The sequence below is a fragment of the Homo sapiens genome, chromosome 9, assembly GCF_000001405.40.
Source record: "Homo sapiens chromosome 9, GRCh38.p14 Primary Assembly".
In the NCBI taxonomy this organism is placed as follows: domain Eukaryota; kingdom Metazoa; phylum Chordata; class Mammalia; order Primates; family Hominidae; genus Homo; species Homo sapiens.
The window spans coordinates 14,077,678-14,579,684 of record NC_000009.12 but is presented as its reverse complement, the minus strand read 5'-3'; the positions used below and the strand labels follow the sequence as shown (position 1 = coordinate 14,579,684).

At 38.9% G+C, this 502,007-nt stretch overlaps 1 protein-coding gene, 3 long non-coding RNA genes, 1 other non-coding gene and 1 pseudogene across 39 annotated transcripts, besides 13 other annotated features; 4 read left to right on the top strand and 2 right to left on the bottom strand.

The window, feature by feature from the left end:
* Positions 32,043-32,645: an enhancer, noted in NCBI's record as "OCT4-NANOG-H3K27ac-H3K4me1 hESC enhancer chr9:14547038-14547640 (GRCh37/hg19 assembly coordinates)". NCBI's record gives its function as "activates a minimal SCP1, AML or CMV promoter by ChIP-STARR-seq in primed H9 embryonic stem cells {active_cell/tissue: H9 hESC(primed)}" and the evidence as "EXISTENCE:reporter gene assay evidence [ECO:0000049][PMID:30033119]".
* On the top strand, positions 47,608-497,842 carry NFIB (nuclear factor I B). 33 transcript variants are annotated; one of them, NM_001369459.1, is made up of 12 exons: positions 47,608-47,738; positions 272,165-272,696; positions 399,905-399,958; positions 423,792-423,860; positions 429,420-429,540; positions 432,878-432,996; positions 453,919-454,053; positions 459,061-459,245; positions 463,339-463,477; positions 466,604-466,686; positions 477,175-477,263; positions 491,359-497,837. In NM_001369459.1, the coding sequence occupies exons 1-12, from the start codon at positions 47,643-47,645 to the stop codon at positions 491,486-491,488; spliced, it is 1,752 nt and encodes a 583-aa protein (NP_001356388.1). In that variant the 5' UTR covers positions 47,608-47,642; the 3' UTR covers positions 491,489-497,837. The 33 variants fall into 33 exon arrangements, 29 of the variants coding, with proteins under 29 accessions (NP_001356388.1, NP_001356387.1, NP_001356391.1 ...); NM_001369458.1 differs by having other exon boundaries at positions 463,339-463,504; NM_001369460.1 differs by lacking the exon at positions 47,608-47,738 and adding an exon at positions 257,298-257,744 and having other exon boundaries at positions 463,339-463,504.
* Positions 59,234-63,448, top strand: LOC124902120 (uncharacterized). Its single transcript, XR_007061419.1, has 2 exons — positions 59,234-59,269; positions 61,166-63,448. It is a non-coding gene; the product is annotated as an uncharacterized LOC124902120 (long non-coding RNA).
* LOC124902121 (uncharacterized) lies at positions 97,623-98,951 on the top strand. The gene is made up of 2 exons (XR_007061420.1): positions 97,623-97,749; positions 98,740-98,951. It is a non-coding gene; the product is annotated as an uncharacterized LOC124902121 (long non-coding RNA).
* Positions 112,940-113,234: a silencer, noted in NCBI's record as "tiled region #8525; K562 Repressive non-DNase unmatched - State 24:Quies". NCBI's record gives its function as "represses a minimal TATA promoter and a strong SV40 promoter by Sharpr-MPRA in K562 cells {active_cell/tissue: K562}" and the evidence as "EXISTENCE:reporter gene assay evidence [ECO:0000049][PMID:27701403]".
* Positions 145,674-145,745, top strand: TRH-GTG1-6 (tRNA-His (anticodon GTG) 1-6). The gene has a single exon. It is a non-coding gene; the product is annotated as a tRNA-His (tRNA).
* Positions 183,647-183,864: a silencer, noted in NCBI's record as "fragment chr9:14395820-14396037 (GRCh37/hg19 assembly coordinates)". NCBI's record gives its function as "represses an EF-1alpha promoter that drives an FKBP-Casp9 reporter gene in an ReSE screen in K562 erythroleukemia cells {active_cell/tissue: K562}" and the evidence as "EXISTENCE:reporter gene assay evidence [ECO:0000049][PMID:32094911]".
* Positions 194,381-194,675: a silencer, noted in NCBI's record as "tiled region #5074; HepG2 Repressive non-DNase unmatched - State 21:Repr". NCBI's record gives its function as "represses a minimal TATA promoter and a strong SV40 promoter by Sharpr-MPRA in HepG2 cells {active_cell/tissue: HepG2}" and the evidence as "EXISTENCE:reporter gene assay evidence [ECO:0000049][PMID:27701403]".
* Positions 221,121-262,598, bottom strand: NFIB-AS1 (NFIB antisense RNA 1). 3 transcript variants are annotated; one of them, NR_186536.1, is made up of 2 exons: positions 262,340-262,598; positions 221,121-222,533 (listed from the first exon to the last, which is right to left on the bottom strand). It is a non-coding gene; the product is annotated as an NFIB antisense RNA 1 (long non-coding RNA). The 3 variants fall into 3 exon arrangements; NR_186537.1 differs by lacking the exon at positions 262,340-262,598 and adding an exon at positions 234,492-234,633; NR_186538.1 differs by lacking the exon at positions 262,340-262,598 and adding an exon at positions 232,330-232,372.
* Positions 223,404-223,903: an enhancer, noted in NCBI's record as "H3K4me1 hESC enhancer chr9:14355781-14356280 (GRCh37/hg19 assembly coordinates)". NCBI's record gives its function as "activates a minimal SCP1, AML or CMV promoter by ChIP-STARR-seq in primed H9 embryonic stem cells {active_cell/tissue: H9 hESC(primed)}" and the evidence as "EXISTENCE:reporter gene assay evidence [ECO:0000049][PMID:30033119]".
* Positions 230,384-230,883: an enhancer, noted in NCBI's record as "H3K4me1 hESC enhancer chr9:14348801-14349300 (GRCh37/hg19 assembly coordinates)". NCBI's record gives its function as "activates a minimal SCP1, AML or CMV promoter by ChIP-STARR-seq in naive H9 embryonic stem cells {active_cell/tissue: H9 hESC(naive)}" and the evidence as "EXISTENCE:reporter gene assay evidence [ECO:0000049][PMID:30033119]".
* Positions 256,782-257,441: a silencer, noted in NCBI's record as "silent region_19774". NCBI's record gives its function as "represses an Ori minimal core promoter by ATAC-STARR-seq in GM12878 lymphoblastoid cells {active_cell/tissue: GM12878}" and the evidence as "EXISTENCE:reporter gene assay evidence [ECO:0000049][PMID:35858748]".
* Positions 265,841-266,135: a silencer, noted in NCBI's record as "tiled region #4176; HepG2 Repressive non-DNase unmatched - State 1:Tss, and K562 Repressive DNase matched - State 4:PromP". NCBI's record gives its function as "represses a minimal TATA promoter and a strong SV40 promoter by Sharpr-MPRA in HepG2 and K562 cells {active_cell/tissue: HepG2 | K562}" and the evidence as "EXISTENCE:reporter gene assay evidence [ECO:0000049][PMID:27701403]".
* Positions 304,667-305,266: an enhancer, noted in NCBI's record as "OCT4-NANOG-H3K27ac hESC enhancer chr9:14274418-14275017 (GRCh37/hg19 assembly coordinates)". NCBI's record gives its function as "activates a minimal SCP1, AML or CMV promoter by ChIP-STARR-seq in primed H9 embryonic stem cells {active_cell/tissue: H9 hESC(primed)}" and the evidence as "EXISTENCE:reporter gene assay evidence [ECO:0000049][PMID:30033119]".
* Positions 305,267-305,867: an enhancer, noted in NCBI's record as "OCT4-NANOG-H3K27ac hESC enhancer chr9:14273817-14274417 (GRCh37/hg19 assembly coordinates)". NCBI's record gives its function as "activates a minimal SCP1, AML or CMV promoter by ChIP-STARR-seq in primed H9 embryonic stem cells {active_cell/tissue: H9 hESC(primed)}" and the evidence as "EXISTENCE:reporter gene assay evidence [ECO:0000049][PMID:30033119]".
* Positions 328,021-328,315: a silencer, noted in NCBI's record as "tiled region #8618; K562 Repressive non-DNase unmatched - State 24:Quies". NCBI's record gives its function as "represses a minimal TATA promoter and a strong SV40 promoter by Sharpr-MPRA in K562 cells {active_cell/tissue: K562}" and the evidence as "EXISTENCE:reporter gene assay evidence [ECO:0000049][PMID:27701403]".
* Positions 340,760-341,521: an enhancer, noted in NCBI's record as "OCT4-NANOG-H3K27ac hESC enhancer chr9:14238163-14238924 (GRCh37/hg19 assembly coordinates)". NCBI's record gives its function as "activates a minimal SCP1, AML or CMV promoter by ChIP-STARR-seq in naive H9 embryonic stem cells {active_cell/tissue: H9 hESC(naive)}" and the evidence as "EXISTENCE:reporter gene assay evidence [ECO:0000049][PMID:30033119]".
* Positions 374,590-375,467, bottom strand: RPL7AP47 (ribosomal protein L7a pseudogene 47; annotated as a pseudogene).
* Positions 374,698-375,197: an enhancer, noted in NCBI's record as "H3K27ac hESC enhancer chr9:14204487-14204986 (GRCh37/hg19 assembly coordinates)". NCBI's record gives its function as "activates a minimal SCP1, AML or CMV promoter by ChIP-STARR-seq in primed H9 embryonic stem cells {active_cell/tissue: H9 hESC(primed)}" and the evidence as "EXISTENCE:reporter gene assay evidence [ECO:0000049][PMID:30033119]".
* Positions 497,843-502,007: the final 4,165 nt, after the last annotated feature.

Sequence of the window (502,007 nt, the reverse complement as noted above, 5' to 3'; positions counted from 1 at the left end):
TGTCTCAAACAAACAAACAAACAAACAAATAGTTGATATGATTTTGATTTTTAAAAATTTTTTGAGGCTTGTTTTGTGCCCAAGCGTGACCTAGAGAATGTTCCATGTGTTTGTGAGAAGAATGTGTTTCCTGCCACTATTGGATGAAATGTTCTGTAAATATCTGTTAAGTCCATTTGGTCTATAGTGCAGTTTAAATCCAGTGTTTGTTTGTTGATTTTCATCTAGATTATCAGTCCAAGCTGACAGTGAGGTGTTGAATTTCCCAACTATTACTATATTAGCATCTATTGCTCCCTTTAGGTCTAATAATACTTGCTTTGTATATCTGGGTGCTCTGGCTTGTGTACATATATATTTAAAATTGTTGTATTAAATTGATACCATTATCATTATATAATAAACTTCTTTGTCACTTTTTATGGGTTTTGACTTGAAGCCTGTTTTATCTGATGTAAGTATAGCTACTTTTGCTGGCTTGTGGATTCCATTTGCATGAAATATCTTTATCAGTCCTTTCACTCGCAGTCTATATGTATCTTTACAAGTGAAGTGAGTGTTCGTATAGGCAGCATATAGTTGGGATGCCTTCTAAGTAGGGAATTTAATCTGTCGGTATCTCCTAAGTAGGGAATTTAATCTGTTTTCATTCAAGGCTATTATTGGTATGTGAGGACATATTCCTGTCATTTTATTAAATGTTTTCTGGGTGTTTTGTGTATCCTTTGTTCCTTTCTTCTTCTCATGTGTTTATCATTGCAGTTTGGTGGTTTTCTGTAGTGGTAAAGTTTGACTCCCTTCTATTTCTCATTTGTGTGTCTGCCCTACCAGTGAGTTTTATATGTTAATGTGTTTTTGTGATGGTAAAGATCATCTTTCACTTCCAGATATAGGACTCCCTTAAGCATTTCTTGTAGGGTAATTCTAGTCATAATGAATTCCTCAGTTTGCTTGTCTGAGAAACTTTATGGCTGACAGTTTTTTCTTTAAACACTGTGAAAACATCATCCCATTTTCTTCCGGCCTGTAAAGTTTCTGCTGAGAAATCTACTGTTAGTATGATGAGGACTCCCTTATATGTGACTTCATGCTTATCTCTTCCTGTTTTCAGAATCTTCTCTTTGTCTGTTGTCAAACTGTTTTGACAGTTTGACTATAATGTGCTTTGGAGAAGGCCTTTTTGGATTGAACCTATTTAGGGATTCTTTAGCTTTCTGTATCTGAATATCTATCTCTCTCGAAAGATTTGAGAAATTTTTAGCTATTATTTTATTAAATATGTTTTCTGTGCCTTTGGCCACCTCTTCTCCTTCTAGAACTCTCAGAATTCAAATATTTCTTTGCCTTATAGGGTCCCATATGTCAATGTTGGCTTTCCTTGTTTTTTTTTTTTTTTTTTCCTGTCTGACTGTGTTCTTCAAAAGACCTGTCTTCAAGTTCAGACATTCTTTCTTCTGCTTGATCTAGTCTATTGTTGAAGCACTCAATTGTATTTTTTATTTTATTCATTCAGTTGTTCAGTTCCAGGATTTCTGTCTGGTTCATTTCTATGATATCTGCCTCTTTGTGTAATTTCTCATTCAGATCATGAATTGTTTTTCTGATTTTTTGGTATTGTTTACTTGTGTTCTCTTGTATCTCACTAATCTTCCTTAATATCATTATTTTGAGTTCTTTTCTGGGCATTTCACAAATTTCCTTTTCTTTCAGATCTGTTACTGGAGACTTAGTGAGTTCTTTTGGAGGTTTTATGTTTCCTTGCTTTTTACATGTTTTGTGTGTTTGTGTGTGTGTGTTATTACATGAAATCTATGTATCTGGTGTGGCAGTCTTTTGCAGGGAGAGAGTTTTTCATATATATATATATATATATATATATATATATATATATATAAAGTCAACACTATATATATATAGTGTTGGTTTGGTTGGGTGCTTTGGCTTTGACTCTGAGTGGACACAGCAGTCTCTGTATTTCTCTGGCTGTAATCAGCATCAGTGGTCCTATGAGTTCCTCAGTGGTCTAGACTGCAATTATTTATTGATACTATGGTGAGGCTGTGCTAGGGACAAAGGTGCCAGGTGAGCTAATCCTCGGGTACCCTTGTTGGTGATGGTGGGTAGAGTAGGCCTGTCTTCAAGTCCCCAGATTGTATGCATGAGCACCAGTGGTGGCAGGTGGGGTGGATCAATCTCTAGGAGAGTGGATAGTGCACTTGGGTGCTGGTTGTAGTGGGTGGAGTGAGCCCGTTCTCAGGCCCCTGGATAGTGCACATGGGTGCTGGCAGTGGTGGATGGAGCACGTCCATTTCCAGGTCCCCAGACAACACACATATGTGCTGGTGGCAGTGTTGGGAGGGTGTCTTCAGACTCCCCTGATGGTTTGTGCAGGCATCAGCTGTAGTGGGCAGGGAAGATCAATCCCCAGGCCCCTGGACAGTGCACTCAGGCATAGGTGTCAGTGGTAGTGGGCAGGGCAAGCTTGCTTTCTTGACCCAGATGACACACGCAGTCACTGGCAGCGGTGGCCATGGTGGGGCAAGCAGGTCCTCAGCCCCCAAATGTTGCACACAGGTGGGCAGGGCGCAGGTTGATCCCCAGACCCCTGGGTGACATGAATAAACACTGGCAGTAGTGGGCAGCACAGGCCTCTACTCAGGATCTCACAGTGGTGTGTGCCGGTGCAGGTGCAGCAAGTGGAGCAGGTTGACCCCCAAACCCATGAATGATGTGAGCAGGCACTGGCATGAAGCCACAACTTAAGGAAGATTCTTGTGGCAGGCAACACTGAGACTAAGAGGAGCTCATTGTAATGATCCTTGGGATAGAAGGAAAATATAAACCAGTGTGGAAAATGTAGAAGGGGAAAATTCAGATAATACTGCCATATAGAATTAGCAATACCTCACAACTGTCTAGATGTTCAGGGCCAGAAAGAACGAGATACCAAATATCATTTACGTTTGAGCCTAGATCCCTAAAAAAATTGTGTTGTCACAAATGAAAATAGGAAATTTAGGATTATGAGTTAATTTAGGTGAGGAGATAATGATCTCCTTTTGGAATAAGGCACTTTGAGGTGAAGCCACTTATTAAATTTGAAGTACATCATCACGAGTGAAAAACAATGCAACCAAATATACAGTTAAGGGAGGCAGTCAGAGGAAGGTGATAGTAGCTTAGGCTATCAAGGAAGCAGGCATGTAAAGAAAAAAGACAAGGCACAACTTTTGAGCTTTTCTATATTTAGAGTGCAGGCAGATGATAAGGGGCTCTTAAAGGAGGTAAGGAAGTAAAAGGAATGACTAACATTAAGAAATGTGACAGATAGTCAAGGAAGTTGAAATCAGAACAAAACATTTAAGAGCAAGTTTGATTTTGGAGTGATTGTGAGCAGGAAGGGCTTGACATCCGGGAAATCAAGAAAGCAAAGGATTAAGAAGCGAGTGAGCTGGACCAGGCAGAAAGAATGGGCAGTGAACTCTCACAGGAAATCTGTCAGTAAAATTCTCATCAAGAGACAAGATCAATTCAATCCCATTTTGCAGTGTCAAATGGCAAACTGCATGCAAGTCAAAGGGGGTATATGCTGTGTTAATATGCAAATCTGTATTTTCAGAAGATACGGAGAAAATGAAAAGTATTCAAAATCAACATGAGGGAGATTTCTAAGGCAGTTCTTCTAAAGAAGATGAATGAAAAATACAATGTCAGGCCGGGCGTGGTGGCTCACGCCTGTAATTCCAGCACTTTAGGAGGCCGAGGTGGGCGAATCACGAGGTCAGGAGATCGAGACCATCCTGGCTAACACGGTGAAACCCCGTATCTACTAAAAATACAAAAAAATTAGCCAGGCGTGGTAGCGGGTGCCTGTAGTCCCAGCTACTCGGGAGGCTGAGGCAGGAGAATGGTATGAACCCGGGAGGCGGAGCTTACAGTGAGCCGAGATGGCGCCACTGCACTCCAGCCTGGGTGACAGACCGAGTCTTGTCTCCAAAAAAAAAAAAAAAAAAAAAAAAAAAGAAGAAAAAGAAAAATACAATGTCACAATGTCACAGGTGTCACAGGATGGAAATGAATTTTCAACTGAAGAAGAGATCACAGTTTTGGCTTTGATACAACATTTCACTAGTAATTAGAGGAGTGAAAACTATAGCTTCTGAGAGAAAAAAAATTCTAACGTTATTTCCAATTCAGACACCAAGTTTCTGGAAATAGCTAGTAATGCACCTGGCTACACAGGGCCCTTGTAGATAAACAAGACGGCTTCCTCATAGTGACACAGTGTTCAGAGTTCTCTTAGTAAATGCTTCATTTCAAAGCATACATCTCTTCCAACATATTACAATGAAAGGACAACAGTCTTTTGTTTTTCCTTATTATTATTATGACTATTTTTTTGGAAGCTGAGATCTCTGTAACATGTTACAGTGTTGGCCAGATTAAAATGAGTCTTTTCAAAACAGTCAATATCTGAGTATTTGAAGAGGATACACAAACTTTCAGTTCTTCACAGGTGTGATAACTTTATCATGTACCTCTGGATAAAACCAGATTATGCAAAGAACAGACTCTGATTCCAGATCATTCATACTTACCTCTGAGTTCAAAACGTACACATACACATGCACACACACACACACACACACACACACACAGAGAGAGAGAGAGTGAGAGAGAGAGAGAGAGAGAGAGAGAGAGAGAGAGAGAGAGAGAGAGGCTAAAATAGTACAGTTAGAGAACCAATGCTTAGTTTTAACTCTTTTGGAGGTAGCCAAGACCTTCTCTTCCTGGGGAATATGGAAGTCTCATTGTTTTATTATTTTGACATGTGGCTGCCTTTAGATGAGTTTGTCTTTCTTTCTGTACATAGTCAAGAATCAGGAAATGAATAAAATGCTCATTGCTTACTTGCCTGTTCTCTCTACTTCAGTCCCTTACAAATTGAGAGAGCCCTGTTTGCTCTATTCTTGTGTTCTCTTTATTTAGAAAAGTATAGAATGTGAAACAGTTACCTCATTATTTTTAATGTTATTGTGAAAAAATTATAGAAAATCAAAAAAGAAAAAGATTATCTATAACTTCATCCTAAGAGAGACCACAATCTTTATTTTAATGTATTTCCATCCAGTCTTTTTTTGCTATGTGCATTCATTACATAATTGTACTCATAGTCTAATACAACTTTGCATTCTTTTTCATTTCAATTTCTATCTAAAGCATACATTCACTCTCCATGCCTCACCCTAGAGACTGACACAAAGATTTTCTACTTTGTCAAGAAGGCTGACTGGGAGACTGATATTTACCAATTCACTCGAGGGAAACACACTGGTTGGTTGGACTTGAATCCAGCTGTATCCTGGTTACATTTCTTCTAGTCCCTTAAAACAAAGAGGCTGTGTCACCCTTGAAAAGGCCTACTTATCTGTCTTAAACAGTGTGCCAGTTCTTTCATCTTCCAGAAATCTGAGAAGAATTTTTATCATGGTATATAAAGGGTATAAATATAAGTACAATGTAAGATGACAGCCAGGAGCAGTAGCTCATGCCTGTAATTCCAGCACTTTGGGAGACTGAGGCAGGTGGATTACTTGAGTCCAGGAGTTCAAGAGCAGCCTGGGCAACATGACAAAACCCCTTCTCTACAGAAAGTACAAAAATTAGCTGGGTGTGGTGGTGTGCACCTGTAGTCCCAGCTACTCAGGAGGCTGAGGTAGGAAAACTGATTGAGCTAGGAAGGTTGAGGCTGCAGTGAGCCATGATTACGCCTCTGCACTCCAGCCAGGGTGGGAGAGTGAGGCCCTGTGTCTCTAATGCTTGATTACTAGACTTATTATACTATATTCACTAAAAACAGAGTTGGAACTGGGATGACCACTCACTTCAGCAATAGCCCAGAATCATGCCATGGGTTGCATAGTTTGGAATGAGGATGGCAAATAAGATTTGAATTTCTATTTTTCTTCAATTGGCGGTGGTTGTACTGAATAGAAATCTGGGTGTGTTTCATCTCAGTAAGAAAGAGTATCATGATCATTTAGCAATTGATCTCCTATTTCAGACACAAGAAATTTCCAGCACGCATGCCTCAGATTTACGATCCTTTTAGACAAATATTTATTTAAAGCCTACTACATGTCATGTACTTTGTTTACATTACATGATATATTCCTCATAGCAATATGAGGAAACAGATACCATTTTCTCACATGGGCAGTATAGGAGAGCAAAAGTGAGGTGCACACCGAAAATTAGAAATTCAAAAAAGAAAATCAGAAGACAAAGCTGTGAAATCAACATATAAACTTATATTGTCAGAATGGCTCCCAGAATAGTAAAATTGGCCAATAATCATATTTAATGTGTAAGCATATTTTGAAGAAAGATTGTCAACCAGAGGAGGATAAGATTGATAATATATTGAAGCTTAGGAGATAAGAAAATAAGATGTCGCTGAATCAAATGTTGGCTGTACATTCCCAGCAGGGCTGTTCAGCTTCTTATATTCAGCAAACATGGAGTGTCTGCTGTGGGCCATGCATCGTATTGGATGCTGGTCATATGAACGAGGCTGGAGTACTTCCTTCCATTTATTTCCTTCAGTCTTTTCTCCTTCTCTCGGATATGTTTTCTCCTTCAACCTATATGTTCTCATTGTATTTCAAAACTATAGTCATGAATATTCTAGGACTAGGATGCAAAAGGAAGGAGGGGAAGATGTGATCCAGGGGAATTGCTCCATTATTATTATTCTCAGTTCCTGTCTGAGAACACTTCAAAATCTTTTCCTTTCTTTCTTTTTTTTTTTAAATTATACTTTAAGTTCTGGGATACATGTGCAGAATATGCAGGTTTGTTACATAGGTATACACGTGCCATAGTGGTTTGCTGCACCCATCAACCCATCATCTACATTAGGTATTTCTCCTAATGCTATCCCTCCCCTAGCCCCCAACCCCCTGACAGGCCCTGGTGTGTGATGTTCCCCTCCCTGTGACCGTGTGTTCTCATTGTTCAACTCCCACTTATGAGTGAGAACATGCGTTGTTTGGTTTTCTGTTGCTGTGTTAGTTTGCTGAGAATAATGGTTTCCAGCTTCATCCATGTCCCTGCAAAGGACATGAACTCATCCTTTTTTTGGCTGGATAGTATTCCATGATGTATATGTGCCACATTTTCTTTATCCAGTCTATCATTGATGGGCATTTGGGTTGGTTCCAAACTTTTGCTATTGTGAACAGTGCTGCAATACACATACGTGTGCATGTGTCTTTATAGTAGAATGATTTATAATCCTTTAGGTATATATCCAGTAATAGGATTGCTGGGTCAAGTGGTATTTGTAATTCTAGATCCTTGAGGAATCGCCACACTGTCTTCCACAATGGTTGAACTAATTTACACTCCCACCAGCAGTGTAAAAGTGTTCATATTTCTCCACATCCTCTCCAGCATCTGTCGTTTCCCGGCTTTTTAGTGATTGTCATTCTAACTGGCGCAAGATGGTATCTCATTGTGGTTTTGATTTGCATTTCTCTAATGACCAGTGATGATGAGCTTTTTTTCATATGTTTGTGGGCCACATAAAGGTCTTCTTTTGAGAAGTGTCTGTTCATATCTTTCATATACTTTTTGATGGGGTTGTTTGTTTTTCTCTTGTAAATTTGTTTAAGTTCTTGTAGATTCTGGATATTAGCCCTTTGTCAGATGATAGATTGCAAAAAATTTCTCCCGTTCTGTAGGTTGCCTGTTCACTCTGATGGTAGTTTCTTTTGCTGTGCAGAAGCTCTTTAGTTTAAGTAGATCCCTTTTGTCAATCTTGGCTTTTGTTGCCATTCCTTTGGTGTTTTAGTCATGAAGTCTTTGCCCATGCCTATGTCCTGAGTGGTATTGCCTAGGTTTTCTTCTAGGGTTTTTATGGTTTTAGGACTCACGTTTAAGTCTTTAATCCATCTTGAGTTAGTTTTTGTATAAGGTATAAGGAAGGGGTCCAGTGTCAGTCTTCTGCATATGGCTATCCAGTTTCCCCAACACCATTTATTAAATAGGGAATCCTTTCCCTATTACTTGTTTTTGTCAGATTTGTCAAAGATCAGATAGTTGTAGATGTGTGGCATTATTTCTGAGGCCTCTGTTCTGTTACATTTGTCTATATGTCTGTTTTGGTACCAGTACCATGCTGTTTTGGTTACTGTAGCCTTGTAATATGGTTTGAAGTCAGGTAGCATGATGCCCCCGGCTTTGTTCTTTTTGCTTAGGATTGTCTTGGCTATATGGGCTCTTTTTTTTTGTTCCATGTGAAATTTAAAGTAGTTTTTTCTAATTCTGTGAAGAAAGTCAGTGGTAGCTTGATGGGGATAACCTTGAATCTATAAATTACTTTGGGCCGTATGGCCATTTTCACAATACTGATTCTTCTTATGCATGAGCATAAAATGTTTTTCCATTTGTTTGCGTCCTCTCTTATTTCCTTGAGCAGTGGTTTGTAGTTCTCCTTGAAGAGGTCCTTCACATCCCTTGTAAGTTATATTCCTAGGTATTTTATTCTCTTTGTAGCAATCGTGAATGGGAGTTCACTCATGATTTGGCTCTCTGTTTGTCTATTATTGGTGTATAGGAATGCTTGTGATTTTTGCACATTGATTTTGTATCCTGAGACTTTGCTGAAGTTGCTTATCAGCTTAAGGAGATGTTGGGCTGAGTCGATGGGGTTTTCTAAATATACAGTCATGTCATCTGCAAACAGAGACAATGTGACTTCCTCTCTTCCTATTTGAATACTCTTTATTTCTTTCTCTTGCCTGATTGGCCTGGCTAGAACTTCCAATACTATGTTGAATAGGAGTGGTGAGAGAGGGCATCCTTGTCTTGTGCCGGTTTTCAAATGGGATGCTTCCAGCTTTTGCCCAACCCAACTGTCAATATTAGACAGATCAACGAGACAGAAAATTAACAAGGATATTCAGAACTTGAACTCAGCTCTGGACCAAGCGGACCTAATAGGCATCTACAGAACTCTCCACCCCAAATCAACAGAATATACATTCTTCTCAGCACCACATTGCACTTATTCTAAAACTGACCACATGATTGGAAGTAAAACACTCCTCAGCAAATGCAAAAGAATGAAATCATAACAGTTTCTCAGACCACAGTGCAATCAAGTTAGAACTCATGATTAAGAAACTCACTCAAAACCGTAGAACTACGTGGAAGCTGAACAACCTGCTCCCGAATGACTACTGGGTAAATAACGAAATTAAGGCAGAAATAAATAAGTTCTTTGAAACCAATGAGAACAAAGACACAACGTAGCAGAATCTCTGGGACACAGCTAAAGCAGTGTTTAGAGGGCAATTTGCAGCACTAAATGCCCACAGAAAAAAGCAGGAAAGGTCTAAAATCGACACCCTAACATCACAATTAAAAGATCTAGAGAAGCGAGAGCAAACAAATTCAAAAGCTAGCAGAAGACAAGAAATAACTAAGATCAGAGCTGAACTGAAGGAGATGGAGACACAAAAATCCCTTTGAAAAATCAATGAATCCAGGAGGTGGTTTTTTGAAAAGATTAACAAAATTGATAGACCACTAGCAAGACTAATAGAGAAGAAAAGAGAATAATCAAATAGACACAATAAAAAATTATAAAGGGGATATCACCACTGATCCCACAGAAGTACAAACTATCATCAGAGAATACTATAAACAACTCTATGCAAGTAAACTAGAAAATCTAGAAGAAATGGATAAATTCCTGGACACATGCACCCTCCCAAGACTAAACCAGGAAGAAGTCGAATCCCTGAATAGACCAATACCAAGTTCTGAAATTGAGGCAATAATTAATAGCCTACCAACTAAAAAAAGCCTAGGACCAGACAGATTCACAGCCGAATTCTATCAGAGGTACAAGCGGGAGCTGGTACCATTCCTTCTGAAACTATTCCAAACAATAGAGAAAGAGGGGCTCCTCCCTAACTCATTTTATGAGGCCAGCATTATCCTGATACCAAAACCTGGCATGAGACAAAATAGATAAAGAAAATATCAGGCCAGTATCCCTGATGAACATTGATGCGAAAATCCTCAATAAAATACTGACAAACTGAATCCAGCAGCACATCAAAAAGCTTTATCCACCACAATCAAGTGGGCTTCATCCCTGGGACGCAAGGCTGGTTCAACATATGCAAATCAATAAACGTAATCTATCACATAAACAGAACCAATGACAAAAACCACATGATTATCTCAATAGATGTAGAAAAGGCCTTTGATAAAATTCAACATACCTTCGTGCTAAAACCTCTCAATAAACTAGATATTGATGGAACGTATCTCAAAATAATAAGAGCTATTTATGTATGACATACCCACAGCCGATATCAAATTCTTATTCTAACATTTTGGAGTTCGATTCCCAAGCTTGTAAAGCATTTAGGTTTTTATATGTAAATACATATGATGAGTTTGACTCCATTAAATTGAAATTCATGATTAAAAGAGTCACAGGTCAGTCTTGCATTTCAAATTTCTGAACCTAAAATCTGGAAAGGAAATGGGATTTTAAAAAGTTAAATGAACTGAACAATTAGCAGCTTTATAGCATGTATTTTTATGGTTGACCCCAGCATCAGTAATGCACATTATGAAATTTTTTCATCACTTCATTTAAAATAATTTCTAGGCCGGGCACAGTGGCTTACGCCTGTAATCCCAGCACTTTGGGAGGCTAAGGTAGGCGGATCACCTGAAGTCAGGAGTTCAAGACCAGCCTGGCCAACATGGCGAAACCCTGTCTGTACTAAAAATACAAAAATTAGCCAGGCATGGTGGTGGGTGCTTGTAATCCGAGCTACTCAGGAGTCTGAAGCAGGACAATCACTTGAACCAGGAAGGCGGAGGTTGCAGTGAGCTGAGATCGTGCCACTGCACTCCAGCCTGGGCGACAAGAGCAAAACTCGGTCTCAAAATAAAATAAAATAATAATTTCTAACTTGGAGCTTTAGAATTGGCTTAAGTTAAACTGGTTTTTGGATGAACTGGTTTCTCTAGTTTTAGAATGCTGTTTATTTAAATGATAAACTGAATATGATTGGCATTAACTCCACTATAAACAAAGCAAATGATGCTTGTATCTAACTATCCAGAGATCCAAAGCAACAAATGGATGGGCAGAAGGAATCACAAGTGAAAAATCTACAGATTCAATTCTATTTTTAAAATGAAAAATTTCTATATTAAAAACATCAAAGCCTTCCTCCCTCTTTCCGCCCTCCTTCCTTCCCTCTCTCTCTTTCTCATTTTGAATAATGTGCTGGTGTGATTTTTTTTAAAAAACAGGCTTCCATTTACCCTAATTTCTTCACTTATTTCTTTTCAATTTGGATATGCTTCTGTAAGGTGACTTAAACTCTTTTTAGGAACAAGGCTGATTATGAACAGAGAAATTTAAAATAAATAGAATAGAAACACACTAAATAAAGGGAGAAAATTTTGCCTTTTGAATTGGCTGTAATTTTCTTTCCACTCCCCGCTATCCCATCTCACGCATATGTAGGAAATATCTTCTGAATGTCTAGCACCAAATTAAGATTTAGTGCTGACTGCAAAGAGCTTAAAGCCTAGCAAGAAAGACAGACAATTAAACAAAATAAAATACAGATCGAGTGTAGTTAAAGGCTATAGCATGAACGTTTTCTCATCAATGTATTGACTTATGCACGTTTCAATGAGCTAGTCCTATGAGCACAATTACCTGAAAACACATACAGGCGAGCCATGGACTAGCTGGTGAGACAAAGTCTTTAACAAAGAGAGGACATTTAAGTAGATTTTGTTTATTTAAAAACAGTTACTCTAGCAAAAGTAATGCAGTCAACCTCCGTTCTCTCCTCCTTAGAGTCCCACTCTGTAGAGACAATGATTTCCAGCACTTTTAGGTTTTAGTTCTGCTAGCAATATTTTTCTAAATAATATGCCTTTCTTGATTTTTTTCAAAGGTAAATATTGTGTATTGGTTTATCTCTATGGAAAACATGGACTTTACTTTCTTATTACTGGACCTCCACTCCCTACTTCCCATTTCTTTTTTGGGGTGTTTGGTTTTGTTGTTATAGCAGAGGCTGTGCTCCAAGGTCTCATGACCTTGTCAGATTGTTCCTGTATAAAGCTGCCTGAGAGCTCTGTTTGGAAGGGCTAGGCCTGTTGACTGGAGGCTTCACTATAATTTTCACCTGATTCACACTATGGGGGAATCAGGCAGTTATCCTGGCATTTAACTATCCAGCCCAAAAATGTCAATATTTTCAGGTCTTCTCTCTTGAGCTGCTTAATTTTCTTTTCTTCTTTTCTTTTCTTTTTGTTTCTTTTCTTGTCTTGTCTCTTCTTTTCTCTTCTCTTCTCTTTTTCTTTTGTTTTTTTGAAATGGAGTCTCACTCTGTTGCCCAGGCTGGAGTGCAGTGGCGCTATCTCAGCTCACTGCAGCCTCTGCCTCCCGGGTTAAAGTGATTCTCCCATCTCAGCCCCCTAGTAGCTGGGACTACAGGCATGTGCCACCATGCCCAGCTAATTTTTGTATTTTTAGTAGAGATGGGGTTCCACCATGTTGGCCAGGCTGGTTTCGAACTCCTGGCCTCAGGTGATCCACCCGCCTCGGCCTCTCAAAGTGCTGGGATTACAGGCATGAGCATCCGCCCCTGGCAGGGCTGGTTAATTTTCCTAAAGAGGAACCCTGCAGTCTCTTGCTTGGAAGGTATATGTTTAGTTGTCAGCTTTCCCAGAACCAAGCTGGGCATGCAGATGGGAGTTTCACCTTCCGGTGTGTAGACTTCTCCTTTATCCTACTGTTTTCAGAACGGCACCCCTTTCCTGAGCTATGCATGCTCTTTCCAACTGCAGGGTTCCTCAGGGTTAATCTCTCCAGGCTTCTGGGGGAGAAAGATATTCACATGATTGTGTGGGGAGGTTGAGCACATCCAGGGGTGTCAACCGCTTCTTATACATTCAACAAATCCTGTTTTCACACCGCCCACCCCTGCCTTCCTAGGCATCCAGTACTCCTAGTTTCTGAGTCCTCTGGGTTCTGTGATGAGATTCACCTTATTGCTTGGCTTCCCCTCACCTGCAGGTGCTCAGCCTTTTTTGGTCTGCTAAGCTGGATATCATATATCTGCTTTGCACATCCCAAAGTTTTGTTGAAATATTTTATCACCTGTCATCTTTTCTTCTCTTCTCTTTGCCCTTGTGAGTTTATGCGTCTTTATAAAAAATTTTCCCATTATGTCATTTTACTAAGTTTTCATGAGGTGGAAGAAAAGGCATCTTCAATTTGCCTTTTAGAACTTGGAATCATAAGTTACATTTTAAAGGACAATTTAGGGATGAAAAGGCATGGTGGACTGAAAAGGGCATTTTAGTTCAAGGAAATAGCAAGTCCAAAATGTAGATTTCTAAAAGGATCGAGCACCATGTTTAGGAAATAGGGATTGTAGTTTGGCTGGAGCATGGGGTATAATGGCAAGGGGGACTCTAAGGAAAGTAGACAACGCCGTTGCAAAAATAGCTCAAATTATTTCCCTCCCTCCATGCATACTTTGCAGTATTTTCCATCAAAAAGGAAAGTTTACTCCTCAACCCCTGGAATCTGGGCTGGACTTGTGATGGCTTTGGCCAATAGGATGTGGCAGATTGATTACACACAGTTCCAACTAGGCCACAAGGGGCCTTGCATCTTGCACTCGCCATTTTGGAACCTGCCCAGATGCCACCAGAACAAGCTCAGTTAGGTTGCTTTGAGTGAGAGACATATGACCCAGTCATTCCCTATTGCCCCCGGTGAGAGTCAGGCAGACCCAGAAGCCGTCACTTGGCTGACTTGTAGTTGACCACACATATGTGGGAGCCCAGTTGAGACCAGAGAAAACACCCAGCTGAGTTGCTAACCCACATAATTATGAGCTAGATATGTGGTGGTTAAGTGGCTACATTTTGGGGTTGTTATTCAACTGGAGCTAACCAATCTTGTACCCAAATAGAAACTTAAAGAGGCATTGTGGAGCCAAGAAAATAATACTGGTTAAAATGACACGTTCAGATTCTAGTTCTTCCTTTGCTACCAACCAGTTGTGTGTCCTTGGGCAAGTCCCTTAATCTCAGCCTCACCATCTGTAAATTACAGGCACTGGGAGGTGGACCAGATAAGTGGTTTTCAAGCTGCTTTGCATATGTGAACCCTCTAGGAGCTTGTTGAAAATAATCCTTCTGCCCTCAATCCTATAAATATGAAAAATCTATAATTTCCTTTATTTCCCTGGTGATTCTGCTGCAGCCAGGCCAGCAGGCTTACCAGACACCAGTGGTTGACAACCGTGAGATCTTCCAGGTCCCTTCTGGGTTAATAATCCTGTGAGCTTAAGTCCCTTTTCTTGGTTTTGCTGTGGCTTTAGATGTTTTTTCCTGCCTCCACCATGGTGCCAGGGTTTCCTTCCCAAAATGTCCCTCCATGCCTGCCTCCCACCACTGGGGCTGGATCACTTTCCACCTCCCTGCTTTCCCAGCCCACCCCAACCCCACAGGCTCATGCTCAAGCTTTGTTATCAAGCGTGTAACTTAGTGATAGTTCTGCTTTTAACACTGATTTCCACATCCACTTCTTAGCTCTTTTGATTATTAAAGAAAAGGGCATTCTGTCTGGATATTGTCCCTCAATCTTAAAGGGAAACCACTGATTCCGTAGCCTTTTGGATTCCCCAGTAATCAACTGCACATTTCCAGTGTTCTTTGGCAGCCTCGTGTAGGGGTTATACGTTGTTCAATCTGTTGTTTTCTTAGGTTCTCAAAACCAGTTTTTCGAAAAGATCTTAGTCTTCCGCCCTTGACATTGCTCGTTTCCATCTGGAATGCTCTTCCCTTAGGACCAGGTTTCCCCAGCTAGAGTTTCTCCTTGGTAACAGCTTTATCATGAATAACAGTAGTGCCATCTCTCGAATCAGATACAAAGCATTAGTCAAAGCCTTACTGTCTCTTCTCCAGCCGTGTGTGTGTGTGTGTGTGTGTGTGTGATGGGGCAGGGGTTGAGAAAATGGAAGATTTTTCATAAACTGCCTCCATATTGTATACCCCCTCTCCATCCCTTAAACAATTATCTTGGGACATCGGACAAAAGCTGTAAGGCAGATGGCAAAACCTAAGTAGTTCCCAGCCTTAGGACAGTGGGTGGGGTTTGCAAGAGGCAGGCCTCCTGGGAGCTGGAGAGTGCCAGGCTCAGGGAGATGAAAGAGACACCCTTTGTTGTTGCTGGGTGACCTGAAAGTTTGACCTTGTCTGGCACTAAATACACCCGTCTCTTTGGATTCCCCTCTGCACTGGGGGAGTCAGCTCCTCCCAGCTACAGTAATTAGCAAATCTGGACAATTTGCAGATAGGTTTTAAGTCCTATTTAGGATTTGAAAACCAGCAGGGGTCAATAAAGTTAATTTAACTTTTTTATTGTGAAGCTAGGGTGATTTATGAGATAACGCACATTCAGCATAATGTGCTCAGGAGCGTGCAGCCACTTACTGTGAACTCAGCTAGCGTCAATCAAATAAATAACCTGTTAACAATGTCCTTCATTTTCAACATAATCTTATCTCAATAAAAGTAGCCTTTTTCATACTTAAAACAACAACAAACTCCGTCTTCTCATTGTTTGGCCGTGAGTGAAGCTTCCTTCTCTGTCGTTGGATGGAGCCTTGCTGGAGTCTGCAGATGAACCAGCTTGGTGGCCGATAGATGGTTGCCTTTCAAGGGGCCTCACACTCCTCTTGGTATGACCTGCGGATTGTGTCTCCCTCACACTACCATAAGCTCACTAGCAGGAGGTCCCGTGGGGCCCCATGGGACGAGCTCTGCTCTGCACTGGGAGGACTGCATTTTACATAAAGATGGGCACCTGCTGGTGGAGTGACCCAGGACAGTTCTTTTAACCTCCCTGTCTCTCGTGTGTGTTTCTTACTGATACAGAAGGGTGTAGCACCAATGGTCCCAGAGCGGTTTCAGCTCCAGCATTTGTGAAGTGAACACACTTCTAATTTTCCCACCACTTCAGTCCTCCAGCAGCTGGTGAGGCTGTGGACCCTGTGAGATCATCCACAGGGCTCTTGCCTGACTGATAGAGTTGGGGTTGGTTCTCCTGCCCTCTGACCAGTCCTGGGTACCATTGCTCACTTCAGAGGGAAACACGGAGACCTTTTGTTTTTTAATTCATAAGACTCAACACTAAATAACATTAATTTGTTCGTATTCCAAATGCCAGCCTGTGCTTTGGGATATGTTTTCTCATTTTCTCTTTACCTGAATTGGAAATCAGGACAAAGGTTAGCATTTTTGTTAGAAAAGGAAAGTAAGGTGTGGCATCTCTAAGTCACTTGCCCGGAGTCATGTGGCTAGTGTTGGTGACATTGCACTAAAAATGTAGAGCTTTGGATCCCTTATTGGAGCCCTTTTCACCATAATCCATCACTTCAAAAATGAAGCCACTCCTGAGAGGTGACACCCCATTTCTACCTGTGTTTTCAGTCTTTCCCACACAGATATTTCCCAGGACTTGGTGTGCAGTAATTATAAGCTATTGTAACTGCCTGTTCATTTTAAAATTTCTTTCTTTGTGAATTGGGTTTGGAAGAGGTGGAGAACTACAGGCAAATCTCTGCAAAATGAACACAGTCATTCACCCATACAGCCACATCTAGTCTGTGGACAAATGCAGGGGCCACTTGGTGCTGGGCTAGGTGCCGAGAACGCAATGTAAATCAGACCCAGGGTCTCGACAGCCAAGAAGAGAGTAGATGAATCCATAGCATCCCTAAGCTAGAGTAGGAACTAGCCACCTTACAGCAGTAGCTACAGGCTTTGGGGCTGTAAGTGCATTCATTCCTAGGACTTATTTCCTCAATCTTACTCTCTCATTTGTCCAAACACCAGAAAGGAAATTAGTTGAGAATGTTAGAGCTGTTCTGTGTTCTCCAAGGTAGCACAGTTCAAAGGCAATATAATGTGAGCCACATATATAATTTAAAATTTTCTAGCAGTCACATTTGTAAAAAGTAACAAGCAGTGGTAAAATTGTTTATTTTCTTTCGTTTAATATACCCCAAATGTTATGATTTCAACATGTATTCAATGCAAAAATTATTTATAAGGCATTTTAACATTTTGTACTCAGTCTTTGAAATATAGTGTTTTTTAAACTTTCAACACATCTCGATTCAGAGCAGCCACATTTCAAGTCTGCAGTAGCTGCTGCTGGCTGTTGTTGCCATATTGTACAGGGCTCTGCACTGGGGTTGCCTTAGAGAACAGGCAGTGAAGCCATGGGGCCGGTGTTTTAATCACCTGTGCCTCCCCACAGGGCACCGGGCCCACCTGGGCAGGGGCCTCCTGGTGTCCTGCTCTGATTATGCTTTCGGGGAGAGGCTGCATCCTCCCTCCTGTGCATAGCTGATCAGCAGCAGGGAGAACCCTCCCCTCCCCCAGGTCCCAGTTCCGGCAGGCCTCCTTTCCTAGCTGTGAAACATGACCACTGGTCAAGCCAGGATTGCCGGTGCGCCTGGGAGCAAGCCTCCTGTTTGCAGCTCTCATGAATTGCTCTTTCTTTTCCACGGAGCACAAAAACCATTTCCCTGCCTCCCTTTACTCTCATCACAGCATTACAACGACCTGCAGAGGGAAGGTACACAAGGCTCCCTTTGTTTCTCGGCTGGGAGTCATACAATGTACCTGCTTTAGATGAAAGTCTTACCCTGCAAAGCCACATTTTTTGGTCCCTTTTCTTCCTTTCCCATTTTTACAGAGCCAACAATCAAACCTTCACTTTCAACATTTAACCTTATAAAATATGAGCAGGTCTCGACTTTGAAGGTGGATTTGAGAGTTTCCCAGCTTCCTGCCCAGGGTTTGGCTTTCTGAGAGGAAAGCTATGAACTGGGCATTGGTTCTGAAGGCTCCAGAAATCCCTTTACGATGCCCCCTGATAATTTGGTGACCTTATGTTGTCCTCTGTTCTCACTAAAACCATTTCCAGACTTCGGGGGAGATGCCCTTTACAGAAATGGGTTGGGTGAAGCTGCTGTGTAGTTAGGTGGTCCTCACGGAGAACTGGCATAAAGGGATGGGGGTCAATGCCATATCTGAGGACAGTCACTGCCCAGCAGTGGAGCCACCTGTCTCACCTCACCCACCCCACCTCAGAGAGCCCACTCCCAGGAGAATGTGTATAATGTGGACCTTCCTGTCACAGACAACATCGTTCTCTTTATTTGAAAGGTAGAAATCTTGCATTTACAGCGTAGCAGGACAGTTTCAACCTCAATCAAGAGATTTTGTAACATTGTCTTAGGTACACCTTAAAAAACAACACTGAAAAGAAAGCAGTTCCCTGGAGGGTACAGACACACAATGGCTTTTCAGAGGATCCTTAAGTGGTCCCAGGACTTAGGATACTTTTAAGGTATTGGAACCTTTATTTTGGGGAGAGCCTTGGTGCTATTGCACATAGTTTTCTTTTGAGGAAAATAATGTTTATTACTCCTTTCCTTCTCATCCTCACATTTGTTTTGCTCCACGCTCAACCTTCTCTAGGAGTTTGCTGTAGAGCAAGCTTGTCCAACCCGTGGCCTGTGGATCACATGCGGCCCAGGATGGCTTTGAATGCGGCCCAGTACAAATTCATAAGCTTTCTTAACATGTTATGAGGTTTTTTTGTTTCAGCTCATCAGCTGTTGTTAGTGCTAGTGTGTTTATGTGTGGCCCAAGACAATTTTTCTTCTTTCAGTGTAGCCCAGAGAGGCCAAAAGATTGGACACCTGTGTTATAGAGAAACCATGGTTCAAGTTGTGAGTACGTATTGAGCACCCATGATTTACCTCCCACAAGACTAAGTCCTAGAGATGCAGGGAGGCCCAAGTATTGCCCTGCCCTTAAAGCACTCACAGGCAGTTAGAATGGGTGAAATTGTTATTTTTGCTTTTCAATAGTCATTATCTCCTGAATCTCTCAATTAGAGGTTGGTAAACTAGACTGAGGGCCAAGTTTGGCCAGTGGCCTATTTTGTTTTGTTTTGCTTTAAATTGTGTTGAAATGCACATACCATAAATGTATCATTTCAACCATTTTAAAGTGTATAGTTCAATAGTGTTAAGTATATTCACATTGGTGTACAACCAACCTCCAGAACTCTTTTCATCTTGCAAAACTGAAACTCTACACTCATTAAAAAAATAACTCATCTTCTTCCCCACCAGCCCCTGGCAACTGCCGCTCTACTTTCTGTTTCTATGATTTTGACTACTCGAGGTATTCCTATACATTGAATCATGCATCATTTGTCTTTCTGTGGCTGGCTTATTTCACTTAATATAATGTCCTCAAAATTACACCCATGCTGTAGCATGTGCCAGGATTTCCTTTCTTTTTAAGGTGCTACAATGGCAGAGTTCATATGGGCTGCAAAGTCTAAAATTTATGATGTAGTTCTTTACAGAAAAAAAATTGCCAACTTGCTTCAGATAAACAAGAATTGGTTATGTAAATGCCCTTATCTTCTTGTTTAAAATGAATAGACCCTATACATAATAACAGCTTGCACACAATTTTGCAGATGATAACTTTCACACACATTGCTGCACTGTGCCATGGTATGGTATTTAAAGATGAGGAAACTGAGACTTGAATTCCTGTTCCTAGCCAGCTCCCATTCTCATGGCTTAGGGCAGTGGTCTGAAGTGATTTCTACTCTCCTCAGACTCACTTACCTTAAAACCATCCCCTACTTTTCAGAAATGACCTTGCAGAAAATGTAGCATGGGGCTGAATTTCTTCAAGTTTTTTCCTCCACTAAATTTATGTTTGTATTAGTCTGTTCTTACACTGCTATAAGGACATACCTGAGACTGGGTACTTTATAAAGGAAAGAGGTTTAATTGACTCACAGTTCCACAGGGCTGGGGAGGCCTTAGGAAACTTACAATTATGGCAGGAGGGGAAGCAAACATGTCCTTCTTCACATGGTGGCAGCAAGGAGAAGTGCAGAGAGAAGCAAGGAAACAGCACCTTATAAAACCTCATGAGAACTCACTATCATGAGAACAGCATGGAGGTAACTGCCCAGATGATTCAATTACCTCCCACCAGGTCCCTCCCATGACACATGGGGATTATGGGAACTACAGTTCAAGATGAGATTTGGGTGGGGACACAGCCAAACCATATTAAACTGCTTCTGTTCTTGCTTTCTGTCTTAGAGGGACTACCCCCTCCACCTGAGCTTGCAATCCCATCTCATCCCACTTTCCCTGGAAGCTCCATCATCCATCCTCTTTCCTTATATGATCAGCCTTTCCGTTTTCTGAGTCATTTGCCTCTGCTTTCAAACAATGCTACTTCCCTAAATACATCTATAGCTACCTAAACATATAGAGAGACAGATATAAATATCTTCATATAATAGTATATATCCATTGTCTAGCTATTGATTGAGCTATCATCTCTCTCTTTCTCTCTTCTATCTATCTATCTATCTATCTATCTATCTATCTATCTATCTATCTAATCTATCTATCTTCCCAACCTGCCTTTCCTGCAAGTTACCATTTTCTATAAGGCTTTATTTTATTTTATTTATTTTGGTAGCAAGTGACAGAAAAAGCAACCTGAATGAATTTAAGAAGCAAGAGGAATCGGTAGGATGGGTCCCAGGGTGGCTCAGACAGCTGAAGTGAAAGCCAAACAAGCAGCCAGACTTCAGGAAAGACAGCCGAGGCTCAGGCCCCTGAGGGGCTCCAGAGGATGCCCTGTCTTTGTGTTATACATCTCTGCTTTTCTCTGTGTGGCTTCATTCACCCGGACTGTTTCTCCACCAATCTGGAAACATGGTTGTGGGTGTCTCCCAGGGTCATATCTCTTCAGCATTGCCACCAGAGAGGAATGACCAACTTTTATTTCCAATGGAATCATCCTCGGGGATGACTCCAATCAAACTTTCTGGGGCCACACACTACCCTGTGATGGGTACCATGATTGCAACATTTTCAGACCCCTGTGCTAAGAGTGGAGGGTAGAGCAGTTCTTCAAAAGAAGGCAGGCTTGCTGTAGCCAGAAGGAAGGGAGGGGCACTGGACAGCAAAAATAAATGGATTTTCACTACGTGCTTTATTTTCTTTCTTCTCTTTTCCACCAAATGGATTGAAGGCACTGCCATGCTTTGTGTATCTACTTAATCAACTTTTGTTCACTCAACCAATTCAATCAGGCCCACCTTCCATCTCTACAAATACCTTGTTAAGGTCACTGATGTCCTCCTTGTCCATCTTTGACTTCTCTTGAGGGCTTTGGACCCATTCACACCCTCCTTTTTTCATCTGCCGTGGCTTTGGTGACAACACTCTCCTAGTTCTCCTATTTCTCTGCTGACATTTCACTCTTTTTTGACCTTTGTCCTACTGATTATTTCTTTAAAATGTTAATTCTCCAGGCCAAGATTTGCTCTGATTCACCCCATACAATTCACCTGGGCATTGTGATGGCCTCCTGACCCATCACCACATATAACCAGGGACTCCCAGGTTGTTAGGTAACAGCCCTTTCTCCATCCTGCTCTCCTGGTAGGCATTTACTAGCTCTTTCTCTGGATGTCCCTCAGATGCCTGTCATATGTATAGAAACAGACTCACCATTTTTTCCTTCCTGGCCTCGCCTCTAAGAACCTGCTTCTCTTTGTGAAGTTCCATTTTGAGTATTGGCGCCCCCATCCTCCCAGTCTGCTAAGCCAGGAACCTGGCTTCACTTTGCTCTCCTCACTCCTCAAATAGACAAGACAAGCCCACCTCACACGTATCGGTCAGATCTATGTTTTGTTTTGTTTTGTTATCTCAATGCCCATATCCACTGCTTTGGTTCTGCAAGACATTATTGCTTGCCAGAACTATTTGCAAAAGTTTGCACACTCACCTCTCTGTTTTTAAACTTTTCCTAATTCCTGCAGGGTGAACTTATATACCAATTTTTCCAGAGTACAATCTGATCTTGTGACTCCCCTGCTTAAAAATGTGCATCTTTTCCTTGGCCTCTGAAGCCCTACACAATGGGCTCAACCAAAATTTACTGGTTTAATGCCTTGATACTCCCTTCCATGCGGCCCTTGATTCAAACACTTCAAACTGAACACTGTTCTCTTCATGCTTTTTGAAATATTTCATGTTTATTTCTATCAAATTCATACGTGTGCATAGTTTTTATGGTGAAAAAAATTGTACCTTTGAAGGTTTTCTGTGAAAAACAGTAACCTCTGTTTCTGCCCCTTTTAGAAGTAACCATTTTCAACTCTTTTCATTGTTTTTCTTTTCTTTTTTCTTTTTTTTATTTTCTTTTGGTGTTTGCCTTCATATTTCTAAATAACATGCTCAAATGTCCTCTTTTGAGTTCTCAGATTTAGCATTTACACGTATTTTGTCCTCTCCTGCCCATCTGACTCACACACATACATTTTCCCTGCTACATCCTTGCACTATAATTATAGAGTAAGTTTTGATAGAAACATTCAAATTCTGCATTAATATAACTAGGTGAATATTTTTCACAACTGAGCCATGTTATATATCAAGACAACGTTTCCATCCTTGAACAACTTTTTATTTTCCCATGCGTTAATAATTGCCATGATCTTTGAATTGTTTACTTTTCTATATACCAATCAGTGATTCAGTCCTAAGCTGGTTGCCAGAAGTTAAAATATTCTCTCAATATATTCACAGGTCATGTAATCCATCTGTTTTATTTATGTTGTTGGGATTCGTCTCCTGACTCTATCTCCTCATACGATTTTTCAATTTGAGGGGAGTGAAGATGAGGTTAGGAGAATGCACTCAGAAACAAAATACTAAGTACAGCACTCTAGCATTTGGAAGGAAGAGAAAACACTTTTCCTCAGATGTCAACCCCACTTACTTTATTTTAAAAATCATCAAATCCGTTTATTTCCTACGTCAAGGTATTGCATCTCTTCTTGAGCTACATGGCCTGGGGTCTTCCTTCTGACTAGTTCATTTCTACTTACACACAGCTGGAAGGCACTTACAAAAACAGCCCTTCATCTGGGCACAGTGGCTCAAGCCTGTAATCCCAGCACTTTAAGAGGCCAAGGCAGGTGTATTGATTGAGGCCCAGAGTTTGTGACCAGCCTGGGCATCACAGCGAAACCCCATCTTTACTGAAGATACAAAAAAGTAGCTGGGCATGGTGGTGCAGGCCTGTGATCCCAGCTACTTGGGAGGCTGAGGTGGGAGAATCACCCGGGCCCGGGAGGTCGAGGTTGCAGTGAGCTGAGATCGTGCCACTGCACTCCAGCCTGGTCAACTGGAGTGAGACCCTGTCTCAAAATAAATAAATACAAATAAATGAAATAAAATGTAGCCTCTTCTATCAATGTATTGTGGGATGATGACAATGTTGGTGATGATGATAATGACCCTATGGAAGATTATGCACAAACATGTCTAAATTATATCTGTTTTGATCTTGCAAAGGACACAGAGCAGTCACAGAACAGGAGCAAACAGCCTGCTATGTCTACACAACAGCCCTAGAGATTAAACTGTGGGTACTCTCATTTTACAGAGGAGGAAATGCCAGCAGCTTGCACAGGGTCACAGAACTAGTGTTTACGGGACTGAGGAGTTGAGCTCAGGAAGTCTAACTGCAGAGCCCATACCTTCCTCTGTGCTGTACCACTCTTGAATCTTAGAAATGGTATACTGGGTGTGGTACCAATGGACACAGTAACAAAATACTGTTACTATTCTCTCTGGTCTCACTTCTAGACCCAACTGGGCACACCCCATGTCCCAGGATATCACACTCTGTAGTCATTCCCTCACTCTGCCATGTCTTTCTCTGTGCTTTTGCAGATGCTGTTCCACTGCCAGGGACTCCCTCCCCATATCTTCCTGGAAAACACTTGTTCACCCCTTTGGACAATTCAGTTATCACTTCCTGGAGGGACACTTTCCCTGACTTTCCCAGAAGATTTCCTTCTCCATGTTCTGCAGGGACACCACTTATCCTGCTTCCACTATAGCATGAATCAGTGCTCTCTATACAAGTGCCTAGTACACTGCTTGGACCTCTGAAGGTATTTAGTAAAAGTTTACTTAGTAAATAAACAAAGAAATCAATGAATGGGTGAATGAATTTTCTTAAGTAAACTTTCTCCATAGACCAAGAACCTTGTAAATTCTCCAGAACCACTTTCTCCGATTAAGAAATTTTCCCCAAATCTTTCCTCCATGGTTTACCTTCTCCTAAATTCATTTTTTTGTTGTTATTTAAAATATTGCATAGTGGAAAGTGGCTGACTCTGAATTTCTAACTGTTTTTATTATTCCCAACTGAGTGCAAGTATTCCATTCCACTCCTTTGTTATTCTTTTCAACATTCAACATACATATTACTCATAAAAATGTGACTTCCTGCTTTATTTCCAGTGTAACATGAAATCTACCAGAGAAGTTTCCATAAAACCTACCAGAGAAAATGAAACCTAGCAGAGACAGAAGATTTTATCTGTTCTTATGGCTCCCCACTGTCCGCTCGCATCATGTAATTCTGCTTAGCACTTCTGGGCCCATTTCCTTCAAAGCACTTTCCAAGCATGACCTAAGTGATGTATCACAGGCGAGGGGGTAGGACGCCAGGAACTTGAGCTGTAAATGCAGAACTGTTAAACTCAGTTTTGGAGGAAATTAGATTTTAGAGCTGGAAAAGAAATATGGTCCTGATACTAACACCCTGTCTCACTTCAAATGACCAAACCTCCACCTCTCCTCTGACATCTCCTCCATGAAGACAAGGGGGTTATTATGCTCACTGGAAGGGTGACTGAGATGTGGCTTTTCCAAAGGTTATGAAAAGCTATAATCCCCAGTGGGCAGCCACATTAAAGGACAATTATTTTCTTAAAGATTGTCAAAAAAAGAACTGCCATCACTTCATAAACAAAACACAGTATGCTGGAAAAGCCAGTAATCATTCAAGAACACACATCATGTTAAATTGTAATAATTAACACTTGCTATTTGTTAAGTGCCTACTGTGTGCCAGGTGTTGTACATACAATATCGTTAATCCTTTTCACAGCACTCAGAACAAGGTAATGCATCTTCAAAAGTGAAACCTTTTCCCAAGTCCAGTCTCTGTGACCCCTTTTAGCTTCAAACTAGGAGGATTCTCTCACATAAGAAGGACATCTTTTAGAAAATGCCACTGGATGAGGAAAAGGCTGAAGGTTAACTAAGGAATTGTGCTCACTGAGTGAACTTTTTCAGAATTAGTTTTTCAGTCTCATGGAAAGGTCTGGAAGGTTCAATTTAGCACAGGTGTGACCACTGGGGAGTGAGACTAGGGGCTGTGTATCCAGAGAGGGGAAGTTTTCGGTTTTTAGAGTATAGCCTTCTGATTCACTCACAATTATGTTTTATGTAGTGATTTAGTAATTTCAAAGTATTATAATGAAGGTACAAGTATAAAGATCCTTTATGGCAGGGCCCAGTGGCTCACACCTGTAGTCCCAGCACTTTAGAAGGCCAAGGCAGGTGGATGGCTTGAGCTCAGGAGTTCGAGACCAGCCTGGGAAATGTGGTGAAACCCCATCTCTACAAAAAAATGCCAAAACACTAGCCTGGGGCATGTCTGTAGTCTCAGCTACTAGGGAGGCTGAGTGGGGAGAATTGCTTGAGCCCAGGAGGTTGAAGCTGCAGTGAGCTGTGATTGTGCAACTGCACTCCAGCAAGACCCTGTCTCAAACAAACGAACAAAAAAGCCAAAAAAATCCTTGATAATCCAGATCCTATTTCCATTTATTAAATCTCCTTCCTAGTCTGGTGTTCTCTGCAAATTCAAGTAGTCATCCTTAGGTTCTTCCTGCAGGCAGGGATGGGCTCTGTCTCGTTCAACGCTGGATCTGCCACATCTGGCAACTGCCCCGTGCCTAGTGAGTGCTCAGCCATTATTTATTCAATGAGTTCTCTGCAAGAATTCAAAATTTTCAGTTTTTCTTTTAAAGTTGATATAAAAAGTTGAACATTCTAGACATCTTGGGACTGACCTGACATCTTGGTGCATTTGTTTGCAATAGCATGCAAACTGCTCACCAAAATGGCACAGGCCAATGAGAAAAGAAAACTAGGCAACCTAGTATATAGCTGATGTGTTTGTACTAGGCTAAGGCCAAGAAAACAGTGTCAGACTATGGAATGATAACTGCACAGATGTCACCAGGCCCTTCACAGTATAAACACAAGGGGCTCAAAAGCAACTGCCCCATGGAGGTCAGGATGACACGTGTTAAACCAGTGATTTCACGTCAACCAAAGAACATCACCTGTCACATTAATGTTGTTAATTGGACTCTTATAAGATTTTCATTTTATTTTTATATTTTAGATTTGTAATTGTATAAAAGCCATAAGCAGTATTTATAATCTTGTGTGTGCCTATGTTTAAATAATAATATGAGCAAAATACCAAGTCAAACACTGGGGGTCCATCAAGGAATCAATCTGAAGAACTACAATCTCAAATTGTCATTGAAAATACTAAAGCAGACAAAGCCAAGGAAAAGTGCCCTATGGCATGTACCTTGAATTATTCACACACAGTTGTCAACCAGGTAAAAATACATGTAATAGAACTATTACTCAAGCTGTGCATTTTATCCACAGGATATAATCACAGCTTTATATGCTGTTTATCAAAATTAAGGCATACAATGTCTTTGGCCTCCTCCTCCTATCAGTCTAGTACTAGAAGTTGTTCATTTAACAGATGTCTACAGTGAGCCCTGTAGGTACTGGACCCTGTTTTAGGAGCTTGGGATCCCAGCCTTGGGAGCTTTCAGTGTACAATCCTTCCAAAGTTCTCCTCAGACCTCTACCAAGTTGTGGCTGTACCTCTGATACTGTTTACCAGATTGCATACAGTTTTTATTATCATACATCAATTAACATAACCAGACCAGAAATGAGATATATGCAGTTTCTACCTTCCTGGAGACTTGAACTCCACTAAGTTGAGCTTCCACTGTACTTGTGGCCTCAATCCTGAGGCCAGGGACCAGCCAAGCATCCCCACCTCGTGGCTTTTCTCCCTGCTTGGCTTCTTTCTCCACAGGCCAAGGAGACTTGGGTAATTTGGCCTGAATTTACGCATGTAATTCATTTGAGTTCTATATACCTCTTCTGCCCATTCAATAGATCCTCCCTCTGAGTAACACAGACCCCTCAGCATAAGAGATACGATTTATGTAGAGAAGTGAGAATGTGTTTTAATTGACATCAAGTTGAAAGGGTAGGAAATAAAACTGTATAAAATCTGATTACAGTTATGTGTAATATATGCATGCATTCTAAAAAGATTGAGAGGGAAATTGTTATATTACTATATATATTATAAATATGTTAACAGTTCCGTGCTTGTTAGTTTTCCCCATTGAACTTGAACATAGTTAAAATGTAATTAAATAACTGAATTTAGTTGACATGACATGTTTGGGTGAACATAGGATGCCTTCAAGTTTTCACAACTTTTTAAAATATTCACAAGAAGGTGATCAAGATTGGCCTTAAATTTATAACACAATTGCCCACAAAGTTATCTTTTTCCTCTTTTTTCTTTTTTTTTTTTTTTTGTTATGGGGGTATATGCTTTGCCCAGTGTTCTAGAGTGTTAACTGTTTGTATGATTTATCAAAAAAACAAAAAAAGTTGACAATGATTTTGATTTCATATTCTCCACTTCTCTCAATGCCCTTGAAATATAGTTCATTAGGGCTGGGTGGGATTCCGTTTCCTCTTTATAAGTTTGGTCCTGTTTTGGGAAATCAGCATTTCTGTCTTAAAAAGAAAAAGAGGATTAGAGAAGATTATTTCTAATTGACCTTCAGGTCTAAAACAGCACATTCAGGACAACTCTGTATGATACACATATGTGAAAAGGTCTATCAGATGTAAAGGAACTATAAGCAATTGAACTTGGAATGATAAATTCATATAAATTTAACAAGGAGTGGAATAATATAGTGGTGACTTTGTTTTGGTTATAAAATAAAAATTATTTAACTTCTGAAACAATGAGCAGTTGATCATGTTGAAAAATTAAGAAATAGTGAATGTTAACATGAATTGTAGAATGCTTTTTCCCCAATATCTCTGTATTCTATTAAGAGACAATATATTAGCCCATCACAAATGAACAAATATTGTATGATTCTGCTTATGTGCAAGTACCTAGGGTAGTCAGATTCATAGAAACAATGGTGGTTGACAACTGGGGAGAGGGAAGAATGGGGAGTTATTTTTTAATGAGTAGAGTTTTAGTTTAACAAGATGGAAAGAGTGGATGGTGGTGATGGTAGCACAACGATGTGAATGTACTTAATTCCACTGAACTGTACACTAAATAATGGTTAGGATGTTAAATTTTATGTTATGTGTATTTTGCCACAACTTAAAAGAGAGGCAATGTATTATGTATTATACAAATACATAATACATATTATACATACAGGAAAGTCTGTTTTAGTTCCATATATTTATTTAAGTTGGGAGCACCTTTTTTCCCTAAGTATAAAAGTCAGACATAAAATTGGAAATGTAAAGACAAATTACTTCTTTACAGATGACATAATGAGAATTCTGTAAGGTATCTGGTAAGAGAATTGATTTTTAAATGATAGAGCATTCTTGTAAGTACACGTTATTCAGAAAATGTAATGGAATCGTGAATCTTACATATAACTTTTAAAATAAAATACTTAGAAATAAAATTAACAAGAACTTATAAAATTTGAGTGAAGGAAAGCTTAAAACTTTACATAAGACATAAAATAAATTTGAATAATTGGAGAGACATGCGTAGTTCTAAATATGAAAACTCAAAGTGTAAAACTGTTGTCTCAAAATCTATAAATTTAATGTACTCTTTGCAAAAGTAGATAAATTGATTCCAAAGTGTGTATCAAAGATACATATGTGAGAATACCCAAAAAAGTATTTTAAAAAAGAAAGAAGAGTAATTAAAGAGGATTGGTACCTCTAGTATTAAAATGTATTCTCAAAACTAATTTTAAATGGTTGGTACTGTTGCTAGAGTAGACAGACAGATGAATGGAACAAAATACAATTCAAAAATAGAGCCAAATGCATATGTGAATTTGCTATATGATAAAAGTGTATTCCAAATCACTGGAGAATTGATGTAATTTTTTAAAAAATTATATGAGGGCATTGGCTAGCCCTCTGGAAAAAAGAAACTTAAGACTTTGCTCCTCATGCCAAAATAAGTTCCTGAGAGCTCAAGAATGTAAACTTAAAGTAAGTTAGTAAGTAACTAAATAAAAGTACCAAATAAAAATATGAGCGATAATTTTTTATGAGAGTGGAGTGGCAAGGCCTTTAGAATAAAGACTCAAGGGCCAGAAACAATAAAGAAATAGTAAATAAATAGGACTGTATCAAAATGAAACACTTCTGCAGAGAAGTACCATGGATAACATAAACAGAAAATGTTAAAACTAATGTCCTTAAGATATAAGGAGCTATTAAAATTAAGGAAAAAAAACAACAACCCAATAAAAAAAAGAACAAAAAATTTGAATCAGTTTGCCAAGAGAAAGAAAGAAATGTAGCTTATAAGCTTAATAAAAAGATGTTTATTATAATTCAAATGGGAATACAAATTTGAAAAAGTGATTTGCCATTTTCCACATCAGATAAGCTTGGATATGTTGCTTTAGTAAGAGTTTAGGGAAGCATGCACGTTTACCCACTGATTAAAAAAAAAAAAGTGAGAATTGCTACAACTTCTTTGGAAGGCATTTATGCAACAAATATCAATATTTTAAATGAACATACTATTTTTCCAGTAATTATCATACCAGGTATATCTTATCCTAAAGATATACCTTCACTTGACAGCAAAGACATCTATGTAAAGGCCATATAAAGGATGATCATTTCAGCTTTCTTTTAATATCAAAGGACTAGGAATATATATCTATCCATAAAAAAGACATCAGTTAAGTAAATTAGGATACTTCCATGCATTGGAGTATTGTAGTCATGAAAAGAATAAGTTAGATATGATAGTTTTAAGGCCCAATAGACAAAATGACTGAAACAAAATACAGAGAACCCAGAAACAGACCAAATGATATTTGCTCAATTCAAATTCAGTAAAGTAGAATACCACATAGCCATTGAACATAACCACTATTAGTAATGCAAAAAGTAGGAATTAAAATAAGGTTCTATTTTTAGCTGTTAATGAGCAAATATTTAAAGCATGGTAATATCAGTATTAGTCAGGCTACCGATTTGTTCTCATTTTTTTGATTTCTGTATGCGGTTTTCATTCATTCATTCATTGATTCATTTAACCAATATTTATAGTGTAATAAACTATACATTATGCCAGGCACTGAGTTCTTATCACTCAAAGACTAGTTGATGAGAGTATAAATTCCAATTGTGGTAGTAGAAATCCATAGCTTAAAATAGTCACACTTTTTACTGAACAATTTATCTTCCAGAAGTTTATCTCATATGAATAATCAGGTAAGTGTGCACAGTAGTAGTTGAAAGGATATTTAGCATAGCATTTGTGGAAGATTGCCAAATGTCAAAAATTCCTTCATGCTTTTATGTTATATTTCTTGTAATGTGACGTTGCAGATTCTCACCAAGCAATGGAGTCTATTCTTCAGCCTTTGACTCTGGGTTGGACAGATGACTTGGGTTGGGCAAAAAGACATTACTAAGTATATTAGAAGCTAAGGCTTAACAAGCACTTGCACATTGGAGCTTGCTGTCCAAGCCTCTGAGACCACTGGTGAAGAAGTCCAGGCTGGACCACTATGGATGAGAAACCACATGGAGAGAGGACCCCTAGTTGCTTCACAGAATAATGAACTAAAAAAAAAAAAAGAAATGTTGTTCTTGTAAGTCGAGAAATTGTGAGGTTGTTTATTACACGGTGAAAGCTAATTGATAAGGCATTATTTGTAATTTCCAATCAACAATCCACCTATATGTTTACCAGAAAGACATATAGGTTGGTTAAATTCATACAACGGTGATAAAGTTTGGATGTGTGTCCCCTCCAAATCTCATGTTGAAATACATCCGCCAGTGTTGAAGGCGGGCCTAGTGGGAGGTGTTTGGGTTATGGGGACAGATCCCTCGTGAATGACTTGGTGTCCTCCCATGGCAATGAGTGAGTTCTTGCTCCGGTAGTTGATGTGAGAGCTGGTTCTCTAAAGGGGCCTGGCACCTCGTCCTCTTGTCTATATTTCTCCCTCTTTCTGTCTTGCTCCATCTCTCTTTCTTGTTCCCTCTCTCGCTGTGTGACATACCTGCACCCTCTTCACTTTCCACCATGAGTAAAAGCTTCCTGAGGGTTCATCAGAAGCTGAGCGGATGCTGGTGCCATACTTATACAGCCTGCAGAATCATGAGCCAAATAAACCACTTTTCTTTATAAATTACCCAGTCTCAGGTATTCCTTTTAGCAACTCAAAACTGACTCAGAAAATTGGTGCCAAGGAGTGGGGCATTGCTACAAAGATACCTGAAAATGTGGAAACAGCTTTGGAGCTGGGTTACAGGCAGAGGTTGGAAGAGTTTGGAGGGCTCAGGAGACAGGAAGACAAGGGAAAGTTTGGAGCCTCTCAGAGCCTGGTTAAGTGGTTGTGAAGCATTCTAAAATGCTTTTAGAAACATGAATGGTGAAGACCAGGCTACCAAGGTCTCAGATGGAAATGAGGAAGTCATTGGGAACTGAAGCAAAGGTCACCCTTGTTATTCCTTAGCAAAGAACCTGGCGCATTGTGTCCATGCCTGAGGGATTTGTGGAAGGTTGAACTTAGGAGTGATGATTTAGAGTGTCTGTTGGAAGAAATTTCCAAGCAGAAATGCATTCAGGAGGTGGGGTGGCTGCTTCTAACGACTTACATTCAGATTTGGGAGCAAAGGACTTAATGTTGGAACTCATAGTTAAAAGGGAAGCAGAGCGTAAACATTTGGAAACTTCACAACCTGGCCATGTGATAGAGAAAGAATCCAAGCAGGCTGTGGAACAACCGCTTGCTGAAGAGATTAGCATGACTAAGAGGAAGCCAGGTGCTAATAACCAAAACAATGGGGAAAAGGCCATGAAGGCATTTCAGAAGTCTCTGAGGCAGCCCCTCAGTTTGGGGAGCCAGGCCCAGAGTGCTACTACTGCTCTCTGCTGCCTCAGGAGGCTACTGCTGCATCCAGTCTGCTGCATTTCCAGCCTCAGCTCAAAGGGCCCAAGGTACAGCTCAGGCTGCCACTTTGAAGAGCGCAAGCCACTATAAGCCTTGGAGGTTTCTACTTGGTATGCAGAATACAAGACTAAGGGAGACTTGGCAGCTTCCGCCTAGATTTCAGAGGAAGTATCAGAAAGCCTGGATGCCCAGACAGAAGCCTGCGGCAGGGGCAGATCCCCTTCAGAGAACTTCTGTTAGGGCATGAGGGGAAATGTGGGGTTGGAGCCCCCACACAGAATCCCCACTGGGACACTGCCTATTCCCCACACAGAGTCCCCATCAGGACACTGCTGTGCCCTTCAGACCCCAGGATGGTAGAGCCACAAGCAGCGTGCACCCTGAGTCTGGAAAACCGGCAGACACTCAACTTCAACCAATGAAAGCAGCCGTGGGGGCTGTACCCTGCAAAGCCACAGAGGCGGAGCTGCCCAAGGCCTTGGGAGCCCACCCTTTGCCCCAGTGTGGCCTGGATGTGGGACATGGAGTCATGGGAGGTTATTTTGGAGCTTTAAGGTTTAATGTCTGCTCTGCTGGGTTTCAGATGTGTGTAGGGTCTATTGCTCCTTTCTTTTGGCTGATTTCTCCCTTTTGGAAAGGGCATGTTTACCCAATGCCTGTACCACCATTGTATCTTGGAAATAGATTACTTGTTTTTTACTTTACAGGCTCAGTCTCAGATGAGACTTTGGACATGGGACTTTGGACTTTTGAGTTGAGGCTAGAATGAGTTAAGACTGTTGGGAACTACTGGGAAGGGATGATTGTACTTTGCAATATGAGAAGGATATGATATTTTGGGGACCGGGGACATAATGATATAGTTTAGATGTGTGTCTCCTCCAAATTTCGTGTTCAAATGTAATCTCCAGTGTTGGAGATGGGCTTAGAGGGAGGTGTTTAGGTTATGGGGCACATCTCTCATGAACAGCTGAGTGAGTTCTTGCTCTGGTAGTTTACAGGAGAGCTAGTTGTTTAAAGGAGCCTGACACCTCCCTCTCCTCTCTCTCTTACTCACTCCCTAGCCATGTGACATGCCTGCTCCTACTCTGCCTTCCATCATGAATAAAAGCTTCTTGAGGCCTCACCAGAAGCCAAGCAGATGCTGGTGCCATGCTTATACAGCCTGCAGAGCCATGAGCCAAATAAACCTTCTTCTTTATAAATTACGCAGTCTCAGGTATTCCTTTATAGCAATGCACGATGGCCTAATACAAATGAAATATGAGACTGCTGTTAAAAATGATGATGTGGATTCATATTTACTGACATAGAAAACATCTTGATGTGCTAAGTGAAAAAAAGACAATTATGAAACAGTATGTCGAATATGATTTCTTTTTGTTTTTAACTATAAATGTGTCTGCCAGGTTATACTCTAATGTTAAGAGTGGTTATTTTTGATGATTTCTTAAATTTTAAAAATAATTTTTTTGCTTATATCTGTTGTCTTATCTGTCTACTTGGATTAAAAGAAATAATAAGAGTTTGGGTTTTTTTTGAAGAGAAGAAATACTGAATCAAGTCTGATTTCTATAAGTAATATTTTAATTAACTGACAATTTTATTTTAATTGACAACTAATAATTGTACATATTCATGGGGTACATAGTGATGTTTTGATATATGTAATGTATGTATCAGATCAGAGATATTAGCATATCCATCATCTCCAACATTTATCATTTCTTTGGGAACTAGCTTTTTAAAAAGCCATCATCTGTATATACATCCGGCTCCCTAGCACCGTCTTCTTTCCATTTCTCCCCTCACCTCTGCTTTCTGAGACTTCTTTTGCACCCCTGCCCATGGGCTCTGCTTCTGTGTCTCTCTCTTTCCACTGTCCTCTCTGTGGTTGTTGGCCTCCATGAAACATTCATTATTATTTAATTTTTTGCCTCTGTCACAGCCCTTTTCTATCCTACTCGGGTTCCCATGAAGGATCTGTGTTCGTGAATGAGATCTGAGAGCACTTGGCTGCAGACGTACTTTTGTCTTCTCAGGAGGCAAAGTAATGTGAGAAGACCTAGGATGGAAAGAACGTTACAAGTGCCCAGGGATAGTATTGATATGGGTGGCGGGAGGCGGCAAAATTAGTGCATGAGAAAAAATGCCTTCTGGCTCAACGTAAAAACATAATGCAATGATAACACATTGCACTTCCCATTCTCCCCAGTGCCTGCGTAGTGTTTTTATTATGACTTTTATTAAATAGCTCAATATCCTTTCCAGAGTGTATGTAAAATTCTGACTAATCTTGAGATAAACAATCCCTTTTTAGTGATGGAAAAACAGATTACCAAAATGATTAGGTGATATGTCTTTGGACAGAAGAAAACCTGATTTTAAACTCTGTCTCCTGATTATTACTAGTGAGCTAAGTACTTTAAACTTCCACAGTTAGGAATTCTGAAAGGAATGGCGTGGCCATGCCGATGGTCTTTCCACAAGTAAAATGTCATTTTGCTATGGAAAATTTAAAACATCAGTGATGAAAAAGTAACAACAAATAGTCTCAGATTGGGAAAATAACACTAGTGTTTGTCTCTACTTTTCTACCAATCTCCGTGTATCTGTATTTATTCACCTTTCCCTCCGTACATGATGTGGAAACAAATTTTTTAGGTGGGTTTACACAGGTAAAGTTACCACGTTTATGAGGCATTTGAGGCAGCCTGTGAGCCTTTGTATCAGGTTTTCCAAACAGTCAGTCAAAATGCTAAGTGATGCAATGTAATTATGTGGTTTTGTGAGCTTTGGGATAGTTTTTATTTTTTTAATTGGTTCAGCCCCATGTTTTCCCTAATGGTTACAAATGATTAGAGGCTTGGAGCTATGACATCTGCTTAGTGGAAGGTGATCCTGCCCTAGTAGTCATTCACTGTGCCTGGGAGAAAAAAGTAGTGTTTAATATATTATCAGTGTAAATGGTTGCACTGATGCTAAACTGAAGCAACTATTATTAACTGTGGGTGTGTGTTAATCCATAATTACAGTCGAACCTCTTTCTTGGAGTCACCAAAGATTTATCTTGGGTTGTTTAATACCATGCAGTAAGTATGGGAACAAATTCCTCAAAGCTATATATAATCAGACTGAAGCACATTTCTCTTCAATGTGTGTTCTAAAATGTGTACACAACTGTCTATCCTTTATTGGAAATTCATATCTTATTGGCCTATGCCTTTTTCTGGCTGTTTCTCATTGTAACATCACCTTTAAGTCTAAATATATTGAAGGAGCAGATAGATATGACAGCAAGACTAAAATAATGTGGTTTGTGCTAAACACTCTCTTTTTAAATCATGTAGAAATTGTCTCACGGCTCTGGTAAATGCCCCTTTTTCTCTACCCCTCCCTGAAAGAGAAGTTTGGAGGCTGAATTACAAGTATTATGGGACTGGGTGGGTGTCAGTACTGAGATTCAAAAAGAGAACAGTGCACCAGTTTACTAAGTCGAACTAGTGCTTCCAAATAAGATGCTCAGGAACTCATTGTTCCTCAAATCTTTATGACCTATTATGTGCCAAGAATTGTGCTGGGTGCTCTGAATACACATGTCCTAGGCCCTGTTTTTATGAAGATGTGGCTGGAGTCTAGCTGGAGACACAGGTAAGCAAGCATATCTGCATTGCAGTGTGATTCGTGAAGATCACAGAGGAAAGTATGCATTGCAAGTATTGGCCAACTTAGGTGGGTGAAGGCCAAAGGGGTCTTCAGAGAATAAATGGTGATCATAGACACAGAGGCCTCCAATACAGGCGTTGGAGCAGGTCTGGATGCAAATCACACTTCTACAGAACTTATTCCATGAGCCTGGGCAGATTTTCTCATCTACACTCAACTTTGTTTTCCTTATCAGTAGAAAGGTAATAGATAATACTAGTGGGGCAATACATGTGAAAGTTTAGTGCAATCCCTGGCACATAGTGAAATCTTATTAAATGATAGTTATTATTATTATTATTATATTGCTCACCGCCCCCACATTAGAGACGAAACGGATGGAAGCCTATGGGGGAGAAGTCTGTTATCGCAGTGCACGCAGCTGTGTGAGAAGGAGCATGGCTTTCAAACTCTCTGTCCACATTTCTCCAGTTACACAATGACACCTGGGAAGCTGAGCCCTCTGAAAAGCCAGCCTTCTCTGAGCATCTTTTAGACTTTGTCTAGTGTGTGCCACTCTGCAAAACAACAAATGAATGGCCACGTTGCCTTTGTACTTGTGGAAATGACATTTGTCTGGTAGGGCAAGGGGTTACTATTCTTTCTCTGTGAATATGGTCTGAGATGGGCAAAGTGGGGAAAGCAGAGGAGGAGATGGAGGAGAAAGAAGGGTGGGAGGCAGAAGGGCAGCAGGATCAGAGAAAGAGCCCTTTATCTCCAGCCACGGACACTAAAAACCCAGTGTAAAATTGGCCTGCTGTCTCCAAAGCACTTAAAGTAGCATTGAGTCATCTTTCTTTTCCACCATCTCCTTGTGTTGGAATGAGAAGGGGAGAGGAAGTGGGTCCATTCTGAAACACTGACTTTCACCATGAATAGGGCAGGGGTTCTGTTTAGAGGCAGGAGGTCCAGATGGGACTTATGAATGGATTCGGCCTGAAGGGACAGTGATGAGGCAGGAGAGGAGGTTTTGGGGTTTTGTTTTTCAAGTGTTGTTTCATTTGCAGAATTTATGGTAAAGTGCATAAGTCAAAAACAAAATGGCTCTCTGTTGGCCCAGACATCTGTGGAGTTCTTTGATAAGCATCCCTTGTACTTTTCCAAGGCTACAGAGATCCCTAGAAGGCAGCAAGAACAGGGCAGCGGTGGTGGCGTTTGAGGCTGAGTACCTTGGTGATGCAGGGAGATGGGAGTGAAGGAGGACACCTGTGCTTCCTACAGCTTACTGGGACTTTGAAAGCTGAAGCACAGCCTGTCAGAAACCTTGTTCAAATGCCATCCTCCTGGGAAATCCCTTCCATTTGTGCAGCCCTCCACAGCGTCTTCATCCAGACCTCCCGCCAGCACCACACAGCAGGAGCAGGTGCAGGCGAGGACCCTGCAGTGTACAGAGGCTGAATGATAATGTGCTGTTGTCAAAGTTAGTGAATGGCAAAGCCGGGGCTTGAATTTAGGTTCTTTTGATTCTAAGCCCAGTTCTTTTTCCTCAGTGTTCAGGCCTGCTATTGTGTGTAAATGTGAATTAGTTCATGAACAGTTGGTCAAAGAGAAATGATGTTGGTATAAGGAAGACATAGTGTTGGCTCATACATGATTTATCTGAAGGGACCTCAAATAATAACAGTAGAATGAAAATATTCATTGGGAAAAAGAGAAACCCTTAGCTTGGCTGCTGCACGGGCATCAGGAGTCCCTGTCAATTGTATTTTTACAGATTCAAAATAGGAACTGACCTCTGTGCTGGCAGGCCAGGCCTGTGTGGCTTCTGGCTGATGGCGACTTGCATTGCCTCCATGCCCACCTTCATGGGTGGCCCTACTGACTCACAACTTCACTTCTAATTGCATTGCTTTATCTCTTGTCAGCCTTGCTCTAATTTTCAGCATTTCTACCCCGTTATTTCTGTACATTTTTAATATGTGAAGTGAGAGTCTGTGGCCATGTTGGCGGCCTTGCAGGGCAGCAAAGTCTCTCCCCACCTACTGGTGATCATTGCTTTGGTTGGTGCTTCAGTTACAAAATGCAAAGGTTTTTAAAGGTCTGCCCCAAATTTATGTTTCTTATTAGCCCTCTCACTTAATCTCTCATCTTCTGATTAGGTATATGTATTTACTTTTATTAAACACACATAATCACATGGACTCATTACAAGAATGGGTTATATGGGGTGAATTCTACTACTTTCACTTTACAAAAAAAAACAAAAAAAAAAAACAGACTTTAAGAGGTTAAATAATGTTTTCAAGTGGTAGAATTGGAGCTGAACCCAAAGTCTGCCTGACTCCAATCACATTTGTGGTTAGTAGCTACCATATTGGGCAGCACAACTGTAGACTGTCGTGCTCTGCTCTACCATGTCAGTTTCCTGAGCTTCACGGCATTCTGAGCTTGCAATTTGTGGCATTTTAAAATATTGCAGAATGACCTGTCTGTTGGAATGCAGAATTGATGCTTTCAGTCACAGAATGGCTGTTCTATAAGAAACTTCTTGTTTTGCTCACATTTTTGCAAAATTAAGATTTAAAATTTAAAAGAATACCTGAGTTCAGATATAAAAGAATATTTGACTTGCTCCTAGTTTTTCCCCCAAGATCACATGGCATGGTTAGCCTGAAAAACAGAAAATTGGGAGATATTATAATAGCCAACTTCAGATATTGAAAAGACAATTTTGTGAGAAAGGATTCGATTTCTATATAACCAAAGGCGGCCACAAGTAGAGCAATGGATAAAGAATAGTCAGTTTTGTGTGAAAAGAGAGGAGGCTGGCTTGGAAGAGAGTGTGTGCCTATATTAGAACAAAATAAGTAGATGAAATCAGTGATCTGTGGTCAATCTTAAGTAATTACAGAACAAAGAGCAGATTCAATCAACTGTTAATTTTAAAAAAGGAAATTCTAAAAAATAAGATGTAAAATAAATGAAAAATAAAACAGAAAAGCAATAGGGAAAACCAACAAAGTCAAAAGTGGGAGCTTTTAAAAGATTAATAAAATTGACAAAACCTTAGCGAGACTGATCAAGAAAAAAAGAGAAAAAGAATTACCACTTTTAGGAATGAATGAAAGAAGGGTTATCATGACAGAACCCATTGACACTGACACAATAAGAAGATATTATAAACAATTTTATGTCAGTTAATTTGGCAGATAAAATGGATAACTTTTTGGAATACATTTTACCAAAACTGACCTGATAAGAAATAGAATCTGAATAGCCTATAGCTGCTAGAGACTTTGAATTCATAATTTAAAACTTTTCCAGAAAGAAAACTCCAGACTCATATGGCTTCACTGGTAAATTCTATCAAATATTTAAAGAAATAATAATGCTCCCACACAACCTGTGTCAGAAAATAGAGAGGGAGAGAAGACTTCCTAGCTTATTTATTGAGGCCAGCATTACATTGATAGCAAAACCAAACAAGACTATTCCAAGAAAAGAAAATTACAGACAAATACTCAATATGAATATAGACACAAAAATCCTTGACAAATCAAATTGCCGGATATTTAGCAAATCAAATCCAGCAATTTATAGAAAGAATAATAAACGCTCAACCAAGCAGGATTCAAGAATGCAAGAGTCGTTCAACATTGCAAAATTAATTAGTAATCCACAACCTTAAGAGATTAAAAGAGAAGAAGTCTATGATCATCTCAGTAGATGCAGGATAAACATTAGATTTACATTTATGACTTTTTCAAAAAGAAAACTCTAAGCAAAATAAGAATAGACAGAATTTCTTTAATCAAGACCACTATAAAAACCTATAGCTAACATTAACCTTGATGAAATATTGAAGGCTTTCCACCTAAGATTGGAAATGAACAAGAATGTATTTTCTCACCACTGTTATTCAACATTGTAGATGGAGATTGTGGCCATTGAAATAGTGAAAGAAAAAGAAGTAAAAAGCACACAGCTTGGAAAGGAGGAAGTCTAATTCTCTTTCTCCACAGATGACATACTTGTGTACAAAGAAAATCCTAAAAAATCTACATGCCATTCTCCTGCCTCAGCCTCCCGAGTAGCTGGGACTACAGGCGCCTGCCACCATGTCTGGCTAATTTTTTGTATTTTTAGTAGAGATGGGGTTTCACCGTGTTAACCAGGATGGTCTCGATCTCCTGACCTCATGATCCACCCACCTCGGCCTCCCAAAGTGCTGGGATTACAGGCGTGAGCCACCGCGCCCGGCCCAATTTCCCTAACTCTTACAAATCAACTGCCTTCCCAGTTACGCATTTTCATAGCACTTCTTTAAAGCATCCATCATAGGTGTAATTTTGTATATACTCAACGTGAATGTGTGATTAATGTCATTCCTCCCCGTCCCCCGAGCTGTAAGTTCCTCCAGAGCAAGGAGCATGTATATTTTTGCTCACCAGTACCTAGTAAACTATCTGGCACATGGCAGGTAAGCAATAAATATTTGCTGAAAGAATGAAGACTGCCTGATGAATGAAAATTTTTATTGTAATCAGTTCCGCTGCCACTTTGACAAAAGCAGGTGAAACCATAAAACTCTGCTATCCATTCCTCCCTCTCTCCTCTAATTCCAAATCTATGCACACACACCCCACACTGCCTATGGGGGCCTTCTTTTTTTCCTTCTCGTTTTCCTGAGTTCATTGGCACCAGAATTTACTTGTCTTACAACATGTGTGTGTGGCAAAGGCGTTGAGAAGGGGAGTGAAAGAGGTGGGGTTGGGAGGGTGGGGGGGTGGGCATATGGGGAGATTTGCCTCTTAATGGCAGCTTTAAAGAGATAACCCTGCCCTTAAGGAGCCCAGCAGTAAGAGACTTTGTCAGTCATTAAGAAATCTGCAGCGGCCTTTGTTTGTTCATAAGAACTTTCACACTGGAGGGCATTCCAGGCCACCTATCACTGCTTTCCATCAAGGCTTGGGGGTTTCATGTTTATCTGTGTTACTCATGTGTTGAACTTGCACCAGCCTCCCTGAGTGGCTTTAGGAGGCTTATTTGTGAAACCCGCCTATCGCTTGGCAAGATTTGCCTTGTTAGAAAGGGGCAACATGGCAGTATATTATTACTCCGCCTTCACTAGTGCTTTCATTTTTTATCTTATTCTCTGCCTTCTGAAAGCATGAAGGGAGAATACTGCTCAGATCTCATGGACTGGGACTGCTTGTAGCACTAGGCAGTCCTCTAGAGTCTGCCTATCACCGGCTTTAGTGTTCAGATATTCAAACATTGAGATGGAAAAGTGTATTGATTTACTTTTTTTTTTTCAACTTTGTATTTTGAAATCATTTGTAGATTCAAAGGAAGTTGCAAAGAAAAAAAAAAGGTACAGGGAGGTGCCACGCACCTTTCATCTTACTTTTTGTTTTTATTTACAAATGCGATACATGAACATTATGGAATTTCAAAGAGTACAAATGTATACAAAAGCGCATGTTCCTCCTCAGTAATTGAGTCAACATTTTTCTAATATTTTTCCTATGCACAAATGAGTATATGGATATGGTTGTGTTATTTATCAAAAACAGGATCATGCTGTCCAGCAAACTTCTTTTCCTTACCCAGAATCAAAGTAAAAAATATTTCTGTGTCGGTAGCCATAGCTGCCGTATATTCTTGTAAACAGCAACATAATAAGAGAGAAAATGTTTCAAACCCTTATTTTTAGGAAACATGGCATTTTTTTGGAAAGAAAAGTTAGTATAAGAATGAGCACACTGCAATTCCAGACTGACTTCTCAAAAGAAAAAAAAAAAAATACCTTTTCTAAGGGAAGCTCAGACTCTCAGACTCTGTTCGTGGTTTTAATCAAATTATCCTTGTCTGTAAACAAACACCTTCTCCAGGAGAAGCTGGAGGTGGATCTTATCATCACCGGTATGTCTCCCACTTTAATAATCAGTTGTTTCCATTCCCTTAAGTGCTTAATCTTCTTGTTTAGGAAGGTAAAAATTCTGCTACTTGTCTCAAAAATGGCCTTTTATCCAGCATGCTGAATGAGACTCAGGGCCTTCCTCCGGGAGTCCTTAGGGATGATAGAGATCAGTTGCAATGAGATCTCGAGGGAGGCAGTGGGAAGGACTACCGGAACCCACCATGCAGGTGGGTGGGAAGCCAGTCCTCCCTAGTGGGTAAGCACTGTCCGTGGCATGGGATCTGCTCAGTGCTGACTTATTTTTAAAAGAGAGGCCGACTCGCTCCAGGCCTCCTCCAGACAGCATCACCAAGGGCAGAAAGTGAAGGTGGGGCCCTGGGGATTGCTACTGGCTATTTTGATGGGCTCAGGTACTAGAGATGAGGCCCTTGTAGTCTTAATGTTGGATCCATCTCTTCTCTGCAAAATCCAGACCCCTCAGGACACTGGCTGGAGGGAGATTGCAGAGTATGACAACAGTGCTAGAGGCTGAGGAGAAATAGCTGTTAGAATGGCCACAGGTCCCTCCCTGAACCTCAGAAAGAATGGAAAGCTCGACTTCTTCCCTCGGAGGAGAATGAGAGGGATTGAAGATGTCTCTGTCTCATCACCTGGCTTGCTACACGTTCTCTGCTACCCTCATGCTGACCATGGGCCCAGTCGAAGGCTCACCTAAATTCCCCTGACTGACGCTCTGTTTCTGCCAGGTCCAGGGAAATGATTGGATAACATGTCTGACTACTCCAAACAGGCTCTTAATGGGCAATATTCACTTGTTACTGTTAGCTGGAGTTGCCTTCTCCCACACTTTGCATTTTGGCTCCACCAGGACCTCTGAGCCTGAAACCCAGAAGTCATTGCAGACTCCTCTCTCCATCAGCCTGCACACCCAAGGCCCGCTCTTCTGTACTCTAATGACTCTTTATGGCCACCCCTACGGTCTGAGGTCATTCATTCACTCGACAGATGTTCGAGTGTTTGTGCGCCAGCCTCTGGGCGTGAATGATGAGCAAACTCAGCCCTTCTTGTCCCTGCCTTCATGGCGCCTGTGGCTTAGGGAAAGAAAGTCTTCATCTGTTTTTCCTAAGCTTTCGCACCAGACTGCTCTGTTCTCAGCTTTGCTAACTCAGTTCATCCTCCCTGTGGTCTCTAGCGCATTAAAAAGAAAACACCCCCACCCTCAACCCAAGTCTTAATCTCATCTTTCTTCCTGATGGTATGGAGAAAGAAGCAGCACTATATGAAGTGGCAAAGGAGCAAAGGCTTAATTTTAACTCTTCTGCTGATTATCTGTGTGAGTTCTGGTAAATCTCAGTTCTCTCACTTTAAAAATGGAGTTGGAGGAGGTAATACCAGTGCTAAAATTTATACTGATTCTAATCATTAGCTACAGCTAGGAATGGAGCTTTGCGTAATTTTCAAAGTACTTTATGAAGATATGATTGCTATATAAATAGCTATCCATGTTTAATGTATACATCTTGATGAGTTTGGGAGTAAGTATACACCCATGAAACCATCGCCACCATCAAGGCTCCAAACACATTCATGCATGACCTTATTTCATCCTCACGACGACCCTGTGAGGGATACTATTCTCAGCCCCCTTTTATAGGTAAAGAATCTGAAGTTTACAAAGTTTAAGTAACCTGTGCATGCTCCCCCAGCTAGCAAGTGGCAGACCAGAACTCAGGACTAGTTCCCAAACGGGAGCTCGTTTCTCTATGTGCTGTACTATGACCTATTACTATGTTTGTGAGCACAGGGCTCCTAGACTCAGTACAGGATTAGACTGGAATTGACAGAGCTAAAAAGCTAAAAATAAAATAAATCACAAAATAGCTTAATAAAATGATTCCCCAAATCGCCTCTAAACCTGTTGGCTCCATGGGTCAAGATCCCTGAGCACTGATCACTCCTATCCACGGAGCTGGAAGGGAGTTAAGCCAGCCCCAGAGCCTGGGGAGGTGCAGGGGATGGATGAGAAGCCAGCTAGAGCCCTGGGCAGAGGCAAAGAGAGCAGACTGTGAGGACATCTGAATGGCTTCATTTTCACTTCCTCACTCTGCTTTTCCTCTCTATTTTTCTCTCTCGGTCTCTATATCTGTTTTCCTCTCTGATTATATTTATATCTCCCCTTCTCCTCTACGTGGTGAAGTGAGACTTCTTTCCCCCTGTCTGCTTTCTCTCTCATTCTCTCTTAGTTATTAGCAATGCGATTTGGGGCTATTTATGGGCACAGAAGTTAAGAGTCCTGCCCAGAGGTCACACAACTAGTAGGGAACAACGCTGTGATTTGGACCCTGGCTTCTCGGACAGTGCCCGTTGGCCACAGTCCATCTTGCTTGTTGAAGAGGCGGTGACTGTGAATAGTTGAAGGCAGTGAGAGACGCATTGTAGCCTCTCTGCGAAGGTTACTGTCCTCAGGCTCAGCTCTAGGCAGATCACTAGTTTATTTGCCAGTGGTGACGGAAATTAAAGCACTGCCAGGGCATGCCTGAGCAACAGTTGGTGATTGCTTTGGGCTACAGACCTGGCTTTTCCCAAACATTTGTTCTAGCTAGTGAGGTGTGCAAGTTGGAAAAGGCTGTTAGAGGCAGCCATGGCTAAAGGGTAGGAGGGGAGGCTGCAGAAGTGGGGGAAGTGGAACTGTAGGCAGGCGCAGACGCTGTGGAAAAAGGAATTGGAGAGGAAGAGCTGAGATTTGGGGTATTTTAGGGATTTAAGCAAGGCAAGATGTAATCACCCCCCAAAGTGTACATGAAGCCCTCAGTAGTGCTTTTGAAGTTACTTCGTGTTTTTAAACATCCAGTTAGCCTTTAGAACGGTATCAGGTGAGATGAGTTCAGTCAATGAAGCCAGTCACAACTGGCGTCCACCTGAGAGCCCCGTTGGCCTGATCTCCCCAGGTTATGGGCTACACCGGCATGCTTATAAGTTTCACTCTCAGTGAAAGACGCCCCGCAGGCCCCCGACGGAGGAGTGCTCAGCCCCTGGACATGCCTTTTGGGAATGCTAGCCCCAGTTCGGGATTTGTTTCCTGTTTAGCTCTGCCGGTGACCCCCGGTCAGCTGTCCTCTGGCGTTCCCCAGCCTCACAGAAGGGGAAGGGCACAGGTTTGTCATTTCTGTCCCCGTCTCTTTGTTCCTTGCGGATCCCAGTTTTCTCCATAAATGCTGCAGCCTCTCTCTCCTGGCCGCTCCTTCCCCTGCTTCCCTTATCATCTTTCGGCATTTCCTGCTTGTGTAATCAACTCATCAAAAGGAGGGGTCCCCACAGTGACAGTGATAACGAGCCTCCCAGCAGGTCCGCGTGTGTATGGGCTGCACAGAGTGCCTCGATGATGAGAGGATGCCCAGGGGATCTGTAAAGCCTTGGTGGGCGGGCGCTTTCAGGCCAGCACCCCAAAGTTGACCTCTGCTTCCTGAGAGCTCTTGGAAGGCGGTGCTGGAGGGAATGGCAGGTGGGAATCCTCCTTCCACCTAGAGCACCTGAGGGAGCCAGGCTGAGGCAGGCGCTGATTGCAGGGAGAGGAGGAAGTGTGTAGCCACGCTGCCCTCGCCGCCAGGCCAGAGAGCTGCCCCAAAGGCAGCTCTGGAAGTGCCTGGGGAGTTGCTGGCCTTGAGCAGCCCGAGGAGGTCTCTGGCCCCATCTCTTTCCCTGGCTGCTGTCACAGCAACTGGACTTCCTCCTGCCTGTGACGACATTGGGTGAACGTAGTTGTGAGATTGATGAGACACAGACTGTATCTCATTGCCCTTCACAGCCCCAGTGTTTACTGTGATGCTTGGCACATAGTAGGCATTCAGCATCATTGCTGCCATCTGAGAAAATTAAAACAGGAAAATACGATCAACATTAACAGGCTCGCTACCCAATCATTGCTCAGGGGGAAAAAAATACAAATAAGGTGAAGAATGGAGTAGGGAGAGAGAGAAAAAAGGAGGAACCCAGAGCATGGGGTACTTCAAAGGCAGAGACCTGGGTGGGGCATTTCAGTCCCCTCAAACCCCCTCCTGCCTGGGAATTAAAAAAAGAAAAGAAAAAAAAAAAACCGGAGGAGGGAGAAACAGAAGAATCGCCAGCCATGAGGGGATAAGCTGGTCGGTGAAGGGCAGGTTCTTTTGCCGCCAGCCCAGAGTCAGGCTACCTTAAGCGCCTGTCCTGTCTGAGACTGTGGCTGACATGTTTCCCCAGGTGAATATAAAAATACCCAAAGGACAGAGCCCTTCGGCAGCGGTTGCTTTTCTTCTTTGAAGTTCACAGGCTGAAACAAGTTGCCTCTTCTGCCTCACACACAGAGAAAACTCCGGTAATAAAGCAATTTTTTCCCTTCATTTTGACTGAATCAAATAAGAGTTTGTCCTTTTAAATTGTCTGCGGAAAATGTAAATTCTAAGCCTGAAAGTCATTCAGAAAATATTAGCAGGGCATACGGAAGGCAGAATGACTACGTGTCAATGAAAAAAGGTTGCCTGGATTTCGTGGTGTACAATAGGGGCTCCAATAATCAACAGCACCATTTGTAGAGATGTGTTTGCCTTTTTGTATTTTAGCAAAAGAAAAAAGCAGGAATAAATATACTTGTCCTCGTCTGGATTTCTTATTATAGTGGCAGGATTCTTTAAGATTCTCCCTGCAGTATTCAGGTTTTTACTCTTCAGAAGAAAAAAAAAAGGCTGTTCAGAGCAAGTTGTTTTATTAGTAAATGTTAGTTCCTGACTTGTGTGTGTGCTTATTGGAAGGACTAGTTCAAAGTCCAGGAAGAAACAGAAATGATCAGTGCTTAGGGGATAAAGAATTTTTTTCCCGAGAGTATGACAGAATGACTAAGTGAGGGAGCATGTCCAGAGTCAGATAGATTCTGGGCACACCCTACTCCTCCCTCCTCATTTTTGACCAGCTCTTCTCTAGATGAAGGAAATAATGTTTCTAGGCCATCTTCAGAAGGAAGGAAGCACCAGGCCCATTGCCTCCTGGTTGAGAAACTGTTCTCAAGGCTGATTTATCCTTCCAGACTGCAGGACTCTTCTTTAACAGTGATTTCAAAGAGTTAAACTGCTTCCATATGTCCAGCATGAGAATGGAGTTTGTAGCCTTTGGCAACCTCAGCTGAATCCAGCTGCAGCTGCTACCTGTGTGTTCCACTGTGTGTGTGTGCGCGTGTGAGTGTTCTCACACACACCCGCACGCCCGTGTGTGCAGTGACATCTGAACCATGTTCCGACTGTGTCAATGAAACTGTTATGTCTTTGTTGGGGAGATATGAATTCTGAGCAATTACAGCTCCCTCTCTCCTCATTCCCTCCCACCCCCCTCCCCTCCCTTCATCTGCTCAGCAAGGACCATGGACCATGTCAAACAATATACAACAGAGAAGAATGCAAATAAACTTTAGTCTGCATCGCCCAGCAAAGCAGTTAGCCGCCCACTTGCAAGATACTTAACTCTTGTACACATGATACACAAAGAACGCTAGCTACTTTCACCAATCCCTTCAGACCAAAAAAAAAAAAAAAAAAAGGCAAAAGAACTGATCCTTGTCTTTCTATCTGTGAGGTTGCAGTTCCTCCTGCTAATAAAGGAGCTTTCTCCCATGATGCAGTGTGATAAGGATTGGCCTACATGTAGTCCAGCAAGCCACCGCTGATGTTTTCTTGATTAGGTGTCTTATCTTCCATTGAGCTGCATCTGATGAAGGTTGCTGACAGCATAATGGCTGGGAAAACGTCGGACAGCTCCATAAAATGGCAGCTATGTTATGACATGTCAGCCAGGACCTGGTGGATGGTAAGTTTGGCGTAATAACATTTTTTTCACCCACCCCCAAAACTTCCCTCCCTTCTTCCTTTCGAGCTCCTCCTCTATTGTTCCATGCACGTGTTATAAAGTTCGCTGCCTGTGGAAAGTTCAAGCTCAAGTTTTGGGACCCTGGGGTGCCTCTGCACACCAGTGTGCTAGATAGGATTTCCCTGCTATTGTGGCCGGGGGCATAGGCCTTCTTTTTAAAAAGGCAGCATGAGTTTTTGTTCCCTTTTTTTTTTTTTTTAAAGAAAAATGCAAATGGTACAGTCGGTCCCAGGCCGGCTGCTGTGAAATAGATGGAGGTGGGGCAGTCAGTAGGGGATTGGAGCCTTCTTGGCTAATTGTTCTTGCATTGGTCTTAAAACAGAGTAATGTACTTCTTTCTGCAGCTCCTCTGAATAATGATTTAGATAGTGTATTGTATCATGTTGTGTGCGGCTCCCTCATCAGTATGCGACTGTCCCCCACGCTTTGCCTTAATTTGGAATCCACCTCCCTTTCAATGAATACTGTAACTGGAGCAACCACTGATTACTATGCCACTCAGCGTAATTAAATTTAGTTAATGAGGATATGCATATTCAGTTCATTATTTTTCTTTGCTCAGGCAAATGTGTGTGGGTTTGTTGTTGCTGTTTTTCCCCTCTTATATTTGTCCAGCTGCAAATGTGGGGAAGAAGGAAAGGAGCATAGAAATTCAGGGAGGGATATTGGTGAATCCTGTGACTCAACTTTTAACATAATATTGGGAAGAGAGAAGTTGTAACTTTCTGTAATCAGAGTGCTGGGATGAGAGGTAGTAGTTTGGGGAAAGAAAACCTTTCACATCCAAAAAGTGCTACATGATAAATTTCAACATACTGATTTCTGTTGTGTGGACAATGGTCTCTTGTATGCAATAGTCGTGACAAGAATGGGGAACCCTTTCCACAGGCAAGCATTTCATATGACTATTAAATTCGTCATTGGGTTCATTCATCTGAACATTTACTTTCTTTTCTCATTTTCTTTTTCTTCTTTTTTTTTCTTCTTTTTGCCCCTTTCCTTTTCTGTCTTGATTGCTTTTACTCGTTTGCTTCGATAATTATTGTGCTTACTACAAGGGCCGTTTTTCTCACAATTAGTACAGTGGAAGACAATGGGCACTTTATTCTAGGTGGGGAGGGGTATGGCCAGCCCTGGTGGTCAGCTCATCCACTGTGCCCGGACAGAAGGAAGCCTGGTCTGATTAGTCCTGGCTTCTGGCATTGCCAGGCAAGAGGGTTTCTTATGAATGTGTTTGAATTTCCTGAAAGGTGGATGTTATGCTGTTGATCCTAGGCGTCTCGTGAAAGCTCAACGTTCAGGGAAGCTTCCCTGGAAGCTGAGTCCTTCTCTGCACCCTTTCTCGTTAATGTGAGATGTGTAAACCTGCAGGAGAACTTTTCTGCCGCTGCTACTTGTTGCTGTTTTGAGTACTCTCAGAAAGAAAGGCCAGTTCCTCAAGGAGAGACAGAAACCTCTCTCTCTCTCTCTCTCCCTCTCTCTTTCCCCTCACCCCTATTTTATTCCTGATGAAATAGATTTTACAAGTGATATAAACTCTAAAGTGGCAAACTGTTATTTATGGTTGTATCTCTTACTATACTTTAGTACTGTGCGTGTACATGGTGAAATCAACTGGCAGATGCTTGGGGAAAAATGCTGTGAAATGTTTGTGTAAAAGATTTGCTTTCTGTGACAATACCAAGGCTTGGAAGTGATGTTTTAATAGTTACCCTGCCTCTTAACTGTCATTTTACGTTGTTCTAAGAAGTGAGTTTTAAAATCAATATTCTTACTAAATGAAACATTTTCTGTTGGGGAAAAGTAAAAAGGTTTACTCTCTACAATTTTACTGAAAAACTGGGATTAAGATGGGTATAGTAAGCCAATCACTATTAATATTTTGACATTAAATTTCACCATTCTACTTCTGTACAGTCAGATTGCAGCTTCTCAAGAGAAGTAGGCTGTGAATATTATTACTAAAGATTTGCATAAGCTGATTGTTCGTTTTTAGAAATTGTGGTCTTTTATTGCTGAGAAGATGCCGAGTGTGTACAGGGACAAGTTCAGAGGTAAAATATTAGGCTAAAAATTATTGCGTAATTTATTTTGGTATTTAATCTTCATTAGGTTACATGAAGAGTACGTAAGTTTCTTATTGGGACCATTCTGTTTTAATAAACTTTGTTATTTTGGCACCAAAGTGTTTAAGGGATTATTATTTAATGTGTCATTGAAAACTTGGAATGACAGATGCTTTGTGGAAAACCTAATTAATCAAACTAAATGATTGCTTATCTTTAGTAATACATTGGAAGAGAGAGAATTTAGAAGAGAGACAGAATACATGGCGGTTACTTTTACATGGTTCCCCTGTTGTGGATGTAAGGAAGATTTTTTAAATGTGTTTTAAGGTTCTTACAAACTCGTTTATTGTGATTCTTCTCTCACCGTGACACTGATTCTTTTATTTTTATAATAACTCTGGGCTCTTTGTGTAAGAAAGGATATTGTGTCCTTCTTTGGCTTAATCAAATAAAATTTTAGTAACCAGATCCTGAATTCCAAAGCTGCAGTGTTAAAGTACCCAGGCAATTGCTTCCTGACTTATTGTCTGTTTCAGTTAGATTCTCTTATTGTGTGACAATGATCATAAATTCTACTTGACAGGGAAAAAGCCCAAACAAGACGTAGTTGTCCAATTCTACATCTGTTTTCCTTCCTAGACAGGCATGTTTTAGTAAAACAGAGGGAGGAAAAACATTTTATTGAGACAGCTAAAAATAAACAAGTACACGAAGAGTAAACTCCTGTGTGTGTGTTAAATATCATCTACCTACATTCAGTTTTTAAAATGACGCATCCTTATATATTTTACTTCTTTAGATGATTTTGTATGTGACTTCTTTCAAGGAGAAAAATCGCGTAAGCAGTTTAAATTACCGTTGCTTGGCTATATTTAGAGTTCTGTTGATGACCTTTCACATTATTTAAAAATACCACTTGGAATGTATTAAAGACATATCTCCTAAACAGCACTATTTCATTAATGGTTATTGATGATGCTATATGTTTCCTTTTAAAGCACTCATAAATAAAACTACCAAAAACAATTTTTGGACTTTCCATTCTATTTTGTACTTCACATTTAAAGCTCTCTGTGAGACTTAGTAGAACTTCTTTGTCAGCTATTTGGAACTTCAGAGTAGCAGGTATGCACCAGACATTATTTTTTTCTCCAACTTTCATAAATCTAATCATTTGATCCCATCAGAACCAGGCCAGAACATTTGTAAGTTTACTTTAATCATGAAGGGTAATTATTTGAATATTAATCTGTAAAATTAATTTGAAAATTAATTTGCCAGTCTATGCAACTTGAAATTCTCGTAGTCTTGTAAATAGTAACCACAGTGAATGGGCATATAAGCACAAACACTAGGCTAGATCCTCTGTTATCCAAGGTTATTCTTTGTTGAACACCAATCAGTCTGCTCAGTTGTAATGTGCTTTTTATTTGTCTTGAAAGAAAATCATTTTTACTTTTTGAGAAGTTAGTGTGTTAAAACAGTGAACCAAGTACCCTCACATAATCTTATTTTGTTTAAGACAATGTTAATAAAAGTGTTAAATCCATCAATTGTTTGCTAGGCTGTTTTAATAATCAAATTTTGTTCTCAATGTTAATTTTAATTAAACAACTTGGCAATAATATCAGTATATGTAGGCCACATTGAAAAGATTGTTTTCACAGCAAACATTTCTCTGAAGCCTTTGAGAAGTTGAAGTGAAAGATATATAATTGACTATTTTAAACTGAAAATCCTAAAATTAATAGATCCTCTGATAAATGCTGAAACTAGTATATGTTACGGTCTGTATTTCATTTTCTTTTACTAAAAACTAAAGAATTTCTAAAGAGTCTGATAAATATGCTAAATATATATATTAGAAAACTTCTGCCTAACCTAATAACCGCAGCTAGACTCCTATGGTAATCTACCAGCCATGCAAAGATATATCTGAAAATCAAAATTCAATATTTATTTAATTTCAAATTGTATTTAATTTCTAGAAATGTAATTGAATATGGAAATGTAGAAATGTGGTAGAAACTAATAGATACCATACCATACATATAATAACCATAACAACTAGTTGTCTAAAGATATTATGTCTAAATATTGGATCTATTTGTAGAATTTGAAACTATAAAATTTATGTTTCAGTTGACAAATACCTGTAAAGAACATACTATATGCCAGGCTCTTTCTAAGGTGCAGAGGAGACCAATCCTATCGCCCCATTCTGGAATCAAACCCATGTCACAGTGTTATGGAGGGGGGTGATCGACATCATATTAATGAAAGCTTCTGAATAATTTCTGTTTTCTCTAAAATGTTGCTAACTATATAGCTATTATAATACCTTTGCAGATTTATCACTCAGTGTCATGGTAATTAGTACATCTTTTCAGTATCCTTTCTTAGACCCATAGGTGAATGTTAATTTTACTATTACTTCTAAGCTATCTCCTGTACAATTAATGACATAGATAAAGAATAATGGTTTATCGAATACTAGTTTCTGAGTAAAACAACAACAACGATGATGATATCTGAGTAAAAAGAAAATTTTAACATCTGTAAATAATAGTAATTCGTTTTTAATATATCAAATTTTGTCACAGAGAAATTATACTTTTTTCTTTCATGTCTTCCTTACCTATGTTCTTTAGTGTTGCATTTTCATTTGTGGTACCATTTTAGCATATTTAAATACAAGTGAACTATATGAAGATGTGGTAAAATACATTAATCTTCTTCCAAGATACTTTCTTATGTGGGAATGACTTTTATTTCATTTTCCATGATTTATTTTCATGTATGTGCCTGCATAATGTAACATGTAAACTTTGGATAAAGAAAAGTATCCTTAGATCCTATCTTAATAAACAGTGATTAGATGGTTATTAATTTAATCAGAGAGTAAGGAAACACAAGTGCCTGCCTATCCTCTTTTCCAGTTCTTTTTTGGAAGCAAAGGGTCGTGTTCTCAAGGAGAGTTATCTCTTCTATCTATGGGAAAGCTGGTGTTGATTTTCCAGTTTAGAGACTAGTCAACAAAGAGAGATATCTGATGCTCACGACATCATTGAAACTACAGCATATTTCTGTAACATGGCTGAATGATGTCAATCACTATTTTTAGGCATTTTAAAATTCCCCGAGATTGTTATTTTCTATGCTGTGATTTGTAATACATATTGTTCTGAGGGGGTGAGAAAGTCTGCTCAGAAATAGGAAAATTTAGCAGGGCAGGAAAAGAGAATTACATTCCCCTGTTGCGTCTCAATGTGCAAAAAAGTCAGGATATTGATATTCAGTGCAAAAGTTCTTTTCACAAGAAGTTCTGCTAAGGGATATATGTAGCTATGCTACATGTTTTATTAACTTTTAAGAATTCTAAATTTTATTGCATTTTAAATGCTTAGCAAAGAGCCAGGAGAAAAGAAAGTACTCAGGAAATGTTCGTTATGATCATTATTATTATTTCAACTTACACTAAGCATGCTTTATAAATGGAACAGATTTAACATATCATGTAATAAACAGCTTTAATAACAATTTCCATTTCTCAATGTTCTAACATTAATTTTACCCCAGCACCTCCCTAAAAATATGACTTTATTCAGAGAGCTTTTTTTTTCTAACTTCTCACATACTATGTTCATTTTCTGAGGTTAGAACATAATGGATATGTTTATGAGCACAGGGCTGAATCCTGGGAAATGTAGATTTGGTGACCTCTGGCAAATGAATTTGCTCCTCTCACGGCTGGTAGAGGCAGCTGTAAAGTGCAGATAATCATACTCATTACATGTCGCTCCAACCTGTCGTGAGGATGAATGAGATGGAGTCGGCGAGGCACCTGGTGAATGCTTTGTAAATACAAGGTCCACGACACATATCCAAGGGGGCTAATACAAATTGTGGCTATTTATACAGTCTCAGGTCTGAGCACTTAGTAGGTGCCCCAAAATACACACAAATAACACGGTGTGTTATTTGAATGGAACCATAACATTTCCTATGGGGTTTTCATAATCATGTTGAGTTTTTAAAAATTCACATGAACATTTTTGTGGGAACTGCATACATTAAATGAATCATAAAAATTCAGGATTTTCCATTTCAAATTGTAGCAGATTTCTTAAAAACAGAGACTCCTGAAATATTTTCTCATGGTTAGCAAGATCCAATGGCTAATGTTACACATTAGCTTAATTTTCATCATTAAATACCATGATTTTAAGGGTAAAAGAAACCAATGACTACGGAGGGCCTCCTCTTTGCCAGGTGTTTGCCTGGTACTTTGGAAGGCAATTTATATAAATCATCTCCTTCAGTCTTCAGCACAGAGCAATAACATAGACATTACCAGAACCACTTTACAGGGGAGGCCACTCGACTTCAAGGTTAAGCAACTTGCTGAAATGCACTCCACTGATAAGGGGAGAAGAGGAGAGAACACGAAAACCCTCAAAGTTTAAATAAAGTTTCTCTGCTCTTTCCCAAGAACCCAACCATTGACTATTTCACCCATATGATCTGGGTTATAACTAATTATTGGTGACCATGGTAAGGTGTTTGACCATTGCCTGCTTTACATCAGTCTGCCCCTCCAGCGCCATTTCATGCCTCTTTCTGGGGCTCAGCTCTCCCTCTGTGTTAAATGGGCCAGGACACTCGCTCCAGAGCTGTGTCTGAGAACTGTAGAGCTCTGGGATTGGAGGTAGTTGAATTCTTTGGAAATGCGATTCCATTCATCTTTCCTCGAGACAATTAGACTCGCTATAGTCATAAGCCATCTGGGGGAAATTTTTTGGAAAGAAATTGGCAAGCAAAATGTTTCCATTTTCAGGTTTTGATGATATCTGTTTACCTCCTGGAGCTCTTGTGAGGCTCCAATGAGATAATACACAGTCAACGACTTGAAAACTGTAAAATGCAAAACAAATCTAAGGTATACATATTATTATCTGGTGATATTAAACATGGGTGGATGAAGAAAAGCTTTCCAGAATTTTGCCGGTGTTCTGGAGTGTGATATAATGGTAAATTCTCACCAGCCAACAGAGGAAATGCCAGCTGCTAAAACGTTGTATGATGCTATCTGCAAATTCTGCTGCTAAACTCAAAAGTATTAATCCTTCAGATAACAATGCACTGCTAGTTCACCAACATCTCATGTAACAGTAGTGATAATATCTACCACCTCTTTTTGTACATTTAATGAGAAGGCATGAAATTCTTAAAAATTTCACCTGTGCCATTTTGCGGTTCAACTCACATTTTTCATTGATCCAAGTTTGCACCTTAGCTTGTACCACAAAAGACTCTTAATCATTCTTAAATGAAATTATTATTTTAACTCACACTTAGCTTATATTATAATGGGAAAGATTTAGCTGGTCACATGATGAACAGTACATTATGTTGTAAATGGGATTTTTTTTCTGTTATTTTCAAGGTTGTGAGAGAGAATATTACCAGCAACTGTTTGAGAGAAAACACCCTAGCACATTTGATACGTTTCTATGCTATAGGTATGAATGTTTAATATAAATGGGTCTACTGTATTATATGGCACTTATTATGTGTGAATATAAGATTTACCTTCTATTATTTAGTTGCTCAAGTGTGCAACCAAAATTATAAGCCCCAAGAGGATGGGGACCACATCTTATTTACTAGCCCTAAACAGCATTTTGTACCTAAAAGGCCCTTAATGAATAATTGCTAAATTGCATCAAGACTGCTGCTATCCCATTTTACTAATAGAGAGGGGAATCCAATGAGCACTCAAGTTCTGGGTTGATCAATGGTAATGAACTCAAATCTGTGGGCCCAAGTTATGAATTGTTATGCCGTCTTTTTCCAGATAAAACTTAAATGTACTAGAGGCATGTTGGAATTATGATGAAATTAACAGCCAAGTTTTAAAACTGAAGGTAAGAGTAAGAAGAAGGCCCATAGCAAAAGCAATAAGTTTGTATTTCTCTGCAAGCACACAAGCTCAGTCAGTATGAAGTGGTAGGGCAGCAGACGGACCTGTCACCCTTGTCAGCAAACGTCATCTCTAACTGTCGCAATTCTTTTATCGGACTGACTGAGATCGTTCAGGGGTCTAATAAGTTAGAGAGTTTGGAAAAGGTTAATGTATTTGGGGGATAAATGATCAAGGCAAAGTGACTTTGGAATAAATGAGCTTTTTGTATATTTTGTTATTTTTGACGAAATAAGTTTCATTTAAGAGGATTGATTATTTTTCCAGTGTAAGGCTTCAGTCATTTCCCCATAATTCTTACATTTATGGCGATGTCGGGAAGGTCTCTGGCATGGGCTGGCATTTTAACATTCAGTGTTTGGGTGAGAGTTCAGAGGCACACGCAGGAATAACAGAAACCTCAAGTAGAATGGGTAGACTGTGGAGAGGTGTGGGTTTGTGGGAAAGTGAGTAGGAAAGTATCCAATCACTTGTGAAGAAGTACGTGCTTATAAATAATTTTGAGAAAGAGATATTTAAAGTTTAAAAAGCACTCCATTTGGATTCAGCCCTGCTTTGACCACTGTAAGTTGGTGTCTGCATGAAAGCTGAGCCAACACCAAGTGTGCTCAGGTATTATAAACTCTGCAGCCCAATCTCCAGAGCCCGAAAAGTCACCTGCCCTACTCTTATGACCCACTTTTCCTCAGGGCTCTCATGAAGTAAATTTGAGAGAGTACTCTGGAGGCCCCTGAAAAAAATCAGGTCCCTCTCAGCCAGACACTACCCTTCTATACCAGCAGAAACTTTTCTTTCCCTCAACTCTCTCATGCTTATTTTCAGATATTTTAAAGTGAAATGATGGTAGAGACACAAGGGAGAAAAATTTGATTGTGGATTATTATTTTTGCTCCCAAACACTCCAGTCACTGTTAGAACCAGGAGCACCATTCTCCCTTCTAGAGCAGAGCCTCTGGTTTGAAGGAGGAGGGAAAGAGCTGTGTCTACAAGATAAGCAGTCTTCACCTTCAACAGTTCTTACTATTTCAAGGTTCAATGCTGATGCTGACAGCTAATCTGATGAAAATTATGCGGAAGGAAATAAACTTTCATTTCTCCAGTTTGGACTTTGAACAATAAAGGTGGAAGAATATGAGACTCAAAGTAACATCATATATGCTCTAGCATGCACTGCAGGGGATAATAGTTATTGTGATTTTCCAGAATTCCAGGTAGTTTGCTATTATCGATAGTCCTAAATGACCTCACGCAAACTTCGTTCACCTTCTCTAGTATTTCCTCTGGTTTCCTGTTAGGTGGAATCGTGGAATCCTATGTGATACAATAATAACAAAGACTTTAAAAGAGACAACAATGCTTTTTTTTATCCATACATAGAAGAAATAACACTAAATTGTTATTTTATTTTTCCAATAAGATGTTAATTATCGTATGTGAGGCTATTCATTTTATTGGCACCAAAGATGTTTATAAATGGTACCCCACATAATACAAACCACATGTTTACGTAGCATGAATGTTCAATCAATTAGTTTACACACATAAACGCTGGAATATTGATGACACATGTTAGTTTTTAGTGGGAAAAAAGCCAACAGAGCTAATTTGATGCATTGATCCTTGGGACCTTCGCACAGATGTAAACCTTTGACTTCATCGCAAGTGATTTGGCTGACAAACAGTAGCTTGTAATTATTGTTGTGCCATCATAAATTAATTAAAAAATCAATCAATCAGCTTAGACCAGGCAGGCCAGCCATATTTGTCAGTTTGGGCTGTTTCCCTTCACTTTACTTCCCTCACATGTTCTCTTCTTATCAGACACTTTGAAAACATTTGCTTGTGCCAGATTGGCTTTCTCCTAAACTTTCATAGGGAATTCCAAACAATAGCATGGATATGGGGAGATACTGCTGAGGAATTGATGAATATTCTCTAAACTCCTGGCCATAGGACTACCAATGGGTAGAGTGAATAATTATTGAGCATTCAAAGCCTTTTGGCCAAAGCCATCTCCCCACGCAAGGGATAGCACCTCAATCTCTGGGCAAACAGGCATCATTTAGGGACTGAGTGATTGCTAATGTAACAGTTTTCAACATTGTCCCAAAAGGTGCTTCTTTGATTATCTTTCCACCCAAGCCTATATTTTGAAAGATTCCATTAACTGAACAAATTGCATGTATTAAACTGTGAGCTGTTTTTGCATTTTTCAGATATCACCATCCACAAAGAACTCCGATGTACCAGGTTCTCTGCTAGGTACTTTGCATATATTATCTTATTATTAAATAACAATTTGCAACAACCTTGAAAAGTATATGTAATTCCCATTTCACAGCAGAAAAATACTGAGGCCCAGGGAGTTTAAATAGTTTGTCCAAGCTTACTCGGCTGATAATGGGCAGTGCCAGGATTAAAAGTCAGGTTATTGGCACTTCCCATAACACCATGATTAACCAAAGACATCAAAGGACTTCTGAACAGAACATTACAAGCCGTGTTTTCACATGGAGTTGATGTACTTCTAGCCCAAATCAAAGAGATTTGACCTTTTAGTTAGAGGACAGAACCTTATTCTGGATAAACCTACCATTTTCGAATGGTATTTGTGAAATATTAAAAAATAGTTCCTGCATAATTTTATTCAATCTCCTTTCAAGAAATTTGAAAGGGTGGAGAACTTCTGAATCTTTCTTTGTCCTGCTCACTAAAGCCACTCTTCCTGTCAATGCAGAAGCATCATCCACCACTTTGTGAATAGGGTGTCATTGCTGCTTTTGTTCAGCCTCATTTTCTTGTCCTGAATCAATGGGGCAGTAGAAAAACAGCTGAGCATCCAAAGAACCAGATGGATGTCCCTAAACTGGTCTGTAGGCATAAGCGAGCCATTTAACCTCTGAGTCCTGACTACTTTTTTGAACCACTGTAAATGAAGCAAAGGAAAGTCAGTGGTTTCTCACTTTTTGGGCCTTCCATCATTTATACATAGAACTGAAATAATCTATTCATGAAGCAGCCTTACCCTTAGTACCTGAAATGCACATTTACTAGTTTTCTACTTTATTCTATTTCATCTTTTTAAATGAAGGTGCTGTCTCACTAAATTGATATCTTGACCTGCTAATGGGTCATGACACATGGTTTGGAAAATACTGAGTGAATGCAAAAGTTCTCTGTAGAAGCTAAATTTAATATCTGCACAGAAGTGCTTCAGATTCCTGTGTTTAGAGGTCTTTCATTATTTCAGCCCCTCCTTTTAAAGGAATTTCATACTCATTGGAAGAGAGTGACTGTTTTGCAGAATGTGATCTTGGTCTGTGGCACCGCTGCAGAACATTCCACTGAGGTGTTTCTCCTCTGAGCTGCTCTAAGTACAAGTCAGTCAGCCCTTGGAAGAAGGACAGGTTGGGTGCAGAGTAAGTAATGCCTGCCGGGCTGGGTCTGTGTTCATAATGCATGTTGAATTCTTATCTTAGATCATTAGGGAAATAGCACCTATTAAGACAGACCCTTATTTTGTAAATAAGGTCATGGAATGAAATTGGAAAGTTTCAGGGAAAAAATGTGTGTAGTTCATAATTACTATTTAATTGGTCATTGAAAACATGAAGAAATGGCCTTTTGATAAAATTACAATTAGATAGATAGAATGGGTATTTCCTAAAGAGTTATTTTTTTCCCTGAAATTTTTAGTAGAAGGAAATCTTAGGTGCAGTGTAAGATAATATCTATTGTGCCTCACATATCCTCATGTGAATGAAGGAAAGTTAAACATTATAAATAGTTTCTTTAGAATATGGACTTCATATTTTCACCAATCTGAATTTTATCATGTTTATAACGTAGAGAACTAAGGGGAAGCTAAAATTAAAATGGGAGAGAGTATGGGATGTAAAAATACTTTTTGGAGAGTGTTTCAGGTTATGTAGAGAGGAAGAATAGCATTATGGTTAAGGGCCTAGGCATCTAAGGCTAGACTATCTGGGCTCAACTCCCAAATATGCCATTGCCCAGCTAGGTAAACTTGAGCAAATGAGTTAACATTTCTGTGACTCAGTTTCCTCAGCTGTTTTGTGGGGGTAGTAGCAGGATCTGCTTAGTAAGATTGTTGTGAGGATTAGATGAGTTTTATTCATAAACCATTTTGCCAGGCATATATTGGGTCCTCATGCTAATAGTAATTAACTCTAAGTAGGGCATAAGCACAACGCACCGCAGTAAAATGCCTGACAGTATAAAGTATACAAATAAGAAAAGACACAAATAAGGTTACAAAACAAAAACAACCCCTGCCTCCCAACCCCCCGCCAAGAAAACACACAACAGAAACTACTACTAGGAGAAGTGATTCTTAGCAGTTAAGTCAGTGGCTTTAGGCTCAACCAATTTCCACAAAGACTTTGCTTACCTTTCTGAGAAAATGATTTCTTCCAGACTCTGAGCTCCTGTTTAGTGTATTTACTCCTTATGTCATTAATTTCATTTTTCCCCTAAACTCAATGATAAACTTCTGGAAAGCAGAGATCCAATCTTACTTAGCATTATATTTCCTCTCTCAACTTCTCTTCCTGGCACTCAATATCCTTATACAAGCACCGATACCATCAGACTTGTTGAACGAGGTTGAGCTTGCCTTAAGTTCTAGTCTCTTAGCCCATTGTTAGTGCTTGGAGAGCCCAGGACACAGAATTTATAAATAAAGCCAGTCCCGCTTTTCACAGAGGCACCCCACCATCACCACCATACACACAACTTAAAAATGAGCTGTTCATTAGCAATTTTGTGATAAGTGCAATGGGTCCAAAAGGACCCATCAAAGATGATTTCACCCACAGTGTACCAGGCGCAATAATGGCTCCAGGCAACTGGGGCCTGGACTTTCCCCTTCCTCCTTCCAATAGCCCCCTTCTTAGCAGATGAGTGGGAATCCCCCATCTCCCAGTGGCTGAGCATAGACTCCACTGCTCCGATCCAGAGAGGGAAGTTGGGAATTGGAAATATGGCCTGAGGTTCCTGGAGAGTGCAAAGAGGGTGAAGGAGAGATCTCTACTTCTCATGCTCTCTACCCCATTTGTCTTTCATTTTCCCATTGCTGGCAAGGAAAGGAGGGAGTAGTTCTTCAGCTTCCCTTCCTCTACAACTTGGTTTCTCTTCTCTCTTTTTTTTTTCTTGAGTTTCTTTCCGTAGTCTTGAGCCCAGAAACTGCAGGACAAAAGTAGTGGTGTTAGGAGTAGGGATGGAAGGTGGACCTAACAGATAACTTCTTTCTACTCCTCTTTCTCATATCCACTCTGTTTTTTGTTTCCCACTAGGCTATCCACAATCTCACCACTGGATACTAGATTATGATGACAGCTGGGGATCCTGGGCTGTTAGTTCAATAATGGGTGGCATTCATCAGGAAGACTCTTACCAGCAATGGGCCTATAAGTTTGTGAGGAATTGTGACAGAGATGGGTACAGAAGGCAGGAAAAGAAGCTCAGTTCTCAAGGTAACCTTGCTCAGCCAGCTGGAGCAAGTCATGAGTTGCCTGTATCCATAAACACTTAGCCTCTATTGCCTACTTTGCCCCAAAACACAGGGCCATGGCCATAGATTGAGAAGTCGCTAGCCTCTATAGAAAAATATCTTTATGATGACCTTGTTGCGAATGTCTTATCATTTAGGCCATCCATATTTCCAATGGCATATAGACCCAAACGTTTCTTATCAACACTGCATTTGTAACTGCATAAATATATTTATTCCATTCAAAATTTTTTATAGTGTATTTATAACAAATGCTGTATGAACAAGGCAGGCTTAGTGCTCTTCCTTGTGGAGTTTACATCTAGTTAGAAGACAATGCAATAAGTCTTTTGTTGCTGCAGTATTGCCTGACTTGGAGCTACATAACAGAGGCACCTAACTCATCTTGAAGCTGGTGCAGTTTCTTTAGATGCAAATAAGAGAGAGCAGAAGATTAATTCCTGCAGAGGGATGACCATATGCAAAGGTCCAGTGGCAAGAGAGAGCATGACTCTGAACTGGGAAACAGCCCATGGAAAAAGGCATCATGCTGTAAGTGAGGGCACTTAAATTAGGCAGAAAAAAATCCACACCAAGAGCCCTGCTATTTTGCTGACTGATGTAAAGAAAGAAGGTCCAAGAACAGGGCCATGGGCTATTAAATCACCCTATCTACACACACATATACACATACACCACCACGACCACCGCTACCACACACCACACATCCACTGCAGGACAAGGATTTCATTATAGTGAAACTTCACAGACGTAGATCAAGTAACATAGGACAAGGGTCTAAGCTCAGATGGCTGCTGTTTCTGCAAGTTTCTGGTTTATCCAGCCTATTAGACTGTGGCCAGATGTACTGTGTTACCTACATAATCCTTATCAGCAGCATTCCATCTGTGTCATCCAAGTAGCAGGAATAAGCAGGCACCCTTTTGGAAAGTGGCCCAAAGGGTACAGAAAGCAGGTACGCCTTGGAGGCATGTAACCCACATCCCTGCAAGTCAGGAGAGAAGACAAACACATTGAGTTTCTGCCCCAGATACTCACTTGAATTGCTCCTGCATTCCAGAGAGAGGTTGGTGGGGGGAAATTTGGAGGTTAGCTGTGGGCCTTGGAGTGATGATTACTTTGTAATGGAACAAATTAAATTATGTGAAATTTTAGATGCTTTCCTCCTGCCCTAGTGGCTCCCAATCTATTTAGGGGTAGTCAGAAAAAGGGGACCTTCACAACAGCTGCTTAGCTGCTTGAGCTCAGAGAGGAAACCCATAATTTGTCTGTAATCCCTAATGCCAACAGTTGTTCATTAAGAAACAAAACTAATGTAATCTTGATTATTTGCTCAGATTTCTACTCTATCATGTTTTGTGCATCTGGCAGGCTAATGTAATTTTCCTCAGAAACCCAAAGCAATCTGGTGCTCAGACAACACCATGCAGATTTAGGTAAATTCCAGGCTCAGATTAGCATAATACTAACTAATCACGAATATTATTTGCATTCATTAGAGTGTTGGGGAAAAATTGTTTCTAAATGGCAGAAAATTGAAAGAAGGATTAAGGGCAAGAGCTTGAAAATCCTGTTTGGCTTGATACGACTATATTACAGATGATTTTTCTCTTACAAGGCCTAATATTTAATGTGGAAGTATTAATTAGAGTATTGGAAAAAGATTGCATCTAATTGGAAGAAAACTAAGAGAGATTAAGGACCGGGCATATGGACTTGCTTTTGCTTGATTCAAGTGTGGAACAGATAATTTCCCATGCAATGCCAAGGAGCTTAAATGTGTAAAAGATAGGGTGATTAATTTTTCAGAAAGAACCAAGCCTTTTTTTTGAGATAACAGAGAAACACAATTTCGTTCCTTATGGAGTAACAAGTTATCGGTCAGTGCCTTTGTTTTTGTGATCAAGGAAAGAAGGTAACAGAATTAAACTCCTGAATCTGAAATACTCCCAAATAAAGGGGAAATCCCATAAAGCCCACACACTGGGCAAACCTTAAATCACTGGTAATAGATCCCAAATGTTGTACTGATTTAAATAATAATAATAAAAAGATTCAACCCCCACCTCCTGGTGGCTAGCTATTTTCTTTGCAATTTCCAGGGCCAGTCATTTGGCATTTGTGGAATTGGTTACAGGCCGTGTGCTGGGGCCTGCGCCTGACTGTGGTTCGAGGCAATTGTCTGCAAATCCTGTCTCTGGGCAGCTCGGCTGCTGTGGGGCTAAATTCAGCGCTGGCTTCCTGAGGGCTCGGAGCAGGTGCTCGCCAATGGCTTTGGCTTCTCCCTCTGACAGATGAGCAAGCGGAGCCGCTCCCCTGGAGGGAAGCCAGCTGAGCAGCCATTAGCAGTCACAGCCTTTGAATGTCCAGGCTAGTCTAGCTGCTCGCAGAATCCTGACTGTTTGGGATTCAGGCTTTGGCCTTAGCCTGAATGAGGTCGGGCAGCATGGTAGAGGAACTTGTTACTTAAAATGTGTTCTGGGTGGCCAAAGCTTTGGCATCGTCTAGAGGCTTGTGGGAAATGCAGAAACTCAGGCCCCACCCCCAACCCACTGAGTCAGCCTCTGCATTTTCGCATGGCCCCGAGGATATGCATAGGCTCATTCAAGTTTGACAAAAGCTGGGTTCTAGGACATTGGGCCTCAGACGTTCAGAGGCATAATGAATGATCACACCAAGAACTTGTCACAAACTCACATTCCTGGGCCCACGATTCAGTTTCAGGAGGTCTGGGGAAGGTGAGGTGAGGCCCCAGGTGACTCTGATGCAAAGGGTTCCTGGCACCACACTAGAGAAACACCTGGCTAGAGGAACACTCATGGATTGAAATCCACCTTGCCTACCGAGTTAGTGGAAAAGTTGATTAATGGCTCTAAACCCCAATTTCCCCACTTTAACATGGAGCTCCTATTTTACAGGTTTGTTGTGAGAACTCGGAGAGCTCAGGTCTGCAGAAGGTTTTAGCACAGCATCCTGTGCATTTTAGGCCCTGGCTAAGACATTACTTCCCTTTTTCTTCCTTCTCCACTTTGCAACCCACTTCCTCCATCTGATTCCCTGCCCACGGGGTCTTCCCTATGCCCCAATGTCCCTACCTTAGCGATAGCTTCCCAATGCCCCTTATGCTTGTACCTGTCCAGTTCTATCCTTCTGGCTAGGTCTCCAATCTCCAAGTTTTTTCTAACAACCGCCATCCCAGCCCCCAATTCTAGCTGCAGTGCAATAAAGTGTATCTGTCCCAGAGCCTAGCCTTTTAGTCTCAATTCTCTGCTAAACTGGCAGATGACTCAAAGCTAATAGCTAAGATTCTGTGCAATGGTTTAAGTATGCCGTTTCTGTTGGGTACTTTAAGGAGATATAATATCTTAGCCCAGTGGTTCTCAACTATGGCTACATACTAGAGTCATCTGGAGGTCATTTTATAAGATGCCCAAGTCTTTCAAATCCACTGTGATTCTGGTTCATTTGGTTGAGAGAAGACCCACGCATTGGTATATTTTTAAAAATTCCCAGCCAGCTTTTGGGCTGCTCACTGAGCAACCCAAACTGAGAATTCGTGTCCTAAAAAAAGTAATCAAGGAGGCTAATAAAAAGAATATTTTAGCTGAAAAAGACCTTTCAGCACACACCAGATTAGATCAATTCAGCCATCTCTCAAGCAATATGGGTGTTAAATATTGACCCACATCTCCTTCAGTTCTCTAACATACCATTATTTAGGTTTTTCATGATAAATGCTTCCTGGAATTAGCTTTAGAGGTAAGATTCCCTTCTTTGTTAAGTCATTAAAAATACTGTGAGAAAGCAACTTCTTCTTCCAATACCAAATCTATGAATACTAGGAATATCTTTTTAGTACCTAGGTAATTCCATAACATCTTGCTCTTGTTTTCAGTAAACTACTTTTTGGAAAAGAGCCAAGCGGGTGTGCATGCCCAGAAAGGTGGTGGATGCGTGTGTGTGTGTGTGTGTGTATGTATGTATGTATGTGTATGTGTGTGTTCCAAAGATAAAATACGCGTTAGGAAATTTCAGTAGAGTATCACAGTAAAAAAATTGCAGGGTTGGAGAACAGATCAACATATATCAGATCCTTGCATTCCTATAATAGAGCTCTGAAAACAAACAGAAATGTGTAATACAATGTCAAACAATGCTCAATAAATGTAATTTCCTTCCTCATTCATTCATTTACCTCAAAGCTACATTGCCACAAATTTTATTTGCTGAATTCTCTAGCTGCCATGTAATAAAGCTAGCAATTGATAAAAATTATTAAGGCCCTAATAACTGAGGTAAGCGACATTCAGACTAAAATTATAGACTGTTAAGAAAATAAAAAGTAGCATCATAGGCATTGTTCAGTATTTAGTATCTGTCACTCACTATTAAAATTAGTTTGCATATATTACCTCATGTAATCCTCATTAAAACTCTGAAGTGGACATTAATATTTTTCTTATAGGTTAAACAAACTGAGGCACAGAGAGGTGAAGTAACTTGCTTAAGGTCACAAAGAGAGTAAGTGATGGAACTGGATTTGCCAGCATGCTGTAATCAATATCAAAACTTATAGGATCATCAAAACCATAACTAAAGAAAAAAAACTATAGCTTTTCATTTTGTTTCTTTTTTTTTCTTTTTCTTTTTCTTTTCTTTTTCTTTTTTTTTTTTGAGATGGAGTCTCGCTCTGTCACCCAGGCTGGAGTGCAATGGCACAATTTCGGCTCACTGCACCCTCCGGCTCCCGAGTTCAAGCAATTCTCTGGCCTCAGCCTCTTGAGTAGCTAGGATTACAGGCATGCGCTACCACACCCGGCTAATTTTTGTATTTTTAGTAGAGACGAGGTTTCACCATGTTGGTTAGGCTGATCTCAAACTCCTGACCTAGTGATCTGCCCGCCTCAGCCTCCCAAAGTGCTGGGATTACAGGCGTGAGCCACCACACCCGGCCTTCATTTCTGTTTCATTTAAAATGAAAATAAGTGAATTAAACCTTTACACAGGAAGATGGGGAAAACAAATCTAGGAGAGTAAGAACAAGTTTTTCTTTTTTATAAAAAGCAGAAATTAATGAGCTAGAAGAAAAACAATAGAGGTGAAAAATAAAGAGTTGCTCTTTGGAAGAAAAAAGAGAAAACAAACGAATACATAAATATATGCTGAATAAGAGGTATTTTTAATAAAAGAATACTTTCTGCATCTCTGTGTGGGTATATTTAAAAATTTAGATGGAATAAACATTTTGTAAGTAATAGATAAGCTACAAAAACTTGGGTCTAGAAATACAAAACCTAAGCAGTTACATTGTCTTGAAAATTCTTTTAAAAGTTAACAGAATTTTCTCTAATCTTTTTTTTTTTTTTTTCAAAAGCTTTGGAACATTTGATTCTATGGAAAAATTCTTTCGAAGTTTCAAATAATTTCCATGTCTGGAAAGAAAAACTATAGAAAGCTATTCAATTCATTTTGTAAAGGTAGCTTAACTCTGATTCAAAAACGTGACAGAGAAAAGAAAGACGGGAGGTAGGAAAAAAGGAATGGAGGAAGAGAGAAAAGGGAGGTGGAAGGGAAGAAACACAAGAGGGAAGAAAGGAGAAAATTTACTTTATAAATAAGAGTACAAGACGCTAAGTGAAATATTGATAAATTGAACTCAGCACTACATTAAAAGCATGATAATAAATTGGCGGACTTATTACGTTTTTTATTTCTGTATGCATATTGGGTTAATGTTAAGACTTCTATTATTTAATCCATTATATCAATAATTCAAAACAGAAAAAAACCCATATAATCATCTAGTTATATGCCAACAAAGATATGCCTAGAAATACGAAGATACTTTATTACTATGATTATAAATATCTGTCTCAAAGAAACAGGCAAAAATCATTACTTAGTAATGAAAGTCTGCAGAACAGACTTTCACAGAGTGTGTTGTCTGAAAGAGCAGTCCCTTTAAAATCTAAAAATACTCCTCAAAATTACATTTCTGTACTAAATAAATTTGGGCATTTCATACTCTGAACCCCTCTAAAAGTTTCACCAGCTACATGTACCTGGGGTTTGAGAAGTGTTTCCTCAGCTTTGTAGACGTTGGAACCCTTTGCCCAAATCATATCTTGGGACCAGCGCTACTCATGGGACATCTTGGGAAACCCAGAGTTAGAAAATACAACGCGAAGGAATTCCATTCACAATAGTAACATACATATAAAATAATTAGTAATAAACCAGACAAGTAATGTAAATTGTACTGAGAATCTCTTTAAAGGCTTGAGGATAGAGAATCTGTTCTTTATACCTAAATAAAACAGTTTAATTGTGCAAAAATATCGGTTTGCCACAATTAACTTACAAATTAACTATATTGAACCCAAGAGGCCTTGTTTTTTTCTGACTGGATGAAATGATTCTGAACTTTATATGGTAAAAGAAATAAGAAGATCCAAGAAAAAATGGAAACATATTCTGACTTATCAAAACATATTATAAATGTATAAACATTAAGACAGTGTGACTTTGGGGTAAGACATCAATCAGACAGATCAAGTAGTGGAATACAAATTTCAGAATTAGAACCAAAATACCTAGAAGCATTCAGAATACATTTGAAAAGCAGTGTGTCATAGTGGCCAAGACCAGTCATAGTGTGTGGGTTCTGATTTCAACTCCACCTCTTACTGGCTGTGTCATCTCAGGCTAGCCTTTTAGCTTCTCTGAGTTTCAGTTTTCTTGTGTAAAAAAGTAGAAGTAACTGAGTACTTAACTCATACAATTAACATACAGTGATGAAATAATGTTTTCAAAATATACAGAAACTATTATATAATAAGCACTCAATAGTTGCCATTATGATTATGAAAAAATAAATTTGATTACATAAAAATTAAAATTATATAAACATAAATTTGATAGGGAAATGAAAAATTTACATAATAATGAAAAGATTATAAAGATTCTTTTATAAAGTAATCAAGTGTAAAATCCTCAAAAATATGGGAAAAATTTAAAGAAGCAATAAACATACACACAAAAAAATATAAACGAACTATGAATACATAAGAAAATATGTACTGATAACCAATTAGTTACTTTTTTCTTCTATAAAATTGGTAAACATTCATGATTCCTAGTACTGGAAAGATAAAGAAGCATTGCTAGTGGGAATATAAATTGGCAAGTATAACACAAACTCTTTGGAAGGCAAATTGGCAATATTTATCAAAAATCTCCAAAATTGGCAAATCTTTTAGCCTCAACCTCCCAATTTATTGACAAAATCATCCCTAATGTGGGACACAAATTTGGTTACAAGGAACTGAAGCAGCATCATCAAAGAGGAAATATCTGAAATATTAATACTTGAAGGTAGGGGGGATCTTATGATGTACTACCAGTAAGCAAAAAGAAAAGGTTATGATTCTTTTCTTTTCAAAAAGGTATTGCAGTTCAGTCACTAAGAACATAAAAAAACACATAGAAATGAAGGCTGAAAAGGTGTACACCAAACATTTTATAGTGGACATTTCTCAATTATGAGATAAAGATTTCTGGTTTCTTAAAATGTGATTTTGAGGTTGTTGTACTTTTTTGAATTCTCCAATTTCACACAAGAAAGCAATAAAAATATGTTTTTCAACTTACTTTTAAAATAAAAAATACTTTTAAATGAGTAGGAAAACAAAAGAGAGATTAGTTGAAACTACCCTATGAAATGAAATCTATATGCATTTTCCACTGCAGTTATAATATGTTATATGCAAAAATGCTACAGATATTACACATGTGGTTTTGATATTAATATACAATATCTTCCCCAAGATTTTGGTTTAAAACAAAACTTTTGTCATACACACACAAACACATGCTTTAGCCAAGAGTGTCAAAGAAAATTGAGTCTATTCTAGTGTGGGGTGGATTTCTGGTCTCTCATTGGGTACCTTCTTAAGCTTTTCTGTTTCCCCTTATTTTTGTCCCAGCCCATGTTCATCTGCCCTAAGATATTGCTTTTTCTCTATCAGAGTTCTTATTGCTAATTGCAGATAATTTAAAGCATTTAACTTAAATCAATCACATCTCAGATTTAAAATGCGTCTTCAAGGCCGGGCACGGTGGCTCACGCCTGTAATCCCAGTTCTTTGGGAGGCCAAGGCAGGCAGATCACTTGAGGTCAGGAGTTCAAGATCTGCCTGGCCAATATGGTGAAATCCTGTCTCTACTAACAATATAAAAATTATCTGGGCGTAGTGGCATGCTCCTGTATCCCAGCTACTCAGGAGGCTGAGGCAGGAGAATCACTTGAACCTGGGAAGCGAAGGTTGCAGTGAGCCAAGATTGCGCCATTGCACTCCAGCCTGGGCGACAGAGCGAGACTCTGTCTCAAAAACTGAACGAAACTAAAATGTAAAAAATAAAATGAGTCTTCATAAACTCCACTGTAAGAAGCTGCTTTCTCAAAAATGCTCCAAGAACTTACCACACCTGCTAGTTTTTAACCAGGAAGGGCCATTTCACCATGGGCTGGGTCCTTCAGCTCTCTGTCTTCTGACCCTATTCTATCTTTCTCCATTTTGTCCTGGTGCTTCAGGGGTGGGATGGTTGTTTCATCATTCCCTGGCCCTTCTGACAGACAGAATAACTTCCAGATTGGACCCAAGGAAATAAATTGGAGAAAAGGAGAGGGCAAGGAGTACTGTTGATACGTTTGCTCCCTACAAAGTACAGGCTATCTGTGAAACTTGCCAGGTTTGTTGGCTTATGATAGTAGTATGATGTTGATAAAAATATGTGTTAGGAAGTATTTAATACCAGAGAAAAAAAGGAAATGGGAGATCTAAGTTTTTCACCATTGAAGTTTTGATGAAATGGAGCTCAATTTAGCAGTAGCAAGGAATGGTATGGTTTTCACTGACAGAACTTAAGGAACTAATTTTGCCATATTATCTTGGGTGGGGAAAGTGTGTGGAGAAAGATTATCATTCATATTCTGCAGAACATGTGTGTCTGGCCAATGACAAAGATGCCTAAACTTCCAATTAATTAGCACACAACTGACATTCTAAATTATCCAGAAAGTGTCTGATTTATTCCTATAGTAGAAACTAGGATATGAGCTCTACAAGGGTAGGGATTTTGGTCTGTTTTGCTGACTAATGTCACCACCAACATCAGTGTCCAACACAAGTAAGTCCTCAAGAAACGCTTGCTGAATGAAACAACTCATTTTAGGAAAGCAACTCATTTCAAACATTTATTATAAACAGAATGTATTCCATTTCCTGGGGTCAGTACGTCTATGTCTTTACACCTTCATTCTCATTGCTCTAAGTACTGATATACTGAGTATCAACCCAGAGGAAGTAATATATTGTTATATTCAGGATGTCAAACAAATAAGTTTCAATTTGTGAACAAGAGTAGAAGAAGATTCAGTTCTCCATTAATCAAATGTTTTAATTCAGCAGAATGTTAACTAGGACTCCTTTGCTAACAGGGGATCCAAACCAGCTTGAACTAGCACAGGCAAAAGGGGGGCTTTTTGGTTTATGGAGTCCAAGGAAATGTGTAAAACCAACGTGTAGGAGTAAGAGGCATGTAGCCGGACCATCCTGGCACCAGAGGCCAAGCACCACATCCCATTCGGGCTTGCTTCCAAGCTTGAGTGTTTGCTTCATTTCCACTCCCTGGTGATAGACTTTCTCCGTGATATGGGACACAAGACACAGTGGTTCCTGGACTTTATGTCATATAATTCTCGCCCTCTAAGAGAAACCATTGATGTCAGTTCTAGACTGTATTTAAATTGCTGAGAAGGATTCTCATTAGATTGGCTTAACTAACTCCTCACCCCTAGATCAAACAACAACTTCTAGAAGGATGAGGTAGTATGAGACATTGAAATTTCCCAAAAGGGATATATGGACAAGGAGTGGGCGGTTTCCGGCAGAAATGAAAGAGGGGCATCTAGGCAGATCATCTCATCAGTGTCCACTACACTCAACTGCTGCTCCTGCTATGGAAGGTGATCACTGCTTTTCTACATAAACATCACACATACACACATACACAAACACATATACATATTTACACATATATGTATATATAATGTTTATGTAGAAAAGCAGTGATGCTTTTCTGTGATGCTTGTATATTTACACATATAATATGAATATATAATATGAATATTAACATGTATATTTATATATTAATATTATATATGCCTAATTGTTTGGATTCATGTGCTTAATATTCATGTCCCTTCTGTGTGACACAGGTTCAGGACATGAATATATATATATATATGTGTGTGTGTGTGTGTGTGTGTTTGTGTGTGTCTGTGTCTGTGTCTGTGTGTGTTTATGCCTCTTTGGATTCATGTGCTGAACCTGTGTCACATAGAAAGAAAAATTTTGTCACCTGTCTATTTCTGATGCCGGCAGCCTGTGTGATGGAGGCTGACACTCAGCCTCAGGAAAATCATGTCTATTAGAGAGTTTTGATGGTTGCTTTATTTCTGTCTGACCTCCAATCAAAGAGTGAGTTTCAGCATTCCAACCTCTTTCTTCTTCTCACTCTCCTCAAAAAACCTAACACTCTGCCAGTTCCTTGCGCTGCTATTTAGGCATGGAGAAGATTAAGATATATCTGCATTATCTTCCCATTACCAAGAATGGTCTTTTGTTGGAGAATACCAGTTTAAACAGTTTGAGTTGGAAAAATATTCCAAACCAAACCGGTATTTAGTGTTTAACCTAAGGACATCCTTAAAACAATTGCCCACTTTCCATTATTTTTCTCATGTTTACTTGAACAAAGAAAAATGTTACATATATCTAAAGGAATTAGTAATGAAAGCTTAACTTTACAAAATAAACCTACTGAAATGGTTGCTTTAAAAGGTTTCAAAATAATCAACTGTCGTGTTGACTGTGAAGAAACAGATATAATATAGAAAATACATCTTTAAAGCTCCACTTATGCAAAAATAAAAACTTTTATATCACGCTCCCTCAAAGAATGTATGACAGATATTTTAAGATCATGATAGTGGAGTAAAGGATTGAAAGCCAGAATTCAGAACTTTGGATGCTAAAAAGTGACTGATTTTGTTTAACCTTAAAATTATGTGGAATTGTGAAGAAATGTAACAGGACACAGTTGGATTAGTTATGCGGTATTTCCTTATCAATTGTTAGCTACTGTGCATTGCTCTAAAAACTTTTTTAAATGATTTTAATAAGTTTTAAAACATTTAAAAATCTTTAAAAACTGTTTAAAACATTTAAATCTTTATGGTGTCGCCTGTAGATATGCTGTTCTTTGGTAGAAAATACCCACAGTCTGTATTTAAAACACGCCTAACAGTTGATTTGTGTTACTTTTTAAGTCCATCTAATAAGTTATGTGTTTTCTAAAAGAAGAAAGAAAACCTAATAAGCCTGTATGTTTTCTCCTATCAACAGCTCCCATGCCAAAACCTACCTTCCTAGAAAACTGCTCTCCCCTTTCAGCCAAGCACCTCCCCACACTCTCTGCTATTTACAGCAAAATATTCACCTAAAATATTCAACCAAACCTTTAAGGGTGGAGTTTTAGGGGTACAGTAAGGATGGAAAATGAGAAAAAGGAAAGGTGAGGCTATTTAGAATAAACCTAACCTACATACTCACATTTTCAATATGTAGGTACTTCCAGCATCTCTCCATATTTATTTTCCTTCACAGCTCCTCCAAAAATAATCCCTCCTAATTATTTGCTTCATGTTATATTGTCCTTATGAAACCTTTATTTTACCATCTCTGGAATTCTTATCCTGTTCGTTTCTTCTCAAGAAAGAGTTAGGAAACAGGACAGTGAAACCTCGTGCAGTAGCCTATCCTTCTTCTAGAGACAAGGGGTTCCTCTCTAAAAGTTCAAGCTTTGGCAAATCTTTCCGTCCTCCCGAGCACCTAGCATGTTTGGTGCATGGCAGGTGCTCTCATGGGTGGCAGGTCCATGCATTTCAGAGGGTGAATCACTAAAAAACCCTCTGTGGGCAATCTCCCCTCCCCCAAGCAGCATAAACCAAAATTAAGATGCAAGACTTATGTCAATTGTAATAAAACATGGGAAGTTGGGTGTATTCATACTTTGTAGGATGTAAAACTTACACACCAAATTTCAAACATTTTATTAATAAATACCACAAACTTCACAAAATCCAGAAAGTTGTATGATTGTTTTTATTTTGTCTAGCATGTTTCTATAATGACTTTTTCTTTCTATTTGGCTGCATATGTTTTATTACCTCTTTGTATTATAACGATTGTGTAATACCATTTCTGTAGAGATAATAGAAAGATCATTCAGGCTTCTAGTAGAGTGGCTCAAAAAATACATCATTTACTTTGTAGAGGAGTTTCAAGTCACAAATGGTTTTCAGTCATGATATACGTGTAATTTCCTCTGCAGTTTCTTGCTCAGGTATTTCTTGGTGAGAGTCAAGCGCCAAGCCCTTGAAGAATTCCCACCCTTTGATACCCAGGTGGGGGCCCCTGGTAGCTGCTGTAGGTGGTCCAGCTCCATGGCATTCCTGCTGCTCTCTGTTCCCCCTCCCCAATCCCACCCTTCTCCCTACCAAGTCCTACAGAAGGGGTTAGGGGGCTTTGAAGTGGGAGCAGAATTGCAAATTCTACAGATTCTTCTTGGTTGTGGGCATGGGGTGGAGTAAGTGGGGTTTGTGTTGGTATTCTTCCTGTACCACCAGCAGCCCCTAGTCCCCAGTTATCAGGGGGTGACCCCTAGACCAGAGCAGTGATTCATGCACAAGTTCAAGGCTCTGACTGCTGCCTCCTCCTGGCATCCTTGGAAAAGGCTCCAGCAAAGTGAGATGCTGTAGCTCAAGCTTCATTAAATGTCCCCCTAGGGAATCCTCCCTAAGTTATTCTATGAAGCTAGTTATCACCCTAATACTAAAACCAGGGAAGGACATAACAAAAAAAGAAAACTACAGATCAATATCCCTGATGAACATACATGCAAAAATCCTCAACAATATACTAGCTGACCAAATCCAACAGCATGTCAAAAAGATCATATACCTAGAAAACCCTAAAGATTCCACCATGATCAAGTGGGTTTCATACCAAGGATGTAAGGATGGTTTTATATCCACGAGTCAATAAACATGATACACCACATAAAGAGAATTAAACGCAAAAATCACGTGATCACCTCAATAGATGCAGAAAAAGTATTTGAGATAATCCAGCGTCCCTTTATGATTAAAACCCTCGAAAAATCGGCATAGAAGGGACATACCTTAAGGTAATAAAAGTCATCTATGACAAACCCACAGCCAAAATTGTATGGAACGGGGAAAAGTTGAAAGCATTTCCCCTGAGAACTGGAACACAACAAGGATGCCCACTTTCACCACTTCTATTCAACATAGTACTGGAAGTCCTAGCCAAAGCAATCAGACAAAGGAAAGAAACCAACGGCATCCAAATCAGTATAGAGGAAGTCAAACTGTTCCTGTTGGCTGATTATATGATCATATACCTAGAAAACCCTAAAGATTCATCCAAAAAGCTCTTAGAACTGGTAAATGAATTCAGCAAAGCTTCAGGATACAAAATTAATGTACACAAATCAGTAGCTCTGCTATACACCAACAGTGAGCAAGCTAAGAATCAAATCAAGAACTTAACCCCTTTAATAATAGCTGCAAAAAAATAAATAAAATACTTAGGAATACAGCTAACCAAGGAGGTAAAAGACCTCTACAAGGAAAACTACAAAACACTGCTGAAAGAAATCATAGATGACACAAACAAATGGAAACACATCCCATGCTCATGAATGGGTAGAATCAATATTGTGAAAATGACCGTACTGCCAAAAGCAATCTACAAATTCAATGCAATTCCCATCAAAGCACCACCATCATTCTTCACAGAACTAGAAAACACAATTCTAAGATTCATATGGAACCAAAAAAAGAGCCAGCATAGCCAAAGCAAGACTAAGCAAAAGGAACAAGTCTGGAGGTATCACATTACCTGACTTCAAACTATACTATAAGGCCATAGTCACCAAAACATCATGGTACTGGTGTAAAAATAGGCACATAGACCAACGGAACAGAATAGAGGAATCAGAAATAAAGCCAAGTACTTCAAATACTTATAGCCAACTGATCTTTGACAAAGCAAACAAAAACATAAAGTGGGGAAAGGACATCATATTCAACAAATGGTGTTGGGATAATTGGCAAACCACATGTAGAAGAATGAAACTGGACATCTCTCAGCTTATAAAAAAATCAACTCAAGATGGATCAAAGACTTAAATCTAAGACCTGAAACCATAAAAATTCTAGAAGAGAACATCAGAAGAACCCTTGTAGACATTGGCTTAGGCGAAGACTTCATGACCAAGAACCCAAAAGCAAATGCAACAAAAACAAAGATAAATAGATGGGACTTAATTAAACTAAATAGCTTCTTCACAGCGAAAGAAATAGTCAGCAGTTAAGAGACAACCCACAGAAGGGGAGAAAATCTTCACAATCTATACATCCAACAAATAACTAATATCCAGAATCTACAAAGAACCCAAACAAATCAGCAAGTAAAAAAACAGTCCCAACAAAAAGTGGGCTAAATGAATAAACGATCCTCAAAAGAAGATATACAAGTGGCCAAGAAGCATATGGAAAAATGCCCAACATCACTAATTATCAGGGAAATGCAAATCAAAACCATAATGCGATACCATCTTACTCCTGCAAGAATGCCCATAATCAAATGTCACATAGACTTCAGAATGCCCATAATCAAAAAATTTAAAAAAAACAAACAACAGATGTTGGTGGATGTGGTGAAAAGGGAACACTTTTACACTGTTGGTGGGAATGTCAACTAGCACAACCGCTGTGGAAAACAGTGTGGAGATTCCTTAAAGGATTAAAAGTAGATCCACCATTTGATCCGGCAATCCCACTCCTGGTTATCTACCCAGAGGAAAACAAGTCATTACATGAAAAAGATACTTGCACACACATGTTTATAGCAGCACAATTTGCAATTGCAAAAATATGGAACCAGCCCAAATGCCCATCAATCAATGAGCAAATAAAGAAAATGATATATATATATATTATTTTATATATATACACACACACACACATACACACACATACACACATATATATATATATATATACCATAAAATACTACTCAGCCATAAAAAGGAATAAATAATGGCATTTGCAGAAACCTGGATGGAATTGGAGACTCTCATTCTAAGTGAAGTAAATCAGAAATGGAAAACTGAAAACATTGTATGTTTGCACTCATAAGTGGGAGCTAAGCTATGAGGACACAAAGGCATAAGAATGATACAATGGATTTTGGGGAAATGGTGGGAGGGGAGTGAGGGCGAAAATACTACACACTGGGTACAGTGTACACTGCTCAGGTGATGGGTGTACCAAAATCTCAGAAATTACCACTAAAGAACTTATTCATGTAACCAAGCACCACCTGTTTCCCGAAAACCTATTGAAATAGAAACAAATTTACAAATTAATTAAAAAATAAAAATAAATAAAACTTCCCCCTAGGAAACAATAGGGATTCCTTACCAGCAAATCTGCCTGTATTTATGAAGATGTGGAGGACCTGATGGAAAAGGAAAGAGAAGTTAACATTTGTTAATCATCCGCTGTGTAAGAAACGCACAGATGACTTACGTACCCATTTATATAAGTAACTGATTTCTTGACAAGTGGAATCCAGTGATGTTTGAGCAAAAAAGGTTTTGCACCACTTTCTTTCCAATGCACTATTAGATTTCCTGTCCCTGGAGATTATTTGGCCAGATTCTTAATCTTCTCAGGTCACTTTCAGGCATCAGTAGATATTCTTATTTTCAGGACTCTCACCTCAATCCCTTATCTGCAATTCTGAAATCTCCACAGTTCTAGAAGTCTAAACTTTTTGAAGTTTGCTACAAAGACATTAGGTGGAAAAACTATACATAAACATATGTGAGGCTATGTGTAGTGATTTACATACCTTTGCCTTGTGTGGAGAATAATACATTTTGCTGCAGAAATATTAAGGGGTTTGATTACAGAGTGCTGCCCTACACCAGCTGATGACAGGATCTGCATCATACGTCCTTTCTAAAACTCACAATTAAGTGCTGGATTCTGAAGTCTATGTGGCCCCAGGGGTTTTGGGTAAGAGATTAGAGACTAATAGCTAATGTTCTAATATCTAATATCAAAACTTCCATTTCTCATCCAATTCAAATCTTCTCTCCCTGGCCAGCAGAGGTCTGTTCATTTGTTCTGTGGAACAGCAATGTGAAGAGTGCAGGTGACCCTGGGCCCTGCCTGTTCTGTAATAATTCTTCCATCTACTTTTCCCTCTCATTCTCCCATACTCACCCAGGAGCCTCCAACTCCTCCAAGGCAGGGGGAGAGAAGGAAGGAGGAAGGTAAATTCTCTGGTGCTATTGTCATCTGGGCGTAGTGCCCTCCGTGCTCTTTCCCTCTGATGCTCTCATTGCACCCCTGCAGGGGGAAATGGGCTTCGAGGCACAGAAGCATTGGGGCAAATCCTGCCTAGATGGTCCAACATCCCTGTGTAGAATGAGGGGGCCCTGGCCACCTATTATTCTTAGCTTCGGAGTCCCAACAGAAACAAAGAAATATCCTATTGATTACCCTGTGACACATCCATTACGTCATTGTTAATGTTCACAATTAACCTGTGAAATAGGAAGGGCCAATTTTACAGATGAAAAAGCTAAGGTAATACAGCAAAGTGAGGATTAAAATTCATATGAATTCATGCATGTAAGAAGGAAATTACATTTTTTTAAGAAGAAAGAAGATTAAAATACTAAGATTAAGGAAGCAAAGAGCACAAGAAATCTGTATACCAAAGAGGCCAGAAAGGTGCATTTGAAGGACTCTGTGTCTATTTTATGAGCAACCAGAAATAAAACAGCTTCTTTGAAGGGCAGGGAAAATATTTGTCTCTAAATAGTATGATCATAGGAGCGGAAAGAGAGGGCAGATTCTAAAGAACCACATTTAGACAAAAGGAAAACAGGACATGAACAGAAACTACAGGACTGTATCTTCTGGAACTTTCTGTTCCCACTCACCACTCATCAAAATCCAGAAAAATCTGTAAGCTTTAAAAGTCAAAAGTGGGTTTGAGATCCACTGCGATGAGTTAGAAGCCTCCATTGTGCTCAGAGTGGGTCTAAATTTGGAAATAAACTCAATCCCACAGATTCATTATACAATTGGCACGACTAGGAGAGGAACTGAAAACTTTCCTTGTCTGAATTTCTCGCTTCTTTTGAGAAGGAGACTTAACGAGAGAGGCTGACATTTCAGAGACATAGCTTAGCTGAGTTTAGAAACCAGGGAGTGGGCGGTTTTCAGAAGGCACCTGTAAACACCATGTAGATTCGCTGTGGGAAATGCGTGAGAGTCCCAAGATGGCATGAAGAGAAACAAAGACGAATATTCTCCTCCCACTAAGAAGAGAAAAAATGTAGGACTCTAGGGCGGCAAGGAATGTTTCATTCACTCATCCATTCATTCAAGAAATACTTATTGAGTTGGATTTTTTGTTTGTTTGTTTGCTTTTACCGGGACTGGGCACTGGGATTCTAAAGTAAATGAAATATTAAATCAGTCAGTTAATATAATTATAAACTGAGACAAGTACTCTAAAGGACAGTGTGACTCTTTATAAGAGGGTGTAAAAGAGGGAACTGATCCACATGATGGAAACTGAGGTTTCCCTGAGCAACTCTCACTAGAAGTCTCATTACTCTGTGAAGAGTAATAACGTTGGCTAACGTTAGTTGACCCAGCCATCTTCTAATTGTTTTACATATATAATTTTGTACAAGCCCCAAGACAACACTGTGGGGGTAAACGTGTTCTTGCCTCTTTCTGGAATAGTCTTCTTTCCTATTCACCCACTTAACGTCTTAGGGAAAGGCAGTGGTCTGGAATGTAGGCTAAGAAGCCAGGCTTCCTGGGTTTGAATCCTCGCTGCCCTACTGACTTGCTGTGTGACCTCAGGCAAGTTACCTAACCTCTCTGTGCCTGTTTCCTCATCTGTGATAACAGGACCATGACAGTACCTACATATGCTGGAGAAATTTAAAGCAGACCAGTGTGACTGGCAGGAGAGTTGTATGAGATGTGGCTAAAGAGGTAGGCAGGTTGCAGACCCTGAATTTAGCAATAATTGAGTGCCCGCTCTCCGACGGGTACTATACTGGAAGCTTTGTATCTGTTATTTCAGCTGAGTTGCTTCTCATCAAGGAAGCACTCATTAACCAAATTATCGAATGAGTAAAATGCAATTGTGCTCTTTTAAGGGTGATTGAATACACTGCCTTCAGCCTAGGAGTCTTCTTCAGAAAGGAACTGTGCCAACTGTATAGCTCTCTGATTAAGTAGTCTCTTTCCTCAGCCATTTCTAATGGCAGAGTCCCCTGGGTTGGAGCAGAAGAAGTGAATGCAGTTAGTTGGAAGGCATGAGATTTGCACTCAAAAGATTGAGGCTCAGGTCCCACTTCTGCCATGTTTCTGGCTGTGTGAGCTTGGGCCCGTCAATTCCCCTTCACAAGCATTATTTTCCATATCCAAAGAATACAATACTCAGCTGCCTTTTCAAGTTGCTATAGAGATCAGGTGAAATAATGCACATGGAAACCATTTTCACAATCCAGGAGGCAGCACACAATGTTAGGGACCAGTCAGTATTCATTGAGAGTTGACTTCTGCCTGTCCCCTGTTCTGGTCAACCTACTGGGCCCAAGCTAAACACCCCATTCAAGTAAGGAGACCTGTTACCATGTGAGACGCCACCTCACACAGGAAGGGAGGGGGCACAGCTGTCCTGACCACCTTCCCAGCTTCCACTGAAGAAGCTCTTTTTCTCCTTGGGCTGGGTCCTCTCTCCTGCTACCTCCACCATCCCGGTCTTCATTCCCAAGCCTTTCAGCCAGACATCAGAATTTCTCCTTGCACAGGTGCAGTTAAATAAGGCTTTACTCCTAGGAGTATTTGTCATGTAGATGGCTCACTAGAAGAAAAAAATATATATTTGCTGGCATAAATGGTGGTTCTGAAATCTTCAGTATTAATACTCCAGATCTCTGCTTCATTCTCTCTCTCTCACACACACACAAACACACACACCCACACACGCACACACACGTACACACGTGCACACACACACGTGCACATGTGCACGTACACACACACACACATACACACAATTGCCAATGACTTCCATACATAGCCTTCAACTGTAAAGCTCTGAAGGCAGGAACCCCATCTTGATCACTTAATCTCCAGTGCTCAGCACAGAGCCTTACACATAAGGGACTAGTAAATGTGTACTAAGAAAGCAAAGGAAGGAAGGAAGGAAGGAAGGGAGGAAGGGAGGAAGGGAGGAAGGGAGGAAGGGAGGGAGGGAGGGAGGGAGGGAGGGAGGGAGGGCCATGAGTGTTTCCGTTGTGCATGGCTGCAGACAGTTCTTAGACTAGCTACTGTAGCCACTATTTCCCAGTATTTCTCCCCTAACCAGGAAGCTCATCACACTCCCTGTGATTTGGAACTTCCAGACACCCAAATTTCCTCTGAAGTTTATGCCGCGGCTCCTCTGTACACCAATGATCTGCATCCTGAGCTGGTCCAAGCTGTTTCTCCTCATGTGATGTTGTTCTCGAGTGTATCTCAAGGTGGTTTTGTCCTATTTTGTCCATCGTATTCAAAGAAGAGTTATATCCACTTTCCTTTCAGCTGCAGCTAAGTGTTCTGCTAGTCTTTGTTTTCACTGGTTGTCCACGCTACCCAGTAGGACAGTTGGAATCACTCCAGAGCTATTTGTTGGTAAACTTTTCTGATCAGGCTTGTATTGGCTCAGACCAAATGTGAGATTCACACAAACCCTTGTCTGTTTCAGTCATATTACAACTCTTGGAGAATTAAGACATTTGGGAAGAGTTCCATAGCTTCTCCTGACCTTCCAAGGAGGCATGAAGGTAGAAAGAGCACAAACTTTGGAGACAAAATGATCTGGATTTAAGTCCTAGTCCTGCTGCTTTCAGGGCAAGGTCATTTCTTCCTCTGAGCCTTAGTTTTGCTTACTCATAAAATGAACATAATAGATCTCCTTTTTGTCTAGGACTCTTTTAGTTGCAAGTGACATAAACCCAATTCAAATGAGCTTAATACAAAAACAAAGTGGGAAATCCTTGACAGTTTGTCCAGCTTCAGGCAAGTTTAGATCCAGGAGTGCAGACAATCTTTGAAACTTCTGGTACTTCCTCCATCTCTGAACTTGACTTTTCTCTGCATGTTACTTCATCTTGAGGCTTCCCGTTAGCAGTTGGCAGTAGAAATGGCATGACAAGTCCTTTACTCAGCCAATCAAAAGAAAAAGACCCTCACTCTTCCTGCAAGCATTGTTCATAGAGGAAATCTACTCTGTCCAGCCTGGATCAAATACCCACCTCTGTGGCCAGATAGTTGGAACTTGGTTATAGACAGCTCTCCAGGGATAAAGCACGTGTACAGTGATAGTTACCACATGGAAAGCATCCTGGAAGATGAATCAGACTCATTACAGAATTCCCTCAATGGGTCCTTATGAGGCAATTTGTAAAGTGCCTCATTTGCTATAAGATGGCATTTGAAAAGTGTCTTAAACAATGATGAACACATTATGTTTGGCTTTAGTTCTTCTCCTCCCTTTCCCTACTTCCTTCTTAAAATCAGAGAATCTCAACTATAGGACCCAAAATGAACCATAATTAAGCCACTCTCTAGGACATAAGCTCCTAGACACTGGTGAACTGCCATTTAGGCAGAGCCACGAAGACTGCCTTGGACAAAATGATTTGAACATTAAGGCACTCCTGTAATAACTTTTATTTACACATATGAGCCCCCTTGGCACCTGTCCCATGTTCACCTTATATGGTATTACCAAAAAAAATGTAATTGGGTGACATTGATAGAATGTAGTAAGTATAAAATAATCCTGAACAAAGTAACATCTGACAACATTGATGCCTTCTTACAAGATAAAAAAACCTAGATACCTGGAATATAACTTAAGACCCTCAAATTATCTTTCTATAGAAATTGGCATTCTATTCAAGTAGTACAGCTTGGACTCACAGGCAGGTTCTCGTGACTTTGTGAGTACTTTGTAGCTTATGAAAATATTAAGTAGTAGATCTGAATGTGTGAAACATTGTGTGGTTTGTTCCTAAAAGACTACAATGAACTAAGCCTTTCTGATTTGGTGACCATGCCAATTTGTAGAAAAAGAAATACACAGACCCATTATTGGTGTGTCACAAACTAAGCAGGAAGCGTAGACCATTTCATATTCACAGAAAACAAATGAAAATGCAATGGCTAGTATTTTATTTCCCAAGTGTCTGATAAAGTCCATGCCAGTGTTTATTGGCTAAGAGGATACTTCTTGGGGAGAAATCTGGCTCTGAGAGGGGAAGTCCTAAGTGTTTCTGTTTGACATTTTCTTTGCTGGGGAGCAGCAAATGCCATAGGAACTGTGTGGGTACCTCACTTATTAAGGAACAGGGAAATGACTTAGATGGACTACGAAATGCAAGGTGCCAAGGGTTCCCAATGTAATGACAACTAAGATGGAGCAAAGAAAAGAGACAGGAGCTCACAGATGCTGAAGATGAGGCTCTTGTAGGTTCACTTCTGCTGAAGGCAACCAAAGCCACCCAAATTAAATACACGTTGAACATCCTCAATCTGAAAATCTGAAATCCAAAATGCTCCAAAATCTGAAATTTTCAAGCACCAACATGGTGCCACAAGTGGAAAATTCCACACCTGACCTCATGTGACGGGTTGCAGTCCAAATGTAGGTACACAACACAGTTTATTCAGTGTCTCCAAGGGAAAAATAAAATTAACTTCAGGTTATGTAGATAAGGCATATATAAACCGTAAATGAATTTCAAATTTAGATATGGGTTCCATCCCCAAGATGTCTCACTATAGACATGCAAATATTCCAAAATCCAAAGATAAAAATAAAAAATTTGAAGCACTTCTGGTTTTAAACATTTCAGATGAGGGATACTCAACATGTAAGAGTGAAAATAGATTGTATTTATTGAGTGCTTACTACTTGCCACGCCCTGAACTAAGTAAGCACTTTAGACATATAGTCTCATTTATATCTCACAACAGCCCTATGAGGTAGCTTTTATTATTCCCATTTTACAGGTGAAGAGATGAAGACTTAGAAAGTTGAAGTAACTTCTAAGTTACTAAGTAATTGGAAGATGTGGAACAGAAACTTAGATAGTTGATCCTAGAACCTTAGTCACTAAACCATAATTTCTGGATTAGAGCAGAATAGATTTAAGATAGTCTGTGAGAAAATTAAATTTAGGGGAATATAACAATGGTGGAGTTTTCCATTTTTCTTGATTTTTCTTTAAATATAATTCTGGTCTAGAAAGAGGCTTTTCTTGTACACTAAGCTTCTATTGTCTCCCATCTGTGTTTTTAACAAAGATAATTAGGGTCATCTTGGTTCAAGCAGACCTTCTTATTTTTAATTACACTGCACCTGGAAACCTGAAAGAATGTACAGATTCATCTTAGCTTCCAGCTGATGCTTGAAATGATTGGCGTTGCCCTCAAAGGACAAGAGGTCTTTAGTGAAGAATTCAGGAAATCAGGCCTTGGACCAGTCCACATAGTCCAGCAGTTAAAACTGCTCTCTAACTCTGTCTCTCAGACAAAAAAAAAAAAAAAAAAGTTCATTTCTCTTCTCTTCAATCTATTGCTGCTGTGGTGATGGCAAAAGCACGGAGTAGCTCTGCTGTTCCTGAAATCTGAAATCCCCGTAGATATGTTGCAATGTGCGAGATTAGCTTGACTTGTCCTTTACCTCGACCTCAGCCTGCTCTCCTGGACTATCTCACAACCAGGGGTGTGGGAGATCTGCTCTGGGATTTATTTCTGAGAAGCTTCAGATGAGGTCTACGTGTGAGGGTGACCTTCCTTAGACCGCTGATCCTCTTCTCCAGATTTTACTTCAAAGGAAGAGGGATGTAAACAGGAACGCTGTGAATAGAGAAAGGAACAAGTAGCAGATCATTTTGCCTATATCTCCAAAGACATTGAAAGGCACTACATCAATGCCACCAGAAGTTTTTAAACATGTTTTTCCAATTAAAGACTTAAGAACATGTTTGGAATAAGCGGAGTAAATGGCTTGTCAAAAATTTGACAGCCACAGCCAGAATTTGAAAACAGAAAACTAAAGCACAAGAGTATTGCAGTTGTGACGATTTTAAGGAAGATTCTGTGAATTAATGAGTGCAGTGAGTGGGGAAAGGCCCGGAGTGGATGGTGTTTGGGATAGGATGGAGACCTAGGCAATTGAGAGTGGCCAGTCTGAAGGACTTCAGAGGCACAAACATGCAGGAGAAGCAAGGGGAGTGCCTGTTCTGCAATAAGTCTTTATGCCTAGAAGAAAGAGCCCAGGTACATTTGCTGATGTAAAATCACTGGGTAGGAAGGAGTGGGCATGCTGAGCGCCTCTTTCAGAAATGAAAGCGAAGCAGAAGTCTCAATAGCCATAAGAGAAGAAGTAAGAACCATGGAAATACACTCTATGACAAATACTCTGCCAGCTTCGTAGCACTCCATGTTGGTAACATTTCCTGGATCTGCGAAAAAGAAAAGAGGCCTCAGGAAGCCAGTCCAGGCTAAGAAGGACCTCCCAATACAGCAGCATTTAAAAGACCCTTTAATGGATCTACAGTGCTGGTGGAAAATAGAAAGGTCATGTTTACGTCTTTGGCATGTATACAGTACAATAGAGAACCAAAAGGGGAAATTAAGAAGTCTGACAATAAGCCCAGAGAACATTTAAGGAATTCAAAGTTTCATAATAGTAACTTTGAAACTGTTGAATCAAGTATAAGATTGCTGTTTATTATCTGGATACAAACTCCTTACATGAGGGAAGAAATGTTTGTTGTTCTTGTTGTTTTTAGTTTTTGCTGAATTTAAACCATAGGCAAATGGACAAATACCACTTGCCTAATGAGTGGAGGACTGAAAATGTGAATTCCACTCCAACATCCCACCAGGAACTCTTAAAATAAAAGACAAACCAGAAAACCCCCTCGCCTAAGAATATGTCTCATGTATCAGCCAAACTCTGAACCTTTTTGAAGAAGAGATACGTTTCCACAGTTATGCTCAGGGATGGTGCCTTTAATTGATGTGAAACCTGATCTAACTTAAAAGAACTGATCTACTTCAAAGGAAAAGCTAGTCCTCTCTGATTCTGCCACTTCCATTAATGAGAAATAAATAATAATTGTTTTGCCGCAAAAGACCTTCCCCATATTGTGAAACAACCTTTACCTACAAGGAGAAGAACAAGGAGGGAGGAAGGAAAATAGCCTCACATGGAGATTAAAGAAAGTCTTTCATATTTTGTAATTTGTGCCAGACACACTAAAGTACATTCTGGTCCTGGGAAAGGTCCATTTAGCCATGTTTTCCTTCAAGAGTCAATATTCATGCAAGAAACAGTTATGGACACCTACACTGAGTGGGGTAGGAGCACAAGGTATCCGTTCTTAGCATTGAACAGATGAAGCAATTATGACATCCTTGCTCTCAAGATGTTTATTTCATAATCTAATAAAGTCTTGAAATAAATTATTTAAGCATCAAGGTGATGCTATTATGGGAGAATTTAACAGTGGAATACATTCAGGAATTTTCCTCTTTTAAAAGATCTAATGATAGAGTTACAGAGAAAAATGCTTTTTCCTTTCTAACAATCTGTGAAATTACATTTAGCATGCAAAAAAAAAATGCTTCTGCCTCAATTACCAGTGCTTATTCCTGGTAATTCAAAAACTCAGAATTTATAACTGCTAGCCAATCATATCATGTGGTGTGACATTTTACATCAAAATCATGACAATATCTCCTGAACATGGTAGGAAAGTATAAGCTCTAAGAATGGGAGCCAGGCCAAATATGGCCTTAACGAATGTGGGTCCTGGGAGGCCCTCCACCCTGCCTTGTGAACATCTGTGCTGTAATAAAAGAGAGAGAGCACTGCCTTAGAGTGAGAAGAACTGAGTGAGTTCAAACCTGAGCTCTACCCTTGAGCAGCAATAGTAATCACTGCTACCATTTAGAGCACAGCATCACGGGCTAAAGCCTTATTGAAATGTGAACAAAACCCAGTGAGGCTTATTCCTCATTCCTCATCAAACAGTAGGAATATGAAGCTCAGAGAGGTTAGTTTACCCAGCTAAGTATCAGATTCAGGATTTCAACTCAGAACTGACCAGGTTCAAAGCTCTTCCACAGTGGACACACCCCCTCTCACATCATGGCCCTTAGCCTCTTTACCTATAAAAGGGACCTAGCAAGGCCTCCCTGCTATGGTTTGGGTCTGTGTTCTTCACCCAAATCTCATGTTCAGTTGTAATCCCCAATGATGGAGGTGGGGGGCCTGGTGGGAGGTGATTGTATCATGGGGGTGGATCCTTCATGAATGGGTTAACACCATCCCTTTGGTGATATTCTCCTGATAGAGTTCCCGTGAGATCCGGTCATTTAAAAGTATGTGGCACCTTCCCTTCCCCCTCCCTCTTCTTCCTGCTCTGGCCATGTGAAGTGCTGCTTCCCCTTTGCCTTCCACCATGATTGTAAGTTTTCCTGAGGCCTCCCCAGAAGCAGAGCAGATGCCAGCATCATTCGTCCTGTATAACTGCAGAACTGTGAGCCAAGTAAACCTCTTTTCTTTTTATTTATTTCTTTTTATTTTTTAAATATTTATTTATTTATTTATTTATTTATTTTGAGGCAAAGTCTCACTCTGTCACCCAGGCTGGAGTGCAGTGGCGTGATCTCGGCTCACTGCAAGCTCCGCCTCCCCGGTTCATGCCATTCTCCTGCCTCAGCCTCCCGAGTAGCTGGGACTACAGGTGCCCACCACCACGCCCAGCTAATTTTTCATATTTTTAGTAGAGACGGGGTTTCACTGTGTTATCCAGGATGGTCTCGATCTCCTGACCTTGTGATCCACCCGCCTTGGCCTTCCAAAGTGCTGGGATTACAGGCTTGAGCCACCGCGCTCGGCTCTCTTTTCTTTTTAAATTACCCAGTCTCAGGTATTTCTTCATAGCAGCATGAGAATGAACTAATACCCTCCCTCACAGCATTGTCAGGGAAGAATAACTTAAATGTGGTAACAAACTTGAAAAAGATGTATAAACTGTGAGGTGCCAATGCATGAGATTCTGAGACACCATGCAATGAATGAGCAATTCATAGAACATGAATTCAGATTATATTTATCCCTTCATCATCATGATTTTGATATTTTGGGCCTCCTTTATGAAAAAATGGATATAGATTTTGTAGGGCAAATAGAAGCCACATCTCATCGTTATTTTGGATTTTAAGAAAAAATGGAGGGGGGAGGCTTTGAATTTATAATTAAACTTCTGTGTCAAGAAGGTAGAAAAAACTCAATAGATAAGAAGTAATTTCCACAAGGTAAGGAGAAACTTCTAGATCATCTTACTTCAAAATAAAGAAAGCTATGAGTGTCTTGAGAATGCCACAATGCAATTAACAGGCTGTGGATTTTGAGAGGACTCCCACCTATCACTGATGCTGCTTCAGGTCAGGCCCATGACTTTCTCTCAGCCCTATCTTCTACTGTCTGTCTTGCCCACATTCTCTGCCCCAGAATGGTTGTAGTTGTCCTGGTACATGATTTTTTCCCACACTTCCTGACATTTTACATTTTGTTGCCACTTTCTGAAATTTCTTCTTGCCCTTATTCATCCTATTTATCCTCAGTTTATGTGTTCCCTTGTACCTTCACCATCTAGTTCAAATCTGTTTCTTGATTTTTTTTAGATATGTCAAAAGCCTATGTGCACTCTTTCAATAATTGTAGCTAACACAGGGTGCTTACTGTGTGCATATATGGTTCTCAGAGCTTTACATGCACTCAATCATTTAATCTTCACCACAGAGATAAAAACTATAGTTGAGGAAATTGAGATGAAAAGAAATTAAGTAGTTGTCCAAAATTATATCGTTGGTAAGTGGGAAAGCCAGGATTTAAAACCACATGGACTAGCTTCCAAGCCCACATTTGGGCTTCTTTTAATTTCTACATAGTGTTCCATTCAATGAATGTAACACAATTATTTATTCTTTAGTCAATGAACATATGGGATGTTTCCAGTTTTTGCTATTACCACTAGACTTGCTATGAACATTCTTTGCACTGGAGATTTTCTCCAGGGTATAAAACTAGGGTTACAAAATATATATCTAGAGTATTGTGAATGATAATCTCAAATGACTTTCCAAAGTAGTGGTGTACATTCCTACCAGCAGTGTAAAAGAACCTATATTTTTTGCCAGTGCGTGGTAGCGTTGGATAGTAAGATGGTATCGCATTGATATCTCAATGTGCATTTCTTTAAATGCTGATGAAATTGAGATTCCTTCCCTATGTATATTCAACCTTCACATTGTCTCTGCTGTGAAATGCTTGTTCATGTTTTCTACCCATTTTTCTACTGAGCTGTCTTTTTTTATTGAGTTGTGGAACTGTTTATGTAGTCTGAATACTAAGCCTTTGTCAACTGTAAGTGTTACAATGTCTTCCATATTTTGGCATCTTTTCACTTCTTCATAGTATCTTTTGACAATCAGAAGCTGTTTAACATAATCAAATGTATTAATCTTTTCCTTTATGGCTAGTACATTTGAGGTCATATTAAAGAAATGTTTTTCTACTTCGAGATCAGAAAGATATTTTCCCATATTTTCTTCTAGAATTTCTATAGTTTTGCCTTTAACATTTAAGTTCAGAATCTATTTGGATTTGATTTTTTATATGTGTATGTCCAACTAGATAATCAATTATCCCAGAACTAACAAAAGTTCCTCCTTGCTCTATCAATCAAAACACTTTGATTCATATGAAATGCAAATGCTTCACTCATTAGATTGTTAAATTTTGGTAACACATCAAAAGTGGGTAAAATTTGGGGTCAATAGTTATTGTTGGCAGAAGAGTAAATTAGTATAATTTTAGTGGTGAACAATTTGGCAACTTATCAGAATTACAAATGACCCATTTCTACTTCTAGGAATTTAGCCTATAGGTGCAATCTCAAATACGCCCAGAGGCTTATGTACAAAGATGTTCATTTTAGCATTGTTTGAGCATTCACTGAAGCAAAACCACCTAAATTGAAAACCACATGAATATCCATCAATGGGGTAAGATAAACTGTGGTACATATTATGGAGCTGTTTAGAAAGGATAGGACAGTATTATATCCACTAAGATGGAATGTTCTCTAAAATATAAAAATAGAAATATATTTAATACATATGTATAAAATAATATATGTGTATAGATATGAAAAATATATTTTGTAAAATATAAAAGCAAACTACCAAAAATTGGGTGTGGCATACTATTATTTTTATAAAATGTGATTTATTTTTGTAGACTATCTCTGAAAATGTACACAAAAAATTTGAATAGCGATTGTCCCTATGGAGGAGAACCAGGAGGCTAGTAGCCTGGAAGGAGACTTTCTTCCTCTTAATGTCCTTCTTTTGTGTAGCTTCATTTTTTAACACTTGCATGCATTACCTATAGCTTGTTTTCATCTTAGTTAAATGAAAAAAAAATGAGTGAATACAAAGATAGACAATTTGTGGTCTCCACATTCAAGGAGTTTATAGTTTAAAAGGTACAAAGAAAGGCACACAAATAGCCATAAGATAAGATGGTACGTGATAGGGAAAGTTTCCAAGAGAAGAAAAATATCTTCTTGCTGGACTTCTTCATGAACTACATGTCTCTTTTTAGTTTCTGTCCAGTATTATGTTTGGATAAACTTAAATCCACCATCAATCTGTTATATTTCCTCATTATTATTATGAACATTTACATGAAACTACTTTTGCTTATAACCCTTTTCAGTAAATTTGCAAGGATAAAACTATAGATCTTCTACAATTCAGATCTTGAAGAGAAAGAGGCAATTCCTCACTTACCTAGGGTACCAAATGGAGTATTCTTTCCGCTGGAGGAAAGATGAACTTTATGGAACATTTTTGGAATGTCAGACTTTGGCCTAGGGCTTAAATAGTGTTATCTTGTTTATGCCTTACCACAATTTCAAGAGACAGCTGTTATGTCATTTTCAAATGAGGAAACTACTGTATGTTATGCTGATTGCTAGCTGCTAACAAAGCTTCTCAAACTTTCCACTGGAGACAGAGAACAGAGAAAGCATATCCAATCTGAGAGATACAATCAAAAGCAGCCTACCATAAGCTCATTTTTTAAAAGTTTCAGGTTTCATCTTTGACATTCACTCAAATCATGTATTCATCTTTGCTTTAATGTATTCATTGTGTATTCATCTTTGCTTTAATAAAAATAGTAATGTTGTCCCATAGACCAGCAGTTAGAATCATTACTCAAGGAAGGTTGAGGCTGCGTAGCCTATGAGTACGTGGCCCTTGCTTCACACCACACACCACCTAGAGGTACACATTCCCCAGCCAGGGACTGGGGGAACTAGTTATTCTTGCTTCCCAGAGCCCACTGATCAAAGCAGTGCCAGCATAGGGTGGCATGAAAATTATAAGCTAACATTTCTGAACACATTTCTGAATAACCCAGCATACTATTTTACAAAGCAAATTTGTAGTGCCCATCCCAGGCATAACTGAACCAGAATTGGGGATGGATGATGACTGGGAACCTCCATTTTTAACAAACTTTTCAGGTGATTTTTTTTTTTTTTTTGAGACAAGGTCTTGCTCTGTTGTCCAGATTGAAGTGCGGTGGTGTGATCATGGCTCACCGAAGCCTTTACCTCCTGGGCTCAAGTGATCCTCCCACTGCAGCCCCTTGAGTAGTTGGGACTACAGGCTTGGGCCACTATACCTGGCTAATTTTTAATGTTTTGTAAAGATGGAGTCTCATTATGTTGCCCAATTTGGTCTCAAACTCCTGGACTCAAGCAATCCTCCCAAGTGCGGGGATTACAGACACGAGCCAGCCACCGTGCCTGGCCTAGGTGATTCTTTTGTAAGTTAAAATCCAGATACATTTAAGTCTTCCTGAACCTGCTGCTCCTTTCTGAACCTATCTGGAAATCTAAAAGCCCCAAAGGCAGGCCTGTGTCATGTTCTTTAGACTTCCTCTGGCCTCAGAACCAGAGGCTTCTGACCTAACCCATTTCACAGGACCTGAGTCTCCACTAACCCTGCCCTCCTGTGCCTGCCCATGCCCCTGACTGAAATCCTTCGTCGTCTGTCTGGAGCATGTACTGACATAGCTGAGGAGGTTGTCTGTGAATGAAAATTCAAAAGGAAGATATTTTTGTCTGAAGGTTTGCAAGAACTAATGATTAGCTTGGAAAGCCATGGTGCTGGCTGCTGCGTTAGCTGTGGGAGGTATGTGGGGTGTAGAAAGAAGGAAGGAAGAAATCTAGTTTCCTTTTTAATCACATCCCTGATGGATTTGAGCAAGGGACTCAAGTTCTTTGATTTTTCTGTTTTCAGTTGAAATCACCCAGTTATCATCTCTCTTTGAGAATTTGCTTAGGAATTTGGGGGTGGGGTCAGGGAAGACCCTGGGCATCCCACACTATGGCCATTTAAGTCGGCAGGGGCCTAACTGCCTGTGCTCCACAAGCTTGAGTGTGCTACTAGTTTGCTTCCCAAAAGACCTTAAATTCTAATGGACAATTTCGTTCCATGAGATCTGAAAAGTGTTTCTCTCTGCCAGTTACATGCTTTCCCTAAATTAATTGTAAAAGGGTAACCAGGATGCAAACTGATTATTTTGTTTTTTCTGCTCTTTTGCCAATTTTGAGTGAAAGGCAGCAATATAAATGTTACCGTAACCATTTATTTCTTAAATCTATGGCTCTGCATGAAGGGAAGAAAGGCAAAGGTAAGGATGGTTTTCGTGTGCGCTCAAACCTTGTCTGAATCCAGGGCAAATTTTCAATGTAATTACCCAAAATTGGAAGACGTCTTTCAGGCTCATAAAACCAGTTTGTTTTTATCCAGACAAAGCCTTGCTTGGTATCCAGACATGTAAAATGTTGATGGTTAGAGAGTGAAAAAAAGAAAAGAAAAAAGCATTTGGATAACCTGACACAAAAATTAAAATACACCATGTTTTAGTTCATAGGTAAATCAATCCAGATTGGGATATCTGCCTTCATCCCCTATGTAAGTCCATTTCTAAAATTAGTTTTATCATTTTTATAATTTTAAAATAATAGATGTTCAATGTAGAAAACAATAAAATATAGAAAAGGGTAATAAAGTAAGGACAAATTTCCTATTGTCCCACCATCCAGTTATACCCCACCATGCTATATACCCCAGTTAATATTTTGTGGTCTGTCTTATACACACTTAACTCTCTGTGTGTGTATGTGTGTGTGTGTGTGTGTATTTACATGCATACATACTACACACCTGCTATTGTTTTGAACATGGAAGGCATCACCTGGGGAAGGCCTGCTATCCAACCAAATTCCTTCTCATCAGGGCCAGCAAGATAAATGAGAATAGGTGTAACAACAGCTCTTCCCCCTACCAGTCATTAAAACTGATTGCACCAAGTTTGTCAGGTACTTCCGTTTGCATTTTGCTCAGTCCCTAGGCATATTTTCCTCCTTACTTCACCTTTTAGCAGTTTTTAATCCAGATCACCATTCTCCCCTTCTAGAATAGTCTCTTGCCTTGATTTCCTTGACAACGAATCCTCCTGGGCTTTCTCCTGCCTCCTGGCCTTGTCTCCGTTGATGACATGGACTATCTAGTCTCTTCCTCCTAATGTTTCAAAAGATGGCTACTCTTGAGGGTTCTGCCCTAGAATCTTCTGTCTCCTCACTCTCCGGACATTTGGTTTTCATAAGGAGCTATGTCCTCTCTAATCTCCAAGCCTTCTTTCAATATTCTTCTTATTTCTAGGTCACATTCCCCACTCTGTCCCTGTTCACATACACGCTTGACCAAGAGAACTTTTACTTATCTTGAAGATATCAATTTAGACATGACTGCATTTGGAAAGCCTTTATTGACACCCGAGGTCCATGTCAGTGTGTGTTCTGTGTGTGTCCGTAAGACTCTATTGTTTTCCTTCCTCTACTTATAGCACTATTTTATATGTATCTGTTTATTTGTCTATATGTCCCATTTCCATTGTAAGGACAGGGACTGTGTGTGTGTTGTGGGGGGGGTTGTTTTTTGTTTTTTTGTGTTTTGTTTTTGAGACAGAGTCTCACTCTGTCACCCAGGCTGGAGTGCAGTGGCATGATCTCAGCTCACTGCAACCTCTGCTTCCCGGGTTTGAGTGATTCTCCTGCCTCAGCCTCCTGAGTAGCTGGGACTACAGGCGCCCACCACAACACCCGACTAACTTTTGTATTTTTAGTAGAGATGGGGTTTCAGCATGTTAGCCAAGCTGGTCTCGAACTCCTGACCTCAGATGATCGACCTACATTGGCCTCTCAAAGTGCTGGGATTACAGGCTTGAGCCACCGTGCCCAGGCAGGGACTGTGTTGTATTAGTCATCACTACATCCCAGATCCTAGCAGTGTCTGGAATTTAGTAGACTCATAATGTTTATTGAATAAGTAGATGCCAACACAACTACTAATACCATTCTTTGTGGTGTATTGTATAGTTCAATCAGTGAAGACTGATACACCTTCTTATATGAGCTGCATTCCTTCATCTCATGACAAAAATAAACATGATTTTAAAAGTTGAATCTTGCTGGAGGACAAAATCAGGTAAATTGACCTTTATCTGCAATTTGGGGTTTAGATTAAATATAAATGAGGGGCTTTCAACCCAAGAACTACCTATGGAATAAATTTGTAATATCCCTTCCCTAGAGCTCTTTGACTATTGGACAAGATGTCATGAGGTTTCTGTTATGGACTGAATTTTGTCCCCTCCAAATTCATTTGTTGAAGCTCTAATCCCCAGTGTGACTGTATCTGGGGATAGGGTCAAATACCTACTTGGGAGGTAATTAAGGTTAAATAAGATCCTAAGGGCATGACTCTAATCCAAAAGAACTATGGTTTTATAAGAGGAAGGAATCAATCAATCTCTCTCTCTCTCTTTCTCTCTCTCTCTGTCATGTGACAACACAGCAAGAAGGTGGCTGTCTGTGAGTCAGGGAAAGAGCCCTCACCAGAACCTGACCAAGCTGTCACCCTGATTTGGACTGCCAGGCTCTAGAACTTTGAAAAAAATATATTTCTGTTGTTTCAGCCCCCCAGTCTATGGTATTTTGTTATAGCAGCTTGAGCTGTCTAATACAGCCTCCATACAGATACAGGCTCCCCAAGACTTAATCTGTCTCATTAACCATTAATCCTCTAATCTGAATGGAGTCTGGCGTATTGCAGATGGTCAATAATTATCTATTACATTAATGAACTTTCAGGAGTCATTGTTCTGAGGCTGGAGGTGAAACATGATGCAAAGCAAATGGCCATCCAGGATGGTAGTAGCTGTAATTTATAGTTACCTGAATTCACACATACCTATGTTTGTATTGCTATATTTATTTATTTCTCTGATGCATTTATAAATTCTTAATTTTGTTTCTCCTAAAAAATGTTCTGGTTACTTATAAAAACACATATTTTGCAGCAGAGTAATAAAGAAGTAGATGAGAAGATTGGGTATAAGGGCAAGATAAATCCACAAGTGAAGTTAGCATACAAGGATATATGCCATAAGAATCTGTACCATTTGGCTCTCAACCTGCTAGAATCCAAAGCAAAGAGTTAAATCTATTCAGTTATAACATTTGCAGTATCTGTAAGATAAAAGTAAACCAGTTGCCAAGAAGCTAGAAGATGAATGCTGCTACTCAGGGCAGGGATTTTGTCTGTTTAGTTCACTATTCTATGTCTAGTGCCCCAGAACAGTGCTCAGCAAAAACTGAGTAAGTTACATTTTTTAAGTGAATTAATAAATATAGTATTTTCCTAAGTTTAGTCACTGGAGGATCTTCCAAAAGGAGTAACTAGGTAATAAAGTAGGTAACATCCTCAAGACATCCCTGTGATCAACAAACTATTTAATTCCCTAGAGCTGTTTTCTTTTCACACTTCAATATAAACTGTTGGTGTGAAATATAATTCAACAAAATTAAATTTTGTAACATCACTTCCTTAAGTTCATCAGTTGTAGCTTCCTGATGATCTGCCTTGTGCCAAGAATAAAATGTGTTTTCAGGCAAGTGTTCCGTGAAGAAACATTAAAGTTTATTTCTTGTAACATTTGATAAAAAATAGGCAGCAGAGTCTCAAATAATATTCTTCAGCAAAGAATCAAAGTGCACCTGTGCATTATTGTTGAGGAACCATAGCCATGTGCTTTGACAATCAAATGTCTGTAAGGAAAGATAGTGCTACTCTTAGAGATTCTTATTGCTAACACTCACTGGGTAACTTCCATGTGCCGGGTACTGCGCTAAGAATTTCCTTTAATCCCTGGCAGGCAGGTACTCTCGTCAAACTCACATTTACCAAAGCTCAGAGAGGTTAAATAATGAAAATCACAGAACTAGTAGTGTAAGAGGCAAGATTTAACTCAGGATGTCTGACCCCAAAGCCTGACTTCTTGACCAATATTGATGCCTCCGTGAAAATTAGGGAAGCGTCCTGAAATGTGCCAGAGTTAATAAGCTTTGTTTTTGTCCTCCTCACCAAGCATAAACACACATATCCAGTATTCTGTGTATGCAAAGATATGCTTTTCCACAGAATCCCGTTCTGAACTTTAATGTATTCTATATATCCCGGTAGCAATGAAATATGTGATGTGGTAACAATAGAATGTAATCATTTTCACATCTTACCAATTTCCCAAATGTATTTTGCTGTTAAATTTTTAAATAATTTTAGTCACAAACTAAAAGAAATTGAGTCTTTCTTTTAGAAACATAACAATTCTTTCTGTTAGAAACATACAGTTCTGTTTCTTTTCGAACAGCCTAAGCAGGAGGTTATGATTCACTTCATAGCCCACTTCCAGAAGGGCCATTTTCCTGTGTCTTTTCCTTGAGTAAATAATGCACAAGACGATCATTGTCTGGGTGCAGCAACATAATGGGTTTTATTTTTATTCGAATTTTCATTTATTGATTTTGTTTCTCTTCCACATGAATAATGCATCCTTTCAGAAGGCATCCAAATTCACATTATTTGGCACACTCAATAAAAAGTCCTTTATTTTGAGCAGTTACAAATACAAATTATGTAGTCAATGTGTTTTTAAACTGTTTAAATATGTATTTAGATGCTAAACTGAGGCATTATTAGAGAGGTTTGTATAGCAAGTGGCATACAGGTTTAACATTGCCCAAATATCTGCTCATCCTAATAAAATAACATTAAATGAGGCTGTTGTGGTTCATTTGGGAGAAATGGCATATTTAAATATTGATATAAACAGCATCCTTGTAATCATTAGCAGGGGCTGTAACTGTTAAGGTAAACAATGCAGCCCCTTCGGTGCTTTGCACAGATAGACATACTTGAGGAATGCAGTGTATCACTTGTCCCAAGAATTCTTTACTTACGTTCTATGTGATCAAAAGAGAACTTAAATAATGTCTAAACTGTTCACTCCTGATTCATCTTCCTAAGAACATGGTGAGGGGGTGAGGGGTTCTGCAAATGGGGACTGGTGAAGGGAGCTGGCAGTACTCCAGAGAGCGGGATGCATGGCTGAGGAGGAGGGGACATAACACGATATCCCCTCCTGCCCCAGGGCCATTAGAATGGGTTTAGGACAGATGCATGATGATTTTATGGCTAACTATGCCCTTGGTCAGGGCACTGTATCTGGCAGGGATTTGTTTGAGAGGAGAAAAATGGAGGAGCTACTTTTGATATAGACAAAGAAGTTTAACAGAGATGGGATTCGTGAACTAAGAAAACTAATTTGTTAGCTCAGTGACCAAAACCTTGTTTTTGGGAGAAAGAAGTGATCTCCTAGAACATGGCATTTCAGGAAGGTCTGGTGGTGGTCATTTGGGGTGGGGGGGTGGGGCATCGTCTCAGTATTCCAACATTCCAACCCTTAGTTAGAAGATGAGGGTAAGAGTCACTGAAGGTAAATAACTTTCAAGGGCTTCAGAGGTCATTTAGTCCGGCCAATAACTGGGAGAGGACCAAAGGTAAAAATGGTGCCAATGCAGGGAATGGAGTGAGGGGAGAGACTGTGTCAGAACTGGGGAAAGAGAGGAAAGAACCTGCATAGCACCTGGTGTTGGGGACCAAAAAGCATGATTTCTACCTTGGGTGAGTCTCTTTGACAGATCACAAGGCCTTACAGGTCTCAGGTTCCTTCCTGCCCAGTTCTAACATTCTATATGTTAGCAGGTTTAACTTTCCAGGTAGTAATATCCGGAGAGAACTAGTGAATGGAACCAGGAGTGGCCATGGAGATGGGGAAACACTTAGTTTGCAGGTGGTCAGGCAAATTTTGGGACCTTGGGAAATCAGTCGACGGAGGAGAAGTTCTAAAGGGATGAGAGAAATCCAAAGTCAATAGGACTAAAGAGAAAGGCCGAAAGCTTATTTTCTTAATGATCATTTCAATTTTCATCGAGAGAGTGTGAGTCACCCTTGTCTTGTTTTGGGTTCCTCTTGAAGGAGACTCAGAGACAAAGATTTTAATGCAAGAGGTTTTTTTGGGAGATAATCCCAGGAAACAGCAGGAGGGAAATGGGGAAGTGAGACAGGGAAGGGAAGGAGGCCAACAAAGGAAGCCTTATTAAACCAGTTGCTGCTCTAGGCACATGGAGCTCAAGAACTCTGGAGGACAGAGCAAAACACACCTTGAGTTACCCCAACCATGAAGCTGGGATGCTAAGCTACATATATATATATATATATATATATATATATATATACACACACACACACACACACTCAGTTTTTGACTCTTTGTCCATCAAATTAGTTATCCATGAACCCAGCCATTGGATGAGAGCAACTTCTGGGGGAGTTTACAGCCTAGCGCTTCCTACTTGCTTTGCACACTGGTCTGTCATGCTCCCCAGTCTGGCAAAATCCTCAGGCAGTGAGTCATGGGGTTCACAGTAAATGTCCAAGGTGTTATAGGTAAGGCACCAACTGTGTCTGCTACTGTTTTTATTTTTTAGAACTTAATTTTAAAGCCTGGATCTGAAATTTTTCAACTTCTTTTGTTATGAAGTGATTTCCAGCAGGAGTGATGCAAAAGCTGAAAGGCTTCATACTACAGGAAGAGGATATGGTTAAAGGCACCAGGATGTCTACAAAACAGATTTATTTCCATCTCAGCAGGAGGCAGCCATGTTTCTCTAAGTGTTGATTAAACTGTTCCTCCATGGTGGCTCCCTTGTTTGTCTCATTCATGTTGTTCTCATTTACCTCCTTTTGCTTTGGGAATTTGCCAGCGTGGAACTTGTTTCAACGGCTACATTGATTAGGTACAAGCTTATGTTAAGCTGGAAGCCAATAAACGTTTGGCTAGAGAACTTGTGGGGCTCATTAACCCAAGACAAGGTTTTGGGATGAAAATACAAATAGACCCAGGAAGGCTATGATGAGTGTATAAACACTAGACACATAATGGACTGTCCTTCTCAGTCAGGGGCACTTCACTTAACTTTTGAGATTAGCATCAAGGAAATCTCTCAAGTTCTTTCACATAGAGTCTCTTGAGGGGAGTCTGAATATGTGGGTCTGATGTCATTGGCAAATCTTATGCTTGCTTTGAGCTTTTGACTGGGTCAAGAAGCAGCATGGTACAGCTAAAAAGCTCAGGCCTAGGAGTCAAGAAGTGTTAGATTCAAATTCTGGGCAAGGTAATTGCCCTATGACCTGGTCAAGGTACTGAAACTCTCATTTTCCCAAAAAATCTGGGCAATAATTTCTACATCTCAAATTATGGGGAGATGAAATAAAGACCCCATATCTGAAAAATTGAAGAGGGCCTGACTTATAAAATATGCTCCAAGGAAGTTAGTTCCCTCCCTACACCTTTGATTATCTCTGCAATTAAAAAAAACAAAAAACAAAACAAAACAAAAAAAAACCTTTCTGTCTCTTTCCCTTCCTCCCTCCCTCCCTGCCTCCTTCTCCTTCTTCCTTCCTTCCTGTCTTCTTTCTTTTTTTCCAACCAGGGATTTTCAGTATATTCACAAGGTTGTGCAACCCATCACTGCTATCTAATTTCAGATCTCTTTTTCTTTTGATTTGTTGGAAATGGGTTTTGTTGGTTTGTTTGTTTCCCGTAGTGTTTACAAAGAGCTGTAAGAGAACCTTCTTTATTAACAAAGCCTTACATTTGAAACCCAATTTGTGCTACAGACTGCCTTAATATGTGTGAATGCACATGATCTTTACTTGGAAGGTATGCGAAGCCTTTGTAATACCCAATTTACAAATGAAGAAAGTGAGACATGACAGTTGACCTAAGGACAAAACATGAGTGAGGGGCAGTATCTGAGCCAGATCTCAGATCTCCTGTTTCCATTCCCCAAATAGTACTCAGTGGTAACATCTTTACCCTAGAAACTTTGCCAACATGTGCAAGGAACTGTCCTGTGTATGAGGTAGGCTGTAGCTTCTAGCATTAAGCCTCAGGGCTGGGGACATGGACAGATTGTCAGAAGCAATGTGGCCAAAAGCTCCACCATACCCAAGCCTGTAGATTGAAGGATGGCCCTCTGTGAAACCCACAGCTGTTTCTCCGAAGAAGTTTCATTTGGAAGTCTGCTAGTATGGGTTTCAGTACCATGAGGGTGTTTCCCATATAAAGAAGAAGATGATGTCACTGCTACTTGCTGGTATCTACATGCACTCCCAGAGCCCCCTGCAATCCCCCACAAGGGTGCTTTTCTGTGCCTTTCCTCAGTGATTGTCTGTAAGATTAGCTTCCTACTAAAATTCTAACTAGACTTAGATTCTCTTTTATTCACTGGGTGAGGGACCTGGGATCTCTATTTAGTTTTATTTCCAATATTTTTTCCCTGTCATGTAGATTTGCAGTGGGTTTAGGTGGCAGTGTTTACAAATAATTTCTTGGTCTAATCCCAACTATTTAACATCTGCAAGGATGATGTAATATGCCAGCAACTGTTTAAAGTTGTTCTAAAAGGCTTTACAAATATCCTTTGTGAGTGTGCACCCTGGTGATGGGAATGAATACACATGCTATTTTGTGAGCAATTTGAGAGAGTCTATCAAAATTTTAAATATGCTTATGTCTTGACCATAATTCCACTTCTAGGGCTTTTCCTGCAGCAATCACTCATAGCAATGTGAAAATATGCATGTGCAAGGATATTCATTACATCATTATAAGAGTGAAAAATTGTAGAGAAATGCTAAATATATACTGATAGAGGGGATTCCTAAATATAATACACTATGGAGTAATACTCAGCCATTAAAAAGAGTAAGGTTGATTTAAGTTCCCTGAAATGTTATTCATGATATGCTGATGAGAGATTGAAAAAGCAAATTGCGTAATAATATGTATTATATTGTCCCATTTTGTAAAATATAACAATACCCAAGTGATTTCTATATAAATGTAATAAATTTTTCCCATTTTTATACAAGATCTCTTTAGGGTAGACTCTGTTAAATGGTGTTCTACTCAGTACTTTAATATGTTTGGAGATGCAGCTATTGCAGAAGGAAGTAAAGAAGTCTAACCTGTTCTGTATGTTTGAAGGAAGGAGATGACAGCAGAAAAGATAAGGAGAGGAGAGAGAGAGAAGGTGAGGGGCTAGCAGCATCTGAGGCAAAAGCAAGTGTAGCTCTCCCTGAAGCAAGATGGAGGAAAAGACTTAAGAAGTGAAGTCGTTAATGAGTGATTTTAAATAGCTTGCTGTGTGCTTCCTAGTAGGAAGTCTGGCCAATAATCCTCAAATCGTCACTAAAGTCACTAATGCTTTGTGTGAATATGTAGGTGTGTGTGCATGCCTAAATCCAGGAAGGGGCCAAGTTGACCATATAAGTCAACAATGCAGAACAGAGACAGCAGCCAGAGAATAGGGAGCCTTTCTTGGCTTTGGAAGCACATCAAATCTTTGAAAATATGTAGAAATCTTGAGGAGAACCTTAGATTTCCTCAGGGCATAGAATGGGGGGTGGGGTGGTTCAAGCTGTTCATCTAGATCTTATGGGTCTGGAAGACATCAGCCAACATCAGGATTACAAATACAGTAGAAGAACTATTTTTTGCCAAAATGCTTGCAATGTGGCTAGATTAACGAATCTAGATATTCTACCTACAAAAGAACCCAATGATAACAACAAAACAAAACCTTAATCCAATCTATACATCTTCTGAATACGTTCTCCACTTTCCATTATATGGATTATGAAGTAAGAATGGGATGTGTAATGTATTTGTATACTTTCATTTCAGTACTTTAAACTTTATTGCTTTTACAACATAGAAATAACTCTGAACCAGCCCAACTCATGCATTACCAGAACAGCCACCAACCTCACTTCGCAATATACCACCAAATGAATCTCCATGGCAACCAACCAGCACATCCCACCATATGCCACATACCATGAGGAATTACTCCTCAATTATTACTCGGCATGATAGTTTAAATGGATAAGCATTTCAAAAAAATCCTTTTAGGCCAATCTCATTATTTGGATGGTTCTGATATTGAGAAATCTGAATAGGTGACATTTTGTTATTTAGATATACATTCACTTATATATACCCAGAAAAAGATTTGGAATACCTACCGTCACTTCAGAGGGGGACTTTTAATTTTCACTTTATATATACTACTTTATTATTTTCTTTTTTTAATCATAGGCATATGTTATTTTGTAATCAAAGAAAGAAAATGCTGTCCCATACTTGGTAAGCAGTCACTTCTCCTAATGCCACACCTTTATGGAATGCTATCCCCTACACACTGCCTCAGGCAGAATGGAATGTCATATGGGGAACTGGTTGCAGCTAGATGCTATTATTTTAAGAAATTTTAAACATCCTCTGCCTTTTCATTGAACTCAAGATGAGCACTTAACAATTACAAGTATTCCTAGAAGCAAAGAAATCATATATATTCTGGTATTTATTTAAAGTACTAAGAGATTCAAATTCTTTATATAATAAGAAGTAGCTTTAGTCTTTATCAGCTCAAACATTATGAGCTATAATCCATGAAACATGCTATTTTTAACAAATATTTATTCTTCCTATCATTCTGAATGTGAAACATTTTCATTTCTTCTAAGAACATTCCAGGTTTAAGTCTGAGAAATGGTCCTGGTCTTTCAACAATTGAAGAGATTGTGGGCACCTATCTCACCCCAGGGTTTTAGTCTCAGAGATTACCGGGTTTTCTTGCTGTCTTTTGGTTGGTTGTTGGTTTTTTTATTTGAAAGCTTAACTTCTCAATGTTTGTACAGATGACTAAATTCCCTTGTAATGTTAATATTAAGAAAGAAGTCAGGAATTTTGCGTGATGATCTTACAAGGAGAAATAATCCTGAAGCAATAAAAAGCATCTAGAAAGTAGCCAAAGGACTATACAGAATAGTGTATGGGGATTTTATATCCTACCACATACTCTATTAATACAGCTTATTAATGGAAAGCATGAGAGGCTGACAAGTCAATCAAGGCCTGAGCATGAACACTGATCTGGCTCACATCACTGTCCAAGTTTGAGAAGGTGAGTCAAGATGCTTCAGTTGGGCATCATCTGTACTCCCCATTATCTGACAGGCACAAATAAATTAAAAATTGAGCTGTTTTTACATTTTTTTAGATAAACTAAAATTGAGTGTTTTTCCCATTTAATCTTCCCAGGTGAAAAAAAAAAAAAACAAAAAGCTTAGAAAAACTCTAGGAAATCGACCTTATCTTTGTCATTTGCAAATCAATCAGAAAAAAAAATATTTTTCCTTTTGAACTTCTAATATTTGGTTTAGGGAGTAGAGTTAGAATTCTCACAGATAGACTATTGATTTCACTTTTCTGTCTGTTTCAAATTTGCCTCCTATTGACATGTGGCATTGACTTATTGTTCTGACAAGTCCAGGAATGTATTTTCTGAGTTTGGATTTGTTAAGTCCAATTTTTTTATTGTCAAATTTATTTTTTATGGTCCAGGTCCTTTGGAACTCAGGGAGTTAGTGTGAGTAAAGTGGGGGAAGATCTACCAAATTGAATTCCTTTCCCCAGTGGTATTGTAGCTGAAGAAAAGGAGCCCGCTAATTATGTTATTTAGGCATGGAGATGGTAAAGGGGATGGTGAGGTAAAAACCATAAATTTTGTGAGAAATTGTATCATTTTGCCAAAAAAGAATGAGAAGAGGTCTTTGGAAAGCTCAGATGCTCCCTGCTTTGTGTGAATTTGACAGGTGGGTTGGTAGGTCCTGAAACATATACCCTTGGGAAGGGTTGGGGAAGGTCAAGGAGATGGGACATGTCATTGAGTGGGAAAGCAGGAAAAAGTGGGAGCTAATGTGGGTGTGGGGAATACGGGCTGTCAGCAAGACGCTGCAGGGGTCAAGGAGGAGAGCAATGAAGGACAGGAAGCAGTGGGCATTCAAGACTCGCTGGCCTTTTTTCCATTTTCTCATGCTTTCTTTGGCACTTGACTGCTACAGGTTTTTAACTTCCTGAACTGTACCGTCCATCATGGAAGGCTCTCCTCACTTACTAAGGCTAAAAACACAGGCTCCATAGCCTCTTCATTTTATCACACTAATGGTCGAAAGGTTCTTATCCTATTTTGCATTTGTTTCTTGAGGGGAACTTGAGAAGCAAAACTCTGGAGCCATGCTCCCCAGGTGCAAATCTGAGCTCTACCACTCCCTGCTCTGTGACCATGGGCAAGTCACTTAGCACGCTATGCCTCAGATTCATTTTTAAAATTAGGATGGTAATACTAGTATCTTCACAAGATTTTATGAGGATTAAATTAGCTGTTGGGCACTGTTGTGGTTAATTTCAGGTGTCAACTTGGCTAAGCTAAGTGATACCCAGATAGCTGGTAAGGCATTACTTCTGGGCGTGTCTGTGAGAGAGTTTCTGCAAGACATTAGCATTTGATTCAGTTGACTGAGTAAAGAAGATCACCCTCACTGATGTGGGTGGGCAGCACACAATCCATTGAGGGCCCAGATAGAAAGACAGAGTGAAGGGTGAATTCCCTCTCTGCTTAAACTGAGACATCCATCTCCTCCTGCCCTCAGATATCAGTGCTCCTGGTTCTTGAGCCATCAGATTTGAACTGGGACTTACACTGTTAGCCCCTCACCCCAGTTTCTAGCCTTAAGGTCTAATGGAATTTGACTGTCAGTCCTGTCTTTCTTTTGATTTCTCCCTTTTGGAATGGGAATGTCTATCCTATGCCTGTCCCCCACTGTATTTTAAAAGTGCATAACTCGTTTTGTTTAACGGGTTTATAGCTGGAGGGGAATTTGGCCTCAGAATGAATCATATCTTAGGTCCCACCCAGATCAGATTTAGACAATATTTAGATGAGACTTTGGACTTAGATTTTAAGGTTGATGCTTGACTTTAAATGCTATTAGGATGGAACAAATGGGAGGACATAAATTTTGAGAAAACGGGGCGAATGCTATAGATGGAATATTTTTGTTCCTCCAAAATTCGTATGTTAAAACCTAATCCCCAATGTGATAGTGTTTGGAGGTGGAGTCATTGGGGGGTGATTAGGTTTTGAGGATGAAACCGTCATGAATGGAATTCATGCCCTTATAAAAGGGACCCCAGAGAACTTCCTTGACTCTTACACAGCAAGAAGGCAGCCATCCATGAACCAGGAAGAGGACCCTCACCAGACAGTGTATGTGCCAGCACTTTGATCTAGGACTTCCCAGCCTCTAGAACTATGATAAATACATTTCTATTATTTATAAGCCACCCAGTTTATGATATTCTATTAAAGCCACCTGAACAATGTAAGGCAGGAACATGATAAATGCTCAGTAAATGTTAAGGGAAAAAATCCTCCTTGAAAACATAACACATTTATTCAGCATATGTCTGATAAAATCCTTGTAGTATGGAGTTGATATCAGGGTTGTGCAGTTCATCTCCGTCCTCACACCATGTCCAGCGGCTTCCTGAAGACTCTGCACAGTGACTTCTATGTGAACTGAAGCCTGTGCCACAGTCAATACTTAGGAGGTGATGGTGAAAAACGGTCATGGTTCTGAAAATAAGCCATGCATTTGTATGTTGGAAATCTTCCCTTTGCATAACTGGAAAACAAATCTATGAGTTTTTCAGCAAAAGTGGAGACATAAAAAAATCATGCGGGCCTAAATAAATTAAAAATCAATTAAAGGCAAGTGCATTTGTGTGTGTGTAATACTATTGGAGTTCAGGTGTCGCAAATGCCTTGTAGTATACACATGGAACTGTCCTCAAACTGGATTATCAGCACAGAGTGGGATGCAGACTTGGAGAGAGGCAGTATAGCCTGATTGAAATGGGAGCCCGATAAGAGACTAGTCTTGCAGGGCTGTGATGTTGGGAGAGGAAGCTTGAGAAGCAACACAGTGGTGAGTGATGAAATGTCCATTCGTGAGAAACCTGCTCCTTTAGGCCTGTTGAATCTGTGAATAAACAGTACCAACATCTGCAAATAGCACATTTTACAAGCTTGAATTGACTTTTCTACAGAACTGGGAACCTCTTCATGGCTTTCTTCTCTGAAAATAATTCAATAAGAAGATCCAAAAGAATACTTTTTGTTCTAGTCTTGGAATCTTCACCGTGTGTCAAATGACCATTGATTTTCTACCCCAGGTCAAAAATTGTATCCCTTGATAAAAGGTTGTATGTATAACATTTACTATACAATGGGATTATCCCAGGGTCTCCTCCTGAAACATAGCCTGTCCTTCAGTGTTTCTGCAGCTCAATATTGAGGGAGATTCTGCAACACGTCAGACCTCTGAGAGCTAAGAAGTGTCCATTCCTTCACCTCTAGAACTATAAAACCCCCTGTCCTTAGGTAGGGTGTGGGGTTTAAGAAAATTCTACATCATGGGATGCTGAACATCGGATTCCCCTTTTAAAGCCTGGATGTTAAGATGCTTCACTTAATATGGTTTGTGGAAGCTAGAAATGATAACTAAAATAATTCTAGAGCAGTGCTTCTCAAAGTGTCTGTGGTGAAAAACCAGCTTTGGTTTGGTTGTTATTTTCAATCTGTTGCAGACCAATCCTTTTTTTTTTTATTTTTATTTTTTTGAGACGGAGTCTCGCTCTGTCGCCCAGGCTGCAGTGCGTTGGCTCGATCTCGGCTCACTGCAAGCTCCACCTCCTGGGTTCACGCCATTCTCCTGCCTCAGCCTCCCGAGTAGCTGGGACTACAGGCGCCCGCCACGACGCCCGGCTAATTTTTTGTATTTTTAGTAGAGATGGGGTTTCACCGTGTTAGCCAGGATGGTTTCAGTCTCCTAACCTCGTGATCCACCTGCCCTCAGCCTCCCAAAGTGCTGGGATTACAGGCGTGAGACCAATCCTTTTATAAATTGTAATAAAAACGAATTACTAGAAAAATGAAATTTAAAATAAAGCTTTACAGAATACAAGCTACACATTTTATTTTGTTTTACACATTTTAATTACTAGATTCAACAGACATAAAATCACTGTACAATTGCCTTAATGTTCCTAAACTCTTGCTCTTAATTTCTGTTCTTGTTCCAAAGTGGATCTGGAATAAAAATTTTGTAGATGGACACTGGTCTATGGATCACCACTTGGAGTAGCACCAGGCTAGAGGTCGTTGAGAACAATACACTTTCGTCCATAACTTGGACCTAGTCTGGGAGTATTTCAGCACACACAGCAACATGTGCATTGCTAGTGCTCACTTAAATGACCATATCATCAGAAAGATACTGTGTTAAAATTATATTGCAAGGGACACAACATAGACCTCAAAATTTCAGTCAACCTGATGATCTACAGGTAATCCATTGACCAAGACAAATTGTTCTGCGCGATCTCTCATCTTTCCTATTTCTACATGTGTGAAAATGCCTATTACAGGAGTGCCAAGGGCAGTCTAAAGAGCAAGGGAACTCATTGAAGGAAAAATATAACCTGCAGGTCGGAGATGGAGGCAGAGAATGGAGGGGTGCCAAGTAGCTAGAAGCAGTAAGACCTGGACTATATGCCTGCCTAACACAGGTGGATCAATCACTTCAGAGGCCTCTTCAGGGGCAATTATTCCTGTTTGTCCCAACTGGGAAACAGCTCAGACTGGAAATAACTGTGGTTTCTGTAGGGCCACCCTAAGACTGATTGTCGCAAATTAGCTTGGTAAAGTGATGGACTAAACTTCCCGGATGAGTTCCAAGGCCCTGTGACAGGGAAAAACAGAGAATAGATGGTGACTTACGTGGCAAAAAGTGGAACCAGAAAAACCTTAAATTCTACTCCCCACTGGTAAAGGGAACTATGTAGATAAGGTCTGGCTAAGGTATCCACCATCCAAAGATCAATTCTTCCTAAATAGTGGCTATGATTTTAGAAGCTTTGCAGTCTTCTACTAACTTGGTTATTGGGAAACAAATGTAGTCTTTCTTTTCCACGTGTTGCTTACTGCACATTCTTATTCCTATAAAATCAATATTTGGCCCATATGATGGCAACGCTTCTGGGGGGCATTCCACATGTGGTACACATTTGACTCTGCAGCTTATTTATAAATAAGCTCAGGCACAGGACAACAGTGATTAAAGACCAGCCGGTGCCTGACCTCAGGGGGGAGGCAAATCCATTTAGAAGCCATTCACCTTTCATCCAGACTTCATGTCCTACATGCGTAACATCAGTGATGTGAGGAAGGAAGTTGGAGCTTTAGTCATCAATCCTGTTTAAGTGAAAGACTGGATCAGTGATTTTGAGATTGTTGCTTCCTACGATTATAGAAGTTTATATTTCATTTCCACAGTATTTTTTAATAGTAACCTTATGCTAATTCAACATATGCTTACTGTAGAGATAATTGTCTCCAAGAATATCAATACATATGGAATTTTTCAGATCATTAATGCTTTAAACTATGCATCAAGTTCAATTATCTAACCATTTCAGGTCCAAGGTCAGCTTTTAGGCACCCTGCCTCATCATTTCTGTTTCCTTTTTATCTTGGAAGTGGAAAGGAATTTAGAGTTCATCTTCTCCATCCCATTGCCTTGACAGATGAGGAAACTGAGGCCTATGAGGGTGAAATGGGTTACACTGAGGTCTTACAACAAATTGTGATTAGAGTCTGGGTTCCGTTCCCCTGGCTCTTTGTCCAGTCTTCTTTTAGGTGTTTCCTCCTAGTTTCGGCAGAAATCAGAGTTCATGAAAGAAACTCTGAATGTAATTGCTGTGGACATGTGGTCTCGAATTTATACTACAAGATGCTAATCATTGCCTGCCTGCGTGTCTGCTCGTGCCCTCTCTAGAGGAAATCCCCCTATCCCAAGCCCCTGCTGCCTAAGCAGCCAGGTTTTGTACTATGTGACTCCTCTACTCCCACCATTGTTAATTAGTCCAGAGATGACCATCTGGCCCTTATGGAGTTCATCCATAGAAGGGTAAAAGGTAGATAGGACAATTCAAATTCTCTTTTTCAGGGGGGCAAACCAAGGAACAGAAGGAATTTGCTATTTGGAAGTGAGATCATGAAGCTGAAATAGGAGTAAGTTGAAAGCTCACAAATATGGCAAACCAAAACCATATGCAATTTAGAGTTGTATAAGAACAGGAACCAGGAGCAAGCAGGGAAAGCCAGTGAGTAAAGAGAGGAGAAAATGGAGCAGACACACAGAGTTGCACATAGACTCTGCAACATGGCTCTGCTGCAATGACAATAACAGCTGTTTCCAACCTGTGCCAGGCATTGCTCCCAGCTCCTCACCTGCATGAACTCATTTTAGTCCTCATGACAACCCATAGGGTGAATATCAATGTGATCTTTCATTTCAGATAAATAAACTGAGGCACAGAGAGGTTAATTAGCTTGCTGAAGTTCATACAGTTCCCTTCACTGCTTTAGTACCTGCCAGTCTGTTTGCATCCCCGTGTGAATCTCTGCAATAGTTCTTTAAAACACACACACACAATGGAAAATGTAATTATTTAACCACAACACAAATAGAATATTTGGGGAAAATTGGACTTGAAATTTTCAAGCCTTGATTAAAAAGTCACCTAGACACAGTGTAATCATTTATATGATTTGGTTCTAATGTTCTTCCTCAATCCCTTCCTTGGGTTAGTTTGAGTTGGAGACCTCCCCAGGCAGAACCATGATGGACAGCCATTAACAAGTATATAGGAGAGGACTTTATAAGGAATGCAGGCTGGATATTATGTTCTTGTCATTTAATGTCTGAAAGGGGGAATACAAGACAGTGGTAGAAAGAGGGAGGAAAATGGAAACCTAGCTAGTTAAATGCAGGAGAGCCCACATGCCCCACTTCCAACCAATTCGTATCAGGCACCTGCTGAAGGATTTAGGAGCATGCATGCAGAGGGAAGAAGCCAGTAAAATACACAAGATTACGTTATTTCCAAATTTGGAAGGGAGAAGATTTTAGAACCAGAGGATGGGCAAAGGCAAACTCACTGATTTGATACCTAAGTCATACCAGTGAGAATAATACAGTAATCCAGAGATGGGTTCCGAATCCACATTTCCAGGGAAGAGCTCTATACATCAACAAGTGTGTGGGCACTTCTCATCACCAGAGAAGTTTGTGAAACCCACAATGATCATCAGTATCCCATGTCATCTTCACAGTAACTTTTCAAGTTGATAACAGGCTTATATCTTTTTGCCGTATGATAAAACTGAGTCTTACAGGGTTTTGGGGCCCTACTAGGTTCAGTTTGCACAGTTCGGTCCCCCAATCCCAATGTGTTCATACCTGGCTGCTCTGGAAAAGAAGTGGGCATCAAAAAATAGTCTTGATCGAGACAAAGGCAGTTAAAGGAACGTAGACACAGGACCACTGGTGTTCTACCTGAAGTGTGTGGAATCGAAGTGGGCATTGTTGTGCCTGCCTGCCTGTCCCAGACACACTTCTGATACCTGGATATGTCAGTGTGGAGCACACGGTTAGGATTAGAATGAGGGAGGAAAGAGGATATGAGAGTGAGAAGCCACCAGTATTTCTGGAGTTATTTTTATTCCAAATGGTGGTCTTCTGTACCTTTCTACCTGTGAGATCTGGGCAATTTACTTGTGAGAGTCTTAGTTCCCTCACCTATCAGTGAGTGTGATCATTTCTACCTCTTGAAATTGTTTTGGAATTTAACAAAATATGTATGTAGAACACCTAGCATTCAAAATGCCTCACAAGTGACAGATAGCTCCTTCTTCATATACATCCACTGTATCTCCACCAGTTTTCTATCCAGTTCCTGCCAGCATCTTATTCGAGTGGAGAATATCATCTCGTGTTCCAGACTTTTCCTGAGAGAAGCTGAAAGAGGAGCAAATTAGAGCTGCTTTGGGCAGCAATTTTTACACACTCAGAAATAGTGCAACAAAATTAAAGCCTCCAAGCCAAATGGAATACCCACTCTCACCCCTCTACCCAACCTGGGTACCAGCTAACAAAGAATGCATCTCTATTCATTAATAAGTGGGCATTTTTTGTGTTTATGTTACGCTAAATGTTGGAAATGACCCCCTTCCCCTTCACTGCCCTGAATGCCTTAGATCATATCATCTCCTCACCTTATCTTACTGGCAAAGAGGTGTACCTTAATTAGCATTTTACAAGCATTTTGTCTGCATTGGTTACCTTTAAGTTTGATAAGTCCTTGAAAGCTCTATATTCATTCACTCTTCTTAAAGTCTTGCTAAATACTCTCTTATACAACCAGGCTCTGATGACATCATGCTTCGTAGCAAACATACATCCTTGGTGAGTGGCTTTGTCAAATCGGTTGGTTTTCTACATTTGGCACTTTGTGTGTAAGTTGGTTTGTTCCCCTATAGGGATAATTTCTGCACATAAATTCTGGAGAAATAGACTAACGAATATCTAATGCAAAGCTGATTACTCTTCCTTGAGTAAAGTGACATCTCCACAGGATTAAAGTCATATTTGAAAAGAACACACACTTGGAATTGCACAGATCAGGGCTTGATCATTTCCACCATTTAATACCTACATTGTTATTAAATCTCACTCAGCCTCAGTTTTTTCATCTGTAAAATGGGGACAACAGTGTCTTCCATATACATTTACTGTGAGGATCAAATCAAATGTAAGATGTTTGGCCTCCTGCAAGGGCTCCACAGACACAGTTCTTAGTTTTCTTTCCTAATGTATCTCAAGCACCTAAAACAGAGCTTGGCCTATGGTAGGTGTTTGATAAGTATTTATTGAATGAATATCAAATCAATAAATATTTATTAAATGAGTAAATCAATATTGAGTGAATAAATACATATTGAATGAATGCCAATTGACTGAATAAATAAATAATAAATATTGAATGGATAAACAGTTTATAAAACCCTATAGCACCAGGACAAAGGATATCCCTTCACCCCAGTAAGAGCTGTTAATGAGACCAGCAGTCACAGGTGGCTTAGTTGGCAGCCCTAAGCCTATTTTCATCCTCTTCCATCCTCTCCTTGGCTTCTCTAATCACTGTCTCACCCACTCATGCGTCCCCAAATTTTATAGGCTTCTTAATAACTTTGCTGATGTGCCTGGATCTACTTGTGACCTGGCCAGACCCTGTGTGCTGGCTGTGCTGGGAAGAGGAACAGCTCTCAGTGACTCAGGTAAGGTGGAGGTCAAGGATTAAAATGAAGCCAGTTCTCTTTAGCACGGAATAGCCTTTTCTTCACATCAGGACAGCCTGTGGTGCCCTAAACTCATCAAATGATGAACTCTATTTGGATTCTAAATGACAGTTGTCAAGGAAACAGCCACTATTCCCCCACCACCCAACACCTCGAAGGGAAACCTAGAAGTCTCTCTCATTAGAGCGAAGCCTGACTTTTGCTGGTTCTCCTGCCCTCTTGCCCTGGCATGCCGGGATCTCACAGCCCCCTCCCGCACAGCATAGCAGTGAAGCCTCAGCTGTGGTCCTGGAATGGTGAATCTTTGGGACTCTAGATCTTAATTTCCTAACCCCAGCCTTGGCTTGTTTTCAGGCAAATAGAGGTCAGCCTGTCTGGTTTTCTTTCAGTGGGGCTAAAAGCCAGGCCATCCTTTGGGTGTTTTCAAAATCTGGGGCAAATTGCACTGTGTCTCCAGTCTCCTCAGCCCCAGCTCCCCCACCATAAACCATATACTTGTTTCTGGTTAAAATGAATAACAAAGGCAGACATAAAGAAGAATAGAGAGGGAGGAGACACCACAAAGCAGACCCTGGGGGGCAGAGGAGAAAGAAGAGAGGAGAAAGGGCAGAGAAGGCCCCTTGCTGGTAGGACTGTGTTCCACCGCTATGGAGAGCAGGAGGGAAGGCTGACAGACGGGAGCTCCTAGCTTCCGACTGTTTTCAGGCTGGAAGCACCCGCCTCCATTGCTTTTTCCTCTGGCCTCATGATCTCTGAAGCCAACAGAGTGGGAAGTATGAGGGGAGAATGTCAAACGCAGAGCCCAGAGGATGGTGCGATCCAGAGTGCCGTGTTCCTAGACCTTCCATCTGCACACCCCCAGTGCCAGTGCAGAGTGTGCTGTCAGAGCAGCCCAGTCTTTCCATGCCTCATCTTCACTGGAAAATAAGAAAAGACACGTCCGCTGCCTTAGTATTGCCTGCATACTACCACTTGGCAGACCTTCAGGGTTTTATGACAAATAGTAATGAATAATTAACTAATCATTTGAGCTGCTGAAGATAACGGCCTTGCCTCAGCTTGCACCATCCCAGACAGGCCTTGACAGTGTTTCCTTTCTTCATAAAGGCTGGCTGAGATGCGGGCTCTCTCCGAACACCCGTGAGGCCATCAGGGAACTGGATCGTTCCTTCCTGCATTCTGCTTCTCACTAAGCCGCTCACAGGAGAGTGAGACAAATACAGCTGGTGACTCGACTCTCTCTCAGTCCTGCCGTGCTTTTCTATTGGAGACCAAAGTGTTGGGGGCCTACGACCTCCATGAGCTTCATTAGAGCAGTGGCTTGTCCCCTAGGGGACATTTGGCACTGTCTGGACACATTTCGATTGTCACAACTGGGAGAGGGAGTATTGTTGCTACTGGCATTTAGTGGGTAGGGTGCAGGGATGCTGCTTAACATCGTACAGTGCACAGGATGGGCCCCCACACCAAGAATTGTCTCGGCCCCAAATGTCCACCCTGCAGTAGAGTGGCAGAAGGACATGTCTCCCCAACATGTTCCATTGCATCCTGGTGACTGTAGGTAGCCCAGGACCAGAGAACCTTGGGCTCCCTCGAGTGGTGATTCACACTATGACAGCCAAGAAGGGCCCATAGCTGCAGGGGGTAGGGCGTGTGTGTGTGTGTGTGTGTGTGTGTGTGTGTGTGTAACAAGTCATTTCATTCATCACAAAATATGCTTTGGTTGACGGTGACAACAATTTTCATAAATCATTAATGAGCCATTTTCTTCTCTCTATGTTGTTAATATCTATGCAGAGGCCTTTGAATTCAGAGAGCAGATTTCCTTCTGATTAGTCAAACAGAGTGTTTATTTTTTGAAATATGTTCTTCCCATTTAGAGTAGCACTTGAGTGTGAATTTGTGTGATTTCTTTCTGTTTGTTTTCTTCCTAAATGGAAACTCCAAGAGCTTCCATCACGTTTCCCAGTCCTTCTTTTGGAAAGAGAACATTAGAAGGTTCCAGGATGGATGGCTCAGAGATAATGCTTCCATTTACATTTTTGAAGGGATGAGGATAAGGGGGTGGAAGGTAATTTTAAGATTCCAATTCTGATCATATGAACCATAATGAGAGCAAATCTTGCATGGTCCTACAAAGGTCTCTACAGTGAAGCCTTTGCAAAGCACATCTTGTTTATGACAGATTATTTGGTTTCCCAACCAAGCAATATTCTTAATGGGTTATTTAAAATTTAACTGACTGTTCTCATTTATCTTGTAGCCTGTCATCATGGCACTCCCATGTTCATATAATAATAATAATATCTATTGAGTACATTCCACATGACAGGTACTGTGTCACATTCATTAACTCATTCATTCTTCACAATAGTTGTATAGGGAAATACAACTCCATCTTTCACAGGAGGGATTGGAGACAAAAAGATAAATAACTTCACAAGGTCGCTCAGCCAGCAAGTAACAAAGTGGGAAAGGAGTCAAGGTCAGTCAGGTCCCAAAGCATGCTGACCGTCCCACTGAGATCTTTAGGGTTCTGGTCCATCAGAACAGCTCTCCAAGGGGCCCTGGGGGGTCTCGGCCAAGCACCCCACCTCCTCCATCCTGGCATCATTCTTGTGATCCTTTCCTCCTAAGCTCTCACCCCTGAGGCCAATTCCTTGCTACGCTCCATCAGCTGTTCTCCTCCTCAACTTCAGGTCTGTGTGCCTGTTTTCTCATGAGAAACACCCTCCCTTTTTCCTCCAACACTTCAGGTTCTGTTTTTGTTCAAAGCCCACTTCTTACCACCACCATAAAGCCTTCCCTAATGTTTTCCATGTTGAAAATGTGCACCGTCTAGGTTTGGATGAAAGCCTGGCTCCTTCCACACACAGCACTGCCTAAGAGATAATAAAATATATCTATGTCATGCACTGGGTTTACAATTTGAGGTCTCTGTACCTCCTTCATTACCTGCACGATAAGCTGAATCGATGGAATTAAAATACCCAGCTCATTTCAGAGGATTCTTACCATACATAAATGAGATAGTGGAAATGAAAACTTTTCATAAACGTAAGGCATTGTTTGATTATCATCCTGGTCTCTCTATCTTCAATTTTTATTCCTTTCATTTTTCTTTTCTCTGTCTACTACCAGATTTGGTTCAGTCAGAGACACAGCCAGTCACTAGCGGTAGGGCTGGAGAGAAAGTGGTTTTTCTTTTCTTGATTTCAGAATTTCCAACTGTAAAAATGCTACATGTTACAAGCAGCCTCAGACCCCATCGTAGATTGTGTTTTTAGAAAAGCAGGGAGAGGCCAGGCGCCCTGGCTCACGCCTGTAATCCCAGCACTTTGGGAGGCCGAGGCGGTCGGACCACGAGGTCAGGAGATCGAGGCCATCCTGGCTAACACGGTGAAACCCTGTCTCTACTAAAAATACAAAAAATTAGCCGGGCTTGGTGGCGGGCGCCTGTAGTCCCAGCTACTCGGGAGGCTGAGGCAGGAGAATGGCGTGAACCCGGGAGGCGGAGCTTGCGGTGAGCCGAGATTGCGCCACTGCACTCCAGCCTGGGTGACAGAGACTCCGTCTCAAAAAAAAAAAAAAAAAAAAAAAGAAAATCAAATGACTTCAGTCATGTAAATGATCCGAATAGCATCTTACATCCCAGAAAATGCAGATTTTAATAAAATGTGGGGAAAATTCACTTAACGATGCCACTCTGCAAGGAGGGGAGGAATTAGAGATTTCCTTTGCTATTAACAACATCACCATCCTGACATTGATGGGTGACAGAAACGGCTTTTTTTTCCTAGGATATTTGTTAAATATATAAGGGAAAAATCCTGTTAAATGTTCATTGAAATTGTATTGGCTTTAGAAATTAATTTATAAAGAACTGACATCTTTACATATTGAATCTCTCCATCTAATAAAGTATAGCTCTCCATTTATCCAACTCTTCTTTTATATTTTTTAGTAATTATGCCCATAAAGTCTTTTATATTTTCTGACATTTATTGCTGGGTAGCTGCAGCTTTTCTTGCTATTACCATAGGCAGTTTATTTAAATTAAGCTTATTTCAATTAAATAAAATAATAAAATAATTAATTAATAAAACAATCAAAATAATTATTTTATGATTTAATTATTTAATTGAATTTTAATTCTCATGTGTATTTATTAAATGTTATAGTTGTTTATTATTAAATTTTATTAAATTGAACTTATTATGGACAAGCTTCCCTGTGTTTTGTGAAAACTCTACCATTGTTTGAATATTAACATTGTAACATTCGTGAAGCACATATTCAGCACACAGGAACCACTACAATCAGCCTTTGAAACAAATGAATGTGACATTGTCTCTGCCTTTGGGAAGTGTTGCATAACTTTAAAACATGTTAATAACTAACAGCATAATTAATACAGTAAACTGATTGGCTATGGCCTTGTGCTAGAATCCCAGAACTTTCTAATAAATGGGAACACCTATTATATGAGCCTAGAGGCCCCATAGTCCCTGTGGTCAGGAACGCCTCACTTTTAACTATGAAAAATTCCCCCAATTGATAGTCACTTTAACTAAGAACTCTAAAACCCAGAGATAAGAATTCGATAGTCCTGTGTTTCTCTTACTGGTTACTCACACTCTGGAAGACTCCAGTGATGGATTCAAGAATACCATACGGTGGCCGGGCACGGTGGCTCACTCCTGTAATCCCAGCACTTTGGGAGGCCGAGGCGGGCTGATCATGAGGTCAGGAGATCCAGACCATCCTGGCTAACACAGTGAAACCCCGTCTCCACTAAAAATACAAAAAATTAGCCGGGCGTGGTGGCGGGTGCCTGTAGTCCCTGCTGCTGGGGAGGCTGAGGCAGGAGAATGGCGTGAACCCGGGAGGCGGAGCTTGCAGTGAGCCAAGATCGCGCCACTGCACTCCAGCCTGGGCAACAGAGCAAGACTCTGTCTGAAAAAAAAAGAAAAAAGAAAAAAAGAAAAAAAAGAAAAAAGAATACCATACCGTGATTCAGCACAATACACTGGGGTGATCAGCAGAAACCAAAGAATATATTTTATGCATCAGACTGAAACACTGATTGTGTATTAAAATGTTTTGACTAATTTAACTTGCAAATAATTTAAAACACCTATATTAAGATAACTAGGGATACCTTATGAGCTGGAATGCGAAACTTCCATTTCTATTTAAGAAAAGGTGTTAGGACACTCTGCCCAGGAGGTTCCCAATCAGTCTTCTCTGCCTTTGGTGTCTTCAGGGGAAATGCCTTTGATGCCTCAGAAGAAATCATCAATAACATGTGTATACGAGACCCATCTGAATCCAGTTCTCCCCTTGCTTTTGCTATTCCCTGGTTGCTCTTTGGACTCTTCAGGAAGATACCATAATGCCATTAATACATCTTTTTACCTGCTCCAGTGATCCTAGAGCACCCACTTAAGATCTGGTGGAATAAGTGCCCCAGGCAAAGTTTCCACAACTTAGGGTTTACAATTTGAGATCTCTGTGCCTCCTTCATTACCTGGAAAATAAGCTGAATAGATGGAATTAAACTACCCAGCCCACTTCACAGGATTCTTACCATACATAAAAGAGATGATAGAATGGGGTGCCGACGCTGGAATGCAGAGCATGGCATTTGGTTTCCTGTGTGCTATGTTAGTACTATATCCAGAAGGGGTGAGCTGATTGATGAAATGTGGAGGGGAAGCAACACATTTTTGCAAGTAGTTCCACAGTGGAAGAAAGACTTGAGCCAGAAGGACTCCTGCCTGCTGCTGATAGAGGCTGATTTGTAAGATGAGGCTTGGCAGAGAGTATCAATTCTGAGCTGAATTTTACAAAGTCAATTAGTTGGCTATGACACATCTATCACCAAGTCCTGTTTACTTTTCTTTTGGATTATTTCTTCCTATCACCTGTGTTCCTCCATTCCCATTGCCACCTCATAGTTGGATTTCTTCAACGGATTGATTCATTCATGTTCTCATTCAATAAACATTTAATCAACTCTGTGCCGATTGCTCTGCCAAGCTCACAGTTCCCTCAAGACCTCACAATCTACTGAGGGATAAAAAAATGAAGCATCAGTTACCAATTGGTGGTGTACAGACAATTGCAGAGAACAGTGTGGGATGCTATGGGACTGTGGAGAAGATTGAGCTTATCCAGCCTTGGGGGTCAGGGAGACTTGATATCTAATTACTGAGGAACAAGAGGGTGCACGGAGGAAGGGAAAAGAAGTACGATCCTCTAAGCCAAAAGAAAAGCTGCAGATAAACAGAGACGTATAAAGTTCTGGTGTGGAGCTTGGGTCCTAAAGACTATAGAAAATTTGGAATAAATGGAACAAGATAGGGAAAGGAGTAAGAAGTGAAGTTGGAATAACAAGCAGAGACCTGGGCAGTGGAAGGCCTTGTATGTTACACTAAGGAATTTGGATTTCATTATCCTTAGGGCAATGAGGAGCCATGGAAGGATTTAAAGCAGGGGAGAGACACTATCAAATTTGTGTTTTAGAAAGTTCACTCTAATTTCAATGTAGGAAATGGATTATCTGCATACTAATTTATTTAAAATTTCATTATTATAATTACATATAGGTCTATACATAGAATATGATTGATGGTCATTTATTATATTGAGTTCAGGATTTTTGTGTGTGGGTGTTTTTCTTTTTTCAAATCAAGTAAGATCTAACTATCTGCAACAGAAATAGCCCTCTTTTTTTTTTATTATACTTTAAGTTTTAGGGTACATGTGCACAACGTGCAGGTTTGTTACGTGTGTATACATGTGCCATGTTGGTGTGCTGCACCCATTAACTCGTCATTTACATTAGGTATATCTCCTGATGCTACCCCTTCTCCCTCCCCCCACCCCGCAACAGGCCCCGGGTTGTGATGTTCCCCTTCCTGTGTCCAAGTGTTCTCATTGTTCAATTCCCACCTATGAGTGAGAACATGTGGTGTTTGGTTTTTTGTCCTTGCTATAGTTTGCTGAGAATCATGGTTTCCAGCTTCATCCATGTCCCTACAAAGGACATGAACTCATCATTTTTTATGGCTGCATAGTATTCCATGATGTATATGTGCCACATTTTCTTAATCCAGTCTATCGTTGCTGGACATTTGGGTTGGTTCCAAGTTTTTGCTATTGTGAATAGTGCTGCAATAAACATACGTGTGCATGTGTCTTTATAGCAGCATGATTTATACTCCTTTGGGTATATACTCAGTAATGGGATGGCTGGGTCAAATGGTATTTCTAGTTCTAGATCCCTGAGGAATCGCCACACTGACTTCCACAATGGTTGAACTAGTCTACAGTCCCCCCAACAGTGTAAAAGTGTTCCTATTTCTCCACATCCTCTCCAGCACCTGTTGTTTCCTGACTTTTTAATGATCGCCATTCTAACTGGTGTGAGATGGTATCTCATTGCGGTTTTGATTTGCATTTCTCTGATGGCCAGTGATGATGAGCATTTTTTCATGTGTCTTTTGGCTGCATAAATGTCTTCTTTTGAGAAGTGTCCATTCATATCCTTCGCCCGCTTTTTGATGGGGTTGTTTGTTTTTTTCTTGTAAATTTGTTTGAGTTCATTGTAGATTCTGGATATTAGCCCTTTGTCAGATGAGTAGATTGCAAAAATTTTCTCCCATTCTGTAGGTTGCCTTTTCACTCTGATGATAGTTTCTTTTGCTGTGCAGAAGCTCTTTAGTTTAATTAGATCCCGTTTGTCAATTTTGGCTTTTGTTGCCATTGTTTTTGGTGTTTTAGACATGAAGTCCTTACCCATGCCTATGTCCTGAATGGTATTGCCTAGGTTTTCTTCTAGGGTTTTTATGGTTTTAGGTCTAACATGTAAGTCTTTAATCCATCTTGAATTAGTTTTTGTGTAAGGTGTAAGGAAGGGATCCAGTTTCAGCTTTCTACATATGGCTAGCCAGTTTTCCCAGCACCATTTACGAAATAGAGAATCCTTTCCCCATTTCTTGTTTTTGGCAGGTTTGTCAAAGATCAGATAGTTGTAGATATGCAGCATTATTTCTGAGGGCTCTGTTCTGTTCCATTGGTCTATATCTCTGTTTTGGTACCAGTACCATGCTGTTTTGATTACTGTAACCTTGTAGTATAGTTTGAAGTCAGGTAGCGTGATGCCTCCAGCTTTGTTCTTTTGGCTTAGGATTGACTTGGCAATGCGGGCTCTTTTTTGGTTCCATATGAACTTTAAAGTAGTTTTTTCCAATTCTGTGAAGAAAGTCATCGTAGCTCGATGGGGATGGCATTGAATCTATAAATTACCTTGGGCAGTATGGCCATTTTCACGATATTGATTCTTCCTATCCATGAGCATGGAATATTCTTCCATTTGTTTGTATCCTCTTTTATTTCCTTGAGCAGTGGTTTGTAGTTCTCCTTGAAGAGGTCCTTCACATCCCTTGTAAGTTGGATTCCTAGGTATTTTATTCTCTTTGAAGCAATTGTGAATGGGAGTTTACTCATGATTTGGCTCTCTGTTTGTCTGTTATTGGTGTATAAGAATGCTTGTGATTTTTGTACATTGATTTTGTATGCTGAGACTTTGCTGAAGTTGCTTATCAGCTTAAGAAGATTTTGAGCTGAGACGATGGGGTCTTCTAGATATACAATCATGTCATCTGCAAAGAGGGACAATTTGACTTCCTCTTTTCCTAATTGAATGCCTTTTATTTCCTTCTCCTGCATGATTGCCCTGGCCAGAACTTCCAACACTATGTTGAATAGGAGTGGTGAGAGAGGGCATCCCTGTCTTGTGCCAGTTTTCAAAGGGAATGCTTCCAGATATTGCCCATTCAGTATGATATTGGCTGTGGGTTTGTCATAAATAGCTCCTATTATTTTGAGATACATCCCATCAATACCTAATTTATTGAGAGTTTTTAGCATGAAGGGCAGTTGAATTTTGTCAAAGGCCTTTTCTGCATCTATTGAGATAATCATGTGGTTTTTGTCACTGGTTCTGTTTATATGCTGGATTATGTTTATTGATTTGCATATGTTGAACCAGCCTTGCATCCCAGGGATGAAGCCCACTTGATCATGGTGGATAAGTTTTTGATGTGCTGCTGGATTTGGTTTGCCAGTATTTTATTGAGGATTTTTGCATCGATGTTCATCAGGGATATTGGTCTAAAATTCTCTTTTTTTGTTGTGTCTCTGTCAGGCTTTGGTATCAGGATGATGCTGGCCTCATAAAGTGAATTAGGGAGGATTCCCTCTTTTTCTATTGATTGGAATAGTTTCAGAAGGAATGGTACCAGCTCCTCCTTGTACCTCTGGTAGAATTTGGCTGTGAATCCGCCTGGTCCTGGACTTTTTTTGGTTGGTAAGCTATTAATTATTGCCTCAATGCCAGAGCCTGTTATTGGTCTATTCAGAGATTCCACTTCTTCCTGGTTTAGTCTTGGGAGGGTGTATGTGTCCAGCAATTTATCCATTTCTTCTAGATTTTCTAGTTTATTTGCATAGAGGTGTTTATAGTATTCTCTGATGGTAGTTTGTATTTCTGTGGGATCGGTGGTGATAACCCCTTTATCATTTTTTATTGTGTCTATTTGATTCTTCTCTCTTTTCTTCTTTATTAATCTTGCTAGGGGTCTATCAATTTTGTTGATCTTTTCAAAAAAAAAACCAGCTCCTGGATTCATTGATTTTTTGAAGGGTTTTTTGTGTCTCTGTCTCCTTCAGTTCTTCTCTGATCTTAGTTATTTCTTGCCTTCTGCTAGCTTTTGAATGTGTTTGCTCTCGCTTCTCTAGTTCTTTTAATTGTGATGTTAGGGTGTCAATTTTAGATCTTTCCTGCTTTCTCTTATGGGCATTTAGTGAGAAATAGCCCTCTTTCAAAGGGTGTTGACATCAACTCGTTCAAACTAAACTATCATTTTTTTAAATTTAATTTTGTAAATAGGTAATATATTAAAGTGGTTCAAAATTCAAAATGTGCGAAGGCTATGCAGTGAATAGTGTAACTTCCACCCTGTTCCCTGGATATCCAGTTCATCTTCCCACAGCCAATGTTATTAGCTCCTAATATGTTTTTCCATAGAAATGCTGTACTTACGTGTATGTTCATATATTCTCTGTTAGCCTTTTTAAGATCAATGGCAGCATACAGTACACATTGCCCTTGGCCTTTTCTTTCTCACATGACAATTTTATTTGAATGTCTTTTTATGTCAGTATTTAGAATTGTCTCATTCATTGTTATGGTTGTACATTGTTCAATTATGGACCTGTACTATAATTTATTTAGCCATCGTCCAAAACTGGGCATTCGAGTTGTTTTAAGACTTTTGATTTTGCAAACAATTCTGCATTTAATAATGTTGCCATTGCCATTTCACACATGTACAGGTGCATCAATAGGATAAATTTCCCAAAATGGGATGGCTGGGTCAGAGTATGTTCTTCGGTGCTTTTGACGGATATGGGCAAATTGTCCCCTATTGAAAACTTAGCAATTTGTACCCCTACCGGAAGTGCTTCCATTTGCCAACATAATGTGCTATCAAACTCTGGGATCTCTGCAATCTAATAGCTGAAACAATTTTATCTTACTTTAATTTTAATTTGAATTTTCAAATTAAATGAGTGAGGCTGCATGTTATGAGTGAGGCTGAGCATCCTTTCATATGAATAAGAGCCAATTAATACTTTGTCCTTTGAACTATGTGTTGATATTTTATTTTAATTTTCCTAGTGCATTATTGGCTTTTTGTGCATTGATTTGTAGAAGTTCTTTGGATATTAGAGAAATTAATTATATGTCTATATAAGTTGAAAACATTTTTGCAGGTTTGTCCTTTGTCTTTTTACTCTGTTTGTGGTGATTTTTGCCTTCCAGAAAAACTTTATTATTAAGTAGTTGAATTTAACCATCTTTTATGCTATAGGCCTTTGGATTCTGTGTCATAGCTTTAAAAGTCTTTCCCAACATAAGAATGTTTTTAAAAGCCAAGTGATATTCACTTTCATGCCTTAAATGATAAAAAAAAAAAAATGCCAAGTAGTTACTCCAGGTACTTTTGTAACTTCAGTTTTTATTAGGTGAATCATATGAAATCACCAATATTTGATAATTTTTGACCTACAGAAATGGTATTATGATCGAATCTAGTACATTCAATGCTTTGATCCATTTGGAATTTATTCTGCAATATATGAGGTCAGGTCCAACTTGTTTTTGCAGATGCCAATCCAAATGAATTATCCATCTTTTCCCACTGACTATTAATGATACCTCTTGACACTAATTTTCCGAATGAACTTGTATATGTTTTTTATTTTCAAAACTCTCCCATTGATCTGCCTGTCCATTCAAAATGTCATATTAATTATTTAGATTCTATGTTTTAATATCTCATAATTCTTTTTTAGAATGTTCCTCTTTTTAAAAAATTTTTCCAAGTGAATTTAGAATTTTCTAGTCTAGTTCCCTAAAAACGAATGATAATCTTGTTTACACTTTTGTTAAGGTCACTTTGAATGTATAGCTTCCCTGAGAGTTAATTGCCCTTTTTTTGATGGTACATTTTCTGAAGTAGCTTCTTAACTGTTTCTAGCCTCTCAATTCTCTTCTCTAATCCGTTCATTCTGCAGTCTGCCACCTGACTAATCTGCCTAAACATCATCTTCATTAAATCATATCCCTGAGTTTCCCTAATCCACAAGTTTTGTTTTCATCTTTCTCCTTTTAGAAATCTGCCATGTCCTCCTCTCACCCCTCCACTAACTAAAAGCCTTGATAAATCCACTTGTTCATCCAGTTCACATCCTCAAGTGAACTCTCACCTGGCTATTGCGACATACCACTTTTCCCTCCCTTCCATGAACCACTGCTGTACCTCACTAGTTAATAGTAAATAATGCATGACTTTTGTTATATCACACATATTTAACTTGAGTGGCTTAGGTTTCAAAAGCAGATAATTACATGTTTATTACATTAAACCCCAAATTTCTGTGGTTGAAATAATGATACACACTCAGATTTTTACTACTTTGCACCTGCATATGCCTTAAATTCCTGTGTGTCTCCATTACATATCTCTATTAATTCATTCAGTCTGTCACCAAATATGTATTGCAGGCCTACCATGTGCCAGGCATCCTGACAGTCATCAGGTATTTGTATCAGTCAAATTAAGCAGCAGTAACAAATAACCCCCAATCATGGGGGCTTACAACCATAAAAGTTTATTTTTTGCTCATATTACATACCTATTCCCACTCAGCTTTGATTCTGCTCTAAATCTTCATTTCAGAATTCAATTCATTCCAGGTTCGAGAAGCAGCCCTATCTGGGATATGCTGGTGTCTTGACATAGGGGAAAAGCAATGGGGAGACCATATGAAAACCTTTAAAGCTTCTGCTCAGAATGACACATGTCAATTCCACTTATATTTTATTGGTCAAAGCAAGGCATGTGACTAAGCTTTGGGACTGGTACTATAACATTCTGGTAGAGAGGGATTCTGCAGTGAAAGGTACAGAATACTTTTAACAAATAGAACAATTACCACAGCAATAAAGTGATGGAAAAGGCAAATATAGAACTGATGTTACAGAGCTTACAAACTAGCAGAAAATGCAAACATTAGCCAAATAATAACCCAGTTGTGACAAATGCTTCAAAGGACTAAGAGAAAATGGTAAGAAAACATAAAATAGGTAAGGCAACATAGTCTAGGTGGCTTAAAAGACCCTGTTTTCACTACCACTAGGAAATATGTGAGAGTTAACAAAAATTAACTAGGCAAGAGAGAGGGTTACCTCCTGGTCAAATGCTTTGAATAACTTGATGTCATTCAAACATTTTGGATGTATTAATTTGACCAAGATGAGCAGAATTAGCACACTTCTATTTTGCAGATTGTCTGCAGCTAAATAGCAACATAATCTTCTCAGAGGCTCACTGTTCCACAATTCCTTATTAATACATTTTCCTCATTTGACAAGTCAGGTCTAACTTTTCAATTACATTATTGTATTGACAATTGTACTGGTTTTGAGGAGTCCTAAATGACAACTTGTATTTGGACTGGAATGTACTTTCCTACAAATGGCAACATGTGAGTCTTCATATTTACACTACCTATATGTTTGTACAAAATGTGTAATATATATTGTACTTTTTTTTTTGAAACGGAGTCTTGCTCTGTCACCAGGCTGGAGTGCAGTGGCGCGATCTCGGCTCATTGCCTCCCGGGTTCAAGCGATTCTCCTGCCTCAGCCTCCTGAGTAGCTGGGACTACAGGTGCCCACCGTGCCCAGCTAATTTTTGTACTTTTAGTAGAGATGGGGTTTCACCATGTTGGCCAGGGTGGTCTCGATCTCCTGACCCTGTGATCCACCAGCCTCAGACTCCCAAAGTGCTGGGATTACAGGTGTGAGCCACCGTGCCCAGCCTATATTGTATTTTCTTTTTGTTATAAAAATTTACTGCTGTTTGCAAAAGAAGTGGGCAGTAATTATGGAGCAAGGGAATAATGTCACCATTTCAAACGGGAATGTACCCTATCCCTAACATGTAATTTTTAGACCATTTCTACTTTCATAAGACAATATTACTCTCAATGATTTACTAAGAAATAAATGAGTAAACTAATAATGATGCTGTGTTCTTAGTCTTGTTTTCTTAATGGATGCCTCAGAAGAGAGGCTTTGTAATTCTGTCTCCATACCATATGTCTCTGTTGACATTAAAGTGCTTAGTTCCAAATGAGTTGGCTTCATTCAAGCATCTTAATTCAAGAGTAGATGATTAGATCTTAAGCTAAAAACCTATTAGGATGTAAGCACTTGTATTTTTGAAAAGTATTAAGGGAACATCATAGTGTGGTTGCAGATAAATCCTCCCTATCTAGGAGTGGGTTGGCAGAAATCTCATTTGATCTTCAAACATGACAGACTAGCTTCATGTCAAAGTTAAACACAGAATGAGAAACCTGCCAATGTTTGTTATACATTACACACACTGGATCATGTCTGTTTTTATCCTTTGCTGGGAGTCATTTCAGTGATCCTGTCTTTGAGCAGGGATAGTCAGAGAAGACCAAGTGTCCTTTAAATACACAAAAGATACCCTGAACAAGATTCTGAGATCAGGGTGGGAACCCACCTCACTGGGAGTTCTAAAGAGAATGCCACACTGTGGTGGGCTTATGCACCCATGAGGTTTCTTAAGAGGCACCACGTTACAAAGCAATCAAAGTGGAAAAAGACAAATCACATTCCAAATACTTTCAATCCCTTTGAGAAAGCACATACTGATCTAAATAAAACCCAATGCTGTGATTGTTCCTGCTTTTATTTAACCACATGTGTGGTCCAAACTAATAGGATTCTCCCCCTTCTCCTCCCTGCTTCCAGTTAATTTGTTTTAGTCCCTATGTAATCCTGTCATCAGCAGGGCACAGTGATCTTCACATAGGGAATGTGAAAATCATTTGATAACCATCTGCCTAATGTTTTGGCAGATATTTGTTTAGCTTACAGAGCTACTACCAAGTTGGGACTCCTCTTCAGGAGCAGACATGTCTACTAGGGAATAGGGCCAAATATGAAGTCCCAGGGTCGAGATTTTCTCATTATATTCTGACAGATGACCTGTAGATGACTGTACCACTCCTGAAGAAAGAAATACAAGATTGATGTATCATTACCTAACTTCAAAAGCACCTGCTACTTCCTTCCTCCTTTCCTTTCCTTTCCTTTCCTTTCCTTTCCTTTCCTTTCCTTTCCTTTCCTTTCCTTTCCTTTCCTTTCCTTCCCCTCCCTCCCTCCCTTCCTTCCTTCCATCTCCCTCTGTCTTTCCCTACTTCCATCCTTCTTTATCTCCAACCCTCCCTCCTTCCTACTTTCCCTCCTTCTTTTTTCTTTCTTTTATTTTTTAATGTAAAAAATATCATGGATACAATGAAAACAGTAAGGGTGGGTTTTGATTAAAACTGCTTGGGGAATTTTAGTAGCTCATACCTCTAACTGTACCACCCCTCCGTGTGTTACCTCTTGGTTCACATCAATGTTGACAGTTCCTTTATTACTCATTAGAAACACGAATAACCACAAAGGAATAAGAAAGGCTTTATGAGACCAGAAATGCAAATTGCTGCTGGAGAAAAAGTCAGATCTGTATGTCAAAGTAGTTATTGACTTAAACATGAAAACCTGAAAAATGAGAGCAGACATCCCGGATTAACTTGTATTGATAATGCCTCTTAACTGCATCCTCGCCCCAGCCCCAAGGGGCTTTGAGTACCATAAAGATATTATGTGGTCCAGACGTACAAATTAAAACAGGACGACAGGTTCAGAACTTGCAAAAAAAAAAATAAGGTCATGCTTTAAATAAATGGGGCTTCATGAAAATAAACATTTTCATGAAAATTCAAATCAAAACATTAAGAACTGAGACCACAGTGGGAAACTCAAGCTGCCTTTCAACAGAAATATTCCCATTAGGACAAGTTTTCATATTCTATGTTAAATGGGAGACTAAAGCCCTCTTAAGTTACTGAAGTTTAATCATATTATACAAGCAAGCTCTAAAATATTATGATTTGTATGTGGCAACTGGATACTTGTATGCTAGTTCGATATTTGATGATGCTTAGAAACTATTGTCAAACTTATGTTCGGCCTGAAGTGGTATTTGTGGGTTTTGTTTTGTTTTGTTTTTTTAAGTGCTTACCTTTTACAGATACATACTTTAAACATCCTTATATTTTAGAAACACAAACGAAAATGTTTATGAATAATTGGCCAAGAGTTGATCAATAGTTGGTCAATGTTGAAGCTGGGTAGTGAGCACATTAAGGTTCAATATATTATTCTATATTTGTATGTTTAAAATGCTTCACAATAAAATTTCAAAAGAAAGAAATACTGTGAAATATCAGGTATACAAAGATGTAATAAAGAATAAACTGGTGAACACCTACCTATCCACCATGCAGCTGAAGATTTAAAACATATAAATGTTGCTGAAAAATTATAAAGTGACTCTTCTACCTCAATTATCTGGCTACCTTTGTGGTGTCCCACTGGGAGGGTAGGAGCTGATGTCAACTCATTAAAATTGGTAACACCTCAAATGTTTCCTCCAGCTGGCTAGAGCAGACCTGGATTCAGGCTTCACCGAGGTAATGTGGTGCCAGCACCTGGACCAAAATCCCTGCTCTAAATAGTTGTGTGACCCCCTGTAAAGTTCCAGATTTCTGTGAGTCTCGTTTGTGAAAAATATAATTAGTGATACCAACCCTGAAAATGTATTCAAAGCATGACAGACAATGTCTGTAAATCACACGGCTGGCACTGGGTAAAGTGTAGCTATTTTCTTCAATGTTTTAAAATAAGACATTTGGACATTTCCCAACTGAAATATATGAGAATCTCTGAACAAACAGTAAATAGATACTTCATGGCCGGTTGATAAATAAAACAAAGCCCAGTTTTTGCCACTTATAAAAGAAAAGAAAATCACCTTGAAAGTGTTTTAGTAGTTCCCAGGAATCAGGAGGACAAAGTTAGAGTATTTATGAGTTTGTGGTGCGGGGGGAGGGGTGCTGTAACATCTGATTTAAAGGGAGTCTCTCAATGCAGTGTAGAGGGGCACTTAGTTAGAACTGAGCAAGGTTTGTTATAAGTAAAGATCGGAGTACACAGAGTGGGGAGGTTTTCAAAGTACAGAATAAATGATCTTTTGAAATTATCTATTATTCTAAGAAAGGGTGATAAATGAAGACAGGATAATAGACTTGGGGAAAGTTCTTGAAACGAACTATAATATTATCTTCAACTTCAGCTTCTTGGGCAAGAGGTTCATGGAAAAGTAACGTTAGGTCAATGCAGTTTGAAGAGTAAAGTTGTGTTGATGTAAGCAGTAGGTTGAGTGGGTATAGATGTTTTCTTTTCCCAGTTATACAGAGGACTTTAATGAGAATGAAACCATCATTCTTAGCAAAGTATCACAAGGACAGAAAACCAAACACCGCATGTTGTCACTCATCGGTGGGAATTGAACAAAGAGAACACATGGACACAGGGAGCGGAACATCACACACCGGGGCCTGTCGGAGTGTAGGGGGCTGGGGGAGGGATAGCATTAAGAGAAATAACTAATGTAAATGATGAGTTAATGGGTGCAGCAAACCAACATGGCACATGTATACCTAGGTAACAAACCTGCACATTGTGAACATGTACCCTATAACTGAGAGTATAATAATTTTTTTTAAAAAAAATTTTATTTATTTATTTATTTATTTTTAATCAAGATGGAGTCTTGCTCTGCTGCCCAGGCTGGAGTGCAGTGGCGTGATCTCGGCTCACTTGCAACCTCCACCTCCTGGGTTGAAACGATTCTCATGCCTCAGCCTCCGGAGTAGTTGGGACTGCAGGCATGCACCACCATGTCTGGCTAATTTTTTTTTGTATTTTTAGTAGAGACGGGGTTTCACCTTGTTGGCCAGGCTGGTCTCAAACTCCTGACCTCAGGTGATCCACCCGCCTCAGCCTCCCAAATTGCTGGGATTACAGGTGTAAGCCACTGTACCCGGTCGAGAAATATTTTTGTCTGTTTTGACTTTTGTTTTTCAGCCCCAGCATGAACAGGGATTATATGATAAAAAATGATGCATTTCAACAAATTTAACTTCCTTTATGATCACACTTTCAACTCATGCATTCTCTATTGCTTTTTACCATCTCATTTGAATATTTCCGACTGTCTTTAGAATGCTATTATAGCTTTATGCCAGTGATCCTCAACTTTGCCTGCAAATTGAACTCATTTGAGGAGATGTTTAAAGTCCTGAAGCCCAGGTTCCATCTTAGGCCAATTAAATCAGAATATGTGGAGTGGTGCATAGGCATCAGTAGGTTTTAGCTCTCTCAATGATTCCAATGTGCATATAAGTTTGAGAATCACCGCTTGAAGCATAGTTGGGGAAATAAAATGTTGGGGGAATTATGAGACTTTGGTTGGACCCTGACACTAACGACTGACTTCTGAACATTGAAGCAACTTTCTGATGCCATTAAATATTAGTAGAAAATATTAGTAATGATACAGTATTATATACAAATATCCTGCCCTTTAAGGTCTGGGAATTAAATTGCATCAAATTGCATCAAATTTTTCAGGAACTTAAAGTTTCATGGTAACCTTCAATCTTTGATCATCCATCCCAGCAACTTCCTTTTCTTCACTGTCTCATAGTGCTCTTCCTTTATTCTACCCTAGCATTGACTCAAACTGGGAGCAACTCCCTTTCTTTGATTTGTATGCATATCCCTCTATCTCCCAATCCTCACTTATGCAAGATTTACGCAGGTGTAGCAGACATTGCTGGAGGTTGGAAAAATGAATGGGAATATTGCAAAAACATAAAAATCTTAACGTCGAGTATTAGATACCAGCTATCCATGGGATGACAAGTTCTTTACCCACCTTGCTTGCTGTGCTGTTACCACCGTACACAGCTCTGTGCTCCCACTCTATTTCTTATTTGCCCCTCTTTCAAGAGAAAATAAAAGTCCTACCCTTGTCTTATTCAGTACACTCCATTTGTTTCCAGCCTTATTCCCACACTTAGCTTTGGCTTTCCCTTTGCAAATCCAAAGATTCATTAAAATCCTTTGATAGACAATAAAGCATTTCCTCTGAATAGCACCTTCTCCATCCCAACTAGGTTTTTTAAGAAAAAGGAAGCACTGGAGAAATATTACTGCCACTCTCATGGGAATTATGACAATCCCTTTCAACTCTTAGAATATATAAATAGTTAAATCAATTCAGATTTTAAATAAAAATTTTTTTTGGATGCAATCATTTAGTTCCTTATTTCAGCCAATAATTATGCCTACCACTATAGATACCGCAAGATACAAACTTAATGAAGAATGAAAAATCTTCCAGGAAGCATCAGTTTATTGAGGACATTAAGACAGATTCATATGACATAGTTAAGTTATACATAATACAAGTGACTAATTTTGTGTACAATGAGCTCAGTCCCCAAGAATTGATTTTGCTTTAATTGACAGTCACTTTTCTGTGATCCATATTTTCACACTGTATAATGTTTGCAAAGAACGAGACTTTTTCTCAATCCCATCTATGGTTACATATATGGTCAAACCACAAGTTATATACTTTTTTGATTCTCAGTCAAGTTTTCTATAACTTCATTGATAGAAAGCCAGATCAGTATAGGCTAAAGTATCAATAGAGGACTTCCAATTTCAGGGTAGGTACCTTGATCAGCCTTCCTTCTATGCATAATTTAAAAACTTGTCTAAATATGTGAAAAAGCATCATCTTAAATCGATCAATGAACTCTGAAAAAAGAAAAGAACTTTCAGCCTAGGAACTGGGATCATTTGTTGAAACAAATGAACATGAACTCTTGTTTTTATGACTTCTAAGATACAGGGAATGGGACATAAATCCCAGAGCCCACCAAGGTAGGGAGTCCACATGCCTGTATCCCAAAGAATTATACTCTCAGAATAAAAGTGAACTAGAAATAATGCAGCTATTTCTCTTCACTCCCACTCTCAACCAGAAAACTACAAAGAAAATATACTGCTTTTAATGGTGAATGTGGTGAATGCGGAGTTAAGGTGAGAATAGAAAAAGAAATCACTACTGAGAACTTATAGCCACAGTTTGTCTGAGATTTACAGCCTGAATTCACACTCATTTAGTGGTTTTAAAAACCTCAAGCCAAGAATTTAATGGAGAGTGACCCCACACTAATTGTACCACCGGGTGAATGATAGAAATAAATGTAGATCCTCTCTAAAGAACACATCTTCTTTCCAAGCTCTAAAGAACTCCCATGAATACAATTCTGAGAATACGGAGCATACTGCAATAAAACTTTACTAAATGCACAAGGAAATAATGCACCATGAGCAATAGCTAAAAACAAACAGAGCAGACATGGATTCATAAGGACTTCAGGTCGTGGAAGTTTCAGACACAGGCTATTAAAAAATTATGTGTAATATTAAAGAAATAAATTGCAAACTTGAAAATATGAAACAGAAACAATAAACTATAAAACATAACCAAACAGACTTTCAAAGAACTACATTGAACCTATGAAATATAAGATTCTTATGATAAAAATACCTCAAGCATATAAGGAATTTCTGTGTTGGTTTATTCATATGTGATAAAAGCATGTTGGTTCTGCATAAATATAGATGTTCTTATCCATTAGAGATGACTACTAAGGTATTTTCAGGGGAAATGTTATTTCAGATGGAATTATGTGATATCTGAGATTTGTTTGAAAATTTTTCTAAGAAAAAATGTGTTTACCAAGTGTGTAGGTAGAGAAAGATAAAATAAGATTGTTAAAATGATGATTATTAAAGTTGAGTAATGCGCAGAAGTTGTTTTTATTAATACTATTCCCTGTACTCTTGTGATGTCTTTAAAATTACATAATAATACGTTCATTTATTTAAGAGACAGAATATATTTATGTAGCTAGTATGGGCCCGGATATTGTTAGTGTTCACTACATAATTTTTAAGTATGATTTTAAAATGTATGATTATACTGTTTTCAAGTCATATTATTATATATATGACACACATAAATTTTCACTGGCTGCTACAAACCAAAAGTAGATGTTTTACAGGAAAGAAATGAAATGGATGAGTTTGACAGTAGAGTAATGAAAGCTGAAAAGAAAATTTGTGAACTGTAAAAGAGATCTGTAGAAATTATCCAGAAAGAAGCATAAGATAACAAAACAATAGTAAAAATAAACCAAGACACAGACATGTGGGGTGTAATGAGAACACGTAATGTAGGTTGGACTGGAATCCCAGAAGGATAAGACAAGGGGAATTAAGCAGAGACAGTATCTGAAGAGATAATGGCTAAGGATTTTTCAGAACTGATACAATGTTCCAACCCATAGATTCAAACCCAGTTAATCCTAAACAGTATAATTAAAAAGAAATCCATACTTAGACACACTATTGTGAAACTGAAAACATAACATACAAACAAAACCAAAATCAAAATGAGGAAATTACCTTAAAAGGAGCCAGACAGCAAAGGCACGTTCTTCGGGTGAGCATCAGTCTGAAAGCACCTATCTCAGCAATGAAAGCTGGAAGAGAGTGCGATTATATCTCCAACATGCTGAGAGAACCTGGAATTCTATGCCTAGTGGAAATGTACTTCAGAAATGAAGATTAAATCAATATATTTTCATACACACAAAATCTGAGCCAGTGTGTTACCAGAAAACTCTCTAATGGCTATTCTAAAGGATGTTATTTAGGCATCAAGAAAATGTTCCCCAATCAAACATCAAAGATGCAAGAAGAAAAGAAGAGAATGAAAAGTGACAAATATGTAAATGAATAGAAATAAGTATTGGGTATATAAAACAATAAATAGTGTCAGGTTAATCTCATTCGAGAACACAGCATAAATCCTAAACAAAATTTCATAAAACCAAACCAGCAATGCTCCAAAAGAATAGAACATAATGACCAAATTAGACTAATTTCAGAAATGCAAGTTTGGTTTAATATTTGAAAATTAAAACTTGTAAATTTGGAAATTAATGTGCACATTGACAGATTAAAGGAGAAAAGTTGAATGATCATCTAAATAGAAGCCAGAGTATTTGCTAAAATTTAATACTCATTTTATGATCTAAATTCTAAAAAAGATCAAAATTTCTTATGCCAACTGGCAATAGGAGGTAACTTCCTTAACCCAATAAAAGGCATCTATAAAAACTTACAGTAAATATTATAGTTAATGATAGTAATGGTAAGAACACTCTCTTGAAGATCAGGAAAAAGATAAAAATGCCTGCTATCACTCCTTTCCTTCAAACTTGTACTGTAGATTCTAGCCATCACAATAATAAAAAAATAGAAATGATTAAAATTATCACTATTTGCAATGATATGTATGATTATCAAAATAGAAAACCCCCAAAATATACAGGTTAATTATCAGAATTAATAAAAGAGTTTGGCAAGTTTGCCAAACAAAAACCAATACAGAAAAATCAACTACATTCCTATATACCAGCAACAAATAGTTGGGGCCAGAAAGCACCATACGGCACTGAAAATACACATACTACAACTATACACATCAACATGGACGAAGCTCACAAACATATCATGAGTATAGAAAGCGAGCCACAGAAGAACACATACTGTATTGTTCCATTTATATAAAGTTCAAAAGCAAGCACAGTTGAACAATCTATGATTGAGGAATGTATACATAGGTGGTAAGACAAGAAAGAAAAACAGAGGAATGATTATCATGTAAGTGAGGATATTAGTTGCCTCTTGGAGAAGGCAGATAGTGCACAAAAAGGGTCTCTACAGTCCTTGTAATATTCTGTTTTAACTTGGTTAAGCTTATTTTTCTTGTCTAAATTATTAATGATGTACATATGTTTTTATATTCTTCTGACATATTTCACAATTTTTTAAAAGTCAAAGAGTAAACGGGGATAAGGACAAAATTTGGTAAATGTTAAATGGCTGGATAAGGAAGTGTTGGCTATATCACGTAAGACTTGCGTTTTCTTTTCCCCCGATACATTTCTGAGTCTTTCAACATCTAATCATGAAAACAAATCTTTCTCTCTGGCATGAGTATAAGTAACACCTTCAGGGATAATTCACTCTTATTTAGAAGCTCATCCATTCTCAGAGTTTCAACAATTACCATTATGCTTATGACTTTCAAAACTCTATTTTTATTGCTTTCCATCAAGCAGCCCAAGTGTCAATTTTTTCTAGCCATTACCTTCTAGAGAGTGCCATTTGAATGACTTACCGTTACCTAAAACTCTATATCTGGTTTGATGATCTATGTTGAATTTCTGAATACTCTTCTAAAATCTACACTCTCTCCCTAGGTGTGTTCTTTCATTGTCTTGGTTTTAACATCATCTATATATTGCAGCTTCCAAACCTCTTACTCTAACCCTAAGCCTCTCTTGTGAGTTCCTGGTTCATGTACCTAACAGCATATTTGATATCTCAATTTGGATCTTTCATTGGCATCTCAAACTGACACATCAAATATGTACTTTCGCATGATTAGGGCCATGAAAATCATAAATATGCTTAGAAAATGACAAATAATTTTGCTTAGCTGATCTTAGTATGAGGGATTGAACAGAGGTAGAAAATATTACCAGAAAAATAGTTTGGGGACACACACTGAAGAGCCTTTGATGTTTTGTTTAACAGTTTGGACTTTGTGGACAATGGACAGTGACAGAAATTTTTATTTTCTGTTCTTTTTTCATACAGTAAATATTAATTGAGGACCTCCCACATGTTAGGTAGACAGTATGCTCAGCAGTGAGAATATGTCCACATCTGTAAGTCAGTTTCTGTCTTCACGGATATTACAGTCTATTGTGAGATTTAAGCCACTAGATTTATATTTTAGAATGATAACTTTGTACATGTGGAAAATTAAAGGGTGAGACCACAGGCAAAAATAGGAAGGCAAGAATGCCAAATGCCTGGATTAAAATAATTGGGAAGTAAAGATGAAGAGATATCTCCGAGAGTGTTAAGAGGAGGATGTATTGCAATTGGGGCCAGGTTAGAATAAATGGAATGGAGAAGCATGGCTTAGAAAGGGACTGAGGATGGCATCGCAGTTTTCATCTGGCTCATGAAGCTTGAGGAATGGCAGTGCCTTTACCTGAGATAGGTGATGTGGAAGAAGAAGGGCAGGTGGGTGGGAGACACCTGACTTCAGTTTGGACAGTGAACCTGAGATGCCTATGAGACAGTCAGTGAAGAGGCTGGATAGCTAATTAGAAATATGGCATCATGTTTTTTGAGAGAAGCTTCAGATGAAGGCATTGGTTTGGAAGCCCATCTATAGGAAGTAATAGCTGAGGATGGAGGATGGAGGTGGGTAGCATGGAGACTGCCAAGAAGGAGAACGGAGATGATCATTCAGATGACACACAAGAAGAAAAATTTGGCACTGCCCGACTGATCACCCTCAGCACTGCCATAGTTAGCTGTGAACCTTGACCTTCCTTTCCCAAAGCTCTGTGAGTCGGCCTCCCACTGTCCTGCACTCTGGGAAGGACAGAAGCAACACCACATATAGGCAGAAGAGTCATGGCGGGGGGGCGGGTGGGGGGTTGGGTTAGATTTAAAGATCTGTGAAAGATTTGCCTGCCACCACACTTGGGATTGGCCATGTCGCAAGTGTGGCCCTGGGTCAAAGCCTTGTGCATAATAGCCTTCCGCAGACTGCAAACACTATACCTGATAGAAAAACATGTTCTAGTTATACACATTAGTGATACCGTTGTTACTAATAAAAATAGCAGCTCATGGTTTATGGGTTAAGCCGTGTCCCCTCAAAAAGGTATGTTGGACTTGAACCCCCAGATCCTCAGAATGTGACCTTATTCAGAGAGTCTTTACAGAGATAATCAAGTTTTATAGAACTAGTGTCCTATCAAAAGGCAAAGTCTGACACGGAGACAGACACACACACGCAAAGATGAAGACAGAGATTAGAGTGATGCCAAGCCAGGGACCGCCAAAGATTACCAGCAAACCTGCAGCTTGGGGAGAGGCCTGGGACAGATTTTCCCTCCCAGCCCTCAGAAGGAACCAGCCCTGCTAGCTCCTTGTAGCCTCTAGAACTGTGAGGCGATCGGTCTCTGCTGTTGAAGCCACCCAGTGGTAGTGCTTTGTTATGGCGGCCCTAGCGGACTAATACATGGCCGTGTTTTACTGGACATTTTGTCAAATGCATTTTTTGCTCTTGCTCATTTGATCCTCTCAACGACCCCTTGTGGAAGATATTATTAGGTAACCTCTTTTACAAGGTGGGAAACTAAAGCAATCAGAGATGCATGTTCCTGTGTGATAAGACACAGGAGACAGAAATTTTAGTGGGGAGAATATCAGAAAATTTCACACATGGGGCCCAGCACACTAACCAGCATTGTAGGAGAGGGTGGTGATTAGGAGAGGGTGGTGATTAAGCGAGGTGGACCCAGAGTTAGCCTCCTAGGCTCCAGTCCCAGCCCTGGCAGCTCTGCCTGTGTGATCCTGAGCAAGCTCCTTCACCAACTCTGCACCTTGGTATGATGAAGAAAATCATACCGAAGGTTCTCCTGAGGATGAAATGACCTAATTCCTGTGAAGTGTTTAGCACAGTGCCTGCCGTATTACTATGTGCTCAACAAATGGTAGCTATTTTAAAACAATCATTCATGGGAAATTACAAGGGAGCAGAGAAGCCCTTGTAATAAGCCCTTGAGGGTAATACAATCATAGTTGCCTCTCGTAAGTGTACTGTACAAAGGGTCTGTAATAAATGCATTGTATATATTTAATGGTCTCTGGGTGTCTATGGCTAGGGATGGATAGCAACTACTGCTTATTCCATAGGCAGACATGGCCACTTGGTGATTCTCTTCCACGGCCCATTCACTCACCACTGGAGGAGGCCCTCTCCTGAGGTCAAGCCCATCTTGACCCCCCAGGAAGCTGCTTGTCATAGTAATAAGGGTTGAGACTGCCTTGTTAGATGACAGGCAGGAAAAAAAAAAAGAGGAAGAAGAAAAAGAAAGAATTCTGGGCTATATGCAACTGGGAATTAATCAGTTAAAAGGTCAGAACATAAAGTATGGGTTTTGATATAGATGGATCCCACATGCTTTGAACTTTAAAAATCACCGCATAAGGTTTCACTATAAGCACGTTCACCATAAAGGGACTTCACTACACAAATAATGAGAAAAGAAACGAAATCTCCATCCTGAATTTTAAAAATGCAATTAAAATCGGCGCAGACCCACTGAGCCTTGCCAAATCCTGCTTTAAATAACAGTTTGGAGAATCACAAACTTCAATTACTTTTGGCAATGTCTTGGTTTTCCATGAGGCACTACAGGTTATTAAATGTCGTAGCTATTTAGCTTGCTAATGAATAGTTTATCCTACATTCAATTAGGCTGGTTTTCCGTCCGATTTTTTTTTTTGTTTTCTCTCTCCTTTTTTTTTTTTTTTTTTGAACCCACTCAAAGAATTGATGATAATTAAGGGAAAGCTGTCAAGGGTCCAGGTTTTTTTATCCAAGATATCTTTATAGTTCTAGGGCTACCTAGGGTAAAAATCTGGCTTCATCTTATAAACCTAATATCTATCTTCCATATCAGGAATGGCTGTCATAATGATGATAATAGTAAGAAAAATTGCAGTTGTATGTTCTACACAACACCTTTCAAACTGTTCTGCATATTTCACATTTTTCTCTTAATACCTTTGTGTAGTAGAAAAAGAGCAGGTTTATTATTCTTTTTAAAGTCAATGAGGCAAAGGGGGATAAATGAATGTTCCCAGATTATAAACTTCATCATGAACAAAGCAGAATGAAACATGAACACGTAATGTAGTGTTAATTCTCTATTCATTTCATTGCATTATCCAGTTCCCTGGTTTCTCTCTCACTCTCAAGTGACTGAGGCATTGTTATCAGGGGATGCAAATAGTATTTTCATGTATTTTTGAATCACAAGATTATCAAGGTCTGATCAGTTGGACAGCAGTCTCTTTCTGATCAGTGATGTGCTTGTTTATTTCATAGCCCCGCTTTAATCAGGAGAGATTGTGGCTCTAGTGATTTTTGACATTCATTGAGAAGGTTGAAATTGGACATAGACCCTGTGTAATTCAACAAGTATATTTGTGAAATGTACTTCAGAAGAGGCAAAATTAAAATCACCAATAACAAAACACCTAACCATAAAAAAAATAGGCCAATTAAAGAGCCCTTCGATTGGTATCAGCTCCTTCTGCAGCTCTAAAATTAGACCGCACTTCAGGGATTCTGGATCACACCCAGGCCAATTCAATATTTCAATCTAGTCAGCGTGTGCTCTGTCCTAGGTGCTAAGGTGAAGCATGTGGGAGACAAGATGAGGAAGACACAGCTGGCCCCTTGCAGAGCTCTGTGGCGGTAGACTGCCCCAGCCCCACCCCAGCTCACACCAGGTGCCTCATGCATGTGAGGGCTCAGCCATTTTCAGAGCAAGCTCATTGTCACCACTATAAGAACAAATCTAGACAAAAAGTAGGTCCACCTGGTGAGCCAAATGCCTGGATCGTTCTACAGAGGAGGGCTTTGAGGAAGGACTTCCAGCTCCCATGTGGCTCAGCCACCCCCTCTCCTTCCAATTCCCACCCCAAAGTTCTTCTCCTGCCCTGCCTACTTAGCTCCTGACGAAATTGACTGAGATATTGGTTCATATAGGGCAGAAAAGGCAATGTGCCAACCCAAAACTGGGGCAAACGGCTTCCGCCTCGGGGGTGTTTTCAACCCTTACACCGTGTTTTTGCCTCTCTACTTGTTTTCCTCACATGCCCCTATCATGTCCCTATCTCTGGAATTGGAACCACCTGTCCGGACCCTGAGGCACTCTGGCCCATCTGGTGTCCAACTCACCCCTTGGCCCTGACCACTTCTCATAAACAGAGCCCAGTCCCTCAACCTCAGGCCACTTCTGGGGCTCAGCATGTGCCAGCTCTCCTGGCACCCCCTCTTTCTGGCCTGAGGCTCAGGGAAGCTCACTCCCACATCTGGGGTGGCCAAAGTATAGCTAATATTTATTAAGCACTTACTAAGTACCAGACACTCTTCTAAGCACATTGTATGTTTATTCAATCCTCACAATAGCCCTATAACGCAGGTATTATTATTATCCCCTTTTTAGGAAGGAAATTTAAACACAGAAAGATTAAATCATTTGTCCAAGGCTATCAGCCCCAGACCTTCAAGTAGCCTGTGCCTCGTTCTGTCACCCAGGCTGGAGTGCAGTGGTGTGAGCTCTGCTCACTATAGCCTTGACCTCCTGGGCTCAAGGGATCCTCCCACCTCAGCCTCCCAAGTATCTGGGACTACAGGCCTGTGCTACCATGCCTGGCTATCTTTTTATTTTTTGTAGAGAGGGGATTTCACTTTGTTGCCCAAGCTGTTCTCAAACTCCTGGCCTCAAATGATCCTCTTGTCTCGGCCTCCCAAAGTGCTGGGATTTTAGGCACGAGCCACAACGCCGAGCCTGAAACTTCTTAACAAAAAGTAGCTCCACAGGGATTGGTTAGAACCCTGTTGGCCATAAATCCAGAATGCTAACTGGGCTCCTTCCGGCCGACACTTTTCTTTCTTAAAACCTCAGAATCTTAATGTGATGGTAAGAGAAAATGTGGTCATTGGGGGCGTTCCCAGGCTCTCCAGTACTCAGCAATCCCTCTCTCCACCCCATGTCCCTCTTCCTCGGGCGTCCTGTTGCCACCCCTCTTTCTACATGCAGAGCCCTCATTCTCTGCCGCCCCAGGCCTTCAGCTGTTCTCCCGGCTCTTTGTTATTACACATTATCATTAATGGATCAGCCCCCGCTCACGAGGTTTCCAAATAGAGGCCTGGCCCACCAGATCGTAAAGGTTAAGCCCGTGTATTCCAGGGGGCTGTGTCAGATGAGGAATTCTATTAGAAAGCTTTGCATCTGGAGTTTTCTAATGGTGCCTTCAGGCAAAAAAAATTAAAATTAAACCACCAACCAACAACCCCTCTCCACCTCCACCACCCCCTTTCCAGCTTTCCCCACAGCAAGATTTCTGACTTGGTTAAATAGAATTCATTAATAAGCAAGGGGGAAAATCACTCCAGGCAGTTTACTCTCGAAAATGTAAACTGTTAAAACATTTTGTGGTTACAAGAATTCTGAAAATAATGCGTTGTTCTCTGGTGTTTCATGCTCTCTCAGGATCAACGATTTTCTGATACACACAGGAAGCGTTGAGATGGTCACACGTAAGACTATTTAGCACCCAGCGTTTCTTTCTGATGGTGATGTATTTGGAAGCTTGAAATCTGGACCTGCAATTGACTTGGGCTTCCTCTGCTTTCAGCTATCTTATTTTCCCCCTAAAAACATGATTTATTTCCATGAGTGTGTGTAGTATATGAGCAATCCTTGGTACCCTTACAAGCACGAGATTTGTCCAGCCTTTCTCTCCTTCCCTCCCTGCTTCTCAGTCCCCCCTCATCTACCCCCCACCAATCTCTCTCTCTCCATCTCACACACACACACATGCGTGCACACGCACGCACATACGCGCACACACACACACACACACTAGGATGGGGGTGGTGTTCTAGAAAGTACCCAAGAAACAAGAGGCAGGACTCTGGGAGGAGGGAACCGTGGATTCTTCATTGCAGGGGGGTTCCCAACCTGTCTTTGTCTGAAAACTGGGCACTGGGCCAGCCTCAGCCTCACGGATTGCCACTCTTGGCCTCCAGCCCAGTGATGGATCCGACTGTCATTTCCCTACCCCCAGCGAGGCAGGAGGCACACTGAGAAGAGGGACGAGCAGGAGAACACAGAGCTTGGCCTGGGAAAAAAGGTAGGAGTGGCAATGCTGGAGATAGGACTCAGCTGGGGAGGTGGGGGACCCCCTCCGGTCCCGGGCCCTCCTGTCAGCTCCCAGCTCCTCTGTTAGAATCCATTATAAACAACCAGGGAGAGGAACAACTCCATCAGAAGAGCAGCTCCAGGAAGCCTGAGGAGAGGCAGGAAAGCCAGGCTCTCTCACGTGGAACAATGAGCCCCTGGTAAACAGTCATCTTACTTTTAAAACTCTGGAAGGGGAAGTCAACAATCTTTGGGGATGAATTCAATAGTTTAATGTCCCGCACAAGCAGGAACTTCTTGCTTACACCCAACTTAAATCACTCATACAACAGACTGATCCCTATTTAAAATGTGTTGCCATAGGCAGGGAAATAAGGCTGACAACATTTGGAAACCGACAAAGGGACAGCTTCCATGAACTTCAGAAAACACATAAAAGATAACTATAATAGCTATAAGATTCTCCTGCTTTGAATAGGTGTTTTTTCCTGCACACTTTTTACATTTGGATATTGTTGGTAAATGTATTTCCCTATATTAAATGTATGGCATGTCAGAGGCATAAAGAATCTGAAAGCTCATCTAGCCCAATTTACCTTACCTTTCTGATGAGGAAATAGAGACACAGAGAGGTCAAGTGACTAGTCCAAGGTCACACACAGAGAAGGGTTGGAGAAAGAACTGGAATCCAGACAAAGCAGGCCACTTTCTTCTCTGTCTCTTTCTCTCTCCTCCCTCTCTCTCGTAATGCCTTCCTGCCTTTCTCAACTTCAACCTCATTTGAAAACTTTTAAGGAAATTTCCTTCCGGGGTGCCAGCTCATATATTATCTCTATTCATCTGTGTCTCAGTCACTAGACTATAAATTGTGTGAAATCATGATCCATTTCTGTTTTCTTCTCCACTGAATCCTTAAGATTCAGAAAAAATAACTGAACTATAGTAGATCCCAAGTCTTTGTGAGTCATGAATAAATTAGTGGGAGAGTGATAATAATGTCACTATTGATATAGCACAATCAGAGAAAAAGAATAATCAGGTGGTAGGTTGCCAAGAAGTTGCAAATGCCATCAGAAACCATGTTTTGGTCCCATGGGTTTTTCCTTTTGTAGTGAGTCACAGGTATTTGGCGCTGTGGAAGAAATCTGAATGCGTATCCTAAGAAGACAGTGAATGTGCAGGAGAAATTTGGTAACTGTTCAAAAGTCCATCTCACTCTAACAGGCAAGAACCTTTCAGAGTCTATCCACACAATGACTGACATCAAGTAAAGGAGAAGCCCATACAGATGCCAAATGAAAGCCTTACCTGGTGAACACTTCTCTGTGTCAGGGTTTTGCTCCCCAGTCATGTGTGTCTTGAGGCACACAGCCTCACAGAGTTCTCCAAGCTGAGATTCACCACTAGTGGCATGGCTGGAAGTCCTGAGTGATGTTCACCTAAGATTTCCAGCTCTCTGCTTTCCAGGCATATGGCAGGGATGCACTGCCTGGGACTTTTATAACAGGCTGAGGCCATGGAACCAGATCTAGCCAGTGAGTTGTAAGAAGAGATTTTCATTGCTGGTTCAGGAATCTGCAGAGCTCTTTCCATTTGCCAAAGCAATGAGCAGAGTTCATGACAGTGGTTGTTACCTTAACCTGGCTGCCTGAGTGAGGAGACAGAGAGCAGGGCCATGCAATAAATGTGGATCAGCGCAAGGGAAGGAAAGCCTTCCTTATTCCAAGCCACTAAGATTTGCACATTGTCACATAGTATGACCTAAGCCGACAGATCCAATGTGTGAAGTAATTTAAGGAGTTACCTAATGGGTGTGGCATTTAATAGTATTAAAATCTGTGAAGAGAAAGTTATTCCTTTTTCAAATCTTTTGTGGTCATTCGGAAGAGTCCAGAAGAAGCCTGGTTCTGAGGCCGATGAGGTTTTAACAGATCTGCCCACCTTCCTTTTAAACACAGAGCAGAACTTGAGCTCGGAGCTTACAGTGTCTGCTAGGATTTAATTCTATTGGTTTGTTTTCACATTTTGTTTTAGAGTGACCTCTATTTATGGAATGTGTTACTATGTTTTTAAATATATGGAATGTTGTAAACTTTCATTTGAAAATTTTGTATTTAAATTATAGTAATGTAACTAACATTTCCACTGTGCTTACTATGTGACAGACCTATTTTAGGTTGACATGTACTTATCTGTTTAACCCTCATAATAATCCTATGAAGTAGTTGCTATTTTTATCTCCACTTAATAGATGAGAAAACAGAGGCACAGAGGTTAATAAGCAGCCCAAGTTGCCCCAGTTAGTAAGTGATAGAGCCAGAATTCAAATCCAGATAGTCTGGTTCCACAATTTGTATGCTATGAGTTGATCTTTTACAAATATTATTTCTCCTGTGGTTCAGTTGGTACATGGCCACAGCAAAAATTATGAAGGTGGTACATGAATGATTATATTTTAGGAAACAATTATGTCCTCTTTTGTCGAGCAGGAGATTTGGTTTGCCCTCTTGCCACAGGTGAACTTTCACCAGACTCACCCACATGTATTCCTCTTCAGGCCAGAGAATGCCTTGCCTGGTTCCTGCATAGGGCATGCATGGCTCAGGAGCAGGAACTCCAAGCAAGAATCTTCTATGTGGCCATAGACGGAAGATGTATTTGTGAGAGATGGAAGAAAAAGAAAAGGGGCTATAGATGATCAGATGGGAGTGAGTGAGTGAACATTTATGTGAAACTTTTCTCTTCAGAGATATCCTCCTTCTAGAAGCCTTAGAGCTGTGGGCACCCAATCAATACATGCATGAGGTTCTTGCCACCCACATACAGTGCCAGCTAGCTCCAGCTGTTCCCAGGTCCTCTCTGTATAGAGGAATTAAAGGAGGCACCCTGATAACAATCCATTGATTAGGTATTCCTGTGCATTTTGTTTTAAGATTTTCAGCCCTTGGAATATCTTGTGTAGACTACTTACTACTTCAAGTTTTACAGCAAAGAAATCTAAAATCAATTTCCTCTTGAAACTTATCTAGCATAGAACACTCCAGTTTCTTTGTGTGGTGGCTCACTAATGTTATTGGGAAGCTTTTCTTGCTGAGATGATTCTGGCTTTAAGGCCTATAGCTATTCTGGCGGGGAGAAAACTAGCTTCAAGGATCAATGAGTTTGAAAGGGATCCTTTCCTCAGTCAGGATATACTGACTTTGGCTTCCCCTAGTAGGAAAAGCAAGTCTTTTTGAGTCTCTGCAGTCCCCATTTTGTTCTTGCTATATTTTTTATTGTTGTGCTGCCTAAGCAAATGGAAATAAGGCTAGTGGTGAAAAGATGCACAAAAGAGGCTCAGACTCATATGTTATTCAATGCAGCATTATTTGGTGGTGGTTGGGGTGGGAAATCCATATCCATTATTGATTAAACATAGGAAGTGTGAGTCAACAGACTGGTATCTCTTAGTCTTGTTACCTTCATCACCATTTCCTGGACAGCAAACCCAGTGAATCCTCTCCTATCACAACTTTCCCAATCAGCCCAGAAGACAATGCTCATTTTATTTTCAAGGAATTTATTATTGTTCCTCTAAATAATTAGAAATTACGGGAACACAGCTTCTCTTTCCAAATATTAAGAAAATGTACGTATTTAGGCAATAGATGGCAGTGTTTCCACAAATTTTAATATTGCAATAGCTCTTAGAGAAAGCTTAGTGCTCAGCTCTTCAGTAGCTTGCCGTGATCGTATAGTGGTTAGTACTCTGCGTTGTGGCCGCAGCAACCTCGGTTCGAATCCGAGTCACGGCAGGAGGGGAGAAGGTTTTTGGAAGAGAACGAGGCTGATCCCAAGCTGTATTACATCTAAACAACATTTGCAACCAGACATGCAATCATGAAAATCAATAAAACAGAAAGCATTATGAATATTTTCAACTTCAGGGAGATGACATATGCAGAGTGACTTTATTAATGCACTAATCCTGTTGCAAGTGTGTTGTGTGTGGGGTTTTTTATTTGCACTGATGGGTAATATGATAAAACTGGAGTGTAGTGGGCATGTAATTATTATTAATTACAACTACTTAAGTTCTGCTTTGAGCAGACTCGTCAAGTCTGCTTGCTTTTGAGCCTTGCCAGGGCTATACAGTAATAACAACCCTGAATTATTTGGAAAGATGTCAGCAGTAGATGTGGAAATCCTGTTTAACCAGGCATGAATTGTTGTTGGGAGGGTTTTTTCAGGATGACAGAGAGAAAATGAACTGTCCCTTATCAGTAATTGCAGGAAACATTTTGTTTCTATGATATGAACTGGCTGTAATTTAACTTTCCTGCATCATTGGATAATGTAAGAAGCCAGTTGTTGCTCAAAACGAAAATCTCTGAAGTGGGCATTTGGGTCTGATAAAGGGCATATTATAAGTAGACAATGGGGCTCAAACAATAAATAATGTCCATATATGGCAAAAAAATTTTTAATGACATTTTCCAAAAGACTGGGGTTTGTATTGTAAGTGGTTAAATGTCGAATTAATGTGAGAAACACAGCTTTAATGGGCCTTTCTCCAGGACTTAAAAACATGGACAATACAGCCTGAAAATGTCAACTGTAAGTATGTTATAATGAGGTTTTACTGCTCCAAAATTATACCCCACTATGTTTTAAATAAGGGGTCACCAGAAGGTGTTTTTTAATGCCCCTAACCCCTGTCTCACAGACAGCCTAGCAAAAATTCATATTTGTTATTTATGTAATACTAAAAATATTTTCAAATAAAAATATGTGCACAAACTAGAAACAGAATCTATCAAGTTCTTTCAGAGCCAGCAAATTCTTAGAAGTAATATTCTAGAAAAACTGCAATAAATATCTCTTCTCCCTTTCCAAGAAAAGATCAGTCTCTGATTATGGACCCAAAAATATTGGCCTCATAGCATTATGAAGTAAGTAAAATGTGCTTATGTCCTCTTTCAATACCCACTTTCAAGACTATTTTCTACTCTGAGGTCTCCTCTTCCTAAATATGGCAAATTCCCCAGTCCTCACCCCTTGCCCCTTATCCCCCACAAATTGTGCTTTCCCTTCTCCAAAGAGTTTAACCTAGGCTTTGCCTCAAGTCTGCAAGTCCTTCTCAGCTGCCTGGTACTAATACTGTTTCAAGAAGACAGCTGAATTGCAATTGTTCTTACATTAAAACAGAATAAGCCCATCTATGGTTATTTGTATTAAGAGGCTGAAAGTGCAATGAATTTCTCATTTGAAGAAGGAGATTGTGTTGGTCAGAATTCAATGGTCACAAGCTAAAGAAACAACATGTACTGATTTAGAGAGAACCATGTACCCAGGAATGGGTGTAGCAGGGGCTTAAGAAACAATTGGAACTAGGGAATAAAAGATGACCAGAACCAACTATCTCCATCTCACCCCATATTTCTTTCTGAATGTTGCCTTTATTCTCTGAGACTGACTTCTACATGGCAAGAAACATGGCAGCCAGCAGCAACTCCTGCCTTTTATATCTGAAGCATTGTCTCCAGCAGGAGATTACCTTAGTTACTGCTCAAAAAATACTAGGGAAGGATCTTATTGGCTTACCTTTGGTCAGGTGTCCATCACTGGACCAATCAACTGTGTACATGGGGAGAGATATATGTAGCATACAAGAGAGCCTCTCCATTGTCTTGAGGCCAGTCTCACAGTAAGAGCATTGCTAGCCCCAGAGACACCTCAGTTGTCTCCCTCAGAAGCTTTTCCCACTGCATGAGTCAGGCACACCATTTGGTGGCTACTTCCACCAACCCATGAGTTCAGTTGCCAAACTACTAACAAATTTACTGCCTTGTTTAAAAGAAAAGCAGTGGGGGAGGGGAAGTCAGAATATGACAATCAATCTGGACTCAACTTTCTGCATAGGGACACAGGGCAACTGCTTGGACCAGGGGAGCACTTCCTGTTTTCTCTCCTCTGTCTCACCAAGAGAGGCCTTTTTCCCCTGGATGACAGTGCTCCCAACTTAGCTAGGAAAGAGCACAAAACCTTCCTGACTCTACCAAATAAATCAACTTGAATTTGGGCAAGTTATCTAAGCTCTCACAGTAAAAAAAAAAAAAAACAAAACAAAAAATGGTGGAGAGAGGGGAGATGATATTACCTTGATAATTAAAAGAATAATATACAAACAAACAGAAGCCACTTAGAACAGGAGCACATGGTAGAAATGCAACACTGGTGCCTGGCAGGCATGCAACAAATCATATTTCTTCTTACTATTTTAAGGCTGCCTTGTGCACTCACCCACCATCCAGCCTCCATTGATAGACTCTCTAGAGTGAGTTTTCCATTAGCAAAAGGACTCTTTACCATTGACTTCAGAAGTTTTTTTTTAAAAAATGTGATTAAGTAGACTACAATCCAGGGGTAGAAGAAGAGTCAGGATCTACTGAGTGGCCAGATCCATGTCCAAGTTTGCAGTCCTGGTTCACTCTTCATGAGGTTATTGTGACTGAGTGTCATAATAACCAATGGTTGTTTTCATCAACAAAGAGTTTGCTGACATTGGGTTTCCTTCTTGCTGTTGTTAAAATGTGTTTTTACTCTAAAACCAACACAACATTGAGTTAGTTTTCAGAAATGTTAAAGCCCAAGTTATGAGAGAAAATTCTAATTTTGAATTACATTGAGAAATTATCTGCTTTTAAATTTTGTAGAATCATTTGAGAAATATCTCAAAGGCCCCATTATTTCCATGCCCATATTGTCTATATTTTATACCAAACGTAATACCTGTTCATGAAACATCAGGGAGACTATGATATAATCTTACAAAAACTGTCTCTCCAAAATGTCAATTATAAAGCATTTCAGGGCCGGACGTGGTGGCTCACACCTGTAATTCCAGCACTTTGGGAGGCCGAGGTGGCTGGATCACTTGAGGTCATGAGTTCAAGACCAGCCTGGCCAAAATGACAAAACCCCCTCTCTACGAAAAATAAAAAAATTAGCCAGGCAAGATGGTGAGTGCCTGTCATCCCAGCTACTTGGGAGGCGGAGGCATGAGACTCACTTGAACCTGGGAGGCAGAGGTTGCAGTAAGCTGAGATCGTGCCACTGCACTCCAGCCTGGGTGACAGGATGAGGCTGTGTCTCAAATAAATAAATAAATAAATAAATAGCATTTCAGGGAAAAGGCAAGCCATTCTCAAACTAGATTCCTTGACAAGTCTTTAATGAGGAAACATTAGAAAAAGGACAGAATCCTGATTTTGATCACATGGCTTTGACAACTGTAGTTTTCACCAGTTGCATTGTCATTCCCTGGATCCGTTTATTCAAATTATAACATCATTTGCTCATTGAAAAGTCAGGAAAGCTTTTTTTTTTTCTTTTCTTCCTCAGAGTCAACTACCATGGCAAGAAGAAGTCTTAATTCGCTGTATAATCTGTTATTTTCTGTCCCTCGTGTTGGTGTAGCAGCAGTCAGTGATCTACTAGAGTTTGTTCAAGCAAAAAAAATTTTACCCATGTAACTGTAATTGAGTACCTGAATTAAAAATTCAGAACTACATATGCTTGCTTTATTACCATAAGCTTATGGCTTTACCTAAATGCCTCTTTCTTGCTTGCTCCCTCCAGTATAGTGGGTCAGAGTTATCTTCTTAATCTCCACCATTAACCTATTGAATTGGAAAGGGTTTATATTACAATATTTTCTATGCCTACATTTTAGTGAGCTTTCATAAATAAAGGAAATTAACATTTATTTTCTGATTAAGTCATAAATTGAATTCAAAGTAAATTAGTCATACAATGAATACTCTCTTATTTAAAAACCAACATCTATTCCCAAATTATGAAGAATAAGTGGTTTTTTTCCAATAAAAATATGCCAATGCATAGAAAATAATTTATTACATCAGAATCTGAATGGATGGAATTCACTTTCAGGGAGTACTGCTGGCCAGAGAGGTTGTTGCTGCAGGCCCCATGGTAGCAGTGGTGGGGAGGCGGCGCTCCTAAGGTGCAGGACACTGGAGCAGCAGTGGACCCAGAGTGTCAGCTGGTGGTGGCTTTGCGAAAAGAAAGTGCTTACCCACCAACAGCTGCTGCAATTTCATCCACAGGATCCGAGAATTGAGGGATGATGAAGGGACTATTTCTTCCCTCTGTAGCTCAGCCATAGGAAGCATGAGACATTGACAATTCTGCCGGTGCTCCTAACTGTTATGTTATCACTTAACTAGTAACATCACCCTTAAAAGCTGAAGATCTGTGGCAAGGCCTGGAAATGTGGGCCTTGCAGGGAGGAAAATTCTGACAAAAGCTAAATCTGAGACAAAGCTTTTCTAAAGAGACCTGGATTCAGATCCTGCCTTTGCCACTCTTGACTCCTTGACTTTGGACTTGACCTCTTTGTACTTTGGTTTCTTAGCAAACCGGAGAGATTATGTGAATTAGGTAAGGGGATGTATATCTGGTGTGAATCCTGATGACCAGTACTCCCCTTCCCTTCCTTTCCTTTCCAGAGCCATAATCTTTGTTCTATGTTCTTTGTACGGACTTCCCAGCATACCAAAGTCAACCAAAAATAAACATGCCTTGGGTTGTGCCACTCTGATTGGCAGCAGCTGTAAGACGTGCATGTCTTCACCTAAGCTCTGTCATTTGATTGCAGGTCATGCGGCCCCTAGAATGGTGAACTTGTGTGTTCCAGTCCCTCTGATAATAAGCAAAGAGCCAGGCAGGGAGGTCCCGGTCAAGACGCGCCGGGATAAGCGAAATTGCCACTAGATGGCGCTGCTTTTTGTCGTTCATCAAAGACCAGGGGCTTTTTCTTTCTTTCTGTTTTTTTCTTCCAAGGATTCCTGGCCCAGGGTGTCAGCATCCAGTATCCTAATCTTACCAGACGTCTCTGTTTTCTGAAGGGAGGTCCTATTTTCAGTGTATTATCAAGATCAGAGGACCAGACTCCACCTGCAATCTGGGGGAATTACCTCAACAGTGTTGTCTTTATCCAGAGGTGATTTTAAAAGAATATACTGTATTTGAATGTCAACGTTCAAAGGCTTTGAGGCAGAAAATTCCATTTCAAAAGAAAGTGTGATTAATGAAGCCACATAAATCCTGTAGAGGCTGGAGCAATTTCAGAAATCACACCATGCAAATCAAAGAAGCAGGTTTTTCTACATCCTCTCTCACTTTCTCTTGTTCTTATTTCTGCACCATCTCAACCTTTCCTTCCCTCTTTCTCTTTTGCAGTTTCTTGAATGCACGTCCCCCCAATCTCCAAAACATAAGGGAACTTGATCAGAAATCCTAGATACAGCTAGCTTCAGGCTCCGACCTGAGCCATTTCTCCTCATTCTTCCCCCAGGAGATTCAAAGAGAGTTGAGGCTGTAGCATTCAACTCACACACCTCACTACTTGCTTATAAAATGGATTCAAATTCTGGAACTCCACTTGGTCCAGTCTTAACAAGATGTTTTCCTTAAAGAAAAAGCTAGGCCAGGCACGGTGGCTCATACCTGTAATCCCAGCACTTTGGGAGGCTGAAGTGGGAGGATTACTTGAGCCCAGGAATTTGAGGCCAACTTGGGCAACATGGTGAAACCCCATCTCTACAAAAAATATAAAAATTAGCGAGGTACGGTGGCATATGCCTGTAGTCCCAGCTACTCAGGAAGCTGAGGTGGGAGGATCACCTGAGCCTGGGGAGGTCGAGGCTGCAGTGAGCCGTGATCACACCGCTGTATTCTGGCCTGAGTGACAGAGTGAGATCCTGCCAAAAAAAAAAAAAAAAAAAAAAAAAAACAACTGAATTAAAGAATAATGTAGATCTGTACCTTTTCTAGAAGAAGTGGCAGGGGAATTTTAGAGACTGCCCCACAAAGAAAGTTACCCAAAAATCCCCTTTAGGCATTTCTTTGTCTATTTCAAATTTCCTGCTTATACCAGCTGCTAAGTGTGCCACCGACTCTCCTCTGGGTTCTCCAACCAGTCACTCTTCTATTAGCCTTCTCCACTCCTGCATCCTGTTCACATTCCCCGTCCCATCCATAAACATAAGCTCTCTATTCCTTGTGCTAGGAGTCCCCTCAGCACCCTGGAGAGGGTGATTGCCTTGGCCCAGTCTATGTGGGCTTCCAAGCTGAGCTCCTTATCCAGAGTAACAATGTATCAAGTTGTGTAGTGTAGCATAGTGGAGTGTAGTCCAGTGATTGAGCACATGAACTCTGGTGACTGATTCCTGTGTTTAAATTTAAGCTCCACCAATTACCTGCTTGATGACTTTAGGAAAGTTACTTGGCCCCTCTGTACCTCAGTTTATCCTCATGTAAAATGTAGATAATAATAGTATCTGCCTAAAGGGTTGTCACGTGGACTGAATAAGCTAATATAGGCAAAGCACTTAGAAGAGTATCTGGTCCAGAGAAAGCACAATACAAATATTCACTATGAGTATTATTATTATTACTATTATTACCATTATTGTATGCCACACATAAAGATGAGTAAAGAGAGTATAAGAATGAACAATGTATTATCTTTGCCTCCATAGAGCTGTCAGGCTAATGGAAGAAACTGTTAAGTCAATCGGCACTTGCAATCCATCATGATAAGATTATGAAAAAGAAAGCTACAAGTATGATAAGAGTACACATATGCATTTAACCCTTAGTTGGGAATCTAGAGAAGACTTCTTTTTGGCACTGAGACCTGAAAGGGGCCATGGAGTAGTCCCTTTCCAGAGACAGCTACCAAAACACACATCTTTTCTGGCTTTTGTGGGAAGGACACAAGCAGAAAAGAGGGAATCTTCTTCATATTTCTGCTGGATCTCAGTATGGCTCCAGTGCAGTGAGGTCTGAAGGGAACTCAGCACCATTTTACAACTTGAGAGCTTTGCATCTTCAGGAGCTGTCAGAGGTTCCCCAGGCAGGGAAGTAGGACTGTTCCTGAGCGATGTGATATGGGAGGGGCCCATATCAAAGCAGTCAGAGAAGGAGGATACAAATGGATTTATTTCTGAATGTCCTCCTGGGTGCTCCTGGAAATATTCTGGCATGTTCAGCTAGAGGAATGGTTGGAGGAAGGGCAGAAGTTTGGTAGGCTTGATGAGCTGGTTGGGACAGAAAAATATAAAGACTTACAAACATTGGGAAAGTAAGTTTTTCCTTTTTTCTGCTTTTAAAGATTCATAAGATATACAGTTTGATCAGTTAGCAAACATATATTACATGTCCGCATTGTATGAAGCACCATAAAACATGAAGATACAACAATGAAAGCGAAGGTTCTCAATGAGCTTGCAGTCTATAGGAGAAAATAGACATGCAAATCAGTTCACTTATAATCCAACAAAATGTGTCATCATAAAAGTATGAGAAAAGCCTCATGGGATCACAGAGGAGAGTATAAAAACTACAAAGCCATGCCACCTGCATCTGGCCTGTAGAGCTCACAGTGGTGGAAGGGCACAGAGTGCAGGATAAAGACAGGGAAAATCATGGAGTGATTAGTAAGATTATCATGCTATGAACAGAGCGCTCTGATTTTTTTTCTTTAAGCCAAGAATTGCCATAGAAATTTAAGAATCTTCTTGAGTGACAGTTTAGGAGGATTTGGGAAAACTCAATGGCAGGACCACTCTTCCATTCTGCCAGCTACCTCCATCTCCAACGCATTTCCAAAAAAGGCAGAGTAAAAAGAAAGTAATTGAATAGAGATGGAAGAGGTAAGGAAAAGAAGAAAGGACATAGACCTATGAAGAAAGGTAGCTGTCATCAAACTCTCCAAGGAAGACTCGTTTTTCTTCCTTTAGTCAAAAGGAATCCATAGGTGAGGTTCCCCCTAGAGCATCTACTGAGGTGCAGAGCCTAAGTGTATTTCATTCATTCATTCAACTATCATTTATTGAATGCATATTATATTAAGGTGCTACTCTATGTGTTGGGAGAAAGATGAATGAAACTAGGTCTCTGTAGTGAAGTAGCCCATGGTCCAATCAATCAATAATCACAGTACCACACTTCTGGGTTTGCTGTGGCAATCCTGCAGTTTGAGGGAAAACAAATACCTCGAGATTAAGTGGTCCCATCTAAGCTTCAGTGGATAGCAAAAAAAAAAAAAAAAAAAAAAAATTATGTAGCAATGCTGAAATTTCAATCACACTAAAATTCATACATGCAGAGAAAATATAGTTTCTTATATATGTTTCCTTATATATGTCTCAATCATCTGTGCCCCTTTTCCCCAGATCTCTACAACAGGGCATCAAGTGCACAGCTGGGCAAGCAGCAGGGCTCACATGATCTTGTAGAGGATGGAGTGAGTGGTCAGAGACCACACAGTGCCCCTGTTTTGCCCTCGATTCCTGCTGGTACAAATACTAAAGGCAGGGCTGGCAGACCTTGTGTACCAGCTTCTCTCATCTTGATCAGGGTCTAGTGGCCCTTTGTGGCTGAGTCAGCCTCTTCATCCTGGTTCTGTGTGACACTAAGAATCACTGTAGAGCAGTACCACTAGACCTATCTGGCCTCAAGCAAGGCTCGCTGACAATTTATCTGCCCTTGACTGCTGTGGAATGTGTGGGTGTCAGCCACGCCATAGAGAAGCCTAGAGCTGAGCAGTAAAATGAAATTCCAAACACTTATTTTGGCTGTCCATGCCAGCGGCTAAACCCAAGGCCTTCTGTAGGAATTGGGCACTTGAGTACTTCCATATTTACTCACTACTCCTTCCTTGTCTCTAGAGCAAAGGCCCAGGGGGGGAGATTGGAACAGAGCTGATCAATTCACTTTCCACCCTTTCTTGCCACGATTATCCTCCTAATGTTGCCAGCACTAGAAGAAATGGGCTTTCCTTCCCACTTCCTCTTCTTGCCTAGATGTCCCTCATGTAAAATTCTGTCCACTCCACCAGACTTATCCCCAGATATGTCAAACTGGAGCTAAAGAAAGTTTTAAAAATCCTTTCCCTCTCCATAGAGCCTGTTTCGCCTGCCTGTTGTCTCACTCAAAATGTCAAGAACCCGCCCTCGGAGCTCTGCCTCTGAGTCAATAAGACCCATGGCTCCAGCCTCTGAGAGCAGGCAGTGAACAATAACTGGGGAAGAAAATTAAACTCTTGTCCTTAATGTCTGCAAAGAGGCTGTCACTTTTGAGATAATAAAATTGTATTTCTTTGTCTTCTAATTGGGTAGTCCGAGGAATGTCGTTCTGCAGGTCGCCCCGCGTAAACTGGGGCAAATGTTTCAAGCTCGAATAAGTTTAGGGAATGCTGAGGTAAACAAAGGTAAACAGGTTTATTTAATGTGAAATTGTCAGAGTCTTTAATATGCTAATGTGTTCTGTGAATTCCAATATGCTATTTCCAAAACTTATTTGACCCTCGAACACTTTTTTCACATCTCCTAGAAACAGTGTTCTGCAGAATACAGCAATGGAAAAGGCTGAAAATCCTTTGTCCCCAGAATCATCCATCACTACATTTCTTCTTCTGTAAGGGAGAAAAGATGAGTGGCTGAGGCACAAGTGTTTCAATATCTGATTCATTTCCCATCTAGGCCCCTTCTTTACTCCCTTGGGTCTGTGCTTAGTTTTTAACTTAAACTATCATGGCATCGGTGTTATGAGCATAGAGTACGTGGGGGTTAGACAGTTGGAGAGACTGGAACTTAAAAGAGCTTCTCTCAATGTAAACAAGCAAGCATACCCAGCCCCCACCCCTTGCCAAAAAAGCGAGAGATAAAAGGACCAAATTCCCGAGCTTCTCTGGGAATTCTCTGGTGGAGATGCATGCCGACCCGGGTTGCCCTTGTGAAGGATGGGAAATGGATGATGGGTCATGGTTAAGGAATGCAAAATAAAGATCTCATGACTTTCAATATAAAAATACATATGGTGTAAGATTACTGCACAGTTCCCCACAATCAGAAAGAATGCAAATATTCCCTGCATGGCAGGAACAAGGAAAGCAGAATCTGAGTAGACAGAAAATTGGGATCAACAGGAAAGTTCTGGCCAAACTACTTTGCAGAGAATATAATGATCTTCAAATAGGTTCCCTAAAAGGGGCATTACCTAAGGAAAAATAATCAAAACTCAAGGGACATAGATGAGTTTTTAGGGAGGACAATGATGGATGAGAGGAAATGGCAGGAGAAAACTATAGATGGCCAGGATAATGGGCCCAGTGACCCTTTTACCTCTTCGAACTTTTCTTCTGTCCTGTGTAAATAGAGAAGAGGCTCGATGTCACGCTAAGTAAAAAAGAGGAAAAAATTGATATTTCATGTGCAGCCACATGTGGGCTGAAAGTATAACTCATAAAGAAAAAAATCAGTCCCCTTGTCCACATCTCTGTGTAAGAGGGCTTGATTTACATGTATAGCTTTAGCACGAGAAAACATCTGAGCACACAGGAAAACAGCAAGGAGTTCTGGGGTCCCAGAAGAATCAGATATTACTGGTCACTCCGTGCTCCCATGGATAGGAGCAATAAACCATCCTTAAGAATGAAGTAGATGAGTACGTTTTGCCCCGATCTGATTACTACTCTCAGACTTTTCCTCAAAATAAAACATGATGTATGTATTATTTTCTAAGTCAATCAAAAGTAACTAATGGTAGCACTCTGAATTAAATTGTTAAATATTGCTACTGGCATGTGGGCATACTTTTTTTTACAAAAGGGTCTAATAGAGATAGAAATGATCATTTGAACTGTTATGAATCCATATAGCTCTTAAAAAATGAAATAAAATAAAAGCTGCCCATATCAAGGCTGTTGTTATTGAAAATCCAGAACTGTAGAAACATTTCATCTTCCTCTAGATGGAGGCTGGGGGCCTCCATGTGCATCTTTGTTTTACATGCCCAGCATCCTCCTGACCCTTCCCTTCTTGCTACTTTCAACTTCTCCCACAACACAGGGCTATCTATGGCTGGCAGGGCTGGGAACACAGCACTCTGCACCTTCCTCAGTCGCAGAAGTGGTCACTGGATTCTGGTTGGGTGGATTTTGTACCATATTCTTCTAGCCAAAGAGATTAGTCCAAGATGTGGACCCATGACCTATGCTGAGCCAATCTGAATCCTTCCTTGGAGTGTCTTGAGTGGAAAGTGAAAGGATATTGTCTCAAGACTGGCCTTTTCAAGGTTGGGTTTTATAAGTGTGTTGGCCTTTAAGCCTTATTGCCTTCTTAAAGTAATTTAAGCTAGATGCTTATCACGTGCAATTGAAAGAGTTCCAGCTAATACGGGGGCTTTGGCAGAATGAGAAAGGAGCCTTACTTTCTTTTCCTGACTCCATAAGAATACTTAGAGCAGGCAGAGAAGCACCAGGCCAGAAACATTATGGTGAGCAAACATGGACTCCAGGGACATTCAGGCCTTTTGGAAGAACAAGCATTCATGGACTGCTAATAATTAATGAATTTCAACTGATCAGTGTTCTACAAGTAAAAGTGGCCAATAACCAGAGGCCTAACATCTGGGGAAAAGGCAGGAAAGTTTCCATAAGGATCTGACAGTCTGAGACCTGAAGATGGGGAGTTGTTATTCTCATCTTCCTGGGTCGGAGTCTCCTTTGTCATGTTAACCCTACATAGCATGGTGGCTGCTTCCACTTTAAAATGTCTTTTTCTCACTAACTGAGCTAACACTAGCCTGTTTATATGATTATATTAGTGGGAATATAATTACTTTTTCTGTACTCTTCATACTTCCTGTGGCCTCATCAAAATACATAAGAGAAACTTTTGGTCTGAGTAAAATGAAGTGCTAGGTAGAAAAGTGAAAAAAATAGCCCTCAAGGAAAAAAAAAGTAGCAATTCTAATTCTGCTCTCATGAATTATCTTTGGAGTCCTGAATATCTATTAAAATTTCTGACATACCTGTAGATTTCTGCTCAATCATAAATCATGAAAATATAGAAGAATTGGGTATGCTTTGGTACAAAGAATATGCACTTTCATTGAAAATGAACTCTATAAAGGTGTATCAAAATGAATCTTTGCTGTTATGCAAATTAGCACTGGGCCAATTCTAGTGTGGCATCCTTTGCTTTGTCGAAATGTATCCAACTGTGATGGATCCTCTGTCCATTGGTTTGTAGCAAGTAATTTACATTTGTCAACTTTCATTTGTATGTAGATAAGATAACTGACATTGAAAACCCATCTTCTTATCTTTCTCAATGGAAGAGTTAATCTGATTTACCATTTTCATGATGTATACTCTGCATTCCTCTTCAGTATCTTCAAATTCCAGGTAGTTTTTGACTGATTTGTTGTGTTCCTGCTTTTACATCTTATCTTATGAAAGAACATATACACTCTGTTAAATTAGATCTTAGGGCTTTTAGCCCTCCTCAGACTTTCTCTACCATGCCCCAAAGTATCTCATCCAATAATTAACATTTATAATTATTTAACAAATCTGTATTGAGCCAGACATTGTTCTAGATCTGAGAATTTATAAAATAGATGTTCATTTCAATTAATATGATTGTTATTTATCTCATTTAATATTTCATAAGAATTGGCATCTAGAAAGAAATGAAGGAAGAAAAACAGGAAGGAAGAAAGAAAAGAAGGGGCTTGTCTCTTTATGAATGCTACAGTTTTGCACATGGTATACATGCCTTATTTTTTTTTTTTTTGCCAAAGATCCAGAGCTCTTAAATTATGTGATATTATTTTGTAACAAAATAGTTGAAGGCAGGATGTGAAAAAGAAACCAATGCAATTTACTTATAATTAACTAAGACTAAGTTTAAAAACGAAAAAAAAAATGGCTTACTCTCAGTGGTGCTACTGTTGAACTGTCATCTAAAAGCTTATATAATTAGTGGAAGCATGTTAATTGAATTATGGCAATTAAGTCAGCCTTGAGACAAGAGGTTCCCTCCTGATTGACGAGATAGTAGTAATTCTGCAACCCATTTCCCCTGGTAGGAAGTTTCGGGACTGTGTCTCATCCTGCCCCTTAGTATTTTAGCTATGATGAAGTGGCCAAATCTTGATTTCTCTGGTGTTAATTATCCACTTTGCGGGTTTTCTGGGCCCTTGGATTCTTCTCTTCCTTTCTACAGGGTTACCAGGTTGACAGCATCAGTGGTAGGCTAGAGCCATGAAGAGGTCATGCAATTTACATCTGTTGTTTTTGCTACCAAATATCTTCATCAGTAAAAGATAAGGAGTGGGAGGAATGAAAATATTTGGGGGGTTGGTGTGGAGAAAATGATTATCTTTCCAGCCTTTCTTTGATAGCATCTTTTTTTTTTTTTTTTTTTTTTTTTGAGACGGAGTCTCGCTCTGTTGCCCAGGCTGGAGTACAGTGGTGTGATCTTAGTTCACCGGAACCTCCACCTCCCGGGTTCAAGTGATCCTCCCCTCTCAGCCTCCCAAGAAGCTGGGATTGCAAGCGCACACCACCAAGCCCACTAATTTTTGTATTTTTAGTAGAGATGAGGTTTCGCCATATTGGCCAGGCTGGTCTCAAACTCCTGACCTCAAGTGATCTGCCCTTCTCGGCCTCCCAAAGTGCTGGGATTGCAGGCGTGTGCCAGCACGCCCGGCTCTTTAATAACGTCATTGTTGATTGAAGTGTTGAGAAAAGACTGAAGCCAGAGTTCACATGAGTTTGGGGACAGTTTGGGGACTATACTTGTTCATCTTAACCCTTTTTATAGAGCCTGCAGAGTGAGCTAGCAGCATGTATATCAGGTCCTGTCCCCAACCTGATATTAATAAATGAAGTAGCCTTGGGAAATTTCCTTCCTCTCTCCAGGACTAATTTACTCTACAAAACAAGAATGTTGTAGTTCCTTTAAACTACAAAATTCTATACTTTTTGGTCTATTCACAAGCTCAGGTTCATGTTTTCTAGGGTTTTGAATATGGATTGTTCGCCTCATATGTCCTGGGGTGACAAAGCTGCGTGGGCAGTGTGTATGCCAGCCAGACATACCGATGGGAAGTGGAGCAGATGCCACTGAGGACTGTCAAAGGGTCGGTGTTGTGGATACCTCCAGAAAAAGAAAGCAAAAGAAAAGCCAACAGGGAGGAAGGGGTGGGAGGACCATACTGAAATGTCTGAAGACAGCGGTCCTGGGGAAGTTCTGTGAGCTGGGCCAGCTACGTAACATGCAAGGCTACGTAACGTAACAGGGCTCGTTGCAAAATTAAAACACGGGGTCTCTTGTTCAAAAATCAAAAATTTCAAAATGGCTACAGCAGAGCATTCAACTAGACGCAGGACGCTTCTAAGTGCCAGGTCACATGCCGGTGAAGTGGGCCCTGTCTGTGGGCATGGTTGGTAGGGATTAATCCTGTTTCCAGGGGTTGGAATCACAGCAACCTCCCCTCCCTGGTCCCCTGAATCTGCAAGGCTCACTTCAAGTCTGCTTTTCATTCAGTGCTATGCTTCTTTCTTTCTTGCTTTTTTTTTTTTTTTTAACAGTGCTGCTAGCTGTATAAATATTTTACAGTTCCCCTATGAAAAGTTTCCAAGGGGCCCATGTTGAGGGAAAAAAATCTTTGAAAGGATTTTTTCCATAGCAATTAAAACCTTTCAAAGCACCGAGAGCTCCCCAGTCCCACTTTAGTGCAACAAACCTCTATTTTTTTGCCCAGTTTGGATGGCTCTGGGTCTGAAAGTAAGCCAGCCTCTTTGTTTGGTGACTTTGCAGGTTGCCGATAGACATTTGGAATTTAAATTCATTAGATACATGGCAGAGCCGTGGATGGAACTGGGATGGATTTAGAAATGCTGTGATCAGAAACTCTAACCCCTATTTCCTGTATCTCATTTACTGGGGTAAAATGACTATAAATCAACCTAAAGCTCATTTTAGCTCCCCAGATGAAGTCAAATGTACACTCTGACTTATGCATATACCATTTTTAGTTAACGCACCAATAAAAATAATTGTGCAAGCCTAAATTTGGAAGTGTTCCCAGCGTTTATGACAAAACTTAATAAAGCCAGGCACATTGAATGTAATATGGGAATTTTATTGAAATGAAATTAGTCCATCATGTAAGCTGCACGTTTTCCTCAGATTTCTTGGACTTCATATGAGAGCTCTCCTGGGGACCCTAATAGGGTCTTGCAAAAATTCAAGTCCAGTATGTAGAGACACAGGGCTCACACGCAGACTCTGCAGCTGGTAGGATGGTGCACTGAGTTTCCATGCAGCAAACCACACACACTTCTCCAAGCATACCCCTACTCTTTTCACCCTGGTTCTAAGCAGCAGATATATTGTTGTGGTTTTACTCAACACACGAGACTCCTGGAGAGATGGGGGTGGGGGTTCATTTGTAATTCTAGTAACAGTGGTATGTGCCAGAAACCTATTATGTAACTTCCCTGGGGAAACAGCATGGTGGGAGCCATTGTGGATGTTCATATAGTTTGGTTGCTGAGCTGTATTTAGGCATGAAAGCCAGGGGGCTGTGAGATGCTTTTTTCGCTGCTCAAAGGAGGAAGCAGTATTTATTTCTTTGAAATGTGGGGTTGAGGGTGGGGGTGCAGGGACGAGAAGATGTGAATAAAGAAATTGAAGTTCTGATATAGATTATATTACATTTACAGTGGTCCTCAGACTTTAATGAGTACATTAACACTTCCTGGGGTGCTTGTTTAAAAAAACTGTTCCTGGCTGGGCGCGGTGGCTCACCGCGCTGTAATCCCAACACTTTGGGAGGCCGAGGTGGGTGGATCACCTGAGGTCAGGAGTTCAAGACCAGCCTGACCAACATGGTGAAACCCCATCTCTACTAAAAGTACGAGAAATTAGCTGGGCGTGGGGGGCACCTGTAATCCCAGCTACCCGGGAGGCTGAGGCAGGAGAATCACTTGAACTCGGGAGGCAGAGGTTGCAGTGAGCCGAGATCGCACCATTGCATTCCAGCCTGGGCAACAAGAGTGAAACTCCGTCTCAAAAAAAAAAAAAAAAAAAAAAACTGTTCCTAGGCCCTAACTCAAGAGATTTTAATTTATGACACCTAGAACTATACCTAACAACTTGTATTTTAAATAATACCCCAGATGATTTTGACAGAGGTAGTCTAAGGATCTCAGTTTAAAATACTTCTATCTGGTTAGTCATCAACAACAGCAAAGAAACTTCAATATCTTTAATAAATATTTGTTTTTGAGGTGTTACCATGTGCTGAGCATAGGGGAAGGTCTTCCAGCCCAACTACTTCACTGCATTTGGACCATCATCTTGGTAGGTGTCCAGTTTATTTTTTAAAATCTCAGGAGACTGATACAGTCACGATGAATACGTTCTGAGAAATGCATCATTAGGCAATTTCATTATCGTGTGAACTTCATACAGTGTGCTTACACAAACCCAGATGGTGTAGCCTGCTATACACCTAGGCTCTGTGGTATAGCCTGTTGCTCCTAGGCAGCAAACCTGTACAACATGTTACCATACTGAATACTGTAAGCAATTATAACACAATGGTAAGTATTTGTGTACCTAAACATATCTAGACACAGAAAAGGTACAGTAAAAAATACAGTATAAAAGATTTAAGGCCGGGTGTGGTGGCTCACACCTGTAATCCCAGCACTTTGGGAGGCTGAGGCAGGCAGATCACGAGGTCAGGAGTTCAAGACCAGCCTAGCAACATGGTGAAACCCTGTCTCTACTAAAGATACAAAAAATTAGCCGGGTGTGGTGACACACACATGTAATCCCAGCTACTTGGGAGGCTGAGGCAGGAGAATCGCTTGAACCCGAGAGGCGGAGGTTGCAGTGAGCTGAGATCATGCCATTGCACTCCAGCCTGGGCAACAGGGCAAGACTCCTTCTCAAAAAAAAAAAAAAAAAAGTAAAAATAGTATACCTATACAGGGCTCTTCTCATGAATGGAGCTTGCAGGACTGGAAGCTGCCCTAGGTGAGTCAGTGAGTGAGGGGTGAGTGAATGTGAAGGCCTAGGACTTTACTGTACACTACTGTAGGCTTTATAAAGACTGTGCACTTGGGCCACACTACATTTATATTAAAATTTTTTCTTTCTTCAATAATAAATTAGTCTTAGCTTACTTGTAACATTTTTACCCTGTAAACTTAATTTTTTTAACTTGTTAACCGTTTAGTAATAATGCAGCTTAAAACACACATTGTACAGCTGTAAAAAATTTTTTCTTTATATTATTATTCTGTAAGCATTCTTGTATTTTAATTTTTTCTTTTATTTGTAATTTTTTTTTTTGTTAAAAACTAGGACACAAACACACACATTAGCCTGGGCCTACACAGGGTCAGGGTCATCACTATTACTATCTTTCACCTCCGCCTCTTGTCTCACTGGAAGGTCTTCAGGGGCAGTAACACATGCGGAGCTGTCACCTCCTATGTTAACAATGCCTTCTTCTGGAATACCTCCTGAAGGACCTGCCTTAGGCTTTTACAGTTAACTTTTTAAAAATAAGTAGAAGGAGGTATACTCTAAAATAACAATAAAAAGTAGAGTAAATACTAAGTGATAGGACTTTTTCAGCTCTGTTATAATCTATGGGACCATTATGGTATATGTGGTTTGACATTGACCTAAAAGTGGTTATGTGGTGCATGACTGTACTTCATAGCTTTGTTTTATAGCTTGTTTCAGTGCTTACTCACCATTGCTGTTTAGACTTTTTTTCTTAGGTTTATACAAATTTCTTCTTGCTGAAATTCAAGCCCATTTCTCCCTGGTTCTTCTTTAGAAGGAATAGAGACTAGTCGGATGGTGTCTTAATAATAATCCTGTATGTATTTAAAGGAGACTAGAGTTATCTCCCCTATTAACCCACAGACAGACAGATTTGCTCATGGCTCAGTGGCCAATTTCCATCTGTAAGGCTTCAAACCATTAGGTCCAAAGATGGCTGAATTAGGCCTGTACCATACGGGGGTGTCTCCTTTGATTACCTTCCCCAAAGCCATCTTGGTGGGACTTGAGGGATTTAAGGAGCTATTGTTGGACACCGACATCACCATTTCCACAGTCCATATGGAGAGAGTGATTATCTTTTTTACTTTCTCTTAAATGCAGTTCTTTCTACTTCCCTTCATCTTCCCTAAGCTTCATGTCTCTAATTAACAGATTATGAAACTTCTAGACCTCTTGGGCTAGAACAGAAAATGAATTGGAAAATTCAAAGGGAAATTGGACAATGCCTTTTCCTCTTGGTGACAGCATTAGACAGCCTCTGAGGTGGCCTCCTGCTATTCACACTTTGTGCAGTCACCGGCCTTTGAGTGTGGGCAGGACCTGTGACTTGTTTCTAGTTGATAGAATATTGTAAAGGTGATGGGATGTCATTCATGTGATTATGTTACATTGTAACATAGTATATGGTATAAGTCATGTGTTGTGGGTTATGCCTCGTATACAAGACTTTGTCTTGCTAGTGAAATTGCCCCAGAGACTCTCCTTGCTGGCTTGATGAAGTAAGTGGTCATGATGAGAAAGTCCATGTGGCAAGCAACCATGGTGGCCTCTGGGAGCTGAGGGCAGTCTCTAATCAATAGCCAGCAAGAAAGTGGGGCCTTCAGTTCAGCTGCAAGGAAGTAAATTCTATTAAGAACCTGAGTGAGCTTGGAAGCAGGTTCTTCCCCAATCAGGCCTGCCTGTGAGAATGCAGCCTGGCTGACAACCTGCTTGCAGTCTTATGGGATCCTGAGCTAAAGACCCAGCTGAAGTGTGTTCTGACTCCTGCCCCACAGAAACTGTGAGATAATAAATACTTGGTGATGTTTTAAGCTGTTAAATGTGTGGTGGTTTATTAGTCAGCAAGAGGAAACTAATAGAATGGCCATTTGATTTGGCTTATCTGACAGTGTGTGGGGAAGTCTACAAGGATTTTTTGAGAGAAGGCCTCCAAAGAAACATTTAGCCTAAGTGTCAGGCTCAATAAAATACCTCATATTTATATACTTGTAAATATTTTGGACCATGCTTAAGATATTCTATAACATTTAAATAAAAGCTATTTTCCCTTTAAAATGAATAATAAATGTAACAACAAAATTGTCATTTACTGAGCACATTCTGTATGCTTTGGAGTGCTTTGTAGATACTAATTCATTTAATCCTCTTAACTGGCATGTAGGTAGGCACTATTATGAACTCCGTTTTACAGACAAGGAAGCTGAAACACCAAGAAATGAGGCCATCTACTTACGGTCACTAAACAAATTTGCCAAAAAAAAAAAAAAAAAATACAAAACGTGAGAAAGGCTTTTGGCCTTTTGGTATCCAGTTATGTCCAATTACGTTTTCTTTTTTTTTTTTTTTTTTTTGAGACAGTCTCACTCTGTCCGCAGGCTGGAGTGCAGTGGTGCAATCTTGGCTCACTGCAACCTCTGCCTCTCGGGTTCAAGCAATTCTCCTGCCTCAGCCTCCCGAGTAGCTAGGACTACAGGCACATGCCACCACGCCCAGCTAATTTTTGTATTTTTAGTAGAGATGAGGTTTCACCATATTGGCCATGGGGTCTCAATCTCTTGACCTTGTAATCTGCCCACCTTGGCCTCCCAAAGTGCTAGGATTACAGACGTGAGCCACCACACCCGGCCCATATCTTCATTTTTAGAATTATGTCTAGAGATTATGAAAACGGGACATGGCATGTGCCTCACTAGACTTCCGAGAGGACCTATATAAATTAATCAGCTATTTTCACTAATAATTACAATAAGTGCTGAGTAGACATAAGTGAATGCTTCGGTAAATCTATAAAGCTGGAAATTGAGACGTTCAAACCCTTGAACCAAGTAGGATTTCCACAGGAACACTCATTTTGGACAAGTTATTTGCATGTTGTTTCTATTTGTCTCTATTTTAGTGGCTTTTTTCACTATATTTTTCATTTTGTTAATATTATTTTGAAAATGTAGAAACAAAAGACTGAGCCTGACATGGTCAATGGATGGACCATTTTGTGGCTGTCTTAGGTCATGCTGTTTTTATGCATCCTGGAATGATATTAAATTACCTTTGGAAAAATAGCTGTACCATGTCCCAAGCTGGTGGGAAGCCTATGATTTACTTTTTTTCTACAGGCCTTAAATGTAATCAAGCATTCCCAAATTCTATTTGCAGCTTTTTTATTTCCTTTGGCCTTAAGAACCCCATTCAGATTCTGCCAACATGTTTTTAGTGAATGCTAGGAGGTAATTACTAGTGTCTTCACTTTACAGATAAAAAACCCTGAGACTCAGAAAAGCAAAACTCTCTGTGGTTAAACAATTAGAAATAACCAATAAGGGATCTGAAATCAAGCTATCCTGTTTCACACTCAAGGCCCTATTGACTATATAACAAACTGAGTGCTATGTATTCCCTCTAAAAAGATTCTTAATGACAAATGATCATGAGCTAGACCATGCATGCTTCCCCCCACTCCTCATTGTGGAGTGTGCAGAAAAAGTAAGTAGAAGTTATTTAAATATGCCTGATACTGTTCCCCAAAATGGTGCATTTTTTAAGCTCACTGGGAAGGCTCCAGCTGCCCCAAGTGTGTCCTCCATTGCCATCCATGCCACTGGAGACTTATTCCTTTGGATCTGGAGGCTTTGTGCTCCTCATAAGTTTCATTACAAATCCAACAGATGGAGAGAGCACAGAGCATGATGGGAAGGCAGTTCAGAGCTACCCAGGGGTTCTTTGAAAGCCTCCCGCATATATTCTTCCAGTTAGAGATGGCAGTGCCAGTTAAAGAGGTGTGATTTGAGGGAAGGAGGAGGGGTGGTTTGTACTGTGGCTCTTCTGGAGTGGGCAGGGCTGAGCCCTGAAGTGGAGGCGCCCTTCCTAGTGTATTTGTAACCAGACACCACCCCACTTAGAGAAGTAACTGAACTTTTAGCCTCCTCTGAACAAACATTTTTTAAAGCTCCTAAATAAAATGTAAAAGCTCCATACCCCACCCCTACTTTTGCTTTGTCCCTGGGTCTAGTTTAATTACGTATCCCATGCCCTGAGCGCTCCCCTCTGGGGAGTGCCTTCACAGTCTGCATCTCTTGGGTCTGGGGCATTGAAGAAATCCTTCCTTCTCCCTGAGAGTTGATCTGGAGTAACCCACCACAGCTGAGCCCTGCTCATGCCCCACATTCCAGATCACATCTTCTGGAAGCCCTACAACCGATGAGAAGAAAGCAGGACTTGACTCATGGGGAATTTGCGAGGGTTGTAGGGAGGCCAGTCGCAGCAGCAGGAGAAGAATGAACCTTCATTTTGAATCTCTCACACTCAGAGAGAATAACCCAATTTGAACACTGTCAACTTGTTCCTTAGCTGGTAGGTCTTCTGGTGCTATCTGAAACCATCGCATTTTGCTTTACTCATTTGTTCAATAACATTCCTTACTGTGTGTCAAGCACTACTCTAGGTATTAGGGATACAACAGTCAACTTGGTCCCTTTTCTGAAAGCGTAAATTGTTCAATGGGAGAGTCAGACACATGGATGAGTGATTGCCATTCAGAACAATACATTATGTGGGAACACATAGGACAATCTAAGACCATATGTAAGTACTTTATTGCTGCATAACAAATTACCCCCAAACTTGGTAGCTTAAAACAATACATATCTCTTGTCTCATACAGATTCTAAAGGTCAAGAGTCAGGGAGTAGCTTAGCTGGGTGGTTCTGGCTGAAAGTCAATCATGATATTGCTGTCAAGGTGTCAGCCAGGGCTGCAGTCATCTGAAGGCTTGGCTGGGGCTGAAGGATCTGCTTCCAAAAAAGCTCACTCACGTGGCTGTTGGCCTCTGTTCTTTACCACATAGGCCTCTCTTTGGGCTGCTCACAACACGCCCTGCCCTAGCCTCCCCATCGGAACAAGCAACCTTAGAGAGAGGGAGCAGACAGAAACCACAGTGTTTTTTATACCTAGTCTCAGAAGTGACTTCCCATCAATTCTGCTGTATTCTATTGGTAACAGACCAGCCTTAATACAGTGTAGGAGGGAATTACACAGGGCATAAATACCAGGATGGGGGTTTATTGGGGACTGTCATGGAGACGGTCATCCTCATCCAGTCTAGGTGCATGAGAGAAGGACCCCAACAGAAACGAAGGCCACAGGAGGAAAAGAGTTCAAGCCCTGGTATTGTTCCGTGGCTCATGAAGATTTGCAGTAGCTCTCAATCCACTAACAAGGGGTGGTTTCTCTCCTGACACGATCTCTTTCCTTCTTTGGATGCTTAGGATGGCCAGGTGCCCTTATATTGGGCTCATCCAGTCTCAGGACCTATCATTTTCTAAGCCAGGAGGAAAGTGGGATGAGAATATACTAAATTCCTTGGCCACTCTGAGCCACACCCCCCTGCATGAGGAGCTTTATCTGAACTCGACTAAGACCTCTGTAATAGATCAATCGACAAATTGTATGGGTCATAAATGTACCGGATTTGTATCATTATTACTGGTGCAATGTAGAGACAAATTCAACGTCAGTAAAAGTACCAGATGACCAACCAAAATTGCTAATATCCAGTAATGTGTGTCCACTGAAACTTCTTTTTGTCTTTGTGGGAAAAGAAGTGACTTTGTGGGAAGTCTGAAGGTTGGGGATTCTTAGAAGATTTCTAAATGAAATAACATCTTAATATTTTTGCTCATTTTTACAACTATGTCAAAATGGAAACACATTTACAAGAATTTGACTTTTTACTTACCACTAATTGAGATTTTTTTAAAGCATCAATTGTGGGGTTTGGTAAAAATTGACATATTTCTTCCAAGGGAAAATATACTGACCTTTGCAAGGTGTCAAAGGTAACAGAACTCTGACAATAGACTAATCTCAGAGACTGATTATCTTTAACATTTATATTCCCTGTATCAATAGAAATGAGAAGGAAATGAATGAGTCTGAATTTTAAATTCATCATTTTCTGTGTGCATTTGTGGTCTGGGTCTTTGGTCACTGAGCCAAGCACTGTAGACCCCAGAGCACAGGAGAGACCTCATGTTTAGGAAAGTGGGAGTTGTTTCGTGTCAAAACTAGTGGCAAAAGGAGTATGATGCTCCCAGGAGAGCAGGAAAGCATCTATCAGAAGACTCAAGTGTACTTTCTCTCTGCTCATAACCTTCAACCTCTTTGTTTTCTCTGAATCACTCTCAACTTTCTTCCACCACAATCTAAGGCAAGGCTGATTTTAAAGTACTTTTTCATTTCCCTTTTATTTTTAGGAGGTTACCAGAGGCAAAGGTAATCATGCTCTGATGAACTGTAACTCTTCCCAAATCTCCTAACCTCTTCTACCTTATGCATAGTAGTTTACTCTGCCCTTTGCATTAATATTAGGCCCTTTCCAATAAATGATTCAAAATGTAAGACAATTGATACACGGTATAACAGAGCCCAACAGTAGGACTCAGACAACTGAAATATTGGCTACAGTGGGGCAAAATATGAAAATATGGAGCTATGAAGTAAAATGCAAAGATTGCAAACATATAACAATATCCAGAATCTGCTTGGTCATTTGGAAAATGATTTTTTTTGGAAAAGTTTTTTTTTTTTTTGGAAAATAGTAGGTATCAAGAAAGAAACTCAGAGAAGGGTAGGATTGTCTCATGTCACTTACTGTATTTTGATGCATGGCTGAATTTTAAATGTTAAAATGACTTAACACGGTTACAGACTTTAGAAACCTGCCCCTCACCCCCTATATCCCTAGAGCACATAAAAGACATTCCTGTTAAAGATACAAGTGTATATGAAAAGGCTAGTAGTACTAAAGTTTGGGTGATAAACTTATCTGTGTTTCCAAATCATAATATTGAACATTCATTCTTTTGCTTTAGCAACAGGTTTTAACATCAATTTTTCATATCCTAAATCCCTAATTAGTTCTTTTCTTAACCATCTGTTCTTTTAATTGTTTATAATACCTTCTCTTATCAGACTGAAGATATTAATTATACTTCAAGTCCAATTCTATTTTAACTGGTTTCTTGAGATATAAGTTCTTTTCTTTGTGTGATTGCTGTTTGTCTTCCTCCTTCCCAACTATGTTGTTGGAGTAGAGGAAGAAGCTACTTAACTTTTCTTTCTACTTTTTCAGCAAAAGTGGGGAAAGGTGAGCTGTGTCATAGACAGTATTCTAGTGGCTGGCCTTCGGAGTGTTGCCGCTCCCCTTTCCTCATGGGGCACTGCCCTGTCTTCTCTAACCCTAGAAGTACTCCCTTCAAAGAAAGAGCCGTCTGTTGCTGCTGCCTGGGCCAGGGGTGAAGGATGGCATGGGCAGGCATTAGCATTCCTGGATATCCTACTGTAGAACTGCAATCCAGCCGTGTGGCTGGTTGTTTGTGAACCCTCCCCTGCTCCTAACACCCTTCATCTCTAGACAGGGAGCACCAGCTCTGTGCTGAGGCTGGCTTGCACCTGCTCATAAGAACAGATAGTTCAATTTTCAGGAAATTTGCCAGCCAGTTGTTAAACAGCCATTATTAAAAATTAAATTATATAAGCTTATAATTAAATAAATTATATGAAAAGCAAGCTAATAAATACTCAAAACTCATCACTTCCTAGTTATTTGGCTATATGTTATTATTATTCATGTTCTCGAGGTTATTTATCCATGATGGAAATGTTTACAGCATGCATGTCAACAAACACTAAAAATCTGGGCTTCTTCCCCACCACAGAACCAGTTTTTAAACATGTACCAGTATATCACTAGGCATACACTTCTGTAACTTCTCAATTTCTTGGCAGTACTTAAACCAGACTGGCTGGGTTTAAACCCAGATTTTGCCATTTACTGGCTATGTAACTTGGGCACATCATTTAACTTCTCTGTGCCTCAGTTTTATCACCTGCAAAATAGGGATAATATAGCAACTATTTCACAGGGTTGCTATGAGGATTAAAAAAATGATATTTATGAAGCACTTTTAAAAAATGCCTGAAACCTAATAAGTACTGTGTATTTGCTAAATAAAATAAAATAAAAATTATTCTAAGAACCACTTTTCCCCTCTGATTCTATTGTAATTTTTTCTTATCTCTCAAAATCTTTTCTACTCTTTTTCCACACTAATAAAACATCCAACTTTCGTTGTACCCATGACCATTCAAAATAAAGATAAGATTTCTCAGCCTCCCATGAATAAATTGGGATCAAGTGATATAAACAGATGCATCATGTAATCACATCCAGAAATTAATCTTCAAGTGACAGTTGGCAAATTCCCTTTGTCCCCTTTTTTTCTGTATTCCCGCCTCCATTGTGGTCTCTGAAACTTGGGTGTGATGGCTAGAATTCTACTCACCATATGGTACCATGGGGAAGAAAGTCATACCCTAGGGATAATGGAAATCTGAACATACAAATATGAAAAGAACTACTCATAGTTGATGACAATAAAGATGTAAAAAGTGGCTGAAATAGGTTCATGGTTTAGAATGAAAATAAAGATATACAGATTCAGGTATATCTGTATAAATAAAAAGAGGCTTGAGAGCTAAACTTAGACTCTTAATGATCTTCCAGTTCCAGATCCATGAGGCCCAGCTCCCGTGGCTCATGTTATTGGATTTCTGGAAGATTCCATGTCCCTTATTGCCATGTGCATCTTTATAATATACTTTCACTACTGGAGCTAACATAATTGGCAATTTCTTGAAACTAGGCCTGAAACTAACTAAACCTTTTCATTTAGAATACAAATGTGAAGGTATAATTCTACTTATTTACAGGTATATTTTGTGCATTAAAATTTTTTTGTTGGGCTGGCACAGTGGCTCATGCCTGTAACCCCCGGGCTTTGAGAGGCAAGGATGGGAGGATTACTTGAGGCCAAGAGTTCAAGACCTACCGAGGCAACACAGTGAGAACCCTGTCTCTGCAAAAATTTTTAAAATTAGATGAGCACGGTGGTACACACTTGTAGTCCCAGCTACTCAGGAGGCTGAGGTGGGACAATTGCTTGAGCCCAGGAGTTTAAGTTACAGTGAGCTATGATTGTACCACCACACTCCAGCCTGGGCAACAAAGCAAGATCCTGTCTCTAAAAATAAAAATAAAAAGTAAATTTTTTTTGGTGCAGACAAACTTACACCACAGGCCTTCTCCTTTGGAAATGTTTATTCCACACTATCTGAATTTTTATATATTATCTTTAATTCATGTTTTCCTTGGGGAAAATTGCATAGATGAAGTTTGTTTATCCTCTAACTCCTTTGTTGCTCATTCTCATCTGAGTTAAGCTCCGTTTTGAACAGAGGCGTGCACCTGATGGACCCTCCTCAGACCTATGCCCAGTTCGGTAACACCACAGACTTTCTCTCCTTGTCTCATCACAATTTACCAATAAGATAAGATTTTCCTTAAGACAATGCTAAATAACTGGCCAGTTAATCAAAAACAGTCTGATTTGCATTGAGACAATATTTGATTCTATTATGGACTTTATTATTGACTCATATGAAAGTATTAAACTGGCTCTTCCAGTTAAAGCAAAGGAAAGTTTAATATTTGCAGAATATTTAGTTAGATGTTTGGCATTATCCTAAGGGCATTATTTAACCTAACTTTTACAATGACTGTGTCGAGGAAGGTTTTTTAGTTGCGAGCAAGAAAAACCAATTCTGGGTAACAAATAGAAAATAAATAAATTGAAAGGATATTCATTTGGGAGCTCACAGGGTTGCCAAGAGGGCCACAGAATGAGGCTTGGAAAATGGGCAGAAATAAAGATAAGGCAGCCCTACTATTAATTTTAATACTGATGCAATCTCTGCATTAACAGATAAACCATGATATCTCAATGGCTTAAAACAATATGTATTTCTCACTCACAGTTCAATTGGTGTTTGAGGGAAAGAAGGTGAGGCTTTGCTCTACGTAATCGCTAAAGAGGTCAAACTGACAAGACCACAAATGTTTTCAACATTGGACTTCCAGGATCACCTTGACCTGAATATTCTGTCACCAGATGAGGGGAAAAGAGCAAGTGGAGACACAGTCCATGTGCACCTTTTTTATAGGTCAAGACTGGAAGCAGCCTCCGTCACTTCTGTCTACATTTCATTGGGCAGAAATTAGTCACGTGACCACACCTAGCTATGAGAGAGGAAATACCACCTAGTAAGAAAGAGGAACAGCTAGCTTGTCTCTGCCCCAGCCTATCCTTCTGGTTGCCAAAGATCTGTGTCATGTTTCCTTCTACACACAGCACAATCACACACTCCCCAAGAAAGAGAACTCAAAGCACTGTCTACTCACTGAGTTAGGCTCTATGTCCAGATTCTCTAGGGATGCCATCTTCCCCATCAGGTCCAGATTCATGGCTCACCATGGCCCAGCTATCTGTAAGTAGAAGGACAATTACCTACTGCCTCCTCCCCAACACATCCCTTCTAGAGTGGTGGGACAAGAACAAAATAATTGCAGTAAACATACCCTTGTGAAAAAGAGAAGACTCATAGCAGTCACTGGTGAAGGTGTCATATTTTACTGGGGGAAAGACGTTATGAAAACCCTGCTCTGGGAGTGAGGAAAGTTTCTGGAATAGGTCCTAGATCTGCTTTCTCAGAGAAACTCCCTTGTCCATTGGTCTTCATAGCTCCTGGATCCACTATGTAAAAGTTTCTTCTTTGTCCTTTTCCTCCTTGGCCACTTGTAATATGAGTGAAGGAAAATACACCCTCCTAGGAGGCTGTATAACTTTGGTGGCCCAAAGCCTATTTTAATAATCAAAGGTATGCTTTAGTCTAACTTTATGGTTTCTTTGGCAGTACAATTCCCTCAAAAACCTAGTAGATTTCTAATATATTTACTTCCAATCAACTTCATGTGCTAGAAAGCATATCCAAGGTTCTTCCCTAGTCATAGTTCTTAGGCCTGATTTATATTCTTGCTTTCTAAGTCTTCATGTTTCATTCTCTGTCTACTGTATTGAACCCATCGGGGCTAAATAGGAAGACTTCACCCTTGATTTGTTCTTAGCTGCAAGGCTGAGTCTTATTCATTCTGATTTCCTACTGTTTTTTTGGAAGCAGTCAATTTTTCCAACTTTTCAACACCTCTAGTTTCTGACATTCCATTTCATTTTTGCTTGAAAACAAGCCAATCCTTGCCTGAGTTCATCCATTTTTTTTGGAAATTGCTACTAACGTTCTGTTTTCCAACCCTTTTCCCTAGAGCTAAAGAATCAGCATGCACTTGGCCTGTCTTTTGAGTTATAGCAAGAGGCAGTTTTATCAAAGGTTTTGCCACCGCATAACATAGATCTTCATCTTTCCAGCCTCCAAAGTCAGTTTCCCTGCCATTCACATCCTCGTTGCTTAGCTGATGCCAGACATTTTAGGTTTTTGTTATGGCAACATTCCACACTCTGGAATGAATGTGCACATTAGTTATGGAAATTCTAGCTGTTATTTGGATTTCCTGAAATCTCAATGACATAATACAATAGAAGTTTTTTTCTCATCCACTAAAATCTAATTGGTGAGGAGGCTCTGCTCCCTATAACCATTCAGGGACTCAGGCTGATGAAGGCTGTGCCATATTTAAATGTGACTTCAAGGTTAGACTGGGCATCACCAGCCAGCTGATAGTTGAAGGAAGAGAGATTATGGAGAATCCAGTGGGAGGACTTTATGGATCAGACCTGAAGTGATATCTATTTCTATCAACCACAAACTATTAGCCAGAACTCTGGTAATAGGTCAAACCTAACTCAAAAGGGAGACTGAAAAATACAGTACAGTTGTATGCCCAGCAGGAAAGGAAAATAGGTAAAAAACTACACGGAGTCTCTTCCGTAAACTGGAACCTCAGCCAAAATCATGCCAAACAACAGATGAGTGAGGACAACACCCCTTTTGCTGCTGGAGGCTGGACACGGAAGCTTGCACCACCAATGCCTCCAGCATCCAAACAAGATACTGTCATTATGTTGCTGCCCCTTAGAAGACAATCTTGCTGCTACTGTCACACCATCCACGCTAGAATAGGTTCTCCATGGTCCTAGTCTCTTTAACTCACTAGCTCCCAAGTCAAAGCCCAAAGCAGATTTGTAGAGTTTAGGTCATAGGCCTACTCCCTTATTTGCACTAAAGCCTGGGAAAACAAGTCTGCATTTTTAGCTTCTACAGGGAGCTGTAGACTCTGCCCTCAATCGTAACTCATAAGGTGAGAGAGTCTCCAAATAAACATGGGGAATCAAACTAAATCAAAGGAAACAATTTCATGATGGAAATTTCAGCAACAATGGCAAGCTGGTAGGAAAGAGTATTTTGAACAAGTAGGAGGTGGCCGACTTTATTCTGTATATGTATATGCATGTGGTCTTGATTCCTATCCATCAAGATTTCTGAAGGTTTGCTTTCATCTAGAGCTGTCTTGCTCACCACAGCATCCCACTGCCAAGAATAGTGCCTGATACTTGGTAGTCACTCAATAAATGTTTACCAAATCAAAGAATCCTCGGGGTGGTAGATATGCTCACCTATGCTTCTGTTCCTTCTTGCATTTTTGATAGCTGGTAGGGGTTGTTTAAACCTAAATACAGGAATAAGAGTAAAAGAGCTTCAATATTAGATAGATGGACCACACCACAGGAGTGTCTCCTGCCTAGTTTCTGACTATAGAAGTATTCTTTTAATTATATAATACAGTCCATGAAAATCAGAGATAGGAGGAAAGACCAGTACACATTGCCAAAAATTATTTTTCAGGTTTTCTCCATTTTATCTTTCAGAAGGATATACTGAAATTTAAGTCTGAAAGTTAATTTTTTTTATCCAAAGAGATTCATGTTCTTGGTCCATATATTTGGAATGATCTCTTTGAGGTGCTTCTTTTTCCTTAGTAGGCTAGTGGCCTTGAGTATGTCTTATAAGAATTTGTGTTTGTTTCCTTTTCTTATAGAATTCCTTCCTGGGAATGTGAATTATGGCATCTCTTTGACAGAGAAAGATTTGCTTTTCCAAAGATTTTAAGTGGCACTGATATTACATGACAATATTTTAAAAGACAACCGACTAATACAGGGTAAAGATGTTTAATCCTTTCCTCTCTAACAAGAAAATCTCCTTTCATCCTGTATTATTTTCATAAGAAAAACTATGGCATGCATTACCATGTCTCAGTTTATTTGCCCTGATTTAGATGAGGTTAAAAAGTTATATGTTCAATGAGCTCTTTAGGAAAAAAGAGAAATGGGAAAGAAGAGGGGAGAGGAGGGGAGGGGAGGGGAGGAGAGGGAGAATCTGGCTTTCTTTTCCAGTATAACTTAGATTTAGAATTAAGAGTCTGAAAATTACAAAATATGGATGTTGGGCACCACAAAAAAGGGAAATTTCTGGGAAAGGGGTATTCTGTCTCTTCTATTACACCCTAAAACAGGGATCCGGGAGCATGGCCACCTGGCACAGATGCCCTGCCTTGCCTGCTGAGGCTGCCTGCAAAAACCTATCGTCTCTTAAAGAGACAAGGCTGTATTCTGAACATGGCTCATCTTGGCCTGAGGAATCAGACCCCTTTTACATCGTTTCATAGCCGTAGATGCTCAGATTTTAAGAGTGCAGAGCCAGGTGCCTGTATAAACTATGTGTTTGAAAAGGGGCTGGGATAAAGGTGCAAGAACAGGACAAAAGAAATGTTCTGCTCAAACAATGCATAAGTGGAGAGTCTGTACATGTCGGCCAAAATGATTGTAAATAGGACTGAGACTATTAGCCTGGATGCTCCAGTCCAGATTCAGTATTTCAAATACCTCCTGGTACTGTATTTGCAAATCATATTTGAGTAAGCACTGGAGCTTTTTTCCTTTTTAGAAATCGACTACTTTTTGTTGCAGGATAAGATGAAAGACAAGCTAATTGCTTTAAAAAATTATTAAAAAGTATTATTTTTTAAATTTCTGAGCACGTTGGAGTTAATAGTTTTGGCATCTAGTGTTTCATTTCAAGGCTAATATACCATGCCATCTGCCACGTGACAGTGTCTTTATTAGGTTACCATGGTATATAAAAAGCAAAATGCTTTGCAAAGTTTTTGAGCAGGATGATTTTTATTTCCCCCTTCAAATTTTTTCAAATGTAAATGAACATGTTTTCAATAAAACTGTTGAAATGAGTTATAAATATTGAGATGGTAGTACCCAATAATTTAAGGCTGATGTTTTCTTTTACAATCTTAATTTTTTTAAATCTGAGAATAATCCTAAGGCTTAGAGAATCTTACAAATATATATAAACTATTAATCCCATTACAACATTAATGACTACAAAAAATACTCAGAATTATTTCCTCATAATTAAAAAAAGGACCTTTACTTCAACTGTATTTAAGCAAACTGAAACTGTTCATTTTTCTTTTGTTTAAGCTGGAAGCAAAGTACAGAGTCTCAAAGAAGGTGAAAAGAGAAAATGGGATTTGCAGAGTTTTTGACATAAGCTAATAATTTTCTCCTTAAAGCTAATGATTTATATGCACTAGTTTGCCTCTGCCTCCCAAAATGTAGTTTGAGGTGGCAATGTAATTCAGCTTTGCTGGATCAATTTCATCCAGCTTCATCTAAGCCGGATGATTTTTGCAAGTGTTTTTAAAGATAATGTGTGATCAGTATGTCTCTTTCATGCTCTGGCAGTCAAAGTTTCAGGCTTTCTCCCCCTTCTGTCTCTGGGGAAAATTTTCCAGGCTTCAATTTTTCCATATGCCTTGTAAAAAGAATTTTTTTAAATAAGTTGTTTGTGTCCAGGGGTACATGCACACGTACACTAAGAGGCATACATATGTATTTAACTGAAAGAGACAGCAGTCATATATACTTGTGACAGTACTTTGACATTCATATAAGCAAAAGGTGTAGGGAAAAGATTTCTGGCCCACCAGTCTCACTTTTATTATTGAAATGAAGCACATTAGGGATTGTTCTGGAAAAGAATTTCTGTATAACTCATGACCTAAGCTTACTATTACAAAGCCTAGGATGTGCCTCCCATAAGAGATAAGATTAAAATGACATGGAGATGGGCACTGGTGGGAGGCCCAAAAAGTACTCAGCATCACTGCTTATTTCCAATTAAAACTAGTGTTTCTAATTAAACACTAGACCACTAGGCTCTGTTTAGATCCACGGTACAGAAATTGCATTCCTAAAAGCAACATAAGGGAATATAGAATACTTAACTTTCAAAGTAAGTCAATAAATACTTGTTGAGTAACTATTTATAGGATAGGAACTGTACTAGGTGCCAAGAAGATGACTTGAGTAAGATAGACGCTGCCCTAGGTTTCTTGTAGCTTCCAGGCCGATGGTGAACTGGTATTTCCCAATGATGGATAGTACTGTGCTTAGAAAACTAAGACCCCAGAGATTGGAAGCAAGGCCTCACGAGGACAAAATTTCACAAACCCAGTGTCTGTGCCACAAGATTGATTTCAGTTAGAAAATAGAGCAGGTAGAAGAGAGATTGACAAAAGTTGAACAGATTCAGGACATTGACTCAGTGAATGTCAAGAGGCTGATTGATCCCTAGTGTGGTACTGCTGAAAGCTATTGAGGTTGTCAATGGGTAGACACACAATGAGCCTTTTCAAGTAGTTTATTCTCCAATGAGCCTTTTGATAAAGACTTGGAATTGTCTGTCATATCTATTGAGCATCTACTTAACCACTACTTCTTGGAACTTGTGTCATCCTAAGTAGAAATCCACCTACATAATATTCTGTCCCTTCTTGGGATGATTAGAAAAACATTCCTGGTTATGAGGGTGAAATATCAAAGAGGGTGAAAAACTGAGGCTACTCTGGCCCGAGGAGTGGTCGCTGATTGGCTACTTCGGAAGTGGCTCACCAGAAAGGCCTTTGCCAAGCCATTGCCTCCTCCCTACGCCAGTGATGCAATATCACCCCACCAGAATGTTTTGTTCTCCAAGACCCTTGTTTCAATGGGTACATCCCATTAGCAAGGCCAGCAGATGTCAGTCCTGATCCACTTTTTCTCAATAATGAACGAGGAGGAAGAGCCTATCGCTTTCCCAATCACTGCCTTCCATTTGCTGGCTTTTCTTCTTCCTGAGATGGAGGCCTCCTGCTTGGTTTGCTTTGTTAATATTTGCATTATTCAATAGTTATTATGTGATAAGCATGTTGTTTGCTTTCGATTTTGGTTGGTTTATTTTCTTGTGCTTTTATTCTTAGCTGGTGGCTTAACTTGAGTTACAGCTGTGACCTGTATATTACTCAGCATGGATAGAATGTATGTTTTTACAGCTTCTTACCTGATGCCTCAACAATCCAAAGTTGGGTCAAAAAAACAAAACAAAACAAAATTTAACGGGAAAAACATGTAGCTTTTATTCTGCAAAGTCATCTCCTTGGTGTCAGCCTTGGATATATCCCTTTTAGAATGAAGAGGCTTAGGCTTGCAAGTACTTCAGCAAACATCGTTTCTGAATGCACATATTTTTAGCTTTCTGATTAAGAAGTAGTAGGATCCCTGTGCATTTACTGAGTGGGAATCTTATCCTTGAGTTAAGACATTTTATGTTTAAAGATTAAGTAATTTATCATAAGTGCATATGGAACGATTTTAAGTAAACAGAACATAAAGCTACTGTTGAGAATGCATTCTGCTGCTTGCAATACACTATTCATTATGAAGACATGCTTTAAAATTGCTATTGAAGTTTTAAAGTCCAGGACTTACTAGTGAAGAAAAATGTGTGTTTTTGCCTTTGATCTAGTATTGTTTGTTACAGCTGATTAGCTGTTACGTACTCCAAGGTAAAATTGTCATGTAAGATGATTTCAACATGTTATAAAAGAATCTGAACATTGAGAGATGGCCAGGGACAAGAGTGCATTTGGGCAATACTCTGTGGCTTAAGTTAAATGTCACATACTTATTTTACCAAGTTGCTTAACTCAAACCACAAGAACTTTCTTGATTTATTAAGAATAGCAATACAACCTAGAAGATATATGCAACTTTTAAACAACTCTCACTGAATATTGCAGTATTTTATTTCTTTCAAAGTAAAGACTATAATAACCAGATGCCTAATGCTGACTTTTTTATTTTTCACTTGAACATGACTTCTGGCTTTCAAGAATTTTAAAATCAAATCTAAGTAAACTTAACTCTTCTGGGGGCAGGGAGACAAAATCAATCATTATTTATAATTCTTTGCAACGTTAAAAATTAAAAACCAAAGGGTAGGTATTTGTAATTTTTTATTTCAAGCTGTTATTTTGATTACTTGCAAATTTTTTGCCTATTTTTAACTAAAAGAGAGACTCACTAATAAAAATACATTTATACCAAAAAAAGTATTCATATAAAACATCTTTTCATACTTTATTTAGAATTCCTGTGTTAATGTCAGCTGCAAAATTAAGAACAAAGCAAAGATAATTTCAGAAGACTTGTCTTGGCCTATAACATCGTGTCCTATTATTCCATCCAACTATCTAGACCAGTGCTTTCAATGGAAATATATAATGTGAGCCTTAAACAAGAGTCACACTTGTAATTTTAAATTTTCTGGTTGCCACATTTCTAAAAGTGAAAAGGTAAAATTAATTCCAACAACATATATTCAAAATATTATTTTAACATGTGATCAATATAAAAAATTGTACATTATATATTTTGTGTTCTTTTTTATGTGTTCTACGTTTTTGAAATTCCCATATAGTTTGCATTTATAGCACATCTCAATTCATGCAAGCCACATTTCAAGTACTCAGTAGTCATCTGTAGCTAGGGGCTACTATATTGGGCAGTACAGGTCTAGATGATCAAATGCCTACACTGAATGACTTCATAGAATATCACTGTTGAGCTGACACCGATCTAAAAGATTCACATGTCGGAGCAAGACTGTTAGTGGAGTAAACTCCTCGAGTGTACAGGACCCCTTTGTTCTTGTTCTATTTTGTTTTTAACAGCTTGCTCTGCTCCATAAAGATCCATCAGTCACCCTCAAACTCTTCGGACCTTCTGCCTGTTCATTCCTATGAAGCTGCGTTTGCTAAGGTACTCGGTGACCTGGAGCAAACATTCTAAAACAGCGCAAATGGCAGAAGCAGAGCCTACAGGCTTCTTGTCGGGAATCCGTTCGGAGTATGGAAAGAATCCCAGTGTCTGTGGACTTCTGGGTTGTCTGCTGTGCAGTTCTGAAATGTAACCCTGGGATTCCTAAAAGAATGTCAACTCTGTGCTTTGGATTTTCTGTGAGTCTAAATTTCACAAATTTAACCAGTTTTTCTTTCAAATAGGTCCCAACTTCTTAGACAATGTGTCTCAGTGTGGGGTTCAGAAAATATGGCTGCTCTAGAGAAGGTCCTTCCTGTTGCAGGGCTGGTTTTCCAATGTAGAGCGACTACTGAGGTGAACTTTCAGAGCTGGCATAAGGATTATTTGGAAATGGTAACAGAAATAATACAGAAGCTGGGGGATAAATTGTAGATGTTTCGGGGAAAAGAAACAGCATAGGTATTATGAAGTTAATCCCCTTCCCATAGGCCCTAAATTTCTGCAAGGTTAGTTGAGAGAGAAATTAAACTGAAAACTGAGAAATAATCCACGAAATGAAGATAAGTATCTTTCTTTGTTTTTTTATACCTCTACTATTTTACCCCACTCTAAGCCCTTAAAAAAAATCAATAAGCAGCCTTTGGTCTTGACATTTCCAGTAATATAACTCAATAGTATGGGAAATATTCATATATGTGAGCACATTACATGGAGCCTGGAGCATAGTGGGCACTAAATGAATGGAGGCCATTACTACAAATGTTATATTGCTGAGGAAACCACCCAGGCGACATGAGAAAACCAGAATGACAGTATGGTGCCATCTCCTCCGTATGTGTCACTTTTCTGTTTTATCTTGGTTCTCTGAAAAGCAGCACGTACCCATTATATCTTCTCTGTACCCTTCTGAATGGAATATTATTTCTTCCTTATTAACATACCTTAATTAATAATGGTGTCTTTGTATAGCTACTATGTCAGAACACCTCAGTGGGGTAAAGGTTAGGCATGATATTGCTGGCTGTCTTTTTATTTCTCTTATTAAGTTGAAAGAGAATATGGTTACAAAGTAATAAGCATGACTTCATATGGTCTTGAATAGGAATGTGATGGTTTTCTTAAAATGACCCTGGGTCCTTAGTTTTGGGCCAGATAAAGACTTGTGAATAATTTCTGAATCTTTTTGGGGGGGATAAAGGGATACTTTTATTCTTTACCCATTTTACAGTTTATAAAGAGAAGTGCCATATTAAATAGTCAGAAACAAGGATTGTTTTCTCCAAAATTAGCACTTAGTTATTATATTTGCTACCTAAAGTTCCATTGTCATCACTGAACTGTTAACTGCATAAAGCTGTTCAAGAAGAATTTGTCCAATGGCACAAATACACAGTTATCTTTGCATATTTACCTGAAACACAGTTGTTTGCTTGTTTTTCTCAGAGACTGCATTAGAAATAACCATATGTAACACTGCAGAAACAACCTATAGTTGAACATGACAACAGCAATTTTGTTAAGGTTCAGTTTTGCTTTTTCTCATTTGTTCCATATTTCCACTATTGCCCATCTAATATCAGTGGGCTTTTTACTTAAAGAAGAAGAGTGAGAAAGAAAGAGAGAGAGAGAATTGGACATAAATCATTTATTATAAAGAAATCAATTTCAACTCCTCTTCCCAGAACTGAAAGGAAGAGCTTCGTTAGGATCTCTTATCCTACTTAGTTTTTAGAATCCAAATTATATTTACTTCCTATAAAGTCATGACATGCAGGCTATAACAATGGTCCTCCCAAATCCATCTGCATCCCCACATTCTTGGGGCACCTCTCTTCTTTTTCAATTCCATTAATGGCTCAAAGACCACAGGCACCTTAGATTCAGCTACAGAGAATGATACTGGGTCACAGGCTCCTGTGACAATGACATTTTCTTTAGGAGTTCAGCAAAACTGCCTCACTGTTAACTTTTAATGAACATCTTTTCTTCCTTTGAAAAGTTTCAGTGAAATGAAACAAATGAGCAATTTCTCCTTTCGTCTCCACTTTTTGAGGGATAATATATAGTATCCTGGGTGCTGAAGTCTCCTGTGACATGCTGAATTTGGGGTGTGCCAATTTTTCCCACAGTTACACACAAATGTAATATAAGGGTTTTGGGTTTGTTTTTTTTTCCCCAAAGCCCAGGTCCTAAGATATCTTATAGCCTATAATACACCAAAAAGTAAAGAGGCTCCCCACCTGAATTTGGGCCCCACTGTTCATTTCAGAGGACGGCTGACTCAATGGAGAGCTCCCATGGGAGGCGTGCCAACAGTTCCTGGGACAATGAGTGGCACAGAGGCGCCACAGTCGTTATTTTGGAGCATTATTCTTTCTTGGTTTCCACAATAGCTGGGATCTCATAATTTAACATTAAGCCTCTTTTCAACTATATGGAAGTGTAATAAGGTGATTTAGCCAATGTGCCTGTTCGTTGTCCCAAAGATTCTGTGATCTATTATGCTGTGATGTGTAAAAAGAAAAAAAAAGGGAGAAAAATGGTGAAAAAAACATAAACCAACTAATTATCAAATACATTAAAAGCTGCTTTGCGAGAGCTATTATTTATTGGCATTTTTAATAAATCAATATAGATATAGGAATCGGCTGCAAAAGCCTCTGGGTTCATTCACATAATGAAAGCCCAATTAATATCCGCAAGCACAGTGCACTGCCGGCAACAGGGAGCTACAAGGACAATCACTGGCTTCCGCAGCCAACACTGACAGCTGCAGTGCCCTGATAGAAAACAGCTTCAAAGGCCCGATCCCCACCCCCACCCACACCCCAGCCTCAACTGAACACTCCCTTCATATCTCACCCGCACTGAGGCAAGGCCTGCAGGAACAGATGGGACACCAGAAGCAACCCATGGCTATCTGTGATGTCACCAAATGAGGCATTCTGGGATGCTGTTTGGGTGGCAAAAAAAAAAAAAAAAAAAAAAAAAAAAGTCAAAAGAATATGGGAGGGGGATGAGGAGGGATGAGGAAGAATTTTTTACGAGGTAAAATTAGCGTGGCAAGGCAACCACTGGGTTGGAGAATGAATGAACTGTAGGGTGGTGGAAGAGGTCATGCTGCATACAGATCGGGGCCGGCTTACATTTCAGTTTTATTTTAGTGTGGATTAAGGGAGCTTTATATTTGTGGGGCTCACGAGAAAAACATGTGGCTTCATGTCCTGTAGGCCTGTTTGCTTTGAATTCATCCAGGCCACAAAGCCCCTGCCAGCTCTCAGAGCTGGTATTGGGACACTACTGCCCTTCTCCCCAACCCCCAATCACTACTATTTTTTTCAAACAGGATCCAAACTTTCTTCCTTAAGATGTTGCATCTCTTGATTTTTTTTTTTTAGGTTTTTTTTTTTTTTGGCTGTCCCGAAATATTAATGAATATCTGACTAGACTAAAAACCTGAGTTCTAAAAATCACAGCATCCAAAACTGCTGTTTGGACCTCCTGTTCTGAGCAGCGATGGGGTAGCTAGCACACATATGGAGGCTTAAAGTCAATCTGCCAGGTGCTCTGTCACAGCATACACTGACATCTTGGCACCCAGGGTTCTGAGGAAGCCACCAGACACCAGTCTAGTAAAAGCAGAAATGTAGACCTTGACTAAATAGATAAAGAGAAAAAACTGGTCCTACCAAAAATTTCCAATTCTTGCGGAGATTGAGTGGACCAGAGGAGGTTATAAGGGAAAAATATTTTCCTTTGCCTTGTAATCAATATAATAATAATAATTGCAATTCATTAACTAATTAATTATATTCTTACAGCCCTTTAGAGTTTACACACATCTCCCGTGTCAGGAACTTTTAAACAAGGACTGCAATGATACTATTGTACAGAGAAGGCAGCTGAGACTTAGGGCAGTTCAGTAACTTGTTTATGATCACAGTTAGGAAATGTCAGAGGTGAGGCTTCATTCCCAGTCTTCCAAGTCCTCTACAAGACATGGAAGCCATTTGAAGGAATCCATGAAACAACCCATGATTGGTGACATGATTTGGTTGTGTCCCCACCCAAATCTCACCTTGAACTGTAATAATCCCCACTTGTTAAGGGCAGGGCCAGGTGGAGATAATTGAATCATGGGGGCATTTTCCCCATACTGTTCTTATGGTAGTGAATATGTCTCCCAAGGTCTGATGGTTTTATAAATGGGAGTTCCCTTGCACAAGCTCTTTTGCCTGCCACCATGTAAGACATGCCTTTGCTTCTCTTTTGCCTTCCACCATTATTATGAGGCATCCCCAGCCATGTGGAACTGTGAGTCCATTAAACCTCTTTCCTTTATAAATTACCCAGTTTCAGGTATGTCTTTATTAGCAGTGTGAGAACAGACTAATATAATTGGGATTTGTTTGTTTGTTTGTTTTGGCTCAAGAATCATTACTCTATGAGCATATATGTCCAACTAGAGTGTCTGTCCTATGTTATCCTTATAATAGCACTTGTTATGTTGAATTTGTACTTATTTATTTATTTGGCTGTTTTTCCCCCACTAGATTGGGACCTCTTTGAGGGATAGGCCTTTCTTATTCACCCCTGCATCTGCAGTGTTTTGCATAACACCTGGCATGTGGTAGGCATCTGTAAATGACTATTGAAGTAGGATGGATAAGTTAATACATAAACAGATGGATGAGTGGGTGGATGGACAGATAACAAAAGTCTTATTTTACCTATTTGTCTGATTTAGCATTCCCTCTCATGACCTTGAAGGAATGGAACATGTTGGGATAACCATTTCTGTATTTGTTAATTTACCAAAAATACTGTAACTGGCCTTAATAAGAAAAAGAAAAGATGACTGACTCCGATAAACAAACCAGAAGAATTATAATTATACAAAAACAAACCAATAGGAAAATAAGGCAGTCACTAGTGGCATTTATTTTTATTTTTGTTTTATTATCAGTTCTTGGAAATGGTCTCTGCAGACAACTCAGTAAAGCCTATTCGGGAGTGCTCTGCTAAGTGAGATAAATCCTCCTGGTAGGCAAGCTCATTTGAGTGCTTGAGTTAGTTTTTTGGATGACATTCAAATTAGCATCACTTCAATAAATGTTTACTGGGAGTCCTAGATGTGCTGGACTCAGAGCTAAATGTGGAAAAGGTTACCAGGTACAGCAGAGTTGGCTTTAGCCCAGAGGGAGTTAACAAACTAGGAGAGATTACACAGAATGCCTGCAGAAACCTTCAGTATAGGACTGTGCTTCCAGTACTCAAAGCACTCAGAAGAGGGTAACACGACTTCCAATCTGAGTTGGGGGCAGGGTCAAAGAGGCTTAATGAATGAAGTAGAAGGAATGCAAGTTTAAGTAGGAACCAGACATGGAGATATTGTGGTGAGCAGACACCAGATGGTGAAATGTATTTTTTTAGGCCATAGCCAATGTTGCAGTGTGACAAAGATGTTCCAGTGCACTGGGAGGATGTGCAGCACATTTCTGATCATATGACTACAAATTAAATTTGTTGGCTAAGGAGACACGATTGGAAGAAAGTTATTAGAAGGAACATTACCGAGCTCTACACAGAAAGGTGAGAGAGTTTAATAATCCAGAGGCATAATACAATTCATTCCTTGGAGTTTTATCTTAAATACAGAATAATGCTGGAAAAATGATGGTAATGAAAATAGACTTGCCCAGCAAAGATAACAATGATAAGATTCGCAAGACCGTTGATTTGTAAAAACATGAATAAACACTTAAGGTGGTGGAAGTTATCGGATCTTTCTTCAAGTAATATGAGTATTCTGCTTTTGAGATGGATTGCTAAGCAGCTCATGGATTAACCCTGCTTAATAATGCTAACCAATAATAGTTGCCAGGTATTAGCATGTACTATGTGCCAAACGCTGTGCTAAACGCTTTAAGTTTGGTGTTATGAGAATAACCACCCTATGAGGTAACCATTTTTCTTAATAATCTCTTTTTCTTTTTTTTTTTGAGACAAGGTCTTGCTCTGCCACCTTGTTATCATGCAGTGGCACAATCACAGCTCAATGCAGCCTCTGCCCCCTGGGTTCAATAGATCTCAGCGTCCTGAGTAGCTGGGACTACAGGTGTGCACCACCACACCTGAATAATTTTTGTACTTTTTGTAGAGATAGGGTTTCACCATGTTGCCCAGGTCGGTCTCAAACTCCTGGGCTCAAGCAATCCATCAGCCTTGGCCTCCCAAAGTGCTGGGATTATAGGCCTGAGCCACTGTGCCCAGTCTATAATCTTTTTATGTTAGAATAGTTTTAGACTTATACAAAAGTTGTAAAGATAATATAAAGGTTTTCTGTATACCCTCCACTCTGTTGTCCTGATTATTAACATCTTACTTTAGTATGGTACATTTTGTCACAATTCAGAAACCAATGTTGATAGACAATGATCACCTGAAGTCCATCTATATTCAAATTTCTTCATTTTTTTACCTAATACCCTTTTTCTACCCCAGGGTCACATCCAGGATGCCACGTTATATTTAGTCATTATGTCTTCTTTGGCTCCTCTTGGCTGTGGCAGTTTCTCAGACTTTCCTTGTTTTTGATAACCTTGTAAGTTTTGAGGCATATTGGTCAGGTATTGTATAGAATGTTTCTTAATTTAATTTCTCTCATGATTATACCGGGTGATGGGTTTTTGGGAGGAAGTCTGTTACCAGCAGAGAATCCACCTGGGTCTTCAGCAAACTTGATTCTTGTTTCCTTGGAGGAAAGAATTCAGCTGACGGCCAGAAGTAGGTATAAGGCAGAGGGAGGGACTGAGGCCAGTCTTAGAGCAGAAGTGAGTAAACGTTTATTCAAAAGTTTTAGAGCAGGAGTGAAAGGAAGCAAAGTACTCTTGGAAGAGGGCCAAGTAGGCAACTTGAGAGTTCTCAGTGTCCTGTTCAGCCCTGGACTTGGGGTTTTATACATTGGCATGGTTCCAGGGTCTGTGTTTTTTTTCTCCCCTGATTCTTCCCTTGGGGTGGGCTATGCACATGCACAGTGGCCTGTCAGCACTTTGGAGGGGCCACATGCACAGTGTGTTTACTGAAGTTGTACGTGTGCTCACTCGAGGCATTTTTCCCTTACCAGTCCATGGTTCCTGGAGAAAAGTCATATTTCATTTAAATCCTCTTAGTGCACATGCTTGAGCCTGCTCACCCAACTTCTGAGATCTTATCAGGAAGCTGCTGATTACCAGCTTCAGGTGTTTCCTTCCTATCTATTGGGAGACTGCCTTTCCCTGGTACCAGCTCTGACCAACTATTAATTTAGAGAGACAGTTTAAGAACCACCTGATCATCACCTAATGGTCACCTGACATTCCTGGAAGCGGGCGGGGGGTGGGGGGGGGGCATCTCCTGCACTGGTCTTGTCTGCCTAACTACCTACCCTAACAAGACCACAGAGATAAAGTGTCCATCACATCATATAAAGGATTCCTGCTACCATCATGATTTATCACTGATAATATTGAGTTTGAACCAATGACAAGGTAGTATTTGTCAGGTTTCTCCGCTAAAAAGTTACTCTCCTGCTGTCTTCTCTCTATACTTTACTCTTTAAAAGAAAATGTCTAAGCACAGCCCATGCTTAAGGGGTAGGGAGTTATATTCCACCTTTTTGAGGGGAAAGTATCTGTACAAATTGATATTCTTCTGTATGTGAAATGTGTCTATTCCACCCCCCATTTCTTTATATATGCAATCATTTTGTTATATCAGTATGAACTCAAGAAATTTTGTGCTTCACTTTTGGTTATAATCCAAAGTCTTAGTCTGTTTAGGCTACTGTAATAGAATACCATAGACTAGGTGGCTTAAAAACAACAGAAATCTATTTCTTAGAGTTCTGGAGGCCAGGAAGCCCCAGATCAATGTGCCAGCAGATTTGATGTGTGGTGGGGGCCCACTTCTTGGTTCATAGATGGCCATCTTCTCACTGTGTTCTCACATAGAAGAAGAACCGAGGGAGCTCTCTGGATCTTTTTTAAAAAGGCACTGATCCCATTCATGAGGGCTCCACTTTCATAACCTAATAACCTTCCAAAAGCTTCACCTCCAAATAACATCACACAGGGAATTAGGTTTCAACATATGAATTTTGGGAGGACACAAAAATTCAGTCTATTGCATTTAGTACCAAATTTTTAAAAATCAAATTATGACAACTTTGTCTGTTGAGAGCTCTTTTAGTTTACTCTTACACTTGAGTTTACTCTTTTAGTTTACCCTCATATTCCTTTGACATATCAATTTTTTTTAGTCCTTCCTTACTTTCTGGCATTGCAAGATGCTTCAGGCTTCTCTTGTACATTCCTTTCCCCCAAAATTAGCCATTTAGATCTGGGCATCAGGTATGGAAGTATTTTTATTTTCTCCATTTTATATATAAGGAAACTGAAGCTTAGAATGGTAAAGTAATCTGCCCAAGGTCATGCCTTAGAAAACTGTAGGATCCACATAAAACTCAGATCTGTCTGTTGTTATAACTGTGGCATGATTGCTTGCCTTTTTTTCCTTTGGGGGCATCAGTCTGCTTTCCAATGAACTTTAAGTGGTGCTGGAAGTTTTCCTGGTCTGTTGACATATATTGTATTTCAGCATTCCTTTTCTTACTGTCCCTGAGATCAGATTTTGGTAGGGTTTAAGACAATGGCACTTTAGTTAGTAGTTCTAATCTAAAATAAGTATCTTCAGAGGTAGTGCTAAGGTCTGAAAGCGATTTTTCCGTGTTTTGAGAAATCTAATGGAAATCATATGTTTATCCATGACACAACTGCCCAGACTAAGGAGAATGTCACATTTCTTTGATTCTATATCAACTCAATGTGTCTGGCTACATCAGTTATTTCAAACCATTAGAAGCTCTGATTGGTTGATGATGATGTCATAGAAATTTCTGAAGTTGGGAAGGATAATAAAGAGTCTTTGGGGGTGGAAATGCTGGGAAAGGCCACACTGATTACTGTTCTGCTTGTGATCCAACTCTAATTGAGGAGGACCCATTATGAGAGTTGTCTGTGTGTATGGCAGGGAAAGAGTAACTTTTTTGGATATAAAGTAGACATCTATATATTTGGTTTATGTTTTACCAATTTGCTGTAATGTTTTAATGTTCAAAATTCTGGTCCAAGTTACTTTAATTTCTGCTTCGTTTTAGATGCCTGCTTAAAATATTTAAAGTGTACACATTGGAATGATTTTTTTGTATTCTATTTTCTGAAGGAAAAATCTATATCTTAGTATAGATAAGCATATGGATCTATTTAATATGTTCAAAAGCAATGCATATGAATGACTCAGAGCTTAAATTTGTGGTGCTTGGATGAATTGCTTGTTGGGATGGACTCAGAAAGGTGGGAGGAGAAAGGGGGAGGGATGAACAACAACTTAAATGGGAGAGGAGAAACATGTGATTCTAGAAAACAAAAGAATCATGAGCACCAGGAAAAGATAAGTGGTTGTGACAGAAGGAAAGTTCTCAGTGAATATTAACAGGGCCTAACTTCATGTTACACACAATTGTGTTCACATGAAGCCATATGAGGAAACTGCAATTAAAATGTTTAGAAACAGAAAATGTTGTTTGAAAGAAACCTTTGCGATCATCTAATATTGCAGTTCTTGATCCAAAGCTACACACTATGATCACTGGAGAAGCTTTTAAACAATGCAATGTCCAGGCCCCAACCCTTAAGTTTCTGATTTAATTGGTCTCTGATACAGCCCCAGCATGAAAAATTTTAAAAACTTCCTTGTAATTCTAATATACATCCAGGCTTGAAACCATTGATCTAGTTATTCCTGTTTTTTAATTACAAGACATGTCATATACACAAATAGTGAAAATGTATTTTAAAACTATGTATTTACTACCTAGATTGAACACATAAACTTATTGCCACATTTGTTTTATTTTTATTTTTTAAGAAATACAATGTCACAGATATCCTTAGACTTCCTCATCCACTATCAAATCCCACTGCCTCTCCTCCGTTTCCAGAGGCAATTGCTATCTAGAAGTTGGTCATATCCTCCCCATTCATAATTTTTATATGTTTACTATGTAGGTATATAGACTTTTGATGGTTTTAAGGTTTTGTACACTGAGTATCATAGCACATGTATTCTTTTGCATTTTTCCCTCCTTCCCTTCCCTCTCTCCCTCCCTTCCCTCCTTACTTTCTCTCTCTCTCTCTTTCTCTCTCTCTCTCTCTTTTTCTTTCTCTCTTTTTTCTCCCTCTCTCTTTCTCTCTCCTTCCTTCCTTCCTTCCTTCCTTCCTTCCTTCCTTCCTTCCTTCCTTCCTTCCTTCCTTCTTTCTTTCTCTTTTTGAAAAGGTCTCATTCTGTGGCGTCATCACAGCTGACTGCAGCCTCAACCTCCCAGGCTCAATTAATCCTCCCACCCCAGCCTCCTCCATGTAGCTGGGACTACAGGTGCATACCACCACACCTGGCTGCATTTTTCTTTTCTTACTGAACATTATGCTTTTGCAACTCATCCTTGTAATTCAAGCTATTAATATTAACTGTAGTATCCTATAATACTTTTATGCATTCCCTTACTGATGGGCATCTAAGTTGTTTTTCTCATTTTGTTTTGCTTGGCTTTTGGTATGATAAAAATACTGTGGTACACATTTTTGTACATCTTCTTGAGCACACAGAAATAAGCTTCTCTAGGGCAGAGCTTATATACAATTCTGTATAGCAGTGCCTCACAGTTGGGTAGAAGAAGTGGGACCTGAGGTGACCACAGCCCCCTAAATGGGCACCTCCTGCTATGAGCAGCCTCCTCGGCTTACCCCACTGTGCTCTATGAGTATTATCTTTCTCTATGTGTGTCATAATGGGGAAATTGGAAAATACTGCCCCAAGAAATAACCTAGAAGTGGCCATCCTGTGTCGTAGAGTAAGCACACTTAATTAACTCTGTAAGTATTGCTAAAATATTCTAAGAATTATTGTACCAATCCCCATGCCTACCTTGTCAGACTGGAAAATTTTTTGCTGGTCTGATAGATGTGAAATGATATCTTGTCTTAATTTGCATTTTCCTAATAAGTTAGAAAGTCTTTTCATATGTTTACTGGCATATGTTTATAGCTTATGAATCCTCAATTTCTATCCTTTGCTCATTTTTCCATTGAGTTGTTTGTTTCTTCTTCTCACTGATTTTTAATGACTGTATGTATTCTGGATGCTAATATTGTGTAGGTTATATGCATTGCAAATATTTTACTCCAATACCTGGCTTACATTTAACTTTATTTTAGAATCACTTTTCTCAAAAGCTTTTAATTTTTAGTTATGTTTCAAGTGGAGAAATGTGAGGCTCATGGTTGCATAGTAATAATATTTTAGTACCAAATGATGTCACCGTGCTTGCTACTCTAAAGCAGTACAGCAAGATTGAAAAGAACACTCGTCTGAACCCAAGATTTCACAGGTCTTCTATATCTGCTTCTAATAGTTACTGGCAAAAGCCAGTATAAAAAATAATTTGTTGATGTTGGTTACTTAATTACCTGATTAAACTGACACACAGTGATGAACAGTTAGTCACCTAACCCCAAGTCATACACCTTTTTAGTGCCAAAGCTGTCAGAATCTCACACCATTTCCCAAAGTTTGCTGTGTGGAACCCTAGTCCTTGAAAAGCATTCTGTGGTCAGTTTCATTTTACATTTTTTCTCCTCTTAAAATTTCAGAGTTTACAGTGTGATATTAAAAGTTCTGTTAAGTCTTGCAATTAAAAATGCAACCGACTTTCCTTTAATGAGCATTTTCTAAACATATTTGTCTGTGGAACCCTCCTTTGCTATGGAGCACCTAATAACACACCAAGGAGCTGATATTCTATGGAATGGACTTTGAGAATTTCTACATTTAAAAATATTCCCCTCCAGTCTCCAAGGCTGTCTTCCCCTGGGCTGGTACTTTGTCTATACAATCTAATAAATATATAAAAATAGAAGCACTAACATTCATCATACTGAACTTTAAACACTGGCATATAGTAAAGAGATTCCACTGGCTTAAAGCAGAAATAATAACACTGATTGATTTTGTCCCCTAAGAGGCTCTCATGAGTTCCTCTGTGAGAATGCATGATAAAAATATTTCTCCCCCCTTTATGAGCATCTCTTAAATAATGTGGGAATTATTGTGGTGCTTGGTATTATGATCAATTCTTGGGTCCTGTAGCGTAAGATAGTGCTCTTCAGAAGGGTGTGTCACTCACCTGAGGACCTGGAGTCCTAAGGCAGGAGACAGGACCTTCGAAGTTGGACTTTTGCTAGGGGCAGAGTTTCTTGATGGACTCTGTTCTTTTGGGTTCAGAATTTAAGAAACTAACTCATCCAAGCATATGCTCCTAAGTTGTGGGTACTAAGATATTTGGGAACTTAGGCTTTCAAGCTCTGGAGAGCAAGGTATCCTTATGAGTCAGGAGTAGGAGGGAGATGTTTGCTACATATATTATGCTACATTTAAATTTTGGACAAGTGTATGTAATATATACTCAAAAACCTAATGAAATTATTAATGAATGACTAGATTTCATCTAATGATTCAGCACATTTATCAAAATTCCACCGTGTCACCGAGTGTGGTGGCTCATGTCTGTAATTCCAGCACTTTGGGAGGCCAAGGTGGGTAGATCACCTGAGGTCAGGAGTTTGAGACCAGCCTGGAAAACATGGCGAAACCCTGTCTCTACTGAACATACAAAAATTAGCTGGGTGCCGTGGAACATGCCTGTAATCCTAACTACTCAAAAGGCTGAGACAGGAGAATCACTTGAACCCGGGAAATGGAGGTTTCAGTGAGCTGAGATTGCACCACTGCACTCCAGCCTGGGAAACAGAGAAACACTCTGTTTCAAAAAAAAAAAAAAAAGATTCCACTGTGTCTCTGATCCCATATTAGAAATGATGACAACCATAAAAGTAGAAAATACCTGTGAAGAAGTGATTTATAAAAGATTACAAATATATAAATTGTGCTCATGCTCAGAAAAATGGCAAGAAGGCTGTATACCTAAATGTTAACTGTGGTGGTCTCTGAGTTGCTAGGAATATTGGTGGGTTTTTTTCCTTCCTTCTAAGTAAGAATTGTCTGTGTTATTCATATTAACATATGCGACATTTCAAATGCTTTTTAAAAGTTAATTTTATGTTTAGATGTATAAGAAAAATATTTGTATGTAGGTATGCCAGGTGCAGAGATAATTTTACAAATAATATGTGTTTTGCAAAGGCCTCCCAACCCCCTCTGTATGATGGCTGTATCATCTATAATAACTGGCCACAAATTTTCACTTTAATAGTTAGAAGAAGGCAGTTTGAAAGTTAGTGATATCCACAAGGTTTGTAAATAGATGGACTGTGGGGCTTGGGTCCCAAGTTTGCCAGTTACTATGCGGCCTGATCTTGGTTAAGTTCCTTAGCCTCTCTGAACTTTAGTTTCCTCATCGGCTGAGTGGGTGAAATAATGACACAAACCCCCACAGGAGTTTTGTGAGGATGAGATAAGAATCCATCAAAGCCCTGAGCCCAGTGGCTAGCACATAGTGAGCCCTGAGGATTGTTAGCTCTTGCTAGGAGTTTGAGTCCAAGAACTTTAGCTAAGTTGGAGCGAATGCCTCATATTTGATACAGACAAATCAGCAAGCCTATGTACTTACAGAGGCTACTTACCTGAAAATCAAGATGTGAACTGGCTTTGGAGAGTGAAGTACTGTAAAATACTCAAGAGAAGGGTTAACATTTTTTTTTCTACAGTAAGATTTAGGAAAAAGAGAAGGTGAAAATCAATCAAACAATCTTGGATGCAAGGTGTAGTGTGACCTGTGGGAAGGAGATAAATGCAAGGACTGTAAAGCTACTGATCAGACAAAACGAAAAGGGTATGAAAGAGAGGGTTTGATACCAGGCCATGAATAGAATTTCAGGAAAATGAATGATGGTATGGGATTACCATGTTATAAATCAATGAGGTGACTGAGATCATATCATCAACCAGAAGAACAAAATTCAAATAGATATTAATGACACCTGACCTTGGATATTAACCTTCAACGTAGTCATTTGTAATGTAAAATCCCTGGTTGGACAATCTACTCTATTACCATATGGTTCTTTTTTTGAGAGGAGGAAGTAGCAAGGATCAGGTTTGGAAAGGAGAAAAATAAAAGCAATTTAAAACAGGACATTTGGGCTTTGAAGGCAAAGGGGTTTGGAAAGGTTCGAAAGTGCTGAGGCTGAGCTATCAAGTATCATGGTGGTGTCAGGTTTGTTTTCTGGGAAATATTTGAACTAATTTTATCGCAGCATTTCTCTCAGGCTGTTTACTACCTGAATATTTGTCAAGGCCTCTAGAGGAGAGAGCCAAATATGTACATCTGAAATTCTTTCTATTTGGAGCACAACTTGGGTGGGGAAGGCTCTCTTGTAACAGGGGTGGGGAGCTGACAGTAGATGTTGCTGCGAGAAAGATGAGATTTCGGGAGCTGTCATCAGGATTGCGACTTCTGGTTGCAGTCGATATTTTTCCAAATGCCAACCACACAAGGATTTAAAAGAAGGTGCAAAGAAGCATGTGGCGTGCTCCTCATGAAGCAAGAGCGGGCTAAGTGGCTCGCTTAAGCATCACGCCCCCCAGCCAATCACGAGCCTGGGCACCCCGGCCTTTTCTCTGCAAGGCCTTGGCCACATGCCCTCCTATACAATTGTGAGGAGATTGGATGAAACACGATGGTATTTAAAGCGCTCTTCCATGGCGCTCTTGCAGTTGTAAGATTTCCCAAGAGGCAGTTGCCAAGATTATGTTCTTTCCCACTGACTTTTAATTTGTAAATTGTAATGGGCTCCCCTTTAGATATGGCGATATAGTTTGCATTCCACAAGGTGGCCAGAGAAGAGATGATCCCATGTAAATCTTCAGAGTACGCTCTCTGCCATGATGAAAGGTGCAGGAAAACACAAAGTGATCAAATTCTCTTATGGTCGGGCATGATGCTTGCAGAAACTCTGGTCTTAAAAGAGATCTGTTATCAACTATGTTCTTAACAGAACTTGAAAAAGAATCACATAATTTTGCTTAAAAGTAAACCACCCTTATAAAGGAAGAGGAAACAAATCAACCACTGGACCATGTTTCTCTTTATATTTTTACCCACACTCATCATGCAAACCATGCTGGCAGGTTTCCCAGATTCTTAGCACCGCCTTGACACTCTTTTCTCTCCTCCTGGTGTAACAGCCCTATTTGAATTATTAATTCTAGAATACCTCCTTCCTTTCAACCCAGGAGGCAAACAGATCCACCCTTTCTGGGCACCAAAAATATAATCAATAGTGTACTAGGATATACCTGTATTTCAGTATCTGGGCCCTCAAACAAGGAGTTTAATTTGAGAGTTACTCAATAACTGTCCTATGAATAAAGCTGTAAACAGACTAACTAAGCAGTTAAACTTCACATATTAGATAATTTGCAGCTATTTCTCATTGAATTTGCTACCGAGCTTTCTTTATTAAACTGTAGGTAAGAGTTTCAAAGACAGAGTGAACCTATTACCTTTCATTTTCAATTTTTTGTCATATTCCTTTGGCCTAATAATCCTTCTCTTAAGAGTTCCACACTGGTTTTATTGAGGCCAAGGATAAGCTGATATTAGTTAGCTACTTCTCTCCAAATTGTGCTGTATTCTGTTGGGAGGCTTCCAGATACCCAGCCTGAGAAACTCAATATTCAAGACATCTAGTATCACCAGGATGGTTTTTTCTGCAAAAGCTTCTACCATCCCTTGCTTTATTTGCTTGCTTTTTCTTCCTGGACTTTCATTCTCTATGTGTTGCATTTTTCTAGTAGTGCAGCTACAGTTCATTTATTCCAATCATCTTTCTTGATGTGTAATAGTCCCTTGGGTGAATATATGACTTTTTTTGGTTATCCTATTGATAGACACATGTTGGTTGCATTTGGGGGCTGTTACAAACAGTGCTGCTAGGAGCTTCCTTGCACACGTAACCTGCTACCCTCGTGCAAGAGCTTATTGAGGATTTTTACTGAGGGTGTGCCTGTCTTACTAGATAATGCCAAACTATTTTCCAAAATGGTAGTTCCAAACAATTCCCTATTGAGCCAGGCTGCATGTCAGGCTCTGAGCTGGCCCTGTGGCCAGCAAAATATAGTCACCTCTCTCCCCTGACACTGCAACAGTACTTACTTATATTCTACTGGGAAGAGTGGATCGGTCATCTTCCAAATAAATAAGAACCACAAATGGACAGACTCCTATCTCCCTCTCTCTCCCTCTCTCTCTCTCTCTCTCATCACTTTCTGCCTCCCTGGTGCCGTCAACAATTGTACAGAAGCTGCACATTCCTTGCTGTGTTCTCAAACATGAGCTAGTTATTCATCCACTCGTCAAGAAGCCTCTTCTTTGCTTCGAAAAGAATTGCCTTCCAGAGGGTATCTCCAAGACTTTATAACTTTTTTAGGAAGCTAACTCAACAATTCAGCTAGTAGTGACTGGGTACCTACTAGAGGCCAGTTGCCTTTTTGTCTGCCCTCAGGGACCTTAGATTTTAATGGGAGAGACAAGCTAGTCGAAAGCAAACTACAAGGGCCTATTTTAACTTCCCTCTTAAAAAACAAACCAACAAACAAATTCTCAGGTTTTTAGCATTTTTTCCAGCTAAGCCAGACCTGAAAGGCTGGTGCTTTATGCAAACATCTTGGTACCACTCTCTTAGTTGCCCTCTGTAAGGGACTTGAATTAGGAGCACTCAAAACGTTTCACCCTTATTCATTCATTCAACCGATATTTTTGTGAGTGGCTGCTATGTGCAAGGCACGGTTCTGGTACCCTGCCCTTTCAGAGCTTACATTCTAGTAAACGTGAATTTCCACTGGGTTCTTTCATTGCTTCTCCAGATACTGTTCTTGCCTGATGTTGCCTTAATTGCCCCAAATCCCAATTATATTATTGGCCTGTCCTAGGCCGTAGGTAAAAAAATTTCTTCTTCCACACAGTGCACACTTGCTCTTAGTCACAAAATGACACCAGCTGCCTGGATGTATTTGCATCATGTATGTCTATGACTTCCTTAGAATTCCCAGACATTGGTCCAAAGTAATGATAATTACTATTTAAAAAATCGTTACAGTTTAGAAAATGCTTTTCAGGCAAGTGTGGTGGCTCACACCTGTAATCCTAGCACTTTGGGAGGCTGAGACAACCAGATCACTTGAGCCCAGGAGTTCAAGACCAACCTAGGCAACATGGTAAAACCCCGTCTCTACAAAAATTAAAAAATTAGCTGGGCATGGTGGCATATGCCTATGGTCTCAGCTCTTCAGGAGGCTGAGGTGGGAGGATTGCTTGAGCCCAGGAGGTGGAGGTTGCAATAAGCCAAGACTGCACCACTGCACTCCAGCCTGGGCGACAGAGGGAGACTCTGTCTCAAAAAGAAAAAAGAAAAAGAAAGAAACACAAGAAAATGCTTTTTGCATCCATGATGGTGTACAGATTCACACCAAATACAGAAGGTATACAAATAGGCATTATTATAATTATCTTTTTTTTTTTTTTTTTTTTTTTGAGACGGAGTCTCGCTCTGTTGCCCAGGCTGGAGTGCAGTGGCGCGATCTCGGCTCACTGCAACATTTGCCTCCCGGAACAGGAAATCAGATGAACAATGAAGGAGGAAAATTTAAGGTTAGGGAACAGGGGCCTCCACTCAGTATGGAGGAGATCTGAGTGCTGGAAGAACAGATGAGGTGAATTAGTGACAGCACCTAGCTTCTACCACCTTTAGTTCGAATCCCTGCTTGGCCCCTTCCTGGTTGTGTGGCTTTGTGCAGTCACTGAGACTCTTTTTAGAAGAAACAGGGATGGCAATAGCTCCTCTGCAGAGTGATTGTGTGGATGAGAGATCATGTATAAAAAGCACCATGCTCCTGGTCATTGCTACTCTCCAAAATAGTTTAATGTGCTGGCATAAGGATAGAGGCGGGGGGTGTCCAGGCAAGATAAGAACAACATTTTTTTTGGATTTATTAGACAGCTGCTTCCTGTAATTTGTTATCATAAATGAAGAGCTTGCTCTAATCATTTCCCATGTATACTCAGTGTTCTTGACTCTAGGAGGATTATGTGACTTCCTTGTTTTCTATATGGATAAATTCGGAATTGATGCAAAGTGAATGAAGACATTTCCCTTTAGTTTTAACCTGTGCCGATACATTTTTCTATTTACATCACCATTTTATTGGGCCAAATTCTGGTGAAAGTATTAGGCAAGCATCAGTCCTAGTTTGTTTTTACATTTTGCCTTTAGCCCTCAGCTCTGAATTCCCCTTTTGTAAACCCCTTCATCACCTCAGTGATTGTGGTTGAACTGGCTTTCCCTTGCTTCCATGGAGCTTCTCATGGTGGAAGACCCAGAAGCATTGCAGACCTTGGTAAAAGGGAGTTTTTGTGGTGCTGCCTGTCATTCAGAATTTTCCACTAACTTGTAGTAGCAGCAGAGGTGAGTCTATTTATTGGATTGAGTCCATTATTTTAAATGTGTTTAGAAAATTGTATATTATTTGAATAAGAAGTAATGGCAGAAGCCAGAAATATTCCTATATCCTGTTCCCAAAGGGTCAAATGAGACTTTGTTTTCTTCAATTAAAAAAAAAAAATCTGACTGGGTGCGGTGGCTCACACCTGTAATCCCAGTACTTTGGGAGGCTGAAGTGGGCGGATCACCTGAGGTCAGGAGTTCGAGACCAGCCTGGCCAACATGGTGAAACCCCGTCTCTACTAAAAATACAAAAACTAGCTGGGTGTGGTGGCAGGCACCTGTAATTCCAGCTACTCGGGAGGCTGAGGTAGGAGAATTGCTTGAACCCGGGAGGCGGAGGTTGCAGTGAGCCAAGATTATGCCATTGCACTCCAGCCTGGGCGACAAGAGCAAAACTCCATCTCCAAAAATAAATAAATAAATAAATAAAATCTGATAACCTAAGAAGAAAAAGAAGGAAATTCTGCAGTGTGATTGTAAATTAAGCTCTCTTGTAACCCTCTCATGCAGAGCCAAAGTGACGATATAATACCACAGTGACATAAGGACTTTGAGATCCTTATGAGTCAGGTTATTTACAAAACATTATTCTTATTTTCGTTAAAATAGCGAGTAAGTGGGGGAATTTTCACCTGCATTCGGATCTTACAGCACACCACAAATAGTCTTTTATGTCTCAGCTGGTGAAACCATAAAGAGGTTGTTATTTTACACAGCAGCTTTTCACAGAAACATAATTCAATTTTAAGAAAATGAATATGAAGTAAAATACCTGTTCCTGCTCTTTCAATAGCTCTGTCTTTCCACTCCCACTCCTGCTCAGTCAAGCTTCCTTTATCCTTCCCTAAAAGGCCTCAGGAGTTTCAGGTTGTCTCAGCAAACAATTGTCATTCATTGTTTGGTATTAGAAACAGAGTCATGAAGGGACGATATGGGGTGAAGTAATAAATGTAGAAAGAGAGATACACCAGATGGTAAGATATGCTGAGAGGTGATTGGTTATAAGTTCTGAGCCCTCTCTTTGAGGTAATTCCATCATCAACAGGTTGTGAATACCTGTGAACTCTGCTTGTGTAATACAGATAGCAACAATGCGTGCCTCTCTATCATCTCAAATGCCTTTCTTCTTTGTTAATTGTGGGAGGCTTCCATCCTTCTCAATGTTACTGAACTTTAAAAATTTTTCACATCAAAACCAAGGTCAAATCAAATCAGAAGTACAAGGTGCTGCTGTGTTTTCAAACTACACCCTGATTTATCTCTTCTGTAGGGCCGGAGGGTGGGCAGGGATGGGATAGGTCCCTCCAGGTAACAATCACGGTCCTATGCTTACCTCATTTTTTTCTTCTTAAGTGGCTGTACCATGACCCATTTTTGCAGATGATGCCTGTTCACCTAAACAAACCCTAATCAATAACATTTTGTGCTGTGTAAGAATAAAGTAATTGGGGCTGGGTGTGGTGGCTCACGCCTGTAATCCCAACACTTTGGGAGGCCCATGCGGGTGGATTGCAAGGTCAGGAGATTGAGTCCATCCTGGCCGATATGGTGAAACCCCGTCTCTACTAAAAATACAAAAACTAGCTGGGCGTGGTGGCGCGTGCCTATAGTCCCAGCTACTCAGGAGGCTGAGGCAGGAGAATCGCTTGAACCCGGGAGGCGGAGGTTGCAGTGAGCCAAAATTGCGCCACTGCACTCCAGCCTGGTGACAGAGCGAGACTCCATCTCAAAACAAAAAAAGAACGAAAGAAAGAAAAGAATAAAGTAGTTGGAAGGAGGGATGTGAAAATAATAAGTAATATAAATAGCTGCATTTATTGAGCCCTACATATGAACCAGATATTGAGCCTAAATATGAACCAGATAAATCTCTCACGTGCATTCCTTTATGAAATGTTTATAATACCATTCTGAAGCAATTATTATTCCCTTTGGAAAGCAGAGGAAACTGAGGAAAACAGTAGTTAATTAACTTAATCAGATCATGCCACTCATAAAAATGTGAGCCAATGTCTCATCCAGACAAGCCCCCACCCTCAGCTGGTGTGGAGCACCTTTGTAATCCTTTCAGCTGATCCTAGCTAGTTAATCTGTCCATTAGTTACTACTAGAGTGATCACTACTAGAGTGATCACAGATTTGTCATCCAAACTGGGACCACTTTGAGGATGAAAGTGGGGACTATTAAAAACTATCATAGGAAAATAGGCGTAAGTGGGGATTGTCTTAGGGAAATTCAGAAGTTCTTTTTAAATTATTTTCTTTTATTCAGGCTTTCACCTCCGCTTCTTCCCAAAGAAAAGAAGAGAGAAGTTTCAAAGGATATCTATAACCCAGTCTACATTTGGGGCCTGGGCACAGCTAGCTATTAGGTCAATAGAGTTCCAGGTCAATCCACCCTTTTCCTTCCTCTTAAAATTTTCCTTTATAAGCCCTAGGCTGCTATAACCTTCACAATAAAATATTGAAACAAAATGCTCCGTCTTTCAAAAATACAGTATTCTCTTCCCCTACCAAAAGCTTCTACTTTAACAGAGTCTTTTCTTTTAATGTACTGGGTATAGGTGCTGATGAAAAGCATTCTCCAGGCCAGGCACGGTGGCTCTTGCCTGTAATCCTAGCACTTTGGGAGACTGAGGCAGGAGATGACTTGAGGTCAGGAATAGAGACAAGCATAGACAATAGAGCAAGACCCCATTTCTAGGAAAAATAAAAGAAAAAATAGCCAGGTGTGGTGGTGTGCACTTGTAGTCCTGGCTACTCAGAAGGCTGAGGCGTAAGGATTAATCCAGGAGTTTGAGGCTGGAGTGAGCTTTGATCATCCCATTGCACCCCAGTCTTGGGAACAGAGTGAGACTCTGTCTTTAAATGGCACATAATAATACACACACTACATGCTCATTTGGGTGAAACAAAAGAATTTTTATATATTTGCATTGTGGGTATGTGTATGTGTGTTAACACTTGTGTATACTTAAGCATGCAGAGTATATCTCTTCAATAATACCCACAAACCGTTTACTTATTATTGCTTCATGGAGGGAAAGAATCTCAGAATTTGGGGTGAAAGGTGATTTATTTTATACAGTATATCTTTTTGGTCAGATTGAAATTTTGGCCTTGAGTATATTTTATTTCTCAAATGAGAAGAAAAACTAGACAGATAAACACCTTCCATGCAGTGAAGTTGTATCATTGTAGGAAGGCAATCTGATTAAAGTAAGTGACACAGATTTTTGAATGAGTAATAACTTTCTCTCTTTTTTTAAAAAAAATGGCACTTTTAAGCCAGGCGCAGTGGCTCATGCCTGTAATCCCAGCACCTTGGGAGGCTGAGGTGAGCGGATCACCTGAGGTCAGGAATTTGAGATCAGCCTGGCCAACATGGTGAAACCCTGTCTCTACCCAAAAATATAAAAATCAGCTGGGCGTGGTAGCTTCCATCTGTAATCCCAGCTACTGGGGAGGTTGACGGAGGAGAATCACTTGAACCTGGGAGGCGGAGGTTGCAATGAGCAGAGATCATGCCACTGCACTCCACCCTGAACGACAGAGTGAAACCCTGTATCAAAAAAAAAAAAAAAATGACACTTTTAGAAGTGCTCTTTAACCAGTGGAATGTTAAGCAGTATGAAAGAGAGAAGTGAAGATATTCAAGCAGTGAAGATATTTGAGGGTACAGTGGTCATCCCTGCAGGAAATAGTGTCTTCTAAGTTGAAGCTACTCTTTACTATTTCTTCCTTTTTTCATTTATAAGCCCACAAATATTCCAAAATGTTAACTTTTTTAAAAATTATGTTTAAAACATGATTGTAAGCTCCAACAGTAATGTGGAATTTTCTGCTCTTTAGTTATGCACACAAAAAGTTCCATAGCTTAAACTGAACATGGTGGCATCCCTGTAGTCCCAGCCATTTGGGAGGCTGAAGTGGGAGGATCACTTGAGCCCAGGAGTTTAAGACTGTAGTGTGCTATGGTCATGCCTGTGCATAGCCACTGCCCTCCAGCCTGGACAACTTAGCAAGACCCATCTCTTTTTTTAAAAAGTTCCATAGCTTAAACTACTCAAATGAAGAAACAATCAGTGATGTGTGAAAGTATTTATTTTGGCCATGTACTCTGAGATAATGCACAGCAGACTGGGTTCTCAAGCTAGTGCCTTAAACACCACATAATTCAAACGGAAGCAGTGAATAAGCCTTGGATGATGTATCAGCTCTAAGGATGTTATATGTGAGTATGACAAGGACTTTTAATTTCCCATCCCATACTTGCTCTTCTGTTATTACTAGTAACAGAACTCTGACTTCATTTGGGACAGTAATTTTTCCTCTTAAAAGATTCCCTTACCAGGTTCCCTTGCAGCTAAGTGTGGCCGTGTGTCAAAGGTCTGACCAATGAGCTGTAAGTGAAAATGTTCCCAGGTTTTTCTTTTTTTTTTTTGAGATGGAGTTTTTGCTCTTTTTGCCCAGGCTAGAGTGCAGTGGTGCAATCTCAGCTCACTGCAACCTCCACCTTCCGGTTTCAAGCGATTCTTCTGCCTCGGCCTCCCAAGTCGCTGGGATTGCAGGTGCCCACCTCCACGCCCAGATAATTTGTTTGTATTTTTAGTAGAGACGGGGTTTCACCATGTTGGTCAGGCTGGTCTCGAACTGCTGACCTTGTGATCCACCCACCTTGGCCTCCCAAAGTGCTGGGATTACAGGCATGAGCCACTGCACCTGGCCCTGTCCCCAGGTACTTCTGGAGAAGCTCCTTAAAAGGAACTAACTAAGCTAGGAGGGGTTCTCATTTTGCCTTCCTCTTTTCCTTTTTCATGATTGGAGAGAATAAATGATAACTAGAGGGATATCATGGCCTAAGACTGGAAGAGCAGAGAGATAGAAAGAGCCTAGGGCTCTGATGACTCTGAGGAACCACTATATGAGCCCTGTGCATCCAGAGGTAGAGTTTCTCTTATGTTGGGAATAAGTCTTGGATGTTTAAGACATTGAAGTCTGGTCTCTGTTACTGCCAGTTAAATACAAATCCTTACTGAACAAACTACTTCTCTCCTTTGGGAGGAAGCATAGCATGTAATAAAATAAACGTGACATTCATTCATCATCATTCCTAAACTATGCCTTTTGCTATGCCTGCTTTTTGTTTTGTTTTTAATTAATTCCTTTATTTATTTATTTATTTATTTATTTTGAGACAGAGTCTAGCTCTGTTGCCCAGGCTGGAGTGCAGTGGCGCAATCTTGTCTCACTGCAACCTCTGCCTCCCTGATTCAAGTGATTTTCCTGCCTCAGCTTCCTGAGTAACTGGATCTACAAGCACATGCCACCATTGCTGTGTAATTTTTGTATTTTTAGTAGAGACAGGGTTTCACCATGTTGGCCAGGCTGGTCTCGAACTCCCGACCGCAAGTGATCCACCCGCTTCAGCCTCACAAAGTGCTGGGACTACAGGCGTGAGCCTCTGTGCCTGGCTTTGTTTTTAATTAATTCAATTTTTAAAAGACATTTCTTCTTTTAGAGCAACTCCTGAGCTGAGACTTCAGCTGCTTGTACTCTAAAAAAGTTTCTCTCCTTTGTAAACAACCCATTTCTCAACTCACAGAAACCTCAATTAATAATCATTTTTCTCACAAGATGACTCTAGGGGACATTTACTGAGATACTATGACTGTCACCATTGCTGCTGGTACTGAAGTAACAGACACAGATGAACTTTTCTCACTTATTTTCCATGTGGGGTGTCCCATTTAAAATAACTCCATTATGTGTCCCCAGGCCCTAAATGTAGACTGGGTTATAGATATCCTTTGAAACTTCTCTCTTCTTTTCTTTGGGAAGGAGGGGAGGCAAAAGCCTGAATAAAAGAAAATAATTTAAAAAGAAAGAAAGGAAAGAAGAAACAAAATAAGAACCGTATTTTTAACAAAAGGATTTTTGAAAGCCTTGGAAAATGTTATATTCACTCATATAAGGCCCCACTGTTTTAAAACATATTTTACTATAATTTTGCCTTCAAAACCCTGACATTCGAAGTTGAACAGGGCTCTTTCAGTGTACAACCCCAGGACATGGAGAAATAAAAAGAACAGTATTCCAACTAACGCATACTCAGTGGGAATCATCACATCGCATAATTGCTTGAAATCCACAAGCTGATCCGATGTCATCTTCAGAAATATGCAAGTTTCCCTTTGTTTTCTGACTTAGAGATATTTCCTTGCTTTAGGGCTTAACCCTTCAGTTGCTGCCCCTGGTGATTGAAACATAATTAAAATGAATGTGGATCTGCCCTTCCTAAACTCTCCCCAAATGTTAGATAAGATTCCCCCAAACCTGCCAAATCTTATTCCAACAAAAACACAAAATATGAACTTCAGGTGTTCCTTTTCACTCATTTTCTTTATCTACCTGTTTCTAAACACCACACACACACACACACACACACACACACACACACACTCATGTGGACACACACAGCCCTTTAAATGTCTTTCTACAAGAAACTGTAAAAGAACAAAGAGTTGCCATTTTGGAGCATGTAATGACATATTTAAAAGTTCATCAACTTCCCCCTTTAAAAAAAAACCTGGCAATGAGTCTAAAACAATAATTCAAAAAGATTTAGAGAAAAGAATCCTTAAGACTTATTCCTCTGTAACATGATGTAAATCATAAATATACCACTGGTCTGGAAGTGATTACAACAGGCTATAAGACAAAAGATATTCCTAAGCAGACACTGCTGGCAATGGGCTCTATACTCCCATCTGCATATAAGAGGATTTGGGAAGGTAAGTTCTCATAAATGCTAATAAGAGATTCACACCACTGTAAAAAGAATTCCCAGGTGTACATGTTCCAACAATAAATTGTTAGGTCCTGGGCCACAGCTGATTGCATAACCCTTTACAGAAATCTGTCCTCTTATTCAAGGTGAATGAATCTTTTGGTGTTCCAAGCATTCCCACCACCCTTCTCCAGTGTTCCCTTTGCTTCTTGATTGTCATTGTCCCTGACCTTCCTAACAGGATCCCTGGAATGAAGAGGAGGAAACGCTATATAAACAGCTCATTCTAGAAGTGTGAGTCATTCTGGAATCAGTCCCCACCCCCCACCACCGTTCCCTGTATAAGGGATGCTTGCTCATATCTAAGCTTCTCAGTTGCTGTTAGAAAGCATTTCTTTGTTTTGTCTTTCCCTATACCTTTTTCCTGAGGGCAAAGGTTTAACTTTTTTTATTCTTCTCTGAGTGATTCAACACTTGAGTTAGAGGTTCAGTTCACAGGACATCAAGAATTACATTTTGCTTGATAGCATAGCATTAGAAGCTACAGCCAGCCAACTCAAAGGGACACTGCAATGCCATTTTATAATTAAGCAGGGCACCCGCTGGACCACATGTTATAACAGATGTTTCCTGGCCCCAGGTACTAAGCCAGCACACAGTAAAACCGCCCAGAGCCTCTCCCTGAGCCAAGATGGGTCAGTGTCTGGAACAACTCCTGTCTAGTGTCTCTTACTGTAATTAGAGAATAAGGCTAGCTTTTGGTCATTAATTCCATTTGAAAAATAGCCACAGCTAAATGAAAAATGAAAAAAAGAAAAAGAACATCAAAGTGCTTTTAAAATTGAAAAGCTTGATAAGAAAACAGAGATAATTTATTGGTGATTTATTATTTCGATCAGTGGTTTAGATCTTATATAAATTCTGTATAATGCCCTCTCTTCAACATGTTTTGCAAAATTTTCACTCCATTTATAAAATGGATAAAATTAGAGGCTCCTTATGCTTAAGCTGGAAGAGAGTTTTAGGTTGGTTAGTACCAGGAAATCAAACTCAGATGTTTATAGAGGCCAGTTCATAAATGAACAAAGCAAGCCAGAGCACGAAAAATCGTTCTGCTTTTTTTTTCTATTTTTATTTCATTTTCTTGTTTTCAATAAGAGCCATGGGTATGGAAATATCTATCTCCACTTTGAAAAAAAAAACAGTTTTGGCAGGGCTGACATTCAGATGGTGCGCACCTGAGATTGGGATGGTCCTTACCAACTCATGTAGAGATGGTGCTCTAAGCTCACCGAGTGAGGCTCATCCTCAGCTTCTCTTCCAAGAGTTCTTGGACCTCCCCATGACCAATTGGAGCAGAGTGGGGAGCATCCAGGAGCTGCTCTAGCACAAAAGTCAGTGTCCATTCCAATCAGTCAGTTCCCATTCCTTCGTAGTTAAATATTTTTAATATTGCTGAGAACAAGTACATTGACAAATAGCAGTTGGTATTTTGTCTCTGTTTAGGGCAAACCAAAAGGGCAATAGGAATTGATGGAGTCACTGGAGCCCTGGAGAGCCCCTTCCCTGTTAAAGGGGGTAGCTACTACCAAATGAATAGGAATGGCCACTCCTGTGGCCAGATCTTCTGATTTCTCAAGGGAAAGTAAAAACCTATGTTCTTATGTAAAGTTTCCCAACTAAATTATCAACTCATTTAAATACTGTTACAGGCAAACTAAGTGTTTCTGTGGGCCAAATGTAGCCTAGGTGTTCCCAATTTGCAACCTTTTTTATTTCTGAGACATAGGAGAGGACTAAAGTCTAAGTGACTTGCCCAGAGATCACCCAAGTAACTAGTGGCAGAACCAGAATGAGATCCTATAGCCCCTGACTCCCCAGCCAGTGAGATCTGACCTTCTTCAAAACAAATCCTATAATACCACTGAAAACGCTTCAACAAGGATTTCTAGACTGCCTACCCTAAGAAGAAGGAACTTAGATTATTTTTAGTATTACAGTTCTTTATACTAGTGTTTTCTCCTACAACATAAAAGTAAAACCTCATGTCCAAAGCTAACATATAATGATGGAAAAGATATGAAAAGTTCCAGAGATGACTGAGGCCTTGCATAGCTATAAGAAAAGGTTGGTCCTCTGGCAGGTTGGACATATAGTTGGTGTGTGTGTGTTTTTGTTTGTTTGTTTGTTTGTTTGTTTTGTTTTGGTTTGGTTTTTTTGAGACAGGGTCTCGCTCTATCACCCAGGCTGGAGTGCAGTGGCACAATCTCAGCTCACTGCAACCTCTGCTTCCTGGGTTCAAGTGATTCTCCTGCCTCAGCCTCCTGAATAGCTGGGATTACAGGTGCCCACCATCATGCCCGGCTAATTTTTGTATTTTTTGTAGAGATGGGGTTTCGCCACGTTGGCCAGGCTGGTCTTGAACTCCCGACCTCAAGTGATCCACCCGCCTCGGCCTCCCAAACTGCTGGAATTACAGGCATGAGCCACTGTGCCCAGCCTGGACATTAGCATTTAAACAAAGAAATTGATAGCATTTCCAGAAGAGCAGGGGTCAAAAAAGCCCTATGGCAAAGGTGACCCATAACAGGGTAAGAAAGTCTCCAAGTCTGAAGGAACCTCACTATTAGGAGGGATCTGATTTTTATGGAGTTCCAGTGTCGTGTGATCCTGAGATGAATCTGTTCTTTACATGGTTATTTCTTACCTTTGTTATGGAACCAGGTTGTGCCTACAGTGAAGTCAAGTGTTTATAAAGTAGATATGTTCACAAATTTAACACATATTTACACTGTGGGCTAGACCAGCATTCTCAAACATCTGTTATTATCCCACCTTCTACGTGATTTGGCTTCCTCTTATCATTTACACTCTTATTCCTTTAATTTTTAAAAAGCCAATGTACAATTTTTTCTTGACTAAAAAAAACAGTTAACTACCCTTGTGTTGGGGTTGGGGTTACATCAATGAATTAAGTAGTCCTTGACCTTATGGCTCCATAGACCATTAATATACAAATAACTAACTTTGATAAAAATATTGGAAGTGCTATGATAAATGCGAAGAGGGAGCCATTAATTGTCCTTGAGTCCGATGGGGGTAAGAGTGGAAAAGCTTCACCCAGGATGTGATATTGAGCTAGGCTTTCAGGAATGAGCCAGTAAGGAGGTGAAGGTTATTCTAGGCAGAGAAAGCTGCTTGAAGGGAGGCACAAAGTCGTAAAATGTACTGGGTGTTTGGAGATGGCGAATGGTTCAAAATAGCTAAAGCCAAGAACATACAAGGTGAGTGACAGGAAAAGCTGCCTGGGATTGGTTTTAAGTATAGTCATACACAGTAGGACATAACCTTGTCTTACCCTGGGGGTAAAGAGATAGCCCCCAAAGTTTTCAGAGATGGAGAATGTCTGATCTGCTCTAGGTTATGAGAGTCTAATTTTACCTACAGTGGGCTGGTGATGGAAGGGACTGAAAGTAAGAAGGTCAATTAGGAAGCTGTCCAAATATATCAGGCCAAAGATGGTGAAGTACTGAATTAAGGAGTAGAAGCTGTGATGAAAAGGAAAAGCTAGATTTGAAAACCTTTTTTGAGGTAGAAACAATAAAACGTGGTGACTAATTAGGAGAAAAGAAGGAGTAGAAGTTGGGTCCAAAATCTCTAACTTGAGTGCCAGATATATGGAAATGCCATCTATCAAGACATGAGGGAAAGCAGAGCTTTGGGAGGGTGTGTGTGGGGAAGGGAGAGGTGGGGCTGATTGAGGAGTTCTGGCTTGGAGATGTTAAAGCTGAAGCACCTTCTGAAGACTCTGGTAGGTAGATCTACCCAGAAGGCATCAACAACATGGAACCATGGCTCCAGAAGGAAGAACTGTTGGCTATGAGATGGACCCCTGTGGAAATACTCTGCAAATGACTTTTAATGATACAGATGGAAACTAATTATCCTGAGAAGCCTAACCCGATGATAATTAGATAATTTGAAAACTGGTAGTAAAAGAAGGCACAGAACAGCCCTTCGACCAGCTTCCACATCATCTTCTTTAATACAATAAGATTGGGAAATCACTGTGCTTGAAATGATGCAGACACAAGTCTGAACGCTGATCGTCATACTACTAGCTAGCTGTTTGACCTTGGACGAGTTACTGTTTAACCTCGCTTAGCTGCTTTGAGGCAGACATTATTCTGGGGTCTGGGAATATAATGATAAATAAACCCTACCCTCAAAGAGCTTAAATTTCCTTTTCTGTAAAACTACTAGATTGCAATGAGATATTATGTATCAGGCACAGTGCATGATACACAGTACCAAAAACCTGTCACTTACTATATGTGCCAATCACTTTCTATTCTTGGTTCATTTAATTTTTACACCAAACCTGTGAGGTAGGCATTGATATTGTCCCTATATAGTTGGGAAAACTGAGCTCAGGTACCTTGCACAAGTTCACGGGAACAATAAGGGTCATCTGACTCCCAAAATGCTATACTACATCTCCTTTCCTTTGTCAAACTAAATGAGCTATGCAGACATAAGCACCTTCTCTCTCTGAAAGCACCAAAATATGAGGGAATGGAGTAGAAGACATCATCCAAAGAAGATGCCAGTTAAATTGAGATAATATGGCATATTAACATGAAGATAATCAAAACTGAAGTTAGTCAAGATAGCACTGGTATAAATCTCTTTAAATGTTATTCAGATGACTGAACCAAAGATAATGGTCGAGAAATGCTTATCAGTTCAAGATGGCCAAGGCTGCCACTCTGTACCACTCCAAGGAGTTGTGTGTGCAGTTGCACCGTAACCAGTCTGCCTGGTGAAACACGGTGGCCCTGTCCGTAGCTACAGAGTTCTTTTCCTACCTCACATCATTTTTGGAAGTAAGTGCAGAAAAATATTTATTAGTAAGTAAACAACTTTTAAAAGCATTTCAGGAGTAATTTTTACTCATAAATAATGAAATACAAACTACTTAAAGTCATTCTGGGGTGGAAATCTTTACCATATTACTACCTCTTTATGTCTGCTTCTTGGCTGTCATCTTAAATCTTCCTCTTCATTCCCTCAACATTGGCCTAGTTCAAGCTCTCTTCATTTCTCTCAGGACAGCATCCAGCCACTTGTTTCCCTCTGTCTCTCTTTTTTTTTTTTTTAATCTTACTTTACTTACTTTACACGTAAGATACATGTGCAGAACGTGCAGGTTTTGTACATAGGTATACATGTCCCAAGTTTGGTACATGTGCCATGGTGTACATAGGTGTACATAAGTGTACATGTGCCATGTTTGGTACCTGGGATACATGTGCAGAACGTGCAGGTTTGTTACATAGGTATACACGTGCCATGGAGGTTTGCTGCACCCATCAACCTGTCATCTACATTAGGTATTTCTCCTAATGCTATCCCTCCCTTAGCCCCTCACCCCCTGACAGGCCCCGGTGTGTGATGTTCCCCTCCGTGTGTCCATGTGTTCCCATTGTTCAACTCCCTCTTATGAGTGAGAACGTGCGGTGTTTGGTTTTCTGTTCCTGTGTTAGTCTGCTGAGAATGATGGTTTCCAGCTTCATCCATGTCCCTGCAAAGGACATGAACTCATTCTTTTTTATGGCTGCATAGTATTCCATGGTGTATATGTGCCACATTTTCTTTATCCAGTCTATCATTGATGGGCATTTGGGTTGCTTCCAAGTCTTTGCCCTCTCATGTATCAATTGCTCTAAGGCTTAAACCCCCTCAGCATTTCCCTATCAACGAAAATACACACCCATATTCATGGAGGAACACAGGTTGCTTACAACCTTTTGACCCTCATTCCCAATTCACAACTTCTTAGATCTCAGATGTGCCCTTCTGTTTCACACCTCTGATCCCTCTGCACTTACTAGTCCCTCTGCTTGGCATGTCTTCCCCAGGATCACCTGATGAACCCCTACTCATCTTGAAACACACAGCTCAAGAGACATCTCATCTGAAAAGCCTTTCCTAGCCTTTCCATATTTAGTCTTTGTACCCACACAAGACTCTGAGTTCACTATGGAAACTGTCACAATTAATAATGTTTCCTTGTTAACATGTTTGTCTCCCCTAGTAGACCTGACACTCCTTGAAAGAATGCACATTATCTTCTATAGTTTTGCATTCCCATACCCAAGTAGAGCACCTGCATAGGGTAGGGGCCCAGTAAATACTGTTGCACTGAGTAGAATTGAATCCAATGTCATTATCATGGTCATCAACTCAGGGTTAGTGGACTCTTACAGGAGTATAATTTGTTGATAAGTGTTACATTTAGCGTTTAGAGTGGTGGAAGGAGAGACAGCCAAAACTCTTGTTGATTCTGATGCAAAGAAAACAGGGCCCTCTGAAGTAGGAGGTAAAGAAGAAAAGCTGGAGGTGCCTGAAATGTGTTCATTTCATCACTCTTCAGTGCAAGAGATTGGAATTTCAGTGCAGGCCAAGCCACTTGTCCTAGAGGGTTCTGACAGATTTTTTGGGAAAAAAATTTAAAAAGAATAAAATTCATCCAGGCACGGTGGCTCATGCCTGTAATCCCAACACTTTGGGAGGCCGAGGCAGGCACATCAAGAGGTCAGGAGTTCGAGACCAGCCTGGCCAACATGGTGAAACCCATCTCTACTAAAAATACAAAAAACTAGCCAGGTATGGTGGCACGTGCCTGTTATCCCAACTACTCGGGAGGCTGCAGCAGGAGAATCATTTGAACCTGGAAGGCGGAGGTTGCAGTGAGCTGAGATCATGTCACTGCACTCCAGCCTGGTTGACAGAGCAAGACTCTGTCTCAAGAAGAAAAAAAAAAAGAATAAAATTAAAATCTGTGGTCAGAAGGTTACAGAAAGGAAAGACACACATATCCGCTAGGGAATAGGAAGTGGTCTTGTCTTCAGCAGCAGGACTGTCTAATAAATCTGGAGAGTTTTATTGACTTCATAGGCGCAAAAATAACCACCCGGAGAAGACATCGGGTTTCACTTATTTTTTGGAAAGTAATTTTTCACAGACGCGAGGTTAAAAGAAAGTGGTTGCACGGGCCTCGGCTGTGGTGGTGTGTCTTCTGGTATGCGTAATGCAACTGGATCTCAATTCTGGGACGATGCCCAGATTCAGGGGCCTAAAGCCTCTGTTGAAAGCAATGAGGACAGAGTGTTGCCAAAATTTTATATAATGCAACTGTAGATCAATTGTCTTAGTGCAAGGGTAGACTTTGATCAGGAGCGTCTGGAGGGAGGGGTTTCATTAAATGCTGTTTTCAGCCTTTAATTCTAGGTTTTACATCTACTTGTTCCTAAGTCAGCTACAGACTCTGAATGGCCCTGACATAGAGAAACTGATCCCTAAGCCCACATCTGGCTCTCAGGCATCAGCAGTGACTGGCATGGAAGGAGTTCCTGGGTAGAAAAGATGTACAGTTTGGGAGGTTTTGCTCTTACTCCATAGTTTTTGGTCTCACGTTAGATCAGTCAGAAAGGAACACGCTTGATACTCTCTCCCTCCTGCCTCATGTCTGTGATTCATTAGAAAAACTTAAAAACTTCCCCTATACTAGGACAAGCTTTCCTAAGAAAATAATTGATAAGAGCATATGTTTGTTGGATGAATTCTTCCTAGAACAAACGTCTGGCCAAGAATAGAAAATCCAGCCAGTCTTAGAAGGTATAAGAATCTATTTCTGAACTCCTTCAGATGAACTCATCATTATGGAAAAGATGGAAGCTAAGTAATATTTCTAAGATTTTACAACTGTCATGCTTATTCCTCCTGGTCTACCTGCAGGGATCTTATCCCACAGGGCAGGGAAAACTTTTGTACTACCATCTTTCTTCTACAAATCAACAGGAACACAGACAGAATAGCCATGGTCTGGCCACACTTGGTGGTGAGTGGAGTCTCCTGGGGTGTGGGAAGACACATTATCCTCAGAGCCTTTAGCATTCTCAGCAAAATTGGACTGGGGTCCAAGAATGAGAGGGTCTGAAAACGACCATTGGACTGGGAAGCAGGAAACAAATAAAATGTGAAACCATTACATCTGAAATAATCATCTTATTTTAGAGATGACAAACATAAACGGTGGTCTCGAAATTTATTTTTTAGCAGCAGAATTCTGTTTCAGAGCAAAATCTTAGATAAAATAGCCAACATTTACTAAGTCCTTGGCATGTGCAGGACACTGGGCTAAGCACTTTACATGGGTAGTGTTATTTAATTTAATCTTCACTACTCTGAAATTGGAACTATTGTTAGGCCTATTTTACAGACAATGAAAATGAGAAATTAACGTGCCTCAGAAAACATAATACACAGCCCACTATATGGCACAGATCAAAATGGGGTTGATGTGGTGGAATTGCTGTTAGATTACCAAGAACTCTTAAATCACCCTGCTGTCTTGTTCCTCCATTACCCTCTCATCTCTCTGAAGCAACCCTGAGGCTTTATGTGGAGCAGAGTTTGATAATGTTTTTACTAGAAAACTCCTAAAATTTCTTTTTATTCTAATGCCCAATTATCCTAATTCTGGAGAGGTAAACCATAGTAACTGTCAAAACGTGCTCTTTAAGACTGGATATTGGCAAACCTTGCTCTTCCTTAAAGGGCTGGCTCAGGGTCACTTTTCACACACCTTTGAAGACTAGATTTTTAAAACTATTTTGATCCAATAAATGTAGGAATGAAATCAAAGAATTGTGCAGATATAAACATTCTGATGCTGTAAGATGAAATGTGTTGTTATATTAAAAAGTAAGGACCCATTTCTATTTCTTTAATAATTATTAGGTATTTTCTCACTAACACATTTTCTTATACATTCAGAGACAAATTGTTTCTAATAAATCCAGCCAGACGCTAGTATTAAGCATTAGAATTTTCACCTCTCGCATTAACTAGATGTCTGTCTGGGCAGTTGGCTCACCCAGAGCAGGGAGTTCATCAAGGAAAGGGAGAGACTTTTGATCTCTTCGTTGGCTTTTCACAAAGCCAACAAACTTCACAAAGCCAAAAAAACTCCACAGGCTGAACCTGTTAACTCCTAACTCACTTCAGACATTCCCAAATTGCACGATTTTAGGGTTGCTAAGAGGGTGGGGAAACAGACAATTTCTTACACTGTGGCTGTGAGTGTAAATGGGTATAAAATTATTGGAGGGCAATTTGGCAATAGCTATTAAAAATGAAATACTCATACCCTTTGACCCAATAATAATTCATCTCCTGGGAATTCACTGTAGAGAAAGACTCTACAACTGCTCAAAGATGTTTAAGAGTAAAATGATGTTTGCAAGAATATTTGTTACAGGAAAAACTGGAAAGAACTCAAAGGTGAATTAATAGGCAATTGGTTAAGGAGAGTATGGTTCAGCCATACAATACAATTTCATGGAGCTATTTAATAGAAGATTAAAAAGATGATAAGTTTTTACCAACTGACATGGAAAGATGTCTAAGACATATTGCTAGATAGAAAACGGCATGCTTTTGAGTTGAGAGTATAATCCCATTTTTTTGTAAAATAAGTGAAAAGTTAATATATGCCTTGAAAAAATTTTAACTGCTTTTCTCAGCTGTGTGGGATTACGGGGGATTTCCACTTTCTATGCTACATATTATAAAGTTTAAAGATGTTTATGTGTGTACATATACATATATATGTATATGTACACACATATACATGCACATATATATGTATATGTACACACATATACATGCCATTGCTTTCGTAATCAGAAAAAAATAAATGTTTCTATGGCTGGGTCTTCAGAAACACCTCTTAGGAAAGTATGGAAGCCTAGTCCAAATCCATCAACTTTACTGTAAAACAAAAACTTGGTTGACATCGGAACAATGATACCGCTTAACCAAAAGGAGGAGCACACTTGGAAACTTGTCTGGTCTCTAGATTCTATAAGCCATTGTAATAATTAGCCCACAGTAGAGTGTTCTTCCAAGGAGGGGCAAAGCTGAAAACTGTAGCCAGTTTTTGAACCACTGCCACAGTTAAGAAAGGACAACTGACAACCAGGGCCTCAAACGGAGTAGTCTCAGTCCCAGTGGTGACTTGCCAGGAGTGGGGGTGAGGGAGTGTCCGTAAAAGACAAAGAGTTTGTGTTTAATTTTAATTTTTACAATTTTATTGAGCTAAAATTTGGTGCAACTTCTCTAGCTCAGTTTGATGCAATTTCTCTAGCAGATCCCCATTTTGTAGAGTGTATACTTATATTAAAGGGACTCAATAAAATGAATGTAAAATTACAAATATAAAATTAGGCACAAGAGTTTGGAAGAGGCCCCTAAAAAGGAGAAGCCCTTAAGCTAAGCTTCATTAGCTTCTTCTCAGTGAATTCTTGCTACTCTGACCCAAAGTCCTTTTTTTTGTTTGTTTTTGTGTTTTGGAAACAGAGCCTCACTCTGTCAAGCAGACTGGAGTGCAGTGACAGGATCCCAGCTCACTGCAGCCTCAACGACCTGGGCCCAAGCAATCCTCCCACCTCAGCCTTCCCAAGTAGCGGGGACTGCAGGTGCACAGAACCATGCCTGGCTAATTTTCAGATTTGTCATAGAGATGTGTCTTTCTATGTTGCCCAGGCTGGGCTCGAATTCCTGGCCTTACGAGATCCTCCCTGCCTCGGCCTCCTGAAGTGTGGGATTATAGATATGAGCCACGGGACCTGGCCTCACCAAAAGTTCTTAAACCAAGAAAACACAGGGCAGTAACAGGTATTCTTCCTTTTCTTGAAGAATTATCCTGCCAAAACAGTTTCCCCACAGTTTGTGGTGAAAGCTAGAGGCATCCTGAGGCATCCCAAGGCAGCCTTGGAAGACTGCGATCTATGTTCCTTTGGGGATACTTGAGTTTCTGTGGATGGAAATGCTCTGGAGAAGCTCTATTTGTTGACAGTGGCAGACACCCAGTTCTTGATGTTCATAAAACTATGGCAGGCAGAGTTGGGAAAGATATATTAGGTCATAAATCTAGATTTGGGTCCAAGGCAGAATGGTTCACCATTGTAGTCATTCCAAGTCATTGTCCAGGCAGCTTTGAAATATCTTGAGGGCCTAACTCTTAGAAGGCTATTTTTCTCCTCTGGTTCCTGGGCAAATGTTGGGGTATTTGATTTTTTCTTTTTTAAAAAGACATGTTAGAATTGGAGCCACAGAACTACTTAATTATCTCCATTCACCTAAATTTCTATAGTGGTTTCCTTATGAAGAAAACAATTAATGTAGAGAGGCCCTAGTACCTCTGGCATAAAGTTGTCATCAAAGAACAAATCAATGATTTTCTTTGGTTCCTTGTATTTCACCTTTTGTGTTGAGTTTTGTTTCAGCTTTAAGGAAAAAGCAAACTTGCTGGGCTTCTCATTAGCCAGCATTATCAAGAATGAGTAAGATTTAAAAGCTCCTTTTTGTTAATGGAAAGGAATTAGCTTCCTTGCCTTTCCTATAAACATTTACATTGAGTCTGTTTACTCCTGTCATTGGTAAACCTCATTTGTTCCCAAGTTTTATTTTAGGCTATTACAGGGCTAAGAAAAAAATGGGAAATCCTAAAACTAAGCTTTCATTTTTTCATGTTTTCTTTTAACTTCATATTGAATGATCCTAATCTTCCAAAAGATTTTAGTGGCTACTGTTGTGTAGCAAAGAGGGAGACTGTTCTAGACTACAAAGAGAGTAGACTTGAATTAATACAATTGCTTGACTAATGTATGCTATATGTCATTAGTGAAATCATTTATGTGCCTTGCATGCATGCATGTGTGTGCATGTATGTGATGTGATGTGGTTTGCTTGCTTGTTCATGAAAATATTCAGAACAATTCTCTTTTTGATCAGTAATGCTACTAGCAAATACAGAAGTGCTGAAGAATAATATGATATTTGAATATTTGCATTTGAAAGCCTATTATCATTTTAAACCAAGACAAGTGGGTGTTAGTTTACTGATGCCAGTGACATCAGCATTAGTAATGGGCTCTTTTAGCAAAAAGCAATCCTCAAAAGTCTTTTTTTTTTTTTTTTTAAGAATTCTGAAAGATGAGCTCCCAGTTAATCAACTCTCAAGGAGCTGACTGTAAATGTTATCTGAGTTAAACTTATCTGAATTTAATTAGATTAAAAAGTTGACTGGGAATTCATCCAAAATGTGCTCATCAAAAAACAAAGGTATTTGAAAGTGGAGGAAAACAAACAGGATTATGGGTGACAAAATTAATTTGAAATCTCTTAAACCTGGAAAAATCATTAAAGATAGAAATGCTGAATGTAAATCATTTTATTTTTATTTTAAAAATAATTAATGAAATATGTCTATCCCTGGGGTTTTCTGTGACATGTTCCTTTCAGAAAAGTGCTCTTCCACACTAACAAATAAAAATTATCAAAAGGTACAAAATTAACCAAAGGTACAACATCACTGAAAATCACCATAAGGCCAGGCGCGGTGGCTCAAGCCTGTAATCCCAGGCTTGAGGCCCAGGCTTTGGGAGGCCCAGGCGGGCGGATGACGAGGTCAGGAGATCGAGACCATTCTGGCTAACAAGGTGAAACCCCGTCTCTACTAAAAATACAAAAAATTAGCCGGGCGTATTGGCGGGCGCCTGTAGTCCCAGCTGCTCAGAAGGCTGAGGCAGGAGAATGGTGTGAGCCCGGGAGGCGGAGCTTGCAGTGAGCCGAGATCGCGCCACTGCACTCCAGCCTGGGCGACAGAGTGAGACTCCATCTCAAAAAAAAAAAAAAGAAAAAAACAGAAAATCACCATAATAATATTTTTCCACCCAAATCATTCAATTTGCCAAAATACTTTTTGTTATAATTTGTGGATGTAGTTAAATGTAATCTCATAAAGAATTAAAAGTATTTTAATTGTGCATTAACCAAATTCTGTTTAGGAAAAATAATAAAATTACTTGAATTTAGAACTGTTCGGAAAATTATAAACTATATAATGAAAAGTTCATACTGCTAGTGACCTCAATATGGGGGCTATACCAAATTTCTTACTGGCAAATAAATTGTAAGCTCTTAAATAGATGGATATCTGTCCTGAATCGAATGCTTTAGATAAGGGTTGGGCTTAATATAAGTGTTTGTAGCACAAATGAACATGATTGAATTCAGGTAGGTCTTAAGTTGTTCACTGTTTGCTATATATTTTCCTGATTGTCTTTTTTAGTTATGCCTCATTTAAATAGTAACTGACCAAGTGATAACAACTATATGTATTTAAAATGCTCTCTGTGCAGATGAGCACTTTCAAAAGTTCTCCAAAAATTAGCATGTCTACATTGGTTAGGAATTTGGCTTAAAAAGAAAAAAAATAATTTTCTCATATAATATGTAATATTTAAAAATCTAGTGGTAGAATAGATCCAGTTTCTTAAACAATGCCTTTCTTTAAATCTAACTTTACTACTTTCTGTGCTGCTTTAAATGTCTTTCTTTAAATCTAACTTTACTACTTTCTGCGCTGCTTTCATTCATAGGTATATCTAGTAGCAAAGATGGAACCACCCAGCAACCCCAGGGAGAAGGAGAGTGTTTGTTTTACCATAGAAGCTGAGTTCCCATTGCCCTAGCTTGTATCACATGCCCATCCCTCAACCATACACTAGTGCTGCAGTGGTGAGCTGGTGTATTATTAATAGTTTCTTATGGCTCCCATAACAAATTTCCAAAAACTGGTGGCTTAAAACAAAAGAAATTGATTATCTCACATTTATGGAGGCCACTAGTCCAAAGTCAAGGTGTCAGCAGGGTCATGCTACCTCTGGAAGCTCTGGGGGAGATTTTGTTTCTTTCTCATCCAGCTTCTGGTGCCTCCAGGTATTCCTTGGTTTCCGGCCACATCACTGCAATCTCGGCCTGTGTGGCCATTGCTTCCTCATCTTATCTTTATGTCTCTTTGGTGTGTCTGTGTCAAATTGCTTCTGCCTTTATCCCATAAGGGTACACATGATTGTATATAGAGCCCACATGGATAATCCAGGAGGATTTCATCTCAAGATCCTTAACCTAGTCACACGTGCAAAGGCCTTTTTTCAAATAAGGTCACATTCACAAGTTCCACAGGCTAGGATTTGGACATATCTTTTTAGGGGCCACCATTCAACCCACTACAGCTGCCAGTTTAACAATCTCCTTGGCAAGAAAGGGTATACCCTGATCTTGTAGCATTTGCCCAGTTCTGTAGTGTAAACGCTGCTACCATGGCCAACTTCAAGCTATCAAAGGGAAGTCAATGAACATGGAATTGGGAAGAGATGTATAGCAGCACGCCATTATCCGGTGTTTCTACTACCAGATCCAACAGATGTAAGTAAACTCAAGAGCATAAATAATAGTAAAATGCAGTCAAATGATTAGGAAGTGATGATAAGGTTGATGTATCATTACCTTCATTTTTAACATAATTTAATTATAAGGTTGTGAACTTTAAATTTTAATGGTGAGTGTTTAACAACTGGCACATGAAATTTCTGAACATTTACCAGTTGATTTGGATGAGTTGATATGAGTTGGCTGCAACAGACCACTGGATAAAATACGCTGACTGATGGGGCCTGAGTCATAGAGCCTAGGGTGTAAGGTCAGCAATAGCCAAACCACATGAACTGGAAATAGGGTGTGTGGTTTCTTTTAGAGAAAACTGGGGTGCTACTACCTAAAGAAGGAGAAAGTAACATTGGGAAGACAAAAACAACGAATCCACCTCAGTCCTCAGTGTCATTGTTTCAACATATTTTAATGATTTCAGGCTAGGAAAAAACTTTCAGCAAAGTTTCCAAGAATTACAAGTATGACTGCTGTGGGTATGCACGTACCTGCAAATCAGACTCTCTCCTCCTATGGAAAAAAACACAGTTTTTCACATTTCCATTTTAGTTAGCCCATAAAATCTGGCTTTTTAAGCCTGGACACATTTATCCCAAAGTGATTGTGCTCAGAAAATGTGAAAGAAACGAACAGCCTTTTTTTAAAGTATATATTTTTTAGTTTTTAGCAGTTTTATTTATGTATTTATATATAATTCACATTTTATATAAATATAAAATTATTTTATATAGTATATATTTATTGATATATGAGTTATATATCAATAAATAGATATTAATTATGTAAATAAACTTATGTCTAATTCACACATTGTGCAATTCATCCATTTAAAGGGCAAAATGCAATGGTTTTTAACAAAATCACAAAGTTGCACAACCATCACTACAATTAATTTTACAACATTTAATCAACCTAAAAAGAAACTCTGCACCACTTTGCTGTCATCCTCCAGGCTCCCCAAACTCTCCCCAAGCTCTAGCCAATCACTAGTCTAGTTTCTGTCCCTATAGAATTGCCTATTCTAGGAATTTCATATAAGTAGAATGGTACAATACATATTCTTTTGTGACAGGCTTCTCTTACTTAGCATGATATTTTAAGGTCCATCCTTGTTAACGCATGTATTAATATTTCATTTCTTTCTTCACCAAATAGCATTCCATTACACGTATATCCCACGTTAAGTTTATCCATTCATTGGTTGATGGACGTGTGGATTGCTTTCCCTTTTTGGCTATTATGAAAAGGCTGCTGTGAACATTCATTTACAGGTTTTTACGTGGACATAAGTTTCCATTTCTCTTAAACCAATGGTCTCTTTAGTAAGTGTTCTTATTTTCCACATGATTAAGGAAACTGCTATTTAGGAGTTAACTCAGAAATATCTCATGTAGAATTTCAAACCTCTTGAATATTGGGTCACTACCTCCAACCCTGCTATTTCTTGGTAGGGAGGAGGAGGGTGCTGTCTATCAGGAAAAAGTTGGATCTGACTTGGGGCTCACAGATCACTGCACAGGGGTGACTGAATTCCCTTTGCAGCACCTGAGGCCAGGTCTGGCCCACAACTGGCTCACAGTAATCAGCCCATCACAGTGTTCCTTCAGGGACTCTCCACATATAAAGTATACAGAGTAAGAAAAATAAAACCTTAGTCTCTGACCTGGAAATCAGAGTCATGGGGTTTGGGAAACTTGCAGGAAAGAAGAGGAAAAAAAAAATAGCTTTCCTGATAGAAGCCAATGAAGTTAATTTTCTCCCTTGTGTGACTTGGAGGAGTTCTTTGGTGTGTCCTGCAGACCTGCAATGAAAAAGAAGGCCCTATATTAATTTATACAGCAACTCTTTTCCAAGAAATTCAGAGCATTTCAAACAGTCTTTCACTCATTCCCCTGAGGGATTTTGCACAGTGTGCATAAGAAATTACTTCTTTTAAAATTTACACTCTTCAGTTAGCCAGTACTGAGCAGAAATAGAACTAGAAAAGCAGACCTCCTGACCAAACATTCCGCTATAATATTTTCAGTGAGCTTCTATAAATCAGTGTATATCCTTAAAAACAGGATCTCCCCATAACAGCCCCATGACCACTCACCGGTGACTGACATTCCTTTCAGCAAGAGCAAAAGTTTCCCTTCCAAATTAGAATCCACTGGTATGGCATGCACTATAAAACTGAAGTGTATCATTATTCATAATTAAGTGCTCAGGATCACCCAGACCCTCAGACCATCCAGTTTTACTCTCCAGCTCAGCCCTCCTAACTCACCCCAGCTGAGGACCCCTTAATAATCCTGAAACTGGTGGAGTGCAAGAGAGGAGTCCTGCTCGTAAACCCCAGGCAAAAAACAGGAGACGAAATCAGTCCTGCTCTCACTGTTGTTTCTTGCTCTGTCTCGGTGCTGTTTTTACACGGGGCTGCACTGCCCCTCAGGGCCTTGCTGACCATTCTGGGTAGCATATTCAGCTCCAGCTTCCCAAAGCCCACCAGCATCAGCCACATGCAGGGCTAAACTTAGCCCTCAACCCCAAACACTAGTTCCTCGTGTGGGGCCTTTTCTCAAGATATTCTTATTGTGAAATCCTCAGTATCCATCCCTGGGAAAAGAAAATCTTGGTCCGAGCCACACTAGCTCATGTGGAATCTTGGGAAATAACATCCTGGGGAGTATCTGTGCCTTTCTTTTTCCCACTTCAAGAAAACCTCTGGGATCCATAAGTTCCCTCCTAGTGACTACCAGAGAATGGGAAGTTTTAATCCAGTTAGTGACAAAAAGTGCGTACTAGTGTCTCACGCTGCCCCAGCCTCAGGCATATTTTGTTTGGGACCCCATAATCTTAATATGCACATTATTTAAAACGTGTACTAGTTGTCAGCTAGCACTGGCCACACAGTTTGTGAGGGACCAGTGCAATGCAAAAATGCAAGCCCGTTGTTGAAAGTTTAAGAATTGCAAATTGGCCTTTTTTTTTTTTTTTTATTTGTTTGTTTGTTTGAGGCGGAGTCTCGCTCTGTCACCCAGGCTGCAGTGCAGTGGCGTGATCTCAGCTCACTGCAAGCTCCGCCTCCCGGGTTCATGCCATTCTCCTGCCTCAGCCTCCGGAGTAGCTGGGACTACAGGCACCCGCCACCACGACTGGCTAATTTCTTTGTATTTTTAGTAGAGACAGGGTTTCACCGTGTTAGGCAGGATGGTCTCGAACTCCTGACCTTGTGATCCACCTGCCTCGGCCTCCCAGAGTGTTGGGATTACAGGCGTGAGCCACTGCAGCCGGCCAGGCAAGCAGGGTATTTAAGCCAACGTGGGGCACTTCTAAGTATGGGATCCCGTGTGACTGCAAAGGACACACACCCAGGAAGCCAGCCCTGCTGCCAATATTTAAAAAGCAAAAGATTCTTCAAATAGAGAATCTGGTAACCCTGGGTCTGCATCTCCAAATGGCTGTACATAATGGGCTGGTGCAGAGTATCATCTTGTTGTATTGGTTTGCTGCGCTTGCCATTACAAAATACTGCAGATTGGGTGGCTTAAACAGCAGAAATTTATTTTCTCACAATTCTAGGGGCTCAAGTCTGAGATCAAGTTGTCAGCAGGGTTGGTTTCTTCCGAGGCCTCTTTCTTTGTAGATGGCTACCTACTCCGTCTTCATATGGTCTTCCCTCTATACATGTCTGTGTCCTAATCACTTCTTACAGGGACTCCACCAGTCATACTGGATTAGGGCCCACTTCATAATAACTTAAGTACCCCCTTAAAGGCCCTATCTCCAAATACAGTCACATTCTGAGGTATCAAGGGTGATTTTGGAGTGGCACAGTTCAGCCTGTAACACAGCTTTTCCCTTTGGGGAGGGGTGCAGTGTTCCAAGTCACTGTGCTTACTCCAACCCAAACATGCTCACACACACACAGCATCTCCCCATCCCTGAAGCAGGGGTCGGTTGCTATAGGTCATCTCATTTGTGCTGCTGTTCTTCCTCTGGTTCGCTTCTCTCATTTAGAGAGACCTGCTCCTCCCCTGCCGCACAAGGAATAGTGACAGTGTTCACAACAGGACAAGGGCTACACACTCCCTTCACATCTGTAAAGCTAAGGTTGCTGTTCAAGTGATCCTTCACGGGACAATCCATTTCTACACACACACACACACACACACACACACACACACACAGAGTACCCATTACATAGAGATAACCATTTAAATGCAATGCTGAAGGAAAAAATTGCCATGAGGTATAACTGACTGCTCACCTCAGAAACTAGATTTGGAGATTTTAGGAGAGAAAAACCCTCAGCGACTACATAATTATTCCCCAGGGCTGATCCCACTTAAAAATTCACCTGACTGTACAAGGGATGGCCCTAAATTTCAATGGAAACCCAACCATGTAGCCCCTTAGAGAGACCGTACTCTCAAATTGGTCTTTGTACCTATTTGTAGAAAAATGTTAGCCAGATTATAGCTGAAAACTCTGCTAATTCTGGGGAAGATTTTGGTCTTGTGCCTGGAACTATTGAAGCATATATTCACACCTACCACATGTAACACTTAGTAGCAGAATTTCCAGCACAATACTTTAGTACTTTATTTTTAAAAGAAACAGAGCAGAGACTGAAGCCCTGTTCACTCTGCAGCTTTCTTGCAGGAGGCTCCACAAAAGGTGGTGGTGAGGGAGGTTCTGTGCTCAAAAGAGCTATTTTTTTATTTTTAAAAGGAAAGGAGACACTAAAATCTTTGCTCACAATTAGGGAACTCATGATGCTGAAACATAACATTTGCACCTGCCTGTAGATTGAAAAAATAATGTCAAATTTGCAAGGCTCTGAGAAAATAGGGTGCGGTGTATTAGTGATTTAATCAATCCCAATCAACATTAGAGTTCAGACAACACCTTACAGACATCTTACTGTAACCCCTTTGGTTTTTAGAGAAGGAAGGGGAGGTTGGAACATTTTAAGTGATTTGCCCCAGATCAGCTCTCCACCTAAAATGCAGGTCTTTTCTTTCAGATGAGCGTACTTTCCACTGCACCAGGCTACTTCTAAACAGGCATTGTCCTGTCAGCCTCAATTGCATGCAAAAAAAAAAAAAAAAAAAGACAAAACCCCTCTCGCTCTCCACTAGAGTCTCTATTTGGACTCTAGAACGGACAAAGCAACGGCTATTTCAACTTCAACTCCCTTAGCAAATGGAAGAAAAGGCATCTGACCCGTGGACTCCTCCAGCTGGTCCCCGGGTCTCACCGCCTGCGGGTCTCCACGTCAGCTCGCAGGCATCGGCGGCCAGTCGGACACCAGGGGGCGCAGCAGCCTTTGTCCTGACAGGTATTGAAGAATGAAGCCAGACTGGGCCGTCAAGAAAAATCTGACTTCCCTCCTTTCAGTTTCTCTCATTGGAACCAGCCCACTCCCCAGCCCCCTTCATTCGCCTTAAAGCCATTTTCTGCTTCCTCCTCATGCTCAGATTCTCAGGGTGCAGGGATGCAGCAGTTCAGAGACCCCTCTCCAGGAGCTCCCCCGCTCTGCCAAGGACACCCTAGCAGTGGTCCACCATTTGTTCTCACTTGCAGGCCTCTGAACTCAGGATGTTTTTGGCTATTCTTCCTGAATGAAGAACCCTATAGAACAGGACCAGCTTCCCAGAAGAACTGTCACATCTATCCTCTAATATCCCTCCCCTTTCCACGCACAAAAACAATCACAAATTAAATAACATGTCTGGGAAGCTCACGCGGCCTGGACCTATCCCTCACCACCCTCTGTCTGCCCCTACAGTCTAAGGACAGCCTTTGGTAGTAGCTACCTACCCAAAGGGACAGGCTGCAGCACCTTCACCATACCTCTGCCATTCTCACCAACCCATGGTGCACCCCAAGCAGGATAACTGCCTCCTTGTAACCCCACCAGCTTGCCTCTGTGTGCCCTCCAGCAGAAAGAAATCCACTTGACCCTTGCCAAAGTCTCCTGATTCCAAAGATTCAGTAATAAATGAGCATCCTCTTCTACTTTAAGACATACTCCTAACCCTGCCCCTATAGACACAAACGGACACAATGCAAACCCTCAGATGTCAAAAACGTACTCTTTCACAAAGACTCCTGAAACTCCTCTGTTCCAGAGGGAAAGGCTACAGGGTCCTTCCTATGCAGGCCTTTGAAAAGCAGCTGTATGTTTACATAGAGAGATTCCAAGTTTACACAGTCCTTTCCCTGTCTGTTATTGGAGCCTCTCAACAACGCTGAGAGATAAGCAGTGAAATCTAAAGCTTAGAGGCTTGCCTCAGGACCAGACCTAGTACAGCGTAGAAACAGCACTGAGGGCCCGGGTGACAGAGCATGGAAACACTTGCTTGTCCAATTGCACCAAGGCCTGGAAGAAATGCAGCCACCATAGAAGATCATCAGATTACATACACTGAGGGAGCCTGTGGTCTCAGGAGCCAGGCAGGGGCAGGAGGAACAGTGCAAAAGAAGCGGTGATGTCAATTCTGACCCGACTCTTCTTTTTACCTGTGGCCTCGCTCACTTCTTTATTTCCACGTTCATCTTAGCTAATGTAGAGTACCGGGAAGTGCTGAGCCCGGAGACAGGTAGCCATGGTTTGTTATCTTGGTGGTGAGCCTCCCAACTCCACACTCATAAAATAATGATAACATCTATTATATATACAAATACATCACCAAAAAAAAATGAAAAAATCAGTGTAATTCCAGGAGACGGAGCAGGGTAGGAGACTTTTACTTTCATTTTATGCTGTTTTCTATTATTTGAAGTATCTGGATTTACGCATGTGTTCCTTTTATGATTTTATTTTTAAAATTTTATTGGGGTTAATGATGCTCTTTAGCGTTGCTGCAAAGATGACTTATGTAACATATCTGGCATGGTACGTGGTCTGGTGCACAGTTGATGCTCACTCAACAGTAGTTTATTGTTAGCTATATACTTCCGTCAGAACTGTGGGCAAATGGGACCTCAAATCAAGAGACCCGGGGTCTGTGGCACACTCTGCTCTCAGATCCATGTATGCCTTTTAGTAAGTCAAGTCCCTTGGAATCTATGTAAACATAGTAGCTGCTTTTCAAAGGCCTGCATAGGAAGGAATCTGTGCCTCAGTTTCTTTATCTGTAAAGCAATGAGACACAAGCCACTTGATTTGAAAAATGGTGAGAAGGACAGGACAACATGCTCACCACCCAAAATGCCTGAGATACCTTCTAAAATTCAGTCACAGTCTTTGCAAGGGAGGCTTCTTAAGTTTGAGTTCATCAGACAGAAACTCTTTCTAGGAGAAGTTGTCATCTAGGATAGACAGAAAGGGCTGGAGATAGCTGAATAAGTTCTAAAGCAAGTACAGAAATTAAATCAGGAAACAATGTGTGAACAGTATAGGGCCATCAGCGTAGGATGGGAGGTGAGAAAAGAAGGTTTGAGGTGTTCCTTGAGTGCAGTTGGCACCACGATCATTTCCTGACAGGGGAGATGCCCTTGGTAGGCAGAAGGGGTGTGATTCAAGGTCCAGGCATCCCTGGCCCGGACACAGCCAGCCCTAGCCCAGCTCCCTAGGATGAGAGTTCTGTATGGGGCACAGGGCTGGCGCTGTTGAGACCAGGCCTCCCTAGGCAGATCCAGGAGCAGAGCTGCCCTTTGGACAAATTACTTTCGGCAAAGTCAGAAGGAACCCACTGCCCAAGAGAATTGGGCTAAAGCACCTCTGAAGTTTCTTCCAGCATAAACTTTATCTTAACAACAACCAAAAAAAGTGGGGAGACTGGACCATAGGAGGTGCAGATGCCCAAACATGATCCTCTCCCTGCTTAGCAGCTAGTCTGGGGATACCTATTTTTTATGCACTCCAACTCCTGAAAACCAACTAAAGATTTGTTCCTGGAACACACAGCTGATTCATTTCCTACGCCACTCAGAACGGGAGATTTCCCTCCGAGTCTCCTTTGCCAAAGCTTGGCCTTTGGGGGATAGGAGGCAGGTAGTCTAGTGGGTAGAAAGGTCGCGACTTTCTTTTGCCCCGCGGTCTCCTTCCTATTTAAAGCAGCACCGCCTGTCGAAACAGCTTTGTGCCAATATTTGCAGGCAGGAAGATTTTCTGACATTGTAAGGGGGTTGTTGGAAGCAGATGGGAGGCCCTTTCCCAAGGCCATCGGCAGACCAGAAATTGGTTACACCCGCACCCAGGGAGGAATCCCTAGCCCCCACTCTCACGATCAGCGCCCATAAGGTATCTGCATTTACATTTTAAAAAGAAAGAGGAATTTTTTTTGTATCTCTGAATCATCTGGCAGCGCCTGATATTATACATCTCCCCCTAAAGCCCCTGTTGTCCCTCCCTAAAGAGGAGGTCGTGTTTTCAATTCTTGAGAGATCTGGAATAACGGTATCAGAGCATGCCAACAGCTAGAAGACCCCCAACTTCCCCCCCCACCCCACCCAGGTCTTTCGCCCTATAGGAATTGGGGGCAGCGGGGGTGGCGATTTGCAGCGAGGCAAGGGCAGGTAGCAACAACTCCGACTGATCTCCAGAGGCAAAACCAAACTAAACGTAGTTCCAACCATCATGTTTTAACAAAATCTGCATTCTGTGAAAGTCTGTTTTTTTCTTAGAGAAACGCCCTTCGTTTTTAATTTTGCGTCACTTTCGCAGGCTGCCCTGAATGCCTAACCACTTGTTAAAATGCCTCTGTGCTTTGCTTTTCCGTGTGGTTCTTTTCTGTGCCCGTTTGTATCTCTAATAAGCGGCATTGTTTATTATCCTTGGGTCGGGGCCCCTGGGACTGAACCGAAATAATACAGAGGCACCGAGGCTGAGCGCTGGAAAATACTCCGGGTTTCCCAGGCCCAGGAGGGTCCCCGGGGCCGCCAAACGACCCTCCTGGGGAAAGCCCACCCGTGCGTGCGTGCCTGGTGAAGGGCAAGTTTGCACGAGTTTTTCCAGGCAGGGAGAGATCATGGGCAATCCAAAGCCCAGATGAGTGGGTATAGAAAGGGGCACACGGGGAAGGGAAATGCCACTGTGGACCGGTAATGGGGGTGTGACTTAAGAGCCAATATTGACAGGATGACTTTTTTTAAGGGAGGCGGGGGACTGCCGCGCGGGAAGCGTTCTGAGCCGTCTTTTAGCTCGAAGTCTCAACTCTCATCCCTATGCAAGAAATTGTCACTAATAAATTCTTTTTTCCGCATAGCCCATCAGTCCTCGCTGTTAAAGCGAGTATCCTAAACAAGATGAGGCTAACTTCCCTCCTTCTCCGTAGTTACCTAATATTTGCCCACATTTCGTTTTCAGCTGGGTGCTTTGTGGCCGTAGGGAATGTAAGTGCATGCCCCAGGAAATAAAGTGCCGCTGTTCCCCAGCCACAGATCAAGTCTTTTCTTCCCTTTGGACCCCAAACGAGCCCTGCTTTGGGGCTCTCCAAAATTTCGCTGCTCCCAAAACGGAGTGGGGTTCGCTATCAAAAAGCAGAAACCCGCATGGGAAACATAACGCGGAATGCCTTTGGCGTCTCGGGGAAAATTTCCCGGTTGAACCCAGTCTACGCTTCCACACCCCCTAAATTTAATGTCGGGCGGGCTCCGTTGCAGAGTTTGCCCTAAAGAAGGTTGTTAAATACGTGCCATTCTCGGGACCGTGTGCTCCTCAAATGAGACTTCCAGCCCCAGGGCCCAGCCTGAACTGTCCTTCCCACAGGTTCGCATGCGAGACCAAACCCCCACCCCGCTAGCTTCCAAAAATTCTCCCAACAGGCTACAAAGACTGCTCAAATTGTCCTCGCTAGCTTCGCTCCCCCATTCAGTTAGATTGTTTAAAAATACAGAGATCTGTTTGCTCGCAAGAGCAGAGAGTGATTTCCCTCAAGCAACTCGTGCGAGAGCTTTAGGCAGCCCCTGGGTTGCAGCGAGTCCAAGCGTCGGTGGAGTTTTCCGAATTTCAAGAAGTAGTAAAGTGAATTTCGGTACAGGGAAAAGTGCCGGGTGTTGGAGCGCAAGGTGGGGGCGGGAGCCCAGGAAGCCGCCAGGAGGTTTTTTTGTTTTTAATGTTAGACACGCATGAAGGCGCAAGCTTCGTGGTTTCCGAACTTAGAGAATCGTGCCGAGTTTGGGCCCATCTCCGCAGCCAGGGGCCCAGCACAGAGCACAGGGGGCTGTTTCCAGTTTTCAAAGAGCGAGCAGAGGCGCGGGAGCAGCTCGCTAGGCACTGCCACATGCAGCTGACTGTCCGCTGCTCCCGGCTCTTCCGCCCTCTCTCTTCGCGTGGCACCCCCAGAGCCATCCCACTGCTGCCAGTATTGCGCAGAAGAAGAAGGGTTCCAGGCGGCAGAATCCCCCAACAGGTAGTTTCACCCGGGCGCTGGCCTGGCTTAAATATCAAAGGCTGGGCCGCCTGTGCCGTGCTAAACTGGAGCCGAAGCACTGACACCTAAAGAGTCTAGGAACGAAAGCTGCGTTCTGGGAGTCACTTTAAATAACCTTGTTTTCTCTCCACCCTCCAACTTCTCCCGAAATAGCGTGAGCCCTGCCGTTTGGAACGGCGCTCAGCGAGCCTAAATAAGCTGCTTCAGGCTGTAAACTCACAGCCAATTTGGGGTCTTTTTTTTTTTTCACCCCCGGTAGTTACTACAGAACCCAACTCGGCTTTAGAGCCATAGGTATTTATTTGGGAATTGGAAAATTCCCCTCAAAGCAAAAAAGGAAAAGGGTGCGCTGCAGTTGTATGATATAATTGAATTATGCCTTCCCCTGGCGCACAGTAAGGAAAAGCGGAATGCCAGTAGGTGTGTAGAATGGGCCGCGGCGGCCTCACGCCCCAGAGGGCGCACCACATTTCCTTCCCAGGGTGCAGGGAGAACTTGGGTTGGGCGACTTCGTTCCGCCCCCAGCATAAATGCCCAGGTTAGGGCATCACAAAAACCTAGTCCTGGGTGCTCTGTCGGATCGCTAGCACCAACGTCCCCGCCAAGGACCGCGAGCGCACGTGGTGCGCGGAGACCAGACACCGCGTGCGACGCGAAACTACGCGCGTCGCTCCAAAGCTCCCTGGCGCGCGCGCGCGCTCGGCCCTTGCTGGGCGGCGGGATACTGGGACCCTCGGCGAGAGAATCTAATCCCGCCTTGGCAGATAAGACTTGCCCTCTACCGCCCTGAGCCGTCGCCGGGTAGTGATTTCTGCACGGAAAAAAAACCGCGGAACTCCTGGCCCTGCCTTGTCTGTTTCCTAAGGAAATGTCTTTTACACTCCGCACAGTCACCCGACCCCCCAGTGCCTCTGGGACCTTGGGCGGACCTGACCGAAGAGACTTGGATCTTCAACCGCCTAGGGAGCTGGCCACTCCTTCCCTTCTCCCTTCTCCCCTCTCCCAATCGCACCCAGCTCACTCCCTCCACACCCGCCCCAGCACTGTTAGCTTGCCCTGAGCCTCCGCCACTAACTGCGCTACCTAAACTTTCCAAAGAAAAGTTTTCTCGCGCTTTGCCAGCTCAAGTTTGCCCCAGCTGGCGCTGGCAGGAGGAGAAAAGGAGTCCCTCTTCCCCCTCCACCTATCCTCCTCTCCCTCCCGTCCTCTCCCTCCCCTAGGAGTCCAAACCTTGAGGGTGGGAGCGCGCGGTGGTGGAGCCCCCGAAGGCACTGACTGTGCAGGGGACGGAGTTCGTTTCTCATCCCCCACTCTCAGTGCCTCGACCGTTCCCGCCCCCTCCTCCCCCACCTCGCTTTCGGCGGGGAACTGCGGGCTTGTAGTTTAGTTTTGTTCAAATTTATTTCTCTTTTTTAAGATTTTTTTTTTTTTTTTAAGATCCCACCCTTCCCAAGCCTCGCGCGTCTGCCTGCCTTCCAGCTCCCGGCGTGGAGCTCAGGAGACGCACCCTTCGCGCCGGGCGGGTTGTCTCCCGAGTGGGGGCCAGGGGCTCCCTGGCCGCGATTTCGCTGGCCTAGTTTCGTCTCCCTAGGAGACCTAGGTCCTGTTGTGAGGCTAATTCGTGCGGGAGCTCGGCCTCACAGTAAGTGCCTCTTACCCCACCCTCACCCGAAGCTGTCGATGCAGCGGGTTTAGGGGGATGTTTGCGAGACAGCAATAGGTAGCAGTTGATAGGAGACCCTGTTCTGACGTCTTCTTGAGTTCTTTACACATACAGGTAATTAGAGATAGAAAAGATCCCCCCCTCAAGGTTCTATAACTCCTTGCGCACCGCCAGGTGACCATCACAGAAACCGCCCCAAGCTAGTTAATTTGTGGCCTATTATGTTTTTATTTTGTCTAGGATTAACGAGATTTGAGATTTTGTAGCCAAATTTACTACCCCGGGGCTTCAACTTTCAAACCAGCAAGCCAACGGGAACGTTGTGGCGAAACTGGATCTCCTTCTGCGTTGCTGGGGCGCGTGCGGGGAATAGAAACGAAATCCGTCGCCGACGGTGTGGCGTGGACTGCTGGGCCTGGGGACGCTGGGCGGGCTTTTCTGAATCCCATCGGGTTGGGCTTGAAATCGGACTTGACCCTGCCAGGGTTGTGCTCTGCGCTTAGCCTAGATTTTTCCACTTGGCCAGACGGCTCCTATCACACGTGGCAGATGACGCCCGTCCGGAGCGACGTTCCCAGGGGCAAGCGGTTTCAGGATCACCTTTACCTTTAGCTCAGGTTACGGGGGGGGGGTGTCGGTTACCTCGTGTGACTGCGGATATGAAATCTCCACCCAGAGCAAAGATGGCTACAAATCCTCTCCCCTCCGCATGAACATCAGGAGACTTGACTCCGGCGCCCACCGCAAGTCTCTTTCCAGTGCTGGGGTGAACACGTGCCCCACGCGCCCCCCGCGCCCGCGGCGCGCCCCCCTTCCCGTGGCTTAGCACAGGTCCCGCTTCTACTGTGCGCGCCGGGGATCAGGGTCGTGCCTCCTCAGCCCACAGGCGAGGCCTCCCACCCGCTAGGCTGGTCCCTGTACCACTTGGCCCATGTTGCCACCATGGCGGTGTCAGAGAAAGCCCTGCGGAGGGTCAACCAGAAAGGCAGGAAGTTTCTAGGCTCCTCGAAATGGCACCCGAGGAGAAGCAAAACCGTGCAGCGACATTCGTGGAACCCCTAAGTCATCTTTGAAAGGCCGTTTGAAGAGGGAGGGGTGTGAGGGGAGAAAAATACAGGTGAGGGGGAGGATAAAGTTATGGGTGTAAGCCGCCTCGCTTCTTAACTCTTTACCTAACCACCTTCAAGTCTGAGCGGTTGACACACTGGGCTTTTAAGTACCAAACTCCACGGAGATGGGGCAGAGGAGAAGCACCCCCAAACCCGCAGAGCTAGCCGCTGCCCGCTCTCTCCAAATGTGGCAGCCGCACTTCGGAGCGCAGAAGCACGGCTCTGATTTGCGTTTGCTTCGAAGATAAAGGATCCCGTTCACAAAGGAACCCCTGCTTCCCTTTCCCTACTCCACTCCTCTGCACCTTTCGCATAGCCTCAGACCCTTTGATTGCATTTATTTATTTTTAAGCTCCGGTACCCTAGATTTCACTGGGAGATTTTAAGGCAAGAATGGAGAAAGATGGGATTAAGAAAAAGAGCTGGCTGTGTTCTAGGGCAAGGTTAGAGAGGAATTGAAAATCGAGGGTAGATGAATTTGGGGATGTTTTAAAATTTCATTTCCCACAGAAGCTACCTCCTTTGCACTAGAACCTATTTAAATTATTGGGACAGGAGGAAGCTAGGAGTCTCCGTGGGAACAAAAAGTTAAAGGCTTTGGAGATGCCCCTTTCTCTTACCTCTACTCAAATGAATAAAAAGCAGCTCTCCTTTCAATTTAGTGACTGTACCCTTCAACACGCTCACTTCCGCCGCGAAAGTGTGTTAATGGCCAGTTCCCCCAGGGAGGCCGAGCTCAGGAGAGTGGCCCAAGACGGACTCCCAGAACCCCTGGAGCTGGGCTTTTTATTCTCTAGGATGGATGCTGGGAAGGGCCGAAGGTGGAAGCTGCAGTGCCTAGGCTGTAGGGGTGTGGGAAGAATGCCCCAACCACCCCTCTTCCTTCAAAGCCCCTCTTCTGCTGGTTATTTAAACCCTCAAGATTGTATTTCTAATCTTGATGGCTATGTTGTTCTTTTTTGAAAGTAGCAATGTATGTTGGTAGTTCTTTTAGTATGTATGCCCTTCATTTGCTTTTGTTTGTAGTTACGGATTTTTTTTCTCCTTTTTGTCTTTCCTTTCTTTACCCTGCAGTCTTGGCAACCCTGTAGGAGGAGGTTCAGTGGGGAGGATGAAATCGACCCGTTTATTCTTGTTAATCACACACAAAACAGTATAAACACTGACTCTCAATTATTAATAGGATCCTTCTATTAAAAAAACCCAGTCATTTAGGTAGAACTGGTTAGGACTGAGAAATCGATAATACTGGTGAACTAGCTTATTCTGTCCCTTTAAGAAAAAATCCATAAAGCTCTTCCATCAGCCCAGTGTCTGGGAAAGAAGCAAACTAACTGCTTGGAACAAAAGAGACAAAGAGGCCAAACAACAAAACAAACAAACAACTCCCTCTACCCCCCCCTTCTGAGACAACAATAGACTAGACACAGCAAGTGCAGTTACTGCCTGGCCCGGCTGCTCCTGTCGACCTGCCAAGTCTCCCGCATTTGGCTGGAGACTTTCTCTCTCACCCCACTCTCGCACCCCCATCACCCCCCTCTCTCGGCCCTTTCTGTCTTTCTCTCTGTGTGACTCTCTCTGTGTGTGCCTCTCTTGGGGTCTGGCTATGTATGTGTGTGTCTGTCTCTGTTGTTTTTGCTTTCACTTGATGTCGCTCTGTCTCAGGCACCTTAGTGTTTCTCTCTCTCTCTCTCTCTCTCTCTCTTTCTCTCTCTCTCTCCCTCTCTTTAAAGGTCCTCAGCATATTAGCATACTCTGGCATTTATTTACTTATTTGCTAGGCCATTTCTGTAGCATCTCCTAACTGCCTCCTCAAAACTTCTGTTTCTTCCAGTTGTCACGGTGGCCTATTTTGTATTTTGTTTGCAGCACTCTCTGCCAGGAAGATGCTGAAGTCCATTTGCACTTCAGTTTTTAACCATTCTTCATGTTCAGTTCTTTGCTCTCTTTCTATAAGGTTTCTGGCACACTTCCCCCCCCGACCCCCCCTTGTCCCCAAGCAGCCCTTTCTCTGCTTCTTGGCACTGCTTGGGACTCTCATGCATGCCTGCCCTCTTTCTCTCACTCCCTCTCTCTTGTGGCCAGCCCCCTCCTCCCTGTCTCCCAATCCAGCCTTTTTCTTCCTTTTCCCTTCTCCACCAAACTTTAATAAAATACTGTACACACTTTTGCCTGGGGATTGCTTTTCTTTATAAAGTGAACCTAAACCTTTGTAAAGTGGGAAGGGAGGAAAGGCAAGAATCCAGACTGCAGCCAGCAGAGGCTGTAGCATGGAACCAGCATCCCTGCCAACAGCCACATCCCTTTCACACTTTTTTTTAATAAACCCTTTGTAATAGCAACTCCTTCTGAAGCATCTGTGTCTGCTACAGGGAAAACCTGGCCACGTCTCTCTACTGGGCTGCAAGGGTGAGGCTGAGTATCCAATAGGGAGGGCAGCTGCAGCCTCAGTCATAAGCACTCTCCCCCGCCCCAGCCCATTTCCACCTCCTCTTAGAGAAAAATGAGAAAGTAGGGGGTTCTCTGGCACCGGGGTAGAGGTCTTCAATTCCCCTTCAAGAGAAGTATAGCATGGTTACTTGAAACGAAACTTCTCCAAGGATGGTTGACTTACAGTAACAGGGGAAATTTCAACTGTCAGAAGATTGTGGGAAAAACAGGACTAAACTGTTTATCTAAAGCAGATCTGAGAATTCCCACAGTCAGGTGGTACAGGGTTGGCAAAATGGTGGCATCCCCTCGCCACCCACTCCCCTACCCCCCCGGCCATGCTCACTAGGCAACAGAAACAGGACAAATTATTTCCGTTGGCCTCACCCCCTTTTCTTTCCCTCCTTTCTTTAATAATATACAGACAAAAACATATGAAAACAACATAAGGGGCAACTCTGAAGGGAGAAAACTCATTTAGTCTGAGAAGAGTATGAAAAACAGAAATAGGAAATGTACCCTCATTGTTTGGTTGCTTGGTGATAAGGGCAGTATGAAGAAGCATCGATGTTATAAAACACACATATGCACATGCATATACACATGTGTATATGGATGCATATTTAGTTGGTAGTGACAACTTGTCAAGAGAGGAAGGGAGGAGTTTTAAAATCAGACACACATGGTTTGAATATAATTGGCCACTTATTAGCTAGGTGACTATGTGTAGCCCGCTACACCTTCCTCACAGTTGGGGTTCTCTTTAGAACTAAGTGGCATTGCATATATGAAAAAGCCAAAAGTAATGTCTGGCATGCAGCCTGGGTTCAATAAACGAGCCTTCCTTCCCTCTTTTTCTTTCTTCCTCCCTATTTCTTTTTTCTCTTCTTTCCTTTCTTCCTTCTTTCCTTCCCTTCCCTCCTCCCTGCCTCCCGTCTTCCTTCCTTCCTTCCTTCCTTCTCATTTCACTGGCTTTTCCCCTGATCTTTCCAAAGGTGTAAGCAAAGGGAATTCATGCCACTTGCCCCAGTTTTCAGTTCCTAAGGGAAACTTTGTTGCTCCTTGAGTCCCAGTAATGAAACACTGCAGACCCTATAGTAGTCTACTCTTTCTAAGCCAAATGCTGCCTGAAATAATTTGTTCTTGGGTGGGATTATTTGGCTCCATTATTCTACCCCCTTATCTAGGTTCTTTATTTTCAAATGGTTAATGAGAGAGACCCTTACCCATAATCCAGCCATGTATACGTTTTCACAGGCCCAGAGAGCTTTTGCTCTCGGGGACATATTAAAAATTGCCCCATGGCCAAAAAGCTTAAGAAGGGAGAAACAGAAAAGAGTATGTTCCAATGAACTATTGTCCTGACCCACAACTTCCCAATTGGGAATGCTGTTTTCTTGGTATTTTGACCTTGTCAAAATGACTGATTTTTTTTTTTTTTTTTCCTCCCGAGGAGTCACTCTCTAGCTAAGCAATGTTTCTTGAGTGGGATTTTGGGCTGAGACATCAGTGCATCTGGAAGCACTCACTGATGGAGATGCCTGTCCTAGCCCGACTGTTGCTGAGATTCCCTCTCTTTCTTTGTCTTCCCCAGAAGCAGAACCAGGTTGTAACAGCAACTGGCAAGCCCGTGAGCCATGGATGAGCCCCCAGCTTCAATTGGTGGGAGAGTGAACACATAAAAAATGTTCCCACCTCAGACTTCCTTTTTCCATGGGTCTTATTGTCTATTCTACAGATACCCCATTTCCACATTTCACTGGCTTCCTGTCCTATTTTCCTGTTTTATCGGAGCCTTGGCAACCAGTGAGCGGCACTGACACTGGAGTCTGTGCTGGGGAGGTGGCCAGTCCCTCACAGTCCCTTCCCAGCACTTCTGATCCTTCTCTTTGCTTGTCTTACTACCTACCTGTTTTCATTGAGGGCCTCTGCTACTTATGACATAGATGTGGAAACCTGTTTCATCTTTCTCCCTCCTTGGGCATTCCAGTTTCCATGTGGCTCCTTTCTGTAAACTACAAAGAGAGCTGTCCATCCTTCCTGGAAGCACCCCTTCTCATTGCAGATTTCAACTCCCACGCACCAGGTACCCATGGGCAGTCCACAACCTGCACAACCAAGCACGGGTACTCTAAATTCCCCAGTTCTGACAGCTGTGAGTGCTGGTGAGCACTTAGTCATTTAGGGATGTTTCCCTCAAATGGAAAAGACCACAACGTGTGATGCCAGAAGACTAGCAGATTCTGAAGCCTTCCAAAGCCCTGTCTTGCATTCTTCTTGGGCTCTTGTCCAGGAAGAAGCTGGAGACTGTGTTTCTTTATCTTGTCTTTGACCTACATTCCTCATCTACTAAGGCTTCATTGGCATACCAATGGCAGACAGGTATTTGTTACTGCAATGGGTACAACGAGTATTAACGTATAAATAAGAACCACTACCGCCACCGCCCACCCGCTCCCACCCAACCCCGACACTGGTCAGTCCTCTGTTCTTTCCATGACTTTACTTCTAGTAGGCCAGTTTTTATACTAAGTCAGTAACTCATTTCCGGACCACCTGAGAGGTAGCCCTACTCTTAAGTTGGCACAACTGCCTACAGAGCAAAAGTTAAGTTTGGAAAAAATGCCAGGCATAAATACCACCACCAGATTAATAGATTCCAAACCACATCATTCTGAGCTGGCAATGTAATTCACATTCTGCACAACGAAAAGGTTTGAAGAGCAGCCAGTTTCCTGTTCGAGAGAAAAGTTTGCTTCTACTTGCTAAGTTACAGCCATTCTGTATGAACCCCTTCTATAGAACAAGAAACTTCTCAGTTTAGGAGTCTTTGGAAAAACATTTTATCCTCTGAGTTGGCTCCCAACCCCACTGCACATTAGAATCATCTGGGGAGCTTTAAAAAGTTACCAGTGCCTGGGCTTCTCCTCAATCCAATTAAATTAGAATTGCTACGAGTGTGGTGTGGGCATCGGTATTCTTTTTTACAAGTTCCCCTGGGCGATTCTAATGTTTAGCTAGGGTTGAGAACTCTAATTTATAGTTTAAGAGAATAGTGCCTCTTGGTGAAGAACGCCCATTCTTTTACTAAGTATGCAATGAACTCCTATTATTGGAGACAGTTTGCTGAAGACACAAAGATGAAGTCGGTAGGCACTGGGCTCCTTAAGTTAAAATGTGGTAGGAAAATGCTAATGCGCAGATCAGAACCTCTAGAAGCAAGATTGAGTGCTTCTAAGTTCTTACAAACAGCACAGGACTGAAAGTTAGAGCCCCACTTTACAATTCAGGTTCTGTCACTAACTAGAAAGGTGAACTTTGGACAACTCACTTGACCTCTTTGGGCCTCAGTCTGGTCATCTGTAAGAAGAAGTGGCTGGACTGAAAACTCTATATACTCCAGCCTTACGGTGCATTCCTAAATTCTTAGAAACCCATAAGCTTAGCCAGGCAATTACCAAATACTTTGGGAGGCTGGCTCACTTACTCCTGCATGCCACTGACGACTGTCTTTCTGATGTTTTACCAAATCCCTTTCCAAAACCCCAAGTATCAGGGTGTTAATTTTTAAATAATCCTGGGCTCCCTTAATTCTCTCCCCTAGTCTCTTACAAATTAGCAGATGAAGAGAATGGAGTAGTGGTAATGTCTATGAGCAGTGGGTAATGACTAACAGAAGTTTATCCAGTTGGATAAATGTCTAGTGGATTGCTGCTGGGGTCAGTGTTAGTTCTGGTCTTAATTAACATCTTCATTAATAGTGTGGGAGAGGGAATAAACAATAGCTAATGATATTTGCAGATGGTAGTAAATTTAGAGGTGTTGCTACTACCAGTGAGAGCAGCAAGAGCCATGGGGATATCAGAGATGTGAACAAGAAGTGATTATAATGATGTTTGTTCTGGAAAAGGCAGAATGAAATGTTTAAGGGGGAAACAACGGGGGAAATTGGGAAATGATCAAAGAATCAGCCATTCTTTTATCAAAGAATCGCCATTCTTTGTAACCTGGGTGTGCGTTTAGCAAACGAGGCAGCTAATAGTCTTACAACTTCCGTTGCACATACTGGGATGTTGTCCTGAACAACAATAATAATCACAGCAACAACAATAATAGTAATAATAGCCAACATTTTTGAGTGCTTACAATAGGTCAGACAGGGTTCCAAGTGATTTACGTGAAAGCAATTTTTGTCCCTAAAATCATGATTCAGTTCTTCTAGGCTTTTTACATTTTCTGACAGGATACTTGCTACAGATCTGCAATTTCTAGATTTGAACAAACCTGTGAGTTTCAGGGGAAACAAGAAGTTTAAAATGGGATGGCCAAGTAAAGTGGAGAATATGGTGTGTCCTCTTTTCCCAGGCTCATGAGCAGAATGTTTCCATCTTTGATTTTTCCTGTCCCCAACCTGCCTACCATCTTTTCTCTATTTAGGCAATTGCTGGGTTAACGTGATTGGTGACAGTAGACGGAAAACTATCGCAAAGGTTCAGAAAGAAAGGAAAGAAGGGAGGGGGATCCAAGGGGGGAAGGAGGGGCAGGAGAAAGGAGGAGAGGGAGATGGATAGATAGATGGATGGATGAAGGAAAAAAGTAATAACATAAAGGAAAGAGAAAGAAACAAGAATGAGGGAAGGAGGGAAGAAAGGAAGGAAGAAAAGAAGAAAAGAAGAGAAAACCCTAATGTATTACTGTGTGTCTACCACAAGTCACACGGTAGCTGAGGTGATGAGCTAGGTATATTTCACATGTTTTCTGGTTTAATCTTTGCTGATCTACTTCCCACAATGACTCTCTCCAGTATTCATTATTAGCCTTCACTTCTGTAGATAAAATAAAGGGAAGCTCAGATGTTAGGTCACTAGCTATGAACACACAGCTGATAGATTGCAAAGAGGTTCAAACTCCAGTTGTTCTACTCCTAAGCTCATTTCCTTTCCAACCGCAAATACATATTTTCTTTTCTTTTCTTTTCTTTTTTTTTTTTGAGACAGAGTCTCGCTCTGTCACCCAGGCTGGAGTGCAGTGGCGCGATCTCTGCTCACTGCAACCTCCGCCTCCCGGGTTCACGCCATTCTCCTGCCTCAGCCTCCCGAGTAGTTGAGACTACAAGCGCCCGCCACCATGCCCGGCTAATTTTTTGTATTTTTAGTAGAGATGGGGTTTCACCGTGTTAGACAGGATGGTCTCGATCTTCTGACCTTGTGATCCGCCTGCCTCGGCCTCCCAAAGTGCTGGGATTACAGGCGTGAGCCACTGCGCCCGGCTACGTATTTTCTTTTCTTTCAATTTAGCCCTGCCTGAGTTAATGGCAACATACAGCTACACATAGAGAGCCAGAAGGTAAAAATATTAAGAAAAGAATCAACACCGAGGAACAGAGGGACAAAGGGAAAGTGGCCAGTACATGCATTTACTGCCCAGTCTAATGTAATTGAATTATTTACAATTACATCTTGAAATTACAAAACATAGAATTCATAAGCAGAAAGGTTTCAAGACAATGGAACCCATAATAATATGGATTTGACCTTGAGGGAATTTGGCAGACAGCATCAGTGTCTGAAACAAAAGTAAACTGAAAAGAAAAACAGCTGAATGTATAAAAGCCAAGACTCTTCTTGGGAAGTGTGGAGCCCGAGGCCAGATGGATGCCAAAGGTCTTCAAAATGACATCAAAGGAGCTTTAGGAAGTTGGAAACGTGTGGCCTGGGCATGTGTCCCCCGCCACCCCAGTGGGGCTCCAAATGCCAACTCAGGGTTAGAAAATGAGAACTGAAATTTTAAAGTGAGGAGATGTGCACTTCCGAGTATACACATAAAATGTCTAATTCAAAGAATATAGAGTAAACACCAATGCAATAATGACCCCAAGTCAAGAAATATAACATTGCCAGGTCCGCACCCCATCACCTCCCTCTCCTGAGAGGTAACCATTATTATGATTTTTCTCACCATCATTTCCTTGCTTTTACTTTTTTATTTTGATTTCAGCACTTTTGTATGCCTGTTTTTGAACTTTACATAAATAAAATCATACTGCATGTATCCTTTTATGACTTGCTTCTTTCTTTCAACCGTGTGTTGTATATAAATAATACAATGCATTTATCCATTCTGTGGTTGAGGGAACTTTTGCTTGTTTCTCCTCTGGAGCATTTATGGACTATTCTACTGAGAACTTCTTGTATATGTTACCTTCTGCACATGTGCAGGAGTCTCCCTAGGGTAGCAGCCAGAAAACTATCACCCACAAGCCAAATAGAACCTGTTAACTGCTCTTATATGGGTTGAGAGCTACGAATGGTTTTTACATTCTGAAATGGTTGGAAGAACAAAAACAAAGAAGAATAATATCCCATGACATGGAAAAGTTTTATGAAATTCAAATTTCAGTATCCATATATAAAGTTTTATGGAAACACAGCCAGGCTCATTGTTTATATATTGTCCGTGGCCCCTTTGTGTATAACATTGGCAGAGTTGAGTAGTTGTGACGGAGAGTGTATGACCTGCAAAACCTAAAATCTGGGCATTATGGCTACAAAATGCCCAGTTTCAACTGAAAAATTCAGCAGCGCTTCTTACTTAGATAAAAAGGGAAAAAAGCACAAAATAAATAAATAAATAAATAAATAAAGTGTTTCGATGTGGTGACTGCAGAGCATTAAACCAAGCACAGGAGCTTTCTAAGCACAGGCTCTGGGCCACTGCGCAGGTCCATGCCCATGAAGCTGGTCCTGCTTAAAATATCTAGTCCTTTACAGAAAAGGCTTATGGACCGCAGCTTCAGAGCATATCTCTAGAAGTGAGATTATAAGCATCTTAGAAAAAGTGAGTTGCTATATACAAAACACCCAGCAATGCCTGGTTACTTGTAAGCATTACCATAAATAGGTGGCTCTCCTCCTTCCCACCTTCCACCTGGGTTTCCCCAGGCCCATGAGGTCAGTCTGTAGAGTCATTTTCCAAAAATGTCAGGTGCTCAGCTGGTGGTCAGTTACCATAATAGCTGATGATAATTTGGTTAAATACCACCACAATCCCACTCCCTTCAGGGCTCATACATTTATAAAAACATATCTTTGAATAAAAATGACTTTTAGGCCCAAGGGAATAAAGGAATTAAAATCCACAGGTGCTAATTGCAGCTTCATGTTGTAACATGGTCTGAGCAGATTCAAGGTTTCTTGGAGAAAACTTGTTAAAAACAAGACAAAATACCAGAAGAGTTCATCCAAAGATAATATTGAAGGCACAAATCTGGAGAACTAACACTACCTGATTTCAAGACTTCTTATAACGACACAATGGTAACTAAGACAGTGTGGAATTGACATGGATAAAGACAAATAAATCAATGAAACAGAATAGAAAAACAGAAATAGACCCACATGTATGTGGAAAACTGACTTTGGACAAAGGTTTGAACTCGATTCAGTGGGGGAAAAAAGTCTTTTCAATAGATGGTGTTGGAACAATTAAATATCCATATAAAAGTAATGAATTTTGACTCATACCTTGCACTAAATACAAAGTTTAACTGAAAATGGATTATAGATCTCAATATAAAACATAAAACTATAAAATTTCTGAAAGAAAACAGAGGGAAAAAATCTTTCATGATGTTGGATTAAGCAAAATGTCTTAGATATGAAGCCAAAAGCTCAATCCACAATTTTGACTTCATCGAACTTTAAAAATTCTGCTCTTCTAAAGAACCTGTTAGAAGACTGAAAAGCAAAACCACAGTGTGGCAGAAAATATTGCAAATCAAACATCTAATAAAGGCTTTGTATTCACAGTATACAAAAAACTTAAAAATTCAGTAAGAAAACAAACAACCCAATTTTTTAAATGGGCAAAAAGTTTTGAATACATATTTTACCAGAGAAGATATAGAAATGGCAAGTAAGCACATAAAGAGATGTTCAACGCTATTATTTATTAAGGAGACAAATACTACGGTGATAATGGGATACACTACATACTTACTAGAATGGCTAAAAATAAAAGGGCTTGATCATACTAAGTGCTGGTGAGGATGTGGAGGAATGGGAGCTCTCATACATTGCTGGTGGAATTGTGAAGTGATACAGCCACTTTTGGAAAACGGTGTTGACATTTTCTTAAAAAGTTAAACAGACACCTGCCATATCTGCCATATGCCCAGACATTCCATTGCTAGATATCTACCCAACAGAATTGAAAGTACATGTCCATACAAAGACTTGTACATGAATGTTCATAGCAGCTTTATTTGTAATAGCCAAAAATTGGAAAAAACCTAATTGTCCATCAACAGGTGACAGATAAATTATGTTATACAATACAATGGAGTACTAATGAGTAATAAAAAGAAATGAACTATTGTTACAACAACATGGATGAATATCAAAATAATTATGCTGAAAGAAAGAAGCCAGATGAAAAAGAGTACATACTGTTTGATTCCATTTACATAAAATGTTATAAAATGCAAATTAAGCTATAATGATAGAAAGTAGATCAGTGGTTGTAAGGGAGGTAGAAAAGGACAGAGGGATCACCAAGAGGCATATAAACATTTTTAGAGGTAATAGAAATGTTGCCTATCTTGATGGTGGTAATGGTTTCATGGGTGTATATGGATGTCAAAACTTATCAATTAGTACGCTTTAAACATGTGCAGTTTATTGTATGGCAGTTACACCTGAATAAACATGTTTTTTTAAAAAAAATATTGCAACATTAAAAGAGTGGAATTGTAAGCCTCAAAGTAGGAAGAGAAATCTGCAACAGATATAAACTGGCAAAGGACTCACGTGTAGAGTATACAAAGAACTCCTACAAATCAACAAGAAAAAGGTAGAAGAGTGCAAATAAAAACGGGAAAAATATTTGAACAGACATTTCAAAGAGGATATCCAAAAGGTTAATAAGCAGATGAAAAGGTGCTCAGCCTCATCAGTCATTTGAAAAATGCAAATTAAAACCACATGGAAATATTGCTATACGTTGGAATATAGTCTTGATGAAGATGTGAAGCAATTAAAACTGATATACTGCTGGTGGGAGTATAAATTACTACATCCACTTTGGAAATCCATTTGGCATTGTCTACGAAAATTTACCACAGGCATACTTTATAACTGAGAAATTCTACTCATAGGCTTATACCCCAAAAGAATGCATACATATGTGTAATAGAAAACATGTAGACAATGTTCATATCTCCATTATTTATATTGGCCTCAAACTGGAAACAACCCAAGGTTTGTTGGGTACAGAATAGATAAACTGTGCTGTATGCATACAATAGAATTCCATACTGCAATGTGGAAACAACAAAACAAAACACGGTTACCTGCAATCGCAGAGAGGAATGTCACATGAAAGGCTGAACGAAATAATTCAGACATAACAGTAAATATTGTATGCTTTTTCTTATGTAAAGTTCAAAACCAGGCAGTACAAGTTTGTATTGTTAGAAATCAGTACAGCGGTTGTCTTTGGGAAGAATATTAGGGCTAGTAATTTGCTGAGATTGGGAGACGGTTTCTGCATTGCCAATAATTTTTCATCTCTTAAGATGTATGGTGGTGACATGGAAAATACATTTAGCTATACACTCGTGATGTATACTTTCCTAGATACACATTATATAGAAGGTTGTTCTTCTCGGTGTTATATAATATTCAATGGTATGACCACACGACAATTTCTTTTTCGAAAGCACAGGAAGAGAGACAAGGCAGTCACTTAGGTCTTACTTTTTAGGGATCCAAAGACTTAGGCCAAGGCTGCTGAAGTGACTCTTTTCAGTGACTAAGTTTTGACCAGGCTATAGTGTGGAGTAGTTGAACTATAAAGGTGCCCATGATATGTCTCCCCATTAGGGAGTTGTGGGGCCTAGAATGAGCCCTAAGGGAAGGAGAAGAGATTTTAAGGGTGGGTACAAGCCACTCTGTTGAGTGGGAGGATGAGGAAAGAGGGGTGAAGAAAAAGTCTGCTTATAATTCATGGCTAAGAGCTAAGGCTCTAGAACCACATTTCCTAGGTTCAAATCCTGCCTCTGATACCTGCAAGCTATTGACCTTGGGTGATTTATTTATTCTCTATGCACACAAATCTTCTCATCTGTAAAACAAGAGACAAGATTACACCTGTAATATAGGATTATTAGGAGGATCAAATGAGATAATGTATTTCATAAGTGTTGTGAAAGTGAGCATAAGCCAGAGTGAAAGGGCATACATCTCTCAAAGCATTCAGGCTTGCAGGGTGCTGCCAAGGAGAGACCAAGGTGGTTCCAGATCAGCTGCCAAAGCTCTACAATAGCGTTCCTTGGAGGCTGCTCTATCCTGTCTCCTCTCTAGATACCCCTGAATACCCCTGATTGACTGTAGGCTGTAGAAAGGCTTTGCACACTTCTCATTTCCTTCTTTTGATAAAAGCCTTCCTGCAAGACTTCTAGAATTATCAGACCACCCTTCCGACCTCATTGAACAGACTGGCAAGCTCATGGCCTCAGAACAACAGCACACAAGCTCTATGTTTCTGTTAGCTATAGCCTCATTTTCCCCTCCCACTCCCCATCCGTCTCTCTCCTCCACACTAGAATATCACTGGTTTTGTTCGTACTGTATTTCCTGGGCACAGCAGGCATTCACTTGTTGCCTGATAAGTGACGACGTCTTCTTCAATAGATGACTAACACTCTTTGTGTTGGTAGGTTCTGATATGTTCTCAATTCTTAGCATTTGGGCAGCATCATTCAATGCCTGTCACCAAAGCACCTTTTGGACACTGCTCCGGTCCTCACTGCTCCCGTCTCAACTTGAGCACAGGGCGTGGCACAGGGGAGGTGCTCCATAAATATTTATGAACATGCAGTTGCTCAAGATGCTGTTAAATTTCTTACCTTTCTAGGAAAAACCTAAAAGCAACCTTGAGATAAAACTGCCCCCCAGAAACTTCAAACTACAACACAGTCTACTTTATATCCATCTCTCTTGGCATCAGGGAGCTAGGGAGATTCTTCTTGTGTGTTTTTTTTTTTTTTTTTTTTGACGGAGTCTCGCTCTGTTGCCCAGGCTGGAGTGCAGTGGCACGATCTCTGCTGACTGCAACCTCTGCCTCCCAGGTTCAAGCGATTCTCCTGCCTCAGCCTCCCGAATAGCTGGGATTACAGGCGCCCACCACGACGCCCAGTTAGTTTTTGTATTTTTAGTAGAGACGGGGTTTCACCATGTTGGCCAGGCTGGTCTCTAACTCCTGACTTCAAGTGATCCACCAGCTTCGGCTTCCTAAAGTGCTGGCATTACAGGTGTGAGCCACCCCACCTGGCTTCCTCTTGGTTTTTAAACTATAATTGCAAATAAATGCTATCACAGGCCTAGGGGCACTCAGAGAGGCTTGGAGTCTGGTCATTGTCGCAGACCATATCTATTCTTGTTTATCATCTCTCACCCTATTTGAAGAACGAGGACAAAGAAAAGTAATAATCGATATATAGATTCAGAAAATATTTATTGAGAAAGGACTATGTTTCAGAAACAGTCCTACATATTTTGACAAATGAAAAATTTTGATCCCCAAACAACCACACTGAAGCAGGCATGATTTTCGAAGGTAAGGGAATCGTGGTTAAGAATCATTACCTGCCTTGTCCAGAGTCACATAGCCTTTGCGTGGCTAAGTCAGGATTTGAACCCAAAAAGTCAATGCCTCCAGGTCCAAGTTGAAAGCCTATATTCCATTACTTTCAGAACATACTGGAGAATGAATATAACCTTCTTACATTGACATGCCTCGTTTTCAACCCAAACTGGTTTACCCAGCTTGATAAGTTCTTTAATCCCCACAGGGTATTGAATGAATCCTGGCTATATCCAAAACTTAAATCCACACTCAAAGGAGGAAGATCTACCCTATTGATAATATTTAGAAGAATGTGCCTGGGGTTTAAAAGGCAATTTCAAAAGAAGAGTGATAAAAATGCTTTGAGGCATAGTGGAAAGCCTCCAAGGCAAGTCCTGTGACTGGGCCCCATTCATCTAGTAGTTTCATGTCCTTGCTGCATAAACTATTAAGCTATGGCAACGGGCTTGGGAATTAGAATGACCTGGATCATGAATGCTCTGACCTTCAATTGGTTACTCAGTCTTTCCAAACCTCCAGTGCCTCGTCTTTAAAAGAGCTTAGATGAAATACAGTACTGAGCACAGGGCGGAAGCATAGTGAGACCTCAGTAAATAGTAATTATTATCACTTGTCTTGATGGTACTTTTAATCTAAAGTTGGGAGAAACCATTGCCCCAGGGAGGCCTTGCTTAATTAAAGTGCTGCCATTGGCCTAAATTGGTCACAGAAGAGAAGATCCGGCTGGTAGGTAGTCACTTAAAATGCCCCCGAAAAAGCTTGCATATCTAGACCTCGGGGAAACTCAGTACAGAGGGGCTGGACTCCTATATATGAAGTAGAGAGCCCAAGCTGCCCAATTAACAGGGTGCTTTCATTAGAATATGGGCCATTAAGATCACATCTATGAATGAGCCTGGAGCCTGATTGAATATGGACCTCTTCTTCACCCACCAAGAGAGTAACTGTAGACTCAACATGTACATAATGTACGAGCTTCTCAATTATTCACCGTGTTGACTCTGTGGCACTCTATGTGTGTCCTCAGGTCTACCTCCATTTGGGAGCAAAACCTAGAGAGTGGTGTTCTGTCTAAAAAAACAAAGCACTGCAAGTACAAACTACACAGGATGCTTATGATGATGAAATGGCAGTGATTGTCATCAAATCCCATTTTCTAGGCAAATTTCTAAGAATTTTACAACAGACATGGATCATCATTCTTAGATGGTATACATTTGTTATTTTCATAGAATGGATTTATTAAAACACGGTTAAAAACTATTTAAAAAACGTTTTTCAAAACTTTTCAAAATCTTAAAATCATTTAAAAAAAAATGCTTGGTTGCACCATGTGTTCTGATTTAGTGATCGGAAAATATGGTCTCTGTACAGAGGGAATCTTTATATTTTTTAGGATGATGATTCTCTACTAGGGTCTTAGCACATGATCACATTTCTGTGAGGTATGTCAGATAAGAATATTATAAAGTATTTAACTTTTTAGTTAGGTACTTCCTTTATCAATTAGAGCATATTTGATGTTATCCCCATAAAGTGATCATCCTCCCTCACTTGCATTCTGTTACTGGTTTTCGTTTGTTTGTTTCTTTGTTTTCTGTTTTGTTTTTTGAGACGGAGTCTCTCTCTGTGGCCCAGGCTGGAGTGCAGTGGCGCGATCTTGGCTCACTTCAACCTCTGCCTCCAGGGTTCAAGTGATTCTCCTGCCTCAGCTTCCCGAGTAGCTGAGACTACAGGCCTGTGCCACCACCCACGCCCAGCTAATTTTTTGTATTTTTAGTAGAGACGGGGTTTCACCGTATTAGCCAGGATGGTCTTGATCTCCTGACCTCGTGATCCGCCTGCCTCAGCCTCCCAAAGTGCTGGGATTACAGGCGTGAGCCACTGTGCCCGGCCTGTTACTGGGTTTTTAATAAGAGAAAGATGGCTGGGCGTGGTGGCTCACGCCTATAATCCCAGCACTTTGGGAGGCTGAGGCGGGTGGATCATGAGGTCAGGAGTTGGAGACCAGCCTGGGCAATATGGTGAAACTCCATCTCTACTAAAAATACAAAAATTGGCCAGGCATGGTGGTACGCACCTGTAGTCTCAGCTGCTCGGGAGGCTGAGGCAGAAGAATTGCTTGAACCTGGGAGGTGGAGGTTGCAGTGAGCCGAGGTTGCGCCACTGCACTCCAGCCTGGGTGACAGAGTGAGACTCCGTCTTAAAAAAGAAAAAAAGAAAAAGAGAAAGACAAGGAGTCACTCACTGTGAGTGGGCCCAGGATTTGCAGGGGGGTCAGGTGTTTGGCATGTGGACATCAAATGTTAATTATGACCTGGAGCATAAAAGGTGATGAGTGGCTATCCTGGGACATTTCAGTCTATAAAGGAGCTTGTGGTCACAGTAGTTATGGTGAGGCTGCTCATACTGGCACACAGAAGCCCCTTCCCCACATGCTCTGAAAAAAACATTAATACAAAGAGTGCTTGTTTAGAGTCAGGAGGTGTCCTTTAGGATGCTGGCACTGCAACTAACTAGCTTAGCAGCCATAAGTAAGTCACTTTACCTCTCTGAACTTTGTTTTTCATCTATAAGAAGAGCATTTGATCTAGATCAAGAACTGTACACTTAGGGGTATAGAAAGCAAGTCAGAAATCTAAGTGAGGAAAGCAGGCCAATATGATACAAGAAGGGGCAAAGGGGACTGTGGAGACCAAGCCCCATCTAAAGGGGGCAGTTGCTACTCCACTCCAAACTCTTCGTGTTATGTGCAACACTTGCCCAAAAAGTCTCACCTTCCACTTTTTCAAAAAAAGCAAAATATCTAGATTTTTCAACAAAATATATCAAGTTTTAAATGTTAACAGTAAATATCAACATTACAAATTTAGGAGGGAAAAAACAAAAGTTGGTTCCAGTTTTGTTTCTTAATCTCTTATCTACAGGTCTCAAAAGTCTCTTTTAATTTTAACAACTTTACAATTCTGTGACCATTTGTCACTAATTTCACAATTTTGTGACCATTCACTAATATCAACAATACAAATAGAAAATTAAGTGGAAAAATTATGAAATGAAATTATATTCATTTTAAGATTATAACTATGCAATCATATATATATATATTACATATAAGCAGATACCAGATATATGCACATGAAACAAATTTTTTAGGTGATGGGACTGTGGGTGGATATCTTTTTTATCTTGTTAATTGTTCATTTAAAGTATCTCTACTATTGTTCATATAACCAAAAAAAATTAAAGATAATGGTTAAAATATATATATATATTAAGGGCAGCTCAGGGCCCCATGCCATGGCTCACGCCTATAATAATCCTAGCACTTTGGGAGGCTGAGGCAGGAAGACCACTTGAGCCCAGGAGTTTGAGACCAGACTAGGCAACATGGTTACATCCCATCTCTACAAAAAAATGTAAAAAATTAGCCAGGCATGGTGGTGCACACCTGTGGTGGCAGCTACTCAGGAGGCTGAGGTGGGAGGATCCCTTGGGTCTGGAGGTCAAGGATGTAGTGAGCCCTGATAGCACCACTGCACTCCAGGTTTGGTGACAGAGTAAGACCTTATCACAAAAGAAAAAAAGGCGGGGAGCAATTCAGAAGGTGCCAGATATGAAGAGAAAAAAGCAGAGGCAGTGACTTTAGGTATGTTCCTAAAACTTGTATTTCTATTCTGACCTCCATATTTGCTTGTCAATCATCCTCGAACAAAAAGTTGGTAAAAGAAAGCAGTACTGGTTGGGTGCTAGGTAAATTCTATGTGCCTGAATTTTTCCATCTACCACTGCTCCCTTCTCTCTTCTTCTGTTTACAAAAATATTTCTCACATCATGAACCATAGTGGTATCAAAATTTTCCCAACTTTGTTTGTTTGACTTTTGAATATATTATAGGAGGGTTTTGTTTTGGTTTGTTTTGTTTTAGTGGATGAAGTGGGATGAGAAGGGCAGCTGACTTATCATCCCTAATTACATTTTTCTTTGGTTTCTATATGAACACTATTTTCATTCTACAAGCCCACATCAGCTGCTTGCAAAGTGAGCAGAAAACCACAGGTTGTTATTTAGAGTTTATTTGAAGGTTTTCAAAACACCCCATGGGAAGGCTACTCTTTTCTAAACAAATTTGGAGGAAAATATTAGCACAACAGAATAGAAGGCCTTCATATCACGAATGCAGAGATCCTCAAAAACCTATCTATACTTGTATGGCAGCACCCAGCCCAAGGTCCAGACCCATGCTAAGCATGCAATGTGTGTTTGTAGTAGGAATGAATTCCTCCTCTACTCCCTGGGCTGCACCTACGATTTCTTACTTACGGAATATAGACACAAAATATAGTTATTGATCTTCTTTAAGTAAAAGGCAACTTGAAATGATATCAACATGTTCTAGATATGCCAACAGGAATCTGTGACACTGGGGACATTTGGCCACAGGATTTGAATATAGGGGAATTAACATTGACTTTCTTTTGAATGTGGCCTCACTGAGCAAAAGGCAGGATGGTCTTTTGCCAGGACTATACTGAAGGATCAGTAGACTGTCTAGCGCTTTCGTGCATCCTGTTGCCTCACTAATTTCTGGATTGCCAGATGCCTCTGTTTTTTGAAAATGGTTAAAAAAAAAATACCTTAGTAATTCTGTTGTTTCAGAAACCTTAATATGGCATAAAATATCCTGAAATTTTTTGCAGAAAACACTTGCTTTTTTATGCTCAATTTAATCATTATAGCTGAAATTGATTCCAATTTATTGTTTTCTTTTTAAGGGCATTTTGATGGTTGAAATTCTAAAGTTGCACAAAAGTGTGAGTAAGCAAGATAGGAAGATTAATTGCTCATAGTATTTTTATAAGTCTTAAAAACATAAATAGGCTAAGAAATCGTTGATACTTCAAACTGAGAATTCATAACAATTGCAATAAACATTATTTTTTAAAGCTAGAAGGCATCCTGGATTTACCACTGTTGAATCAGAGAGCAGATTTTTCACACATTGAGTCATAACTGCAGGCTTTTTTTTTTTTTTTTTTCTGTAAACCACTTTAACCTGCTCTTGAAAACCTCTGGTTGGTGCATGGAATAAGTCTGAGTCTGTCTCTATTTAGCTTGTGAAATTTAACAAGGCCATAGCCGGGGGTTGGTAAGGCTATGAGCCATACCACCATCTCAGGTTTTTGATGACACCACAAACCACTTGAGATTTATTATGTTAGAAGATGTCATCAGATCTATGTGTGCACAGGTGCAGCATGTAGTTAGTGAAAGAAGGAACACTGCATGTGTATATTTATTTTTGTACCCATACTCTCAATGGTTAGAAAATGACCCAGTGTGCCTGTCCTGGGCAGTGTGGTGTTTCAACTCCACTGCAGATGCCTATCTTGTAATTTCTTGAAGTCTTTTCCACAAATATAATTCTTTATGATGGGCGACTATGTCTTGTAGGAATGGTATCGCATTTGTTTTTACCATCAATATCTAAAGAAGAGGCATAATGAATTACAGCTGAAGAGTGCTATAACCAATGAATAATACAAATTATTACCATGACTTGTTATTTATGCCTGGGTTTTCCTCTTACAGGACAATACACTAGACATGCACTCTCCTCTCCTGAATAAAAGTAGTGCAGGGACAGCTCTCATCTAATGAAATCTGACAAAATGCCAACATTTGGCACTTTATAAATGTCCTAATTTAAGCCTCCCTATTTTTATATAATTAGGAAATATTTAAAACTATTGCCTGAGGCAATAAAAAATATGAATCTTTCCAAATTTATATTAAAAATACAATATGCATTTTAAATTCTAAAAATAGTTATCCAATTGTTTTAAAAGAATGTGTTTATATGTTCATATTCAAAAATACATTATGTATTTTTTAAATTCTAAAAATATTATTTTTCAATATCCAATTGTTTTAAAAGATGGTATATGTTTTATTTAGTATTGCATCCTAAATATGCCACTATCTTTATTACATACTTTAAATTTGCACAAATTCTGGTATAATAATGGACTAAATATAAAAATCTAATAAACCAGTGTGTACCCTTTAATAATATAAAAATCATAGAAATTAAAACACACTTTCTCTATTTTTGAGAAATAGAAAAGTAAGACAAAATAAACACCTTTGGGGTAATGACTCAAAATTACTGGTTTAGATGGGGTAGAGGAATTACTTCAATTATGATATAAAGCATTGTAATAATGCAAGCCTTTTAGAAATAATTATATAGTGATTATTCTCAAAGATAAATATACACAGATGTTGCTAGTACATTTTTAAAATTCTTAATTTGAAGACAACATACAGAAACTGCATTACCAGTTAATTGGCTTTAGGAAGAAGCAGAAAAATCTTAACTGCAAGTGTATTTGTGAAGCTTCTGGTAAGTTCTATGGAATGAATTGTGCCTGCAACTTAAGGCAGAAAAAAATGTCATTTAAAAACACTGGAATCACTCAGTTAGATGTGCCAGAGGCCCAAAATGCTTAACTAGTGTTGGACAGTGCTATTTTTAAAAAATGAATAATTATTTATAATTTATAACAAAAGATTAATATAAAAAGATACTGGACCTTAATTATATTCTTAGAAAGGCTTTCAACCAAGATAATTTTCATTTAAAAAGGAGCATCTATTTCAAAACACTTCTCAGTTTTTTGCATATTTATTTACATTGCAAAATATAAAAACCAGAAAAGCAGGCGACGTTGTAGATTAAAAGACCATAACTATTTACCAATTAAAAAATTTAGAAGCAACAACACGTTGAGGTAACTAAAAATTAGCAAGACCAATTTCTCTAAGACATGCTTGAAAATCAGTCTCCCTATTTTATAAACCTTAGGTATCATCTAATGATAATATGTGTACATATTTGACCAACAGAAGAATGCTGGATATAGGAATAAGTATCATTATAAGCTTCACATGTCAAAAGAAACAGACATCCAAATAAAAAAAGATAATATATGAAAGCCTGAACATGACACACAATGGTACATTTTATGACTAAATAAAATGCTTAGATAGAAATTCTTTGACAGGTGATACAAACTCTGGATTCCTCCAAGTCATCATGAGAATGGAGGAAATACTTTTCTCTTTCTTTCCCTATTCCTTTTCCTATTTTGTGTCTCAAAATATTTCCTAAACAAATCTAGATTCTCTCTATAATGTCCTTTCTCCTTTGCATGTAATGACATTGGGAGGGATTGGTAATTCTGCTGCGGACTTCAAATAATAACAGAGAAGACTTTCTGTTGCACACTTACATAAAAGTTTTAGTATTTGATAACACTGCCCATGCAAGTGTTACTTACATGTTACTTATTTCTATATCCATCATTCTTCTGTTGGTCAAGTGTTATCCTCTCACTCTAAATAAATTTTTTATTTAGCTGCATAGAATCTTTATATTTTATATTTGTTTCCTTAGTACTAAATGTGATTTACTTGACCATGAAACTACTATTTGGAAATCCTAGAATGAAAACAGATCTGTTTGTTACCCACTTGAACTGAGTGGGGAGACTGAGTTATAGCTATACTCGCTAAGTGGTTACAATAACTTGGAGCAAGATAAACATTAAAAATTAATTTTCCTTGGGAAGTTATAGCTGAGTGTGGAGATAGCTACATGTGTGTATCCCCTCCCTCCCAGTCATTCATTCCCCTTCTCCAAGCTGTATATGCTAATTTTTTTGGAGGAGAAATTGGGAACTGTTAAACTTGCAGTTAGACAAATTATTTTAAAGTTGGGCATTTTCTAAAGTCTAATTGGGCCAATCCCACTTTTAGTTTTGCACTTATTATCACTGAAAATAGCTATGTATATTATTCACACACAGCCAAACGTATGTATGATGTGTATACAAGGGGAAAAAACTTTTTTTTGGTAATAAGGCCATGCCTTTTTTTAAAAAAAAATACTGCGTGTTGTAGGAGGTATGAACCCGAACAATGTCGTTTAAGTTCTCTAGGACTTTGAGGGTAAACATAATTGAGATTAAAATACTGACGTGCTCACATTTAGTAGAGAGATAAGAATAATTCATCGGGAGCTATTCTAGTCTCACTGGTAATCACATAATTCAACAGGGTTTTTAGAGAATACCTGAAGCTATCGTCGTCTGTTGTGCAATTACATAATTAGTCAGGATCTCTGTAATAAAATCTTTTCTAAATGTATGTGGGTTACTACTAAGTAAATGTTAGGGCTAGTGTTATATTTTTACTTTTAATACTTGTATAACAATTTAAACTGTTAAACATTATTTCCCGACATAACTACAGATACTTAACATGAAAAGAATTGCATTACTCAAAAACTAAGAAAAAAAAAATCCCCCTACATATATTTGTTTCCAAAATGCTGATCAAAACTGCTTGCTTTATGAACATTAACTCACTATCCAATCTCCTCTAGAGTGTTTACTTCTGGGAACTCCGGGGTTGTATTATCTCTTTGGTGTTGGTTGTTTCACCCACTTCTAAATTACTGATCTATTTTTTTGATATTCGCGTGACTACCTATCAATATAAGTCAAAGTGCGCTCTTTCTGGTCCTTTTGCTTTAATGATAACGCTGCGCAGCCAGGAACATTTCGGGAGTCCTCCTACACGGAAACAAACGTGGCCTGGCGAAGTTGAAGCCAGCAACGTGGCGGGAAGTGAGGAAGTAACAGCAATTCCTTATTCTTTATCATTATTGTTGTTTTAGAGTCTTTCCGCGGCGTTTTCGGCCGGGTTCCTGCTCCAGAAGGCCGGCGAGGGGCCCCTTGCCCGCGGCGCGCCGCAGACACACGGTCGGGAAGCACAAAGGCGCGCGGAGCCTGGGCAGCAGCCCCCGAGACGGTCACGCCCTCGCCGCTCTCCGGCCCCATGCGGCCGCACAAAGACCAGAGCCCCACCGCTACCCACGCACCCACCCACGCTCGAGAGGGGCGCCGCGCGGCGCAGGCCGCCACACCCACTCGGGCCCGCTCCCGCCTCCCGGGTCCCGGGCGCCCTGATGAATATGCATCGCGGCGCGCCCGCCCCCGGCTCCTCCTTTCGGTTTCCTTCCCGCCGCCAGGCGGAAGCGAAGAGCCGCGCTTCCCGCGCGCCCAGGCCGGCCGTGGTAGGGTGGGGCGGGGCGGGCCGCGAGCCGGAGAAAGAGAAAGCCAGGGAGGCGACTGCAGGAGGAGCGCGGGCCGGGCGCGGAAGGGTGCGCTGCTGGGTGGCGGTTCCGGGGCAGCCCCGCCGCGGGCCAGGCCAATCCGAGGGCGGGGAAGGGGCGATCGCGCGACCCCGGGGCCGTGCCGGCTGCATCTGACCGGCGCAGCCCCACTCCTGGAGCAGCCCCGCTAAAACAACAATAAAACCCACCACACACACACATACATGCACACACGCACACGCGGGCGCACACACACACACCATCCTGGACGGCGTTCAAGTCAAGCACGAGAAACAGCCTTCTGCAAGGGAGAGGAAAGAAAGCTGGAAATCCAGACAGACTGAAGGGCTGCCTGCTTTTAGACTTGACTTTGACCGCCTTTTCTTCTCGGGCCAAGAACTGTGGCAGTGCAGAAATTACAATTAAAAAATACATAAGACTACTCCCGGATTGCTTTTTTTTTTTTTTTTTTTTTTTTTTAACTAAACACAAAAAGCGACACCAAAACAACCCCTGAGAAAATCCACAAATCTGTACCTGAGACACGTCAAGTCAGCGGCCCAGGGTTCTGTTACAGACTCAAGATCTCTTTTATTTAATGCAATACAGTGCGATGGTATGTGGCTTTGAACTGATGGGTTTTGTTTGCTTCTTTTATTCGTTCTTTGCACCCCCTCCTATCCCTGGCACAGTTTTTCTTTTCCTGTTTGTGGATTGCAAAGTGGCTGTTTTACCCCTTTCCTAAATGTCATTTTTGTTTTACAGGTTGTGGGCTATAGTGCTGCATTTGCAGAACTAATTTGCAAATATGCATTATTATTTAGCGTTGGCAACTTTAGTACATGTGACACACTCTTATGACGGGAATCAGTGAGTAACATTGTGGTCCAAACGGTGCAGAATCTAGCATTTTGTTCTGCTTTAACTCTCTGCTTTATGCCCCTCTCCCCTCAGTGGTGGAAAAAAATTACTGTTCAAATGATACTTTAGTTCTACCTTGTAGGCCATTCTCTCCTCTTGAAGCATTCTTTTCTCCATTTTAATTCACAGATATTCTCATTTAAAAATACATTTTTAAGTGAAAGAAGTACTATTTAACTCTGATTGGTGTGTTGGAATGTTTAAAGTCAGTATTCATTCTAAAGTTTAGTCCTAACCCCCATCCCCTCATCCCTGAATTTGTGGCATCCTATTGTTAGCCTTTCTTCCGCACCCCCCACCAACTTTTTAAAACCGATTTTGATGGATTTCTTTCCACTCCTGTTAATAGTTTCCCCCCAACCCCGCTATTTTTGCTGCCGATTTTTTTCCTCTTCCTATGTGTGTCTCTATCTCTCGTTCTCCTTGTCTTCTTTTCCCCAATACGTCTGAGACACATTTTAATGCACAATATCCCATCCATTAAGTTGTGGTTGAATGTGAAGTGTGTGAGGACTTGGCAGCTTTCAGATTGAAGGGGGCGGGGAAGCCAGTTTCGACTTTGACACAAGATGCTGAAGTGGCGTGATCAGAATTATTATTAGGGCTGTGAACATGGCCATCTTCTGCTCGGGTTGGAAGAACTGCCACTGAACTTGAGACAGGACAGACAAGATCTCTAAGTATTTTTCCCCCACCCCCCAAGTACAGTAGCTGGCAGGGAAAAGGCGCCAAAATACACAAGATTAACTCTGACTTTCTTTGAACGGATCTTATAGCACCATCCTTGTAACTTTAACTTCCAATAGGCGGGAAAAAGTTAACTTTTGATCCCACACTTGAACAGACATTTAAATCAGCCCTAAAATGGAATAAGTCCAGAAAGTAACACACGCATGCTTATGTGGTTAGAAAAGAATGCACGTGTAAATAAGCAGGGTGTATGTGTGTATATGACTGAGGAGTTCAAGATTTAATCAAAATCAGAATTAGTGTGACTTTCCAGTGTATTTACAATATGAAGAAAAGCATTGTGAGGCAAAGAAACTGACCTTTAAGCATCCTAAGTAAAAACTGCAAAGAGTTTGTGAAACACAAAACGTTGTGGTTTCCAGTTTTACATTTGAGGTTTGATGTTTTCATTTAATGGTATGAGAGATGGAGAAAGCTCTAGCGCTGAAAAGTCCCTATTAAATCATATGTGGGCAAAGGTCAAGCACTCCAACTCACTGACGCAATATACTACAGATTCCTGCCTAAGTGATGAGGAACACAGGAAAAAGTACTTTGGCAATAAAATTATTAGAACAGTAATTATCATCGGTGGTTGGGACTGCATTCTTGTGCACTGGGAAAACGTTTTTACTGGCCCTGATGAATTTTAAAGCCAAGTATTGTTGAAAGCTATTTTAATAGGAAATTGATTAGCTGAGTGTTCCATACAAGAAATGGTGACGGTTTCATTGTTTGAGGTCCAAAATAAATTTTTATTCTTTAGCAGACATAGGCATCCCTTTAATTTTAATATGGTCAGACTGAACAGCAGCATAATTTTGAGTGAATGTGATGTCATGAACATCTGTAACTTTGTTTTTGGAGTTTTTGACATTACACAATTTGATAATATTACTGCTTTGAAATTTATTGGCTTGTGTAGTTAAAATTTCAGATACACTCAGAGATAAAGTTTACTGAACATATATTTTGTTTAGGCCCAATTGTTTGTGTTTTTTCTTTGTAATTACAAAATTGTTTCTTAAATTTTAATTTGAAAATTAAAATGCACAATTCTGTTGTTATGCATTGCTTTGACTTTGAAATTTTGTTGTTATGCATTGTTATGCAGTTTTCAAAGAAGAAATGAGAGAAAGGGGTGCAGAAAGTTTGAGTTGCTCTGCCATGCACTTTTTATACTTAATACAGAATGTAAAGACTACTTAGCCATTTTGGACAGAGCTTTCTATACCTGTCTTAAAAACCCATCTGTTTTCCTATGTTACAAGGCATGTGTATATGGGTAATAGAAGCCAGTTTACCTGTAGAAATAAAATGGTCATATAGTTTTACTTTATAGGTCAGCTATTTTGAAAAAGAGCAATAACTGCAACTCTCTCAATATCAGCAGACAAGAGACACTGTGTGAGAGAGTATATGGAACCTTTGTAACATTGTGGATAAGTGAGGCAACTATTACCTCTATTTTCAAAGTTTAAAATACATCATGCAAAAGTTACAGGGCAACTGCTGACTTTGTAATCTGTGAAGCAAGTGTCTTACAGTGTTGGGAATCTCTGTTGATGCACTGGCCTCATCTCTGTTGAGAAGTGAAAACCGGATAACCTTAGTGGAGGAATCTGGCTCAGTTGGTGTTGAGATCAGAACTGTATTATAACTTGTAAATATGCTAGAAATGTAGACACACTTAGTGGGATGCTTTTTTTTTTTTTTTAAACAGTGGAGTAGAGGCATTTCGGCAGTGACATTATTAACAGCGTCATTTTTCTCATTTACTTTTGTCCTCAGGGGACACCAAATAGCTCCCAGAGGAGGAGAAAAAGGTCCAAGGTTATTTATTCATTTCAGTGCAAAGGGCTAGCAATGGGGGTGGGGAAACTAACCAGTTGTGAATTCTCTGGTGGGGAAAAAATTACTACCCTAATTTGACAGTAGTACGTTAAGGGCTGGGTATGATTTTGTTTTTTGTTTAAGAGTAGTAGACAGTAGTAGTAGTACTCAGTAGTAGTTTAAGAGCTGGGTAATTTGATTACCTGAGCTGGTAAAATTGATTTTGCAATTCTCATCAAGTACAGGCACTTTCAATACTTCTTGATTGTTTATATATGCATTTATGAGTGGATTTTTGGTGTTCCTCCTTGTGGATATAAATTTGTGTTTTCCAGACTACACATGTATGATTTTTGTGGTTCATTTGGAAAAAGGAAAGATCCCAGGGCATGGTGCAGTAGATACTTGCAGTTTTGCAGGCCTGCTTTCTGGGGTCAGGAGGTCATCTGTCTCTTTTGCATTTAGTTTTTAAATATTGATATTGGTGATGCAGCCAGGGTGTGTAGAATAGTTGAACCTTCTTGCAAACCACATGCAAGAGCCAAAAAAAAAAAAAAAAAAAAAAAAAGGCATCGAGTGTATTGGAAATGACAGCTTTGTTAAGTTCCAAGAAATCTTTCATGAAACTGCCCAGGATTTGCAACCTGTCGCTGCAATTTCTTTAGGAAGGAAAAGGTTAAAAGAAAAACAATATTAGATACTTGAGATGTCAAGCTCCTCTCTGGAGATCCGTAGTGAAAGGCTCAAATGTGGTAGCGTTGCTTATTTCAAATATACAACTGGGTTTTGAAAAATCCAGTGAGCTGAAGCACTGGCATTCTATTTAGAAATCAATAAACTTTCTGTTAGTTAGAAAGGAAACTTTTTTTTTTCCCTTATAAGGCAGCAAGGAGATCTAGGGAGGAGATCTTTAAGAATACTGAAATAACAGAGTTTCCTGTTGCTGAGAGAATCATTCACTTCTTTCTGCCTCCTCAGCCAGGTTTTGGGGTGAATGAAAGTGGCCTGTCACACCAGTGCTTTTAACCCTCTCAGTGTGGGAGGGAGAGATGAAGAGTTTAGGATTGGTAAGTACCAAAGTTTAAGAAGTGTTTGGCCCATTTTGATACTATCAGAAGCTTTTCAGAGATATTTCCACTCTTAATACCACGACACAGACGTGCTAGAAAAAATGGAAAGTGAATACAATGCAGGCACTTTCTCAGTTCCTCCTTCTACCTGGGATTTAAAAGATTGAGATTTTCAAACCAAAGGTGGTGGACAAGTGTTGTGTTAAGAGAAGCCAGGCATCCCATGCACCGAAATCCACCAGTCCCTCTTTCCAAACAACTCCCTAGAGTTCTTCCAGGGAAGGCCTGCAATGACCTTGGCATTGGCTGGACAAGAAGAAGTGTTTTGGGGGGTGTCAGCCATTCTCCACATGGCTGCAAGGCCTGAGAAGACAGTCAAAGCCATAGAAACTGAGCACCCCCATAAACCTTCTTTTTCAGGAAGTCTCTGTTGCTCACTCTTCATTCCTTTTTGGTTTTCCTCGCCTCACCATACTCCTATCTCATTTTCCTTTTTCTGGGAAACAAATCAAAACCAAAAACTATCAAGCATCCTCTATGGTCATCAAAGTGCAACCAGCCATAAGCACCCTCAAACGTGGGGCAATTGAAAGAGATTTGAACCCCTAAGTGATGGGCCTGGGAGGCCCCAGACGTCTTCACTTCTCTGGGGTCTTACCTGGATCTGACGCTGCTTCTTCGCCCTTGGTGTTGCTGAAGCTTTTGTGGGCTCTTCTGTGTAATACTTGTCAATTTTTCGTTTTTCTTTTTTAAGCTTGTGAAAAACTTTTGGATGCAACCTAGTTTTGGTGGCAGAAGGAAATGGTTTCTGTTGGGAAAGGGAAACTAATAAAGGGAGGAGGGGTAGCGATGTCGGGAGACACTTGCCCAGGGCTCAGCCCTGGGCCTCTTTTTGCCAGGGGACAACGGCTGGTTCTGGGCTCTCAGGCTGAAAGGAGTGCTCTCTGGGTGCCAGGATTTCACTGGGGGTGGTGTGGTGAGGAGGGAGGGAAGAAGGGAGGGAGGGAGAGAAGGAGAGATGGGCGCTCGATTTTTAAAGAGACCCCGAAATAATGGCTTCTATGAGAGTCCAGGCATTCAAAGAGGTGTGTTCAAGGATATTAGTGCATTCCTGCCAAGGGGAATGTCTTTTATGGTAAATTAACTCCAGTTAAATTGAATATTTGTTCAAAGGGAAACTGCAGTAGTTAAAGCTGGTATTATCAGTAGAGCTTCCCCACCCCCTCCCCTCAGAATCTGGTGAGGGTGAGAAAGGGGATGCAGTGTAATGTGCAATACAAAGTGATGCTTTCGTGCTGGTGGTTTCTCTGTGTGTGTGTGTCTGTGTGTGTTTAATCTAAGATGAGGTTGCCTAAAATTTCTGAGAGAAATGAGTATTTACTTGGATTAACCCTGTCACCTCATTTCTTTCATCCATAAAGACTGCCAACTTTATCCCAGCTTTTCAAAAAGAAGAAATGACCCGCACAAAGGAAATTAACGTTGTCAGAACGCTGACTCCAGGATTTGCCGGGGCAGGGGCGGGGACCGCAGGGAGGCCGCTCCCAGGGCGTGTGGCCGAAAGGGTTAACTCGCAGGGGTCCGCGCGATCTCCCCGACTTTACCTGTCTTCCTAGTCCCAGCAGCCCCCGTCCCCGGCCTCCCGAACTCCCCACCCCCCAGCGCCTTTCTTCTTTGGGCTCTGGGTTTACGGGGGCTGCAGCTGGTAAACTTGGCAAGCTCGCCTCATTAAGAGCGCTCTTTGAAAACGGACTGTGTTTGAGCATTTCCCTAATGAGGACAGGACGGGGTTAAAAAGTGACCATTTCATGGTTGACTTGAACCTGCCTACTTTTCTTGATGTGTCGTTGTGAAATGCTTGATGTGGATAACTCCCACTTGGTGAAGGAAAAAGTCACTGGTTCCTCCAGGTCCGCTGGGGGAGGGAAGAGGGGACGGTGGACAGAAACCAGAGGGAGTGAGAGGGGCTAAAGTTGAGGGGACAGATCACGAGCTGGGAAGCGGTGGAAAGAGGACCGGGGAATCGGGGGCGAGCCTCGAAACGCCCCAGCAGTACCCGTGGAAGCGGGGCGGCCCCGCCCTGGGGATGGGCCCGCGAGGACCCGGTAGCCCCAGCGCCCCCCGGATCCCCCAGCTAGGTAGACTCGGAGCCCCAGGCGCTCACTTTTCCTCCCTCCATTGTCTGGGAGGCCTTTGCTTCCCCCTCGTCCCCATCCACCCCAAGCAGAAAACTGGATTTGGGGGGCGGTGTGTGTATGTGGGCGGGGGGTGCAGAAAGGGTGCAAGGCGAACCGCCTTCTTCAAAATCCCTGGAATCAAGTTCATTCACTCGGAGCCTGCACGGGCGACGGGGTGGGGGCGGGGCAGCGCCGCGGTGGGGAGCCGGCGCGGGCGCCGAGCGGCTCAGGGCCCGCAGCCTCTGGAGGGCTGCAGCGGCGCGCGCGCGCCCGCCGGCCCGCCCCGCAGCCCCGGGCGCGCCGCGGCCCCGCCCCGCCTGCACCCGGGCGGGTAGGGAGACGCTTTCCGCCGGCGCCCCGGGCCCCGGGGGGTGGGGATTGGGAGCCAGCCAGCGGGGCTGCAGGAGGAGGAGGAGGAGAGCGAAGCCGGGCGCGGGGAGGAGGTGGAGGGAGCAAGAGGCGGCGGCGGCGGCTCGGCCCGGTCCTCCCGCTCAGAGCGAGGCCACGTGCACGGGGCACCCCCGGGGAGGGCGGCAAACCGCGGCGAAGCGCCGCGCGCCGCGACTGCCTCGGGTGCGGGCCCCTGGTGGGCAGACCCGGGACGAACCCGCACCCCCTCCCTATCCGCGAACCCGGGCTCCGGGCGGGGCCGTCGGGGGCTGGGCGCCGCACCCCCCTGGTCCACGCCGGCGCGCCCCAACTACTTGAGCCCAAGTTCGCTCAGGTCCCCGCCTGCTCGGCCTCCCCCTTTTCCCGGCAGCCGCAGGCTCCGCGGACTGAGCCCGCCCCGGGTGCGAGTGTCCGCGCCCCAGCCCCGGCCTGGGGGCGGCCTGGGTGTGAGGGAATTTTCCACTCGTTCCTTTCTCGGGCTCAGACGGTTTCGGTGCTTCTCCCACTCGGATGTTCCCGCGGCTTAAAAGAGTCCGCAGCGAGCACCGAAATACCTCTTCCAGGGCGGGTTTTCGGGGGTGTGTATGTGTGTGCTGGTGTGGGGAGGGCAGCGGAAAGAAGAGCTATTTTGGAAAAAAAAAAAAAGTCATGGTTCTGTAGCACCGGTAGGATACCTTTAACAAATGAGGGAGAGGTGGGGGGAGAGAAGGAGAAGGAGGAGGAGGAGGAAGGTGGGGGGGCGGGGGGTGTGGAGAGGCTGGTGCAAAAGGAATGCGCGTTTGCAGGAGGAGGAGTAAAGCGATGATTGTGTAATTAAATAATAAAACAATCCTTAAGTCTGATTTGGAGAGAGCTCGAGCGGGGTCCAGAGGGTGGAACCGGTGAATTTTTCAACTTCCAAGTTTTGCAACGAAAGAAAGCAAGAGAGGGAGGGAAAAAAAAGAGCCTAGAGCAGAAAAGAGAGGAGTTTGGAGCCGAGCGGGAGAGCGGGATTTATCGTTTGGAATTTTTCAGGAGATCGTTTTGATACCCCTGGGCTCTGGGCAGCGGCGGCAACAGCAGCCTCCACGCTCGGCCGGGTCAGACGCGGGGCGAGGCGGGCGGGCGGGCGGCCGGGCGCCGAAGACCCGGCGCGGGCGGCGGCGGCTGCTGCTGCCGGGGACCACGCGCCGCGAGCCTCTTCCGCCCCAGAGATCAGCGCTCGCGCCCCCTCCCTCACCCCGGCCTCTCCCTTCTCCCCCATCCCACCCCGCCCCCACCCCGGCCCTCTCCCGCGCGCGCCCCGCCACCCGCGCGCACTCGCTCACGCTGCCCCTCGCGCACACACATGGTCGGCTCGCGGCAAAGTTTCGCCTGCGATCACCACTCCGGGATCCTGCCGCAGTGCTTGGGGCTGTAACCTTGAACTTTCCCAGCGCGGTGACACATTCTCCCCGCTCTCCCTCCCGCCCGCCCGCTCGCCCTCCTGCGCCCTCCCGCGCCCCCCTCCCCGCCTTTTTTGAAAAAGCATTTTACCACCAACCACCACCCCAATCCAACCCACACCGAACCTTCGCGCACCCCCTACACCCCAACAACAACAACAACTGCAAAATAGAAAACAAATCCCCAAACCCAGGCGAAAAGCAGCCAACACCGGCGGCGGCGGCGGCCTCGGCAAGCACGGCCAGCGCGCTCGGACTGCAAGAGGGTTAAAAGTGTAGATTGGATTTCACCCCTGGAAATCTAGCACGCCGAGTGAACTTGAATCTTTGGCTATTTAAGGAGGACTGGGTTTGTTGTGAAGTTGCGGTGATCCAGCGCAGAGCCCCGTCCTGATTGATCGCATCGCGGGGCTCAGATGACTGTAAAATGAATAGATGAAATTCTTGCTTCTCGAAGATTTTCTTGGGCATCTCCCGGAAAGTGCGTTTTAAGGCGAAGTCATGATGTATTCTCCCATCTGTCTCACTCAGGTACATGTCTCGGTCGCTTTCTCGAGCTTTCTCTCTGGCCCGAAATGCCTTTGTTTTGTTTTGTTGCGGACAATTAGCGGCTTGAGTTAACCTCCGCACATCCCCGTCCCTTGGAGAAGTGGCCCGGAGTTGCAGCGGGCGTCGCGGGGCGGCGTGGGAGCCGGGAGCGGCCCCTCGCCACGGCCACTGCGAGCGCCCAGCCCCGCGCCCTGGGCACGGAGCGCGGGCGCTGGGCCGGGCAAGGCCGCCGGGGGGTGGGCAGGGCCGGGACCTGTAAGTGCGAGGCCCCGTGCGGCCCCTCAAGTGCCCGTTGTGGTGCGGCATCCCCGCCCGGGGTGCCCGTAGCCCCTCTCAGCAGCTCGCGCGTTGAGGTGGACTCGGGCTTTGGAGGACTTTACGGGGGACTAAGCTTTTAAAAACAGCCAGTGAACTTGGGCGAGGGGACTGTAGCACGAGTCTGTGTGGGCGCCGCTGGACTGCGCTGCAGGCGGTGGGCGGGCGACGAATCGAGTCGGAGGTTGTGGTCCGGGGACCCATTCCTTTGCTTTATTTGGGGATCTGAAACCCTGGTCCATAGTGACCTGCTGCACTTTGGGGTTTCTAGTGACCGCACCACAAAGGCAGTATTTACGTTGACACGAGTTAGTTGGTCTTGGTGATTGTTAAGGAGTTTTTAGAACGTGTTCCTTTTGTGGAAACCTGTTCATTTGACGATATTTGGGCGTAGCTCGTAAGGCATTTTAAGTAATGCTGGTAGAAGTAAGGTCATTTTTTTCGACTTTGAGAATTGTCCTAAGACCTTAGGAATAATGTTATGAAATAAAACACTGGTTTTATACTTTTTAGAAACACGATTTGTATCACTTTAAGCCAGACGGTCAAATAGAAAAGCGGCGAGACCCAACAGACTTACCTGGGGGCAGTTTTCATCGCTGCCCAGGGAACTAACAACTGACAAAGTAACTAAAATATCTTAGCCCAGAACTGTTATTTGAGGCAGTATTTTAAACCTCTAAAGGTATGGGGCAGCTTATTTCAGCTTTTCGGAAGATGTGTCACCATTGGTAATTGATAACTATTTTCTTTGACATTGCCATGAAAACTAGTCATATAAAGAAGTGTCAGCCAGTCTTGGGCGTGTTAAAATTTTAAAAACATCTAATATCACGATGATGCATTTTTATAATGGACAAATAATTAAGATTTCAATTGTATGACAATTAGAAGCCATTGTGATTCAAAAGGACTGAGGCATTCATAAATTGTGAATGAAGATGAAAACAATGATAAGGCTTATTCAGTGATTGGATACAGTCCTGTAGCTTTTTGGCTGACACATTTTTTATTGTTTATATTTTGTTTGGCATCTGAGTATGATTAACTTAGATATGGCTATTTTCAGCAAGTAAACACGCACTTTAATTTAACAAAACTGGAAAAATGAGTTGCTGAGCTATTTGTATTTTAAAAGCCATGAATGATAATAGCCAATAAATATGATGAAACTGTTTCAGGTATAACGAATTGCCTTTACTTGTAAAAGTTACCATTAATATTACCCATCGGCTGGATATATTTTTCTCTTTCTGATAAGCTGTGTTAACTTGATATTATTTTTACACCGTGATCAAATAAAACAAATCAAAGCAAGATTTTCACTTACAGAGTATAGCATCACTTATTCTCACCTGTAAAAGATTGAATAATTGTGCATTTCTCTATATTTCTAACATCAGCTTTTCAGAAACATTGCTAGCAATTACATTGCATTTTTAGTATCCTCCAAATATGTATTGAAAAGTCACTAGTTTTATCTTAATTTGTGTAAGTTAAAGATAATATTGCAGCATTGAGACAGGGAATGTTGGGATCATATACAGCATAATCATTCAGCTATCACATTAGTATTCAGAGATACACACTTAACAACAATAACTTGTGATGACTAATATTCTCTACTATTTTAATAATATAAATCTAGGCTTATGTATTAAAACAAGGCCTACACCAGGGAAGGAATTTCAGCTTAAGAATTTTCACTTCACTAAGCTCCATGTGACTTTGCAGGTAATATAGGTGTTATAAAAGTGAGGCCACATTAATAGTGTCACTTTTGTATCAGATCAGTAGTTTTGTATCACAAGAGCCTAGTAGCTGTAGAAAAACATGTCTCAGGACATGTAAATTGCAAAATAGAGTATCATTCTTAATTGGTTATAAACTTTTAAAAGTATCTCAATTGTTGCAATAAGGTATCTAGGTTTTAGAAAAAAAATCTTAATTTAAAAGGACCTACCATTAAATGTTATGTTTAGCAAAATAGTATGCTACAAAATCAGCATATCAATAACCAATATTTATACACCAGTATAAATCAGATATAAAGGAAAAATTAAGAACTATCATATGATTTAATATATGTTTAAAAATAATGTAAACCATTAATAATATAACTTTCAATTGGCATGATGGCATTAAATATATTTTTCTTTCGTTGCTTTTAAGTTCTTTAGGTACATTTTTTGCATGATTTGTTGTTATATAGCAATGCGCCAAGAGCACCTAGTATTTACTCTTCTACCTCTATGTTGGTCTAAATTATCCATCCCTTTCATGGAAACGGAAGAAAAATAAATATGCCTAGTGGAATTAAGACTCTTTATTTTTATATCTGAAATTGGTAACTTTGTTATTTACTTTGTCAATTTAGTTCAACTAAAGGAAGTTTTAAAAGAGAATTACTGAACATCAATGCATTTTACTAAAAATTCTGAAAGAGCAAAGTTGCCTATTACCTTTGTATACAGTTGTTTGGTTTTAAATCACTTATATGTTTTGCTTTTTTTAAAGAATTTATGATTGCTTAATGCTATTGTAATAATCCACTACTAGTTAGGATATTTGAAAACCTTAATCACCTTTTAAAAAAATATTTTTGTATCAGGACAGTTATTATGTTCCATATTCATGTCACTCATAATCTTTAAGACTCTAGTGTTACTCAGCATTAGGAAACAGTCACACTTGGGAGATGACATTTAGGCATGTTAATACAGAAATATATGCGACTTACAGCAAACCTCAATTTACAGTCATTTTTGGAGGATATGTCCCCTTGTCAAATAAGTGCTTCACTTGAATTCACATAATAGTGAAACCCTGAACGATATCAATAAGGCAAACTGGCAGCCTGAGAAAGTTTGCTACTTTTATTTCTCAAAAAAAAGAGCATGTTTTAAAACAATATTGGCAGCATTGACAGCAAAGTCAAAGGAACGTTTAAAAACTGTGTGCATTTGCTAAGAATTTTCAAATTCAACCTTCAAATTTGAATTTTGGTTGTTTAAAATAACTCATTAAAATTTTGAGCTTTCTTGTGTGATAGATTATATTTATAATCAAATATTGAAACTCAAATTTAATCAAAACTGTGTTTGATGTCTTTATAAGAAAATGAAATGTCACTGAACATAGTACTTAAGGTGTAAGTACTTACGTGTTACCACATGGCTTAATATTTATAAAATAATATTGCATTTTAAAAAGCATGGCAAGGGTAAAATGAGTGAGACAGAGCCCACCCACTCCACCTCATGTGCTCTTTACATTCTCAAGGTTTTAGTTTTGTGAGTGCATATATGTGTGTTTTTTAGTCATATCAATAAATCGTAGTAAAAGATTATAGGAAGTGAGTTTCCAAAGCACATTTAAGTCCACATTTCCTTGAGCAGGCTTTCCTTTTGCATATATTCCTAAAGGGGATAAACAAAGTTTTTGTAGTTACAGTGAAAGCTAAAAGCATGGCATCAGAAAGTGTATGGAGATAGGGAGGTCTTATCATGGGATGTGGTTGCTGTGAGCAGGGCTGCCTTCCCACACAAAGAACAGATTGTGGTTTAACTCTTTCCATGGCCTAGTTTAATGTGCTCGCATAGTAACTGAATTGTTCAAATCTCTGCTGGAAACTACTGATCGGTTTAATGATTTCCTCTATGGCATTTGGGTATGCCTCATGCTGTGATGTAATCATCAGCATTCTGTATTGTTATAAAATTTTGATTCATACTTATTCTGGTGAAGGAACACTTACAGCAATGTTAGAACACTTGATAACTACATTATTGATTGGATGGGACATGTACTCCTTCCATATCTGAAGTGCAAACAGCTAACATGTTGCAGTCTGTAGCATTAAAACTTCGAATTTCTTCTTCAAAATGTATTCATATCTATATTGGATTTTTGACACCTTCTTTGTTAAAGAGTCATTAGTTGTACTTTCATCATATTTACCTAATGGAATTAATTAGTCAGTCTGCTGTTAAATAGAATTTATTCCACGTAGTTCAGGGTGATTAACATGAGTATGTAAATTCTAACTTGGGATACAATCAGAGAGTTATTTTGTCGTTGGGCTGACAGTATAGTCAATATGATCAGAAAAGTGGTGGTGGTGGAAGTTCTCATTTGCTTCAAATCTTGGCTTATTGCGTACATGCGGTGTGCATGTACAGGACGTTAAGCTCTTTCTCTTTGAACAGTAATAGGCCTAAGCTTATAAGACAGGTTTTACCTAAATCAGGAAGTAACGAAACTGACTGCACTGGGAAGTAACTTGAAATATCTGTAGGTAAAGATTATCCACCATTCCTCACTGATCCCCTCCCTTAAAAAAAGGGCTTGGATGAAACAGGCAGGAAAAATGCAGGAGCCTAAAGGTAAACTACTTAATTCAAAAGATTGGTACTCTATAATCTATGTATCTGCAAATTCACATGCACATGCATATATGCACCCACAGTTCTAACTGATAATTCATCTACATGGCAAATGAATTGTATAGATTCCACAAAAGCAGTAACTGACCAGCAGTGTCACCCCACCACAGCATGCAGAGACACAAAGAATGTAAAGTTGGTGCCAAGTTGCCATTTTTCATTGTTCACCTCAGATTGATTTTTAAGAGGTTTAGAATAATTGCTATACTCATGTGATCGGTGAACAAATTAACGGACTCTGTGGGGCTGCATATTCTATAGGGAAGCTGATGGAAGAACATTCATGTAATTTTTGTTTTCCAGTTTGAAAACTTCTATTTAAAAATGCAAGAGTGTGTGTGAGAAAGCAGGAGAGTGCAAGTGTGTGTGTGTGTGTGTTGGGAGCTGGCGTTGGTAGTGTGGGGAGAGAATGCACTGCTCAAAGTATGGAAACCTTCTGTTCAGGACACTGATACGACGAGCTGTGTCCTTTGCCCACTTTCCCTCACTGTATACCGGTTTCTCTAGTTACCACTTTTGGAATGGTGCTGTTTCAGTGTTGGAATGTTGGACGTTTGATAAGAAAATGGATCAAGTTTAATGGCGCATGCTCTTTGTGCCACCAGCAGCCTCTTGCTGAGAGCATGCTCCAAAAGCGGGAACTGTGTGGCATTACACTGAGCATCTATATGCTTTGTGTTTCTGTGCCACAGAGAAGAGAAATGAACTGTGGCATCGCTCCTGCCTTCTGAACAGCTCTACTCCGATTAAAAAAAAAAAATCTCACTGTGTTCTTTGTAAAATGGTACTGCATAGTGTTAGTTGGTCAATCAAATATTGAAATACTATATTAGGTGCCAAGCACCTTAGTTAGTTGCCTATATTTTAAAGAATGTAGAATGCATGGCATTGGGGTGGAAACAAGGGGGATGGGGCCAGAGTGTAATACAAAATATAAACCTTATTTCCTTTATAGGAGGGAGAATTGACCTGTGAATTTTGGTGGAAAGGGGACAGCTGGGCATACTTTACTTTCTTCTTGTCCTGTTATTTTGATAATTTTAAATAAGAAAGGAATGTTATTTTCATGTATAACTTTTTGTACTGAATTGGAAACGGGTTGTGGTCTTCTTTTCTTATTTTTTGAGCTTTTAAAATTAAACTGACTATGCACATCTTTTCCTCACCCCTCTGTCTTCCACAGGATGAATTTCACCCATTCATCGAGGCACTTCTTCCACATGTCCGTGCAATTGCCTATACTTGGTTCAACCTGCAGGCTCGAAAACGCAAGTACTTTAAAAAGCATGAGAAGCGAATGTCAAAGGATGAAGAAAGAGCAGTCAAAGATGAGCTTCTCAGTGAAAAGCCTGAAATCAAACAGAAGTGGGCATCCAGGCTCCTTGCCAAACTGCGCAAAGATATTCGCCAGGAGTATCGAGAGGACTTTGTGCTCACCGTGACTGGCAAGAAGCACCCGTGCTGTGTCTTATCCAATCCCGACCAGAAGGGTAAGATTAGGAGAATCGACTGCCTGCGACAGGCAGACAAAGTCTGGCGTCTGGATCTAGTCATGGTGATCCTGTTCAAAGGCATCCCCTTGGAAAGTACCGATGGAGAGCGGCTCATGAAATCCCCACATTGCACAAACCCAGCACTTTGTGTCCAGCCACATCATATCACAGTATCAGTTAAGGAGCTTGATTTGTTTTTGGCATACTACGTGCAGGAGCAAGGTAGGAGCAGATTGTTCTTTTTTCTAGCACGGCAAACACCGCCTACAAATCTCCGTAGACAGAGTATCTGGCTTGAGTTAGATGGTCCTCAAGGCCCCTAGATATCCTCCACCCTCTCTGGGTATAGTAGGGTGTCCGCTTTCACTCACATGTCCGCTGCCATGTGCGAGCCATGTAAATAGACACAGAGCTTTCGTACCTGGATAGGCTTGGATATTTAAGAAAGACCACAAAGAGGTGCGTTTTCAAGTATCTTTAAAATAATACTGTTTTTCAAAGACATAGGGTAGTCTAACAAATATAGTTCATTACACTATACTTTCTGTCGTAGGCTACATTTTTGCATCTAATCTAGTAATCTTTTCCTGATTTGAAAATATAACTTTATTTATGAATAGCCAAACCATCCTAGATAATTTTTGTATTAACCTTATTAATTAATGAGGTAGAGGGACTTTGTTTATGAACTTAGTGGTATCGCACTGAAAATAGAACTAATGTTTACTATTACAAAATGCTTAAGATAGATAATATCAAAAGTATATCTTACGTAGACCTAGATTTACTTAATTTTAATATTTCTATCATCACTTTTGATTGTGCAATATTCACTGTCGATTAAATGGAATTGAGTTATTATTTAAATTATTTATAGTATGTTCCCAGAGTTACTTGGGAACACTTAATAATGTTAGTTTACTTGTATGTAAATTCATAAAACTTACCGAGGAGGAAAGTCGCAGCGCTGCTTACAGAACAAAAAACAGAAAGTGGACTGGTTACACTGGTTTAAGATAAATCTTAAAAAGAATACAGAAACTGCATACCATACCTATTATTTAAAATACCTGAGAAGGAGAATGGTATACATTTTACCTAAATAATTAAAAAAGATGATGTTATTACTGAATATTTGAGTTAATGAAATGTTTATTATTTTTATTTTTCTTAATATATTTTCCTTAAGTAGGTAAGAATTTCTTTTCTTCAAATAAATGCATCAAGATATAGATGTCCTTGCATTACCAACAATCCATAGTAAAACAATCATTTTACAAAGCCGCATACCAAAAGTAGACTGAAGTTTGAGCTGTCACAGATGGTAGGTCATTTCCAAACTTGGCCTGGTGGGAGGAAAAATGGCCTGCAGATAGCCAGGTGACAGACTGTTACCTGAGGTTTGTTATATAAATGTGGGACTTAATAAACTGCTATGAGCTTTATTATTCAAAAAAATCAAAATTACTTTTTTGACTCTGAATTCTAGGCCCTCACTATGTGCTTTTTGTCTTGATTTTCTTGTAGCTTTGGAGATAGGCTTAAGTGTCATTTTAGAATTTTTAGTCTGATTTTAAATAATGGTGTTGGACATTGCACTTTTAGAAATATTACCTTTTCCTGAAAAAATGAAACATTGCATTTAATATTTCCATGCATTTAAGAATTACAGTCCAAATAATGATGGTTTGGGGAAAATAATATTTTTGTCCCATGTGTCCTAAAATAAAACTCAGTAACACATGACACTTATTTGATTGACAGATGTCTAGGAGGTGACACTTTAAGGTGGGCTGTATATATGTGTTGGATTGACTATAAATGTGTTGTAACTGTGTTGTGAAAGTCAAGGATGGAAGTAAAGTTTCAAAAAGTGGGTCATGTAACTTTTTAGTGCAGGGAGGGAAGATTTGCAACCACTTCACTACTGCTCACATTTTAAGTTGCTTGAAGGCTAGGTTTTGAGGTGTGCCTGCCTGCATGCACATTTACTCCTGGGGAAGGCAGCCAGCTCTCTTAGTTTTGATGAACTGACAATAAAGATTTGTAGAGATAGATTGAAAAAAGAAAAAAAACGCATAAATGCCTTCCATGTTGCACCACTGGTCATGATAACTATAAAGTTTTAAGCAACTCTTAAGAGACCATGGTTTTAGATAAAACATTGATTTTGTTGTTGGTTCAACAATCTCTATTGTAAGAACTTTTCATTATTTTATCTTGTGTATATAACTTGTATCCTCTGCTACCTGCCAGTGCATCATCTTCTCTTAACATCTGTTGGTTCTTCCTTTGAAAAACTCACGTCAGGATGCTTTTGTGTTTTCCCCTTTTCAAAATTTATATATTCTTCTTTGTCAAGTGTAGGTTAATTATGTCATTTTATAGTGCAATTGATTAAAGAAGGCAGATTTTAAAAGATAATTCTCCGGTCAGTTAGAGGGCTGCATATCGCGAGTGATGACTTTTTATTTGTCTTCTAAGTACATGATAACTCACCTAAGTCTGTTTTATAAATCAGGAAAAGAAGTATAAAGGAAAACACGAAAGAAAAATCAGAAAAGAGAAATGTAATGTTTGCAGCAGAAAGAGCAACAAAATTACGTTTCCCCCTTTTTCTCTCTCCCCACTTCTAAATGACTGGGAGAAAAACATGAGAAAGAACAGAGAGAATGCCAAAGATGGTTGCCACTGGCACCAGGATTGGCATCAGACCCTCTTTGTTTAGCTCAGGATGCCTGTGATTTGTTAGTTGGCATCCGCATTGCAGTGTGGAGTGATGTTACAATATATTGACAATTTCCAGATCTAGAAATGTCAATAGTCCTCTTGGTTATTTATACAAGATCACACACTGCATCTCTTCTGGAAGACGAAATAAAGACCAACATGTACTAAAGTTTCATTGTTGACCAACTTCCTATGCTTTTCTTTTTTCCCTCTTTCTCTTTTGGTTCAACCCACACTTTTTTTCCTTCTTCATGCCCAGCAGCCTCATCTTTCTGAAATGTGGGAAGAGTTACCAGAGCTTTGACACAAGCTATAGTGCTACATCTGCATCTGATATGGTTTGGGAAAAAATTTATGCTTTTTGAAATCATTTTTGATATATAGTTCATTAGACTTTTGCATCACGTGGCCATGAGGCAGTATTTTATTTAAAGCTAAATCTCTTTGTTATTCGGCTACTATGCATGTAGTCTGGTTGACCGCAATTCAGTCCATTTTGCTATTTCCTTATATTAGCAAAGGCTGATGTTCAATATAGTTGTTTATAAAATTAAATGTCTCCCTGCACTTCACCTAAAATGTACACATCATTTGGGAGTAACTGCGTTTAAATCCATAAAGTCATTTGATGTTATTGATTCAGAGGGCTGCGCTTCGGCTGTTTCGTTGCTACAAGAACCGCCATTTTGTTTGTGAAGTGCCAGGCGAGGGGGAAAAAAAAGGCAGACACTGTGTTTGATGCCAATAATGGTTGCCAGTGGCACCGAGGTTGGCATCAGACCCTCTTTGTCTAGTTGCTGAATGCCTTTGATTCGTTGGTTGGCATCCGCATTGCAGTGGGCACACTGGAAAGTTTTTGACAATCCCTGAATGAAAGCTGCTTGCTTGTTTGCTGCAGCAAATCTTAGCTAATATAAAACTCTTCCTTTTTTTAGGTTTTGTCTAAAAAAACTGGGACAGATTAAAGAAAAAATAGCTCTAAATGGTATCTATTTTCCCAAAGATATTAAAGACGTCCAATGATTCTTGGGCAGGTGTTACCTATTCCCCATATTGCCTTTGTTACTGCATTCATGAAAGCAAAGCAAAAACAAAACCAAACAAAAACCAGGCAAGCCTTGCACAGCACAGCTTCCTGGGATGTAAGTGTCCTATAGGATGCAGGGTGTGCTATGACAAGTGTGTGGAGGACAAACCTAACGTAATGATATGTGATGCATTCATTATGACTGACTGTTGCTCTCAGTCACATCACTGCTTATTTGCTATGCAATTTCTAGTTCCCTCACTTGCCACTCTTGCAAATTTTATAGTAACATTTTGAGAGGACTTCAGTTTTCCTCTCTAGTTAGAAATGTGTAACAGAATACATGTTTAAAAAGAGAGAGAGAAAACTTTAAAGAGGAGACCTATGCGTTAAGGTCTGAGGTAAAATCAGTCATTCTGGAATTTCTCGATTCTGCACCACACTGTTACGAAATTCTCAGTGCACAATTTTGTACACTGGGAAAATCAACCAAAAGCCTAAAATAATTTTGGTTAAAGTTTCCTAGATAGTTAGCGTTAATATTGCTTTTCAGTTAACCACCGTTATCTCGTTAATTAATAAGAAGGATTAGCAGTTCTACCCAAAGGGCTGCACAGAAGGAAGTCTGGCCTATGGGAGGCCTTGAGTTGCCAGACTGTGTCCTGTCTGAAGGGGAAAAAAGGAAGGGGGTGGTGGTGGTGGTGGGAGTCGGGGGGCGGGAGTGGGATTGGCCTTTCTCTGAGGCAGGAAAGCGTTTTGAAGAGAGAGGTCACAACACACCAAGACATTTAAAGATCTCAAGAGATAGCAACTGTTGTCGTGTATGTAACAGATTAGAGTTTAAAATGAGTCACCCTAACTGATTTTTGGACTGTACTTTGCACTCTTATTAAACATGTTTTGGAGTGTTAAAGAGAGCCCAGAAACCTCATTGCTATCCTGAAAAAGTAGTTTCCTTTAGCCTTGTTGAACCCTTAAAATTATGATCTCTTGTTGGGTGGCCACTTTTGTTGCTTTATTGTTAAATGTTATAATAATTGAAGTACATTTTGAAGTTGTGAAAAATGTGACTTATTTACAGGGGAAGTCATAATCATTATTACTGTTTTTGAAATAGAAGCCTTCCTGGTTGTCACATATCATTAGTGAGGAAGCAAATGCTAAGAATTATTTTCTTCCTACAGTTACTGAATTTCAGAATCCTTTTGGGTAACAATTATTTCTTTATGAAAAGCTTAAGTAGATAATTGTTTGCAAGTTGGCAGTGTATTTTAACATTTTAATAGATTTCACTTCATCTGCAGGTATTTCCCATTATGGGAAAAAATAAGCTTTCATAATTGATTAAAATGAGGCTGCTCTCTAGGATGATTTGGTGTGTCTGCACTGTGAAATGCTCTGGGAACATAAGAGTTTGTGTGTAGGAGAAATACTTGGTATGCATGTTTGATTTAGGGGAGCACTGTTAAGTTTTCCCATCTAGCAACTTGTCCTTGACTGAACTTGTGAACTCTAGTGCACATTTGTTTGCATTCTGGCTCATACACAATTCACAAGATAAAGAAGGGCTCTTATTGGCATGTCTTGCTCCTAGGCTTAATGAGACCTTTGTGGGAACATATATTGTGAGATAAGATACTTAGCAATTTTCTCACTGATAAGAAAACACAGTCTCCCACCAGAAGTTCACCCTCTATGCCATGAGGTCTCTGCCACAAGATAGCTTTAACAGACAATTTAAGAGTTAAACTCTGAGGCCCCAGTTGCCAGCTGGGGAAGCTTGGCATCTGTGTTCCGATATGGCAAACTAAGCTCTTGCATTGCAGTTAATATGATCTCATTTTTCAAAGGGAAGGGTGGGGGGAGAGAAGGAGAGAGGGAGGGAGGGATGGGACGCTTATTTGTTACATCAATTATGATTTTCAAATATTTAAAAATATATAGTGCCCCACTTTCTGGAGGCAGCAAAGGTTGGTAAAATATTCTACTGACAGCATTAGGCATCCTTCCCCCCACCCTGTATATACAGCACTACAAATTTTGTAATGAAAAATAGTTAGATTATGTATTTGGATTTACAGATTTAGTGCACAATGTCTCTTGTGTGGTAAAATAATTCCAAATATCTCCATATTTGTAAGAACCAAAATAATATGCATTGTTCGAGAATCGTGGTAATTGGAGAGGACTGTGCATTGCAGTGACAGGAGTGACGGTCAGGTCTCCTGAAGAATGCCTTCCTGATAGGCACAGTTATAGTGCCTGTGCCTGGAGACTTAAAGCTGGGTAGGAGCCATTGAGAGAGGCCATCTATTGCTACAGCTTTAGTTCTTTAAAGTTACTGTTTTCTAAGGTGGTACCTAAGAAGCACTTCCAAACATGAAGATTCGTAATAGATTTGGTAGGATTTTTCATTTACTTACTTGTTTTTCCCTAAATTTGGAATTTAGGAAGAAGCTGTCATAAGGAAGTTAAAGTTGTAATCCTCCATTAACTTTTTGCTTTTGAATTTGGCACTTAAAATTTGAAACAGCAATCCAAGATACCCAATATAGCAAGGTCTTTCTCCTCATAAGCTCTCACTCAGCCAGATTAAACTGAAAAACTAGACTGGTAGGCTATATAAAACCGTTTGCTTTCTGACACTAGCGCTCTTGCCATCACTGCTGGCCAGTTAGAATTTCAGCACCTGAAGAGAGAGGGACCCAACGGAAGGTTATGTCAGAATTCACAGGATTTCTTAAAAATTGAGATAAGTTAGTTTTCATTTCTGTTATCATGGTGGCTTACATGATAATGGACTTATAATCAAAGAAGTAGTTATTGCTTTGTTTGAAGCTCCAAGTTTGCAAAGAGTGCAAAGAGCACATGAAACACTCATTAAAATGGTCAATTATTAAATACCTGAAAATTATGGGCAAAGGCGATCCCTGGCTCTGAAACTAGCTTCTGGGTAAATGTTTCTCTTTGGTTTATGAAAGAATAGCATTTTCCAGTTTGAAGTTGATGAAAGTAGAACTTGCGGCACTTAAGGGGTTTTCCTATGTATGTGCTATGGCGGAGCAAATGATTAGCCAACATAATGTTCAAAGCAAATTTTCCAGCCTTTTTCCCTCCATCCTTGTGAAGGAGGAATAATTTTAGAAATCTCAAGGACTAGTGGTTATGCGATCGGAAACTTGAGTTATTACGGCTGCATGCCCCAGTGCCAAGCATAGCAAGAAGAGACGCTTCCTTCTGATCATGCTCACTTTTCTGTGGCAACGTGGTATGTTGTCTCATTTTAAAGTAAATTCTTGGGACCTTGAACTCCAGTTTTGTGATGCGGTTAATTTAACTGAATTTAGTTGTTAGAATTTGGCATAGAGAATAAATCATCAAACTGCAGAGAACTTGTGAAAACTAAGTGCGTTGTAGTAAGGAGTGAGTCTGTGGGATTAGCTTGTATTAGATTGAACGTTAGAGTGAGACTAATAGGACTTGAATGGTTGGGCTTTTTGGTTGTTATATTATTCAGAAAATTGGAAGAAATGGCTAACAAGTGAGGTGGAAAGTCCTTGAGGCTGAATTGAAAGCCACACATTTTTAAAAAACCTTCAAAATTTAATTGTTCTAAAATGGGAAAGCAGATGATTACATGCATAACTATATTGTTTATAGTAAAACACTTAGATACACATATTCTGTTTATGATGATAGCTTAAACAGGACAGCACTGATGAATCACTGACAAATTAAAGATCTCTGAACAAGGACTATATAATTAAAAATATGGGGTGATGGATGAAGTAATTTTACTATCAAAAGTTGCCTGGAGGTTGTGTATTTTCAGAATCCTATTTTAAGGCAGTTCAGAACATGTAGTAAGTTATTGATGAAGCATAAACCAGTTGAAAATGGAATTTGTTTAAACAAGTGCGAAATAAAATAAGAATTACCTTTAAGAAAAGAATTATTTCATGTTAAATACATGCAGTTTTAAAATTTTAGTTAGCTTCAACTCCATTCAAAATAGTCTATTTCTCAAAATAGTCAACTTAATAGTATTCATTGAATTTTGAAGTACACATCTCTCATAAAACTACATAAAAGCATTTAACAAGCATCCATTAATATTAAGCGACACATATATAGTCTCATGCTGAATGAAGATGAACTGTTTTTTTAAAAACCTGATTTTTCATACTCATTTTGAAAAAAATACATGGATAAATGTATTGGTGCTAACGGAATGGTAGAGCTTGGGACAAAAAATCTAATCATGAGCACAGATATTAGGAAAAAGTTATTTGAAGTAGGGTATATTCTGTAATTCATGTGAGTGGTGGATTACATTTATGCCTATGCTAATGACACGTCAATATGAAGTCTATACCCCTCTATTAGTGAATTCTGAAGTGTAAAAAATGTTCCTTCGTAGGACAACTTGTATTTTATTATTCTGACATCTGCAGTTTCTGGTTGGATTACCTTAAATTTGCTATGCTATGTTAAAAGCCTTGTTTTATGAGGTCGGTCTCAGCTTCTGGCCTTGGTGTCAGGAACCCTGCTACCTGATGCAACTTGCCTTGTTAGGTTTAATTGACCAAAGCTGATGTGTTAAAACAATTCATTTGCGCTGTAACTTACGCCCTGGCTAAGTTGCTACCTGAATCCCTTGACCTTGACTTGTTTGGGTCATGGAATGGCTGCAAGCTGTTTGACCTTTCTATTGTGTAATAATGTCACTGTTTCCTCTTATTCTTTAATGGTAATAGCTGACAAAAAGGCCCAAGCCCGCCCTTTACACACCAGTGGATTCAAGGCGTCCGTCTGCAGTAGCTACGTCTTCTGTTTGACATGGTCTGGCTGTAGAAGTGACTTTCTTTTGTTTGCTGACAGTGATGGGGACAAATTTGCAGCCCTCCTTGCTACAAGAGGTGGGGCATAGTATTCTGGCATTTGGAGGGATTTAGATCTTTTCTGCTTAGATTTTCAGTTTCTCTGTTTTATGATGGTACATATCACAATTTCCTTTTCCACACTCGTCTGAGGTTGACTTTTCAGCTTTTTATATTTATGGTTTCTTTAATAATTACTTTTCAGCATTTTCAGCTGCTACGATAAAAATATTTTATTGTCATAATATGAGGTAAAAGTGGGAAATTTAGTTATGCTGTTGGTTACCGATGTGAAAACAACTGACTTTTGAACTTAACACTATAAATCTTTGACTAGTACTGAAAAAATCTGTATACTAAACATGTAGGGTAAAACCAACATTTTTTTCTTTACAAATGAGTTAATGTTGTAACTTTATATATACCATCTTATGTTATAGTTTTAAGGGAATCCTATCTTTTGTGACTTAAATAGCTAAATTTCATGACATAGTAGAGAACCATTAGTAAATATGAAGATTTTATTTCTGTGGGGACTTTTGCCAGCATGTAAAAATAACTATTTATTTTAATGAATATAAAAATTGTTTTTTTTCTACTCTTCATGAAAACCTCATGTGCAAAAATAGCGAATTTTACCTCCGTTCTTCTCTTCTGAAGCAGTGAAATAATTTTATTTTTAAAATACTGGAAAAGCCTTCTAAAATGTTAAAACACAGATATTTTTATCCTACCAAACTCTTCTTTGCCAAATATGACATTATAGTTCATGATTTTCCTATATTTGCCAGATTAAATATTTAAAATCCAAGCTGTTACATTTTATTTTTAAATTATTAGAGGAAAAAAGGAAGTTTAAGTTAAAATGTACATTTCCTTACTTGCGTGTTGCGTACTGTTTATACATGTGTGTAGATACACTGACAGATGAGAGACAATGTGCTACAGGCGCTAGAACCTGGGAAAAAAGCAGTAGATTTCTGCATTCCCATCTAGAAAATATCTGAAAATAGCAGGTGAGAGGCTTTCTTTTCTTTCTGGTTTGTTTGTTTGTTTGTTACTGTTGTGTTTTAAACTGTTTTTCCCCCAGGAATGTTCACAAGATCAAGGAATTTAAATGCTTTTCAGAATGAATCATGTTGATAATCCAGAATCATAGGGGTCAAAGGAGGAAGGTTGAATGAAGTGCTCTGAATCTCATTTTAGTCCATGGCCTCAGTTTTTCTCTCTTCTCCTGTAAAAACTAGTCTAGAATAGAAAATATCTCTTTTGCCTTTCTGCCGGTTCATTAGCATCCTCAGGGGCAGCGCCAATGTGGAGTTGGCTTTAGATGTGGTTGGTGGGCTAAGGGGTCAGATGACAGTGAGACTGTGATATGAGAACAGCAGCCAGCCCAGAGGATTTAAAAATCTCTTTAGTTTTCTCCAGACGTCTACCTCAGTTCCTACATCGAAAGAATTTTAAGGTGATCTCACCTGTTGAGTTAAAGTTTCTAGTCCAACTTGTGTGTTATCCAACTTGGGTGTGTGTGTGGGCAGGGAGCAGGGGGTGTGCGCATGCACACACGTGTTGTAGGGAGTTGAAGAAGTGAAGTTAGAAGAAAAAGAGAAAGGCGGGGCTTAGATCTTGCAGGAATTACTTAAGAAAGATGGCTTATTCTTAGACTGAAGAGTAAATAATGTGCAAATTAAAGTATTCTGTCATCCTTTGAATTTTGAATTGCTTAAGACGTTCAGCATATCCCCCTTCTGCCTTTTCCATTTTTGTAGAGCACAGAAAATGTCTTAGTTCAGGCTACTATAACAAAATAACATAAACTGTGTGACTTACAGACACTAAAGCTTATTTCTCCCAGTTCTGGAGGCTGGAAGCCCAGGAGCAGAGTGCCAGCATAGTCAAGTTCCAGCGAGGGCTCTCTTCCGGGTGGCAGAGTGCCAACTTCTCCTTGTTTCCGTACATGCAGCAAAAGAGTGAGAGCTCTCTGGGATCTCTTTTATAAGGGCACTAATCCTGTTTATGAAAGCTCCAATCTCATGACCTAATTATCTCCCAAAGGCCCCACCTCCTAATACCATCAGATTGGGGGTTAGGATTTCAACGTAGGAATTTGGGGAAGACCCAAACATTCATTTTGTAACAAAAATCATGTGCATAGAATTTGACATTTGGGGTTCTAGTCTTGGCTCTGCCATTTATCTGCTTTGTGACCTTGGTCAAGTCACTTCAGCTCCATGTGCTTTGCTTTTCTGTTCTGTAAATCGAGGATTAAAATGCCTACTTCACTGTGTTGCTTTAGGATTAAATGAAATAATTCATGTAAGTAAAAGCAATAATGTTAATAATAGCAATTACTACTATATATGAAGGAAAATAGCATAATGTAGACTGCCAGGGAGACTATCCAGTAGTGAAAAAAAGGAATGACTGGATATGAAGCAGAGGGTCATCATTTAGTTCATATTTATCTCAGGTAACAAGACATACCAAAGAGGAAATCGAAGTCCTGCTCACTGTAGTGCGCGTGAATATTTGTTAGTGAAAACTCTTTGTGTAGGCACATGAAGTTAGCTAGTTGTGTGTAGTTTTAAAACCCATTTAAATTAGAATGATTGTATGGTTTTAGAAGCCTTTTTGTCTCAGATTTACCAGAGACTAAATTTATTGATCAATCTAGGTATATTTGAAGGGAAGGAATCAAATAATTTTATTAGTGGCTCTCTGAATAAATAACTCAATTTTGGTGTGGGTAAAGGGTGTCCTATCAAGTACTCGTAATTCACTGCACTCCAATAAAAGTGTAAAACTGTCATGTACAAAAAAATTAAATTGCCACCATTTGGGAGAACTACACTTACGTTTTAGATTTGTTTCGGCAGAAGTGATGATGATGTGGCTAGATGGGATAGTGCTTTGTTTGTTTGTTTGTTTGTTTGTTTGTTTTTTGAGAAGGAGTCTGGCTGGGTAGCCCAGGCTGGAGTGCAGTGGCGCAATCTCGGCTCACTGTAAGCTCCGCCTCCCGGGTTCACGCCATTCTCCTGCCTCAGCTTGCCGAGTAGCTGGGACTACAGGCGCCCTTCCCCACGCCCGGCTGAGTTTTTTTTTTGTATGTTTAGTAGAGACGGGGTTTCACAGTGTTAGCCAGGATGATCTCCATCTCCTGACCTCGTGATCTGCCCGCCTTGGGCCTCCCAAAGTGCTGGGATTACAGGCATGAGCCACCGCGCCCGGCCAACTGGATTGTCCTTAAAAAAGCATGCTGCTGGTTTTCAGACTCTTTTTAAAGTCCGAAAGTATCATATTTAAAAATGACCCTTAGTTGAGTCAAAACCTCAAACCGTTTAATCAGTTGCATGAATTGTTTTGATTTTATTGCCATTTAATTTTTCTCCTTTAAGTCACTCTTTCCCATTCCTCCTTTTCTATCGTGTTAAGAAAATTAAATAATTAAATGAGCTCCGTAGGAAATAAGTTAACATTTATTACTGAAATTGACTTCACTTTTGCTAAGAACAACTGGAAGCCAAGTGGAGAATGGTTACAACATTTACTTCTTACGAAACTGTGATTTGGGATCACCGTGTTTGACTTCAGTAGCTCTGGTTGGTTGTGTCCATGGAGGTCCTTGGAGGAACTAGTTTCGGTGCTTGTTTCCCTACGGCCACTGAACTGCACCCCTCACTTTGCACAGGAGGTTTGGAAAGTGGAGAGATTAGCTCATATCCACAATCCCTACTAGGAAAATTTAAATCACGTGTCACATTGACGTAGGGTAAAAAGGCATCATATTCTTATATGGAGCACTTTATAATAAGTGTATCACGTACCTAGGGGTTCTAGCCAGGAGTTAATAGGAAAAGTTATTTCACTGTTTGTCCATTAGTTAAAGGGTAACTAGGGTGTACGGAAAGCAGGATCAGTACATTGATTAGCTTGTTTGGATTCTGGCACATAATTTTTAATAATCTGTGGCATTCCTTTTCTTTTTGATAACACACTGGTGTTTAGTAGCAGTTCTGTTCATGGGATACACAAAACTCGAAAATCATATACATGAAACAAAGTGCAGCCACAGTTTTTAAACATATGTAAACTGGGATTGCTGTTGATGGCAGAAAGATTTGATATGATGTCTTTCTAATGTATTTGAAAAGCTTTGCTTACACTTATGATTTAAAGTTGATGTTCACTTAAAGTGGGAGCGTATACATGGTTGTTAAATTCTAGTTGCCTTTCATAGCCTCTCAGAGATGCTTGCATATTTCTTTATTCCTGATGGTAAAGCATCAACATTTTAGGATATGACTTATAGTTATCATGTAACAATTTCTGTTCTATTTACAGTCTCCAAATAAGGGAAAAGCTGCTTATAGTAATATGAGGATCACTGGTCTTACAGTAATTAAATAGACTTGTTATACTACATTAATCCCTTTTGGAACATTTGGAATGACTTCTTAGTACTAACAAACACAGCATTAGGGCCTACAATTAATCTGCTTTTCGTGTCCAACATTCGTATAATATAAAACATGTGCATGGAGAAACATATTTTGGGTTTAAGATGAGTTCATGGGAGGACAAGATGAAATTATTTTGGACTGTTGAGCAATATGAATATAATGCCAAGTACTGATAAAATACGGAATTCATTTAGAATCAACATAGGTAGACAGACTGTTTTTAGTAAGGTTTTGTTTTTTGGTGAATACCATGTTTGGGCTGTCAGACTTACTTTTCCCCTGAGATCCATATTTTGTACATGACATACCAGATATATGCAATATGAAACGGAAACAGTTTTTCAATCTAATATCCAGGAGTTTGTGTTAATATCTTGTGAACTTGTGGCTCTTGGTATCTGGCATTGATAAGGCTGTCTACTAATCCTAGAGAAAGGGAAGTAGACTCCGTTTTAAAGTCTAGTCCAGTCTTATTCTTTAGTTCATAGAAATGGTCTAAGTTAATGATAGACTCCGCACTTATGTTCAGAAAGCATCATCATTACAGCTTTGTTGAAGGGACTTCTGAGTAAGGATTATGTTTGCGTCTCCTGTTGTGGAAGGCCCATGAGGCGTAATTTCCTCCTCACCATGGGCTTCTTTATTATTGTTGAGTTTTTCATACTCAGGGATGTGAATTCAACCTTGGGTGTTCCAGTTACAGAGAAAATATTTCATGAAGGATGAAGTGTTGGTTCAATTCTAGGACAGATTGCGTGCATATATACAGAGTACTATGGAAATGCTGGGATTATTGAGTGGTTTGCAGCCATTTTCGACCATGTGCCTGGGACTAGCTAACACATTGTCAGGGAAAAACATGATGTAGCAACAATATTAGATCATGCAAATGAGACTACTGAATAGTAATAGTTATGGGCAATATTTTGGAAAACACTGATTAGTGACAGTTTTATTACAGCAAATGTATGTATCAAGTCCCCAGATTTCATTGTAACGCACTGAAAACAGATGTCAAAGTGTCCCAAACAGAATTTCATGGTTAATCTACATATTGCATGGAAAGTACAAACAAACCATTTAGAATTCTGTTATTTAATCCTTTTAGAAGGAATGAAAATATACAATTTAGATTTACTCTATTCTTTCTTTTAATTTCAGTTTTTGTTTTGTAGGGGATGACGATAATTTTTTTTGTTTATTAAGATGCATATAGGAGAAGACATATCTGCGTATGGACATAATTTTACTTAATGTACTTTGAAATGTAAGTTTCTGAACATAAGGTCTTTACATTAAAAAAAGAAAAATTAGACTCTAAATTATTTAGTGACCTGATAATGGAATTACCTTCTTCCATTCCTTTGTTTACTGATGTAGAGATTCACTCTACGCCATATAGTGATTGAAGCAGCTTGCTGAAGTGGAAGAGAAAAACATTGCTGGTCCTACTGTTTGCAGGTGCTTGGGAAACTTTGTCCCTCTCAGTAACTCAGTTTCTGTATCTGTCAGGGAAGAGAATTGGCCTAGAGGACATCCACTATCCCTGTTAGCTCTAGCATCCTAGGAATTTGGTTTCTGGTTATCTTGGCAGAGAGCAGTCCTCTTCATAGTAAGCAATACTTAATAAAGTTTAGCACATGCTTGTTAAATTTAGGGTTTTAATACATTTTATTTATTAAAGAGAAATAGAAAATGTGTAACCTGACTCTTGAGTAACACTTTCATGTTGCTCATTTCAAAGTCCAATAGTTAACTCATTTGGTTCAATGTAGATAAAAGCTTACTTTTTAAGAAAGAGGTCTTTAACTTGTAGAATTTTAGAGCCGGGAAAATCCCTACAGATCTTCTCACTTTACAGTTTGGGATACTGAGTCTAAGAGAGGCCCAGTGCTTCTTTGGATGCGTTACTTTTACTGCTGTAGGAGGAAAAATAAACGTAAATTATCAAAAAATAATGAAAGGTTATTATTTCGTGAAAACATGGCAGCAATTTTTAAAGGAAAATAGAAGAAAAATAATGATTAAACATCTTGTATTATCATTTGTAATTAAGATAAATTAATTCAAGAGACTAGGTTTTTTCTTTTATACATTTTCATAGGAAGTATTCTAACGAAATCAATCTGCAGCCATGGTCTTTCTCTTTTTTTGTGTGTGGATGGAAGATACACTAAATTGCACTCAACTAATACCAAAATTTGATGCTGGTTGAAAAACAGAAAGGACCCATTAAAAATATATGGCCAATTTTCCAATAACATAAGAAAAGATGATTGAGATTTGTTATAAGAAAACTTTTTTTTTTTTTAACTGAAAGTCAGATTTTTAAAGAAAAGGTCAGAGCTAGTTATGAGGAGCTGTTAGAAGTTCTGCTTTTGGGTGTTTGTAATTTTCCGATTAGCTTGATAATTACTACATCTCCCTTTTCCTTTGTGTGGCATGTATCATCTCAGTTAAAGAATTTTTTTTTAAGTTTAAAACAAACATCCATATCTCTTTTATTTAAGAGATGTTTCTGAGAATTTTTTTATTAGTTTAATATTTAGTAAATAAAACATATGAAATTTACAAGGGGAATTTAATTTCAAAAAGCAACTTTCAATGAATCTTTTTGTTAAGGTAGAAATTCTTTTACAGAGTCTCTGTCGCCCAGACTGGAGTGCAGTGGCGTGATCTTGGCTCACTGCAACCTCCACCTCCCAGGTTCAAACAATTCTCCTGAATCAGCCTCCCAAGTAGCTGGGATTACAGGTGCATACCACCACACCTGGCTAATTTTTGTATTTTTAGTAGAGACTGGATTTCATCGTGTTGGCCAGGCTGGTTGTGAACACCTGACCTCGAGTGATCCACCCACCTCAGCCTCCCAAAAGTGCTGGGATTACAGGCGTGAGCCACCTTGCCTGGCCAAGAATTCTTTTATAAAATGAAAGAGTTGTCTATAATTTATGTTTTAGAAATGCCCTGTGTGTGCTTATGTATATCAAGAGACTCTGGAATAAGGCAAAGATTAACACATTGAAACAGAGATATTAGAGTATTAGAAAAAGTTTAATATCAGCTACTTCTAGTAGCTAATTTCTAGTTTGACAGTATATGGTGAAAGTTTGAAAGCATGTTTTTCAGGCACAATTGTTGATGGAAAAATAGGTGAACAAAAGATGGGTACAATGCAAGTACAGGAAACCACAATCAATAGAAATGTTATGAGAGCATACTATAAAATAGATAATATGTATTTGTTGAATGAATGGATGAATGCATGCAAGTTATTTATACTGAATATAGAACATTAGGGGCAAATCAGATTACTGTTACTGAGGTAACACAAGAAAGTTCCTCAAACTAGGAAAATCTCCTTTTTACTGAGGCTTGTTTTCTTTCTTTTGTATATGCACTAGTGATTGGTCACTGTTTTAGAAATACATTTCCACTTTATGTGTATATTTTTAATGTTAAGAATGAGTAAAATAAAACCATGTGAATTACAGGGTCTGTATTAGCAATAGCACGTATTCTGGAATCTTGCTGTGAGTTTTAATGTTTGTTTTATACTATTCACTATGTAGTTGGGTAAATTAGTTTTATTTTCTAAGATTCAGTTTCCTGAGCTCTGGAGTAGGCATGCACTTTATTTGGCAATTGTGAGGGTAAACTGAGAAAATACTTGTGAAGTGCTTACCGCCGCACCTGCCGTATTGTAGACGTGCAATACTTTCTCTGAGCTTTCCAGAAGACTTGGTCTCCCTTTTGTGGGCAGAGCTTTAAGTTAAGGGCAATGCTATGCCTAAAGTGCGGAGAAAAATATTAAATTTGGCAAATTTTCCAGTTTCCTAGGTATATGGCAAAAATTTAAATACTGTAATTGCTATGTAATGTCTCAAAATCCACTCCTAATGTGAATGGTATAGAGCCACAGCTAATCACAATGCCTGTTTCAATATTTGTGAGTTACTTAAGGAAATAACCTTCCCTAGAGTACAAAGACATGATAGATTCTTGTATAAATTTCCTGGTACAATCCAGTATACTTTACTACTATCCATTTTTCATGAGGTCTTTCATTTGGGTATAAGACAATCCCAGGCACAAACATAATGGGAGATAAAAGTGAACATACTCGTAACTGTTGCCTAGCGGGGAGTGTTCAAGGTGATGGTATTTATTTATGCAAGGAACTAAGACTTTAAAATCCCAAACATTTTCATGGTCTGGAATGGTGATGTGTTTATTTTTTTCCTTTATGTTTCCAATAGCACTGACTTTTAGTCCCACAAATAAGGTTGGAAGAAATATCTCAATATTATGAGTAAGATTATTCTCTGAAGAATAATTTTGACTGTTTTCTCTTATTCATTAAAAATGACACATCATTTAAAAAATCATTTCACTGGTAATATAATTAAGTCCCTGGATAATAATCCTTATCTTGTCATTTTTTATTAGTCTTTAGATTTTTTCAAAGTGTGCATATGTATTTATATGTGTGTGTATGTATGTATGTATATGTATGTGCATATATATGTGTATTTATATGTGTGTGTGTGTATATCTATCTATCTATATCTATATGGTATACCAAATATATAGGAAAATATAACCTTCTCACCAACTACCAAATATTGGTATACCAAATATATATTGAACCTAGTTTGTGAAATTCTTAGTTCGTCTATACTGCCCCATCCCCTCAGCCAAATAAAAAGTGAACATAAGTTCTTAGATGACAGTGATCAGGTGTTATTTTCATACTTCTTTTCCCCTTGTTCTCTATAAGGCAATATACAGTGGGCTTGTTGATTCTTTAGTTCAGTGTTGATTATATATATTAATGTATGTACATGTATATGTGTGTGTGTGTATGTGTATGCATATATATATGTGTATTTGGTATACCAAATTATATATTTGGTATATATTATATATTTTGGTAAATATTATATATTTGGCATACCAAATATATATATATGTATATATATATATATATACATATACACACACACATACACACACACACACACACACACACGCTTTGGAAAATCTAATGACTAATAAAAAAGGACAAGATATAATATATATGTGGTATATTAAATCCTTTTATTTTGGTATGTGTTTAATATGATTCCGTATGTATCATCATATAGTCAAAGAAGTAGGCATTTGTGGATTTATGAAAATATATCCTTCAAGGAAAATATAGAACATTTGAACTAAAGGTGAAAAAATGAGAAATGCATTTATGGAGTGGAAGCACTGTACTGAGCACTGTTTTCAATATTTTAAGGAGCTAGGAAAAAACGGTGAAATACTGATGGCCTTGTCCGAGTAATTTACAAGTAGAAATGAGAGGGTCATGGTCACTTGCAGTGTTTATGAAAAACAAAAATACCAAAGATAGTGGGACAAGTATACAACTAACTAACCCTCTCACCAACTACTATATATAGTTAGATTTGCGGAGCTTTCTGGGAGGGAACCCTGTGTGACTGCAATGGAAAGGTCACGGAGAGGAGGTGAGTGTTAAGCAGAGTTTTCTCAGGGGTTATGTAACAAAACCAAAACAAAATGAAACAGATAACCAAGAGTCTACTTTTCACATAAATTAACTGCATTTGGCATTGATATATACTGTTTTGGGAATGTTTGTTTTGGTGACAAATTTGGTGTTCTGTTAAAAAAAAGTTAATAAAAGAATCTAATAGGAATTTTAACACAGATGCCAAAATATTTAATACTAAATGGCTTTGATTGATTAATCTCTTTTTTATTATTGAATCGTAACATTGAACTCTGATATCTAAATTATTCTTAAATATAGTTTAGCTCTTAGATTTCAGTGTATGTCCTATACACATTGTCTTAAAATGTTTCGTAAAGTATCTTTTAAAACTAATTCTGGTATTTCAATTGTTTATGTTATATAATCTTGAATCAAAATTGTCAATATATATTTGTCATGTGTCAATAATTTGTTTTAAGATATTTTGGAATTGAGAAGATAATTCTATAGGCAATTAAAAAATCTAGAAAGCAAAATATTCTGCAAATATACTGTATTTAAAAATATTCTTAAGTTAGCTGAGTTGAGTTTTGCATCCAGTTTACATGACTATCATTATTATTTTAAAAATCAAGCGTGGCTGTTGAACTCAGCAGAAGAAAAAATGGTTTTTGTTTGATGAGGTATGTTTTATTGTCAGACTAAAATATCTGACCTGATGCAAATTTATACTTTTTTGCTGCTAAAAGCAATGGGCTGATCTAGTGACACACCCAACAATAAAATAACACCCAGCTTTAAATATTTTGTTCTCTGTAAATGATGCCTCTTCCAGAATATAGGTGTTTCCTCATAGGTAATTGCAGAAAAAAGTGTAAAATGAAAACTGTGGGCCGGGCGCAGTGGCTCATGCCTGTAATCCCAGCACTGTGGGAGGCTGAGGCAGGCGGATCACGAGGTCAGTAGTTCAAGACCAGCCTGGCCATGGTGAAACCCCGTCTCTACTAAAAAATACAAAAAATTAGCCGGGCCTGGTGGTGCGCACCTGTAATCCCAGCTACTCGGGAAGCTGAGGCAGAAGATCGTTTGAACCCGGGAGGCAGAGGTTGCAGTGAGCCGAGATCGCGCCATTGCGCTGCGGCCTGAGCAACGAGAGCAGAACTCCGTCTCAATTTTTTTTTTTTGACGGAGTCTCGGTCTGTCACCCAGGCTGGAGTGCAGTGGCGTGATCTCAGCTCACTGCAAGCCGCCTCCCGGGTTCACACCATTCTCCTGCCTCAGCCTCCCTAGTAGCTGGGACTACAGGTGCCCGCCACCACGCCCAGCTAATTTTTTGTATTTTTAGTAGAGACGGGGTTTCACCGTGTTAGCCAGGATGGTCTCGATCTCCTGACCTCGTGATCCGCCCGCCTCGGCCTCCCAGAGTGCTGGGATTACAGGTGTGAGCCACCGCGCCCGGCCTATAATAGCTCTTTTAAAGTAGCTTTCAATCTTTTAAGGTTACAAATCATATACCCAAAGATAGATTTGAACCTAGTTTGTGAAATTCTCAGTTCCTCTGTACTTCCCCATCTCCTCAGGCAAATAAAAAGTGAATGAAAGTTCTTAGATGACAGTGATCAGGTTTTCTTATTTTCATACTTCTCTTCCCCTTGTTCTCTTATAAGGTGATATACAGTGGGTTTTGTTGATTCTTTAGTTCAGTGTTGATTATGTTGTGCACATGTAGGGAGATTATGAACACTGACATTTAAAAAGAAATCTTTCTCAGTTTGCCCCTTTATGATGGCATTTAAAAGCCATTCTGTCTGCAGTGAAGCGGCTTATTCATTCAACAACTATTCACTGAGCACCTACTATGTATCAGGCACTCTGCCAGGTCCTAAAATTGCAATATAGAGAAGACAGACATTTTACAGATTTTATAGTAGTGAGAGACAGTTTAAGAAGAATTACCCAATTTTTGTTGTTCTTTTTTCTTAAGTGTTCCCATTAAGTGCTTAATAAGTTATAAAAAGAGTAATGGTAGTGATTATACAAACATCATCTGAAAGAAATGACATGAAAACTTGTGACAACTTCTGAGAAAATAGTGAGATCATGAGAATGGATTATTGTGATGAACAAGTATAATTTTCTCTGTATGACAAAAAATATTTTTGTAGTGTGTACATGGTAGTTATACATAACAAGCATACAAGCATGCTTGTTATGACATCTTGTAGCATGTAGCTTTTTTTGCAGGAGGTTGGAAATGTGTCAGGATGTATTTCTGGACTCTGCGCTGCTCCTAACTGGAGCAATTGCATTGGGTTCTGAGTGGCCCTAGCACCCTCCCATTCAAAAGTGAGTAAGCAAGAACTGTAATGAAACTTGGAGGAATAGTGAGTATGTGTTAGGCTTCCTGAAGATGATTGCACTTAATGGAACAAATTAAAGAATAATAGAATGTGGCATTGGGGTACACCCAATAATTTCTCCAATTCCTCAGATGTCAGCAGACTTGTTGCAGGTTTTGCAGTGAACATGTCAGTCTGGTGGTGTCCCATCATCAAGGGGCGGTGACTAGGTGTGCATGGCGTTGGAACTTGCTAGAAGGAGCCCTGGAAATAGTCAAAAAGTTGGAAATCAGGAGTACTATCTAAAATCTTGTTTTTGCCATTTTTTAACTGTATAACTTTCAGCAAGTGTTTTGAAGTCCCAGAGGCTCCATTTCTTCTTGTGTAAAATGGAGATAATACCAATCTTACAAGTTAAGGCTTTACATAGTGACCTGATGCTTAAGTGATACCCACTTAAGGTGGGTAGGATTTTCTAGCTGTGGTGCTTTTCCACATGTGACCATTGCCATTTAGCTAACATTTAGTGAGCATTTACTATGCGCCAGGTATTGTTTGCAAAGTCACCTGTTTGACTCCTTTATTCCCTGGTAACCATATGAGGTAGATACTTTACTGCCCTTTCACAAATGAGAACTCTGAGGGCAAGCTAGTTAAGTGACAGAGTCAGAATTTTGATCCATGCAGTTATCGCTGGACTTCTTTCTTAACTGTAATTCTAGATAATGAACTTCCTCTGGCCCCAGTAGGGTAAAAGAGACAAAAGAAAATATTATATAGTCTGAAATAACCTCTACATATTAAAAAAAACTCATTTCACTTATTGACACACTAAAAAGAATTGAAATAGGACTGGGCGCGATGGCTCACGCCTGTAATCCCAGCACTTTGGGAGGCCGAGGTGGGGGATTACCTGAGGTCAGGAGTTCGGGACCAGCCTGGCCGACATGGTGAAACCCTGTCTCTACTAAAAATACAAAAATTAGCCAGGTGTGGTGGTGTGCACCTATAATCCCAGCTACTCAGGAGGCTGAGGCAGGAGAATCGCTTGAACCTGGGAGGTGGAGGTTGCAGTGAGCTGAGATTGCACCCTTGTGCTCCAGCCTGGGTGTCAGTGCAAGACTCTGTCTCAAGAAAAGAAAATTGGAAAGAATCATTTGTTTTATCTTTAATTTATGAGTTACTGCTTTCAGTTTTATTAATTTTGATATACAAAATCTTAGTGATTTCCAAGCAAATCTTTTAAACTAAGCAGTCTTTCTCATTTTTTGTTTTCTCTTGCTCTATGCTGCTTATGTAGGAGACCTTGAAATTGGATGTGTTTATTGTGCAGTCCACAAAGGCTACATAGGGCAAATAAAATGTCCTTAAAGAGAGGATTAAGCAAGTCAAGAGCCATACTTAGGAATCCAACTGTTCAAGAATAGGTATCATGGTCTTCATTGTTGACTTATGATAAAGATCTTCCCTATCCCACTCACCCTATGCTAGATTAATGGTTTTCCTTAGAAGTCTTAGAATAAATTTTTCTTCTGTTTTTCTTATTGATTTGAAAAGTTGGGATATTTTTCAAATAAAATATCTATGTACACTTGAGTAAATGGACTCTGGGCTCTTTCTGTTATGAAAGTTTTCTGAAGGAAATAGATGAACAAAGAACGTATATTTTAGTTTCCATAAGTTTTTTGGTTGCATCTTTCTAAACAGAGTCCATTTTTAATTCAAAAACTTTTGAATTTTGAGTGCTCACTTTGTGGATTATTTAGATAAGAGTTTATGAGGTTTGTAAATCATCATAAGTTTGCAGGACAAAAATTCCGCCACCCCTTATTCCTATACATTACATTCATTTTTTTGGTTTCAAAGATTGATTTTCTTCTTAGATAAGGCTATGAATCTTAGTGAGAAAGAAGATGTATGGAAAGATCCAGAAATGACTTCCCTTTCTCTTCTGAAAGACAGCAATCCTCCTTATTATTACTGTTTTATAATTATGTTAGTATTAATTGGTAGCAATATTAGTAATAGTAAAAACAACAAAATGTCCCATTCCCCCCATTAATTATTTATTATAATGATTACAGTTACCCAGGGAACTAGGTATTCTCATCAAATAATAGATAAAGAAATTGAGGTTAAATATCTTGAATAACTCTCCAATCCGAAAGCTAGTAAGAGGCAGAGTCAGAATTCAACCCATGACTGCCCCTTCCCAGCTCATATTCCCAGCTTCACTCCCACTACTTCTCCAGTAAAACTATTTTTTAAAAAAGGGTCTTCTCTGCATCTCCAAGGGTTATAAGCTACATTTTATAATAATGTGTGTATGAAGCAGAGTTAGAGAACTCTCATGAGATCTCAGTGTAGTCCTACCTACCTACCTAGACAAAGAAATAATTGTATGGTTTGTCTTTTCCTGTCTACTGTAAATGTTTCTTCTTTCTACTTGCTTAGATGTGCATCTGTTTGTCCTACAGACACTGTTCCTCTGTCCCTCAGTGAGCTACAAGCAACAGAGCTTTCTTGAGTGTTCCTGGATGCCAACGCACAACATTTAAACATACTGACTTTATATATTTGCTCCCTAACGTGAATATGGATATTTTTCTCTTCTGATTTCATTTCCTTTAAAAAGAGCAGTGATGGCTCAGGCCAAATCAACTTGAGTTCATGCAGCCCTGAGCATGATCAGGACTGCTCTTGCCCTGAAAGAGGAGTCCATTGTCCTCAAGGACATTATGTCAGAGCCCTTAACTGTGAACTTTCAGTCAAGATGCTAGACTTGCCAGTTAGTTACACAGAAACTATTAGGTCCAGGATGGAATGTGGCAGTTAAAACAGAGGAACTTTGATCCCCAAGATAAAGTGGATACAGACACTAGTATGCTTGCATTTTACCACAGTTTTGATTTGCATAGTTTTTCTCAATCTAAATTCCTTCAACCTGTGTCCAGTGAGTGGTGCAATGATACAAATACACAAGCGTTTTGCTAGAAAACCTTTAAGAATGGCTGATGCGAGTCATTCCCCAAGAGCCCCTAGTCCGGAGTCACAGTGATACCCAGTTATGTCAGTTCGTTTTCTTTTAAAATGTGTGCTAAATGTTAATCTCTTTAAAAATGTGCACTAAAATGTTTGCTAAATGTTAATCTCTGGATTTGATATTTATGTGGTTATTTATTTAATCCTTTAACCTTGCCAAACTTAGCCAGAGTAGTTCTAAGATGATAGTAACAGTAACAACAGCCGCAACATCTAATATTTATTAAGCACTTACTATGTGCCTGGGACTGTGTTAAGGGCATCACATAGCATGTTTTATTTAATTCTCACAACTAACTTATGTGGAAGCTATTATAATCATGGAAAGTAAAGTTCTCAGACAAAGAGAGAGCCAGTCATGACCGAAGTTCATACAACAGTGGTTAAAAGGAGGAACAAGTATTTGAACCCAGGTGTTCAGGTCTGAAGCCCTGCATGAGGAGCTCACCTGGCTGTGCGGCCTAATTCAGAAACTCATTAGTCTGGTAGCTTTGGGAAAGTCGCCCTCCTTCAGGAACCTGTTTCCTGATCTGTAAAAAGGACAACTACTCTTGCCTTCCTGATCAGATTGTTAAGAAGACCAAATAAGAAAGGCACATTAAAAAAGTACACTTTGAAGAAATACGCAAATAGATGAGACTGTTTTAATGACCTTAGCACACTCTAAAGACTATGTTTATCAACTGCCATTTCTGTGAGTAATCACATTAGAAAGTCACATCACTTGTAATTTGGACTTTTGCAAAGTGGTCCACCATGTGTAATATAACATTATTTTAATTTTCACATCTCTACTGTTACTGATTGTACAAATAATTTTGTATATTAGAAGAAAAGTCATTAAACACAATACGATTTTTTATCTGAGAACATCATGCTTTAATAATATTTATGGGATATTTATTGCCCTCTTGATATTGCTTGTTACCACTTTAGTAGGGGAGGAGAAGACTGACTTTTACAAAAAGAAATGAATGCAGCATTTCTGTCTGTAGCAAATAAAATGAGGTAAATAGTTGAATGGTTACTGAAAAAATGTTATCAGTGTAAGGGAATGGTTTAAATATTTAAAAATTGCCCTCCAAATAATGTAACTTAAATCCAATTTATATAGTAGCAGAAGTTTTTGTACTGAATCAAATTTCTGCAATTCTTCTTGCCCCCTGAGTAGACAGAGCTGTGGAATAGAATATTTTTAGAATGAACACTTACCACAAAGTTTTTCCTTTAAAGTTTACATTGGTTTTTTGAAATATAATAAGATTTTTTAAAGTACAGATATTTGACCTATGCAGCATCCATTTTTTGTTCCTCTGGGCATTTATAAATATGGGATTTAGTCATTCTTATGTTCACTGAATTAATTTCCCTAAAAAAAACACGTGTGGGGTGTGCACGTGTGTGTGTGTGCATGTGAACGTGTGAGAACACAACCTAAGGATTATAATCATTTAGTCAAGGTCATAAGTGACCTGACATGCCCTGGAGCATGCTGTTTATAATTGCTGTGGTTAGTTTTCCTTCTCATTGTTTTTACCTATAATGTCAAAACACAACTATATGGAGTTGGTATGTTCACTAATAGCAGTTTATCTCTGCATGGTTTATAGACAGAGTCAAAAGCCAACAACTGTAATTACATCCATGTTTCTAACTTAGCAGCAAGCTAGAAAAGTGTGGTTGAAGTATGCTGTGGATATAGTGCAGCCAGTAGGAATTATAGGGTAAAGTCATTTCTCTACATTCTTTTGGTTTTACAATAATTGTTACTTAAATTTTGTTTTCTGGATTTTACCACTGTCTGTTGTGTTTATATGACCACATAAAGAGTGCTTGAGTTACGTGTCTCTCCACTCTATTTTTCTACTCCTTGCCTTCCTTTATAAATGTACTAGTTCTCCTTTCACTTTCTTCAGACTCAGCAGACAGTACATTACAGTTAATAGTTTTCTGAAGCAGCCTGATATTCATGCTCTATGGAACCCATAAGACTTCTATTATTTGCATTATATGTTTAATTGGATAATTATGGGAACCATGTTGAACTGTTAACAACTGTCAAGCCTTTGATTAATCTTTTGAATGTTCATTGGCATGGTTCAAGTTAGCAACCACAATACAGATTTTAGGTTTTTATTTTTGCTGCTCTCACAACCATTTGAGAGGGTAAAAATGATTTTTCTAGAAAAATATAATATCCCATTTTGGCTCACCGTACATATTGTGGCACAAAGAGCTATGTAACTTATGTATTGCCATAATTGCCTTTGCATATGAAGTATTGTAGTTTAATGAATCTCCAGAAAATTATAAGAAAGTCTTATTTTTTAAATGATCACAACTATATAACATATAAAAGAATCCTAGTCTTCCTCCAAGGAAACCAGTTATCAGTTCGGTCTGTAGTCTCCCTGGCCACCTTCTATACCTGAGGATTCTTTTCCCTATTTTACTACTCGTAAAATAGTAAATTTCATTATTTACAAAATAGGTGCATCCTCCAAGGAACCACAGACACCTCCTATGCACCCACACTGAGCTGTCATCCTGAGTCCCCCCTTGCCTAACGTTGTCTCCTGTGGAAGTGGAATTCCCTGGGAGCTACTTGTTACAGGAGAAGACTAGTCAATGAATTGCCTTATTCTTTTAAGGTGTGTTATAAATTGAATACTGACCACAGGAGCACTAATCTGATAGAAAATACTGCCTCTAATCTAGTTTTAAAATAAGTAAAGTGTGAGTGTAGGGTTAGAGAAGATTGAGGTATTTAAAAAATGATTAGGATAGGTCCTCCTTGGTAAGGCAACATTTAAGTAAAGGCTTGAAGGGGGTGGTGAATGTAGATACTCTTTTAAACACTTGAATGTGTGTGTGTGTGCGTATTTTCATCTATTCCTTACATCAGCCCCATGAGGCAAGATCTATTAGTATCTCCTTTGTACATGTGAGGGAACGAAAGAACAGAAAAATTATGCCCAGGGTCACACAACTAGCAAGTGGTGGAATCAGCCTTTGGACACAGGCATTTTGTTAAACTATTATTTTAGATCAGCCCCTAAGCTGGCTTAGTGAGGCTGATCCAGGATAGGACTAACCTCCTTAGCAGACTTTGTACTAAACTAGATATACAGGACTCAGATTAATTCCTCTTCCTGGGAAATAAAATCCTGGATTCTACCTGTCATTTCCAAAGTGTGTCATTTTGAAGTACCATCTTGGATCAAGTTAATACGATTGGAATGGGCACTTCAGCTGCTATCAGAGCAATCCCGCTGGTTGTGTTGTCATTGTGTTTTGGTGCTTTAATCAAAGCACGAAAGATGTGAGGGAAGGAAAATTGTTTTAGATGAGAAATATGCAAAAGGAATCTAAACATCATTCTTACCTTCTGAGTTCACATCATTATTACAGGACCATTGTTTACATTTGGGAGCTTTATGGTAAGTGTACCTTCTATTGAGGTCTGAGATGGCCTCTTCAACCAGTTCATAATAAGATAAGGAACCAGAGATGAAGAGTGTGAAAGGAGTGTGCAGAAGGAGCAAATACAGACTAGCAGCAGTACATGTTGTGGCCCATAAATATCCATCCTGGAAAATATCTTAGGTGCTTTGAGTTGTAGATGAGCAACATCCTTCAAATTAGATTTATGTTTTATTGTCTGAAGTAAATTATATCGATCTCTGTTGCCTTGAGGGTCTTTCTTTGAAGTCGTACCTTTTGACCTGCCTTCTCTATGGAGCAGTCTGATCACTGTTAGCCTTAATTTCCCTTTTTGATGAGGATTTAATAAGGTCTCAATCTCAGGTGGTCAAGTCTTAGGTAAAATGTTTGTGTGAAAGTAGTGGGAAGGGGATACAACTTGGAGAATCTAGTTATCAGTGTTGAAAACAGGATTCAGTTTCCAGGCATGATGTACTTTTTTCATCATAGTGATTAGTAGATGTAATATCCTCTTATTATCGTAGAAAAGGTAGGGGATATGATGGGAAGACGGGGCTTCCATTTTTGGTTCCATTACCAGTGACTGGGACTTGTGCTTCGGTTTTGCCGTCTGTATAATGATGGCATTGTTAACAATCACTCCTGAGGATAAATTTTGATAACGTGTGTGAAAGGGCTTTGTGAATTGTAGGCACACTCTCTCTGTGTCCGTCTCTCTCTCTGTGTGTGTATGCATATATTTTTCTCCCTACCTCACTAAAATGAAAAATTCCTGAGGATAAGAAACACCTTATTTTTAACACCTGTTTTATAGATAGTACTGATAATGTTTTTGTATTGAACCTATTGTGGACTTTCAGCTTAGGTGTTTGAGTGAAAGTTTCCTAAAGTTAGTTAACACATTTTTTTCCCCTCAGTATGCCTGTAGTTTATAAGTAGCGTGAAGTTCTACTGCTGGAAAATACAGTGGACAAGTGACATGGTTAGCTTTGTGCTCTGACTGGAATTATTTTCCCCCAGTTCGTTTTTCAGTTTGTCCCAAGAAAGTCACTGCTTCTGAATCATGGTGGGGTTAAAAGTCTAAATTCCCCACAAAACAGTCAATAACATTATACCTTAGTAATGACCCTAACAGGGTTCTGTCCCAGCTTCCCGCCCACATTCATTGTTCATGTTTTACTCACTAACCTCCAAACCCAAACATTCTAGGCTCCGCTCACTCAGGGGCTCGCCTCTTTTCTTTCCTCAGCCATTGAGGCAGCCTGAGGGGATACATGGTCTTCCTTCTGTACACTGTTGCTTTTGATTTCCACATGTTTCAGACCATTGGATGGCCCAGTTTTGGAGGTGCAAAATAAGACTGATTGAACATGTGTATCTTGTTAGGAATGTTATGACAAATAACAGCAGCTGTATAAACTAATCTTTCTGTAGCTTCGCACGACTCAATTAACAATGGACCACTGTCAACATTTGGTCCTTTTTACCTCATGGTTCCTGTGAACTTTTCTGTTGGACATCAGATTACTTTTACCTACCAACAGAAGAAAATATCAAATACTGCAAGTCAACTGCACTTCCCATGGTGTTCTCCACGTGATCTGGGGAGGGACTGCCAATTATAATGATTACTGCATTGATTCTAATTAGAAAGACATACTGGTCATCAGGATGGTTGTGACAGTTTAGGATTAATTTTTCTGAACTTAGCACCAAAACTCATGGTCGTAAGATGCTGGTCTCTGAAGTTTAGAGTGACTACAGCATGAGGCAGGGTGGCAGGGACATAGCTTCCCCCAGAGATCATCACAGGAGACAGAAACATCTTTGTGAGCGCTTTGCCATGTAGAAGTCTACTGTTGTGCATGGTAATTTCAAGTCACGAGAAACAGAAATCTCAAGTGACCTTTTATCTCTTTAGGTAATTTCTATCTGTACTTTTTGTGAGAAAAAAGGAGGGTACACTGGATGTTCAAGTACAATGGGGAACTCAGAAAAGCAGAGTTATAGCCTTAGAGTAAGGATGAGTAAAAGTTCAAGTTCCAGCTTAAATGTACTTGACATTTGAACCCCCTGTTTGAAGCCCTTACTTTAGGTCTATCTGCAGAGGACATCTGAAATTCCTTTGGCTTCTAATCTATGGCAAGTGAACAGGAATGGATGACAAAGGGATATAAAGATAGAGCTCAAACAAGTTGTTGTTAATTCTTTCTTTCACCTACGAGGACTAATGAAAAGCTTAAATTACTAAATTCAGACTAGACCATTGTCGCTACTTGCCAAACAGTACATGCTTGTGCGTCTGTCTAATCCATATTTGAAAGCCACAAACAGAAGCACATAATTTGGCAAAACACCAAAAACATGCCTCGGCACACTTCTGGAGATTCTTCCAAATGACTTAATGATTCAAAAATGTGTGTGTGTGTGTGTGTGTGTGTCTGTGTGTGCGTGCACGTGTGTGCGCGGGTGCACATGCATATTGCCTGGAGATGCTTGGAATAAATTCTGCCAGCAAACCATGTGTATTACACTTGTTTGGAGGATTTGAGGATTTCTTTCAAAATTCTGAATTGTAGAAAGCAAAAGATAAGGCTGTTTCTTGGGCAGTTACTTTCTCTTTTATTTTAAAGATGAGTAAGTAAAAACTTGTTATTTAAAAAAAATCTCCTCAAAATACAACATGTAAAACATTCTGTCTTTTAAGAAAGTTTAAGCATTCTATTTGTTTTTGAAATGTGTTTTGAGCTTTTTTTAACAGGTGGATCACAAATAGCAGTTCAGTACAAGAAAAGTTCTTCGTAGCACCATGAAGAAATTTCCTGAATTGAAAAATTATTCTTTCCTAAGCTTTTTACAGAAGTATTTTTTTGTGGCCTGATTTCTGCTTGATATAGAAAAGATGTACTTTTTAAAAAAGCACATAATCTGAATTCAGTTTACAATACTTGAAGATATTTAGGTGACTGCATGAAGCTATATTAATAAGACAGATATGGAAGGCAAACAGTCCCTAAGAAACCTTTCGTGTGATCAGCTTTCCCTCGCATGAATATTATTTTTAAAGTCAGATACTTCTATGTGTAGTATTTTATTTAAATATTGCAGGAACCTTCACAAGATAGATATTATTATTACTCATCTAAAGATGAGAAAATTAGAGCTCACAGAATTTTACAATAAGTTACCCAGTATTTCACATGTAGGAAGTGGCAAAGGTAATCTGAAGCCTGAGTCCGCAGATAATGCCTTTGGCGTTGTACCTTTCAGCCTTCTCTGAGAAAGGTACATTTGTATTACAATTTATCTTCCTTTCATTCCTTAAATTGCAAACCATATTGCTCTGAAGGTCATTCTATGTAGATTATGTTAATGTCTTCCAGTTAGCTGTTTAAGTTATACCTCATACTTGTAAATTGTAAAGCACCTTTATCTTTTGTTTAAAGTATCTTATTTAATATTTATTTCAATTGGATAAGATATTGTTTCCATTTTACAATTGAGAAAATAGGATTGGGAAGCAACTACCCCAACAGATAGTCTAGATCTGGGGATTAAGAACAGTATCTTTTCCCCAACTGTTTTTCCACTGCATTTTAAATGTTTTAAGTCCAAAGAAAATTTGTGCTTGATTCACCACCTCATACCAAAAAATGGAGTATGGCAAACCTAGACCTTTTTTGCTTGACAAGACAAAACAAAAAACCCCTGCAGTATCTAGTCATGTAATTCTTAGTGAACATCTTCTCATATTTCAGTATAAATTGGTAATTTGTCAAGCTATCCATATATGCTTGAGAGACTCTTCATTTTTGGTTAAGGGTAAGAAAGTTTTTTTTTTTTCCTTCCTAGTTTCAGAGTTTTTGGTATACTGGTAGAGTTTTGAACATCAACAACTTTTAGTCTTTTGGCATAATAGGATTAGATAGATTATGGTTACTGAATTCACACAAATGTAAAAGAAAAATAGAGATAGGGAAGTGAGGGAGGAGGGACTTAGTTCTTACTGCCGTATTTATCTATTTTTAGTGCCATTTGAAAATTGCCACAGGAATGTAGCATCTCTTTTCTCCTGCAGACTTAGTTTTACATCAGTTTCTTAGTATGCCATATAGGATAGCATTATACTCATGTCCTTTTAGATAAGTACTCACAACTAGGAAATTAAGATGCCAAGGATATAAGCCCCTGGGTGTGATAGGGTTTTCACTTATATACACAGATATCATTCTTCAAGGATACTGCTTGTGAATGGGATGACTCAGGAGATGTTAATGAGAGTCTTCCTAGCCTGGCATGATATCCTAACCATGGCGCCGTGCACTTTTTCTTCCCTGTTTGCCTCAACTGCACTGATATCGCTTTATTCTTCTTCTTACTATGACTTTATGATTGATGGTTACGAAAATCCCAGAACTGATATGAATTCAAGTGTGTTCAACGATTAGAGTAAGAGAATGTTGGCTGATAAAGAAGAAGTTGACTTTAGTTGAACACAAAGATATTGAACTCTAAGTTACTCATTTAAATATGTGACACAGAAGTAGAATTCACAGAGGTTAACCCCTTGGAGCACTCAGAGACCATGATCCTGGCCTTGTCCACGTAAAACAACTCCCTTCAGAAGTAACAAGAGCAAGGTCCAGCCATTGCCAACTGAAGCCCGTTGAATACACTGGGACGTGGGCAAATTAAGAACTTACTGATAGTTCGCCCACTGGATTTTATCATAGATCTTATCAGCTTCATGGTCTATGACTGTTGATTTGACTTTCTCATGAAGTAAATTAACTTCAAAACAAAACCTCACTATCTCTTATCTGTTGCCTAAACAATGTTTCCAAAAATTGACCACCTTACTATACAGTTCACTTGGATTTCTTAAGAAATCAGTTAATTTAGCTAACTGGCAAACAGAACTCCACCACCTCTTCTCTGGTTCTGAAACAATGTTTCCAAACGATGGTTGTCCTTTAGCATGCTGTCAGAGCACAGTAGGCCCCAATTTTTAAAAGAGATAATTCTTTTGTCTTTAATTTTGTCAATTTTAGCCCAGTTCGACTTAGTTCTTGTGCCTCATGTTGGATAGTTGCTCTAGAGAAATGTGATCCCAGGAATGCTGGTGATTTGCTGTTTTAAAATGGTGCTGTGCTTTAGGTTTCTGTTCAAATCTAAGATTTCAGAAGAGTCAGTAACTGCAAATAATCTAAAAGGGGAAGAGTGAAGAATGCTTCTAACTTCCCTTTGAAATGAATAGCTCTGCCAGAGCAGCAGCTATTAGAAAAACAAAAACGACAAAGAAAAGCTGCTCAGCCCAGCACACAGAGGTAAATTTACTTACATCAGACTGAAAAATGAGGGCTGGGCTTTGAAAAGACATCCCTTCTGACTAGAGGAAAGCTTGTAATTTTGGCACGGCTGCCGCCCTCCTAAGCCCCTGAGAAATTCTGAAAAACATTACGGAAGACTGTTCTTAATATTAATGGATGTCTTCGTGTGTGTGTGTGTGTGTGTGTGTGTGTGTGTGTGTGTGTAGGGAGGAAGAATGCTAGAGAGAGAAAGGGGGTAGAGCATGAGAGAGAAGAAAAGATCACTTAGGAGGAAGAACTACCAGTGGAAATGTCTACTTTCTGAAAAATAATTTGCATCTGTCATTTTTCACTCTTCAGTAAAGTAGTGGTCAAGATGAGATATAGAGAAGCATTCACCATTTACACTTCAAGTTAGGCTTGCAGTATCGTGGCTCTTTTAACAAGACTTCCAAAAATACTTGTAGATAACATTGCTCACTGATGTGATCTCAAATCTATTATATGACATCAGAGGTGAAAAAAAGACTGTTTCCCTGTGGCTAATTGTGGTGAGTGTCACATTATGTTGTACTGTAGTGAACAATTTCGGGGGCACCAAAAGCCTACAGCTCTGCCTCTTGGGAGGAGACTTTTCCTTTGCAGCTCAGCTTCAGGAAACGTGAACATTTGTGTTTTCAAGACCACATACCATTGGGAAGGAAGTAGGGGTGGAGATGCGTGCTGAGATTAAGTGGGTATGAGAATCTCTGTACTGTGTATGATCTGGAAACTGCTGAATTTTATGTAGCCCTCTTTCTGGCATGCCTTTAGAATTTTAAAGTCACACTGACAATAATACTGATCCTTGCTAAGGATATTTTTCACAAAATAATTTATTTACTTTTTAGGCGAGGACAGACGGACCTCTGTGTAGCGTGCCTGACCAGCTTGTCTCTGAGCTGTGTGTCAATGTGTCTGGGGAAACAGAGACAGAAATCTGCCGGCAGGTACTCCACAGTCAGATTTATTTGGGATGTATAACTGTAACCTATCATGGTAAAGAAATTTAATATGTAATTATGGGAACTAGTTGTTAATAGACAACTTGAAAGTTATTTTGAGAAGGGAGGCATTAACTCCCCACAGCCCCGAGTCTTCCACTCCACCTCAGACACTGGCCCATGTTACCTTAAAGGATACAAGGCCTATTGTAGTTTGACATGTAGAGTTACACAGATAATACACAGAGAAGCTGAGTTTCTTTTTGGGATTGATGAGGGGGAAAGAGACGGAAAATGTACTTATTAAAAAGAGTGCCTTGATTTGCTGTGGAGTTTAAAACTGGGAACATGTTTTCCCAGACGAGCAAAAGCTTTGTAGCATTGCTGGCTCGTTAATGAGTGATCTTCTTTCTCCCTGGCGTGCCCTGGCTGGGCATGTTTTCTTGACTTAGGACTGACACTCTCAATATAATCTTAATTCATTTTTAGTCTAGGCTGACTAAATCTTCTGATTTGGCAAAGCAGACTGTCGGGATTGCCATTGTTATGTTTACTCTGGATTTATATCTTAAGTTGAGGCTAAGTAACACATTTACATAAATCAACTCAGCATTAGACTCTAACACAAAATTGTTTACCGAGAGAAAAGACTAATTGTATTGCTTCCTGAGATTTGCTTTCATAATATATTAAACCTCAAAGGATTTAAAAATGTAGCATGTTCTGTTTTAAAATTAACTCTTCTGGGGGTTTTGCTTTTATAAAAAGATAGAATTTTTTTTTTTTTTTTTTTTTTTTTTTGCGAGAATTGATTATAGCTGTTGCTACTGTGGATGACTTTCCTGGAGGTAGAAGATAAAGTGGAGCAGGCCGATGTTATTTAGCAAGAGTCATATGCTTTCATAGAAGGATTTATGTTTTATGAAACTGGCAGCACAAATGCTAGAAAAGAATTTAAAAAGTTCTTTTAATACTAAAGATATTGCAGGAAGATGAAGAGGCTTTAAATTTATAGCTGCAAACATTTTCAGTAGGAGTGTTTTTAAATGATAGCATTTTATGATTCATGCAAATATCATGTTATAATTTATTTCCTTTAAAATAATGGCAAGGAAAAATGTCATGGCTCTATTGCATGGGTCATCATCCTATTAAGTCATGTTCTATTTAAAATAATTTTACCTTTATTAAAATTTACTTGCATTTTAAAATTACGACAAAAAGCCAGATTGAAAAATTGGGAGTAAGATATTTTAACATGTATGCTATAGTTGCAAGTTCCAGAAATATGTGGGGGAAAAAAGAGGTTAGTAGCTATTTTAAGTTTGTTCAAAACGTATAATGGAAACTTGCGCCTTTTAATAGTATGAAATATTAGCAAAATGTTACTGATCACGAGATATACTGTTACATGTCTGACTATTAAATGTAATTTTTTAATGGCCACTGGATGGAATTTGCCTTTTAAAAATACTAGTCTTATGCACTCATGGTTAGGAAATGCAATAACTTCATGACAAGTTTTTATTTTTACTTCTAAGGTATTTCTTTGCTAAAGTTATTAGCACCCTTAAAATATTCTTTTGTACCTAGGGACAAAAATTCTCTACCCAGAGTTCTTATGAGTGTTTTTAAGATGGACCAGATGACACAGGGTCACGTTCATTGTGGGCAGTATGTTTTGTTTTGCTCTGTGAAATGGCTTTGTATAGAGTTTTAGTTTTTCTAAATAAATTATTATTCAACCTTACAGTGTTTTCCATGAGGTTCCCTAATCCCTGACTTTATCTCATTTTGCTCCATGTAACAGCAGTGTGGTTATCTGGCCAACCACCTCATCCCTCTTCGTCAGTTTCACTTGGAAAGATAGGATCCATATTTCCAGTCTCTGAAAGGTGGAAGCATGTGTTTCGTCCAGCTGAGTCTCTTGGTCTGATTTTTTTCCCGGTCCTAATACATGTTTATTCCTACATGTGACAAATCTGCAGTCGTGTTTTCTTTCTGAGTTATAATGACTCAGATGTCATAATTAATTTGATGAGCAGGTGGGGGTTATTAGCCTTGTGCTTCACTTGCTAATAGCTGCACAGTTTTTCTAAAGTACTCTTTCAACTAAGGAGGCATTTCTTCACATAGAATAAACAGTACAGCACAAAAGCCTCAGTTAGATAACTATCCGTGGGCTTGAAAAGCTGCCAAGCAGATGTTGTTATTGGAGCTGGCCCAGGCGAGATTGGGCCAGGCAGATGCTCATGGGGAGGGGTGTGGGGAGGGAGGAGGAGAAGGGGGAGGAGAAGTAAGAGAGTAGAGGTTAGGGGGAGAGGGGGAGGTTCTATGGGACGCTGGTGCTTTCTTTGCAGGGGGTTGGGCCAGATTTTGTTGGGGTGGGAGGTCTCTTCTAATGAGCCACCTCCATGGTTATGGCCTCTGGTTGGTCTCTTAAAACATGCATACGTGAGAATGGGGATGGGGGTGGAGGAGACCCTCTCTAAATATCCACATGGGAGCGAATCTGAGTGTTCATCCAGCAGCCTGAGACTTCTGGTTTGCATTAGGGCGGCTGTGTGCAATTTTTGAAGGGCCTACGGAGACTCAGCTTCATACCTATCCACATATGTAATGGACATGACTGCCCTGACATTTACCAGAACTCATAGGTTCTGCTTTATTGCTATAAATTAGGTTGTGCAAATTTAAGACAAAATGCTGTTTTGTTTCCTGTCACCTCAATATGTAATTTTTCACTGAGCATTCCCTACTTATTAAAATGTTGCAAAGAGACACCTTACTTTTTAAAATTAAAATCAGTCTTGGAACATGTCAGATTTGTAGGAGGTAAATGTGTGGAAGGTTTAATCTAAGCTGATGTTGTTTCTGTCCTCTGCCTTTTTTTTTTTTTTTTTTTTTTTTTTTTGTGATCTAAGGCTTTTTAGAACTCATCTCTCACTCCCCTTCACTAGATTAAATTCTGTAATCTCATTTTTCTTTGAGCTGATCTCAAGCCAATGGTCTGGGGATTTTATAGCCAAGGGATAATTTTTGATAATGGGCTATTAAAACACTTGCAGCTCCTACCCTGTCTTTCAAATTAGCATGTGCACAGATTGCCTTTCTGGGGAAAAAGTCTTTCCCTTGGCAATAAGCAACTGACTATGTGCCACAAGCAGTATAAAAGCTTCCAGGAATGTTTATACTAAAAACACAGGTAAATAAGAAATGATAAATAATAATAGTAACTGTACAGTGTGAACAGGAACTCTGCCTAGGATTATTATTATTATTTTTTACCCTTTGGAGACAAAGTTTTGTTTTCCCTTATTCAGACAGATTTAGTGTGTTCTGACAACAGGGTCATCTAACAGTTTCCTTAATGATGGAAGTACAGTGGCTTGAGACAGCTGTGTAAGGTCATGTAACTTTCATTGTTGTTTATAGTGTGCTTGTTAATAGGTTAAAATGAATAACTTGCTGGATGGAGGTCAGGTAGCACCTGTATAAATAATGAATTTGCCCTTCCAAAATATATAATGTAAAATTAATCAATATATATAGCTTGCCATTTTGTTTTTATTCAGTTCAACTTCCTTGCCGCTCTGTAGTTTTCAGAGGAGTAAAGTAAAAATTATGAGTTCTGAGAAAGCAAATTTGCTTGCCATAACTCCATTTGAGGGTGACTGCGATTTTGTTAGCATAAGATTGAAGCTAATCTCCTAAAGAGTATATCTGATTCTGTGTCTTAATCATTTTTCACAAGAAAAAAAAATCGGGACATATAGGTATATGTAGAGTAACATAAAGCCACCAATTGTAGAACTGATGTGATGTGAATTGTACTGAGGGTTGGCATGAATGCTTTTCTTTTTCACGTGTAACATTAGGTTCAGACATATATGTGTGCAGTGCATTGCTGTAATGTGTGCAGATGGTAAGAACACATATGTCTCAATACCATGCTTTATCGCTCAATAGCCTGACAGATGTATATGGGTGAATTCATTCATTGCCCTCTCTGTTGATTAGTAGCACTTTGAAAATGATGTCGTAATTTGGCAAACTAAATCCTGGTCGGGGAGCAGTACTGAAAGTATTGAAGAAATGACACGATTATAGTTTGATCCTTGTACTTAGAACCTTCATCAAATATAAGGTTTTAGGTCTTCTGTAATGTTAAAAAAAGGAAAGGAAAAAGAGCTAGTTTTACATATGATGCAGAATTTGAAAAATTTGTCTTTTTATTGGCAAATGCTGATTTAAAAGTCCCTGAATCATTTCAGAATCTGTAGAGAATGAGATGTGGTATTATATGTGATATCACATTAAAAAGTAAAAGTTCAGTCTGTGGACAAAGTCTATTAAAATGTTTTTAATATAGTAGAGGACCTCGTAACATGAGCCACTGTTAGTAAAAAAAAAAAGTTTAAAATGTATATTTACTCATATGTACTAGAACATAAATAAGTTTCCTGAAACAAGGACTACATGAAACAATTGCTAATAAGGCACAGTTAGTGGTAAGTGGAGATTGATACTATCTGTAATTTAATAAATGGTTGTACTGTACCTAGGTCTTCAACTGTTTACAATTGAAACCCAAAGCCGTCACCATCAATATCTCTTTAGTACTTCTAATTTTGGGTATGTCTAATTCAGTGAACATTTGTTTTGTGCTTACTACATGTCTAGGAGCATGCTAAAGGTTAGAGAAATATGAAGACCAATGAAGTAATCCCTGTTCTCAAGGAGTTTCTAATCTAATCTAGCAGTGGAAACAGAAACATAAAACTAAGCACCTAATTCATATGAAACAGATAGTAGACAATGCCACACAGATACATAAAAAGAGCTATTGGAGTACAGAGGAGGCAATTCAGAATTCACAAGAATCCAAAGAAGGTTCTCATGACTCAAGAAATGAGCTTGAAAGATGAGCACCGTTTTGTTAGACGAGGATGTGAGGCATGGGGGTCCTGGAGGCAGGAAACAGCACAAGAAAAGGTAAGTCATTGGGGATGGGGAAAGCATGTTGGTAGTTGGGGGTCATGAACCATCAGGGGAGGGTGACTAGACTTTAGCCTGTGTAGGCGAAGTGGAGGAGAGTTGTAAGAGACTAGGCTGAAAGAGTAGGGTTGCTGAGGGCTTCAAATGCCACATTAGAGAGTTTCCAGAGGGTAGATCATCAAGCTTTCAAGCTGTTATATTTAGGTGGTCCTTTAGAAGACAATTCTGACAGCAAAGTGGAGGATGGAATGAAGGAAGAAAATGGAGTGAAGGGAGGAGGTCGTTTTAAGCCAGGCTTTTAAATTTTCATGTAAAATATTATCTTTGTCTTCTCCATATTTTTTGGGTACAGTATATAATTTTTTTTTTTTTTTTGAGATGGAATCTTGCTATGTCGGCCAGGCGTGATCTTGGCTCACTGCAACCTCCACCTCCCAGGTTCAAGTGAGTCTCATGTCTCAGCCTCCTGAGTATCAGCTGGGATTACAGGCACCCGCCATCATGCCGGGCACATTTTTGTATTTTTGTAGAGATGGGGTTTCACCATGTTGGCCAGGCTGGTCTTGAACTCCTGACCTCAGGTGATCTTCCCACCTTGGCCTCCCAAAGTGCTGGGATTACAGGCGTGAGCCACTGCGCCCAGCCCTGAATATTTAGAACCTAAAACAGGCTACGTATTTATTCATTTGAAAGGTTGTAAAGTTTTAAATGAGCACCTGTCATACCACCGATGTTCCTAATGGCTTTGGATACAGTAGCGTACAAGACAGACATGGTCTCTGCCCTCAGGGGGCTCACTGTCTATTCACAGGGAACAACAAATCAATTCAACAAATTTATAAGCAAGTCATTTCCGATTGTGTTAAATGCTATGAGAAAACTAATAGGGTCATAGATAATACATAGATTAAAGTGAAAATGGGGTATGGGGGTCTTTGTTGGCTAAGGTCTTTTGGGAAAGTCTTTCTGAGGAAATGAAATAGGAAAAGATGAGAATTAACCCAGTTTCCTAGTACTTTCAGTACTCATTTGTGACGTCAGTTATGAATATAGCTTTGGTTAAAAGGCCCTTTGAGCCATTTGCATTTATTGAGATAACCTCAGGGACAGGTTAACCTTTCATAATTATCAGAAAGCTATCTATAAGAAGCATTTTGCTGTATTCCTCTATAGACTACTTTTGTGGAATCATGATTTAACCTTAGGTTGGCTTCACCGTGAATTAAATATTTAAAAATATTTTATATGTAAAAGATCCATATGCAGATCTTTGCTTTTGTATAAAACTACCTTTTTCCTATTATGTGTTCAGTGTCCCTTATTCAACTCCCCTGCAATATATTTCTCTGAAAAATCCCTTCCAGGAAACAAATTTTCTTTTTCTGATAAGTTGGCATGCCTCTTTTCATCTTATGATGAGAACTGTGTATGCAATCTAGTTTTCTTCTTTTCCCTGTATGCTAGAAAGCTCACAGCCCAAAATTTGTTTTCATTTGTCTGTTTTCCCCAGTTCTGATTCTGTGAATTTTCTACTGCCTGTCTGCTTTCATCTCTTGGATTTTGCATTTTGTTTTATATTAGTGGATTATTGAAACTTTTGATTAATTAAAGTATTAAGTCATTATTTGTAATAATAAATCAATAAAAATCATTCTTCAGATTTGGTGCTTAGGATCTGACCGAGAACAGAAACAACAGGAATGGATAGATTCTGGAGATATTGAGGAAAAAGAACTTGGTGATGATAGATGTAGAGGGTAAGGGAGAGGGAGGAGGGGAAGATGACTGCATCACTGAATCAATGCTGAGATGGGCCACAAAAATGGGGCATATAAGAGGAAGAGGAGATCCGAGGGAAGCATGAAGACTTGGGTTTTACTTTATTTTATTGTTTTTTTTTTGAGACAAGGTCTTGCTCTATTGTCTAGGCTGGAGTACAGAGACAAGACCGTGGCTCCTTGCAGCCTCCACCTCCCTGGCTCGTGAAATCCTCCTGCCTCAGCCTCCTGAGTAGCTGGAATCACAGGCATGGGACACAATACCCTGCTATTTAAAAATTTTTTTTTTCTAGAAATGGGGGTCTCACTATGTTGCACAGGCTGGTCTTGAGCTCCTGGACTCAAGCGACCCTCTTGCCTTAGCCTCTGAAAGTGCTGGGATTACAGGTGCGAGTCACCACAATTGGCTAAGACTTGGATTTTAAATAAGCCATAGATCACATGCCCTGCTGCAATAGCTAGTAGTCAATTAAAAAGAGTGTTTGAGCATAAGGGAATGGTTATAATTAGGAATGCAGATTTGGGTGTTATTGAAGACTTAGAAGCCAGTGGAGCTGTCAAGGAAGGGATTGCTTCTTGAGGGAATCTGAGGGCTACAGATGGACCCTTGAGAGAGGTCTACAGTGAGTGAGTACGGGAGAGGAACCCACATCTTTCAGCCCTCAGGACCTTTTTACTGTCATCACACCAAACATCCTCTCCCTTTGCCTGACCATCCCATCCTTCAGCTAATTAGTTCTGATTCATTCTTCAGGGCCCATCTGAGACATTTGGTATTGCAGTAAGTTGATCTCCCCTTGTTGAAGCTGGCTGTTCCCCCTATGGACTCTTGTAGTACTTTCTACTTCCCTAACATAAGACTGATTACAGAATGCTAGAATTGCTTATTGCTAAATGAACTCTTTCTCTCCACTACACTGCAAACTCATTGAAAAATGTGTCTCTAGCATGTAGCTCAATGCTTGATGCATAGGTGATGCTCAATACATGTTTGTTAAGTGAATAACTGAATTCATCCTAGAAGGGAGAGGAATGCTGTCTCAGAGAGAGGGATATGGTGGTCAACATATTGGTGTTCATGGTAGTCAACTTGGGCTGCCATAACAAAATACTATAGACTGTGTTGCTTAAACAACAGAAATTTATTTCCTCACTGGAGGCTGGGAAGGCCAAGATCAAGGCACTGGCAAGGTAGATTTTATTCTGAAGCTTCTTCTCTTGGCTTATAGATGGCAGCCTTCTCATTGTGTTCTCACATGGCAGAGACGGAGCAAGCAAGCTCTCCGGTGTCTCTTCTGATAAGGACACTAGTTCTGTCATATTAGGGCCCCACCCTTATGATGTCACGTAATCTTAATTACCTCCGTAAAGGCTTTATCTCCAAATATGAAGGCCCTGTTCTGCCTACATTGGGGTTGGGCTTCAACATGTGAATTTTGGGGGGACATAAACATTCAGTCTGTAACACCTCCGTTGTAGCTGAATACTGTTCATCATTTATAGAGAGATAGATAGTCCTAGTTGCAAATAGGATATAATATCCAATCTATAGTGGTAGATACAACCTTTTCTCCAAATCCTGATCCAAAGAACATTGCTGAGACCTAGATATACCTTTCCCAGATCAATAAATTCGGGTCCAGTAGGTCTTTGGGTTTGTTCTCATGACTGATCTTGCAGAGCGTCTCATGTTGTCCCCTGAATCTCTTTCTACTCACTTAACACTGTTGATAATAACTGAATGTGCTTAGGCTGCAGCTTGAAAAGAAATTTCATGAGTAGACGGGTGTCAGGCACAGGAACATGTTAAGAGGGAAGTCACGGAACCTAACTTATCCTAAAGTTAGATTAGATTATTATCTGCTTGGGTTGCTATCAGTGTGGCTTTGCCTTAGGTTGGGGGATAGCCCAGATTTCCTTTCAAGTTCCTTATTGGCTTTAACGTTCTCTGATTGGAACTTAAAAATGATATTTTCCAGACTGTTTGAAATCCTTTTCTCCTCTACATTCTAGAAATAGAGTCTGTTGAAAATAAGAACAGATCCAGGAAAGAAGTATGTACTTAATATTGTAGGGGACATATAGCAGATCGGACCCTTTGAATGGTTAATGCAAAGTTTTGTCTTACTGTAATCTGGGTAATCCTCAGATAGATAAAAATTCATCATTGAGTGTTTTTACTTTCCTAAAGAAACCACAGTAATATGTCTTTTTCTCACCTAAATGCTCTTAAATGCACAGAGAGTAGGGGTTCCTTTGGTTTCTATTTTTATAATAGTATCTTCCTTTAGTCAGTTTCTTTATTCCTAGAACATTATTTATTGGGCACGTACTTTTGAATTAAAAAACAAATGACCTAAATATAGAAATAACCTTCCATGGGGAAAAGAATGGTTGTTGACTGGGCAGGTGAAGTAAGGCCAGGAGTGGATATTGAACCACCTCTCTTAGTAACAGAGAGGAAGGAAAAATAAAATTGGACTTTTGAAATACGTATCTAGTCTTAGTAGGGATATCTATTTGCTTTTTTTTTTTGGTCAATTTTAAATAGTCGTTTCTATATTTCTGTAATATTCACTAGGAAATTTGTTTCCCTGAGGCCAGAAGTCTGGGCTAGAGGCAAAACCTTTGAAGTTTGTCTCCTTTCTTCCTTTGTACATTAAAATAAATCAAAACAAAACTCTAATCCTTTTATTATATTTGACAACCATGGGCAATTGTTCTGCCCTGTCAGTGAAATCACTCTTTCTCACTTAAACTGGGAACTTTTTCAGGGTTGCTTTTTTGCCTCCAGCAAGTTTTAGGAGAGACATGGACATAACACAGGAGCAGTAATAGTTTGTACGAGGAGGATAAGTAACTGCCAGATGCAGAGGACAAACCCTGATATTTGGGTTTCACGGATTACGCCATATACTTTCACTTTTATTGAATGGGCCACTTTATTTGTCTGCAGCTCAGTTTTCGTTTTGCTATCCCTAAACTCCAATTCTGAATTTGATAATGTAGGCTCATAACTGTTCTTCGTCACAGATGCACACACAAATTATTTGGGTGATTTTGAGTAGTAAAGGTGAAGAATCTAGATGGCAAACCTGTGTATAGCCACTCAGATCCTTCTGAGGTCGCAGTGCAGAATTCCATATGTATACAGGGTTTGAGCCAGGCTTTTGGGAAAGCTGCACTTGAACTCTCTCCACTTCGCATCTTTTTAAAATAAGTTTATGTTTTAATATTTTGAACACAGTCTTTTTCCACAGGTAAATACGGGTATGGAAACAGACTTTTAAAAACAAGAGTACGTACTTGGTTTTGTTAATGAAGGGGAATGTTGAAAGTGGAACTTCTGGAAGAGTTTTTCTTCATAGGGAAGAACTGAAGGAAACTATTTCTTCATGAACATCCTTGAGTTCGTAGCTTTTATGAAAAAAAAAAAATCCCCTCATGCTATTCAAATGCCATTGAAACATCCACCTTTAAATAATGCAGTAAGGGAAAAAAAAAACCTTGTTTAACAGTAGTTTGTTTTAGAGACTGTACAAATAACAAAATCATGTTATAGGTTAAGACAAAAAGCCATAACAACCCACCCTATCAGCCCTTTTCTTTTAGGGGGAAGTGAGCCAGATGTTTAAACAATATGGCAGGATATGTGCATGCCGCAGTACTTGGAGACCTTGGGAAAGAAATCATGTCTGCACCCCTAGTGTTTCACAGTTTTAGACTCCTGACCTAGAAACAGTTTAAACAGATGTTTAGTTCAAGGGATTTATGTCGACATTGAATTTTTTTTTCCTTTGGAAATGGCTGCCTCTAAAATGGGAGCCTTTTACTAGAAAAAGGACCAGAGAAACAGCTACATCTCAAAACTTGCCAGTTTCATGTTGAAACTGGTCTGGTGCAGCAGGAACAACAACAAAAAACAAACAAACAAATAAACAAAAAACAAACAGCTGCCTTACCAGTGACTCTTGACGCGTATGAACATCTTTTCTTTCTCCGCTGTCGGTTCTGTCTCTAGTAAGTTAGGATTGTCAACAGTAACAGAATTTACGAAAGGAGAAGGCATCTCAGAAAACCCTAGCCGTTATAAGCCAGCATAAATTGTGGCTCCTTTTCCTTGTCTCAATTCTAACCCTTTTTTCTAGCCTTCAGCCCACCACAATCCCATTGCGCTCCTTCTTCCAGAAATGATTCTTCTCACTTTAATCCTGGTGTGGGGAGTTCATTCCATAATTTGGATCAGTCAAAAATGATACATTACATCATAGCTGCCTTTATGAACATGTTTATTTCATATCTGAAATGTTTTCGTGTGTATTCGCTGTGCTTTGACTTGCAGAAGGAGAAAGAAAGTAGTTTTACTGGAGGCAAAACAGCCACCTGTGAAAACTAATTGCGTAGGTAGAGGTTTGATGGTATCTCTGGGAGGGATCCAGCAGGAAGAAAGTAAATGTTCTTAATCTACAAGGAAATCACCTGTATGCCAAACTGACCCTCACAATCAAAGCCAGGTTTGAAATATCCCATCAAATAGGTGGCCTGTGTTTAGGAGCCTGGAGTGAGAAGGGCAGCAAGAGGGAGGAGTCATGGTGAGGGCCGGTGCAGTGCATCTTAGTGCCCTGTGTAGATAAGTGAAAAGTGACATGATAGTGTCAGGGCTCAGAAACCGATACACCAAAATGTGGCACTTTGACATGCTGAGCTGAAGAAGCAGCCTTAGGTCTCTCTGACACTGTACCCCCTCCACCTCCTGCCTTGCAATCCTCTGTCTCTCCCAAAGCAAAGGAGGAAATTGTTCCCTGAAGTTCCCTTATCTGCCTCAAGTTCGGATGCACCAAAGAATAAAACAATTATCTCTGGTTCCTTCCCCGAATTTCCATTAACTGAGCTCATAGCATGTAAAGAAACACTGAAGCCTGTCAACACATCTGGACAGACATTTGTCACAAACCATTGTCTGCTGTGTGGGCCCAACAGACTTTGTCCCAGGCCACTTTAAGTTCATTAAGTTCCCCTAAAAATCATTTACTGTCCCCTTAAAACCATCCAGACTTCCCCATCTCCCATTCCTCTAAGAAGGAGTGTATATAAGCATCTGTACCCCATTGGGATATGGGGCAGTCATCCCTGCATTCTCCCCCTTGCACACTAATAAATTTATATGCCATTTCTCCTCTTAATCTGCCTTTTGTGAGTTAATTTTCAACAAACTTTTAGAGAGCAAAGGGGATGTTTTCCCTTGGCCCCTACAATGGACTCAACTACACTGCCTTATTACGGGCTGAAATGTGATATGAATGGTATATATTATCTTCAAACAAAAGGTTTGAGATGTGACTGCTTTTGAGTTTCTTCTTTCTTCCTTTTCATCAAGTTTGCCTTTTCAGTCTTTTTTTTTGAGACGGAGTCCTGCTCTATTGCCCAGGCTGGAGTGCAATGGTATGATCTCGGCTCACTGCACCCTCCCTCTCCCAGATTCAAGTGATTCTCCTGCCTCAGCCACCTGAGTAGCTGGGATTACAGGTGCCTGCCACCACACCCAGCTAATTTTTGGATTTTTAGTAGAGACGGGGTTTCACTGTGGTGGCCAGGCTGGTCTCAAATTCCTGACATCAGGTGATCTGCCTGCCTCGGCCTCCCAAAGAGCTGGGATTATAGGCGTGAGCCACTGTGCCCGGCCCCTTTTCAGTCTTAAATGCTGTTGTCTTGACTTTTTTCCCTCCTCCTTTCCTGGATTCCACCAATTTAGTATACCTACAGGTTTCTTGCTATTAAAAAGCTAAGACATATTGTGATGGAGAGGCAAGAACCAATGATGTGGCTACCTTTTGCCACCATCTGTGTAGCTCCCTGAACTGAGTGCCTTCAAATTCAGAAAAAGCAGGTCCTTTGGGCCAATCCATGCCCCATATAGGCCAATAAGCATGCTGCCTTGCCTGAACCCAGTATAGAAGACAGATCTGTGATTGGTTGTCAAGATGGTAGGATCTGAGCTATCCTGCAAGATTCTACATTTTGTTTGTCACTCTAGGTAGACAGTGGCCAGTTCAGATATGCTCGACTGGCACACCTCCATGTTACCTTAGCTGTGCATATATCTGCATGCAGGTAACTTTCCTAAATGGCTGTCTTCCATGGGAAATCAAAACCGTAGAGGAGGGAAAAGTTCCTATTATTTGAAGCACCATGAGATTTAGGGAAAAGTTAGACAATCCTTCCTGGAGTCCGACAAAAGTAAATCTTTAGAAAGTGACAAACGAGTTTCACATAAGCTACATAAACTAAGTAAGAACATGAATTAAAAGGATATTTACATGACTGAAAAGCAATTTTGTCTGGAAGACTTTGGTCACATTTCATAGTGTCCTTGGTGAGTCATAGTGAGTGCTTGGATTGGGCCTCTGCATTTATACATATTCAGCCTCTGCATTACAGATATTGAGCCATCCTGGGGTGGACCAGGAGACCAGAGGCTGTCTCAGAACTCCAGTGAGCTTCAGTTTTCACTGACAGGAAAGAAACTAGATCCATTCTCTGAAGTCAGTGCGCCTCACTTTTCTCAGTGCACTTGGACTCTTCTCTACGTGTTCTCACCCCAGTGTCTTGTAGGTTCTTTCAGGACCCAGCAGTTCTACTTGGCACCTGTTAATAAAAGTGCTTCCTCCAGACCCTCACAGAAGGCAAACTTGTACCACCACGAATCCATCTTCAGGTTGTATTGGAGGCCTACTTCTCAGCATTAAGCCCCAGTCAACTAAAATATCTGTTTTTCACCAATAGTTTTGTTTTGTTTCGTTTCGTTTTGTTTTTGAAATGGAGTCTCACTCTGTTGCCCAGGCTGGAGTGCAGTGGTGCTATCTCAGCTGACTGCAACCTCTGCCTCCCAGGTTCAAGCGATTCTCGTGCCTCAGCCTCCTGAGTGGCTGGGATTACAAGTGCCCGCCACCACGCCCGGCTAATTTTTTTTTGTATTTTTAGTAGAGACAGGATTTCACCATGTTTCCCACGCTGGTCTTAAACTCCTGACCTCAAGTGATCCGCCTGCCTTTGCCTCCCAAAGTACTGGGATTACAGGCGTGAGCCACTGCGCCCGGCCACCAATACCTTTTAAACAGAAGATCCTGCCAACATCAATGTATGGCAGTACCCCTGGAGCTGTCTTTCCAGAGTCTAAGCCCCATGGGCCCATGCTTATGTGAGAAACTTCTCCCTCTTCATACCCAAGACTCAGCCATAGGATCTTTTGCTCAAGTAGAATCCACAGTCAAGTCCAGTTTATTTCTATGATGCTTAGGAACTTAGACCATTTTGATATGTAGCAGGTCTTTGACATTTATGAAAGATTTGTCCAGAGATAATGATGAGTTTCTAAATTTACAGGTAGCTCTTTGGAGTATAATTTCTTTCCTAGACATCTGTATTCTTCCAAGAACCATCACTTCCTTAGGCCTTTTCACTTTCTCTTCACTTTCATCACCACCACAAGCAATTGACTTCTTTTTTCAGTGCTCTTTTATTTTTAAAACAAAGAAATGTTATCACTTCATGAGCTTTGTATGTAACAATGAATGAGATGTGAATGTTGAATAGTTGGCAGGGTTCACTCAATACCAAAGAGATTCTCACGAGCCTTATGTGCTTATGATTCAGATTTGTCCTAAGGCAAAACCACAAATTTGATTATACCACTCCCCCACTCCCCATAGAACTATTATTAATATTTCATGGACCTTAGAACGTGGTTTGAGGAGCACTGGTATGGGATATGAGCCTCCAAATGAAGCCAGATCCTAGAAAGAAGGCATAGTAACCAGAGCCCTGGACTGTGTGTTTGTTAGTCCTGGGGCTCAGTTTCAAGTTGAGCAAGTGTGTTGTGTGCACGTATACATGTGTGTTTATGTATTTTGTTTTTATAATGTTTCTATGCAACATGCTTTAAAAAGGAATGACATCCTTACTAACTTGATTTATGAAGAGAGGATGTAAAACTTTTAAAAGCACGTATTTTGGAAATGGGGTATAATGGAAAAGTAAACAGTTGAAATAATGGGATTATTTCTCAGAGTAGTTGCATAGTTCATGCTGAACCTTCAGCAAAATCTTATTTGGAATGGCTTCTACTGTAAAACACCTAGGAGCAAACTTAAAAATACTATAAGTTGGCAGCAGCAGAAAGAATTCACAGGGAATGTAGTAGTGCAACATCATCTGTCTTTGTTCAAAAAAGTTTATAAGATAGTTCTATTCCACTGTCTTGCCCCATGGCAGAAGAAGTTCTGGCTGGGAGAGCAGGCCTGGAAAGGCAGCACAGGGCCACATACTCCAGATGTGTAGAAATGTTCTCAGATACTTAGACAACATGCTGTTCTCACCCACCAGCAAAAGTTCTTTGACTGGAAGGGCTGAATTATTCAGCATAATCCTGAAAGCATTGTTCCCTTACTAATAAGTATCCAAGGTTAAACAGCCTATTGGTTAAATTGCATGTTGGAATAAATTGCTCTGTTAGATCAGAGCAGTTATAAAACTGTGGTAGATCTGAATGAATGTTCTCAGTGATGATAAGCAGTACCTTTGCTTCTATTAAATTCATGTTCTAATACGAGTCATCAAAAGGTTCTTTTATGCTAACTATGTTCATAAAAGAACACTCAATGTTTGACCACCACAACAGCTACAGCCACTAAAAACATAAATATGGGGGAAGTCCACACTGCTCAGACAGTTTAGTAAATTGTATTATTTAAACAAAATCTATTTATAGGAGATACTGAGATACTGATATGATGCTTTAAGAAAACCTTGTCCGTTAAAAAAAAATCTCATTTTTTCTTTAGCATGATAACAAATAATTCTGCCTACTTATATTAATAAATTCAATGACAAGGAAACCATAGCTGGCACATTATTGGTCTTAGTCTTAGAATTATGTTTCTTTCTTTCGTTTTTTTTCTTTTTTGAGATGGAGTCTCGCTCTGTCGCTCAGGCTAAAGTGCTGTGAAGCGATCTTGGCACACCACAACCTCTGTCCCCCGGGTTCAAGCGATTCTCCTGCCTCAGCCTCCCAAGTAGCTGGGATTACAGGTGCCCGCAACCATGCCCGGCTAATTTTTTGTATTTTTAGAAGAGACAGGGTTTCGCCACGTTGGCCAGGCTGGTCTCAAACTCCCGACTCAGGTGATCCACCCACCTTGGCCTCCCAAAGTGCTGGCATTACAGGTGTGAGCCACTGCACCTGTCCAGAATTATCTTTCTATTACTGAAAGATTTTTGAGGTTTTCTCTCTTGTTCATTCAGCACTGAGCTAGGCATTGGGAATGCTGGGTTTTGCTGGTCCTGGGGAATTCACAGTCTAATATCCAGCTTGTAGAAGAGTGACTTTCAGTGTTTCACAGTTTTTTTCAGCTGTGCAGTAGCTGTAATAAGGCACAGCTGTCACCTTGTGTGCACCATGTTCTAGGACTATACTCAGTTTTATATATGTGTATCTCATTTAATATTCAGAGTAACCTCGTACTTCCCCTCATTTTATAGGTGAGGAACCTGAGCCTCTGTGTTAACCAACTTAACCAAGGTTAAACAGTTAGTAGGTGTCAAAGTCAGATTTAGAACCAGGACAGTCTGGCTTTAAAGCCTTGGGTGCTAAACCTTTAGGCAATACTGCCTAATCCATAAAAGTGACAGTGTTTTTGTTACTATGTGGGCCCTTCTTGTGCTCTAGGCCATAGAAAGGCATCTTGGCTCTCACCTCTGCTTAGTTCTAGGGTAGCAGATCATAATCTCATCAGAACTGGGGTAGTGACAAAGCCAGGTCAAACTAGGCCATGGAAGCTCAGTTCCTGGTTCTATTTCAAAGGCAGGAGTCAGGAAGTTAACGGCCTCAGGATGCTGTGCTGTCTCTTCAAGTTCTGCAGAGGACCTCTGGAACTGGTGCATTGTTGGAGCAGATCACCCTGCTCAGCTCCCTCTCACCCTTCTCACCCAATGGTCTTGTCACTTTGGGTCCAGTTTTATGAGCTCACAGTGATTAAGTAACTGTGATTCTCATGGTTCTGAGACTCTGACTGCCAAACAAGCTAGTGTTGCTGAAATATTTTAATGGTCTGGCATATTCACTTTCCTTTTTGGAAGTTAGTGGATTGGCAGCTAGAATATGAATATTATATTTCACTCCTCTTCCTTTTTTTCTCTATCTTCTAATTAGTCTTTCTCTGCTTTCTGATTTTTCTTCTATCTCATCCTACTTATATGTTTTCTTCTTTATGGTTAGCAGTGAAATTGGTCTAAAGAGAAAACTTCTGTTTGTAAGGAGGGGTTCTTGTCTAGGTAAAAGTTTTTGGAAAATTATTTATTTCTAAATGTGCAGAATGGGTATATAATTAATAATTTTTTTTCTTAGAACATAGTTTCCCTGTAACCATGTTTTGGTATGGAATGAAAGATGAAACTGAGATTATTAAGGCAAAAATGCAGTAAGACCTCCCTCACCCTGAAATTCAATCTCTCTGGAATTTGATTAGTGTTTTTGTTGGTTTTACATATGAATATTGTTAGAGGGAGAGGCTTCTAGAAAAAGTGGGTCAAAATGAATATTTTTGGTAAAACAGAAGCTGCATAAAATGTCTCATTTTTATACTCATAATAGCCCTGTGGGGCAGGCACCATTGGTAGCTTCCCTTTGCACATGAGGGAGAATTAAGGGACTTCTCAAGATCACACAGCTAATAGGTGGTGGATTTAAACTAGGTGCCTTGAGTACAGTGTTTTGTATTTCACTAATACTATGCTAGCATGGTGTTTTGCGCTTCAGTAATACTATGCTAGCATAGTGTGTGGATTCTGGAGCAGGACAGAGTTGAATTCAATGTTTTCCAAAGGCATTCAGGCTATTTGATCATTTCTCTTATATGTGATTCTCACAGTCAGTTGAGTGCTTCACAAAACACACCAAGACTCATCAGTGAGCTGGATTGTTAAAAGGTTATTTATAGTGACCTTGTGAGAGTCTAAACACTCCAAGTATTTCATCAATAAAAGTGAATAATAACTTTTATTATCTTTTTTTAAGGATGTTAGGAGGGTTAATCTGTCACTACCTATAGAGCAATTTATATAAACTGAAGCATGTCCATGTCCATGTTATATTAGAACTAATTCTTACCAGCCCATATCTGGTCATCAGTATGCCCTGGATTTTTATATCATGTTTGGTTAATATAAAGTTTATCATCCCCTCAGTCATTGACCATACATCCATTTCATGAGAATTGTAAAACAAGGTAAAGTCAGATGCTCACAGTCATTGATATGTGCTACAGTTGAGATTTAATCCCCAGGTGATCTTACATTAAGGAAATGTCAGTAATCTGTTAGAGACACAAGTTCAACAAATTCAGCAAGATTCTTTTACAGTTGCAGAATCAAAAAATGTCCAAGTGTTAACTCCTCATGGTTCAGCCAAGTTTCTTTTTTCTTTCTTTCTTTCTTTTTTTGAGTCAGGGTTTCACTTTGTCATCCTTGTTGGAGTTCAGTGGTGTGATCATAGCTCACTGCAGCCTCGAACTCCTGGGCTCAAGTGATTCTCCAACTTTAGCCTCCCAAGAAACTGGGACTACAGGTATGCGCCACCACACCTGGCTATTTTTATTTTTATTTTGAAGAGATGGGGTCTTGCTATGTTGCCCAGGCTGGTGGTGAATTCCCATCCTCAAGTGATCTTCCTGACTTAGCGAAGGTTATTTTGTTTTGAAATTTGGAAGCATGGTTGGCGCTTTCATAAGCTAATACTTTAAAGCTTGTAGCTTTAAGGTACTTGTCTGAAGTTCACTGAAGAGGAGCAAAAGATCATTATTATTATTTAGGCCTCTAGACCTTGCTTGTAAATGCACATATATGCACATGCATAGATTCACACACACACAGAATCCCAACTACAAAGCATTTTTCAGAAGTCTTATTCAAATAAAGAGGTAAATGGCTCTGCTCTTGGTGAGACCCTAATAAGCATGTGATAATTAAATTATTTATCTCAGGAACCTATGTATCATTATTAACACTAATATTATAGCAGATGGGCTTTTGGATCAGTGGAGGGCCTTTGAGCAGCTATTAGAGAACCAGTGCACGGGAGTACTGTAAAATAAATTAGCCTCATCATTTCACTTCAAATCAGCAAACGATTATTGAGTGCACATCCCTGAAGATGCGTGTCTCCATGCTTATGTGCTTATGTCTGGTGGAGGGATAAGATCAGTAAGTAACGCAAGCCCATATCAAGTCAGTGTTTAAGAGAAGTACTGTATAAATGTGAAGCTACTGAGATGCAGTGGAGGAGCTCATATCTGGTTCTAGGGGTGGAGGGAGCATCTTATGGAGAAATGCTGTTTTGTTTTGTTTTGTTTTGTTTTGTTTTTTTTGAGACAGTGTCACTCTGTTGCCCAGGCTGGAGTGCAGTGGTGTGATCATGGCTCGCTGCAACCTCTACCTCCCAGGTTCAAGCGATTCTTATGCCTCAGCCACTTGAGTAGCTGGGACTACAGGTGTGTGCCATCATGCCTGGCTAATTTTTGTACTTTTACTAGAATGGGGTTTTGCTATGTTGGCCAGGCTAGTCTCAAACTACTGGCCTCAAGTTATCTGCTTGCCTCAGCCTCCCAAAGTGCTGGGATTACGGGCATGAGCTACCATGACTGGCCTGAGAAATTATGTTTTTAACTGACTTTAAAAGACGGGTTTTGTCAAGTGCTGGGGAGGCATTTAGACCAGGGGAACAGCATGAGCAAAAGTCAAAGGGCAGGAAAATGTACAAGAAGTTATCCAGTGTAGCTGGAATACAAGACCCATGATGTGCTGGAGGCCACGTGAAAAAAATAAATAGAGATTACTTCATGGAGAGCCATGAATGTTGGCTTGAGAGAGTTTTACTTACTGTAACAATTCCGCAAAGATACCTAGAGGCAGCACCCAGGTTATTACGTAGTCTCAAAAGAGTATTTCTGACAACTTCATTTTAAACATTTTTTTCTTTTTTTTATTAAAAAATTATTTTTGGAAATGGGGTCTCACTGTATTGCCCAGAGTGGTCCCTAACTCCTGAGCTTAAGCAATCCTCCCGCCTCAGCCACCCAAGTAGTTGGGACTAACAGGTGTGAGCCCCTGTGCTAGGCTAAAACATTTTATTTGTGCATTATTTCTTCATTGCCAAAGGATCGAAATCTCACTTGCTTTTTTCCTTCTGGGAGTTTTGTGGGCTGTTTTGGTCTGCTTAGAGAAAACCACACACTTCCAGGCTATTCTGCCTCTGTACATTTCCAGCCTTCCTTGAAACAATCATCTCGAGAACTGTGAAATTATCCCGCTATAATCTAATTGGTGGTGACCACTCAGTCCCTTTGCACCAGAGAACTTGTATCTAGCAAGTCTCTTTCTTTCAAACATTTGTTAGTTCGTTAAAGATGTTATGTTAGCAGTAGGATATGATGCATCTGAGAAGGAAATAAAAGACCAGGACAAAAGACATGTTGAATAGTCAAAGATGAGCTGTAACCATCAGGGAACACTAACTGTAGCACCTGATTTTGATTGAAAAACATGATAACATTGGCTTTGAAGTTGTTGCAGATCTGCTTAAACTTTCTTCATGGATGGAATGAATGAAAATTATGAAGCATTGATGTAAAAATAATTGTTTTTGGTCTTTTTTTTCTTTGTAGAAACCAACCTGCCTTCCCTCCCTCCCTCCCTCCCTTCCTTCCTTCCTCCCTCCTTTCCTTCCTTCCATGCATCCATCACCAGTCTTTTCTTACTGTACAATTTCCTTGACAGATGGACTTCTTGTAGAAGTTTACCTGAGTTTAATACGGGTGACCGTCATGGGTGCAATATTTTGCTGCAGGAGATGGAAAGACATTATTTTTTTTTCCTCCACAAAGTTGTATGGCAGGAACATGTAAAGCTGCATCAGTAGATCTTAAGACGCCTGTTCTCGTGATCTTGTTCTCACTTTGCTTAGAGGTTTCCCCAAGGTAATATTAATAAGGATGTATCCAGTAGTAACAGATAGTTCATTGACTCTATTATTTCTGAAACATGTATTGTCTTTTACGTAATAGTAGTTACTGCAGTCATTACAGTTCTTTTTCTTTTACATATTATAACTGAAGCAGTTTCTGTTTTTTTTAACAAATACAAATGTTTAAAAATCATGACACTTCTTTACCTTGCTGCCCATTATTTCTCAGCAGTTAAAACTTTATTACTTTACTGACAGAAAAAAGAAAGGATGAAAAACTATAAATATAATGATATAGAAAATCTACAGTATTTTTAAATGTCATATTTTAAAGATTTAGTCTCTTTAAAGTGAGTTTTTAAAATGAATTCATATAAATAAATGCAAAGTGCCATAGAAGTAATGAGGAATATTAAAAATATTTCAAGGTTTTTAAGGCATTGGGAAATATGTTCAAGACTTTGAAAACAGAGTCCACCAGCCATATCAGCCCGTTTGCTATTCCTGATGTTTGTATTTTCTTCTGGAGGAAGAAAGATTAAAAAGTGGATCTTGTTTTTTAATTCTCTGCATTAGGGAGTGAAATACTTTCTCTCACCGAAAGATAAGGGTAATCACAGTTTTAAAAACTGGCTACTCCTTACATGCATGTACCCTTGCAAATCCTGTAGCAACTGAAAAATCTCCTGATAGATGTAAAAATTAATTAATGTCTTACTACCATGCAAAGAATGTGGGCATAGGTGGATAACGGTGACTAAATCCCACAGAATTTGTGTGGCTTGCCTACTAAACCTCGAGTAATATAATATAAGTGAAAGCCAAAACCAGTTTTCTGTTGTTTTCCTCTCCAGCTTGTTCTTTATAAAAGTTGGACCTGTTTGTTTTGTTCTCTAAGTGTGCCATGTGCAGCACGCCTGTGTAATTCCTGGTCCTTGGAGCAGACTGCGGTGTGCAGGATGCCCGTGCAGGATTTGGGTGGCTGGAACTGACAAACTGGGATTAGCTGACCTCCTGCAGGAGGCTCCAGTGGCCCCTCGGCCGTGGTGAGAAGGAGCAGAGCCTTGGTGTGTATGTGACCTCTAACAGTGAAGTGATGCCTAGTTCACCGATACCACTTGCAGTAACCTGAATGACTGGTTATTCTGGTCAGGAGAAAATAGCACTGACATCATGTGATTCTGGCAAAGTAAACCACATTGGAACTTGGCCTTTGAATACCCAAGGGGCTGGCAGCAATCTCAGGGGTTGGCTGGGAGCCCCATTGAGTTCACTAGTAATCAGTTGACTGCTGAGCTGGACAAGCTGCCCTAGTTTTTCTGACAAGCTCTGTCTAAAAGAATGATGGGCAGTCTGCCATTAGGATTTTTAAGCAGAGTTGCTAAAGATTAACTCTTTAGCTACTGTAAATATATCATGTCCTTCGTTATGTGTTGGTATGCAATCAGATGAAAGCTTGGAGGGAGGTTCTAATTCCTCATTCAGTGATTGCACCTGGAGTTCCTCTCTTGTAAAACAAACACCCAAAGGCAAGGAAAAACACCGTAAAGTTCTTTGTATGTATGTTTCAAAGGAATGCCAGTGGATAGGTTTTTCTTGAGGTTTCTAGTTTGCTTTTTAAAACAAAATACTATAATCTTTAATTATGTAAAATGTTAGATGTTGCATTCTGATCATACTTCAGGAATAGACATCACCTAAGAAAAGTCTCTGAAAAACTACAAGCATTTAGTATTTACTTATTATGACACATACCCATGGATTTCATTTTCAAAAAAACTTTTATTAACTCAGAGTATTCTAGAAGAAAGGAGGTACTATACTCAAATGTCATAAGTCCAGAGAAACCAATTCTTTTGAATAAACGTGACTTCTCAATGGATTTATTTGGTTATCTTTTACTAGAAAAGGTGATACCTTAGTAACTTTTATTCCTTCTCTCACATAGTTAAAATAAAATATAATTGACAGAGATATACAGGTTGACTTAAAATATTCTATATACTGTAATCCCGGTGATGAATTTGGTATGTTTAATGTTGCTTTAAACTGGAATATTTCCTAAGGCATACTCTCTTTTCTCTAGGTAACTATGACATAAGCAAGGGAACACCAAAGTTCTTTGATAGTGCTTCAGCACTCCTTCACAAAATCAAATTGAGGTAGTAGTGAGGCCACTGTGGGGATGTAGTAGCCAATGATGTATCATTTATCTTGGGACACACCTGAAAGTTTTAATGGCAAAAGCTGAAGTTTTGGAAATCTGTCTTCCTTTTGAGCTAAGGCTTTAATTCTGCCTCCTCTTTGATCTTCCCTTCCAAAAAGCTGCCTTTGAGAAATGGTACAATTTCTCTCTCATGTTTAAGAGGTTTGTGACATTAGCTACCTGGGGACATTATTGTCCATCAGAGAACTTACATAAAGAAAACAAAAAAAGATATTATATGCACAGACACTGTCTAATGGATTCTTCCTGTTTCCCACTCCTCTTATCTTCCTTGACTCAGCACAAAAGTGCTCAACAGGCCATAAACTCAAAAGACCCTCCTCCCTGTTAGAGCTAAAAATCCTGCGTGATAACCTTTCAGATGCTCAGTTAAGGGCAAATTTGTAACTGAGTTTTAAAACTTGGTGTGTTACCCTAAGACTTATCAAGAAAAGAAGAAAGAGACTCGAGGGGTTTTGAACAAGGAGTTAGGAATAGGTGAAACTTTTTATCATGTTTGTTCCTACTGTGTGGGGTTTTGGGGGAGTCAGAAATGGTATCCACAAGACTTTGGCATTTATGATGATATTCCTGCCTTGTTCCGGAATTCCTCTATTTATCCCTTTGCATGAGGACAGTGTCACCACTGTCTATTGCTAGGCCCTAAATTATCTCAAGAAAGGGCTTAAGGGTGGTGAAGGGGTTGTGGAATTACCTTCCCCTCTCACTTTTCCATTCTCTCTTCTGCCCTCTCCCTCCTTCCTCATTTCTTTTCCCTTTACTCTCCTTCCTTCCTCTCTTCTTCTCCCCTCCCTCCCTCTCTCTCTTCCTTCCTTTCTATTTTTTTACAGTACTTGCTAAGTATCTACTATTGTCAGTGAATGCACAATGATATGCAATAATCATGATAGACGTAAACTGAGGAAGTTTATAAGATAATGGGAGAAAACAATTTCCCAAATCAAAGGATCACAAAAATGCACTTTAGCCTAGGCAACAGTGAGACGCAATCTTAAAAAAAAGTAGAATGAACAATTGTGGTGAATCATTTGGTGAAAAGGCACATGATGCTATAAGAGCATAAAACAAAGGGATCTTATAAATATGTGAGATTTCCGAGTAATACTATTTCTTGGTAATACTTAAGAAAAGAAAAAAGCTAAATCTTAGGTAGTATCTCATCTCCACCACTTACTATTTAAACTTGGGCAATTTGTTTAAGCTCTTTGACTCATAATTTGCTTATCAGTAAAGCAGAGATAATAATATCTACCCCCATCCTCAGTTTATGTAATTGGAAATACTAAATTTGAAATATTTAGTTGACGTACAGTGAGAATTTAATGAAAGGTATTTCTTATCACTAAGTTCTTATTTCAGTGGTCCTTTTGGTCACTGAAAGGTGTCAAATTCTTGCTGCTATTTGGTTTGTATATTAATTGCAAGTGTAAGAAACTGAAGTTATACAGACTGAAGTGAGAAAGGGAGATTATTCTCTGATGTAATTTAAAAGTCCAGTTTATCTGCAGGTACAGTTTGATTCAGGTGTTCAAATGATGTAACTGGGAATGTTTCTCTGATTCTCTTCCTATGCCATTCTCTTTGTTCCCTTACTTCTCGGGCAAAGAGGGTCTCTTTCCACAGTGAAGGCTTATATTCTATTAGCCAAGCAAACCCAGTGGGGAGGAAAATGTTCCCTTCCTCACTAGTCCCTGCAGACGTTCCTGGGCTGGATCTCCTTGGACTACCCCTGAACCTGTTGCTGAACTGGTGCTTTCTTCTCTTTGGCTATGCTTAAGTCTCCTGCCTGTTCTTGGAGAGGAGCTAGAGGAGGATCACGAGACACCCAAACTACATGATCTCAGAAAGTGGGGAAGAGTGGCTTCCCAGAGGAAAATTATTGTTATTACTAACAAAAAGTAATAGAGGCCGGGCGTGGTGGCTCATGCCTGTAATCCCAGGATTTGGGGAGGCTAAGGCAGGAGGACTGCTTGAGTTCAAGAGTTTGAGACCAGCCTGGACAACATAGTGAGATCCCATCCCCACAAAAAAATAAAAGATTAGTCCGACATGGTGGTGTATGCCTGTAATCCCAGCTACTCTGGAGGCTGAGGTGGGAGGATCACTTGAGCCTGGGAGACCAAGGCTACAGGAAGGAAGGAAGGAAGAAAGGAAGGAAGGGAGGGGAGGGGAGTGGAGGAGAGGGGAGGGCAGGGCAGTTTAGGTGGGAAGGAAGGAAGGGCAGTTTAGGTGGGAGGATTGCTAGGATGGAAGGAAGGGAGGAAAGAAGGAAAGAAAGAAAGAAGTAGAGCTGAGGTGGGAGGATTGCTGAGGCCAGGAGTTCAAGACCAGCCTGGGCAACATAGGGAGACCCCATCTCTACAAAAAAATTCAAAAGTTAGCTGGGCATGGTGGTGCATGCCTTTAGTCCCAGCTACTCAGGAGACTGAGGCAGGAGGATTGCTTGAGTCCAGGAGTTCAGAGTTACAGTGAGCTTTGATTATGCCGTTGTACTCCAGCCTGGGTGACAGGGAGAGACCCTGTCTCAAAAAAAAAAAAAAAGAAAAAAAGAAAAAATTAGTAGATACTGTGTAGACAACACCTAAACAAACAGGGCAGATATCTACTGTAGATTTTAAAAAATAATAAGAACACCCTGTTCCTGCTTTTAGTTTAGGTAGAAGTGAAACTGTTAATGAGGTGACATCAAAGCATGCAGAGTACCCACTAATTACTGAGTCTTGACTGTATGCCAAGCAGTGGGCCATGTACTTCTGTATTTTATTTCTGATCTTCACAGTGACCCTACAAGGTAAGTATTAAAATCTTGCTTTAATTTTATATCCAGTGAAATTATATAACTTTTTCATGGTTTTTCAGCTAGTCAGTGGTGGCGGTGGCCTTTGGATGCTTGATCATCCTTTTGCCCTGCAGTGGTGCCTGTGCAGTGTCAGATGGCCCTCCTGACCTGGAGCAGTGCAGAGACGTGCCATGTAGGCCTCCATGACTGGCACATTTTCCTGTGAGAAATGGAGTAGTCCTTTTTTCTAGGTCAGGGATTTGAAAGGCAGGACTTTAGAATCCTGTTCTGGGCATGGTCACTGCCTCTCCCTGCATTATTGGATGGCGCATGGAAGGCCTCCAACCATTAGCTGGATCTGTCTGTAAAATGGTGACAGTGTTAAGCTTTTGAGAGATTAATGAGTCTGTTTGTAAAGTTAAATACATTGTGCATCATACCAGAGACAGTCTCACCACTTAATTGTGGACTGTTCAAGTTCTCTTGACTATGGTATAAGTCCTAGTCAGCTTGGGTTGTCATAACAAAATACCATAGACTGGGTGGCTTAAATGGTAGAAATTTCTTTTCTCACAGTCCTGGAGGCTGGGAGTCTGAGATCAGGGAATTAGCATCATTGGATTCTGGTGAGGGCTCTCTTCGTGGTTTGCAGACAGCCACCTGCTTATTGTGTCTCAGAAAGCAGAGAGAGAGAGAGATATAGTGAAAGAAAGCAAGAGAGAGAGAGAGAGATCAGGCACATTGGCATCTCTTCTTTGTAGGGATACTAAACCCGTTTTAACAGGCCTTCAACTTTATGACCTCATTTAACCTTAATTACTTCCATAAAGACCCTGTCTCCAAATGCAGTTACACTGGGGATTGGGTCTTCAGCATATGCATTTTCAGGGACACAGTTCAGTCAATAGCAGGGTGATATTAGTGGTTTTCTGTGAACCACACATATACCTTGATATTTCACTCTAGCCTGTTAGCACTGTCAGTGGCACCAAATAAGAGGGTTTGGCATAGGATGTTTCCTAATATTTGCCTGTTAATTTGGGGGAAAGTAATTGGAAATTACTCACTGAAGTTCTCATTTACAGCAAAAGCTCTTCAAAAATGATATGGCAAACATATGGGCATTCACTCTACAAATCCATGTATGAGATGTGTGGAAATAGAGCTATCAACAAAGGGACTGAAGGCTCAGAGGAGGACACAATGCAGGGTTGATTAGGAAGGACTTCAGCAGAGTGAAATTAAACTTGATATCCCAGGGTAAATGGGATTTTGCAGGGTGAAGGGCAGAGAGGCATTTTGGTGGCTGGCTGGAGCACAGTCCTGTATGAAGGTGTAGTGACTTCCTGTACCTAAGACAAAGGGATGTGGAGAGCAGTGGGAGCTTCCTCCCATCTAATGGGTCGGAGTTTAGAATACCAGTGCCTTGCCAATGCAAGGTATTGGATTTTATCCTAGAGGCAGTGGAAAGCCCTTGAAGGTCTTATGGAAAAGGGAAAGTGTTAAAATTAGGTCTGGGTTTTAGACTGGCGAGTTTTAAGTGTAAACATGTTGATTAGAGAGCTTAGAGTCTAACCCACGCTGTCCCTGATATCTAGAATGCCTTTTCCTCTCTAATTCTCAGGAATTAGAGAGGAAAACCACACATTCCTGTTCATTGCACACATTTGTGCAACCACACATTCCTGTTCATTCTTCAAAACACTCCTCTAGAGTGATGGATATTTACAGTAAACTCATTTCTGACCTGTCTAGATGGAATAATCACTCCCTCCTCTGTCCCACTTTTATAATTTATGTGTACTTATTATTATTATCATTTTTCGAGACAGAGTCTCGCTCTGTCACCCAGGCTGGGGTGCAGTGGTGCGATCTCGGCTCACTGCAATGTCTGCCTCCCGGGTTCAAGCGATTCTCGTGCCTCAGCCTCCCAAGTAGCTGGGATTACAGATGTGCATTACAACGCCCTGCTGATTTTTCTATTTTTGGTAGAAATGGGGTTTTGCCATGTTGGCCAGGTTGGTCTTGAACTCCTGATCTCAAGTAATCCACCTGCCTTTGCCTCCCAAAGTGCTGGGATTACAGTCGTGAGCCACTGAGCCCGGCCATGTGTACTTATTATTGCTTGTATGACATTATAGTATAATCATGTGTTTACGTATCTCTCCCACTACTTGAAGAACCTTGAGAGCAAAAGGGTTGCATTTTTTTTGTTGCCGTTGGTTTTTTTTTTCTGTTTTGTTTTGTTCTGTCCTGGTTTGCATTCAGAGTATATGGTGCTTGGCATATCTTAGGTGTTCTTGTTTGTTGAACATAACCAAGCTAAGACTTCTGTGAAAGTCAGGAGAGCAGCAAGAAGGACATAGGAAAGCTTGTACTGGTAGGAATAGAAAGAAGGAGGCATATTATTATGGATGTAGGGAGAAGGAGTTGGGTGTGACTGTGATGTTTCTAATTTCGTCACCTGGGTAAATGTTAGTTTCCTTAACAGAGGCAGTGGAAGAACCACTGAGTTTGGAGGTGAGTTGTTCAGTTTTTTTCTTCTAGGTTGGGTAGGCATGACCCAAGTGTTGATGTCTGACAGGCAAATGAAAATACAGGTCTGAATTTAGCTGTTGTTATCCCAAACCTTTGAAGCCAAAGTTTGATTGAGGTTGCAGAGGGTGATAAAGAGAACCAGGGGAATGCTGACTTTTAGAAGAATTGGAGTTAATACAGGAGAATGATAGTGAGAAGTCAGATAAGTAGGAGGAGAATCCGGACACCCCAATGTCATGGAATCAGAGATGAGAAATTAGGCACATGCTGCACTAATCTAGGCTGATGTATGGCCAGAGACTTTTATCATGAAAGTACTGTGTAATAATAATAACAGTAGCAAGAACAACAATAATAGTATTTACTATTTTTTTAGTACTTATTGTGTTCCAGGCATTTTGCTCAATGTTTTTTCTACATATCCCATTTGTTTCAAACTTTGAGCCTATTATCTTTGTTTAAATAGATATACAAATTCAAATTCAGAGAGGTCAGTAATTTGTCTAAGGCCAACGGCTAATAAGTATTGGAACTGGGCATGGTTTGTGAACTTTGATATGCTGCAAAGTTACTAAGCAGTTATTTTATTTTTTGGTGGGGATCTGTCTATGGAGATTGTGGAGATTAAAGTTATCGGTAAAGCTTACTATACTCATTCCCATTAGCTCAGAAGAAATGTAATTCTTTCCTGCTTACATGGATGAGAAAGTATGTGGGTAAGTTTCATTCATTTTGAATGTCTCTCATTTAATCAGCAGATTCAGAATGTATTAGTGACTCCAATATATCTGACTGCACTGGTATATGGTATATATTTTAACTTTGTTTTCTACTATAAGGTCATTTAAAAACCATTCTGACCTATCATTTCCTCTACAAATTTCTTATGCTTATGTTGTACAAACTGAATTTTTATATAATAGAGAGGATTATTTAAATAGGAAAGAGAATCCTGAATATCTTTAAGCACTTACTTTGTTTAGTGCTTCTATGTGGAGTTGCATGCTTAAAAGAGACATACACAATAGCCATTCTTGAAAATATTTGCTCATAATTGCTACACCCTTATGGATGTGTTTTCATATATAATTCAGGAAAGAAAAATTATTGCGTATGATAGATTAGTATTACCACATAATAGTACTGATTTGTGTGTCCTATTTTAGTGCATTGCTAATTCTCACGTGATAACTACAGTATACGGTAATTTCCATGAAACCAGACAGTTTAATTCTGCTACCAATGTCATTTTAATGCAGTTGCAGCCATATCTGTGGCTTCAGCTAGCCCTTGTGCAGGAAACCCTCCAGCAGCAAGGATCCTGGCTTGAGCTCACTCAGTCATTTTACTCCCACATGATGTCATGCAGCTTAGGGTTTCCTGGTCTTTGAGTGGATGAACATTTCTGCCTTTTAGGCTATCTGAGACGAGGTTGGGATTTCTTAGGACGAACTTTTACGAAGAAAAATGCTGAGAAAAAAATGAAATACAATAAGATACCATAAAAAAATGGATGAGCACAGGTTTTTGTTTTTGTACTTTTTTTTTAAAAAATACCCAATTAGGTAAATCTAACCATAGGTTGACTTTCTGGCTGGACTTGAAAACTCATTTATTTCCAGTTTGTCTTCCCTCATGAAACACAATAAAACAAAACAATTCCACCCCCAAACCTGCTCCTCTTCTAGATTCTCAAGGGACTTAGGAATCGGGGTAGAAGAAAATGGTCAAGACAGCCCACCTGATTTATTTCTCTTACTTATCCAGATTTGTTTTGGAATCACATGCCAGCTTCTCCACCTTCAAATGCCTTATGATGCAGAATATTATATATTTTTTGAGAAGGTAATATAAGTTGCTTTTTCTTCTCTTTCAAATAATTAGTTATCTTTTTTCCACTTCATATGCTAGAAGTAAAACAATAAAGAAACCTCTGGGAATTTTCATTAAGTGATTGGTTTTCATATATTCTGTCTTTCTAAGGAGGGAGGGAAGGAATGTCATTTAAATTTTTAAACTCTAGTCTTGATGACTAAAATGTTCTCAAACTTGGTTAAATCAGCTATCTCTTTACATAACTATTGGATTTCTTTCAGGGGGCTGTTTCCTTACCGACATACTGTACAAATAAATGCAGTTTAATATAGATATATCTTGATGTGTTTAGATTTGGTAAACCCTCTTATCTTTCAAACATGCATCATTTATTTAAAATGCATAGGCATATGTTCAGAACAAAGTTATTTTCAGTACATATATATTCATTAGCCTGTGTGTGAAAGTACATTTCAAATCACAACCATTTCAATATTTGTTTTTCTTTCCAAACTTTCTTTTCTCTCCATCTTGGTTTAATTGAACCCTAGACCTGAACTCTTTAAAGCATTCCTATGGAGCCAGGGTACATTTGAATGTCTTTGACTGATATAAAATAATTGCTTTGTTGATCATATACCCATGCATGATAAGATATGCATAAGAAGAAATCTGGTACAGAAGTATAAATAATACTTATCTTTAAGCCAGCATCTGTCATCTGCTTCAGCAGACAGTGCTTGCTTTCTTCCTAGCACAAAAAGGCCTGAAAGATTTATGGAGCAGCTTTGTTTGTGCTCTGTGATGCTTAATCAATTTTTATTAAATTCTAAAGTAAAACTTGGCTTTCACTTCAGTGACATCTCTGATGTATAGAACAAGGGGAGAGATCATGATGCCCTGAAAAAGTTAGGCATGGGTGATCTAAATCCCCAATCTGTTTCTTCCTGCAGGACTTCTTGCAATAACTTTTGTAAGTCTGAAGGAATCCTTGTAGGTTTGCAATGGAAAAAGCAAATACAGCCCAAACTTTAGACTTTTCAAACTTCTAGAGAGTGGATATTTGTAATTTGTTTTTTAATACTCATGCATATTTCCATATGTGGGAAAAAACACATAAATTCTTTCAATGTGCAGATAATGTGCTCATTTTGCATTCAGAATCATCTGAAAAATAAAGACTCACTAGTTATGTTTACAGAGAATCTTAAAACTTTTGGTAATTGAGGTTTAACATATTAAATATCTGATAGACATGTGGACTCTGTCGCCTTTTGCTGGCTGGTTTGCCTTATAGGCTTAACTTCTGGAATTTTTTTTGCCTTTTCAAACAAATTCTTCTGGTTGAATATCAGCATATGGTAGGAGGCTCACTCTGAGACAGGATAATTTATAAATGACCATTTCTTGTCTTGTGATCTTATGTATATAAAGAATCTAGAGTCATGAGTCAAATTGGGATTTTTGTTCAGGAAAAAGGTTAAAAAATTAGACATACAATTGGCTTTCTTTGATTCTGTGTCTATAAGGAGAGGAAGAATGGGATTTAATTTAAAATATATTTCTGCATTGAATACTGATATTTCTGTTTTTGAATTTGCTTTTTTTTAACATCTGGTACACACCAGACTAACCTGTACATATTATTCCTTTGGAAGCATATGGTTGTGGGCCCTGATCCAAAAGTAGCTTATGTATCTACATTTCAGAGTGTAAAGTTTCTTGAAGAAAGGTGGGGAGGGAACAACTATGAGATATGTTGTTAATTATTGTTTATTTTCTAGGAAATATGGCAAGCTGTAAACTTAAGATGACAATATCTGTTTTTTTTTGAATTATGTAATATGCTACTTTGGAGAAAGTCGATTAAAGAAAAATTTGGAAGCCAATTCTTACGTGCCCTAGGAAAATTAATAATTCATGCAGCTACTTCTGTCCTATCAGTCATCTTTTCACTGCCACATTTATACTTATGTATTATGAACTGCTGTTTTTTTAGTTATAAATGCCACAGGTAGATATGGATGTTGATACTGATATAGTCTATTTATCTACTTATTACCTAAACCTTGATGCATATTCTTGTATTTACTTAGCCTTGGTAATGGCCTGGTCCGTTATGCATACATAACTATTGAGGCAGTTTTTGAGGTTCTGGAATTATTCAAAAGACCTGGCCAGAAATGGTTAAATGGCAGGTAATTGCCGAATACATTTGCCCCTCATTTGCCTAAAAGGTATTCGGTGCCTGAGTGTATTCTTGCCATGTGCTTTCTTTCTCAGCTGCGGCTGATTCAGAAAGACCCATTGGAATTACTGTGAGAGTAGAGAAGAAACCCTGAATTACCAAAATGAAGACAGCCCTGCTCAACTTGATATGCAAATAAGCTTTGAGGATACAGTTTAGTTGGTCCTGGCTTTCTAACCTCAGAGCTCCATCTTACGCTGTCACTTGCCAATGCTACTTCATTGTGATACTTGCAGCCTACAAAGCTAGAGAGTTTGTCTGCTTTCTGTGGAGTAATTTTGAGTAGATGAACTGAGGCTTGGGAGAGTTTGCCAAATGAGGTGGTGATGATGGCTAAAGAGACTTGGACTTAGGGAGTGCTTTCTGGCAGAAGTACAACGCAGACGGTATCATGTTTTTGACCATGGTACTTTAGACATGCTGCCAAGTGTTTGTAACGAGATAGGGCTGTTACTATACTTTGCTTTTAACTTTACTTTTGCATACAGTACATCGTTCTTGTTTTATAAACTGTGTCGCATACTTTTTGTACCTCTATAAACAAGTGAAGCTGTTGAGTTTTTGGATAAAGTTTGAAGCAGTCTTGTGTTGCTTCTTCTTTGCTTTATGCTCCAAGTTGAGAGCTGAATAGTAAGATCTTTTTTCACACCATTTATAATGCGATGCACATTTTGAAGGCAATTTAAATTCTTTTGGCTCCCCAGCCATATGCTTCAAAATGGAAGCATTATGCATGTCTGAATAGGGGACTAGGTAGGAAATTGGAGTATAAAGATATATGGCAGGATATATAGTAGGGTAATATTATCTATTGAGAGAGAGGGAGAGAAAGAGAGAGGGAGAGAGGGAGAGATGGGGACAGAGAGATTAATTTCACTCTCTAGGAATTTTTCCAAACTTTAGGCCCAATTTTGCTGAAGAAAATTTAAAATGTTTCCATAGGCTACACAGGAACTTTTATGTATGCAATTTATATATTTAATGAAATTTTGGAACTTGACCAGTGTATTATTTGAGAAATTGGCAATATAGTCAAGAGTAATGGACTTTAAGGTATAATTTTTAATGGAAGGACAAAACTAATATAAGTGGAAACCATATTCCTCTTCTTTTATTACATTTTTTACTCATTCCTTTTTATGATTTTATTTCTCTTCATCCTCACCATCCCCTCTAAATTTTCTTCAGTTTGTTTCTACATTGGAAAAGTGAAATGTAATGTTCTCTTTAACATATAAACTCTTGCACTCTCTCCCTCTGGAGGGTATCTTTCACTGTTTTCATAATTTATTCTGCTGGGTAGAAAACCCCAGATTCCTCCAATATTCTGAAAATAATTTGTACTTTTTGTAGATAGAAATTTCCTGTTTCGAAGCTTCTCTCATTATAATCGTGTAAGGTTCTTGTGGTTATGCCTCATTGATCACATGGATATCATTATAAAATAATTTGGCTCATATTTGGATTTATATGTTTATGTATCTTTAAGTTAGAACAGAGATTCCTTTCTCATTCTTATTTAAATGTTGTTTTCTTATCTTTTCTCTTTCTGTTTTCCTTCATAGATAATAAGTGACTTGTAGTATTAGATCATACACAACTGGTAGTTTCTTCTGTAACTTTCATCAGAAATGAGTATTGTGTCTATCCAGGAGTTCCTGCACTTTTTCCTGAAGGAAACAGTTTGTATGTTAAGTATACCTCTAAACCTTATTCATTTGAAGTAATAGTCTTAGAACATATACACATGCCATTTTCCTCTTTTCCTCTCTACACCGTGGATTTGGAAATTATGGAAGCTTTTTACAAAAAGACCTAATGGGATTTATGTGTTATTTTCTTTGTGACCATTGTGTGAAAACAGTTTTCAAAGTTAAGTTACTGTTCTCCTGTGTAACATTGTGAATACAAAATACTACAAACCTTTTTGGTTAAATGATGGAGGAGAATCAATTTGTTCTTTAGGACAAATTTCTTAATTTTAGTTTCTTAGAATCCCTATGTAATGGGCATATTACCGACTGCTCTTGCAGAATCAAATGTAACTCCTTTTCCTATTATAAACTATATTGTATAACATAACAGCTTTTGAATAATTATCATGTGATGTACTTTCACCATCAGTTGACCTTATGCTGTTTAGGAGACACCAGGGAGTCCTGGGAATTAGGAAACAAAACAGAGAAGGGAAGAAAAAAAAGCAGGAACTGAATTTCCTTCATTCATTCATTTATTTTTGAGAAGGGTGGAGAAGCCCACAGATTTATATCTCGGTTGGGTGAAATTGTGTTACTGTTTATCTGTACCTTTTTCCCCCTGTGGCAAGAGACGTGGAGAATAGACACTCACTCCCAAAGATACCAAGTTCCAAAGCACTGAGTCATGAGTCCACAATGAAATACTAGGATGCAGCCATTTCCTACCTTTGTTTGGAAATGAACTGATTGGACCAGGCGGATGTAAGCCCTCAGCTGCAGGGCTTTACAGAAGGAAATGCTTTTGGTCTCTCTTAGGTACTCGATGCTGTTCTGTAACTTCTTTGTATTTGACTGAAACAACCAATGTGAAAATGTTTCCTAGACTATATAAAATTCAGCGCATGCACCCTTCTGTCTGTTTGTGCACATATACTTTTTATGTGATGGTAGGGAAAGCATCAACTGCTTTTAATGCAGTGAATTTTTAATGTAACCTTACGTATTAAACTCTTCACAAGACTGTCTCTCTTGAGTAGTCTCATTTATATTTGTAGCCCCTACTTTTAGTGGTGACTTCCAGGTGCTGTGTGATCTGACCCTTGCCTCCCTCTCCCCAGTGAGTCACTCTGCCTGCCCTTTCAGTAGCAGCAATACTACCATCCCTCCAGTACAGCTGAGCCTCAGGCACTTTGCTCTGTCTGTCCTTTCTGCTGGGAACCGTTTTTTTCTCAGATGATCGTAGGTAGGGCTTGCTCCCTTACCTCATTCAGAGGAAGACTTAAATTACATGTGCCCCCAAAATCTCCTACCACTCCAGCTACCACTCTCTTCTTCCCAGGTCTTTTTCTCCTTACCCTGCTGTACTCTTTGCCCCATAGCTACCTCACATATTTCATATTCATTTGTTTCTTGGTTTACTGTTTCTTACCCCTCCTAGACCGTAAGCCTCATGTGGGTTAGGACTTTGATAATCTGCTGTTTTGCCCAGAACCCAGAATATGGTAGAATACACACACACACACACACACACACACACACACACACACACACACACACTGTTATACCTAGCAGGGTGAGGAGCTTACACACACACACACACACACACACACACACACACACACACACACACACACACTGTTATACCTAGCAGGGTGAGGAGCTTGGTAGATCAATAATAAATGTTTATTGAATAAGAAACAATGTAGATCGGCAAGAGATGTTGCTGACCTCTTATATTGGGCTATTTGGGAGTTATTTAACTTTTGGATGCCTCAGCTTTCCCATCTGGTATGTGGGGACGAGATTTTGCATACCTTGGAAGCATGTTGGGAAGTCTGATTAATAATGAGTAGTAATCATGAGCAGTGAAAAGATCAGACACCAGCTCTGTTTAATGAGAAGGTACATAGACATAATGAAGAGCTTTTGTGCTCAGTGGGCAATGGTATATCTTAGGTGGCCAAGCTTTTCCCTGTGTGTGCTGGCCTTCGGCACTTTTTGGGTGTTAGGGATTTTGATGATCTTCTGAAGATGGATGAGAAGAGGGCTAAGAATGGCTAAAGCTTGGAGAATAATTTGGGGAGTCACAGTAAATCAATAGGATGAGATAGATGAAAGAAATTGGCTCTAAAGAGAGCATTGGAAGTTTTAGATTGTCATATTTACCACCTTCAGTTCTCAGACCTGATAGTTTTCAGTGACGTAGCCTTTTAGGAATTTCAGAAGTGTGATTTTACCTTGAATTTATTAGGGCTAAATTCAATTGTTTATGTTTATGCAGTTCATAATTTTGCAGTTTAGTTTGTGTGGGTTAGTGGCCCTACTGTTCAACTGGATGGCAAATCTGTGCTAGGAGGATACCATATGCACAAGTATTTTCTTAAATAATGTTGGCGTTTGCCACTGGTGTTAGGGGAAGAAGAAAAAAAAATGAGAGCAATTCTGGAAGCCCTCCAGTAAGGGGTTAGGAAAGAACTTAGGGACAAATGCTCCTACTTGGAACACAACACCAAATAGTGGCTTTTTTGTGTTTTTATTTTTTTTTTTTTAAAGAGAAGCCAAAATTAAACACAGTAGAGTTTACTGTTTGCTAATCAGCATGTGTTTACTTTCTCTTCCAAAACTGAAGTTGCCAACCAATACATTTCCTACCCAGTGCTATGAATCTGTCCAAATAAACATGGGAAGTAGTGAAACAATGACACCACATGAAAAATATATCCTTATTCATTAAATAGAATCCAAAAAATTCTCTGGAATTTAATTGTAGCAATGACGTGAGGACTGTCTGGTCTATTAAGAGAGGATAGTGACTTCCCTCTTCAGTTAGTCCAGCACGGATGAGTGTGATCTTAAGTGGCTCTACAATTCCACATGCATCGTCCTAAATCTAGATACATGAAAATGGATCATTTCCTATCAACCCCTCACTCACACCCGTGGACTCTAGGGCATTTGTGGTAGAGTTTTATGGTAATTACAAACATAAGCAGCTTGTCAGAATTCAAATAATCAATTTTAATTTCTGTCTCAATCACTAAAGATTACTGACCACTATGATGAAATTAAGGAGTGCTTTCTCTGGAGATTGCAAACACAAGGGCAGAGAGAAGTTAGAAGCTTCTATTTTGTGGTCAGTTTTGAAAAATACAGTCAAAAGCAGTAGCCATAATCAACATTATAGAGAACCTTAAATTCATAAAGATGCCAATTTAGCTATTAGTGGGCAGTTCCATATAAAACTGGTAGCTATAATGCGTACACATGTCTTTGTTAAGGGGCTTTGTTGTAGGAATGGAAGATGAGGGTATAGTGATTATTGTGTTATGATCAATGCTATTATTTAAATATGTCTTTAAAAAATATCCTGTACACTCTTGATACTGGAGCCCAGCCTCTTGTCTTCCATCAAAATCTGCTTTTAGGAAATAATGCAATATCAGGCATTGATTCTTTATTGTGAGTTTAAATACATAATGGTGAGCTTGCAGTAGTAATTGTGTTAAAAACCCAGTGGGTAAAGTTTCATAGTTAAAGTTCAAGCCTTGGGGATAAGTGGTGTTTCTGATAAGGACAAGCATTCCTTCTGACAAAACTCTTACTGCCCAGGTTACTATTTTTTTCTTTCTTGTACATATCAGGTCCTAGTGATGCTTCTGGACGAGCCTCAAAACAAAAGGTTGTTCATTCTTTGAAGGTGATTTAGCACCTAATTGTAATTCAGCAGTACGTGAAGATTAGAGTTGTTCTATCTACAGCAGTACAACAGTGCTTTTTTTAAAAATAAGAAATAAATTAACTGAACAACTGTGCTTCGTAATTCTTGGACTTAGGTAAGTGACATATAACCAAATAAGAGTTGTGTATAAAACCAAGATGATAGCCCATGAAAACCCAAAGGGATCTTTTAGGGTGAGATAGTATATGTCAAAGTTGTCAGGCAAACTGTATAAACTTGGTTGTTGCCTTTATTATCTATTCTAATCATTTACAGATAAGGAAGCTGAGGCCTTCAGCACTAAGGTCTCACACAGGCTTTTACAGCTGGTGAGGAACAAGGTCGGGGCTGGCAATACTGGGAGTTCCTAAACACAAAAGGCATTCTCCTCTATCAGTTTGCCTCCCAAGTTTTAAATGATGTCCTTTGAACATCAGATCGCCTTTATCAAAAAATTTTTAAGCCTGAATTTTAAAGGAATGAGATGGAGTGAATTAGTGTGAAGTCTTTTTTTCTGAGCTTGGTGTTTATTCTTTATTTTGTTTTCAATCGTATAACATTTTCTGTAATGTCCCATTTGAGTAAAGTTATCATTATCCTCTATAGGCATATACTTATTAAGTACCTACCAGTTGTGAAACCCTAAATAGTTAAGATTGCCACATTTGAACTGCAAGAATAATGAATGATTTAAAAGTCTAAAAGATTTGGTTATTCAACATTTGTTCAAAAAGACCAAATGAGCATATGTGAAGCTATTTTTTTTTGTCCCCTGGTTGATCCAGTGATTTCACCTCACTATTGTTATTCTGATCCTCTTGGATCTGGTTTTTAAAAACGTATGTTGAAATAGTTAAAACATACCCAAAAAAAAAACCAAAAAAAAAATTTCAACGAACAAATGCCAGCACCACCAAGTTTAAGAATGTTTAATAAAATTTTAGTTAAATTGATGTAAATTAAATTAAAAATATGCTAGTTTTACAAAGCATAACTAACAAAATGTTAAAAAAAAGAGTAGACCAAGTGCAGTGGCTCACACCTGTAATCACAGCACTTTGGGAGGCCGAGGTGGGCAGAGGTCAAGAGTTTGAGACCAGCCTGGTCAATATGGTGAAACCCTGTCTCTACTAAAAATACAAAAATTAGCTGGGCGTGGTGGTGCGTGCCTGTAATCCCAGCTACTCAGGAGGCTAAGGAAGGAGAGTTGCTTGAACGCGGAAGGTGGAGGTTGCAGTGAGCCGAGATCCCGCCACTGCACTCAAGCCTGGGCAACAGAGCAAGACTCCATTAAGAAAAAAAAAAAAAGAGTAATGATAATATACCTACATGCCTCCTCTTATCAATCTCATTCCTTCTTATCCTACTACACCATGAGGTAGCTTCTCTCTTAAATGTGGTGATTTTTGTTCTAGTACTTTTATTGCATGTACTTCTGTTGCAGATGGGTTTGTGATCTGGTTTTTGATGCTGAGAATGCTAATCTCTCTCTGCCATCCAATCTAGAGAGTAATCCTCTGACATTTTACCTTAGGATAATTTCTCCTAGGTTTGACTGTTCAATAAGTCACAGGACTGCAGGCTTCAATCCTGGATTTTCCAAGAGTCACAGAAGTTAGCTCTAAGTCTCCTTTCCTTGACATGTAACACAATAAAACAATGCCCTTGACTCCTGTTTTGCTAATTATAATTGATAGGTGCTTTCTATAAGTAAAGCATCTATAAGTAAGATGTTATATAAATTAAACAAAAATTTTCCTTTTGAATATTGGAATGAGTGCTGATGGTGACAAAACTGCCCTCAGAGTTATTATTTCAGATCAAAATTGATAGACTAGAATTAAGCTACAATATTTCAGCTCAGACTACTAGTTAATTTTGTCTTTGTACATATGCTCACCTTTCAATATTTGTAGTTTGCAAACAGTTATTAAAGAATAATAGCAAAACAAGTCTGGGCCCAGTGGTTCACGCCTGTAATCCCAGCACTTTGGGAGGCTGAGGCGAGTGGATCACCTGAGGTCAGGAGTTTGAGACCAGCCTGGCCAACATGGCAAAACCCGGTCTCTACTACAAAATACAAAAATTAGCTGGGCGTGGTGGCCTGGGCCTGTAATCCCAGCTACTTGAGAGGCTGAGGCAAGAGAATTTGCTTGAACCTGGGAGGTGGAGGTTGCAGTGAGCCGAGATCGCACCACTATACTCCAGCCTGGGCGACAGAGTGAGACTCCATCTTAAAAAAAAAAAAAAAAAAAAAAAAGAATAATAGCAAAAGAGCTAAATACTGGGTGTCAGACTTCACCAAAGCTCTTTATGGTTAAATTGTTAGATGTTTTTCCTGAAAATTTTTAGGATCACTTTCTGAGAAATTCCTTCACATCTGAAAATTTCAGCTTCCAGTTTCTCATGAAGGGATATAAATAGTTTAACTATTACTTACATTTGGAAATAAAATATTTAAGGCAATATTTGTGTGATTTTGCATTTTCAACACAACGTACTATCTTTATGGCTAAACTACATGTCTGTAAGAGATCTTTTGAAGAGCAGTAATGACATCAATTGTTTAGGAGGTACCACGAGTTAAACTTTCTGTTCTTTGCCTTGGTTTTCTTAAAAAGTGGTGACTTTTTGCTCTATCCTATCAAGAGCAAGTGCAGCATGTGTTAGAAGAAGGAGGAAGCCAGAGGCAGACCCGCCCTCTTGACCTGTCCCACTGAGCATGCCAGTTTGCTAGATGGGCCCTGGCCACTGTGGACTCTGCTTTAGAGACCTCTGCAAATAGGTGGTGGGCACTCCTGATTTCTTTGATTATAGACTAGGATAGTTACAGACTATAGTACATAGGCAAAACAATTGAAATAAACATTTAAATAAAATAAGTTAAATAGTTCAACTCATTATAAGAACTTGCTACACTTTAGGATTCTGTAAATCACTTAAGAGTCATAGAAAAATATAAGGATTCTGCTCCTTAAATTTCTCATTTGAAAGTTTCCAAGGTGAAAAGAATTCTTAGAAAAGAATTTAACACTGACGCTGATCCTTAGCCCTCTAATACTTTAAAATGGACTTCCAGACTTCGTTTCTCACACCTGGCAACCTTTAGTCTTCCTGTCTCCCTTGTCTTAACAAGTTCCATGATGTGAAGTAAATCTGATGGCTTTTGTTTATTTAATTTTTGCTTTCCTTGAGCAGGTAGGTGGTGTGTCAGTAGCTGAGTATCTTCTTTCCTGGTGGCAAATGATTTAGAAGAATCCAGGACCACTGTGCATTTGGTGCGTTTTGCAGCAGGAAGACAGGCACACACGGAGTTAAGCCCATGGCTGCTCTGTGTTAACTGAACATTCCCAGTGTGACGGGGTCGTAATCCCTAAGCAGATGCTTTACGGGGTCTCATTATTGTCCAGAAGTGGCTCTTGTATGAGAAAAAGCAGCCATGCAGAAAAGGCACAAACACTATTGACTTGCCCACCATGGCATACGTTTTTTTCTTCCTAACATCCATGAACCCATTTCATTCTTACCTAGCCATGGTGTCGCTCCTTCCCTCGCTACACCTTTAACTCATTAAAAATCAAAAACAGAACAACAACAAAAAACTAGAGTAAAATCATACTGTTCCATACTGATAAGAGACTGCGATTTACCTTAGGATCTTTTGAGTGTGGTGTTGTTGGCGAAGACCTTGTTTCTTTCCCAAGTCTTTCAGCCACACTGTGGCCTTTCAAAACCTTTAAGTCCTGTAATAGTATATTTTGTGAAGAAGGGGAAAAATGAGATTTTTTTCCTCCTTGCTTTTGTTAACCCATTCTTGTTTTAGACTCCAACAAAAAGGGTTTTTGTTAACTGGAGCTTAAAATCGGCCAGCTTGCAAAGTATTCTCTCTTTTTATGCAAGGAGGATTAGCTTGACATGTTATGCAGTTCTCTTGTAGGAGCCATTCACGTGTCCTGTCATAAGGTGTATAATTACTGCACTTCACCATCAGCAATCATTCTTAAGTTAAAACCTGTTTTAAACCTCTCATTAATATAAATCATACCAGCAAGGTAGAAAATATACCTTCAAAAAGAACGAACTGTTAGGGAGTTAATCTGTTCTTTTCATAATAGACCTGGAGTAAATAATTTTTACTTAGCACTTTTCTTTCTATGCAATCAAAATAGTTTGTGATAAAAGATCTGGTACCCGGGATTGCATAAATGTGCAGTGTTTTATTCAGGCAGGATTGGGCTTCCTGCTTGGTGCCAGCCTCGTTTTCCCTCTGTCACCCTTGAACAGTGAAGTGTGTAATCCTCCATTCTTTTACAGTCAGCCCTCTGACAGGACTGCCTCTCTCTCCCTCTCTCTGCCTTTCCTTGTCTCTCTCCCTCTCTCTGTCTCTCTCACACATACTTGCTCATACAGATAAATTCAGGAGCAAATAGTTTTTCTTTTCAGGGCTTTCTCCCAGTGAATTCTCCCAGCATGCTTAGATAGCAATCTGAACTTACAAACAAATGTCTCAACGAATATATATATATATATATATATATATATATATTTTTTTTTTTTTTTTCCCCATGGAAAAACTGTAGGCCAAGGACTCAGATATCCCTGTTGTATTTATTTCTTAGTGGTTTGTTCTAGTGACAGAGTGGCAGCTCTGCCACTACAGCTTGGGATCCTCAGTTACTCATCTTGCGAACTCCATTTCTCCGCTCCCCCTTTGCCTTTCGCCACCAGAATCCACATGCCACTGCCTCAGAACTGTTCTGAGGGATGATTGTGGAAAGTTCAATCCAAGCTGGGCTTTCCAGGGCAGTAGGCTAGTCAGTCTCAGGAAAAATGTCTCCAATTCTTTGCACATTGTGAAAGGCCCAGTTTGATCTGGATTTTACCCACCTTTCCAAACTTGTTTCTCACTTTTCTCTCTGGAACTTCTGCCTCATCGTCTGTACAACCTGCTTCCTCTTTAAATTTGTCAAAAAGTGCTACTTTTTTCTACCTAAATGCCTTCACTTCTATTAATCCCATTTCCTCCAGCTAATTTTTATTCACCCTTTAAGTCTAAGCTTAAGCTAATCTTCCTTTTCTCTTTCATGTATTTTTAGTTAAGTGCGTACTATGTGCCTGAAATTATTCTGGGTTCTTGAAATTCAGGGTTCATTTGGATATAGACTATATCTCTGCTCTCATGGGACTTACATTCTAGGAGAAGCCTTCAACAAAGAAGTCTTCCTTGACATTCCATTCTGTTAGCGCCCTTTATTTTGCATTTCTGTTGCTCTCTAAGTTTCTTCATAGCATTTTATTCACTCTGTTAAACAAATATTTGTTAATACCCATTGGAAATAGTCATATAGCTTGGACAAGTTCTGCCTTCCCTGATGAACTCAAAGCTCTATGAGGACATGATCTCTGACATATGTCTATCCAGGAAGATAGAAGGCAATTCATAGAACCTGAATGAATTAATAAATGAATGGCTTTCTCCCTGTCCCCAAATATTATAATTGTACTCTGCCTGAATTATTTTATACCATTCTTTTATACTGTCTTAAAAATACCACTAATTAGAAATTCATCAGGTCAGGCCAGGCACAGTGGCTCACGCCTGTAATCTCAGCACATTGGGAGGCTAAGGCGGGCTGATCACCTGAGGTCGGGAGTTCAAAACCAGCCATGAACGACATTGGAGAAACCCTGTCTCTACTAAAAATACAAAATAATTAGCCGGACATGGTGGCATATGCCTGTAATTCCACTACTCGGGAGGCTGAGGCAGGAGAAGCGCTTGAACCCGGGAGGCGGAGGTTGTGGTGAGCCGAGATCGCGCCATTGCATCTGCTTTTCTTTATCACCTAGCAGATGTTAGTGGCTGCAGGATGGGAATAAAAGTCAGGTTGGGAGGGGATATTTTTAGAGCCTGGAACAGAGAGAGGTCTAAGATGGTTGGCTCAGTGAGGGTCTTGCACTGGGCCCTGAAGCCCGGAAGGGAAGGTGGAGAGGAGTGCAAATGATGAGGAAATTAAGCCTGGCTTCCTTCAAGAATTTATGTAAAGCTGAGAACTCTGTTTCTTTCTTCTTCTTCCTCAGCAGAAAGGAAGAGAGTTAAAATTAGTAAAGATTTTTTTATGTGCCACAAACTTTACATACATTATTTTATTTAAGGCATTATTTTATCTCCAGTTTATATTTAGGAGCCAGGCCTTTTTAATTCCAGAATTAGTACATGTAAAGCTGACACTCTGCAGCCTTTTGGTGCTCAATTAATGTCTACTGAATGAATGAATTTATTGTAGAAGTACTTGATCTCCCATTTGGCATAATTCTTCATAAGGCCATCGTCTTTAGACTCAGAATTCCTGTTGGTACTATTGGTATGATGGTTGAGTTGCATTCAGGATTGAATTGGGCTTTGCGTGCTGGTGTAACAACCTGATCACCTAATATGTTATTGGTTCAATAGAATTCATTGAGTTCCGACCATTAACTTACCGATGAGCTTTTAGAGCACGAATCAATAGTAAGTTGGAGATTACCTGTACGTGAATGTAGAAATATTATAAAATGAAATCGTATGTAGTTGATTTTCCTGTGATATTTAGGGCACTTCTTTTCTCATACTTAGTTTAAGTGAATTTCTCTACTACTGTTTTTTTTTTTTTCCCTGTAAACCTGCCCAAAGCGTTTTTACAAGTAGGTGGTACATATAATAATGATTATAATAAAAACAACTACCTGAAAATTTAAAAAGAAGTAAAAGAGATAAAGGAATTTCTAAGATTCCAAAAAGATAAGATCTTTTTATGTGTCCCCATTTCATATTGAGTCACCTGGAACATGGCATTAAATTAGTTTTGGTTTGGGTTCATGTGAAAGAGAAACCACATGAGTAACACACTCTAATAAAATTAAAATACAGTTACAAAGAGACATCTCAGATGGACTGAAAAAGCCAAACAGTCAGATCCTTTCTTACGTAGTGGTAAAGCCTGGCTAGAAAGGAAGCTTTTTCATTAGAATATTTTCAAAATCAAGCATACCTCAATTTGCAAGCAATTTGAATTTATGTGGAATTAATATAGCCCAAATAAATTAAATGAACAATTAAATGTTTACTGTTTTGACCACTAAAATGGAGTGTGGCTTTTGTAAATGGGTTCGAGTGGAACATTGTATAGTTTAGATGTGGGAATTACTATTAAGAATCGTGGCCGGATGCGGTTCTGGGAGGCTTTGGGAGGCTGAGGCGGGTAGATGACCTGAGGTCAGGAGTTCGAGACCAGCCTGGCCAACGTGGTGAAACCTTATCTCTACTAAACATGCAAAAAATTAGCCAGGCGTGGTGGTGTGCTCCTGTAATCCCAGCTACTCGAGAGGCTGAGGTGGGAAAATTGCTTAAACCTGGGAGGCGGAGGCTGCAGTGAGCCGAGATTGCGCCACTGCACTCCTGCCTGGATGACAGTGAGACCCTGTCTCAAAAAAAAAAAAAAAAAGAATCATAAAGTTTATTATTTCAATAATCTAATATCTTTGATGCATATGATTCTGTTCCTATATAATTATTTTTAAAGTCAGTAGTTTAACACAATAGCTTTAGATTCCTTCTACTGGTTACTATATGTCTTCAAAAGATAGAAAATGCAAAGTTGTATGAGTCATCTGATTAAAGGAAGAGTAAATGAATTATTAATGAGTTAAAAATAAAAACTTGGATACTTGAAAATGATGTTGAAGTATATAAAAATAAATTATGTAAAATTGATTTAAATTAACACCATAATAAGACATGAATTACTTCAAAATACTGAGAGGTTGAGTGGCTGGAGCTTAGACTCCAGAGGTTCAGAAGGTTCCTCTCTGCAGCTAAACAGCAATATTAACTTGGGCACGTTATTAAACCCATTGAGGCCTCCCTTTCTTCATTTGTAAGATGGAGTTGATGATAGTATCCACCTTGATGATTTGTATTGAGAATTAGAGTGAAACATTGTGAATCTTGTTACAAAAAGCTTGCTTACAATTGACATATGTAAGGGGTGGTTATTATCATCAACAACATTGGAGAAAATAAATTTTTTTTAAAAAAACCATGATTACAGTACCGTTGTAAATTTTCATGCCAGTATTCATATTACTTAGGTTCAGGGAAAATAACTAATTCATGAAAATCCAAAGTAGGTGTGCCTTTCTCCATAGTATGATATATTTCAAGTCTATGGAGAGATATTCAAGAACAATGTTTTCCAATTCATTGGTTTTTAAAAAATTCATCCATGCTTTGTTTATTCAACAGATAGTTTTGAGTACTTCCTAATATTTCATGCCCTATACTGACCTAGAAATGAAAAGCACAGGCTCTATCCTCAAGGATATCACAGTCTAAAAATAAGATCTCACCAGCAAACTGGGAATCCATTTAGACAATGATAGGTGGCAGAAATCTTTCAACTGATAAATTAGCTTTTAAAATTGGTAGTAGTTTTCTGCACATGTTTAGAATATATTTCTTTTCTTTTACTTTACTTTTCTTTCTTTTTTTTTTTTTTTTTGACACGGAGTTTTGCTCTCGTTGCCCAGGCTGGAGTGCAATGGCGTGATCTCGGCTCACTGCAAACTTTGCCTCCTGGGTACAAGCAATTCTCCTGTTTCAGCCTACCAAGTAGCTCGGATTACAGACATGCACCACCACGGCCGGCTAATTTTTTTTGTATTTATTAGAGACGGAGTTTCACCATCTTAGTCAGGCTGGTCACGAACTCCTGACCTCAGGTGATCCACCCACCTTGGTGTCCCAAAGTGCCGGGATTACAGGTGTGCACCACCGTGCCTGGCCAAGATTTCTTACTCTCTTCCACAACTTCCCCACCCATGTGAGTTTATGATAAATTGGGAAACCATTTGGAATCCAAACAAAAAAGGTGATTTTAATTATTAGTCCATCGAAAAGACAGAATTACCAGAATAACTACAGTTCTTTATTTCTAAGGTTTCTTTGGCTGTATTAGTCTAATATTTATTTTTAAAATGTGATTAGCAATTATCTGGACTAATTTTTAAATATATGCTTATATTAATAAAGCTCATAAGAAGTATTTTTTAAGACTAATATGCTTATATATTCATTGCTTTTTTTTTTTTTTTCTGAGATAGGGTCTTGCTCTGTTGCCCAGGTTGGAGTACAGTGGCATGATCATGGCACACTGCAGGCACCACCGCATGCGTTCAAGAGATCCTGTCATCTGAGCCTCCTGAGTAACTGGGACTACAGGTGCATGCCACCCTGCCCGGCCAATTTTTTAGTTTTTGTAGAGATGGGGATCTCACTATGTTTTCCAGGCTGGTCTCAAAGTCCTGGACTCAAGTGATACTCCTGCTTCAGCCTCCCAAAGTGCTGAGATTATAGGGGTCAGCCACTGTGCCTAGCCTCATTGTTTTTGTTGATGGTCGTTTTACCTAATAGACTTTAGCCAAAAAAAAGTTATCCAAATATTGTTTATTAGCTTGTTAAAAGGGAGATGATCCGTATCTCAATGAATAAATATTTTCAGCCTGTGTTACAAAGCCAAATTGTCATCATTTAGATTTTAGAAAAAAAAAAATGCTCTTTAAAATGTATAGTACATACCTTCCCAATTAATTATTCTGTTAGTGCTGTATTTAACAATGACAGGGAATTAAAGACTATAATAATTAAATCTGAATTAGTGTTAAAAATTTTACCTGATCACTGTTCTAAATCATATTTCAATGAATTTTTCTGAAATGTGATTCATTCAGATTTCAAAAGGAAATAACATGTATTTCATCAGAATGACAAAATGTTATATATACAGTCAGCATAAAAGAAAAAAATCATTAAAAAACATTTGGCTTGGATCTTTAAATATTTTGTTCTGTATTTCTGGATTTTTTTTCTTTTGGCTCTTCTGGAGAATTACAGTAAAGTTGAGAGTGAATCCTGATACTCTGATAGAGTCAAATCTCCCTTTAAGCCCCATGCCTATGCTGGAAAACTTACTATTACTTTCTATATCAGACTTTAATATTATAAGCAATGATGATTTTTTCATGTTGTTTCTATAAAATGAAATTTTATCCTAAATCTAAAGTCATTAAACCAAAAAATTCCAGGCACAATCCATCACTTCATTTCAGCACAAGCTCAATCATTGCTTTCAAATCTATCATATTACCTATTTTCTTCTTCTTCTTTTTTTTTTTTTTTTTTTTTTTTGAGACGGAGTCTCGCTCTGTCGCCCAGGCTGGAGTGCAGTGGCGGGATCTCGGCTCACTGCAAGCTCCGCCTCCCGGGTTCACGCCATTCTCCTGCCTCAGCCTCCCAAGTAGCACCTATTTTCTTCTTGAGGAGGAATGTAGTGTAAGGATGAACCTAGTACCAAACAATAACTGGCTTCTTAAGAATGGGATTTATATATTTTTTTATAGCATTCTTGAGATAAGAAGATTCTTGGATATCCAAAGCAAATGTATTTAAAAAACGAGGTTACAGTTTTTGTTCTAAATAATACCTTCTGTTCTCACTTATATCTGGAATTTTAAAATGTTGGATACTTAGAAGCAGAGTAGAATGGTGCTGAGGTGGGGAGGTGGGGAAATGCAGAGATCTTGGTCAGAGGGTACAGAGTTGCAGTTTTGTAGGATGAATAAGCCTTGAGATTTAATGCAAAAGTTGAGGACTATAGTTAACAATATTGTAATGTATACTGGAAATTCGCTAAGAAAGTAAATGTCATGTGCTCTCCTATAAGAAAAGGTAAAAAAGCCAACAGGTTCTTTCAAAGAAAAATTTATAAAATTGAGAAACCACTTATCCTCTCAGGGAAGATACTGTATTCCTATTTTAAAGGTAAAGAAAATACGACAATGGAAAATACAGTCGTTCCATGGTATTTTGGGGGAATTGGTTCTAGGACCGCCCCAACCCCAGGCCCCACTGGGGATACCAAACACCATAATGCTCAAGTTCCTTGTATAAAATGGCATAGTATTTGTATGTAACCTGTGCACATCCTCCCATATACTTTAATTCATCTCTACTTACAATACCTAATACAGTGCCTACATATCACTTCATTTGAGTGGATTCAGCATAGTACTCAGTGTGCAGCAAATTGGAGTTTTACTTTTTGTAAGTTTGTGGAATTTTTGTTTTCTGAATATTTTTGTTCCATGGTTGGTTGAATTCATGTATGCGGAGCCCATGTGTATGTACATCATTCTGGAAGAGACTAAGATAGGGCAGAACATCCAACTGTGATCCTCTACACCTTGATTTTTCTCAGGACACTTTCAATCTAAATATTCTCTTTAGTTCTTAGCTGTTATGTTTTAGTGATAAGATCATCATGGTCTTCCAATATTAGGGATATATGGTTTCTACACAGAACATCATGTGGAAACTGAAAAATAGCTGTGATCTTAGTGAACAGAAGCCTCAGCAAATGATGGCACAATTTTCTGTGTAGCCTATCACTTGTTTTCCACCTTTTTGTGTATTGAATATGGCCTTCTGGGTCAGCCAGAAATATCTTAAAAGCTGTTAATTGTTCAGGCAAACATAATAAGTGTGGGGACTGGAAGGCGTAATTGGACGAGGGACATTTTACTGTTTGTTTTATTTTGATGTGACCTTATTTCTTTTAATATTGTTTTAGATTATTTTGGAAGGCAGGGGGAATCCTGTTTGCTCAAGGGACAAAATTTGAGAAGATACACAGGACAGCCCTCAGTGACTTCTTGGCCAACTAGAGTGTAGTGGGCGGTTAGGGTGGCTGATAGGATATAGTGTGGCTGAGAAGGAAACAAACCGTTGCCCTTGAGGAGACCAGGTGGATTCCTAGTATTGTACTTCTCTATCAATCACAGGTATTTCCATTTCCTTCTTAGATTTTGATTTAGTATATTTAGAGGAATTGAGCTAGAGCTGATAAGATTTTTCTGCGTTTGCATTTCCTTGAAATTAGATTGGCCTCTAACCAGTCATGTAACACATCTTCCCCTCTTCTTCTTCCTCTTTTACACATTGAGGGAAAACATGATTTCTCAAAAAATTTAACTTTTGATTGATCTCCTATTGAATTGCACAAGAGGAGAACTTGAGGTATAAAAAGAGTCAGTGTAATTATTAAATAATTAGTGGTTTCTACATTTTTATAGACAAATGCCCTAAAAAAAATTGGAATGCTAATTTTTAAGCTTTGTTCTATTTAAATTTGTTTCTAATGGGTGAGAATTGGACTTGCTAAAATTATTACAAATAGATTGCAATTCAGAAAAGCAATGCAGTGGAGAAGTTATTAGTATCATGAGTCTGAACTGGAGTATTACGTAGTAGTCACTTATCAGTAAGGCGAGGACAAGGTCAGAGTAGATCAGCTCAGTGACCTGCGGGAATCATAAGTGTGCCCCTGCTATAGATTTCTGTCAGGAAGTCCCTGCTCTATCATCTAAGCATAGCAACTACCCTCCCTGAGCTTTTATTTAGCTCAAGCTTGTTCAACCCATGGCCTGCAGGCTGCATGTGACCCAGGATCGCTTTGAATGCAGCTCAACAGAAATTCATAAACTCTCTTAAAACGTTATGAGATTTTTCTTTCTGCTTTTCTTTAAGTTCATCAGCTATTGTTAGTGTTAGTGTATGTGTGGCTCAAGACAATTCTTCTTCTAGTGTGGCCCAGGGAAGCCAAAAGATTGGACACCCCTGATTTAGCTGCATAAGCCACTAGATAGAATTCCAGGTAATGTCTTGAGGGAGCAGTGGAAAGAAGAAATGGATTAATGTTGAGTCCAAAGAGTAGGAAAGAAGGGGTGTTTGAGCTGGTCTGCAAGGAATACGGATTTCTTTTTCTTTTCTTTCTTTCTTTTTTTTTTTTTTGAGACAGGATCTTACTCTGTTGCCCAGGCTGGAGTGCAGTGGTGTGATCATGGCTCACTGTAGCCTTGAGTTCCCAGGGCTTAAGCCATCCTCCCAGCTCAGCCTCCCAAGTGGCTGGGACCATAGGTGTGTGCCACCATGCCTGGCTAATTTTTTGTAGCAATGGGGTCTCACTTTGTTGCCCAGGCTGGTCTCGAACTCCTAGGCTCAACTGAGCCTCCCATTTTGGCCTCCCAAAGTGCTGGGATTATAGGTGTGAACCACTGTGCCTGGTCCTGGAATGCAGATTTCTAAACTTAATGAATAAAGGGACAGATTTACCTGGAAATTAGCTTGGGCAAAGGCTCAGATTACCAGTTTACCTGGAGCTTGAGGTGCATGAATTAGTGTCAGGTAACCTGAGCCTGGAATCCAGGAAATGACCCTTAAGGACCCTGAATGCCATCTGATGCAATGGATTTCCTCAGTAGGTGCAGGGCTTGTAGATGAGGGTGCAGGAAGTCTTAGGGGCCATCTTAGAATTCTGCCTTCCATGGTAGATAATGGGGAGTTTCTGCCAGTGTTTGAAAAAGGAAGTTACATGTTCCAAGCTGTGTTCTTGAAAGTTAGTATTAGTGGGATGTAGAAAGTGTTTTGGAAAGATGAACTGGAAACAGTTGACAAGGGAGGAAGTCTTTGCAATATCAAAAGATCTGAGAGCACCAGTGCATTGGAAATGGGGATCCAAGGATCAAAAAGAGGACAACTTGCTACCTTCTAATTTAAGCCAAGATTTGCTTCCTTTGTGCTTTGCGGAGGGAAAGGTAATGAAGGGTAGTGCTAAGCAGACAGGCTCTTCATGCTTTCTCTTAAACAGGGCAGCCTTTTTCTAACACCCTCATTTAATAATTGAGATATGGTGGTTCAGAAAGGGAAAATGACATAGTTACCAGAGTTTCTAAGCTTTGCCAACTATGCAGTTTAGTTTGAGAAGAGATGACTCACTGGTAAAGAATGATTAGCTGGCATACAGGGCATAAGAAGGGCAGCTTGCTCAATTATACTATGGATTCCAAGGGAGGCTGGGGCCAGCTTGGCTTGGAATTTGTCAGGACAGCTTCATGGGAGAATGTGGGTCTTACCCTGGCTGTTAAAATAAGTTATGGAGAGGACATGAGCATTACTTAAGTAAAGGTCAGAAGACAGGACCAGCTCTGTGCAAAATTGGGGAGTCAGATAAGCTTGAGGGGCAGTGTGGTATGTGGCTGTGAGCCTTGGGGTCTTATATACTTGAGCTGTGTGACTTCGGGAAACATACTTTGTCTCATGAGCCTCAGTTTTTCTAACTGTAAAATGGAGCTAATAATAATGCACATATAAATACAAAATAATTATTTCATGGCTTAAATCTAGCTGCGTATTACAAATATTGTGTGATTCAACCAAATCTATTTATACCTTATAGAGTTCTTATGATTTCTGTGTCAGATAATGCATGTCTAGCATAGTTCCTGCCACTTAATCAGTATGGCATCTTAGTAACTATTTGCAATATTATTCAAGGAATAGGAAACTTTGGAATCTGGAATTTAGGTAGAGCGGTTAACTTTTAAAGCTGGAGAAGGCTTTTACTTTGCGATATGGGGAAGTAGCCAGGTTGTAAGGGAGAGGATGTTGAATTTCAAGTGAAATGTGGGAATATCAACTAGAAGCTGGGGTCGGAGGGGCAGAGACTCCTGGTATGTCAACATTTGGCTTGGCTTGACCTCAGGATGCAGAGTTTAGTATCTTGCTGCTGATGGAGGCCTTAGAGGAGTTCAGACTTTTCGGGTGAGGGAGTAGATGGGCTAGTAGGTAGGATATAACGTAGTTCAGAGCAGAAAACTCTCCTTGGGAGGGGGTGAGAGGAATAGGAAGAAGATGGGATGTGGTGTGTGTGTGTGTGTGTGTGTGTGTGTGTGTGTGTGTGTGTGTAGGGAGATTGATTTCACTGGATATAGAGCAGAAACTTCGGGTGGTGGAACCTCATCTGCACTGGGCTGATTCTTTGCAGTTCTTCCTGAGGAAGTTACACCTTGATGAAGGGGGTTTTCTGAATGGGAAATAAGGGAGAGGGCAGGAGGAAGAGGAGAAAGTGAAGGGGAGGTGAAGTTTACGAGGTTGAGAGTGTGGGATTGGTGGGTATAAAAAGATGTGAGAGCTATGGGCTGTGATCCACTGTTGAGGAGACTGCAAGTCCAGCATCCAGAGAGATAGCAGAGAAGAAACTGGGGCTCCCAGGCGGGGCTCCTGGTTTCTTGGTGCTCTAGGTATGGTCGAAAGGGAGCCCCATGCCCAGAACTATCCTGCCTTGTGGTAAAGATGCCTCTCAATAATATTTGGAGAATGCCATGTCTTTCCCCTAGTACAATACATGGAAGCAGAATTCAAAGCATCTCTCTCTAAGCCTATGAACCACAACAAGGGCTTTAAAATAGCTTCAGATAGGCACCTTTGCCTTGTTTATGAAGCGTGTACTAATTAGAGTTGTGTTTTCTTTGTGGTATAAGCCTTTGCAATGGATCTACATTGTCCTTGTTATCAATAATAACTAATGAGATTAAAATTTAAAACAGGTGTCTGATAATCCTTGATGAAGAGAATTCAGGGGATATTGTTCCTGATTTTGCTTTCTCTCCACTTGGAAAGGAGGTGGACGAGCCCATCAGACCACAGCCTGTTGCTAGGAGGAAATTCCTTGGCTCAACATGCAGAAAGTGTAGTACGCCTAGATTACAGTTTACCAGGGACGAGGGCCTGTTGCTTTGATGCGCTCCCAAGACTGGAGTTGGAAAAGTTTTTTTGGTGTAGTTCCATCCTCTCATAGTGAAGTTCTTCATTTTCCCAGGGATGGAAGCTTTGTTATAAGAGTCCCAGTGTAGATTCTGATGTAATGATTCAAGATATTGGCTTTCCAGAGGATTCTTAATATATTGCTTTATTCACCATAGCTTTAATTCCATTGTGTTAAAAAGAATATGCCACTTTCTTGTCATCTGAAGAACTCTTAATTTCTTATATCCCATCAAATGTAGTATTATTTGCTCAAGCTTTCTTTCCAAATTTTGCTCTGGAGTGTTTGTAGACAGTTACATTTATCTCTAACATTGCTCACCATTTAGTAAAAGAAACAAAACAAAACAAAATGCCAGCAAAAGTAACTCCTCCATAAAATACGTGTAAAGCAGGAATAACATGTGAATGAACAAAATCCTGGCTTGAATCTGTTCTTTTGCAACAAATGTAATGCGGTTGTAATTTTGAGAAAAGAAGCCTGCAAACAAAAATAGTTAGTAGTTTAATTTTAGGTTTACAGTTTTGACATTGTAACCCTAAATTACATCGTATTTGGAAAAATCTCTTCAACTTAGACTTTTTTTTTTTTTTTTTTTTTTTACCCTAGTGCTACAAGATGACTCTATATTAAAGTTTCTCTGGAGATAAAATAGCAATATTTGTCAATCTATATAATAGTTAATATTCAAAGTAACGTAATTTATCTGCATCTTAGATTTGCTCTTCTTGTTGAAAATACTGGTAGTTTTAAATACGTAGAATCAAAAACAAACAAATGCAAAACTCCTTTAAACATGGCAGATAGGGAGTTGTGAGAGGCTGTGCCAAACTTCATAAGGTGCAGCATTTAGGAGAGATGAAGGGCTAAAGCCATCAGAGTTTCTACCAAATTGGGTGATCTACATGAGCTTCATTAGCCACCCCTTAATGAAGAGCCAGCACTGAAGAAATGTTTTTGCAGCAGGAGAATGAGGCAACTATTTAATGGTATCTAGTTAAAGCCAGAAGGAGACCATGAGAGGAATGATTTTAAGTTCCCTAGAGGGCAAGAAGTGTTTCTCCATGTGGTACTTCGAAGAGTAAGGTAAACAAATAGGTACTTAATAAATGTCTTTTGATGATGGAGAAGTTAAAAGGAGGGTACATCAATAACTGAAATTACCTGGACTTAACAAGGCTAAAAGTTAATAGAAATCTAGGCATCCACTGTGATCAAGGCCAATGCATTTAAATAAGTCCACTTCCAATTTCAGCTCCTGGGGAAAAGAGTACATTTCAGATGCCAAACCCCCAACCAAATCTGGTTGGTAGCAATAGGCTCTTTTGGCCCTTGGTAAAATTCCCAGTAATCCAGATACCAAAATACACTATTAAATACTGAAGAAAATTCATTTGTTCATTGATTGGGTGACATCTATAGTCATCAGTCTCTCAGGAGGTTAGAAGCCCAACTTGGAGTTCTACAGCAGTGCATTGCTGTTTGCCATGCACCTTCAGCGTCTCACATTACTGTATGCAAAGTCTTTTTCAAGCACCTGATAAAAGCTGTGTTGGCTTAGACAGAATGCCAGTGGGTGGAATCTGGGTTTTATTGGTGCTACTTGAGGGAAAACACTTAGTTCAGGAAGGCACTGAAAACAGAAACAAGGTTTTGAGGTTGTTATTTGGAGTCAGACTCTTGAGTATATCATGGAAACAAAAGAATTTTAAACTTAAAAAAAATCATTTTATTTTCTATTTGGCTTCAATATGGTGATAATGTCTGTCCCTATTTCCTGTACAACTGGCCTTTTTCTTCAGTATTTTTCCTCTGGGAAAAAGTATGCCTTCCAAATACCACCTTGGAGCTCTCAGCTCATTATTCTTATTCCCTTGCTAGGCAAAGCAACCACTGCCTTCTTAAAAGTTCGATGAAATCTACAGAGTAATACAGGAACTCCCAGCAAACACGGAAGAAACTGAGCCTGGGATGGAAAGTACAGCTTTACTGGCAAAGGATCAGGGACCTAAAAGCTTACATTTTTGTGCTCTACCACTGCCCATATATATTTACTTTCTTACCTTCATTCTGACTTAACCCAGATTTACTTACCTATCTATTTTATCTCAGTGGCAGGAGTATTTTTTGTAAGTGTTCTCATGTCTTTTGGGGGAAAGAAACAAAGTATAAAATAATAAATCAATATTGACATGGTGAAGTAATATCTTGAATGAGATAATTAGCAATATGAGTGTTTGGAGCAGGATTTTTGATGAGTCTTCCAAAATAATATAAATTTAGAGTTTGCTTAGTTTGTGTCTTTTTTTTTTTTTTTTTTTTTGAGATGGAGTTTCACTCTTGTTGCCCAGGCTGGCATGCAATGTTGCAATCTCGGCTCACCGCAACCTCCACTTCCTGGGTTCAAGTGATTCTCCTGCCTCAGCCTCCCAAGTAGCTGGGATTACAGGCATGCGCCACCACGCCCAGCCAATTTTGTATTTTTAGTAGACACAAGGTTTCTCCATGTTGGTCAGGCTGGTCTTGAACTCTTGACCTCAGGTGATCCACCCACCTTGGCCTCCCAAAATGCTGGGATTACAGACGTGAGCCACCGCGCCCAGCCTAGTTTGTATATTTTAAAAGAATTTCCTAGCATTATTGAATAATTAGATAATGTATATCTTATCTTTTGGTTGCTCTTGCCCATTCTGGAAATAATTTATAAGAAGATCTAATTTAGATTCTATCTGCTGTTAAGTGTGAATTAGTGTGAGTTGCATATAACATATATAAAAGCTGTAACCTGGGAAAAAGTTATTATCTGGAAGCTTTAGAAATTAATGTTATTCTTTCTTAAGTATCATCAGGAAATTAATCAAAATGGCCACCTTGATACCAAAAATAAGGTTTTGGGGCATAACATCCTTATGAATTCAAATGTTAGTCATTTCACATATCTTCCACTTTATTTCATTAAGTCCTTCCTAGTAGACACTGTTCAAACATTATTCACCATTTACTAATGCTGTTACAACATTATTTTAGAAGATGGATATGGATAGCTGTTCTAGCTTTTAAAGTTTTCAGTGTAAAGCACCATGTGCTAAACATTGGCCAGGATATTCTGTATGAAATGGCTTTAGTTACAGGCCTGTCTGACAACAGTTTTCATCAGAAAAGTATGCTTATTTTCCTTTCTTTTAGAAAATTTGGCTGAAAGCAATTTTGGCAAAGTCAGCATAGCCTTAAGTGTCACATGAGAAAGATGGAATTGAAGTGGCTGTTAGGTAGACCTGACCTGGGTATGGTGACTGTGGTGACATGAGTCCTTTGGAGGACACAGCGTCTCTCCAGCATCTCTCTTCTGAGGTTCACTCTCTTTTGTAGGGGCTTACCCCCTTGTCAATGCTACACACACACACACACACACACACACACACACACACACACACACAGAGGGAGAGAGAGAGAGAGAGAGAGAGAGAGAGAGAGAGAGAGAGAGAGAGAGAAAGAATGGAGAACCTTCCTTCTTACCTGTGGATACAGATGCACCTTGGCAGAGCCCACTTGCCTCCTGCTTCCGGCCTTTCTCAAACCAGACCTTTTTTAGTTTCTACTTCATCCACACAGAGACTTAATAGTGGCCAGTAAAGTGACTTGAAAAACGAATACATGCCACCATGTTAATGCACACCTTTCCAGTGGGATAAGCTCAGCCTGAGTGCCAAATTGTATTTCTTTGCACATGATTATCAGTTAAAATTATTTATATAGTTTGTTATTCATTAAATTTATTTTAGGAAAGTACACAAAGAAAAAATTGTGACCAGGCAATTAGGTAGCTTCTAAGGTAGCCATTGCCAACCTATCTTTTGTTATGAAGATGAAGTCTGTTATTTCTTAATATTGAACATTATTTTTGACTAAATTTAAATTCTACTGTATGCAATAGAATTGAAAATATACCAGCTTTATCGTCATTACCAAGAGTGATGATGATGATACCTCCTATTTATTGCCCACCCCCCATGAACAAGGTATCGTGCTGAGAATTTACATAAAGCAATTCAGTTAATTCTCAGTACAGTGCTGCTTGGGAGAGATTGCTATTTGCCTTTTACAAGATGATGAAAGAAGCTTGGAGATGTTGAGTCATTTATCTGAATTACAAAGCAAGTGAGTGGGCAAGATAGTTGAAAATTCTTTATTAAATTTGCTTTGATAACAAAAGTAATGTTTGCTTTTGGTAATACAATTGGAGTATTACAGAGGAAGTTATGCATACCATAGGAAGCTAGACTGGTTTTCAGTACATTATCCAGAAGAACAAAAAGTACTGTTAACAAATGGGGCATCTTTATCTTTATCTGACTTCTTGAGAATAATCTTTGTAAATTATCTGATCACTTTTTAAGTAGTAGTTTTTTTAAATGACTTTTTGATGACATACTTTCAACTTTCTTTGCAATAGAATCAAGGTGCATTTTAAATTTAGAATAAGCGAGGATTTTCAGGACCATATATCTTTTTACACATTTGCTTTCTGACAATTTTTCACCCCCAAATACTCAAACTTTTACTTATTTATTAGTTAACTTTTAATAATCGTTTCTTCTTAACATAGTCTTAGTATATGCAGATGTTTAAGGTTTTCATTTTCACTGCTTTTCATTTAATACCATTAAATGTATACCAGAGGTTACATTTTTCAAGTTTATTGTTCTGAGTATTTATGCCTGCTCTTTTTCTTCGGTTCCAATATGCTGGACAGTCTATGAGAAACTGATGTGAAAGTTGATGTCTTTGGAGATTACGTAAAAGCTGCTTTAGCCATTATTTTTCCATTTCTTGCTCTGCTAAGCACCCAATTGTTGAGCTTGACAGAAGATCATTTTACTGAGCTATTTACTTTGAAAAATTATAAGTAATATACTTACAGAAAATAATTAAATACTATATACAGGTAAAAGTGAAAAGTAAATCTCTTCCTTCTCCTTGTTTCTCCTTTGGCCGTTGCTCCCAAGCCTAAATTTCTTGTTTCCACATTTTCTTAATGGGCATGGAAGCATAGGTATGCATGTGTATACACGTACTTTATGAAGTCAGATCTCTTTAAATTCCAATTGTATAGGATGGCTCTCTGCACTGTGTGTGCCTCCTTCCTGTGTGTACTGGACTGTGGGATAAACAGCTCTCAGCAGGATATTCATATTCAGTAAAATAAATGATGAATTTCCAATGGAAAAGAGAGTCAGGACCAAGAAAATAGAAACAGAGACTGAAAATATGGGAAACAGTACAAATTTATAGACCATGAAGTTCAAAAATGTTGGCTGCTAAATTAGCATCATGTGTTTAAAAAGTTTCCTGGTAGTTATGTAAAAAGCATGATACAATCCATAATATGATTTTGTTTTACTCTGAAGGAAGGAAGTATGGCAGTTTCTTAGAGGAAAGCGTGACTTTTCTGTTAGGCTGCTGGGAGCTGTGCTGCTGAGATAGTGTGGGTGAAAATGGGATGTGGTAATGTGTGCTTGCTGAGGAGCTGAGATGTATCCAGTTCCATAATTTGCCTTCAGGACCAGCTCCCTAATGTGTGGGCCTCTTGTTCAAAAATTAAGAGTTTCAAGATGGTGACAGAAGAGCATGAAGCCAAGCATGGGGACCACGTAAGTGGGGCTCTATGTGACTGCATGGGTCCATGCTCCTGACACTGGCCCTGTGTGCTTTGAGATCCTTGAGCATGCTCAGGACCTGTGAGGAGAAGAGCAGGCTGGTGGGGAAGGGGAAGTTGGTGCCTCATTCAGGGATGTGCTCAGAGAAGTGCAGGTTCTCTCTTTGGGCTTTCCTTATCTCTGTCGCTTCTTCAGGAAGGGGAATTAATGGGGGGCTAGGATGTGGCCTATTTGGGGAGCAGAGTGGGGAGTAATAAAGAAGGGTTGAGGAGGGCTCTGCTAGAAATATTGGAAACGAGACCTGATGCATAGCCCGAAGGTGGCATCGATTCTTAAGTAAAATGATGTGAGGTGAAATGAGGGGACTCTTCCCCCCTTAAATTTGGAGCAGTGGGAGTTGGGGGTATGTTTACAAACCACTTCTGGAATGTTGAGAACAGAGGCAAGGAAGCATGTGATAACAGTTCCTTACAGTTTTAGGACACAGGGAACACATTTTCCTAAGAGCACAGATGAGGGACATAAAACTCAGCCCAGCAGCTTGGGGTATCAGGAAAGGCCCAGAAAGAGATCCTGAGCAATGCATCTGGGTGGAGACCTGGGTGTCCACATACTGTTATTCATTTAGCACTTTGGACTTTATGCTAAGGGCTATGGGGAAACCACTGAAGGCTTCTGGAGAGAAGCTACATCAGACTTTCATTTTCTGAAGTATTTCGGTTTCCCATGTTACTGTGTAGCAGTGGTTCCCAAAGTTTGGTCCCACGACCAGCAGCACTGGTCTGACCTGTGAGCTTCTGGGAAATGCAGATTCATGGGCCCTATCTGGACCTATTAAATCAGATCTCTGAGGATGGGCCAGAAACTCTGTTAGGACAAGCTCTCTGGGTGATTCTTGTGCATGTTAAAGCTTAAGAACCACTGCTGTGGAGAATGGATGGTGGACCTGACTTAGGAAGTGTTTATTACAGATCCCTTATGTGACTAACAAGGAACCTGGGGGCCCGCGTTAACTTTCCAAAGATCAACCTGCTGGTGGATAGGTAACTTTCCAAAGATAAGTAACTTTCCAAAGATCAACCTACTGGTGGATGGTAATCAAGAAATACCAGTTACCTGACTGTGCCCAGTCTTTCTGCCATGGAAACTTCCCAGGCAGTGAGAAGATTATCATAGCATTTTAAAAAGAAAGGTGTAATTATATGCTATATTACCTTTCAGAAACAGCGCTTACAAAAATACGAATGGAAATAGGCAAATAATGTAGTGCATAAACATGATTGATGTATAATTTTTGATTTTATCACATTTTATATGTGATGCATATTGTGTTTGTGTGTCTCTGAGACTGGAATGGGGAAGCAGGAAGTAGCTGTTATCTTAACTTAAGCTAATTATTCTCTAAGCAGTGAATTTACTAGGGCTATGACCTTGGGTAAAACATTTAATCTCTGTGAGCCTCAATTTCCTTATCTATGAAATGGGGATAGTAATATCTACCTAACACAGTTGTTAGCGTAAGGTGGCTTATGTGAAAGTGTTTTGTAAGTTGTAAAGCATTTAAAGCATTATAAGTGTGAGCAGTATTTTTTTATCATATAACTTAAATCCAATCATCTAGCAAACATTTATTAATTATATTATGTGAAATATTGTAAGTGTAGAGTTTTAAACATGTTTTTTTTTTTTCCCAGAGGAATTATAACCTTTTGAGATGATTACCTAAATTATTCACACTATTACTCAGTGGTGAACCCATTCAAACAATATGGACAATTTTATTAGAAATTCCCAAATCTATATTTTGGATTGAATTTAACCTAGTTGTTAGTTGTTTTCTAACCTTGTTTTAATTTTTATTTTTAGTAGGGATACTTAAGCACATTGTGACATGGTGTACTGTACTTTAGTATGTTTAATGTTGCCCTTAAGGAGATCATTCAGTTTAATAATTAAATGAGTATATAATCATTTGTATAACCTTCCAGGAAAGCAACAAAAGTGCATGAGCAATTTCTAAGTAAAATTAAGTCAGTGAGTGGTTTATGTGACTCATCAACCTTAATGTGAATTGGAGTAGTTTTGCTTTCATCAATTGGAAATAAGTATTCTAATTATTTGTATGAGTCTTTTGGTTGCCCAGTTAAGCAGTTAGATGTTCCTTACAGCCGTAGGCTAGGCTTTCTCAGGGATTTATTAATTTATGCCTCTTTCATGTTAGAATGGTTCATTTTTAAGGAAAGTCCAGTTACCTTTAGAGATGACACTTATTTTATGATAAATGGCAACGTATTTGCATTAACACTAAGGCCATATTCCATTTCATATGGGCTAAATTGCAGCTACCAATAAAACCCAGTGGTACATTATTTTGATGTGGGTATTCTGGTCAGTGGAGAGATCATTCTTTAAACGCTTTAATCTTTTAAATGTCTATTCTTTCTAGAGGCTGAAGAGCTTTCTAAAGTGTATACCTCCTTTATTGAAAGTACAATATTCATGTCACAACTCAAATCACTTTTAATAACAATATGCTATACTGTTCAACTCTGATTTCCTTTTGGAGTCTACGAGAGGGCTGACGTGGAGGGGCCCACCAGCTGGGGAAGCACAGCTCAGACGGCCCCGCAGGGTGGATGGCACAGAATCTGATATAAACGGGTAAACTTCTGGCCATTGCCCTGGTCACCAACTCCTTTGACTTGTTTTGTCCCTGGCTCTGGATTCTGTCTTCTGGATTCAAATTGCAGTTTGTCCAGTTCCGTGCCTTGAGTAACTATACTAGTATTTTTTTAAGGTAGACAATGGGAGTGGTCAAAGCTTTTATCTATTCTCATTATTTTTCAGCACAGTGTCATTTTAAAGTGAGTAGAATTATTTTTTTAACTTTGTTTCTTAACCAGTGTAGACCCAATTTATGTATTCCCTATATCCTGTTTCTGTGCATTTCCTTGCTGTTTCTTACTATCGATCTAGGATAAAATGTATTTCTTTTAAGAAACTTCCCAGGTCCATTCATATCTGAATCCAGGATGTTTTTTGAGTGCAGTTTTTAAAATTGAATTCTAATTCCAGATTTTAAAAATAGCCCAGGTAATATTACTGTTAATCACACAGAAAAACTATTTTTGAATACAATATTGTAGAGGATTAAGCTAAGAGCACTGTTGTTTTGAAATGAAAAATTTTAATTTTACCGCAAGTTTTTCCAGGTTGCAGTGATACTTAACATTGTACAAATACATGTATGTAATTAATACTTTAAATTTTTAGGGAATGATTGTTGAGTATCTGGCTTTCAGTCCAAACAGAGACAAAAATGATCATGTATACAGAGAAGCAGAAATTCAGTACGGTTTCAACCTATTAATTAGACTTTCCTTTACTTTCCTATAATCAAAGGTGAGTAACTTCCCAGAAAATCCACAGTGTACAAGAGATGCGGCTATTTTGATACATATTAGCACTGACACAAATGAAATTTGAAATGGGAAGTTTTTTTAGGACTCAGTGATGAATGTTTACATTTGAAAGTTAAAAATTTTCTTTCTGTTTTTTTCCAGTAAAAATTCAAAACAAATTAAAACAGTGAATGATGTTTTCTATTGTACTTATAGTAATCATCTCTTCTGCTTGAAGTTTTATTATTTGGCCATATAAAGTGACAGATCATTGTAACCAATTTGTGGTTTTAACCATCAGAAGTAATTGACTAACGATGCTATTTATATTTGGTTAGGGATTAATGGAGGGGTGTGGGTGTGTGTTTGTGTGAGTGTGCACATGTGTGTATGTATACTTACATTTTAGCGTATTTTCTTCGTAAGTGAAGTGCCAAAAACAATTTGTAAAGCAATTCTGTTTTTTTTGGTGTTCTCAAACTCAAGGGTTTTAATCACTTTTTAAGTTCATTTTTCGTTATTTTTAAAGTTTTGAATTATTTTTTGCAAAAATCTTAAAGTAAAAAAGAACTTTTATCTCTAGAGTGGAACAGATGAAAAGGGTAGAGATCTTAACCACAAAAAATGTTTTAAATACCCTCTACATTTACTACTTTACACGTACAACTTGGATGCCTCTCTATATATTTAGTTTCATTCAAGTTTTCCAGTTTTCATTCTAAAAAGGAAGCAAAATACAGAATCCTTTTTCCAAAGGAAAATGTTTGTAGTGTCATGAAAAATGAGAACAGATGGCATTGTAAAGCTTTGGGGAGATGTGTAGCGCTTCAATTCAAATTGTTAGGCAAAGTCGGAGACAAATACATAGCTACCAATTGTTGTAGTTATTTATATGACTTAATTCAAGTATGTAAAACAAAAACGTAGAAAGGATAGAATTTTGCTTCTTGTATTAAATAAAAAGCATTTTTGTAATTTATGATCCAGCCCTCACCAAGTGAATGCCTAAGCAACCAGGTTTTTTTTAGGAAAAAAAAAAATAATCAGGAAAAGCAGTTCTAGTCATTTAAAATGTATCCTGTACTTTTGGGTTTCACAGTGGGCAAGTTTACCCAGAGGCAGTGTGACAGCCTATTAGCAAAATAAATAGATCTTCCAAACTTGTAGTCCTCTGCTCTTTTCCCTCCACTTTTAAGTAAATTAGCTTTTCAGTGCGTCTGGGCTTGGGTTGTGGTAGGATGCATTAACTTCTCCCCACACTGTTCTGATTGCGCAGCAAAGCGTCCATTACCAATACCATATCCAAAGTGACGTTTCCATACAGGCTGCCTGCTGTTTCATTCATAACCACAAAACAAACTGAAATGACTTTACTTCTTTTTACAACTTGCAAAGAGTTAATGGACTGTGCTGGCCCCCTGCCAAAACCTTTAAGAAACTTTATTAATGTGTTATGAGGCTGGGACACCATAGTGTGGGATTTTATTGGTTATTCATCTTAATGAATAAAAATATGTATGCACAATTAAAGCCACATTCTCTAGCAATTGCCTTCTAATAAATGTTGAGTCTTTGTCAGTGCCCGTCATTGCATTTGCTTATCGATTGTGATCCTTTTCCTTCCAAATCCTAAAGTTACCAGTAGTGCAATTACGTGAACTTTAAAGAAATACCAGCTTAGTATTGGAAACGAGCAATTATTCAGTGATGAAAAGAACATAAGCATGTCATAAAAATGAATTAAAAATATCTCCATGTCAGAAACAGTAGTTATAATCTGCAGCATTTTTCCCACTATATATGAAAAAGGCTGGGCTGTGATGTATTGATGATTCATAAGACAGAGGCAACATAATTTTGCTGTAGATCATGTAAGAAAGTGATAGTGGAAAAAAATAACTTGTTTACTCTGACATGCTACTTATCAGAAAACATTTCATTTTTGTGTACATTTTTGTTGTTCTTTCATCTCTGACTGTTTCTTCTTTTCCCTTATGGGTGGGGTGTTGCAAGGAAGAGATGAGGGCAGAAATAATATCATATTGGAAACTAAACTTAAAAAAAAGACTGAGTGAATCAGTGGGTCTAGATGAATTTAATACTGGAGTTGTTTGAGAAAAGATGAATATTTTTGCATTTTTTTGAATATATGCTTTGTCCTCTGAATAGAATACTGTATATCTTCAAAACATTGTTGAATGGTCCTCAGTTTATGAGAATAATCCCAAGTACCTAAAATGAGGGAAACTTCCAGGATGTTTTTTGGCAAAATGATTTTCATATTATGGTCATTGGAATAGGATAATTTTATACCACTCTATCAAAAGTACTTGTGAAGAGTCCTTAAGGAAAAAAAAAAAAAAGCTCTTTTAAGTAAAAATACCAGGAAAATGAACACATTACAACTTCAAAGTAGTAAAATAAAAACTTAAGTCACGTCTGTTTTTATGAATTTAGTCGTAATTCATACTCACATTTGAGACATAAAGTAATTTCTTGTTTTGCCACAAGTAGACGTGAGAATAATTCAGTTCTTCTTGAATTAGCAAATTTGGAATGAGGTGTAATTTTTTTCTTTTTTAGTACAATTTAACCTTGATGTCGGAAGGATTGCCAATTGAAAGAAAAAAAATCTAAACTGCCACTACACTGAACACGTATCGATTTACTCTCTTAGTCTTTTTTTTAACACCACGTATTGCTTTGTTGTATAGATGAATTAGAACCTGTCTGGAGTTTAAAAAAATGGCCTACCCTGAGGTCATTAAAATCAGATTACAAATATGGAATAAAAGTGGAAAGATGATTCTAAAATGACTTTTGGGGTATAAAACTATTTAGGGAGTGGGAAGTGACCTTTGAATTTAGATTTTGAACATTGTGTGCAGCTTGTCATCTTTTCAAGTCATCATGCTGAGGCATTTGGCCTTGTGAATCTGATGGTGCTGTGCTCTGTATGGGAACCCACCACCTAAATTCAACCAAGGAAATGTTTGACCTTGGGCTCTTTCCTTGAGTCTCATTTAGCCCTGTGTGAGAAAGTGGTGAACATTGTGTTGGTGGATCTGTCTTTCAGGTGGCAATGGAAACGGGCTCTTCTCTGTGGTCATGTTGTCTCTGTAGATAAACCATCAGACCTTGAACTCTGGTTAAGTACAGCCAAGACCGTAGTAACATTCATGTGAAAAATGACACGTGGGAGAAATTAGACTCTCATTTACGAGATGTGGCTTAGAGGGGGATTACTTGATCCTGTGGTGAAGCTTCAGGACTTTGGTGGGAGATGAAGAGGTTTGTGGGGAAGGAGGAAGGTAGTGGCTTTGAAAATGGTGTCTGGTGTCACATGCAGTCCCTGCACGGAGCTGCTCATGCCGAGCTGGCCCTTTGCCTGTCAGCAGCATGCACTGACTTAGTCCTCAATTTGTGGCATGCTATGGGCAAAAGGGGTTTTCTGGTCTCATCCTCCTCCCAGTTTGTACACATTACCAAACCACAACATAAACTCCCCACAGTCAGTGGCCTCCACTCAAGGGAGGCTTTTGCCAGGAAAATTGGGAAGGTATGTGTCAAAAATTAGAAAAAATTGACTAAGGAGCCCTGTAATTGCAGAGGTGCAACCTCTACCTGGACTGTATCTCTTTTTCTGTCCAGTGGTGACACCTCTAATTTGGGAAGACAGTAATTTAGTTTGGATTCTGGGGTCAGTTTGGCTTGGGTTTAATTCCTGGCTTTTTCAGTTATTAGTTGGATAGCCTTAGGCAAGTTTTCTCATCTGAAAATGGGAATAATAATAGCATCCCTTAGTGTTATCGCAAGGACGAAATCTATGGATACCGTAATATTGAGAACAGTATTGGACATGTAAACAAATACTCAATGACTGTTAGCCTTACTATTATTTTATTACTGTTCACCTAGAAGATATTTGCTGCTAAGAGGAGGATAAGCTAACATTGTAAGCACATACAATGTATGGAATAGTGGGGTTTTACACAGCTAATCACCATTTAGCCTCACTGGAATCCTTTCATTTGTAGGTGACAATTTTATATGCGTTGCACTGTCTTGTGCAGTCAGTAAGACATAGAGCATGATCTCCAAAAACTTGTATTCTAGTTGGGGATATAAAATATAGCTACTTGGCAATATATACCAAACATGACTGAAACTAAGACACAGGCAAAATCTGAAACCATCCCTTAGGTTTTTTTTTTTTTTTTTTTTTTTTTTGTAAAGCATGTTGTCTGAATCTCATAACTCTGTATATGATAGCATAGGGTCTCTTTGCAGGTACTAGATGGTCAATCAACATTTATCGAATTCTTCTGTTTGTTGAGCAGATTGTTGTTTTAGTATTTGGAAACTCTCAAGGAAGAAAAGGTAATAAGTCAGCAGTGTCAGACCATAAAATCTCATGAAAGGAAAGAAATTAGCTCAAGTTTTAAGAGTGTTAGTAAGGGCCAGGTGCTTGGCTCACACCTGTAATCCCAGCAGTTTGCGAGGCCGAGGCAGGAAGATTGCTTGAGCTCAGGAGTTTGAGACCAGCCTGGGCAGCATGGTGAAACCCTGTCTCTACCAAAAATACAAAAAAATTAGCCAGGTGCATCTGTGGTCCTAGATACTCAAGAGGCCGAGGTGGGAGGATTGTTTGAACCTTGGGAGGCGGAGGTTGCGAGTGAGCCGAGATCATACCACTGCACCTGAGTGGCAGAGTGAGATTCCATCTCAAAGAAGAAAAAAAAAAAAAAGAGAGAGAGAGTTAGTAAGTTACTAGTGAACTAGAAATATTTTTTGAACACAACCACTCTGTTTCACCTGTCTGTTAAGAGTGGCCCATTATTAAATAGCTGTGTGACTGATTATTTTGATAACTAATTAAACAAAGGATAAAAGTCCCTAAATGTCTTTTACGCAGAAACATAATTAATAATGCTGAGAAATTATTCTGCTGTAAAAAGGTCCAGGAAAAGTGTGTGTGTGTGTGTGTGTGTGTGTTTTTCAGGTGACTACTGGAGAATAGACATTATTCAAAATATACGATTAAAGAGACATTAGATTTTCTTCTCCTAAAATGGAGACTTAAAAAAATTAAGTAAACAATATTGGTGTGGCTCTGCTGAGTGTGTGGACATATAATTCAAGCTAGAATGGGCATTCAGTGAATAAGCACTATGATGAATACCACCAGTTTGTGTCAGCATTATGGAATTCATCTTTCACCTCTGAATTATCTTTCAGCAGAGGCAAGAATGTTGGATTCAGTTGAAGCTTAGATTACCAAACAGTAATCACTGCCAATGATGATTACAGGAGTACACCAGGCCTAATGTGTCTCTCAACCTGAGCTTAAACTTGCGGAACAGTCTCAAAGAAAAATCCACTGACCTCATTATGCAGTATTTGGCTGCTGTGAACATAGCCTGTTAGCTGGGATTTAAGTTTAACAGAGAAAAAAAGGACAGAGACAATATATACCTTGTGTATATATCGTACTTATGAAGGTGTACTTATGAAGTATTTTTAATTCTTCAAGTGTTTTTTATATTCCTACTATGAACAAATCAGTATGTATTTTTAGTTCCATGCAGTGTCTCCATCATTTCCTCCCTCCCACGTTTTCATTCCCCTTCCTTTCTTCTTTCCCTCCCTCCCACCCTGCTTTCCCTCCCCCTTCCTTCCTCCCTTCTTTTTTCCCCCTCCCCTCCCCTCCCTTCCTTCCAATTTTTGTTCCTTTGGTCAGCCCTTGGAACTCACTCACAGAGACTATGTATCTGATCTCGGTTTTTTTCAGTTTTATGCCACAGACATAGTTAATTCCTCAGATGTTTTTTGAAGGGAAATTTGTATTATTTTTATGTACAGAAAACTCAACAGTGTACATTTAACCCAGTTTGGTGGCAAGTTCTTTAGCTTTTGCCTTTTGAGCTTGGCAATGTAAGCCACAGGCTTGGGACCCAGGACATTGCCTCCCCAGTGATGACGGATCTCATTGGCTCTGTCGTTGTAATTGGTTCTGATAGCTACCACCAGCTTAACCAAAGCCCCTTTGTCTTCTGAGTTAACCTGTATGAAGGCAGCAGTGGTGCAGGTCTTCCTGTGGATTAGATGTCCCAGTCTTGTCTTCCCCTTGATATTGCAGTAAGGGACCCCCATTTTACGACACAGGGCAGGCAGGAACACAACCAGCTCGATGGGATCCATGTTGTATGCAATCACCACCAACTGAGCTTTCTTATTCTACACCAAGGTGGTGATGGTGTTAACTCCTGCTTGAAGGACAGGTGTTCTTAGTGGGGAGGTCCCCTTTGCCGGCGCTTTCTTCTCCGCCCGGGCCAACAGCCTCTGCTTCTTCTCTTGCTTTGTCTCTGGTCTGTACTTGTGGGGCAGCTTAAGCAGCTGAGTAGCTGTTTGGTGGTCCAGGTCCTGGGTGAACTGGTTAATCGCAGGAGGCATTTTCAGTCGCTTATAGAGGATGACTCTCTGCCGCTGCAACCTGCTATAGCGGGGCCATTTCACAAAGCGGGCGAGGTCTCTTTTGGGCTGGATGTCCTGTCTAATGCCAAAATTCTTAGGCCTTTTCTCAAACAGGGGGTTGACCACTTTCTTGGCCTCCTGCTTCTTCAAGACAGCAGGGGCCGGAGCCACCTTCTTCCCCTTGGCCTTCTTTCCTTTCCACATCTTGGGCAGTGGACGGCGGGAAAAGAGAGATCATTCCTCAAATTTTGAGGCCTGTGCCATAGAAAGGTATGAAAAGGTTTTCTTTTGTTAATGTTATTTTAATGTTGTAAGACAAACATAGCCTGTTAAAGGATGAGAAGAAAACAAATTAATTTTTTGGTTTTCATTTTTCATACACGTATGCTTTGATAGAGATTATAAGTTTATGTCAAAATCATGCCATTGCAAATGGGAAAGTGTTGGCTTTGCTTATGCTTCTCTGTAGTATGTTTTAATATGGTCAGAATTTGTTGAGGTTTTTTTTAACATTTTTTTTTCCCCACAAATTAAATGAGTTTCTTTAATCAGCAGAAAATATTGCGGGCATTATGTGTGATTGAAATGTTGAGGTCAGCAGAATTTCGTAAAAGACCCCTTGTCACCATTTTCTATCTGGTAGTATTCCAATATTCCTTTGTAGTTAGTTTTTCAAGCAGCTTTAACTACTGCAACACAAAAGTTGTGGTACCAAGTCTTATTTATGAGGGAAATACACATTTTGACTTCCTGTGAGACAGACTTTAGACCCTGCCTTGGTAGCAGGGTTGGCCTTTGCCCTTGGTGAGGCGGGCCCAGGCCGGCGACATTTCAGGAGGCCGCTTGGCAGCCATTTTAGATCCTGCCCGCGCGGAGAGCTCCTGGCTGCCAAAAACTGCAGTCGCTCCGTGCCAAGACACTCTTGGCAGTGGAGATAAACTTTGTAGAGATACACAGTCCAGAAATATCTTATAATTACAAAGCACAGGGGGCAGAATGTTTTTACAATACAGCTGTGCTAATGTAAACATTTAATTTGGCAGCCTTCTCCACCCACTTTTCAATTAACCGGGTTTATGCAGATACTTTAGGTCTGTAATAAACTTTATTGCTAAGAGTACAGTTTATGAAACACAGATTTGAGGGGCTTTTTTGAGGGGTTTTCCATCCATTTAGGAAAGCACATTGTGAATGTTATGTTGCCGTGAATGGAAAGGGTAGCTTTCTGTCTCAAAAGATGCCATGGGCCTGGCTTAACTGAAACAATTGCTTTAGGAAAAAAAAAATGTGGGGGCTGTCTCCTTTGGCTTCTAAAGCATGCAAGAGGATATTAATAGAAGGAGGTAAAAATCACTTATATAGCTACAAAAAGACACTCGTGTTGATGATCATTCAAAAAGATAAATGTCCCCTGCAAGGCATGAGACTGTTTCAGAGATAAATTCCCAGTAACAGTTCTTACAGATGTAATTGTAATAATTGTGTGATCGCCATGATAATTATTCTTATGGAGTGAAAGAAATAATTTTCTATGTAAGTAGCATTCAACTGTTCAGCTCACAAAGCTAGTCAATAGATCGTTTTCAGCTAACCTAAAAAATGGTAGAGTTCATGGAGTTGTAAAGCTAAATTTGGTATTAATTGACATTGTGAAGGTGATTTTTTTCATAAGAAATATGACATCACAATCCATGATATCTCTTTGCATAGATTTGCTTACCCATTTCTCAGATACGTTAGAGAAAACCATATAAAATACTACACATATGGGTCGTTTTTCTAAAAGACAAGAAACGTAGAACCGATATTTTTATGTCATTCCATTTAGAAACTTTGCTTTGGTGATGATTTTTTTAAATTAGCTTTTGTTTTTTCTTGAGGATGGGTTTGAGTAGCAGAAAACCAATTCTTAACGATGTTTTCTCTCAGTACTCCTTTTGAGACTTTCATGTAGTGTGGCTCCATCAATATTCTATAATGGGATGTGACCACAAAGTAATTTTCATCCTAAAATAGTATTTGACTCTTCAGCTCCCGAACTAGTCAGTAGACCCCTTTCATCTATTCTGAAAGATAATGGAAGTCGGAGAATTTTAAAACTGTGGTCTCATTATTTTATAGTCTCATTATTTCATGCTGCAATAGCTGTTGTGCCATCATACCACCTTTACACATTCTGCTTATCACAGCTAAACAATGCTTTTGCAGTCTGTGGCTTTTAGTCTCTCATGTTTTAGTTGCTATAAACAAAAATTAAATGAAAAAGTTTGTCCCACTGCTAAATCTTTGTGTGTGTGTGTGTGTGTGTGTGTGTGTGTGTGTGAAAAGTATCAATTTTATCTTCAAAATATAATGATTACAGATTCTGCTTATTTGTAAATTGTATAGAGAGCACATTTTACCTGCTAGCAAGTGAATGAAAGTCAACATTGTGCAAATGAAACCATAAGCTCCATGAAGACAAGAACAAATCATCTTTTATTGACTGTTGTAGACTGAGTTCCAAGGATGATACATGGACCACTGTAGGTGTTCAGTCCTTTTCAAAAAAATAAACGAATGGATAAATATCATCTGTATATGTCACAATCAGAATATTGAATGTTAATTACCTGTATAAATTGATAGCTCATTATGACTTTTTTTTTTTAAGGTTACTTTGTCTTTCTTTTGGGAATTAATGCTCTTTGTCTCAGTTTCTTCATGGATAGTACATCCAAGATAAATTTGTATGCCATTTAAATAGATTCCCAAAATTATTCAGGGTAAGTTGGGATACAGGAGGTCACAATCTTGGAGAGAAGTAATGTATAAACAACCAACTATAATGCACTGGTCGGGCCCTGCACTAAAGTGTGAGCAAGACCATGTGGGCCCCAGAGGGTGGTCTCATTAGATGGGGCAATAAGGTTCAGGAAGGTTGTAACAGACGAAATTCAAGAGCTTTTAAAGATGAATTAGGCGTTTGTCTTGCATCAAATAAGGGATATTCCAGGCATAGAAACCTTATGAGCAAGGGCACAGACCTGCAGTTGCACGGCATATTCTAGGACTGTTAAGAAGAATATTAGGAAGTTGGGTGTGGGTGTGAGGGGGAGGGTAAAGGGTGATGGTTTCTGTGAGAGTGAGGCTAGGCTGGGGCCAGGTTATGGAGCACCTTGAATGCTGTACTAAGGAGGTTGTAGATTATCCTAGCTAGCAATTGGAAGCCACCAAGGTGTTTTAAGGAGTGAAGTGTTGTGATTCCTGGTGGCTATGCAGAGGATGGAGTCTGGTTATAGTGTGAAGAGTGAATCATAATGGCCTGAGGAGGCTGAGGCTATTGTGAGGTAAAAATGTGAAGCTCAATAAGGGACTTAGCACCAGTTGGGATGGAGATGGGGAAATAGGCTTGAAAGGAAGATAGAGTCTGGGCTGACAACTGAATGTGAAGCTTTGGGGAGTTGGGGTTTCTGGAATGAGCATTTTCAGCTTGGGAAACTGAATGGCTGTGAATGCCATTAATTGAGATATGGATTGGTTGCGGGGAGGCAAGAGTGTACAAAGGTTGTGCACTAGCAACATCAGGAGGAGTTTTGCAGTTAAAGAAGAGGTTAGGGCTAGATATGGAGATACAGAGTTCTCAAAAAACGGGTAGTATTTGTAAACATGGACCTAGCTGAGTTTGCTGAGGGGGAATGTACAAAGACAAGAAGATGGCCAAGTTGGATGGATCGTCTTTGGGATCACCAACATATAAGGGACCAACAGAAGAGAAGGAGATAGCCATCAAGACAGGAAAGCAGCCCTCAGAAATAGAGGATTGGACCTAAGAAAGGAGTGGTGCCCTAAAGGAAAAGGGAAGGAGAATTTCCAAAAGCTAGGGATACTTAGTGTGAAAAGTCAACTAAGTAGAGTCTGGGAAAGTCAAGTCGTGTTTTAAAAAAAATAGTAATTTTGGAGCTGAAACACATACTTAGACTTACCGATCCTGAGAGCTAGTGTTGGGCATGAGGATTATTATTTTCTTATCTCACATCGTGATCAGAGAGTATGTGAGTTTTGGTATTGTGTTTTATTCCTTGGTCTAACTTCACTGAAACAGATTCTGGGGTCCTGGGTTGCTTAAAGGATGAATATTCTGTAGACTTTAAGAAACTTCTGATGAAAACAGTGGATTATGTTTATTGTAATCTTTCTCTTCTACCAGTTCTGAGAGGAAATTTGCATTTTCTTCATCAAATTTCACCATTGACTACTATATTTTAAGGAGGAGAAGCTAATTTGAAATTTTGCTTTGAGTTTTGAAGAAGGCATGAACAGTTTCACAGAAAATAGAAGGAAATATGCCCAACTACTGAGCACACCCCTTTAAATTGCTCTTACCAGGCCTTCAGACCTAGGGGCAAAATTATGCTCCAGGCTCCAGGTCCCTGGATTCACTCTGTTAGCAGCAGCAGTAAGGAACAGTTTATTTGGACAATCCCTTCTGCTCCTGTTCTCCCTGCGTGATTCCCTATTTTAGCTGTAAAAGACTCAGAAAGTGGTGATTTTATGCTAGTACATACAGAAATACCTTAGCAAATATGATTGAGCCAACTAATGTGTAAGTAAAAACAATAGCTGAGTGGAAACTGGGTGCAACTCTGCAGTCTCCTTGGATATCTTCAGGAGTTTTGTGAAATTAAAAAAAAAATGGATCCTGGATCCTCCAATGAACTGAAGTCATAATCAGTCTGCAATGTTGACTTGAGAATTTCTTTTAAATAAAAATAAATGACCAAGTGGAAGTCTTATTAGCTAAAACCAAAAGCACAAACATACATGGCCCTTTCACAAAGTAAAACGGCTATAAGCATAATGAGACTCCAACACATCTTTACTTTTTTTGCTGTTTTGTTTTTAATTTTTCCAGCTCTTAACATTCTAAGATGCTGCCTTACCACTTCCTTAAGGAAACACAAATGGGTGAGTTAAGTTTTTGAAAGTAAAGGAGGATCCTGTTTAAGTAGATTAGGGTCTGGCAGGCCATTTAACTTTATCAGGCATCTAAAGCCGAGGATGTACACTGTAGCCGGCTGTGAGTTGCCAATTAGCTGGGCTTTCCCCACTGTTTCTGGTTTGGCAGGGATGAGGTGGTTCACCCTGCCGCACTACTGCCTGCCAAGGACACATGGCCAGCTCCCGGCTTCCTGTCTTCCTCTTTGTGTCCTGGCCTTGCCTTCCAGGGAGCTGCCAGAACACAATTGCCAAAAAATCTTCCTTCAGAAAGGTCAAGTAACCTCAAGTCACCTATGCCAATATTTGTGTTTTCTTTTTAATCCTTCTGTGTTCGACTTGGAAAAAGCTGTAGAAGCGAACTTGCAGAATGGAACCTGGGTCACTTTGGATCACTTGGATAAAGCAACAGAACCCAAAGAATCCCTTGGCCAGTCAGGGTGTGATGTTTTGAGTAGAATTCTATTTAAAGCTCTGTGAAGTGTGATAGAGTTCAGAATGGTTCAGTGTGGATTTGGATTTAGTTGCTTTTTAGGATTCACTGTACACATGTGATTTTTGGCCAAAGCTGGTGCATCACATGGCAGGGAGAGGGAGAAAAGTGGAGATTGGTTTTGGCTTAAGGACTGCATTTTTGTTTGTTTGTGTTTTCAGGACTCTATAGTCACATACTGCCTTTTGCTTTCCAGTTTGGTGTCTGTGAGCAAGCATCAGCAGCCAAGTCCCTTGTACACTGGCTGAGAACAATGTGCGGGAGTTACCTGGGGTGCTTGTTGAGAGCGCTTTCTTGGCCCCAGCATTGCTGTACGAGTCCCAGTCATTGCGGGTGAGGTCGAGGAATCTGAATTTCTAACAAGCATCTCAGGTGAATCTGATGCTCACTAGAATTTGTGGACTGAATGTCACTGATTGTGAAATGACAATAAGGCAAGTAGCATTTATTGTCATGATACGGCAAGCTGTTCTACTTCTCCTTTAATTGGTCTTTTTGGAGCTCTGTGTTTAATTGGAATCTAGATTATATGCAGATCTCCACTGACAACAAACACTTTTCTGAAAATTGAACTTTTAAAAACCTGTTAACATAAGAAACTTTATCCAAGTAATTGTTCCAGGTTTAAACTCTAAATTTTAGGATGATTTATAAGGCTTTTTTAATGACACGTAGAATGCCATAGTGAACATCCGAAACGACTTTAGAAGGCTCCCTCCCCGTAGCCCACACTGTGAATCATGCTCCTTGGAGACGTGCAGTGTGATGGGCCTAGTGATTTCTGTTATGGAAGGGAAACCCCATTTCTCTAATACTTCATAAAGCAAAGCTTTTATTATTTACTTTGAAAAAATTCCATTTGAGGAATATGGAATTCTTAAAGTGCCTAAACCTGAGCCACCTACTAATTCTTATGGCTGTTGGTAATGAATATAGGGGGCAACGTGTATTCTGTCTGTAGACTCCAGGAAAGTTCAACGTAGCCCCAACATTCCCTTTTGGCTTTTCATGTAAAATTGTCCATAGCACTTTCTTCCTAAGCTCAGTTTAATTTTCTTTTGTGCCTTTTGTACCTCGAGATATGCTGTCTTTCTTGGTGAGAATGGTCTAGCCGTGAACCTTTTCGTCATTGTTTTGTAGCATTCGTAGAGTGAGGACCAGATTAACTGTGTAATTTACCTTTTTTTTCCCCAAGTTATTTCCAAAATTTGCTAAAGCGCTGCAGCCTCAGGGACACCTCTGACTTTCTGACACAGCTAAGAAACACCACACTAATTTGGAACACATGTTCTGTCAAAGTTTACCTATAGCCTTGAGTTCCAAATTTGCAACTTCAGCATCTTCTGTTGAAAATAAACAGCATATTTTTTCTTAAGCTCCCTTTTTGCCTCCCCTTGAACTCCACAGTCTTTTATAAATAGTAATAAGGAAATGTGGTTATGGGTATAATTGCCACAAGGCAATTGTACCCTAGAGGACTGATAGAATTTTCTTTTCTATATCGGAGGGCTGGGCTCCATCAAGAAGATCCATTTGCAAATAACTCAATTGGAAGAATAACAACAGTGTCTTTATTTTTATAGCAACTTTCCCTATAGAGATCACAGTACAGTGTGTTAGGGACATCCTATCAGATTCATTGTTCTAATACCCCAGTGGACTGGAATAAAGTTTTATTATAGCTTGTTTGAGACAGGAGAGTGAGACTGAGAAAGGTTAAGGGTCGTCCCTCAGATCCTAAGAAAGTCAGAAGGGGAAATGCAATGAAAAATCAAGGTTTTTCTATTACTCTGCAAGTTGTCAAGCTCTGCATTCCTTTCTGGTAATTGTAAAGGGTCAGAATAAAGCACAACCTATTTCGGGATTGCAAAGTAATGTAGATGAAAATGCCTCGAAAATAGCTAAGGTATTCTTGCTATCTTTATCATATTTAGTACAAATGGAAGGTAAGAAAGAGCCTTATTGTCAGTATCTAATTGTACCAATGTATATGAAATGGATTTTGCACATTCTTGATTGATTGGATTCAAACTGCCAAGTTGTCTTAATCATTAATAAAAGACAAATGGAAAATAACATTTATAATTCTGGATTTAAAGGAATTCCATACGATTTGACAACAAATTTTGAACAGATTAAGAAGCCAAAGATCAAAGTTACTCTGATTACATAAACGGCCTAAGAAAACACTTAATTAAGTAGTCTGATTTTTCTTTTTAAGGTTTTACTTGTAGACTCCATAGTTCTGAGGGTAGGAGTGATGAACTTAGGCTCTGTTTTTTTTTTTTTTTTTAAGTTAGAATAAGAGAATTGGGAGTAAAATTACTACTAATCTTTCAACCTGATTTCAAGGAGCCTTGGAGGACACATTCTGTGGGGAGTAGACACAATTAACTTGATGCTCCTAATTACTGTTGTTTGATTTGTGATTAAAGGTGGTATATTTTGGTGTAGCGCTTTTGGCTTCTCAGGTGTCCAGTGTGCTGCTGCTGGGGAGAGTAGGGGGTGGCAGCATTCCCTCCCTTAAACAGGAACCCCCTTCCGCAAACTAGAAGCTGAGATATCAGAAATAACCCACATTTAGTCAGACCTTGCCTTCTAATGAGAAAAAGTGAAAAATTAGGCAAAACATAAACACACGGCTTTTTAAAGCTCTCTTTGATTTTCAAAGTTCTAGAGTGGGTTCATATTTTTTCACTTTAACCCAAGCGAGTGAAGCTATCTTTCACTTATAGATCCTCCCTGAGTGCCTCATGGGAGGAGTAATGGCCTTGAGACTTTTATCTCATCATCACTGCACCTCTTGTTATGTCTTGATGCTTAATGAATGTTAAGCTGAAAACTAATCCAGGTAAACAGGTGAACGGAAAATTAAGTTCAACCAGCGTGAACATAGAAAAAAAAAATCCTTCATTTAGGAGCACCATTAGCACTGCCAATGGACTAAGGAGACACATGCTGTTCCCTACCAGGTGATTGGATCATATCAGCTAATTTATTCTATTTTTAATAATTGCTGGATGATATTAATAGGGAACTTTCAGTTATTATTTTATTATTATGCATTTTCTTTTGCAAAAAAAAAAGTTTAAAAAACATTTTCTTAAATACCCCACCCCCTTTTTCCTCCCAATGCCCTTACTAGATTCCTTTGTCTATGTTTGCAATGTCATTGTGTTTTTCATGGTGTGACATACATACCCTTAATGCCATAAAAGATTCCTGCTCTGTGAAAAGAAAGTTGAACAGTGTTGTCACTTTGAAAACACAGTGATAGCTTTGAATGGGAGTCTAATGTGAGGAGGAAGCTTTGGCTTTGGGATCCAGATTGCTGTAGCCAAACTTCCAAATTCAGATTTGGTCTGCAATCCTGGCTTCACTGCAGTCATTTATATCGACAGTGAATAAAGAAACCTAAATAAACAAGAATGAAGTGGCAACACAATAAAAGTCGTCTCATATGTGCTTTATACTTTCAAATAAAAATTAGAATTTATCATTTTCTTTGAGATTATTTCTCTGTTTCGTGTGCTCACAAAATTAGCTTGATGTTTTAACCCATCTTTATTTCATTAAAGTATTCCTTAGATATGGAGTTTTCTAAAAAATACAATATTTTGTCAATAAGATGGAAAATGACAAGCATTATTTCCTAAAAGCACCACAGGAGAGAGAAGCATTGTGCATTTATTAGGTAGTGACAGAGCTTTGCAGATGGATGAAGGAAGCTGTAACATCAAACCTTGCCATCTCTGGCGGTTTAAATTCTCTGTAGGTCAGTTCTACCAAAAGTTTTTTGTTTTTTGTTTTTTTTTAACTTCTTTTGCCAGTTGATTGGTCCTATGAAGTAAATTAATGGTTTCAGTTCAATTCTTGGGCACATAACCACCCCAGTTAGCATTCTCTGGGGACCTTATTGGCTTAAGCAAGCCTAGAAGAATAGGATTTCCTTCCAGGGTCAGGTATAGAACATTGTGGAGAAGCTTACGGGATCTCTTTCTCTTTTGTGAAAGAGAGAGAGAGAGAGAATGTGTGCTGGATTGAGGTGGTAGAGTGCACCTCCAATATTAAAAAATAATTTCCTAATACGTTATCTCAGTGTTATTTTGTTCTATCTTCTGTGAAATTGGTAAGTGGATATTTTGTGTAAATTGGCTCCAAACAGACCTTCAAATACATTGAAGGTGGAGCTTAGTTCTTTGCTGTCATCCCATTTCTAAGATAGTGCCTGTTTCAACCTATTTCTCAGCCAAATTATATCATAATTTGCTATCTGCTTAGTATAATGTATCTCATTTGTTTTATCTTGGCTTTAATTGAATTATCTATTCCTATGGCATAATTCTTAAATCATAGCATATACATATACAGTACATTGGAAGAACTGGGATAATTTTTATTTCTTCTTATTGTCTTTTTTCTTTTTTGACTGTAACTTAGAATGAAAGTTTAAGTTTCAAATAGTATGTGTGTAATAAAAAATTTGGTTAAAAGTTGGATTCGTTTTCCTATCTGGCTTTAGGCTCCCTGTCCCACCCATTCTACCTGCCATTACGAGAAAAAGTCAAGGGCTATTTCTGTCTTGTGGTCTCAGCATTATTCCTATGGTTTTTAGTGTCTGTGCAATATGTCTGCTGTCATATTTATGGAGATTGTCTCTTAGCTTACCTGTCACACTATAAGTTTCTCATTGGGGAAAGTAAAGGGTGGTGGGAAAACATAAAAAGTGAAAGTTATTGCTAGACTTACTTCATGGCCACTTTATGTCTATTTAGACTCCAACCCATTTTCTTTTTTCAGTAAATATTTATTGAATTAAATTCATAAATGTGCATTAGAAGTTTGCCTTATGTGGCATAGATTGACTAAAATACATTTCAGGCACAGGCTTAAAAAATAATAAACATGTATTTTCAGTTGAAATGATCTCTGTATGATGTTTGGTGGTGACTGTCACCAACTAGGAAAATAATGTTTTAAAAAGAGACATAAAATAAATCTTGGGGGTGGGGGTTCAAAATGATTGAGAGAGAGGATGTAGAGGGACATTGCATAGGGTGCAATGCTGGCAGCTAAGTGTGCACATCCATCACCAGTGTCATCCTGTTAGTTCTATCCAAAAAAAGTTGGCAACATGTGAATTGATGCTGTATGTTTTTCCGTTATGTCACTTGCCTCTAGCCGGGCTGTTATCTAGCACAGTTTAAAACATTAAGTATATTGGTACTGTTTGCATATGTGATTCTAAAGTTTTGGTACTGTGAGTTCATATATATCCCTGTGCGTATGAACATAAATATTTTTGTTTTCTCCTGTTCGTAGAGTGTTTTAGCAAAACACTATAGAGTGTTACTATTCTGATGGGAAAAATACTTTTGTCTTATTTTGTAATTTTTCTTATGTAAAATGCCTCATGTCCAGTGGGGACTTATGAACCATTTCCTAAAGGAAACAGAGTAATGTTGAAGTCATTTCTCTTTCCTGTTAGGGATTATTCTTACGTTGATGTATAGTGGTGCATATTTAAGAAAACCTTTTGATTATCCCCATGAGACTGTTAGTTATTCCGACAATTGATAAGCATTTCGAAGTTGTTTGTGGCATGAAATATAAGTAAATGTATCATATTTTACAAAAATAATCAAACTTATAATTGTTCCAGTCAAGGAGCATACAGTCATGTGTGAAGGAAAAACACATGCACAAGAAAAAACTTGTTAAAAATTGGTTAGAGAGACTAGGAGATGATAAAAAGAAGAAGTAAACTTGGATGGATGGGTAGGATTATCAGAAGACCTCCTGGAAGAGATATATTTAGAACATGGCATTGAGCATCTAGTTGCCTTTTTTAAAAACTTGATTATTTTTATGTATCAGTATGCATTACAAAAAACTTTGGGATACAGAATTTTGTACTTAGTACTGAATGGTGGCAGTGCTTTCTCATCTTTTTTTTAAAAGATGAGAATCATAACAAACACGTGAAATCTATTGGTTTTTAAAAAAGTTATTATATTTGTCTAATACTGCTTAATTCTATTACCTGACACGTATTTTAGAGTGACAGATATGCCAAATTCAAAAAAACAAATGTATCTGTCAGATTTGAGTAAAATAAACTACCAGATAGTCCAATAGGAGGAATTTCATGGGCAAGGCCAGTTACAGTAATGTTAGAATAGATGAAAAGCTGAATGGGCAGTGAGGTCACCCAGTCATTAGCATCAGTAGGAATCTACTACACAAATTGAGCTGGAGCTGCCTGAAGGGAGGGCATCACAGAGGGAGGAACTTGTTCAGTGGAAGCAAGAATCACAAGAGGAAAACTCACCACTGTTTGGAGACAAATGTCAAAGCAGAGGAGGGAAGGAATACCTCTCCTTCTCCTTTCTTCCCACCCTCCAAATTCCCAAACTCCTACCATTGCCTCCTGTTGGTTGGACCTAGCCTGAAGTCAATAGTTAATGGAGCTGGGAAAGGTGGTTTGCAGAAACAGAGTTCAGGATGGATCTGAGGACAAGTTACCGTTACAGGGCAATTCTAATTTTGGGGGTGGGTGGAGGGATGAGATTTAGGTAAGATTCAAAGCAATTGTTTGGGGCAGGGGAATTAAGTTTGCATAATATCATCCAAAGCTTTATCACACCAGTTTTTCTTACTGGTGTTGAGTTACTAATTTTTTAAATCCTATCTGAAAATTTAGTTTATACATTTCTGTCATGGCCTTGCTGTTAGATGGTTTTGCAAAATATCCATGAACAATCTTGTTAGTTAATTTTAGAATTTTAACATGCTTTAAATGTCAAGAAGAATTTGATCTTGTCTGATTAGAAGCAATCTTTAAGACCAAAAACAACAGGTGACAGGCTCAAATTATTCCTATGGCAATTAACTCTGACAAAGAATTGGATGATCCCTCCTTCCCCTTTTCCATCTTTTGGAGGTACCAAGAGTGGACAAGGAAAAGTTCAACTGGTCTTGTAACCAAGCACTATCTAGAACTTGGAAATAATGATGTGATTTCTTGTTTTTGTGTATGTGTTTGTTGGAGGTTGAGTATGCAGCATAGTTTGTTTTTTGATTGGATTGGAAGGCAATGTCAGTTTTGAAATGGCAGCATAATAATCAATTTGGAAAATTAAACATTAGCCATATGTAATGGTACGTGCAATGAAAATAATCTTTATGAGCATGGGAGATGAGTCTGCAGTAAAAAGCTTGAAGTTGGTCTGTGTTAAAATTTTGTCACATCTGGAAGGCATTGATGTCTAAGATTACATAGGTTTGATATCATTCAGGGTTAAGGCATATGGATGGGACATTATGCAGAACCTTGATTTTTTCATACTCTTTGGATTTGGCTTAGGCATTTTTGAATCATAAGGAATTGATTTGAATCTCTATTAAAGATAAAATGAGTAACAAGACAAAATGGGAGGAATTTTGAGCACCTGGTACATAGCTCTGCACCAGTATACTCTCAGTTCCCTTTTTTAAAATGGATATAGCAAGTGAACATGCCCGTCATCATTTATTTTCCCATTTCCCAAATAACCATAGTGATGAGTAGTAGATTTCATGGTGGGCTTCTGTTATTCTTTATTATTCTTGGTTAGAATTATCTGTATTTTTTTTATTTTTGTTTATTTTTTTCAAGATAGGGGCTCACTCTGTCACCGAGGCTGGAGTGCAGTGATGTAATCTCAGCTCACTGCAGCCTCAACCTCCAGGGCTCAGATGATCCTCCCACCTTAGCCTCTCGAGTAGTTGGGACTATAGGCACCCACCGCTATGCCCAGCTAATTATTGTATTTTTAGTAGAGGTGGAGTTTCACCATGTTGGCCAGGCTGGTCTCGAACTCCTGACCTCAGGTGATCCTCCCACTTCAGCCTCCCAAGTAGCTGGGACTACAGGCACCCACCACTACGCCCAGCTAATTATTGTATTTTTAGTAGAGATGGAATTTCATTATGTTGGCCAGGCTGGTCTTGAACTCCTGACCTCAGGTTATCCACCCACCTCAGCCTCCCATAGTGTTGGGATTAAAGGCATATGCCACCGTGCCTGGCCAGGATTATCTGTATTTTAAACTGTTCTCTTTAAGTGACTGTTTGAAAGAATATTGCCCCATAAAATGCCCCATCTTCATGTCTCTGTGAGCTTGTAAACTTTTCAAAGTTCTTTCAAACCCATTATTTCACTTATTAGAATATTCTTGACCTTCTCTTTTTACAAAAAGGAAAATCATGTCAGCTATTTTTTTGTTTTTATTTTATCAGTATAATTGAGTTCCTTTCTTTGCCTGCACAGTTTTAATTTGCAAGAGGAAATTACTGTCTCCTCATTTGTTTCCTCATTTTATCCCTTTTCAAAAATGTTGGTTCAATGATGCATTATTCAAGTAGTTTTATTCCTGGTATATTAACTTTTGCCTTGAAAACATGGGGACAGAAGTTCTTTGAACCACTTATCAAGGAACTGTTAGGACATTTAATACTATTATCTGCCACATCAGCAAGCTTCCTGTTCATCAGATGACTTATCTGATTTTTTTCCTCTAATATTTTGATAAAGTTATTTTATGAACAGAAGCAGTAATGAATACCCCACGTACAAATCTACTTTACCTTTGTAGAAAGTAGGCTATGCATCATCTTACTCTGTTATCCAGTTAATTGCTATGCATCTTGAGTTTAAATGTATACATTTATTTTTATATGAATATAGTATCACAGACTTAAGAGCCATAATTTAATAATAAAACAAGGACTGGTTATTAATCACATGTAAGTAACATAAGATATAAAAAACCCATCCAGTTTCTTCTCTCTAAGCTCACATAAGGATATAAACATAAACATTTTAATGATTTGGCAAAGTATCTTTTTAGCTAACATGATAGAGAAATCTGTATCCAATTTAAAAAATTTTTTAGGAACATATGCCTATGAAAAAATGAGCAATGAAAAAATAAGAATATGACTTTTTGGTCATTGAGTCAATCACTACATTTGTATTTGTAGAGAGGTTGTAGAAACTTAAAAATTAGAATATGTGTAGATAATAATCAAAAACTGAAAGTTATGATTGGTATTACTGGCAGTTTGTTTGTAATTTAAGGAAGATGAACTGTTTTAACTGCTACCAGTCATCATCTTGTTCTCTGTAAAACAGTGGTTAGTCATTCAACACATACTGATTGAGCATCTAGTATGTGCCAGGAATATGCTAGGGCAGTGAATAAGACTAACATGTTTCTTGACCCCATGGGTTTTAAAATGTAGCAGAAGAGTTGCACTCTAACCCAGCCCTTCAATTACCTGTGTTGTCAGCGTTTGCAAGGGGCAGTGCAACCAAGTAGGTGGGGATTTTTTTTTTTTTAGGAGGGGGAGGAGGAGTACTAATTAAACCTTAAAGAACATTAAATATATATATCTCATAGCCTTTTTCCACAAAAATACTTGTGCATATTTCACTGTTGTGTGAAATTATTTTTTTCCTAGTATTTCTAATTCCTTTGAAAACAACTAAGACTAAACTCTTACCTTTCATTAACTAGTTGCCACTGGGCAAGATGAAAACTGATTCGTGCGTGAAATGGTTTGCTTAGAGTCAGCGTGCTAGTGCTTGGCAGTTGCCGGATAGAGCCCAGAGTCCTGACTCTCCAGGCAGTTTGGAGAGAACATGTCCTGCTCCCTGAGAAGAAAGATTGCCAATGAAATATTAGAAAGTCTTATGTCTGATTTTAACCTAGATATATTAAGTGTTGGGAAAATACATGAAGTGACATAGCACAGAGGGGCCATGTGTACACAGGAGTGTTGTATGTGTGGGATTTAGAATAATGCGTGAAGACTCCAGGATAAACCAGATATGTAAGTCATGGTGCTAGGTAGTAACATAAATGCTGTTCAGGACTTTGGAGGTAAAACAGCACTTATTTTTCTATGCTTTCCTTTTAAGAGAAAAATTTAAGACTAATAGGATCATAAACATTGCATTTGTTTTATGTTGAAATTCTGCATTGATTTTTCGATTTGCCTTCATGATTATGTTCTTGAGTCTGATGACATTCTGGTTTTCATTTTCAGATTCTTATTTCACCAGCATTTTCTTTGCACTACATACCTTGTTGTAAAATGCAGGTTTCTTGGTTTCCAAGGGGAAAAAATGTATATTACATAGTATAGCTGAAATCCAAAATGTCTCCCAGATGGAAAAGAAAGAACATTCATCTCATCTTTTCCTACTGGATCTGGCTGGGTTTTGGAAAGGACTTTATTATTTTCATGTGGCAAACTGCGTTGGCAAATTGTTCCTCAAAGTACGCAGTGGCGTGTTCATCTAATATTATAAGATATGGGCAGCATTTATGAAAGATTATAAATCTTACAACCCTCTTCAGAAACTTAAAATACAGCTGGAAATGTTTTGCTTCCAACAAATATGCAATCTTCATAAAATTCGAAAAGAAATGTTTTGAATAAATAATGTTTTAGTTTATTTCTCTCTAGTGCGAGAGCTATTTCTTTTAGTCAAAATCGTGCCATAAAACTCTTCCCTCCTCTACATTAGCACCCTTGCCTCTGTATTTATATTATGCTGGTGCATTTAATGTATATTTTTAAGTATGCCAGATTGCTTTGCCTTGTTTTTAAAGATAGAAAACTGGATTTGCTCCCAGGGACTCTTTCCCTAACTCGACCAGTTTAAAAACTAAGCAAGGATTGAGTCAGTTAATTAATTTAAATAAGATTACAAATCAAAAACATATTATGCAATCTTGATTTAATTACCACATTTTATTTACTTAATTGAAAACACACTGTAGAAAGTCAGCAATCTTGACAATGACCAGTACGGTGTTTTTGCATTCTGTAGGTTAAAGCCTTCAAAAGCAAGAACTGTAGGTGATCCTGATTATGACCTTTGGTTCACTCAATCCCTAGATCAGTAGGAAGTCATTGAACTTAATCTTAGGTTAGGGCAGAAAGGTCAGATATGATTATCCTAGCTTCCCATTGTTGTGGGGGGTGGGTTGGTACTACTTAATGAAGTACCACAGCCCTCTGGTCAGAGATGTTGGCAGGTTTAACACTTTTTGTGCAGGGTTTCATATTTGCAGGGGATTCATTAGTAGTCCCCTGTGGTAGAATGATTTGCTTTGATTTTTTTTGATATATGATTTTTGATAATATGATTTTTTTTCCACCTTAAATTTCAGTGGCCTATTTTTTCAGTTAATTCCCTGTGGACAAATTTCAGTCTTGAGCGCTAACAAATCCTTATTTTAATCCTTGGGATATGACTCTTTGTACCTAATCTCCTTGTTAAGCAAAAAAGTGGCTCTTTAAAAGAAAGCTTAATGATAAAACAACTGGGATGTTCAGGAATGAAACAGGATATATCGTATATCTACTCTCTTGTTCTGTAGTTTTCTTTGGTTAATGAAATTACTTTATCATGAAGATCTTAAGTGTAGCAACATCTTTTTAAACTATGCGTTTTGCTAAATCAAACGTATATTTTAAAATCAATGTTAAACAACAGAAAGAGGGATCTGAAGATATAGGTCTTCATACTTGAAATAGTAAATAGTTTAAAATATGCAGGAAACTGCATCTCCCAAATATTATATTGGTTCTGCCAAAATATTCAGAGAGGTCTAATTTCTCTTATTGCTCAGAACTGGGTTTAGGAGGAGTACGGATTCACTAAAAAAACAAACAAACAAACAACAAACAAGATCAGGGATTCCATTAACAAAGTGATAAAGTTAAAACTTTTCATGAACAGCTTGTTAAGTTAAGTTTTGCAGTGAAGTGGACTCCAAATAATTTAATGCCCTATTGAAAAGAGACAGAGAGACAGAAGCAGAGAGAGACAGGAGATAAAGGGAGACACAGGCACACACACACACACACACACACACACACACACACACACACACACATACACACACACACACACACACAGGAGCGAAGAATGAAGGAGGGAGAGAGAGAGAGAAACCATTTCCCAAACATTTACATGCTTATGAGAGGCAAGGAAAACACTCAGTTTTCCCATGTTCTTTCGTTGTCTTATTTTAATACACATCTAATAGAGAGAAAATAAAATAATGTAGAACTATAATTTTGTGTCACCCAAAGCAATGAAGCAACCTTCCATTAAAACTGAAGCTGCCTGGTGTTTTAACTGTGCTGGAAAAAAAAAAGCCAAATTATGTAATAGGAAACTTGATTATGGAAAGCTAGTGTTCTGTAAATCCCAAGGAATCAGTCATGGGAGACAGTAAACTGCAAAGAGTGAGGTAGAAAACTTTGGGCAGAGAGAGGGGAAGAGAGAAGAAGGTTTGGCCCAAGGAGAATAGTTTGCTCTCCATTACCCTTAATAATATAGATGTTTTTGTTTTACCTTTTTATTTCCCTACTATAAAATACATGCATTTGTATTCCTTCCGTCAAGCTTTTGTTTCTTACCTGTTACGTCTTGTTTCTGGCATGCTATATATTTAATTGTAAAAATATACTGTTTTATTATATTATCAATTAATAATGTTTTAGAGAGAAAGAAAGAGACTGTTCTGAGCCTTAAAAAAAATCTCATGGTATTCTTTCATTGACAATGGGCTATTTCTTCACCTGCTTAAGGCAAAGAACTATGACAAAAGGGCCCTTTATCACAGGATGACTAAGTTTAGTTCTAGCAAGAGGCTATCTGTAGGTTAACAGGTTACATTGTGGGTTTCATTTACTCCTCTGATATCCCTTGATATAAAAGCTATATTGTTATGGAATCATAGAATTTTAGAGCCACAGGGGACCTGAAAACTCACCTTGTACAGCTCCTTCTTTGCACCAAACTCATTATAAATTAAAATTATGCTTTTCCAGTTGTCTTTTTCTGTTGATCCTCAAGCCATGGTGTCAGAGAATAAAAAGAGTTCCTAAAAGAAGTTTCATCTAGGAGTAGAAAGTTTATCTATAAAGGTCATTAAAACTTTCTTGCCTCAGTGCTTGCAAAGTAGGGACATGGACCTTCAACAAACATTTCTTCTCTTTATAGGAGATGGACAAAAAATAATTTCTAACTCAAAATAGTATGTCTTATCCACCCTATCTTGTTTCCAAATATTTCTTCAGGAAGTTGGGAAGTAGGATTGAGCCTTACATTAGACTGAGAGACTTAGCCCTGGGAATTGTGTGTCTGTTTCCCTGGCTTGCCACAAGAAATTTATCTGTTTGACTTCTACTGTATGATTTTACACAGAGCGGTATGCTTTGTCTTTCTTTCTTGTGCACTTTTATAGTTTATAGACTGATGGTTTTCTGTTCATTTGACTTAACCAAATGTGCCAGGCCCTATCCCAAAGATTAGGGCTATAAGGCTAAATAGGGCAATAATAGACTTCGTGTCATATTGTTGAGGATGTAAAGGGGATGACCTCACCCTGGGGGACTTCAGGGAGAAAAAAGGGGGAACATTATGCACAGACTTGGAGACATCAAATGCAGGAGACACACAAGGAGTCCAAAGGCTAAAGTATGACCCAGGTGCTGATGGGGACCAGATCAAGGTGCCATGAATGGCATACTATTTTCAGAATATATGTAAAGGTTTTAGCAGATGTTTAGCTTAATCAGTTTTGGGTCTTATAAAGATCTTCTTGGTAAAAGAGTGAAATATGTCTTAGAAAGGTGGGAAATCAGGTCGTTTTTTCACGGCATTGTTCCTAAGGTCACCTTCTTTTGATATCTTTTATGATATGCCCTTGCCCACCTTTCCTAGGAAGAATCATCTGTCCCCTCTTGATTTATGTATTTTTTTATTTGTATATTTCTGTCTCTTCAGGCAGCCTCTGAGCTTCTACATGGCATAGAGTATACTTTTTTTAAAACAATATTTAAAGGTCATTATTGTAAATTAAATATAAATTTAATAAGCATTACAGAGCACCTACTGTGTTCCAAACATTACCAGGTGTTTGGAATACATGAGCCGATCTTGGCTCACTGCAACCTCCACCTCCCAGGTCCAAGTGATTCTCATGTCTCAGCCTCTCAAGTAGCTGGGATTACAGGTGTGTGCCACCGCACCTGGCTACTTTTTTGTATTTTTTGGTAGAGACGGGGTTTCACCACGTTGGCCAGGCTGGTCTCAAACTCCTGGCCTCAAGTAATCTGCCTGCCTCAGCCTCCAAAAGTGCTGGGATTTACAGGCGTGAGCATAAATCTTAATTGATTTACATTTAAATGATGTTTACATTAATGACCTACAAAAAAAATTTGACAGTTTTGATGATTTATCTACCTCAGATAGTTGCAGTGTATCTACTCCAGAAAGTTAGTGCTCAGTAAGAAATACTTTACAGGCTATTACTTATTTATTGTCATATATATTTAACACACATCTTACAGAGCTTCCACCAGATTGTCCATAAAACATTAGAATTTCCTTTGCTTAATGGAGACAAATTTGATTTATAGAATTGGCCTCTCTTTAAAACGTCAATTAGTATATAGAGTTCAGTGATACTAATAATTGCTTCCAACTTAGATATAGAAAATAGCTAAAGGTTTAAAAAAAGATTCTGAAAAAGATTTTGAATGTATTGGTGAATGGTGGGAAGGGTGAGGGAGGTTAGGGGAAGGTAAGTTTCCCAGAAACATTTAAACTACTGAAAAATCATTTAGCTTCGCATTATTTTAGGATTGCATCATAACGATTCAAGAAGTATTGTGTCTGAATAGGCTGTCCATATAGAGAACATAAGTTTTAATAGTTGCTATGCAACTTTGGACAAGCCGTTTGATCACTTATGTGTCCTAGGATCTTCCATAAAATTGGGTCATAGGAAAAACTGCTCACTCCTTAGGTAAGCTTAGATATTAGAAGAGCCACGAGAGATTGACCGCTTTTAAAAAAGGAGTGGACGAAAGGATTGAAAAGTTGGTAAGGGTCGTGCATGAATGTGAACCTTTTCTTGTTCCTGGAGAATCTTTAACCTGGAGAAGAAGGAACTGATTGAGTTTAAAATATAGTAATTTAGAAATAACTTCATTACTTTTTTTTTAGAAGAATAAACATATGTTTAACCCACACTTAAAGAATGGGGAACATGAAACCCACACTTAAAGAATGGGGAAAATAGAGATTGAGATCGAGGAAGATAAAATGAGAGGTGGAAGAGAATGAGGGAGGACTGGTTTTGGTTGGCTGCCTCCAAAAACTCCTCTCTTTTTCTCTACTGCATCAAAATCTTTCCAGACACTAAACTGGGTGTGGTGGCTCACACCTGTAATCCCAGCACTTTGGGAGGCCGAGGTAGGCGGATCGCTTCAGGCCAGGAGTTCAAGACCAGCCTGACCAACATGGTGAAACCCCGTCTCTACCAAAAAATACAAAAACTAGCTGGGTGTGGTGGTGTGCGCCTGTAGTCCTAGCTACTCGGGAGGCTGAAGCACAAGAATGGCTTGAACCCAGGAGGTGGAGGCTTCAGTGAGCTGTGATAGTGCTACTGCACTCTAGCCTGGGTGACAGAGCAAGACTCTGTCTCAAAAAAAAAAAAAAAATTTTTTTTCCCAGACACCAGACCCAGTATGCTGGGCAGCTCACAACTCTTAGCAGCCTTGTTCCTCAAAGACTTCAGCCTTCTGGAAGGTAATTTTCATCAACTGGCTGGTATCTACTGCCTTTTGAGCATGACAGCTGCTAAGAGCCTTGAAGAGCAGTGGACTCCTCCCTTTTGGGGAATGAGGGGTGAAAGCATTTACACAGGATTTCTCAGGTAGGCACACACTTCTCCATGCTTAGTCATCCCACCAGTCATTTTCAGATGCGTGTGTTGGGATGGACAGAACTTAGTTATGTCCCTTTTCTCCCTTTCTTCCTAAAAGTTAGTTGTTATTAAGCATAGAGCCACATTAAAAATGATTAATTTTTTCATTTTAATATGTTTAAACCATTAAATATATTAATCATTTTAAATGTGGCTCTATGCTTAATATTAATATCTTTTATTTACTGATAATGTAGACTGTGTCTGACCCAATGCTTTTGGTGCTTAATGTGATAGAATCTTGCAATGATTTTACAAGGTAGATAATATTATTGCAGTTTTCAAGATCCAGACACCAAGACTCTTAAGAGTAAGTAATTTTGTACAAGATCATGTCACTAGTGAGGGACAGAGCCAGGCTTCACTGTAACATATTAAATACACACACACACACACACACACACACACACACACACACACACACACACACAGAGAGAGAGAGAGAGAGAGAGAGAGGTGGGGGGTGTTGAGCAAAGTGATGGAAGTGGTTAAATAAAACCTTTGGGTATAGAGTAATTTGACCTAGGTGGTGAATTGGAAGGGGTTTAGATGTGGTCTGAATAATTCCTTCTCTGAAGTCAACCACAATAACAGTTCATTTTTGGTTTCTCTGCCAACCACGACTCCCTGGTTACTTCCTTTTCCAGCAGTTGGAATTAAGTGACCGATATAAGGTGACATAAGAGTTAAGAGTAGATTATAGTGTTAGAATTTACAGTCTGAAAAGTAAATGCTCTATCATTTGCTCACTGAGAGGGCCCTCTCCTATGTTTCTGAGACACAGTATACACTGCTTTATTTCATGAGAAGGTATGGGCTTTGGCATATGAAGGAGTCTGTCATTGTGTGCCAGTAAACACCAGATCATTTTAGAAAGTGGAATTGTTACAAAAAGCCAATGTGTGCCTCAAATTTAGGGTCTACTTCAGCTTTCCCTCAAATGCTTGTGGTTTTTTTAGTAAGTATATTTTTTCAATCGAAGAAGTTGGTCTGCAGTTGTTGGAAATGAGAAGAAAAAGTAATTTATAGCAGAAAAGAATAGAGTTTCCCAAGTGGGATGTTGTGGTAACAGGGGATGCCATTGTTCTAGCTGGATAGTTTCTTACGAATGGAAGAGACTTTTCATTCTTTTCTCTGCTGGACCCAAATTTTAGCAACAGATGATGGAAAAGAGTTTTGCGGCACCATTTTGAAGTTGCTGTAACTAAACATGCTAAGGCTCATGCAGAGTCTACAACTCCTGAAATAAGGCGACTGCTGCAACAATTGACAACTTTAACTATCTCAGGTGTCATCACAAGCTTGGCATTAGCCACCTTGAGGGGTGCATGTCTAGACCTTCATAAGAGTGAGATAGCTTTGGAGGGAAAGTAAAACATAGGGAGGCTCTGGTCAGTGGGTGTATTATACATAAGTAGGAATTCCTAAAAAATGTTAGAATCGCTTGAGAAATTAAACTGGAATGTAATATCAATGCTGAGAGACATTTGTCAGAGGAACTCAAGGTAAAAATAGCTGATGCTATAGCAAAAAGTTATGATTTATCATTTTTATGTAGCTATCATACTCCAGGCCTGGAAAGTGGCCCATATTGTACCAGTTTTTTAAAGGAATGTAGAACGAAGAAGATTGATCTCCTAATTTATAAGTCACTGAATCTTGCCTTGATTTCAGAAAAAGTAATAAGAGGACTTCATGGGAGATGAGAGAGATTTTCAGAGAGTTCTCAGCTCTCTGACTGTCTTCAGGAGACTCGAGCCAGATGAAGAATGGTCATTTCTAGTTTCTTTACTTTCATTTTGAAAAATCAGGAAACAATTGGAGGAAAATGTGGGAATCACTAAATATGCCTGCCAAGATCTCATGAAATCTGTTCTAGAATAAAACCAAAAAGACAATTAAGGAAATGGGATGAAGGGGTAAAATTCTGATTTCAGCATTAAATCTAAGCTAACAGGCATGAGGCAAAGGGCAGAAATAAATAACCAGGTTTTATATGAGAAGAAACTAACAGGATGTTCTTGCATTTAATAGTAGAAGCAGCAATTTCAGTATGTTAATCACTTACCTGGAAGGACAGAATAACCCCGATGAAAAAAACCAGCATATGATTTTCCTGCTTAACCAAATCACTTTCTTGGCTCAAGTATAATGGCAAGGTTTGGGGGAAGAGACTTGTCAGTATATGGCAGTACATGACAGAGCCGTCATTTGTGCCCCACCTATCAAATTTTGTTGAAATTCATTATCAAGTTCAAAATTGCCTTTTCTAGGCAAGCAAAGAGGCTGCTGGAGCTGAGCCATCCATTCCTCCGGCGTTTACTGCAAGCCTAGTGCATTCACAGCCATGAACAGCACACTGAGGAGGACACAAAAGAAGTAGACAGAATCTCTGCCTCTGCTTAGGAGTATGCAATTTAGTTGGGGCGACAAAACTTAAATGCTAGAACCAATAAAAGAAGATTACAAAGCAACTCGCAAGTAAGTGTATAATAATATGGGGCAAATGACACAGATAAATGGAGAGGGTACAAGGAGGGAAGAGGAGTGAGCAAAACACAACAGTGTCAGATCAGTCCGAAAGGGCATGTTGCCTAACAGTTGTATGTCTTCCACGTTTCTTTCTGTAGCATCAATGAGGAATAGTATGGGGTAGGAAATTCAGATATACGACATTGATCTCTTCCTCCTTACCTGCAAAGTCTGTCCATCTGTCATGGATGGAAATTAAATTGATTCAACCATTTGCTCTCCACAAAGCCATGTTGGTTTCTACCTAGTAATTTATGCTTTCCTTGCTGTTTGCAAATCGATTGCTATTATGGGATGTAGATAAATCTGGGCCTGGATCCAGTAGGTTGGGAGATTATTGGAGTGGGTATGTGTACTTGTGTGTGAAATCATGGAAAAGCGGACTCTCATTTCTGTGTATTTTACTCATTGAATAAAAACATACTTTCAGGCTTTTAAATGCACGTTTAATTACACTTAGATTGCATTTTTAAGAGAATATATCTGCTTTATTTCATATTGCTACTGACAGGCCTCAATATTTGCCTAACCTTCAAACCATCTTCAATGGCTTTGTAGCCAGATCTTTTGTTTCAAAAAAACCTTGCTCTAGCCCAAGAAAATTATAGATCAATACTTGTGTTTTTCTTTTGACATAGAAATATGTATATGCATTCATGTAGTTTGATGAGTAAAATGTTTCTATCAAAAGTCTTGGGAAAGTGTATTTTATTTAAGCACTCAACTTCATTTTTATACCTTCAAATTTTTTTTTCGAGTCCTTTGAGGATTGTGAAATTCTTTCAAAACAAATTAAAAAGAAAACATTTTCTGTGATTTCTTTACAGATTCTGGACAATCAGGAAGTCCAAGCCACAATGATCCTGCCAAGAATCCTCCAGGTAAATATGTGTTCCAGGACATTTGCAATCTGACATTGTTGGAGAACAAAGGTACCACTGTATAGATAAACACCCCATAATTGGTCAGCTGCCTATTTTGTTCTGGCAGGCAGGTATGATCGGGACAAGATGTGATTGTGCTTAGGCCCTTTGCAGTGGCAAATACTTTTATATTGGCGTCATCAGTATTTACCTAATCACCAATGTTTTAATTTTTGTTGGTGTTTCTTTGAAAATAAATACGCATATATTTTAGTTGTGTATCTTTTAGGTGCTAAAATAATTGCTGTTTGAAAAGCCAATGAACCTTTTAATCTTTCTTTTAAAACTCATAAGAAAATGTAAAAATTTCCATACTGCAATTATAGTTTATCAACTCTCATTACTTTAGAAGGGGGTTGGGGGTGGGAGTGGTTGGTTGTGTTTTCACTGAAGGATTTTTGCAAGACTTTTTATTCCATAAAGTTTTTATTGGATCTCCAGAATCAGGAAATAATGAAAGCAGGATTTTTTTTTTCTTTAGCATAAGGTATCCCAAATACCCTCTTTGTTTTCAGAAGTTGTTCCAGATCTGAAAATGGGCTTTTATAACTTGGCTGTCTTCATATAGCTCTGAACATACAACATTTTGCTTTTGATTTAGGAACAGTGTTTTTTCTCATGAGATAAAACTAGCACAAGCAGTTTTTCATTATTAAAAGAATGTGAATTATATTGGTGACTTTAGTAAAAGAGTGCTCTAAGAATAAACTAACAAAAACAAAACCAAACACAAAAACCCCGAACCAGCTACACATGCCCCCCACCTCCCCAAACAATCTCATCTGTCCTTTCGTTGAAAATAAACCAGAAAGTTTATATGAAGTAATAGGAAAAGTTTCCTCAGGTAGACTTAGTTTTTAGGTCCTCCATCGTTTGATCTTCCTTGAAGTCGTGCTTAGCTAATATGAGGCTGAAATACCAGAAGAACACCAAAATTGCAAGAAAGTTTATCAGACCAATTTTGTCTTAAAATGATTTTAGAAAGATACAGCAAGTAGATATACAAGTAAAAATGCAAAATCAAAACAGACTATATTTTTCTGAGTCCTATGTTTTTTTATTTCAGAAAAATTATCTTTTTCCAAATATTTATTAATTCTGTATTGTACAAAATCATATTGTTGACAAAAGTAGTATACACTTCAAAGATAAAAAGTTCTAATTAAACACAGGTTTAAAAATGTATGCTAAGTTGATTTTTCATTTTCTTCATAAATCATTTAAATATTACTGTACATTGAGAGCAAAACATTAAAAACAGAATAATTTAAAATGTAATTCCCAGTTAAATTTATTTTATTTTGTTGTGTGTGAATGGAGGATTGATATTATTTTAGTTATCTTTCCAAAAAGGCTACTTAGAATATAATAAATTTTGTCAAAAATTTTCAGAAGTTCAGAATATTTCATTAACTTATAGGGTCTTTTAACTTTACAAAGATTTTTTTCTTTTTAATTAACTGATATTTTCCCTGTGTTGCATGATAGACAAAATGAATTTTATCCAAACATTTTTTAAAAGTCTCCTTACTCATCTTACAAAGAATGAGGTGGGAGAAGAGGGGAACCTTTGGTAGAAAAAGAGTTGATAGCTATTATAAGTCGGACTAAACAACGGATATGTTTTCTGCATTTGAATGAAAGCTTGATTTGAAACTAATAAAGCAGTTATTGTTTGAAGTTCATTTCTGAACATGTACAGAAGGAATTATACTCACCTAAAACTGTTCTCTACTTGAGCTGAATAAATAATCCTTGAATAGTTATGTAACATCATTCAATTTTTCAATATTTGTCAAGAAGCTTGGTTAAAATTTCATTTTTGCTGCATTCGATGTAGCATCTCTTTATTTCTCTGTTTGCATATAACATGGCAAACAAAAACAACCAAGGTAGAACACCTCTAATTTTTTTCCCTTTTAAATTTTCCTTGGAACTCAAACCTTTTTGAGACTGTGTCCTGAAACTGGGATGCTACAGATAAATACATTTTATGATTAGTTGAAAATTGTATATATGTAAATCGTACGTTGATTCTATTTTTTTAGAGCCAGAATGTAATATAAAATACACATTATACCCAACTTAAATGGAATATAATTAGAATTTTATTTAATTATCCAGAATGTAAAATATTGACTTTAATATGCCTTGTGTATTATAATACTATGAACTCAACCATAAGGCTTATTAAGGAATTCTATTTTGGACTTAATGATAGAGATTATTAAAGAATTTTTTATGAGCTTAAGAGTTTGTTTTGTAATACTTCGAAATAAATTAAACCTAGAATATAAAATGTTTTCTAATTTTAAATGTGAACAACTAGAACTTATTAAGGTTTTTGTTTTGTAGTCAACTGGAGTAAATTATACTTTCTATTAAAAGCTTCTTTTTTAAGTATAAGCATATTTGGTATTTTAGGACATAATTTATCTTTAGGAAGCTCTTTTTATCTCTGTATTCTTGCCTTGGCCAAAATATGAAATCTCCAAAATTGAGATTTTGTGTCTTGAGAAGGCACGATCCATGTATGAGAAAATTCAGTCTACCACCACAAGCAATGAAACAATCAAATCACTTTGCTGCTTGAATTGTTATACCAAATACAAGCTAAGCTTTTGAAAAAGATCACCTTGAATACCAACACTTTCTTATCACTGGTAGTTTTCCACTGGGAGATGTGCAACCCATGGAAATTGCTACCGTCTATTCCTGTGTTTATTCCCCAACAGCTTGGGAAGAGATGGCAAAAATTCAAGCCCTTTTGGAGATATAGGCTCTTTGAAATCTGTTCCCCACTGTTGACTTGAAGGTGGAATCCCATCCGATCATCCTATAAGTGCAGATGCATATGCCTACCCACAAACTTAACACCTCCTCTGGCTTGGCTTTTCTCCAGCATCAGGCTTGAATGTCTGACTTTGAGACTACTTTCTTACTGACTTAGAACTTCTGAAGGGTGACCCTAAAGCTCTTCAAACTATAGTATGGACATCTACAGATAGGCCTTTAGTTCTTACTTTGAGTTTCTGTGTTGGAATTAGTATTTAAGCACAAGCAGCAAAGGCAACGCATTTTTGGAAAGGAATATTTGATATTATTTTATAAAATATTTAAGTAATTTTTTGTCATTTGTTATTTTATAGAGCTTTTAAGTAGCCTTTATGGTATTTCTTTAAACGATTTGTGACTTAAATGTTTTGTTTGCATTCTTTGTTACGTGGCAGGGGTGGGCACCGTAATCTTTTTGGAGTGAAGGTGCTCTACAACTCAGATAGCACCCAAGGACATGGCATTGCAATTTTGGCTGAGAAGCGCTAAGCACTTCATTTTTCTAGGGATACACATTTGCCTTGTTTATGATAGAGTCAGAAGTTATATATTTATATTCACTTCTTCTTCTTTGTTTTTTTTTTTTTTTTTTTAACAAGTTAATCCCTCCTAAGCAATAGAACTAAAAATGTCCTCTCTTGGTTATAGCAAACAACTCTTGTGGACCAAATGAGGGTAAACCATTAATTTTGGGACTTAGACATGAATCTCTTTTTACCTTTAATAATTAAAAACTCCACTGCTACTTTTAGGAAATGTGTGATTGATTGGATGGTAATCTTTGGAAATTAGCTTTGACTTGCTTTATTATTTTGTGTGTCTACATTCTTTGGACTATGATCTTTAAGATTTCCCAATCTCAATCCCTTGACTAATCCTAGAATGGGTAAAATCCAAGGAAAACATAGCAATCTAGAATTCAGATTTTTGCTTCTAAGTCAGTTCCAAACTAATGTCTTATTTTGGAGTTCAGGAAGGCTGGTAGTTTTGTGGGGAATTCTCTGCTGGTAATATGACGAAGACATGTTAAATGCTAGGGCAGTTTTTGCAAATTTTATGATATAAACTTTTGGGGCCTTTCTAGTATCATTAAGCAGAACTTTCTTACCGGGAATAACATGGACTTAACATGCTACTTTCCTTTTTGTAGGTTTTATAGGTGCTTGTGCTATTTTGTGTGTTGACTTATGCATGTAGTGTGGCAACACCTCTGGGAACCAGTAGGATTATATATTGGGTGTACCTCAAGTAAGCCACCTTATATCCTCTCTGGAGCAAGGATGACACTAAATAAATAACTGAGTAAATCAAAGAAGGATTATCTATTAATGATAGCTATGTGCTTATCTTGCACTTAAGAAATTCTTTAAGTCGCTGGCTGGGCGTGGTGTCTTACGCCTGTAATCCTAGCACTTTGGGAGGCCGAGGCGAGTGGATCACGAGGTCAGGAGATCGAGACCATTCTGGCTAACATGGTGAAACCCCGTCTCTACTAAAAATACAAAAAAATTAGCCGGGCATGGTGGCGGGCGCCTGTAGTCTCAGCTGCTGGGGAGGCTGAGGCAGGAGAGTGGCGTGAACCTGGGAGGCGGAGCTTGCAGTTAGCCGAGATCGCACCACTGCACTCCAGCCATCCTGGACAACAGAGCGAGACTCCATCTCAAAAAAAAAAAAAAAAAAAAGAAATTCTTTAAGTCATAAAAATTTTGAGATAGCTCTCTCTCCAATGTTATTTTATAGATACTGAAATCAAAGCCAACAGAAGGTTGTCATAAAACTAATAGAAACAAACCAAATAATTATTAGGAAAACTAGTTCAAAATCTTCAGTATTCATTGTCATTTGTTCATCTGTTGAGATCACTAGAGCCGATATTTGCTTGATTTTTCAGATCTTAGAATTTAGGACAAACTTAGTACTTTTTAATCTGTACATAAAGGCAGATAAATTCGCATAGGTCCTTGAGGACCTCATACCACGTTTTATCTTGGAATATGGTGTTCAAAGTCAAAGTCAAAGAAAAGAGAAATTTACTCTGGCTTTTTCAAATCATATTTCATTCACTTTTTTTTTTTTTTTTTTTGAGATGGAGTCTCACTCTGTCGCCCAGGATGGAGTGCAGTGGCGTGATCTCGGCTCACTGCAACCTCTGCCTCCCGGGTTCAAGCAATTCTCCTGCCTCAGCCTCCTGAGTAGCTGGGATTACAGGCGCCTGCTACCGTGCCTGGCTAATTTTTTCTATTTTTAGTAGAGATGGGGTTTCACCATGTTGGCCAGGCTGGTCTTGAACTCCTAACCTCGTGATCCACCCGCCTCAGCCTCCCAAAGTGCTGGGATTACAGGCATGAGCCACCGCACCCGGCCTCATTCACTTCTTAATAAATTCATGTCTATTCCTTCTCATGTCCTCATTTATTGTGTCCATTAGGATCAAGATGTTTTTAATGAGGAAAAATGCACTATTTCATGATACTTAAAAGGTGATTTTAAACTTTGGCACTAGACAATGTGCATTCGACTATAAATAGGCTCTCTATTCATAAAAATATTTGGAGAAAGATGCTGAAAGGACTGGTTAATGGCAGGTAAGACCTGACATCGTAGGTAAAACCTTTAAGTAATTTGAGAATGAGGTCTGTATGGGTCAGTGCTAAAATCAAAGGACTTTTTTTTTAATGTATTTTGTTTTAAAACATTTTTCTTCTTTATCCTCTAACTTGTTTGGAGACGTCACATTCAATAAAGTTCTTAAATGTTCAAATTTAGAATAGGATTCAGAGTAAAGGAAGAGAGGATGAGGGAAGTGTTTCTTTCACAAATTACTCTTAAAAAGCCAGAAGAACGCATAGCCCTCAGCTACATAATTTTACAGGGTACATTATGGGAACTTGTATACAGCCCACTCATGAAAGGTTGATCTACATAGCAGTTGGCACCATGCCCAGCCTCCACAGTGCTTCTAGCCTGATTATTTGTAATACTTAATGTGAAAGAGTCAAAAAAAGGGGACAATTTAGGAATGTCTTGTAAGGTCCTGAGAGAAGGAGATTTTTCCATGTCTCCCCAGTCACCTACTCTATCAGATAACAAATTATATTAATTGCCTAACGATTGCTGAGTTAACAATTAAATACTACATTTGAGTCAGCTCAACATTAGAAGCAGAGACAGCCATTTGCCCTTGTGTAAAATACACACCATTTTATACCAAGAACCATAAACAATTCAGAAAGAGCTGTCTATAGGTAGATTTTTCAGCCAGCAGATATTTATTGAGCATCTATTGTATGCATCACACTCGGCTAGATACTGGAGAAGATAAAAATGTGAGTTACACATGAACCTTGCTTTTCCCAAATGTTTTTGTTCATAAAATCTACAAAATAATATATACATAATTATAATATATGAAATGTATATTACATATGTATTTATATTTAAGATAAAGACTAAATATTAGTGTTACGATGCAGGTCTTGTAGGAGTTCAAAGTTGTGAAATACTGTTTCCCACCATTGTAGGTGGCATGGTGGAGTGAAAAGAGCATGAACTTTGGAATTAAAATTTTCCCTTGAATGATTATAAGGGTCATCAGGAGAATGAGCAAGTCAGCCAACCGCTTTGTGCAGTCAATTATGTTCATGCCAGTTGTGAGGATCACATAGGGGAGCACACCTGACAGATAGCAGGTGCTTGATAAAAGTGAGGGGTTTTTTCATTCTACTTTCTCTTCAGCTAGTTTGATCAAGAAGGCTTCCTGCAGAAAGTATCATTTGATGTGGAATCAAATAGAAATGTGTTGAATTGTAATCCCAGCACTTTGATAGGCTGAGGCGGGCAGATCACAAGGTCAGGAGTTTGAGACCAGCCTGGCCAACATAGTGAAACCCCGTCTCTACTAAAAATACAAAAATTAGCCGGGTGTGGTGGCACTTGCCTGTAGTCCCAGCTACTTGGGAGGCTGAGGCAGGAGAATCGCTTGAACCTGGGAGGCAGAGGTTGCAGTGGGCCGAGACCATGTCATTGCACAGCAGCCTGGGTGGCAGAGTGAGACTCCGTCTCAAAAAAAAAAAAAGTGTTGAATTTTTATACTGCTCTTCTCTAAAGGCTTAAGATGACATACCGAAGTTACAGAAGATGCATAAGAATAGAATGTTAGAGATTTTATAAAGGAGGCAAAAGAAACAGATGCTTTCAAGTCTCATGATGAAATAGAATTGTAATTTTTAGAAAGCAAATGTTGTTATAAGCCTATTGGCATAAAAGGAAAGGTGGAGTGACTTTTGTTACATAAATCTCAGTATTGACATGAGAAAAGGTACAAATGTATCTTTAGAGATTACTTTTTTCCTACCAAGAATTTATCTTGTAGAAGCTTGTATTAACATTGTATAATTTTTTTCCCCTCCTTTCCTTTCCATGGTGTTTCTACTTTATGAAGCCATCAACTTTCTGTGTCTATTGAAACTTCTGTCTGTCCTTTACTTTTCCTAGCCCTCTTACTCTGCCTCTTATTTCACTGATTCCTACCTACCAACTTATTTCTTATTTTAAAACATACATCTTTTGTTCCTCATTTGGACAAACCCCTTTAACCAAGTGTCTCATCTCTCTCTCTTCTTCTTCGTAACATGGCATGAAGGATGTCAAAGTCTCATCTTGATTTCCCCTGAAATTCCATCTTGATTTCTTCTCAGCTTCTGTCCCCACTGAAATGATTCTCATTAAATCCATGACCAGTGGTTTCTTTCTGTCCTGTTCTTGCTTCCATATTCCTGAATATTTATTTGATTTAGTTGGCCATGCTCTGTTTAAAACTTTGCCCGTGCCTCTGAAAACAGGACCTCTCCTGGTAATCCAGGAACCTTCCTATGTTTAAAAATTGCATATGGTGATTTCTTCTGTCTTCTTAATCAGATTTTTGTCTTTAATTCTCTGTGTTTTCAGTACCTTGCGATTTTTAAAGTATATTAACCTTTTCTCCTAGATGTTTACCTTTGAAATACCTCTCTCTCCTAATGATTTAGACCTATGTGTCCAACTACTTTTCGGACATGTTTCCCTAGATGTCTCATGGTTAACTCCAATTTAACATTTCCAAAGTTAAATTTATTTTATTTTACCAGACTTGGGTTTTTTGTTTTCTTTGTTTTTGCTTTTTCCCTTTTTAAGATATCCTGGAGTCACCAGAATCCTATCTAGATACCCTTGGTTAGAGTTGCTCATGATTTCTTTCCCAGGAACCCTTTTTCTTCCTTATCCTCCACATATTCATTCATATTCTACTTTGAAAGGTCTCTTGAATTTACTTTTACCTCTCAGTTACCATTACCCTTATTTGACCTCTGAACACTGTTTCTTGCCTGAAATTGAGGAAAAACCTTTAAAAAATGTGACTGCCTACTGGGCAAGAGATGTGTGCACACAAGTTTATATTTAAAGGAGCAGTCATAGTGGAGTCAGAGATGTCTACCCCTTCCCAGGGAATATAAGATGCATGGAACAGTTTGGATAAAAGGATGAACAAGAGGTTGTAGGGTGGATATAGTCCTAGCCGAGGAAAGAGCATTTCACATGGAAGAAGGGGAAAGGAAGGGAACTTGGTGTCTGAGCAAGGCTTGAGCAGCATTTAAAGCCGTGACATAGAATATAGGTTCATAAGTAGTGAGTCATCAGGGGTTTTTCAGCAAGTCAGATTTGTGTTTCATGACTTGTGTTAATATACAGGTCAGAGAAAGAAAGAATGGGGAGAAGAGTTAATTTCAACACAGTACTCTCCTTTCACAATGCTGTCAGAGAAAGGACTCGTTCATGGGCTACAGTTAGTTCAAACTTTCCTTAACTTTACAACGGTATTTTAAGGTCTCGTGTTATCTGAAATGGTGTCATAAGGTAACATAGAATCCAAGTAAAATTTTAATATATTGATGTAGGCACTTAATTAATACTGTACCTAGTTCCAGAAAACTTCCAAGAGGGCTTGCACAGAAATAGCTTGTAATTTGCTAAATTTTAAAGGCTATTGCTATAACCTATATTTTTCTTAGTTGAATGTCTAGGTTCCCCTTAAGGGAGGGTCAGAATCCTCATGTGAAAAGACGTCTGAGTCATAAATTCCTCTAGGTGAGGTTGTGATGGTACCTGCTGTTCTGGGCAGTGTTGTAGTGATGGCTTTTACCCAAGTATCTCATGTAACTCCCCCTCTCCCCGAGATGGGGTCTTGCCTTGTTGCCCAGGCTGGAGTGCAGTGGCATAGTCATGGCTCACTGCAGCCTGCCTCCTGGGTTCAAACAATCTTCCCACCTCAAGCCTCTCAAGTAGCTGGGACAACAGGCATGTGCCACCATGCCCAGCTAATTTTTAATTTTTTTGTAGAGACAGAGCCTTGCTATGTTGCCTAGGCTGGTCCCCAGCTCCTGGGCTGAAGTGATCCTCCCACCTCAGCCTCCCAAAGTGTTGGGATTATAAGCATGAGCCACCATGCCTGGCCTCAGGTTCCTTCTACGGTGGCCTCCTGCATCCAAAGTTTCCTCTCAGTTTAAATTCTTTCCCTCTCCATATTTACAAGATCTGCTTTTGCCACATACAGCTACAATTTAATAATGCAAAGCATTTTCTGCCTCACAGACGGAAAGCTGGGATTGTTTTGTATCACAAATATAGTGGACTTGCTCTAGGCTTGTTAAAATCACTGAACTTTGCAGAAGTTAAGCTCGCTGGACTAAACTGTCCAGGCACTAAGGCAACTCTCACTTGTATATTTAAGCATAATGTTTAAAAAGAGAGTACAATTCTATAGTAATATATTGCAAACAGAATAAAATATTAAGTAGATATGTGTCTAATTACCCGAGGAGTTTTAATCTTTTTCTACCTTATAGGATTAAAGGATGTGATTTAAAGATCTTGGACAAATCTCCTACTAAAGTCTCAGTTTTTCTTTCCTTCTCCGTGACTATGAAAGCGTATCTAGGTAATGAATAATTTAAGCAAGGACTTTTGTGTGTTAATTTGACTGTTGTTTGTTTGTTTGAGAAGGAGTCTTGCTCTGTTGCCCAGGCTGGAGTGCAGTGACATGATCTCAGCTCACTGCAACTTTTGCCTCCCAGGTTCAAGCAATTCTCCTGCCTCAGCCTCCTGAGTAGCTGGGACTACAGGCATGGGCCGTGTCCGGCTAATTTTTGTATTTTTAGGAGAAGTGGGGTTTCGCCATGTTGGCCAGGCTGGTCTTGAACTCCTGACCTCATGTGATCCGCCCACCCTGGCCTCCTCAAGTGCTGGGATTACAGGCGTGAACCACCACACCCAGCTGACTCTTATTAGCTTTTGCTTGATAATGTCATTGATCATAGAAGAATTTAAGAAACAATGGTCAGGTTTTGGTTTTCAAAGTTGTTACAAATCTTTTTGGGGTCTTTTGACTTACATTCTGCTCTTTAGGGACCTTGGCATCTTTCATACCAAACTCCTGTTTTTGCTGAGATATTTTAATTCCTGATTCCACTAGACATATCTTCCCCTTGCGCAGTGCTCTATACCTTGCATGTATGTGTGTTCCTGCAGTATTCAGCAGGAAGAAGACAGGAAAACCACTTGACTTTCAGATTTGATCTTATTAAAATCATCACTTCCACTTGTTAATGTCATGAAACAAACAGTGACATGATGAATGGTAAGATGCTGGCTCCATTGTGTATTTTGCAGTAATGTTTTCAATGCAATGGATTTTTCATTTTAAAATTTGGTATTTTGGACTGCTGTCATTTTCTGAATTGAAGTACTTTCTAAGCAGAGCAGTATTTTCTAAATAAGTAAGATAGAACTAGAAGATGATCATGTCTGTTGGGACATGATAAAGTATTCTGCTATTTTATGCTTACCATGTCCAAATTGATATCCAAAAATAGCCCACATGAATAATGTTACCTTATATAATGTTGATGGGTGAAGAAGGGAGTACTTGTGAGCTTTTGGGAGAAAGAATGTAGAAAGAACAGAGGAATGAATACAAAGGCTCAGGCTGCTGATGAGAGGGGCAAAATGTTTTAAAAAGAAGGTAATTGATGCTGAATCTTAATAACTCTTTAAAAACCTTTACACTTTGCCTCTTTAACTAGCTCACCTAGATCATTTTAATCATTTCCTAATCTCTGTAGCGATATTTTGCCTCATGTCTTAATCCCTCTGATATATCCATTACAGGTCTGTGGTGATGTGCAAATCTGATTATTTCATTCACCTCCTTGTATGGTTCCAAGGTCTCCACTCTAGCCTAAGCCTAGCTCGTTAGCATGACATACAATATGACCCTTCATGATTTGTCCGTTGCACACATGGACTATGCCTTTAGCGTTAGCCGTGTGCTGCTTCTTTGTATCTTTGCTCATGTTGTTTCTCTGCCTAGAATGCTTGTACTCCCTTGTCACCTCCTCAGTGAGACTTCTTCAGAGCCTCTCTGCAGTGCTGTTTTACAGTACTAGCATTTAGTGCACTATTTTATCTCTATTTTCGCATCTACTCCCCTTAATGAATTCTGAGCCCCTTTGGGTGAGTATTGCATTCTTCTTTTTTGTATACCTATCATCCAAGGCAATGCCTACCTACAGACAATGTCCAAGATTTATGAAGCAGAGGCTTAGACCAATAATAGACTAAATAAATAACCTGTTCTTGCAGTGTGTGGGATCATTCCCTTACTCAGAACCTGACCTAGGCCTAGAAAAAGCGGGTACTTCTGCGGAGATACTTACAGTGATCCTCTTATGCCCTGTAGGTATACCACATCCTAGACATGATTATTTGGAATATTTTTCTGAACTCCTCATCTTATGTAGCATACTGATGATGAATTTTGTAGAGAGGTATCTGACTGAGAATTGTAGCACTCCAATATAATTGCTGATTCAGAATACTAATCTCAGGTGGATAGAGTTTCTCTTCTCCCAGTTTGACAAATTATAGAGAAGTCCTGTTTGCTGCTTTTGTGCTTTTGTTTACTAGGGAGTATACTACAGTGTTCTTAGAGTTCACTTGACCATGAATGAGGAACCTGGTAAGATAACATTCTAGAAGCTGCAAAAAAATACCTGACTGTTGTAATTCATACCTTCAAAAATATTCCTGATTACACTGAATGTTTCTGATTCACTTGTGATTCTTTTTGTGCTGTGGAAATAGCACTTTTTGAAAATTTGGAAACCACTCTTTATAGGTCACTTGCTAACTTTATTGAGGTATAATAGCATACAATAAGTTGCATATATATAGTGTACAGTTAGATGAGTTTTGACATATGTGTTTGTTTGTTTTGTTTTGTTGAGACAGCATCTCACTCTGTTGCCCGGTCTGGAGTGCAGTGGTGTGATCTTGGCTCATTGCAACCCCTGCCTCCCAGGTTCAAGCAATTCTCATGCCTCAGCCTCCTGAGCAGCTGGCACTAGAGGCGCGTACCACCATGCTATGTATTTTTAGTAGATGTAGGGTTTCGCTATGTTGTCCAGGCTGGTCTTAAGCTCCTGGACTCAAGTGATCCACCTGCCTCGGCCTCCTAGAGTGCTGGGATTACAGGCATGAGCCACCACACCCAGCCAGTTCTGACGTATGCATATACTCATGAAATCAGTACCACACTCAAGGATGATGACGTTTCCTCTAATCCCAAAGGTTTCGTCTACCCTCATCTTCAGATGACTTATTGATCTGTTTTCTGTCTCTTCCAATTAGTTTACATTACTGAATATGTTAAAAAGGGGAACCCCCCCCCCCCGACACACACACACAACAATATGCCCTTGGTGAGAAAATATGGAGGAACAAGGGAAATGGGATATGATCAAGAACCACGAGGACATATCTTTGAAAATAAAGAACTAGAAAAAAATTCCAGAGAAAATGTTTACCCAGAAGACTTATACGAAAAGTGAACCTACAAAAGAATAGCTTCAATAAATGCGGTATTCTGTGAGATGAGGAAGAATATCAAGAAAAACTAAATTGCTTTCATAGCGTTAAAATTGCATCGGAGGAGTAAGAAACAGCACTGATACTGTGGAAAAAAGCATTGATATAGAGGACAACCCCAAGATACTTATTCCAGAAGCAGAGGAAACACAGAGGTTAAGATGATGAGAAAAGGGTTGATGATGAGAGAATAGAAAATTCAAGGTTTATTTAGGTGTTCATTGTGGAGAAATTGGAGGATGTAGGATCAAAGACAAATGGAGAAAAATTTGATGAGCTAAAAATTATCTATGTGGATTAAAAGGACTAATGCTATTCCAGCCACATAATGAGAGGCTTGTATCTAAATATATCCTGTTGAAATTTTTACATTTCGTGGATGAAGAAAATTTTGAAATGTCCTGGATGAAAAACAAGTTACTTCTAGATTTCCTTTTATCGACATTAAATAACAGGAGACAGTGGGAGAATACTTGAAATTGTGATGGAAAAAACATTGTTTTTCACTCAAGGAGTTTCACCTACAGTCAAAGGCAATGGAAATATATTCTTTATTACTCATGGTATCAAAAAATAGAGTTCCTCATTTTATTTGCAAAAATGTTACTTGAATACCTATTCTGACTGGCAATGTGATGACTCAATAAAAAAATTAAGAACAGGAAAGTATAACCATAAATATATGAATAAAAATATAGATAGAGACTAATCATGAGAATAGTAACAATTAAGGTGAGAATTATGACCAAGTAATTGTTATAAATAAGATGACAGACATAAATGTCAATGTAAAAGATTGTTCTTGAATATATGTAAACAAGAATGTGGTTAACAATCTGGGTCCAAAATTTTAGACTGCATTTTTAAATTTTAGTGAAATACGCGTAACATTAAATTTGTCATCTTAACCATTTTTAAGTGTACAATACAGTAGTGTGAAATGTATTCACGTCATTGTGCAACCAACCTCCAGAAACTTTTCATCTTGCAAAACTGAAACTCAATACCTGTTAAATAACAGCTCTCCATTCCCTACTCTCCCCAGCCCCTGGCAACCACCATGTGACTTTGTTTCTATGAGTTTGACTACCCTAGATAGTTCATGTAAGTGGAATTATACAGTATTTGTCTTTTTGTGACTGGCTTTTTTCCAGATTACATTTTTAAGGGCTGCAAAGAGGAGGAGGCTGGGGAGGTTGGGAAAATAGGAATGACAGACTAGTGTTCCCCTTTTAGAATAATTTATTGTTGAATTTTGCTGAAGAGTCTGTATTATTTGCTTTGTCTCTATTTGTGCTTAGATTTATTATTAGGTAAGCCTGCCTCTTGGTGTCAAGTACATTTTCAGCATCTTGATATGGTCATATGACTTTTTCCTCTATCGTAATGATAGCTTTTCTCATAGTGAGCTGCACTCATTCATGGAATAAACCCTGATTATAATAGTGTATTGTTCTTTTGATAATATTGCTGTATTCAATTTCATATTTTATTTAGGCATCTTGAAGTCACATTTACTTGTGTGCTTGATCTTTCATTGGTTGGTTCATTGTTTTGTTTCGATGAGAGAGGCTACAAATTTAGGTATTCAAGTTTTGCTGGCCTCATAGAGGCTTATAAGAAAGTGTTCTTCATGAGGAAGCTTGTCTTATTTCCTAAGGCCTGGGAGAGTGTAAATAACATTGGAACCTAAAGACTAGATAAAGGATACATAAAATCCAGCTGTGCACTCGCCTGGACCTGGTGCTGTTTTCAAAGGTGGTTCTTACTCACATTTCTAGTATGTTCTAGGATTGTCAAATTTTTAAGTACACTTATGAATCACCTGCAGATCTCATTAAGCTGTGGATTCTGATTCTGAGGGTCTGGGGTAGAGCCTATTCTTCTTCACTTCTAATAAGCTCCCCAGTTATGCCAGTGCTAGTGGCTCTGGAACCACATTCTGAATGTGGTGTCATAGTGATTCCCAAACTTTGCTGTACATTTGAATCACTTGGGGGAACTTTTAAAAGAGTTCTCATGTCCAGGTCTCACCCCATATCAATTAAATCAGAATAGCTGGGGTTGGAAGCCAAACATAAACTGCTTTCAAGAATCCCAGATGGTTCCAGTGTTCAGCAAATTTGGCAACCACTACACTAGGATAATCGGTCCACTCAGGTTTTACACTTCTCTGCTCAATTTTGGTTACTTTTAGTTTACTAATACTTGCCCATTTAAGTTTTCAAAGTTGTAGTCAATAAGTTGTATGTATTATTCTCTCATAATTGTTTTAATGTATTTGATTTCTATGGTTATGTCTTCTTTTTATATTTGTATGTCATGTACCACATCATGATAGGTCAGTCGAAGACAGATTACATATGGCAGTGGTCCCATAAGATTATAATATTTTTATGGTACCTTTGCTATGTTCAGATATGTTTAGATACACACATACCATTGTCTTAAAATCCCCTACGGTATCAGTACAGTAGTATGCTATACAGGTTTGTAGCCTAGGAGCTATATGCAATTTCATGCATATAGCCTAGGTGTGTAGTAGGTTATACCATCTAGGTTTGTGTAAGTACACTCTGTGATGTTCATACAACCATGAAATTGCCTATTAACACATTTCTCAGAATGTGTCCCTGCCATTAAGCCATTCATGACTATACTTGTATATTTTTACTTTCTCTTTTTCCCTTAATCAGGCATGGAAGTGGTTTTTCTGTCTTGTTGGTCTTTTTAGAGAGTCATTTGTTTTATTTATTTTTTTAAATATTTCTTTTTTTCTATTCTGTTAATTTCAGCTTTTATGTTTAATTTCATCTTTTTAATTTTTGGGGTGGTTGTGATGCTGTTCTTTCTTTTATGGTAAGTAATGGGTTTCTTTCTTTCTTCTTTTTCTTTTCATTGCTTTTTAGATAGTTTATAATTTCCCTTTTGATTTTTCTCTTTGGTTCATGGTTTATTTTCTTAATTTCTAGGTAGTTGAGATAATTCAGTCATTTTTTTATTATTTACTTTTATTTGCCAAAGATGAGACAGTATGGCCTTAAAAGTCTGTACTTTTAGGGATTTGTTAAAGTTGCCTCTTTGGTCAAAAACATGATCGATGTTTTTAGAAGTTCCATGAACATATCAGTAAAATATAATTTGTATTTGAATGATATGAAGTTAGTCTTTGTCTAACAGTCATGTTCAATTCTTAAAAAGATACATTAATAGTAAAAATTCTCACTGTGACTTTATTTTTTATAAAGTTTCTTGTATTTTAATAGATTGTATTCATAATATTTTTTGGTGCATGTGGGGTTTATGATTTATCTTCTTTATTAATTGTGCCTTTTATCCATTTATAATTATCTTTGTTGTAATTCAGCTTAAGTTTTCTCTTAACCGTTGCTGATACTGCTTCCTTTTTGTTTGAATTTGCCTGATTTCTCTTTGCCTACCCATTTATTTACAACTTTTTGTTCTCTTTATTATCATTTTGTGTTAGGTGTGTTTCTTGAAAACAGTTGGATTTTGTATTTTTCAGTTGACCTAAACTCCCTTTATGGGAAAATTCAGTCCATATACATTTATTGTAGTGATTTATGTATTTTATTTTATCCCTTATATTTTACTTCATATTATTATATATTTTTACATCCTATTTTCTTATTTTTGCTGCCTTGATTGCATTCTTATTTATTGTGTTTTCTTTTCTCTTTGCTAATTTGGAAATTCTACTTTTTCTTTTCCTGCTCTTGAGATGTCTGCTTTACTATTACTTGAAAAGATTATGCAATTTTTGCATCTACTCATAGGTAGTATGATTATTACCTATATTTTAGGGAAGAGAAATGTGAGGTGTAGAAGAGTTAGACAGCTTGCCTTAGGTTTACATAGTAAATGGTGATAGTCTTGCCCCAGGGCTGCCTTTTTAGCTAGTATGCTTTAACACCGTTGGAGAGAGGCATACCTTCCACATCCATTAAAAAGATAAGAGGGCATACATTTAATTTTATTATGCCATAAAAATAAACATAGCCCACTTAGTAAACTGTAAAATAACGGTGCTAATAAATTTATAAATCTGAAAAATTGAATTTTTTTGGAAAATATATAATAAAATTTATCTCAACATTAGAAAGCAAAAGTAGAATAGTATTCACGATTCAGAGTTATCTAAGAGTCTTCTCTGCAACAGATTCAAGGAAGATGATATTACTAGTAAAGTTTTCCAAACATTCAATAACTTTTTATGAAATAATATTTTGTTTTGTTCCAGAGCATAAAACATATTGGGACAATGATCAAAACCATTTTATGAAGCATGTGTATACTCCTGGTATAAAAACTTGACAAATAAAATACAAAAATTTCCATAAAAGCTTTCCAGCTACCTGTAGAAATATTAGAAGAAACTGAGCCAACCAGTTCAACAGTAAATTTAAGAACTGTCTTCCATGGATGAGCAAAGATAATTAAATCTACGAATTCAGTAATATATAACACCAATAAATGCTGTTAGAAAAAAACCGGAGAATCTCTACTAATGCCAAAAAAGAATTTGATAATATTCAATAGCCATTCTCGTCAGAAAACTTTTTAAAAATCTGAGAAAACTAGGAATAAGTGAGTACTTTTTCAGATAATGAGAAAAAAAAATCAGTGATAAATTCATAGCCAACATTTTCATTGTGAAACTGTAGATGCAATCTCATTGATATTAGGAAAAAAATTTCCTGCTAGCACAATTTCTATTTTATATATTTTTAATGTTTGTGTATTTATGAATGTTCTGATTTTTAAAATGTTTTGTTTCTTAATGTTCTGGTGAAAGAAATATGCTCATATATCTGAAATGAGTCCATTTTATTAAAATGAAATAAATGAAAGTTGTAACATTAATGTAATGACCTTTTTTCTCTATCAACTTGCCACAATTAAAAACAAATCCCTACTAATATGTAAGTCTGGCAGCAGGATTGTGAGATGGACATGCTCACAGCTTGCCCTAAGGAGTGTAAGTTGGCAAAACAACTTTGTGGAAAGCTGCTTGACAGTTTTTACCAAGAGTTTTAAAAGAGTTTATGTCCTTTGACCCTGTAATTCTAATTCTGGGAACTCCAGCCTAAGGAAATCATGAGAATGGCTGACAAAGATTTGTGTATGAGGATGTTAATTACAGTGCTATTTGTTTATTATATTTTAAAAATTGGGAAATAACCTAAAATGCCAAACAATGGAATGGTTAATATAAAGTATGATACAGCCATGCAATATATAGTCATAAAGATCATGCTTTTGAAAAACTTTATCTAAAAGGACAGATACAATGTTAATAGGAAAAAAGCTGGATACAACTATATTTAAATTTGATATTGATTTTATAAATAAATATATATATATATGCGGAAAAAGTTTAAAGGACTGGAAGGAAATATTGAAAAAAATATAATGCTATCAGGGCGTGTTAAAGTTGGGAAATTTCTGACTCCCTCCAAGATCACCTAAATCATCCTCGTGGGTTTACGTTTCATATTGAGAGATACACTTAATTCTAAATTAATATTTGAATGTTAACCTGGGCTATAGGCTGAGATTTAATCTCTGTGAAGAAAATCACCGTCTTTGCAATGATTAATATTTCTATTTTATAATCACAGTTTCAGCTTTAACTTCAACACAAGTTTAGCTTTAACCATGGATAGTTCAAGTCAGTTGAGAAACTGAAGATAGAACTATGTCCTGTAACATCACTACCAGAAAATTACCAATGGGTTAGTTGTGGTATCTGAAGTTATATGAAGATTGGCAAAGAGCTAGTATAAAGTAATCTCTTCTTGTCCCTTTACAAAAAGAATTAAGCCTTCTTTTAAACTCTGTTGAAGAAAGTGAACAATTGCAATCATAGGGCTGGAAAATGCCTATAGATGTCTTATGTCCACCTGTTTGTTCTCCAAATGAACAATGCCAGAAAACTAACATAGGAAAACATCTGTGTAAGAAGGGAGAATCTGTGGGTTGCAGTGGCTTTTGAGATGCTTTCTTCTTTTTTTCTGTTTTTTTTTTTTTTTTTTTTGAGATTTCCTTCACAAAGCAAGAATTTTTATATCCAGTGGGAGTCTTTATAGCCACTGAGAAACTATCTCTGTAAGATGAAAGTTTCCTCATCTGTAAAATGGCAACACCAATAATATGACATATTTTATAAGATAATGGTGAACGTGAAGTTAATGCCTGCTTGTGAAGGTCATCACAGTTGTTGGGAATATATTGGTTATGCTACCTTTGCAAAATTTCACATGCCTTTTTAGGCCTGTTCCCATTGGATGACAAATCTGTTTATTGAGCCAAAAAACAGCTCCTGGAACTATGCAGAATAAGTCAAATCCACCATCTACATTAATAGTCCTTCGAATACTTGAAGACGGCTTTCATGAATTTAATAACTGCTTTCTGTGGCTTCTTTTTTTTTAATTTCAAGAATAGAACACAGTAGACTGTAAAAATGAGCATTATCAGTCTTCCTTTGGATTTTCTATGTAAATGTTGTTTAACATTCAAATGGTACTGATTATAATTTGAGATATTAACAGTTAGATATGCCATTGTGTCCCTCTGTTATTGTTTGTAAAGGAGGTTAAACAGTATATTAACTTCTGAGTAGTGATTTACTGTTGCTTTTGTCAGAGAAAAATAAAAAAGAAGTAAAATAATATAATTTGATATTGCCTTTGAGACTTTTCAGTTTGTAGAAGTCTTTATTTCCTACTCAATTTTATTTTTTTTAAAAAGCACACATGTAGTGTAAATACAGCATCACACAAATGCAGAGTTGTTCTTTTCTTCCTGGATTAAGCTGTTGTGTAATATTGCTCTGTAACCATTAAGCAGCTGCTCTGCCTCAGAGATGCTCATATTTCCTTTGGTAGACGAAGGGAATTTACTATATGAATGTCTCCAAATTGCTTTAAGATCTTTAGCTGTTGTATTAGCTATTTAGATTTACAGTGGTCTATGAAATGTGAAAAACATGTTCCTGAAAGGCCCAAGGACCTTGGAGGTTACAGATGGGGTTATGTTAGCAGCAGATAACCTGACATTTTGCTGAGTTTCACCCCCTATCCTACTGCAGGACCCCTGCCCATTTCAAAATCCTCTCAGTTATTTTGCTACAGCCCTCAAGTATTGTCTTCTGTATGCTAATGAGTAAGCACTAGTAGGTATCCAAGTACTATTTTAAGTATCTGAGTACTATTTCATCCATGATTTCTTTTTCACTCTGCCACGTCTTGGTTAATGCCTGTCCGTTACAAAGGCTATGCTGCCTGCAGAGATGCATGAAGGTGGCAGCCATCTGCTTCCGGTGCTTCTCCCAGGCTACCCCACTTGGCTGATTCTCACCTGTCCCTGTTCCCATAGGTACATGGTTAATAGGCATCATCACTCATCCTCAGGAAACCTTCCTCCACTAAAGTCTCACTGGGCTCCATGCAGGAGTAGAGCCCAGTGGGACCTCTGTGGTTTTTTGCATTTTATCCAGTAGGTTCCAAAGAAGTTCTGATATATTTCCAATGCTTTTCATGGTTTCGGTAAACTACCTCTTTCCATTGTTTCCGTAGATTCCAATTTCTTAGAACCTGGGAAGTTGGGGGTGGGGAGTGGAGAAACACCCTGCTACATTCTGAATTGTCTTCTTTTTTTCTGTGAATAGCTGCAATAGTCATTGTATTGTCTGTGTTTGACTGCCTGACTGTCTTCCCACTGGTAGAATTGGCCTTGAGCTGACTCATCCCTTCTTCATGATTTGGCTTCCAACAGGCTCACACCCCACTCCATCTTAATGGTCATGACTTAGGAGCAGATGGATCTCTGACTTCTCATTGGAGTAATAAGGAAATGAACTTCAGATTACACATAGATATTGTAATGTTATTTTGTATTACCTCTGATATAGTTTATGTAAATACATTGAAATGTTCATCACTTATTCATCGATGTGTTTCACAAATATTTTTGGGCTCTTACTATTTAAACACTTCCAGTTCTTTGGTTGTTACTTTGTATTAAATGCTTGACATTACACATTAGTACACAACAAAGTAAGAGATACAATCCGACCCTAATCATTACTCTTTCTCATGTGACCCAAAAGCCTAAATACACTCTTCAGCAAACAAGTTCTAGGGAATAACAGAGGTTAGTATAATTATCCATAAATCTTAAACCATCTGTATCTACATTGTAATAAAATGACTAAGATGTTAATGTGTGACCCTGTTTGTAAAGTTGAATTTTAAAATTTTGTTCTGTGTTTATTTAGTACTTACTCTATATATAGGCAACGAGTTAGTCATTAAGGAAGATATAGAGATGAACAAAACCCAGTCACTTCTGTAAATAAAGGATCTGATAATCCAGCAATGACTGCAAGACTTGAAAACAGATCTCTCAGAAAATCTGAAAGTACAAAGTATAAAATTAGTACAAACTAGGTGCTATACAAGTACAGAGGAAGGAGATTTCTGGCTGGGCCAGTGGGTGGTAGAAGGAGTTGGAGGAGCAGTTTACAGAGTGGGTGGTGGTTGGGCTGGATTTTGAAGGATGAGACTAGAGTGTGTAGAAAGAGGGCCATCTCATCTCAGGGAGCTGCAGGAGGAAGATATGAAGGGTAGGCATTTACAAAGTACAATTGGGTGATGAAAAATAATCTTGTGTGACTGGTTAAGTATATGAGCTGTAGTCATGATAAAGGAGGTTGTTTTGTTTTTTTGTTTTGTTTTGTTTTTTTTTTTTTTTTGAGATGGAGTCTTGTTCTGTCGCCCAGACTGGAATGCAATGGCTCCATCTCGGCTCACTACAACCTCTGCCTTCCGGGTTCAAGTGATTCTCCTGCCTCGGCCTCCCGAGTAGCTGAGACTACAGGTGCCCGCCACCATGCCCGGCTAATTTTTGTATTTTTAGTGGAGATGGGGTTTCACCATATTGGCCAGGCTGGTCTCAAACTCCTGATCTTGTGATCCACCCACCTCGGCCTCCCAAGATAAAGAAGGTTTTGTACTTAATATATTTACTTTATTAAGTTTACCCTATATAAAATAAAGTATAATGAACTATAAACAATAACAAAAGCAACAAAAATCTTTCTATATGATAGTAAGTTACAGTGGTCCAGAAGAGTCAAAACATCTCTTTCCCCGACCAGGCAAGACAGTCAGTGTCCTTTTTTGTATTCATGACTTTTAGCACCTTGTACAGTGATTGTTACTTAGAAGTTTCTCAATAATTACTGAAATGAATTTAACCTGGTAAAAATTAATTGCTCAAGAAATAAGAGTTTCTTAAAATAGAAGTGCATTAAATTGGGACATTTTGTTATAATACTCTTAAAAATGTATATATATTTTTCAGAATAATGACTTAATGTGGCACCTGTTTTATTCCCTACTGAGATCTTACAACTTCCTCTCACTCCTTCTTTCATTCTGTTTCTAAAGAAGGTGGGTGGGTGGATGTCAAACATCAGTGGCTCCTCAGTTCACAGCAGTGAAACACATATGCTAATTGAATGATTTTCTGTCTTTTCATGCTATGTATGGTTGAAAAGCAGTGTGGTGCCTTTTGTTCTGGTAAATTTTCTGAATAAAGATTTGCGGATCATTTTGGACTGTCTGGAGGCCAGTGTGCGTAATTCGGTATATAGCTGATCGCAGGTTCCACTGGCCCTAAGATCTTAATTTGTTGGTAACATGCTTATCATGGGGTTTATATTTTTATCTCCAGTAGTAACAACTCTATAAGATAGGTGATTTTTATTGTCTCCAATTTGTTAAGTGAGGAATCTGAGGCAAAAAGAGGACTAATAACCTAGCCAAGATTTCATAACTGGTCATCTGTGGCTAGGATTCAAATCCCAGCTCTTTGATTTCAGTGCTCCATGTTGCTGCACTACCCATGCTTCACATCTCTGAACTGCATCTAATTCCTTGGTCAGCCCTGAAGCTTTATGTAAAATCCAGTCAAATTGCCAGTTCTTAGAATCTAGTTTTGTTTGTTTGTTTCTCAGATGTATTTCAATTCTGAGGATTTTCAAACTTATTCTCACCCTAGGACAGAAGCAAGTAGGCCATAACCTCCCCTGCTAAGGTATTCCTCACACTCATTACACCCCCTTAACATAGATGAGAATGGGGTGGGCTGGGTGCAGGGTTACTGTTGTTTGTGGGAGTTCTCATCTCTAGTTTTGGACATAGACCAGCTAGCAAGCAGGCTCCATGGCCACTGTGGACCCTGCCCCGGTGTGACTTAAGGGTCATGTGGCATTCCCAGAGGCCTGGATTCACCACCATTTGCCAGAAAAGTTGTCTAATTCTTGAAATAAAAGGAGTCCAGTGGAATAGTAGCAAGGGTGAGGAAAGCAGTGAAATCGTGCAACGTATATTAAAGATGCCCAGAAATAGGTCAACGCAAAGTTCTGTATTTGCTGTATATACAAGTTCTGCTTTTTATGTTATTAGTGACCCTGGAACAAGGGTCGGGGTGCTGGTAACAGCAGTTCACTTTTCTTTCATCAGAGAAGGGTTTACAAAAGAACGGTGGCTTTAAGAGATCTTTGACATTATTCCAGCAAGGTGCTAATTGTGGTTGTGGTTTCCTTTTTCTTTCTTTCATTTTTCGCTTTAGTCTACCAGGTGCTACCGAGTCAAAAGCATTCACTGAGAGCCCACAGACCATTCTGTATGCATGGGCCATGGCAAATCAAACCGCATCAATAAACCTGTACTTTTAGAAAGGGAAGAAAAAATTTTCCTAAGAGATTATTTGGTATCTAAACTTTTTATTTTTGTTTAAACAAACCTAATTTGCATTCCTAAGAGTCATTTTTTAAAGTCCTTATTGTAAGCATATTTGGTTTTTGTTCAAACCATTGGCTTTAAAACACTTAAATTCTAGTGTATAATCATTTATTTTACTTTCTGCTTATATTGATCATTTTTCCTTTAATATTTATTTTCAGGTTACCTTGAGGATAGTTTTGTAAAATCTGGAGTCTTCAATGTATCAGAACTTGTAAGAGTATCCAGAAGTAAGTAAATTGTTTTGTTACTACTTAAGCATGCAGTATGATTTAAAATACTTTATATTTTGAACCTTAAATGTAGTATAAAGAGTGACCACATATTAGGAAAATTTGAATTAAAATCTTAAAACCTTTGATGAAATAACAATATATTTTGCTTGATTTTCTAAAATGTTTGCATTCAAATCATCAAAACTTTTTGTTGTACAAAAATAATTTTGGGGTTTTTCTGATTGCCATGTTATTGGTATTCATTTAATTCACTGTTCTCTGCATGACCATAGATGGCCATTTATATCAAAGGAAGTGTGATTAATTAAATGTACTCTATGTTGTTATGATAACCCACATAAGTTTCCTGTAGATAAGTGCTTTTTCATTTTACTAACATTTTGGTGGGGGTTGGAGATGCACAGGATATACACACTAACGTGCAGAGTGTAGAGGGATGCAGAAATTAACTTTGCAGATTGTAGTTGGATATAGATAGAAAGCATTGTTATCCAAAACAATGTCCAATTGTTTTAACTGGCCACTTCACCTGAGACACCATTCTTAGCAGGCTGGATCAGATTTTTCTAGGCTAAGCTCACCTGGCAGGCTACCTAAGCAAAGGGGACGTTACCTTGATTAACTCTTTTACTTATTACTAGCATGTACAAACATATCCAAGATGCAGATCTATATGTACTAATTATGTTAAAGAAGGTGACTCCTTTCTTCATACTCCCTTCACTGATTTAGCTTATTTATGTAACTTTGAAGGGTATATTTTCACCTGACATTTTGATAGAATGCATCACACTTCGGAGTGATGTTATTCAGATGATGTAGTCACACTCTGATACCTGCCTAAGTTGTGTTTCTCATTTGGGTCATATTTAGAGGTCATGAATAAGAATTATGATGATCCAGAAAGAACAAAGAGTAATCGAGTTACTGAGGATAAGAATAAGCAGTGTTTTAGAGTCTTGTTGTTCAGTAAAGGAATCTTCACGCTATCACTGACTGTCTTTTGAACCGTAGTTCCTCAAATAGCTCACATTTCTAAAGTGAACAGTGCAAATAGCATGTATAGCAGGGAGTGATACATATGAACGTTTAAGATCTTAAGTAGTTTATCCTTTCTGGTATAATTCTAGAGTGGATAAATGTATGCCCAAAAGACTTCTCTCATGGGTCTTTTTACATGGTGGCAGTGTAGGAGAAGAAACACAAATATCCTGTATTCTGGTAGCCCCAGGGTGTGTATTCGATGGGCAAGGAGATTGTCCAAGGCAGTGTACCTTAATGTGTTTTTCCAGATCAATATGTGATATCCAAAGGTATCCAACATTTGAAAGTTTTCACTTTTAATTTGGGAAGAAATATGCCTGACTTACCAGTAGCACTTTGTAGCATCAGGTAAGACAGGGGTTATCTGAAGGGGTGTGTGTGTCTTCCCCATACTCTTCTTTAGCGGAAAGGCTTATGGTGCTCCAGTTAGGAGGCTTATTAAATTATTTGCTTAAATTTGTACTTCTCTGAGTTCAAGTTCAATGGTATATTTTCATCCTTCTTAGGAGTAGGGCAGTAGAGTCAGCTGTCAGAAAATATTTATTTAGTACCTCATGATAGGTAATATTATGCTAAGGGCTGTCAAAGGAGAACCACATTAGAACCTTCAAAAGCCCAGATAGATATTTTGAAAAATCTGAATTTCAAACATTAAAACAAAGATGAAAATTATCTTTCTAGAACAGTTCAAAACCAAGGTAAATTTAATATACTTCATTCATTCATTCTTAACTTATAATGTCATATCCTAGAAACTTTTAGGTTATTTGTTATAACAAACATTACTGATTTGTAATTAGCACATTAATTATCTATATTCATTACGTAATTTATTCAGCAAACATTTATTTTCTCCTCCATATGTAAATAGGTGTCTCTGAAAGGCCTGATAAGTTCTCCTCCTAAGTGTTTTAATATATCCGCATCATAATCTTTGTTTACACAATTAAACTTCATTATTTATGAAATAGGGGTTTGCTAAGTAAACATAAACTTCAGCACAACACTATGTGTGTATCACAAATTCTGACTTCTTGAGGGTTTACAGTATGCTAGTGCTTTCAGTCCTCTAGGGTTTTACAATCATAAGACCCACTGATGTGTATGTTGACTTTAGCTAATGAAGCCATTCAGCATTAGGATAGTGATCTCTCTTTTGAATGATATTATCTCCATCTTAAAAGTTGATTTAGGATCAGCTTTTGGAGTGAGGAGAACAATAAGGGAGATTAAAGGTTGGCCTCTAACCCTTAGAATCTGAGGTTCTTTGGTGCTTCATTTCTAAGAGGATATCGGCATCCTCTTAAACATGATTTGCAGCTTTCAGCCTTCTTGTAGCTCCCTGGGAGAGGCGCTAACACTGATCTTTGCGTCTGATGTAAGTTCTTCCAGAGGCTCTTAAGCAGGAATATCTGACTGAGACTTGCTGTTCCCACACACTCTGTCATTAAATAATTTCCATGTGTGTTGTTTTAGTACTTTGGCCGTGTTTGTTAATCTACTTTCCTTTCTGTATCTCCCATTTAGTGTCAGAATGCATACTAAATTTTTACAGTGCTCATGCATAAATCCGTAGACAAATTATTTTATTGCTATCTTTACAAAATTAAAACATAATATGTGTACATATTTATGGAATCCATGTGATCTCTGGATCCATGCATACAGTGTATAATGATTAAATCAGGCTATTTAGGATATCTGTCATCTCAAACATTTATCATTTCTTCATGTTGGGAATGTTTCAAATCTTCTTTTTTTGCTATTTTAAAATATGTAATATATTGTTGTTAACTGTAGCCACCCTGCTGTGCTATCAAATACTGGAAATTATTCTTTCTGTCTATTATAACTGTATGTTTTTACCCATTAACCAATCTCTCTTCATCTCCTCACCTCCCCACCCTCCCCCACCTCTGACAACCCCTTCGATGAGATCAACTTTTTAAGCTCCCATGTATGAGTGAGAACATGCTATATTTGTCGTTTTTATTGCTGTCTTGACACTGCGGAATAATCTTTCTGGAACAAAATTTAGAAAAAAACAATTTCTGAAGATTTTAAAATTATCATTTACTACAAATTACATCTAGTTTATTTATGGGTAAGCAAATTATGTTAACTATGGAGCCATATGTATTCAATAGAAACTATAAATCTTTGCCTAAATATTGCATGAGCTTAATAAATTGAAAATAGTTTATGTAAGGTGGAACCTCTAAGTTTCCTGTTAATAACTCAGGTCTATGAATTGTATCCATTACTGTGATAGGAAGCCAGACAGATTGTTTACTTCACTTGAGCCCCTGAAATACTCCTTCTAGCATGTACCCCACTTCCAGTGTCATATAGAACATGGTTCTAATAATAAATTATAAAACATGCGGTTACTGTGGGATTTCTTACCTCACATTTTTTTAACCTTTGGTGTGCCTCAAGCCACAACAGACATAGCTACATTTTAGCTGTCCAAATAATTCAAGCCATCAGGCACTTAGTTACTCATTGGATACAAGTATTTTCTGTGTAAAGGATGTTACAGTGTATTATATAACATGAACAATCTATCAGAAGGCTGATAGATAATCCAGAAGTTTGGAGCTGTTACTAGTCATGTATATACTGATGTATTTAATTTTTAGTCCAGAAAGGGAGATGTTCATTGTGTATTCCGTGGTTACTTCTCTGTGATAAAGCTTGTACCTCCTAATCATACTTTCTTAAAAATATTTTAAGTTAATCTTAGCCTGCCTAATATTAAAATACAATTCAAAGGGTAGTGAACACATTTAGAATATTCATTAAAAATGAGGGGTAAGAAAACTTCCATAAAAATCTGCAATCCCTTTGGAATTTTATACTCAACTTGAGGCAGATGGGAGAGAGGAGGAGTTTAAGTAGACCACGTATGCTTAGAGTGCATCTCAGGGGCTCTAGAATTTTGTTGCAAAGCCCCAGAGTACAATTTCGTGTGAGCTTTTGAAGGGCTGATTAAGACAGGTAAAGAAATGGAAACTATTCTTAAGGAGTTCTTTGACACCAACCTGCCTGGTCTCCACTTTGCACATTATCTCTACCTATGATTTTGCTTCTGCAGCAGTCCCTGTTTAGAATGACCTCCCTCTAATCTCTTACTCATTCTCCAGAGTCCAGTGCCAGCTATGGCTTTTCGCAGACTTCTTGGACAATTCAAGCTGGTATTGGATTCTTTTTCCCTTGAAATTCTACAGCAGTTTTGGATCATGTCATTAATTTGGACAGTTTCATTTTCATCTATTTTGGTATTTATGTGTTTCGCATGAATGTTTTACTTACCCAGCTTGTTGCCCAATATTTTTATTAAGGGCAATATATGAGACTATTTTGTACACATTGCAGCCAACACCTGCCAGCAGTGGACACAGTCAGTAATTTGTTGAATGAACAAATTTTCAGCGAACAGGTTCATTTATACCTCTTCCTCTGCTTTTAACACGTTTTTGAACTGTTCATCTTTGCTAACCATTCCAGTCTACCAGGGAAGAAGTTTGGAGGAGAAAGCAAAGAAGGAAGGGAACTCACAATGGTTGAGCACGTGTTATACACTAGGCATGATTCTAGGCTCTTATCACTACCTATTTCATTTCATCCTCAAAATAATCCTATGTGTCCGGTTATTATTACTCCCATTTTACAGTTAGGAAACTAGGGCACATAACTTATAATACAGAGGGAGTTTAAACTAAAAGGCTATTTATCTCTCAAGACTCTGCTGATTCTAACACAATATGCTGCCTCACAGCTTTGTTCATGATATCTAAAATTAAATTTAAAAAATGTGAACAGATGTAATTATACAAAATATCATGAGATATTTTGATAAAGACATACAATGCATAATAATCACATCAGGGTAAATGGGGTATCCATCACCTGAAGCATTTATCCTTTGTGTTACAAACCAAAAATTATTATTCTATATTATCAACATTAATATCAACATTAATATTTGAGTGGATTAGAAGTCATGATATTAATAATTATTATCATATCCTAACTGGGAGGCTGTGAATAATGATTTTTGCTTTTTTTTGTGAAACGGTTCTCTGTTTATTTATTTAACAATGATTTGGTTTTCGAGAGCCTAGGTAGTGCAAAGCAGCTTGTTTGGTGTTGCTGAGTGATAGGACTCGTATATTCTGTTTCCTCCAAGGCATTTTTAACTAGCAGAGTGACAGATGTAATGTCAACTAATATAAAGGAGTGAGTAAAGAAGGTTGAGGAATAGGATTCGGGAAATTGGTAACCAGTGATTATAATCTGATTGCCTCAAATTTCCAAGCTTGAACGTTGCTAAGGTGAGCAAGTTTTCAGGTCCTACCCAGGTTGTATGGTGGGTATTAGAGGCTTAAGGTGAAGAAAGTTCTCTCTATCTTTGACCAGAGGCATGAAAGATTCTCGATTATTACATTTGAATAGAGGTCAGAAATACGAATGTCATTCCCAGTGCTTCTTTGTCTTATTCCTCAGCGCCCATAACCCAGGGAACTGGAGTCAACTTCCCAATTGGAGAAATCCCAAGCCAACCATACTATCATGACATGAACTCGGGGGTCAATCTTCAGAGGTCTCTGTCTTCTCCACCAAGCAGGTACTGAAAGAAGGGCTGCTCATATTCTCAAGTGATACACACATAGGTTCGTAGGTGGATGATAGGCAGATAGATAGGTAGGTAGGTAAAGAGAGATGGGAAATAATTTTTGCTGGTAGTACACAGATTTTTAATCTTTCCTGGTTAAATTTATTTGGCTGTTACAAATTAAATGTAATTGTTGTACACAGCAGTTTTAAAAATCTTTTTCAGGGGGACAGGTAACTAGGAAAATATATTAATATGACTTTTGTCCTGTTGTAGGAAATATTAAAATGCTACAAGTTAACAAAATCTTTTGATGGCTTTAAAAATGATGTTGCTGTGGCAATGATCTCTGGTTTATAACTGATTCCTGGTAACTTTTACCCAAATATTACATCTAAGCTTAGGATAATGAAACATAAAAAATAAAATGTGTCATTTACCTAGCCTTAAAATTAAAGACCACAGTTTGCCAAGTTCTTCAATTAGTTGATGTTTTTTGACTAATTTAATTAACGCTCTGTTACCAATGAAAATACTACCTTCCCTGAGATTTGGTTTAACCATTCTATGTTGGGGGTCAGCTAGAGAGAGTTCTCTTTGCTTTTTACTTCTCTGTTAACATTCTCATTTTTTTTTTCCTGATCTTCTCATTGTAATTGCCAGTCAGGGTGAATAAAGATTACAGATGTGTTAATTTTTTTTTATTTGAGCTAGATCTTCAAGACCCATCTCATTCCTAGAGCATTAAATATATGTGTAATCAAATATAAGAGCATACATGAATTCTAGAGCAAAACACTCATTTTACAATGTCAACTTTTTAAAAATAAAAGGATACCTGTATATTTATTTTTCTAAAGTATTCTCAGTAGTGAAAGTTCGTTGAATTTGAATTAATTATGGACTGGGCATGTGTATGTTTATAAACTAAGATCAATTTTATATCAGTTCCGGTTAAACCATTTTCATATAGTTAAATTGTGTAGCAAGATAATTTGGTTTATTATTAAAATAGTCTCTGACATATCAAAGTCTTAGAAATGCTTTGATTTTTCTAAATTTAAAATGTGAGCAGTAATTTTTAAATTCTGTCTGCTAAATCACTGTTGTCAACACAGATCTTTCTTCCTGACTACTTTATATAAGATACTGTCTTTCAGAGTAAGCAAGGTTTAAAAAACATTTCTCTAGTACTTCCTTATGCATGTAATTTGTCCCCAATTTTAAGTTTTTCAGGCAGATTTTCTGCTGACTCATAGATGAGAGAATATGTTTAAAAGAGAGTTAAAATGTAAGGTCTAACTTTGGATTCTTTGGGAAGAAACTAAGCTTAGCATGGATAGAAATTGCCATCTTCTACATCGTTAATACTCTGAGAATTGTGAGTCAAATATTAATCATGAGTATCTACAAATGTACTCAGGCATATACATGATTCAAGGGCTTGGAAACACAGTGCAGTGGAAAGAGCACACTTGCGGAAGTCAGACGTCCTTACCTTATGTCTGACTGCTTCCATTAACTTGCCCTGGACAGTCCACTGAATCTCTCCAAATGTGTCTCCCCATTTGTAAAAACAAGGGGATTGGTTTATGTATATGATTTTTGAGGTCAATTTCAATGCTGAAATCCTATAACATTATGGTTATTATTGCTGCGAAAAGTGAATTTTGAAGATTTTTAAAAAGGTTTTACCAGCATAGGTGTGAATAAGATTTTTTTTTTAATTAAAGAAAAAATATTCACTGGGCACAGTGACTCACAGCTGGATTCCCAGTACTTTGGGAGGCCCAGGCAGGAGGATCACTTGAACCTAGGAGTTCAAGACCAGCCTGGACAACTCCCTCTCTACAAAAAATTTTTTTAATTAGCAAGGCTTGGTGGCATGTGTGTGTGATCCTAACTATTTGGGCGGCTGTGGTAGGAGGATCACTTGAGCCCAGGAGCTTGAGGCTGCAGTGAGCTGTGGTCATGCAACTGCACTCCAGCCTGGACAACAGAGTGAGACCCTGTCTCAAAAACAAACAAACAAAAAAAGAAAAGAATTCACTTTTATAGTCATAATTTCATAATTGTCTGCTTTATTGGTGGGGGCATATGAAAGAAGTATATCAACCACTATGGGTATAAAATAGCTTCTTAATCTTTGTTCTGGATAGTCACCTTTCTTATTCATTGAGATGAGTCATATTTCCATATTAAAATGTATCATTTTGGCTGAGCACAGTGGCTCCTGCCTGTAATCCCAGCACTTTGGGAGGCTGAAGTGGGAGGATCGCTTGAGTCCAGGAATTCAACACCAGCCAGGGCAAAATAGCAAAACCCCATCTCTACAAAAAATACTAAAATCAGCTGGGTGTGGTGACAGGCACCTATAGTTCAAGCTACTTGGGAGGCTGAGGTGGGAGGATTGTTTGAGCCTGGGAGGTGGAGTTTGCTGTGAGCCAAGATTGAGCCACAGTGTACTACATCGTAGGTGAAAGAGTGAGACCCAGTCTCAAAAAAAAAAAAAAAAAAAAAGTATCATTTTAAAAGTTTGAATTTGGCAGTGGCCTTCTTTTTTTCACAGTCGATTTTAAGAATAAAGAATCAATAATCTAAGTTTTAAGAAAAAGTAAAGAATAATATATGAAATAGTTTATAATCAGTAAAATACTATAATTTTTTATTATTAATGATAGGGTTATTACTAAGAATTACTATTTGATAAGTATCTTCTAAATGCCAGCCACTTAACTAAAAGCTTTACATTTAACAACTCATTTTACTCTTCCAACCGTCTGCCTTTGAACTAGGTTTTATTGTTTCCAATTTACAGATGATTAAACTGAGTTTAGATAAGTTAAGGAGCTTACTATTAGCAATTCATAAGTGGCCTACTCAAGATTTTATACTAGGACTGTCTTGACCCCAAAGCTCTTGTTTTACTTTATTACCTTATCTTTGGATTGCATTGTCAATGACAAGTGCTATTAAAAGGAACATTGTTAGTATTGATAATAATAATGAGTCAGGTACACAATAACACAATTTTAATGTTAGAAGGCAAACAACATTAAGAGTTCACTTTTTATTAGTGGAATTTTTTTTGGAAATACATTTGAAAGATAAATATAATGAACACCATATTTGTTAGACAGGTTAGGTATAAGATGGTCTAATAAATGGTATATGCAACTAGAAATATTTGCTATTACTATTGATATCTTCAATACTCACCATTATACTCACCATTATTACTTGTGCTTATGAAAATTTTCACAGTAAGGATCTTCTCAGATCATTTACTTTAAAATGTACACATCTTCCCAGAAATCCCATTAATATAACTATTGCCATATTTTAACAGCAAAAGACCCAAAACTATATCCATAGATGAAAATATGGAACCAAGTCCTACAGGAGACTTTTACCCCTCTCCAAGTTCACCAGCTGCTGGAAGTCGAACATGGCACGAAAGAGATCAAGGTGAGTAATAAGGAGATGCCTCTAGAGACCATGAGTAAAATGTTGGCTCGTTTCTTAAGTTTCGTTGAGTCAAAATTTCATAATTAAACCAATATGGATTGTATATTTTTTTCATAAAATGATTCCTGTAGAATTATTTTTGAGATAATGTTAGTCAAATGTCGTCAAAGTTAATTTATCCAAAATCTTATTTTTACATGTTTCGTTGGAGTTTTTTTTAGACAAAATGATATTTTAGAACCCACAATTATGTATGTGACTGATTATGGTCTGTCTACATTTGTTGGTTGGAGTACAGCAGAACCACAAACTGTGATTCAATTAGATCCGCCTGCTCCTCTCTATGGAGCGTTGCAGGGAGCCAAACTTTAAGCAGTTTGCAAGTGCCAGGAACTGAAAGTTGTCATTTAAAGGAACCTGCAATTCCTTTTGGAAGTAGGTAGACCATATACAATAAAGAAAAGTGTAATGTAAGATACTTTGTGTTGGAGTCAATCTAGCTATGCTTTCTAGATAAAACTGTGACCCAGTTCTAGGGCAGCTTTGAGGAGAAATATAACTTTAAGAAATGGGTATTGAGACCCGGAAGGATTGAGACTTAGCTCTTCTTAAAGTCTGTTGGATTTACTATATTTCATTAGATATATCCATGCTTTCCCCCACAATCAGAGGGAGATTATTAAGCATGGAAATAGAAAAATTAGCTAACTGAAGTTTTTGTTGGTATGTAAGCATGTCTGCAAATAAGATCTTAATGTCAGCAGCATAAACATGTATTTTTAAATTGTCTTTTAAATAGAATTCTGCATTAAAAAAAATCTAGCCTGGGCAATGTGGCAAGACCCCATCTCTACAAAAAAAAAATAAAACGTAAGCCAAGCATAGTGGTGTGCGCCTGTAGTCTCAGCTACTCAGGAGGCTGAGGTGGGAGGATCAGTTGAGCCTGGGAAGCAGAGGATGGAGTAAGCTGTGATCACACCACTGTACTCTAGCCTGGGTAACAGAGTGAGACCCTGTCTCAAAAAAAAAAAAAAAAAAGTCTAAAAGAAAGGAATAATGGTTTTCAGCCCAGGACTTGGGTGTGTATTGGTGAGGGTTGGGGTACTCTATGTTGAGTACTCTTAGGAGACACATAACTCTGGGCCTTAACAGTTAAGGCCAAAGTCAGTTCTTTATTCAGTGCTCCTTCTTTGCTGCTCAAATTTTTTATACCGAGTGCCATGGAGTTTAAAGAATAGTGAAAAATCTTCATGGAGACATTGGCCTTTGAGTCAAGTGTACCTCCTTTAGCACAACTGACTCAAAGCTCGATTCCTAAATCTCATCTAAATCTCCTTGAGATTTTAACTAGTAAAGAAGTGAGGGGCTGAAGAGGGTGGTGGTGGGAACTGAGACAAAAGCATAACCCTGTGTTAGGTGGGGAGGCAAATTTGAGAATGGCTGTGTGTGCCATGTGGCTGGACACAGTGCACATGGAGGGAAATAATAGAGATGGCAAGGGTCATTTTATGCAAGGATATGAAACTCAACTGGAGAGTTTTGACTGTGAGACCCCCCCCTCAGACGGAATTTTGTCTCTGAGACTCCCCTCATGAGAGACCCCACCAAATCTATTTTTCAGGCAGTAGGTAAAAATCATCTTTATAAAATGTAAATAACAGCATTTTATTCCCCTACTTCAGATCCTTTAGTCAATTCCCACTGCTCTCAGGAAAAAATGGGAATCTTTTCATATCACCAACAGGCCATAGCCTTGGCAGGTGACATTCTGCTTCCTCTTGCTTGCACTTGAGCCCACTGCTTTACTTGAAGTTGCGAATTCAACAACCGGGACCTTCCTATAAGTTATGACCTCTGGAATGCTCTGCTAACTCTTCATCTGGCAAACTCTTTGCCATCCTTCAGAGCCCAGCTTAAACTGAGAAATTTCAGTCTAAATTCTGTCTTCCTAGTTTTCTCTGTCAACACCCAGTACTGTTCTTTCATTGTACTCATAATATGTAATCATATAGCTATTTATGGGATTAGTTGTCTAAATCTGTCTACACTGTGAGAGAAGGGACCTTGTCTATTTTGACTATTACTGTAACCAGCACTTAACACACACTTGGTGCGTAGTAGGAGTACAATAAGTAGTTGTATAAATGAACCATTGATAGGCAGAACACCAGTCTCATTAGTGAAGGCAAGATATAATAGAGACTTTTACCAGAGTTGCAGAAGTGAAACGAAAAACAAAACCCTCAACCCTTTATATTTTATTGCTTGTTTTACTGACATTGTCAGCTTATTCTAAACAAAGCCATACTTTCCTTGTCAGAAAATTCTTCTGGAGAAGATTTTAATGGTAATAACCTTGTGAATGTGTGGGAATGGATGCGTTATTCAGAAGTGTAGGTGTTCTTTATTATAGAGAGTGTCACTTTGTAAGAATTGATTCCTCTTTAAGCCTACTGAATAAAGCCAATCTCAAATCATATTATGAAACATTTTTGAAAAGTAGAAGGGAAACTGTCATTCTTTTTCTTTGTGAAAACATTGTATTGTCTTGGTGATTTTCTTTTGTCAAGATGACTAGACTTATTGGAGGAGTCTGTAAAGGCATATTATGTTTAGAGGAAGGAAGAATATTCCATTCTCAAATGTGCATTTTAAACACACACACACACACACACACACACACACACACACACACACTCTGTCACTTTAATTCTGAAGACCCTGAAGACTTCGTAATGTGCACAATAAGCCATTGTGGGAAGAAGACTCAACTACAATGAAGAAATGCGGGCAGTACAGTACTATCTTTATAAATTTGCTAAGCCCAATGCAGTCCTTTTGTTCTTAGAAAATTGCTTTTTAAAAATTTGCAAAATAAAATGCCCAATGGTTGTTCTTGTCCATCTTCTAATGTTCTTTAGACACACTTCCCTGTGATGGAGGGAGTTGTCTAAAGCACATATTGAGTGCCACTCCAGTCATTGAAATAGCTTTGACATGTCTTGTATTTATAATATTTTCTCCTACAAAGCCCTGCACTAATTGATACTCAATAACTATTTATTGGTTAATTAAAATATGCTTGTGTTTAAAATGGGCAGAAATCCTTAAAATTTACTATTAATTATTTCCTGGGTATGCCTTATTCTGTTAGTGTTAAATTTGCATTAAAATCTGTTCTTGACATAGCCCTTAGCAAAATTGATTTATTAAATATGAGAATCAAAGATAACAAAATTATGGACAATATGTGGCATTCTGCTTTCCCTTTCAATCTGAAATACCAACCTAAACCATTGAGATTTATTCTGAGTAGGCAAAAATAAAGGATATAATATGACCAAATTATTATATGTATTCTGTTCTTAAAATAAATCAGGCAAAATATTAACACAAAATCTAGGTTTATGTAATAATATGTTCATGCAATTTTAGTAACTTAATGAAAAAGTATTTTTAGCATATTACAATAATAAATTAATTATGTCCTTATGTAATTTCTTTTCAAAACAAAAAGTTACAACTTCCTGATTATAAGAGAATTGTAATTTATACTTCTGCAAATATAGACATGAATATTTTAAAACTAACCATAATTTAATAGTGTTAAGCATTTGGTAGGGGGCTATATAATTTGCTTCTTCTGATGAATAGTGATGAAAATTAAATTTGTCAGCATCTATATTATGTAGTATTTATATTTTTACTTTGTATTATTTTATATATACAGAACAAAATGAAAAGGAAAATAATACTGAGTCACTAGCAAAGGGGTATCCAACAACTGTTATATTTCTTTCCTATGTTTCAGAATATTTCTCCTTGCTTAGTCTCTTCTGTAAATCCTGGTCTTAAACTCCTGACTGCTTCTCTCTCTATTAAAAACTTTCTTTTTTGGATATTGCTTTTCTTCATTTAAGATTTTAATGATTAATGAATAGAACCAGATTAGACTGTCAACAGGCAAGTTGAACATTTCTTTTATTCCAATACTTCCTCCATAAAAAATTCCATTAAGATCTTGTCTTTCTTATTTTTTTTTCCATCTGAGTCAATTCAGAGACTCAATTTCTAGTTGATGTACTTTTTTTGAAATTTTTCTTTAGAGCAATCTTTTGTAACTTTTGATATAAGAGGAAAAATAAGAGGTCATAGTTTTTCGTCTAATTCAAGTTACTCTCATGAGACTAAATCCAGTTGTATTCCGTTGCTCAGTGTGTTAGTCCATTTTCATGCTGCTGATAAAGACCTACTTGAGACTGGGCAATTTACAAAAGGAAGAGGTTTATTGGCTGGGTAGGCTTCACAGTCATGGTGGAAGGAGGAGCAAGTCACGTCTTATATGGATGGTGGCAGGCAAAGAGAGAGCTTGTGCAGGGAACTCCTGTTTTTAAAACCCTCAGATCTTGTGAGACTCATTCACTATCACGAGAACAACACAGGAAAGATCTGCCCCCATAACTCAGTCTCCTCCCACCAGGTTCCTCCCATGTCACGTGGGAATTGTGGGAGTTACAATTCAAGATGAGATTTGGGTGGGGACACAGCTAAACCATATCACTCAGTAATTTAACAGACAAATAAATAGTATGCTTGAACATTGAAAACAATTCTTTATAAGGTCACTTTGCCACTGCCATTCTAATAGTCACTAATTTATCTAAGTCTGAATGTAAAATTTCTAAAACATTTAATAGACATTTAATGAGAAAAAATATGATATGTTAAATATATTTGCAGTATGCAGCTGGGGATTTCGTTGTTTTTTTTTTTTTTTTTTTTTTTTGTGAGCAGCAGCAAGATTTATTGCAAAGAGTGAAAGAACAAAGCTTCCACAGTGTGGAAGGGGGACCCCAGCGGGTTGCCCTCAGCTGGGGATTTCTAAATGGAAATTTGAACAGCTTTTCAGCCAGATGAGTATTTAAACAACCTGTAATCTTAGATAAAATATAAATTCAAAAAGACTTTATGCAGTAAAATGTTATTAATTTCTACATGTATGGGATTTGAGATAATTTGGTTCAATGAACAATTTGTCAAATGTCTATATTATATTGGAGGAATTTTTATAGGCATTGGGTACACAAATATGAATAAATTAAGTTTCCAGCCCTTGACCTCCTGAATGGAAAAGTAACTTTTACTATTTAGAAAAATCGGGGACTAAAATAAATAAGATTATGAGAGAACCGACTCCATGCTTTAGAGCTAGCTTAGTTTTAAGGACGATGAGCCGTAAATCTTTACATAAAATCAATAAATTGGCATGTTAGCAAAAACTAGCACTACTTGGTATATTGGCATGTTATTACAATTTGGAGAGTAGTTTGAAAAATTAAACTGGACTCTCAAGCTATATTTAGGCATTGTGTTCTGGTGTCTTAGGTACTAAAAAATAAAACTACTAATTTTTATACAAGTCTCCAGTTCTGTTATATAAATGTCTTCTCAGTTAAGTCTTTCTGAAATTTTAATTTGTTTCCAAGTCCTAGAGATTTATTTTTGATAATTTTGAAAATATTCTCATTAGTAAGGTAGTCTTAACTGTTGTGCTAAATTTCAGTTTGCACTTTCTAGAGTTCTATAAGGATATAGTATTAAATGTCAAACGCATTAAGCCAGAGGGCCCAAGGGAACACTGGGGGCTAGAGAGTAAAAATGCCAGTTTAGTATTATGTGCTCAATCAGGAAATAAGTAACAGTAAATAAGAGTGTGATAGCATGCTGACAGAACCAGAATCAGAGGCCAGCATTTCTGTTTTTTCTCTGTCTGTTGCCCAGGATGGAGTGCAGCGGCACGATCATGGCTCACTGTAGCCCTGACCCCCCCAGGTTCAAGTGATCCTCCCACCTCAGCTTCACAGGTAGCTGGGACTACAGGCACTTGCCACCATGCCCAGCTAATTTTTAAATTTTGTGTAGAGCTGGGGTCTCACTATGTTACCCATGCTGTTCTGGAACTCCTGGGCTCAACTGATCCTCCTACCTGGGCCTCCCAAAGTGATGGGATTGCAGGTGTGAGGCACCACACCAGGCTCCCCAGCATTTCCTAATGTGAGTTTAGGAATGTGAAAAGATATGCTACATACAAAAGAGTGGTCAGCTAAATTTGCAAAGTTTTTTTGTAACAAAAATTTCAACTATTTTCATTCATAAATGAATATGCAGAATATTTAATATGCTACTGTGTGCTGTGAATATCCAGGAGTGGCTCTTGACTGAACATGTTTATTAAGTTTGTGACTTCAGAACCTTTTATTTCTATCAAAGAATCCATAGGGAGCATTAATCCTAGGCCCAAACTTTGGAACACAGTGCTCTAGTCCAAACCACAGTCTGACAAATGATATAATCTCAAGATTTCTCTAGAGCTGTGGGAGCTGAGTGAATAAGCAGCTGTCATAGATGGTTGAATAACTGCTATCTGGGAGTCATTAACATTAAATGAAGTCCTAGAAAATGGCAGTGCAGACAGCTTAGTAACCATACTGGAAGAAGTTTTAAAGTTCTCTTTGGGGACCAAATAGAACACCAACAATTCCTTATATTCCTGCAGTTAGTATCACAGGGATGAAATGGCAAATATTCAAATACCAAAGTTTTGAACCAGAAAAAAAGAGAGCTACAAATGCTTTTGGTGGATGAATGTGAAGAAGAGATGGTTTGAATTTGATGTTCAAGCCCAATTTTTAAGTTTCTTTGTTTAGCTTCTTATTATGGAAAATATCAAAAGTAAAGAACTCTAAGTGAATTTCTAGGTACTACCCTGGCATTGGAAAGCAAACTTCAAGGATGCTTCCACCCTGAAGAGGAATGCCTCTTCAACTACACTGCTACACTGCTGTAATTGAAAAATCACAACACGATCTTCTTCAAAATGGAAAGGAAAACAATAAATTGTTGGTGAAGGCTTTCATCAGAATTCCCCACATTGCCTCCTAATTAGTGAATGTTTGTTCCCCCTTCATGTGTTCTAATCAAGAATAGCATTTTGGATGGGGTAAACTTGTATACATGTTAGAAGGGCTGGTACTGATTAATATGGAAAAGTCGTGCTCATATTTCTGTGCTCTGGAGGCTTAAAGATTTGAAAATACAGCATTTTGCAGAAAAACCACAATAGATAATTAGTTTGAAAAAATAACAACTTTCTATTTAATACTGGGTTTCTAGCTTGATGGAACACAGCTTAAAATAGGGAAGTGGGAAACCCATGGGAGATAATGTCATAGTGTGCCATACAAAGTTTCTCTGCATAAGAAAAGGTTTTATTTCAAATCTTTTTACATATTGAGTTCATGTTTAAGCTTATTGTGAAGTAGTTTGGAAAGCCAGTGTCATTTGAGTTATTAGACTCCCAATATCATATACAATAAGAAATTGATTTTTCAGGTACAGATCACAAATTATTAGAACCCTTAGTAAGACATAATTCAAGCTCCTGTTTCACAGCTAAGTAGTCCAAGGATCAGAGAGGCTGTCCTGTCCCAACTAATGAATGGCAGAGCCTAGATCTTTGTTCAAGGGATTTTTTTCATTTTCTGTTATCCTGCAGCCTGCCTAGGGAATCAGTATGTAAACTTACAAATGGCCTAGGAGATTTAAACACTGCTTCGCAAGTCTTCCCAGAGGGACACTTTTCTTGGAAAGCTTAAGGAAGACTCTGTTAGACCTAACAGAACTAGAATGAGAAAATAGAGGTGTATTTGTGAGTTTTCAGGGTTCTGAAAGAATTCTCAAAACAAAATTTTGAGATGGTAAAATTTTACATATACATACACACACACACACACACATAAATCAACTATTATTATTAGTGCCAGGATTAAAATTTTTTCAACTAAAATAAACTGAAGATATGAATGCTTTTGAAGAATAAATGTGGGGAAGAGTTTGTTTGAAATGAATGTTTAAGCACAATTTTAAGAAGTCTTTTGGCCTGGAGAATATTGAAAGTAGAATTGTAAAGTGAACCTCACTGTACTGTCACACAGCTTCAACTGTTATTAACACTTTGCCAGTCTTATTGCATTTACTATCTCCCAGTTTTTAAAAGTATTTTAAAGCAAATCCCAGATATCTGTCATTTTGCATGTAAATAGATCTGAATATTTCGAACAATGAACTTTTTTTTTTTACATAATCACAGTACTATTATCAATTTAACAAATATAACATTAATTTCTTAATATAATCTAACATATAATCCATGTTCAAATTCCCTAGAATATCTCAAAGGTTGTCTTGTTTGAATCAGGACTCAAATTTAGTCCATAGATTATATTTGTATTTTCACCTTCTTTTTAGCCTACACTGATTATTCGCCTCCTTTTTCTGTGTTATTTATTTATTGAAGAAAGCATGTAAATTTAAAAATTGTCTTCAACAAGCACATGTAAATGAAACATGGAAAACAAGATTCTATTGCCATTTGTGGTTGTCATTTATTTATTGAGCCCTTCCTTTCTGTCAGGTGCTTGGCTAAGTTTATATCTATTTTTCTTTTAAACCTGACAGAAACCCCATTTTACAGCTTACTAAACTGATCATGCTTAAGAAACTCATCATAGATCATGCAGATCATAAGTAGCAGAGGTAGAATGGGAACCCCTGGCTCTCTTGCTGAAGAAACCCATGCTCGTTATTGCTATATAATACTGTATCCCAAATAAGTCATTGAGATATTATGTTTATGATTTTGCAAACTAATTATAAAACCTCTGTTACAATTTTTTTTAATGCATGAAACTTCAATACAGATGAATGCACATAACTTCACAGGGGTTCGTAGACTCCTTAGAGATTCATGCATGTAGTCCTTGCTCTGAAATCAGGTTAAAATCACTTTTCCATTTAATAAGATAGTAATAAATAATCCTAAGTTCTAGAATGTCTTTAGTAGAAGTGTGTGATATATGGCCAGTTTAAAATGAGCTATATTTGTCAAAATATAAAAATAAAGTATATATTTATTATCATACATATGTTTTCTTTTAGTTCTGTTCTAGTCTTTTTGCCTTAAGCCTAGTGCACTGTAATTGTGATTAGGAAACTCTAAATACTGGTGTGGTCTTAGACAAATCACTTAACTTCAGTAACTCTTGAGTTTTCCCATCTGTAAAATAACAAAGTTGTATACTAAGATTTGTGTTCTAATATTTTAGATTTTGAATCTATTGGAGTCCAAGAATTTGAAGATCTTCAGTACTTGAGTCTTTCCAAAGCCGTCATTAACATGGATCTTTTGGAAAATTCAGAAAGTTTTCTGTTTCTTAAATTATTTTTTGAATGTTCATTTTAAACACTCTCATTGAATAACAATAATTGGGCTGCTTATGTGCTTGGAGGCCCCGTATATTTTGCTTTATACCTGAGGAATGCGCAGTTCTCACAAATGCATGTCCTGTCCTGCACCATTCTGGTGCAACAAATGATTGATAGAGATTGAGTTATTATAACAGAACCTTGTTATGGAATCAGTGTCTCCTACTTTGAAAACAAATGACTCAGCCAGACAGCAACATTTATTTTCTCTAAATGACTAGGGATGTAGCAATGGGAGACCATTATCCTGTGACAATATTCGGTTTCATTGACATTATCTCACAAATGTAATTGGTCCATTACTAAATAGAGGTTTTGTTACTGATGAATTTCACATGATTTCTAAAACCATTAGGATAATAAATATGCCATCATAGTAATTTCATTGACAGAATGTTCTTTTTTTCTTCATTTACATTTGTTGGAGAAAAAAAATATAGATTTAGGTTGAACTTAAACACTACAATTTATACCAATTTTGACTACTTTTCCATTAAGAGCAACAGAATATTGTGCAGAGTAATCATATTTGCATTGAGCTGCTGAACTGATGACCTTAAAATTTTTGTAATTCTTTTTCTACCACACTAAATCACATCAAATCATAATTGTTCTCAAGCAATTAGTTTACTACCTCAGTGTAATGATTTTATTTGAAGTAAGTTCCAGATCATTTATAGGACTTTCCTGTAAATCCACTAAAGTAACACATCAGTTAAATCAACTCTAACCATTACCAGCGTGGATAATAACAGCATTAGTAACAACAAAAACCTTGAGATGTCTTGTAGCATAAATGTTTTTAAATGTATGGCTTTTCCCCAAATGTTCTCCTCTGAAAACTCATCTGTAATCTTGTTAAATTAGAGCCCTTCCAGTATCTTTCTGACTTTTACAGTTAAGGTTATGGTATTGATTTTATTTTATAGCCCATGGCTCTCAGATGCTTAACATTAATAAGACTCCATAGCCAAGAGGTTTTCCCGAGAGGCATGGTGAATAGCAGCTATTTACCTATGCCAGTGTTTAATAAGTGACGAAAATATGCTCCAAGTCCTGCATAATTGTTTGATGTTTTTTCTCTCTTTCAAATTAGGTTTACACACATTACTCAAGACCCTTTATCATTGTCTGTCTGTTAAAATGAAATTGCTTAGTGGACAAAAGCATTTTGAAGTGTTTTTAAAAAGTAGTTTTCATTTATTCCATATTCACTGTTTTAGCACTGTTCTTCATTATTCAAAGGATTTTTTTAAGTGTCTCTGGAAGACATTTGTGAGCTTCAAAGAGGTTTGCTTTAACTTGGTATTGGGTGTAGGTGTAGCCTCGAGACCTTTTTTATAGCGAAGTGATAAAATTGAGACTTGTAGGAACATGCTACTTAACCGTGCTTGGGCTAAAATATATGGCAAGAGAGACTTAAACTATTAGAAAAGATTTTACTTTACTGAGGAATACAATAATATGCTCAAGTGTAATTAAGATTAAATAACTCAGTAATTAAAGTAAGAATTTCATTTATTTAACACAAAGACCACCATACTTTCTCATTTGAAAAGGAACTGATTTCATAAATTTAAAAAAAATGGTTGAGAAATCTAATTGAAGATGACATCTTATCTCCTCTTAACGTAGCTTGCCATTTTTTCCAGTGTTATTTTAGAGTGTGATAAATGTAAATATATATATATAAGGAGATACTTTCTTAACATGGCAGCTAATTATTTTTTGAATCATCTGGCATCATCATCAAACTACTGTAGTGGGATTACATCCATATGTCTTGTCATAACATTCAGAGCTTTTTGTTAACTTGGAGTGTGTGGGAAGGACTTGTTCACATTTGCCACACAATCATAAAATTTTACATCTAGAGGAGTCCTTAGACACAGATATTTAGATATTCTTTTTTCTTCACTGTATTTTCAAAAGACATTGTTTTGCCTGTAGCCAACTAAATTGCAAATGTTACATTGAAGCATTTCATTTTACAGTTTTGCAATATCCAGTACCTAAACTAATATGAAGCTTTCCTTCTTGCAGTGTAATGTGGGACACCTAACAGGATTCAATATTGTCAGCCCAGCTTTGGGAATTATTTATAGTATTCTGTGGAGCTACAGGCAACAATTTTCCCAAAAATATCTATTTTACAGTTTTTACAGTAAAAGTAATAGTTATTTGTGGGGAATTTGAAAAAACAAACTTTCAAATATGAAGAAGAAAATAAAAATCACCTGTAATCTCATCACATAAAGATAACTTCTGTTAGTATTTCATTGTATATATGCTAGCCTGTTTTTCTATGTATTTTTCTGCATTTCGGTGCGTTCTATTTCTATGAATGTATTTTTGCAGTAAATTGAGCTTATATGATATATGCTATTTTGTAAGTTTTTTTGTCTTTATAATCTAATGGCATTTTACCATATCCTTCAATTTCCTTTTTTTTTTTTTTTTTTTTTTTGAGACAGAGTCTCGCCCTGTCACCCAGGCTGGAGAGCAGTGGCGTGATCTTGGCTCACTGCCACCTCCACCTCCCTGGTTCAAGCAACTCTTCCTGCCCTAACCTCCCCAGTAGCTGGTATTACAGATGCACGCCACCATGGCCAGCTAATTTTTGTAGTTTTAGTAGAGATGGGGATTCGCCATGTTGGCCAGGCTGGTCTCGAACTCCTGACCTCAGGTGACTTGATCCACCCGCCTCGGCCTCCCAAAGTGCTGGGATTACAGGCATGAGCCACCCCATCCAGCCTTCCACTTTGTAATGAGTACATAATATGCCACACTTTGGCTACACCATAGAATTTTAAATATCTACTTTGCTGATGAATATTTAGATAGTTTTGGAGTTTTTGTATTATAAAGAGAGATACAGTGAACATCACTGCATGTAACTCTGTGCCTAATCTGATTGGGTGATTCTTGTCTAGTTCTTTTCACTGTCCCAAGTCCCTAGCATACTGCCTGGCATGAAGTCACCAAGTAGAAGTTCAGTGAAATTTTGCTACGGGAATAAATACATTCCTACTGTAGAATTACTAAGTTAAATCTTATGTCCATTTCTAAGGCTTTTGGTAAATATTGGCATAGATCTTATCAATTTACATTCCCTAGAGCAGTGCCTGAGTGGCTTAACTCCATTGTTATAAGCCGTAATAATTTCAATGTAGCACATGGCTCTATAAGCAATTTCAAAGCATGTCCTCTGACAGAAATTTATAGAACATTCTTTATGGCCCTGTGACTTTACCCATGCACCTCTTTTTTATCATTTGAATTTTATTTAAACCATCAAGGAACACACCATGTGTCTTCTCCCCATGAGCCAGGATAGCTCCATTTGTGAAGAAAATGGAGAAATTGAGAGGGTATTGTACAAAGGATTGTACAAAGCTTTCAAGTAAAGGCAGAGCCTGCTTGGTCTCTCTCTCCTTTCTTCCTCCTTCAGGACACACACCCTCACCCATCATCAGTCCTTTATTTATTAGGTAAAACCTGTTAAAGTAAGGATTGCTGTCATTCTCTACATGGAGATCCTTAGAAATAAATACCTCAAAGCTTTGGACTGGGATCTTAAGTATCTGGCAGGCTAGATGCTGCCCCAATCTGGCCTTAATAGTTGTCTTATTCTACATAACACTCATACACTTATAAATAACCTGGACACTTTCCTCTCTTCAACACTGTTTATCCCAGGGCAAAAACAGAGGCAGAGAAATTGTGGTCTTTTTAGCTTTCAGTTGGCAGTCATCTTCTCTGCCTTCTCCTTGTCCTCTGGGAACAGAGCCCAAACTGTTTCCTTGTCTCAGGACTGACTCTGGATTTGTGGCCTGAAGTAAAAATGTCAGATTTCAGCTACAAAACTCATCCCACACACTTGATTTGGTAGCCTGTCATTTACTACCTTATTTATTTTAAATAACATTATTATCTTATACAGATGGTTCTTTTCTTTTTCCTGTTGTCTTCCAGCTTCCACCCAACATTTTAATGGAAAGCAGAAATATCCCAGTTAAGCTAAAGCTCATTTTTCTCTTTCAGTGCTGTGTTGCTTGACAGAGTTTCAATGGAGTGATGGATGTGTTGACCACCTTTGCCTTCACCCAGCAATGAATTTGGTCTCTGAAGAGGTTTTCAATATTCAGAGTTTTTGTTTATCTAGAAAACTCTTTTAAAAAAAATCTATGAAAGTCTAATACTTTCAAAAGTCCAAAAAATGAAGAACTTTGAAAATTATGAGGGTGTATCAACTTGATAAAACTTGTCAATATAATATAATCTTGTCAAATCCCAGCCATTGGACTGTCTCTAAGCTAAGTGTGCTTATGTATGTTCTTTCCTTCTCTGGTCTGTATCAAACTCCTCTGGTCAGTATCATACCAGAGGGTCAAAGTTAACAGAAGTTTTGCAACTGTTTTCATTACACTTTGAGTTTTCTTCTGCCAAAAAATAACAAAAAAAGAAGATGAAGAAAAAAAGGAAGAAAGGAAAAAAGAAGACCGTATGCAATGAATCAAGCCTATAATCTCAACACTTTCAAAGGCCAAGGCAGGAGATCTCGTGAGACTAGGAGTTCCAGACCAGCCTGGGCAATATAGCCAGACTTTGTCCCTACTAAAAATTTACAAATTAGCTGGGTGTGATCGTGTGCCCATAGTCCTAGCTACTTGGGAGGCTGAGATGGGAGGATCGCTTGAACCCAGGAGTTTGAGGCTGCAGTGAGCCATGATTGTGCCACTGCAGCCTGGGCAACAGAGTGAGACCTTGTCTCTAAAATAATTAAATAAATTTAAATAAATAAATGAAATTTACACAATAATAAAAGATAGAAAGGAAAAAGAGGAATCCTGTAAATTGTTTAGCAGCTTGATAATGTGAAAAATAAAGAAAATATGTAGATATTTTAACAATGATTATAGCTTTATAAGCACTTAGCAATAAAACAAACCTTAACGTTAAATACTGGAGAATAAAAGTAGCCAGCAAATGGTGACTTGTCTCTATAGGGTTCATTTAGACTTGTTTACAAGTTACAAGTATGGCATGTAAATAAGGAAGACAATTTAGGAATATGTAAAATAATTACACTTTTAAAACATTTTGAAGGAATTTACTTCTTTGTTAACCAGATAGAAATAGGACTATTCTATCCTAGAAAAAGGACTAAATCATAGGACTGGCATGGTTAATACATTTTAATTTAGTGATATGGTTTGCTGAAAATAATAGCTTCCAGAAATTCAAGAATTCTTGCGTGTTCTTACATAATTAATTTGAAATTGTTAAAAATTGTGTTACTATAGGGAAGAAAAGGAATTTTTCAAAAAAGAAAATTGTATGTTTTCTATGTAGGCTTTAGTAGTCTGATTTGTAACCTTAATCTACTCGAGCATATTGGAAAAGCTAACATATTGCTCTACTATATGTGAAAAAGGAGCAGGTGTCCCAGACAGGCAGGTGTTAAGGTGCTGTTTGAGCTTGCCCTAGATCACTAGTTGACTTCAATGAAGTTCTACTAACAGGTGGCTAACTGATTGGAGTGCCATGTGACATTTATCCCGGGAGCGACTTGGATGACAGGCTGCTACAGACTGAGGAAGGGGTCTTTGCTTTGATGAAGAAATTGCCAAAACTCATGTCTCATTAGTGTTTCCTAAGGTTCTTTGGAAGTGAACAACAGTTTAATTAAGGGCTGACGTAAACACGTTTCTGCACACTTTCCCTGCAGCATTTTATCACATTAGAATTGATCAAAATTGTTGCCTTGGGCTGACTTGAACAGATATACATCTGGAGCGCAATTTGTGCAAGCTGCCGATGAGTCGAGTACATACGCTGTGTTTCACAGCGACTCTCTTCCTTTGTAGATGAAATTACCTTGTTGGGAGATGAGTTGATCTAACTCTTTATTTGCTTAAGTCCTTATCTCTTTGAAGTGATGACGTGAAATAAATAACACATCAAGGCCTAGGATGTATATATGTTACAGTGCCAAAAATATATATAGTATGGTCAGGAAAAATCGTGTGATAATTTGATTTTGCAAAATACTTATTTAAAGGGATGCTTAAGAATAAATGAACCAACTTTATCAGTAGCCTACTTGAACTTTTTTCTTACATGGTGATCTTTTATTCCATATTCAACTACACGATGAGTTTCTAAAGTCATAGCTAATTTTCCAGTTATAAATGTAAACATGGGTGTACACATTGAAGAATAACACCATCAATGTGAATCTTTTTAAAAAAATTATTCTCTCTAATCTGTCATTAAGAAGAATTCTTTCTGCAATCCAGTATTATTATGATTGCAACTATTTAATGCATTTCTGTCTTTAATTTCTGCCCTCTCTACTAAACCATGAGCATCACCAAGACAGGGACCACGTGGTTTTGTTTGGCATCTTGATGCATAGCCATAGTTCCTCACACTTACTAGAATCTCAGTGATTGATTTTCTTTTCTCTTTGCTTTACAGTCAGCTACTTCTCATCTGGTGATATTTATTCATGGAACATGAATTTTAAGATATACTGGCTATGGTTATTTTTCTCATCCTGCACTACTAGTCATCACTTCATAATACAGTTTCTTTCACATGCCAGAGATTCTAAAATAAGCTGCCTAGACACGGTGCCTGCTTTACCTCTTCTTTCTTTCATTTCTACTTTTTTTTTTCATTCTCTTCCCAAGTAGCATATTCTTCCAGCCTCTACATCTTTTTGTGTTTTTGGTAAAAGCATGTTCCTTAGGAGGTAAGCCATTAGTCACCTTTTTAAAAAAAGCATACGCAGTGGATACAAGTAAATAACAATGAAAAATTCATCAAGCAATATAAGATACAAACAAAAGATCATTAATGAAATCTAGATCTCAGGGATTTCCAAGAGAGATTACTTAAGGAGAAAACAAGTTTGTTCAGTGGATAAAACATTGTTCTATGCGTGGAATAAGGAGAGTGGAAATGCCTCATTTTCTAGTTCAAGGGAATGTCATAGATCAGGGATGGCACAGAGTTAAAAACATATTTCTCCTGCTCCTAATGGAAGCCATAAGAAAATTAGCTTCACTGAAGTTTAAACAAAATGGAATAACAAAGAAAAAGAGCTATTTAAAAATGTGATACTGTGGTAGATCTTGCAATGAGAAAGATACTGTTTGAAGGATACGATGCCAGCTGCTGGTTTTTATAAAGTGCCATGGAGAGGAAGGCCTGGAGGAGACTAGGAAGAAAATTTTTGGTTCAGCCAGGTACAAGTGAAAAGGGCGGTGAGAACAGAAAAAAAAAGTCAAATTTTTGGAAAGTTTTTTCTTCTAAAATCAATTCATTTATAAATTATTACTTTCTAAATCAAATTTAAATTGTTCTGTCTGATTTTAAGCCATCACTGGCCTCTACTTGTTTCTCTTCAACTACCAGCAACTCCTGCCTCCCTCCCACCAGTAGAAACATCAGCTAATCCTTTGCCTATCATTTTGCATCTCTTTTCAGCTGCTTTATTTTATGTATTATTCAACTTATGCATTATTATGTATGCATTATTCAAGTTATTATATATTTATGCATTATTCAACTTTATTATTATTCAACTTATTTTCAACTTAATCTTTTTATGTAGTATTCTTCCTGCTTGAGGGACAGTAGATTGTGTAAAGCGTGGTATTTGTTTTTCTTCACAGAAAGGTCACTTTAAAGTATCTTTTCTATATATTCATTCTTCAAACTTTTTTTTGTAGCATATGAGCACATTACACATAGAAACAATATCATTTTTCACCTTGGCATGAAGCCTTTTAGACTGTAGACATTCAAAATAAATTAAAATTAAAATAACACTAGTTTGGTTCATGATTAAAATGTAATAGCTAGAAACTCTATCTTTACTTTTTCCCCAGATAATTGATCTTTTATTTCCCCTTCTAGTCTAGAGAGGGTGTTTTTTTTTTGTTTTTTTGTCTTTTTTTTTTTTTTGAGCGGGGATTCACTTTTGTATCTTCCTAAGTTCTTAGCATAGTGCCTTCTGCATGCTGTGTAGCAGTGTATTTTTATTAATGGGCCAAGAATTAATTTCATTTAATGAGAAAACAAAGGCAATTAAACCTATATTCTGATACTACCGTTCTTCACCTGTCTCTAAAGCAAATCCTTTCAGTTTGGTCAGTGAACCTTCCCATTCTTATGTTTACTATTATAAGTTACTTTTGTTGTTTAAGGAAAGAGTTTGTGGTTCCTTTTGCAACTTGAACAGCAAATTGTATTCTGTTTCTTCTGTGTTGGTCTGTATAATCCTCTATGAACGTACCGTTATTATTAGGTGCATGCCCAAAAAAGAATTGAAAAAATAAATGGACCCATAATAATTACTCAGTAAAAGCAAGTGTGTCATTTTGGCTAAGAAAATACAAATGCTTTGCTTCTTAAAATTTATATAATTTACATTAAAAATTACATAATCATCTTCAACTTCTATATAAACACCCTTGATTTATGTGCCCTTTACAAAAGGAGACCCATGAATTTGCCTGAGTTTAATGAAAAGTCTGATATAGTTACAGTAGTTGCAGTTGCCTTAATTGATCCTCTTCTCCAGAAATGACATACCCAGAACGACACTGTTCTGTTTCTCAAGCTGTGGTCACATTAATTTTTTTTTTTTTTTTTTTGAGACAGAGTTTTGTTCTTGTCGCGGCTGGAGTGCAATGACACTATCTTGGCTCACTACAACCCCTGCCTCCAAGGTTCAAGCGATTCTCCTGCCTCAGCCTCCCAAGTAGCTAGGATTATAGGTGCCCACCACCACGCCCAGCTAATTTTTGTATTTTTAGTACAGACGGGGTTTCACCATGTTGGCCAGGCTGGTCTCGAACTCCTCACCTCAGGCGATCCACCCGCCTTAGCCTCCCAAAGTGTTGGGATTACAGGCGTGAGCCACTGCACCCGGCCTAAATTATTTTAAAATGAGGTATAATTATGCTTTATTATTTATTCTATGGAATTTTTAGAAACTGATTTACCCAGTTACATTTTACTTGAAATTTATATTTAAACATAGGTAAAGCAGAAGAGTATCAATAAAAAGTTCCCAGTTTCTTTTTCAAACAGTTAATTTTAAATTAAAAATTTGGAATGGCAAGTGATTGCATCATCTATAACAAGAAAGACAGAATAGAGGTTCTTTCCACCTCTTAATAATCTGTATGTCTATGATTTTACATCCATTAGTTAGAGGCCTATATTTGTAGTATTACCTTTTGAAATCACATAGCTCTTATGCGACATTAAGTATTATTTTTGGCATCTTGAAGATAGCAAAATGAGCTTTGTCTATTTTTTAAACCATGGTTTAAATTTTTTTTCTTTTTTTATAGTGGCATTAATTGCTGTGGTTTTATGAACAATTTATTTCTGGTTTTTTTTTTTTTTTTTGAAAAAGATATACAGAAATGGTTCTCTGACTCATCAAAGTTCTGATAGATTCACAACAGCCAGTTAGTCACAAATTGTAGCTTACAGCTACAAATCCGCCTGGCATTTTTTGTAGACTGTGATGTCTACTGCCTTTACAGTAGCATATTCATCCTTTAAATGCCACCATGCTGAAAATGCATATTTAATTTTATGAATGCCTTTACCAGAGCTTAGGTAATTTTTCAAATGGTAAAATGTAATGATAATTAGTTTCTCATATTAATAGCACCATAAGGTCTTTTTCTAATTTCAAGAAAACTCAAAAATGCAAATTGTGTACATTTTGTATGTGTGATAAAGTTTTGGTGTTTTTTTCTTTTAATAAAGATTTATTTTCTTTTAGAGATACATGCTGAACTACTTAGAAGCAAAGTTATATGATATCTGGGATTTGCTTCAAAGTACCACAGGGAGAGAAAGTGTAGATGGGGATAAAGATGAAATAAGATTTGTTATGAGTTGATCATTGCCGAAGTTGGGTTATCGGTACGTGAGGATTCATTACAATTCTGTCTACTTGTGAATACAGTTAACATTTTTCATAATAAAATACAAATTTTATAGCTCATCATTTTTATAACATTTTACTATGAGTTGATAAACTTCCATTAAAGTCAACAGCACTCAAGATGTTAAAACCAAGGCATATCTCTCAACTCCCTGCTTATTCCAACAAACTGCATGGTATAGTCTCTTAGTCAACTAAGATGATGACAGTCTACATTGCTTAATAATTTAATTGGGTGAACCCTGTTAAAATATTTATTGCATTAGTTCTATCATGATTCTTATTTCAAGCTCTCATGATCTATCTTTTGGCAGTATTAAATATTTATGAAATGAATGAGTGAATGAAGCCCGAAATCTCTGAATTCTTTTCCTATCACAGCACCTTTGCAATTCCTTCTTACTTGTCCACATCGCCTCACTAGATTTTAAGCTTTAAAGGAGCCGAAAGTGAGTCCAGTTCACCAGTGTGTCCCAGGCTAGTGCAGCATGTGGCATACATTCGGTCTTGAACAAGTATTTATGGAATGAATGTATTGATGAATCTGTCTTCTGAAGTGGTCTTCATGATTTCTGTCTCTGTTTTGGCCAGTCCGCCCTCCATTTAGTTTCTGGGGGAATTGTTTTAAACTGTCATTGTGATCATGTTTTGCCCATCTATGGCGTTTCTCCTATGAGGGTAAGCATTCAGACGTTTGTACAGGAAGCTGGAGACCCGTCATCCTGTGGGACCTGCAAGAGGCTTGCTCCTCTTCTTCATCTTTCACCACTCCACACACTGTTTACTTGTGTATTCTGTGCCATCTTTTTTTCTGAGTATTTCCTCTCTGAGAATGTCATCCTCATTCACATTTTGAAAATGGCACCAATGAGAAATGCCTTCCTCATCCTGGGGAGACTGAGACGATATCTGTCCTGTACATCGCAGCTGGCGATGTAGCAGCAAATGCCAAAACTTCCCTGCTCTCAACACACATTGTACCTCTCAACCATTCACAACCATTTTCTTCTAATCATTTTCCTCCTCACCAACAGTGAGCATCCCTAGAGCAGGAATTACTTTTAATTTCTTTGACATCTTCATTTTACCTGGCCAGTACAGAAACCCAGTAAACGTTTGCAGAAGGAGTAAATTAAGGAATGTACTTTTTGCTAATCAAGTGAATGAGTTTTCCATAAAAGCTGTGAAATCAGTGATATCGTGACCAACATACCTGAAGGTTGTTTTTCCCATTTGCAGCAGTTATCCTCTGTCGAAAGACAATCTTCTGAATCATATAAATCTCAGAATGAAATACTGAGGTAAAGAAGGCCTTTGTGTGAACCAAGGGGCTAAAGGAAACAAGACTTTGGGTTTTTAGAAGTTTAAGATTTATTTAGTAATGGGAATAATTCTGATGATAATTTTAATGAAGGCTTCTGCTAGCTTCCATGGAGATTGAACAAATATTTCAGAGCTCCAAGACAGCTGGATCGTTGACACTCAGAATATATTTTGTAAAAGAGCCAAAGTATAAGAATACTAAAATGTTGCAAGATGAGATCTGTCATTTGTTGACATGAACCTTAGAGCTTAAGAAAGTCATGGAGCTTTGGGTTTTTCTCTGTTTCTCGCAGATATGTCTTCTCCGACTACTATGAAGAAGCCTGAAAAGCCATTGTTCAGCTCTGCATCTCCACAGGATTCTTCCCCAAGACTGAGCACTTTCCCCCAGCACCACCATCCCGGAATACCTGGAGTTGCACACAGTGGTGAGGAGTTTCAAGCATAGAGGAGAAGCCTCCTTCTTGTCTGTAGGGCCTAACCCCCTTAGGGACGGAGCAAAAGTTTATAAATAGAGCTATGGCAACCATATTTTCTCAACCCATATGGTGAGGGGCACAATCCGATCAAGTATTTTTTCTTCTCAATTTATGAGAAAAGATTTCTCTGGGTGCAGGGGCTCACGCCTGTAATCCCAGCACTTTGGGAGGCTGAGGCGGGTGGATCACGAGGTCAGGTGTTCAAGACTAGCCTGACCAACATGGTGGAACCCCGTCTCTACTAAAAATACAAAAATTAGCCTGGCATGGTGGCATGAGCCTGTAATCCCAGCTACTCAGGAGGCTGAGGCAGGAGAATCGCTTGAGCCTGGGAGGCAAAGGTTGCAGTAAGCCGAGATCGTGCCACTGCACTCCAGCCTAGGCGACAGAGTGAGACTCCATCTCAAAAAGAAAAAAGAAAGATTTTCAAAGTCATACAAGTAAATAATATTTATAATATGTGTTTTAAAATTACCTTAATCAAAAAGATTGTTATCAGAAGAATGTGGAAAATATGGGTACATAGCTATCTTCATTATAGCTTCAGGATTAGTCCTGATATTTTACTAAGGGAAAGATGGAATTTCAGTTATGTTGCTGAGTTTAGAGTGTTTCTAAAGGCATTAAGACGTAAGGCACTATTTCTGTAGATGTTATTTTCTACATATAAATCAATATTTATCTATATGAGAGTAATCAGAGAATAAAAGGTACTTTTTTTGACACTTGTTTTATATGCCCAAATCCTTTGGGCTAGTACACTTGATATTGTGTCTGATGTCTTAATTTAAGTAGGAAAATGAATCCAATATTTGACATTTGTACTTTAACCAACAGCTAATACCAAATCTTTCAAAAATTAAAAATGAGATACAGCTAATAATTAACACTGTGTACTTTTTACCTAGAGAGGAGTAGACTGCATTTTAGGTGGAAAAAGTTTTATATATAAATATGTTAATAGTGAAACTGTTATTGGTTTAAATTTATAGTTAGGCACTTCCTCATCCTTCTGACTAATCGAATCTGGTTTTTAAATCTTTATGCAAACAATGTAACATCTTTTAAAATAAAGTCCTTATTAGCTTTGGTTTGTAAGTATATGTTGATATTTGTTGGTGCTATACTTAAAAAAATGCATGGCCTTTATTGCTATCATTAAAAAATTACGAAATTGAGAGAGGACTATACAACTTAAATGTGGTATAAGAACTTTTGCATTTATTACCTATACCATTGAGATAGGTGAAAAAATCAGTAACTGTTTCATAGGTTTGTAATGTTGAATATTTGGACAGAATTAACTGAGAAGTCAAATCACCCATTTGTTACGACACCTGATGAAAATATTCTTATTTCTAACGTGAAAAAAAGTAGACAGTATATTTTTATATAACGAAACAGGAGAGACCTAGATGAGCCCTCCACCTTGGTCCTTCACCCGATATTTGTTCTGTATCTGTATATTAGGGTCTGTGTTAGGCATCTTGTTCAGAAAGATCGTTTCTGTCCTTAAAGAGTTCAGGATATAGTGGGGAGAGAGTGGGGCCACGTCATTGGCTGGGCATCTAATCTGAACATGACTAGATAACCTGAAGAAGGTTTAGATACCTGGAAGATATGTGTTCTGAGCTAAAGTGTGATGGCAAAGTTCACCACAAGAAGGAACAACAAACTAGGAAGAAGAGGGGCAACCTGGGAGGCAGAGGGACATACTAGGAGGAAGAGGGGCAATGTGGGAGGCAGAGGGGCAAACTAGGAGGAAGAGGGGCAACATGGAAGGCAGAGGGGCAAACTGGGAGGCAGAGGGGCAAACTAAGAGGAAGAGGGGCAAACTGGGAGGCAGAGAGGCAAACTAGGAAGAAAAGGGGCAAACTGGCAGGCAAAGGAGGCAGAGGCAACAGCATGTATCAGTGCATTAGAGGCCATTGCAGCAGGCAACTGCCATATAGCCAAGGATCCACAAATATCTTCGTCTGGCCAGAGATGAAGCCAAAGAAGTGATCCAGGACTCGGTCTCAGAGTACCTGAGGTTGTGTGTACTGAAAAACCTGTTGGGATTTTATTCTGGAAGCAGTAGGAAGCCACTGAAATAATTTTAGCGGAGAAGTTACATGATTATAATGGTGTTTTTAAAAAGTAATTCACATAGCACTATAAAGGATGTTTTGGAAGGAGCAAGACTGAAGGAAAGAAGACAATAAGGCTTTGCAATAATGTATGCAAGAAATACACATACATGTGTATGTATTCTTTCATAATAAAGGAAAACTTTTTGTCTTGTATTTTACTTTTCTTATTTTTTTTTCTTTTTCTTTTCTTTTTTTTTTTGAGACAGGGTCTTACTCCAGGCTGGAGTGTAGTGGCGTGATCTTGGCTCGCTGCAACCTCTGCCTCCCAGGTTCAAGCAATTCTCCTGCCTCAGCCTCCCGAGTAACTGGGATTACAGGCACTCACCACCCCGCTCAGCTAATTTTTGTATTTTTTTTAGTAGAGATGGGGTTTCACCATGTTGGCCAGGCTGATCTCGAACATCTGACCTCAAGTGATCCACTCCACCCACCCTGACCTCCCACAGTGCTGGGATTACAGCCGTGAGCCACCATGCCTGGCCTGCTTTTCTTATTTTTAAAGGACTAGAATGGCTTTTATGGAAAAGGTAGTCATTTTTACTCTCAGTTTGAAATACGACATTTTACCCAGTGGTATCAGGCCACCTACAGCTCATGCAAGCACAGTGCCAGGTTGCCCATAGATGTGAGTTCGGGTTTGATTTCTGCAATTTCACTTGAAAATAGATCTCCTCCAGAACTATTAAGGCCAAATTAATCTCAAAAGCTAAAGGACCCAAGATGGAACTATGTATATATCTTTCCAGGGTTTGTGTACAGATGTGAGCAAAAATCATGGTTAAAATGAGCTGAGATTAAGAGCATTTAGACACTAAGTAAAAGATGCCCAGTTTTTCTTAGATGTTTGTATTTCCTTAAATGATACTTTCAAATGGGTATACTTCTTAAATAAAGTAATACTTCAGTAAAGAGTTTTGTTTTAAGAAATACGCATTTGTTCTCTGAAATGCATACATTTGATGGAGGATGCTCAAACTTCAGTATGTAGGAAGATTACATGGACACTTATTTAAAATATACATTTTGGTGCCTTACCCCTAGAGGTCCTGATCCCCTAGGTCTGTGTGTAGACCAAGGGATCTGCATTGTAAGAACAATACAGAGAATTTCAGAAACAGTGCTCTGGACGTTCAGAGAACAAAGTCGTGACTATAAAATTGAATTTATGTTTTTTCTATTCTATACATTCTTAATTTCTTATATCTTCTGAAAAAGTTTTTTTTGGGAGAGGTAAGCAATACATCCCATAAATAGGTCCCACCCCCCCACCCACATAGTTTCAAAGTTGGAAATAAATCATTCTAGGTGATTTCCCTTTGTAGGTTATGGCTAAAATTTATTTTTTTTCATATTCTTTAAGTTGTCTCATAAAACATTAGACATTTATCGTTTATAATTTCCTATTATTTGAATTGGGAAATATTAAAATAGAAAGACATTTACTTTTCACTTCTACATATATTTGTTGGTAGTTTTAATTTGTATTTCTATGATTATTTCTCTCAACATTTTAGAGATAATGATCATACGATTACACTCTTTCTCCATCTTTCAAACTTAAGATTTATATTTCAAAAACTGAACAATAAATTATAAGAATACTAATGTTGAGAAGTTATAGTAAAATTGAACATTGTCCACATTGCATGTGTTTTATATAGTATTTCCCTTTATAAAATTATTATAAAATATGTGATATATGGGTAAAGTAATATACTTACCTATATGAAAGCTTAAATTTTCATTGCTGTGTGTTTTATTCTTGGTTTTATATTAACAATATCTTTTAAACTACATATAGTAAAAGTTAAAGTAGAAAGAAAAATAGTTGCAGAATAGAGCTCTTTTGGTTTTGAAAGAAACATTTTCATTAGGAGAGTTTCTAGCTCTATGTTCCAATGTTCATAAGCATTTATACCATGACCAGACAATTATAAATGACATGAGATGATGTTGTATTAGTTATTGTCTTTCCTTCTAAACAATTGCCAGGTAGGATGTACAGGGAAACGTTTTATTTGAAATTGAATTTCACTTTTGTTTTTAATTTTGGTAGAAAATTTTTGGCTCTTTTGCCCTCTACTTAATGCTGTGACTTGCTCTGGACTTATGAGACAAAGTGTTTTTTGTTTGTTTGTTTGTTTGAGATGGGGCTTATGAGACAAAATGTTTTTTGTTTGTTTGTTTGTTTGAGATGGGGTTCTGTCACCAGGTTGGAGCGCAATGGCGCCATCTCGGCTCACTGCAACCTCCGTCTACTGGATTCAAGTGATTCTCCTGCCTTAAGCTCCCAAGTAGCTGGGATTACAGGTGCCCATCACCATGCTCAGCTAATTTTTTGTATTTTCAGTAGCGATGGGGTTTCACCATGTTAGCCAGGCTGGTCTCGAACTCCTGACCTCAGGTGATCCACCTGCCCCAGCCGCCCAAAGTGCTGGGATTACAGGTGTGAGCTACTGCACCCGGCCTAAAGATTTTATAATCAAAGAATATGTTTTCAACGGGATATATCTTTGCTCAAAGAAGTGTTTTATCAAGTATTGACATAACCTATAAAAGAGAAACTGATTTTGTAACCACTCACAGAGCCAGGAAGCAAGATTGTTAATTTTCTAGAGTGATGTTTTATCTCTGTGTAGTTAGCCGTACTGGTGTTGAGAATAAAAATGAAAAAGTAACTGTTGATTTAGGAGAGCTTGGTTAAATCATGGGGACAAAAATGAATGGTTACCAGTTTTGTAGTTTCACAGCATTCTTCAGGATCAGAATGGAGCAATAAGGTAACCAGCTGATGAGTCAATCTTTCCTTTTCTGTCTTCTGCAGTCATCTCAACTCGAACTCCACCTCCACCTTCACCGTTGCCATTTCCAACACAAGCTATCCTTCCTCCAGCCCCATCGAGCTACTTTTCTCATCCAACAATCAGATATCCTCCCCACCTGAATCCTCAGGATACTCTGAAGAACTATGTACCTTCTTATGACCCATCCAGTCCACAAACCAGCCAGGTAAAAATAAGAGAGAAAATAAGATTAGCACCTAAGGGAGATGGGACAGATCTAATTCTGAGACACAAAGGTTAGTCAGACAGTGTGTCTGGCAGAACGTCAAGCCTTGAAATCCATCTTCAGGAAGTTGCTTGGTGACTCAATAAGTTTTTATTTAAAGGTGGCTGAATGACAGGTAGGAAGTGTGTTGCCCCAAAGGGTACATTTGTGAAGATGGTTTAATGTTTTTGGATTTTCACTGACTGAAGGGAAAGTTTATGCAGAAAGTACATTGACAGGAAAGCTCTGGGCTGGAGTTCACACCTCTTAAATACCTGGTTTGACACAGAGACAATGTGCTTATTTCAGGCAGGAGTAAGGTATGTGCTAAAATAAACACACACAAAAGAACTTACAGTTGTATTTATAGACCAACTATTAGGTATTAAAATAAGCTTTGGTAATGTAAACATTCTCAGTGTTTGATGACTACTTGAATATTCTTTGCAGAGACATGACTTACATTTAATAATGAGTGACATTACTAGAAGCGTCTTTCTTTTTTTTGGAAACATTGTGCAGTGGTTTTGGGGATTCATTTTGTAAGTGTAGTGACTCATGAGCATTTCTCACTCCCCTAGACATATGGTTTCTTCTACCAAGAGGTTACTTCATAGGAATTTGGTATATGAGCATTTTCCACAATCAAGTAGACAGTCTTTGTGCCAGACCTGGGGCTATCAATAATTGTAATATCTAAAACATGTAATGTAATTTTGATATTAGGATCTGATATTTAGCTTTGCTGCTTTACCTCTAAGACTCCTGTCCACTTATTATACCTTTTAATATTTTGGAGAATTTTCACAAACATTCCGTCATTACTACGGTGGAACATTCCTGAAATGCTAGTAAATAGTGTGTGTCTATCAATTTAAATTAGCAAAGAAAGGTGAGAAAAAAATCCCTTTGGTCTTAATTTGTTAAAATGAAACAAAATGGTCCTTTCTGAACTTTTAATTTAGAATAACAACGCATCCAGGACCCTTTGGGTTACTTAAAAAGTTATCATTACTTTTAGTTTGACTGACTGAGATATTAAACTCAATATTGAATTTTGAATTTGAAGTTAAAATTATTATTTGTATTTTAGAAGAAAATGTTAAAATGTTGTAGCACTTTTCATGACTGAAGTACTAAAGACAGCTAAGTGAGAGTGGGATCTTAGTATATCGTTTAGAAATAAAATTTGTTGTCAGCTCATGGATTCAGAAGTCTCAGTTCCATAGAGCATTTTGCTAGACTCAGCTGGGAACAGTGCACACAAGGTCTGATTTTAATTTGTGTAGAATTTCCATGAATAACAAAGTCTAATTAAGACATCCATTAAAAGTCCTTAACGTTAATTCAGTGTGGAAAATCTTAGAGTTCCATTGGATTTTTTTTTTAACTGATGTCTTAATTAGGCACTGTTAGGGGAAAAATTATGCAAATTAAAATCAGGCCCTTAGTGTTACACATTTCTTTAATTATTCAGTGCTTGTTTTACGTATATTTCAATTTCTTTATAAGTTAAGAGGGCATATTAGGTGATAATCTGCCTATATTGTTCTCAGTTTTTCTTCACTTTTTCAAGATACATATCACCTTCTAAGGAAGCATATTACTCTCATCTCAAAAAAAAAAAAAAAAGAAAAAGAAAAACTAGCAACAAAAAAACTCTCAGGATTTTGTATAATAGGAACCGTGTATAAAGTAGAATAATCCTTTCCTAATGCTGTTAGCTTCACCTTCAGACAAGACATCTCTCTTTTCTATCTACAGTATGAAAGTTCATCTATTAACAGCCTTAAAAGATAGAAATTTTTAGTGTAGCTTCATCTGTTTGAACCAGTAGAAAACTGAGGAGAAAATAGCCCTCAATTCTTCTCACCCTGAGTTTTAGGAAAGTTGTCTGCATTGACTTGGGAATTCTTTCTTTGTCACCTTTATTCTTTTCAAATGAGAGAAGTGTCTACTAGTTCATGTTGTTCAATTCCAGTAGGTGAAGTTTGTAGAATGGTCAGGGTAGGATAATATATTTGGTGGCAGCATTTCCTTGAAATTATTGTCATTCTGCTCCAGACATTTTGTTCCAGGTAGGTACTTTCAGACTGTTTTGGTGAACACTGTATGTAGAAACATTTTTACCATTGAATGTACCACCAATGATAAAATGAGACCTGTCTTCTTTCTTAAGATATTTAAAGCACTTATTTCCAGTGTTCAGATAACCAGAAATGGATGGCCTGCTGTAGAAACAAACTACTTTTTCCCTTTGAAAGGAAAAATGGGTCTTTATAGTTAACTGCAGATTTTTTTTTTAAGGAACAGTGTATCTGCTTTGATTTTTAACTCCAACTCAAAACCAATTAATTTGCATTTCAAATTAGAATTCTTGGTATTTACCATTTTAGCTTTAGAAATGGAAAAACATCAGTATTCCTTCACCATTCACTTCTAGTCAGCTGTTGCTTCCCAATATTCTCCAGCACTGCACTGATTTTGATTTTTAAGATAAGCAACTGAGATGCCTTTTCCTCCCCACAGCAATTTTGAGATTAATTGCATTACTGCTGCACCAATTATAGTGAGACAGTCATGCTATTCAATGGAATATTTTGAATAAAATTAGTTTAAAGATGTAACTCTCCCATAGGTTTCCATATTGGAAAACTCTGGTCAATTTTCCTGACATCAAGTTAAATACTTAAAATTACCCATGATGAATAATCAGGATATTCAGGAAGTCCATTTTCTTTATAGAATAAATAATGTGGCCTCTGAGGAGCCTAACCGAAGACTTAGTTCATGTCTCTAAGTCACAATATTTAAGTGTTATTAGCTGTTCATCTTTTTCTCTAAATAAATGTCTACTTGTAATTTATGTGCAGATATTTAGAAAAATATTCTGCTTCATTTTTTTTTTGCCTTTAACAGTTCAGATTATAAAGACTATATACTTGCCGAGAATAGCCTCCCAGCAAATTGCGATGAACACCGTGCAGTGGAGAATTCCAACATGGGTATAATCAAAAATAACATTCTCAGTCTAGAAAAATATATTCCACTATTTCTTCAAAGAGTGTATCCTTAGGATTTTGTTTCCTACCACGGAAACTATTTTTGTACCCAGGAGCTAAAACTCAGATAGTAACATCTTTTCTATCATTGCCCAGGGGATTTTCTCAGTTAATTCTCACAAATGTCAACAAGAAATGTTTTGTGTAACTCTCCATGCACCACCATGGATGTAAGAGTAACTCAAATAACAATGCTCATTTGCTTGTCCTCTGCTTCCCCTCAGTACAGTTTAATTTACTTTGGAAATCTTTTATTTGTAGGTGTAAGGACAAACGTAGCTCAGCATTTTATATCATTGTATGACCTCTGAAATTTTAGATGCTTTACATCTTATTCTATCTTCTTGTATTAGTAAATCATCAAAAGTTGACCATAGATCTCGGAATCTAAATTGCCTAATGTGTGCATCTCAGCACACCTGTGTGTAAGAGAGCTAGAGTTTTGTATGCAGGAGAATGGTTCTTGACTGTAAATGATGAAAATTCCAGAATTCGTTGTATTTGATCTCCTAGATATTTTTGTGTCCTTTGTTTCAGTGATATCATCATGTAGGTGAAAATTGTGTTCTAAAAGCCAAAACTGACTCATTATAGAAAATGAAGAGCAGAGAATAAGGAAGCATTGGGTTCCAACTGTAGCTAGTTCAGTAAGGAATTCCATTTTAGCCTTTGGGCTAAGCATTTAAGTCTGCACTTGAGTTTCTTGGCCTACTACATGAAAGGATCAAGTCTACCTGGCTCTCAGGGGTGCTGTAAAGAGGAATTCACCTATACCATGACGTGCTTTGAAGATGAAAACCTTCTTTGAAATGCTGCTGCTCCTTATTACTACCAACCATTGACTGGCCTCTCCGACTCCGACTCGAGAGGGCCTGTGTGGCGCCTATGCGCAGTGTGCTGGATCCACACAGTCGTGTGTGCTGAGTGGACTTGTTGAACAAGATGACTGCCTTTTGGATTGCTTCACCCGGCATTCTGTTTTTGTTTTGTAGCCTAACGGCAGTGGTCAAGTAGTAGGGAAAGTGCCTGGCCATTTCACTCCTGTCTTGGCACCCTCTCCCCATCCCAGTGCAGTGCGACCTGTGACCCTGAGCATGACAGATACTAAACCCATCACTACATCCACTGAAGGTGAGGCAGCTTCACCTACAGCAACCAGTAAGTATTTCCATAGGAAATGAGAAATGTCCATCAGAGGCACCATTGGATATCTGATCCAAGGTGGAAAACACGGCAATTTTTCCAGCTACCTGACCAGATGGAGATTTCTCATTTAAGTGGAGCTAGCAGGCATGGATGTGGCCCTGCTATCACAGGCTCTCTCTTCTCAAATTCCAGTCAGTGAATCATATTTGAAAAGGGAGAAGCTCACTTGTTTAAGTTAACAGCTATAACAAAAATAATAAGTCATGCCTGCTTGTTCAAGGTATACATTGAAATTGCACTGAGTAACATAACGCAGAATACAAAGTTTTCGTATCACCCAAAGAGAGATTAGGTAATTGGTACTTATTGGAGCATTCCTATAGAAATCAAGCCCCTTCACAAAGCAGATGGAATCAGTGCCTCTGTAAGGTAATTGCATGTTTACATCATTGTAGGTTATGTCATTGTTAAAAACAGTCGCATAAGGTTGGGAACAGATGAGGACATTTCAAAACTTAGTATTAGGCACATGTAAGCTACCTGTACTTTCACTATCTGCAAGCTTTTTTTTTAAAACCTTTTGATTATTTTGCTTATCATTGGTACATCAAATACTGTGCTTTTTAGTGTGGCCATAACATTTAAATGTCAGAGATTTAGCCAGTGAACCTTCCTAACACGTACCAATAAGCCGCATCATTCCTTTGTTTTTTCATGTAAAATACTTAGAAGTATAGAAGAAATTAATTTTGAGGTGGTTTCACCCAACTGTCAGCTTCTTAGTACTGGAGCTGGAATGTACAAATTGGTGAAGTAGAATGGATAAAGCTATCGAATTGGTGGAATTAGCATGCACCTCACCAATTATACAGATATCTTCAATTCAAACCTTTTTTTTTTCTTTCTTAGAGCAAGAAAATCCCCATGATCTTGAAATTTCCATGTGAATCAGAGACAATCAGAGGCATGCACCACTCATTCTTTCTCAGCCATTGGAAAGATGCTCTTTTTTTTTTATGGTTTCTGAAAGACTAGGAAGGAACCCTATAAGAAAAATGGACAATACTTTGTACAGTGAATTCAGCATTTCTTTCTCAAAATTCATGAGCCCCGTCAATTAATAAGTTCCTATAGGCTTGTAATACCCATCAGTAATTCTTAATGCTTAGAATACTTCCCTGAATGCACAGATGGATGCGACCTACTCAGGAAAAACTAAAAATTATTTTGTTCTAGAGGTTTGCTATGTGCATTACAGTCACCAAAACACTAAGTACTCATTTTAAAAGTGGATGTCTTCACATCTTTGAGCAAACAATGTCAGCAATTTAAATAAAAGCACACAGAAAACAAAGATTTTTTTTTAAGTAGTTGAAAGATTATCACAGGATAAATGGTCAAAACCAAGTTCTAGAAACTCTGATGCCTACTCTTGTGGTGTTATTAATAGAAGAGATTCAGGAGAGGATCAGACCCAAATGATCACAGTTCACTTATAGGAGTACCCTCAGCCTGTTTGTTAATGAATTGTTTTTATACTTACATACAGGTTGTTCAAAAAGGGATCTGATTTGACTAGTAAAATTACAAAATATTCAAAAGGAGTATCTTGGTTGTATAAAGATGGCTGCATCAGTCCATTTTCCACTCCTACATAAAAGAAACATAGTGAGTAGTTTTTCTTTCCTATAAACAAGCTTGTAGCTCCAGCTTCTTAGGCACCACCAGTAATAAAAAACTGGTCATTGAATTGATATAGTACTATGGTCAAAGAAAACACAGAAGCCAAGGAAGGCTCTTTCTCATAGTTGAAAAGAAAAAGCAGCATAGATTTGGTGCTCTTCTGTAAGGGTGAGGCTCATCTCCGGCTGTCTGTGAGGTGTGGTGAATTCCAGAGGCTTGGAGATTGAGTAGGGGTCACTGGTTGCTGATGGCTGCCTTGCATGTCCCCTTATTCAGGAGCAATTAAAATATGAATTGTGAGCATCTTCACTGTTTTTAAAAAGTTGACCTAAAAAAGCTTCCATGGATCAAATTCTGCAGTCCTTTAAGTGAACAAGGCAGAATTAATATATTGGTTTTAGAAAGCCAGTTCATTTAAAATGAAGCCTGGATTCCTCATTAATCTGGTGGTTTTAAACCAAACAGTGTAGCTTTCTTCAGAACAATAAAGGTAATATATGGTAATATGGAGCAGTGGGATTGCCTAGTTCTGGGAAGATACCTCAGTCCTTTCCTTGTGAAAAGTAACAAAAGTCTTTAGGAGTAGCTCCCTATTCATTTTTTTTTTGTGTGTGTGAAAAATTTACTCTATACCAAAAAGCAAAAAGCAGTTGTACAAAAAGTACTTGCAAATGAGACTATAACAATGTAAGGAATAGTCACCATATATACTTACTACCTAGTGGCCAACTATTTAAAGGTGCATCAGCTTTCTTCCTGGATCAGTTACAAGTAATTGATTTTTGTATGTGTGCTTATGGGAAGTACTTTTTTTCAAAAACATTCCTATCAGACTTGAGGCCATTTTCACAGGTAAAATACCGAGCTGATTCATTCTACATGATACAGGCTTCTCCTTCATGATAGTAAGATTTGATTTCCTTTTTAGCAAAACTTTTAAGAAAGACATTTTCCATCCCATATCATTAAGAACATCTGCTTAAATTCCATCATTAAAAGCTGTCACTTTTTCCTGGCGGACTTTCAGTCTGCTTTACATTTAGAATCATATACCATCATTGATTATTTTATATTAGACAACTACTATCTGGTGAAAAAGTACGTCTAGGAACAGGGCCCTTCTATTTATCCAATCCTTAGTACCTCCACAGGACAGTTACTAGAGCATGTAAGTGTGAGACACCCACACTGAAGTATGAGATCTGCTTTACTGGATAGATTTTTTAGGGGGAATAAACTAGTTGATTTGAAGTCAATTATTATTTCTTTTCTATCACTTGGTGTTCACTCAGACAAAAGAGAAGAGAAATGAAGACACTTTTTTTTTTTGGTTGCAAATCCCACTTCTCTGGGTTTCTTATACATGGACAGGGTGTTCGTTCTGATAGTTCACAATTTTTATCTTTGTTTTTGTTCTTCCTTAATCAGCCTACACAGCCTCAGGCACATCTCAAGCCAATCGATATGTGGGACTAAGCCCAAGAGACCCATCCTTCCTACATCAGCAACAGGTGGGCAAGTTTCACCCAGGTGTGACGGTGTAGCCACGCTTTCGCTTCCGTGCTTCTCCATGTTGCCTCTCAGATCCGGACTCAGAAGGGGGCTCCCGGGGCTTCTGAGACCAAAACTGATCATTTCATTTCCCAGAATTTTTTCTCATTGATCCTTTGTTTCTCACCTCTTTGAGTAGAGTTTCTCAAATTGGCTCATGACCTTTTCCATCTCTGTAGCATATATTGATAACATCCATGAGTAATAGTGTTTCAGCCAAAGTGTATTTTTCTCAGTCTCATTGGCTATTGAGAACTTACAGACTATAGCTTTCAAAGACAAAAACTGCAAACTGTTTTAAAGCCAACTAGAATAGAAGCAGTATATAATTCGAGTTTTTGAGTGATTTCTTATTTTCCAGATGTTTTGCTCCTCACATTTGTATTTTAGTCCAAGACGATGAGTTACGAAGTTAAAATCTCAGGCGACACTTCATTCCTATTATTTTAATAGCTTTAAATTGGTTTACTGATTTCAGATGTGATAAAACACTTTTTTTTGGTTCTGCTTTCTTACATCATTTATGTTTCTAGTAGCATTTTAAATTTCACATCTCATTAATGCTGTAAATTTAATGCAAATGAAGTGTTTACCCAAACTGTGAAAACATACAGCCAGGATTAATGGTGGCTTATAAACAGATCAGCCACAGTCAAAAGCATGGACCATACCAATGTAGAAATCCCACGATTCTAGTTACAGGATAAGAGACGTAATTCTAAACAGTTCCGAATTTAAATATATTTTATGATGCATATGTTTGCTGCTCTCAAGTTTTGATAGCAGAGCAGTTTGAAATTAACAGTATGCAAAATATTACATAGGGGAAAATTAGGCTATAATAAATAATAAAGAGCTGGTGTTAACTAACTCGCTCTTTATTTATAAGTTGCCTGTGCATATATATGACTTTTTGTGTAGGTAGTAAGATACTTTTGCCCACTTACTTCATTCTTGATCTGTTCACCTCACATACCCTTGTTGTGACCTACCTCAACTGTGCTTGGTGTGGAGTTCTCAAGTCCTTTCCAGTTGCAGCCCAAGGGGGCAGACTGCATATTAGAGGTCACCACATGCAGAGCTCAGAGAAAATCATAAAGATGATAGCTTATTCAGAATACTTGATGTTTTGCCAGGTTTAAAAAAAGCAAAACAAAACAAACCAAAAGAGTGAGAACTAACTGAAAACATCTGTACACAGTTATGAAAATACCAAATAATAATAATTAGTGGTTTTGCCAGCCATTGGCTTCTCAACATAATTCTCTGGAATGTTGCTTTTTTTTCACCTCTAAAATTGTTATAACACGAAATGAGTTATAATTACTAGAATATGGTTCTATTTGACAGATGTATGTGTCCATTGTGTTTTTTAAAAAACATATGCAGGATGTATAAGTTTAGAAACTTGTTCTTTTAAAAATCATTACACATATTCTCAGGAATATTTTTCTCATGGGATTTGCATTATTCTTTATGACACATCTCTAATTTCCAGTTAATTTTTAATGCATAAAACATGCCTCCATTATTTAAACCTTTAGCCCCAAATGCTAGTTAGAATACTCTGACCAATTCCATGTATTTGGAGGCAGCCTTCCTCCTCCACTACCCTAACCTATGGCAGCTTTAATTTTCTTATCCCTTATGATAAATGTCGAAGCCTCATGTAATTATGATTACTAAAGTCCATTAACATAAGAATTACTTCTTTCACATATCTAAAAATATATCAAGAAAACTTAGCAAGCATCATGAAAATATGAATTTTAATGTAGATAGCATTCTGGCACATGATATATTTTAAAAACTATGAGTTCTAGAACTATAAACTATTTTAAAATCAAAGAAGACAGCCACTTATTTAAGTGGACAACATTGAATCGAGACCACTTACAATGTGAATACGTTTTGTTCAGTCAACTATAGTTAATACTTATGGGATACATGATATATATTAATCTTTGGAAGCAAAAAAAAGTTCTTTATAGCTGAAAATGTTAAATACCATGCAGACAGATAATTTGTCCTCTATGTAATGAAAGAGTTAGTGCTGCTTTTTAATTTGAAGAAGCCCATATATGCTTTATTTTATAATGAACTCCAGTTTTGAGGCATGCAGAAAATACCTGTAAATAAATGCATATCATGCTATAGATGTATATTAGTAAACTAAGGCTAGAGTCAAAAGCCTATTCATTTTAGCCTTTCAAATTTTAAAAGAATTATAGAAATGAAGTTTTATGTTTACTATCCAGGAATAAAGAAACAGAAATAGTTTAAATGACTTCAGTAAAGATTATTCTTTCCTTCAGTAGAAATGAGATTGATTTACTGTGTCCTTTCATTACTTTACAAAGATTTAAAAGAGACCATTCTTCTAGAGGCAGTTTCTAAATGCATTTGGTTTAAAGCACTCAATGATGAATGAAAAGGAAAATCAAGGGGTACATGAAATAAAGGTAATCAATCATGTTATATTAGCTAGGAGAAATTCAAAATTAGAAAGGCAGTGCTTTAGTCTGAGAGGGTTCTTTTAAACATTCCCTATAGCCTTTAATATACATGATCCTTTAAGAATAAATATCGTCACCAGGTACATTCTTCAGTTCATGGTGGCTGCTTTATAAAGATTTATCCTTTTAGGTTATGAAAAGTACTGATGTGTAGTTTTGAGTGTTGTTTTTCTTAGAAAAGAACTTTAATAGAGCCTACATAAATTAGAGTTAATGATAAATTTAAAGTGGTCATGTAATTTTGACTATTTTATAAATAATCTTTCCACAAGATGATACTACAGTGGAGTTTCCAATCTGGTCATTTTCTAATACATAAGCTTACTAGCATTATCAAATTAAGATGAAAAGCTTTCTAATGTTAAAATGAACCCTGTACTTCACCTGTAAGAGTAATACATTCATAGTGTCAAATCTGAATACTAAAAGTATACACTTTCATATCATTTACTTGGTACACAGACAATTGTTATTAGTAATTATACATCTTTGTGTTCCTTTTTATAATAATTATTGCTGATGGCATTGGTTGCTAACTGCTTGGGAATACTAGTTTATTCTGACTGGAAGAAAGTTCACCTATCACTGAAAATATATCTCATTTGAATCTAAAAAATAAATTCACATAGTCCTGGAGACTATTTCAAAAAGGTTCATGTAAACCAGTTGATAATCTGCCATTAAAAATAATCCTCTCTAATCAGTCACAATAGTCAGCACATACCAGCTGATCAGTATTTGACTTTAGACTTTTTCTTTATCTCTTAACACAATCTTGAATACTTTTCAAGTCTAGAACTAGTCTGTCTTTGGGATTATTGGTTTAGTTATTGCATTCGCTATTGGCATGGGGGAAATCTTAAAATCAGAACTTCAGTTGGAGCTTCATTCTTCTTTAACTTTTCTATTGGAAGATGGTTTTGGTGGCTTGAAGAACTCATGGGTCCTGCTTTGGCAAACTGAACTGATTAGTCTCTGCTGAGAAATGTCTTTTTATGGTTTGGAACATTTTCAGAAATGTGGAACACCCCCCCGCCCCGACTTAACTTCATAGAAGTTCAGTAAAATGCAGTATATCCTTTTCTCTCTCATACTTTATAATTCACGAACACATTGTGCAAATTCGTTATGATAGGCAATGAAGGAACCACGTTTCCCAAATTTTATCTCCCTGAGAAAATGGGAACTATCAATCAGAGTGTTGGATGTTGCTTAGGAAATATAGAAATTATTTTATAATTCAGTCTAACAATTTTAGCATGGATGAATAATAAGAGACAACTTACTTGAATTAGCACCAGTTTCTTATCTGGTCTACCTCATAGTGAGTTGCTAATTTCAGGCCTCTTTCCTTTGCTATCATAGAAAGTTTGGTAGTATTAATACAAGAGAATCTGGCTAATTTGATTATCACCATTACATTTGAGTCTAAGGTCATAATAAGAGCCTAAATTCTTACTATTGTACATCAACATATATTTAAAAATCTCATTGTAAGTTGGAAATAAAAAGTTTGCAGCTAAGAAGCTTCTTGTTTAGAAATAAAAGTTCACCATTCAAACAAGCCATTGAAGTACATATTAACCTTTGATGTATATTTGAGATTTCAACTGAATAAATTAGGAGCTCACTTTTGCCTTCCCTAAGTGAGACAATAAAGTCAAGTAAAGTCTAGTTTATAAGAAATCGGTCTTATTTTCATAATCTCAAAATTATAATCTCCTGACTATATATATATTACCTATAATAAGAGCTAATGAATCAGTGGCCTGATCAATTCAGGTCTTTGCATTACTTCTCACAGTTGCATGGATTTTATTGGTGCTTGGGCTTCAGCATGTTACATCTCTTGCATGACTATATAATGCTATTATTTGAATTTCAATTACTGGTCTAGTGTATATTTAAATTGTTTCAACACTTTTCTTATAACACTTTTGTTTTTAAAACTAGAATTTGAAAGTACTTCTCATTACACTGAAAATTTCTGTTACACAAAATGGCCTTTTTAAGAAATTACTTCTGTAGGATTTTTTTAAACTAAGATATTAGTTTAAATCTTCTTATAATATTTGTCCTGGCAAATGGCAAAGCCAAAGCTTGGTACTACCATTGGAAAGGTAGTCATTTATTAGAGGCAAGCAATTAAAAGGACACAAGTGGACTATGAACAAACTTTTCAATACAGTCAGGAAGCAGGCTATCAACACTTGGGCTGTTCTTATTGTGTCTGTTATCATAATTGACAGCTTGACGTAAAACGCTATCACATGACTTCTGGGTAGGTATGTAAGTGGATAAGAGGTCACTTTTCATGTATGCTGGCTTGAAAGGAAACACATTTAAAGGAAGTTTCAGTCGAAATAATGGCTATGCAAATGTTTAGCTCTTTGGCTAGTTCTTAAATTCAAAAAATCCTTCCATTGTCTGTCTTTTGTCATTCCCTGGTTTGTTCACTTACCTTTACTGGGAATCAAAGACTAATATCCAGATAAGCTGTTCTAATTAATGTAAAAGTAAAATTACATTTTATGTAACGTTAACTTTAATCAACAGAAACACAAGGAAAAAATTATCTTCTTTTCTGAAAATATTAACTTAGATCTCAGTTGAATCAGGGAGGTAGAGGGAATTCTGAAGGTTTTATTTACAGATATTTTAGCATTAAATATTCTTGAACTGCACATAAGGGACAGGGTAGGAAAGGAACAATGACAGGCAACTGGTGTAGTGGGTGAGAACCAGGGATTAGGAGTCAGAAGGTTTGGGTTTTAGTGTTGATGTGACAGGGCATTTCTAACCTTGGACAAGTCCTTAAACCTTGGAAAGGAAAATGAAGAGGTTGAACTACATAAGCTCCAAAGTCCCTTGAAACCTTAAAATTTACAAGTTGTAGTAGCCTCTAATTTAAAAACAAAATCTTTCATTTTCTAATACTTATCTTATGATTTATGGTTAATAATGTTTATTCTGCTCATGGACTATGCATACTCATTTAAGTTAATTCTACTTCTGCTAATTAAATTAAATATCAAGAAACATGGGTTTCAGAAATTGGCACTAGAAGTGACTTTTAAGATATGAGGATGATCTTGAGTATCTTTTTTTTTTGTTTGTTTGTTTTTTTTTGCATGTGTTGTATGTGAAACATACAACACAATTTTATTCTGACCATTTTTCTTGTTCATACCATTCCTTCAGAGGTTACATGCTATTCATCCAGAGACCATTTAATTTGCTCCATGTAGGTAATTAATATTAGCAATAAAATAAAATTCTCCTAATCCAAAGTATGAATATTGGAGTGTTAATCCTTTTAAGCATCTGTTTTCCACCGCAAAAAGAGCCTTCACCCCTTAAAAATCTGTTTCATTGAGGGTCTGGAGAAATGAAGAAACACAAGAAAACATAAAACATACCTTTCAAGATGTTCTCCTGAGGGCCATTGTAAACGTAAAAAGAAAAAAAAGTGAGAAGGTAAATTTGCCTGTGTTGATTGTTCTGTTCACAGTTTAATGGTTTATTGGTTCAGTTGAGATTTGTTGTCATCGTAGGAACTGTTAGTACCTCAGCCTGTTTGCTGAGTCTAGCAAAATAGAACATTTTGCTTACCTTCTTTCTTTTGTTCCCAAAGCTAATTGCTGTGTATTTAACAAAAGACCCTGTTAATAACAAAGGAGGACCCCCATTTGAATAAACAAACTATTAGTCTGAAGTCACAAGCAATATTAATTCTTTATGGCTATCTGCTACTTACATGATTATTTGAGTGTAGTTTAGGAAAGGATAATGATCCAAATCTTAGGTGTTTCCCCTTTATGTAGCCATTTGAGAGGAACCAGATGGCCCCTATCCTTTTTCTTTTTTTCTTTGAAGCAATCTGATTTGAACTGGGCCAGGAACAAGGTTCTCTTTCCAGAGACCACAGAACTCCACCCTAAGAACATATGCAGTGAAAACTTCACCTTCACATCTTTCTTATTTGTTTAAACTGTTCCAACCTTCCCCCTTTACTGATAGCTTTTTTGGAAGATAATCTTACTTTCTTAGTTCACCTTTTATTTGGTTTTGAAATTCTGGGCATTTTCTAGACAATAGAATTTCATATTGGTATGTGCATATAAATTAAAGGATTAAAATGATTTATATGAGTGTGCATTTTTGTAAGGATATGCATATGATCAGTTCTTTTTGAGAGTCTATATTGTTACAAAAATAAGAATTGTTCCCCACCTCCACATGAAAACAGACAATTCTAACAGACTGAATTTCTAAACTGAGTGGCACTTGGTATTTTAAATTTGATTACTATTGGGAGAAAAAAGCAATTTCCTATTTCTTAATAAAAAATACTTGGAAAAATTCTTACAGCATTCTTAAAGCTTTGAACTTAGAAAAATTCTATATAAATGAAAGGCATGTATTTATGTGCCACTTAAAATTAAAGTTTTAAAATAAAAAAAGAGAATTTACAGCTGAATTACCTAACACTGATTCTGTCACAGGACAGAAACTAAGGAATCACCACCCCAAACTCAAAAAAGATTATCACCTATTATGTTAAACTTATTTAAAGCCTAATGTAAAATTATTTTTTATTAGGAAAACTGAATTATGCTAAAGGCAAGAATATGTAACATGACCCCAAAAGAAGCTTAAATACATGTAGTATTAACCTTTTAATATATAGAGTCTGTTCACAATTTGCTTGGTCAGGAATATCTTGGTCAAATAAGATTAGAAATTGATTTTCTTAGGAATTACTATCATGGAAATCTTTGGTGAATAAGTGATTTCTATTTTAATGATTTAATTGCATCCCCCACCCATACCATCACTTTAAAATTTCACTTTATCAGGGAGTTTTGTTAGTTCCAAGATGCTTTATGACCAAGAAGGTTTATTAATTGAAAAAAACCAACATGAAGAGAGAGGCTCTTGCTCAAGTAACCTGGCTTAAGTTATAGCGTGTCTCCTCAGAAAGTTCAAGAAATGTTGTAATGGTAGTGCACAATCTAAACAGATAAATTAGTTTCTTATATTTTACATTTTTAGTAACTAAAAGGAAATTCAATGCTAATTAATATATTGCCAATTTATTTGGCATTAAATTATTGCTAAATATATTTGTTGTTTATTTTGAATGTACTTAAGCATATTTTTCTGTTTGGGAGAAAATATTTCTATTGCATATATCTTAAATAGATGATAATGAATAGCTGTAGTCAGGTTTATCCACTTTGGGACTACTTTTAGAAAAGAAAAGTCCAAAAATACGTTCATTTTTATGTGTGCAGCATATGGTCAAAGATAGCCCATTTGACATTTTTGGGGGTCGTAAAACAAACAAACAGACAAAATATTAGCAACATTAACAACAAAAAAACTAACTCATTTACAACACATCCTTCTGAGGAGATGTGGTCCTACAGTTGTCTGTGGGACAATAAGCAATCAGTGAGTGGTATTTAGATTCCCCTGGCTTTGTGAAAGCATATTATTTTTCTGAAAACTTCTCCAACCTAAGCTGAGAGCCCCATAGATACTAATCTGAAGTTAATAATTAACATAATTAATATGTACTATGCCTAAATATACATCTCCCCTCTTCCAAATGTTTGATTCAAAACTAGCATTTTCACCAGCCTGGGCAACATAGCAAGATCTTATCGCTACAATTTTTTTTTTTTTTTAATTAGCCAGGCATGGTGGCACGAACCTGTAATTCCAGCTACTCAGGAGAGTGAGGTGGGAGGATCACTTGATTTCTGGAGGTTGAGGCTGCAGTGAACCATGATCGTACCAGTGAACTCCAGCATGGGCCACAGAGGGAAAGCCTGTCTCAAAAAACAAACAAATAAAAATTAAACAAAACCCTTCCATTTTCATTGACTAGAGTAGAATCAGTAAGTGATAAATCATTAACATTCTTGTTATACAAAGCCAAGTTTCTTGAACTGTTTTTTGATTGTTTTCATTGTACTTTTAAAACTTTTACAGTAAAAAAAACTGTAAAAAAAAAACAGAAGACAATTTGCCCCATCACACTAAATTTGATTAGACGACCCATTTTGAGAACTTTTAAGAAATCTTGCCATATTGCTTCCCGCTAGACTGAACACATTTACTTCTTTGAAATATTGAAAGTATGTCATCTGATTTAAAACAAAGCAAAGTGTACTTTTTTTTCCTTCATGTGAGTATTTTGGTCCATTTTAAGAGTATTTATGACCAGGCACCCGTGGCTCACACCTGTAATCCCAGCACTTTAGGAGGCTGAGGTGGGCGGATCACTCAAGGTCAGGAGTTCGAGACCAGCCTGGCCAACATGGCAAAACCCCATCTCTACTAACAAAAATTAACTAGGCATGGTGGCACACTCCTGTAATCCCAGCTACTTGGGAAGCTGAGGCAGGAGAATTGCTTGAACTTGGGAGGTGAAGGTTGCAGTGAACTGAGATGGTGCCACTACATTCCAGCCTGGGTGATGAAGTGAGACTGTCTCAAAAAAAAAAAAAGAATATTTATTTTTCTTTCTAATTTATTTACTGATTTATGACTTCTTTATGACATATATCCTGAGCAGAATCTACATGTCTATCAATCTGTTGATCTATCTATGTATATGCAGGGAATTTTTTTCAGTTCTTTAAATCATAAAATCACTTTTACTTGAAATCCTGAAATATGCAAATAACTAAAACACGTGGTTTGGAAATTTTAGCTAGTATTTTTAGAGCCTCATAGATCGATAGAAAAATGAGCAAAAACTATCTTTCTAAAACTCCTGAATCACTATTACTTAGTGTGTGCAGAAGCTCGATAGTCTAAAAGGGAAAGTAAAGATTCTTAATAGCCTATTTCTTTGGCCACAACATTATCAGAAATGTTTAAAATAGTTTATCATAAATTTTAAGTTTATGATAATTTATGGTACTTTGGTTCCAGTCATCATCTGGAAATTCTCACTGAAAAGCAGCAAACAAGGTTTAGTGGATTACTGTGAAGAAGTCATCTTTTCAATGTAAGATGCTGTTAATTTACAGTGTGGCCATCTGAAGGTTAAAAACGATGATTTTCTACTGTGTTTCCCCCCCCCCAACCCAGATAAGTTTACTTTCTTAAGAATAAAAATAAGCAATATATCTTTTCAATAAATCTGCTAGCACTGTAGGGCAGCTGTTAACCAAGCAGAGCTGGATAGGGTTACTCGAACAATCTCTGAAGGGCAGAGCTGATGATTCGGAGATCTGGGAAGAATTTGTTTCAGCTTGTATTCAGTGCATTCCTCACTTTCTTCAGATGTAGTAAAGTATTTTAAATGCCATTACTCTGAGTTTAAAATAAAACTAGAAATGCTTATCAACTCTTTCTAAACAATGCCAGTTTAAGCAAAACAAAATTAGTAAAAGGTTAAAACTGAAGACCTTGATGCTTCTAAACACAAGTTAGGGCGAATGTTTGTAAGGTGGGCCTTTTCTCCTCTAAACTGCATGTCTTCTGTGTTTTGCAAACTGCATGCTTAAAGTTATTGATTATTTTATTCAGTGCAGATTATTTGGTGTGATGCATAGAAAAAAAGCATTTTTATTTTCTTTCTAAAATATATCTCTCTATTGAACATTAACGTTTGCTTTCATTCCAGCTCAATTTGTGCTCTAATAATGGCTAATTGTTATGTTCTAAGCACTTGTTTCTCTTGTATGCTTTAATTAATAGAGAAGCATATTGCAATAGCTTTTTCTAAAAAAGAGTCTAGGAATTTTGCTTTTCAAGAATAAGATTTTTTTTTGCTTTTTTTTTTTCTTTAAGTTGCCTCTTGGGAAAGTAAGGTTAATGCCATGTACAGTACTAGTTTGCATGTGTTCATTTAAATACTAAAAACTGTAGTACTGCTCGATCCATATCTGACTGCTAGGTTTCAATTGACAGCTGAGGATTTGTGACTGGACCATGAATCAAAACGGCAGGCATTTATACCCCAGTACCAGTGAGGATACATTGGGAATTACTTGGCAAAGGTAACATTTTAATTATTTCCAACCCTACACTTACACCTAAAAATTACATGAGCTATAGTGTTTGTTTTTAACTAGCTTTACAGAAAATATATGTTAAAAATTTAGTTGTTTTGGCTATGCCATTCTTCTTTCCCTGTCCTCCTCCTTTATTTCTTATGTAAATGGAACGTCAAATTAAGTTGGGACTATAGTATATGCTTACTGATCATTGGAATTTTTAAATGCTATAAAATGTTTTCTACAATTTATACTGTTTTTGGTGGGGGAGGGGGTGGAATGTGACATTTAGATTTTAGGACCTGAAAAGTGAAATCACAGCTTTAGTGAAGATTTTTCAGCTACCTGAGGATAAAGCATTGGTTTTCACATTGTAGGTTTTTCTTATTTTAACTCTTTCCTCTACTGCTAATTCTAAGCCATTTCACTGTTCATTTTTTTCCCCTGTTGTAGGGAAAAAAAATAGCAAAAAATTTTGGTTAGTCAATTTAACTGTTATTGACAGCACCCATAAATTTTGGAGTAGGAAGATTGTTGGAATCAGTAACTAAAGAAGGAATTTGTTAAAGTTTTAATTTCTGTTTGTATACTGATGTGATTCATGGAAGATTGACCTTATTTGGTTGGCTGAGAAAACTATTCTAAAACTTCATTTTCAAAACCAGTTCTGATACTGTTTCATGCATTGCCTTTAGAAAGTAAGTATTTCAAAGTCAGCTGCGCTTATGTATTATTTATTTTATTTAAGAACAAATTGTGTCAAATTGACAAATTAAATAATTAGATTCATGGTATAATCATAAGTAATAAGAAATAAAAATTGGCAGAAGAGAGTGAGGTAATCCCAGAAGGAGTTCACCAGATAGAGTTGACATAATTTTCCAACCCTGCTCTGATGTTAATCCTCCGTTTACGGAAAGTGTCTATAGAAAGGTACATACTCAGATAGAGTTGTAGATCGTCTGCCTATCTCCATATTGGTTCACAGAAACTGCTGAAGAGTAGATTTTAAAGAATCAAAATAATTAAATGTCCACTTTAATTCAGATAAAAATTAAGGAAATAATTCAGATTATGTTTTTAAAAACAATGACTTTTTATTAATTCACTACCATGTGACTTTTCTTCTTGAAGATTGATATAACCTCCACTTTTAAAAGGTATACATTTTTACATATTGTGATTTTTTTAACAAGATTGTATTCATCCTCCCTTTTGAAAATAATACAATATATGCTTATAAAAAGAAGATAAACTCAACGTAACCATCTTATCCAAATAGCCTTAATGATTAATAGTCTTAATTAAGTGAAAGTATCTCATTAAAATATTCTGAATTAATATACATTTTAAAGTTTATTTAATTGAATTTAATGACCTAATATTTCCATATGTTATTTAATAAAAGGTAATTGAATTTAATAACCTAATATTTCCATATTTTATTGAATAACTCTCTTATATTTCATGCTCTATCAGTTAACAAAATGACTCATGTCTGCGTACAAGCTTACCATATTTATAACAATTGCAAACCAGATGACGTGTACTCATGTTTGTAAATGCACCTATAGCTATGCGAACTTCCAATTCTGTGGAATATTGATTGGCTTACTAAATCTAAAAATAGGATAGACCTCTAAAGCATATTTGTAAGTTGTTAGAGATTTAAAATGTAACTTTACCTAGTTATTAGTAATGTTTTTGTTTTGAGACGGAGTCTCGCTCTGTCAACCAGGCTGGAGTGCAGTGGCGCAATCTCGGCTCACTGCAAGCTCCGCCTCCCGGGTTCACGCCATTCTCCTGCCTGCCTCAGCCCCCTCCGTAGCTGGGACTACAGGCGCCCGCCACCACGCCCGGCTAATTTTTTTGTATTTTTTAGTAGAGACGGGGCTTCACTGTGTTAGCCAGGATGGTCTCGATCTCCTAACCTCGTGATCTGCCCGCCTCGGCCTCCCAAAGTGCTGGGATTACAGGCGTGAGCCACCGCGCCCGGCCACAGTAATTTTTTAAATAAAAACTTGATAGCCCATGGAAAGAGAAGATGAGTGGGCAATAAATCTCAGAACACATGTATTGGAGGAAATGAATCTGATGATTAAACTCAGTTCTTAGGGCAGTATTGTTGCTGTCACAAATCCCCTTCCTGGTGAAAAATTGATGTGGTAATCAGTTTCAGGTCATAGTAAGTCAGAAAAAAATACAGAATTTATTTAGGTAAAATGTTTCTTCCCTCTCAAAAATTGTAACTTTTCTTTTGATTAGTAGGTAATGGCATGTAGAATGGTCTTAATGATCCTAAAAGCTCTTTAAAAGGTATCTTGGTTTTTTTTGTTTTTTTGTTTTTTATTTTTTAGATAGTCTCACTTCCTCACCCAGGCTGGAGTGCAGTGGCACGATCTTGTCTCACTGCAACCTCCGCTTCCCAGGTTCAAGTGATTCTTAACGCCTCAGCTACCAGAGTAGCTGGGATTACAGGCGTGCACTGCCACGCCCGGCTAACTTTTGTATTTTTAGCACACACTGGATTTCACCATGTTGGCCAGGCTGGTCTGGAACTCCTGACTTAAGTGATCTGCTCGCCTTGGCCTCCCAAAGTACTGAGATTACAGGCATGAGCCACCATGCCCAGCCAGTATCTTGGTTTGTTTCTTCTCTTTCTATCCTGATTCAGAAAGCACATAATTGATAATGGCAGCCATCACATTTCTACATTGAACAGATATTATTGAATCTTTATGGTGAGCTGTGCTAAATGCTGTGGTGAATCCAATGCTGACAGTTCTTAAAATCTAGGTGTGATGCAGTTCAGAATAAATAAATTCAAATGACATAGGTTGCTTTGCTTTGTTGTAGTTTTCAAAAATGGACACAACAGAGTTCATATTTGATAATACAAATAGCCCTTGTCGGTGGCATGATAGCTTTATCCATCTTTTTTAGTTTATGACTTGTGGTTATTTTTAAAACATTGAAAGAATTTTGAAAAAAGTCATAAATGTCTGTAACACTAGCACTTTTAAGGCAGATAATAGACATCTAAAATCTTCAGGGCATGGCTATGGCTTTAGAATCATCTGAATAAGTTGAAAATATTTAAGAAATATAGGTCTGTTCATCCAAAGAATTAAATAATTTGCCTTTGTCACGATGGAATAAATAAAATATCACAGGTTATTTTTGTTGTGGTAGATGCCTTTTAACAAAAGGCAATCCCTGGAGACTGTTGTAGAAAAGGACAAAGCAAAACGGGTGTTTTGGTTTTGCTTTATTTTGATTGATTGTTGTTTGTTGTCATTACTTTCTTTGTACAATCACTTTTCCATGGTCACCCTCTTTTCTGCTTTATACTAATTGCCCTGTTGAGGTGTTTCCATGTCAAATGCAGCTCTTGTCGGAACTGAAAATGGCAGTGCCAAGGGAGCTGTGCAAGTATAATCAAAGCTGGAAGATTTCCTCCATCCACCCGCAACCCCAAGGCTTAAGCATTCCCTTAGGAACCAAAGCTGACTCTTTGGGAAAGTTTTCACAGCCTTATTAGGTTACAACCCTGAAGATGTTTTGTTGTTTTGACCTTAAAATTTTGTGAACTGTTTTGTGAACTGTGTGTGTGTGCACACACATGTGCAAAGGAGTTGCTTGCACCTTGAGAGAGTCAATTTTTCTGCCTAAGTGAAAGGTCAGGAACTGCAGTTAACCCAGAGTAAAATATTGGTTGGGTGAAGGGCTCACTTCTAGTATAGTCAGAATGGGCTCAAGATCTTAGGAGGATGATAGGTGATGAACTGCTTAAGGTAGGTACTGTTGTGTTTGTGCTTTGTCTCATGTGGACAAATTACCTTGTTGCATATGTGAGTTATGTGGACATAAACATATACAGCAGTTACTCCCTGACTGGCTGGCTTTCTTAAAGTGATAGTCAGAATATAGCCTGTACTGTCAGATATGAAAGATCAATATAATTGAATGAAAAAGAAAGCTGAAGGACAATCCAAGAATAATACAAACATAAGCTATTTTAAAACATTAGAGGGAGTGCTTTATGCAAAAGAGAAACTGAATTTATTGTTTCATTCTCTCTTCTCTCCCTTCACCCCTTTCAAGAAAACGCAAAGCCACAAGTGAGTGGTTGTATGTGTCTGATGGCTTATGTAAACATAGAAGAAGTCTTCAGATGGCTAAAATAAACATGCGCGTGTTACCAAAGGATATGTTTACACAAACCATTTGCTCAGCCTCTGAAATAATGAATAAATGAAGATTTTACTAAAATAATTGGGAGGATTTTTGTGTTTCTGCGGATGCCATAATTGAATGGCACCAAAGAGACTTTTATCAGCTATTTTCCGTGTTACATGTGTTAGCAGTTCCTTTCTGTGGGTTGAATACTTCATTCTGTAGTTACTTTACACATGTTTTTCTAAGAAATTGTCGTTTATTACTGCAATTCTAGAGAGTTGCTTGATTTCTCAAGAGAAATTTAGCAGCCAGTAAAGGTTATTTGGATCTGGTTGGTCAGGAGAGGGAGGGCAAAAAAAAAAAAAAAAAAGAAAAAAGAAAGAAAGAAAAAAAAAGTGTGGGGGGGTAATAGCTCTCATTTTATCCATGTAACTTAATTTGCATAACACTCACCTCAGCCATTTTCCTTGCTTTGTTCATAACATTTTCTTTGTAAAATGTATGCTCTCAAAAGAATGAATATTTAAACAAAAAATAACTTTCAATAATGGGTTGCAAACCATATGTTTGTATTACATATATGTGTTTGTGTGTGTATGCATCTATATGTGTGTGTGTATGTAGTGTGTGTGTATATCTCCACATATATGTGGCATACGTATGATAAGGGCAGTATGTCCTTAGGTAATATAAAGAGTTAACTTTTATTTCAACATTACACTTAGAACATCCCCGCGAATTCACTAGGTTAGCATTTCCTGCTCTCAGTTTGTTATCTTGACACATAACTACAGTACAACAGCTGGGTTGTTCCTGGAGTTCCTGGGGGGAGCTTTATTCTCCGAGTGCTGAATTTCCTTTTCAGCTGTCAGCTCTAAAGTGTGTTCAAATCCTCAACTTTTTATACACCATTCTGGGCCCCTAGCACCACTCTGGGACTATGATAGAAATGCTGATATGGTAGATGAATGGAAGAATCTTTGGTTCAAGGTGGAGAATTGCAAAAACCAAAATTTCACATGATCATTGTTTGGTAAAGGGGCTGCTAACTACTTTTGTCTTTGTATATGAATATTCTTTTTAAAGGAATTACTCTATTCTCATCAAAATTATTTGCACCTGTTATGAAATCAAAAATAAAAACATTACCATTCTTAAAAATGATCTTGATATGGTTTTCACGGACGCACAACATCTGTGGTCTGGCTTTTGAATAATATGTTGGGATTTGTCGTAGTTTTGCCTAACTTTCTCCATTTATAAAGAAAGATTTGTACAACACGACATTTCCTTTTTATCTAGGCAAACTCTTCAGAACACTTCCTAAGAAATTAATTGTATTCCAGCCAGACTTGCATGCTGCCATCCCACAGGAAATGGGTCAGCAATCCATTAAGATGCCATTAGATAATCTAATTTGGAACTTAATCTCTAAATTAACCATGCTCCATACTTGAAGCGTACTTGAGAGAAAGAAAAAAAGTTTACGTTTGAATCGATAGGGGAGCCGAAGCGTGAAGAAGGCTGTTTGTTTTTTCTGTAGCTGTGGTCACGTCTCAAGCCGTCTGGTAACCAGGAGAAACCAGACATGATGTAATTCCAGATTGAACTTGAACTTCAGGGACTTAGGTTGGGGGAACAATGGACCATAGGAATCAATAATGTCCATTTTCCACATGATTATGTTTGGAGCTTTAAGTTAACCTTTATGGGAGAAGCAGCAGGATCTGCAGTGTGACCAAAATGAGATGATCCTGAGACAAGATGTTAGAGGAAAGAAAACAACTTTTTTCCGTGATATTTTCTGAGCAGGACTGCAGATTCCAGCAGGATTAGAAAAGTTCCCGCTCTGCAGTAAACCGGTGGCCTGTTCAGAGCACTCTTTGTTCGCTTAGGTAGGACAAACTTAATCTTACGTTTCCTGTCGATGATTTTTGGCAGCGCTACTGGAGAGGGAGGAGCGTGATTCTGAAAATTCCCAAATGTAAACCTTGCTGATTAACCCTTTGTAGTGAAAGGAAGTATATTAAACCCCTACTTTATTTGAATATGTTTTATGTAAAGTGCCATATTTACAGATGTAGTTCGTCCGTAAGAAATCAGTTCCCTCGACAGCCAGTGCACCATTTATTAGCTTACCTTTTTGGTTCTCATTTTTGCTAGTGCTGTTAGTAGGGATATGATGATTTTTTTAGTCATATTTACTTAAATAACAAAGACTATGAATGAATAAATATCATAATAAACATAATAAATGATAAAAGAAATGGCAAAATCTTAAGGTCAAGTAATTGAAGAACACGAATTTTGAATATTCTGAAATTGCAGAAAGTTACAATTATTCTCTCTTGCTCACTTTGTTTCACACACAGGAAGATCTTTTGCCCATGTAAGATCTTTTGCCCTTGTGAACAGAGTAGCAAGCATGATATTAAAATGTGTTCAGTTCTTTAATCATTTGTAATTTTATGCTTCAGCATTCTGATACAAGTAAGTTTCACCTTTAAGAGGTAAAATTGTGCAAATAATGCTGATTTTTGCTTTTAACTGAAAATCATTTATAAAAGAATCTCTTTTTGCTTTGTATAAAACTTATATTTCTATTTGATTTAGTATGCCTTGGGTGATTTTCTCTAGTGAAAGGCACTATTTTGAAGCACCATTTTTGTAGAGAATTTTATCTGCTGTTAAAGCATCACATATGCAAATAAGAGGAGCAGTACCACTTTTAACAATAGCATTGAAAAGAAGCCCAGGGTAGAGAGGAATACAGACAGAAAGAGGCTGGAAATCAACATGTGGGCTTCTCCACTGTGCTGTGGTCTGTGGGAGGAGATAAAATAATTGCTCTGAGCCTGATAATTGTATAATTTTTAATTGGCTAAAACCTCCCACAGCTACCTGAGTTCTTATATATGTATGCATGTGTGTACTGTAATTTATTTATAATTAGTCATCTTCATAATAATTTTTCATCTTTCATTTTCAGTTCTAAAATTTGAAAAAGATCAAACAATTTTTTTATAAGTCCTTAATTTGGCCAATTGAGGAAGAGCTTTTTTCTTATTTATGTTTAAACCGAACATTTTAAGGAAGTTTTTATTTAAGTGTAGGTTGCTATATCGAAGGCTTCAAGTATTATGTAAGAGTTTTTTACTAAACGAGTGCAGTAATTATAAGGAACACATTTAATATTTAGTGGCAGTGCTCCCATATGGAGTGGCTTTTTCTTGCCCTGTGCTCTTTATTAGATAAAATATTTCAATGGTAGATGCTATTATTTTACTTAGAAAGTGCTAGCACTCACGCATGGTAAAGTTAACATTCAATCCACTGTGCCCTAAGAACAAAAAACTTCTGAATCAATTGAATATAAATTAATGAGGTTTGATGGGCTACCATTTTGATATGCTATTTTCAAAACCGTTGGTCCCCAAGGAGTAGCAATAAAGAAGGCTATTTACCTACTTAGTTAAGAAACAAATATGTTTCTCTTTCATTACTGTGAAGTCCTATTGCTTGCAGTTAGAATAATTCCATGAGCCACCTGCAGTTTATGATATTTGGTGTTTCCCAGAGAGCCCACAAGAGTACTTTGCAGTTCAGGTAAGAGCTAGCCAGGGAGCTTTCTGATACAGATTATTACAAATAGTAATAATCATTAGGAATCATCTTGCATGCAAAGAGGATCATTCCGACGGCAATAATGATCCCTAAAAACGGTGAAAATAAATCGAAGAAACCCAAGACCTGTATAAAACACTTTGTGTATTTCACTTCCAGGCTAGCCTCATCTGAAGTGGAACTCAACAAACAAATTATTGACATACAGCCACATCTGCACATATGTAAGACAAAAGCAAATACTGCATTCAGCTGAAAAGCAACTGGAATTGGAGGAATAAAGCACAGTTATTTGTGCTGAATTTTGGGCTCAAGAATTATACTTCCACAGGAATTTCATTGTGATATGAACCTCAATTCACAAAGTCTCTTGCATAATTCAGTGATAATATAACTTCTAGTCCAGTGAGAAAAGTAAACTATGCTTCACAGGAAGGGGAGATGAGAAAAGTTTAGTGGGTAGAAATACAGATCCTAGAATGACATTGCTCGAATTCAAATCCTGCCTTCTACAATTTAATAGCAATACGAGTTGGGCAAGACACTTAACTTCCTCGCTTCAGTTTCCTCATCTGTAAAATCAGGATAATAATGGTCTTTCTCATAGATTTGTTATGAGGATTAAAAGTTTTAAGGTAGGTCAAGCATGTAGAACAGTACCTGGCAAATAATACACATTATATAAGTGCTAGCAACTGGTATATTTATCAAGTACTATTTTCTTTGTTCTAATACATAAATAGATTCAACTTAAGTGTTTGTTCCTTCTACTGGTCTGAGCGAGCATTTTTTTCACAAGACGTAATCTGCAGCCTTTGTGTTATATTGAAGTAAGCAACCAGTCCGAATGCACCCATGTACAACCCAGGGCAGCACAGTTTTCCCAACAGGTTTTCAGCAATTAATAAGGAGAACTGTTTATTGTGCATTTTACAAGAAATGCTAATACTTGTGTGTTAATATTTTGCCAATAAAATTAGAGTGTTTAGCCAAGGAAGTAAAAACCTTTCCATCTTGGGGAGATCAGGAAATGTTGCAAAGGAACTAAAGGCAAATGCTTCTTTTAAATTAAAATACTTATTTTATTTATTCCCCATGCTTTCTGGGCCATTGCTCATTTTTATTGCCATCTGTAAATAATGTGGCTACTGTTACAGTTGAGGTATGTATTAATATGTACAACTCTTTGTGCTTTTTTCCTGTAATATTTTTTAAGCTTCTTGAAAGAGTATTTACTATCTTTTAAGTAAATATGGTATTTTCTCATGATTAAACCAGTATATAAATTCTAAATGGACAATACTATTGTTCCCCTGAAAAATATTCGTATACTGGATACTTAGACATTTCATAAACTGTTTAACTAGTGTGTTATCTCATCCATTATCAAATACACACAGGCTAGTAATAAATGATTTTTGCCATTCTTAAAATAGCTCTTATTGTTTCATCACCTCCAAATAAATAATAGGTGATGTAAAGTCTTTGACTTTGTTTGGTTTCTGGCTCAATGTAATGGCTTCATACATGTTTAATGTGGCACCCTGTGGTTCCTAGGTGTTAGTGAGCTAAAAGGTAAGGGCCCAATTCTTTTTGGCCTAGAAGACACACTCCCATAATGCATAATTTTAAAAAAACATAACCAGAAAATGTTGGTATGGCTGCCGAGAGCAATTTCTGCCTTTCTTTCACTGAAAGGTATAGCTCTTTACTCTTTGTAGGTAGATGCGAAGATGAACTATTTTGCCCAGTTTATCCAGGATAAGACATATAGAAATAGTGCATCTTTTTAAAAGGAAGAAGTGGGTATCTTCTTCCGCCTTAATCCTCACGCTGTAGAACTCACCCTAGTAGAACTTCAACTAGATTTGTTTCAGAGGAGATGAATACATAGAATTTCAGATCATTTGACCACTTAGACCAGCTACATATTCTGTGCACTAGTCTCTTTCGCAACATTAGCTAGGTTATAATCCAGCTTGTATGGTGCATGAAAAGTTCACTGTCTCCTGAAGCCAATTAATTTTGCCTTCAGACCACTCTGTTCAAAAGTTCTTTCTTATGTTAAGTCATCTGACTTCCTGTGTAGGCAATATAATATAGTGAAATGGCCAGGGAAATCAGACAGATCTGAGTCATAACTGAGGGCTAAGTGGGAGACTTTGGGCAAGGAACTTAACTTGCCTCAGTTTCCTCATATGTGAAACAGAGATACTGATGGCCATCTCATGAGCTCACTGAGAAAATTAAGTGGTGTAGCATATGTAAAACACCAAAGATGGTACCATGCTTATAGTTAAGTCCTCAGCATGGCTATCGTCTGGAAGTTTTGCCTTTGTGCTGTTGCTACAACCTGAAGCATGCTTAAGCGGTCTACATTCCTTTCCACATCAACTGCTATATCTTCCCTGTCTACCCTTAGCTGTTCTGCAATGACATAATTTGGTGAGTTTTTCAATAAGTAAATGCCATAAAGTTAGGTTTTCTTCCACAGTGCTACCTAGAAGAAATACAGTACTTCAGAGGTAGTCTTACCAATAACAAAATGAAGCAGGACCATCACCAGTAATGCATCTTAAGCTCTAAATAATTCATTTGCTTCTTCCCTTTTGGGGGGAGCCATGTCATACATTTGGTCAAAATAGCAAGAAAATAGTATCCATGATATCAAACATTTTATTTTTGGAATTTTGATTTAGCTCTTATGTATTCATTTTATAATGAACTATCTCATTATATGCATAGTAATAGTCATTAGGATGAGCTGTACTTTGTGTTAAGGTACTATCAAATTCTTTTGTGTTTTTTTCTGCTTGATTTTTTTGCAAAGTAATTATATCTTTTCTTTTTTAAATGGTTATATCTACTTTATATTTTCTAAAGATGTGCTTTCAACTTTCAGCTATGCTCATCTTCTCTTTGCCTAAACAAATGTGATTTGGTAATGAAAAATTTGATTAAAACAAAGGAAATGCACACTTATAAAGATATATTGCTGAAGTAGCTGAATTTGAGCTTGAATATTTTGAAATCCTTTCAGTTATATTCTCATTTCTTTTATTGGAATGCAGATAGTTGGAATGAACATAAGATTATCCATATAGTAATTCTCACTATGAATTAAAACTATTAAGCATTTTACATGTAACTAATTTGTTTTTGTGTGTTTATTTTATCCATACATGTGATTATTGATTTTTATATAGAGTTAGATGTATAAAAAGCACTATTACATTTTTACCTGAGTAAGTATGCAATTTTAGACATTGCATTTTTGAAATTAAATAATCTGTATTACTTTAATTAAATATATTTATTTACATTGTTATCTCAGTCATTGAATTAGTTTTATCAAGTTTTTTTTTTTAACAGGACTACCAAAAATAGCTCTAAAAAATGTCTGTGCCTTATAGTTCTGAACTTAAATTGGCAATAAGAGACTTGTAAAACTCATATATGGGGTCTGCATAGTGTTAATGTTTGAGATTTATTTTCCCCCAAAGGTTCATAAACAGTATTGACAAATATATTGCACTCTGCAATTTTGATATGGTCATAATGTAGGATGGGCGGTTTGAAAGATTTAAATAAACATTTAAATTAAATTTGGTAGGCATTCTGCAGCAAGAGTCCTGTTAGTTACTAGCATCAATTTATTTTTATTGAACATTTTCCAAAGAATAATGACATATGTCTCTTCTAAAGAACTGAGTAAGAGAGCTATTGCAAAATAAACCCTGAGTTTTCTGCCATTAGTTGGTAGACTTGTCCATGTAAGGAGCCACATCTATTTTCAATCATTAAAATATACTTTATATCCCTAAAGCATGCAATCTCCAAATGACTTTCTTGAGCTCACTTAATTTGGCACTCTTGTTAATTTTGCAAAGCAATTTGCTGCTTGTTGACATTGTATTTTACTGTCAAGGATTATCTGCTTTACCTAGTCCTTTTGCTTTTGGTACATGCTTCTTACTTCAAGTTAAAAATAATGTATAACCATTTTTGTAATTTATTTTATTTGTTAAGAAATAGCACCAGCTATGCTCAGACTCTATAAAGATAGATGTGACTAGGTCGTTTTCTCTGTGAAGTTCACCTTTCAGTTAGTAAGATAATCCCAGATAGAGATATTTATGAAGTAATAAATGCTGTAACAGGACCATGTACAAAGTGCAGTGGAAACACAGTTGAGGGTAAAATAAGTTTCATGATTCATTATGTAACATTGTTCCCAATCAATGGTGCAAAGCACAAAAATAATTGTTGAAGATGTGTGTGGGAAGATAAATATGTGAAAACAGTTAAGCTGCTTAGTAAAAGTTTCAATAACAAGTATTCTTAAGAGTTACGATTTTTCATCAGATTTTGAGGACGTGTCTTTTTAGTTTGAATGTGATTATTCCTGCTTAATCAATTTTTGTTAATGCTAAGTAGATCTAATTTTAAATTCAGAGATACCTATTTTCTTTTTATAGGGGATCAAATCACAACATATTCATGAGTATATGTAATCTTGGGTGACAGCTTTTGAAAATATATAGCTGGGTGTGATTTGAAACAATTAATTGATTTGTTTGTCTAAAAAGGTATTGAGCATCTTCCATGTGCTAGGTACTTTACTAGAGACGGACTTTGCTGTCATTGAGTTTGTAGTCTAATTATAAAATCCCTTGAGCACAAATGGTCGTTGTGATATTGTTTTGAAATGTTAACTCAGAAATATGTATGTGTAGCAACAAGCAACATTTTGTATCGAGGTATCACCAGAGTAAAAACAGTATGTATCAAGTTTTAAAAAAAATTCAGAATTGTTCCTTTAGGTTGATATTCTGTAAAGGTTTTTGTACTTTTGGAATTCAAATATGAACAAATGAGCATATCTAGATTGATAGCTACAACAATAGTGCTATCTCACTTCATGGTTTCAAAAGTAAAGCAAAGGATGTTCAGTGAAATTTAAAACCTCGAAAGTATGTTTCCATGCTAGGCCATGACTAATATGAGTACTGAATTGTCAGTTTGATGTTTTCTTGGTTCATGATTATTTATGCAGCTGTTACTTAACTGACATTCATTCGGATTTGAGTGTTGGAACAGGCAATACATTAGATTAAGTGTACCCAAAATGTGTGCTGTAGAGTTGTTTCATGATATGTAGATCTGATTTTTTTTATCCTCCATATGATACTTTTTAAAGGGAGATTATGCTAGTAGCAATTAGAGAATTGTTTTCCAGTCTTTTTTTTTTTTTTTTAACAGCCTGTAATTCAGCATAGGCGAAAGTTGAACTGATGAGAGTAAGGCTGGAATCTTATCATTTACTGCCTCCAACACCCCCAACCCCCAACCCGCCATCTATCACTCCAAACTCCTCAAGTGCAGAGCAGCTCAAATGTGGTATCATTACTGATGGGGAGGAGCAGGAAATGCTCAGGCTTCTGTTGCAAGCCAATGTAGGGAACCATGAATTGGAAGGAAAAGCTGTGGCTCTCTCTAAAAGTAAGTTAAAGAGGGTTAGAATAAGAAAACTGCTGGAGAGCTATAGAACTAATCAGTGCAAGCAGAGACCTTTGTGGCCTCCTGTAAATGTTTTTCCTCACGATGGGTATTCTGTAGAGAACAAAAAAAGCTGTGTTCCATTTTGGTTCTATGATTCTTATTTGTTCGGTCTTTACTAAAAAACTCTGATTAAGGTATGTTTGATAATTGGGCATTTCAAATTGTATGTTATGCATGGGCCTACCTTAAACATGTAGTTTTTTTTCCTGTTGTAAGGAGAAAAGAAATATCTTTCACCGTACTTTTCAATTGTATTCAACCCAATAGGCAGGTAAGAAATTGAAACCCATCTGACCACTGAATTGCTTGTGAATTAAAGGTAAAATAAGATTAGAATGTAACTGGCAAAGTATATTGGTACCAACAGATTGCTGCTTTTCTTTTTCTTTTTTTTCCTGTACAAAAAAGAATGATATTGCATTTATATTGATTAATGTAAAATATTTTAGAATATCCTCAATCGGTTAGAATTCAATAATTGTTTATATATCTTACTCTGGATTTTTCTGCCTCACTTTAGTCTTAATTTTCATTTAAAAAATAGACTATAGAGTTTAGATAGGTGTAACATGTATAATTTGGCACATTTATCTCATATTAGACTGTAATTTTGAAAATAGGGATAGCAATAATTTGATGCATCTGGAATTTATATTTCTCATATTGTTGTAGATTTTAACATTGTATTTTTTTCTTTTTTCTTCCCTCCCTGCTGCCTCTCTCCTCTCAACAGTCCTGGTACCTGGGCTAGCTTGGTTCCTTTCCAAGTGTCAAATAGGACACCCATCTTACCGGCCAATGTCCAAAATTACGGTTTGAACATAATTGGAGAACCTTTCCTTCAAGCAGAAACAAGCAACTGAGGGAAAAAGAAACACAACAATAGTTTAAGAAATTTTTTTTTTAAATAAAAAAAAAGGAAAAGAGGAAGACTGGACAAAACAACACAAAGGCAGAAAGGAAAGAAACTGAAGAAAGAAGATAATAGACCAGCAATTGCAGCACTTACAATCACTAATTCCCTTAAGGTTGAAACTGTAATGACATAAAAAGGGTCGATGATATTTCACTGATGGTAGATCGCAGCCCCTGCAACGTAGCCTTTGTTACATGAAGTCCGCTGGGAAATAGATGTTCTGTCTCTATGACAATATATTTTAACTGACTTTCTAGATGCCTTAATATTTGCATGATAAGCTAGTTTTATTGGTTTAGTATTCTTGTTGTTTACGCATGGAATCACTATTCCTGGTTATCTCACCAACGAAGGCTAGGAGGCGGCGTCAGAGGTGCTGGGTGACAGAGCCATGAGCCAGCCATTTTATAAGCACTCTGATTTCTAAAAGTTAAAAAAAATATATGAAATCTCTGTAGCCTTTAGTTATCAGTACAGATTTATTAAATTTCGGCCCTTAACCCAGCCTTTTCCAGTGTGTAACCCAGTTTGAAATCTTAAAAAAAGAAAAAATGAAAAAAAAAGGAAAAAAAGAAAAAAGGAAAAAAACAGTTTGAACACAAAGGCTCTATGGAAGAAATGCCTCTATGTAGGTGAAGTGTTCTCTCTGCATGCAACAGTAAAAATTAATATAATATTTTCCCCACAAAAGAAACACTTAACAGAGGCAAGTGCAATTTATAAATTTATATCTAAAGGGGAATCATGATTATAAGTCCTTCAGCCCTTGGACTCTAAATTGAGGGGATTAAAAAGAATTTAAAATAATTTTGAACGAATTTATTTTCCCCTCAGTTTTTGAGGGCATTAAAAAGGCATTAAATCAAGACAAATCATGTGCTTGAGAAAAATAAAATTAATGAAAACACAGCACTTATGTTGGTTTAGCTGCAGCCTCCTTGGAGGTAGAATTTATTTATTTAAAATTACTGGTTGCATCAAGAACCCATAGGGTGTACAAAAGGTTCTATAAAATCTGCATTATAGAGACAAAGAGGCAGGCAAATCCATGTCACAAGGGTAAAGCTTACAGTTTACAAACTGGGAACGCCAGGGTGTAGGATATAAAAACGCACTCTTGAGAAAACAAATGTAATCAGGGTGCTGAAAACTTGCATGGTGCTTTCAGACATTAGCCTTGTTCAACAAATTTCTTGTATTGACAGATCCATAGTGTGCATGGGCAGACACATTTTGCCTCTATGTCTCTTAAAATTTTAATTAAAAATACTCTTTCCAGTAATCCTAATTTGCACGAAGATATAATGTCCACATTACGTGCCTTGCCTTGAAATCTAAAAAACAAAAAACAAAAAAAAAAAAACAAAAAAATACAACAAAGTGACATCACTACACTTGTTTTGCTGCATTTATTATCATTTTAAATCTTTACCATTTTTATGACAAAATATTTTGTACTCCAGACGAAGAAAAATGTGTGACATCATGGATTTTTTAGACAGTTATACCTTTATCTCACATTTATAAAGCATATCATGGCTGTGTATAGTTGCCGCTTAAAAATTGTAATCGACCAGCAATATTTTCAGTATTTTGGTGTTTTTTTCTATTAACCTTTCATGTTTTTCATCTTCCAATTAATATTTGGGGGGGAGGGGTTTCAAATTTATACGAATTATGCAATACCAAGTTTTGCCTATGTAGGTAGTGCTTTTAGCTGTATTGGTTATTATAGGTAAGTACACAGATTTAAAAAAAAAATAATGTATGCTTTTTTGTTTGTTTGTTTGTTTTAATTGACCAAAGTGGGTACTGCTATTTTTGCAGTGTGATGAGGTCCTTTTGTGTACTGAGAGATGGACAGGGGATTTTTTTTAATATACATATATATATATTCTGGGGTGGGTGGGAGGATTTTTAACACTTTGCAGTGTAGCTGTGAAGCAGTGCACCCTGAGATGGGCCTGGGCTGCAAAGCGACTGTTCTGCCTACTGTGACAAACTTCAACTTACACAGGTTCCCCTCTCTAACTTCCCACCTGGGTTGCAAGCTGAACTCATTACTGGTTTTCATAACAACACAATAGTAAGAACAAGCAAACACAACAAATTCTCCTGGAGGCAGACTTGGCTTAAAAAGGCAGACTTGGCTTGGTGATAGTTTTTCTTGAAAGTTCCAGATCCACAGTGGAGAGTGAGCCTGTCTCATATTTGGCAAAAATATTTGTTGAAATGTCCACATAGGGGATGTTGGATGTTTAACACTTTTGAGAGTTTAACACATGAATATTCTTTCTCCTAGAAAACACATTAGACCTGTTGGAGGGAGTCTCCCGTATTCCTTTTCTGCCACTTTTCGTCCCCATTTCATTTCATTAATGATAGGATATGATTTACCTGTGACTTACTACTTCAAATGGATGGCAGTGCACTTGGATTTTTTTTTAATATCCAGAAGATTGAACAGAGGGTTGCTATTGTTGAATGTATTTGGACTGATAGATTAAAATCAAAGTTCAATTTTTAAGGAACAAAAAAGTAAATCCTGTTTTCATTTTATCTCCCCTTTTAAAACTGAGAACCAGAGCAGAAGGGAAATATAGAATTTTAAGCAATTAATCTTCCTGTGGATGAATTAAACCCATTAGATGCTGATGGGATTTTTTTAAGGAATGGTACCTTAACTATATATTTGATTTCGTTTCCCCTGAGGGCTAGAGGCTGAATGGAGGCTGGTTTTATTTTGCCTTTCCCTCACCGCCCAGTCCCATTGAGTGTATTCATTACTAGAAGGAAAATCTTTCAGAATTGGTGACACATGGTAGGCTGTCTTAAGGAGTCCCCTGGCCCCCTTCCCCTAGGCCATGGCCTAATAAAATAAACTGTCAATTGTTCTCACAGCATATCATTTAATAATGAATACTTTAGAACAATGCTTATGGGCTGGAGAATTGTATTTGATTAGCCCATTCAGTTTGATAGCCCAAATGCTGAACAGCACAGCGGGATCCTAGCAGTGCAAGTTCAAAAGTAAGTCCAATCATTTCTGTGATACTCGCCCTGGTAGCAAACAGATCATCTCAGCCAAGCTCTTCATGTATCTTTGACCTATTAGGTGAACAAATGAACCTCACAGGACACACAGTATTTTTTAAAGGCAGACTCGCTCTCTTTTTTGCCAGTGAGCAGTTCTAGCTAACCAAGTTACACACTGTGGGTATTCCTGCCTGCCTCTTGAATACAAAGGCCTAGTTCAAGTGTTGCTTTTTTTATTTCAAATCAATTTTTTCTTCTTTCCTTTTTGAGATAAAACTATTAAAAGTACTACTATATATATAAAATCTCAAATCAACTTTTCGGCCTCCTCCTCGTGTACCAGGAAGTATATTCTGACGAAGGGCCCCACTTTTGCAGGTCTTGCACGCCCCTCCCTTACCCAGAACTGCAGAGCTTCAGGATGGCGAAGGTCACCCAAGGGCATGAGTAGGGAGTGGTGTCTCCAACCATCAGTTCCGTGGCACTGTTCAGCCTTTGTGTGCTGCCCTGCCACCCACCACTCACAGTGCCTCTGAAGCGTGTTACCCCTGGAGTGACGTGAGCATTTGAGGCTTGTCTAAGGAAAAAAATAAAAGGCAGTGAAGGAGACTGTACATAAAGACATGGCAAAAATCTTAATTATAGCAATATAGTTATCGGGTAATGTTCGGGTGGGCAGCTCCATTAAAAAATATGTGAATGAATCTGTGAAGCTGCAAGTAGCGAGAAGAGCGAAAGGTCTTCTTAATGAACCGCCTACCTTGTAGACAGTAATTTGTACACTGTATAGTTTTGTTAAGAATTTTTTTTAAATTAAAATTCCCATGTTTGTAAAGCTAACTTTTTAACAATTATAATGGAACTATATGTTGTTTCCATTTTTAAAGTAAACAAGAATATTCCTTGTTTAGAGACTGGACTTGAGTTAAAACTCTCCAGTCTCTTAAGTTATGTATTAAAAAGAAAATCTGTCCATGTTAGGAGTTATTTCACAGATTCCTGTGCTTGAAAAGCATAGGATACTAATCCTTTAAAAAAGTGTAAATGGAGAAAAGTTATATTTTATGAAGGTTATTTTGTTGTATTTAGTATTGGAAAAGTTGGTTTCCAGAGCATTTCAGAATGTCGAAGCACCACTGTCTTTTTATTAGTATATACGGCCTTTAGCAAAAGTTTTTGTGATTGTTACGTGATGGTATTTAAGGTTAAGTTTCACAGAGCATTCAGGATAGGCAGAAAACTAAAACAGTGCTATGTCTCACATAACGTGTCCTCAGGGAGCAGAATCTTGGATTTGTGACTTGTAGCTTCATAAGGACTCAACGAAAGAGATTGCACAGGGACATCTTCAGCGGTGTGACAGCAGGACATGTTCTTTACCTAGATTCAAATTCTATGTACTGTGTGAAATGATGAAGGCTGCAGAAAGTTATCCCATATTCAGTGTACAGTATTCATTTTTAATGAAACAACTCTACAATATTGCTGGCAGATAGGCCCCAAGCATGACATTCAATATAGTTTACATGTTCCTGTCAAGGTCTTTTGTTAACATTAACCAGCTGCATGCTTTCTGGACTTTAAGAAATTGGGTTTCTATAGAAAACTTTTTTTTTTTTTTTTTTTTTAATGTGCAGGCTATTCAAGTTCAATAGTAAAAGCTCAAAAATGAATGTTCTACTCCATGCTGAAGGAGCTGAAAGCTGCCTTCTTCATATTTTGCACTTTCTGGTAGTTCCCCTGTTTTTTCTAATTCCCTAAAATTGTGTGGGTGGAGTGGAGCCCTGCAGTTGGGGGGTAACATGGACCACTGATTTTGCCCTTTGACCCTGCACAATGACCTTTGCATCAGCCAAACTCATTGCCATGACAACTCTTTGTACTGTGTCCGTGCCACAGATCTGTTGGTCACATTGTTAATAGTAAAGGGGACAAGTTGGAGACGGTCAATTTTTACATTTTTTGTTGCAATTTTTTCTTCAATGGTTGTAAGTAGTTTTTTTTTTTTTTTAATAATAAAAGGGTTCACTAGTTAATACTCTAGAAATATCTGTGTGTTGCAATTCAAATGTATGTTGAGATTGTGAAAAGCGCTTCAGTGCCACTAGCTTACCGGTACACTAGACTAAGCCCTTGATGACTTATTGCATGATACAGTACCAGGAACAACAGGTGGCCTAAATACATGAAAAGCAGTGTAAGCTAGTGACACTAAAGCCAGTCTTGTATTACTGTATTTTTGACAGAATGGTTTTGAAAACTGTGCTACAGGGACTGATGTGGCAAATATATCTCTTTATGCAGAAGGAAGTCTTTTTTTTTCTTTTTTTTTTTTTTAAGAAGTATGGCTTTTTATGCATCCTTCATCGAGGGCATTGAAGTTGCATGGACTGATAAAAGTTGATGCAAAACAAGAAAGAAACAAACAAAAAAAAAAAACCAGCAAAATGTTTACCAAAAAACTCAAACAAATGAGCAGTGCCTGTTCAATTTCACAGTCTCTGTTGAGTTCAGTTGTAAATATGTTTCAAATGACATTTTCTTGGGAAAAAAAATCTCTACAACATTGTAGAATGTGAGGGGTAACTACATCCCAGGCATAGGTTTCTCAAAGCTGCAGTAGATTATGTCTTCATCAAGCTGTTAATTTGTGCTTATATCATATAGAACTTTTAGCATCCTGGGAAGAGCTGCCCCCACCTCAATGATATTTCTCTGAGAACAACTTTTGTAGGACTGTGTGTTTCTTTAGATACATTTAGTACAACTGTAGGTGACGAGTAGTCAGTTATTGCTTGCTAGCTACACACCAGGGTTGATCCATTTTAAAACTTTTGGCATTTTGTCCTCATGGGCCATAAATACAGAACCTTGTATTTTAATTAAATTTTTTTACAAAAGGAGGCACATGCACAATCTCCATGTAACAAACCTTTAGCAGTAGGATGTATTATACGACAGTTACTTAATTTCTAGAGTTCAGGCCTCTGGGATCAACCCCAGACTGGGCCAGAATGTTAGTGAAGGTTTTATTGTGCCCGGTTGGAGGATAACGTTCTTTGGGTACTTTTTGTGGGTTGCAAATGAACTCAATTGCCACAAGTTTTAAACTGGTGTAAATCAAGCTTGACTTAATGTGATTGTTACTGTTATATCCAGCCTATACTGCTAGCAGCTGCTCATACTGCAGTCAATTACTGGAAGCGGATATATTTCCTATGCAAAAACTGTTTAAACAATAAAATGAGCTATGCTACAGACTCTGGCCTCATGTTTTATTTTTCTCCTCATCGTCTCCTTGCTGTTCTGCCTACATTAATGTTGGGTCAGTAGTGTCCCAGAAATTGATCTTGGCCCTTAACTTTGGGGGTTTTGTAGCACTGATTTAATTATTAGCATCTGGGATAGTTAATATTTCAGTTCAATATTTAACCGTATATCTGTGTATATCTATATAATCCTTCCTTGCAGTTCCTAATAAATACAGTCATCCCAAGCTTTCTAAACAATGACAGTAAAAAAAAAAAAAAAGAAAGTGCAGTTATAGAATCGCAGACCTCACTCTCTGAGAAAGGCCTTTGAGCAATACGTTGAAGACGATGTGTGCCATGATGACTGGACTGTGGTCTCTGTGAGAGAAAAACCACAGGGCATCAAACACTGAACAGAAAAGGTAAGCCCCGGGGACACCCTGTGGCTGTGGGTTTAGTGGTTACATGAATACTGCAGGAGAGCAATTTCTTCCTGCAAATGCCTGAAAAGGAGCAGCATCTTGTGTTTCCAAGAAGCAGTGCTACTTTTCAACACAAGCAGGGGTGATGTTCCCTTTTCACAGGGAGACATACACAAGGGCTAAAACCGAGGACCGGGTCCCAAATCCAGCCTCACTGAAAGCAGCATTTCTGAATGGAGTCAGCTGGAGTTCAATAATAGCTAATTGAAAAGGAATGAGCTTAAATGGTTTTGTGATCCATCTGAGTGATGTGCATAAATGAAGCAAAAATAATGCAAGCTTCATTGAAAATAGAGATAAAAATGCCTGGAATTTGACTATCCCAACCAAAGACTTGCTGAGACAGATCTGACTGCCTGATCCGACCAACTCTGATTTGTGGCTGAGGTTTCTTTCATGTCCCCAAACCACCCTGGTTTCCACCACTGTGTGTGGAGTCGTATGGAAATTGATGGACTATAATATCCTGGAAAAAAAAAATTGGAGAATCCTGGAAGTATGAGACAGTAATTGGATTTCTTAGAAAATGAAGACATTTCTTAAGAAATGTTTGAGAATATTATCATTGAAATAAAACTTTTACCTATAGAGAGATTTTTGCCTTTTTAAAAACGTTTGGCTCTATTGGCAGAGATCAAGATTTAGGCTGAGGCGGATGGATTGCTTGAGCCCAGGAGTTCAAGACCAGCCTGGGCAACATGGTGACACTCCCATCTCTACAAAACATACAAAAATTAGCCAGGCATGGTGGTACATGTCTGTTTTTCCAGCTACTCAGGAGGCTGAGGTGAAAGGATCACCTGAGCCTGGGAGGTTGAGGCTGCAGTGAGCCATGATCTTGCCGCTGCACTCCAGCGCCTGGGTGACAGAGCAAGACCTTGTCTCAAAAAAAAAAAAAAAAAAAAAAAAAAAAAAAAAAAAAAAAAAGATATTTAGGGATCAAAGAAAGATGGCAGTTACAAAGGAAGAATACACAGGAACAATTGAAGGCCCATGCCTTAAGTTAAACTGCCTGATTTCAAATTCTGAAAATACCCTGACTAGCTGTGTAGCAAATAAATAAACTTTACCTCAGTTCTCTCATCTGTAAAATTAGATATTAATGACAGTACCTGTCTCATTAGACTATTAAGAGGATAAATAAGATTGCACATGTAAAGCCTTTATCACAGTGTCTGGTACATGTTATTAGGCAATGTGATACATATATGAGTCAGGAATGAATGGATTCATTCGTTTTTTTTGGGGGTAAGAACATAAAGGCATGAATTATTTTTATTGGCCATTTTTGTTTTGTTTTGTTTTACTGTGATTAAAAAATAATTGAATGGCTACTGTTCAGAGATCATGACTTCCTTTCCCTTTTAGCTTTAACTCTGTGTCAGCCAGCAGAATTTTCCTGACAGGTATTCCAGCAGACTTCTTCCAAGACACCGTTTCTGAAACTGCATGCCCATACGTGGTCTTACTTTCCCTTCTTTCCCTTCAGATGTTGTCAGTATTTTTCTTTGTGAAGAGAGAAAAGCATTGATTTCTCAAGTGTATTAATTCTCCAAGTAGTTTTATTTTATAGGAGACACTTAGGATTTGCAAGGAATAGACGTGTATTCAAATGGAGAAAGTCATGGGTATTAAACCGAAGCAGCTGGGGAAGAGGAATTGCAAGGCAAGAGGGCAGTGGCTCACCTCCCTTCCCTTCCCTGACACTCCATTCTCCCCTCCAAGGTGAGGACTGGATAAGGATGTGGAATCTACAATGGACTGGGAGAGACTGGATAAGCTGAGATATGAACTTTCCAAACTTCACACCAAGGAGCCCCACCGAGTCTTTACAGGACACACCAGCTGTTCCCACCGAGAAAGGAAACAAAACTTTTTTTGTTTGTTTGTTTCTTTCAGGATACCTCCCTCTGTGGAATCCCCTCTTCTGCATTGTCTTTCACTCCTCTTTCATCAGGTCACAAATGCCACTATTCCATCCTTAGTCCTTTGTCCAAAATTGCCATTTTCACTCTGAGTTGGCATCTACGATGATGCTCACACTATCTCTTGTTCCGAAGTGGTCCTTTCCTCCACATCAACAAAATGTCCACTCTGGGGTACCTGTACTGGTGGATTTTGATTGGATTGAAATCACTCACACTAGGGTCTGAATAATAGACTTAAGGGCATAGTGGTGGTGGGGAACCTTGCATGAAGTTATTGCCACTATCATTTTTTTAAGACAGATGATTCCTCTGTGTACGTATGAAGAAGACTTCTTGGTGCTTGCTTGTTTTTTTGTTGTTGTTTTTGTTTGCTGTAGGAGTTAGAAACACAATTGGATACAGACGAGGTGGGGCACGCCACATAACTGGGTTAAACAGGCAGCGTTAACAATGGGAGGGTAGAGGCTGTGATGACCTGGAAAGGGACATTTATGTTAAACAAGAACAGCTGGAGCTGTAGGCAGCTCATGAGCTGCCTTTACATACGAGGCTTGTTATTTTACAGAACGCCCTCACTGCCGCTCGTACATGTGACTGTTGAGGAAAATGCATGGGATCTGCATTGTTTTATGGCCCATGGCTCTATTGGATCCATCCCCACCACCTCTACCAGTGTCCTGTACCTGCACCCCACAAGGTACAGAGGGAAAAGAGATTCTTTCCAGAAAGAGACAGAATTTTAAGGGAATCCACCATGTACTTATCACACATGTTTCTCCCAATTACTCTTTCTCAGATTTTTATCCAATATTGCAGAATCAAAATTTTCTATGTTAGTGCAAAACTTATAAGCCTTTACACCTATTCAGAGAAATAACAGAAATGACAGGCCTGGAGCAGTGGCTCATGCCTGCAGTCCCAGCACTTTGGGAGGCCAAGGCAGGTGGATCACTTCAGCCCAGGATTTCAAGACCAGCCTGGGCAATATGGGGAAACCCCATCTCTACAAAAAATGCAAAACTTAGCTGGTTGTGGTGACATGTGCCTGTAGTCCCAGCTACTCAGGAGGCTGTGGTGGGAGATGAGCTTTGGGAAGTTGAGACTGCAGTGAGCCAAGATTTCACTACCACTGCACTCCAGCCTGGGTGACAGAGTAAGACCCTGTCTCAAAAAAAAAAAAAAAAAAAAAAAAAAGAATGACGATGTTGGAACTTTGGCATAATAAATTCAAATTAAAACATTTGAAAATAAAATTTCAGCACAATATCCATTTCTACCTCACTTCTTTGTCTTATTTGTAAAAATCACATAAACAACCTGGTGTTTCCAGTACCTTACCAAATTATCCAGTAGATTTAAATATCCCCATTTCTTAACTGCCTTGTAATTATTGCTTGATTTATTAAACAGAAGACTGACTGAATCGAGAATCGTTGATTTTTCTATGCCAAAAAATGTTGACTTCTATTAAAGCATATTCTAGGCAAGACAATGTAAACTGGATTTCAAGAAAGTGCAGAAGTGGGAGTATATGGGTTTATTGTGGACTTTTATTTGTGAAACTGCTGAGATTGTTTCATAACCCAGCAAAGTAATCAGTTCCAAATTAGTGTTCAGATTAGATAATGATAACTTAAACATATCTCGCCCTATTTGTAAACATAAGCACTCTTTTCCATTCCAGAGTTTTCAGAAAAACGCACATATTAAGAAGTGTAGGGTTAAACCTAATTTTAATTGTACTTTCTATCCTATTGACATCATAGGCA

Bases quoted from the DNA above. Each gene is read 5' to 3' on its own strand.
- NFIB (NM_001369458.1), top strand. From the start codon at position 47,643: ATGAAGGTTGCTGACAGCATAATGGCTGGGAAAACGTCGGACAGCTCC. The intron at 459,246-463,338 runs GTAAAAATAAGA...TTTGTTTTGTAG, and splicing joins CCAGTCCACAAACCAGCCAG to CCTAACGGCAGTGGTCAAGT. The intron at 477,264-491,358 runs GTAACATTTTAA...TCCTCTCAACAG, and splicing joins TTGGGAATTACTTGGCAAAG to TCCTGGTACCTGGGCTAGCT.